At 44.2% G+C, this 532,919-nt stretch overlaps 21 protein-coding genes and 2 long non-coding RNA genes across 40 annotated transcripts; 12 read left to right on the top strand and 11 right to left on the bottom strand.

Annotated features, from left to right (window-relative positions):
* The first annotated feature begins 1,813 nt into the window (after nt 1-1,813).
* On the top strand, nt 1,814-10,370 carry rgp1 (GP1 homolog, RAB6A GEF complex partner 1). Its single transcript, XM_088540371.1, is given in 8 exon segments — nt 1,814-1,838; nt 1,932-2,072; nt 2,335-2,392; nt 2,394-2,460; nt 4,763-4,815; nt 4,817-4,928; nt 10,100-10,192; nt 10,194-10,370. Coding segments are annotated over 8 exon segments (684 nt in total). The 3' UTR covers nt 10,329-10,370.
* A 379-nt stretch (nt 10,371-10,749) lies between these two features.
* Nucleotides 10,750-15,690, bottom strand: msmp1 (microseminoprotein, prostate associated 1). The gene is made up of 4 exons (XM_014207055.2): nt 15,622-15,690; nt 12,184-12,589; nt 11,766-11,874; nt 10,750-11,356 (listed from the first exon to the last, which is right to left on the bottom strand). Exons 2-4 carry the CDS (start codon nt 12,305-12,307, stop codon nt 11,182-11,184), a joined length of 408 nt encoding a protein of 135 aa, XP_014062530.1. The 5' UTR covers nt 12,308-12,589; nt 15,622-15,690; the 3' UTR covers nt 10,750-11,181.
* On the top strand, nt 14,753-39,333 carry pik3c3 (phosphatidylinositol 3-kinase, catalytic subunit type 3). Of its 6 annotated transcripts, none has more exons than XM_014207053.3 (26): nt 14,754-15,181; nt 16,117-16,305; nt 16,603-16,746; nt 16,983-17,112; nt 17,231-17,257; nt 18,162-18,248; nt 20,465-20,563; nt 20,702-20,773; nt 20,949-21,053; nt 21,180-21,272; nt 21,645-21,830; nt 23,524-23,663; nt 23,876-23,954; nt 24,039-24,103; nt 24,207-24,312; nt 24,627-24,743; nt 24,853-24,984; nt 25,256-25,384; nt 25,645-25,714; nt 25,804-25,868; nt 26,172-26,256; nt 26,401-26,475; nt 26,659-26,827; nt 26,942-27,032; nt 27,153-27,278; nt 39,083-39,333. In XM_014207053.3, the coding sequence occupies exons 1-26, from the start codon at nt 15,117-15,119 to the stop codon at nt 39,095-39,097; spliced, it is 2,661 nt and encodes an 886-aa protein (XP_014062528.1). In that variant the 5' UTR covers nt 14,754-15,116; the 3' UTR covers nt 39,098-39,333. The 6 variants fall into 6 exon arrangements, with proteins under 6 accessions (XP_014062525.1, XP_014062528.1, XP_014062526.1 ...); XM_014207052.3 differs by having other exon boundaries at nt 14,755-15,181; nt 24,036-24,103; XM_014207050.3 differs by having other exon boundaries at nt 14,753-15,181; nt 23,876-24,103.
* Nucleotides 39,334-39,999: 666 nt separating this feature from the next.
* On the bottom strand, nt 40,000-47,679 carry LOC106608866 (uncharacterized). Its single transcript, XM_014207048.3, has 8 exons — nt 47,448-47,679; nt 47,212-47,315; nt 46,793-46,913; nt 44,264-44,433; nt 43,876-44,057; nt 42,787-42,958; nt 42,554-42,681; nt 40,000-42,412 (listed from the first exon to the last, which is right to left on the bottom strand). The coding sequence occupies exons 2-8, from the start codon at nt 47,273-47,275 to the stop codon at nt 41,933-41,935; spliced, it is 1,317 nt and encodes a 438-aa protein (XP_014062523.1). The 5' UTR covers nt 47,276-47,315; nt 47,448-47,679; the 3' UTR covers nt 40,000-41,932.
* A 114-nt stretch (nt 47,680-47,793) lies between these two features.
* LOC106608865 (dual specificity testis-specific protein kinase 2) lies at nt 47,794-71,722 on the bottom strand. Of its 2 annotated transcripts, XM_014207046.3 has the most exons (10): nt 71,358-71,722; nt 69,162-69,467; nt 56,821-56,942; nt 55,992-56,040; nt 54,831-54,977; nt 53,475-53,557; nt 51,050-51,224; nt 50,682-50,768; nt 50,397-50,493; nt 47,794-49,899 (listed from the first exon to the last, which is right to left on the bottom strand). In XM_014207046.3, the coding sequence occupies exons 2-10, from the start codon at nt 69,372-69,374 to the stop codon at nt 48,728-48,730; spliced, it is 2,145 nt and encodes a 714-aa protein (XP_014062521.3). In that variant the 5' UTR covers nt 69,375-69,467; nt 71,358-71,722; the 3' UTR covers nt 47,794-48,727. The 2 variants fall into 2 exon arrangements, with proteins under 2 accessions (XP_014062521.3, XP_014062522.3); XM_014207047.3 differs by lacking the exons at nt 69,162-69,467; nt 71,358-71,722 and adding an exon at nt 58,424-59,955.
* Nucleotides 71,723-83,352: 11,630 nt separating this feature from the next.
* Nucleotides 83,353-92,431, top strand: faah2b (fatty acid amide hydrolase 2b). The gene is made up of 11 exons (XM_014207044.3): nt 83,353-83,761; nt 84,670-84,752; nt 85,011-85,147; nt 85,990-86,199; nt 86,479-86,598; nt 86,696-86,831; nt 88,422-88,539; nt 88,622-88,741; nt 90,027-90,138; nt 91,011-91,199; nt 91,424-92,431. The coding sequence occupies exons 1-11, from the start codon at nt 83,432-83,434 to the stop codon at nt 91,597-91,599; spliced, it is 1,731 nt and encodes a 576-aa protein (XP_014062519.3). The 5' UTR covers nt 83,353-83,431; the 3' UTR covers nt 91,600-92,431.
* A 226-nt stretch (nt 92,432-92,657) lies between these two features.
* Nucleotides 92,658-104,736, bottom strand: nelfa (negative elongation factor complex member A). The gene is made up of 11 exons (XM_014207045.3): nt 104,443-104,736; nt 102,924-103,095; nt 102,361-102,522; nt 99,293-99,382; nt 99,015-99,142; nt 96,978-97,047; nt 95,255-95,343; nt 95,060-95,171; nt 94,356-94,663; nt 93,933-94,032; nt 92,658-93,435 (listed from the first exon to the last, which is right to left on the bottom strand). Exons 1-11 carry the CDS (start codon nt 104,650-104,652, stop codon nt 93,251-93,253), a joined length of 1,626 nt encoding a protein of 541 aa, XP_014062520.1. The 5' UTR covers nt 104,653-104,736; the 3' UTR covers nt 92,658-93,250.
* Nucleotides 104,737-105,510: 774 nt separating this feature from the next.
* Nucleotides 105,511-109,678, top strand: nicol1 (NELL2 interacting cell ontogeny regulator 1). Its single transcript, NM_001140874.1, is given in 4 exon segments — nt 105,511-105,572; nt 105,828-105,973; nt 106,302-106,390; nt 108,546-109,678. Coding segments are annotated over 3 exon segments (273 nt in total). The 5' UTR covers nt 105,511-105,572; nt 105,828-105,861; the 3' UTR covers nt 108,618-109,678.
* Nucleotides 109,679-123,771: 14,093 nt separating this feature from the next.
* On the top strand, nt 123,772-140,510 carry aspnat (aspartate N-acetyltransferase). The gene is made up of 3 exons (XM_014207043.3): nt 123,772-125,121; nt 126,820-126,984; nt 135,866-140,510. Exons 1-3 carry the CDS (start codon nt 124,806-124,808, stop codon nt 136,231-136,233), a joined length of 849 nt encoding a protein of 282 aa, XP_014062518.1. The 5' UTR covers nt 123,772-124,805; the 3' UTR covers nt 136,234-140,510.
* Nucleotides 140,511-145,630: 5,120 nt separating this feature from the next.
* Nucleotides 145,631-217,266, bottom strand: poln (polymerase (DNA directed) nu). The gene is made up of 22 exons (XM_014206966.3): nt 216,627-217,266; nt 214,912-215,093; nt 214,688-214,800; nt 214,402-214,544; nt 213,606-213,674; nt 213,155-213,215; nt 212,901-212,965; nt 210,445-210,528; nt 210,277-210,372; nt 210,131-210,187; nt 209,949-210,005; nt 209,480-209,545; nt 179,008-179,065; nt 176,688-176,765; nt 171,660-171,771; nt 164,659-164,741; nt 157,248-157,379; nt 148,941-149,051; nt 148,731-148,809; nt 147,785-147,852; nt 147,376-147,437; nt 145,631-146,329 (listed from the first exon to the last, which is right to left on the bottom strand). Exons 1-22 carry the CDS (start codon nt 216,984-216,986, stop codon nt 146,237-146,239), a joined length of 2,229 nt encoding a protein of 742 aa, XP_014062441.3. The 5' UTR covers nt 216,987-217,266; the 3' UTR covers nt 145,631-146,236.
* On the bottom strand, nt 217,266-237,342 carry haus3 (HAUS augmin-like complex, subunit 3). 3 transcript variants are annotated; one of them, XM_045721762.2, is made up of 7 exons: nt 237,207-237,308; nt 229,478-229,636; nt 229,154-229,247; nt 223,217-223,390; nt 221,429-223,011; nt 220,176-220,306; nt 217,266-217,470 (listed from the first exon to the last, which is right to left on the bottom strand). In XM_045721762.2, the coding sequence occupies exons 2-7, from the start codon at nt 229,614-229,616 to the stop codon at nt 217,267-217,269; spliced, it is 2,325 nt and encodes a 774-aa protein (XP_045577718.2). In that variant the 5' UTR covers nt 229,617-229,636; nt 237,207-237,308; the 3' UTR covers nt 217,266. The 3 variants fall into 3 exon arrangements, with proteins under 3 accessions (XP_045577718.2, XP_045577719.1, XP_045577720.1); XM_045721763.2 differs by lacking the exons at nt 217,266-217,470; nt 220,176-220,306; nt 221,429-223,011; ... (1 more) ...; nt 229,154-229,247; nt 229,478-229,636 and adding exons at nt 229,801-230,491; nt 231,314-231,608; nt 233,302-233,540; nt 233,777-233,989; nt 234,181-235,198 and having other exon boundaries at nt 237,207-237,342; XM_045721764.2 differs by lacking the exons at nt 217,266-217,470; nt 220,176-220,306; nt 221,429-223,011; ... (1 more) ...; nt 229,154-229,247; nt 229,478-229,636 and adding exons at nt 229,801-230,491; nt 231,365-231,608; nt 233,302-233,540; nt 233,777-233,989; nt 234,181-235,198 and having other exon boundaries at nt 237,207-237,342.
* A 16-nt stretch (nt 237,343-237,358) lies between these two features.
* Nucleotides 237,359-250,352, top strand: ptgr1.1 (prostaglandin reductase 1, tandem duplicate 1). 2 transcript variants are annotated; one of them, XM_014207042.3, is made up of 10 exons: nt 237,359-237,492; nt 239,120-239,244; nt 239,383-239,428; nt 240,427-240,486; nt 241,247-241,414; nt 242,895-243,051; nt 243,169-243,285; nt 243,514-243,619; nt 245,868-245,986; nt 250,010-250,352. In XM_014207042.3, the coding sequence occupies exons 1-10, from the start codon at nt 237,476-237,478 to the stop codon at nt 250,118-250,120; spliced, it is 1,026 nt and encodes a 341-aa protein (XP_014062517.1). In that variant the 5' UTR covers nt 237,359-237,475; the 3' UTR covers nt 250,121-250,352. The 2 variants fall into 2 exon arrangements, with proteins under 2 accessions (XP_014062517.1, XP_045577721.1); XM_045721765.2 differs by lacking the exon at nt 237,359-237,492 and adding an exon at nt 238,876-238,898.
* Nucleotides 250,353-260,299: 9,947 nt separating this feature from the next.
* Nucleotides 260,300-271,827, bottom strand: LOC106608860 (uncharacterized). The gene is made up of 4 exons (XR_001329598.3): nt 271,580-271,827; nt 264,700-264,779; nt 260,877-264,303; nt 260,300-260,650 (listed from the first exon to the last, which is right to left on the bottom strand). It is a non-coding gene; the product is annotated as an uncharacterized LOC106608860 (long non-coding RNA).
* A 521-nt stretch (nt 271,828-272,348) lies between these two features.
* On the top strand, nt 272,349-287,036 carry txnb (thioredoxin b). Its single transcript, XM_014207041.3, has 5 exons — nt 272,349-272,475; nt 277,960-278,064; nt 285,468-285,533; nt 286,395-286,460; nt 286,631-287,036. The coding sequence occupies exons 1-5, from the start codon at nt 272,452-272,454 to the stop codon at nt 286,694-286,696; spliced, it is 327 nt and encodes a 108-aa protein (XP_014062516.1). The 5' UTR covers nt 272,349-272,451; the 3' UTR covers nt 286,697-287,036.
* A 713-nt stretch (nt 287,037-287,749) lies between these two features.
* On the bottom strand, nt 287,750-420,140 carry svep1 (sushi, von Willebrand factor type A, EGF and pentraxin domain containing 1). 2 transcript variants are annotated; one of them, XM_014207037.3, is made up of 50 exons: nt 418,678-420,139; nt 376,933-377,188; nt 375,046-375,222; nt 350,026-350,184; nt 349,267-349,446; nt 345,828-346,007; nt 342,748-342,942; nt 339,854-339,972; nt 336,219-336,348; nt 335,203-335,310; nt 331,029-331,160; nt 330,412-330,603; nt 329,604-329,725; nt 329,336-329,441; nt 328,844-329,047; nt 328,502-328,738; nt 327,874-328,035; nt 327,292-327,453; nt 326,568-326,729; nt 325,301-325,389; nt 324,731-324,827; nt 324,463-324,576; nt 324,091-324,204; nt 323,642-323,843; nt 323,116-323,273; nt 322,274-322,472; nt 321,881-322,056; nt 321,314-321,438; nt 320,862-320,985; nt 320,559-320,729; nt 318,334-318,507; nt 316,513-316,632; nt 316,011-316,187; nt 311,537-311,621; nt 311,046-311,237; nt 310,083-310,250; nt 309,284-309,482; nt 308,681-309,154; nt 305,607-308,374; nt 305,266-305,497; nt 304,837-304,992; nt 303,881-303,944; nt 303,533-303,706; nt 303,172-303,348; nt 302,218-302,403; nt 297,835-298,005; nt 297,077-297,172; nt 293,145-293,240; nt 289,551-289,644; nt 287,750-288,038 (listed from the first exon to the last, which is right to left on the bottom strand). In XM_014207037.3, the coding sequence occupies exons 1-50, from the start codon at nt 419,218-419,220 to the stop codon at nt 288,008-288,010; spliced, it is 10,929 nt and encodes a 3,642-aa protein (XP_014062512.3). In that variant the 5' UTR covers nt 419,221-420,139; the 3' UTR covers nt 287,750-288,007. The 2 variants fall into 2 exon arrangements, with proteins under 2 accessions (XP_014062512.3, XP_014062513.3); XM_014207038.3 differs by lacking the exon at nt 297,835-298,005 and having other exon boundaries at nt 418,678-420,140.
* Nucleotides 420,141-430,645: 10,505 nt separating this feature from the next.
* On the top strand, nt 430,646-433,480 carry LOC145880010 (uncharacterized). The gene is made up of 2 exons (XR_014392894.1): nt 430,646-431,104; nt 432,446-433,480. It is a non-coding gene; the product is annotated as an uncharacterized LOC145880010 (long non-coding RNA).
* A 16,418-nt stretch (nt 433,481-449,898) lies between these two features.
* Nucleotides 449,899-492,241, top strand: slc7a8a (solute carrier family 7 member 8a). The gene is made up of 11 exons (XM_082977488.1): nt 449,899-451,135; nt 468,489-468,693; nt 471,211-471,362; nt 476,374-476,499; nt 478,918-479,071; nt 479,340-479,463; nt 479,815-479,918; nt 481,580-481,676; nt 483,316-483,465; nt 485,360-485,537; nt 486,342-492,241. The coding sequence occupies exons 1-11, from the start codon at nt 450,994-450,996 to the stop codon at nt 486,494-486,496; spliced, it is 1,587 nt and encodes a 528-aa protein (XP_082833614.1). The 5' UTR covers nt 449,899-450,993; the 3' UTR covers nt 486,497-492,241.
* Nucleotides 492,242-492,345: 104 nt separating this feature from the next.
* nedd8 (NEDD8 ubiquitin like modifier) lies at nt 492,346-493,909 on the bottom strand. Its single transcript, XM_014207035.3, has 4 exons — nt 493,697-493,909; nt 493,421-493,468; nt 493,200-493,282; nt 492,346-492,910 (listed from the first exon to the last, which is right to left on the bottom strand). The coding sequence occupies exons 1-4, from the start codon at nt 493,712-493,714 to the stop codon at nt 492,790-492,792; spliced, it is 270 nt and encodes an 89-aa protein (XP_014062510.1). The 5' UTR covers nt 493,715-493,909; the 3' UTR covers nt 492,346-492,789.
* A 259-nt stretch (nt 493,910-494,168) lies between these two features.
* Nucleotides 494,169-508,142, top strand: gmpr2 (guanosine monophosphate reductase 2). Its single transcript, XM_014207033.3, has 10 exons — nt 494,169-494,292; nt 500,020-500,159; nt 500,378-500,497; nt 502,140-502,223; nt 502,365-502,538; nt 502,784-502,865; nt 502,988-503,094; nt 505,327-505,369; nt 505,545-505,704; nt 505,964-508,142. Exons 2-10 carry the CDS (start codon nt 500,073-500,075, stop codon nt 506,151-506,153), a joined length of 1,047 nt encoding a protein of 348 aa, XP_014062508.1. The 5' UTR covers nt 494,169-494,292; nt 500,020-500,072; the 3' UTR covers nt 506,154-508,142.
* A 129-nt stretch (nt 508,143-508,271) lies between these two features.
* Nucleotides 508,272-515,409, top strand: LOC106608853 (homeobox and leucine zipper protein Homez). The gene is made up of 3 exons (XM_014207032.3): nt 508,272-512,185; nt 512,556-513,005; nt 513,209-515,409. Exons 1-3 carry the CDS (start codon nt 512,183-512,185, stop codon nt 514,514-514,516), a joined length of 1,761 nt encoding a protein of 586 aa, XP_014062507.3. The 5' UTR covers nt 508,272-512,182; the 3' UTR covers nt 514,517-515,409.
* Nucleotides 515,410-515,470: 61 nt separating this feature from the next.
* Nucleotides 515,471-524,251, bottom strand: LOC100196627 (cell death-inducing DFFA-like effector b). 4 transcript variants are annotated; one of them, XM_045721353.2, is made up of 7 exons: nt 523,827-524,250; nt 522,177-522,257; nt 521,888-521,929; nt 520,039-520,162; nt 519,647-519,805; nt 516,185-516,375; nt 515,471-516,075 (listed from the first exon to the last, which is right to left on the bottom strand). In XM_045721353.2, the coding sequence occupies exons 2-7, from the start codon at nt 522,179-522,181 to the stop codon at nt 515,934-515,936; spliced, it is 663 nt and encodes a 220-aa protein (XP_045577309.2). In that variant the 5' UTR covers nt 522,182-522,257; nt 523,827-524,250; the 3' UTR covers nt 515,471-515,933.
* A 239-nt stretch (nt 524,252-524,490) lies between these two features.
* On the top strand, nt 524,491-529,336 carry tinf2 (TERF1 (TRF1)-interacting nuclear factor 2). The gene is made up of 9 exons (XM_014207031.3): nt 524,491-524,828; nt 525,410-525,612; nt 525,863-525,961; nt 526,129-526,224; nt 526,440-526,674; nt 526,793-527,654; nt 527,952-528,019; nt 528,169-528,254; nt 528,519-529,336. The coding sequence occupies exons 1-9, from the start codon at nt 524,825-524,827 to the stop codon at nt 528,702-528,704; spliced, it is 1,839 nt and encodes a 612-aa protein (XP_014062506.1). The 5' UTR covers nt 524,491-524,824; the 3' UTR covers nt 528,705-529,336.
* Nucleotides 529,337-529,474: 138 nt separating this feature from the next.
* LOC106608855 (dehydrogenase/reductase SDR family member 4) lies at nt 529,475-532,590 on the bottom strand. Of its 5 annotated transcripts, none has more exons than XM_082977487.1 (9): nt 532,487-532,590; nt 531,784-531,926; nt 531,566-531,743; nt 531,286-531,387; nt 530,824-530,894; nt 530,705-530,756; nt 530,466-530,600; nt 530,264-530,304; nt 529,475-529,973 (listed from the first exon to the last, which is right to left on the bottom strand). In XM_082977487.1, exons 2-9 carry the CDS (start codon nt 531,921-531,923, stop codon nt 529,859-529,861), a joined length of 834 nt encoding a protein of 277 aa, XP_082833613.1. In that variant the 5' UTR covers nt 531,924-531,926; nt 532,487-532,590; the 3' UTR covers nt 529,475-529,858. The 5 variants fall into 5 exon arrangements, 4 of the variants coding, with proteins under 4 accessions (XP_082833613.1, XP_082833612.1, XP_014062509.3 ...); XR_014392893.1 differs by having other exon boundaries at nt 529,841-529,973; nt 530,264-530,336; XM_082977486.1 differs by lacking the exon at nt 530,264-530,304.
* Nucleotides 532,591-532,919: the final 329 nt, after the last annotated feature.

Genomic DNA, 532,919 nt, shown 5'->3' with positions numbered 1-532,919 from the left:
AGACCTGGGCGGACCATCCCCTGTATTTTGGTTAGTGCACCAGGTGGTGCTAGTTAGGTAAGTAGTGGGTTGGCAGGTAAGGTAGGAGAGGGGGCTTTGATAGTTACTTTCTTTGCTTTGGTTCCGTCCAGCCCCTTTTCCCCAAAATTACCGTGCGACGGAATAAATTCCCTGTAAACGGTATTCTCTGCCTTTTGTCATCCTTACTCACACCTACAGTCCCATACCTCTTTCACACCACGGAGAGTTGAGTTGTAGCAGGGTGTTGCGTTCCCTCTTCCGAGGGGTGTGCGTAACAAAATGGGGGCTCATCTGGGATTCCATTAAAACCACCGGACCCTGCTGCACTGAGCTCTCTGTGATTGGTGATTGAGGTGTGATGGTAGGTTGTGAGTTTGGGTGACTTGTTTAGTTTGTGTGTTCAGTAGACTGCACTGTACAAGATGGCTGCCTCAGCTGTTATTCTGTTTCATTTGTTCCCAGGGGGGAAGGGGAAGGCACCCAGGGAGTGCTTAGGCAAGAGGGCCGCGGGCATACATAACCCATAGTAGTTTACTGTCTATGCACACTAGGAAAGACCTGGGCGGACCATCCCCTGTATTTTGGTTAGTGCACCAGGTGGTGCAAGTTAGGTAAGTAGTGGGTAGGCAGGTAAGGTAGGAGAGGGGGCTTTGATAGTTACTTTCTTTGCTTTGGTTCCGTCCAGCCCCTTTTCCCCAAAATTACCGTGCGACGGAATAAATTCCCTGTAAACGGTAAATCTCTGCCTTTTGTCATCCTTACTCACACCTACAGTCCCATACCTCTTTCACACCACGGAGAGCTGAGTTGTAGCAGGGTGTTGCGTTCCCTCTTACTAGAGGCGTGCGTAACATTCGGCTTGCAAGCCTCCCCCTTTTTCCTCCAAATATAACGATGGTCATTATGGCCAAACAGTTCTCTTTTTGTTTCATCAGACCAGAGGACATTTCTCCAAAAATTACAATCTTTGTCCCCATGTGCAGTTGCAAACCGTAGTCTGGCCTTTTTATGGCGGTTTTGGAGCAGTGGCTTCTTCCTTGCTGAGCGGCCTTTCAGGTTATGTCGCTATAGGACTCGTTTTACTGTGGATATGGATATTTTTGTACCTGTTTCCTCCAGCATCTTCACGCGGTCCTTTGCTGTTGTTCTGGGATTGATTTGCACTTTTCACACCAAAGTACGTTCATCCCTAGGAGACAGAACGCGTCTCCTTCCTGAGCGGTATGACAGCAGCGTGGTCCCATGGTGTTTATACTTGCGTACTATTGTTTGTACAGATGAACGTGGTACCTTCAGGCGTTTGGAAACTGCTCCCAAGGATGAACCAGACTTGTGGAGGTCTACAATTCTTTTTCTGAGGTCTTGGCTGATTTCTTTTGATTTTCCCATGATGTCAAGCAAAGAGGCACTGAGTTTGAAGGTAGGCCTTGAAATACATCCACAGGTACACCTCCAATTGACTCAAATTATGTCAATTAGCCTATCAGAAGCTTCTAAAGCCATGACATATTTTTCTGGAATTTTCCAAGCTGTTTAAAGGCAGTCAACTTAGTGTATGTAAACTTCTGACTCACTGGAATTGTGATACAGTGAAATAATCTGTCTGTAAACAATTGTTGGAAAAATGACTTGTCATGCACAAAGTAGATGTCCTAACCGACTTGCCAAAACTATAGTTTGTTAACAAGAAATTTGTGTAGTGGTTGAAAAATGAGTTTTAATGACTCCAACCTAAGTGTATGTGAACTTCCGAGAGTCCTCGAGATATCCAGCCATATCCTACCTAGGCTATATGCCTATGATCGAAATCAACACAGGTAGGCTGCAATTGTTTTCAATTATGTATTTGACGAATAAACCTTAGCTTACTGCCCAATACATGTTAAACTAGTCTACTTAGCATAGGGAAGATCATAACAATTCCTTTTCTACAAACGACCCACACAATTTGACTCCCTCTAACCCCTTCCTGGAGGAGGGTGGCCGGAGAGACGGCAGATCCCTGGAGATGGCCCTGGACATGTTGATCTCCACCTCGCGCCGCTGTCCCTGTGAGTCTCTGGCCCTCCCAGTCTGTCACCTAAATGACACCCTATTCCTGTTTTATAGTGCACTACTTTTGACCAGAGCCCTATAGTATGTGTGTGCCTTTTTCCGTTATATCTTATTTGTGTTCCACATCATCTATGTTATGTACTGAGGTTTTGTTGTTGTTGCAGACTCTGATCCATGGTCTCTAATCTATTCCACTGTTTGCTTGTTTGTGTGTTAAGCAGCACTTTGGCATGCATATGACCTTTGACCTCACCACAGATCTGTTCAACATCACTAACATGCGTGGGAAGGTGGCAAAGTTTTGCATCTTCAAGACTGTACAGACTAGGGGAGGACATTATTGGCACCTTCAACTTCTCAGAGGGGGACATTCCCTGTATACAGGTGTGTCTAAGTGTACAGTGCCTTCGGAAAGTATTGAGACGACCCTTTCACTTTCCCCACATTTTATGTTACAGCCTTATTCTAAAATTGTGTTTAGCAATTTTTGCTAATTTATTAAAAATACAAAACTGAAATATGACATTTACATACACTACCGATCAAAAGTTTGGGGTCACTTAGAAATGTCCTTGTTTTTGAAAGAAAAGCAATTTTTTTTGTCCATTAAAATATCAAATTGATCAGAAATACAGTGTAGACATTGTTAATGTTGTAATGACTATTGCAGCCTTTTTGCAATTGTCAGCACAGCTGAAAACTGTTCTGATTTAAAGAAGCAATAAAACTGGCCTTCTTTAGACTAGTTGTAACTGGAGCATCAGAATTTGTGGGTTCGATTACAGGGTCAAAATGGCCAGAACCAAATAACTTTCTTCTGAAACTTGTCTCTTCTTGTTCTGAGAAATGAAGGCTATTTCATGTGAGAAATTGCCAAGAAACTGAAGATCTCGTACAACACTCTGATCTTCTCCCTTCATAGAACAGCGCAAACTGGCTCTAACCAGAATAGAAAGAGGAGTGGGAGGCCCCGGTGCCCAACTGAGAAAGAGGACAAACACCCCCACAGCGTGATGCTGCTACCACCATGCTTCACCGTAGGGATGGTGCCAGGTTTCCTCCAGACGTGAGGCTTGGCATTCAGGCCAAAGAGTTCAATTTTAGTTTCATCAGACAAGAGACTCTTGTTTCTCATGATATTAAAGTCTTTAGGTGCCTTTTGGCAAATTCCAAGTGGGCTGCTCCAAGTGGGCTTTTACTGAGGAGTGGCTTCCGTCTGGCCACTCTACTATAAAGGCTTGATTTGTGGAGTGCTGCAGAGATGTTTGTCCTTCTGGAAGGTTTTCCACAGAGGAACTCTAGAGCTCTGTCATAGTGACGATCAGTGACTATCGGGTTATTGGTCACCTCCCTGACCAAGGCCCCTATCTCCCGATTGCTCAGTTTGGCGGGCTGCCAGCTCTAGGAAGAGTCTTAGTGGTTCCAAACTTCTTCCATTGAAGAATGATGGAGGCCACTGTGTTCTTGGGGACCTTCAATTTTGCAGAAATGTTTTGGTATCCTTCCCCAGATCTATGCCTTGACACAATCCTGTCTGAGCTCTACAGACAATTCCTTCGACCTCATGGCTTGGTTTTTGCTCTGACATGCACTGCCGACTGTGGGACTTTATATAGACAGGTGTGTGCCTTTCCAAATCATGTCCAATCAATTGAATTTACCCAGGTGGACTCCAATCAAGTTGTAGAAACATCTCAAGGATGATCAATGGAAACAGGATGCACCTGAGCTCAATTTTGAATCTCATAGCAAAGGGTGTCAGCCTCCAGCATTTATGCTGAAATAGTTTGTGTCGGGAGGCTAGGTTCAGTCTGTTATATCTGGAGTATTTATCCTGTCTTATCTGATGTTCTGTGTGAATTTAAGTATGCTAATTCTCTCCCTCGCCCTTCCTGGAAGACCTGAGCCCTAGGACCATGCCCCAGGACTACCTGGCCTGATGACTCCTTGCTGTTCCCAGTCCACCTGGTCGTGCTGCTGCTCCAGTTTAAACTGTTCTGCCTGTGGCTATGGAACCCTGACCTGTTCACCGGACGTCCTAACTTGTTTCTTTAACTGTCTCTCTCTACCGCACCTGCTGTCTAACTCTGAATGCTCGGCTATGAAAAGCCAACTGACCTTTAATCCTGAGGTGCTGACCTGTTGCACCCTCTACAACCACTGTGATTATTATTATTTGACTCTGCTGGTCATCTATGAACATTTCAACATCTTGGCCATGTACTGTTATAATCTCAACCCGGCACAGCCAGAAGAGGAGCCTGGTTCCTCTCTAGGTTTCTTCCTAGGTTCCTGCCTTTCTAGGGAGTTTTTCCATGCTTCTACATCTGCATTGCTTGCTGTTTGGGCTTTTAGGCTGGGTTTCTGTATAAGCACTTTGTGACATCGGCTGATGTTAAAAGGGCTTTATAAATACATTTGATTTGAATACTTATGTACATGAAGTATTTGTGTTTTTGTTTTTAATACATTTGCAAAATTTTTGAAAAACCTGTTTTCGCTTTGTCATTGAGTATTCTGTGTAGATTTCTGATATTTGTATTTATTTAATCTAATTTAGAATAAGGCTGTAACTTAACAAAATGTGTAGAAAGATAAGGGGTCTGAATACTTTCTGAATGCACTGTATATCTGACTCATATTTTTGCCTGAATGAAGATATTAAGTGTCTGTCTGTGTGTGTCAGTATTCTGTCAGCCTGCAGAGTGAGGAGGAGATCGAGCAGGGGTACCAGCGGCGTCCCAGTCAGTGTGACAGGTCATGGTCGTCACCTAGAGTCCTGCCTCCACACGGCCCCCAGCCACTTCTCCCTCCTTGTCCCCCTCAATGTTACCCCCGGCTTCAGCACAGACATCGTTACGTAACCCAATCTCAACTCTCTACACACACACACACACACACACACACACACCGTCCCCCTAATGTCATCCCCGGGTTGAGGACATACATTGGTACGTAGCCCACTCTGCTTGCTTCCTTACTTACCTAGACCCATCTCTCCTCAGTCACTGTTTGCATTCCAAATGCCAACCTTTTCCCTATGTGCCCTGGTCAAAAGTTGTGCACTCTACAGTGCCATGAAAAGGTATTTGACCCCTTTCTGATTTTCTATATTTGTGAATTTTTTTCGACACAATGTTTTTAGTTCTTCACCAAAAACCTAATATTAGATAAAGGGAACCTGAGTGAACAGATAACAGAACATTTTGATAATTATTTATTTTATAAACAAAGTTATGTAATACCCAATTCTCCCGTGTGAAAAAGTAATTGCCCCCTTACACTCAACTGGTTGTGCCACTTTCAGCTGCAATGACTCCAACCAAACCCTTCTTGTAGTTGTTGATCAGTCTCTCGCATCTCTGTGGAAACAACAACATTTGAGGGTTTTCGATCATGAACTGCTAATTTCAGGTGCTGCCACAACATCTCAATCGGATTTAGGTCTAGACTTTGACTAGGCCATTCCAAAACATGACATTTTGTTTTTTCAGTCATTCTGATGTACTGCATTCCACAATAAGAGCCTCATACCAACGGTCAAGCATGGTGGTGGTAATATGATGGTTTGGGGATGCTTTGTTGCCTCAGGACCTGGATGGCTTTCCATCATTGAAGGAACCATGAATTCTGCTCTGTATTAGATAATTCTACAGGAGAATGTCAGGCCATCTGTCCGTGAGCTGAAGCACAGCTGGGTCATGCAGCAAGAAAATTATCCAAAACACAAGCAAGTCAGAAATGCTGAAAAGAAACAAATGTAAATGTTTTTGAATGGCCTTGTCAAAGTCCAGACCTAAACTCGATTGAGGAGATGTGGCAGCACCTGAAATTAGCAGTTCATGCTTAAACTCATGTTGCTGAGTTAAAGCAGTTCTGCATGGAAGAGTGGGACAAAATTCTTCCACAGTGATGTGAGAGACTGATGAAAGTACAGGAAGTGTTTGGTTGCAGTCATTGCAGCTACAGGCGGCTCAACCAATTATTGTGTAATTTAATATTTATATATATTTTTTTAACATTTTTATTTAACGAGGCAAGTCAGTTTAAGAACACATTCTTATTTAAAATGACAGCCTACTTGTAAATCCCTCCCCTAACCCGAACGACGCTGGGCCAATTGTGCGTCGCTCTCTGTAAGGGGTGCGTACTGGCGGCAGAGAAGTCAGACGCAGGAGAGCAAAAACTGTGGATCCAACGGCTCAGTTTAATAATAAAAACCCACCGGATTCAGGGGCGAAAATCTGATATCCACTTTGGAGGGGACAATTACATGAAATTTTCTCTAGAGCAATTCCTGAGGGGGACACCAAAAGTAGTGCTGTAACACATAGCCTACATTGTAATATGGTAAATGTATATTGAGGAACCAAAGAAATAAGGTGTTTGCCGTACTCCTAACTACCGGTACCCAAAACTACACAACTAATCACAACAGCAATACCATTGCCTTTAACAAATCTTAGTTCAGTCACCAGTTTAAGTTGAGAGTGGGGGTATCCATGGCATTTTCCAATTATGTTCCTATTTTACAAGTCAAAAAAATTGAGAACCTTTCGTAATGTTGCCAAACAAAGACTCAACAAACTTACCTGAGACTCCCTGTCTCTGCCAGTCTGTCCCTGCATATCTGTCCCCAACTCTGCTCTCTGTGTGCCATCTGTTGCCTGCTCTGCCTAATGACATCATTGTGAAACATTTCCATTAGAATTTAATTTCTTTCTTATGAACATTTTATCAACTAGTCTTTGAGATATTAGGCTACTAGGGTTCTTACTATGCGTTTTGGTGTATTGAAAAATACTCTGATGTCCGTCTTTTATTTTTCTGCCATTTTTCTACCTGGCTGGCTGGCTGGCTACACACACACAGTGTGTAGGTTATTTAGAGTAGGAGATGGGCTTCTATCACCTTCAATCATTCTATATGGGCTTCGATCTAAAAGGTAGCTAGCAAATGTGAAACGGATTAAAATGACAAGAGTTGACAGCTGTATGAGTTCACCATTTACACAACATATGCTGCAACCTTTTGTAATTTTAATAGTTTGTTTCATATTGGCTGGCTTCCAACAATAGCTGAATTTGCAAAGCTAGCGAGCACCAATTCCGTTTCAGTGGTGTTTGCTATAATCTTTGCTACCCGGGTTAAATAAAGGTGAAATTAAATAAATAAAAGTTCCCTTGCGACAATTTAGCTTTTGCAACGAGACCATTAAATATATTTAAGACAATGGTAGATGAGAGTGTAGTTCTGTTCAGTTTGGACTTCAGTTTATCGCTAACCTTATCACAGGGACTTTGAAGCACTAACTTACATCATCTGCATGCTGATTCCATATTTGACGACGCCACATAAATGGAATAGGTACTAGCTAGCTTAATAGTTAATATTTGAGCGCTAGCTCTGCATATTCAGCTAGTGTGTGTGTGTGTGCGCGCGATTGACTGGATGAACCTCACGGCAGTTACGGAGCAAGCTAAGGAACTGGCAGTGGATCAAACCATTGTGAGGCAAAGGGGTCGCAATCTTTTGAAACTTAAAAACGCGCTATTAAGTGTCTATAATCAGCACAATTGCTTTCATTGCGTATTATTAATATTATTTAAATTACATAGTTATGTTTCAGTGATATATTGGGGGGGACAAATCATATTTTTCCCAGGATGGGGGGGTCGTGTCCCCCCCGTCGCCCCCGGGATTTCCGCCCCTGACCGGATTACAGAACAATAAGAATTAGGTACATAACCCAACGCACACCAGAACATAACGTGCACAAGCACTTACAAACAAACAATACCGGACAAGGACATGTGGGGAATAGAGGGTTAAATACACAACATGTAATTGATGGGATTGAAACCAGGTGTGTGGGAAGACAAGACAAAACCAATGGAAAATGAAAGGTGGATCGGCGATGGCTAGAAGACCGGTGATGTCGACCGCTGAACGTTGCCCGAACAAGGAGAGGGACCGACTTCGGAGGAAGTCGTGACACCCTCTCCTAATCAGTTGTTGTTTAAGGGGACAATTACTTTTTCACCCAGGGGTATTGGGTGTTGCATAACTTGGTTTTATAAAGTAAATTAAATAATTATCAAAATGTGATTTGTTCAATCCGATTCCTTTTATCTAATATTAGGTTTTGGTTGAAGATACACAAACATTCAGTGTGTTGTGTCTTTGGCTATGCTGGATTAAATGAAATGACATGCTATTCTATAAAATAATTTCTCTGTAATTAATATGACCTGATTTAAGATAATCAGGTAAATAATTAACTAGAAAGTCGGGGTAGCACGAAAGAATGTTTATAGAGCTGTTATCTTCCGAATAAACTCTTAAAGACCTAGTAATCTTTTACATCAGTAGCAGTCAATATTTAATCCTCGCCTTATTCAGTCTCATCTGAAAGTTATAAATTATTGGTTATCTTCACGAACCCTGGCTAACAAGTTGAATCAGCAATACAAAATTTGGTTTATTTACTTATTACCTAAATAATTACACAGAATGGATCATACATTGAATAAAATTATGTCATAAAGAAAACGTCCCGGGTGGACAGAGCCGACATGACGGCTGGTTACACAAAGGAAAGGGGGTTGGGTTTGAATGGAAGACTGAGGAACAAAGGGAGAAGCTATGTCTATCGGGCCGTAGGCAGCTACTCTATCGTAAATACAGAATCTTATGCATTCTTAATAACCGCCCATTTGGAAAAGGAAAATGCAATAAATATTTACTCTGAGCTGCGCTTCGATCGGTTGGTTGTAGATGGGAGGCCGGGTTGTCCAGCATGGATCTCTGAAGACTGTCTAGTGGTGAACTGGAGCATGGTAGAATGGATACGTCGTCCATCCTTTCCTAGCCCACGTTTACAGCAACTGCTGCTAACTCAACGGCTAGGAGGTGTCACTTCTGGAGTGAATAAGAGTTCAAAGTTCATACCAAGTTGCCATACTTTTAAGCTCATGCTATATTCTGGCTGGTATAGTCTAAATTCATCCTTCCGGCATGTATGTCGTCACCTTCGCATTGAAATTCGATGCCAATTTCGTTAGGTTCTTGCTGAGGTTGGCTTAGTTCTGTAGGGGGTCTTTGTCCTTTCAACGTGGGGATGGTAAGTCCTCACGTCCTTGGAACAGGTTATCGTTCTCTTATTTAAGAAGCTAAAACTTACATTTCATCTTTTCACAAATAGTTTCATATTTAAACATTTAAATTGCACAACAATCCCAGGTGAATCTGATAACTAGAATGTGTAGATTTTCCAAGATACAGTTTATGTCCTCCTGTCATCAGTAATCATGTCTCAGACGCCAACTGATCTGACATCATATTCATTAAGTCCCAACGCATATTTTCAACTGGTTGGATTACCCAAATATGGTTCCGTTCCCCATCTTTTGATGTCACCAGACTCTCTCTCAATGTTAACAAAGGGATTTTCAATAGTCACATCGGTAGAGTAGAGAGAGGAAAAAGGGGAAAGGTATTTATGGGGGTCATAAACCTCCCCCATCAAGCCAACATCATGACAAGTGTCGAAAAAATACGTAAAAATAGAGAAAATCAGAAAGGTGCAAATACTTCTTCACAGCACTGTATAGGGAAAAGGATGCCATTTGGGACACAGCCCTCCACTCTCGTCTCCGTCCTTGGTTTATTATTAGTGAGTAGCCTGCCCTGCTAGAGTCTGTCTGCTTTTTGTTTATTAGCTGGCTTAGCATAGAGGGTTTGAGCACTTGACTAGAAGGACCATTGTTCTTACAGATGACTGAGGATGCTGCTCATGTTCTGGGAGTCACAGTGCCATCACAATAAGATGGTTTCCCAGACACAGATTAAGCCTAGTCTTGGTCTAAGAAGGACTTTCAATAAAGACTAGGTTAAATCTGTATGGGAATCCGTCCATAGGAGTAGCTCCTCAACCCTCTGAGTCCTTCTGCCTGTACAGCGTAACTATACTTCAGACACTTCTATAACAACCTATACTAACTATAACATGTTCAACTTGTACACAGTGACCCTGCGATGGCGTCTGCACTTTGAGATTGTCACGTCCCGAGAGCCCATGGAACCGCCCACCGTGCTGCAGAACCAATCAGAGGTTCACTGTGTGGACGGGGGCGGAGCATGTTGACGTGGATACGTTCAGTTGGAACCTGCCAATCAAAGTGCTCCCCACCAATCCCGCCCTGACGTCCTACGTCTCCCAATTCACAGGGACCAACAGCATCAACGTTTGAGCGTGAGGAGTGGAGGGTTATATTTGCACGAATGGTGATGTAAAGCAGGTATCAATTTATTGGTGTTTTAACATATTTTGCAGTATGTCCTATGTTTTGGGGATTGCCCTCACTTTTTAAAAATATATATATATTTTTTATATATAGCTTAAAGATGACAATGACGACCAATGTAAAATGCTACCGTCTGTCTGTGGGGTCATTTACATTTCTATATATTTTTTATCCCTTCATTCAAAACCCCCAAAAATACAGTCCATTGATTTGTCACTCCATTTTTTTGTATGTCATATTCAAGAGCTTTGTGCTCTATAGTTGTGAACGAAAGACTGTCCAACGATGTGAATCATGAATTAAAAAGTGGGTTTCGAGTTTGCCGTGAAGAGACTGCTTTTAACACGCAAATCAACAAATGTTTCACTGAATGAGAATTTTATTTAGAGGATAACTGAATATAACTGCAATACAGAACAAATACGACAAGAATTGTTATATATTACTATAAGAGTTGATATTTACAGTAGAGCATTACAGGGTGCCATAAATGTGGGATTACATTATGTGGGCTCACCTCTGCATTCCAACTGAGTATACTTTTCTGCTTATGGTACAGTATATTGTAATATTCATGAGGTTCAAATGTTAACAAATTACGGGTCTGCAACATGTGAGAATGGAGCGTTTGAAGTACACAGACAGACGGGTGGAGGGAGGTGATCGTCCGACTTCAGTGGAGGATGGTGCCACTTTAAATCGGAGAACAGGCTCCTTGTAATGGCTGGAATTAAATGAGCCCGTTCTTCGATTTCTCCCTCCACCAGCCTCCACTGTCCGACTGTGATTCCGCCCCTGTCTACTCCGCTAGCTGCAAGTAGTGTTCCAGTGAGCCATGGCTGGGGTCTTGGTAGTGTCCATTCCCGGGTCTGCAGGGCAGGCGGGGGTCAGCGCTCTGAACGAGGGTCATCTTACAGGTCAGAGTGTCCACCCGAACCTCGCACCACCCTGGGAAGTCCACCGGGTGATGCACCCTGTACGGAGAGAGAGAGAGAGAGAGGGGTTGTTGAGCTTGTAGTCTAAACATTTTCAATGGCTTGCTTTACATATATGCTTTCTCTGAAAGCATGATGATGACAATATGAATATCTTGACGCAACAACGCCACATAGATAATGTAGAACAGCTCTAAGCATTTCAGAGCCAGGGGAATATAATTCCTTGCATTTATTTTCAAATCAAAAAAACATAATTATCAGATATTTAGAGAATAAAAAGCTAAATTCCCTTACAAGGACCTCTGCGCCTGGACACAAATTTCATGGCTGTATTGCATTGCAAGCTTCTCCCAACCATGGCAATCACGTTCCTATTCCCACCGCTGCAAATCTAAATACAACAACCCAGAAAGGCACATTGATCACAGGTGCGTAGTGTACTCACGTCTCGCAGCAGCCGACGCCGACAGGGTGCAGACAGGTACACTGCAGACAGCCGTCCTCCATCCAGGACTCCCCCAGAGAGTAGTGTCTCCCCTCGTACACACACAGCGCTAGGGTAGAGAGAGACCCCACCAAAGGTGTTACCCCAATCATACATAAACCAAGCTTCCTTTATCCACAAAACTGCAACTTCAATTTATAAATCACAACTTTAACATAAACAAGTAATTTAGTACCAAAAGCAGTCTTCCTGGGCTTGGAAGTGTTGACGATGGACTTTCATTTAAGAAGAACAAACCTGAATTATACCCTGAATCACTGGGTAATAAGAATCTACTCTGAACTTGAAATTCATTCAACAGGCCCAATGCCTTCAGATTAACGCTAAACACCCTATCCCAGAGCATGGCTTTGCTTACCTTTGGAGTTGAAGTGGCACTGCATAGGAGCCGCAAGGCAGCTGGTCCAGAGCAGTGTCCCAGCCAGGAAGGTCAGTGGCCAGTTTCTCCCAACAATGGAGTCCATCATCACCATGTTCTTCATGTTCGAGTTCTCGTTTTATAGTTCTAGATTCTAGTTCTCAGAGTTTTCTGATTCATCTCTTCCACCTCGATTTATACCCCAACATCTTTACGACCGCAGCGTACAGGGTGGAGGTGGGGTTAGTTAGCTCCATCACGAGGACCGACCAGGGTCGACACAGGGGTGTGGGGCATGTGGGGTGTCACAGGGTTGGGTTTGGGGGGGCATGAGGAAAAGTCTGTGTCTTGGCACCGCCTTGGCAATCTGGAGATCAGCACCTCTTCGCTCCAGTGGGCATGACCTCTAAAATGATAGAAACACTGACACATCCTAAAATGACTAAGACTTGGAAGCTAAGAGAGAGGTGAGAGGAAGGAGGGAAGTGAGAAAGAGGAGAGGGAGAGAGAGATAGAGAGGAAGGGGAGGCCTGTGGAGAACCAGTAACAGAGAGAGGAATAAATGGCTAACATGATTTAACTCCATTGATTAAAATCCGAACTCTTTCTGTATTCATTCACATAAGATTTCCCTATTGGAATTGAAGTGAAATATCTTCATTACTATCTTACTAAGGATTCCACCTGAGGAAAAAAGTACCAGTGAGTGACTAGCTGTGTTACCTTTTACTACCAGATGTGTTACTATGTGGTTACTAAGACGTTCTTACGTGCAAACACAGATGCGTACTGCAGATGAAGTCAGCGGCCTACTGCCTCCACTGACCCCAGTCTACCTCATTTGGATGAGCTCATGTGTACAATGTCATGGCGTGCAGCCGTGTCTCCAATCTGTGACCTCATGCGGGCCCTGTCCAGCAGCAGTCACACCCCCCCCCCCCCCCCAGAGGAGCAGAGACAGAGACGCTGGATGTTCGGGAGGAGGAAGCTCATAAAGGACATGATTAGACTATTTTACCTTTACACTGGCTGCTGCTATGGTTGCTGCAGGCAGGTGGCAGATATGCATTTGTAGGCTTTTATTCACCCAGTCTTCAATTTAGGATGAAATGTGTCATGATTTTAGTGTGACAGCCTGGTCTCTGGAATGTCAAATGGAAAAGGATGGAGATTCTCTCACTCTCATGTCACCAATGAACTGCTCATCCATGAAGACACTAATGGGTGACACAAATTCCTTTGTTTTAAGAGGGTTTTCCTACTCAGCACCTCTTCAAATGACGTCAATCAAAGGGTGGGAATCCATCAGCATCTGTCATCATCTCATTGTATAGGACCCTTAGGTTCTGGGAGGGGAGAATATTTAGTGCTGTACTTTTGACCAGGCAGAGCCATATAGGCCCTGCTCAAACGTAGTGCACTATATAGGGAATAGGGTGCCATTTGGGACTCGCACATAATGTGCACAGGGTACTGAGGTGACAAGGTTCCAGAGTCGAGACATGTTCCTCCTCAGACTGTGACAAGTCAAGCTGTGGAGCTGGAGAGACAGGGGCAACTTTGTCATACGCACAAACTGAGTCACACCAATACAGGACCAGAGCACGTCAGGGCCCTGCTGTCAGCAGCACCCCTTGCTGACGAGGGAGACCTATCAACACCCGCCAGACTTCTGTGGGGGTAGGAGGGAACACGGGCGTAAAACACAAATTGTGAGGCCCGCGGGGTCCATTGTGAAAAACATGTTTCCTCATCACAGGTTTTTCCCTATGATCTCTGTCTGTCTGCAGATTGACAGCAAAAGTGTAAGGAGATGAGCTAATGTTTTGTTCTGGCTCAGGGAGCGTTAACTTGCTACCTCGGAAAGAACAACTCCACCTGGCCAAAATCACATGTCCCAAACAAACCCTCCTTTTCTAGGCTTTGACATTGTGTAGACACAGGAAGAGAGACTGAGCTGACTCAAACATACATTTTAGTCATTTAGCAGACTCTTATGCAGAGTAACTTACAGGAGCAATTAGGGTTAGGTGCCTTGCTCAAGGGTACATCAACAGATTTTTCACCTAGTCGGCTCAGGGATTTGAACCAGCGACCTTTCGGTTACTGGCCCAACGCTCTTAAACCTGCCCATCACCCCAACACAAGACAATAACCCCACAAGACTGCCCCATGGAGATGTGGAGAGCAAGGGATGCAGTTCAATTTAAGCACTGTGCTAGTAGTGCCTATGATGGCATGTGATCCAACCCGAAAACCAACGAACAGGGTTACGTGTACACAATTCAAAGTAAAACATTTCATTTGCAAATAGATGTGTTGCAAATCTATAATGGAACTCAAATCCCAAACATCCTAGGCCGTCATTGAAAATAAGAATTTGTTCTTAACTGACTTGCCTTGTTAAATAAAGGTAAAATAAAAAATAAAAAAAGAATTAAATACATGTACTTCTGTTGACTATCCCTTTAAGATTACATGGTAAACCCCGCCTCCAATGATCCCATCCAGGAAGTAAGTGAACTATCAGACCAGCTAAATCAACATTTGAAAACAACGATTGGCAACACACCCGCTCATTGACAGTGACTTAGAGATTGATTAAGTTTTCCTGATATCAGCTTCAGACTGTTGTGCTCACAAAAAAACAATCAAGTCCAAAAATAAATGTGTCGCTATAATGTCATTATCGTGAATCGAAGCGGTAAAAGTTCACATTTCGATCGGACTGATGGTTTGTAAACTGACTGTATTTCAGCATTTTTGCAAGCCAACTAGAGAAACTATTGTTTGTGCGCTACCAAGGGGGTTTTTGCACTCGGGCCTTCCAAGCTAGCCCACGGTCAGGAAAGGCTTGCTAGCTACAATCCAATTTGCCTCTGCGAATTTATGAGTAACGTTCGCTAGCTTTTTACTTGTATGTGGTAAATAAGATGGATACAGACAAGTTTAACTATGTCTACAGTTGTGACTTGGACATTAATGTTCAACTAAAAATGTAAGTATTTTGTTACCTTGGGCTACTTATGGGCCATACTGTACAAGTAACAAGTTAACTATCTAGCTCGCTCCTTAAATGTTTTGCATGCTCTTTTAGGTTTTAGGCTGGGTCTCAGAAGAACGTTGACATCTGCTGTAAAAAAGGCTTTATAAATACATGTGATTGATTGATGCCAACAATAAACAATATCAGTCAGTGTAACTATAGCTGGCTACCTAGGTCGTATTATACCTCAGTGACCTAGCTAGCCTACTTATGTCTATAACTGCGTACTGTTAAATGATAGCATGTTGACATCAATTACAATGCACCTCGAGTCTCTAATGTTGTCTAATACCACTTTACTTGCATGAAAAATGATTGCAACACTTGTCCCAAAAGTATCTCGTTACATTACTAGCTACCTAGCTGACGTTAGTTGTTTGTCTTCTATTTACCTTAGCGAGCATGGCAACACCATGACTCAACCAGTATCACGGCTCCTCTCGTGACGTCACTTAACGAGCAACGGGCTCCGCTGTGGTGGCCTGTAAATAACGTTCATAATTCCCAACAAACCGTGCAGTGTAGCGCTTCCCGTTAGGCCGTTACACACTGGAATAATAGGGTGATGCGTTTTGTCAGGGGACTGTTAACGTTGTCTCAACACAGCAGAATGTACAAAGATATGTTCCCGGGATATGCCCTGTCATTTAGCCTAGTGGCAATACATCTAATTTAGCCAAATGTCAACACACTTGCAGGTGATCATAGATCTGTGGACCTCCAGAGTGTTGATCTACACTCTTTTGTCTATATTTTAGAACTTTGTCTGAGCAGAGTGGCTAAGAATACTGCTTCTGAAAGGGAAGGATGACAAGTGATGGTGGTGGTGTCAAACTACTTCCCTCTGTCTGTCACACATGATCTCCCCCCTGTACCCCCCCCTACAGAGGCAGTTTGGAGGGCAAGCGGGAGCAGAAGAGCTACAAGGCCCTGCTGCAGGATCCAATGTTGCGGTTCTCTGGCCTCTACCAGGAGAACTGCTCAGACCTCTATGTTACCTGTCAGGTGTTCGCAGAGGGCAAGCCCCTGGCGCTCCCCGTGCGCACCTCCTACAAGGCCTTCAGTACACGCTGGAAGTGAGTGACACCCAGGGTGTGTCCCAAATCCTATTCCCTACATGGTGCACTACTTTTGACCAGGTTGGTGCACAATATAGGGAATAGGGTGCCATTTGGAACGCAACCGTAATCAACTCTTTGACCTGGTTGGTCTTTGTATCTCACATTGTAGTCCCATCTCACTATAATATATACAAAATAATATAGTCCTTGTAAACTGTTCTGTAAACTTTCTCTCTCTCTCTCTCCCTGTCTCTCCTCCCTATCACCTCTCTCTCGCTCTCTCTCCCCCCCTTCCTCTTCCCCCTTCCCCAGCTGGAATGAGTGGCTGAAGCTGCCAGTGAAGTACCCAGACCTGCCCCAGAGTGCCCAGGTGGCCCTTACTGTGTGGGATGTGTACGGACCGGGCCGAGCCACCCCTGTGGGGGGAACCACCGTCACCCTCTTCGGCAAATATGGGTGAGTCCAAGTCCATCTCAGCAACTATATGCCCATATACTGTATATTACTGTACTATGGAAGAGAATTGGAATTTCGTTATACTTTCTGAATTGACTGGAATTGACCCCAACCCTAGCTGACTGTATATGAAGAAGTATGTGGCTATTATTGGGGTGGGCGACAACTCCGAAAGCCAACCAGAACATTGACTGATGCCATGTCCCGTCCCCTCTCCATCTCCTCTTCTCTCTCAGGATGTTCCGGCAGGGCATGCATGACCTGAAGGTGTGGCCGGGGGTGGAGGGGGACGGAGGGGAGCCCACCAGCACCCCAGGGAGGACCAGCAGCAGTCTGGCAGAGGACCAGATGGGGCGACTGGCCAAGGTAAGCACGGGGTCCGGGGTCCCCTGGAGTTTGGCGTTTGGGTTTGTGTGTTTGACGGCGGAGAGAGTGTGTGATGTACTCCTGTGAAAGGACCAGTCTAAATCACTGTCTATTCCAGGCCCCTGACCTGGAGTTTCTCAGTGATGTGAGTACTAGGGGTTGGAAGGAGGGGAGAGGGGGTCGGAATGCTGGATGTGTGTGTAGGCCTGTGTGTGTAGGCCAGTGTGTGTTTGTGTCTATTTCTTTGTTGGTGCACATATTAGGCCCTATAGCTACTCCTTGCTGAATTTGTGTGTGTGTGTGTGTGTGTGTGTGGCTTGTTAATGTTTGTTAGGAATATGGTGCTTCAAACACCCCTGCCATTTTACAAGAGAAACAACTCAGAAGCACCACCTTGGTATAATGCATATACTTACATTCAGGGTTTCCTAAACCTCGGTGCTCGGGACCCCAAGAGGTGCATGCTTTGGATTTTGCCGTAACACTACACAACTTATTCAAATGATCAAAGCTTGATGATTAGTTGATTATTTGAATCAGCTGTGTAGTGCTAGGGCAGAAACCCAAACATGCACCCCTTGGAAACCCCGATTTAAATCTTGCACTAATGTGTCATTAGCCTTTGATGTGTTGGTTTTCATTTTGTAGTAATTTACTAAGAATTAGACCCACTGACCATTTTATCAAGCTGAAGTCAAAATAAAAGGAATTAATGGTGCCCCATGGGTGTGTTGACTGGCTGTAAAATACTGGAAACTGTCTGTACCAAGTTCAGAGTGAGCTCTAATAGCCCTGGTGAATGTTGTGCTTGTGTGCCCCTGTCACCCACAGTGACTGAGCGGATTGGCTGCTGAGTGTGTGTTCGGTGCTTCCGTTGCACTGGATTGGCCACTGGCACCAAGCTGCGCTCTGATTGGCCGAGCTAGCTTTCTGCACATCTCTGCTCCACCTCTATTGTATCCTTTATTCCTAACCTCTCAATCTCTCCTCTTCATTCTTTCCCTCCCTTCCCTCCCTCCATCCATCCCTCTTTCTTTCTCTCCTTCTAGCTGACCAAGGCCCACCGGCAGGGTCACATGGTGAAGGTAGACTGGTTGGACCGCCTGACCTTCAGAGAGATAGAGATGATCAATGAGGTGAGTTAGTAGAGGATCTGGGATCAGTTTTAAAATCGTTGACTCCTTATACTGTAAACCATACACACTTACAATCACCTGAACGTACGTACATATCCCAACCGGATGCCATGGATTACAGGCAACATCTGCATCGAGCTAAAGGCTAGAGCTGCCGCTTTCAAGGAGCGGGAGACTAATCCGGACGCTTATAAGAAATCCCGCTATGCCCTCAGACAAACCATCAAACAAGCAAAGCGTCAATACAGAATTAAGATTGAATCCTACTACACCGGCTCTGACGCTCGTCGGATGTGGCAGGACTTGAAAACTATTACGGACTACAAAGGGAAACCCAGACACGAGCTTCCCAGTGATGTGAGCTAAATGCCTTTTATGCTTGCTTCGAGGCAAGCAACACTGAAGCATGCACGAGAGCACCAGCTGTTCTGCATGACTGTGTGATAACGCTCTTGGTAGCCGATGTGAACAAAACCTTTAAACAGGTCAACATTCACAAAGCCGCTGGGCCAGACAGATTACCAAGAGGTGTACTCAAAGCATGCGCGGACCATCTGTCAAGTGTCTTCACTGACATTTTCAACCTCTCCCTGACGGAGTCTGTAATACCTACATGCTTCAAGCAGACCACCGTAGTCCCTGTGCCCAAAGAAGTGAAGGTAACCTGCCTAAATGATTACCGCCCCGTAGCACTCACTTCAGTAGCCATGAAGTGCTTTGAAAGGCTGGTCATGGCTCACATCAACAGCATCCTCCCGGACACCCTAGACCCACTCCAATTCGCATAGCGCCTCAACAGATCCACAGATGACGCTAATCTCAATCGCACTCCACACTGCCCTTTCCCACCTGGACAAAAGGAACACCTATGTGAGAATGCTGTTCATTGACTACAGCTCAGCATTCAACACCATAGTACCCACGAATCTCATCACTAAGCTAAAGACTCTGGGACTAAACACCTCCCTCTGCAACTGGATCCTGGAATTCCTGACGGGCCGCCCCCAGGTGGTAAGAGTAGGCAATAACATGTCTACCACGCTGATCCTTAACACTGGGGCCCCTCAGGGGTGCGTACTTAGTCCCCTCCTGTACTCCCTGTTCACCCACGACTGCGTGGCCAAATACGACTCCAACACCATCGTTAAGTTTGCTGACGACACAACGGTGGTAAGCTTGATCACCGACAACGATGAGACGGCCTATAGGGAGGAGGTCAGAGAACTGGCAGTGTGGTGCCAGGACAACAACCTCTCTCGCAATGTGAGCAAGACAAAGGAGCTGATCGTGGCCTACAGGAAAAGGCGGGCCGAACTGGCCCCCATTAACATTGAACTATCATGGTCCATACATACCAAGACAGTTGTGAAGCGGGCACGACAAAATCATTTCCCCCTCAGGAGACTGAAAGGATTTGTCATGGGTCCCCAGATCCTCAAAAGTTTCTACAGCTGCACCATCGAGAGCATCCTGACCGGTTGCATCACCGCCTGATATGGCAACTGCTCGGCATCTGATCGTAAGGCGCTACAGAGGGTAGTGCATACGGCCCAGTACATCACTGGGGCCAAGCTGCCTTCCATCCAGGACCTATATAATTGCCGGTGTCAGGGAAAGCCCATAAAATTGTCAGAGACTCCAGTTACCCAAGTCATAGACTGTTTTCTCTGCTACCGCACGGCAAGCGGTACCAGAGCACCAAGTCTAGGACCAAAAGGCTCCTCAACAGCTTCTACCCCCAAGCCATAAGACTGCTGAACAATTAATAAAATCGCCCCCCGGACTATTTACATTGACCCCCCCCCCCTTTTGTACTCTGCTGCTACTCACCGTTTATTATCTATGCATAGTCACTTCACCCCAACCTACATGTACAAATTACCTCAACTAACCTGTACCCCTGTATATAGCCTTGTTATTCTTATTGTGTTACTTTTTATTATTATTTTTTACTTTAGTCTATTTGGTAAATATTTTCTTAACTCTTCTTGAACTGCACTGTTGGTTAGGGGCTTGTAAGTAAGCATTTCACGGTAATGTCTACACTTGTTGTATTCGGAGCATGTGACAAATAAAGTTTGATTTGAATAGCCTCATCACAGATGCTTTATGTGTGACACATAACATTACGTACTTTATATGTAAAGGCCATCACTCATTTCTGCCGAGACCTCTTTTATCTAAAGTCAGTCTCTTATGTTTGTGTGTTCCCACAGAGTGAGAAGCGTAGCTCCAACTTCATGTATCTTATGGTGGAGTTTCCTCGTGTCAAAACTGGAGAAAAGCCAGAGTACAGTATTGTCTATTATGAGAAGGTAGGTATATATGTATATATATATATACACAAACATACATGGTTGTGACATTGAGCTGTTGTCATAATTCTGAAAGGGGTTGATTGCCGTGGTGATGTGGTAGCTGATTGGCTTACTGACTAACTCCTCCCCCTCCAGGATGGAGATGACGCCTCACCGGTGCTCACCAGCGCTGACATCGTTAAAGTCCCTGACCCTCAGATGTGCATGGTAAGAGACACACACACACACACACACACACACACACACACACACACACACACACACACACACACACACAGGGTTAGAATGGAGATTTGTTTTATTTTCAACATATCAATATTGACATATATGTATTGAGTTTAATGTATTAATCATTTATAATGTCCCTCTGCCCCTGCCATAGGAGAACCTTGTGGAGAGCAAGCACCATAAATTGGCCCGTAGCCTTCGGAGTGGCCCGTCGGACCACGACCTGAAGCCCAACGCTGCCACACGAGATCAGCTCAACGTTAGTACCATTAGTCAACCACAACTGTATGTGTGTCTGTGTGGGATTTTAGCAGTAGACTCAGTCGTGTGTGTGTGTGTCTCTCTCTCGCTCTCTCTCGCGCTCTCTCTCTCTCTCTCTCTACAGGTCATAGTGAATTACCCTCCGACCAAGCAGCTGAGCTCAGAGGAACAGGACCTGGTGTGGAAGTTCCGTTACTACCTCACCACTCAGGAGAAGGTGTGTATCCTGCTAAGTTTGAAGTCCTTTTATGGTTGTCCCTTAGTCCATTTATTTGTGATTTAAAGTATGTAGACACACAGTATGTGCATGTTTATAGCAGAATACATTTCCCTACAAAATGGAAACAAAGTTGGACAGCATCTAGGGCCCATAGAGTTCCTGACCTCGTAACCTGACCAGGGAAGAATCCTAGATTAGCATTGTCCCAGTATAACTGGGGCCCTGAGTTTTTCTTGGTTAAGTCATGGGGTCAGGAAAACCCCAGAGCCCTATGTTCACCACAACAACACTCAAATACACTCCATGAGTGTTGACACACTTGTCTAAGCTAATTCCCTAAGAGCCCCTCCTCTTCCCTCTCCCCTCCAGGCACTGACCAAGTTCCTAAAGTGTGTGAACTGGGCGCTGCCCGGGGAGGCTAAGCAGGCTCTGGAGCTGCTCGGGAAGTGGAGGCCCATGGATGTAGAGGACTCCCTAGAGCTGCTCTCCTCCCAGTTCACCAACCCCACCGTGCGACGCTACGCTGTGACCAGGCTGCAGCAGGCCGACGACGAGGTAGGTGGAGGGAGTAGTGAAGAGAGGGGGTGTGTTGGGTTGTGTGTGAGTGGGGGGAGGGGGAGTGACACAGCAGAGCCGTGTACACTACCGTTCAAAAGTTAGGGGTCACCTAGAAATGTCCTTATTTTTTAAAGAAAAGCACTTTTTTTTGTCCGTTTTTAAAATAACATCAAATTGATCAGAAAAACAGTTTAGACATTGTTAATATTGTAAATGACTATTGTAGATGGAAACGGCTGATTTTTAATGGAATATCTCCATAGCGTACAGAGGCCTATTATAAGCAACCATCACTCCTGTGTTCCAATGGCACGTTGTTAGCTAATCCAAGTTTATCATTTTAAAAGGCTAATTGATCATTAGAAAACCCTTTTGCAATTATGTTAGCACAGCTGAAAACTGTTGTGATTAAAGAAGCAATAAAACTGGCCTTTAGACTAGTTGAGTGTCTGGAGCATCAGCATTTGTGGGTTGGATTACAGGCTCAAAATGACCAGAAACCAACTTTCTTCTGAAACTCGTCAGTCTATTCTTGTTCTGAGAAATGAAGGCTATTCCATACGAGAAATTGCCAAAAAACTGAAGATCTCGTACAGCGCTGTGTACTACTCCCTTCACAGAACAGCGCAAACTGGCTCTAACCAGAATAGAAAGAGGAGTGGGAGGCCCCGGTGCACAACTGAGCAAGAGGACAAGTACGTTAGTGTCTAGTTTGAGAAACAGACGCCTCACAAGTCCTCAACTGGCAACTTCATTAAATAGTACCCGCAAAACACAAGTCTCAACGTCAACAGTGAAGAGGCGACTCCGGGATGCTGGTCTTCTAGGCAGAGTTCCTCTGTCCAGTGTCTGTGTTCTTTTACCCATCTTAATCTTTTCTTTTTATTGGCCAGTCTGAGATATGGCTTTTTCTTTGCAACTCTGCCTAGAAAGCAAGAATCCCGGAGTCACCCCTTCACTGCTGACGTTGAGACATTGTGTTTTGCGGGTACTATTTAATGAAGCTGCCATTTGAGGACTTGTGAGGCGTCTGTTTCTCAAACTAGACACTCTAATGTACTTGTCCTCTTGCTCAGTTGTGCACCGGGGCCTCCCACTCCTCTTTCTATTCTGGTTAGGGCCAGTTTGCGCTGTTCTGTGAAGGGAGTAGTACACAGCGCTGTACGAGATCTTCAGTTTTTTGGCAATTTCTCGTATGGAATAGCCTTCATTTCTCAGAACAAGAATAGACTGACAAGTTTCAGAAGAAAGTTCTTTGTTTCTGGTCATTTTGAGCCTGTAATCGAACCCACAAATGCTGATGCTCCAGATACTCAACTAGTCTAAAGAAGGCCAGTTTTATTGGTTCTTTAATCAGAACAACAGTTTTCAGCTGTGCTAACATAAAATGATAAACTTGGATTAGTTAACACAATGTGCCATTGGAACACAGGAGTGATGGTTGCTGATAATGGGCCTATGTAGATATTCCATTGAAAATCAGCTGTTTCCAGCTACAATAGTCATTTACAACATTAACAATGTCTGCTTAATTTGATGTTATTTTAATGGACACATTTTTTTGCTTTTCTTTCAAAAACAAAGACATTTCTATGTGACCCCAAACTTTTGAGTGTGTGTGTGTACATGTACTACATACATACATACACACACACACACACATCTACGTATCGCTCTCCCTGTGCTCCAGGACCTGCTGATGTACCTTCTCCAGCTGGTCCAGGCTCTGAAATATGAGAACTTCAACGACATCCAGTGTGGGCTGGAGCCAGGAGGCAAGCGGGACAGCCAGGGCCTGGCAGAGAGCTCCACCCTGGGGGACCTAGACAGGTTAGAGGGGGGTCGAGGTGGAGGGTTGAAAGTTGTGACCGAATCAGGGAAAACTCTGGCCCTAATTTATAGCCTAGGGCCCTGAGTTTATTCTGGTCAGGTAGTTGGCCGGTGTTGGACAAGAAAAAAAACTCCTGGCCCCTAGAGATTTGTCTGCTGTGCTATTTAACTGTGTTCTAACAGTGTAACATGAACTGTCTGTATGTCTCCAGTTCCCAGATCTTGACTGCTCCAGCAGTGCCCCCACCTGTCCCGAATGGAAAGGAAGGGGCGGACAGTGAGAATCCCGAGGTAAAAAGTGTCCAGGAGAAGGGAAAGGACAGAAGTTTGTCTGAAGAGAGAGGTAGTAATGTTTGTTCTGTGTTTCTACAGCAGGACCTGTGTACCTTCCTCATCTCCCGTGCCTGTAAGAACTCAACACTGGCCAACTACCTGTACTGGTGAGGATCAATTAGTGTGTGTGTGTGTGTGCGTGTGCGCGTGCGCGTGCGTGCGTGCGTATATAAACGAATGTGTGTACTAAATCTGTGTGTGCTCCCTCAGGTATGTAATAGTGGAGTGTGAGGACCAAGACACCCAGCAGAGAGACCTTAAAACCCACAAGATGTACCTCAACGTCATTGGGAGGTTTAGCCAAGCACTGCTCAAGGTTAGACTTTCACTGCGTATCATCTCTTACTTCATCCTTCCGTTAATTTACATTTTCAGGACTATGAATTTCCTTGTGCAGTGAATGATACAGCGCAGTATGTTGAGGAAAAAAAACGCCAAGCAAGTATTTGTGCTCGGTAACCATGAGTATAACTCATTTCCCCGTCTTTCATTGTCCTACTTTCTTCTCTGTACTCTCTCTCTCTCTCTCTCTCTCTCTCTCTCTCTCTCTCTCTCTCTCTCTCTCTCTCTCTCTCTCTCTCTCTCTCTCTCTCTCTCTCTCTCTCTCTCTCTCTCTCTCTCTCTCTCTAGGGTGATAAGAGTGTGAGGGTGATGCGGTCTCTCCTGGCATCCCAACAGACGTTTGTGGACAGGCTGGTGCAGCTGATGAAGGCCGTGCAGAGAGAGAGCGGCAACCGCAAGAAGAAGGTATGTCAGTCCGTTTTCTTCCGTTTTGGTGCCTAATGAACGCGACCCAGGTCTTCCCCGCGACCGGTGTTTACGATTGCCGGTTGACACTGCCCCACCCGTGTTTCAGACGGAGCGACTGCAGGCTCTGCTGGCGGACAACGAGAAGGTGAACCTGTGTGAGATTGACCCCATCCCGCTACCTCTGGAACCCTCGGTCAGAATCCGAGGCATCGTACCAGACACCGCCACGCTCTTCAAGGTGCACCATCTGTCCATCTCCCTTCGCTGTCTATTCTTCCTTCCCAACGCTGTCCTTCCTCTCCTCCTTCCATTCCTTCTCCTCCCTCTCGGACTTATCCCTCTGATTTTCTTCCTCCTCCTTCATCCTCCCTTTCTCTCCCTCTTCTTTTGGTTTTGTATGTAGCAGTAATTTGGTGGTTGTTTTTCTATGTGCTGCTGTGTTTGTATGCTAATGGGCCTTTTTATACGTGTTCTTACCTCATCGCTGTACATCTGTGCGTGTATTATAGAGCGCCCTGATGCCAGCCAAGCTGATCTTCAAGGCGGAGGATGGGGCGATGTACCCTGTCATCTTTAAACACGGAGACGACCTGAGACAAGACCAGCTCATCCTACAGATCATCTCTCTCATGGACAAGGTCAGAAACTAGCATGATTACCATGTCATTATCGTATAAACATAATACTGTATTTATTATTATGGACATGGTCTGAAACAAGCATATTATTACTGTATTATTATCATATTACCTTATTACAAACTTGCTGTAAGTCGCTTTGGATAAAAGCGTCTGCTAAATGACTGAAATGTAAATACACAGGCTGTTGTCTATATTTCAGCCTCGCCGAGAAGTTTAAGAGTCGGTGTAGTGTGAATTATGTAAATTCTCTCTCTCAGTTGCTCAGGAAAGAGAACCTGGACCTGAAGTTGACTCCTTACAAAGTGCTGGCCACAAGCACCAAGCATGGTGAGCACCACCGATGTAGCTATCGATTAGAACACTGGGTCAGGACATGTGTGAAGTGACCTCTGACCTGTGTGCTGTCCTTCCTCCAGGGTTCATGCAATTTGTCCAGTCAGTGCCTGTGGCTGAGGTCCTGGCCACTGAAGGAAACATCCAGGTAGGAATTTACTGTACCCATGGCTAAGAGACTGTTAGCATTATTTGCTATCTAAGGTGTTTGTCTAGCGTCTTTGCTCTATGCAGACACGTCTTGTGATGTCTTCTCTGGCCTAACTTGTTGTAAGTGATCATGTTGTTATTATTATACTTAAAAAAAAAAAAACTTTATTTAGTAAATGTTTTCGTAACTATTATTTTTCTTAACGGCATTGCAGGTTAAGGGCTTGTAAGTAAGCATTTCATGGTGCACCTGTTGTATTCGGCGCATGTGACAAATGCCATTTGATTTGTGTCTCTCCAGAGTTTTTTCAGAAAACACGCCCCCAGTGAAAAGGGGCCCTATGGCATCAGCCCTGAGGTGATGGACACCTACGTCAAGAGCTGTGGTGAGTCTACTACCAATAACACCCTCCCACCTCACTGTCTCTGACCAATCCCTGGCCTTGGCGTGGGTGACGTTCATTTAAAGTGCGTTTTGGGATGACACATCTTTTTTGTTGTTGTCTTTCCTCTACTCTTTCTTGTTCCAGCTGGTTACTGTGTCATCACATACATCCTGGGTGTAGGAGACAGACACTTGGACAACCTGCTCCTCACAAAGACTGGTGAGTCTATAGGAATTATGTGTCATGTACCTCCAACACCCCATGGTTGGATTTCTACCATACATTGTCTGATCATTAGTCCTTCCCTTCAAATGCTGCTCCACTCTATTCTGTATGACTGACTACAAAAATGGCTTCATGAATACATTTGATTGATTTACCTTTCCATCTTCCGTTTTTCAGGAAAGTTGTTCCACATAGACTTTGGCTACATCCTGGGTCGTGACCCCAAGCCCCTGCCTCCTCCTATGAAGCTGAGTAAGGAGATGGTGGAGGGGATGGGCGGCATGCAGAGTGAACAGTACCAGGAGTTCAGGAAACAGTGTTACACAGCCTTCCTACACCTCAGAAGGTCGGACACACACGCTGCGTTTACACAGCCAGCTCAATTCTGATCTTTTGCCACTAATTGGTCATTTATATCAGCTGTGATGAACATTTCTTTATCTCATCCCTCTCTCTTCAGGTACTCTAACCTCATACTAAATCTGTTCTCTCTCATGGTGGACGCCAACATTCCCGACATCGCCCTGGAGCCTGACAAGACTGTTAAGAAGGTGTGCGTGTATTTCACTTCGCTATGTTGTGTAGCGAATGGTTATGTGAATTGTAAGAGTCCCATTTTGAAGGAACTCCCGCAATCATTCACTGAATATTCGGTCTCCTCCCCCTCCCAGGTGCAGGACAAGTTCAGATTGGACCTGTCGGACGAGGAGGCGGTGCATTACATGCAGAGTCTGATTGATGAGAGTGTGGGAGCTCTGTTTGCTGCCGTGGTGGAGCAGATACACAAGTTTGCCCAGGTGTGTCTCTCAGCAGGTGTCTGTCTCTCTCTCTCTCAGCAGGGGTTTAGTCTCTCTCTCTCTCAGCAGGGGTTTACTCTCTCTCTCTCTCAGCAGGGGTTTAGTCTCTCTCTCTCTCTCTCTCTCTCAGCAGGGGTTTAGTCTCTCTCTCTCTCAGCAGGGGTTTAGTCTCTCTCTCTCCCAGCAGGGGTTTAGTCTCTCTCTCTCTCTCTCAGCAGGGGTTTAGTCTCTCTCTCTCAGCAGGGGTTTAGTCTGTCTCTCTCTCTCTCTCTCAGCAGGGGTTTAGTCTCTCTCTCTCTCTCTCTCTCTCTCAGCAGGGGTTTAGTGTGTGTCTGTCTGTCCTCTCTCTCTCTCTCAGCAGGGGTTTAGTGTGTGTCTGTCTCTCTCTCTCTCTCAGCAGGGGTTTAGTGTGTGTCTGTCTCTCTCTCTCTCTCAGCAGGGGTTTAGTCTCTTCTCTCTCAGCAGGGGTTTAGTCTCTCTCTCTCTCAGCAGGGGTTTAGTCTCTCTCTCTCTCAGCAGGGGTTTAGTCTCTCTCTCTCTCAGCAGGGGTTTAGTCTCTCCCTCTCTCTCTCCTCTCTCTCAGCAGGGGTTTAGTCTCTTTCTCTCTCTCTCTCAGCAGGGGTTTAGTCTGTCTCTCTCTCTCTCTCAGCAGGGGTTTAGTCTGCTCTCTCTCTCTCAGCAGGGGTTTAGTCTCTCTCTCTCTCTCAGCAGGGGTTTAGTCTCTCTCTCTCTCTCAGCAGGGGTTTAGTCTCTCTCTCTCTCTCAGCAGGGGTTTAGTGTGTGTGTCTCTTTCTCAGCAGGGGTTTAGTCTCTCTCTCTCTCAGCAGGGGTTTAGTCTGTCTCTCTCTCCAGCAGGGGTTTAGTCTGTCTCTCTCTCCAGCAGGGGTTTAGTCTGCTCTCTCTCTCAGCAGGGGTTTAGTCTGTCTCTCTCTCAGCAGGGGTTTAGTCTCTCTCTCTCAGCAGGGGTTTAGTCTGTCTCTCTCTCTCAGCAGGGGTTTAGTCTGTCTCTCTCTCTCAGCAGGGGTTTAGTCTGTCTCTCTCTCTCAGCAGGGGTTTAGTCTGTCTCTCTCTCTCAGCAGGGGTTTAGTCTCTCTCTCTCTCTCTCTCAGCAGGGGTTTAGTCTCTCTCTCTCTCTCTCTCTCTCTCAGCAGGGGTTTAGTCTCTCTCTCTCTCTCTCTCAGCAGGGGTTTAGTCTCTCTCTCTCTCAGCAGGGGTTTAGTCTCTCTCTCTCTCTCTCAGCAGGGGTTTAGTCTCTCTCTCTCTCTCAGCAGGGGTTTAGTCTGTCTCTCTCTCTCAGCAGGGGTTTAGTCTGTCTCTCTCTCTCAGCAGGGGTTTAGTCTCTCTCTCTCAGCAGGGGTTTAGTGTGTGTCTGTCTCTCTCTCTCTCTCTCTCTCTCTCTCAGCAGGGGTTTAGTGTGTGTCTGTCTCTCTCTCTCTCTCAGCAGGGGTTTAGTGTGTGTCTGTCTCTCTCTCTCTCTCTCTCTCTCTCAGCAGGGGTTTAGTGTGTGTGTCTGTCTCTCTCTCTCTCTCAGCAGGGGTTTAGTGTGTGTGTCTGTCTGTCTCTCTCTCAGCAGAGGTTTAGTGTGTGTGTCTGTCTGTCTCTCTCTCTCTCAGCAGAGGTTTAGTGTGTGTGTCTGTCTCTCTCTCTCTCTCTCAGCAGGGGTTTAGTGTGTGTCTCTCTCTCTCTCTCTCAACAGGGGTTTAGTGTGTGTCTCCCTCTCTCTCTCTCAGCAGGGCTTTAGTGTGTGTCTCCCTCTCTCTCTCAGCAGGGGTTTAGTGTGTGTCTGTCTCTCTCTCTCTCTCTCAGCAGGGGTTTAGTGTGTGTCTGTCTCTCTCTCTCTCTCAGCAGGGTTTAGTGTGTGTCTGTCTCTCTCTCTCTCAGCAGGAGTTTAGTGTGTGTGTCTGTCTCTCTCAGCAGGAGTTTAGTGTGTGTGTCTGTCTCTCTCTCTCTCAGCAGGAGTTTAGTGTGTCTGTCTCACTCTCTCTCTCAGCAGGGGTTTAGTGTGTGTCTCTCTCTCTCAGCAGGGGTTTAGTGTGTGTGTCTGTCTCCCTCCCTCTCTCTCAACAGGGGTTTAGTGTGTGTGTCTCTCTCTCTCTCTCTCAGCAGGGGTTTAGTCTCTTTCTCTCTCTCTCTCTCTCTCTCAGCAGGGGTTTAGTCTCTCTCTCTCTCAGCAGGGGTTTAGTCTGTCTCTCTCTCAGCAGGGGTTTAGTCTCTCTCTCAGCAGGGGTTTAGTCTCTCTCTCTCTCTCTCTCTCAGCAGGGGTTTAGTCTCTCTCTCTCTCTCTCTCTCTCTCAGCAGGGGTTTAGTGTGTGTGTCTCTTTCTCAGCAGTGGTTTAGTCTCTCTCTCTCAGCAGGGGTTTAGTCTGTCTCTCTCTCAGCAGGGGTTTAGTCTGTCTCTCTCTCTCAGCAGGGGTTTAGTCTGTCTCTCTCTCTCAGCAGGGGTTTAGTCTGTCTCTCTCTCTCAGCAGGGGTTTAGTCTGTCTCTCTCTCTCAGCAGGGGTTTAGTCTCTCTCTCTCTCTCAGCAGGGGTTTAGTCTGTCTCTCTCTCTCAGCAGGGGTTTAGTGTGTGTGTCTGTCTCTCTCTCTCTCTCTCAGCAGGGGTTTAGTGTGTGTGTCTGTCTCTCTCTCTCTCTCTCAGCAGGGGTTTAGTGTGTGTGGCTGCTCTCTCTCTCTCAGCAGGGGTTTAGTGTGTGTGTCTGTCTCTCTCTCTCTCAGCAGAGGTTTAGTGTGTGTGTCTGTCTCTCTCTCTCTCAGCAGAGGTTTAGTGTGTGTGTGTGTGTCTCTCTCTCTCAGCAGGGGTTTAGTGTGTGTGTCTGTCTCTCTCTCTCTCTCTCAGCAGGGGTTTAGTGTGTGTGTCTGCTCTCTCTCTCTCTCTCTCAGCAGGGGTTTAGTGTGTGTGTCTGTCTCTCTCTCTCTCTCTCTCAGCAGGGGTTTAGTGTGTGTGTCTCTCTCTCTCTCTCTCTCTCAGCAGGGGTTTAGTGTGTGTGTCTCTCTCTCTCTCTCTCTCTCAACAGGGGTTTAGTGTGTGTGTCTGCTCTCTCTCTCTCTCTCAGCAGGGGTTTAGTGTGTGTCTGTCTCTCTCTCTCAGCAGGGGTTTAGTCTGTCTCTCTCTCTCTCTCAGCAGGGGTTTAGTCTGTCTCTCTCTCTCTCTCAGCAGGGGTTTAGTGTGTGTCCGTCTCTCTCTCTCAACAGGGGTTTAGTGTGTGTGTCTGTCTCTCTCTCTCTCTCTCAGCAGGGGTTTAGTGTGTGTCTGTCTCTCTCTCTCTCAGCAGGGGTTTAGTGTGTGTGTCTGTCTCTCTCTCTCTCTCTCTCAGCAGGGGTTTAGTGTGTGTGTCTGTCTCTCTCTCTCTCTCTCAGCAAGGGTTTAGTGTGTGTGTCTGTCTCTCTCTCTCTCAGCAGGGGTTTAGTGTGTGTGTCTGTCTCTCTCTCTCAGCAGGGGTTTAGTGTGTGTGTCTGTCTCTCGCTCTCTCAGCAGGGGTTTAGTGTGTGTGTCTGTCTCTCGCTCTCTCAGCAGGGGTTTAGTGTGTGTGTCTGTCTCTCTCACTCTCTCAGCAGGGGTTTAGTGTGTGTGTCTGTCTCTCTCACTCTCAGCAGGGGTTTAGTGTGTGTGTCTGTCTCTCTCTCTCTCTCTCTCTCAGCAGGGGTTTAGTCTCTCTCTCTCTCAGCAGGGTTTAGTCTCTCTCTCTCTCAGCAGGGGTTTAGTCTGTCTCTCTCTCTCTCTCTCTCTCTCAGCAGTGGTTTAGTCTCTCTCTCTCAGCAGGGGTTTAGTCTGTCTCTCTCTCTCAGCAGGGGTTTAGTCTGTCTCTCTCTCTCAGCAGGGGTTTAGTCTGTCTCTCTCTCTCAGCAGGGGTTTAGTCTCTCTCTCTCAGCAGGGGTTTAGTGTGTGTCTGTCTCTCTCTCTCTCTCTCTCTCTTCTCTCTCTCTCAGCAGGGGTTTAGTGTGTGTCTGTCTCTCTCTCTCTCTCAGCAGGGGTTTAGTGTGTGTCTGTCTCTCTCTCTCTCTCTCTCTCTCTCAGCAGGGGTTTAGTGTGTGTGTCTGTCTGTCTCTCTCTCAGCAGGGGTTTAGTGTGTGTGTCTGTCTGTCTCTCTCTCTCTCAGCAGAGGTTTAGTGTGTCTGTCTCTCTCTCTCTCTCTCAGCAGGGGTTTAGTGTGTGTCTCCCTCTCTCTCTCTCTCAGCAGGGGTTTAGTGTGTGTCTCCCTCTCTCTCTCAGCAGGGGTTTAGTGTGTGTCTGTCTCTCTCTCTCAGCAGGGGTTTAGTGTGTGTCTGTCTCTCTCTCTCTCTCAGCAGGGGTTTAGTGTGTGTGTCTCTCTCTCTCTCTCTCAGCAGGGGTTTAGTCTCTTTCTCTCTCTCTCTCTCTCTCTCTCTCTCAGCAGGGGTTTAGTCTCTCTCTCTCTCAGCAGGGGTTTAGTCTCTCTCTCTCTCAGCAGGGGTTTAGTCTCTCTCTCTCTCAGCAGGGGTTTAGTCTTCTCTCTCTCTCAGCAGGGGTTTAGTCTCTCTCTCTCTCTCTCTCTCTCTCTCAGCAGGGGTTTAGTGTGTGTGTCTCTTTCTCAGCAGTGGTTTAGTCTCTCTCTCTCAGCAGGGGTTTAGTCTGCTCTCTCTCTCTCAGCAGGGGTTTAGTCTGTCTCTCTCTCTCTCAGCAGGGGTTTAGTTGTGCTGTCTCTCTCTCTCTCAGCAGGGGTTTAGTCTGTCTCTCTCTCTCAGCAGGGGTTTAGTCTGCTCTCTCTCTCTCAGCAGGGGTTTAGTGTGTGTCTGTCTCTCTCTCTCTCAGCAGGGGTTTAGTGTGTGCTGTCTCTCTCTCTCTCTCTCAGCAGGGGTTTAGTGTGTGTGCTGTCTCTCTCTCTCAGCAGGGGTTTAGTGTGTGTGCTGTCTCTCTCTCTCAGCAGGGGTTTAGTGTGTGTGTCTGTCTCTCTCTCTCTCAGCAGGGGTTTAGTGTGTGTGTCTGTCTCTCTCTCTCAGCAGGGGTTTAGTGTGTGTGTCTGTCTCTCTCTCTCAGCAGGGGTTTAGTGTGTGTGTGTCTGTCTCTCTCTCTCTCTCTCAGCAGGGGTTTAGTGTGTGTGTCTGTCTCTCTCTCTCTCTCTCAGCAGGGGTTTAGTGTGTGTGTCTGTCTCTCTCTCTCAGCAGGGGTTTAGTGTGTGTGCTCTCTCTCTCTCTCTCAGCAGAGGTTTAGTGTGTGTGTCTGTCTCTCTCTCTCTCTCAGCAGAGGTTTAGTGTGTGTGTGTGTGTCTCTCTCTCTCAGCAGGGGTTTAGTGTGTGTGTCTGTCTCTCTCTCTCTCTCTCAGCAGGGGTTTAGTGTGTGTGTCTCTCTCTCTCTCTCTCAGCAGGGGTTTAGTGTGTGTGTCTCTCTCTCTCTCTCTCTCTCAGCAGGGGTTTAGTGTGTGTCTGTCTCTCTCTCTCAGCAGGGGTTTAGTCTGTCTCTCTCTCTCTCAGCAGGGGTTTAGTGTGTGTCTGTCTCTCACTCTCTCTCAGCAGGGGTTTAGTGTGTGTCCGTCTCTCTCTCTCTCTCTCAACAGGGGTTTAGTGTGTGTGTCTGTCTCTCTCTCTCTCTCTCAGCAGGGGTTTAGTGTGTGTCTGTCTCTCTCTCTCTCAGCAGGGGTTTAGTGTGTGTGTCTCTCTCTCTCTCTCTCAGCAGGGGTTTAGTGTGTGTGTCTGTCTCTCCTCTCTCTCTCTCAGCAGGGGTTTAGTGTGTGTGTCTGTCTCTCTCTCTCTCTCAGCAGGGGTTTAGTGTGTGTGTCTGTCTCTCTCTCTCTCAGCAGGGGTTTAGTGTGTGTGTCTGTCTCTCTCTCTCTCTCAGCAGGGGTTTAGTGTGTGTGTCTGTCTCTCTCTCTCTCAGCAGGGGTTTAGTGTGTGTGTCTGTCTCTCTCTCTCTCTCAGCAGGGGTTTAGTGTGTGTCTGTCTCTCTCTCTCTCAGCAGGGGTTTAGTGTGTGTCTGCTCTCTCTCTCTCTCTCAGCAGGGGTTTAGTGTGTGTCTGTCTCTCTCTCTCTCTCAGCAGGGGTTTAGTGTGTGTCTGTCTCTCTCTCTCTCTCTCAGCAGGGGTTTAGTGTGTGTGCTCTCTCTCTCTCAGCAGGGGTTTAGTGTGTGTGTCTGTCTCTCTCTCTCTCTCAGCAGGGGTTTAGTGTGTGTGTCCGTCTCTCTCTCAGCAGGGGTTTAGTGTGTGTCTGTCTCTCTCTCTCTCTCTCTCAGCAGGGGTTTAGTGTGTGTGTGTGTGTGTGGGGTTCTGTCTCTCTCTCTCTCTCAGCAGGGGTTTAGTGTGTGTCTGTCTCTCTCTCTCTCTCAGCAGGGGTTTAGTTTGTGTCTGTCTCTCTCTCTCTCTCTCTCTCAGCAGGGGTTTAGTCTGTCTCTCTCTCTCTCAGCAGGGGTTTAGTGTGTGTCTCTCTCTCTCTCTCTCTCTCAGCAGGGGTTTAGTGTGTGTGTCCGTCTCTCTCTCAGCAGGGGTTTAGTGTGTGTCTGTCTCTCTCTCTCTCTCAGCAGGGGTTTAGTGTGTGTGTGTGTGTGTGGTGTGTCTGTCTCTCTCTCTCTCTCAGCAGGGGTTTAGTGTGTCTGTCTCTCTCTCTCTCAGCAGGAGTTTAGTGTGTGTGTCTGTCTCTCTCTCTCAGCAGGGGTTTAGTGTGTGTGTCTGTCTCTCTCTCTCAGCAGGGGTTTAGTGTGTGTGCTGTCTCTCTCTCTCAGCAGGGGTTTAGTGTGTGTGTCTGCTCTCTCTCTCTCTCTCAGCAGGAGTTTAGTGTGTGTGTCTGTCTCTCCTCTCTCTCTCTCAGCAGGGGTTTAGTGTGTGTCTGTCTCCCTCTCTCTCTCTCAGCAGGGGTTTAGTGTGTGTGTCTGTCTCCTCTCTCTCTCTCAGCAGGGGTTTAGTGTGTGTCTGTCTCTCTCTCTCAGCAGGGGTTTAGTGTGTGTCTGTCTCTCTCTCTCTCTCTCAGCAGGGGTTTAGTGTGTGTCTGCTCTCTCTCTCTCTCAGCAGGGGTTTAGTGTGTGTGTCTGTCTCTCTCTCTCTCAGCAGGGGTTTAGTGTGTGTGTCTGTCTCTCTCTCTCAGCAGGGGTTTAGTGTGTGTGTCTGTCTCTCTCTCTCTCTCTCTCAGCAGGGGTTTAGTGTGTGTGTCTGTCTCTCTCTCTCTCTCAGCAGGGGTTTAGTGTGTGTGTCTGTCTCTCTCTCTCTCAGCAGGGGTTTAGTGTGTGTGTCTGTCTCTCTCTCTCTCTCAGCAGGGGTTTAGTGTGTGTGTCTGTCTCTCGCTCTCTCAGCAGGGGTTTAGTGTGTGTGTCTGTCTCTCGCTCTCTCAGCAGGGGTTTAGTGTGTGTGTCTGTCTCTCTCACTCTCTCAGCAGGGGTTTAGTGTGTGTGTCTGTCTCTCTCACTCTCAGCAGGGGTTTAGTGTGTGTGTCTGTCTCTCTCTCTCTCTCTCTCTCAGCAGGGGTTTAGTGTGTGTCTGTCTCTCTCTCTCTCAGCAGGGGTTTAGTGTGTGTCTGTCTCTCTCTCTCTCTCAGCAGGGGTTTAGTGTGTGTCTCTCTCTCTCTCTCTCTCTCAGCAGGGGTTTAGTGTGTGTCTGTCTCTCTCTCTCTCTCTCTCTCAGCAGGGGTTTAGTGCTGTCTCTCTCTCTCTCAGCAGGGGTTTAGTGTGTGTCTCTCTCTCTCTCTCTCTCTCAGCAGGGGTTTAGTGTGTGTGTCCGTCTCTCTCTCAGCAGGGGTTTAGTGTGTGTCTGCTCTCTCTCTCTCAGCAGGGGTTTAGTGTGTGTCTGTCTCTCTCTCTCTCTCAGCAGGGGTTTAGTGTGTGTCTGTCTCTCTCTCTCTCAGCAGGAGTTTAGTGTGTGTGTCTGTCTCTCTCTCTCAGCAGGGGTTTAGTGTGTGTGTCTGTCTCTCTCTCTCTCTCTCAGCAGGGGTTTAGTGTGTGTGTCTCTCTCTCTCAGCAGGGGTTTAGTGTGTGTGTCTCTCTCTCTCAGCAGGGGTTTAGTGTGTGTGTGTCTCTCTCTCTCAGCAGGGGTTTAGTGTGTGTGTCTGTCTCTCTCTCTCTCAGCAGGGGTTTAGTGTGTGTGTCTGTCTCTCTCTCTCTCTCTCTCAGCAGGGGTTTAGTGTGTTGTCTGTCTCCTCTCTCTCTCTCAGCAGGGGTTTAGTGTGTGTGTCTGTCTCCTTCTCTCTCTCTCAGCAGGGGTTTAGTGTGTGTCTGTCTCTCTCTCTCAGCAGGGGTTTAGTGTGTGTCTGTCTCTCTCTCTCTCTCTCAGCAGGGGTTTAGTGTGTGTGCTCTCTCTCTCTCTCTCAGCAGGGGTTTAGTGTGTGTGTCTGTCTCTCTCTCTCTCTCAGCAGGGGTTTAGTGTGTGTCTGTCTCTCTCTCTCTCAGCAGGGGTTTAGTGTGTGTGTCTGTCTCTCTCTCTCTCAGCAGGGGTTTAGTGTGTGTGTCTGTCTCTCTCTCTCTCAGCAGGGGTTTAGTGTGTGTCTGTCTCTCTCTCTCTCTCAGCAGGGGTTTAGTGTGTGTGTCTGTCTCTCTCTCTCTCTCAGCAGGGGTTTAGTGTGTGTCTGTCTCTCCTCTCTCAGCAGGGGTTTAGTGTGTGTGTCTGTCTCTCTCTCTCTCAGCAGGAGTTTAGTGTGTGTGTCTGTCTCTCTCTCTCTCAGCAGGGGTTTAGTGTGTGTCTGTCTCTCTCTCTCTCAGCAGGGGTTTAGTGTGTGTGTCTGTCTCCCTCTCTCTCTCTCAGCAGGGGTTTAGTGTGTGTCTGTCTCTCTCCTCTCTCTCTCTCAGCAGGAGTTTAGTGTGTGTGTCTGTCTCTCTCTCTCTCTCTCTCAACAGGGGTTTAGTGTGTGTCTCCCTCTCTCTCTCTCAGCAGGGCTTTAGTGTGTGTCTCCCTCTCTCTCTCAGCAGGGGTTTAGTGTGTGTCTGTCTCTCTCTCTCTCTCTCAGCAGGGGTTTAGTGTGTGTCTGTCTCTCTCTCTCTCTCTCAGCAGGGTTTAGTGTGTGTGTCTGTCTCTCTCAGCAGGAGTTTAGTGTGTGTGTCTGTCTCTCTCTCTCTCAGCAGGGGTTTAGTGTGTGTCTCTCTCTCAGCAGGGGTTTAGTGTGTGTGTCTGTCTCCCTCCCTCTCTCTCAACAGGGGTTTAGTGTGTGTGTCTCTCTCTCTCTCTCTCAGCAGGGGTTTAGTGTGTGTGTCTGTCTCTCTCTCTCTCTCAGCAGGAGTTTAGTGTGTGTGTCTGTCTCTCTCTCTCTCTCTCAGCAGGGGTTTAGTGTGTGTCTGTCTCTCTCTCTCTCTCTCAGCAGGAGTTTAGTGTGTGTGTCTGTCTCTCTCAGCAGGAGTTTAGTGTGTGTGTCTGTCTCTCTCTCTCTCAGCAGGGGTTTAGTGTGTGTCTCTCTCTCAGCAGGGGTTTAGTGTGTGTGTCTGTCTCCCTCCCTCTCTCTCAACAGGGGTTTAGTGTGTGTGTCTCTCTCTCTCTCTCTCAGCAGGGGTTTAGTGTGTGTGTCTGTCTCTCTCTCTCTCAGCAGGGGTTTAGTGTGTGTGTCTGCTTCTCTCTCTCTCTCAGCAGGGGTTTAGTGTGTGGTCTGTCTCTCTCTCTCTCAGCAGGAGTTTAGTGTGTTGTCTGTCTCTCTCTCTCAGCAGGGGTTTAGTGTGTGTCTGTCTCTCTCAGCAGGAGTTTAGTGTGTGTGTCTGTCTCTCTCTCTCTCAACAGGGGTTTAGTGTGTGTCTCTCTCTCTCTCTCTCTCAGCAGGGGTTTAGTGTGTGTCTGTCTCTCTCTCTCTCAGCAGGAGTTTAGTGTGTCTGTCGTCTCTCTCTCTCTCAGCAGGGGTTTAGTGTGTGTGTCTGTCTCTCTCAGCAGGAGTTTAGTGTGTGTGTCTGCTCTCGCTCTCTCTCAGCAGGGGTTTAGTGTGTGTCTCTCTCTCAGCAGGAGTTTAGTGTGTCTGTCTCCCTCCCCTCTCTCAACAGGGGTTTAGTGTGTGTGTCTCTCTCTCTCTCTCTCTCAGCAGGGGTTTAGTGTGTGTGTCTCTCTCTCTCTCTCAGCAGGGGTTTAGTGTGTGTGTCTGTCTCTCTCTCTCTCAGCAGGGGTTTAGTGTGTGTCGTCTCTCTCTCTCAGCAGGAGTTTAGTGTGTGTGTCTGTCTCTCTCTCTCTCTCAGCAGGGGTTTAGTGTGTGTCTCTCTCTCTCTCTCTCTCTCTCTCTCTCAGCAGGGGTTTAGTGTGTGTCTGTCTCTCTCAACAGGGGTTTAGTGTGTGTGTCTCTCTCTCTCAGCAGGGGTTTAGTGTGTGTCTGTCTCTCTCTCTCTCAGCAGGGGTTTAGTTGTGTGTCTGTCTCCCTCTCTCTCTCTCAGCAGGGGTTTAGTGTGTGTCGTCTCTCTCTCTCTCAGCAGGGGTTTAGTGTGTGTCTCTCTCTGCAGGGGTTTAGTGTGTGTCTCTCTCTCAGCAGGGGTTTAGTGTGTGCTCTCTCTCTCAGCAGGGGTTTAGTGTGTGTGTCTGTCTCCCTCCCTCTCTCTCAGCAGGGGTTTAGTGTGTGTGTCTCTCTCTCTCTCTCTCAGCAGGGGTTTAGTGTGTGTGTGTGTCTCTCTCTCTCTCTCTCAACAGGGGTTTAGTGTGTGTCTGTCTCTCTCTCTCTCAGCAGGGGTTTAGTGTGTGTCTGTCTCTCTCTCTCTCTCTCTCAGCAGGGGTTTAGTGTGTGTCTGTCTCTCTCTCTCAGCAGGGGTTTAGTGTGTGTCTGTCTCTCTCTCTCAGCAGGGGTTTAGTGTGTGTGTCTGTCTCTCTCTCTCTCAGCAGGGGTTTAGTGTGTGTGTCTGTCTCTCTCTCTCTCTCTCAACAGGGGTTTAGTGTGGGTCTGTCTCTCTCTCTCTCAGCAGGGGTTTAGTGTGTGTGTGTCTGTCTCCCTCTCTCTCTCTCTCTCAGCAGGGGTTTAGTGTGTGTCTGTCTCTCTCTCTCAGCAGGGGTTTAGTGTGTGTCTGTCTCTCTCTCTCTCAGCAGGGGTTTAGTGTGTGCTGTCTCTCTCTCTCAACAGGGGTTTAGTGTGTGTGTCTGTCTCTCTCTCTCTCAGCAGGAGTTTAGTGTCTCTCTCAGCAGGAGTTTAGTGTGTGTGTCTGTCTCTCTCTCTCTCAACAGGGGTTTAGTGTGTCTGTCTCTCTCTCTCTCAACAGGGGTTTAGTGTGTGTCTGTCTCTCTCTCTCTCTCAGCAGGGGTTTAGTGTGTGTTTGTCTCTCTCTCAGCAGGGGTTTAGTGTGTGTGTCTGTCTCTCTCTCAGCAGGAGTTTAGTGTGTGTCTGTCTCTCTCTCTCAGCAGGGGTTTAGTGTGTGTCTGTCTCTCTCTCTCTCAGCAGGGGTTTAGTGTGTGTGTGTCTGTCTCTCTCTCAGCAGGAGTTTAGTGTGTGTCTGTCTCTCTCTCTCTCTCAGCAGGGGTTTAGTGTGTGTGTGTGTCTCTCTCAACGGGGGGGGGGTGTGACTGATTACTTAATATCTCGTGGACAGACTACGTAAACGGTACCGTAGATCTTTCATGATACAACAGAATGCGTGAGATAACTAGCAGCTTAAGTTCCGGTGCTTTGGGAAAAATCACAATTTCGCAGGTGTTGGCATCTTTAGAATTTTGAGAGGGGACATTTGGCCCAGAGACTTGTAAAGAGAGAAGGTGGAGCTCTTCGTTCTCTCTCTTCTCTTAACCCATATGGACCCAATTCTTAATCGAGCATCTGACCAATTACGTAAGACTTTAGTTCTGGGTTAACCGAGATTACAGTGTTTATTTCTGTAATGCGGCATTGGCAATGCAAGGCTGCGTTATAAATAGGCGGCCCAATTATTGGCAAAAGACTGTGTTGTAGATGTGCGAGGGTCATCTGACAGTGGTCTCCCATCTCTCCTTCAGTACTGGCGCAGATGAGAAGGACAGAAAGATCATCTGAACGATGGATGGCTGGACAGACAGGAGGGGTTGTATCCATAGTAACACCCGGTCCCCCGACACTCCCCCGCCCTTGTGTGTGAGAGCGATTGAGATGATCCATCCAGGACAACCTCTACTGCAAAAACAAAACAATGACTGTGTTTTCATTTTGTATATATTATATATAGATATAAAACTAATGGCCAAATAAAAACCATGTTGATACAGTACAACACTGGCGTTGTGTGAGAGTTGTGTTTGTGCGTTTACACACACTGCATTCGCAAAATAGTCTGTTGGGACTTGTGTGTTACAATGGTTGTTGTAGTAGGTCCAGTGTCTCACTGTACAGTATCAATCGACGGAGGACCATGGTCCGCTTTGTCCCCAGGGATGCCATACAAATCTGACACTTATGGCTGGCTATGTCCATTGAGCATCAACACACACAGTGGGATGGGTGAGTTCATCCTGTGAGTCAGGATTTCCTGTGTGAGATGAACCACCATTTCTCTTTCACGTGTAGCGCTGAATGTCATTTATCATGGTCATAAAATACGTCGTATTCCAACAGGACTTTCAAAAAGGGTTCTTTTAAAACCCGTCACCATTCAAGGCAATGTTATATCTTTACAAAGGTCCGTTTAGAACATGTAATTGGTTTCATCCTAAATCTAGGTCAGTCGAAGACGCTGTAGCTGAAGATGACAGGTGGTTAGTTGTGTGGTAATGCCTGTGTAGTTCTGTCATGTTTGATCTGACACCCTGACCAACAACAATTTTTGTGAAGGGAATAGACTTCACTATTGCAATCTGCTTGTCAGATCTTTCTTATACCTCAAAACATGACACTTCTACACATTGCGTGTACACTTCTGCATGTTCAAAGGTACCAGGACTTTATGAATTTGCTTTTTATTTTATGTACTCAATTAGGACATCCATTTACAACTGGTTAGGAAATGAAAAACAAAGCAAGATATTGCACATAAAAGCACTTGACAAACATTTATTGTTCACTCAATTTACATTTCCTTATGGTGTTGGAATGGGAACTATACATAAACATCAGCAATTACACTTATCTAGCATTGTGCAACGAAGTCTTAAAGCTGAACTCATGGTTGCTGTTTTTATTAGGCTTGTGGGTGGTGGTTTTTTTCAAGCTCTGCTGTACTCGCATCTTCTCCCTCTCTGGTTAATATGAAACTTGACATTTACAGAACAGGATGCACCGAATGGAACGCAAATGTATCATTTATTTACTTTCAGACACTTGCAGAGACTGTTTCAGCTGACCAATGAATCAGTCCTTTTTGAAAAGGTCACCCTGTCGACAGTGACGATTTTAGCATGGAAATCTGGTTGGTGGGACAAACAAAGAAAATGTGGGATGCATGCCAGCAAAGCCTCAACACTAAACAATACATGAATTGCACTATAACAGTGACAAACGGTGCATATGTAAAGCTGTCCTAACACCTTACCACTGCTACACCTGGCTATCAGCGGAGCCTTGTCCGCCAGCGAAAGTTCATTCAGCCTCATTTACTACATAAAAAAAACATGGCTGACTTGCTTAACTGACAATTGAGATGTACAAACTATGGCATAAGGGGACAACAAGTGGATGAGAGGCAATCCGTGATTTAAAAAATAAATGCATGACTGAGCTAGGACGGATGTAGTCAATATAACTACTTGTTCAACACTTTTGAAATGTACAGCGACAGAATTCAGAACACGGGTCGTTCTTACAGTGTTCTCCCTGTACACCATCCCCAATCCAATTTCACCACCTCAGCTGCAGAGCTAGCCAGCACACACACACCAGTGAAGAGTGAGCCACAAAGCGACCACCTTCGATCAGATTTCTGGTGAATTGACTGCAAATATAGCAGAACCCCATTAAAAAGCTGCTCCAAAAACCAAAGTTCTAGGTTAGATGTGATCTCTGTTGGATGCCTGAGAAGTAACTTTTATGATTGGCAGGCAAACACACTGCTTAGTTTGGACTCGTGATACAACCCCCAACATTATGAATAAAAATCCCCCAGACACAGTGATATTATCATGAGCCATACGCAGGCTGTGGTTTCCAGAACTATAGGGCAAATCACTGTTTCCCATCCATCGTCTCCTGTCTCTCCCCCCGAGTTTTCTAAATGTTCCGGGAAAAGTGCACCACCAGCGAAACGAGAGAGATGAACCCCCTACCCTCCTCCCCCAGAATGAGATGTAAGACACAGGTAAGAGACAGCGGGCGTCAGGCCAGAGATGGGATGGGGCAACAGTGAGTCAGAAGCAAGGCAGAGAGGGTAGGGAGAACAACCTATTATGACACAGAAAATGTGCAGAAAAGATAGAGACTTGACACATGGTACAGTAGACAAAGGAAATAAAAGGGGAGTCAAATAAACCCCCCCCCCCTAGGGAAAAAAAAACAAGGTACCATCTAGAACCTAAAAAAGGTTTGTCGGCTGTCCCCATAGGATAACCCATTTTAGAACCCTTTTTGGTTCCAGGAAGAATAGTTTTGATTCCGAAAAGGGTTCTATGGGGACAGCCGAAGAACCCTTTTGAAACCCTTTTGTCTAAGAGTGTATATGTTTATGATTGCACAGTCCAGTACTGTCCTTGTTATGGTTGACCTTGGTAAGGTGCTGGACCATACCACAGTCCGGTTGGAACTGACAATGTATGCCTGTAAGCTGAGGACAAAATTACAATTTTCAACAAAAATGGTCAATAAAGTTTTTGAACTCCTCTCAGCACTGTGGAGTTCATAGGAATATGTCAAACATAGCATTGTGAGTACTGCAGTGCAACATGCTACAGGTTACACCACTGTAGTCCCTCCAGGTTCTCACCCCCGTCCCCCTCACTCACCCTCCCAAACCTCACAGAACACAGCGGGACCACCTGGCCCTCCACGGCCTCTGACAGAGATGGAGAACCAGGGTACGGTAGTACTGGCACATTGGGCCCTGGATGTGGTTGTCGAGGTGAATCAAAGCTGCACTGGATCATATGTAGGCCTATAGGCACAGTGGAGCATGGCAGGGATATGGTGCTGCCAGAGTTCAGGTCCAGCTCCCTTCCCTCAGTGTTCCAGTGCATGTTGCTTGACCTATAGTCACTGAGGAAGGGGTTGCTGTTGTACCCATTACCTAGGCTTGGGGCCTGGGCCTCGGTGCAGACACAGCTGGAGAAAGAGGACAGGATGGAGAGGTGGTCGTCTACAATGTCACTGGGGTCAACAGGGTCTGAAGGGGACTCCGGCAGGTCCTGGAGGAATGCCTGAAGAGATGCCTGCATTAAAAAAAATACACAAAAACACAGTGCAATGATATACCCAAGGACATTCAAGATAATACTGCATTGTATATAGTACTATACACAAATTAAATACTCATAATGTCTTTGTGTTTCAAAAGAATAAGGACAGTTTACTAGAGACTTGGGGAGTCGGTTTACGTGTGGTGCGTCTCGTTTATGTTTCAGCAGGTACAGAGCCAGAGCAAGGAGAAGAAAGAAGAGTACAGCACACACTCCTATCCCCAACAACACTGGCTGCAACCCTGGGAAACACAAAACACACGTCATTTTGTAATTGGGGTTGTATTCATAACCTGAGCCTCATGTCCACACCCCGACTCAACCTTAACCCAACGTAAACCTCTAACCTAGTCCTGGGCCAGCATGGTGGACACAGCTGGGGTCCGAGGGAGGAGACGAGGCCTGGGGGAAGGTGGTCGGACTGATGGAGAAGTTAGCCACGACACAGTAGTCATGTCCTGGGACCAGGTTTGAGAACTCTGCCCCGTACACCATCTTCTGGGCCAAACCAATCTGCGTCTGCAATTGGACCAGCCAATCACAAACGCTGTATCAGACACATGCAATACAGCCAATCAGAGAGGTTGTATCAGACAGTGCGTCACAGAGAGCCAATCAAGGACACTTGTACTAACAAATGCACACACAAAAAAACATGCCGCAGACGACGAAACAACCAGTGCTGGAAAAAGTACCCAATTGTCATACTTGAGTAAAATTAAAAAAGGTACTTTAATAGAAAATTACTCAAGTAAAAGTGAAAGTCACCCAGTAAAACACTACTTCAGTAAGTCTAAAAGTATTTGGTTTCAAATATACTTAAGTATGAAAAGTAAATGTAGTTGCTAAAATAAAGTACCAAAGGTAAAAGTATAAATCATTTCAAATTCCTTATATTAAGCAACACCGACAGCACCATTTTCTTGTCTTTTGAATTTACGGATAGCCAGGGGCACGCGCCAACACTCAGACATCATATACAACCTAAGCATGTGTTTAGTGAGTCCGCAATGGCACAGAGGCAGTAGGGATGATTAGGAATGTTCTCTTGTTAAGTGTGTGACTTAGACCATTTTCCTGTCCTGCTAAGCATTCAAAATGTAACAAGTACTTTTGGGTGTCAGGGAAAGTAAAAAAGTACATACTTCACTACATTCCTAAATAAAAGTAAAAGATGTAAAAAACATAAGTAGTAAAGTACAGCTAGACTAAAAAAAAAAAATACTTAAGTAGTACTTTAAAGTATTTTTACATAAGTACTTTACACCACTGGAAACAACATAAGAGTGTAGTTTCTGGTTTGAGCACTCACTCCTTAACATTGTACTACTTACGTAGCAGCAGGTAGAAAGGAAAAGGGATGTGTGAACGAGAGCGAGCAAGAGAAAAGAAGGAGGGTGAGCAAAAAGTGCTATTGCAGATGGCAACAGGGGTACCTTGTAGTCAGAGGGGTTCTGTTGGTTATATACGGTCACGGTGACCCAGAGGTCAATAAATTTTGACAGTGGACAGCAGCTCTGCAGCGGAAGACACTCCCCTTTGCTAGAACAAGGTAAGTGCACCTCCACTACCAGCCTCTCCCCAGACAGAGAAACCAAGACGGAGGGACTGCTGAAGTCTGAAGAGAGGAGAAACAAAGAAGCCACTTTAATTTCAAAATCACAGCAATCTCTTCATGCGGGCGCCTTTAGCCATTTTAGCCCTCTCTATTTGAACTCTGCAGGGTATTAAGATGGTTAAATGAGCTTCTCTTTGTTTCATTTGAACAATAAATCGCCAAGGCAAGATACGCGACAGGTCTTAGAGGAGAGACGGGCTACTGACTGAAATCACGGACGCCAAACACAAGTTGTTCTGTCCAGACTGGACTCCCCGGGCCCTGGTGGAGGCCCAGGCGGATCATGTTGTACACCTCAAAGTTAGAGAAGGCCTCGGACAGGTCACACAGCTGGGAGGAGAACCGCACACATCTCTCCACGTCCCGCCACGAATCCCTGCAACACACACGCAGTACCAGTCAAAAGTTTGGACAGACTCATTCAAGGGTTTTTCTTTATTTTGACTATTTCCTACATTGTAAAATAATAGTTAAGACATCAAAACTATGAAATAACACATATGGAATCATGTAGTAACCAAAAAAAAAGTGTTAAACATATCAAATATATTTGAGATTTGAGATTCTTCAAAGTAGCCCCCTTTGTCTTGACAGATTTGCACACTCTGGCATTCTCTCAACCAGCTTCATGAGGAATGCTTTTCCAACAGACTTGAAAGAGTTCACACATATGCTGAGCACTTGTTGGCTGCTTTTCCTTCCCTCTGCGGTCCAACTCATCCCAAACCATCTCAATTGGGTTGAGGTCGGGGGATTGTGGAGGCTAGGTCATCTGATGCAGCACTCTCCTTGGTCAAATAGCCCTTACACAGCCTGGAGGTGTGTTTTGGGTCATTGTTCTGTTGAAAAACAAACCATAGTCCCACTAAGCGCAAACCAGTTGGGATGGTATCACTGCAAAAGGCTGTGGTAGCCATGCTGGTTAAGTGTGCCTTGAATTCTAAATAAATCAGTGTCACCAGCAAAGCACGCCCACACCATCACACCTCTTCCTCCATGCTTCACAGTGGGAACCACACATCCGGAAATCATCCGTTCCTCTACTCTGCATCTCACAAAGACACGGCGGTTAGAAGCAAAAATCTCAAATTTGGACTCATCAGACCAAAGGACAGATTTCCACCGGTCTGTCCATTGCTCGTGTTTCTTGGTCCAAGCAAGTCTCTTCTTATTGGTGTCCTTTAGTAGTGGTTTCTTTGCAGCAATTCGACCATTTAGGCCTGATTCACGCAGTCTCCTCTGAACAGTTGATGTCGAGATCTGTCTGTTACATGAACTCTGTGAAACATTTCTTTGGGCTGCAATTTCTGTGGCTGGTAACTAATGAACTTATCCTCTGCAGCAGAGGTAGCTCTGGGTCTTCATTTCCTGTGGCGGTCCTCACGAGAGCCAGTTTCGTCATAGCGCTTGATGGTTTTTACTTTCAAAGTTCTTGAAATGTTCCAGATTAAGACATGAAGCTCAGTCAAAGTAATGGACTGTCATTTCTCTTGCATATGTGAGCTGTTCTTGCCATAATATGGACTTGGTATTTTACCAAATAGGGCCATCTTCTGTATACCACCCCTACCTTGTCACAACACAACTGATTGGCTTAAATGCATTAAGGAAAGAAAGAAATTCCACACATGTACTTTTAACAAGGCACACCTGTTAATTGAAATGCATTCCAGGTGCCCACCTCATAAAGTTGGTTGAGAGAATGCAAAGCTGTTATCATGGCAAAGGGTGGATATTTTGAAGAATCTCAAATATATTTTGATTTGTTTAAACACTTTTTGGGTTACTACATGATTCCATGTGTTATTTCATAGTGTTGATGTCTTCACTATTCTACAACGTAGAAAATAGTAAAAATAAAAGAAAAACCCTGGAATGAGTAGGGGTGTCCAAACTTGACTGGTACTATATACTGTACACATAGAAACATACACGGCGATAAACTACATAGTAGTTATTATTCCGATCTATTATAATGTATGTGGAAATGTCCTTTCTGAAAATATGCAATACCCACACAAGATAACAGACACACACTGATTGCTGGACTACTTGGGTGGTGGTGATGACTGAAACCAGGTGGCAGGGGAGAGGAGCAGCCAGGGTGTTTTCACGGCTGCGGTAGAAAACAATAGTGCCCATCTATCGGAGCCTATCTACCCATAAAGTCAACCAACCATGGACTGGAGTGACTGATTCATCCCTCTGATTAAAACCCTTTGAGGTTTCTCTGCCAAAACCACAAGTTTGAAAACTCACCGCTCTCACGCTACCCCTCTTGCCGGCTCCTGTCGGCGTCGTTAGAGCAGTTTGTTCAACACAATCATTTGCTTTCCCTTTCTAGGCTAGCTTTCCCCTCACACTCCCAACAGTTGCACTATTCATATTAGCTTCACTGTAAAGTAAATGACTAATCAGAATCCCATTACTGATTACAACCTTCAACGACTTGATTTAAAAATACTCTACTTAAAATGACTATAACGTAGTTACACACAGAACAAACATTACAGAAGATACGTCAGTGTAGTGGTTTTCTAGGAAACAATTCACTACCAATTCTAGAAATTAGCAGAACAGTTATGTAGCCTACTATTAGAGCTAGATCGATTAGGTCAATAGAGACAGCAGACAGACAGACCCCCGAATCTTCGAACAGCATTTAGCTGAGAGGATATTTTGAGCTAGATACTAGTCCATTAAATCAATAGTGAGCAATGACGAGTGAGACACACCCCTGAGTCTTAGTTTGGACAGTGTAGGTGGTGGTAGCGTTGGCCTGTGGACAATCCCACTGCAGGACACAGTTGAAGTTCAGGGAAGACAGACTGGTGGTACAGACGGCTCTAGATGATCCTGAGAGTTCACACAGAACACTTCAAAGTCAACACACACACAGGAATAGAATACACACAATCTCACATAGGCTACACTTTCATATTCAAGATCTCACAGAAACAAGGATAACTATGCGTAAACAATTCACATACATAACACGATTGACACTATTTTAACCTTCAGTTGGCTACGCAAACCACTGAGATGAAACCATATATGAGTAACTCAGGCGGTGTAAATTAGATCAGTCACTGTCCCCAATATGGAGGGTTCGGGTTATTTAAGAAAGGTGGGTTTGAGGGAGCAACAGACTTACCTGTGATGTGGACACACAATCCTGTTAACACAAGGGTCGGCAGTACACCTGGTACCGTCACCATGTTACCACAGGCTGAGAGAGACTGAGGACGCAGCCGAAATCTTTTTCCAAAACAAAATCCCCAATGACGCAATTACCCTGATGCACACAATGTAGTCTACATGACAGTAAAATGCATAACAAATCATTTTCCAAAGTTGAATAGGAAAGAGGTAGCGTAAGCAGTCACTTACCTACATTGACAGAGACAGAGAGAGATAAATAAAGAATAGATATAAGAAGGGATAGATAAAGAAGGGCAGGGGGTGGAAGGATCAGGACGTGACACAGTAGTCACGGGTGTGAGAGGAAATGGTTGAATCTGAAGCTCAAAGACAAGTGAGACAGGAAACAGAGGGAAAAGAACAACCACCTTGCAAGTTTTGTAGATATCTATTTATATATATATAAACCTGCCATGGCTTATTCATGGCAGGTTTGGGCTTATTCATGGCAGGTTTGGGGTTATTCATGGCAGGTTTGGGCCGATAGTTGGCTAGAAATCCTGCAATCCAGCTACAGAAAAAGCAGACGCAGTCGTCCCATTCTATAGTTTTATTCAATGCCATTTTTAAATAATATGAATCTGTACATCTCTTTGACCATTCATTCGCAAATAAAATAAAATAAAAAAAAGTCATAAAATAAAAAACAACCTTAACGCAATTAAGTGCTTTGTCCCGGGGACCACGAGGGCCGTAAGAGAGATCACACCGCGAGATATCACTCAACAGAACAGTGGACGGATCACACACACACACAACCTTTCATTGCCTCTCCAGGTTGCACCATATAGCTTTGTAGCAGCCTGAACACAAGGCAAACTGCTGAGCCTTCGACCGTTCAGACAGTATCAAACATCTAAATGATAACATTCATATTACACAACATTTCATAAGTAACACTATTCCATAACCTTCCTCATCGTAGCAACACCACCACCACCATTCAAAAATAGTACTTACAACTGTGACTGTCAGAAAAGGAGACATTGACCACAGCATAGAAGGATATCATAAAATACATATCCCATGGGATTGGTCCAATACCAAAGCCATGTTTAGCTTACATTTAAATATGGCTCTGACCAATACAGGTGCTGTCATGCTGAGGGAAAATATTGTCATTGCTTCTTTATTAAAATCAGTCAGTTTACCAGCTTTCCTACACTGTAGGGATCTGTGAGACCTCAGCTCACTCCCCTTATCAGTATAGCATGATACTGAATTATACAGTACAGCATTATCAATACCGCCTCAGTCCAGCAGAGGGCGTCCCACCACTCATAGACCACCAGCACAGCAGTGACTTCCAACCAGCAGCTATGTAACCATCTATATGTAAGAATGGAATGAAGTAGCCCATAGGCACTGATCCAAGGTCAGTTTCCAGTCTCTCCCTCCTAAGAAATAAGGTTAGAATAATGGGGTTGGGTAATCTGATCCTAGATCTGTGGTTAGGGTTTTCTTTGTCTCTATGTCCGAGCCACAGGCAGGGCTAGACCAGGGCCAGGCTCGGGGTTGGAAGGGGAGGACGGTATCCCTTTAGGCCCTTTATAGAGCAGCCCTCGGGTGACCCCAGTACTGTCCCCGTTCCTGTTCAGGTTCTTATAGGGGTTCCGGCGAGGGGGCGTGCGGAAACACAGAGAGGGGAACCGGAAACCCACCAGACAGCAACTGGGACACGAGATCATCTCCTCCTGCTCCAGAGAAGGACCAGAACCATTACCGGACCCGAACAGCGAGGGAGAGCCCCCAATGGGCCTACCAGGAGGTGAGTGGTTCCGGTTGGTGCCCCGCCATCCCAGAGGCCGACTAATGACCACCGTGGTGCTGTTGTTGTTGTCCATGTGGGGGGAGGGGAGGGGGGGCAGGCAGAGAGGACCATTGAAGACGGGGGGAACATTACCCCAGCCATTGGTGAATGTGGTGGAGGTGGGTGGGGAGGGTTTGGAATGAGGTGGAAGAGTAGGGAAAGAAGAGAGTGGAGGGAGAGTGCCATCTAGAGTGTCAGGGGAGCTGGTACAATCCATCGGTTCCACTTCCTGGTCAGTTTCCTCTTCCTGTTCCTCGCTCAGCTGGTCCAATGACAGCAGCTCTGGATCGAGAGGAAGCCCCGAGTCGTCGCCCGTGAGGCCCTCGTTGCGCTTCCTCCTCTCCACATCCTCCTCGTCTACGAACTCATTCGACTCAAAGGTAAATCTCTCTTTCACAATTCCCCGCTCCTCTCTCTCGTTCTCTACATTCCCCTCATCATTCTCAGTGTCTTGGTCAGTTGGCAATACCCCCGTTTTTTCTGTGGTATTGTCTTTGGTGGTGGGGGGCAGGAGATCCGGTGGGGGGGTGCAAGGAAGGGATAAGCAGCGTCTGTGGAGCCTTCCTCGGGGGGTACCCCCCTCCCTGTCTGAGGGCGAGGGGGTGGTACAGGGTTTGGGTAAGGTGAACGTTAAAGAGATGACAGACTTGCTAGGCGTGTCGAACAGTTTGATCTTGCCTCCTTTTAGGTCCTCTCGCAGGGAGAATGGGTTGACACGGGTGGGAGGCGCCAGAGTGGGGAGCACGGCTGGAGGGAGCACGTCTGATTTGCTGCGGCAGAGGCGAGGGTCGCCGGGGAGACAGAGGAAGCGCCTCCGCAGTGGGCCGAGATCTAGAGACAGCGAGAGATTCAATAAGAATAATACATGGCTGGCAATCTGCTGAGACTGTAAGCCTGAGGAAAAACATACCACATACAAATCTTGGGAAAGGGGAAACCTAGTCAGTTTGACAACAAGGCGTTCAACTGAAATGTGTGTTCCGCATTTAACCCAACCCCTCTGAATCAGAAAGGTGCAGGGGGGCTGCCTTAAATCGACATCGTCGGTGCCCGGGGATTCGAACCTGCGACCTCTCAGTTACTGGTCCAACGCTCTTACCCGTCAAGCCATCTGCACACCCCTAATCGATCCATCTATCTGTATGAGCCTAGAGAGCAGAATATCCCCAGGATGCCACCCCATATAACCTGTCGCCTCAGCTCAATTCCAACAGTTTTAATGATGCCTGTCTGAATACACAGTGCTGATAGATATAGCATCTGCTGTTCGTAGAACCCCCCCCACACAGCCTAAGACCTCCCGGTGTTCTTTAACCGCCCCCACAAACCCTTTAGTGCAGCTTCGTCTTTCTGCGTCCTCTCGGTCTCTCTCCTCTCCAACTCCATTACAATCTCTGAGAACGATGGACGGCGCTTTGGATCCATCTGCGAGAGAGAGAGAGATGGACGGAGCGTTAGATGAGCGAAAGAGACAACAAAAAAAAAGAGTCAGTTCCTCAAAAGTCACATCACGCAGGAGAAGGAATAGAGGGGAAATGATAGCAGGAAACGAGCGAGAGAGAGAGAGAGAGAGAGAGAGAGAGAAAAGGTATAGGAGGATTTGTGTGTGTTACATTGCAGCAGGCGACAGCCAGGCTCAGGAAGGCAGGTGGACAGTCTCCCACCATGTGCTGGAACGTCTCGACGTCCAGACCAAAGTCCTACAGACAGACAGAGCATCACACATCTCCCTCAGTGAAACAGAGCCCTAGGGAGACGCAAAGTCACTAATTTGCACAATAGAATAGAGACAATGCTATCAGAGACTTCAATGAAAGTACTGCGACTTACTGCCCGAGAGGCTTTTATACTGCATTTACATACAATGGGCAGAAGAGGGAAACGTTTTAACAAAGTCTACACCACACAATAACATTGGGAATACTGATTGTGTGTGTGTGTGTGTGCAAGCGCGTGTGCATGTTGAGCGTGATGAACATACCTCTGTGCGTGGGAGGAAGTCAGGGTCAGCCTGTATCCTAGCGATGACCTCACACAAGACGATGCCGTACGCAAATACGTCCACCTTTTCGTTGTAGATCTCTCCTCGCAGCACTTCTGGTGCCATCCAGTAGGGGGAACCCACTACAGCCAAGGGCTGCTGGTCTGCCCCCTCACTGAGGACAGAGGAAGACAGGCATGGGGCATTAGTACAGGCGATGATGTCAAGGTTAGGATTGGGGGAGGGGAAGCTGATCCTAGACCTGTATCCTACCTAGGGGAAAGTTCCCCCCGGAGTCATTAATACAGGCACGACAGCTCACACAGAGAACAGCAAGTGAGAGAGTGAAAACAACAAGACTGGAGCTAGCAGCCAGTATCATCATGCTCTAGTTCATTAACAACCATATGGGGTAAAACTAATATATATATATATATATATATATATATATATATATATATATATATATATATAAAATCTCTGTTCGGGTCGGGTAATAAAAAATATATATATATCTCTCTATCTATCTAGTGAGATGGAAATAGCAGATATATTATTTATATATTATATATATATATATATATATATCTGCTATTTCCATCTCACTGTAAACCATGATATTGCAGAAATAGATTGGGCTGGGAATTGCCAGGGACCTCACGATACGATCGCGATACTTTGGTGCCGACACGATATGTATTGCGTTTCTCACGATTCTATATGGATTGCGATTCGATAGTGCAATTCCACGTTCCAAACATATTGCTCCCCACATGTCTGCTTCAGAAAGACGAGAGAGCATGAGAAAACAAGTTTTGATCAGTCAGGGAAATACTTTTTTTTTTTTTAAGTGCTGAAAACATTTTGTCTCAATTTTAAAAAAGGATGGAGAACAAGCTATAGGAAGAAAAATTCCGGCGTTACAGCACCAACTCTACCTACAGTAGCAAATGTTTACTAATCGATACCTGGAGTCAAATATCGATATAATACCTTCCCAAATTATTTTGCAAAATGTAACTATCAATTCATCATAGTAAGGGAAGTTATGGGAGCTGAGAGAGTGATAGAGAAGAGAGGAATGCAGACAGACATTCATAGCTCCCAGTGTAAACACCATTTGGGGATGTGGAAGAGGGAGGGAGGGAGAGTCGCCGGTCAGGCGGTGTTAGAGGACGGGAGGGAGAGAGGTAGAGAGGGAGAAAGAAAGAGGAGAGAGAAAAAGAGTGTGCTGGAATAGTTTAACCTTATTTGGAAAGCTTTCCTGAACACTCTCTCTCTCTCTCTCTCTCTCTCTCTCGGAGGCAGAGCTCACACACACACACACACACACACACACACACACACGATATGTATAAAGGCAACAACAAAATACTCTGACAAGTGTATGCATGTTAATAAAACGCTGCAATAGAGGAAATTCAGTCGACACACAGCAAACATTCACTGGTGCCAAATACTAAACGTGTCCCACTGTCAAATCAATGTACTCACACCTAAAAGCATGTACACAAGAACTTGTTGTGGGGAAGCGAAACAAAGCGCCTGTACATACGCAGAAACACAAGGTAAACACTGGGGTGACCGTAAGACAAACAGAGTGAGCGGAAACGGCACACACACACACGGTCTGTTTGACGCAACAGCTGCCTCCCGTCAGACACAGGATACAGACCCATTTACCACGGTAAAGAGGCCAGCAGGGTAAGAGTGTTTGAGCCAAGGTCAGTTTTGTGTTTTTAGCCCTAATAGTTCAGGTTAGGATTGAGGGAGAGTAAGCTACTCCTGGATATGTACCTAGTATGAGCTATAGCTACCAGGACATTACCTCCTGTCATCAAGGAGAAGCTGAGAGGTTTAAAAAACGCTCGCTGGCAATCTGTGTTCAACGCAGGCTGAAGCGATTAATAAAATATGAGGCGTAAATGTCAGTGTCATAAAAAATAAAAAAAACGGGGGTTGGGTGTGAACGAACGCCGCTCCAAACATCCCTTCGCCGCTGAAACAGCGGCTTAAATCACACAGTTCGATGCAGCGGGTAAAACGCAACTTCTTCAGGTGAACGAGTCTCGCACTCTTTCGAAAATCGGACGGCGCTTTAGTTTATCTAAGGTCAGTGTTGTGTGTTTTTTTTCTGTACACATAATGGTTAGGATTGGGGAAGAGGATTCCGATCCTAACGGTAGAGCTGTGTCTACAATACTCCTGATGGAAACACAATAACACTAGAGCTAACATTACCATAAAACACTGGCTGAGTGAGTGAGTGAGTGAGTGAGTGAGTGAGTGAGTGAGTGAGTGAGTGAGTGAGTGAGTGAGTGAGAGAAAGGTAGAGAGAAAGGTAGAGAGAGAGGAAGCAGCCATTCAAGTGTGTTATCTAAATCACTGCATGCTGATAGACGGATGATATATGGACTCAACTGACCTGTACTCCGGTATTTTCTCTGCCAGGCCTAAGTCCCCCACCACAGCCGTACACTGGCCACCCTCCCAACGCACCAGGCAGTTCTGCAGGACAGACAACCAGGAAGACAGCGGTCAAGGGTCCGTATTCACAAAGCGTCTCAGAATAGGATGATCTTGGATCGGGTCCCTACTATCCATATCATTTGATTCATTATGATCCAGAAGGCTAAAACGATCCTCGATCAGCACTCCTACTCAGATGCTTTATGAATATGGACCCTGGTAAATCCATTTATTATAATAGATAACTGTGTACTTGAGTATGCACAACTGCAGTTTATGGAGTGTGTATGTACGTGTGGCTTGCTGCGTGCCCAACAATGAGACAGCTTATAGGGAGGAGGTCTGAGACCTGGCAGTGTGATGCCAGGACAACAACCTCTCCCTCAATGTGCACAAGACAAACGAGCTGATCGTGGACTACAGGAAAAGGCGGGCCAAACAGTCCCCCATTCACATTGACGGGGCTGTAGTGGAGCGGGTCGAGAGTTTCAAGCTCCTTGGTGCCCACATCACCATCGAAATACACCAAGATAGTTATGAAGAGGGCACGACAACACCTTTCCCCCCTCAGGAGACTGAAAAGATTTGGCATGGGTCCCCAGATCCTCAAAAAGCTCTACAGCTGCACCATCGAGAGCATCCTGAACCGTTGCATCACCGCCTGGTATGGCAACTGCTCGGCATCTGACCTCAAGGCGCTAGAGGGTAGTGCATATGGCCCAGTACATCACTGGGGCCAAGCTTCCTGCCATCCAATTGTCAAAGACTCCAGTCACCCAAGTCAGACTGTTCTCTCTGCTACCGCACGGCAAGCGGTACCGGCGCATCAAGCCTAGAACCAAAAGGCTCCTTGACAGCTTCTACCCCCAAACCATAAGACTGCTGAACAATTAATCAATCAAATGTCCACCCGGACCATTTACATTGACACGCACCCCCTCCATTTGTTTTTACACTGCTGCTATACGCTGTCTATTATCTATGCATAGTCACTTTACCCCTACCTACATGTACAAATTACCTCGACTAACCTGTACCCCCGCACATTGACGGTACCAGTACCCCCTGTATATAGCCTTATTGTTATTTTGTGTTACTTTATATTATTTTTTACTTTAGTTTATTTAGTAAATATTTTCTTAACTCTTTCTTGAACTGCATTGTTGGTTAAGGGCTTGTTAGTAAGCAGTTCACAGTAAGGTCTACAGCGGTTGTATTTGGCGCATGTAACAAATAACATTTGATTTGAAGTATGTACAATTACCAGATGTGTGTGTGTTCCTACGTGTGTGTTTATATGCGTGCTTCCTACCTTGGAGGTGAGGTCTCTATGGAAGATGCCTTTGGTGTGGAGGTACTGCAGGCCCCTAGCGATGTCTAGAGACAGGCCCATCCTGACTGACCACGACAGATACCGGTCACTGTCCAGCAGCTGCTCCAGGTTACCCCCGTTGATGTACTGGAAGTAACCATGGCAACCACACTCAGCCAAGTGTCAATCAAATAACAGGTTCCCTTAACCTTTATTTATACAGGTTATTCTCAATTGAGATCAAATCTATTTTGGAAGAGAGATACAGGTCGCTGTATGGTAGCCATGACAATGGCACCCGTCAATCAAATGACTGCCTCTACTTCAGATTTTCCTCAGCCTAACCATAACAACCATTCAGAAGTAAACCGTCAGTGTTAAAGTATACTGAACAAAAATATAAACAGAACATGTAAAGTGTTGGTCCATTGTTTCATGAGCTGAAATAAAAGATCTCAGAAATGTTCCATACGCACAAAAAGCTTATTTCTCTCAAATGTTGTGCACAAATCTGTTTACATCCATTTTAGTGAGCATTTCTTCTTTGCCAAGATAATCCATCCACATGAGCAACGTGGCATATGAAGAAACTGATTAAACAGCATGGTCATTACACAGGTGCACCTTGTGCTGAGGACAATAAAAGGCCTCTCTAAAATGTGCAGTTTTGTCACACAACACAAATCCACAGATGTCTCAAGTTGAGGGAGTGTGCAATTGGCATGCTGGCTGCAGGAATGTCCACCAGAGCGCTTGCCAGAGAATGTTATGTTCTTTTCTCTACCATAAGCCGCCTCCAACGTCATTTTATAGAATTTGGCAGTACGTTCAACCGGCTTCACAACTGCAGATCACGTGTAACCACACCAGCCTAGGACCTCCACATCCAGCTTTTTCACATGCGGGATAGTCTGAGACGAGCCACCCGGACAGCTGACGAAACTGGAGTATTTCTGTCTGTAATAAAGCCCTTTTGTGGAGGAAAAAATATAATTCTGATTGGCTGGGCCTGGCTCCTCAGTGGGTGGGCTTGACTTCCTTATATGAACTGTAACTCAATAAAATCGTTGCGTTTATATTTTTGTTTAGTATAGTTCAATCTGTCCAGTGTTCTCTAGATCCTAGTCAGTCAGTCTACCAGAATTTAAAGAGACATCTTACCTCTGTCAATGCATGGAGTTGTCCCTCATTAACACACACCCCTACAAACCTGAGAGAGGAGAGAGGAAGACAATTAGAAAACATAAAAATGGGGTCATTAACAATAGCTAGGATAGATTTATTTGATCATTTAAAAACTCAATACAACCAAATGTGGATAATGCATTTACATTCAGAGGATGACAAAAAAAAGTCTAAACGCATTTCCATTGTGGTCCTCTTAAATAAATGGTTAAAAACTTAAACATACTAAGCCTCTATGCTACACAGTTGATCTAGCCTACTAGCCATACTTTGGTTACACAGATAACGCATAACATTAAAAAAAAAGGACCACATTGCCATAGTCTAGAGCCCTCAAACTCAACTCTAGACCTCGAATCCAGTTCCACTAAATGTTTTCATTGTTCCCCTCTAAATCAGGAACTGATTCACACCTGGGACACCAGGTGTGTGCAATTAATGATCAGGTAAAACAGAAAACCAGCAGGCTCCGGACCTTGTAGGGGAAGAATTGAGTACCCCTGGGTTAGAGCACTACATCACATCATTTAGCAGACGCTCTTATCCAGAGCGACTTAACACTACATGCAGACATGAAGAAAAAAAAACATGCTTTGAGTTGCTATGGTAGTTTGTTCCACTCAACAGCGCCGGTATATAAAAAGGTGTTACCAGATAGACTCTTCAATTTCAAAAACAGGTAATATGAGTCTCTCATTTACAATGTGTTATAACTGCATGGTTCAAATGTGTATACTGAGGATTTGCCCTGTTGACTAAAGCTTTCATATGGAAAGCAAGTGTGTGTTTTAAAAAAAAGACAGACCGGAGTATGTTGGGGTGAGAGAGGCGGTTCATCAGCTGGACCTCCCTCAGCATGTTCGCTCTGTTACTGGCCATGGTGTTCATCTTCAGAGCCATCACCTGGCCACTGATACGGTGCTGCACCTGCACAGAGACAGGAGGGGAGAGCCATCACTAGGGTCAGTCCTCGGATGATAGACAGATGATATGACACACAGTTATGGTCGATACACCATTGGACATCGGGCAGCAGAGACCGTACTTACGAGAAGTGAAAATGTGAACTCGTAAATTGGATCTTCGGTTCCCAGTTCTAGTATGCATTTCCACCCAACTGTTCTAGTGTCTTGGCCTGTGTTCTAGAGTCAGGACTATATGGTTCTACTCTGGCGGTCACCATGGTGATGGGTTGTCTTATCCCCTATATATATGTTAGTGAGATCTGAGTGGCTTTGACTCCTGCCCGTCTAACTAATAAACCATAGACAGCCACTAAGTACTCTAACAGTCCACAAAAACAATCCACTTAGTACTGTGAGTGTTACTGTCATGTTTGTCAGTATGTGGGAATTTGTGTGTTACATTTGGTAGTGCGAGTGCCTGAGCGAAAGAGAGCGCGCGCAAGACAGCGAGTGTTCATCAAAGAGACTAAGGGGGTCTGCATGCTTCCCGGCTGAAACATTTCGGAAGAGTTTGTGCATATTATGACAGCATTTTAGTCTTCAGTAAGGTTTTTTTCCCCGGTTGTTCGGAGCACATTTTTTTCTTGAGGCAAGATTTTAAAAAATAAAAAAATAAAAAAATCGGTAGCCGAAGTCTACGCCCCTTCGTCGGTGATTGATCAACAGTAGGGATTATTCAACTAAATCTGTCATTCAACCAGAGACGACTCGTTTTCCTGCAACTAAAAAAATAATAATTCAGAAATACTACACCAAACTTAGATGTAAAATTGCGCGACTAAGATCTCAAAAACGTCAACTTAATTACAGGTGAGTTTTTGGATGAAGTGTATCCTGACCACAGCGTCTCAAAATGGACAAACCATACTATTGCCGCTTTTTTCAAGAGAAGGTATTTTAAGGGAGGTTGCGAGCACACTGGTTCGGGTCGCTTAGCAGAGTTCGGCATGCGGACGCCTTTACCCACACACGTGTGTCGCCAGTGTTTCATGTTAATGTCATCTCCAGTGTTATTGTGTTTCCGTGTTATTGTGTTTCCATCAGGAGTGTGAGCCTTAAGACTTGCGGCAAGCAGAATCAACAACCTCTGCATCATTCAAGACTGTTGCTTTGTGAGAAGGTGTTAACGTTCACAGTTAGCCGTTATGTAAATGCCAGCTGAATAGTACCCAGGGCCTTTGCTTTGGCCCAAAGTGAGAGCAGATCCGCCAGAGCCATGGCCCAGTGAGACACGGGTGCCGGCCCGCGTAGATGGAAACAGAAAAGTCTGAGCCTTTTGGGTAAAACCCGGAGCTAAATCACAAGTGAAAATGCTGCAAGAGTATGGCGACATCATCAATGTGACAGTGGCCTGGATAGGAGCTGGCCAGCAGACCAGACAGACAGAAAAACAAAACGCACATCAGGCCTCTTAATTAAAGGCTGCAGTAATACCATACTTACAGTATGCGGTCAACGAGAGTCAATGGTCACAGCGGATCACTTTTGTCAAGACGTTGGCCGCTCACGCCTTTCAAAGCGTGTTGCATTATGGGGATAAAAAGTGTCCGACTGGCGACTAATGCCAAATGCATGAACTTTACAAAAATCATGTGATCCAAGGTCATGCAGTTTTTAATGACGTTGCCTTCAAGTCGCTGCGGGTGCTTCCTCACCAACTGTATTGTGGGAGGCACTATTCGTCAACAAATTAGGGTGTTTTTGTTTGACCCACACAAACATGGGCCGAAGACTTGACGAACTGAAGTGATTCTGAAACTACAGGGGATACACATTAAAGTGACGAGACCTCTAACCAATTAATTATTGTACACACGTTATGCTTTCAGTTTGTGTGTGATATCGGGGTATAGAGCAGTTATTTGACGCTTATACGGAAGAAAATGATAAAAACAAACGGCAGCCATGTTGATCGGAGCCTTGCTGTCGGGAAAACCACTAGTGTCCGACTTTCGGCTGTCAGAGATGCAGAACTGCTCCCCCGACTTCAGGTTTACTGCGTGAACACACCCAATCTCGAGTCGGTCCATCCGCTGCAGTCTATCCCCCAGGCAGACCGAGACAGATAAAGAGGGAGTGAAAGGACTAGAGAGACTGAAGAACACACTTTCTCCCTCCCACACACACACTTTCACTCCTACTCTGGTGGCTCGCACACACTTACAGTAAGAGCTATGCATTGTACAATGAAGATTAGCTCTATGGTTTATTCCCCCCATCTGATTTATAACGTCTCTACAGGATTTAACTACATCAGTAGATTTACAGGCCAGTAGAACAGGGCAGTGGCTCCCACACACACACACAAAATTACGCAGACATGAGCCAACTGCTGAACCAGCAGAACTGAATTAGGTAGGGCTGTACGGTCTGTCTACGCTATCCGTTTCATCCCATCCTCATGTAGAATTTCAGCTCAAATAAACAAGTGCTCAGTAATCATGTTTTATAGGAATGTGTCCAGGGGCCACAAGCTAAACTAGGAGTACCATGGCAACGTGGTGTGAGAGTCTACCTCAGGTGTGTGTGTGTCAGAGCGCCATAATCACAGGCACACCGTGAGCAGGTGTGATATCAGCATTCCGGTGACAGGAACACGGAGACGCCCAATAAATCTGACTCAGACACACTTGCATGCGAAGTGCTGGTATTTAGCAGATAAAAGGTCTGGGGCATCAGTGGACATGTGCAGGGCTGTCTTGTCATTGGCTGATGAGAGGGTCTGAGTTATGGTGACCTCTAGTCACACTGGAGAGAAACAGAGACCAAGAGAGAAAAATGTGGCTGAACAGAGAGCATTTAGAAATGACCTACATGCATACGCTCTTTTTGGTTCTGTTGACTAAAAGCTTTATTTTCTTGGTGACTTAGAGATGTTTTTTTTTTATTTAACTAGGCAAGTCAGTTAAGAACAAATTCTTATTTACAATGACTTCCTACCCTGGCCAAACCCTGACAACGCTGGGCCAATTGTGCGCCGCCCTATGGTACTCCCAATCACGGCCGGTTGTGATACAGCCTGGAATCGAACCAGGGTCTGTAATGACGCCCCTAGCACTGAGAAGCGGTGCCGTAGACTGCTGCGCTACTCGGGAGCCCAGGGGATACACGTGGGGCTGCTAGCTAAGAACAGGTCCATCATAACAGGCAGGGAGGTCCTGACTGACTGTCTTCCTGTGGAGCCTCAAAATAGAACATGATCCAGTGTCTAGACTCTCTAGATCAGGACATGATACACATATACACTCCTTACCTACCGTGTGTTAAACCATTTAGTGTGTTACACAACATCAGTACTGAGTGTCGCAAATTGTGTATACACACAAAAACATACACCCTACAACTCCTGTCTCTAATGCTATGACAGCCCTGCACCTCTCTCGCTCTGTGTCTGTGGTAGGCCTGGCAGGAACAAGTAAGAGCACGCAGCTCCAGGACATCAAAAGAAGCTCTCCCCCCCCGCTTTATTGTAAAAAAAATAATAAAAAACATCCCACTGCTCCTCCACCCTTCCCCACCTCTCTCTGGGCTTACTACCAGTCCCGGTCCCCCTACACAGTCACACCTCCACAACTACCTGGACCACATCGTAGCAAAGCATTTCGCAACGGAAAACAAAAAACAACCATTTCTTGTTGGCCAAGTCCAGGTAGTCACTCCCTCATCCCTCCCCCCCCCTGTTTTGGAGCCAAATTAACACATCCCTGGCCTGTTAACTTACCTACTGTACTGCTGAGGGAGGGGCCAGAGAGCTGAGGGAGGGGCCAGAGAGCTGAGGGAGGGGTGTAGCAGGTATAACAAGCTCTTTACACACTACATAACATTTGGGGACACGGGACTTGTAAACACACACACACAAAGAAAATGTCAATAACGGCCAAGTATTCTGATCAAAAATAAAACAACTATTTCATGGATTTTACTGAGTCAGTTCATAAGGAAGTCAGTCAATTCCAATAAATTCATTACACAGGAGTGATGGTTGCTGATAATGGACCTCTGTACGCCTATGTAGATATTCCATAAAAAAATCTGCCGTTTCCAGCTACAATAGTCATTTACAACATTAACAATGTCTACACTGTATTTCTGATCATTTTGAAGTTATTTTAAAATGGACAAAAAAGTAGATTTTCAAAAACAAGGACTTTTTTTTTGTATTAAGAGACCAAACTTTTGAATGGTAGTGTATGTGCTACATGCATTTAAACCACACCAAGTATGTTGTAATAGGAATTTTAATGTTTGTGCTTTTCTGATAACTCATTTGTGTTCAATTTATGTGCTGTTCAATAAACCAATTTCTGTGTTCATGCAAGTGGCTGACTGAACAAATCCTCACTATCAGTAGCTGCAATTTGGCAGTACGCCCAGACCTTGTTTTGAGAACGAAAGATATCGCAGTTTCAAGGTCTCAGCTTAGAGAGAAGAAGCCTAGTGAGGTATTGGTCTGTCACATGTTATGAACCAGTATTGGTCGGTCACATGAATGAAACAAAACTGTAATAATTAATTAATGCTAAATCATGCAATATAACTTGTCTGTGTATAGCCGTATATAAGACAACTGCTGGGTCTGCCCAAGCAGAACTCCTGATTGACATGTGTACTATGGTGCATTGAGTTGGTTCGAACCTCTCCAGCACGATGATAATATACAATGATTCATTTAAGATCAATTTTAAGTGACCCTGTGTAAGAATTTCCACGACAATGTTACATGCATTTCAATTACCAAGCATGTGTGTAACCGATGTGAAATGGCTAGCTAGTTAGCGGTGGTGCGCGCTAATAGCGTTTCAATCGGGTGACGTCACTCGCTCTGAGACCTGAAGTGGTTGTTCCCCTTGCTCTGCAAGGGCCGCGGCCTTTGTGGCGCGATGGGTAACGACGCTTCGTGGGGTGTCAGTTGTTGATGTGTACAGAAGGGTCCCTGGTTCAAGCCCAGGTTGGGCGAGGAGAGGGACGGAAGCTATACTGTTACATGTGCACATGCATTTCAATTAACAAGCATGCGCACATGCATTTCAATTACCAAGCATGTTCGCCTCTCCTGAGTCCGTAGGGAAGTTGCAACGATGGGACAAGACTAACTACCAACTGGATATGAAATTTGGGCGAAAAAGGGGTAAAAGTACAACAACGTGTTTAAATACCAATTATGGGCACGTGAATATAGTCTATAACGACATGTGAGCTCATGTGGAAACAAAAAGGGAATAGACAGACAGACAGCCCCAGACAGACATCTTGATTGACAGGAGAGCAAGTCCTGACTGGAAAGGAAAGGTTAAGAGGCGAGAGACAATGAAGCAGGGAAAGTGCTGTGCTAGCCAAGCCCCTGAATGGGAGCTTCAAGTCAAAACTGGTAGTGGCAGCCCATACCACCCCTCCTCCAACAGTCTCCTCCTCCTCCTCCTCCTCTCCTAACCCCGCCACCTCCCAGTCTTCTCCACCTCCCCCCTTCCTTCTAATCGCAGATCCTCAGCCAATAAACACAGACTTACTGACTTTTAATGCTCACTTACTGTAACAGATCACAAACACGAGTGACAGTCGATGGATCGGTGTGGGTGTGTGTGCGCACTGTGTGTGAGTGCTTGCATGCATGACTGCGCGTGCGTAAAAGTCAGTTTACGGAGTAGTTCCTCAGTATTGTTGTTGCGCTTTTCCAAAAGGGTAGACTTTCCAGAAGCTGTCTATTCTCTTCTGACAGACCTCTGTTCAGCTCAGACAACAGGACCCTCGAGGAGAGCATTGCCCATCACCGCTTAATCCAGGCTGTCACACACACACACACACACACACACACACACACACACACACACACACACACACACACACATCTCCTCTGTGCAAATGCAGCAGTGATTTTAACCAGACTGACAGACCTAGCATCATCATTCTCCTCCTGCGTAGAAAGAACGTGTGAGTGAGAGGGACAGGAGAGAAAGAGAGACTCAGCAAGAAGCTACAAACACACACACCATCACACACAGAAACCACCACTCGGCAGGCTTGCAAAGAGACTGATGCAATATAATAAATAGGCCAGTATATTGATATGAATGAACTCTAACACAATCATGTTGTAGATCAATCTGTGGTGGTAAATGAAAAGCAGAGTTCAATTTTAAATACACTACATGACCAAAGGTATGTGGACACCTGCTCGTCAAACATCTCATTCCAAAATCACCTAGATGTTGGAACGTTGCGGGGACTTGCGTCCATTCAGCCACAAGGCATTAGTGAGGTTAGGCACTGATGTTGGACGATTAGGCCTGGCTCACAGTCGGGGTTCCAATTCATCACAAAGGTATTTGATGGGGTTGAGGTCATGGTTCTGTGCAGGACAGTCAAGTTCTTCCACACCGATCTCAACAAACCATTTCTGTATGGACCTCCCTTTGCGCACGGAGGCATTGTCATGCTGAAACAGGAAAAGGGCCTTCCCCAAACTGTTGCCACAAAGTTGGAAGCACAGAATCGTCTAGAATGTCATTGTATGCTGTTCCCTTCACTGGAACTAAGGGGCCTAGCCTGAACCTTGAAACAAAGCCCCATACCGTTATTCCTCCTCCACCAAACTGCCAGATGGTGAAGAGTGATTCATCACTCTAGAGAATGCGTTTCCACTGCTCCAGAGTCCAATGGCGGCGAGCTTTACACCATGCCAGCCGATGCTTGGCATTGCGCATTGTGATCCTAGGCTTGTTTGACGCTGCCTGGCCATGGAAACCCATTTCATGAAGCTCCCGATGAACAGTTATTGTGCTGACGTTGCTTCCAGAGGCAGTTTGGAACTCGGTAGTGAGTGTTGCAACCGAGGACAGATGATTATTGTGCGATACGCACTTCAGCACTCGGCGGTCTCATTCTGTGAGCTTGTGTGGCCTACCACTTCACAGCTGAGCCGTTGTTGCTCATAGACAGTTCCACTTCATAATAACAGCACTTACAGTTGACCGGGGCAGCTCTAGCAGGGCAGAAATTTGACGAACTGACATGTTGGAAGGTGCCATCCTATGACGGTGCCACATTGAAAGTCACTGAGCACTTCATTAAGGCCATTCCACTGCCAATGTTGGTCTATGGAGATTGAAATTGGTGTGGCTGAAATAGCCGAATCCACTAATTTGAAAGGGTGCCAACATACTTTTGTATATAGTGTATATCTTTTTTTTTTTTTACTATCTGATTATGTTGACATTTGAAGCATTTAGCTATGGAAAACGTCAGCTGGGTTTTTGCTAGAACGACATGCAAAGTGTGAACACACATCGACACAACACTGTTTTGTGAATGTTGTTGACAGCAGTGTGGGGCTCTTGCCGTCACTGTTTCCACCTGGTGTCAAAAGCAGCTGGCAGCAGCTTGGTACTGACACACAGACTAGTTATGCCTACTATTCACCAACGGTCCTCATTACACCCCACATACACAGCTGTCTGATTTACCATTTGTCATGTGTATATTTTCCTATGACTAGAAAATCGTTAACATGGAGTGCCTTGGTTTTTCCTGTTTGACTCGGAGTTACTCTTCATATTTTTTTTTGTTCTTTTAGTTTGGTTTATTTCATTTTTGATCGCAGTATGAAGTATGAACTGGGAACTGCATGTTGTCATCTTCCACTCTCCTGGGGTGTATTCACTAGGAACCAAACGCAAGAAAACAGGACGAAACGGAGAGGGACCTGTCTGAATTTGCCCAATAGAAACGCTTTCGTTGCAAAACATTTTGCTACGGTTTGCATTAATGAATACACCCCCCCGCCGCCGACTGCGTATGCCCTAAAGGTGTTCGCATGCTTCTCATCGGAAACAGTTTGTGCATATATTATGACAACATTATGATGTTTCAGTTAGCCGAATTTCAGTAGCCGAAGTCCACACCCCTTTGTCGGTCATTGGTCAACAATAGGGATTATTCAATTAAGTGCCTGTTTTCATTAAATGATAGATGACTGGTTTTAATGAGAAAAAAATTCACTTGCGAAATACTGCATCAAACATCTTAGATGTAAAATTGCCCAACTAAGATCTCCTCGGCACAAACGTCAAAATTAAAATGACATTTCTTGAGTCATCTTAGAATTAATCTGACTAGTTTGAGAAAGCGTATATTGGCTACGGTGACAAACAGCATTTTTTTCCCTCGAAGGCCTTTTAGTATGCGAGCACACTCGTTAGGTTCACCTAGGTGAGTTTGGCTAGGTGCCAGCCGAACAGAAGCTTGTGGAAGCCTTTAGTGTCAATTAGTGCTCGTCATTAGGGTGATGACTCATTGACCGAGTGACTTTTCGCCACATGACTCAGAACTAGCTCCATCAGTCACAGATCTGATGCCTGATGGCGCCGAAGGAGATGGCTGCCGTTTTACAGGCTCCTAACCAATTGTTCTATTGTGTGTGTCAATCTGCTGTGCTTTATCTTGGCCAGGTCGCAGTTGTAAATGAGAACTTGTTCTCAACTAGCCTACCTGGTTAAATAAAGGTGAAGAAAAAAAAAGAGGAAGGCCCTAAACAATGTCCCAAAAATTCCAGCCACCCTAGTCATAGACTGTTCCCTCTGCTACCGCACGCCAAACGGTACCGAAGCGGCAAGTCTAGGTCCAAAAGTCTTGAGCTTCTACCCCCAAGCCATAAGACTCCTGAACAGCTAACCCCCCCGCACATGGACACTCTACCGATACCCCCTGTATATAGCCTCATTACTGTTATTTTATTTTTGCTCTTATTTAAAAAAATGTTTTATTGTTTACTTCAGTTTATTTTGTAAATACTTTAACACTTATTTTTTCTTAACTGCATTGTTGGTTAAGGGCTTGTAAGCAAGCATTTCACTGTAAAGGCTACACCTATTCAGCGCATGTGACAAATACATTGATTTTGATTTGATTCCACTAATGACAAACTCCAACCCCAGCATTACCTCAACCATAGGAAGTTTTGGGGAGGACGGGGCTGGTGTTAATGGCTGGAACGGAATCAGTGGAACGGTATCAAATACATTCGCTCTGTTTCAGCCATTATTATGAGCCGTCCTCTCCTCAGCAGCCTCCACTGATCAACTCGACACTACAACAACTTACTTTAAATCGCTCCATACATGTACCTTCATATTCCCTCCTCCTACTTATATGTATTATCCTCTCTCTAGGGGCCTCCCGAGTGGCGCAGCGGTGCTTGAGGCATCACTACAGACCCGGGTTCGATCCCAGGCGGTGTCACAGCCGGCCCGTGACCGGGAGACTCCTTGTGGCGGGCCGGGTACCTGCAAGCTGACGTCAGTCACCAGCTGTACGGTGTTTCCTCCGACATATCGGTGCGGCTGGCTTCCGGGTTAAGCGAGCAGTGCCAAGAAGCAGTGCAGCTTGGCGAGGTCGTGTTTCAGAGGACGCATGGCTCTCGACCGTCGCCTCTCCCAGGTCCGTAGGGGAGTTGTAGCGATGGGACAAGACTAACTACAAATTGGATATCACGAAATTGGGGAGAAAACTGGGGTAAAAGTACAAAAACAAAAACATTTATCCTCCCTCTACCAATCTTCTATTCCCATCATCCCTTCATCTTTCAATCTCCATTCTGTCATCCTTGAGAAGGACAGGTTTGACACCTAAGGTAGGTCTGTGCTCCTTCCCATAGAATTAGAATAACTAGAACGGAACATTCTAGTTGTGTTTCAGATCTGAAGAGGGGGAAAAAACCGCATTCCTTCCTGCCTCTACAGGAAGTAACACTTACAGTACTGCAGGCAGGTCTAGGGAGCGCGCTCTCGCACTTCTCTGAAAAGTATTAAAGAAAAAAAAAGACAAAGCAGCACCTGAAGGATTTGTCTTGACACGCGCACCCCTCCTCGTCTTGCACAATGGCAGTGCGGAGAAATACGTCTGCCTGCCTGCCTGCCTGAGTGCCATGAGGAAAGCATTAATTGAGCCGGAGAGTGTGAGAGAGCAAGAGTGTAACACTAGAGATGGCAGGATGCCAAGTGTCTGTGGAGCTCCATTTATATTTAATTATTAAGAGCCAATGCTTCAGTGTGTGTGTGTGTGTGTGTGTGTGTGTGTGTATGTGTGTGACTGAGCAAAAAAACTCCTGGTCCCTATATAACGCAGCATCTCTGTGGTCTAAAGCAGATGTCGAAGGACAGAGTGGGAGAGAAGCTAATTTACGGTATGTAATACAGAGTTGCGAGGTAAAGCTGGGCTATATGGACAAAAATGTATATTGCGATAAATTGCCAGATAATGATAAATAGAACGATATATTTATAACAATGTTCACCACCGTTTTTTTTTTATTATCCTTGAACTACAACTAGTAGTTTGATTTTTGTAGCCATCAACTGTCCCATTAACAATCACCCATATTAGCAAACTTATTTCATTTCAAACTTGACATTTCTCTAGTATAGGCTACTTATCCTAATGAATGATGTCAGCAAAATGCCTGCGATAAGAGATCAGTATGGTCGGTGTCGATCATTTTCAGTTTATCTTCACACATCTATTGCAAGGCTCATTTATGCCTCTATTATGGTCATGTCATCTGAACTTTACAACAGCTAGATAGGAACTCGGATTTTTAATCACTGCAGTAATACGTTTGCATTTATACGCAGTTATCAAAGGGCAGATAACTCAAATCAAGAGAGGCATCTTCACAGCCAGCACCTACAAAGACCAAATCATTTGCATGCCAACTGCCCATCCAAAGTGCACTGTGGGACAGTTGTGTAACTATGCTCCTATTATAAAGAGAGGTCAAGGAAAACCCCTGGTCCAACGTTATGAAAAAAACGTAGATGTTTTTGTTGTCACATACACTGGATAAGTGCAGTAAAATGCGTTTCACAGAGTCAGCCATAGTAGTGCAGTGCCCCAGGAGCAAATTAGAGTGACGTGCCTTGCTCAAGGGAACTCGAACCATCAAACTTTCGGTTATTGGCCCAACGCTCTAACCAATAGGCTACCTGAACATTATAAGGCTCAGTGAAACAGGAGAGGAACCAGGAATATGGTTAGTCCGTGACTATGTCCCAGATAGCACTCTTTTCCCTACGTAGTGCACTAACCTGGTCAAAAGTAGTACACTGTGGAGAGAACAGGGTGCCATTTGGGGTTCAGCCTGCATTTGGGATGCAGGCCAGGCTGAACCCCATTGACTTCCTCTCATGTTGTTTAGACAGAGTAAGGTTACCATCTACCTCTGCATGTGCAGTAGACCTACCATCCAGGAACAGGTATAATTTTCACACCAACACACGCCGTTCCCTTCCCTGTAATGTGGGCTATAGGTTTGGGGTCAATTCCATTTCAATCCAAATTTTCCTAATTGAAAAGCATGGAAGAGAATTGGAAATTCAGCGTTTCACCGTCACTGGGTTCTGGTGGGGGTCGATGTGGTGCTGTGGTCACTAGTGGCTAAATAATCTCCCCTGTTATGATCCATCATCATCAGCACTGTATGCGCAGTATATGGGCCTCCTTCCAAAGAGGCCCATATACTAAAGCCTCCTTCGTACACACAACCCCACAAGGGTATAGGCCAATAGAGAGTATAGTAAAGGCCAACTAATCACTTGCCTACAAAAACACCTGGCGTCAGGTAACATCAATGGTCATTCATGTTTCATGCTCAGTGTCAATGATGACCTCACCAGGGATGCTCAGATGTCCAAAGGCTATCCTATCCCACACTGTTTAGCACTAAGCCTAGACCTCCTTAAACAAGTTGAACTACTTTGGACCAATATTCACAAAGCATTTCCGAATAAAGGTTCTGAATAAGAAATAAGGATATGAGTCCAGGATTTGGGAGCCTTCTGTCTAGGCCTATAGCTAATCATATTCATTATGATTTGTAAGTGAAAACTGATCATAGATAAGCTCTCCTTTTATTTTATTTAACTAGGCAAGTCAGTTAAGAACAAATTCTTATTTTCAATGGCGGCCTAGGAACAGTGGGTTAACTGCCTTGTTCAGGGGCAGAACGACAGATTTTTACCTTGTCAGCTCGGGGATTCGATCTTGTAACCTTTCGGTTACAAGTCCAACGCTCTAACCACTAGGCTACCTGCCGCCCCACTTTGCCGCCCCACCCCTACTTTGAGACGCTTTGTGAATAGAATACAGGACAGGCCCTGATCTTCAAACTCTTACATGTAATTTACCCTACCTTGAACACTTCTGAGAAGAAGCCCGAGCCAATCTTCTCGCAGATGAAGTCATCTATACGGGCCAGGCTTGACACGGCGCTGCGTAGAGCCCGGTAGGACGAGGGCCTGATCCGGTTCGGCCCGTGGACGAGTGGCTCCGCTGCCTCCTGGTCCCGGTCCATCTCGACCCGCTCCATCTCAGTTATCCCAGGATGTGGAGGGGGGCGGGACATGCACGCAGTTCAAAATCCAACACTGTTTACATTTCCCATGTCCTCCGCAGAAGCGAGAGGATCCGGTAAAACGGATGAGCTTCACACTGGATACTGAGTATCAGAACGAGGGAGAAACAGATTAATTCACAATCGAAGCACCCTCGATCTCTAAAGCTAACAGAAAACAGCTGTCTGTCTTCAAGTTTGTGTATTTCTTCTTTTAGAAACTAAAGCCTACACAACTTCCATCAATCCTGCCGCATCCGACATCGCTTGTGCGCGGTGTTTGATTCCGTCATGCTGTAAAGATATAGGCAGGCTATCCACCCCCTTCTCTCTCCCTCAGTAAAATTCAGTTTCCTCCGGTCTGCTTATGCAGTGGAAAGGGCACCCATTTTCTACCAATCGAAACCCGGTTTCACGTGCGCATAGCCGCAGGAAGATGTTTGGGGAGGCTATAGACGGCTATAGAGTAGCACAGTATGAGTCATAATACCCATAAAACCTAGCGTTCAAACAAGGGAATAGTTCCAATCATTTTCCCACTATTTTTCCTATAGGGGATTTTAGAAACACTTAAAATAAGGGCTGTGTTTTGTGTAGGCTTACCATGGCGTGACGTTTTGGTAACTGTAAATCTCTCTAGGACAAGGTGACTTATTAATATAGTCACCTGTATTTACCCCCCAAAAATGAAGCGCTAATTAGCTGCTAATGTGGCTATTATAAAGAACTATAAATGCCATGATCTAGATGAAACTGATGAAGAGGAATAGTGAAGAATCTCTGGATTAACTAGCTAATGTTAGCTAAATGTAGTAATTAATAAATTGGCACAATACCTATTAGCAAAAGTGTCAGCTAGAGATGAAGTGCAGGAGCTTGCAGGGATTTGTAGTATTGCATGATGTCTACTTTAACGCTAATTAGCATTTTCAAAACAGAGTAAATAGAGGCAACTTTATTGATAAGTCACCTTGTTCTAGAGAGGTTTACATGGTTATCAAAACATCACTCCAGATTAAGCCTACACGAAACAGTCCTTATTTTAAGTGTTTATAATATCCCCTATTGGAAAAATGAATGGTGGAAAAACAATTGGAACCATTTCCCTGTTAGACCGCTAGGTTTTATGCGTATTAGGACATGCCCACTGTGGGGCTCTATATGGTCAGCTAGTACAGGACTAGTAAAGGCCCTGTGCACTATTTTTGTGAAAAATACCAACTACAAAAATAATAATTGCCTGCACTACAGAGGGCTATATCGGTCTGCTAATACAGGAAAAGGCCCAGTGCATTACTTTTGTGGGAAAAAAATGTTCTCTCTCTATATATAATGACTTTTCAGGGGGTGCTGCAGCATCCTCAGCACCCCCATTTCCCGCGGCTATGCCCGTGCGTATTGTTTAATGACTCTGGTCTCTGCTTCTCCCTGACAGAAGGAAGCCACTAGGCTGTAAAATAGAAAAGAGGCCGTTTACCGTGGTTCGCCGCTGTTATTTGTGTAGCCTACTTATCCGTGGCTGGTCTGTCCTGATACAGGTCATAAACGCAGCGAGATATCGCCGCTTCATTGTAGAACAGAATTTGCACACACAGAGCTGCTATTTTCAAATGGATCTTGATTGATCATTCAATAGAAACAAGACTACCGGTCTGCATAAACAAACAGGCAAATGCTCAGGTTGAAAACAACCGGTGGACGGACGAAGAGAGCTTCTGTGGGCACGTTTGATGCTTTCGGTAGGCAAAGTGAGAGAGTAGCGCATTTGTGACAGACTTTATTCGACCACTGTCAGCTTGACTGCAGGTCATCAAATATAAATGCAGAGCTGGGCTTAGTTTTTGGATTCGTCTGTCACTACTCTCCCACACAACTAAATATGCACAGAAATATAGCATATGCCTACACTATTTCAAAGTGGAAAATAATGGCAAAAAAACGCTATAGGGCGGAATCATGCATGCATAACTGCACTAAAACATTGATGCGACTTACATGCCCTTGATCAAATCTACAGGTAGCCTAGCCAACGGTGTCCTCTGCCTCTCGCGCCCTGACCCGACTGTGGTATTGGATTACGGTGCCTTCTTTTTCTCTAATTAATCAGCCTTGTCTACCGTCCCGCTCCTGCACGGTCCCCCGTTTCAAGTCCCGTTGCCTCTGTTTGTCGTGGGTCTGCTCTGCAGTGCACTGAGAAAACAGTGCGACTTTTAGTGTCGCTTCTTATTGGCGAAAAAGCAGTTGGGCGGGTCCACGCGTCATCACGGTCATCACCTTCAAAAACTTCACCTGCAGCTGCTTTCAAACTAACAACAATGTTCACCTATCTCAGAAACTCAATGTAAACACACATATCACGCATAGTCTACCTGCAGTAACCTAAGTGCAACTCGACATAGCCTCACCAGACACCTATTTATAACATGTTCCTCAGTTGACTGTGAACATCACAGACTGGTCTCATAGACTAAACGTAACATAGTAAATGTAGATCTGGGATACTGAAATGACTGTGATATAGTGCATTTGTAATGTATTCATACCCCTGGACTTTTTCCACATTGTTACTTTACAGCCTTATTCTAAAATAGATACAATAATTTTTTCCTCTTATCAATCTACACAAAATACCCCATAATGACAAAGCAAAAACAGGCATTTAGACAAAACAGAAATAAGTATTTAGATCCTTTGCTATGAGATTCAAAATAAATTGAGCTCAGGTGCATCCTGTTTCCATTGATCATCATTGAGACGTTTCGACAACTTGATTGGAGTCAACCTGTGGTAAATTCAATTGATAGGACATGATTTGCAAAGGCACACACCTGTCTATATAAGGTCCCACAGTTGACAGTGCATGACAGAGCAAAAACCAAGCCATGAGGTCGAAGAAATTGTCCGTAAAGCCCTGAGACAGGATTGTGTCAAGGCACAGATCTGGGGAAGGATACCAAAACATTTCTGCAGAATTTAAGGTCCCCAAGAACACAGTGGCCTCCTTCATTTTAAATGGAAGAAGTTTGGAACCACCAAGACCCTTCCTAGAGCTGGCTGCCCGGCCAAACTAAGCAATCAGGGGAGAAGGGCCTTGGTCAGGGAGGTGACCAAGAACCCGATGGTCACACTGACAGAGCTCCAGAGTTCCTCTATGGAGATGGGAGAACCTTCCAGAAGGACAACCATCTTTGCAGCACTCCACCAGTCAGGCCTTTATGGTGGAGTGGCCAGACGGAAGCCACTCCTCAGTAAAAGGCGAATGACAGCCTGCTTGGAGTTTGCCAAAAGGCACCTAAAGGACTCTCAGACCATGAGAAATAAGATGCTCTGGTCTGATGAAATCAAGATTGAGCTCTTTGGCCTGAAGGCCGAGCGTCACACCTGGAGGAAACCTGGCACCATCCCTTCGGTGAACCATGGTGGTGGCAGCATCATGCTGTCGGGATGTTTTTCAGCGGCAGGGACTGGGAGACTTTGTCATTATGGGGTACTGTGTGTAGATTGATGAGGGGAAAAAAACGATTGAATCTATTTTAGAATAAGGCTGTAAAAAAATGTGGAAAAGGTAAAGGGGTCTGAATATATCCAAAATGCACTGTATGTTACGTTTGGTATGGTTACATAAGACAGAATGTTACTTAAGACAAAACCGAACGTGAACATCTAGCAACCCAATGACAACTTTAGGATATTAGCAACTTTTAAACTACTTTTTAGCTACTTTGCAACTACTTAGCACGTTAACTAACTCTTCCCCTAACCTTAACCCTTAGCCTAGCTAACATTAGTGTTCGCCACCTAGACTCCTAGCTAACGTTAGCCACAACAAATTGGAATTCGAAGCATATAATAAATGTTGCATTTTTTAACCCATTTTTTGCCCCAATTTCGTGATATCCAATTGGTAGTTAGTCTTGTCCCATCCCATCGCAACTCCTGTATGGACTCAGGAGGGGTGAAGCTGGAGAGCCATGCGTCTTCCGAAACATGACCCTGCCAAGCCGCACTACTTCTTGACACATTGCTCGCTTAACCCGGAAGCCAGACGCACCAATGTGTCAGAGGAAACACCGTACAACTGACGACCGTGCATGTGCCCAACCCGCCACAGGAGTCGCTAGAGCGCGATGGGACAAGGTCATGCCAACCGGCCGGCCAAACCCTCCCCTAACCCGGACAATGCTGGGCTAACTGTGCTTCGCCACATGGGTCTCCCGGTCACGGCCAGCTTGGACCGCTGCGCCACTAGGGAGGCCATTTTGCTAATTCTTTATATATTGTACGAATTGCAATTCATAACATATTGTAATAATTGAAATTCGTAACATATCATAGAAATTGTCATTCGGAACATACTGTATCATATGACGGACGTCCATAAATGAATACATACCATACGAAACATAACATATCATACTAATTGGAGTGTCTCGGATTTACCTTTTACTATGTTACGTCTACCCCTGAGTCCAGGTTGAACATGGAGGAACACATCTCAGCACAACCTCGGGGCCACCCTGTGATAAATTGCTTCTTACTGTAAAGCCATCTCACACCACATACCGATAGAGTTCACATAACAGGCTGTGGTCACATTCGGCCCCTGGTAAACGCTTTGTGCCGTTCAGTAGGCTACCCACTGGCAACACTTGAATAGTCTCTAGGCTCTACTATAATGCATAATTTATCAATTTGTTTCTTGGGCTTTTTATCCACACATACACCCCAGATAGTGACTGCCTGAAACATAACCCTCAAGTCACACCATTGTTTAGATAATGACATATCCCATGTATTATTTAGCGAAAGTCTCAGAATAGACTGATCTTGCATCCTAAATGGCACCCTATTCCCTACATAGTGCACTACTTTTGACCAGAGCCCTATGGGGAATAGAGTACTAGGGAATAGGGTGTAATTTGGAACGTAGCCTGTGTGATACGGACGGGAGGGGATTGTGTTGACCTCACATGACCCCATATGGTAGTGCGTCATAGTTCTTTAACCAAACAAATATGCATAGGTGAGCATTAGCCTATTACATCTTGGTCATTGATTATTTAGTTTATATGCTCCTGACACAGGCTATTGTTGTTGACCTTTTAGACTCCATATTCATATAAAGAAATGTGAATATAGGACTATAGGTGTAGGGTTATACTAGGCCTATGTATAGGTGGATAGGCCTACATAAACTAAACATTGGACGATAGCCTGCATCTTACGTTTCTACCAGTGCAGCAACAGACTGTGTACACACGCACACAGGTCATGGCAGGTAGCCTATTGGTTAGAGCATTGGCCCAGTAACTGAAAGGTTGCTGGTTTGAATCCCTGGGCCAACAAGGTGAAACGAGTTGGGATATGCAAAGGACAAATATATGCACCCACCAAATTCTTATTATCACAGAGACCTCATTATGGGCGTCCTGCAGGTACTAAGGATCCCACTCACTTCCCCCTAGTTTCTCATTGGCTGTCCAGATGCGCAAGGTAGGGGGGCTCTAATTGGTTTTTGGAACTCAGCAGCTGTTCCACACACCCCCACATGCCCCACAGGAGTAGAGGGGTGGGGTAGACTGAGGAGGGGGATGCCACATGCTCCATGATGAACCCCCTGCTCACCTCCAGGAACCAGCTGCTGCTGATACCCCAATGGAGGGGACATGGTGGTTAGTGGTACCCCTTGGGGGACCGACAGGGCCAGTCACTAGGGTACACTGAAAGTAGCAGGATAGTGGATCATAAGGAAGTGTGTATGCTCTCATCCTCTCACCCATTGGAAATAGAAAATAATTACTAAACGAGTGTGTGTGTGTTTGTGTTGTAGTGTGTGTGTCTGTTTGTGCGTGAAGTACATTACACTCCATTTACTAAATGACTGACCAACTGACACCTGGAATGCTTTTATCTTACCTTGATTATTGTCCAGTCATATGGTGAAGTGCTGCAAAGAAGGACTTAGTTAAGCTGCAGCTGGCCCAGAACAGAGCGGCACATTTTGCTCTTCATTATAATCAGAGGGCTAATATTAATACTACGCATGCCAGTCTCTCTTGGTTAAGAGTTGAGGAGAGAGTGACTGCATCACTTCTTGTTTTTATAAGAAACATTAACGTGTTGGAAATTCCAAATTGTTTGTATAGTCACCTTACACACACCACTGACACACACTTACCCCACCAGACATGCCACCAGGGGTCTTTTCACAGTCCCCAGGCCCAGAACAAATTCAAGGAAACACACAGTAATATACAGAGCCATAATTGCACCTTCCATCTAATACAGTGCAAGTGAACAGCAAACCTGGTTTACAAAAAACAAACAAAGCGACACCTCACGCCACAACGCCTCTCCCCCATGTGACCTACTTGTTGTGTGTATGTAGCGACATGTATGTGTAACTGATAGATGCACACACACACATGCACGCTACATGTTTTAAATGTATATAAATTGTAGTCTTTTGTCTGTAATGTCTTTTTCGTTATTGTACAAAAGGAGCCTAATAAAATCGCAATCTAAATGCTGGTGGTGGATATGATCGATTGCAGAATTAGAATCCTTTTGTGTATAAATTCGTGTAAACATTATGCAGAAAGTATAGGGTCTTATTACTGCGACGACCTTATGAAGCAGTCAGTGGGGTATAGATATATTGAGGATCTACAAGAAAAAGACTGAACACAATGAGATGAGATGGATGTCCTGGCTTCCATCCATTAGTGTCTAAATGGCTTAAAGTTCGAAATATAAATCAATGGAAAGAGCCCCTTGAGGCTTCTTCTGTGTGTGTGTGTGTGTGTGTGTGTGTGTGTGTGTGTGTGTGTGTGTGTGTGTGTGTGTGTGCGCGTCCGTGTTACAGAGATAAATCCATATAATTTGACCCATTAACACACATAAAACATGACAATGTGGCATAGCTATCTATGCCTATACAAACAACTCAGGATCTCAAACTCAAGGTTTGTCCGGGACAAGGACATTCAAATACAAATGTTCTATCCATAGAAATGGAATCTCATTCTAGTTCTGGTTCTATTCTGCATGTAGATTGCTGATAAAAGAAGTGGGCTGTAGAGACTAGAGACACAAACAAAGTCAATTGGCAGTTTTAAAACCCACCCACTGCTTTCATTTTCAGTCTGTCCTGTCTCTACACGTCCCAAAATGTTAATTGTCTTTACGCTACAAGAGAGAGTGTGTGGGGGTGTATCTCAATTTACAGATGAGGTGCAGAAACGTATTATCTCCTCAGGTTTCTATGATTGTGTGTGCTTGGATTAAAGGATATTGATATTTCAAATATTGGTTAGATCATTTGATCCTCATAAGACTGTGTTCGGGGCCTGTTTGTGATGCTAAATTGATGAATTTCTAATGAGATAAAAAGTTCTAGAAATCACTTTGATTTCTAGTTGTTGAATTTCACACGTCTTTTTTAGGATATAAATCACGTTGTAAGCTATAATGTTGCATGACAGTAGGTTTTTACAGGGGTGACTGATTCAGGTCATAAACAATATAGCCTTTAGCCATAGGCCAACAATAAAACAATCACCTTAATGGAAAATGCAGAAACATTTCATTTCAATGTAATTAAAAACAGGAAAAAGAATAGAGGCTAAACATTCAATAAATGTACAGTATGTCACTTGCATTGCAGATGAGATATTGATTTGGCCTAGTTGTCATGGGAATTAAAAAAATTGTTTTTCCATCACATGCATCCGTAAAAGATTTGTGGCCTATGCAATTCGGCAAAATGTAGCCTAAGAAAATGCACTGCAATTCATGCAACAAAATGAACTGATTGTAAACAGAGGCATACAAATGTAGCCTGACTGCTACATATAGAAATAGAAGGATTTCTTTTTTTATTTTATGGTTGTATTTGACCCCCTTTTTCTCCCCAATTTCGATCTTGTCTCATCGCTGCAACTCCCCAACGGGCTTGAGATGCGAAGGTTGAGTCATGCGTCCTCCAAAACATGACCCGCCAAACCGCGCTTCTTAACACCCGAACGTACCAATGTGTTCGGAGGAAACAGAGTTCAACTGATGACCGAGATCAGCCTGCAGGCGCCTGGCCCACCACAAGGAGTCGCTAGAGCGCAATGAGCCAAGTAGAGCCCCCCCAGCCAAACCCTCCCCTAACCTAGACGACGCTGGGCCAATTGTGCGCCGCCCGATCATGGCTGGTTGTGATACAGACCATGATCGAACCCAGGTCAGTAGTGATGCCTCTAGCATTGTGATGCAGTGCCTTAGACTGCTGTGCCACTCAAGAGGCCCACTGAGTGTAGAAAACATTAAGAACATCTTCCTAATATTGAGTTAGAATATTAACCCCCCCATTTTGCCCTCAGAACAGCCTCAATTCGTCGGGCATGGACTCTACAAGGTGTCAGAAGCATTCCACAGGGATGCTGGCCCATGTTGACTCCAGTGCTTCCCACAGTTGTGTCAAGTTGGCTGGATGTCCCTTGGGTGGTGGACCATTCTTGATACACACGGGAAACTGTTGAGTGTGAAAAACCCAGCAGCACTGCAGTTCTTGACACAAACCTGTGCACCTGGAACCTACTCAATATTCCCCCTCTGAATGGCACAAATACACATTCCATGTCTCAACTGTCTCAAGGGTTCAAAATCTTTTTTTAACCTGTCTCCTCCCCTTCATCATCACTGATTGAAGTGGATTTAACAAGTGACATCAATAAGAGCTCATAACATAGACTGACCAGGTGAAATCTATAGAAAGAGCAAGTGTTCATAGTGTTTTGTACACTCAGTGTACATTCTCAACTATTGGTTTAAATTTCAATTCCCAAGTTGATGTCAATTTCTTTACATCAAGGAGTCCCAACAGTTAGTCATTTGGTATAAACCGCTGATAGACTCCCTTTTGCAATTGAGTTGGTTTTGAATATATAATTGAAAATGTTGCGAGATGGCACTTGTGGTGAAATCATTTATTTGTTTATTTTTTGGCCCAGTCGCAGGCTTGTAAGTATCTACAGAAGTGGCACTTTGGAATATTTAATGTTTTTGAGAGATATTCAAATGATGCAAAGGTGCCTTACTTCATAAAGGTCATAAAGGGATTTCACACCATTTTGTCTCCATATATCAAAAGCTTTGTCTGAAAAGGATGGTGGAAATAGATGGTTATAAACCAGGGGGGATTAGGGAAGTAATATCTCTAATATCTAGGTTCAGCCTTAAGTTAGTCCATATCTTTAGTTTGTCTAACTGAAAGTAGCAATTGGAGCTGGTAGGGATAGCATACGATGCCTCTTAACGATGTGGACATACAGAATTTGGATGATATAATTCACTGATTCAGTTGGAGGCCGTAGAACTTTCTAATAGTGAGTTCCTGTTGTAGAAATACCACTTTTTGCTTTACATTTTACGATATCGTGTGTGATTACTGCCAAAAGGTTCTTCCAAGAACCTCATAGGAGGTGGGGTTCATCGAGGAACCTCCTTAGTTGGTGGGGGTTCTTGCTGTCCAGCTAAAACATTTGGATTTGAAAGGATAGCATGTGCAGGCACTTAACTGAAAAATGTAAAGATCTCAATTTAAGGTAAGGTTTGTCCCTTGTATGATCTAAATTTATATTATTTTATGATGATACCATCTATCTTTTCATATTTGTGCAACTCTTTCTAAAACAGAAAATGGACATAATTCAACGGATAGATTTGTGTCTGCAGATATACAGACGAGGAGGCATACTAAGGTATGTAAAATTGGTATTGGTATGTTATGCAGAGCACATTTACCATCCTCCTCCCTTACCTCTTCAATGAATATCCCATAGGCCTCTACATTATGGACACGGTATGTGTATGAAACCATTATCAAAACAGTTTTTTCATTTACCACAAAATACTGTAATGTGCATGTTATGATAATCATCTGTAAAATTACCATTTAAAAAAATTAACCCCAAAAGGTTCTTCAAACTTTTTTTGAGAATGCATTAAAAGGAGTTCTTTGAAGAACCCTTTTAAAAAGGGTTCTCCGAAGAACTTCTAGGGGTTCCCCCACAGTTTCAATTTGAAGAACCCCTAAAGGATACTCCAGGAACCTTTCTTTTTAGAGGGTAGTATGTTCCTGTCTTACAATTACCACTTTTTGTTTAACATTTTACAATATTGTGTGTGATTTAATATTGTGTGTGAATGTTATAGATTATGTTTAAAGTGGCAATCAGCAGTAAAAACAATAACAAAGCATTCTCCCTGCCCCTGTTTCAGTAAACCATTGGTGATAACCGTGCTTCTACACCTGCATTGCTTGCTGTTTGGGGTTTTAGGCTGGGTTTCTGTACAGCACTTTGAGATATCAGCTGATGTAAGAAGGGCTATATAAATACATTTGATTTGATTTGATATCAAAATTATAGTTTTAATAATGTTTTCAGGCTAGTGGTTTGTTTTCATTTACAAAGATTGGAGTATAACAAGCTTATATTTTGGGTTGTGATGGGGTACGAACTAGCTCATGCTAGGCAATAGGTCGATAACAGGAAATCCAATAGGCTAAAGTACAGGCAGGGAATAGGCAAAAGGCGTTGTTCGTGAGGCAGACAAAAACTATCATACACAGCAGAAGTAAATCACGGGAAAAACAGCTCTGAAAGACGTGTGTCACAAAACAAACAATACCTCACAGTGATGGGGTGCAAATAACTGAACTAAATAGTGTGTGATAAAACACTGGAATGAGTAGGTCCAAACCTTTGACTGGTACTGTACATGTAGGTAGGGCCAAAGTGATTATGCATAGATAATAAACACTGAGTAGCAGCATCGTAAAAAAAGGGGGGAGTCAATGCAAATAGTCTGGGTAGCCATTTGATTAACTGTTCAGCAGTCTTATGGCTTGGGGGTAGAACCTGGTATGGAGCCTTTTGGACCCAGACTTGGCGCTCCGCTTGACAATTTTTAGGGCCTTCCTCTGACACCACCTGGTATAGAGGTCCTGGATGGCAGGAAGCTTGGCCCCAGTGACATACTGGGCCGTATGCACTACCCTCTGTAGCGCCTTGCGGTCAGATGCTGAGCAGTTGCCATACCAGGCGGTGATGCAACTAGTCAGGATGCTCTCGATGGTGCAGAATACCTCATGATAAACTGTAGACAATACTATTTACCAAAATATTTTTTTATCTAAATTTTTCGTAGCTGTCTATTTACCACTACAAACTGATACTGGCACTAAGACCACACTCAATGAGCTGTATAGGGCCATAAGCAAACAAGAAAATGCTCACACAGAGGCGGCGCTCCCGGTGATTTAAATGCAGGAAAACTGAAATCCGTCTTACCTCATTTCTACCAGCATGTCCCCTGTACAACTAGAGGCAAAAAAAAACTCTAGATCACCTTTACTCCACACACAGAGACTCATACAACGCTTTCCCTCACCCTCCATTTAACAAATCTGAACATAACTCTAATCTCCTCATTCCTGCTTACAAGCAAAAACTCAAACAGAAAGTACCAGTGACACGCTCAATGTGGAAGTGGCCCATTGAAGTCGATGCTAAGATATAGGTCTGTTTTGCTAGCACATACTGGAATATGTTCTGGGATTCATCTGGTGGCATTAAGGAGTTTAACGCATCAGTCACCGGCTTCATTAATAAGTGCATCGCCGACGTCGTCCACACAGTGACCGTACGTACGTATCCCAACCAGAAGCCATGGATTACAGGCAACATCCGCAATGAGCTAAAGGACACTAATCCGGACTCTTATAAAAAATGACACTATGCCTTCTGATGAACCGTCAAACAGGCAAAGTGTCAATACAGGACTACGATCGAATCCTACTACACTGGCTCTGACGCTCGTCGGATGTGGCAGGATGTGGCAGGATGTGGCAGGGCTTGCAAACTAGCACGGATTACAAATTCCAGCCACAAGCTGCCGAGTGATGTGAGCCTGCCAGATGAGCTAAATGCCTTCTAGGCTCACTTCGAATGGGTGCCGAGCACGCCCCCATTCAAATTGACGGGAATGTAGTGGAGTGGGTCGAGAGCTTCAAGTTCCTTTGTGTCCACATCACAATTTTTTTTATTTCACCTTTATTTAACCAGGTAGGCTAGTTGAGAACAAGTTCTCATTTGCAACTGCGACCTGGCAGTTGAACCTATCATAGTCCCAACACACCAAGACAGTCATGAAGAGGGCACAACAACACCTATTCTCCCTCAGGAGGCTGAAAAGATTTGGCATGGGACCTCAGATCCTCAAAAAGTTCTACAGCTGCACCATCGAGAGCATCTTGACTGGTTGCATCACCGCTTGGTATGGCATCTGCTCGGCATCCGACCTCAAGACGCTACAAAGGGTAATGCGTACGGCCCAGTACATCACTGGGGTAGAGCTTCCTGCCATCCAGGATCTCTATACCAGTGTCAGAGGAAGGCCCTAAAAATTGTCAAAGACTGCAGCCACCCAAGTCATAGACTGTTCTCTCTGCTACTGCACGGCAAGCGGTACTGGAATGCCATGTCTGGGACCAAAAGGCTCCTTAATAGCTTCTACCCCCAAGCCATAAGACTACTGAACAGTTAATCAAATGGCTACCCGGACTATTTACATTGACCCCCTTATTTTATTAATTGTTTATTTTTTTGTACTGACTCTCCTGCACAGGCTCAATGCACACTCACTGTACTCTAACCACACACACACACAACACACATTCACGTTCCTTCACACACACTGCTGCTACTCTCTGCTCATGATCTACACAGTCACTTTTCCCCTACCTACATCTACATGTTACCTCAATTATTGTATACAGCCTCATTATTGTTATTTTATTGTTACTATTTTTCCTTTTGTTTATTTAGCACATCTTTCTTACTTAGGCCTACTTTTAAAAATCAGTGCATTGTTGGTCAAGCACTAGTAAGTAAGCATTCCACGGTAAGGTCTACCTACAACTATTGTGTTCGGCGCATGTGACAAATACATTTTGATAGATTTTTATCAATCATGGACACAGCAGATGTGGCCAAAAGATTTTTTGTCAAGTTGCTATGTATAAAAAAAGGTGTGATTTCTTACAAATTGATATAACAAGTATCAATATGACTGTTGAATATGTTCAGTTAAGGCACAAGGTATATTAAGTTTAAACACCTTTATATTGGTTGTTAGCAGATATTTGAAGATTAAGTTTATATTGTATACACTTTGTTTTCCCTGAATCATTGCAATAAAACCCTTCAAAATGTACAGTCATTGTTTCATTCATATAAAGTTCTGATTTTGCAATAAGCTACTGAGACAAATGACCAAGGGCGATGTGCCATATCAGGTGGAATTAGAAAAAAATTACATTTGACATATTTTATGTTAAATTACATTAGAATATTCGGCTGCATCTAGACATTTCAGCTAAATTAGCCAAAACAAGTATAATACATTCAAAAGAAAAGCAAGTACATTTTGAGTCCAGTGGATATTGAGGGAAATTCTGGAACGTGGATTTGTGGAAAGCATTTTTGATGGTTAAAAAGCAGACTTCATGGGTTTGGTTTCCTAATCCATTGACATGCATTGCGCAGTTATTTCCCCCGTGATTCCCTGCTCAGTTTGTCTGAGTGCGCATCGTGTTTTTACTCATAGCAATACTGCCACCATGTGGTGCAATGTAGAAATTACAGTTGATTGCGCTCGTTTAGAAGAGCGGATTATGCTAAACAAAGTGATTTGTGACCGATATGTCACTATGATAATTTCTTGTCTACTATGTTGTACACTTATTTTCTTTATTTGGTTTGCTCGATACCTTACATTTAATGTATTCAATACAGTGCCTTTTATTCTCAGTCTACGTTTCGAAGTACACGATGGCAAATGGTTAACCATTAACCTTTTGATTGTTCACACACTTGGCCACTTCATATTGGTTTAAAATTTAGCCACGGTTGACCTAATATCGGTTACCGAGAAGTACAATTCTCGCGAAAGTTGTCACTTTCCGTTTAAACGTGAATCTGTGCAATAGATAACGGCTGACCTGTTAGCGAGGTCGGATGGTTTTAAACTGCAACCCATTTATAGATAAGAACCATAATAACACGCTGCATGCCGGGAGTTGCTATGTTAGACGACGACGACGACGACAGTGTCCTGCTGTCAAAACAGTTCGTGCGGTGGTGGTGACCAAAGCTGTGATCATGGCGTTGACCCGGCTAGAACGGGCCCAGGCATGGATTCTGAGTGCGTGCACGGGCGTGCTCTTTGCTCTCTTTCGGCTCCTCTCTCCCCGGCGGTCCCGTGGATTCACCAAACTTATTCCGGTCACCAACCCTCTGCTGATGATGTCTGCGATGCAGCTCGCGCAAAGGATTCGTCGGAGAGAGGTCCGTAGGCTACCCGGTACCGGGTTAAATGTTGTAATCTATTTTACCCGAGAGACTACTTTTCCGGATTGCTTCCAATTGTACAGTTCCGGTGCCGTAGGCCTGAATGGTGCAGCCAATGATAAAAAGGCCCGAGTGAGCTATCTTCATTGATCCACCATGTGTGGACCCCAGAAAGAGTTGCTGCTGCTTTTGCCACAGATAATGGGGATCCTAATAAAATACCAAAATCTTAGGACAGGGTTCTACAACGGTTTGATAGAGTGAGTGGCCTATCTGCTGCATGATAGGCTGCTGCGTTGCTCTCTGGGAGCAGTTGGGCTGTGACTGCACTCTGCACATGTCCATTACATAAAGGCGCTACATGGTCAATCGGAGTTCTGCATTGGCGGTGCAGCATTTACGGTGATATGGCCTCTGCAGAAGTCAGTGGATTCATACTTTTTCTGATTCGCGGAGTAGCGCAGAGCTGTTGTGAGGGAAGTCAGTTTGTGTTTAGACAACCAATCATGTCAATGCGGAGCTATACCTAGCCCTCCACACTGTTACAAAATTTGAGATGCACACATATTTACGGTACGAAGCTCAATTTGGCTTCTGTGTGCCTCTGGAGGCTCCGCAAATAGCGTCACATCATCCATATGGCGTCTCCGACCACATTTTCAGATCAAGCAGAAATAGGCTCTCAGGCTACAGCCTTGTGCTGTGGTCTCCTTGTGAAACAGGGTTGGGGTCAATTCCATTCCAATTGTCAATTCAGGAAGTTTATGACTACAGAAATGCCAATAATCTTTGGTGCTTTTCAGTGAGGAAAAAGTTATATTGTAAATTGGTTTACTCTGAATTGACTGGAATTGATGCACACACACAGGCGCACTACTGTCTGTACTGTATGTTGGTTGGTGTAGGTGTCGAGCGTGGAGGTGGTGCAGGCCTACATTGACAGGATTCAGGAGGTGAACCCGCTGCTCAACGCTATGGTGCAGGACAGGCAAGTACAAGTACTCCGGGACTAGACTGGTTAAATGTCATATGGTTACAAATCTCATGTTACCGTCTCACCATACCTCAACTATGTTCTGCCACAAAACTAAACTTGTATATGCCTATTTCTATCTTTTTTCTTAATTTCTTTCTTTCCCTCTATTCCCCTCTCTCTCTATTCCTCGCTCTCTCTATCCCTCTCCCTCCTCTCTGCTCCCTATTTTCCTCTCCTCCTTCTCTCTCTTCCTCTCCCCCCTCTCTCCAGGTTTGCAGCAGCGTTGCTAGAGGCAGCCCAGGTGGACAAGCTGATCGAGGAGGAGACCGGGGGAGAGGATGTTCTGGAGGATAGACTTCCCCTGCTGGGGGTCCCCCTCACTGTCAAAGAGGCCTTCGCTCTACAGGGTAGGTCTACACACTCACCTAGACCGTCCTTTCTCAAACCTTTCCCCGGGGACCGTCCAGCAGTTTCAATATTTGAACTATTCCAGAACTAGCACACCTGATTCAACTCATCATCTAATCATCCAGCCCTTGAGCTGATTCAGGACTACAACAACATTGTGAAACGTCTGGTGGGGGGGGGGGGGGATGTTCCTCAAGCAGAGGTTTGAAAATGGCTGACCTAGATCCTCTCCTATACTTTACCACACTGTGCACTCCTCATGTAGTCGGGTACCCTGTAGTGAGGCTATGAGAGCGGGTCTGGGGGAGTGTGTAGACCCACCTTATAGGTCAGTGTTTTCCAGTCCTGGTCCTGGGGACCCAAAGCCCTAGCATTAACACACTTGATTTCACTTATCAATTCATCACCAAGCCTTAGTGATTACGGCCTGTTAGTACTAGGGCAAAAATTAAAAGGGGTACCCATTTGGGTCTCCAGGACCAGGATTGAGAAACACTGCTATAGGTAGATCTAACCCACACACACACACACACACACACCCTCTCCTACAGTCCTAAGGTCTCACCATAACGGCACTCGACCATCAACAACTTTCCCTCTGCCTCGTCACCATCAGATACATTACATGACATTTTTTGATGATATTCCCACTAGATGAGCGTCGGTGAAGTGCGTTCAAATGTATACTGTTTTGAATATCTGTATTACCTGCCAGCTTAGTCCACAAACATAAAAGACCCAAGCCGTTGCACTCTCCAAATATTTGTCACGGATTATATCCTAGTTTACAGTTCCACCTGTATGTTCAACTTCTCCCCACCCCATTCCCTCTGTCCTCCAGGCATGCCTAACACGGCAGGTGTGGTTTCCCGGCGCGGGGTCCTTTCAGTGGGGGACGCCCCTCCCGTAGCCCTGTTAAAGAGGGCCGGGGCTATCCCCCTGGGGGTCACCAACTCCAGCGAGCTCTGCATGTGGTCCGAGTCCCACAACCACCTATACGGCATTTGCAATAACCCCTACGACCTGGAGAGGACCCCAGGCGGCAGCTCAGGTGTGGTATTGTAAGGCGTTATAAAATGGTAACGACATGGGAAGGTATGTGTTATAACGGTATTACAGCTGTGCTGGTGTAATAACAACACAGGTAGACGTCCATAACAATAGGACTGGTATTACGTATTAATTACTTGTTATATCAAGTTACCTCGCGCTACTGAAACAGAAAATAGCTTCCTGCTCCTATGGGCCTTTCTGGCTCGGACAAGCTTTACTTACATTCTCCATCTCAATCTGTCTTCCTCTTTCCCTCCTCCTTTCCTGTGGACTCCAGGTGGAGAGGGGAGTATACTTGGAGGTGGAGCATCAGTGATCGGGATAGGTTCTGACATCGGTGGAAGTATCCGTATGCCGTGCTTCTTCAATGGCGTTTTTGGCCATAAAACCACACCAGGTATGTAAAGAGTACCCCTGTGTGTGTGTTGGTGTATATGTAGATGCTAGCGCGTGTGTGTGTGTAATTGGCCATGTTTATCCTGTGTTATTTGTAGGTGTAATATCTAATGATTGTCAGTACCCCCCTGCCTCTGGTCGTCATGAGGACTACCTCAGTACTGGCCCCATGTGTCGCTATGCTGAGGACCTTCTGCCCATGCTCAGGATCATGGCTGGACCCAATGCTCACAAGTACACAACCGATCGCAAACCTGGCACATGACAAAGTAGACAATCAAAACACAACAAGTACACAACTACATCTGTAACACACCAACAACAACCACCCTAACACACATGAACAGTCAACACAGTGTTCGGGGGACCACAACAAGTACACAACCCATCACACCTTTAACAGACTAAAACACCCAACATTGTATTCTCAGTAAAGGCTTCAACACATCTAACTAGAAACAACTAACTACCAATGGTGCATGGGTAGTTTTTACAGACATACAAAAATGCAAATAAGTTTAATGTCCACACGACTAAGTTGTGAAGTTTATATTATATATATATATATATATATATAATATATATATATATATATATATTATATATATACACACACACACACAAGTATGTGGACACCCCTTCAAATTAGTGGGTTCAGCTATTTCAGCCACACCCGTTGCTGACAGGTGTATAAAATCGAGCACACCGCCATGCAATCTCCATAGACAAACATTGGCAGTAGAATGGCCGTACTGAAGAGCTCAGTGACTTTCAACATGGAACCGTCATAGGATGCCACCTTTCCAACAAGTCAGTTTGTCAAATTTCTGCCCTGCTAGAGCTGCCCCGGTCAACTCTAAGTGCTGTTATTGGGAAGTGGAAACATCTAGGAGCAACAACGGCTCAGCCACAAAGTGGTAGGCCACACAAGCTCACAGAACGAGACCGCCAAGTGCTGAAGTGTGTAACACATAAAAAAAATTGCCTGTCCTCGTTTGCAACACTCACTACCGAGTTCCAAACTGCCTCTGGAAGCAACATCAGCATAATAACTGTTTGTCGGGAGCTTCATGAAATGGGTTTCCATGGCCGAGCAGCCGTACACAAGCCTAAGATCACCATGCGCAATGCCAAGTGTCGGCTGGAGTGGTGTAAATTTGCTGCCATGTGACTTTGGAGCAGTGGAAATGCGTTCTCTGGAGTGATGAATCACACTTCACCATCTGGCAGTTCGCCGGACAAATCTAGGTTTGGTGGATGCCAGGACAACGCTACCTGCCCCAATGTATAGTGCCAACTGTAAAGTTTGGTGGAGGAATAATGGTCTGGGGCGGTTTTTCATGGTTCGGGCTAGGCCCTTTAGTTCCAGTGAAGGGAAATCTTAAAGCTACAGCATACAATGACATTCTAGACGATTCTGTGCAGTTTGGGACAGTGCAAAAAGCGAGGTCCATACAGAAATGGTTTGTCGAGATCGGTGTGGAAGAACTTGACTGGCCTGCACAGAGCCCTGACCTCAACCCCATCGAACATCTTTGGGATTTATTGGAAAGCCGACTGCGAGCCAAGCTTAAGCGCCCAACATCAGTACCCGACCTCCCTAAAGCAAGTCCCAGCAGCAATGTTCAAACATCTAGTAGAAAGCCTTCCCAGAGGAGTGGAGGCTGTTAGAGCAGCAAAGGGAGGGACCAACTTCATATTCATGCCTCTGATTTTTGGATGTTCGAACAGGTGTCCACATACTTTTGGTCATGTAGTGTATATCAAAACCATGACATTTTGAGCACCTGTTTAACTGTCCTAGCTCTCCATGTCTCTGTACAGATTGTCTTTGTCCATTGAGGTGGATCTGAGGAACCTGCGTTTCTTCTCTATCCCTCACGATGGAGGCTCTCCTCTGGTGAGTGCTGTAGATGAACAGCTCCTTCAAGCCCAGAGGAGGGTGAGTAGAATCCCTAGTAGACCCACAACACGCACACAGCGCCAATGTAGATTCACAAAGGCATAATCTGTATTTCTACCAGGTGGTGGAGCGGCTCGAGTCTGACCTAGGGGTCAAGGTTCAGGAGGTGCGTCTCTCTGGGCTCAAATATGGCTTCCAGATCTGGGATACGTACATGGGGCTCCCCGACAAGGAGGGCAAGGTGGGTCAACTGCTGCTACATCCCAAATGGCACCCTATTCCCTTCATGGTGCACTACATTTGACCATGACCCATAGGGTTTGTGTGTGTGTGTGCGCGTGTCTTCTTCATTAGGTAGCATTTATGTTTTTTTTTTATGAGGCCTCACTAGTACTGCCATTCTAACTATGCTGAACAAAAATATTAACACAACATGCAACAGTTTCAAAGATGTTACTGAGTTGATATGTCAATTGGAATAAATTCATTAGACACTAATCTATAAATTTCACATGACTGGGAATACAGATATGCATCTGTTGGTCACAGATACCAACAACAACATAAAGGTAGGGGCGTGGATCAGAAAACCATTCAGTATCTGGTGTTACCACCATTTGCCTCATGCAGCGTGACACATCTCCTTCACTTAGAGTTAATCAGGCTGTTGTGGCCTGTGTAAAGTGTCCCACTCCTCTTCAATGGCTGTGCGAAGTTGATGGATATTGGCGGAAACTGGAACATGCTGTTGTACACGTCGATCCAGAGCATCCCAAACATGCTCAATTGGTGACATGTCTGGTGAGTGTGCAGGCCATGGAAGAACTGGGACATTTTCAGCTTCTGGGAATTGTGTACAGATCCTTGCGTCATGGGGCGTGCAATATCATGCTGAAACACGAGGTGATGGCTGCATGACAATAGGCCTCAGGAACTCATCAATGCAATTGTGTTTGTTGTTCGTAGCTTATGCCTGCCCCATAACCCCACTGCCACCATGGGGCACTCTTTTAAAAAACATTGACATCAGCAAACCACACGATGCCATACACGTGGTCGTACTGCCAAATTCTCTAAAACAACGTTGGAGGCGGCTTATGGTAGAGAAATGAACATTCAACAGCTCTGGTGGACATTCCTGCAGTCAGCATGCCAATTGCACGCGCCCTCAACTTAAGACATCTGTGGCATTGTGTTGTGTGACAAAACTGCACATTTTAGAGTGGCCTTTTATTGTCCCCAGCACAAGATGCATCTGAGTATTGATCATGCTGTTTAAACAGCTTTTTTGATATACAAAACCTGTCAGGTAGATGGATTATGTTGGCAAAGAAGAAATGCTCACTAACAGGGATGTAAACAAATTTGTGCACAACATTTGAAAGAAATAAGCTTTTTGTGCGTACAGATTTTTTTTTTTGGGGGGGGGGGTCTTTTATTTCAGCTCATGAATCATGGGACCAACACTTTACATGTTTTCGTTTACATTTTTGTTCAGTTTAGATACGTGTGTGTGTTTCTCGCAGCGCCCCACACCCTTCCAAGTGTTGATGGGGGAACCAGGGAGGCCGGTGTGGCCAGTGTGGGAGCTGGCCAAGTGGATGATGGGAAGGTCCCCTCACACCATGGCTGCTATTGGTAACAACACAAACACACATTGATAGTCCTGTCTAGTAATATCGTTTCGGGTCTAGTGATTTGTTTTAAGTGTTGCCAGTCAACTGAGTGACCTTGTAGACCCATCTATAGTATATATTGTTCCAGACAGGGTGTATTCTAGTAACCAGAGCTATAAATGGCACTTTGATCAATTGATTGAGTCAACTGTCAAATATGGTATCTTTAGGTCCACTCTTGTCATGATGATATAGGTCAGGGATGGGCACCTGGCAGCCCCTCCTTTTGTAGACCCACGGACCAATTTGACCCCCCAAAAAACTGTTGTGGTCTCAACTTATTGTTGAGTTAGAATACACAAGGTGCCATTTAAAAACGTGGTTGTGCATCAGCAGTCACTCAATTAGCCCATGTCAGCTATTTTTATTTTACATTGGTAAGTTAGTCTAGCGTCCAGCTATCTAAACTTGTAGTAAGCATGGTCGAATTACTGACCGGAGAAGGGCCCATTGATCATATTAAAAACGGCAAACATTTGCCTCCACCCTATGGCAAAATGAGTACAACTGCATGAAATGAGTTACAAAATTGCAATATTTTTTCGCCCCATGTCAAAATGTGTAGAATTGTAGCAAACTTACTTTAAAACGGCAACATTTTCTCTACGCCCCATGGCAAAATGCACAGAATTGCAGGAAATTAACTCCAAAACGTACATTCTTCCTCTTCGCTGTCATGAGGGGTATGGATGTGGGTACGCAGACCCACGTGCCTCCGCAGCCCCTTTTGTGGCGCCCCACCCCAGCTCTGGTATTGGCTAATCAATACATTAAGTACATAAATCTGTTATCTTTGGAATCATGGTCATTCTGTTGCTCTGGTGTGTGTTCCAGGCCTGGCCTTGGTAGAGATGACCAGCTCATCCAAGCCCTCTCCCTTCATCCTGAAGCAGAAAGAGAAGCTACAGAAGGAGATTGAGGAGCTGTTGGGTACAGACGGGGTTCTCCTGTACCCCACCCACCCTCACCTCGCCCCCAAACACCACCACCCCCTCTTCACACCCTTCAACTTCGCCTACACAGGTGAGAGGGTCTGGAAGACAATGTCTAATAATACAAATGGAGAAATCTATGAACCAAATCTTAATATAACTTGAGGTATTCAAACTTTCAGGCAAATCGCACATTGATTCAAAGCTTAGGGCTGCGGTCACAAATATGCGACTGAATTGTCTGTACACCACAACTGAATTAATAAATACAACATACTCCAAAGCTCTCTCTCATTTGCATCCCTCTATCCTCAGGGGTCATCAACATCCTGGGGCTGCCTGTGACCCAGTGCCCTCTGGGGTTGAGTGTAGAGGGTCTTCCCCTGGGGGTGCAGGTGGTGACCGGGAAGCTCCAGGACCGCCTGTCACTAGCCATGGCCCTCTACCTGGAGAAGACCTACGGAGGCTGGAGAGACCCTGGAGCCGCCTGACCTGCATCTATAAAGCATTGCAGAGTAGGAGTGCTGATCTACTACGATCAGTTTGGCTTTTTTAAATCAAAATAAACGAGTTACATGAACAGGGAGGACCTGATCCTGGATCAGCACTCCTACTCTAAGACGCTTTATGGATAGTGGCCCTGACCTGAGGACCACTGGGCCATGTTTAGTATGAAAGGTGGTCAAACGTTGCAGATAGTAATGTCATGAATAGAACTCACATGATTCCTTATTCTACAAGTCACAGGCATGTTTGTGCTACATAATATTTGTATCTAAATGTTTTGCCCCGCTGAACGTGCCCCACACTGGCTGATGGAGGTAGAGGTTGTCCTTACCCATTTTTAATGAGGAATGGTAGAATTGGGTGTAGGATAATCTGATCCTAGATCGCTGGTTAAGGGAAGGAAGTAGGAAGAATGTCCCTAACCACTGATACAGGGGTGTGTTTACTAGCCTTGTGCTCAGAATAGCTCTGTCTTACACACACAGTACACACTATTCAGCACTTATCCCAATGGAACTGTTTGGTTTAATGACCTCTCACTGAAGAATGAATGTCTGTCTGTTTTTCTGCCATGCACTGAAAGCTAATGTTATTGGCACAAAGAATGTCTAGTCAGCCATGATTGACTTTTGTACTATCAAAGTCCCACCCACCCACTCCGATCGATCTTACTACTAATGTCAATCTTTATCTTTTGCAAAATGACAGGAATGCAGATCCTAAAAGCCAGTACTTTTGAACAAGAATACTGTATTACTCGAATCCAATCTTTGTGCATTTCACTGGTTCGATTAGTAAAGACCTTTTTAAAAAGAATTCATCCGATTAATCATTTGCTTGAATTGGAATTCATAGCCCGAATTGACAAAATGGAGTTTACACCAACCCTGGGGTGTATTCATTACTGCACACCGTAGCAAAACGTTCTGAAACAAGACTTTACCATAGAAGAACACCTTTACCCTAGTCATCATGAGCTCCGAAATAGAATGGTAGTCAGGAGGAGAGCGAGAGGTTCTGAAGGACTGTTTAACACTCTGGATTCTGAACATTTTTCGCTTTATTTTTCTTCCCTTCTTGGTAAGGATGGAAAAAAACGAAACATTCTCCGGAACTTTTCAAAACAGAATTTCACAGCAAAAAGGAAACCCATCATCCCTCTCCGTCACATTTTCACTGATGGTTTGGGCTCTTTAGTTTCTTAAATTTTCTCAGACGAAGTAGGAAGAATACAGTAAACGTCATTCTCACAATGAAAAACACAGACAGTTGTAATATTTTGTGGCATGCTTGTACCTTTTCATAGTAAAGCAGGTCTTGACAGGTATCTTATGAAAAGAAGGTATAAGGACTCTTCTAACACACAAATGTCCAGGAATCTGAGGGGACAGAAAAGAAAAACGAACCAACGGAAACGAGTCTTGAGGGTCCCTGCCTTTTGGCAATGAAGGAACTTTGAGAAAGAGGGGTCAGTTCCCCCATCTCCCCTCTCACGTGCTGGATTTGGCCCATGTGTATTTGCACAAGTGTGTGAGTATGACAAGTCCCTGGCCACCCGAGGAGGATTTGGCCTGCGTGTGTATGTAAATGTGTATACGTGTGTGTTTAGTCCCGGCAGGCAGGCCAGCAGCCACCTCAGGAGGTGTTGGTGATTGGTTTGTACTTCTTGAGGCGGGTCCACTGTCCTGTGGAGTAGTTCATCTCAAACACCGTGTCCACCAGCATGGTGGTGCTGCCCGTGCCGTCCGCCTTGGGCAGGATCTCGGTGTGCTCGCTTAGCTTGATCTGGATGATGTCGCCCTGCTCCGGACACGGGTTCTCTGGAGGAGGGGATACACCAACAGGTAGAGGTGTAGTTTGTGTGTGTCGTAGCAGGAGAATTCGCAGTGGGGCAAGAGTGTTTTAAAAGGTGTGTGTGTAGCCAGCTCCGCCTCCAGAGCACTTGAACATACCCACGCATTACTAAAAACATTACTAGTACATTGAAAACTCATACAGTATGCCACTAAGTGGACATACTCCTGCACAGGTCTGTTGCACATTAATTGGGGAGGACGGGCTCGTGGTAACAGCTGGAGCGTGAATCAGTGGAATGGCATCAAAAACGTCGGAATTTGCCATTCCATTTGCTCCGTTCCAGCCCTTATTATGAGCTGTCCTCTCAGCAGCTTCCACTGTACTTGAGGGAATATTTCTTCTCTGTTGCAAAAAGCTGTTACTTATTACTAAAACATTGCAATTCCAACAGTACAAAACGCATACGCTAGGTGGACTTCATCTAGGGAAATGGGAGTATTTGCACAAAGCAGTACAGTACCTCTGGATCCGGCCATGAAGCCCAGGATGAGAGCTTTCTCTGGTCTGGTGACCTTGTTAGCGGTCTTGAACATTTCCTGAGCAGCATACATCTGTTCTCTCTGGGGGGACCACAACACATGGCACAGAGATTACGCCACACCACACTGCATGCATTTACATTTTAGACATTTAGCAGATGCTCTTATACAGAGTCACTTACAGTGCATTCAACTGAGACAAAACTACATAACTCATAAGTAAAACCACCATCACAAATACTAAACTACAATCTCTACAGTCAATGTTTGTATGTAAGCGTAACATTCTCGCATACTAACACAAGTTCATCTTAGAAAGCATGCCCAATATATCGCTTCATTCTAAGTAGTATAGTGGTGCGAATGTTGGAACAGAGTCCCAATGATGCCTTTATCCAACTCACAGTGAGCGAGAGGTTCTTTTTGGGCTGGGGCGTGCTGGACTGGGGGGTAGCAGGGGGCTGTGTGGCTGGGGTCTCGGGCTGCGTGGCAATGGCGGCAGCCTGGGGGCCGTTGCTGCTGGCCGGGGTGCTGGCTGGCGTGCTGGGGGAGGCGGGGGCGGTGGGGCTGGCGGCCGTGTTGCCGGCGTTGTACATGGGCGTCCTCTGTTTGAACTGGCCGGGGAGGGTGGTGGCGGCGGCGCTGGGCGTGGCCGACTCCTCAGGCTGTCGACCCGACTGCAGGGCGTCACGCCCTGAACCGCCCGCATTCGCTAGAGAAAGAAGAGGAGGATAAATGAAGACTCCGTTTTTCGACATCTGAGACTATCGCTCTATCAATCGCTAATTGGTTGTGCAGATGGAAATATTGTCAGAACTTTTGTCAATCCCGGTAGTTTGTCAAACCAATACATCAAATTCCATGTGGTGTATGAAAAGGCAAGCTGCTACGAGTATTGTAAATCAAGATGCCTCGCTACAGAAACAGAAGACTGCCCTATAGGCCGTTCTGGCTCGGACAAGGCATTAATTGTCAATTGTCCAAGGCTTATTTACTCAATGTGCTACAACCATGCCATATTGCAAAAACCAACTTCGTATAGGACCAAATGGAGGGTAACTGAGATTTGAGTAACAGGTATCTAGGTGTGTGAAGTTGTCTCTCTCACCTGGCTGTGTCTCTGAACTGGGAATGTAGGAGGAGGAGGGGACCATACTGGGAGTAGCAGGCAGGTAACTCGTAGACGGCAGGGCGCTCTCGTTGTTCAACGCACCCAGTTTCTGAAAACAACCCGTTGAATAGGTTACATTTCAATAATGGCTTTGTAAATGGCTTTACATTGTGTGACAGTGTCTCTTCCTACCTGTGTAGACACCAGTCCAGCAGCATAGTCTGGTGTAGCATTCTCCACCACAGCCTCCTCTTTGGCAGCTTTCTCCCCAGCCTCTGTTTCTGTACCACGAGAGAAAGAGATGAATAAGAATGAGTGAGTCAAAGACGGTGAATAATAGTGAAGACTGCTAGCTAGAGATAAGTATTCAGACACCTTGACTTTTTCCACATCTTGTTACGTTACAGCCTTATTCTAAAATGGATTATACAAATAAAAATCCTTAGCAATCTACACACAATAGCCCATAATGAAAAAGCAAAAACAGGTTTTTAGAAATGTTTGTACATTTATCAAATATGTAAATAAGGTATTTGTTTTTTTTAGTATTCAGACCCTTTGCTATGAGACTTGAAATTGAGCTCAATTGCCTCCTGTTTCTATTGATCATCTTCGAGATGTTTCTACAACTTGCAGTCCACCTGTGGTAAATTCAATTGATTGGACATGATTTGGAAAGGCACACACCTGTCTATATAAAGTCCCACAGTTGACAGTGCATGTCAGAGCAAAAACCAAACCATGAGGTCGAAGAAATTGTCCGTAGAGCTTCGAGACAGGATTGTGTCGAGGCACAGATCTCGGTGAAGGGTACTAAAAAAAAATCTGCAACATTGAAGATCCAAGAACACAATGGCCTCCATCATTCTTAAATGGAAGAAGTTTGGAACCAATAAGACTTTTCCTAGAGCTGGCCGCCCGACCAAACTGAGCAATCGGGCGAGAAGGGCCTTTGTCAGGGAGGTGACCAAGAATCCGATGGTCACTCTGACAGAGCTTTAGAGTTCCTCTGTGGAGATGAGAGAACCTTCCAGAAGGACAACCATCTCCAGCACTCCACCAATCAGGCCTTTATAGTAGAGTGGCCAGATGGAAGCCACTGCACAGTAAAAAGGCACATGACAGCCCGCTTGGAGTTTGCCAAAAGACACCTAAAGGACTCTGACCATGAGAAATAAGATTCTCTGGTCTGATGAAACCAAGATTGAACTCTTTGCCTGAATGCCAAGCATCAAGTCTGGAGAAATCCTGGCACCATCCCTACGGTAAAGGATGGTGGTGGCAGCATCATGCTGTGGGGATGTTTTTCAGCGGCAGGGACTGAGACTATTCAGGATCGAGGCAAAGATGAACGGAGCAAAGTACAGAGAGATCCTTGATGAAAACCTGCTCCAGAGCGCTCAGGGCATCAGACTGGGGCGAAGGTTCACCTTCCAACAGGACAACGACCCTAAGCACACAGCCAAGACAACACAGGAGTGGCTTCGGGACAAGTCTCTGAATGTCCTTGAGTGGCTCAGCCAGAGCCCGGACTTGAACCCGATCGAACATCTCTGGAGAGACCTGAAAATAGCTGTGCAGCGACGCTCCCCATCCAACCTGACAGAGCTTGAGAGGATCTGTAGAGAAGATTGGGAGAAACTCCCCAAATACAGGTGTGCCAAGCTTGTAGCGTCATACCCAAGAAGACGAGGCTGTACATGCTGTCAAAGGTTCTTCAACAAAGTACTGAATAAAGGGTATTTTTTATACATTTGCTAAAATGTAGAAACATTTTTTGTTTGTCATTATGGGGGTAGTGTGAAGATTGATGGGTGAAAAAAAAAAGTTGCAATTTTAGAATAAGGAAAAAGTCAAGGGGTCTGAATACTTTCCGAATGCACAGTTGAGCAAAAATATAAATAAATGCATTTACCCAAAGTCTTTCTTCTCCTCTTTGCCTCTCTACCAGCTCCCACCATATCGAGCTCTGAGATGTCTAACAACTAAAGAACAGACAATGTGCATCAGACTCGCTTAACACATTGAACCATCAATTTAAAATGACAATCCTTTCAAATGCTTACTTACAAGCCCTTAACCAACAATGCAGTTTTTAGAAAAATACCTAAGAAATAAAAGTAACGAATAATTAAAGAGCAGCAGTAAAATAACAATAGCGAGGCTATATACAGGGGGTACCGGTACAAAGTCAATGTGCGGGGGCACCGGTTAGTCGAGGTAATATGTACATGTAGGTAGAGTTATTAAAGGGACTATGCATAGATAAGAGAGTAGCAGCAGCGTAAAAGAGGGCCATGCAAATAGTCTGGGTAGCCATTTGATTAGATGTTCAGCAGTCTTATGGCTTGGGGGTAGAAGCTTTTTAGAACCCTTTTGGACCTAGACTTGGCGCTCCTGTACCGCTTGCCGTGCGGTAGCAGAGAGAACAGCCTATGACTAGGGTGGCTGGAGTCTGACTATTTTTAGGGCCTTCCTCTAACACTGCATCACTTCCTCTCACATGCAATGATGCAACCAGTCAGGATGCTCTCAGATGGTGCAGCTGTAGAACCTTTTGAGGATCTGAGGACCCATGCCAAATCTTTTCAGTCTCCTGAGGGGGAATAGGCTTTGTCATGCCCTCTTCACGCCTGTCTTGGTGTGTTTGGACTGATAGTTTGTTGGTGATGAGGACACCAAGGTACTTGAAGCTCTCAACCTGCTCCACTGCAGCCCCGTCGATGAGAATGGGGACGTGCTCGGTCCTCCTTTTCCTGTAGTCCACAATCATCTCCTTTGTCTTGATCACGTTGAGGGAGTTTGTTGTCCTGGTACCACACGGCCAGGTCTCTGACCTCCTCCCCGTCTCATTGTCGGTGATCAGGCCTTCAACGGTTGCGTAGCTTTCTTGATGAGCTTTGTGGGCACAATGGTGTTGAACGCTGAGCTGTAGTCAATGAATAGCATTCTCACATAGGTGTTCCATTTGTCCAGGTGTGAAAGGGCAGTGTGGAGTGCAATAAAGATTGCATCATCTGTGGATCTGTTGGGGTGGTATGCACATTGGAGCGGGTCTGTGTTGTGAGCCATGAAAAATGCCTTTCAAAGCACTTCATGGCTAGAGACGTGAGTGCTAAGTGTCGGTAGTCATTTAGGCAGGTTACGTTAGTGTTCTTGGGCATATGGACTATGGTGGTCTGCTTGAAACATGTTGGTATTACAGACTCAGACAGGGAGAGGTTGAAAATGTCAGTGAAGACACGTGCCAGTTGTTCAGCGCATGCTCGGAGTACACGTCCTGGTGATCCGTCTGGCCCTGCGGCCTTGTTACTGTTGACCTGTCTAAAGGTCTTACTCACGTCGGCTGCGGAGCGCGTGATCACACAGCCGTGATTTTGCTGTTCGTTACTCGTCTTGTTGGCTGAGGAAAAGTAAATGTGGACAGTTACTTTAAAATCTTCCAAGTGTGCATCGGAATTCAGGAACACGGATGCACGCCGTTGCATCCTGGAGTTGCATGTTCTGTTAAAATGAATTACCATAATCTAAATGCGATTTTGGTTATTCTGAGCACCGTGGGTGGACGCCCTAATCAGTATACGCAGCCAATACATTTGGGTCCAGTACATTTCTCAAATGTCCGGTAAATTAAAATGCCACTGGTCAAATGTCCAGCACCACATTTTCATAACGGAAACCCTGCTTCCTGTCTATTGTGAAAATCCTTTTTATTAGAAAATGACATATTGGTTTCCTTACTGTACAAGCAGTCTATGAGCGAGGTTAGACAGCAATCCATGCTTTGGTTTTGCTTATGTGGCCGCTGTCCGAAAACAAAATCAAAGCATGGATTACGATCTTACCTTGTCCATAGACTGCTTGTAGGATGAGGAAACCAATGTAATTTTGTACTTTGGGTGAACTATACCTTAAAAGAAAACAAGGTCACTTGTTAAGGCCCCTTCGTTACCTTGACTCCCCTCTCCTTGCGCAGGGGCGTCCGTGCGGGAGCGATGGGTGTGCGGTTGCTCGGGGGGCTGAACATACTGGGGGTGGTGGGGCTGCGGAAAGGGGCTTTGGGGATCCCCTTGAGGGGTGCTGGAAGGGAGAGTATAAAACATGATATCTCAGCAACCAATTAGACACCCGTGGGTATGAATGTGTGTGTGTAAGTGTTCATATGCATAGTCTTAGCAACAACGAGTATTGTAATTGCTGTGTGTGTGTGTGTGTGGGTGCCAAACTCACTGGTGGTGTCAATCTTCTTGACCAGGCCTCTTCCTTTTGCATGGAAAGGCACTCCCGCTGTCTTCTTCAGCTGTTGAGCAGTCTCTGTGGCTGAAACCACAACAGAACGATGAGTCAAGGTTGTATTCATTAGTGCACATCGTAGCAAAAATATTTTGCAATGGAAAATGTTTAAAACAACAAATGTAGGTAAAGTTCCACCCAGTTTCGTCCTGTTTGCTTCTGTTAGGTTCCTAGTGAATACACCAGAGGTTGCTGTTCATTTGGCACCAAACAGAAGAAAACAAATAGGGAGGGACTACATGAACATGTCCAATAAGAAACGTTCATATTCATTTTCCAGTGCATGCTGTAATGACCATGAGTCATGACCATTCACTAAACTAGCGCAAAGGTCGGGCACTATAAAATATTGTAGTTTTTGCATGATTCCGTTTAGTTTTCCCCCCAAATTCCAGTTTCTCTGTTTTGTTTTTCCCCAGTTTCAGGTTCTCTAAATCACACTTTTTTTAAATATAGAAAAACTAAAACATTTGATGTTCTAAGTCCACAACAATGCTTAAATCACATTAAGAGACCACTTATGAGGTCTGGGAAAAATCTAAGAAATCTTGATTTTTGGGTGTAGTTACCCTTTAATTTAAGTGCAGCATGAGACCATTGTTTGGTTAGCGATGTTTCTGTAGCGCTCATGTGATTGCCGAGTTTGCAAAACAAAAGGCCACTAATCATGATATCATTCTGCCAGGTAGACATTGGCTACTTTGAAATTAAAGTTGACTTATTCAAAAATCATTCCGCCATTTCCTTGTTGCTAGAACTCTAATAGTTAGCCTAATTTCAGTTTGTGTGACAAAATAAACTAGTATAGTGAAGAGAATAATTTTACCATCTACACCACTGTGAAATATATTTTCCATAATTAAAAATATTGTTGCTTCAGCTGTTTGAAGCTATTGTACAAAACCAAAAGCAAAAACAAAACAGAATAGGAAGCATAGGAATATCACATAAAGAACAGATGTACTGCGTCTTAGACTTGCTTTCAAGTAGAATTATAGATCCATAACTCACATTTTTTGGTGAATTTAGTTGGGTCGCCCCAAAAAATTACATATTGCCACTAACATTTAATTGAGTTTGAGAAAGCCTTTCCATCTACCAGAAGACGGCTGTCATTACATTAGCGTCATCGCTAAGGGCTAAGCAAAGTGTTCGACAAACGCGTGCATACACACGGGAATTCTTGTGCCTTTGCCTCTTCAGAAAGTTGAAAGAAAATATGAATCACTGATGTATTTTGTTCAGGTCTAATGATAATATTGAACAAATTAATGAATGCTCAATACATTTAGTTAATTTCCTAGTAAGCTCAATTGATTTTTTTATGTTGTTGAATTCCATTTTAAGGTCTAGATTGCGTTCTCCGCAACAGAGATTTTAATAGGGCCCTACAAAGGACAGGAGACCCGAAAGATGGCGAGTCAGGGTCTTTTCTGCATAGAAAAGTCTTGGGCGGGCCGCCTAAGTCCAAATATTTATTTTCAAGATGGAAAAACACCGTCAGCGTAAACTTAAATGTCAAACTAGTATGTAGAAAAGATAGACCTATGTATCTTTAAATACATATTTGAGAACCAACAATCACTAAAATAAAAGCCAGACTAAAACGATGATTTCAGAAGTATTGACTTGTCAAAATGTTTGAGCATAAGGACACAGCATTAGCCATTGCAAAATGCATAGAATTGCAAGACATTTACTTGAAAACTGCAATATTTTCTCTCAGCTCCAGCTTGAGGGAGCAGTCTCTAGAAAGGACTTGTCTATCCATATACACCAGTGTACAAATGAGTGTACAAAACCTTAGGAACGCCTTCCTGATATTGAGTTGCACCCCCTTTTGCCCTCAGAACAGCCTCAATCCATCAGGGCATGGACTCCACAAGGAGTCAAAAGCATTCCACAGGGTTGCTTGCTGGCCCATGTTGACTCCAATGTGTCCCACAGTTGTGTTAAATTGGCTGGATGTCCTTTGGGTGGTGGACCATTTTTAATACACATGGGAAACTGTTGAGCGTGAAAAACCCAGCAGCGCTGCAGTTCTTGACACAAACCGGTGCGCCTGGCACCTACTACCATACCTCATTCAAAGGCACTTAAATCTTTTTTCTTGCCCATTAACCCTCTGAATGACACACAGACAATCCATGTCTCAAATCCTTTTTTTAACTTCTCCCCTTCATCATCTTCTCCCCTTCATCTACACTTATTGAAGTGGATTTACCAAGTGACATCAATAAGGGTTCATAGTTTTCACCTGGTCCGTCTGTCATGGACAGAGCAAGTGTTCCTAATGTTTCGTCCGGACTATTTAGATTATGTGTATTGTTAGGTATTCTGCACTTTGAGCTAGAAACACAAGCATTTCACTGCACCTGCGATAACATCTACAAATCTGTGTACACGACCAATAAACTTTGATTTGCAGGAAATTTGCTTCACTGATCAAATTCTCTCCACGGCAAAATGTGTGAAGAAAAATGCATATAATTTCCTGCAATAAATTGGATTTAAAACACTGAAATTCTCTCTATCGCCAAGATGGGGGCCTAAAAAACATTCTTACCCAGGGCCTTGACTGAATTCAGCAGCACCGATGGGCTGACCGTGCCACGCCCACCACCTTAGACCCGTTTTGATACAGAAAAAGCACTGGGACCATGTGAAGAGTCTAAAGTGGCTTCACTTTCTCATCTGCTTTCCTTCATCTGCACTGATGTGTGAAAAACAACTGGACAAGTGAAAGCAACTCCCAAGTAAGCATCCGCCATAGCGCTTTTGCTTTTCAGATCAGGGGCCACATTCATTAAGCGTCTCAGAGTAAGAGTTGTGATCTAGGATCAGTTTTGCCTTTTAGATCATAATGAGTAACATTACATGGACAGGGGGAACATGATCCTTGATCAGTATTCCTAGGCCCCAGATGAAGAAGATGACGAGGATGCCACTTTAGACTATTGACATGCACCCAGGGTGGGTGGATCAAGTGAAGTGTCTTCTCTTACATTTCTGCAGCAGCTCGGCCCTGAGGGTGGCGCTCTTGGGCTTCCTCTTGAGCTGGAAGTGTTTGACGGGGGGCGTGAGTGGGCCCACCAGGGTGGTCAGGGCGCTTTTGTTCAGGTACTGGCACTCCAGAGGCAGCATGGCCGACGCCTCACACTCACTCACTGCAGGGGGAGATCAATCAAATGTATTTATGAAGCCCTTTTTACACAAGCAGTTGACAGTGTTTTTATAGCATCTCAAACCTAAACCCCAAAGAGGAAGCAAAAGCAGAAGTGTGATGGAAACAGGCAGTTGTAAACAACAAGTACCTGCACAAGCACTAAAATGTTCACAGGTGATAAAGAAAAAGTAGGACTCTGATAGATGGCCAACCAACAGGTGATGTCAGAACAACACCAACATGCTGGAACATGCATCCGATTCCGTACTACAAATTCCCCAAGCACAGTTCACATAATCATAGTCATTCCAGTTGTAAAGCTAGAACCATGATCCTCAATGTCCCCTTCTGCTCTCATTTTACTCTTGACTCGTGACCCCTAGCCTATGGTAGTGTACCCACCTTTCTCCCGGAGCTCGCCCAAGATGTCCTGTACGTTAGGGTTCTGCTCCTCCAGGTCCAGGTTGAGAGAGCCTGTCTCTGGGAAGGACTTCAGGATATCTGCCACCATCAGTACCCAGGGCTCAGAGTCCACCGTGGCCAGCTGGATGATCTCTGATAGGGCCTCCTTCATCTGCATGTCAAAGGATGTGATTGTGGAGGTTAGTAGAGCAAGATTTATTAAAAAATAAATAAAACAACTTTTATCATTCAATCTTGTGGAATGGTAATGTGTCTTTAGGCTTTACATGCATACATGGCTCACAGTATGCATTGCTGTCTGTTGATAGAAATAAATTGATTATAGAATCTCCATGGGGCAGGGTGTATATGGACATAAGAGGGATATGGAGGTTAGAGCAGTGCACAGAAATGGAATAGATCCAACTACTACACCTGCCATATAGAGTGTGTGCCGACTTTGTTTCCTGGCCTGGTGGGCTGTCAGTAGCTAACATGGGCATCCTCAGGAGGACCGTAAACCTGAGGTCCAGTGCAGGAGACTTCAGGGCCTCTATGATAGACGGGCAAGGGACAAGGCCAAGCACATCATAGAGGACCCCACAGTCTTGCCCAATGTTTTGAGCTTCTGTCCTCCAGAAGGAGATATAAGGTCCCACAGTTCAGCAATAATAGGAGCTGGGCAAGTTTAATTCTGGCAGCTATCAGGCTTCTGAACAGTGGGACATGGGAAAGATGTATGCCCAATACATGGTCGAACAGTAGGCCACAGGGACTGTGAATTGTGTAATTTAGGAGAATAAAGCGCTGTGGACTAATGACAGTGATAATGCATTACAGGATATGTAGATTTTGTTATGGTCATGAAATTGAAATGACACGTATAAATGTATACAAGTAGCTAATTCAATTAATCACATGAATATAATTGGTAAACAAAGCAATGTCGAGAAATTGTAGTGCACCTGGTTTACAACACAAGTTGTAGTTAAGAAGCTAGACTATCAAAGTTAATAGGACTTTGAGCTACTAGACGATTTAAAATGGAGCAAGAAATATTTTAAAGGTTGTTTCCCAATTTTGACAACAACAACAAAAAAAATCACGAATACATTACAAACAGGTTCAATGTTACACGTCAGGCTAGATCGCTAACTAACTTGGTGTTTGTGAAAGCAAGGCATGTGCGTTAGGTAAACAAATTATGGAGACTGGACAGAATGAGCCTAAACAAAAGATAGTTAGCTAGCTAACTACCTCCTGGCTGTAGACACTGTTGGCTCTTCGGCACAGGTCTCCTAAGCGAAGAGTCAAAGCCATATGCAACTAGATAAGTGTACCGTGGAAACGGTTAGCTTGTAAGCATGGTTGGTGTACTATACTTCCCACTCAGGAAACATTAACGTTAGTTAGCAACTCGACTAAGGCTGCTTGCTGCAGAACCCCATTTAAACGAACTAGTAGCAGTGGCTAACTAGTGCTCAGTCAGTCATATAGCAACTCGCGTAACGTTACCCACCTCATCAACAGTCCGCCTCGGAAGATGCAGCATCCCGAGCAAGATTTTTAGCTTTACTGGAGGCGACAAACTCGAAAAACACAACCGTATATTGTCGATAACTGAAACGGTGAGGAGTGAAGCAATACTAGAAGGCGCCCAAAGTTCGTCTGTTGATCCTAGTTTATTATGGAGCCACAGGCCGGTGTCGCTATCCTTCATCGACGCCATCTTGGAAAAAGAAGCGTTTTGAGTTCGGGCATTTTAAAAGGCTACCTAGCTAAGAAAACTTCGAACGGTTGGTGGTTAGGACACACCCACCATGTTCATGCTGAGTGCTAATATGGATCCTTGGGACGTCCTTACACAAACCCCCAACCTTAAACCATTTTAAATGTCGTCTCAAGGAATCTAGATAGCGTGGACCCCATGTTCATGTCGAGGGAGATCAAAGGAACACACCTCTCTCTTACCTATCCAAAAAAACTAATGTCATTTTACATGGCCTTTTGAAAATATTGAGATTACAGAACACTTGAGATGTATGTCTATAACAGCATTGCATTTAATTGCTAATCAATGCATTTGGGGTGTTTGACTCGAAGGGAATGCTGACTTATTTTGCAAATAAGTCTAATAATACAAACCCTTTTCATAAAATTAACTTGGAGAGTGCACTAACGTGTAGTAATTAATGGTCCGTTTACGTGCGGATAATATTTATTGTACAACAATTTCTGTATAAGGATATGCAAATAAGCGACTGCGAAAAAATGGGAACAATATTAGCGAACCAGGGAGGCCAACATTGAATTTGAGATGAATAAATTAAATACATAGAATAATTTAGCATAGGCCTAATTGTACTGGATTTGTGGAGGGACAATCCGTTTGCCTAATTTACAGTTGCCACAGTCACAAAACCTAATCCTAACCTTAACTACACTGCTAAATTTATGCTTAACCTTAAATTAATTTAATTTTTACGAACCAATTTTGGTTTTGTGGCTGTGGTAACTAGTGACGACCCTCAAAGGATTTTATACGCATGCGCCATCTGCCCTTTGAATTAATATTCAACAGAATCGTCTTGAGGTGGGCGTCTTTCGGCTGGCAACACTGTTTTTATTTTCTTTAAAATATCACCCACAGTGAGTAGGCCTACATTAAATGTTATACTGTTCTTAGTTATATTTCCGATCTTTTTCTTTATGAAAAAAGCTTGTCCCATTTAAACGAGAAGATCTCCGCATCTGGAACGTTATTATGGATGCTGGTGTTGCTTTCTTTAGTCGTGGAAACGTAGCCTACAATCGTTTTCATATAGCCTATCAATGCTTCGTTTATAAACTTAATGATATATCATAAGGAATCATATGTTAAAATTCGATATCTCCATTTTCCAGGTCTTTCTCAAGACATCTTGCACCGAGCATCAGTATGGTATCGAGCGGCTATTTGCAAGCGGTGATGCTGCTATTAGCGGTGCAGCTCCTGTGTTTTAGGCCAAGTGATGCCGAGCAGGAGGCAGGGACGGTAATCCCTGCTGAAAGTAAGTGGTTTTATTTAATATATTGTATTGTCTTTGTTGCATTTGCGATTATACACAGTAAGCGGCTGTTACTGTAGTGCGGATGACTATTGTCTAGGCGTATAAAGATAAAAAATTCTAGGCCCAAACACAATCAATTATGATTCACTGCCTAATCGATAGGTTATACCAATTGACAACAGCCATTGAGGAAGTGTATCAGCAGATAGGTATTGATTGTAAATATAAACGTCTTAATATATTGTTTTTGTTTTCACAAATGCAGTAGCCTATAATTAATCATAATGAACACAGTTTAAAAAATATATTTTGTCACATTGTCTTGCAGGTCGTCCCTGTGTGGACTGTCATGCATTTGAATTCATGCAGAGGGCACTACAAGACCTTAAGAAGACTGCTTTCAACCTTGATGCCCGGGTAACAGTTGCTATCCCTTTCTTTTCAGTTACACTTTATGTTACAGCTTGTCATTTTATTAGGATCCCCATTAGCTGTTGCGAAAGCAGCAGTTACTCTTCCTGGGGTCCACACAAAACATGAAATATTACATAATACAGAACATTACTAGAGAAGGACAGCTCAAGGACAGAACTACATCAATTTAATAACTATTGTATTTACACATTGTTACCCTTAATGCTTGAAGTGGTCTGTAGTTGTCCACCTCTGATTTTCTATTGATTGAGAACTGGCACCTGTTAAAGAATATACTATTGCCTTTAATATATGATGAGTACTAGCAGTGGTGTAGTGGTGCCTGGAGAAGTGCCTATACTCTAATTTGACAACAACAAAAAAAGCCCGCGTGGCGAAGGAAATGAGTGAAAAAGTATAGATTTTCCTATAGGTTTTTTCAGGTTTTCACTCTCTCAGTCACACTTTTTTTTTTAAATAGAAAAACAACAATGCTTTAACCACATAAGGAGACCATTTTGAGGTCTGGGAAAAATAAAATGTAAATATTTTGGGAGGGTTTAGATGCCCATTAATTCAATTGTGCACCTAGCATGAGACCTTTTGGCCAACAGTGTTGCTGTACTGTACAATGTAGGCCTACGGTGTACGTGATGGCAGAGTCTGCTAAACAAATGCACTCCCGATTCATCATCATATCATTCTACCAGGTAGACCTACTTTGCAGTCTACATTTAATTGGGAAGGTTTTTTGTGAAAGCCTTTAGAAATGTTCAAACACCGCATGATGACTGAATTGCTCATCGCAAAGATTCAAACAAGGCTTCGGACCAAACTTTTTCAAGACCTGCTTTGCTTACCCATTGTTGCCTTAATTAGCACTTACTGGCATAAGTTGAAACGCCTTTCCTACCAGCTACGGGCTACCGATGTCGTTCTTCTGTGAGATGCTCCTGGTTGAGAGTTGTGTGCTCTTGCTGACGGATTAATATTCCGCTGAAACTAGGCTGTGTCCAGCACATACGAATAAGCTTTGTGATTGTGTAGGCTACTTTGTGCATGATTTGTCTATTGTACTACATAATTGATATGGCATATACCTTCACTATAGGACTTTGATACGCATCAGTGGGGATTAAGAAGTGAGTGTACGCAATGCCCCCACTACCCCACTGTGTACCAGCACCTAAAATGAGTACCAACACCTATTTCATTCCACTTCAAGCACTGGTTATGGCTGGGATAGTACTGAGTTGCTCCCTATAGATGCAGTAAAGGGGTGAATGGAACGCAGACCGTTCCATTGACCAGATTAGCACACATTCGACAAATCCGATCTAACTAAGTGGATATTCGTCAAATCCGTCATGATTTATGTATTGTAACAGACCCACAATGTGGTTACTTAAGTCCAATTTGGATATATTTGGAAGTTGTCCCTTTTCAGGTTCAGAAGAAGTGACTGCTAAATGCTAACTCCTGTTCGTATAAACTGGTTAGCATAGCAAGTGTACAGAAATCCGTGGTGGTAGTCAGTCATTTTTAACTGTAATGCAGTTGATTGGTTAAGATGACATGAACATGTGTTGGGGTTGACATCCATACAAGCATTATACTCCGGTTTCTACCTCAACATAGTGTGAAATACAGGGGGCGCAACTTTGGTTTAAGAAGTGGGGGGGGACCTATAGTTTTTTTTAATCCAGTCAACTAAACACTCCAAACAGCCTACCTGACCACTCGGAGACGTCCGCATGGTCCTAAAGCACACCGTTACCTCGTTTTGTATCACATTCCAATGATAAAACCAGTACAAAAAATGCAATTTCAGAATGTTGGGGGGGGGACATCTCCCCCTCATCCCCAGTGAAAGTTGCGCCTCTGGTGAAATACACACATAAACAACAGCCTAAATGTAAGCAAATTTTTCTGTGTGGAAATGAGGAAATTTGGGATCTTTCCCCCACGGCCCTTTCCCCCCACACGTTGCCATGGCAATTACATTGTTTTGGTCGAGTTCGATTTACCTTTTTACCACATCTATACCCTGGCCTGCTGTATACCTACCTGTAAAGTTCCTCTATAAGTCTTAGCCTAGTTTAAAAAGTTTACTCCGCCTAGTACTCCCTAACATGGCATTGCTTTTGTTTCCTCCTAGACTGAGACCCTGGTGTTGAGGGCAGAGAGGCGAGCCCTGTGTGACTGCATGCCCACTAATACCCTGCGCTGAGTGGAGTAGTGATGTGCCCCCCCATGGCAACCAACCCCACACCCACAATGGCCGGACACTTACTTTTACCCACTCCAAACGACGCCTGGACTAGACAGTTGTCTCTCTGAGCTTCCTTCTATGGAATATTGTACCATTTAGTTTGCTAATTTGTACAACAGACACTTTATTTTCTTTGCTAACATATCACTATTGATATTGCAGTGGTTTAACCATTTAAAGATAAGATTTAATTTTTATGAGTTTAGATAAGCCAGTCATACATTACTATGGCATGTAGGGCAAAGCCAACAACAGCTAGCCTATTGTCCCAGAACTCATGTCCATGTCTTATCTGAGGGATTTTGTGAAGTAAAATACGATTTACACTTTACACATTTTAAGTGAAAGAAAAAAACACTTTCAATTTGGTTGTAACCTATCACAAAACACATTATTTGTGCTATAGCATAGTAGATCTGTATATAGATTCAATGGACAGACACCTTTTATTAAATGTGTGTCAATATGATCAGGATAATTCACATATACATACATAGACACACGTGAAGCAGCAGCATTACATACAAAATAGTTGTTAATTCATAGTAACATGCTTAACATAAGTGTCTTGGAAAGTAATTTTTTATTGGCATGGCAACACCAGGCCTTTAGAATAAGTGTACTTTTTAGGTGTATGTGGTACCATGCATGTTTATAGGGTGTAGGCCTACACTCATCTCGACCAGTTGTGTATGGCAATCAGTTGTTTGAGGCACTTCATCTTGTTATATTCATCATATCTTTTGTCTTTATTCTGTCCAGCTGAACTGTATGAAGATAAGAGAGTTGGATGATGTAGCGGTCAGGAGAATATAGACAAACGAATCCATATTTACCACTAAGACATAGGGACTGTAGAATATTGACAATGTATTGATAAAATAGTAACTAGAGAGGAGAATTATTAATGATGATAATGCTTTGTGTTTGTGTTGTTGCTTTCTTTGTTTCAATATGTCAATAAGCTGCTTTTTGGTAATGTCTTGTATGTTTTATTTGGTATTAAAGTCATAACTTTCATCACTGTCTGTATGCCTTTCTGATATATTTTTAGTGGTTGTGGAAATGACTGAAGCCCAATCCCAAATGAACCCTAAGCCCTACACCCTATGCACTTGTAGAGATCTGAGAGGATTTGATTGGTATCAGTAATATGGTGAAACTTCCACCACAATTGCATAGGGCGTTGTGCTTAGGGATCGATTTGGGACTGTGCCTCAGTTCCCAGTGATACATTACAGGCTCCGTATTTCAGTGTCTGGCAAGCAACCCCAGGAGCAAGAGAACATTTGTTAATCAAGGTGTGTGTGTGTCTAATGTATAGTTATTCTTATAGATACTGCACAGCGCTATCCATCATTGCTAGTGGCCGAGGCACATTGATTATGTCTGCGTCTCAAATGGCACCCTATTCCTTATGTACACTCTTAGAAAAAAGGGTGCTATCTATAACCTAAAATGGTTCTTCGGCTGTCCCCATAAGAGAACCCTTTGAAGAACCCTTTTAGGTTCCATGTAGGACCCTTTCCACAGAGGGTTCTACATGGAACCTCAACTTCAAATCATATTTTTGCAGGAATCTCCTTGCGAATGATTTTGCCGAAGATTGTATCTCCAAAATGTTGTACCTTTTTTTCTAAGAGTGTAGTGCTGTGCACTACTTTTGACCATAGGCTCTAGTCAAAAGTAGTGCACTATATAGGGAATAGCGTCCCATTTGGGAGGTATCCTATGTGTAAAACTGTATAGGGCCACATTTCTCCCCTGCAGGGAATAGGTGCTGTTCGCTCAGGAAACAGTTTTTATGTGTTTAGTCACACTATCAACTACTGTGTGTGTGTGTGTGCCTATCTTGCTATAAACCAGTGACTGAGATGATTTTCTCTGAATACATCAGTGGACACACAGTCTGATGTTATGTGCTTGATTTTGTGATATTTTTGTACATACAGTTGAAGTCGGAAGTTTACATACACCTCAGCCAAATACATTTAAACTCAGTTTTTCACAATTCCTGACATTTAATCCTAGTAAAAATTCCCTGTTTTAGGTCAGTTAGGATCACCACTTTATTTTAAGAATGTGAAACGTCAGAATAATAGTAGAGAGAATTATTTATTTCAGCTTTTATTTATTTCATCACATTCCCAGTGGGTCAGAAGTTTACATACATTAAATTAGTATTTGGTAGCATTGCCTTTAAATTGTTTAACATGGGTCAAATGAACCGGGTAGCCTTCCACAAGCTTCCCACAATAGGTTGGGTGAATGTTGGCCCATTCCTCCTGACAGAGCTGGTGTAACTGAGTCAGGTTTGTAGGCCTCCTTGCTCGCACACACTTTTTCAGTTCTGCCCACAAATTTTCTATAGGATTGAGGTCAGGGCTTTGTGATGGCCACTCCAATACCTTGACTTTGTTGTCCTTAAGATATTTTTCCACAACTTTTGAAGTATGCTTGGGGTCATTGTCCATTTGGAAGACCCATTTGCGACCAAGCTTTAACTTCCTGACTGATGTCTTGAGATGTTGCTTCAATATATCCACAAAATTTTCCTACCTCATGATGCCATCTATTTTGTGAAGTGCACCAGTCCCTCCTGCAGCAAAGCACCTCCACAACATGATGCTGCCACCCCCATGCTTCACGGTTGGGATGGTGTTCTTCGGCTTGCAAGCTTCCCCCTTTTTCCTCCAAACATAACGATGGTCATTATGGCCAAACAGTTCTAATTTTGTTTCATCAGACCAGAGGACATTTCTCCAAAAAGTATGATCTTTGTCCCGATGTGCAGTTGCAAACCGTAGTCTGGCATTTTTATGGCAGTTTTGGAGAAGTGGCTCCTTCCTTGCTGAGCGGCCTTTAAGGTTATGTCAATATAGGACTCGTTTTACTGTGGATATAGATACTTTTGTACCTGCTTCCTCCAGCATCTTGACAAGGTCCTTTGCTGTTGTTCTGGGATTGATTTGCACTTTTCGCACCAAAGTGTGTTTATCTCTAGGAGACAGAACACGCCTCCTTCCTGAGTGGTATGACGGCTGTGTGGTCCCATGGTGTTTATACTTGTGTACTATTGTTTGTACAGATGAACATGGTACCTTCGGGTGTTCGGAAATTGCTCCCAAGGATGAACCAGACTTGTGGAGGTCTACCATTCTTTTTCTGAGGTCTTGGCTGATTTCTTTTGATTTTCCCATGATGTCAAGCAAAGAGGCACTGAGTTTGAAGGTAGGCCTTGAAATACATCCACAGGTGCACCTCAAATGGACTCAAATTATGTCAATTAGCCTATCAGAATCTTCTAAAGCCGTGACATCATTTTCTGGAATTTTCCAAGCTGTTTAAAGGCACAGTCAATTTAGTGTATGTAAACTTCTGACCCACTGGAATTGTGATACAGTGAATTATAAGTGAAATAAGTGAAATAATCTGTCTGTAAATAATTATTGGAAAAATGACTTGTGTCATACACAAAGTAGATGTCCTAACCGACTTACCAAAACTATAGTTTGTTAACAAGAAATTTGTGGATTGGTTGAAAAACAAGTTTTAATGACTCCAACCTAAGTGTATGTAAACTTCCGACTTCGACTGTACATCATTTTATTCTACAAATTGTGGTTATTAAGTGATCATGATTAATGTTATTATTACATAGAATTTAAAAAAAAAAGCATTTTATTCAAAACCCTGTAGCAATGCCTTTCCTCGTATAGGGTGTCTGAACTGACTGCTCAGCTTGGAATGAGACCACAGGCATTATCTATCAAACGATGATAAAAATAAATGGCTGCCTGAGATCACACAGCAACAGTTCTCTCCCTCTGTAGACATATTGTTCTGGTCTGGAGCTGTTTTATTTCCAGAATGCAGCAATATCTTGGTCCAGGCTTGCTATGTTTGTGCTGTCTTGCCAACACAGCAAGATTTGGCAAAACTGCACAAAGAGATGGGGGACCAGGATAGAAGCAGCCTGAGTCTCACCCCAATTAGAGAGAAGTGCTGTAGTCAGTACTTGGCTGTTTGCAGAGCCTTCATACTCTCACACCCTTTCATTTATTTACAGTGCATTCGGAAAGTATTAAGACCCCTTGACTTTTTCCACATTTTGTTACGTTACAGCCTTATTCTAAAATTGATCAAATAAATGTTTTCCCCTATCAATCTACACACAATAACCCATAATGACAAAGCGAAAACAGGTTTTTAGAAATTTTAGTACATTTATTACAAATTTATTACACAAGTATTCAGACACTTTGCTATGAGACTCGAAATTGAGCTCAGGTGCATCCTGTTTTCATTGATCATCCTTGAGATGTTTCTACAACTTGATCGGAGTCCACTTGTTGTAAATTCAATTCATTGGACAGGCACACACCTTTCAATATAAGGTCCCAAAGTTGACTGTGCATGTCAGAGCAAAAAACAAGCCATGAGGTAGAAGGAATTACCCATACAGGATTGTGTCGAGGCACAGATCTGGGGAAGTGTACCAAAAAATGTTTACAGCTTTGAAGGTCCCAAGAACACAGTGGCCTCCATCATTTTTACATGGAAGAAGTTTGGAACCACCAAGACTCTTCCTAGAGCTGGCTGCCCGGCCGAACTGAGCTATTGGGGGAGAAAGGCCTTGGTCTGGGAGGTGACCAAGAACCCGATGGTCACTCTGACAGAGCTCCAGAGTTCCTCTTTGGATATGGGAGAATCTTCCAGAAGGACAACCATCTCCAATCAAGCCTTTATGGTAGAGTGACCAGACGGAAACCACTCCTCGGTAAAAGGCACATGACAGCCCGCTTGGAGTTTGCCAAAAGGCGCTTAAAGGACTCAGACCATGAGAAACAAGATTCTCTGGTCTGATGAAACCAAGATTGAACTCTTTGGCCTGAATGCCAAACTTCACGTCTGGAGGAAACCTGGCACCATTCCTACAGTGAAGCATGGTGGTGGCAGCATCATGCTGTGGGGATGTTTTTCAGCGGCAGGAAAGGGGAGACTAGTCAGGATCGAGGGAAAGATGAACGGAGCAAAGTACAGAGAGTAGCCTTCCCTGTAGCTCAGTTGGTAGAGCATGGTGTTTGCAACGCCAGGGTTGTGGGTTCGATTCCCACGGGGGGCCAGCAAAAAAAAAATGTATGAAATTGTATGAAATGTATGCATTCACTACTGTAAGTCGCTCTGGATAAGAGCGTCTGCTAAATGACTAAAATGTAAATGTAAATATCCTTGATGAAAACGTGCTCCATTGGATACCCTTCCAACAAGACAATGACCCTAAACACACAACCAAGACAACGCAGGAGTGGCTTCGGGACAAGTCTCTGAATGTCCTTGAGTGGCCCAGCCAGAGCCCAGACTTGAACCTGATCAAACATCTCTGGAGAGACCTGAAAATAGCTGTGCAGCAACGCTCCCCATCCAACCTGACAGAGCTTGAGAGGATCTGCAGGGAAGAATGGGAGAAATTCCCCAAATACAGGTGTGCCAAGCTTGTAGCGTCATACCCAAGAAGACTCGAGGCTGTAATCGTTGCCAAAGGTGCTTCAAGAAAGTACTGAGTAAATGATCTGAATACTTATGTAAATGTAATATTTCAGTTCTTTATTTTTTATATATTGCAAAAAACATGAAAAACTGTTTTTGCTTTGTCATTATGGGGTATTTTGTGTAGATTGATGAGTGAAAAAAAACGATTTAATCCATTTTAGAATAAGGCTGTAACAAAATGTATACTTTCCGAATGCACTGTATAACGTGGATAACAGCGTGTAGACAGAGACTGCCTGCAATACCCCCTCAATCCACACGGAGGAACCCTAACTCAGTGCAGTGTAGGGCACTTGCTACTGCTATGTCGCATTGATGCAGCATATTTCCTTTAGGCTTAAAAGCAGGGCTACTCTCTGCAGAGCAAGCAGGTTTGGGAAATAAATAGATCTAGCAACAGTTTGCACAAAATCAGGCATCTAGTGTGCACTACTGCATCCATACGTCCCCTCCTCTTTTACATACTCACCTGCAGTAACCTGGCATTGCAACCCTGGCTTCCGTCCCAAATGGCACCCTATCAAAAGTAGTGCACTATGTAGGGAATAGGGTTTCCTGCATACGCAACCCTGGTTGAACCATCGTTCACCATCCAGCCAGGCTAAAGAAGCCATCCTCATGTCACAACTCTGACTGAACTGAACACATTCCCCCTTCTGTTCTCTCTCTCGCTCTCTGTCTCCTCTCTCTCTCTCGCTCTCTCTCTCCAAGCACTTTGAACTCTTTCTTCCCCTTAATACGTGTTTGGTTTCTTGAACGAGTTTTATAAATTGGAATAGGGGATTTTAGTAGGTCTTAGGGAATGACAAACTGACCCCTTGGACTGGCTTGGAGTGCTGTAGAGAGGTATTACTGGCTCGCGGTGCACATGGTGCAGTAATAGGAGATTCAATACTTTTTAGTAGGTCTTAGGAAATCTCTGGAGAGCCATAGACTAGAGGTTGCCAATCATTGGTTTTACAGGCCCGGTGCAATGGCTTGTTTGTGTCAGAGAAGATGAAAAAAGCAGACAATCAAGAATCTTATGATGAGTTAATGGGGGAATCTGCGATTGGTACATTCTTATTATAATTTTTTTTTCAAAACCCTGGCAGGGTGGCGCTTTGTTATTGCTTGAAATGCAGATTGCCCCGTTAATGGGGGAATCACATCCTCACAGATGCACAGGCAGATTTTCTGCTGAATCACTCAAGTGGATCCTGGCAGCAGCCTCCTCTTGTCTCCGAGTGTGCATCCCAAATGGCGCCCTATTCCCTTTAACGTGCACTACTTTTGACCAAGGATGTACCCTGAGGGAGATGCTCTTTCATCAACAGCCCCCTTTCATCTGTTCCTGAGAACCCCCACTAAATCGTTATTACCGTTTTAAGTGTTCCCTGCATACCGTTCAGTAAGAGCTCTCTTTCTCACACACACACACGCATACGCATAGACACACACACTAAGTGTTTAACCTCGGAGAGGTTTTCAACCTTATTTGACCCCTCCCCCCCCAGTACAAATTTAGCACCACCACCACCCACAGCCCATGGATGAGCATTATGCAAACCAAACCAGGACATGGTAACTAAGCAAATCAATATTTGCTGCGGATGGTGATTTGTTTCCTTGTGGGTACAGGGCAGAGCAGAGGTCACAGGAAGTGACTCTTCTTCCCCGTATCTCTGCCACGTGGTTTATGTCATCAGTAACGCCGATGCCACACGAAATAATCTGGACGCAATTCCTGTTGCTTACAGCAAAGTGGCATCTGGGTTGCTCTGCGTGGTATGTCATTCCAACCCGAACATTTTTTTAACTGCATCTCAGTTGCATCACATGAACTACAAATCCCTCCTACTTCACGCAACTTACCGTATGCAATTAGTGAGCAGGAAAACAAGTTGACATGACTCGTTTCATTAGTGTAGTAGCAGTATGTGATTGCATTATGGACCTCTCTCTGCCAAGAGGTGCAGGCCTTTATGGCACACCTGTTCCCCTTCAATGGCTCCAATGTTAGCAAACATTCGAGTAAAACAAGCTTATATTTTGGTTTATAATGGGGTAGTCTACCGCACGACAGTCGAAGTTACCTCCGAGGCTTTTAGAAATGATATTCTTCAAGGATCAATGGTTATATATTAGGATGGAAGAACTGGATACCGAGATTTCTCGATCAAGCTCCTTCCCGTTACCCGATAAAAAAATGAGTGGAATCTGGACCAATAATATAGGCTTACAATTTCTATGGCGTACTAATGCAAACATACAAAATATCTGCTAAAGGCTACAGGAAATATCAACTATCTGACTTCATTCATACATTAGACCAGTCATCACAACAGCCTACCAAATTTATGCTAGGCCTACTCAACATAAAGTATCCAATAGAAAACAGAAAACAATGCTTACTTGTGTAACCGATGTGAAATGGCTAGTTAGTTAGCGGTGGTGCGCGCTAATAGCGTTTCAATCGGTGACGTCACTCGCTCTGAGACTTGAAGTAGGGTTTCCCCTTGCGTTGCAAGGACCGCGGCTTTTGTGGCGCGATGGGTAACGATGCTTCGTGGGGTGTCAGTTGTTGATGCGTGCAAGGGTCCCTGGTTCGAGCCCAGGTTGGGGCGAAGAGAGGGACGGAACCTACACAGTTACACTTGCATGACTTCTATAAATTGCATTGACGACTATCATGTGTAGGCTACACGCGACCTCTCGACGCAGTTAGGCAACCTCCAACTCACATTCACAAATACCCGAACTTTAGCTGTGTGGCTCTGGCAGTCCGAAATATGAACTGCGGCCGTAACGCTGCATCGCGGCGCTATCCATGGTGCTGAATCTAGCTCAGCATCGGATATGCCACAATAAACGGGTTATCATAAAGTAAAAACAGCCACAACCTTTCCAAATGCCCCTGGTAGCCAGGTGAAAGATGGGAGGGAAAACTGTCAAAGGTAGGCTAAAACGATTGTAATTTTCACTAGGCTGTAATAATTAATATTTTTACAGTCGGCCAACAGTAATTCATAGGCCATTAAAACTAGGCTACATCAACGAAATAGTGTGGTGACTTTGAGAGAACTTTTAGTTGATTAAATTGCAGCAAATTCAACAAGAAACCGGAGCGATGACACATCGATTCCCTTGAAGCCTATATCGATCAATTTACAGTGGTACATTTTTTTCGCTGGTAGACCTTTATCCTTTTAAATATGCCTACCATTTCCGGTTTGAACGGGAATCCCCGGGATAACCGGGCAGTGCTTGCAATTTGGTAGATTCAACCCTTGTATATATAATTTAACCTAACCCTAACCTTAACCCTTACCTTAACCCCAAACCCCTAATCCTGAAACTAAACCGAACCCTAACTCCTAACCCTGATTGTAACCCTAAGCCTAAAATAGCCTTTTTCCTTGTGTGGACCTTGTGTGAATTATCCTTGTTTTACTATCCTTGTGAGGACCTGGTAAAACCAAACCACACACACACATTCTATGTCAGAAACGTTGCCACAGCTGGTGTTAAAATACATTCCAACAGTGCTTAGTTAGTGGTGACAATGACAATCTCTGCTGCTGTCCTGTTTGTGTAACAGATCTTCCAAGGCTTAATATTCCTGAAAATGCCAGTCTGCCGTCCGGATATGTTTAGACCCACAGAGATGCCACTGGTGGCATGGGTGCTGCAGCAAGTATGTAGGCGGCTGCAGTGCTGCCACCATGAATAAATTATACTTTTACATTTTAGTCATTTAGCAGATATTCTTATCCAGAGCAACTTACAGTAGTGAGTGCATACATTTTCTGACTTTTTCATACTGGTCCCCCTGCAGGAATCGAACCAACAACCCTGGTGTTGCAAGTGCCATGCTCTACCAACTGAGTCACATAGGACCACACGGGATATGCATCATAATGCATTAAATATGCATATATATATTTTTGCAGGGATTTATGAATAACTCATTAGAGGCCGATCTATGAATAAAGCCCTGGCCAACCACGATTAAATATTCACTGGATGAAGATACACAAGGGTGAAGGGAGAGAGAGATGGATGGAGAGAGGGACGACTAGAGAGAGGGAAGGCAAAGAGAGGTGTAGAGAGAAAGATAAGGGGGAGAAAACCACATGCTTTTGGATTTTGAGGGAAGAGGAGAAGAAGTTCTTCGGGGAGGTTAGGGGTTGTGGAGAGAAAATCAGCAGGGAGGGTCCCACTTAAATGTACAACCTGAAATATTTACCTCTGTTCTCCAGCCCCATCCCTCAGCATTATAGTGAAACAAGTGGAGGGCGGAGCTGCCGTTTGGCTGGAAGTAAGGCTTGATGATTGAGGCTTTAAAGACTGCTTCAGAGGTGTGAGGAGAGCAGCAGAAGAACACTGCTCCGACATTTATAAGCTCTCTCTTTCCCTCCCTCTCTATATACATCTCTCTCCCGCCCTCCCTCACTCTCTATATATCGCACCATACAGTGCATTTGGAAAATATTCAGACCCTTTGACTTTTCCCACATTTTGTCAGCCTTTAAATTACATTTTTTCCTCATCAATTTACACATGCCTCCCGAGTGGCGCGGTGGTCTAAGGCGTCACTACAGATCCGGGTTCGATCCCGGGCTGTGTCGCAGCTGGCTGCGACCGGGAGACCCATGAGGCGGCGCACAATTGGCCCAACGTCGTCCGGGTTAGGGGAGGGTTTGGCTGGCTGGGATGTCCATGTCCCATCGCGCTCTAGCGACTCCTTGTAGCAGGCCAGGCGCATGCACGCTGAATTCGGTCGCCAGGTGTACGGTGTTTCCTCTGACACATTGTTGCGGCTGGCTTCCGGGTTAAGCGAGCAGTGTGTCAAGAAGCAGTGCGGCTTGGCGGCGTCGTGTTTCGGAGGACGCATGGCTCTTGACCTTGGCCTCTCCTGAGTCCATACGGGAGTAACAGCGATGGGACAAGACTGTAACTACCAATTGGATATCATGAAAAAGGGGTAAAAAGTACCAAAAATCAAGACTCTTCCTAGAGCTGGCCTCCTGGCCAAATTGAGCAATTGGGGGAGAAAGGCCTTGGTCAGGGAGGTGACCAAGAACCCGATGGTCACTCTGACAGAGCTCCAAAGTTCCTCTGTGGAGATGGGAGAACCTTCAAGAAGGAAAACCATCTCTGCAGCACTCCACCAATCAGGCCTTTATGGTAGAGTGGCCAGATGGAAGCCATTCCTCAGTAAAAGGCACATGACAGCCCGCTTGGAGATTGCCAAAAGGCACCTAAAGACTCTCAGACCATGAGAAAACTAAATCGAACTCTTTGGCCTGAATGCCAAGTGTCATGTCTGGAGGAAACCTGGCGCCAACCCTACAGTGAAGCATGGTGGTGGCAGCACCATGCTGTGGGGATGTTTTTCAGCAGCAGGGACTGTGAGACTAGTCAGGATCGAGGAAAAGATGAACGGAGCAAAGCACAGAGAGATCCTTGATGAAAACCTGCTCAAGAGTGCTCAGGACCTCAGACTGGGGGGCGAAGGTTCACCTTCCAACAGGACAGCGACGCTAAGAACAAAGCCAAGACAACGCAGGAGTGGCTTTGGGACAAGTCTCAATGTCCTTGAGTGGCCCAGCCAGAGCCCAGACTTTAACCCGATCGAACATCTCTGGAAAGACCTGAAAATAGCATGTGGAGCAACACTCCCCATCCAATCTGACAGAGCTTGAGAGGATCTGCAGAGAAGAATGGGAGAAACCCCCCAAATACAGGTGTGCAAAGCTTGTAGCGTCATACCCAAGAAGTCTCGAGGCTGTAATTGCTGCCAAAGGTGCTTCAACAAAGTACTGAGTAAAGGGTCTGAATATCTATGTAAATGTGATATTTCATTTATTTATTTATTAAAGTTTTTGCTTTGTCATTATGGGTTATTAATAGTATGTAGATTGATGAGGGGGAAAAAAACTATTTAATCAATTTTAGAATAAGGCTGTAATGTAACTAAATGTGGAATAAATCAAGGGGTCTGAATAATATCTGAATACACTGTTTATCTTGATCTCTCTCCCTCGCTCTCTCTTCACTGGGTTCTGGGTGTTTGCATGCAGCCGGTAGAGCTTGTGGCATGTTCCCTTATGTATCTGCTGACACCTGGTATACACAGGATGTGTCCCAAATAGCACGCTTTTCCCAATAGAGTGCACCACTTTTAACCAGGGCCCATAGGACTTTGGTGAAAAGTAGCCCACTATGTAGTGAATAGGATGCCATTTGGGACACAGGACCAGCCAGTCAAGACAACTCTGTATCTCATTTTTTAAAGAGCTGGGTCTTCGCTTTTCAAAGATACCGCCGCCCTCTCTCTCCCTTCCACCTCTGGCATCTCTGTGTCTCTCTCATTCTGTTAGTTTTATCTTTACCTCACCTTTCCCCTAACTAGTTCTGTCCCCATCTCTCCCTTTCACCTTCTATCACCCCCCCGTTCAGTCCCAGTCTCCCCTTTTCTCTATCAATCTATATCTCTCGCTCCCTCTCATCCCGGTCAGAGCCTGTAGCATGCACACACACACACACACACACACACACACACACACACACACACACACACACACACACACACACACACACACACACACACACACACACACACACACACACACACACACACACACACACACACACACACACACTCTGCCCTCAGAGTAGTGGGTGTCTCCGGCAGGCAGGCTGGGGCATGGTGCCCAGGGGGACAGGGGAAGTGGGCACTAATGGCTGGCAGAGAGGATGAGGACTCTGTGCGGTAACAGTGTGTGTGTGTGTGTGTGTGTGTGTGTGGGGGGGGGGGGGGGGGGGGGGTAACAGAACAGTGGAAACCCTGGGACAAGGACTAGAACTATCCTGCAGCCAGACAGGTTATAAATAGACAGTGTTAGAGCCTAAAACTAGGAAACAATGGCACCGCACGTGCACGTACATACACACACATGCACAGGCGCGTGCACACACAGGGACACACACAAACAAACACAGATCACAGGGAGCGAAAGATGTCAAAGGTCAGGTTGAAGATAACCAGGCACACAGACACACACACCCTTCACACACTTACCCAGGGAGTTTGAAGACAAATGCAGCGCAACAAGCCTCTTCAAATGCTCTTACTCCAGAGTGGGAAATGTGTTCAACTTTTACCTTATCTCACACACAGACACACACAGACAGATGTCAAAGGTCAGGTTGAAGATAATCAGAACTATATGTGGGCGGGGCTATAGCCAGTTGTTCTGTGTCCCAATAAAGAGTGGACTTACACACCAGTCTCTTACCAGTTCTTTAGGAGTGATGGGTTGACCATCCCAAATGGCATCATATTCCCTATGTAGGGCCCATAGTGCTCTGGTCAAAAGTAGTGCACTATGAATAGGGTGCCATTTGCGACACAGCAACAGTACTCACGAACAAACAGTCCTAATTCGTCCCCTTTGGCCCTAAACCTCTGATGTTTGCAGTACAGAACTACAGCCCTTCATTCTGTTTCTTTGGTTTACAGATCTGTAGTTGTCTCCACTGCAGCATCGAGAAAAGCACTGACTGAGCTCCCCTTTATCCCTCTGTTATTTGATCTAACTTGAATTATAACAAAACATGTAGCCTATCGGTGCTAAGACACTAATAGGCCGAAGCAACAGTTGAGGAAAGAATGTAGGCTGAGGCATGTAGTCTAGCCCAGTGCTTAATTTGTACATTTGGAGGTGCCGGAACAAAAGGTTAGCCAGAGACGGGGATGACCCCGGGTGCTCTGAGGTACCAGAAGGCGTGAAAACAAAATCCCCTTTATAATAAAGCATTGCATGCATTATCATGCGTTTGCGTACTGCCATAGATCAGTGAAGTAAAGGCGCTTGCAGAAGTTGAACACATGGGGGAAAACATTTGTAGCCATGAGTTCGGGAAAATGTGGTCTTTATAAACGGATTTCATGCCATTCTACATCATTTTAGATGACTGGAGACTTTAGAAGAATATGTTTGAATACCTCACAAATGATCAAAATGACAGGCTATTTTGAATAGCCTAGACCAAGGTGTATGGAGATAAAAATATTGTACAATACCAGGAGGACATTATAGTCCTAAAAAAGCTTTCCAGTTTCACTGACTCACTCACCGACGATGGCCGATGCGCTCGTGCCAAAAGCTCTCTCTTGTTTTACTTGGTAAAAACAAAATGCTGTTCGTTCAATAGGCTTATTTGGAAGTTGATAACTTGGTAGCCTACAGACAGAATAGTCTTCACTTTTTAGCAGGATCCATTTGCTTACCAACCTGTATTTTCGTCGCGATCGTATTTGAAATATTACGAGGCCTGTTTTAGCTGCATGACTGACACATTTGCCGCGTGTATTGATTGGGCTACACCCTATCCACAGCTAGGACATTTTGTTAAATAAACTATTAATCATCTGTGGCTAATTATAGGCCTACTACTGGTGTAATATTCGGAATAATTTCATTCATTTCTTAACAGACAGCAGTAATTATAGAACTTTGGCAAATGTATTTCAATTTATCATGGGTGCTGCGGCACGTCGAGAACCCTTCGCGCCGCTATGATTCTATAAAGGAAATAAATGATGAAGTGCAACGCTGGAGAGATGAGAGTTGCAGGCTCATGTCTGTCAGAGTAGTGAGAGAGAGAGATTATAGAAAGTTAATCTCATTGTAGTTCTGTGCGAGATACTGGCGCGCTTCTCTCTCTCCCCACAGCAATAGCCAAGCGTTGGTCTATAAAGACTACAACATTGCGCAAAGCATTAACCCGGGCCAGCCCAACACTAATCAATTACCAGGCACGTTTTCACATTTCGTTTTTTTAGGGGGCAGCCAGGAGAATTAGAGTCAACTTGCTTTCATTATCATTTTTACACTGCAAACAGTGGAAATAATTGTTCATTCCACGAGAGGTACCGGATCCTGGCAAATGGGTTCCGGAACGAAACAGTCCCAAATTGAGAGGTGCCGGATCCTGTTCCGGCAGGATCAGTCTCAAATTAAGCGCTGGTCTAGCCAATCAAAGGTGGTGGTATATCCTATGAAGTTGATGCTGGTGTCAGATCAATCCGCGCATGCTCAGAACTCCTTTCGTTCCATCTGCGGGTGGCGCTTCAGAGTTGGTGGAATAAGGACCGTCCAACTCTGACGTCACCCCATTGAAGTTGACATATAGAACGGTTAAGGTTAGGTAAGGGTTACGATAAGGTTAGGGTAAGGTATTGATTAAGGCTAGGGTTTAGGGTAGGGGCGTCCCAAGAATCCCGGATAGCAGTAACATTCAGTTAGGGTTACAGTATCATGCTGTGTAAAATGGCGTTCTTGGGCGCGAGAAACCAGCGATATGTAGGCTATTACAACCTAGGATACTGCAAGGGATACTCTGCCGCGTGCGTATGTTTTGTGGTTTGCGCTACATGTCGACGACCAGTGTGTATGTGGGGGGGGGGGGTGGGGGGGGGGTCTAATTCGAGTCTAAATCCATAAAAATGCATTTTCTTCAGCGTTAGGTTAAGTGAAACTTTATCCGTTGCGATAAGCCTATGTATTGCTTACGGGCGCAACATCGCATTCTGATCGATAAATCCAGTGAGGCATAGGCCTATGGCCAGAATGAAATAGAACACTGAATTAATGTTAACAGTGAATTAGGCGATAGCCTATGCGAATTAATGACATTTTATTAACAGTGAACGTAGCCTATATTATAAATAGCCAAGGCTGTGACTGTGGCATAGCCTACAAAGTCAGAGAATTATGTGAATGAATGAATGAATGATGATACACCAAAACGCTATCGTAAGGAAACTGTCTGGAGAAAGGACGGGTGAGGCGAGATTATAAAGCCGGGGAGGAATCACTGCAGTGCAGCAGAACTGTCAGTCAAGATACCGGGGATCGAAAGAGGCACACGGCCGGGAGGAGCGAAGCGAAGCTCCGCGCCATAACCAGACCTTAACGTGGGACACAGTCAGTCAGTTCCCCGACCATTCCCCGTACAAAGTCTGACCATCACCAAGTGCCCTTTATCTATTTTGACGCATCAAAGCTCATGTGTCCTCATATGAACGTGTCTTATCCGTTCTGTAAAGACGTGTCATTTCAGTCATCCAAGAAGAGGGTCTGGCGCAGCTCCCGCTGCAGGTGCACTGGTGCAGGCCGGGTTGTTTAGGGTGAGCTTCAAAGGGCCCCATTAGCCTACCGGTTCAGAAATACCTTTACGCAAGCCCACCCTTCCCCGTCCCACTCATACACACGTGTAGAATTTCGCCGGAACAATGAGAGGAATGTTGAGGTTTTTTAAAAGAACTTGACCGGGTGCCTCTCTTGTCTCTATCCGCCTATCACAATCGAATGGCGTAGCGCCTCAGCCAATGTGCACGCTGTGTGGACCACCCCGGCCCCTGAATCTGAATGCATCCACTACATTATAAATAGGCGAAATGTTTGCCTGCAACCCTTGGTCATGCAGAAACGCTCAGGGTTGCAGCAGAAACACTCCCCGTCTTTTTTCTTTCCATATTTATAAACGCATCATATCCCATTTATATTATTTCTGAGGTTAAAGTTCTTTGAGGCCAGTTGCATGCATTGTTCGTCTCCAAAAATGGTTTGCGAGACTAAAATTGTTGCGGATGAACACGATGCCATACAAGGGACCAAAAAAGATTCTATTATCGTTTCCTCCTCGCAAATGTGGACTTCTTCCACACCGGCACCGAATCCTATCGAGGAAAATGATGTGAGGAAAGATACGGTTTTTATCCGTGAGTTTGAGCGCACGGACCATGTGGAAGTGCGCCGCATCTTTTATGAGGGGATCATGGAGAGGATACCCAACACCGCATTCAGAGGCATATTACAGCAAAGTCAAACCCAATTCTTATATGTTCTTCTGACACGTAAGTGACAAGATTTCCCATATACTTAACAATTTACTGGCCTGAAATTCGTTAAGTTGCCCTTAGGCATTGAAAAACTATTTTCATTTTACCCATGTATTTGCAAATTATTCTTGTCAAAGACATTATGAATAACCCATCCATACTAACACATGAAAACCAATTATTGTACAAAAAAAAAAAGATATCTATATTTTTTTGAAGTTAGAAGTGAGTTGAAATGCAGTTGAAGGAAAGCCATAATCTGTTGGGGCATCGATGTGTCAATTGATAATTCGTTGACCTCTTTTCTTTCTTTTTAAAGTGCTTTATTCATTTAATGGCGCAAACACATGCTATGTGAAACTTTCACCAAGAGGAAAAGGATGATCATATTATACAAATTCAATAACAACACATTTGTAACATTTAATAATTGTCAATTTCTTCTCGAGTTCGTGGGTGGCTGTGTGTTGGATCTTCGATACCGGCATGTAGCGTAGCCCGTGTGCAGCACGGCATCAAGCCGCAAAACAAAGGCATGGCTAAAACGCTTGGTGCATGTAGCCGGTGGGCCTGTTTGGCGTGCATGTAGGGGGGCAATGATGTCAGTTGCCGGTGAAGTTGGATGCGTTCATTCATTAATAGAATGTGAGGATTGGCCCACAGTGTGCGCTGGCGTACACCAATTTGCACCCTATCGCCAGTTTCCATCATCATAGGCTTCACACATATTTCACTGGGCCTGCAGGCAGTGCACCACCACCACTAGCCGTGTGTGCATGTTGACATTGTTTATAATGAATTAGCGGAGATGTTCATTTCGTACATTTCCTCATGTGTGATATGCATGGGTGTCCTTACGGCACACTTGATCTATATGGTCAGACGCATTACAAATAGTCCACTCTATGAAGGGAATGAATGGCATTGCGCACCGAATTACGAATAGCAATTCACCACAACATGTGTTAGGCTATATATATTCCATCATCATTATTGTTATTTAAATGTGCACCATCTAAAACAAGACTTTTGTACACATCATGCCTTTGTCTGTGCAGTGGTAAGTGACCATAATGACCAACAAAACATCTCACATAAGCCTTTGTCACTTTTGACATTTTGTCTGAAAATGTGTGTATAATTGTTTTATTTATTTATTTATTTAACCTTTATTTATAGTGCTTTGATATGTATATGACACTATCATTCAGAACCACGTCGCTACAATGTAGCCTAATGTCAATGTTGACAGTAAGCACGCCATGTCGTGGTGCAATGGAGTAAAAAAATGTTTGCATGTCAGACCAGACGACAACATAATAACATGCAATGCTGCTGCACAGCCCGTCTGTGGTGGGTTCCACTCTGGCGCTTCCGTGCGGCCAAACCAGAGAAATAGGCTACTTCCTAAATCACTGACCAGAGATGAGAATGATAGGCTGTGTAGAATATCTGTTTGCATCCAGTCAAATAAATACATAGACTCAACATAGGATGTCATGTGATGTTTTGCTCGTCGGTTGTCAATCGCTTTCTCTACAGTAAACTAAATGTGTGATATTAGGGACCGATCTTTATTTTTATGCAACTTATTTTTTGGAATGTCACTGTTTGGTTATATAATATATATTATGTGTGTGACTTCCGCCAAAATCCAACATTTGATTCTCTTTTCTGACAGGTATCGTTTATTTTTCTTCCTTATCTCCATAGTAATGTGCTTTGTTGTGAGCAAATCCCTCACGCTGACCTGCTGCGCGCCGTTCGTTCTCATGGCCGCGCGCTACTTCTACAGCAGCAAAGTTATCCACAACTATCTGGCCTGCGCGCTCCGAACTGACATGGCGGACATCGAGGAGTATTACATGAAACCCACAGGTAAGAGGGGTAGTGGGAGATTGGACACTGAACAGAAACTATATATCATCTGTGGAAATGTATGATCTGTTGGTCTTTGACAACATATAACGTTCATCCACAGACATTGTTATTTTGGTGAATTATGGGATTTAAAAAAAAAATGATGGGATACAAAACATAGCCCGATGAAAATATGGAATCACACACTTACACCCTCCCCTCCCACACACACAAAGTATAGAGTCTCTCTCAGTGTCATAGGCTCTCCCTGCCTGCATTAAGCACCGCAGGGTGACGGCGTGGCCGCATTCCAAATGGAACTCTATGCCCGACACAGCACACTAACTGATCAAAAGTCGTGCACTATGTAGGGAATAGGGTGCCATTTTGGGATGCAGCCTGTGTGTTCAGAAAGGCAGTCTGCCTGCCTATTAGGTATGCGGGGCGACTCGCTCCGCTCTACGTAGTTACAGAGGGAGACAGGGCACTCCATGCTACTGGGCCTATTGATTCGGAGATGGAAACTGCTGATACACTTTCTGCAGCAGTCTGGCCCACTCTGTGTCGGCCAAGTGTCATTGGAGTCATTTCCTCAACTATATTCCCTAACTAGGAAAATCAATCACTCTCATATGAACCCGAAACACTTCCTTCCATTCTGATAAGAGGAATTGAGCTGTGACTGGAGTCCACCTGGGTCCGTTCCAAAACGTTGGGCTATAATCAAATCAAACCTTTTTCTCTCTCTAACGCACACACGCACACACACACGCACGCACGCACGCACGCACACACACACACACACACACACACTTCCATCCACATTTTGGGGTCAGTCGGGCCCTATTTGCGAAGCTACTTAAGGGCAGGTGTTCGTTAAGCCCATCATTGATTTTTCTCTTTGTCTCTCACTTTGTGTCCGGCAGCTACAGTTATCCACTGTGTGTGTGTGTGTGTGTGTGTGTGTGTGTGTGTGTGTGTGTGTGTGTGTGTGTGTGTGTGTGTGTGTGTGTGTGTGGTCACACAGGATATTAATGGGATTAACCGCTGCAGGTTCTGTGTGTGTGTGTATGTGTGAGCGTGTGTGTGTGTGTGTGTGTGTGTGTGTGTGTGTGTGTGTGTGTGTGTGTGTGTGTCTGTCAGAGATAGACTGTGTGTGTGTGTGTGTGGGTCTGTCAGAGAGAGACTGTGTGTGTGTGTGTGGGTCTGTCAGAGATAGACTGTGTGTGTGTGTGTGAGGGTCTGTCAGAGAGAGACTGTGTGTGAGTGTGTGGGTCTGTCAGAGATAGACTGTGTGTGTGTGTGTGTGTGTGAGGGTCTGTCAGAGAGAGACTGTGTGTGAGCGTGTGGGTCTGTCAGAGAGAGACTGGTGTGTGTGTGTGTGTGTGTGAGAGGGAGTGAGAGAGAGAGGGAAAGAGCAAGCGTCTATATGATAGCGAGAGTGTGATGATTTACAGTGACCTCCACCAGTCACGTTCCTGCCGTGGGCCGTGTGTATGTCAGTAGTCAGGGAGTCATACAGTGCAGGGTCAGAGGGCCAGTCACTGACACGATGAGCAGCAACACGGTTATGTCTACCGGCCTCAACTAGCCAGGAAAATATAAATACTGTTATCTCTTCTTCAGTGTGTGTGTGAGTTTATTCATCCCACTGTCACTAAAGGCCAGCTGTTACTTCAGTCCTCTGCTCAGCTCATAGGTGTGTGTGTGTGCATTGGACTTACCAGGAACAATAGGGGCATTGGGGGGGGGGTAACTAGGGATTCTTAACAACAAAAGAACCAGGACATTCATTCTACCAGCATGAGTTCTCCCTGAAATCCCTTTGGTACTATCAACCAATCAATAAATTCTGTTTCATTAACCAACCAATCAATCCACTTTACTGAATCATCTGGCCTGTACATATACACCGCTGTGCTGTAGTCTATACCAAGCATACACAATTAACAGTAACAAGGCCTTATAGGATGTTATACACGACACAGCGATGGGTGTGAGTCAAGGGGCCAGGGTTCCGGTCTGGAAGCACGGTTTCTACCTCTGCACATGTGACGTTGGGCCGTGTAAACAGGCTGCAACCCGGGATATAGACGGTCCATGAACCGGCGTATGCGAACGTGAGTACATTATGTTGAAAACAACGGCCGGACATCTTGGATGCGGTCTCCAGTTCCTTTATACCTCAATGGCGTGAACAGGCACAAGGCAAAACCAAGCTCCTTGACCTACTGTACAACAGGACAGTATAAAGCTTGGGTCCAATCCCAAATGTTACCCTATTGCCGTTGGGCCTCTGGTCAAAAGTAGTGCACTACGTAGGGGATAGGGAGCCATTTGGAACGCAACCGAGGGGATAAGTAGGTGGGCCAAGGTGTCTCCACACTACAGTCGCCTGGTTCCACCCTGAGCCCCAGAGCAGTGATAACACTGGCCAGATGGGTTGTTATCAGCATATCTGAGTCTGGCCACGGCCTGTCTCATGCTGCCTGTCTCACGGCCTGTCTCATGCAGGGTCCTGTCTAGACAGAGCAATCCACGGCTGAAATCGCAAATGGCAACGATACCTTATATAGTGCACTATTTGGGCATGATCAGTATAGTAGTGCACTAATTAGGGAATAGGGTGGCATTTGGGATGCCGGCAGCAAACCGTCTGGCCCTATTCACTTCCCTGCTAGTGACGGTGAGCTCACTCTGTTCTGAGGGGGTTAGCGAGAGCAGGTGCACCACTACTGTCACTCCCTGGTACCTGCTGCTGATCTTAGCTCTGAGAGAGAGGGAGTGAGAGAGTGGGAGAGAGAGAGAGTGAGAGAGAGAGAGTGAGAGTGAGAGAGAGAGAGTGAGAGAGAGTGAGTGAGTGAGTGAGAGAGTGAGTGAGTGAGAGAGAGAGAGAGTGAGAGATATATTCACAGCTAGGCTATATTGGAGTGTGGGCACGTGTGTGTGGTGATATGGGTTGCCGGGTAGAGTACAGACAAAGGTGAGGTAGTTACACAGAGTAGATACATGTGGCTCCTATCTTTCCTCTCCCTTTCTTCCTCCCGTCCCTGTTGAAGATGTAACAGTAGCTGTGGAGAACTGGGTTAGACGTCAGCCGGAGAGCGAGAGAGAGAGAGAGAGAGAGAGGATCTTTCATCCCAGCTCCAGTATATTCTTTATTCTCCATCCAAGAGGACTATCTAGCTACTAGATGTCACTGAGTTTATGTTCTATAAACGTCATAGCAAATTTCAGTAAGCGTCTTATTCATTCATAATACAATGACGCAACCAAAAACACGTCAGCAGCACAGAACCGCTCCTCAAAAAACATATTGTTAATCAATACTAGTAAAGAAAAATTATTCCGCTGCTCTGTTTGCTACAGTCTGAGACTGCTATCGTTGAAGTCGTTTGTGGCGACGAGGGGCACGAGGGGCGTTGTACAAAACAAAGTCCTCGGCGATTGGATCGTCTCTAACCAATCAGAGTATCAAAACCCAGGTGTGTTCTGGCTCTGACCCAACCCATCGGTTTGTGGACCAATCAGACGGCCCCCGAATGTGTTCGCATTCGGGTGAAGGGTCAGGGAGGTTCTCAGATCCAGACTCCTCGTGGAGAAGAAACTATCGTCCGTGGGCGTGGCGTGTCCGTGGGCGTGGCGTAGCATTTGGCCGGTGCAAGGACTCTGTAGCTAGGCAACAATGGACCAGAAGCAAAATAAGACGTTAACAACATTATCGTTTCTGAACACTATAGTTAGTCACTCCCAGGTGACCAGTCCAATCTTTAATGGATGTCCAATAATGTGGTCCGATCTTTATGGACATGCGGGTGAGACTCGCGGATAATAGCACTTCTTCCTCTGTCTTATGCCACATTATCTTAGAGGTTCATAGAAAATGGTTTTGGGTAGAGCTTTAAAGGAAGAGGAGAGGGGAAGGGACTTTTAATGATCCCTCCTAGCCTCTGACCCTAGGATTGAGAGGACCTAAATTGGACAAGTGTGTATACACACGCACACGCACACACGCACGCACGCACGCACGCACACACACACACACACACACCGTGATTAGCCCGGGCTGGGCATTAAAACTAATGTGAAAAGGCCAGTGCTGCAGCCCCTTTAAGTGATTAATGCTCCTACACTGTCTCAGAGCTAATGGAGCTGTAACGGAGAACGAGTGCTGGCTGGGTGTGTGTGTGTGTGTGTGTGTGTGGTTGGTTGTAACGTACAAGGGGCAGGAAGTATTATGTATGACTGGACACAGGTAGATATGCTGGAGCTTGTAGGTCTTGAGATCTGTGTGTTTGGGCCCGTACACCTTCATGTGTGTAAACGTGTGTGTGTGTGTGGATGTGTGTATGTAAGCATGTGTATGCCCCTGGTCTGCTTGTCCGAGTCTCATCTGTCAGGGTGTGGTATAGATGTCAGGCAGATCCATACTCCCAGCATGCACTCTGTTCCCAGGGGAGGGAGCATGCCATGTGGGGGGAGGGGTCTGTGACTTGGGGAGTGAGAAGGCCACGCACTGCAGATATCACACCTCACATCGCTCTCACACACACACACACACACACACACACACAGACACACACACACACACACACACACACACACACACACACACACACACACACACACACACACACACACACAACCCTAAACAGGGATGATCTGTAACGAGCATAAACACACACACACACACTTTAAGCGGACACAAGCTGTTTATGAGCTTTTGTTTCATCTTAGACACACGCACAGTCAGGGTGTGTCCGCCGTCTAGACTCAACGCTTATCAACTGAATTACCCTCATATGTTTAAACTGAATTACCCTCATATGTTTCAACTGAATTACCCTCATATGTTTCAACGGAAAGGATAGACACTAATCTCGTTAAGCACAATAAAAAGGGAGGGAGGGGGTTCATAGTCATGTCATAACGCCATATTTAACTGTCTCCAACCCATGCACATGCATGGCAGGTAGCAGATTCTTTTCCTTTAGCAGTTAGAAGAGAAAAGGCTGTCACAATAAATCCTGAGTAAAAAATCCGCACGTGTATGCTCTCTCTCCTTCCATTCCCCCTTGCCGCCATGAGATTTTGTCTGCATCTTTCAAGTCGACCCATCCCTCCCCCTTTTGGTCGGTGGTAGAGTCCTCTTAGCCTGGTTAAATCCAATAACCCCCCCCCCCCCCCCCCCCCGCGCTCATCTTGGTCTGCCCCGGGGCTATGATAGATCAGCTCCCTTGTCGAACCCCCAACCCCTCCCTATTGCCCCCCATCCCATCTACCAATACAGGAGGACTGAAGACAAATGAATGTCCTACACGCTCTATGATCCCGCTCTCTATTCTAGCTATCTCCTCTCTTCTCGTTCTCCATATCTGACTCTTAGCCAGCAGATCCCTTCTTCTCAGAGCCCCTTTCTTCCCAAAGGAGGAGGAGAGGGAGGAGCGGGAGGAGGAGGAGGAGGAGGAGAGGGAGGAGAGGGAGGAGGAGGAGAGGAAGGAGGAAGAGGAGGCTCGCTTCAGAGTTTCTCCGACCAACCTTTCTTTCGTCATGGCGTCAGATACAGGACATGAGTGTATGTCACTGTCTCAGGCCCCTACACACACACACACACACACACACACACACACACACACACACACACACACACACACACACACACACACACACACACACACACACACACACTCGCAAAGCTAGGCCTGGGCTGGCGTGCCTGGTTGTCCCGTCCCGTGCTGACTGTTGGCAAAGGCCCTGCTCAGACAGATGGTGACGGATTCCGCTTCAGAGGCGTGGCCGTCCCTTCGCCCCCTCCCCCTACCTTCCCCCTTCCTCTTTGTAGCCCCCCAGAGACAGGGCCTCTGGGTAACTAACCGCACGCCTCACATCATGCTCTCTTCTGAGATAAAGCACCGGAAACTAAAGTCTGATTTTGAATTCGCTATCACATCGTGAGTATAAGGTCAAATACCACCACACTGTTAGATTTCTGAAGAAAAAAAATGAAGTGAAACCTACCCTTTAACAAAAATGAAAGACGCTGACACGGTGAGCGAATCTGCCCCTTCCAAAGCGGAGCCATTCCAAAGCCACCTCATACATTCTCCTGCGTTGGGACTACAGACAAGAAAGAGTCAACACAAGAAGTCATTGTCTGGCCCACTCTGAACCCTGCACACACAATATGACCAAGGTCAAATGGGGAAAAGGTCCGGGCCCACCGTTCACTCTGCTTGCAGATCTAGCTGCCTGCTACTGCCTCCCCAGCTGTGATGCCCACATGTCAGGAAGTGTGTGTCTGGATCAGCAGGCTTGTTACCGCGGCGACCCTGCCGCAGTACAGCTGACAGTTGTTTTATTCAATCAGACACTAATCCGATGAATCCCACAGGGCCCTTTAAAATCCCTCGTAACGTTGGCCTCCAGCACATTCGCAGCGCCTCACCACTCGCTCCATGACGCGATGTGTTTGAGAGAGTGTGCTTGTGTGTCTGGTATGTGTGTGACTGTGTATGCGTGTGTGCGGGTATCAGATTGTGTGTGTCGGTGACCATTGGAAGACGGACACGCAGGTTTTTACATTCGTCAGTCAGTCAGTCAGTCCCAGAAAAGGAAGAATATTCTCTGTGCTGTACTTGACTACAAGGACATGTCACCAATACCGCTGACAGTGACAAAATGCTATTTTCAGCACTGTTTACTGTTGCATCCATACAACACGTTTTGCCTGCTGAAGGAAAGAAAACGTTATCTGTTTTCACCTTGTAGTTCTTGGAGGGCTTTGCAAATCAAAAATCAACTCGGGGAGACGGTTTATCAGAACGAGGATATAGTAAGCCCTCCTCCTTTACAACGACCTGTCCAGCATCCAACATAGTACTGTGTCGATCCCTTTACACTGTAGATGCTGTAGCTACGACACACGGAGGACAGTACAGTACTCCCACATTACAACAGAGACGGACAGGGATTCTTTGTACTCTCGTGTGGCTCAGTTGGTAGAGCATGGTGTTTGCAATGCCAGGGTTGTGGGTTCAATTCCCACGGGGGACCAGTACGGAATAATTTTCATTTTAAATGAAACGTATGCATTCACTACTGTAAGTTGCTCTGGATAAGAGCGTCTGCTAAATGACTAAAATGTAAATACAACTAATATCTGGCATGCTGACAAACATGACTCTCTGCGCAGGTAAAAACACGGCAGGCACGGACTTAAGAACACGTGACGAAGTTGAGCAGGGAACATTGAAATACTGTATGAAACTGCTTTTACTATGACTGAAGACCAGGAGTTTTTTTTCCCTGATCAGGTTACATTGTGGATGAACATTTCACTGTTGACGTGTGTGTTTGTGTCGTTCCTTCTCTGTCTGTGTGTCTGTGTTTGTCTGGCTGTCTCTCCCCTGAGGGTCTAATCGCCCTGACGTTGAGGGACGGCTCAGTCTACGATTGTACTTTTCATTATGAGCATCTCTCAGAGTGAATCATGTTATTAAGCAGTTAGCCCCGGCCTCTGTCTGCTTTTAATTTCACTCTGTCTACCTCCCTCGCTCTCTCCCTCTCTCCATTTGATTCTCTCGCTCACGCTCTCCATCTCTCTGATACACTCCATTCAGTCGCTAATGGAAACACCAGCCGCCACTATGTGACCAGAGTGTTTCGTGTGTAGAATCCCTCCTTCCTTACTTCCTTTTAGTTGATCCATCCAGTTAGTGGATTTGACAAGGCCATAACTGGCATATATTACCAACAGGACAGACTCTCTCATATAGTGTCTATAATGTGTGCGCCATGGCCATGCGATATTCCACCTCACTTTCTTGCACCCACATTCGTACTTGCTTTTTTCTTCCTTGCACTGATTCTGCTGATAGGGGCTATTTCGAGGAAAGGTCTACTTGCAATATGTGGCTGTTTTTCCCTCCTAAACTTAGTCTGTAAGTAGGTCTGCGTAGGAGCTATGCTGAATGACTAAAATGTAAATGATACAGTGCTATGATGTTCTCAAAGCAGCTAGCCTATCCTTACCACAGGTTTTACCAACACTCTTAGAGGAAAAAAAGGGCTATCTAGAACCTAAAAGGGTTCTTTGGCTGTCCCCATAGGAGAACCCTTTTGGCTTCCGTGGGGAACCCTTTCCACAGAGGGTTCTACATGGAACCAAAAAAGGGTTTCTACAAAGAGTTCTCCTATGGGGACAGCCAAGAGTGAACCATCCTCATGTTTGCCATCTTAACTGCATCACATGGTCGTGTTAATTGACAGAAGCCATTGTATAGCAACCTCTAATTGCTCTGTAATCTGAACTCATTAACACCAGTCCGTAATTAATGAGATATCCCGATACACATGGGCAGTGGTGCCGGGTTAAAGCCACAATCTGCCGTTTCACAAGCCCAGGCTGCCAGCTTGTCGGCATATTTCATTAAAATGGCCTTTGAACAGCAGGAAATATTGCAGATTGTAGCTTTAATGATTGTTGTACTGGCCGTAGTTATGGGATGGGAGTCCACTCTACATTTGATCCACCCAGCCATAGGCTCTGAGGTCTGTGATGTATGATGAATGACATGTTAATGTTAGCTGGCCTGCAATGAGGTCCCAGGTTTATGGCAAATAGTGTAGGGGGCTAATGGGGCAGCTTTGCTCACTTCTTATTGCTTCAGTCCTTCACTGAGTCAACCAGTAGTCCAATAAGGACAGCCGTGGTCCGTGGGCAGTCATAGGTCCGGCTGCCACTCTCTTATTGCTTCAGCCCCTTCATATCAGGTCGTTATGGGGGTTAAATGTAAAGGATATATTCTGTCAGATTTGTGTTGGTGCTGTTGGCAGTGGTATGTGATATGTGTTGTGTAGGTATAGTGTGTGTGTCTAACTGGGCTCTCTGGTCCTCCAGGCTCGTGTTTCTGGGTGGCAGTGCTGGAGGGTCAGGTGGTCGGCATCGTGGCGGCGCAGGGCCGGGAGGACGATAACACGGTGGAGCTGCGCCGCATGTCGGTGGACTCGCGCTTCCGCGGCAAGGGCATCGCCAAGGTGCTGGGGCGACGCGTGCTGGAGTTCGCCGTGCACAACAACTACGCCGCTGTTGTCCTGGGAACCACCGCCGTCAAAATGGCCGCCCACAAGCTGTACGAGTCACTGGGCTTCCGGCGGACGGGCGGGAGCGAGGACTACATGCTGCCTGGCATGAGCGGCTCGCCGCTAGAGAGGCTCTTCTTTCAGATCCGTTACCAGCGTTACCGCCTGCAGCTCCGCGAGGAGTGAGGGGTGAGAGAGGGAGAGAGGGATGGAAAGAGAGAGCAACGACACCTCCTCCTCGAAGCAGAGCCCCTCGCCCAACGAGCCTCGACCAAGTCCCCGATCAATCTTATACTCCTCTGACAACTTTATTTTGTATCAGTTACTTCTTCTTACTACTTACCACTACTATGTCTATTCATTATTTCCAAGTCACTAACTTATGGGTTTTTGTTTTACATTTTAGATTTAGTGTATTACCCCCCCCCCCCCCCCGCCTTTGAGTAAATTATTTTGTTTTGCCTATTTTCCCGTCCTTTCCCGTTGTAAGAAACAAGAATCCCTAACATATATCACCGTCCCATGCCTATTCAAATGACATCATCAATTGAGTGTTCCCGTTACTTTTGATAGAAATTTAATTGCAATCAGTTTTTCCATCATCATGACAAAATCCACCCCCCCCTTCCTTCCTTCCACCCTCACCTTACTCATCCCCTCCCACCCCCCTTCAGAACACCAATCAGAGGCTTAATCAGGAGGGTGGCGTGTTGCGTAACGTTCAGATAGAAATATGTCATGTAGAACAGACATTGTCCTTTGCCATGGAAAACAGGCATTCGTGTCCGCCCTATGCGTGGCATTTCTATCTGAATAGTTTCTATCTCAAACGCACCCTGTCTCTCGTTAGCCCGCCTAAGCCCTCTCCATTGTCACAACGTTTGTGCCCAAAAAGACCTGGACAAAAAGACAAAGTAGGTTGGCATTTCTCCAGCACAGCCCATATTGAAGCACAGCAAGGGTCATCAAGTGTACTGTACCAGCCCTGTGGAGAGACAGGAGGAACAGGCAGGATGTGTACTGTGGAATCCACACTGTGGATCCTGTATAGGCAGGAAAACAAACACAAACAGGGTTGCATCCCAAATGGCACCCTATTCCCTATATATTGCACTACTTTTAACAAAGGCCCATAGGGCTCTGGTCAAAAGTAGTACACTGTGTAAGAAAGGGGGTGTAATTTTAGATGCAGACACAGTGCATTTTCTGTTGCCTAAACCCTCCTGCTTTCTGCTTTCACTATTTCCTCCATCTTTGGTCATGTTCTCTTCCCCTCATTCAACACAGTGTCAGCATCTAATTCTATGATTCCATTCCACTTGCATGGGAACTATGAAGAGGGTCTCTGATTGGTTGGGAAGACGAGAGGGTAGTTCAGGCCAGGGGTACGTACCCATGCAGGGTGAATACTGTGTCAATATTAATCATATTACTAATTTAATCATGGGTTTTTCTAATGAGTAAATTATCTAATCTAATGAAACAGTGAGTGTTACTGAGTTTTATGTGTAATTATCAATTGTTTACTAATTGAATCAAGATAAATTTGAACATTTTGAATATGTTTGGTATTTGATTGAGAAATTAGTTTTTTTTTTATTATTCACAACATTTGATGGAAGCATTGCTACTTTGTAGTATGAACATTTTATGGATACTCCTACATGTACATAGTAACCGCAATCTAGTAAATATTTAAACCAGGTTATTGGGGGAAACTACTTGGGTAGACCTAATATATTATTCAAAATATTTGCGGACTTACAGTACATAGCTGGCTTAACAAAATGCATCTAAGCACAAATTTTTCAATTTGAATTTAGACACAATACTATATCCAATTTACAGGTATATTTATATCCTTCTGTGTATGTGTTAATGCGAATACAGTTGGAATACTCTATACAATATGTAGCTGACAAACCCGAAAGACGTCCCTCTCCCTCCCTGTCATAAAGATAACCACTCTCTCCATTTCCATCCTCCTATCAGAGACAGAACCAGCAGAGGGAGAGATACAACATCTATGAGCCCAAGAGTTTGTGTCACACTTGTACAAAAATTAAGAAATGAAATGTAAAAAATAAAAAAACATCATAAAAAAACATAGATTTTGAAAAAAGTAGACAAAAAGATGTCATGAATTGTGCTGATCCTCCTTGCCTTGACTTCTATTCGCCCTTCTGACCCCCCATTCATAAATCTGACTGCAACCCTGGGCCAGACCCCCCCACCCCCTCCCCTCTCTTCTACCCACTCCCCACCCCATCTCTGCATGCGCCACAGTCTTGCTGCGCTGCTTTTATTCCATTTGAGCTTGTAACACAACCCCCCCCCCAAAAAAAACCCGCCCCTATTGTGATGTCATCAAAACAGTCTGGCTGCTCCCTGCAGCGATGGTGGAGGATGCATAGGTGTGTGTGTTGAATTTGTGTTTGTTGAGTGTCTAGTTGAGTGTTTGTGTGTTGAGCGTGTATGTGTTTGTTGAGTGTGTATATATGTGTGTGTGTGTGTGTTGAGTTTGTGTGTGTGGAGGTAGGGTGGACGATTAGGTGCATTAAACCCACTCACCGCAGCGCAGCACTGCCTTGATGACATCAAGCCTGCCAACTGTAAAATACAAAAGCAATGCAAGTGTGGCATGCCTCTGTTCCTGGTGTGTGCGTATATACGTATGGTGCCTGCCCTGGAAAAATTATCGGAAAACGACATAAAAAAAAAAAAAAAAGATATTTTTTAGCTGAACATATAAACAAAAATGTGTTTCTTTGTCAGAGAAAAAAAAGTACATTTTTTTTGCATGAGATGTCTTTGAATGAAAATGTCTTAGAGGATACATTGTACCACATGGCAAGCAGTGGAAAAAAAAAAAACGTTTTAATTTTTGTATTAAGTTGATATTATCAATTGACTCTTTTTATCAAGGGAGTTGGGGTATCATGCACAGTCAGAAGAATCCTGGAGACGTGACAATGTCATAGTTTGTCCTTGTGTCGTTTTGACAAACGTCAAATAAAGCAGTGAGATCATGTTGATGTATCAGATGTTGGGTCATTCGACTAACTGTCTGCTGTAATGTATCAGAGGACTTCTCACTGTTCTGACACCCCCCTCTTCCTCGTTCAACCATGTGAACTGAGATGTGGCGGACACAAAAAATGAACCAGTTAGTCCAGATTTTTTCTCCTTCTCCAATTTGACACAATTTGACCTGGTCAAAAGTAGTGCACTATATAGGGAATAGGGTGCCATTCGGAATAGTGTGCCATTTGGGACGCACGCTATGATCAAAATTATGATCGATCCCCCCCCCCCCCCCCCATCGGAAAAATTCAGAACAGACCTGGGTATAGTATTTTGACCTGGATCCACTAGAATGTAGGAGGCAGAGGTTAAATGGTGAGGCTATAAGAGCGTACTTACTAAGAATGTATGCCAGAGGAGGCTGGTGGGAGGAGCTATAGGAGGACAGGCTCATTGTAATGACTGGAATGGAATAGATGGAACGGAGTCAAACGTGTGGTTCCCATATGTTAGATACCGTTCCAATAATTCCATTCCAGCCATTACAATGAGCCCTTCCTCCTTAGCTCCTCCCACCAGCCTCCTCTGATGTTCACTACAAGTGTACACTACATAGTAGTGTAGTAAGTGGACTCATATCTGTTAAAAGATGAATGTGAAGTCTTATCAAACTGAGCCATGAATGCTGCTGTCGCCATTTCAATAATAATATACCTTCTCGTTAAGCATTGTGGGAGATCTCAGCCTAGGCTACTATTTGTGTTCTGGATAAATTACATAATATTATACCAAAGCCTTATATACTGTAATAATTACATGCTGACATTCAAATATCCCACCAACAATCTATATGGCTTAAGGTAGCGAATGATTCATTTCCTGTTTTAAGTTGTTAGAGAGGAACAGACAAACTACACTGATATGTCACTAGCCTATAATGCATTTTACTGTATTCTGTTTTGTAAAAGGGTCAAGCCTGTGTTTATACGGGGAATGCTATGCTATGCCCTGTTTGGTCTGGTCTTAGTACTTCTTGATACTGGTAAAGCATACGCAGTATTAGAACGTAGAAGAAATACTGTATGCAACCACCACCACTAGTGTGATTCTGTAACTTAATAATAATATTCCATACCATTCCACTGAACCTCTGCTGATGTACAAGCCAAAATATATATATATTTTTTCTTCTTTTCTTTTGGTTCTGAGAAAATAGGGAAATATTGTTAGTGTTGACTTGGGACAATAGGAGAATGTTCATGTATTGTTTATCTGCAAAGGGTTTAAGACATGTATGCTGCATCAGAACTAAAAGCCTCTTTCATTGGAGCGCTCCTTTATCGAGTGCTTTCCAATCCAAAAACTATCATCCGATCACCTCACTGCATGTAGACGTCAAGATATCTCCAGAAGGTAGTCGGTAAATTGCGGTGAAGAAACCATGCAGGCTCACAAAATACTAAATTCATACTTTATTGTAGTCCCTCTCACCTGGAAATACCAGTATGAGATGTCACGTTGAACACGCACACTATTTTAGAAGTATAGATATCAAAACTGCACAAATAGTATTCCTGTGAGTATAGGCGTTTTGTCCTGGGCAAGTGCAGATTTTCAAAGGCTTTGGAGTTAATAGCAGACGTGAATGTATATGGGTACCGTTACTAAGGGTCTTTGGTGCGGGAAATTGTAAAAAAAAAAAAAATCATTTAAGAGAGAAAGAATTAAGACAAAAATGGCAAAAAGCAGCTAATGGTTCTCCTATCGTTGAGAGAACCACAACATTTGACATTTAAGAGTGACTGTGTACAAAGCTATATCTATTACTGTTGTTTTGATTTAGTTTATATATATATATATATATATATTTATATATATATATAATTTCTGTTGATTTCATCAATGCTAAAATAATGGACTTTGGAACTGTCTGTCTGAGAAGATGGCTGTCTTTGGAATGTTCCACCAAACATGGGGAGGGGGAGGGGTGGGAACGTGCCACTGTGGCAGTTTACCTGGGGGGGGGGTGGACAAATGGACTCTCCCTCTCTCTGTACTCCTCTGGTGAACTTATCACTCTGCTGTGGCTAACAGGATGACTAACTCTCCACTGTGGCCACAGGTGCCAAGAACGCAGGAGCACTTGTAGCACAATTGTGTCTTTTTTTCCTTCAGTATGGATTTTTTTCTCTCCTCCTAGCCAATATCTACCGCTTTTGCTCATATACCTTATGTATCATAAGCCTATATACAAGACAACGTCATATAAAGAAATGCATTACTATGACCCGTGGCTATTTGTTGAAGTTTGAAATTTGCCAAAGGTGAACGTTTTGTTGCATTTTTCTCTCAAACTGCTATGTTGTGTTCAAGAAGTGTCAACAAAATCCCGTATTTATCGGTATCATTTTGGAAACCCTGCTCACGTGCCATCTAATCAAGCAATAAAAACAAACAAACAATGAGATAACGAGATATAATCGTATAACTTATTTTATTAGCGCGAAATGCTGCATTGATGTTATATCTGATATGCTGGTGACGGAGGGTCGGTCGCCGTGACGTTATCACTGTTGGCATGGCAACACATCACCACTGACGATATGTAGAGGCCTGAATAAGAGGTGTGATTGTATAATGATTATTTTTGTATTTTTCTTTGTAAGAGGTTTCAAATTGTTTTTTGTTAACATTTTTTTTTTTTTACTTGAAGATGAATTCTACTGGTGTACCACTTGCATTGTTTGTACAGGTGTTATTGGGAGTATTGGGGGGAGAAAAGTCCCTCCCAGCAGAGAGGTGAAAGATGGCAGAGTTTCTGAAAGTGGTCTCTGTTTTCTATCAGTCATATGAGCTTTATTTATCAGTCTAAATCTTGTTTCTGATTCTCTAGTAGTCAGGAGGAGTATCACAGTAACTCAACTACAGCCAGGGGTTCGTCACTACTACTGAAAATAAAAATCAATTAGCCCATATCAAAGTTTAAAACGCAAGCTGAAAAAAACCTAAATTAAAATCTTGTGTGATTTCCATGAAAGCGATTAAATGTTTTTTTTTTTATATATACTATCAACAATTTAATAAAGTTGTAAAGTGTATTTTACTGTAAATAGCATCCACGAGGTATTTTTTATAATAATTTTTTAACAGAAATACCTTAATATAACTTTTTTTACGAAGTTTACAAAATCACACACACTTAAAAAAATCTATCCAAACTTGAGATTCAATTGGAATGATCTCTTCAACTCTCTCACTAAACTCACCAAGCCAGAGACCGTTGGTTCATTTTCAACTTCTTTCAGAGACCGCTGCCATCTTTCCCAGGACCAAGGTGCTGTGTGGTTTAACCTCAGTAGTCAGAGAGAAACCTACTGTTGTCCTGTTCTGATGGAAAGGGAGTGGCCTGTCAGTGGCTGGAGAGCACCCAACACTGTAGCACAGTACTTAGTGGATGTGTCCAAAATGGCACTTTATTCCCTATGTAGCTAGTGCACTACTTTTGACCATGGCTCATAGGGGTATGGTCAAAAGTAGTGCACTGAATAGGGAATAGGGTGCCATTTCAGACTCAGCCAGTGTATTCGCTAGCCCCACGTATTCTCTCCGCTTTCAGATCCCTAGCTGTCATGGCCGTCTGTTGCTAGGAAACCAACCCACACAAAGCGCAGCAGGGAAATGATATGCAGCCACACTGAGGGAGTGAGGAGGCAGGCAGGTCAACCAGCCGGGCCGCCCCTGAGGGAGAGGGGGAGGAGTGTGGGAGTGAGTGTGTGGCAAGGCTAAGGCTATGGTTAAGAGGGGCGAGGCAACCTTGTATAAGGATGCCTTGGGTGCTTAAAGTAAACCACTGGGGAAGAAAAATGAGGTAAAGAGTGACAGGGAAAAGACAGGGTTATTACAGAGAAGATGGATCAGGGTGCGATTGCACAGACAGTTAAGGGTCTGAGACTGAAGAGCAAATGAGAAGAGGGGTAGGGGAACCCAAGGGAGAAGGCTTCAATGGGCTCAAGGCCTTAGCAAGAGGTCAGCCAAGCAGAAAAGAGGTGAAAGGTGGTCACAAGGCAGAGGGATTTGACCGTGGTTAAAACGCGGTTAAGGCGTGGCCGGCTCAACCAGACCGTGTCTGACCTTACCTGAATAGAGTGTAGCTGCAGTGATGACCTGGTGTACCTTTCTGGGCTCATATTTACAAAGCGTCTCAGAGTAGGAATGCTGATCTGGGATCAGTTTGACCTTTTAGATCATAATGAATAAGATTTTATGGACTGGGGGAAACCTGATCCTAGATCAGCACGCCTACTTTGAGACGCTTTATGAATACGGACTATCCTTTCTGTTCCGCCTTCTGACGTTCCTTTCTTTTGACTGCTGTATTATTACTACTGATTTACAATTTTTTTGTTTTTGCCGATCAATGGGAACACTGTAAAGCTGTAAAGATAAAGATTTCCTGCATTGTGAAAGAAAAATGGATGTACATATTGTATCAATTAAAACGACAATGCATAAAGCTTTTATATGTTCCTCCGGTCAATTGATTTGAACGTTGATTTAAATGATCATGTAATATCATATCGTTTATCATATTAAAGAAAGTGGACACTATTAGATTCAGCTTAATCTCGGTTAACCCAGAACTAGTCTTGCGTAATTGGTCAGATGCTCGATTAAGTGTAAAGAGAAGAGCTAGAACGTGGATCGGAACCTGAACGAAGAGCTCCACCCTCTCTTTGCAAGTTACAGGCAAGTCTATGAGCCAACTGTCCCCTCCCCTTCCGAAATTCGAAACATGCCAACACCTGCAAAATCGGGATTTGTCCAAAGCACCAGAACTAATGCTGCTTGTTATTTCACACAACCCGTTGTATCATGACAAATCTACGGTACCATTAATGTTTATGTAGTCTGTCCACGAGAGATTCAACTAGAACTATAGGCAATATAGCCTGAAATCCAGACCTGTTTTGTGCTTACTCCTGTTTGCATATGACATGGAGTACAAGGACAGGAATATTAGCACAACCAGACTGGTACCCAGGCTAGAGGCAATAGAGAAAACTCTATCATTTTAGATGCACCTTGGTATAGAGGCTCCAAAAAGAGAACTCTACAATATTCACCTTGATATAGAGGCGTTAAAAATCAAACAACTATATTTTTAGCCTTAAATTTCCATTAGGAAGGATCCAGCCTTAGGTCTCTCTCTCACTCAACACTCATCTACCCTGTCGCCATGGGGATGCTGGTGGGCTATCTGGAGATAACTCTGTTGCCCTTGACAACTACAGGCTTTTAAGGGACCCTTTGGCCTTGGTTTCCTGTTAACATACCATTCTGTTCTTTTAGTTATTATAATGAACACAAATAGCCGTCCGTCACACATCATACTCGTTCACATAATAGTCATTATATAACACATACAGAACCGTCTGTTTCCATACAAACAAAGCATTGGGTTACCAAAGGTTGTAACCATTATCAACTTGTGTAGGCTGAGTCACTCACACACTGAGGCTCTCCTCCACTACCCTCCATCCTCCCCCTGAAGTGAATACGCTCTCCAAAAATTGCACACATGCCACTTTCACGTCCATCCGTCCCCCATCCCTTGAGCTGTGGCTGAGTTCCCTTGAGCTGTGGAACAATGAAAGGGAAAAGGAGGAGGGGAGGAGAGGAGGGAACTTGCCTGCTATTGTAGTGACCAGACCATTGGTCAGGGTAAAATAACACTCAGTTGAAAAATCCCTGTAAGCTCACTGATACCGTCCAAGACCATCTCCATAAAGATGCAGTACCTACCATAGGTGTACTCTGAAACATGTATCCTTATTCTATTTCTATGGCAACTGTACTTAAAAGGACAGACATACTGTATACTCTGAATGTCTGAAGACATGGCAGGACAATAGAGAACAAGTTTGTTCTAAACAACAACTAAAAACTTCATATTAGCACCCAGTGATATTGTGACTTTTTGTTCTAAACAGCAACATATTACCCAGTGATGTTGTGACATTCATCAAATAGGTCATGCATTTTAGAAATTATCATCTGAATTTCATTGTGTCCAGTCCTTCTTCCAGACATATTTTATTGGCGGTCATAGAGGACAGTGTGTGTGGAAGTGTTTTTTACATTGATTTTTTAAACCTTTATTTAACTAGGCAAGTCAGATTCTTATTTACAATGACGGCCTACTGGGGAACAGGGGCAGAACGACAGATTTTTACCTTGTCAGCGCCGGGGATTCGATCCAGCAAACTTTCAGTTACTGGCCCAACACTCTAACCACTAGGCTACCTGCCGCCAAAGATCTCACCATCTCTGGCAGCGACCAGGAACTGGGTCAGGCACTGTGTGTGACAGAGACAAAAGAGCGAGGCTCTCCAGTAGCCAAATAAGCTGATAAAAGACTAGTTCAGAATGAACAAGGAATGGCTGACTGCGCCCAGGGCGAGTGGAATTCGACGATATGTTTGAAATCAGTGAACCACTCCAATGGGAGAAGAGCGAGAGGCTTAATAAAGAAAATAGAAGTTCATTAAAGAAATGCAAAGACTAGATCGTTTCACTTTATTGTAGAAATACATTGACCTGTCCAGCTTTACTTTACAATTAATGCAATAATAGGAAATTCAGACAGGATATCAGTTAATAAATACAATCAAACATAGTATAGAACCTTAAAAAAAAACTCTGACTGCTATCTAGCTAATCAGGTATATTTACTGTAGCTGAAAAATACTTTTAAAAAGGCAACAATGCCAAACAAATTTCTCAAAGTGTGGTTTTTCCTTGGCAACGGAACACAGAAACCAAAAATCTAAACAAGAGGGGTGAGAACAGAAAAATGTGAAGAGAGGAGGACTACAATTCCACAAAATGGAGGGAGGGTGAAAAAAGAGAAACTGATGCGTTCCAGTGGGAGGCTCCTGCCGGTGCCCCCTGATACGGCAGAGAGAGAGGGGGGTGTGTGTGTGTGTGTGAGAGAGAGAGAGAATTGGATAGAGAGAGGGAGAGAGAGAGAGAGAGAGAGGGAGCGAGAAGGAGAATTGGGAGCTTGGAGGAGCTGCATCTGCCTGGTTTCCATAGCGATGGGGATGCAACACAATGAGGGAGAGAAGAGGGAGAGAGATAGAGAGTAAGAGATGGAGAGAGGGACTCAGGAAGAGGGGGGGAGAGATGTTTGGGGGAGGTGTAGTTCGGACATGGAGCCCCAGGACTTGCCACTTGAGACCGCCACCTTCAGGGGGACCTGGGTAAAACACACAGGGTGGGGGAGGGGGACATCAAACTGAGGTGTATTTGTGTGTATGTAAGCGTGTGTAAGACATCAGCATTGGCAGGAGTGTGGAGAAGAGGTGTGTGTGTGTGTGTGACAGCGTGTGCGTAGTACCACTCTGACCTAGATTCTCATCATCACTCACCTGGCCTCCCGCTGTCACACAGCAAGACAGGAAGCAGCTAGCTACTGGAGCTACTACCTTACCAATAAAACACATACTAGGCCTATGCTAAGCTAACTTAGCTAGTTTCCTTGCTAGCTACTGGAGCTACTACCTTACCAATAATACACATACTTGGCCTACGCTAAGCTAACATAGCTAGTTTCCTTGCTAGATACTGGAGTTACTACCTTACCAATAAAACACATACTAGGCCTACGCTAAGCTAACTTAGCTAGTTTCCTTGCTAGCTACTGGAGCTACTACCTTATCAATAAAACACATACTAGGCCTACGCTAAGCTAACTTAGCTAGTTTCCTTGCTAGCTACTGGAGCTACTACCTTATCAATAAAACACATACTAGGCCTACGCTAAGCTAACTTAGCTAGTTTCCTTGCTAGCTACTGGAGCTACTACCTTATCAATAAAACACATACTAGGCCTACACTAAGCTAACTTAGCTAGTTTCCTTGCTAGCTACTGGAGCTACTACCTTATCAATAAAACACATACTAGGCCTACGCTAAGCTAACTTAGCTAGTTTCCTTGCTAGCTACTGGAGCTACTACCTTATCAATAAAACACATACTAGACCTATGCTAAGCTAACTTAGCTAGTTTCCTTGCTAGTCTCTCTGCGAACTACTGAAGATAATAAAGGCTAAGCACATATCCCAGCTAGCGACCGGCGCTATTTCCTTTAGAATAAAACATAGCATGACGATAGGTTAAGTTAACCAGTCTCCCTGGTTGACAATATCAGCAAATGAAATACACACAACTGCTACAGTACATATAAAAATGTAAAATAAAATACTTTTCCTTACTTTTAGTTCTTTAGTCCTATTCACTTACTTTGAGATGAACTCCCAGACAATCGATGTGTTGCAGGGACTCCATAGTGTTCTTGACCAACACTGTGTCACAAAGGGACAGACAGAAACACATACTAATAAATAAAACAATACAAGCCATTTAGCAGACGCTTTTATCCAAAGCAACTTACAGTCATGTGTGTATACATTTGTATGGGTGGATCCAGTGGGAATCGTACCCACGGCCCTTGGTGTTGCAAGCGCCATGTTCTACCAACGGAACCACACAGGACCCCACTGAGCCACACAGGACCACATATTACATATGAATATCTCTGATGAGTTGAAGTAGGTCGAAGCTTGAAGATTATATATCTCATGTGTATGACCTGGAGAGAAGAGGGGGATTGTGTGACGTCTGACCTTTGTGTGATTGTGTGACGTCTCACCTGCGAACTCCTCCACCTGAGAGTCCTCCACCTCGTAGAGCAGCTCGTCATGGAGCTGAGCTATCAGCCTGGACAGGACATAATACATAAAGAGATAGTGAGAGAAATAAAGAAAGAGAGAAAGAAAGAAAAGGGGACAAGCGGTGAGAGAGACAAAGGAATAGAGAAGAAAACATCGCCTCCCGACTGGCGCAGCGGTCTAAGGCAGTGCATCGCAGTGCTAGAGGCGTCACTACAGACCCTGGTTTGATCCCAATCGGCCGTGATCGGAAGTCCCATAGGGTGGCGCACAAGTGGCCCAGCGTCGTCCGGGTTACGGGAGGGTTGGGCCAGGGTAGGCCGTCATTGTAAATAAGAATTTGTTCTTAACTGACTTGCCTAGTTAAATAAAGGTGAAAGAAAAAAGAAATAGAGGGAGGGAGTAAAGAAGACAGAGAGAAAACAACGTGGGCTGCGTCAGAGAGAGCACTCAGGGTAAAAAGACAAAGATGAGTGGTTGAAACTGATGATTGCGGCGAGGTAAGTGAATGATGTGGAGTGACTGGATGACCCTGAGCTATGATTAGGAGGGATGGGTGGAGGGAGGGGAGAGAGGGAAAGGGAGAGAGAGGGCAAGGAAGGGAGGGCATGGAGGGAGTTGGAAAGGGAGGGAAAGCGGGAAGGATGGAGGAAGGGAAAGAGAATCTTGGCAGCAGGGTTGGTAGATTCAATTTGAACTCAGAAGATAAATTGAAAGTCAATTCCTGGAATGAAAATTGCCCATTATTGTATGGAGAACAGGAGGAGGAAGAGAAGGGTGAGGAGAGGTGAAGTTGGGCTGCATCCCAAATGGCACCGTATTCTGTAGATAGTGCACTACTAATGGCAAGAACCCATAGGGCTCTGGCCAAAAGTAGTGCACTATATAGGAAATAGGGTACCATTTGGGATGTAGTCTTGGTCTAACCTGGCGGAGAGAGAGCTGGAGGAGGAGACTTGAGAGAAGATACGGATCATGGCCATCTTACACAGGTCAGCAGCTGACCCTAGAGAGAAGAAACAGAAAGCCAGAAGAAGAGAAGTTAACACATGCACGCATACACTCAAGCTCACACACACACACACACACACACACACACACACACACACACACACACGCCCGTCCCCTCCACACTACCTTGGACCACAAAGTTGACGGCCTGTCTCTCAGCCTGCATGCGGACTCCCCAGTCTGTAGAGTGGATGTGAGGAAGTGTCCTTCGCCGGCCCATAATAGACACCACGTAACCTAGGCAACAACAACACACAGGTACAGTACTAGAGGTTATTTACACTGCAATTGAAAGATATGAGGAAGGATGATGTGTTTGGTATTCTAACAGGTTTTATTCTGGATCAAAAGGGGGCTTAGGTGGTGGGCGCGGTACGGGGCCTTGCAATGGGCGTGGTTGGCCCGGCTGAATTATAGAGAACATTTTGGCTGTGTAGAGAAATGCTGGTATTTTTAAATCAATTTCCTGCAATTCTACACCTTTCTTAATGGAGCTGGGATCCATGTTTGCAGTTTTAAAGCTAATTTGCTGCAATTCTACACTTTTTGCCATGTACCTGAGAGAACATTTGGCAGTTTTAAAGCTAATTTCCTGCAATTCTATGCATTTTGCATTGGCTAATGCTGTGTTCTTTTGCTCAAACATAATAACAAAATCTATACTGCTAAATTCATTGTTTTTTTTAAATTTTCAAGCTTTTATTTTGGTGATTATTGTTAGTTCTCAAAGATTATATATATTTTTTTAAATTACAGAGTGGCTGTGGTTCCGGATTTTCTGGAAATCCGATTTGATGCGGCAACAAAAAAAATAATGTGAGCACATTTTTTTAACGTAGCTGCTGCGCACTTCGCTGCCTACGTAGCTGCTGCTCAGTGCTGCTTTGATTGGTGATGAACGCCTTTGTCTGGTGTAGCCTACACACTTCATGTCGTACACAAAGGACATGGTCAACAACTACTGCATTCCATGTCTCAGTAAACTATTAAGCATAAGCTTGTTTTCATGTTTGTTTTTCAGGAGGGGAGCTAGGCTACATGCAGCTATTTACATGTTGTACACAAAAGATCAACGTGTTTGTACAACCTCGCAGATTGTTTCTTGCCCCAATGCAGTTACAGTGCATTCGGAAAGTATTCAGACCCCTTTTCCACATTTTGTTACCTTACAGACTTTTTCTAAAATGGATTCAATTGTTTTTCTCCCTGATCAACCTACACACAGTACCCCATAATTACAATGAAAAAAGTTTTTTTAGACATTTTTGCAGATGTATTAAAAATAAAAAACTGAAATATAACATTTACATAAGTATTCAGACCCTTTACTCAGTACTTTGTTGAAGCAACTTTGGCAGTTATTATAGCCTTGAGTATGACGCTACAAGCTTGGCACACCTGTATTTGGGGACTTTCTCCCATTCTTCTCTGCAGATCCTCTCAAGCCCTGTCAGGTTGGCTGGAGAGCATCGCTGCACCGCTATTTTCAGGTCTCTCCAGAGATGTTTGATCGGGTTCAAGTCCGGGCTCTGGCTGGGCCACTCAAGGACAATCAGAGGCTTGTCCCGAAGCCACTCTTGCGTTGTCTTGGCTGTGTGCTTAGGGTCGTTCTCCTGTTGGAAGGTGAACCTTTGCCCTCAGTCTGAGGTCCTGAGCGCTCTGGAGTAGGTTTTCATCAAGGATCTCTCTGTACTTTGCTCTGTTCATTTTTCCTCGATCCTGACTAGTCTTCAAGTCCCTGCCGCTGAAAAACATTCCCACAGCATGATGCTGCCACCACCATTTTTATTTAACCTTTATTTAACTAGAAAAGTCAGTTAAGAACAAATTATTATTTAAAATGACGGCCTACACCGACCAAACCCGGACGACGCTGGGCCAATTGTGCACTGCCCTATGGGACACCCAATCACAGCGGTTGTGATATAGCCTGGATTCAAACCAGTGTGTCTGTAGTGACGCCTCTAGCACTGAGATGCAGTGTCTTAGACCGCTGCGCGACTCGGGAGCCCATAGGGATAATGCCAGGTTTCCTCCAGACGTGACGCTCGGCATTCAGGACATAGAGTTCAATGTTAGTTTCATCAGACCAGAGAATCTTGTTTCTCATGGTCTGTGTCCTTTAGGTGCCTTTTGGCAAACTCCAAGCGGGCTGTCATGTGCCTTTTACTGAGGAGTGGCTTCCGTCTGGCCACTCTACCCATAAAGGCCTAATTGGTGGAGTTCTGCAGAGATGGTTGTCCTTCTGGGAGGATCTCCAATCTCCACAGAGGAACTCTGGAGCTCTGTCAGAGTGACCATAGGGTTCTTGGTCACCTCTCTGACTAAGGCCCTTCTCCCCCGATTTCTCATTTTGGCCGGGCAGCCAGCTCTAGAAAGAGTCTTGGTGGTTCCAAACTTCTTCCATTTAAGAATGATGGAGGCCACTGTGTTCTTGGGGACCTTCAATGCTGCAGGCATTTTTTGGTACCCTTCCCCAGATCTGTGCCTTGACACAATTATGTCTCGGAGCTTTACGGACAATTCCTTCGACCTCATGGCTTGGTTTTTGCTCTGACATGCACTGCCAACTGTGGGACCTTATGGTGTGTGTGTAACGCGGGTCGTATAAAGGGGACCAAGGCGCAGCGTGTAGAGTGCTCATATTTACTTTTAATGAATATACTTTTTAACAAAACGACCGACAACAGTTCCGTCAGGTGACATACACTAAACAGAAAACAACTACCCACAAAACCCAGGAAGAAAAACCCCTACTTAAATATGATCTCTAATCAGAGGCAACGGGGATCAGCTGCCTCCAATTAGAGATCAACCCAAACAATCCCAACATAGAAATAGAAAAACTAGAACTTAAACATAGAAATAGAAAACATAGAAAAACACCCCCTGTCACGCCCTGACCTACTCTACTATAGAAAATGACATCTTACTTGGGTCAGGACGTGACAGTGTGCCTTTCCAAATCATCCCCAATAAATTGAATTTACCACAGGTGGACTACAATCATGTTGCAAAAACATCTCAAGGATGATCAACGGAAACAGGATGCACCCTGAGATCAATTTCGAGTCTCATAATAAAGGGTCTGAATACTGAATATATTTTTTTTGTTACATACATTTTCTAAAATGTCTAAAAACCAGTCTTCGCTTTGTAATTATGGGGTATTGTGTCTAGAGTGATGAGGGGAAAAAAGCATTTAATCAATTTTAGAATAAGGCTGTAACGTAAAATAAAGTCAAGAGGTCGGCATACTTTGAAGGCTACTCATTGTAGCTTTCATAATGCAGCTATCTAAGAATATCAAAGGGTTAGACATGCAGTCTAATTGACTAATTCATGTTATTTTTTCATCATCATTGCAAACATTGGCTAAGCAGGAGGCAGACAGGCAGTCAAAGTAGTAGCGTTATTTTTCAGCAACTCTGATTAGTGGCTAAGATATGGCAGCAAGTATAAATATTAGCCTACAACAGCACACAAAATGCAGATTGTTTTTCTCCAATGCAATGTGTAGTTCAACCGCAATAACCATTATAACAGACATAACGGCCTTCATTGTAGCCTTCATAATGTAGCCTTCATAATATAGCCTTCATTGTAGCCTTCATTGTAGCCTTAAATGTTCGTTCAAATCGCCACAGGGTTTTTATTTCAGCTGTGTAGAAATATGATGTAGAGACCTAGGCTCTATCATCATGGTTCAGAAGAGGGTGATTAACGAGAGAACCGTGAAGGGTGCTGTGTGTGTGAAATAAGTCATGCGCAGAACTTGATCCATATCCACAGCTTTGAGAAAGACGTTTCCAGAGGGGCGAGGCTGAAAACTCAGTATTCGCTGCTACGGCCTAAAAAAGATATACTGTATGTCCATGATCTTTTCTACATACGTTATATCTTGCTTTTATTCAATTCATTTTACACATGAAAGCGTTTTTTTTGTTATATCCCAAAAATGTATATAACAAAAAATCATAATGTTACACTGTTTGACAGCCGGCCCAAGAATTTCAATGGGGAAAAATCCCTGTTCTAACAATAAAACAGACGGCATGACTGCATTTATTTAACTCCAGTAAGCAAAGTCCCCTGTCATAACAGCACTGTAAACTAGTTGGGTGACACACACACACACACACACACACACACACACACACACACACACACACACACACACACACACACACACACACACACACACACACACACACACACACACACACACACACACACACACACACACACACACACTCAAACTTTCCATCCCTGACACTCAGACTTCCCAACCACCAACCCACCCACACACCCACCCACACGTGCCCACGTCAGGCATGTCTGTCCTAGTGCATTCCAGTACTAGGACAAAGGGCCCAGGCTTTACAGGCAAATCCTTCTGGAACACAGTGAGGTAATCCACAGCCCTACACACAGAATGACCCTCTGTAACGTGTTTGTGTGTGTTTGCAGTGTGTGTGTTTTCATTCATAGCATCTGTGTTCGCAGTGAGTGTGTGTCGGTTGTATTATTTCACCCCATACAGCGGGGGCTACACGCGTGACCTGGCCTACAGGAATGTGACCTGTTGGTCTAGGGTATAATGACAAGCATGTAAAAGGGCTAACTTGTTGTCAACATTCATTCATGAGTCACGGATGACTAGTGTGATGGTCATACATAGGAATGTGCATGGGTGTGAATGTTGATGTTTGACTGTGTTGGAGCCATGAATGAGGCATGCGTGTGTACATTGACTGTACAAAACATTAAGAACACCTGCTCTTTCCATGACCAGGTGAATCCATGAAAAACAGCCCCAGACCATTATTCCTCCTCCACCAAATTTTACAGTTGGCACTATGCATTCGGGCAGGTAGTGTTCTCCTGGCATCCGCCAAACCCAGATTCGTCCGTTGGACTGCCAGATGGTGAAGCGTGATTTATCACTCCAGAGATCGCGTTTCCACTGCTCCAGAGTCCAATGACGGCGAGCCATTGAAACCCATTGTATGAAGCTCCCGACAAAGAGTTATTGTGCAGACGTTGCTTCCAGAGACAGTTTTGAACTTGGTTGTGAGTGTTGCAACCGAGGACAGACTAATTTTACGTGCTACGTGCTTCAGCACTCAGCGGTCTCGTTGTGTGAGCTTGTGTGGCCTACCACTTTGCGGCTGAGCCGTTGCTTCTCCTAGACATTTTCACTTCACAATAACAGCCCTTACCGTTGACAGGGGCAGCTCTAGCAGGGCAAACATTTGATGTACTGACTTGTTGGAAAGGTGGCATCCTATGACGGTGCCACGCCGAAAGTCACTGAGCTCTTCAGTAAGGCCATTCTACTGCCAATGTTTGTCTGTGGAGATTGCATGGCTGTGTGCTCGATTTTATACACCGGCAGTGGCGTAACGTACTTAAGTAAAAATACTTTAAAGTACTACTTAAGTAGTTTTTTGGGGTATCTGTACTTTACTATTTATCTTTTTGCCAACTTTTACTTCATTACATTCCTAAAGAAAATAATGTACTTTTTACTCTATACATTTTCCCTGACATCCAAAAGTACTTGTTACATTTTGACAGGAAAATGGTCCAATTCACACACTTATCAAGAGAACATACCTGGTCATCCCTACTGCTTCTGATTTGGTGGACTCACTAAACACAAATGCTTCGTTTGTAAATTATGTGTGAGTTTTGGAGTGTGCCACTGGCTATCTGTCAATTTGTTTTTACAAATGTTTTATTGTGAAGTCTGGTTTGCTTAATATAACGAATTTTAAATGGTGTCTACTTTTACTTTTGATACTTAAGTACATTTTAGCAATTCCATTTACTTCTGATACTTAAGTATATTTTAAACCAAATACTTTTAGATTTTTACTGAAGTAGTATTTTACTGGGTGACTTTCACTTTTACTTGAGTCATTTTCTATTAAGGTATCTTTACTTTTACTCAAGTATGACAATTGAGTAATTTTCCCACCACTGTATACAGGTCAGCAACGGGTGTGGCTGAAATAGCCGAATCCACTAATTTGAAGGGGAGTCCACATACTTTGTATATACAACAACAAAAAAACTATAGAAAGCACAGTTTACTAATTGTGACAACAGGGTGTTAAATCAAATAACATTGGCATCATGACAGGCTATGGCCTATCTAGTGTCACTCATCAAAATAAAAATGGACCTGTTTCACAAGCCCACATAGAAAACAGTGAAGAAAGATCTAACATTTTTTTTATTTAATTGAGGCTTACTATTTCAGCTGATGATGAGGAGAATGTACGTAAAAGGCAAATAGAACACTAGAAGGCACTGTGGTAGGCTACATGTGTTGGGCCTTACATATCAAACGCTGCACTGCAGATAGGCTAAGTGTCCATCTCGTTGCTCAGGTCAGGCCGGGGGAGCAGTTTCCTTCAAGTTCTTGATAAAGTCAATTGCGGCGGTCGGGTTGTTGAACTCCGCTTGGTAGTGTGATCCTCAGCTCAGCTGGGAAGAAGAGGCCAAACTTTACTCCCGGACAGGCGTGCAGAAGACGCTTTGCGTTGTCAAACGCTGCTCGTTTCTTGGCCGCGGAGGCAGTGAAGTCTGGAAGATGGACAGTCTCTTGATGTGTGTGTGTGTAGGTTTACTATCTATTACACATCAGTGTTTGTGAACTGAAGATGCATCTGTAAATCCCCTTTTCACTGTGTCCTCTTGATGACTTGTCCTATTTTCTCTCTCTCTCTCTCTTTTAATTTCCCCTGTTGGTACTGGATATATAAAGCTCCCCGCCACCTCCTCCTCTTCCCTTCATCATGTCTTTAGAAGTATAGGTATGACACATGTCCTTTGGGGACCTCCCTGATAGTGTGTGATGGCTAAGGAAGTATATGGAAAATAAGAGAGGATGCCAGTGCGAAATGGGGCCAGAGCTCATTTCAACATCAGAGTATAAATCAACAATTCTGTTTTGATGAGAGAGGCATGCACAGCCAGATAGCACTATATTCAGTTAGAGAAAATGGCTACACACACAGGCGCACACACACACACACACACACACACACACACACAGGCGCACACACAGGCGCACACACATACACAGGCGCACACACACACACAGGCACACACGCACACACACACACACACACACACACACACACACACACACACACACACACACACACACACACACACACACACACACACACACACACACACACACACACACACACACACACACACACACACACACACACACACAGCGGCCTCTTGGCCCTAGCTAGAGCAGATTCCAAGCTGAGATGTTTATTGATCAACTGAAATCTCTGTTAGGCTGTGAGAGAGGTAGAGGGAGAAAGAGAAAGTTAGGGAGAATGAAGCGAGAGAAAGAGAGAGTGAGAGGAGGGAAAAAGAGAGAAATAGAAGGAGAAAAATAAAGAGAGACAGCGAGAGAGAAAGAGGTTAGGGAGAGAGATAGTGTGTTTGTGTGAGAGAGAGAGAGAGAGAGAGAGAGAGAGAGAGAGAGAGAGAGAGAGAGAGCTCTGACAGGTGAGGCTGATAAATCCCAGGAGTGGCGCCACGGCGATGACTGAAATTACAACGGTTCGTTCCGGACGACATTACACTGGTCCCCAGCGAGCATGCTCAGTTACAGCATTTTTGTGGCGATCTGTGTGGCGTCTCACGAGCATTCCGTTGCGCTCGGCTCATTTAGAGATGAAGAGGGTGTAATAACGGTGATTGGTTGCCATGGGTGACAGAATGCTTGTCGGTGCGTGTCGGGGTCGATGGCTGTTATGCCACTATGACAGAGACCCTCTCTGCTATACTCTTTCTAGAAGTTTAAACTTTAACTGCATATTTTAACTGAATACAAAAATAATTTTTATCAGAATATTTTCTCAAAATGTTCCTACGGTAAAAAGCATCAATATATAAGATATCAGGATAACACAGAACATGTGTTTAGGGGGCAGGTCAATCTCAATGAACACAAGACGCAAGAAAAGCTAAGTATTCCTGAATCATTCTTGAGAAATCTTAGTCACACCAACCAACAATGTCTTTCCTCCATATCAGAGTTTTAAGCTGTAAAAGGTGTTTTCAGCGTTCAAAGACGTCGATTGGCCTATTGCCTGGACTAAATGTTTTCAGTGTGATTGAGAGCGCAGAGGCCAGGGAGTGTGTGTGTGTTGACTCTAGGCCGCAGTGCTACAGTCTCAAGTGTGCTGTGTTAGCATATCGGCCAGGATATATCGAGTGTCCTGGTTGAACCATTAACCCACCCCTCCAACCTCTCTCCTCCCCGTCCACAGGCAGTTTGTCTCAGTCATGCCAATACAAGCACATATTTTTCACACACAAACACGCATCCACCCATACGCACAGAAAGACACACACAGTGAGCCCACCCCCCCACCCCCTACTCCACACACATACCTTGTTTGTGGCACTGTTGGATGGTGGTGTGTATGAAGGTCTGGACCTCTCTGTAGGTGTGGAGGAAGCTGTCCTGGAAGTGTCTGGCCTGTTCAGCACTAACACCCAGGATGCCCGACAGACGCTCCCTACCTGGGGGAGACAGACAACCATAACATATAATCGGCCAAATTCAATGGCAGTTTTATCCATTCCCCTCTATTTATTTGGAGCCCCATTAGCTTTTGCAGAGGCAGCAGCTATTCTCCCTGAGTCCACTAAAAACATGACAAGTAACAAAACACTGGTACACTGACAGACAAGGACACTCACCCAAATGTGATATACAAACAATACAACAAAACATATAATAATAATAATAATAATACAAACAATACAACAACAAAAGATAATGTGTATGTGTAATCAAGGACTGATTTCGACCTGGGGCACAAGGTGAGTGCAATTAATTATCAGGTGGAACAGAAAACAAGCAGTACCCTGGACCTCCAAGGAAGAATTTGAATACCCCTGCCATATACCATAGCACAGTGATACAAAGTGATACAACATTTGTACCATAATATGTACAGTACCACTCAAAAGTTTGGACAGACCTACCCATTGAAAAAAAAATCTTATTTTTACTATTTTCTACATTGTAGAATAATAGTTAAGACATCAAAACTATGAAATAACACATATGGAATCATGTAGTAACCAAAGAAGTGTGAAAGAAATCAAAATATATTTTAGATTCTTCAAAGTTGCCACCCTTTGCCTTGATGACAGCTTTGCACACTCTTGGCATTCTCTCAACCAGCTTCACCTGGAATGCTTTTCTAACAGTCTTGAAGGAGTTCCCACATATGCTGAGCACTTGTTGACTGCTTTTCCTTCACTCTGTGGTCCAAATCATCCCAAACCATCTCAATTGGGTTCTGGTTAGGTGATTGTGGAGGCTAGGTCTTCTGCTGCAGTGCTCCATCACTCTCCTTCTTGGACAAAAATAGGCCTTACACAGCCTGGAGGAGTGTTTGGTCATTGTCCTCTTGAAAAACAAATGATAGTCCCACTAAGCACAAACCAGATGGGATGGCTTATCGCTGCGGAATGCTGTGGTAGCCATGCTGGTTAAGTGTGCCTTGAATTCAAAATAAATCTTTGACAGTGTCACCAGCAAAGCACCCCCACACCATCACACCTCCTCCTCCATGCTTCACGGTGGTAACAACACATGCGGAGATCATCCGTTTACCTACTCTGCGTCTCACAAAGGCACAACGGTTGGAACAAAAAATCTCAAATTTGGACTCATCAGACCAGAGGACAGATTTCCAACGGTCTAATGTCCATTGCTCGTGTTTTGTGGTCCAAGCAAGTCTCTCCTTCTTATTGGTGTCCTTTAGTACTGGTTTCTTGCAGCCGACCATGAAGGCCTGATTCACGATGTCTCCTCTGAACAGTTGATGTTGAGATGTGTCTGTTACTTGAACTCTGTGAAGCATTTATTGGGCTGCAATTTCTGAGGCTAGTAACTCTAATGAACTTATCTTCTGCAGCAGAAGTAACTCTGGGTCTTCCTTTCCTGTGGCGGTCCTCATGAGAGCCAGTTTCATCATAGCGCTTGATGGTTGAAGAAACTTTCAAAGTTCTTGAAATATTCCGTATTGACTGACCTTCATGTCTTAAAGTAATGATGGACTGTCGTTTCTCTTTGCTTATTTGAGCTGTTCTTGCCATAATATGAACTTCATATTTTACCAAATAGGGCTAGCTACTGTATACCACCCCTACCTTGTCACAACACAACTGATTGGCTGAAACGCATTATGAAGGAAAGAAATTCCACAAATTAACTTTTAACAAGGCACACCTGTTAATTGAAATGCATTCCAGGAGACTACCTCATGAAGCTGGTTGAGAGAATGTCAAGAGTGTGTAAAGCTGTCATCAAGGCAAAGGGTGGCTACTTTGAATAATCTAAAATCGATTTTGATTTGTTTAACACGTTTTTGTTTACTACATGATTCCATATGTATTATTTCATAGTTTTGATGTCTTCACTATTTTTGGACAATGTAGAAAATAGTAAAAATTAAGAAAAACCCTGGACCCCAGCCACCCCAGTCATAGACTCTCTCTACTACCGCATGGCAAGCGGTACCAGAGTGCCAAGTCTAGGACAAAAAGGCTTCTCAACAGTTTTTACCCCCAAGCCATAAGACTCCTGAACAGGTAATGAAATGGCTACCCGAACTATTTGCATTGTGTGCCCCCCCCAACCCCTCTTTTTTATGCTGCTGCTACTCTCTGTTTATAATATATATATAGTCACTTTAACTATACATTCATGTACATACTACCTCAATTGGCCCGACCAACCAGTGCTCCCGCACATTGGCTAACCGGGCTATCTGCATTGTGTCCCGCCACCCGCCACCCCCTCTTTTACGCTACTGCTACTATCTGTTCATCATATATGCATAGTCACGTTAACCATATGTACATACTACCTCAATCAGCCAGACTAACCGGTGTCTGTATGTAGCCTCGCTACTTTTATAGCCTCGCTACTGTATATAGCCTGCCTTTTTACTGTTGTTTTATTTCTTTACTTACCTATTGTTCACCTAATACCTTTTTTGCACTATTGGTTAGAGCCTGTAAGTAAGCATTTCACTGTAAGGTCTACACCTGTTGTATTCGGTGCACGTGACAAATAAACTTTGATTTGATTTGAATGAGTAGGTGTGTCCAAACTCTTGACTGGTACTGTAAATATATAGAAAAAGTTACATCAGGAAATCATCTCAAAGTAATGCCACTGACTGCTTGCCCCATCTATGATGTGAGTGCAGAGATCACTATCGGCCATTCCACCCTAGCTCTGGCCCAAAGGAGATTCTAGTCGAGAGAGTCGTGTCTCTGTGTGCTCAGTATGTGAGTCTGTGTGTGTTTGTGTGTTCATAGGGTCAGAATGTTTGTGTATATTTGTGTTCACAGACTGCGTGTGTGTCTGTGTTCTGCAGCACTGTGTTTGTGTGTTCACAGTGTGTTTATTCGCAGCGTGTGTGTTCCGTGGCACTGTGTGTGTCTGTGTTCTGTGGGTTAACGCGCGGCTGGTGATGAATAATGTTCTGCCAGACAGAGGGAGCGCCAGGGATGGTGTAGCAGGAGGGGGCAGTTGGCCCAGCGGAGACAGGCGCTAAGCCCCAAATCTGTGCCAGTCTGGGGCCCCTGCCTGGGTGGACGTGCCCCCCGTGCCCTCTACACGCACACACACCCGGGGAGACACAGGGAGAGAGTGTGAACATGCAGGGATAGTGTGAGTGTGTTTTGGGGGGACGGCGGCTCTATGTCACACAGAGAGATGGAGTTGGTCTGTTTGTGAAAATCATATACCTCTGTGTGAGTGTCAGTATGTATCTGTGCAGTATGGATGTGTGTGTGTGTGTGTGTGTGTGTGTGTGTGTGTGTGTGTGTGTACAGGCGAGTCCGAGATAGAGGTAATTGACACAGTGCTGATTTTCTCAAAAACAAATGAAATCACAAAAAAGGTGTCTGGACCATCCTGTAGGATGCCATTTGCATAAAACATAGAGATTTGGCTGTATAAAAGAAAATGTCTCCACTTCAAAAGGCTTCTGAATTTTGTAATTTCCACTCTGACATTTCTGACTTGATCATTCACATTTCCTGTTGCTTCAGGATTATTTTCCTGCTGTAGCAAACTGGCTCAAATTAAGATCCTACATCTGTAATATGGTAGCTCAATGACTTTAAATCATTTTTACCACTATGATAACATTGTACCGCCAGTAGGAGTGGGAACACCAATGATACATTTTAGGTAAATGGAGGCCACAAATGCTCAAATCTAATGTTAGTTCCCTTCAGCAGCATACCACCCTGCATCCTATTGCTGGCTTGCTTCTGAACCTAAGCAGGGTAGCTACCTGGATGGGAGACCAGATGTTGCTGGAAGCAGTGTTGGAGGGCCAGTAGGGGGAACTCCCTCTGGTCTAAGGAGATCCCAATGCCCTAGGGCAGTGAAGGGGAAATTGCCCTTAGGGTGCTGTCTTTCGGATGGGACCTTAAACGGGTATCCTGACTTATCGTAAGAGTAGGGGCGTTAACCTCGATATCGCGGCTAAATTCCCAACCTGGCCCCATTCCATCATGGCCACCTAATCATCCCCCTCCTTCCTAATTGGCATATATCACTCCTCACCTCTCCACCTGATAGCTGAAGTGTGGCCGCCTCATCCACACATTGGTGGTGGACGAGGTGAGTTTCCCCCTACTATGTGAAGCGCTTTGAGTACCTCAGTTGGTAGAAATGAAATCCAATGAATTTAAAATGAGTAACACTGGATTTAGACACACCATATGACCAGGCTAGAAATGACATACTAAAGGGGTGTGATTAGCATTTTTGACCCTTCACCTGATAACAGTTTACCACTGGAGATGTGTGTGTGTGTGTGAGTGAGGAGAAGGATTATTGTAGGGAGTGAGCGAAGGCAACCGGCTGCCACAGGGTGAGTAAGGGGTGCAAGAAGGCAGTAGTGTGTGTGTGTGTGTGTGTGTGTGTGTGTGTGTGTGGTGTGTGTGTGTGTGTGTGTGTGTGTGTGTGTGTGTGTGAGGAAGTCTACAACGGAGTGTGTGTGTGTGTGTGTGTGTGTGTGTGTGTGAGAGGCACCACATACCAGCTGAATGAGGTCAGTCCTGTGTGACCCTCTAGCCTCGTTACTGCTCACTCACATCTCTCTCTCTCCTTCTCCTCCACATCTCTCTATCTCTCTCCTCCACATCCATCTCTCTCTCTCCTCCACATCCATCTCTCTCTCTCCTCTTTCTTTCTTCCTCTCTCCCACACCTCTTTTCCAATTCAGTCTCTTTTTCTCTCCTCTCTTTCTTCCTCTCTCTTTCCCTCTGTCCCTCTCCCAGAGTGCAACAGTCAACACTTGGCCTCTTTCTCTTCTGACCCATTTGTGTGTGTCTGTCTCCATGGCCAATACCACCCCTCCCCCCTCCTCTTCTCTCTCTGCCTGATTATTGTCTCCAGGAGAAAGCTTCCTTTTAGTATTCCGTAACCAAGGAGACGAGCCACTAGGAAGGCTGTCTACGCTGAAAACGAATGCTCTCCCTTACTCCACTAACCCCCTCTCCTTTCCTCCCTGTGTCTTTCTCCTCCTTTCTCAGCTCCTCTTATCCTCATTGACGACAGATACACAATGTATCACGTCTTATGCTATTAAAAACATTCAAATCAGCCGTGAGGCTTCCTTCCCTCTCTACCATGCACACGCACGCATGCACACACACACAGAGCCATAACACCACATGTCATTGAAAGACCAAAGAATACTCCATCAAAGTCCCTTTGTCACTGAACGCACTCATCTGTGAAAAGACAAACACCCATACATGTCAGAGCTGTAACTGTGTGTGTGTCTAATGTATGTGTGTGTGCGTGAGTCTGAGTGGTGGTTCCCGGGCAATAATACTGCACTCGTCTGATCGCTGAACTGCGGACGGGAGAGGCTTGTCGACTCTCTCTCTCACACACACACACACACACACACACACACACACACACACACACACACACACACACACACACACACACACACACACACACACACACACACACACACACACACACACACACACACACCACACACACACACACACACACAAAACCATTGCCAGACCACTGCCAGCCATCACAACCTCTCAACGTCTCCCAATCCTCTACTACTGCCTGCCTGACAGCACAGCCTGAAGGCTCCCTTACTGCTACGCACACGTGTGTGTGTGTGTGTGTGTGTGTGTGTGTGTGTGTGTGTGTGTGTGTGTGTGGGACGTGTTTAACTATACTCACAAGAATAGTAAACTTACAAACATTTTACCAACTGGGGACATTTTATTAGTCCACATAAGGTCAAATGCGATTTCTCGGGGGTTTAGGGTTAAGGTTAGAATTAGTGTTAGAGTTAGAATTAGGTTTAGAGTTGGGGTTAGGAGCTAAGGTTAGGTTTAAGGTTAAGTTAAGGTTTACGGGTAAAGGTTGGGGACAATTTGATTTTGAATGGGACTGAATCGTGTGTCCCCACAAGGTTAGTTGTACAAGGCTGTGTGTGTGTGTGTGTGAGCCTCTTGATGAGTGTGAGCCAACAGTGAGGTCCAGATACAGCAGCAAAGTGTGTGACTCAGTCTCACACAAACAACAACACTCATATAACAAGCTGTTAATCAACAGGCTAGAAATACATAACAGACAATGCAAAGTGACCCAGATACAGAATAGTCTTACACACACAGACACACACACTCACACACATTACACTTTTATGATACACATTCCCTCCACGTTAGAAATCTATGGTCACTGGGCCAACGTTTTGAAATAGTTTCCATTGGCTACAGCAGGGAAATGTGTTGTGTTGTGTTGTGTGTGCGAGTGAGTGAGTATTAAACGGGCCACAAATGAAGAAGGCATACTTAGGCCACATGGGCCCTTTCTACATTCTTGCTCCCTCTCTGTTTTTTCCTCCCCCATTCTCTCTCTTTCTTCCACTCCCACTCTCAAATTAAAATTCAAGCTGCTTTATTGGCATTAAAAACATTGTGTCAATATTGCCAAGGCAACAATGTATACAATATACATTGTAATAAAATTATTAACAATAACAAAGAATTATATAAAATGGTAGTAAATAATAATACAAAATTAAATACAAAAATAACAACAATATAGTAGAAATGTAATAAATATAAAAAGCTAAACATGGGAAATGAAACTATAACTAACTTATAACTAAATAACTGTCATCTTCACCAATAGATCAGTACTACAACTACCATCATCATTACTACTACCACCACCATCATTAAACTGCTATCATTACCATCACCCTACTATCCATGCCACTACTCTCTCTCTCTATCTCTTTCTTCCTCCCCACTCTCTCTCTCTCTCTTTCTTCCTCTCTCACTCTCTCTTTTTATTCCTCTCCCACTCTCTCTCTTCCTCTCCCACTCTCTCTCCCTCTCTCTTTCTTCCTCTCCCACTCTCTCTCTCTCTCTTCCTCTCCCACTCTCTCTCCCTCTCTCTTTCTTCCTCTCCCACTCTCTCTCTCTCTCTTCCTCTCCCACTCTCTTGCCCTCTCTCTTTCTTCCTCTCCCAATCTCTCCCTTTCTTTCTCTCCCACTCTCTCTCTCTCCCTCTCTCTTTCTTCCTCTCCCACTCTCTTTCTTCCTCTCCCACTCTCTCTCTCTCTTCCTCTCCCACTCTCTCGCTCTCTCTTTCTTCCTCTTCCACTCTCTCTCTCTTTCTTCCTCTCCCACTCTCTCTCTTTCCCTGGTTAAGGGCGACTGAAGTGATGTGGCTAACTAACTGAGTCATGTGGGTAGTTCTTCTCACCTGCTCCATACACCACAGAGTAGACGATACGCTTGGCATGCTCTCTATCCTCTGAACTCACTTCTCCTTCACTCACACCCTTCCTAGAGAGACAGAGAGAGAAGGAAGAGAGAGAGTAGGGGAAGAGAGAGGGGGTGGGGAGAAAGAGAGAGAGAGATGTTATGTAAGGAAGTCCTACTGGAGTGCAACTGTCTGCAAAGTGAGAGTCCCAAAGGGCCTGACAAGGGACTGTAACATCACATCACAGAACATACTCACACACAGATGCACAGAGACATGCACACACACATGGACACACACACACACACATACTCTGATTATCGGCATGATAAGCTTCAACACTCTCTCTCTCTCTCTCTGTTATTCCCTCTCTCTCTGGTTTATCTTTCTCTATATATGTCCTCTCGCCCTCTTTGTTTTCTCTCTCTCTGTTCTCTCCATCTCTACCTGTTATTTCTCTCTCACAGTTTCATTGCCGGTAGCCTCAGGGACAGACTTTCAAACCGTTTTATCTGTAGTACCTCCAGCCCTCTCACTCTCTTTCACGCACACACGCACGCACGCAGAGCTGTCAAATTGTGGAGTCAGATGGTTGGGGCTAAAGACAAATTAAAAGTGCTCAGCACCACCTGGTGGACAGAGTATTTATCTATTCTAGACAGCAGTCTAATAGTGTTCTAACAGTTCTAATAGTGTTCAAACAGTGTTCAAACAGCTTTCAAACCGTTCTAACAGTGTTCTAACAGTGTTATTAACAGTTCTAACAGCGTTCTAACAGTGTTCAAACAGTTATAACAGTGTTCAAACAGCATTCTAACAGCGTTCTAGCAGCGTTCTAACAGTGTCCTAACAGTTCTAACAGTGTTCTAACAGTTCAAACAGCGTTGTAACAGTTCTAACAGCGTTCTAATAGTTCTAACAGTGTTCTAACAGTGTTCTAACAGAGTTCTAACAGCGTTCTAACAGTGTTCTAACAGCATTCTAACAGTTCAAACAGCGTTCTAACAGTTCTAACAGTGTTCTAACAGCATTCTAGCAGCGTTCTAACAGTGTCCTAACAGTTCTAACAGTGTTCTAACAGTTCAAACAGCGTTGTAACAGTTCTAACAGCGTTCTAACAGTTCTAACAGTGTTCTAACAGTGTTCTAACAGAGTTCTAACAGCATTCTAACAGTGTTCTAACAGTGTTATTAACAGTTCTAACAGAGTTCTAACATAGTTCAAACAGTTCTAACAGCGTTCTAACAGCGTTCTAACAGTTCTAACAGCATTCTAACAGCGTTCTAACAGCATTCTAGCAGCGTTCTAACAGTTCTAACAGCATTCTAACAGTGTTCTAACAGTTCAAACAGCATTCTAACAGTGTCCTAACAGTGTCCTAACAGCGTTCTAACAACGTTCTAAAATCGTTTTAACAGTTCTAACAGCATTCTAACAGTGTTCTAACAGCATTCTAACAGCATTCTAACAGTTCTAACAGTGTTCTAACAGCGTTCTAACAGTTCAAACAGCATTCTAACAGTTCTAACAGTGTTGTAACAGTTCAAACAGCGTTTTAACAGTTCTAACAGCGTTCTAACAGCGTTCTAACAGTGTTCTAACAGCATTCTAACAGTGTTCTAACATCGTTCTAACAGTTCTAACAGTGTCCTAACAGCGTTCTAACAGTGCTCTAACAGTTCAAACAGCGTTCTAACAGTGTTTTCACAGCGTTCTAACAGTTCAAACAGCGTTCCAACAGCGTTCTAACAGTTTAAACAGCATTCTAACAGTGTTCTAACAGCATTCTAACAGTGTTCTAACAGCGTTCTAACAGTTCTAACAGTGTTCTAACAGCGTTCAACCAGCGTTCTAACAGTTCTAACAGTGTCCTAACAGCGTTCTAACAGTGTTCTAACAGTTCAAACAGTGTTCTAACAGTGTTCTAACTGCGTTCTAACAGTTCAAACAGAGTTCTAACAGTTCAAACAGAGTTCTAACAGCATTCTAAAAACATTCTAACAGCGTTCTAACAGTTCTAACATCGTTTTAACAGTTCTAACAGTGTCCTAACAGTGTTCTAACAGCATTCTAACAGTTCTAACAGCGTTCTAACAGTTGAAACAGCGTTTTAACAGTTCTAACAGCGTTCTAACAGCGTTCTAACAGCATTCTAACAGTGTTCTAACAGCATTCTAACAGTGTTCTAACATCGTTCTAACAGTTCTAACAGTGTCCTAACAGCGTTCTAACAGTGTTCTAACAGTTCAAACAGCGTTCTAACAGTGTTCTCACAGCGTTCTAACAGCGTTCTAACAGTGTTCTAACAGTTCAAACAGCATTCCAACAGCATTCTAACAGTTTAAACAGCATTCTAACAGTGTTCTAACAGCATTCTAACAGTGTTCTAACAGCGTTCTAACAGTTCTAACAGTGTTCTAACAGCTTTCAACCAGCGTTCTAACAGTTCTAACAGTGTCCTAACAGCATTCTAACAGTGTTCTAACAGTTCAAACAGTGTTCTAACAGTGTTCTAACAGCGTTCTAACAGTTCAAACAGAGTTCTAACAGTTCTAACAGTGTTCTAACAGTGTTCTAACAGCATTCTAAAAACATTCTAACAGTGTTCTAACAGTGTTCTAACAGTGTTCTAACAGCGTTCTAACAATGTCCTAACAGCGTTCTAACAGTGTCCTAACAGCGTTCTAACAGTTCTAACAGTGTCCTAACAGCGTTCTAACAGCATTCTAACAGTTCTAACAGCGTTCTAACAGCGTTCTAGCAGCGTTCTAACAGTTCTAACAGCGTTCTAACAGTGTTCTAACAGCGTTCTAACAGCATTCTAGCAGCGTTCTAACAGTTCTAACAGTTCTAACAGCGTTCTAACAGAGTTCTAACAGCATTCTAACAGCATTCTAGCAGCGTTCTAACAGTGTTCTAACAGTTCGAACAGCGTTCTAATAGCGTTCTAACAGTGTCCTAACAGCATTCTAACAGTGTCCTAACAGTGTCCTAACAGCATTCTAACATCGTTTTAACAGTTCTAACAGCATTCTAACAGCGTTCTAACAGCATTCCAACAGCGTTCTAACAGCGTTCTAACAGCGTTCTAACAGCGTTCTAACAGTACTAACAGTGTCACAACAGTTCAAACTGTGTTCTAACAGTGTTCTAACAGCGTTCTAACAGTTCAAACAGCGTTCTAACAGCGTTCTAACAGTGTTCTAACAGCATTCTATCAGTGTTCTAACAGCGTTCTAACAGTGTTCTAACAGTGTCCTAACAGCGTTCTAACAGTGTTCTAACAGTTCAAACAGCGTTCTAACAGTGTTCTAACAGTGTTCTAACAGCGTTCTAACAACATTCTAACAGTGGTCTAACAGCATTCTAACAGTTCTAACATCGTTTTAACAGTTCTAACATCGTTTTAACAGTTCTAACAGCGTTCTAACAGAGTTCTAACAGCGTCCTAACAGCGTTCTAACAGAGTTGTAACAGCGTCCTAACAGTTCTAACAGCGTTCCAACAGCATTCTAAGAGTGTTTTAACAGTTCTAACAGTATTCTAACAGCGTTCTAACAGTTCAAACAGCGTTCTAACAGTTCTAACAGTGTTCTAACAGCATTCTAAAAACATTCTAACAGTGTTCTAACAGCATTCTAACAGTTCGAACAGTGTTCTAACAGCGTTCTAACAGTGTCCTAACAGCGTTCTAACAGCATTCTAGCAGCGTTCTAACAGCGTTCTAACAGCATTCTAGCAGCGTTCTAACAGTTCTAACAGCGTTCTAACAGTTCTAACAGCGTTCTAACAGTGTTCTAACAGTTCAAACAGTATTCTAACAGTGTTCCAACAGCGTTCTAACAGCGTTCCAACAGCGTTCTAACAGCATTCTAGCAGCGTTCTAACAGTTCTAACAGCGTTCTAACAGTGTTCTAAAAGTTCAAACAGCGTTCTAACAGCGTTCAAACAGCATTCTAACAGCATTCTAACAGTTCTAACAGTGTCCTAACAGCGTTTTAACAACGTTCTAACATCGTTTTAACAGTTCTAACAGCATTCTAACAGTTCTAACAGTATTCTAACAGCGTTCTAACAGCGTTCTATCAGTTCAAACAGCGTTCTAACAGTGTTCTAACAGTTCAAACAGCGTTCTAACAGTGTTCTAACAGTTCAAACAGCGTTCTAACAGTGTTCTAACAGTGTTCTAACAGCATTCTATCAGTGTTCTAACAGTGTTCTAACAGCATTCTATCAGTGTTCTAACATCGTTCTAACAGTTCTAACAGTGTTCTAACAGTGTTCTAACAGTTCTAACAGCGTTCTAACAGCGTTCTAACAGTTTAAACAGCATTCTAACAGCATTCTAAGAGCGTTCTAACAGTTCTAACAGTGTTCTAACAGCGTTCTAATAGTGTTCTAACAGCATTCTAACAGTGTTCTAACAGTGTTCTAACAGTGTTCAACCAGCGTTCTAACAGTCCTAACAGTGTCCTAACAGTGTTCTAACAGTTCAAACAGCGTTCTAACAGTGTTCTAACAGCGTTCTAACAGTTCAAACAGCGTTCTAACAGTTCTAACAGCATTCTAACAGTGTTCTAACAGCATTCAACCAGCATTCTAACAGTTCTAACAGTGTCCTAACAGTGTTCTAACAACGTTCTAACAGTGTTCTAACAGCATTCTAACAGTTCTAACAGTGTTCTAACAGCGTTCAACCAGCGTTCTAACAGTTCTAACAGTGTCCTAACAGCGTTCTAACAGTTCTAACATCGTTTTAACAGTTCTAACAGCGTCCTAACAGCGTTCTAACAGCGTCCTAACAGCGTCCTAACAGCGTTCCAACAGCATTCAAACAGCGTTCTAACAGTTCTAACAGCGTTCTAACAGTTCTAACAGCATTCTAACAGCATTCTAAGAGCGTTCTAACAGTTCTAACAGTGTTCTAACAGTGTTCTAACAGCGTTCTAACAGCATTCAAACAGCGTTCCAACAGTTTACTAACAGCGTTCTAACAGTGTCCTAACAGTTTCCTAACAGCGTTCTAACAGTGTCCTAACAGTTTCCTAAAACCATTCTAACAGTGTTCTAACAGCGTTTTAACAGTTCTAACAGCGTTCTAAAAGAGTTCTAACAGCGTCCTAACAGCGTTCTAACAGAGTTGTAACAGCGTCCTAACAGCGTTCTAACAGCATTCAAACAGCGTTCTAACAGCATTCTAACAGTTCTAACAGTGTTCTAACAGCATTCTAAAAGTTCTAACAGTGTTCTAACAGCATTCTAAAAGTTCTACCAGTCCTAACGGCATTCTAACAGTTCTAACAGTGTTCTAACAGCGTTTTAACAGATCTAACAGCATTCAAACAGTTCTAACAGCGTTCTAACAGTTTTAACAGTTCTAACAGCGTTCTAACAGTCCTAACAGCCTTCTAACAGTTCTAACAGTGTTCAAACAGTTCTAACATCATTCTAACAGTTCTAACAGTTCTAACAGTGTTCTAACAGTGTTCTAACAGCGTTCGAACAGTTATAACAGCATTCTAACAGTTATAACAGCGTTCTAACAGTGTTCTAACAGTTCTTTTTTTATTTCTTTTTTTTTACCTCTTTTTCGCCCCAATTTCATGGTATCCAATTGGTAGTTACGGTCATGTTTCATCTCTGCAACTCCCATACAGACTCGGGAGAGGCGAAGGTCGAGAGCAACAGTTCTCAGTGTGCCAACAGTTCTATCAGTGTAGCAACAGTTCTATCAGTGTAGCAACAGTTCTATCAGTGTAACAGTTCTATCAGTGTACCAACAGTTCTATCAGTGTACCAACAGTTCTATCAGTGTACCAACAGTTCTATCAGTGTAACAACAGTTCTATCAGTGTACCAACAGTTCTATCAGTGTACCAACAGTTCTATCAGTGTACCAACAGTTCTATCAGTGTACCAACAGTTCTATCAGTGTAACAACAGTTCTATCAGTGTAACAACAGTTCTATCAGTGTAACAACAGTTCTATCAGTATAGCAACAGTTCTATCAGTGTACCAACAGTTCTATCAGTGTAACAACAGTTCTATCAGTATAGCAACAGTTCTATCAGTGTACCAACAGTTCTATCAGTGTACCAACATTTCTATCAGTATAGCAACAGTTCTATCAGTGTACCAACAGTTCTATCAGTGTACCAACAGTTCTATCAGTGTAACAACAGTTCTATCAGTATAGCAACAGTTCTATCAGTGTACCAACAGTTCTATCAGTGGGTTAACAGTGTTCTGACAGAGGGTTCTAACAGTTCTAATGGTCTCCCTTTTTTCTCACCACAGGGTCCCTTTTTAACATGCACACACACATTTCAAAAAGCGACCATGTAATCACTGCGGCGACCGGCCTGGGGGTGCCCTGACAGAGAGGAAGGAGCCTCATATGCCGGTTGCTGCTGTAGTCATGGCAACGAGGCTGCGAGCGTTTGAAGTGATGCTGCGGTTTGGGCAGACTGATGGGCTGTGTGTGTGTGTGAGAGAGTGTGAACATGGGAATACAGTATGAGGCTCTGTGGATGAGAGTGTGTGTGTGTCTGTGTGTGTGTGTGTGTGTGTGTGTGTGTGTGTGTGTGTGTGTGTGTGTGTGTTTGTGTGTGTGTGTGTGTCTGGGTTGATAGGCTCATCCCAAACGGCTGAGTGGTGTGTGAACTGAGCATGCCCAAAGCAGTCCTGTTGAGTACAACTAAAAGACAGACAGAGAGGAGGAAACTAGCTAGTGCAGGGAGGAGAGGAAATCAGAGGTCATAGAACTATGAAACGAGAGGCAAAACTGTGTGAGATGATTGAATATCATATTAGTATGTGTGTGTGTGTGATACTAAAAACTGCGAGACTGTGTGTGTGTCAATAGAGTTTGAGAGACTGTGTTTGTCTGTGATACCCCCCACTGCGAGACTGTTTGTGTGTGTGTGTGTGTGTGTGTGTGTGTGTGTGTGTGTGTGTGTGTGTGTGTGTGTGTGTGTGTGGGGGTGTGTGTGTGACCCACCACTGTGAGGCCAGCATGGTGAAGACGTCGGCCTGTGGGTTGTTGAAGATCCTCTGCAGCTCAGGGTCTGACGAGAGGTGAGCCAGCAGACGCAGTTCCACCTGGCAGAAATCTGGCACACACACCACCATCATTCTCATCCACACTACTGTTCATTTTCACTACCATCATCGCTCAACATTTGTATATTAACTGACAATGTAATCAGCTGATAATGAACCAGGTAGTCAGCGGTAATGTCATTTAACAGAAAGGCAAAGAGAGATAAGAGAATAGAGGGAGAGGTTGTAAACAACATGTGTGTTGAGAGAGAGAGAGAGAGAGAGAGAGAGAGAGAGGGATGGGAGAGGTGGAGAGAGAGAAAATAATGGGGAGGAGGCAGATACAGAAAGAGAGGGAGAGCAAGAGAGAGAGGATGGGAACAGATGAGTGTTCCTCCCCGCCTGGTCCTGTTGTCAGATGAGAGAGAATGGCTGATGAGGCAGACAGGCAGGCTGCCAGCCCCTCCTGTGAGACGCCTGGGGGCCTGAGTTACCTTACCCCCATCCCATTAACACCCCGAACCCCCTAACCCCTTATAATCTGTGACACCCCCCCCCCCCCCACCTCCCATCTCCAAGACCCCTCCCTCCCAAACGCAGCCTATCACATGACGATGACACACTTGCGCATGTTCCTCTCCAGATAGACAGACAGACCCCTGTCTCTGTTGTGTGTGTGTGTGTGTGAACCACACCTTGCTATCCCTTATCATACTGCTGTCAGGCTGGAATGTTCAAGAGAATTACCATTACTGACATACACCTACTGGAGAGAAAGAGATAGAGGGGGAATGCTGACACACACATCACACTGTAATTCAGTGTAATTCAATTAGTGGATTGAACATTGATTTTAGTGCTGGGGATCCAAACTGGGCTTGATGAGAATGTCGATGGCCGACCCTGTATTCTCTCTCCACAGTAAAACAAAAGTGTATTCAGCTATTAGCCTCTAATGATGTTTTTCCACTGTAGGGCCGTGCCTTGCTGTGAATATCACGGTTCCTACTTCATTCCCACTTGCCCATGGCCCGCTTGATTCCTGGAACCAAGCGGGATATATCTAGCCTCGTTTGATACCTGGTACTGACCTCCAACCAAGTAGGCTGGTGGGTGGGGTTACACATGGCCATACTCAATGACTGGTCTCACGCAACGATGTCACAGCGTATGTTGTAAATACTCACGCATAAGTCACTGGCTCCGTTTTTTAAAGGAGAAAGTAAATCTAACTACGAAACGGTACAGCTGCAGAACACTAACGAATCACTCTGAAGCTAAAAACGCTGGATTTGACATCCCCGACAGCGATGTTTGAAGCCATGATAACGCTGAGCAGCAACGATCAGCGCGGTAATACATTGTTTTTAGCCAAATTACTATCTAGCGAGCTACCGATGTCTTTAGATGAGCTTAATGACACAGGCACACACACAAGGACACACACACAAGGCACACACACACACACACACACACACACACACACACACACACACACACACACACACACACACACACACACACACACACACACACACACACACACACACACACACACACACACACACACACACACACACACACACGAGGACACACAAACACTCCCATCTTGCAAACGTAGACACACACATACCGACACATTGGCTTCTAGGACACCAGATGTATGTCCTTGAACAAATTATAAAAAAATTGCACACAGAAGAAGTTATAAGGTTAATTGAGTTGCTAATGGCAGCCTGCAGTACCCCGGGCGGCCTTCAACTTGAGATACTGAGAAACGGCAGCACTGATCTAGCCTGCAACGTCTCTTTCTGGAGTAGCTCGAACTGTGCATGCTGTCTCCATGAGATGCCATCTTAACCGACTTCCTTGGTTTCAAATGCACTACTGAGTCTTCACATAGGAATGAATGGTGTCACATGATCGATGGCTTTGTCCATTCATATACAGTCATTGGTCTATCTCAACAGTGTCACTCTCGACAGCGGCATGGACAATTTTCTCCACCGGAACCCCATCATCCCCTCTCCTCTCATAAAAAATGACAAAACAATCACATTTCCCTCCTGCAGCCGAATGAAATTGGCTATAAAATGATAAAATGTGTCTGCCTGACTGTGCTAGATGAGCTGGGCCTGTCTGGTTTAATATTGGTTGGCTGGTATAAAGATAGCTAGTTTATTGCAGTGTGCTTTGATAAAAGGCTGATAAAGGGTGTGTGTGTGTGTGTGCATGAGTGAGTGAGTGTGTGTGTGTGTGTGTGTTTCTGATGATGATAGGCAGATAAAGGGGAGTTTCTAAAGATCTCTCCATCAATGTTTTATGCGTCAGATCACATTTCCCTCTGGGACCATTTGTAGCCCAAAGAATACTATGTGTGGGATGGGGGGTTGTGTGTTTGTGTCTGGATGTGCTTGCCCATGTGTGTGTGTAATAGAGTTGTTTCGGCAAGGTCTGCTCCAGCTAGATTTTTTTGGTGATAAAATCACTACCAACTAGCATCTTCCTATTGATCCCAACAGGATTAAAATAAGATGGCCAAAGATAGAGCATCTACAGTCGATAACTCCGAAGGGTAATATCATCTTGGCCTAAACACCCACACACACACACATACATACATACAGTTGAAGTCGGAAGTTTACATACACTTAGGTTGGAGTCATTAAAACTTGTTTTTCAACCGCTCCACAAATTTCTTGTTAACAAACTATAGTTTTGGCAAGTCGGTTAGGACATCTACTTTGTGCATGACACAAGTCATTTTCCCAACAATTGTTTACAGACAGATTATTCCTCTTGTAATTCACTGTATCACAAATCCACTGGGTCAGAAGTTTACATACACTAAATTAAACAGCTTGGAAAATCCCAGAAAATGATGTCATGGCTTTAGAAGCTTCTGATAGGCTAATTGACATCATTTGAGTCAATTGGAGGTGTACCTCTGGATGTATTTCAAGGCCTACCTTCAAACTCAGTGCCTCTTTGCTTGACATCATGGGAAAATTTAAAGAAATCAGCCAAGAACTCAGAATTTTTTTTTGGAGACCTCCACAAATCTGGTTCATCCTTGGGAGCGATTTCCAAACGCCTGAAGGTACCACGTTCATCATACCTGTCACGACTTCCGCCGAAGTCGGTCCCTCTCCTTGTTCGGGCAGTGTTCGGCGGTCGACGTCACCGACCTTCTAGCCATCGCTGATCCATTTTTCATTTTTCATTGGTTTTGTCTTGTCTTACATCACACCAGGTTCCAATCTCATCAATTACATGTTGTGTATTTAACCCTCTGTTTCCCCTCATGTCCTTGTCGGTGATTGTTTGTTTGTATGTGTTATGTTCTGGTGCGCGATGGGTTTTGTACCCACTTTTATTATTTTGTATATTTTGGTTTTCAGAGTTTTGTCAGCACTTATTAAACGACTCCGTTTATACCAAGTTCGTTCTCCTGTGCCTGACTTCCCTGCCACCATCACGCACCCATTACAATACCGCTCAGGAAGGAGACGCATTCTGTCGCCTACAGATGAATGTACTTTGGTGCTAAAAGTGCAAATCAATCCCAGAACAACAGCAAAGGACCTTGTGAAGATGCTGGACAAAACAGGTACAAAAGTATCTATATCCACAGTAAAACGGGTCCTATATCGACATAACCCGAAAGGCCGCTCAGCAAGTAAGAAGCCATTGCTCCAAAACCGCCATAAAAAACAGACTACCGTTTGCAATTGCACATGGGGACAAAAATCATACTTTTTGGAGAAATGTTCTCTGGTCTGATGAAACAAAAATAGAACTATTTGGCCATAATGACCATCGTTATGTTTGGAGGAAAAAGGGGGAGGCTTGCAAGCTGAAGAACACCATCCCAACCGTGAAGCACGGGGGTGGCAGCATCATGTTGTGGGGGTGCTTTGCTGCAGGAGGGACTGGTGCACTTCACAAAATAGATTAACTCATGAGGAAGGAAGAGTATGTGGATATATTGAAGCAAAATCTCAAGACATCAGTCAGGAAGTTAAAGCTTGGTCGCAAATGGGTCTTCCAAATGGACAATGACCCCAAGCATACTTCCAAAGTTGTGGCAAAATGGCTTAAGGACAACGAAGGCAAGGTATTGGAGTGGCCATCACAAAGCCTTGACCTCAACCCCATAGAAAATTTGTGGGCAGAACTGAAAAAGCGTGTGCGAGCAAGGAGGCCTACAAACCTGACTCATTTACACCAGCTCTGTCAGGAGGAATGGGCCAAAATTCACCAAACTTATTGTGGGAAGCTTGTGGAAGGCTACCCAAAACATTTGACCCAAGTTAAACAATTTAAAGGTTTAATGCTATCCAAAAATTCTAATTGAGTGTATGTAAACTTCTGACCCACTTGGAATGTGAGGAAAGAAATAAAAGCTGAAATAAATAAGTCTCTCTACTATTATTCTGACATTTCACATTCTTAAAATAAAGTGGTGATCCTAACTGACCTAAGACAGGGAATTTTTACTAGGATTAAATGTCAGGAATTGTGAAAAACTGAGTTTAAATGTATTTGGCTAACGTGTATGTAAACTTCTGACTTCAACTGTACATACATACATACAGTATAATCTAGGCCTACATCTCAGATGGCTCAGTCTACTCTACACAGACCATGAGGAAAAGCTGTACTGGGGGGGAAGAATGATAGATAGACCTCATCCTTCGATCCCACCCAGGCAAGTTATTAGAGCCCAGCAAAATAAAATGAAGGGAAAACGATACAGTACATTAACCCCTGAAAGTGAAACATTCACTCAATTGATATTTTTTGTGTGTCTTGGTTCTAAAAGGGGGTTTAAAAAACAACAACTAGAAAAGGTACATTTCCTAAAGAAAAGAGTGCTTGCTTCAGCAGTATAAAAAAAGAGAATAATAACAATAAGCATGGGGAATAACTTGCTGACACAAGTACACTAATAATGAATGATATGGCCAGTGTGACCTTCGCCTACCTGCAGCCAGGAAGGTGTAGCCGTCCTGGGGGATGAACATGGCCCGTGGGTGAACCGTCACCACCTCCGCTTCCTTTCCTGAAAGAACCAAACACACAGCCATGAGGGACACCATGATCCTACCTTACCATATTACTGTACCAATCATGTTAATATAGTACAATCCTATTACCCAGGACTCCCTGGAAAACAGTGGCAAGTGTTACTGAATGGACTATCCTGGATAAAGAAAATAAAATGAATTTAAAATAAAATACCCAGCTATAAACCCCAACTTCCACTTTTATAAAGATATAACAGCTACCATCCTACAGTGACCCTGAATAATGTAATAACACTGTTCAGGTTATAAATGTGTTATAACAGCCTTGACACCTCTCCATTCTATAGTGAGTAGTGCTGGTGAGTTTCCCAGCCAGTCAGCCAGCCAGTCAGTGCTTTAATTAAGTGGCAGCCCTATAAATACAACATGTGTGAGAAGTTAACTAGAGGACATTTCCTGACTTCAATTAAAAAAGGAAAAAATAATTAAGTAAGTGTTTTTTTCTATATGGAAATATGAGAAGGAAATATAGTGAGAAATAGTGAGGTAGGAGAAATATATAGGAGCGATGGAGAAGACAGCGAGAGAGAGAGAGAAAGAGAGAGAGAGAAAAGCGATGTAGTAGACAGGTGAGAGAAAAAAAGAGACAGAGGGAGAGTTAGTCCATTATCCACTATATGGTTAGCAGTAAACTAGCTAGGTAAGAAACTGGGTCATGGTTAGCAGTAAACTAGCTAGGTAAGAAACCTGGGTCGTGGTTAGCAGTAAACTAGCTAGGTAAGAAGCTGGGTCGTTGGTTGAGGTAATCAGAATCCCATCAGGACAAATCTAACACTACGTCATTATCCTGGGCAGGTAAGTGCTGACCCCGACTGAGTAAAAGAGAAAAACATCCCCTACTGTTCACCATCACCATCAACGTCACACACACACAGGCACGCACACACGTCGGACGCACGCACACAAGCGCATGCACGCACGCACCACACACACACACAGGGCAACAAAACACAGTGTAACACCTCTAATAAGGACTGATTAGCGCTTCAATCACCTTCAAAGAGGAGCTGGGTGACTGATGGAGGGAGAAAGTGAGGTCAAAAAAGGAGAGAGGGGGAGAGCAGGAGGAGACACAGAGAGAGAGAGAGAGAGAGAGAGAGAGAGAGAGAGAGAGAGAGAGAGAGAGAGAGAGAGAGAGAGAGAGAGAGAGAGAGAGAGAGGACTCCTATGGTAGGTACACCTATAGCTCATCTCTTGGCAGTAGTACTGTAGACTACTTTATCACTGACCTCAATCCAGAGTCTCTCAGAGCGTTCAGTCAGCCCACTGACACCCTTATCAGATCACAGCAAAATCAGTCTACTTGAACAGAGCAATACTCAATCATGAGGCATCAAAGCCAAAGGAAGTGAATAATATTAAGAAATGCTATAGATGGAAGGAAAGTAGTGTGGAAACCTACCAGAAAACAATTAGGCAACAACAAATTCAATCCCTTATAGACAACTTCCTGGACAAAACGTTCCACTGTAATGGTGAATGCGTAAACTTCGCAGTAGAAAATCTAAACATTTGAAATATCTTTATTCTTTTGGAACTTCTGTATAATGTTTACTGTTAATTGTTATTGTTTATTTCACTTTTGTTCATTGTCTACTTCACTTGCATTGGCAAAGTTAACATATGTTTCCCATGCCAATAAAGTCCTTGAATTGAGAGAGAGAGAAAAAGAGAGTTAGAGAGAGAGCGAGAGAAAGAGTTGATGAGTAGGTGCTCTGGGGATATGATGGGTGAGTGGCAGGGCAGGGGGTGCTGATGCTAGCACCTACGAATCACCAAAGGCAGGGAGAAAGAAAACCATAGAACTAGTAATGACCAGGGTGAATAAAAAGAGAGAGAACATGTACATGTCTGCAAGACTAGTGTGACGAATCTCCTGTAAACAACTGTTGCCGGAGAGGAAGGAAACTGCTCAGGGATTGAGGCCAATGGTGACTTTAAAACATTTACAGAGTTTAATGGCTGTGATAGGAGAAAACTGAGAAAGGATCAACAACATTGTCGTTACTCCACAATACTAACCTAAATGACAGAGTGAAAATATTAGGAAGCCTGTACAAAAAAAGTTAAGATCAGCGTGTGTGTGTGTGTGTTTGTGTGCGTGCGTGTGTGTGTGGTAGGGGTGATTCATTTTACCTTGAATATATGGAGAGGCTGTGCATAATGCATAATTAGACCGGATTTGAATGTGTGTGTGTGTTGTGTGATTAACTGTACCTTGAACATATTGCTTCTTAGTGATCTGCACCGGTTGCCTTGGGAGGGCCTGGAAGTTCTAAAATCACAAAACATTTATAGTCAAGCAAAACACAACACACCTAGAGAAATATATTTATATGCATGATTAGAGAAAATAAGAGAGCAAGAGACCTTTTCTCAGAGGCTTTTTAGAATGTACAAAATAGTGTTGCCCAGGTAATGAATCCCAACCTTCAGTCAGTGAGTGTTAAAAGGCACAGGAGCGGTTGATATTTAACACCGACTGGCTCTACTACTACGGCATCATTAGATCTGAACAGCTACCATTGTTGACAAGAGGGACTGGAGAAAGGGAGGGAGAGAGGTAGACGGTTGGAGGGAGGGGGGAGGGAGAGAGAAAGAGAGATGGAGAGAGGGGGGAGAGTGACAGAGATGGGAGGGTTGGCGAAAGAGATGGGGAGGAAGGAGAGAGAGAGAGATGGAGAGGGATGGTTGGAGACTTGGCAAAGGCTGGCACACAGACAAAGCTGGCATGCAGTGCCCCATGCCACACACAGGTATTACTAATGGAGACACAAGTTCTAGTTAGAAAAATGCTCTACCAACTGAGCCACACGGGACATTTTGTAACGTTACAGCCTTATTCTAAAGATTTTTTTTTTTTAATCCCTCATCAAACTATACACAATACCCCATAATGACAAATCCAGACGTGACGCTTGGCATTCAGGCCAGAGAATCTTGTTTCTCATGGTCTGAGAGTCTTTAGGTGCTTTTTGACAAACAAGCGGGCTGTCATGTGCCTTTTACTGAGGAGTGGCTTCTGTCTGGCCACTCTACCATAAAGGCCTGATTGGTGGAGTGTTGCAGAGATGGTTGCCCTTCTGGAAGTTTCTCTCTTCTCCATAGAGGAACTCTGGAGCTCTGTCAGTGTGACCATCGGGTTCTTGGCCCTCCTCCCCCAATTGCTTAGTTTGGCCGGGAGGTCAGCTCTAGTGGTTCCAAACTTCTTCCATTTAAGAATGACGAAGGGCACTGTGTTCTTGGCGACCTTCAATGCTGCAGAAATGTTTTGGTACCCTTCCCCAGATCAATCCTGTCTCGGAGCTCTATGGACAATTCCTTCAACCTCATGGCTTGGTTTTTGCTCCTACATGCACTGTCAACTGTGGGACCTTATATAAACAGCTGTGTGCCTTTCCAAATCATGTCCAGTCAATTGAATTTACCACAGGTGGACTCCAATCAAGTTGTAGAAACATCTCAAGGATGGTCAATGGAAACAGGATGAACCTGAGCTCAATTTTGAGTCTCATAGCAAAGGGTCTGAATACTTATGTAAATAAGGTATTTCTGTTTTAATTTGTTATACATTTGCAAAACTTTCTAAAAACATGTTTCACTGTCATTATGGGGTATTGTGTGTAGATTGCTGATGATTTTTTTATATTTAATCCATTTTAGAATAAGGCTGTAACGTATCAAAATGTGAAAAGTCAAGGGGTCTGAATACTTTCCGAAGGCACTGTAAGGCAAGGGGTATGAATACTTTCTGAAGGCACAGCACATAGAATTGTTCATTATAGTGACAGCCCCAGGGTTGAACCTCCTACCGAAGCTTTCAGAGCGACATTTTATTGTCTGGTATGTCCGACCTGATGGGAGGAGATCAAAGCAGTGGTGGAGTGGAAGTAGCGTTCATTCAGAAGGGAGAGTTTTTATAGTAGTCTATTGTGTTTGCTGCGTTGACAAATCCATTTCCCCTTGGGGATTCTAAAGTAATATAAAAGTAATACAATTCCTTTGTCTCACAGCCACAGTCTGTGTAGATTCATCCAATTTCTATTTCACATCATAGGTAGAACCACACACACACACACACACACACACACACACACACACCACACACACACACACACACACACACACACACACACACACACACACACACACACCACACAGAGATTATACCAAACATCAGGAACACCTTCCTAATATTGAGTTGCACCCCCCCTCCCCCACAAACCGGTGTGTCTCAAAGACTTAAAATTCCTTCTTTAACCGGTCTCCTCCCCTTCATATACACCGATTGAAGTGGATTTAACAAGTGACATCAATAAGGGATCATAGATTTCACCTGGATTCACCTGATCATTCTAAGCCAAGGAAAGAGCAGGTGTTCTTAATGTTTTGTATACTTAGTGTATATGTATTAGAGGGAGAGTATACTGTTGTGGGAGAAATGAAACAATAATATATAGGAGCTTGTCAGATAGTGATATACTGTGTATAAGCAAGTCACTGACCCAGGTGGTGGTGTTGGGTGGTAAATCTGTGTTTCACGTTTGAATGTCACATGCAGAAGTACAGTGAAATGCCTTTCTTGCTAGCTCTAACCCCAAGAATGCAATAATCAATAACAATACAATACTAGAAATAACAAGGTAGAACAAAAATAAAGAAGATATACAAATAAGGAATAACAAGAACACAATAAAGTAAGTAAGCATACTATATCCAGGGTCAGTTCCAGTACCATATTTACAATGTGCAGGGATACTTTATTGATAGAGGTAGATATGTATAGTGGTAAAGGTGACTAGCAATCAGGATACAGAATACGATCAACAGAGTAGCAGCAGCGTATATGATGATTGTATGTGAGTGGGTGTGTGTAGTCAGTATAAATGTATGTGCATACTATGTGTGTGTGAGCAAATGATGGAGTGACTGTTTATGTGTGTTGGAGTATCAGTGTGCGTAAGTGTGTAGGGCCCTGTGAGTGTGCATAGAGACAGAGTAAAAATAAGAATAAAATACAAGGGTCAACTCAGATAGTCCGTGTAGCCATTTTGTTAGCTATTTAGTTAGCTATTTAGCAGTCGTATGGCATGGGGATAGGAGCTGTTCTGGAGTCTGTTGGTGTCAGACTTGATGCACCGGTACCGTTTGCCATGCGGAAGCAGAGAGAACAGTCTATGGCTTGGGTGGTGGGAGTCTGTAACGATGCCTACACTCACCACCTGGGGTCGGCCCGTCAGGAAGTCCAGGATCCAGTTGCAGAGGGAGGCGTTCAGTCCCAGGGTCGTAAGCTTGGTGACGAGCTTGGAGGGGACACGCTGAGCTGTAGTCAATGAACATCATTCTCACATATTTTTCCTCTTGTATAGGTGGGTAAGGGCAATAGCCTGACAACTCAAACTGAATTCTTCCACTGCTCTATCGTTCGCTACATACTTCAGTCTGAGACTGCCATCATTGAAGTCGTTTGTGGTGACGTCAAAATGAGGTGTAGTGTATAAAAAAGTAATCAGCGATTGGAGCATCTCCAATCAATCAGAGTATCAAAGCCAATGAGACATTTTCAAGCTGCCACTTCACCCACGTGTTTTCTGGCTCTGGCCCAACTCATCGGTCTCCGGGACCGGTCAGAAAAGCTAGACTATTTTTCTGTTCTAGAAATCATCGGGGAGGTACTCAGATCCAGATTCATTGCGGAGACGAAACTAACGTCTGTGGGCGTGGTGTAGCGTTTGGCCGGAGCAAGGAGTCTGGGTAGCCATGCAAACTTAATCAAGGTTTGTAAAAAAAAATATTGAAAAAAATCAAATACTATATCTGTTTGGGATTCTTGAAGTCAATTTTCAGTGTGCAAATTATTTATAACTATGTACCAGTCCCCCGATCATCCGCTCAAGGAAAAATTGGCCGACGACTGAAATTAATTGGGGACCCCTAGTTTTATTACTAGTCAGTATGGGATGGGGTTATAGCAATGGGATGCTGTTCACACACTAATAAGGTCAGAGATACGGGCTGGGCCTCTGTACTGTACAGTATATACGGTGCCTTCAGAAAGTATTCATACCCCTTTGTCTTACTCCACATTTGTTGTGTTACAGCATGAATGAAAAAAATTCTTAAATATAAATTTTTCCTAACACTTATCTTCACACAAACCCCATAATCACAAAGTGAAAACTTGCTTTTAGAAATGTTTGCTAATTTATTGAAAATGAAATACAGAAATATCCCATTTACATAAGTATTCACACCCGAGTCAATACTTTGTAGAAGCACATCTGGCAGCGATTACAGCTGTGAGTCTTTCTGGGTAAGTTTCTAAGAGCTTTCCACACCTGGATTGTGCAACATTGGCCGATTATTCTTTTTTATTTTTATTCAAGCTCTGTCAAATTAGCTGTTGATCATTGCTAGACAACAATTTTCAGGTCTTGCCATAGATTTTGAAGAATATGTAAGTCTTTAACTGTAACTCGGCCACTGAGGAACATTCATTGTCTTCTTGGTAAGCAACTCTAGTGTAGATTTGAGCTTGTGTTTTAGGTTATTGTCCTGCTGAAAGGTGAATTCATTTCCCAGTGTCTAGCGGAAAGCATACTGAACCAAGTTTTCATCTAGGATTTTGCCTGTGCTTAGCTCCATTCTGTTCATTTTGTATCCTGAAAAACTCACCAGTCCTTAACGATTACAAGCATACTCATAAAATTATGCAGCCACCACTATGCTTGGAAATATGGAGAGCGGTACTCAGTAATGTGTTATATTTTTTGCAGTATTACTTCAGTGTCTTGTTGCAAGCAGGATGGATGTTTTGGAATATTTGTATTATTATTAAAAATCATGAATACTGTTCCCTGATCAGTTTGGTGCAACCTCTTAAGGATCTGACCCTTTTAAAAAAAAATTTAACTGCCTGTAGCAAGGATATGCATATTCTTGATACCATTTGAAAGGAAACACTCTGAAGTGGGTGGAAATGTGAAATTAATGTAGGAGAATATAACACATTAGATCTAGTAAAAGATAATACAAACAAAAAAAACTTGTTTTCCCCCAAAAAATTTATATGCAAGAGAAAGGCCATAATATAATATTGCAGTTCAGGCGCAATTCATATTTTGGCCACTAGATGGAAGGAGTGTGTGTGCAAAGTTTCAGGCTGATCCAGTGAAGCACTGCAATACTGGACAATATTTTATATCAAGTCTACCCAAATGTGCCGAATTGGTCAATTGATACATTTTCAAACACATAACTATAGAGAACATACAAAAATTATATGGTAATACAACATTTAAGTTTACACACTCCCAGGAATGTCATACATGATGGATCATTATCTTATATACTAACTTTCACACATCTATATGGCCGAGCGGGGTGGGTGTGAAGCCAGAGACAGCAGTGGTTCAAACTGTAGAACCCAGTTACTACATTTGAATATAAAAATGTATTTTATAAAACAAAACTATGCTACATTTTATCTCTGGGGCCCTCAGAATTACAAATCAGAGCAAGATTACTAAATGTAAGTACATTATTTACCTTCAGAGGTGAAGTATCAAACCAGTTGCGGTGATAACCATTTTTTGTTGTTGTGCACTCTCAAACAATAGCATGGTATTTTTTCACTGTAATAGCTACTGTAAATTGGACCAGTGCAGTTAGATTAACAAGAATTGACGCTTTCTGCCCACATAAGACATGTCTATGTCCTGGGAAATGTTCTTGTTATTTCCAACGTCATGCTAATCACATCAGCGGACGTTAACTCAACCATCCCGGAATAGGGACACCGATCCCGTAGAGATTTTAAAGCTACAATATGTAACTTTTTGCGCAACCCGACCAAATTCACATAGAAATGTGAGTTATAGATATGTCATTTTCATTGAAAGTAAGTCTAAGAAGCGGTAGATGCGTTCTATCCCTTCTGCTCTTAAGTTTTGTTTTTGCGGCTTTTACTTTCGGTTGTGTACACCAGCTTCAAACAGCTATAAATACAATATTTTTGGTTATGGAAAAGACATTTCACAGCAGTTTAGATGGTACAATGATTCTCTACACTATACTTGTTTCGTCACATAAACTGTGACCACATATAAACCCTGGCCTCAGATCAGGGTGGAGAAAGAACAACGAAAATGTCTTCCAGATCTGGGTTCAATTAGTATTTGAAAATCCTTCAAATACTTTTGAGTATTTTCTCTAGCCTGCTTGGAGTGCCAGATGGGTAGGGTTTGCAGCTTTGGGACTATTCTATTGTTTCTATTTCACCAGGCAGGCTCAATCAAGCCCAGATAAAGTAGCTGATATGATTTCGAATAGTATTTAAACCAAAGTGTGATGTCAGATGAGGTTGGGTAGCTAAGATGTCTTCAGGTCTACTGACTTCTCTGAGCCGAGGCAGAACTTTAAATAACCTCAGATCAACACTGTATCGATCCACAAAGGAATTTGAGCCTTTGCACACTCACACTCGCACGCACACATACACACACACATAGGATTGATGAGGCGCAGGGAGAGATTGGGCCGGGCTCAACTGTTTTCCCTGTAATCCCTGTTTATCCAGACCAATCCACACTGCTCCCACTACATTCACACACACACACGCCACACGCTGCAGGATCTATAACACTGGAACTGACACTGCTGCAGAGGGTGTGTGTGTGTGTGTGTGTGTGTGTGTGTGTGTGTGTGTGTGAGTGAGTGATGGTGATGGTTAAATAGGGGAGAACCAGGATAGAAGATCTGCAGTATTGAAATGTAATGTAGACACACACTTGCAGTAGAAACACACATCATCTCAGTAGAAACACATACTTGCAGTAGAAACAGACATGAACAAGAGCCACCTCCTCCCAGTCTGTGTCATCTGACAGAGAAAGCAGCACTCTGTACCTAAAGCACATCATCTATTATTCACTAGACAGAGAGAGAGAGGGGGACAGAGAGAGAGAGACAGAAAGAGGGTGGGTGACATGGGGAGGGAGAGATGCAGGGAGAGGGAAAGAGAAAAGGGGGAGCGGGAGAGTGAGGTGGGGGAGGAGAGAGAGATGGGAAGAGAGGGGGCGGGAGAGAGATAGGGAAGAGAGGGGAAGCGAGAGAGATGGAAGTGAGGGAAGGGAGAGAGGGGGAGAGATAAAGGGGATGGTGTGAGAGAGAGAGAGGGAAAGGGAGGAAAGAGAGAGATACTGCAGCAGTAGGGTGGGGACTGAGCTGAAGCACATTCCCACTGTGGACATAGAAAACAGTAAATGGCAGCAAAATAATGCTGAGTGTGTGTTGTTGAATGTGTGTAATGACACGTTTTCTAGGTTTAACCATGTTGTGTCAAGTGTGTGTGTGTGTGTGTGTGTGTGTGTGTGTGTCTGTGAGACAGAGAGGTTTCTGGCCGTGGTATGGCAGGTGATTCACAGTGTCAGATGTGTCTGCTCAGCTTTCCCATCATGCACTGTATTCCTTCGAGGGCAGTAGATATCAGGATCAGGCTAAACCCCCCCCTCACACACACACACACACTGACACACAGAGCGAGAGCTGCCAGGTTGACAGAAGGCTTGACCCCGCCCCTGCAGGTCTCTCTCCCGGCCCCTGCTCCTACACAGCATATGTTGAAGCACAGTACTGTGACCACACACAGACACAGTCACACACACACAAACATACACACACACACAAAGAGAAAGACAGAACGACAGACAGACACACACACACACAAAGAAAATGACAGACACAACGGCAGACGACAGACATGCACACAGACACAAAAACCCAATTCTGCAGCACAGCGAACAAACCACCACAAGAAAGATGAGAGAGTGACAGTGAGAGAGAGAGAGAGAGACAGGCAGACAAACAAACAGTGAGAGTGACAGACAGAGCGAGAGTTACAGAAGACAAAATGTGAGAGAGGGAGGAATCAGAGGAGACAAAACAAGGAAGAGCGGTGAAAAGAGAGGAGGAAGGGAGGGAAGGTAGCCTAAATAAGGGAAAGAAGGAGAAGAGAGGAGAGAAAAAAAGGAGAAGAAAGAGAAGGAGTGTGTCAGTCCCAGCAGATCTGTCTCTCATTAACCCTTTACAACCGTGTAGGGGTTGAGAACACGGCCTCAGTGTTTCCGGTCTGGAAGCACGCTTTTCACTGCAGGCCCGCTCTGGTATTGCAGTTTAGTTGAAGAAATAGCCCAAAAAGACAATTCCCACAGAGACAAGTCAAATTACTATTATTTTTTAAACAAGACAGACACTTTAGTCATTACCTTTGTACACAAAACATCCATAACATTCTTCAAGTAACTTTCTTAGAGGCAGATTTTTTATTTTAATCACTCGCAGCCAAACATTTCATATTCATCCACTGTCTGGTTCAGTGCGCACTGAGTGCTAGTAACTGGCTCTCTAAATCCAGATCTAGAAAGATGGGAACCACCACGAAATGGCATATGAGTAGATTACATTGAAACCAACAGTTGTCCATATTAGACGCTGTTTTCGGTTAATACAGTGTTTTCAGAAAGTATTCAGACCCCGTTGACTTTGTTACCTTACAGCCTTATTGTAAAATGGATTACAAAAACATTTTCCTCATCAATCTAAACACAATCGCCCATATTGACAAAGAAAAAATATCACATTTACATAAGTATTCAGACCCTTTACTAGATTGTTGAAGCACCTTTGGCAGCGATTACAGCATCAAGTCTTCTTGGGTATGACATTACAAGCTTGGCACACCTGTATTTGGGGAGTTTCTTCCATTCTTCTATGCAGATCCACCAGGTTGGATGGGGAGCATCACTGCACAGCTATTTTCAGGTCTCTCCAGAGCTGTTTGATCGGGTTCAAGTCCGGGCTCTGGCTGAGCCACTCAAGGACATTCATTGACTTGTCCTGAAGCCACTCCTGCATTGCTTATTATTATTATTTTTTACCTTTATTTAACTAGGCAAGTCAGTTAAGAACAAATTCTTATTTTCAATGACGGCCTAGGAACAGTGGTTTAACTGCCTTGTTCAGGGGCAGAACGACAGATTTGTACCTTGTCAGCTCGGGGATTCGATCTTGTAACCTTTCGGTTACTAGTCCTACGCTCTAACCACTAGGCTACGCTGCCACCCCTGTGTGTGTAGGGTCGTTGTCCTGTTGGAAGGTGAACCTTCGCCCCCAGTCTGAGGTCCTGATGGCTCTGGAGCAGGTTTTCATCAAGGATCTCTCTGTACTTTGCTCCGTTCATCTTTGCCTCAATCCTGACTAGTCTCCCAGTCCCTACCTCTGAAAAACATCCCCACAGAATGCTGCTGCCACCACCATGCTTCCCCGTAGGGATGGTGCCAGGTTTCCTCCAGATGTGACACTTGCCATTCAGGCCAAAGAGTTCAATCTTGGTTTCATCAGACCAGAGAATCTTGTTTCTCATGGTCTGAGAGTCTTTAGGTGCCTTTTGGCAAACTCCAAGCGGGCTGTCATGTGCCTTTTACTGAGGAGTGGCTTCCATCTGGCCACTCTACGATAAAGGCCTGATTGGTGGAGTGCTGTAGAGGTGGTTGTCCTTCTGGAAGGTTCCTCCATCTTCACAGAGGAACTCTGACAATGTGACCATCGGGTTCTTGGTCACCTCCCTGACCAAGGCCCTTCTCCCCTGATTGCTCAGTTTGGCTGGGCAGCCAGCTCTAGGAAGGGTCTTGGTGGTTGCAAACTTCTTCCATTTAATAATGATGGGGGCCACTGTGTTATTGGGGACCTTCAATGGTGCAGAAATGTTTTGGTACCCTTCCCCAGACCTGTGCCTTGACACAATCCTGTCTCGGAGCTATACGGACAATTCCTTCAACCTCATGGCTTGGTTTTTGCTCTGACATGCACTGTCAACTGTGGGACCAATCAAGTTGTAGAAATATCTCAAGGATGGTCAATGGAAACAGGATGCACCTGAGCTCAATTTCGAGTCTCATAGCAAAGGGTCTGAATACTTATGTAAATAAGGTATTCAATTTGCAAAACAATTCAAAAACCTGTTTTCGCTTTATCAATATGGGGTATTGTGTGTAGATTGCTGAGGATTTTTTGTTTAAATGTAATCCATTTTAGAATAAGGCTGTAACTAAACAAAATGTGGAAAAAGTTGTAGTTGAGGTAATACAGTATGAACATGTGGGTAGGAGGAAATAGTAACACAGAAAATATGAACACAATAATAATAATAACGAGGCTATATACAAGAAATACCAGGACCGAGTCTATGTGCAGCGGTACGAGCTTAGGAGATCTTAGATGTTTTGTTCTATGAGATAATCTTCATCAGCTAACGTCACTTTTTGTGAATTTTGAAGCATTTATATCATCAAATTAAGCACATAAAGCCTTTATAATTCATAAAAGTTAACTGCCTGATATTATATCATAGAACAAAATGTATAAGGCTTTTAGGACTACAAACTGGCGAGCTCTATTGTGAAGAATTTTGTTTTTGCGGAAACATGCACCTGAATGACTCCATTCTATGCACAACAAAACCGTACGATCAACAGCAGTAATTGTGTGATGGTGGGGATGCAGGACTGTGTTCCAAACAAAAAAACTACAAGCGTGCTTGCCTCAGTTCCTCAACGGCACAGCTAGGAGAGCCCAAAAAAAGCACTTAAAAGTTGAAAGCTCTCTGCCTGACGACTCACCCTGAATTTCATTCCGCTGCTCTATCGATCGCTACATACATTCAATCTGTAACTGCCATCCTAGAAGTCGTTTGTGTGACTTCAAAATGAGGGGCGTTGTACAAAAACAAATTCATCAGCGATCGCATATAAAATCAAAAGTGTGATGTTTGGATTCAGGCTTGTGCCAGGTGAACTGTTGTGTCCTCACCTTTAGTCTGAAAATGTCGCCATAATCTCCAAAGAGATTTAACTGCTACCAGATTTTTAAATTGCTACCACGCTTATCATATTTCTTCTGTAAGAAACATTTCAATTTAGCACTATACATATAGGCTAATTCCCACAAATGTAAAGGGTTAAGGGTGATGGATGGCATGTCTGCGGTGTGCGAAAGTGTGTGTGTGTTTGTGAGATTCAGCCTCCGTGTCAACTATGTCACGGCGGACACCGAAGATGGATGAATGAGGGAAGGCTAAAATAAAGAAGCTTGGATCAGCTACCTCTGCTACTGCTGACAGTACGAGACACAAACACACACGGCTGATTAATACCGCTCTGTCAAACACACAGCTCTACACTGTCGCTGCTGAACCTGCATTCTGCTCAGTGCTCTAAGAAAAACGGACCCTGAATCAGTTACTCCTCTTACACAGAAAACAGAGAGGTCTTAACCCAGGTCCTTATCTTATCTACACCACTCTCTTAGTTCTTACGGTGTAGGGTGAAGTTGCCCCTAGATGCTGATCTCTGGTCAGTTTAGCATTTTTCCCACTAATGGTTTAGGTTAAGATTGTGTCTGTGTGTGGAGTCAATCATGGAAAACAAACAACAGACAAAACCACCATATTGTCTGGCTGCCCCCCAGGACTTGACCCTCATTTTATTTTCATCGCTGTATTTGTCAGTCCTCTTCCTGTTCCAGAAACACGTTTTCCCATCTCAAGAGGTTAAATAAAAAATATATACTACCAAATTAACCCCTTACTCTGGCCTATATGGATTGGGCCAAATTGAAATGTTTCTAACAGAAGAACTATAAAAGCATACAGATGTAGGATCTTAATTTGAGCCAGTTTGCTGCAGCAGGAAAATAACCCTGCAGCAAACGAAAATGTGAATTATTATGTGGATTATAGTTAATGGACATTTTTGTAGGGGTTGTGTCACGACTTCCGCCGAAGTCAGGTCCTCTCCATGTTCGGGCGGCGCTCGGCGTCGCCGGTCTTCTAGCCATCGCCGATACACTTTTTTCCCCCATTTGTTTTGTCTTGTATTTCCACACACCTGGTTTCAATTCCCTAATTTACTTGTTGTGTATTTAACCCTCTGTTGCCCCATGTCTTTGTGTGGGATTGTTTATTGTAGTGCTTGTGCACGTGCCCCATGAACGCACAATGGGTTATTTTGTGCCCATTTATCTTCTTGTTCTGGATGCCGTTGGTTTTGCTTAATAAATCTCCGGTTCTTACCCAGTTCTGCTCTCATGCGCCTGACTTCTCTGCCGCCAATTATGCACCCCACTACAGGTTGATAAATGTTAAATTACGGCAAATCAAGTCTGACATGTTAAAAACAACAAACTTCAGAAGACTTTTTAAAACTTCAATCAAATTAACCATCACACAATTACAAAACGTTCCATTACAAATCACAATCTAGGTCAGGTGGGCATCATTTGAAAGCTTATTCTATTGCAAACATCAAATCAAATCATATTGTATTAGTCACATGCGCCGAATATAACCTTACAGTGAAATGCTTACTTACGAGCCCCTATCCAACAGTGCAGTTTGTAAATATAGATAAGAATAAGAAAAAAGTAACAAGTAATTTAAGAGCAGTAGTAAAAAAAGAACAATATATACAGGGGGGTGCCGGTACAGAGTCAATGTGCGGTGGCACTGGTTAGTTGAGGTCGTATGTACATGTAGGTAGAGTTAATTAAAGTGACTATGCATAGATGACAACAGAGAGTGGCAGTGGTGTGGAGGGGATGTTCAGGAGTCTCATGGCTTGGGGGTAGAAGCTGTTTAGAAGCCTCTTGGACCTAGACTTGGCGCTCTGGTACCGCTTGCCGTGTGGTAGCAGAGAGAACAGTCTATGACTAGGGTGGCTGGAGTCTTGACTATTTTTAGGGCCTTCCTCTGACACCGCCTGGTATAGAGGTCCTGGATGGCAGTAAGCTTGCCCCCAGGGATGTACTGGGCTGTTCACACTACCCTCTGTAGTGTCTTGCGCTCAGAAAACGAGCAATACCAGGCAGTGATGCAACCAGTCAGGGTGCTCTCAGATGGTGCAGTTGTAGAACCTTTTGAGGATCTGAGGACCCATGCCAAATCTTTTGTCATGCCCGCTCACGACTGTCATTGTGTGCTTGGACCATGTTAGTTTGTTGGTGATGTGGACAGCAAGGAACTTGAAGCTCTCAACCTGCTCCACTGCAGCCCCGTCAATGAGAATGGGGGCGTGCTCGGTCCTCTTTTTCCTGTAGTGCAAAATCATCTCATTTGTCTTGATCACGTTGAGGGAGAGGTTGTTGTCCTTGCCTACAAGGCCAGGTCTATCACCTCCTCCCTATAGGCTGTCTTGTTGTTGTCGGTGATCAGGCCTACCACTGTTGTGTCATCGGCATGTGTTGGAGTCGTGCCTGCCCGTGCAGTCATGAGTGAACAGGGAGTACAGGAGGGGGCTGAGCACGCACCCCTAAGGGGCCACTGTGTTGAGGATCAGCGTGGCGGATGTCTTGTTACCTACCCATACCACCTGGGGGCGGCCCGTCAGGAAGTCCAGGATCCAGTTGCAGAGGGAGGTGTTAAGTCCCAGGGTCCTTAGCTTATTGATGAGCTTCAAAGGGCACTATGGTGTTGAACGCTGAACTGTAGTCAATGAATAGAATTCTCACATAGGTGTTCCTTTTGTCCAGGTGGGAAAGGGCAGTACGGAGTGCACTAGAGACTGCGTCATCTGTGGATCTGTTGGGGCGATATGTAAATTGGAGTGGGTCTTGGGTTTCTGGGATGATGGTGTTGATGTGAGCCATGACCAGCCTTTCAAAGCACTTCATGGCTACAGACGTGAGTGCTACGGGATGGTAGTCAAGTAGGCAGGTTACCTTAGTGTTCTTGGGCACAGGCACTATGGTGGTCTGCTTGAAACATGTTAGTATTACAGACTCGGACAGGGAGAGGTTGAAAATGTCAGTGAAGACACTTGCTAGTTGGTCAGCGCATGCTCGCAGTACACGTCCTGGTGATCCGTCTGGCCCCGCAGCCTTGTGAATGTTGATCTGTCTAAAGGTCTTACTCACATCGGCTGCAGAGAGCGTGATCACACAGTCTTCCGGTACAGCTGGTGCGCTCATGCATGTTTCAGTGTTATTTGCTTTGAAGCGAGCATAGAAGTAGTTTAGCTCGTCTGGTAGACTCGTGTCACTGGGCAGCTCTCGGCTGTGCTTCCCTTTGTAGTCTGTAATGGTTTGCAGGCCCTGCCACATCCGACCATTATCAGAGCCGGTGTAGTACGACTCGATCTTAGTCCCGCATTGACGCTTTGTCTGTTTGATGGTTCGTCGGAGGGCATAGCGGGATTTGTTATAAGCTTCCGGGTTAGAGTCCCGCTCCTTGAAAGCAGCAACTCTACCCTTTAGCTCAGTGTGGATGTTTCCTGTAATCCATGGCTCCTGGTTGGGGTATGTAAGTACAGTCACTGTGGGGACGACGTCATCTTATTGATGAAGCCAGTGACTTATGTGGTGTACTCCTCAATGCCATCGGAAGAATCCCGGAACATATTCCAGTCTGTGCTGTTATGTTATGCTTGACCAGCTCAGTTTTCCAACACAAAACAACAGAAAACGGACAAAAAGAGTCGAACCAGCTCACCTGCTTTTACACTATGATTTGACTATCAGATGTTTAATGTTATTTTTGAAAAACATATTTTAAAAGGAAGAGTTTCACCATATTAAAATGAGACTGCAGTTCCCGTAACAGGTTTGACCTTAAAATGAGGGACAGACATAAATGAATCATTAATCACATGAAATAAATAATAATCTCCTTAATGACTTTGTCAAGCAACTAAATAACTAGGGCTTTACAACGATGGTGAAAATGTGGAGAAAGTCAAAGAGGGTGCACAGAGGACATGTCAACTTTCAGAATTTTGGCACTTCACCAAGTCTTTATTAAAGATTAGCCCCTTTTTTTCAATTTTCGCCTAAAATGACATACCCAAATCTGTCTGTAGCTCAGGCCCTGAAGCAAGGATATGCATATTCTTGGTACCATTTGAAAGGAAACACTTTGAAGTGTATGGAAAGGCGAAAGGAACGTAATAGAATATAACACAATAGGTCTGGTAAAAGATAATACAAAGAAAAAAACAACCGTTCTTTTGTATTTGTTTGTACCATCATCTTTGAAATGTAAGAGAAAGGCCATAATGTATTATTCCAGCCCAGGTGCAATTTACATGTTGGCCACTAGATGGCATCAGTGTATGTGCAACGTTTTAGACTCATCCAATTAAACATTGCTTTTGTGTTCAAAATTTTGTATCAAGACTGCCCAAATGTGCCTAATTTGTATATTAAAACTTCTTCAGGATCGGTGTCCCTTCCACGGGACGGTTGAGCTTACGTAGGCTAATGCGATTGGCATGAGGTTGTCAGTAACAAGAACATTTCCCAGTACATAGACATATCTGATATTGGCAGAAAGGTTACATTTTTGTTAATCTAATTTACAGTAGCTATTACAGTGAAAGAATACCATGCTATTGTTTGAGGAGAGTGCACAATTTTGAACATGAAAAGTTATTAAAGGGCACTTCATTTAAAGGGGCAAGTAGCACATAAATAAATTGGTACATACATTTTTGAACTTATAAATTAATGATATGTACTCATTGATTCTTGAAGAATATAACTTATTGTATGCCTCATGAGCTTAGTTTAACTGTTATACTATACACCAATGTTTTTAAACAAGGTAAATGTAGAAGAACACTGTATTGCCTCTTTACTGGAATAGTGTCTTTGTTATTTTTTCAACTGCTGATAGGCCCTTTAATATAACAGCCTTGTAAAAATGCAATATTGGTGCACAATTTCTCCTTAAAATATCAAAGGGACGCAAAAGGTACTCTTTTCGTGGAATGACCCAGACATCCTTCAACTGCCTCAAACTTCAAGTGTAATACATCTGAAGACACACACACGCTCGAACACACAACTGTCTCTATCTTTTTAAAGTCTCCTCAAACTGTAATTCTGAAGTGTTGTTATGACAACACATCCTTCAAATCATCCCCCGTCAGCAACAAGAGCAACAACGAGATAACGCAGCAAAGCTCAATCATCACACAGGGGCAGCACGTTGAAGTGACAACCACTAACACTGTACTGTTCTTACCGAGACACCCTGCAGCTCAATGTAAGAGGCTCTCTGACAGGCAGACCGACAGACCGAAAGAGAAACAGAAAGGCAGACAGAGAGACAGATATCACTACTCTCTGTAGCCCATCAGTCAACACTACTTTCTCTAAGGCCACATCACATCTCAGCTTCTACTGTCTGAAATCAGGTCACATGGTCAGTAAAGAACCTTGTTACAATTCAAAACTTGTTCATGACAAAAGTAGTTCTAGCTATAACTTGGATCCAGAAAAAAATAACCCTTGGCCCTAATTTCTATAAATAAGACGATGCATGTATAAACATACGGCGTATGTGATACTGCAAAACGTTTAGACCAGATCCCATTAGAACGTTGTATAGACTACCAACTCTGTTTATTCTCCGCAGGCCATATGGAGGAAAGCAACACGGGTCGCAAGCAACCAAAACAACACAAATATTTAAATGTTAAACAATCCCCTGGTTAACACTACTAGCCAGTGTTTTGGCATTGTGAGCTCATATGAGGCTGACAAGGCAATAAGGAAACAAAAACATGGACTCATTTCCAAGGGTGTCCATTCATAGTCAGAGGGGGGAGACAATATGAAAACTATGAGTGGGCTGTATGAGTGGCCCATTCAGAATCAATGAGCCTGGGAAAGGGAGTGTGTGTGTGTTTGTGAGCAGGTGTTTATAAGCAGGTGTGTATGCTTATTTAAACAGCTGTGTGTTTATATGAACAACAGTGTGTGTGATGTTTTGTGTGTGTGACAAGAGCGTGTGTCAGTTTTATTCTTGATTTAATTACCTTGGGAACAAGTCGTCCTTAATGGGTGTGGTTTAGGCCTGCCTGCCTGCGTCTATGGATGGATGGATGGCACACTGACCGCTAAGCGCTATGCTAACACAGTGCTTGTGAATTGGAATGGTAATAATATGGGAACCGGCTCATACACAGAGTTGTGCTAATGAGATACAGGCTAATGTTAGGTGGGTAAACTAGCAGAAGTGGTGGAGGAATACAGGACTCTGAGATATAGATGCTAGGTAAATATAGATGCTAGGTAAAGCCCCGCCTTATCTCAGCTCACTGGTCACCATAGCAGCACCCACCTGTAGCACGCGCTCCAGCAGGTATATTTCACTGGTCACCGGCAAAGCCAATTCCTCTTTGGCTGCCTTTCCTTTCAGTTCTCTGCTGCCAATGACTGGAACGAATTGCAAAAATCACTGAAGCTGGAGACTCATATCTCCCTTACTAACTTTAAGCACCAGCTGTCAGAGCAGCTCACAGATCACTGCACCTGTACATAGCCCATCTGTAAATAGCCCATCCAACTACCTCATCCCCATACTGTTATTTATATTTTTTGCTCCTTTGCACCCCAGTATCTCTACTTGCACATTCATCTTCTGCACATCTATCACTCCAGTGCTTAATTGCTAAATTGTAATTATTTCGCCACTATGGCCTATTTTTATTGCCTTACCTCCCTCTTGGCCAGGTCACAGTTGTAAATGAGAACTTGTTCTCAACTGGCCTACCTGGTTAAATAAAGGTAAAATAAAAAATAAATAAAAAAGATACACCACATGGGTCTAGCAGCTACCGCTGTGTTCAGTGTGTGCGCAGTGTGTGTGTGTGTGCAGTAGAGGTCGGACGATTAATTAGGGCCGATTTCAAGTTTTCATAACAACCGGTAATCGGCCTTTTTTGACGCTGATTATGTCCGATTACATTGCAATCCACGTGGAGACTGCGTGGCAGGCTGACCACCTGTTACGCGAGTGCAGGAGCAAAGGTAAGTTGCTAGCTAGCATTAAACTTATAAAAACAATCAATCTTAACATAATCACTAATTAACTACACATGGTTGATGATATTACTAGTTTAACTAGCTTGTCCTGCGTTGCATATAATCAATGTGGTGCCTGTTAATTTATCATCGAATTACAGCCTACTTCAACTTCGCCAAACAGGTGATGATTTAACAAAAGCACATTAGCAAAAAAAAACACAATCTTTGCACAAATGTACCTAACCATAAACATCAATGCCTTTCTTAAAATCAATACACAGAAGTACATTTTTTTGAAACCTGCATATTTAGTTAAAAGAAATGCATGTTAGCAGGCAATATTAACTACAGAAATTGTCACTTCTCTTGCGTCCAGTACAAGCAGAGTCAGGGTATAAGCAGCAGTTTGGGCCGCCTGGCTCGTTGCGAACTTTGTGAAGACAATTTCTTCCTAACAAAGACCATAATTAATTTGCCAGAATTGTACATAATTATGACATAACATTGAAGGTTGTGCAATGTAACAGCAATATTTAGACTTAGGGTTGCCACCCGTTCGATAAAATACGGAACGTTTATTCACTGAAAGAATAAACGTTTTGTTTTCGAAATTATAGTTTCCGGATGTTACCATATTAATGACCAAAGGCTCGTATTTCTGTGTGTTAATTATATTATAATTAAGTCTATGATTTGATATTTGATAGACCAATCTGACTGAGTGGCGGTAGGCAGCAGCAGGCTCGTACGCATTCATTCAAACAGCACTTTACTGCGTTTGCCAGCAGCTCTTAGCAATGCTTGAAGCACAGTGTTGTCTATGACTTCAAGCCTATCAACTCCTGAGATTAGGCTGGCAATACTAAAGTGCCTATAAGAACATCCAATAGTCAAAAGGATATATGAAATACAAATGGTATAGAGAGAAATAGTAGATGCGTCATATTTCCTATAATAATGACAACCTAAGAAACTTCTTAACTGGGAATATTGACGACTCATGTTAAAAGGAACCACCAACTTCCATTTGTTCTCATGTCCTAAAATGTTTGTAAATGTTAGCTTTTTTACATGGCACATGTAGCACTTTTACTTTCTTCTCCAACACTGTGTTTTTGCATTATTTAAACCAAATTGAACATGTTTCATTATTTATTTGAGACTAAATTGATTTTATTTATGTGTTAAAATAAAAGTATTCATTGTTCATTCAATATTGATGTAATTGTCACTATTACATATGTACATAAAAATCGGCCGATTAATCAGTATCGGCTATTTTTGGTCCTCCAATAATCGGCATCAGCGTTGAAAATCATAATCGGCCGACCTCTAGTGTGCAGTGTGTGCACTGCGCACAATTAATGCGTGTTAAAAAGAGAGTGAGTGTGTGTGTGTGTGAGTGCAGTGTGTGTGTGAAAGAGAAAGACAGATTGAGATAGTGTGCAGGTGGGTGGATGACACTGCTGTACAGTGCCTTGCAAAAGCATTCACCCATTGGTGTTTTTGTTATTTCGTTGCATTACAACCTGTAATTTAAATAGATTTCTATTTGGATGTCATGTAATGGGCATACACAAAATAGTCCAAATTGGTGAAGTGAAATTAAAAAAAGAACTTGTTTCAAAAAAGTTTTTAAAAAAGTAAAAAGTGGTGCGTGCATATGTATTCACCCCCTTTGCTATGAAACTCCTAAATAAGATCTGGTGCAACCAATTACCTTCAGAAGTTACATAATTAGTTAAATAAAGTCCACCTGTGTGCAATCTAAGTGTCACATGATCTCAGGACATATACACCTGTTCTGAAAGGCCCCAGAGTCTGCAACACCACTAGCATGTAAGGGAGTGCGTCACTGGCGGCAGGGAAGTCAGGCGCAGGAGAGCAAAACTGGGTAATCAACGGAGCAGTTTTATTCATAAAAACCACCGGAAACCAGAACAACAAACAAATGGGTACAAAACCCGTCGTGCACCAGAGAAAATGTGCACATGCACTTACAATAAACTTTTCCGCACAAAGAGATGGGGGAAACAGAGGGTTAAATACACAACATGTAATGAGGGAAATGAGACCAGGTGTGTGGGAAGACAAGACAAAACGAAAATGAAAAGTGGATCGATGATGGCTAGAAGACCGGCGACACTGACTGCCGAGCGCCGCCCGAACAAGGAGAGGAACCGACTTTGGCGGAAGTCGTGACAAAGCAAGGGGCACCACCAAGCAAGGAGCTCTCCAAACAGGTCAGGGACAAAGTTGTGGAGAAAACAGATCAGTGTTGGGTTATAAAAAAATATCTGAAACTTTGAACATCCCATGGAGTACCATTAAATACATTATTAAAAAATAGAAAGAATATGGCACCACTACAAACCTGCCAAGAGAAGGCCGCCCACCAAAACCCACAGACCAGGCAAGGAGGGCATTAATCAGAGAGGCAACAAAGAGACCAAAGATAACCCTGAAGGAGCTGCAAAGCTCCACAGTGGCGAGTGGAGTATCTGTCCATAGGACCACTTTAAGCCGTACACTCCACAGAGCTGGGCCTTACGGAAGAGTGGCTAGAAAAAAGTAATTGCTTAAAGAAAAAATAAGCAAACATTTTTGGTGTTCGCAAAAAGGCATGTGGGAGACTCCCCAAACATATGGAAGAAGGTACTCTGGTCAGTTGAAACTAAAATTGAGCTTTTTGGCCATCAAGGGAAACGCTATGTCTGGCGCACACCCAACACCTCTCATCACCCCGAGAATACCATCCCCACAGTGAAGCATGGTGGTGGCAGCATCATGCTGTGGGGATGTTTTTCCATCGGCAGGGACTGGGAAACTGGTCAGAATTAAAGGAATGATGGATGGCTAAATGCAGGGAAATTTTTGAGGGAAACCTGTTTGTCTTCCAGAGATTTGAGACTGGGACGGAGGTTCACCTTCCAGCAGGACAATGACCCTAAGCAAACTGCTAAAGCAACACTCGAGTGGTTTAAGGGGAAACATTTAAATGTCTTGGAATGGCCTAGTCAAAGCCCAGACCTCAATCCAATTGAGAATCTGTGGTATTTCTGTACACCAGCAGAACCCATCCTACTTGAAGGAGCTGGAGCAATTTATGCCTTGAAGAATGGGCAAAAATCCCAGTGGCTAGATGTGCCAAGCTTATAGAGACATACCCCAAGAGACTTGCAGCTGTAATTGCTGCAAAAGGTGGCTCTACAAAGTACTGACATTGGGGGGGTGAATAGTTATGCACGCTCAAGTTTTCAGTTTTTTTGTCTTATTTCTTGTTTGTTTCACAATAAAACATATTTTGCATATTCAAAGTGGTAGGCATGTTGTGTAAATCAAATGATACAAGCCCCCCCCCAAAAAAATCAATTTTAATTCCAGGTTGGAAGGCAACAAAATAGGAAAAATACCAAGGAGGGTGAATACTTTCGCAAGACACTGTACATCTAAGCAACTCAACACAAATGAGCCTGTGCTGAGGCGCCGTCTTCCCCTTCTTCTGTTGACGAGGCGTTTCAGACAAGAGCACTCTCCTCACAAACATACACACACATCGTGTCTGAGATGCTTCTATTGTATGCAGTTTCTTCTTTGAGACTCCCTACAGGAGATGAGACTGATGACAGTGCTCTAAGAGGAGGAGATTGGGGAGTGACAGTGAGGAGAAAATATGGGGTGGGGGAGAGAGAGACAGAAAGGAAGAGGTTGGGGAGTGAAAGTGAGGAGACAGGATGGGTTGGGAGGGAGAGAAAGAGAGAGAAAGAGAAAGGTTGGGGAGTGACAGTGAGGAGGAAGGATGGGGTAGGGAGAGATAGCAAAGGAGAAAGGGTGGGGAGGGGGAGAAAGAGAGAATGGTCCCTGTGGACCCCCATGTAAAACAGATGGGGATTGCTGTGCGGGTGTGCAGTGATTTAATCACACTGCACCAACTTAATGAGTCATCACAGGAGAAAAGCACAGAGACTCACACACACACACACACACAACCACATACAGGTACACACACACCCTACCCAAACACACACAATCCCAACTAAATCCTACATCAACGAGCATTTAACATCATACAACAGAATCTGTATGATTTAAAGATGGTTCTAAATTCAGGTAAAACAAAACGCATGGTATTTTCAAATGCCAGGTATGTTACAAATCATGTCATTGCTACATTGGCTGGACATACTATAGAGCAAGTTAAAGTGTACAAATATTTGGGTGTGTGGGTTGATGATAAACTGAGCTTCACTGTGCATGTAGAGAACTTGATAAGGAAGCTCAAGCTGAAAATAGATTTTATTTTGTTTTTCTTTTGAGGCCAGCAAGGAGCTGGTACGATGTACATTACTGTTGGTTTTAGATTTTAGTGATGTTATATATATGCAGGCCTCAGCCACTACCCTGAGAGCACTTGATTCAGTGTATCATGCAGCCCTCAGGTTCATTACAAATCAGAAATGTCTAACACATCATTGTGATCTCTACAGCGCTGTTGGCTGGTCGTCATTGACCTTGCGTAGGCTTAAACACCGGTATACACTGATTTATAAGGCCATATTGGGTAAAATGCCATTTTATCTCTGTTCTTTTTTAGTCAGGTCAGTAAATAAATATCAATTACGGTCCCATTCTGATTTTCTTCTGACAGTACCAAAAATTAGAACAGGTCATGGTAGAAATAGTTTTAGTTACTTAGCACCGTGGTCCTGGAATTCTCTCCTGAACATTTTAAAATGTGATGATCTAGTTTCGTTGGTGGAGTTTAAACACTTGATCGATGTATATATCATAGAAGAGTGTAATTGTTTTTAGGCCAGCTGTTTTTAGTCAAGATGTTTGTGTTTTTAATGTAATATGTAATTGTTATACTGTATGTTTGTTTATAGTTTTGTTTAATGATGTGTTAGTGTATGTAAGTTGTTTTGTCTGAAACGTTGGTCCCCCTGCAGCTATTGGACCAGGTCTCTCTTGGAAAATAGATATTATCTCAATGAGAAAAAACCTGTATAAATAAAGGTAAAAATAAATAATAAATAAAAATAAATAAATGGCTCCCTGACAGTGATCCCATACTGGACTACCACCCTGCACCTTATTTATTTGTAGTCTATGTCCCTGACTGCTGCTCCTATCTCCTGCCCCGGACAGCACAGTGCAAGACTGCTGCCTTTTTAAAATGACACAGTCATGAATGAGGTCCCCTGTGCTACTCTCATCTCTAACCCACACACATATACACAGGCTGAGAGGCAGAGAAAGAGAGAGTGTAGTGTGCGTGTGTGTGCGCTCGCAAGCACGTGCGTGAGGGTGTTTAAATGGTATTCAAGTGTGTGTGAGCATAATCATAAACATAAAAGGACCAGAAATGAACCTGATTTAAAGCTTTGGCAGACAAACTCAGAAGAGAGAGAATGGAGGGAGAGAGAGAGACAGAGAGAGAAAGAGAGAGGGGGAGAGAAAGAAAGTGATGGAGAGACTGAAAGAGAGAGAGAGAGAGAGAGAGAGAGAGAGAGAGAGAGAGAGAGAAAGAAAATGCTGCAGAGAAGAGAGGCCCGAAAATCTGAATGTTTTTTGAGCCCCGCCATTTCAAACCAGCCAAACGAGAGAAAAAAGAAAGAGAGAGGGAAAAAAAAGGAGAGAGGAAGCTTGATCTCATTTGCATTCTTTGGTTTCACTGTCAAGGGCATCCATGTCAGTGTCTGTGTGTGTGTGTGTGTGTGTGTGTGTGTGTGTGTGTGTGTGTGTGTGTGTGTGTGTGTGTGTGTGTGTGTGTGTGTGTGTGTGTGCCAACTGCTTTTGGGTGTGTGTCTCTGTGGGGGGTTGGGGGGAAGACACAGAGAACGAAAGAGAGAGAGAGAGGTGAGAGAGAGAGGTGAGAGAGATAGAGGGTGTGTGTGAGCCGTCTGCTTCTTTGTGCGTGAGATGAGAGACTGGGACATGCTGCACATATTTTGGGGGCAAGATAAAGCTGGCAGAAAGAGAAGAATCCCTTTGTTTTGGCTTGGTCGATGCGTTACGTCTTTTCAAACTCTGTGCGTTTATAGTTGTTCCATTTTGTTATTGCAAATTGCAGTTACCTCAAATGAACTCCTCTCAGATGAAAGCGTATCGCTCTGCAATATGCCTCATTTGAATATGTGGTTGTGTGTATGAGGTAAAGCGCATCAGTGCGTGTGTGTCAAATAAAATAAAAAAGTTATTTGTCAACAACAAGTGCAGACTAATAGTGAAATGCTTACTTACTTCCCGACAATGCAGAGAGAAAGAAAATAGAGAAATAATACAAAGTATTGATAAGTATCCTCTGTAGAGCCTTGTGGTCGTATGCCAAGCTGTTGCCATACCAAGCAGTGATGCAGCCAGTCAATATGTTCTCAATCGTGCAGCTGGGGAACTTTTTGAGGATCTGAGGGTTGATGCCAAATCTTTTCAGCCTCCTGAGGAGGAAGAGGCGTTGTCATGCCCTCTTCACGACTGTGTTGGTGTGTTTGAACCACGATAGGGCCTTAGTGATGTGGACAGCAAGGAACTTGAAGCTTTCGACCCGCTCCACTACAGCCCCATCGATGTGAATGGGGGTGTGCTCGGCCCAGCTCCTTTGTCTTACTGACATTGAGGGAGAGGTTATTGTCCTGGCAGCACACAGCCTCTGACCACCTCCCTATAGGCTGTCTCATTGTCGTCGGGGATCAGGCCTACCACCGTCGTGTCGTCAACAAACAATGATTGTGTTGGAGTTGTGCACGGCCACACAGTCGTGGGTAAACAGGGAGTACAGAAGGGGACTAAGCATGCACCCCTGAGGGGCACCTGTGTTGAGGGTCAGCATGGTGGATGTGTTGTTGTTGCGGGCGGCCTGTCAGGGAGTCCAGGATAAAGTTGCAGAGGGAGGTGTTCAGTCCCTGGGCCCTTAGCTTAGTGATGAGCTTGGAGGGCATTATGGTGTTGAACAGCGTACGCCGGGCTCCCCTAAATGTCCAGGGAGGGGGTGGAGGTGGAACCACCGGCCAGAGAAGGGAGACATGAAAAGAGGGTGAGATACGGTAGGGACTGGGCAATTGTAACCTGTATGTCACCTCATTGACCCTCTAGAGAACCTTGAACGGCCCCACAAACCAGGGGCTCAGTTTCTTGCAGGGCAGCCGGAGTGGGAGGTTCGTGGTAGAGAACCAGACACGATCCCCAGGATGGAACACAGGGCTCTGACTGCAGTGACGGTCTGCCTGTTCCTTCTGACGATGGACAGAGCGCTGGAGTCTCACATGCGCATTGTTCCACACCTCCTCCGCTCGCTGGAACCACTCATCTACCGCAGGAACCGCAGTCTGGACTGGGGTCGACTGGAAACCCAACACACACTGGAAGGGGGTCAACCCAGTGGAGGAGTGACGTAGAGAGTTCTGGGCGTACTCTGCCCAAGGAAGGAAACGTGCCCACTCACCCTGTCGGTCCTGACAGTGACTCCTCAGGAACCTCCCCAGCTCCTGATTCATCCTCTCCACCTGCCCGTTAGACTGAGGCTGATACCCGGATGTGAGGCTAACCGTGACCCCGAGCTTCTCCAAGAAGGCCCTCCATACTCAGGATGTGAATTGGGGGCCACAGTCCGAGACGATGTCCTCCGGAAGGCCATAATGCCGGAAGACCTGCTGGAAGAGTGCCTCAGCGACCTGGAGAGCAGTGGGAAGACCAGGAACAGGGAATAAACGACATGACTTGGAGAAAATATCCACTACCACCAGAATGGTGGTGAAACCATCAGAAGGGGGAAGATCAGTAACAAAGTCAATGGATAGATGGGACCAAGGTCGCTGAGGCACGGGAAGCGGCAGGAGCTTCCCTGCTGGAGCACTACGGGGGAACTTGGTTTGAGCACACATGGAACAGGAGTTTACATACTGAGTAACATCCTGCACCAAGGTGGGCCACCAGTATTTCTCAGTGATGGAATGGATGGTGCGAGAAATACCTGGATGTCCAGCAACGACAGCTGTGTGAGCCCAGGTCAACATCCAATCCCTTATCCCTGTGGGAATGTAATTGCGTGTGGGAGGACAATTCCGGGGTGCGGGCTCCCTCTTTAGAGCTTGGCGGAAGTCCACATCTACGTCCCAAACCACTGGAACCACGACTCAGGAGGATGGGATTATGAGTGCCCTCTGGACAGGAGCCTCTCCCGAATCATAGATACGGGACAGGGCATCAGCCTTGATGTTCTTAGAACCTGGGCGATAGGTCAGCGTGATGTCGAACCTGGTGAAGAAGAGGGCCCACCTGGCTTGGCGCGGATTCATTCTCCTCGCTGTCCGCATGTATTCAAGGTGCCGATGGTCGGTGAGGATGACAAATGGTTCCTTGGCACCATCCAGCCAGTGTATACACTTCTGTAATGCCAACTTCACCTCCAAGAGCTCCCGATCGCCGATGTCGTAATTCCTCTCAGTGGGGAACAGTTGCTTGGAGAAGAAAGCACAAGGACACAATTTTTGTGGGTCCCCCTGTCTTTGTGACAAAACTGCCCCCACACCCACCTCCGATGTGTCTACCTCAACCACAAAAGGTTGCGTGGAGTCTGGGTGTTTTAGCAATAGGGAGGAGGTGAAATGCCCCTTTAGGAGACGAAAGGCCTCGTTGGCTGCTGGAGACCAAACCAACCTACGAGGCCCACCCTTGAGGAGGGAGGTGAGAGGGGCGACGACGGCACTGAAGTTCCTGATGAAACGGTGGTACAAAGTTGGCAAACCCCAAAAACCGTTGTAAACCGTTGTAACCCCTTGATGGTGGTTGGGACTGGCCATGACCTTACCACATCTACCCTCTTGTCCTCCATTTTCACTCCCTGCAGGCTGATTTGGTAGCCCAAGAAGGAGACCACCCTCTGGTGGAATTGGCACTTCTCCGCCTTGACGAACAGATGGTTAGCCAAGAGGCGTTACAGTACTGCTCGAATGTGAGTGATGTGATCCTCCAGGGTGGTCGAGAAGATCAGGATTTCATCGATGTACAAAATCACCTGAAGTCCAAGCATGTCCCTGAACACCTCGTTGGCGAATGCCTGGAACACTGACGGAGCATTGGCTAAGCTAAAGGGCATAACCAAGTACTCGTAGTGACCAGACATCGTGCTGAACGCCATCTTCCACTCATCCCCCTCCTGGATGCGAATGAGATTGTAGGCACTCCGCAGGTCCAGTTTTGTGAAGAACCGGGCTCCGTGGAGCTGCTTGATGGCTGACGGCACCAGTGGGAGAGGGTACCGATACTTCGTGGTGATATCATCGAGTCCACAGTAGTTGATACAAGGGCGTAATCCTCCCTACTTGGCCGCGAAGAAGAAACCAGCCAACGCAGGGGACGTGGACCTGAGGATGAAACACTGTTGGAGCGCCTCCTGTATGTAGTCCTCCATGGTCTGGGTCTCAGCGAAGACAAGGTAGGCCGAGGATGATCTTGTGAACTGGTGCACTGGTGATGAAGAAGGGGATGTTTTCCTGGTGATTGGGCTCCACAGTGAGGGTGAGTGGTTGGGTGATGTGTGTGATTGAGGCTGACAGTCAAGACCTTGAACCGGAAAAGGAGAGGAGAGCGGGTAGGTAGTAATATTGAGAGAGGAGACAAGGGTCTGATCCATAAAATTCCCTGCGGCACCGGAATCCACTAAAGCTGTAGACACAGGGCATGAGGAACAGTCAGCCAGAGTGATGGGTACTAAAAATAGTCTGACAGGAAGAGCAGTAGATGGAATAATCACTCCTAGTCCAGGGATGTAACATCACGTGACCGTCCCTCTGCTCCAGTGGATCCCGGATTCTGACGTAACGGACACCGCTAGCGCTTGTGCCCTCCCTGGCCACAGTACAGACAGATCCCCAGCTGCATCCATCTGCGACGTTCCGCCGTGGGAAGGCGTGTTGACCCCTACCTCCATGGGTTCAGGCTCTGATCCCAAACACTCGCCGAAGGAGGGAGAGAAGCGATGTAGATGCCGACGCTCCCAGAGGAGGTTATTCAGACGGATGGCCATCGCAATGAGTGCGTCCAGGGTGAGGTTGTCATCTCGGCAGGCCAGTTCCATCTGGACCTCCTCGCGCAGACCTCTTCTAAATAACGTGCTGAGCGCAGGCTCATTCTATCCACTGGAAGCTGCTACTGTCCAGAAGGTAAGCGCACACTCAGCAGCCGTCTGATTCCACCGCTGGAGCTGAAGCAGCCGCAAATCCCCCTCTCTGCCCTCCGCGGGATGATTAAAAATACATTTAAACAGAGCCATGAACCCCTCATAAGACTCAAGCTCCTCCTCTCCTCTCTCCCAGACGGCCGTAGCCCATTCCAATGCCCGCCCAGTCAGCAGAGAAATAACCGTGGCAACCTTAGACCTCTCGGTGGTGGGAGCTCCCATCTGATGTGCGAAATAGAGGGAGCACTGAAGGAGGAAGACACGGAATTTGGATGGTGTCCCGTAATATTTCTCAGGGAGGGATAGACGGGCATCGCTGACCTGAGCGGGTTGCTGAATGGGCTGGTGTGCTGACTCGTTGGGTAGACTGGCTCTAATATATCCTCCGCTGTCGAGACGTTGTAGACTACAGAGAACCTCTTCCATGGCCGTCCCCAGTTGAGCTGATTATGGTGTTGACAAAGAAGATCACCTTGTTCATTGATCATCTGGGAGATGTCCGGTTGTCCTACTGCGTTCATATTTTGACTTGGTATTCTGTAATGACGGGGCTGCAATTTCTGAGGCTGATAACTAATGAACTTATCCTCCGCAGCAGAGGTAACTCTGGGAGGTGCACTCAGAGGTGCACTCACTCCGACTCACTAGTTGTGTGTGTGTGTTTGTGTGTGTGTGGTTGCGCGCAAGAGCCCCTCTAGTGCATGGAGCCTATCACAACCACAGCCTACAAGCACACATGAGCACACATGAATGCACCACAGTACTCTGACCCAGACAGTTCTCTCTCTCCTGTCTGCGACTAAAATAAAACCTGAGTGAAAGGTTCGGACTAGAGGCTGATTAATTAGGGCCGATTTCAACTTTTCATAACAATTGGTAATCGGCCTTTTTTGATGCCGATTATGTCTGATTACATTGCAATCCCCGAGGAGACTGCGTGGCAGGCTGACTACCTGTTACAGGCTGACTACCTGTTACGAGTGCAGCAAGGAGCCATGCTAAGTTGCTAGCTAGCATTAAACTTATCTTATAAAAAATAGTCAATCTTAACATAATCACTAGTTCACTACACATGGTTGATGATATTACTAGTTTAACTAGCTTGTCCTGCATTGCATATAATCAATGCAATGCCAAACGGGTGATGATTTAACAAAAGCACATTCGCGAAAAAAGCACAATAGTTTCACCAATGAACCTAAACATCAACATCAATGCCTTTCTTAAAATCAATACACAAGTATATTTTTTGAAACCTGCATATTTAGTTCAAATAAATTTGTGTTAGCAGGCAATATTAACTAGGGAAATTGTGTCGCTTCTCTTACGTTCAGTGCAAGCAGAGTCAGGGTATTTGCAACAGTTTGGGCCACCTGGCTCGTTGCGAACTGTGTGAAGACCATTTCTTCCTAACAAAGACCGTAATTAATTTGCCAGAATTTTACATAATCATGACATAACATTGAAGGTGGTTGCCACCCGCTGGATAAAATACTGAACGGTTACGTATTTCACTGAAAGAATAAACGTTTTGTTTTCGAAATGATAGTTTCCGGATTTGACCATATTAATGACCTAAGGCTCGTATTTCTGTGTGTATTACATTATAATTAAGTCTATGATTTGATATTTGATAGAGCAGTCTGACTGAGCGGTGGTAGGCAGCAGGAGGCTCGTAAGCATTCATTCAAACAGTACTTTCCTGCGTTTGCCAGCAGCTCTTCGCAGTGCTTGAAGCATAGCGCTGTTTATGACTTCAAGCCTATCAACTCCCGAGATTAGGCTGGCAATACTATAGTGCCTATAAGAACATCCAATAGTCAAAGGTATATGAAATAGAAATGGTATAGAGAGAAATAGTCCTATAATAATGACAACCTAAAACTTCTTTAACTGGGAATATTGAAGACTCATGTTAAAAGGAACCACAAGCTTTCATATGTTCTCATGTTCTGAGCAAGGAACTTAAAGGTTAGTTTTTTTACATGGCACATATTGCACTTTTACTTTCTTCTCCAACACTGTGCTTTTGCATTATTTAAACAAAATTGAACATGTTTCATTATTTATTTGAGACTAAATTGATTTAATTTGTGTATTATATTAAGTTAAAATAAAAGGGTTCATTCAGTATTGTTGTAATTGTCATTATTACATATATATATATATATATATATATATATATATATATATATATATATATATATATATATATATATATATATATATATATATATAAATATATAAATAAAATCGGCCGATTAATCGGTATCGGCTTCCCCCGGTCCTCCAATAATCGGTATCGGCGTTGAAAAATCATAATCGGTCGACCTCTAGTTCAGACAAGAGAGAGAAGCTTTTCTCAGCAAAAATACATCAGACATTAGAGTGTGTGTATATGTGTGTATAAGAGAGAGATAGAGAGAGATAGATAGATAGAGAACGAGCGAGAGAGGGAGAAAGAGAGAGAACGAGAGTGAGAAAGAGAGAGTTTGAAAAAGAGAGCGAGCGAGAGTGAGAAAGAGAACAAGAAAGAGGGAGAGAGAAAGAGAAAGAGAGAGCCTCAGTGTTGAAATTAAGCCAAGGACATTGCTGAGGGAAGGAATGGGTTGAAAGGATGAGTAACCATCAGATGGAGGATGAGAGACTCACTGGGTGTTTGGCAGAGATTCTTCCAGTCACTGCACTGGTCTGGTACCATGTGGACGAGATGGAGTTCTTAGAGACAGAGAGAGAGAGAGAGACCAATGAAAGAGAGGGAGGACATAAAGAGAGGGAGGAGGGGGAGAGAAGCGAGAGAGGAAGAGAGAGAGCAGTTCAGCATGTACCAAACAACCAAACATCAAAAGTCTCTTTGTACATTTACATGTCATTAAGAAATTCCAGAGAGCAGACTCAAAGCTACATTTCCTTACAGAGCTTTTGCAATAAACAAGAGCTTCAAAAGGCAATTAACTAGTACTGCCCTCTAGTGTTTGTTATAGGGAATGAAGGAGAGATAGAAAGGTTCCTCTATTTAAATGTTTTTACTCCTAGTATTCACAAAGCTTGTCAGAGTAGGAGTGCAGACGTCCAGCTACTTTAGAGATGCTTTAGTCCAAGCCTGAGTGTCTGTACTCACCTTACTCATCACGCAAGACAGAATCCCGTCGACGAAGGTGGACTTGATCTTATGAACCTGGGGGGTAAGAAAAACACACACACACGTTGTTGTGATTAAAGTCATATAGTAATGTAGTAATGTGAGCAGATACCAATGAATCAATCAATCAGTCAGTCAAACATATTGTGTTCATCACTGACCTGTCTGTATTCGAGAATGATCTTCGGCAGGGGGTGCAGGTCCTGGAGCTGCAACAACTACACACAGAGAAGAGAGGCGTCACTACCTCACACTACTGAAGGGCAATGCAAATGTGTGTGTTTGTAGCAGTGTGTGCATCTCTCACAACAGCCTCAGATGTAGACTGCTGTTGTTTGTTGAGAGTCTTGGGGAGCTTCTTGTTTTCACAGCGGTCCTGCAGACGCAGCTTCTCAAACAGAACCTGTAGAGAGAGCAGGATTAGGACAGCACACGCACACATAGTACCTATAAACACACCTGTACACACACTGACCGTCCTGAGCTGGGTGCTGCTGGACACTAGAAACATCTGGCCTGCTGCCTGGTGGGCCTCGTGCTCTAGCTGCTTCATCTTAGTCTGACAGAGAGAGTGGGGGGGGGGGGAGATGGGGGGACAGAAAGGGGGGAAGAGAGAGAGGGGAGGGGGTTGAAAAGGGGGGGAAAGCTGGAACAGAGAAGGGGGGAGAGAGGGGAGAGAGAGAGGGGAGAGAGAGGGTGGGAGAGAAAGGGGTTGCTGTGAGGACAGGGAGATAATCGTCAGTACAGGGACTTATCACTGTTCTCTCCTAAACCTCGGGCAGAGCTGGGCTAATCTGACTGCTATACACACTCTTCAATGTCTGTGTGCCAGTATGTGTGTGCCAGAGTGTGTGTGTGTGTGTTCTCCTATGTTTGATGTATTTCATCTACGTTCTCGAAATCAAACAACACATTCCACCAAAGGGTTTCCCTCTGGCTTTCAGACAACACAGCACAATAGCGTGTTGCTTCTGTTCTCTTTTTCTGTTTCAAAGCATATGGTAATCAGTTATTTTATCTCAGAGAGAGATGCAACATGTTCTGTTGTGAGTGTCCTTTCATGTTAAGAGAGAGAGAGAGAGAGACACACAAATCCATGAAGACTCAATTGCCATCCAATAACTCTATTGGCTCCAAAGGCTCCAGCCACCCAAGTCATAGACTGCTCTCTCTGCTACCGCACGGCAAGCGGTACCGGAGCACCAAGTCTAGGTCCAAGAGGCTTCTGAACAGCTTCTACCCCCAAGCCATAAGACTCCTGAACACCTAGTCAAATGGCCACTGGACTATTTGCTTTGCCCCCCCCTTTTTTTTTACACTGCTGCTGCTACTTGCTGTTCACTTTACCCCTACCTACATGACTATCATTTGTTTTTCAACAGGACAATGACCCAAAACACAACTCCAGGCTGTGTAAGGGCTATTTGACCAAAGACAGTGATGGAGTGCTGCATCAGATGACCTGGCCGCCACAATCACCCAACCTCAACCCAATTGAGATGGTTTGGGATGAGTTGGACCGCGGAGTGAAGGAAAAGCAGCCAACAAGTGTTTAGAATATGTGGGAACTCCTTCAAGACTGTTGGAAAAGCATTCCTCATGAAGCTGGTTGAGAGAATGCCAAAAGTGTGCAAAGCTGTCATCAAGGCAAAGGGTGGCTACTTTGAAAAATCTCAAATATCAAATATATTTTGATTTGTTGAACACTGTTTTTGGTTACTACATGAATGCAAATGTATTATTTCATAGTTGTGATGTCTTCACTATTACTCCACAATGTAGAAAAGAGTAAAAAAATGAGTAGGTGTGTCTAAAAGTTTGACTGGTACTGTACATATTACCTAATTTACCTCGACTAACCGGTACCTCCGCACATTGACTTGGCACCAGTACCCTCTGCATATTGCCTCGTTATTGCTCTTTTATTGTTACTCTTACATTTTTTTTACTTTAGTTTATTGTGTCAATATTTTCTAAACTTATTGTCCTTAAAACTACATTGTTGGTTAAGGGGTTGTAAGTAAGTGTTTCACGGTGAGGTGTACACCTGTTGTATTCCGCACATATGACAAATAACATTTGATTTGATATACTGTCAGATATCTGAATTAACACTCTCCTAATTTTTCTCCTGCAGTGGGGATTGTACATCTAAAACATCACTTTGTCATGTCACTCTCTCTCCCCCACTTTACTCTCTTTTTTATTTGTCCCTGCCTCTCTATTTACCACCCCTCTCATTCTCCCTTCTGTTTCCCTCCTCCCTCTGTTTTCTCCCTTTCTCTCTGTCAGTCTTCGGTGCGTCTCTCCCTCGCCTTCTCTAGGAGTCTCTCCCTCCCCTTTTTCTTCTCCCTTTCTCTCTCCAGCTCTCTGTCAGTCGTTTAAAAGCACCGTCTGTTTCAGTTAGACTTGTAATGTGCTTACACTGTGTAGGTGTCACACACACTGAAAAACAAACACTTCGGTTCAGAATATGATTATGTTAGTGCTTCTCCTTTCTCCCTTGCTTCCTTTGAACTTATTATCCCTAAATCCTCTCTCTCTCCCTTCCTCCCTCTCTCCTCCTCTGCATCCTCATCATGTATTGTGTGTGGGTCGTCGTGAGAAACAGAAGTTTGGTTATTATTCTGCTGGATTATCACAGCAACTTTTAATCCGTGTGTGATGTGCGCACGCACGCTAGCGTGTGTGTGTGTGCGTTAGTGAGTGTGTGTGAGACGGCGATGCTCATTCCTACTGCAACACTCCACCCTAAAGGAAACAAACAGACAGACTCTCTTTTCTATTTATAGAGCACAGCAAGACACAGGACACACTCTCCAAACATCCCCCTACTGGAGGCATCATGGTGTGTGTGTGTGTGTGTGTGTGTATACTACTTAAACCCTCTCTGTTTTCTCCCTTTTACAGTACTGTAATTATAGTTCTTACCCCCAGCATCTCTGATGTTGTCTTTAGGGACTCCGTGTCCACATGGATCCTGTGGCTCTCCATGGCTTAGAGAACCAGAGTAGCATGATATAAATAGTAGCAGAGTACACATGCATATAGGCCTAGACAGAATGTCAACTGCATTTCCTTGATTCCTCATGTCCTTCATGCTTGTCTCCTTTCACCTCTAGTTATAGTGGCTCAGCATGGTCAGGTCATAAGATCGTGATGACCTCTCAACATGGTGTCCTTACCTGCCAGTACAGGGATCATAGTCAGCTCCATGTTAGAGTACAGCTCCCACAGACCCTGGCTCTGGATACACAGAGAGACAGTAAGGTAGGATGTGTGTGTGTGTGGGTTGGTTCTTCATCATTTTGTTTATTTGACAGCTACCTACACAAATAGCTAGCTAGAATAAAGTGTTAATAAGATAAAAATTCATTAAAAGACTTAAATGCAATACAAATAAAGACCTGAAATCCCCAAAAGTCCCTACAAGCATAGTAAAACGTGGAAAATTCTCCCTTGTGGGAAAGGGAAACTAGGATTTTGAATGGAAATCCCCACGAAGACAGGAGAACAAAACGTGTTTGTGTATCAGTGTGTGTGTGTGTGTGTGTGTGTGTGTGTGTGCGTACTACGAGAGAGGCTCATATGGCTGAGAAGTTTCATGGTCTCATGGATCCTCAGGGAGGGACTGACCTGTAGTTTAGAGCGTAGCTCCATATTCAGCCTGTAGAGCAGAGACAGACTGGAGATAACCTGGGACACCTGACAGAGAGAGGGGGGTTAGGGTACGGGCCGGTCTCGAGTTTCATTTTCAAGACTAAATTGATCACTTATATTTTGAGGCAGAGCTATTTGCTCATACTCCGCTACGCAGTGTCTCTCTGTACAGCCATATCTTACTAAGATCATAACATGGTGTTAGAAGTGCTTCAACCTCGTCAAATGTAAGGAGTCGACAGGAGAGATTATATCAATCACAGAAAACAATAATGTTCTGTGAGTTTGGTCAGAGTTCAGGTGACGGAATGTAGCCGGCTAACAGCTCTCTCACGTCTCGTAGTCATTGAGCAGGCTGCCCAGCGGAGCCGTTGCTGTGGATACTCACACACGCAGAGAGGAGGGGGCCGCGCAGGGAGCGGGGGACGGACAGAGGAGCAGTTAATGGATATACTGACGGAGAAAGTTATTTCTGATCTCGGGTACGGCCGGGTCTTCAATTTGGCAGAAGCAATGGGGCCCGGGTTGGGTAGGGCCTGAACGTCGCGGGCATGGGTAGAGCTCGGGCCTAAATTTCATGCTTGTGCAGGGCTCTAGATAAAGGACAAAAATGAGAGATCAGTTGAATTAGGTGTGGTGATGCTGGGCTGGAAATAAAGCCTGCACACCTTATCGATATTCTGGACCAGGATTGGTGGTGTCTTCTGCTTCAATGGCGGAATTGATGACCGGTGTGCTAGAGAGACTAGTTGTATTGTTTGGTGCTACAGACCTTCCTTGCCCCCAGGGCAGGTGTGGGGGTTCTGGGGGGTGTCCTACAGTGTTTGGTGAGCAGGTTGGTGAAGCAGGAAGAGGGGTCAGCTGGGTCCAACAGCCAGGCTGCTACCTGGGGGTCCTGGACGCGACAAGATGAGACTGGGGGGGAATGAACACAACATAATAATGGAGAGTATGGATTTAGAGGGGAAAAGAACTCCAAGACAAACAGCCACAACCCCAACAGAGCTCCGTTGGGGGGAGTTCTTAACAGCCTTATCAAAGGGCCTTATCAAAGTTACATTGTTTCCAGTGTAGGTCTGGTCTGTAGTGCTGCAGTGCTGTACGGACCAGGTCTTTGGCCTTGTAACACACCACCAGTTGAGACCCTGATACTACCTGCAGCAGCATCTCTCTACAGGACACACAAACACAGGGAGGGACACAAATCATCAGTGGGATTTTCCCCCCAGACTTGTACTATGTAGTGTACCTATCCTCCCTCCCTCCCACACATATACCATACCTATTGAAGAGGTCTAGGTTGTGGTCTTGGTGGCTCTGGGCCCATGCAGGTTTCTGTTCCAGTCTGAGGTAAACCAGACTGTCTCGTTGTGCCACCCCCTCCTCTGGTCCTGGTATTGGTCCAGTCGGGTCCAGATCTCTTTTCAACATCACCAGCACCCCACACACTGATGGGCTCAGCTTCTACAGGACACGTAGACAAGAGAGCAGTTCATGTCAGTGAATATGGCCAACCAGCATACTTACGTAGTTGCTGCAGCTATAGGACCCCACACCCTGACAGACTGAGGGTCTATAGGACACACGGAGAGTAGACGTAACAACATAAATGCAGTCCGTCCCAAATGGCACCCTATTTCCTATATAGTGCCTATTCCCTATAAGCCCCTATAAGGTCAAAAGTAGTGCACTACGTAGGGAATTAGGGTGCCATTTGGGACACAGATTAGCCTTGCTTGCCAGGCTTACAGCAGTAGCATCACTACATCCAGATGATATAGTATAGCACAGATGTAGTACAGATGATGTGTATAAATAAGTTGCGACACTCCACTATTGTGTGACGGTTCCAACGTGCCACTGAAAAGGTTGAACGCTGCAATTCATTTCACGATACCTGAAAATACTGCAGAGTAACTCAAAGCCATTTGGTAACGTTGCGAACAGGAAGTTGGATGCTCAGCAAAAACAACTTCAGACCTCTTTGTCCATCTGAGTTTTCTTGTTTCAAAACACACACTTTTCGAGCTACAAAGGGATACTTTAATCAGAACACAAATCAACATGATTTTCCACTTACGTCAGCTGTAGTTGATTCAACAAGGCAGTTTTGGGATATTTAGTTCCCTTGACTTAATAGTCATGTTTTAACAGTTATTATAAAGCAATGTCTATGTAACAATGTAGCAATAACAAAATTACTACATACTGTAGGTACAAGAAGTTCATGTCTAGTGTTGTTACATAGGTATTGTATTACCCTATGTCTCATAATGAAAATGTATTTCAGTCATTTTGAAAATGCTAAAGTGGTCTACTCTAATGTTGAGATGACTCCATGTACCTCACAAACACATTTCTACATCTAGCTAAATGCCTGTTTGGTTTACGTTTGTATTACTTTCCATTACTTAGTTCATATTGTTAAGCGTGTCTTTATTTATTTTTCTTCAATCATTAGGTATTTCATTCGAGGATATATGTGCTAATGATCATACATATTTTGACTGATTAAAGTAACTGTTGTAATTTTTTCTTCTTCATCAAATAAATATTTGGTCGGTTTTCAAATAACTTGCATATCAAATACCTTCAAATATGATTTGTTTTTCTGAGAGGTATTTAAAATATGGTTTATTTAAAATATTGGTTTATATTTTGTTTTTTCTAAGACCTGTATTCAAATATCAAAGGAAATAATGGGCATTAGTTGATTCTTTATATTTGACCACCTTGAGTATTTGAAAAATTGGTATTTCTAATAAGCTACTAAATAAAAACAATTCTGCCCAGGTCTACAGCACAGAAGAAAAAAAAAGGTATGAAATGAAATGTATGCATTCACTACTGTAAGTCGCTCTGGATAAGAGCGTCTGCTAAATGACTAAAATGTAAAATGTAAATGTAAATGTACTGGACTGAGGTTAGAAACATTGCTTTGACTTTCTGGAAGGTCAAAAGAAAACTGCCAATCCGGCCTCGCCAACTCTTGCCCACCTGTTCTGGGTCCATCTGAGTGGTTCCGTCCTGGTACACCATGGTCAGAACCAGCGCACTGGCCTGCCCTGCCTCCTCCAGCACCCTGCCTCTCTCTTCAGGACTCAACTTCCCAGCATCCGTTACTCTGGGGTCAGAGATCATGGCTGTAGTCAGACAGGTTTTGGATTGGTTGGACTGGGCCTGGGGGTCACCGGCACCGCTTCCACTCTCTGGTTCAGTTTCTGGGATGAGTTGACCCTGGTTAGGCCCAGTTTTGTCCCACTTCGGCTTGGGTGGTTTGGGGGTTTTGGAGGATCTATGCTGGGGAGTGACTGAATTAGAATGGTCCCTGGTTGATTCAAGTCCCCTCTCCCCCATTGGGACCCCCTGTCTTGGCCTAACTGGGTTGGCTGGGGGTCGATGTGAGGGGTTAGGGGTTAGAGCAACACTCTTGGTTCCCTCAGTCTTGTGGAGGGTCTTGGTTTTGGCTCGGGGGTCTAGGCTAAAGGCTGGGGTCAGGTCTGGGTGTTTGGGGGTTTGGGTTTTGCACCACTCCTGGCCCCCTTGCAAGGTCCTTGCTTTCTCCTGACAGGATTGAGGGGGTTCCCATTTCACCGGCCGCCTGAAGAGGGCGATTTTGGGCAGAGGGGCGCCTTGTTTACTGTTGAGGGAGAAGGTAGGGGTCAGGGGCGGTTGTTGGGCAGAGGGGAGAGGGGGGGCCGCTGCTCTCCTCCTCACCACTAGCACGTATAGAGGTCAGGCCGGACCCCAGCCCTGCGGCCCTTCCATGCCCAGCATGAGAGGGGTTGGTTAGTGCAGGATCTATACTCAACCCCCTCTCTCTGGAGCCTCCATCACCAGCCTTCACAACAGAGAGAGAGAGGAAGAGAAGAGAGAACAAGAGAAGCATTATTCCAGTCACAGGAAGCGATTCATTCTGAAACTTAAAATAGACTCTCTCCTGTGCTCTGATTCTATTACTACTACAGTCAACGGTAACGACCCAAATGGCACCCTATTCCCTATATTGTGCACTACCAAATCCCCTATATAGCACACTACCCTACGGGCCCTGGTAAAAAGCAGTGCACTATGTAGGGAATAGGATGCAATTTGGGACGCACATTAGATGAATGGAGAGATAAGTGTGAAGGCTCAAGTCCAGAAGGATGGTGATTCAATTCTCTGGTTGCAGATAATGAGCATGAGTAGACTGAAAAGAAACCTTGCTATTCTCTCAATTCCTTCCACCTGTGAGCAAGAAAGTGAAACGTGTGTTTGTGTGTGTGAGAGAGTGAGAGACAGAGACCGCAACAGAGAGCCAGATAGAGAGATAGAAAGAGAGAGAGAAAGTGAAAGGGTGAAGAGCCAAAGAGGGAAGAGTAAGAGAGAAAGAGAGTGTGTGTCTAGTTGTGTTAACAGAGCAAACCTGTCAGTCCCCGACAATGCTCTCTACGGCACAGCTAGTCCCAGACAGTGCTCTCTACGGCACAGCTAGTCCCAGACAGTGCTCTCTACGGCACAGCTAGTCCCAGACAGTGCTCTCTACGGCACAGCTAGTCCCAGACAGTGCTCTCTACGGCACAGCTAGTCCCAGACAGTGCTCTCTACGGCACAGCTAGTCCCAGACAGTGCTCTCTACGGCACAGCTAGTCCCAGACAGTGCTCTCTACGGCACAGCTAGTCCCAGACAGTGCTCTCTACGGCACAGCTAGTCCCAGACAGTGCTCTCTACGGCACAGCTAGTCCCAGACAGTGCTCTGTACGGCACAGCTAGTCCCAGACAGTGCTCTCTACGGCACAGCTAGTCCCAGACAGTGCTCTCTACGGCACAGCTAGTCCCAGACAGTGCTCTCTACGGCACAGCTAGTCCCAGACAGTGCTCTCTACGGCACAGCTAGTCCTAGACAGTGAGTCCAGACTTCCCAGTCCAGAGAAAACAGGTTAACCTCCATCTAACCTTCCAAGTCTCTGTACTCTGCACTGGAACACCGACATTATTCATAGGAAGAAACACTTTTAATGCAAAGTGTGTGCAGAGTTCGAGTCAATGTGTGTGTATGTGTGTGAGTGAACTGAATTGTGCTCTAGAGAATATAGGACTGTAGAGGTAAATAGTCAGCCGGAACAGTGTGTGTGTGTGTGTTCTACCAAGAGAACATCATCAACTGATTCAGCTCTCTAGGGAGAGCTCTGCTCATTTCCTTGTAAACAGAAACGCTTACAAGCTGACACTGACACACACACACACACACACACACACACACACACACACACACACACACACACACACACACACACACAGAAAGAGACATACAGTAAATAGACTAGAAGACCCTATCGCCAGGCCTTTTACTTTAGTACCCAACAGGGAGTCATCACTTCTCTTTCCTGTGGTGTGGCGCAATACTGCAGAAGTCTTCCATTTCCATGGAAATGAAGGGGAATGAGCATTGGGGGAATTCTCTCTATTTCACTCCCCTCACCCTCCAGGGTGCGTCCCATATGGCGCCCTATTCCCTGTATAGTGCACTACTTTTGACCAAGACCCATAGAGCTCTGGTCAAAAGTAGTTCCCAAGATCAACCTTCCCCAAGTTCTCCATGTCACCCCGCTACTCTGCACACTCCACTGGCTTCCAGTCGAAGCTCGCATCGCACTACAAGACCATGGTGCTTACCTACAGAACAGCAAGAGGAACTGTCCCTCCCTACCTTCAAGCTATGATCAAACCCTACACCCCAACCAAGCTCTCCGTTCTGCCACCTCTGGCCTCTTGGCCCTCTGAACCCTTCGGGAGGGCAGCTCCCGCTCACCCCAGTGAAATCTCTTCCCTGTCCTGGCACCCCAATAGTTGAACCTGCTTCCCCCTGAAGGTAGGACAGCAGAGTCCCTCCCCAACCCTCGAAAACATCCTTAATAACCCCACAGCACCCCCCTACCCGTAAAAAAGAAATAAAAGCATAGGGCTACCTGTCATCAGCATCTGCCTCCGAGGAGCATCCCTCGGAGTTGAGGCCATACCCCAATCTAGTTAAGAAAATTCCATATTGTATTCGGTCTCTGTTGTTCATTCAGTTAAGCCTGTAATCGATTGAACTAACACTCGCACTTGACTATTTTCAGATACCCATAGACGTCCAGTCATTGAGCTAACTTTCTTCATACTGGATACAGAGACATAAAAATGGTATCCACAAGTTCATCTGACTCTGAGGAAGTAGATAAAGGGCCTCATTGCCAAGATCCCGAAGTATCCCTTTAAGATGAATGCACTAACTCTGGATAAGAGCGTCTACTAAATGACTAAAATGTTACATTTAGGATGCAGCAAAAGGGGTTTCTGGGAGAGGGACTGGGGGTTGAGGTTTCAGTGGTTTCCTGCACGGTAGCTAAATACCAACTATTACAAGCTTCCATTTCTCCAGGCCCATCCCACACTGTTCACCAAAACAAATGGCGTCTGGGAGGCCATTTTGTTGGGGGTTTTTAATTACGGACTGCAGATAAAACATTCTATTATGTGCACAGAAGCAGTATGGTCCTCTGGCTGAAGCGGTAAAATACCTGAGTGTTGTTGTGATGATTAGTAGCCAGGGGGGTCTGTCCCAGACGGGTGGCCCGCAGAGGGGGGGCTCTGAATACTCTCCCACTCTCCTGAGACGACTTCGGAATGAAATGTCCAGCAGCTAATGGTTCTGGAAAAATACAAATAAATATGCTTTCTCTCTGCTTAAAATTGTGTGTGTGTGTGTTTGTGTCTGAATGAGTGAATGTGTGTGTGATTGCGTTTGAATTTGAGACCTGCGTCTGCATACTGAGTGAGGTCAGCTAAACTCACTGACGCATTGCTCAGGACTGATATTCTGTCACTACACTATGCCGTTCTTGACTGAGCTTTTTTCACACACACACACACACACACACACACACACACACACACACACACACACACACACGCACACACGCACACTCACACTTCCTGTGTAATGAAACAAGAGCAGTCCAGATTCTGTCAGCGTGTTCAGACTGGTCCTTTATAATTGCTGTATACTTGTTCACACTTTTATTTAATCAGCACTGTGATATATGAGCTGACTGGGGCCCCGAGTTTTCCCTAGTCAGGGGAAAACTCAGGGCCCTATAGATTGCTGGACATAGCAGCGCTGCCCATGGCACAGATCCAGGATCAGCTTAGAGGAAAATGCAAAACTGACCATAAATCAGCATCTATGGACAACTTCATTGGGTAACTACTGAATGAAGTGCTGTACCGCCATCTAGTGGCTTATTACTAAAGTGCCAATTTGTCAAGCATATAAAATACCTAACATTCCTCTCTCATATATTGTACTAAAAGGCAACATATCTATCTGTGGCCTAAACTAACCTGTGTGTGTGTGTGTGTGTGTGTGTGTGTGTGTGTGTGTGTGTGTGTGTCTGTCTGTCTGTCTGTCTGTCTGTCTGTCTGTCTGTCTGTCTGTCTGTCTGTCTGTCTGTCTGTCTGTCTGTCTGTCTGTCTGTCTGTCTGTCTGTCTGTCTGTCTGTCTGTCTGTCTGTCTGTCTGTCTGTCTGTCTGTCTGTCTGTCTGTCTGTCTGTCTGTCTGTCTGTCTGTCTGTCTGTCTGTCTGTCTGTCTGTCTGTCTGTCTGTCTGTCTGTCTGTCTGTCTGTCTGTCTGTCTGTCTGTCTGTCTGTGTGTGTGTGTGTGTGTGTGTGTGTGTGTGTGTGTGTGTGTGTGTGTGTGTGTGTGTGTGTGTGTGTGTGTGTGTGTGTGTGTGTGTGTGTGTGTGTGTGTGTGCGGGTCCTGTCCTGAACTAACCTGTGCTTCCTCCACTGTTCCTCTGTGCAACTGTCATCAATGGCCCATCCATGTTCTTCCTCTCCTCTGGGTGACTATCCCTCTCTGTCACCCCCTGGCCCTCTCCATCCCTCATCTTCCCCAGTGAGGGTGACACCTTCCTCTGCTGGTGGGGTTTGGTACTACTCCTGCTGTTCTTCCTCTCAATCTTTTTCTTCATCCCTCCTTTATTGATGTCATCCTTTCTCTCCCTCTCCACTCTTCCCTCCATCTCTCCACCCCCTATCCCTCTCTGGTTGTCAGTAGTCATATCACCGAAGAGCCGTTTCCTCTTGATGGGGTCTCTCTCGCTGAGGTTCTCCCTTGGTCCTCCTCCTGTCACGATCTCCCCCTTTGACTGGGCTGTGTCTCCATGCAGAGCCCCCTGCTGGTCAACTAACCCAATTACACACTGGCTTTCTGTGCTGTCCCTGTGGCCCTCAGTGACGTCACCCTCATTGAATAGCAGTTTTTCTCCAACGCCATCCCTCTGTAAAGCATGACTTGCTCCAAAGCCATCTCTTTCTACTGTGTGACTTGCTCCAAAGTCATCAGTCTCCAAACCTTGACTTGCTCCAAAGCCATCCATCTCCAAAGCATGACTTGCTCCAAAGCCATCTCTTTCTACTGTGTGACTTGCTCCAAAGTCATCAGTCTCCAAACCTTGACTTGCTCCAAAGCCATCCCTCTCCAAAGCATGACTTGCTCCAAAGCCATCCATCTCCAAAGCATGACTTGCTCCAAAGCCATCTCTTTCTACTGTGTGACTTGCTCCAAAGTCATCAGTCTCCAAACCTTGACTTGCTCCAAAGCCATCTCTCTCCAAAGCATGACTTGCTCCAAAGCCATCTCTTTCTACTGTGTGACTTGCTCCAAAGTCATCAGTCTCCAAACCTTGACTTGCTCCAAAGCCATCCCTCTCCAAAGCATGACTTGTTCCAAAGCCATCCCTTTCTACTGTGTGACTTGCTCCAAAGCTATCCTTCTCCAATGCACAACTTTCTCCAATGTCATCCTCCATTCTTAGTTCAAAGGTCGGAGCACTGTTCATGTCCTTCATTGTGAAGTCCTCACTCTCTGATGCAGGATGTAACAGCCCTCTCGCTGGTCTCTTTTTGTCACAGTCTGCCTTCTCTTCGGCCTTGTAAGCTCTCTGAGGTGGAGGCAGTACTATACTGCCAAACTGCCATTTAGTAACAGGCACTGGGGCCCGACGGTCAGCATCTCCTCCACTAGCTAAGGCCACTTCAATGGGCTTGGCTTTAGCCAGCCTCTCTCTTTGGTCCTCTGGGGCTATGGAGGTTTCCTCTTGGCTGCGTTCAGGGCATTGCCATTCCCCATCTCCACTGCCTAAGAGCCAGCCTTCACTTTGAGTTTCTAGGTTTTTTACGTGGTTCTTTGGAGCTACGCTAACGTTAGCTCTGGAGAATGGTGGTCCACAGGCCCCAGTTGGCTTCTCTCTATGGGGCCTAGGGTGCTCTGCTCTGGGCAAGGGTGGTCTGGAAGGGCCCTGGTCCTCCAAGGTGAAGTGGAGTGAGAAGGTGGGCTCCCTCTCTTCAGGAGCGCTGTGGGAAAAGACCAAAAGCTATCAGTCAACAGAGAAAATGAACATCTGTTCAGGTAGTACCTCTCCGATTCTTAAATAAAAAATACAAAAAATCCCCTACTAAACACGAGCTTGATGCATCCGTCACTCTGAGCAGAAATAAGCATCTAGGAGTACTAGGGGCTAGTTGTTGTTATGTATTAGAAAGGTGCTTCGATACTCACTCTCTCCAGTGAGGCTCGTTTGAGGGTGTGTGGAGGGCCAGAGGGTACCTCACTCTGTGGATAGAAGAGGAGGCAGAGTCCTGGGACAGGGCTGGGGTCTGAGAGTAGTCCCTCTGGGATGAAGGGTCCCATGGGGAGGAAGACTGGGAGTAGGACTGGGGTCTGGACCAAGGCCTGGTACACAGCACAGAGAAGGATAGTACCATTTATTTCTATGTTTTGCCTCTTTTACATGTACTAAAAATACATGAACAGAGAAGGATGGTACCATTGAATTATTTACAGGACAGTTTCACAGACACAGATTAAGCCTAGTTTTGAAGCACTTTTATGGAGAATCTCCATTGAATATGATATTTGTTTGTCTAGGACATGGATGGGCAACTTTAATGTGACTGGGGGCCACAAAAAAATATTAACTCATCATGAGGGGCCGCAGTTGCTTGCGGGTCCGCGTATCCACATCCATAACCCCCCCCTCCAAGATTTGGATAAATCTTTACTTGATCTTGGACCATGAGGACTTGTAATTTCTTCCCGAGACAAGCTGAGTAAAAAAAACAGAATTATCAGCTTCCATTCAGTCAGCGCATAAAAAAACGCTTCGCCAGGTCAAATATACACTCCTTTCTTGAAACATGAATATCTTATCACGTATTGAAACCTGGGATTCCTACTTTACGAGTAACATTACTGTCCTTTACTTTCGATAAAAAAATATCCTCAAACTGTACGCATTGGTGGGAAGGAAGAGTGGGGGAAACTGTTGGAAAGTTGTGCCCTCACTATTAGTAAGGGGAGACGGGGGGAATTGTAACAGTCTTTATATCTATTATAGACATGTTTGCACAGTGGCAAACCTATTGGACCTAGGCTACAGTGTGTGACAGGCTCGTGATGCTGAAAGGACAACAACCGTAATACCAGCGCACTTATGTAGGAGAATGTACTTTTTGCAGTGGTGGGAAAAGTACAGAATTTTCATACTTGAGTAAAAGTAAAGATTCCTTAGTAGAAAATGACTCAAGTAAAAATGAAAGTTACCCAGTAAAATACTACTTGAGTAAAAGTCTAAAAGTATTTGGTTTTAAATATACTTAAGTATAAAAAGTAAATGTAATTGATAAAATATACTTAAGTATCAAAAGTAAAAAATAAAAGTATAAATCATTTCAAAATGATCATATTAAGCAAACCAGACAGCACAATTCTCTTTGTTTTTACATTACGGACAGCCAGGAGCCAACACCAACACTCGGACATCATTTACAAACAAAGCATGTGTGTTTCGTGAGTTTGCCAGATCAAAGGCAGTAGGATTGACCAGGGATATTCTCTTGATAAGTGTGTGAATTCGACCATTTTTCAGTCCTGCTAAGCATTCAAACTTTTAGGTGTCAGGGAAAATATATGGAGTAAAAAGTACATTATTTTCTTTAAGAATGTAGTGAAGTAAAAGTTGCCAAAAATATGAATACTAAAGCACAGATACCCCAAAAAACACATTAAGTAGTACTTTAAATATTTTTTACTTAAGTACTTCACACCTGACTTTTTGTAATACAAAAAGGGCAGTGGTGTAGTGTATGCTTATGCAGGTATATGTCCTATACCCACTTTTTTTCATATTGCGTATATTCACTTCTTAACCCCCACTTATGCATATTCAAGTAGTGTAGTTGTATACAATTGATCAATTATGTAGTAGGCTACAATAGCGAAATCACACACAAAGCAGCATTCGCAAAGCATGTGAAATATATTCACATGAGCACTGCACACATAGTCTAGTTTCAGCGGAATATCATCTGCAGGCAGCAAGAGCCTGCAGCTCTCAACTGGTTGTGGCACGGAGCAGCTCACAGAAGAACGACATCGGTAGCCATTAAGGTAGTTAGGAAAGACATTTCAACATTTCAAAGTAAATATTTCAGCTTTAATTTTCATGATTTTTTCCCTGCGAAGCACATTGCATTGCATTCCATTTCTGAAATGTGCTGTATAAATAAAGATTGATTTGATTTGGTCCAGGCAATAATAGGCATGCAAACCAGGTGTTGAAAAAGTTTGGTCCGAAGTCTTGGTTAGTAGGCTATTTGCAATGCGCAATTCAGTCATCATGCACTGTTTGCATGAACATTGCTAAAGGTTTTCCCCAAAAATATTGACTGCAAAGTAGGCCTACCTGACAGAATGATATCATGCTGATTTGTATCAACGGCGAGGTCATTTGTTTTGCTCAATTGAATTAAAGGACAACTACACCCTCAAAAATAGTGATGTGGTTTAAGCGTTGTTGTGAACTTAGAACATCACATTTTTGGTGTTTTTCTGTACTGAACAGAAATATAACCGCAACATGAAAGTGTCCCATGTTTCATGAGCTGAAATAAGATCCCAGAAATGTTCCATATGCACACAAAGCTTATTTCTCTCAGATTTTGTGCACACATTTTTACATTCATGTTAGCATTAGCAAGTATTTCTCATTTGCCAAAATAATTAATCCACCTGACAGCTGTGGCATATCTAGAAGCTGATTAAACATGATCATTACACAGGTGCATCTTGCGCTGGGGACAATAAAAGGCCGCTCTAAAAATGGGAAGTTTTGTCACATAACACAATGCCACAGATGTCTCAAGTTTTGAGGGAGCGTGCAACTGGCAGGTTGACTGCAGGAATGTCTATCAGAGCTGTTGCCAGAGAATTGAAAGTTAATTTCTCGACCATAAGCCACCTCCAACGTCGTTTAAAAGAATTTGGCAGTACGTCCAACTGGCCTCACAACCGCAGGCCACGTGTAACCACACCCGCTCAGAACCTCCACATCCAGCTTCTTCATCGAGACAGCAGACACACAGCATGATATTAAAGGATAAGCAGTCCATTCACTCGATAATAAACCGGTAGGTCCCAATCATAAGAATACAAAAACACAGCCATTAGATTAAGAACACTATATATACAAAAGTATGTGGACACCCCTTCAAATGAGTAGATCCGGCTATTTCAGCCACACCCGTTGCTGACAGGTGTATAAAATCGAGCACACAGCCATGCAATCTACATAGACAAACATTGGCAGTAGAATGGCCTTACTGAAGAGCTCAGTGACTTTCAACATGGCCCCGTCATAGGACGCCACATTTCAGTTCGTCAAATTTCTCCCCTGGTCAACTGTAAGTGCTTTTATTGTGAAGTAGAAACGTTAGGAGCAACAACGGCTCAGCCGCAAAGTGGTAGGCCACACAAGCTCACAGAATGGGGCCGCCAAGTGCTGAAGCACATAAAAATCATCCGTCCTCGGTTGCAACACTCACTACCGAGTTCCGCCTCTGGAAGCAACGTCAGCACAAGAACTGTTCGTCGGGAGCTTCATGAAATGGGTTTCCATGGCCGAGCAGCCGCACACAAGCCTACGATCACCATGCACAATGCCAAGCCTCGCCTGGAGTGGTGTAAAGCTCGCCACCATTGGACTCTGGAGCAGTGGAAACACGTTCTTTGGAGTGATGAATCACACTTAACCATCTGGCAGTCCGACAGATGAATCTGGATTTGGCGGTTTCCAGGAGAATGCTACCTGCCCAAATGCATAGTGCCAACTGTAAAGTTTGGTGGAGGAGGAATAATGGTCTGGGGCTGTTTTTCATGGTTCGGACTAGGCCCCTTAGTTCCAATAAAGGGAAATCTTAACGCTACAGCTTACAATGACATTCTAGACGATTCTGTGGTTCCAACTTTGTGGCAACAGTTTGGGGAAGGGCCTTTCCTGTTTCAGCATGACAATGCCCCCGTGCACAAAACGAGGTCCATACAGAAATGGTTTGCTGAGATCGGTGTGGAAGAACTTGACTGGCCTGCACAGAGCCCTGACCTCAACCTCATCGATTGCCTATGGAATGAATTGGAACGCAGACTGCGAGCCAAGCCTAACCGCCCAACCTCACTGATGCTCGTGGCTGAATGGAAGCATGTCTCTGCAATGTTCTAACATCTAGTGTAAAGCCTTCCCAGAAGAGTGGAGGCTGTTATAGCAGCAAAAGGGGGACCAAATCCATATTAATGCCCATGATTTTGGAATGTTCGATGAGCAGGTGTCCACTTACTTTTGGTCATGATGTGTATTTCCTAATCGAAATGTACAACTATTACTTCCCACTGAAAAAAAACATTTCACATTTAGCACACAAAGTAACCGATGATCTAAAGTTTAAATGCAACAGTTTCACACACGTTATTTTCCAAGAGATGGCTAACAATAGCAAGCAAGCTGCAATTCAAAATACAGTTCCACTCATAAGATGATGATCATTTGAAACTTAATCTTATAAGTTATTCTTGTAAAGGGAGAAGCTAACAAAACATCCTCGATAACACCTGCTGCAGCCCCTGCAAACAAGCCTAAAACAAGAGCTGGCTAGCTAGACCTTGGGAAAACTACTGGTTGGTATTGCAGTGATTTCTTGGCCTTCCAGAAGGCAGAGGTTTCCATAAGCTTTTGTAAAAACGGTCCAACCCATTACAAGTCAAAAAGTGATAGGTTGAGTCCACTGTCACTCTAAAATGTTGCCCTAATACAGTTGAATGGCAGAGGCTTATCTAGCTTCTGATGGCCTAGCCAATGGCTGACTTAGTTAGCTAGATTTATGTCCCCAGAGACGAAAGAAACATTTTATTTCGATTTTTTTTAAATTAAATCTTCAGTGTTAACGGTTTCCTTTCCAACAAAAACTGAAGAGATTAAATCAGAACATCATTGAATGTAATAATATAATTATAATTTTATAAAGGCCCTCATTGTTCCCCAATGTGTTTGGGTTAGTAATCATTTGTAGTGGCTTTATTTTCCCTCAGCTGCATTTTTACCATTCAGAATGTCTAAAGAATCCACGTTGTTCTGAAAAATGAACACAAGAAATACTGGACATTTACTCTTATTATAGTGGCAATTTGACAAAATCACAATCATCGTCTTGAATTGGACTCGCATGTTTCTGGTCTCGGTCTTGACTCGGTCTCGTTGTCCTCCTCCCGGTCTTGATTCAGTCTCGCCCCGCCCTCTGGTCTTGAACCGGTCTCGAATACAACACTAGTTTTAAAGCAAGTTTGCTGCAATTCCACACATTTTGCCATGGAGCCTAGAGAAGATATGGCAACTTTATAACTCATTTCATGCAATTCTACTCATTTTGCCATGGGGCGGATAAGAAAATAAGCTGCTGTACAGCGAATTTCCTGTAATTCTACACATTTTGCCATAGGGTGGAAAGAAATGTTTGCAGTTTTTAATAACATCTGAGTGAGACAAACAAAATCAGCACCACGGCCAGTAATTTGACCATAAGTTTAGATAGCTGGCCGCTAAATTACGTAGCGATCTAAAAATGTTTAGCTGACATGGGCTACTTGACTATCAGTGACTGAAATAAGAGAAAAACTGACGACGTACAAACAAATTTCAAAGTGGCACATTGTCTACTATACTATGCTTACTCGCAACATTAAGTCGAGACCCCGACTAAGTTCTAAGGGCCTTCAAAATAGGGGCCCCGCCAGTTACTCTTCCCTGGTCTAGGACTATAGGCGTAATCTGTGTCTGGGAAACCGGCATATGTTCTGTGCCTGTTGCATGCACAAGAAATACCACACCAGATGTTTCCTCAAGGGAACAATAGTTCATTGAATTTCACCACATGCACCACTGTCATATAGTAAGGACTCAATCCATCAGTCTATTCTCCCTGAAGAGCATACCATCTTACTGCATTTCAGGTTGCTAATGACACCTTTTATCTCCCTATCCCTAACCAAATAAACTATTTTATGCCACTTCATTCTGTACCATGTTTGGTTGCTAATGACAACCAACACTGCCTATACACCCAACCCAATAGCTTTTTCTATTCCCCTACTACTGTATCATCTCCTCACCGGTCTGCCTCTCTCCCTCTCCTCTCCTCCTGTGTTCCTCTGCTCCAGCTGGCCTCTGACTGGTACCCTCTCTGTCTGCTGTCATACCGCTCATCTAACATTTGAACAGATAGGCTTTTCACAAGTACAGTAGAAGAGAATACTTACTTTACCCACAAGTACAGTAGAATAGAGAATACTTACTTTACCCACTTCTTTTTACCACTACATCACTGCTTACGATTGTTTAGAATAAAAGAGTGGTGTCAAGTCTATATGTAGGTCACATTTCTATCTGCATCATTCTAAATATTGCACCGCACTATTCAGTCCTTGCTGACTCACACTGTCTGTAGCGTTGGGCCCTGGCTGTGTCAGAGTAGCAGTTGTGGCTCTGGGCTCGGAGAGCTGCTAGGATCTTCTGTCCAGACGCAGACAGAGGCCCTGAGTACAGCCTATTACTGCTGCTACTGTACCTCTCCATCTCCTATTCCTCCTACCTGCCTACACAAAGAGCAGGAAGAATATCAGAGTTATGATTATGCCTACTCTGTACTGTCACTTATTATACCAAGCTGGCTGATGGAGCCCAATTATCTTCAAATAAAATTGCACAATTCACACAAATAAAAAATAAAAACAGTACATAAAACTGAACTCACAGAACATTTTTCTATTAGTTGTGAAGACATTCATATTTATTATAATTTCTTATGAAACAAACAAATACACAAAGGCGCTTACAGGAACATCAACAAAGAACACTAGCAGTAAAACAAGTGACATTACATCTGAATTGAAACAGTGCCACAAGAAAACAGAAGAGATCCAATAGTCATCCTCATCCAATTGTCTTTTGTCAGAACTATCTCCATATTGTATTTCCAAATCCAAAGTGCTTGGCATTTAACTGGCACCCAGGGTGGCGAGGGGGAAGAGGAAATGGCTAAGCCAGGGTTCATTAGGCAGAGCAGCAACCTTTCTCAGTGGCCACTTCATCTTGAAGCACCACTACGTTTTGCAGGATTCTCCACTGTTCTGTATGAGCTGTGTTTTGCGCTCACACCCAGAGAAAGGGGTCGTGGAGAGGAGAAGAGAGGTGAGGTAGGAGGTGGTAAGAGAGCCCCGTTACAACCGGCCCTTCTTGGCAGCAGCCGCTTTGCTCTCCAGCTCCTCCACTACTTTGTTCAGCAGCCTGGGGTCCAGGTGGAAGTAGACATAAAGTTCCCTCTCTCGCCTGAGGAGGGGGCTGTGGTCCAGCTGGGAGCGTTTATCCCGGACCTCCCCCATCACGTCCTGCATCAGCCTGTACAGACTGTTCTGCTGGACCTCCAGTTCTCCCAGCTTCACTGTCAACTCCTGGAGAGAGGGGGAGGGGAGGAGGAGAGGGTACAATGGAAAGGAAAGACAGGGGAGAAAGGAAGGGTGGAGGGAAAGAGGCTTTTAGTAGACATCCAGAGAGACACGTCAGATACCTGCTAGCTAGTGCTGATAAAGTAACGAATAGTGGGGACACTAACTTAAGTCTATCCTGGACTGCAAGAACAGTACTCAGTATTTTCTCACATCTGCATACCACAAATGGTTGAGCTTTTCTAGAATACTGACTGACATACACGCACCGATGGTTATTCACAGCTTTATTGACAATAAGACATTTAAAAACAACGACACGTTTTAGAGAGAAACGAAAGTGTCTCTCTTTACTGCAGGGGGAACTGAGATGAAACCCTGTATGAACTGAGATGAAACCCTGTATGGAGCAAACATGAATTTAGTACATTTTACACAGAGAGGAAGAAGAAGAGGACCGAGGGAGTGAAAAGGATCCCCGTTGACCTGGAAGAAATAAACGTGTGCGCTTTACATATTGTACATTACAGAAGTGCCAGTGCCTCATTGTCCAGTCACTACACAAAACCCATATACAAATGCGTGTCTAAAAGTGAAGCATCACCAGTGAATCCACCACTAAACAGAATTCGATTCATTTCAAAATACTGTATTTATCAAACAACGGGCAATTACTCCGGCAGCAGTGCAAATTACGTATAAAACCCATAGGACCTGTGCTACCACTTCCTCTCCCAAACGTGTTTTATAATAAAACTCTGCTAACTCACGCTACTTTGAGAAGACGACGACGATAATGAGGAAGTGTGTGGGTGTTCAGAAACATACCTGTGCGTTGGGGCAGAGATCCTGGTCAAGTGACGTCGCCGTAGGACATACCTGCGGCGCCAAGATCAGCTGCTGCAACCCCGAGAAGGTTGCCCGGCGCAACGCCTCGCAGTCGCTGTGGAGACGGGCGCCCGTGTAGTGCTGTTGCCGGGCGGCCCCGGCCAGGGCCTCGCGGCAGGATTGGAGCTCCCCCTGGAGGTCGCGGGCGGCACTTTCCAACCCCTCGTAGGTACGGAAGGGCTCCTCGCGGCCACCACGTTCTGAGGCGTGGCCTGACTCTAGGATCCGGAGAAGCCTGGGGGAGCGAGAGGTGTGTCACATACTGTATATTAGGGCTGGGAATTGCCAGGGACCTCACGATACGATATATCACGATATGTATCGCGATTTGATGTTACAAACATATTGCTCACTATGTTTGCTGCAGAGAGAAATGGAGGTGGAAACACTTATGCGCAAATAATGATATAATAACCATCGTATCGAAGTAAACTTGGAGTCACACGAGCGCCCGTCTCCACAGTACAAAATAATGTTTTAAAAAATGTATGAAATGAAAATGAAATGTATGCATTCACTACTGTAAGTCGCTCTGGATAAGAGCGTCTGCTAAATGACTAAAATGTAAAATGTAAAAAATGGTCCTCCCACTACGACTCGGGAAACCATACAGTTTATTTAGCTACATATGAAATAAGGGATGAACTTCACAGGGCGGTGAATGTGCACGGTGATGACCTTGATGCTCCTTTCCAATAAATATCGAGGGTCTTATTCTGTTGACATTATGATCGATGCTTGACTGCCATTTGACAAATTAAAATAATCGTGCTCTTTTGTCCATAACCTTATTACGTAGGTTATAACCGCACGTGTCAATACCAGAGCGCTATATAACAAAAAGTGGGGTTTTATTGCAGAATTTAAAAGCAAAAGTAATTGTTACAGGGCCTCCCGAGTGGTGCAGCAGTCTAAGGCACTGCATTGCAATGCTAGCTGTGCAACTAGAGATCCTGGTTCGAGTCCAGGCTCTGTCGCAGCCGGCCGCGACCGGGAGACCCATGGGGCGCAGCACAATTGGCCCAGCATCTTCCGGGTTAGAGGGTTTGGCCGGTAGGGATGTCCCATCTTGTCCCATCGCGCACGAGCGACTCCTGTGGCGGGCGCAACGCACGCTGACGCCGTCGCCAGGTGTACGGTGTTTCCTCCGACAAATTGGTGCGGCTGGCTTCCGGGTTAAGCGGGCATTGTGACAAGAAGCAGTGCGGCTTGGCTGGGTTGTGTTTCGGAGGACGCACGGCTCCCGACCTTCACCTCTCGAGTCTGTACGGGAGTTGCAGCGATGGGACAAGACTAACGACCAACTGGATACCACAAAATTGGGGAGAGAAAGTGGTAAAAAAAATATATATATATTTTTTATGTGCATTACGTCATCACGCAGACTTTTATCCGCAACAAGTCAATTTGATGAGAACATCTCTGGTGGTAAAATGTGCTTATTTTATTTATGTGGATTTTAGAATATTTGTATAGAAATCTGTCACCAACTGGATGGAACCTAGCTAGCTAGTCAGGGAAATAAGTGCTGAAAACATTTTTGGCTCACTAATTATAAACACAGAATGGAGAAAAAAAGTTTGGGTGCAGGTACAGCCGATTAACGCTAACTATATATATTTTTTTATTTACAAATTGACACAGTCAAATATCGATATATCCTCCAAAAATAATATTATGATATGCAACTGTATCGATACACACCCCCGCCCCCCCAAATCACTACTGTACTGTATATCAATGCACTGTGTTGCATATTGCTTTTAGTGTGAGAGAAGCAAATACATCTGGGTCGCTTTCAGTGAAACGGGAAAGAACTACCTAAACCTGTCCAATCAGGACACCTTGTGGTTTTCCACTGAAAAATGTTTTGCTTCAGTGTGCCTGACTGAGCACGACCCTGGTTCCTGTCCTCCTCTAATCCCTACCTGGTGAAGGATGCATCCTTGGAGCTGATGATGGACTGAGGACTGGGTCTAGGGTTATGGGACAGCTCAGGATGGGCTAGGGCCTGGATCCTGAGGGCTGCCTCTTCTCCTCCCTCCCCCAGCCGGCCTGCCACCTCCCCAAGCTGCTTCAGCACCTGCCTACCCATCCTCAGCTCCATCTCCTGGGCCAGGAGGAGCAGCTCGAATGAGGCCTTTTGCCGCAGGAGGTGGTCTCGGACCTAGATGGAGAGATGAATGAATGGATGGATAGAGAGAGAGACAGAACGTTATTATCCTCTAAGGAGGGCAACAATAGAAACACTGAAAATACGTACAAGATGATACTGATGGACTGGATGATAATTTTTTTTCACCTGGTGTTCAAAACTAAATGATGGGAAAATCCATGCAGATATGAACATGGATATTCTAACAAGATCCAAAACAGCATTTGTACAAAACTAAGTAACTGTACCTGCTCCTGTCTGGAGGTGTAGTAGTCCTGCCTGGCGAGCTGCAGGTCCAGGTCTCCCCTCACCACGGGCACGTTGAGCAGCCTGGCGCTCTCCCTCAGAGCAGCCGGTACAGACACCTTGAGGAGAGACTCCAGATCAGCCGTCACGCCCTGCAGCTCACGCCTAGACACGGCTTCACGCGCCTGGAGAGCAGAGGTGGAGTTGGTGGTGCCCTGGGAGAAGAGAGAAAGAACGATAAAGGTTGCATTAGAGAGTAGGTATGATTATATTTGTTTGTAAGGCTGGTGTGATTGTGTGTACAGACTACAGAGCATGCAACACTTACAAACCAACAGCACTAAAGACTAAGGCTGATCTGTGGTAGATGTACTACTCTAGTCTCTAACCCTCTCCAGGTCCTTACCTTGGTGAATGACTGCAGGTTCCCCATGATCCACTCCAGGCCAACCCTGACTCCCTGCTCTTCTGCCCTGGCCTTGATCAGCTGGTGCTGGGCCACCATATGACCCCACTGGAGCCTGGCCATCTCCTTCCTCCTCTGCTCCACCACTCTCTCCTCCACCTCTTTTCTATCCTTCTCCTTTATTTCATCCCCGTCATCGCAGAGGCTGAGGTCCAGGAGCTGGAAGCGTTCGGAGCAGGAGGTCTCCACCATGTTGCTGATGCCCTGGAAGAACTGGCGCTGGGTGAGGGCGGCCAGGGCCTTTGTGTTAAGCTCCTCCTGGTGGAGGTAGGGCTCCAGGGACAGCTGGTAGAGCAGGACAGGGGGCCCTGGAGGGGTGGTGGTCACAGAACCAGCAGCCTCTCCCTGGGCCTTTCCTTCGTTGGACACTGAGTCTATTTTGAGGAATGATCCTAGCCTTTTCACCTCGTCTGTGAGGTTCTGTAGCGCGGCGTTGGTTCCAGCGTTCTCCGCCCCCAGTGCCGCGTTGACGTCCTTCAGCCTGCTGGCGGTGACGTCCTGCTGGGAGGCCAATCGGAGCGCAACGTCGGCCCGGGCGGTGGCGAGCACCTGCAGCTTCTTGTACCTGCGCTGTTTCAGCTGCTTCTCCTTCTTCAGAGCAGATAGCTCTGCCTCTAGGTCCTCCACGCTCACCTCCCCCTCCGCTGAGGAAGGACCGACCACACCTACTCCAGCAACAGGCCCACAGGTCTTGAGGACCTCATCCAGCGCGGTCCCATCGAGGATGGGCTTGCCAGAGTTGCGGAGGGCCTTGAAGGCCCGGACCTCCTCCGGGGTGAGCACGTTTCCCTGGTTGAGGGTGCGGCAGACGAAGCGCAGGAGTTGGAGGTTTTCCGGAGCGCAGTCGAAGAGCCAGTCAAACTCAGAGCCCTTTAGGGATGGGGTGCCCGGGTAACCTAGGCGACCCAACGCCTCCACGAACTGACCACCGTCTAACATGATGACAGCACTCTACAGGCTACCAAACGGTCAGAGGCAGTAGGGTCAAGGGTGGGAGTTATACAGATGAGAATTGACAGAAAGATTATCAACGACATTTACACTGTAAAATCATAGTCACTCAATAGAAATTAGGGGTGTAGCGGTACACGTATTCGTAACGAACTGTTGGGTATGGGGACCTCTGTCCGGGCCGCACTGTGAACCCAAATGAATACATAGAAAAATTATAAATACAAATATTAAACACTAGGCCTATAGGCTATGCCTACACTGCGTTGTATGCCTCAAGTAAATCTGAGCTGAAATTTTTTTTTTTAAGGAAAATTGATTCTATGCGCACATTGTAATCAAAATTCGAATCAAAATGTATTTTTGTACGATGACGAGTGTGTGTCGCTACCGCTGAACGAGAACAGCCTATGCAACTGCCAACACCTCAAACATGTTGACACATTTACGGTGACATAAACCCAGTATTCCTACCACCGGAGCAAGACGAACCGCTGTGGATTCTGACCGGGCCAAATAAATGACATGAGCGATAGGTCTGCTTATAGCCACATATGTGCGACCATTCTCGGTGGTTGAGAAGAATGGAGTTTCAGCACCTTGTGGAAGTGGTCCATTAATTACAAACTTTGCCCTCTTGCACCTTCAGTACCAGTCAAACAGTTTGGACACACATACTCATTCCAGGGTTTCTATTTTCTACATTGTAGAATAATAGTGAAGACCTCACATCTATGAAATAACACATATGGAATCATGTATTAACCAACAACAACAAAAAAGTGTTAAACCAAAATATATTTTATATTTGAGATTCTTCAAAGTAGTCACCCCTTGCCTTGATGACAGCTTTGCACACCCTTGGCATTCTCTCAACCAGTTTTGATTTGTTTAACTGACTGAGTATCCCATTTCGGCAGATGGATGGACCTCCTGGGTTACAGAGCGCTAGTTAAGAATAAATGAAAAGTGGGAAACGAAAAGTAGGCCTACTGTGCTAAACACACGCCCCCTTTATGAGTGACACAAGTGAGCAAATTTCTCTCTTTGCAACATAGCATAAGCTTATACATTGTCTGAGCCATGTTTACATATTGATTTCACACACATTTTGCACTTCAATTCAGTGTTGTTGATTTAAGAAATTTTTAAAAAAAAGTGTTATTTGTGATTGTGCACTCATCAGGCATTATATGACTCATGATCATATGGAATAAGGAATACCAAGACTTTTTATTTTCTTAAACAAATTAACTACAGTAACTGTTGGCATTTCATTTTCCACTGTTGAGAAAACAAATCCTTACCTCCAAAACCACAATAAGTACTGAACCATGGTGAACCGCTACACCCCTACTAGAAATGGTACCATCAAGCAGTGCTTCCCCTATATTCATTTAGCAGGGGTGCTGCCACCCTGCAGAAATAAATCCTAGGGGAAACACTGATCAAAGCAAGACAATTTCCTGTGGAGAAGACGGTCCCTGAAATGAGGCATCCTCCCCAGTCTCAACTAACCATTTTTAAATGTGAAATCTGTAAGGACAAACAAGTTGTTAGGAGCAGTTTCTCCGCCCTGATCATCGCCTGTATGTCAGTAAAAAATATCCACTATTAGATGGGTAGCTAGGTAACTCACGTTTATTAGGAGGCGAGGAAATCGAAAGAAATCACAAGGATTGCTAGCTAAGTTACTTTACTCATGCAAAGGCATTATAGAGCTGATTATTGTAGAAATACTTAACCAAACATTTGTTTTGTTTAACTATAACTGGTATGACAGTGAAACTGTCAGTGTCCTTTACGTTACAGGCTAGCTAGCTAACAATATAATAAAAGTTGTTTCACGGATAGTTATGCAAGCTAGCTAACGTTAGCAAACTAACGTTAACTGCTAGCCACAGCATCATCCATGCTATATAACGAACGCCTGAGGCTCGTGAAGTGAATACATTTTCCAAAACCACCATCAATTCTGAAGTAATTTGTCCATCTGTTTTAAGTATTATTTTTACCTTGTCAAGTAATTTCGACGAAGAAATCCGTTTCAGACTTGTTTTCCGACAGTTTCTCTGGTAGAAGGAAACGGGTAACAGTTAGCCAATGGTCGGCTAGATAAATGCGCGCGTTCTCATCCAAAATGAATTCACTCCCGAAACGTTGCGTATACCACGTCACGCGGATCGGCTAACAACCTTTTTAGCCAATGAGAAAGTAGTCGAGCACAACCTACCCACGCTCTCTTTGTCCTTTCCGTGAAATTTTGATAGTTCTTTCATTCTGCATGGAGAGCAGTGACCGGTATGTATGCATTTGTTGATAATTTATTCGACGTGAGTTTTGCTGAGTACTGCATGGTATTAAACCACGGGCATGGAGATAAATGCTTAGATAGTTTCTTCACTGGTTGTGGTCGACAGCCCACTGTGAAGCGGGCTTGCATGGCATTCACTTTGCAACAATGCACAGCGCTCTCCTAGGTTCTGCAAGTCCTTTATCTAGCAAGCTAAGCTAGTGCAGTAGATTGCAAATAATAGACAGTGCAAACTCTTATCCATGTGAATTTAGCTATTCTTGATGGCAGCCTGCACTACAGTCAGTATTGTTCAGTACTGTAAATCAATGCATAACTGAACACAAAGTAAACTGCATATTCTTTCACAGTTGTGCATCTTCTGGCACCAGTGCACTCTTTCCTGCACAGCCCCCTTTGTGTGTGTGTGTGTGTGTGTGTGTGTGTGTGTGTGTGTTGATCTCACTCTCTCTCTCTCTCTCTGTCTTTGAATAACAACCTTTGTTGAAGTATTCAAGTTTCTCATCATCCTGCTATGATAGACGTATGTGGGTATTTCAACTGTCTCTATTGCATTTCTTAACTTTGACTATTTTAGATCTCAAAGTCTGATATTTGTATATAGGTGACTTGACAGTAAACATGTTGCTAAATGTAGGATACTTAAGTAGAAATGATTGCTGTAATGGGGAAATTTAACTGAAGTTCATATTCAGTTTAGAGTGATCTTTAGCATATTTATATATTTTCCCTCTCTGAAATACGCATTATTTCCAGTGTTCTGTTTGTGAAACTCTAGGTGTGTGTTGATCTCACTCTCTCTCTCTCTCTGTCTTTGAATAACAACCTTTGTTGAAGTATTCAAGTTTCTCATCATCCTGCTATGATAGACGTATGTGGGTATTTCAACTGTCTCTATTGCATTTCTTAACTTTGACTATTTTAGATCTCAAAGTCTGATATTTGTATATAGGTGACTTGACAGTAAACATGTTGCTAAATGTAGGATACTTAAGTAGAAATGATTGCTGTAATGGGGAAATTTAACTGAAGTTCATATTCAGTTTAGAGTGATCTTTAGCATATTTATATATTTTCCCTCTCTGAAATACGCATTATTTCCAGTGTTCTGTTTGTGAAACTCTAGGTGTGGGTTGATGGTCACTAGACTTGATAGTGAATGTTATGGATTATTTCCATCTCTGTTGATAGTGATTGACACCAGACTGGAGGTCCAAGTACAAGGACACTGATTATTTACTGTTGTATTGATGACATTGTGTGAACACGGTGTGGTTCTGTTGCAAGCTCAGTCACTTCCTTTTTGTTTGTCTTCCTACAAGACTCTCGGGCTGGTGTTTACAGAATGTTTTGGTGCTGTCTGAGTAGGATATAAAGGGCCTGTCTCCAAAAGGTTTGCTAGACATTTTCTCTGCTTCTGTGCTGGAGGTGTCTCCCTCTTACAACTTGTAATACACCAAATATATATTTTTTTGACTGACTGCTCTTCTCTTTACCTTGAAATTTCTAGTATGTATAGAAAAGAAGAAACGGTTCCCTAGATGAGCTCTGAGGTCACTTCAGATTTTGGTATAGCAAGTAACTAAGTACTAAGTAAACAGCCTATTCTTTCAGTTGTCCAAAGCAAAGAGCCATGGTTCAAGCCAAGACCTGGGTCCTGACACATCACTTTGAAGGCTTCCCGAAGGACAGCAACTTTGAGCTGAAGCTGGAGCAGCTGCCAGAGCCTAAAGATGGAGGTAATGACTGTGAAGGTCTCATCTGCACTATTACTGAGGTTATCTGGACCTGTACTTGTACTGAATACAACATTCCTGTACCTGACTAAAGCCAAGTGATGTCATACATTTGAATGTTTTTGTTTTTTTCTGTTTCAGAGGTGCTTTTGGAGGCACTGTTTCTCAGTGTAGATCCATACATGAGGTAGGAGAAAATTCCAAAATAAAAATGGACAGGGAGAGATTCCCCTAACATTTGCCACCGGATGCTTTTTGTCATGACTCATGTAATGTGATATCTATAAGGAATATGATCAAATGTAAATAGTCCAGGTGGCCATTTAATTGTTTAGCAGTCTTATGGCTTGGGGCTAGAAGCTGTTAAGGAGCCTTTTGGTCCCAGACTTGGCGCTCCGGTACTGCTTACCGTGCGGAAGCAGAGAGAACAGTCTATGACTTGGGTGACTGGAGTCTTTTACAATTTTTTGGGCCTTCCTCTAACACCGCATAGTGATGTACTGGGCTGTACGCACTGTAGCGTCTTACGGTCAGATGCCGAGCAGTTGCCATACCAGGCGGTGATGCAATCGGTCAGGATGCTCTCTGGTGCAGCTGTAGAACTTTGAGGATCTGGGGACCCATGCCAAATATTTTCAGTCTCCTGAGAAGGAAAAGGTGTTGTCGTGTCCTCGTCATGACTATTTTGGTGATGTGGAAACCAAGGAACTTGAAACACTCGACCCGCTCCACTTCAGCCCCGTCGATGTTAATGGGTGCCTGTTCGGCCTTCCTTTTCCTGTAGTCCACGATCAGCTCCTTTGTCTTACTCACATTCAGGGAGAGGTTGTTGTCCTGGCACCACACTGCCAGGTCTCTGATCTTCTTCCTATAGGCTGTCTCATTGTTGTTGGTGATCAGGCCTACCGCTGTTGTGTCGTCAGCAAGCTTAATGATGGTGTTGGAGTCGTGGTTGACTACGCAGTTGGGGGTGAACAGGGAGTACAGGAGGGGACTAAGTACGCACCCCTGAGGGGCCCCAGTGTTGAGGATCAGTGTGGCAGATGTTACTCTTCATATTAGAACATTGAAAGTTCTCTGAACAGTATAGACTTTTCCATAACATTACTAAATCACATCCTTCAGTAGATAGTACAGAAAAACATTGCATCTGATTGTTCTCCTGCCATCTGTGGTTGTTTCCAGACCGTTCAGCCGAGTGCGTATGAAGGAGGGGGAAGTGATGATCGGAACTCAAGTGGCCAAGTAAGGAAAATAAACAAGGCTACATCCCAAATGGCACCCTATTCCCTACATAGTGCACTGCTTTTAGGCCCCTGGTCAAAAGCAGTGCACTATGCAGGGAATGAGGTGCCATTTGGGATGCAGGCCAAGTTATCTGCCTTTCATCTCTCTACCATGGGGTGACATGCATGCCTGCTGTTTACTGGAAGAGAATAAGTCCTGCACCTGTTATTCATTTCTGAGGCCATAGATTATTCTTCATGACTTCAGATGTAAGAGAACAAATTGAATGTACTTGGCAGTGTGTTCCGAGGTTCCGTTCCTGCCACAAGTGAGTGGTTCAATGTGTTTTCACTGAGAAAGTTTGTTAGTGAGAGTGAGTGAGTCAGCCTGGGAAAATAAACAGAACCCAATGACTATTCCCTGCCCACTAGGGCTTTTAAAATTATTTCACTAAATTAAATTGCCTGAGTACTGTCTCTCTTATAAAGGAGTACAGATACTTCGGGAAAATCCCAAAGGCTTCCATTGACTCTTCCTACAGCATGTCTCCGATCTAGCCTCCGGATAAAACCATTTAGCAACCACTAAGGGTGGTTCATATATACCCAGATTAAGCATTCTCTGTAACTAAAAAGCACTTTCAATGGCAGACTATCCATTAAGCATACTTTACGATCTGTGTCTTCTGACACAGGCTTGTTGTAGACAGACTTTAATTATAATTAACAACCCTCATTAATTCAGTTTGTTTATTTGTGTGTGTGGGTTTTTTTTGTAGGGTGATCCAGAGCAACAACCCAACCTTCCCTGTGGGGTGCCATGTGGTTGGTAGATGCGGGTGGAGGACCCACACTGTGTCTGATGGGACAGGTCTGACATGCCTTCTGTCTGACTGGCCTCAGGATGTCTCCATGTCCCTGGCTCTGGGGGCCATCGGCATGCCAGGGTAAGGAGGAGGGGCTTCCTGAGTGCCAGTGGGTTCTGGGTCAAATATGGGGGGGGGTCACTATGGGGCTGAACCTCTGGTCACAAAGAGTAGAACATTTATATTTTCATGCCAGAAGAAAAATGCATGTCACGCTCTGGCGTCCTGGGTAAAGAGGGATGCTAACATAACCGTTTATGCTAACAGTGGAGCTAGTGTTGGAGAACTTATAGCACAACTGTTTCATCGTTTTAGCTCACAGAGTAAAGGCAGAAAAAAATGTTGACTTCAAGTCTGCCAGGAAAAGCAGCTGTATGTTTTCCTTCTAGGTTGATAAAATAAACATTTGGGCCCCAGGTATCTTCGCAAGCAGGTCACGGTCACCACTTATGGTCCTGTTCCGCTTTTCCACAGGACTCTTTAAACAGTTTTACTGAATCACAACTCTTTTAATTCGATAATCACAACTATTTTGAAATTAAAATGTTATTACAAGCAGTGTTGGGTTCGAGACCACCTAAAGCGAGACCGATTCAAGACCGAAGCAAATTGTAATTTTGTCAAATCGCCACCATTACAAGAGTTCAAAATGTCCAGTATTTCTGTGTTCAAATTTCAGAAGAGCATATGGATTCTTTAGCCAGTCAGAATGGCGAAAAAAATGGATGCTGAGGGTAAATAGAGTGCCACTCTACAAATTATTACGAACTCAAACAGGCCTATAATAGATAGGAACACTGTTACAATTTCCCCGATCTCCCTTACTAAAAGTGAGCGCGGAACATTCAAACCATTTCCCCCACTCTTCCCTACCAGGGAATCAAGGAAATTGTGATGAGCGCCACCAAGTTTGAGGATATTTTTCTACGAAAGTAAAGGACGGTGATGCTACGAGTAAAGTAGGAAACCCAAGTTTCAATAGGTGATAAGATATTCATGTGTCATACATGGAGTGTAAATATTTGGCCTGGTGAAGCAGTTTTATGCGCTGACAGAAAAGAAGCTGATCTTGGGAAGAAATGAGTCCTCATGTCCAAGACTGAGTAAAAATGTATCCAAGACCGAGATACTCAATATGTGGTCACGAGTCTGGACTCGAGTACTACAACACTGATTACAAGTAATTAAATGTTACACATGACTGAAGAGAGGATTGTTTTCAGACGAGGGGGAGAAAGGTAATCAGTGCTTTAGGATGACGAGACAGTTGGTGGTGTTACACAGATGTTGTGTATGATTGCTTGTGTTGATAATGAGTTTGATACTGTTTGTTTTAACGGAGGTAAAGTCCATAGACAGCTATCTTACTGTAGCTAGGTGACTATAGTTACATTTCTTATTAAAGAGCTACCCCTCTTTTGCTCTGACTGCAGACTGGTCACCAGTGTGTACGTGCATGGTTTCCAGGAGGTTTGGAATGGAAAAACAAATCGCAAAATACACATTTCCTTTTGAATGGAAGTTGTTTTCTATTCCATCTTCCCTTGTGCTCTGACTTCAGGTTGACAGCCCTGTACGGTCTGGAGGAGGTGCTGGGACTTCAGGCTGGAGAGACCCTACTGGTGAACGCTGCAGCTGGGGCCGTGGGCTCCATCGTGGGCCAGATCGCTAAGATCAAGGGCTGCAGGGTTGTGGGCTCCTCTGGGTCCGACGGCAAGGTAAAAAGGGATTAAGATGAAATACTGGGAGGCAAAAATTCTAGTGATCTCTATCTTTACTTATCCTGAAAATGAAAAAGGGACCATCACTCACTTTTTTATTTTTCCAACGACAAGGTGGCCTTCCTCAAGGAGCTGGGCTTCGACGAGGCCTTCAACTACAAAACAGTCGGCTCACTGGAGGAGGTCCTGAAGACTGCCTCGCCCGACGGATACGACTGCTTCTTTGAGAACGTAGGTTATAAAGTAGTTAAAGTATTTGGTTGTAGTTATATAAAGTGGTGTAATTCACTCTGGTAGTTGGTAATATTGTTAGATATAGAGGGTTAATATTTAGTAATAAAGTAGTATTTCTCTGGTTTTAATATTGTTAGACATGGATATGAATTGTCAGTATTGGGTAACAGTTATTTCATCTTAACATATTTAGCTCGACATAATGGACATTTCTCCGTTTTCAAGGTGGGAGGCCCTTTCTCCAGTGTCGCCATTCCTCAGATGAAGGAGTTTGGAAGGATAGCTGTGTGCGGCAGCATCTCAACCTATAATGACACCAATCCACAGACAGGTCTGATCTCTCTCTCATCTTCAAAATCATTCAAAGATGTCAACTCTACATTGCCTAACTCGTACTGTATTGTTATGTTGATATGTTGTCAGTGTTGCTCATTTTAATATTCCACTAGAGGGCGCCATTAGCCAGCATTACACTCAGACTGACCTGTGACCAACTGAATGCATTTCATTCACTCGTGTTTCATTGCATAGTAATTCATCTCGATTAACCCAGAACTAGTCTCACGTAATTGGTCAACTGCTCGATTAAGTTCTGGGTCCAAACATGTTAAGAGAAGGGATCAAGAAATGCTAGAACAAGGAGAGGAACCGGAACGAGACGCTTCACCCTCTCTGAATGTCCCATGTTTGAAAAGATGCTAGCACCAAATAACCAGTAACGAAAAACCCAAACATCGGAACAACTGCTGCTAGTGATCGTATGCATCTCGCTCAGTCACAAAATATTCTACAGTACCAGTTATGTTTACACAGATCTGACCATGAGAGATTACATAGAAATGAATGAATAAACATATTGGAACTCTGTGTTCTATTATAAAGGACCACAATGGAAACAAGTCTTGACTTTTTGTGTATATAATCCTCTGCCATTTTGGAAGATGTATTTGTTGCTTGGTGTGGCTTCTTTATGTATTTTAAATGGTCAAATCAACAACAAAAAATATGCCTATACATCACCTCTCTCTCTCCTATTTCTGTCACTATATCCATCGATCTACGGTGCATTTGGAAAGTATTCAGAACCCTTGACTTTTTCCACATTTTGTTAAGTTACAGCCTTATTCTAAAAGGGCTAACACTTTTTTTACTCAATCTACGCACAATACCCCATAATGACAAAGCGAAAACAGGTTTTTAGAAATTAGTGCACATTGATTTAAAAATATATACCTTATTTACATAAGTATTCAGACCCTTTGCTATGAGACTCGAAATTGAGCTCAGGTGCATCCTGTTTCTATTGATCGCCCTTAAGATGTTTCTACAACTTGGAGTCCACCTGTGGTAAATTGTCAATTGATTGGACATGATTTGGAAAGGCACACACCTGTCTATACAAGGTCCCGCAGTTGACAGTGCATCTCAGAGCAAAAACCAAGCCATGAGGTCAGAGGAATTGTCTGTAGAGCTCAGAGACAGGATTGTAATCGAGGCATAGATCTGGGGAAGGATACTAAAACATTTCTGCAGCATTGAAGGTCCCCAAGAACACAGCCTCCATCATTCTTGAATGGAAGAAGTTTGGAACCACCAAGACTCTACCTAGAGCTGGCCGCCCGGCCAAACTGAGCAATCGGGGAAGAAGGGCCTTGGTCAGGGAGGTGACCAAGAACACGATGGTCACTGACAGAGCTCCAGAGTTCCTCTGTGGAGATGGGAGAACCTTCCAGCTGGACAACCATCTCTGCAGCACTCCACCAATCAGGCCTTTATGGTAGAGTGGCCAGACGGAAGCAACTCCTCAGTAAAAGGCACATGACAGCCCACTTGGAGTTTGCCAAAAGGCACCTAAAGGACTCTCAGACCATGAGAAAAAGGATTCTCTGGTCCGATGAAACTAAGATTGAACTCTTTGGCCTGAATGGCAAGCATCACGTCTGGAGGAAACCTGGCACTATCCCTACGGTGAAGCGTGGTGGCAGCAGCATCATGCTGTGGGGATGTTTTTCAGCGGCAGGGACTGGGAGACTAGTTAGGATCGAGGAAAAGATTAACGGGACAAAGTACAGAGAGCTTCTTGACGAAAACCTGCTCCAGACTGTTCAGGATCTCAGACTGAGGCAAAGGTTCACCTTCCAACAGAACAACAACCCTAAGCAGACAGCCAAGAAAATGCAGGAATGGCTTCAGGACAAGTCTCTGAATATCCTTGAGTGGCCCAGCCAGAGCCCGGACTTGAACCCAATCAAACATCTCTGCAGAGACCTGAAATTAGCTGTGCAGTGACGCTCCCCATCCAACCTGACAGAGTTCAAGAGGATCTGCAGAGAAGAATGGGTGAAACTCCCCAGATACAGGTACCAAGCTTGTAGCGTCATGCCCAAGAATACTTGATGCTGTAATCGCTGCCAAAGGTGCTTCAACAAAGTACTGAGTAAAGGGTCTGAATACTTATGGAAATGTCAGTTTGTTTATTACGTTACAGCCTAGAATAAGGCTGTAACATAACAACATGTGGAAAAAGTTTAGGGGTCTGAATACTTTCTGAATGCACTGTATCTAATCTTATCTATCAGGCCCATACCCCCATCTGACCATGATCTTCAAGCAGCTAAAGATGGAGGGCTTCATGGTGGGCAGGTGGGAGCATAAGAACCCAGAGTCTCTGATGAGACTCATGGCTTGGAAGAGAGAGGCAAGTACAGTACTTGGGATAAAAACTAGCCCGGGTATCAGTCTGTGCCATCATTCCACTCCTTGCTCATCGTCATGCACACAGTTTAGCAATGACATGGAGTACAAGGAGTGAAATGTTAGCACAAAACCGGTTTGAGATTTCAGGCTAGATAAAACTGTCCGATCATAATCATATGACAATTCTATGGGTAACCAATTTGGACACCGTCTTACATATTCTGAATATGTCTGTTAACTGTACACCATGCTTGCAGGTATTCACATTTACAATATGAAATGTTTGTCACAGACTATAGGTGTGTTCAAATACCCATACTAACAGTGTATACTACATACTATTAGTTCATTTTAGTACACTGTAAACGGAACAGTATCCTTTCAGTTGAGAGTACTAGCTCTTCGCCGATCTAGCGGAAGTTGATGCTGTTGCTATGCAACCTCTTGCTAGCAAGTTAGCATAACAAATGGCTAGTTAGACATTTTACGACATAGGGTGTGTTCTTAAATTCAATCTGGAGTGTCAGAGTGCGCTCGTAAATTCAGAGCGTTGTCAGATCATTCGTTTGTAAATTTAGAGCCTTGTCAGATTGTTCGTTTGTAAATTCAGAGCGTTTTGCTCTCGGAGCGCACACTGGACGCGGGGGCCGAAGAGTAGGGTTGATTTGAGCGTTCTGACCTTACAACTGCAGTCAAGCACCCTAGCTAACGTTGGCTAGCTACTTCCAGACACAAATGAGTGACCACTCTGATCATTTCATTCGCCCTAACAGAGCTGGTTAGGCAGTTTGTTATCCAGAGCGTTGGTGACTGTTGCTGGCAACAATTTAACTACGCGTTTTTGCGACGTTAACTGACACCGGCCATATTCAACCAGTGTTGAGCGCTCTGCTACACTCAGGAGAATGCTCTGAAATCACAGTAGATAGCCGAAGTGAATTTACGAAGGCACCCGAATGACCATTAAGAACGCACAAGGACTATACAATTTAGCTAAGCAAAGAATGACGGGAATAATCAAGTCAATAAACGTTGGGTAGTTAATTAGCCTATAGTTAATATACTGCCAAGTTTAATGTATAAGTAGCCAACTAACGTTAGGTAGCTAGCTAACATACTGTGTGATGTAATGATATGCTATGCTATGTGGTTCGTAAGGACAGCGTAGCTAACAAATTGTCATCCAACATAACGTGTAAGGTAACTTATTTGAAAAGGCATTACTTTATTACATTGCTTAACATTTGTCATTAGTTAAAGCAATGAAATTGTATCGGCTATCGTTGGATTTAGGCTGCATATTTTCCGCCATTTTCTTAAAATCTGTAAACTAGGTGAAGCCACGCCCATTTCCTGAATTGCATTATGAGCCCTAAAGTAAGGAAATAGCGTCCTTTGTGTGTATACTTCATATTTTGGCAAATTTAGTACGACACCCGGGAACTATTGGCACACTAACTATATCCATACTATGACCAATAAGCATACTATATACTCAATTCACGTCACAAATTGTATGGTTTGTGAGGGTAGCGTGAGTATTCGAACACAGCTTATATACCTAACGTTACCTACAGTGGCAAGGAAAAAGTATGTGAACCCTTTAGAATTACCTGGATTTCTGCATAAATCGGTCATAACATTTTATCTGATCTTCATTTAAGTCATTCATGTAACTATAGACAAACACAGTCTGCTTGACCTAATAACACACAAAAATTTATAATTGTTCATGTCTTTATTGAACACACCATGTAAACATTCACAGTGCAGTATGACAAAGTATGTGAACCCTTGGATGTAATAACAGGTTGACCCTCCTTCGGCAGCAATAACCTCAACCAAACATTTTCTGTAGTTGCGGATCAGACCTGCACAACGGTCAGGAGGAAGTTTGGAACATTCCTCTTTACAAAACGGTTTCAGTTCCACAATATTCTTGATGTCTGGTGTGAACAGCTCGAGGTCATGCCACAGCATCTCAATCGGGTTGAGGTCAGGACTGACTGGGCCACTCCAGAAGGCGTATTTCCTTCTGTTCAAGCCCTTCTGTTGTTGATTTAATTCTGTCTTTTGGGTTGTTGTCCTGTTGCGTCACCTAACTTCTGTTGAGCTTCAATTGGCGGACAAAATGTTTAATATTTCCGTCGACGATAGCAAGCTGTCCAGGCCCTGAGGCAGCAAAGCAGCCCCAAACCATGATTCTCCCTCCACCATAGTTTAGTTGGGATGAGGTTTTATGTTGGTGTGGTGTCCCTTTTTTTCTCCACACATAGTGTTGCGTTTTCCTTCCTTCCAAACAACACAACTTTAGTTTCATCTGTCCACAGAATATTTTGTGGACAGATGTCCACAAAAGGTGCTCTTTTGCAAACTTCAAATGTACAGCAATGTTTTTTTGGGACAGCAGTGGCTTCTTCCATGGTGTCGTCCCATGAACACCATTCTTGTTTACTGTTTGATGTATTGTAGACTCGTCCAGAGATGTTAGCATCTTCCAGAGGTTTCTGTAAGTCTTTAGCTGACACTCTAGGATTCTTCTTAACCTCATTCTGCACTGTGCTCTTGCAGTCATCTTCGGAGGACGGCCACTCCTAGGGAGAGTAGCAACAGTGCTGAAATTTCATTTATTGACAATTTGTCTTACCGTGGACTCACTTTTAGAGATACTTTTGTAACCCTTTCCAGCTCTATGCAAGTCAACAATTCTTAGTCTTAGGTCTTCTGAGATCTCTTTTGTTCGAGGCATGGTTCACATCAGGCAATGCTTCTTGTGAATAGCAAGATGGGGCAGGGCAGCCCTAAAAAGTTTTATGCGGCAGGGCAGCCCTAACCAAAATCTCCAATCTCGTCTCATTGATTCGACTCCAGGTTAGTTAACTCCTGACTCCAATTAGCTTTGAGAAGCAATTAGCCTAGGGGTTCACATACTTTTCCCAACCTACACTATGAATGTTTAAATTATGTTTTTAGTTTAACCACTGTTTGTTTGTCTATTGTTGTAAGTTAGATGAAGATCAGATCAAATTTATGCATAAATCCAGGTAATTCCAAAGGGTTCACATACTTTTTCTTGCCACTGTATACTTTAGATTATACCCAGCTAGCACATAACGTTCTGAGAACCATGTTTCTTAAAGCATGGTTGTTGTATTGCATACAACCTTCCCATAATGTTTCCTCATGGTTCTATTTAAAGCAATTGTCCGAAACGTTAAGAAACAACGTACTTCTGTGGGAATTTCAGTAGTTCAGCATAACGTTTTCTACAGGTTTCCTCATAGTTCTACATTAGTAATGTTCAAAGAATGTAGTAAGAATATTTATTTAATCTTTCTTGTTAAGTGTTCATGTTTGTTGGCAGCGCCCACTAATTGGCCACACCTGATCTTAATGAGCGCTAGTTTCCGTTGAAATAGGGTCTGTTTTAATAGACTAAAAGGAACAGCTTTGTATGAGTTAAATAAGTTAAAAGCAGGGTTGGAACAAATTATTTTCAAAAAAATGTACGTTCCACCGTTCCGACAAGCAAAAGAAAGTTCTGAACTGGTTTGAACCCCAAAAAAGTGACTGTATATCGTTTTTTGTGGCATCAGAATTAAAATAAAAACACGTTATACCTTTTTTGTAGTTAATAAATCCAATGTGATAACTATAGTATCCTTAACTAGAATTGAAAAGGCTTATCAAATCTTCTCTAATTAAAAATATCTGAATCACACTTGTAATGTCAGTAGGCTACTAGACTATGCTTCCGAGGGGAGGGGAGGGGCAGGTTGCCTACACACGCACACCAGGGTTTCCATTAGCCGGTAGGCCTAATTGCCAGCTTTTGCAATTTTCACTTTCTTTCTCAGAACGTTTAAAAAACGTTTTGTTTTAACAATCAGGAGACTTATGGCTTCGTTCCCAGAATCAATGGGAAACCAAAAACGTACATTCCCACAACTTCCAAGGAACCAAATGTGCTAGCTGGGTGGTGACGGCTGAATGACCATGTCATAATGTTGTGTTTCATCCACAGGGGAAACTGCAGTGTCGTGAGCAAGTCACTGAAGGCTTTGAGAACATGCCTGCTGCCTTTATGGGAATGCTGCAGGGAGAAAACATTGGAAAAGCTATTGTTAAAGTTTGATGTGGCTTCAGTGGATACTCTATAACCCATAGAATTAGGATTCAAGGAGCATTCTATTCTACCCTTAGGAAAGCCACAGTGTAACTATGACAATGCATTTTGGAATTATTTGTATTGTAGAGTGTATTCGTAGAACAACCCTATTATACCTGCACATCATAATCCGTCCTTGACTCAAATGTTTACTTTGTATGAAGTATTAAAGTCTTTTCAGGCTTTTGTTTTGTAAAAAGGTTGTCTGACTATATATTTTTACTCACAAATCAGTTTCAAATGAATTAATAGGGTTTCGTAGGCAAGCAAGTAGTAATTTAGTAATGGTAAGATCTGCATCGCCACACAGTACCACAGATCTAGGTTGTTCTGTCTTATTGCAGGCTATAGCTCTAAAAAAATAACTCTAATCCAGTTTTAATTTCGTCAACAAAAAGTGACTAAATATTCGTCAAACATTATTTTTTAGTGGCAATTGACGATACTATAACTGACTAAATAGACCCAGAAAAACACAGCCTAGTCTGAACCAGGAACTGGGCTTACAGGAGACGTTGAATGACGATTCTCCTTTAAGTGGATTTGGCGCATGCGCACTTGGTCAAAAAATATAATTATACTGAACAAAAATATAAACACAACATGTAAAGTGTTGGCTGCATGTTCCATGAACTGAAACAAAACATCCCAGAAATGTTCCATATACAAAAAGCTTATTTCTCTCCTTTTCTGCACAAATTTGTTTACATCCATGTTAGTGAGCATTTCTCCTTTGCCAAGATCATCCATCCACTTGACAGGTGTGGCATATCAAGAAGATGACTAAACAGCATGGTCATAACAACCTCTCCGTCAACGTGATCAAGACAAAGGAGATGATTGTATACTACAGGAAAAGGAGGAACGAGCACGCCCCCCGTTCTCATCGACAGACTGTAGTGGAGCAGGTTGAGAGCTTCAAGTTCCTTGGTGTCCACATCACCAACAAACTATCAAGTGAAGAGGGCACGACAAAGCCTATTCCCCCTCAGGAGACTGAAAATATTTGGCATGGGTCCTCAGATCCTCAAAAGGTTATACAGCTATATCATCGAGAGCATCCTGACTGGTTGCATCACTGCCTGGTATGGCAACTTCTCGGCCTCCAACCGCAAGGCACTACAGAGGGTAGTGCGTACGGCCCAGTACATCACTGGGGCCAAGCTTCCTGCCATCCAGGACCTCTATACCAGGCGGTGTCAAATGAAGGCTCTAAAAATGGTCTAATACTCCAGCCACCCTAGTCATAGACTGTTCTCTCTGTTCCCAAATGGCAAGCGGTACCAGAGCACCAATCTAGGTCCAAAAGGCTTCTTAACAGCTTCTATCCCAAAGCAATCAAATAAAATAACCATCAAACCATATAAATAGGCCTACATTCATTTTAGGATTTATTTGTATTAACTTTATTTTATGAAGATAAACTTTACCTAATAGCGGGAGTATTTACTAATCATTATAAAGCAATTGTTTTTCTAACTTTGTCTATTAAAATGTTCTACATCTCCTCTTTCCAATTGACCTTTGATGCTTGACCAGCTAATCCCAAGATGCGCAGGTATGTAGTGCCTATATGCTATTGAACTTTAGTAAAAACATTGATGTGAGTACTTTCTTTTATACAATGCATGTTTTCATTGCTCGCTAACTTGCTAGTAAATAAAGTAAACCTGACCTGCTTCTCACAAATGTCAAATGTAGGAAAGTTCCCAGCAATTTTTTTTCTTCAACACAGTAAGTCAAAGTAAATATTTGTTTTAACATCCATTCAAATTATAATAGTTCCTCACAGTATTTGAAAAGCCTTTCCAACACTCGCCCCCTCGATAATCGGCGCCACCGATAAAAAGTCTATGGACATGTTACGTGTATTTGCTTCATACTATAGCATAGCTGTCCCCTTCATACTTTCCTTGTCAATTCATTATCTTTTAGCCTAATTTCGGAAAGCCTAAGTTAGGTTTTTAAATAAGTTTTAAGCAAAGGATAAATATTTGCTCTTGTATCTGACATGATTGACGGGTGCTTTACGGAAGTGTGTGTGTGAGAGAGAGAGAGAGATTGCTTATTCTTTCCATGGGCCTATGTCTATTCAGAAAATCTCCTAAAATATCATGTCTGGACTCCATCTCTCTTTAATAAGAATGAAATGCTCCTGTCATGATTTAATCTTGTAAAAGGCCTGTTTTCAGTAGCTTAGGGTACCTTATTTCTCTCATTACGCCATCCTCTCTTTGACGAACATATGTCAGTGCCACTGCCAACGAAGGACTGCAGCAGCAGGGTTTGTGACATTATCCGAATAAACCCATCAGACTTTGCTTGAATGGTTTTGTGCGTCGAAATAGGACCTGTATAACAAATGATATGCAGAAAAGCCAACAGACAAAGACAAGGTAGGCATACATGATCTTTATTTTGATTCCATTAATGTTGTCAATACAAAAATGTGACGTATCCTCTCCAGCCTGGCATTTCTTAATTTGTTCATTCATATTCAAGTAATAACATGAATAATAATAATGCAATGCCATGATATTAACGAAGTGTAATGGCTTGCTTCACATAGTTTTTTTTAATTAAGAAGCATATCCCCCCCCCCCCCCCCCCCGACCCCCACAGAGTAAACCGGAGTCTCTTCCCCTCCCTACAGGTTACATGCTACCAACCCCTCAGCCTGAACAATCAGCATCCTCACAAGCTCCATCCCTACCTGATGTGTACTGGCCTTCCATGCGCTATTGACCTCCTGGGCACTCTGAACTCTCAACCTACTGTGCAGTTTCACCAACAACCGCAATACTACCCAGAGCCTCAAGTCTATTTCAATCAATACCAGCCTCCTCCACCCAGAGATTTATCCTACCCCGTCCTATGCAAGTCCTACACCAAGTCAGCCTCGTTACCCAGCGCACGAATCTCGAAACGTCCCCACCTCTCAAACCCAGAACGTCCTGAACCCAGAGAGACCTCAGGTGAACCCCCCAGTGTGCTACCCTTCAGCTTCTTCCCTTCAGCAGTATGGTAGACCCCAACCAGCTTTACCAGTTTCACAAGCATTCGACGTGCCTACTGCTCACTACTACCAATGGTCCGACCAGTGGCTAGTCCCAGTAGTACAAATTCACTCCCCACAAGTGGCTCCAAAGAGAGACCCAGGTATTCATCCCTGATAGAGGAACATTCCTTCCCCAACTTCATTCACGAAGATCCTGAAGAGTTTGCAACGTTAAGAATGGCCCTCACAAACCTACTGCCAGAGGAGGAAACGGAGAAGTACAAGTACCACATCCTCTTGGATCACCTGCACTTGGTCTCTGCCTGCCACATGGCCCTGGCTTATGCTAATGACCCCCAGCCAAACTCCTCAGCACTGGACCAGAAGTATGGCCAACCCCACCACCTAGTCCTGAGAGAGATGGCAACCATTCAGAATCTTCCCAGGTGATTCAAGCAAGAGCTTTCAGTAGCTTTGCCCTTCGAATCCGCTCACTGGTGGCAAATTGATGTGATTAACTTCTCATCCTGGAATGGGAGCACTTGATCCAAGCAAGATACAGAAGCCATGTGCTTACTAGACTCCATTAATGGGGTTGATCACTACTCAACACCCCTCCTTCACATTAATATGGCACCCCAAATCCATGCCCCCGAGGTAACAGTCATACCTATCATCTGACGTACAGAGAGGCAATTCGAATGCAAACCTGAGTTGGCTACCATCTACAACCAAAAGGTAATGAAGTTGGTCAATGCTGGTTACATTGCCATCTCAATGCTGGCTACATTGCCATCTCAACACAGATCAAGTAGATGGACCCCAACAAAGACTTCTGGTAAATCCCTCATCATCATGATGTTCAATTACTCCTTCCTGTACCAAGGAGAATCCCAGAATGGACACCTCCTCCCTGGACCCACCCTGGGACCATCCTTGCTCAGTGTGCTCCTCTGATTCCGCCAGAATGGCGTCGCCATCAGTGGTGACATCGAGTCCATGTTTCACCAGGTACGACTGCCTCCCAAAGACCGCTCTCTCCTGAGATTCCTGTGGAGGGGAATGAGAAGGAAAAAAACCCAGATGTTCATGAGTGGCAAGTCTTACCCTTTGGCACCACCTGCAGTCCATGTTGTGCCACATATACATTGCAGAAACGTGCTGGACAAAGACATCCATAACTCAGTACTATACTCCTATGTAGATAACTGTTCCGGACGACTGTGTGATCACGCTCTCCGTAGCCGACGTGAGTAAGACCTTTAAACAGGTCAACATTCACAAGGCTGCGAGGCCAGATGGATTACCAGGACGTATGCTCCGGGCATGTGCTGACCAACTGGCAGGTGTCTTCACTGACATTTTCAACATGTCCCTGATTGAGTCTGTAATACCAACATGCTTCAAGGAGACCACCATAGTCCCTGTGCCCAAAAACACAAAGGCAACCTGCCTAAATGACTACAGACCCATAGCACTCACGTCCATAGCCATGAAGTGCTTTGAAAGGCTGGTAATGGCTCACATCAACACCATTATCCCAGAAACCCTAGACCCACTCCAATTTGCATAACCCCCAAACAGATCCACAGATGATGCAATCTCTATTGCACTCCACACTGCCCTTTCACACTTGGACAAAAGGAACACCTATGTGAGAATGCTATTCATTGACTACAGCTCAGCGTTCAACATCATAGTACCCTCAAAGCTCATCACTAAGCTAAGGAACCTGGGACTAAACACTTCCCTCTGCAACTGGATCCTGGACTTCCTGACGGGCCGCCCCCAGGTGGTGAGGGTAGGTAGCAACACATCTGCCACGCTGATCCTCAACACTGGAGCTCCCCAGGGGTGCGTGCTCAGTCCCCTCCTGTACTCCCTGTTCACCCACGACTGCATGGCCAGGCACGACTCCAACACCATCATTAAGTTTGCTGACAACACAACAGTGGTAGGCCTGATCACCGACAACGACGAGACAGCCTATAGGGAGGAGGTCAGAGACCTGGCCGGGTGGTGCCAGAATAACAGCCTATCCCTCAACGTAACCAAGACTAAGGAGATGATTGTGGACTACAGGAAAAGGAGCACGTCCCCATTCTCATCAACGGGCTGTAGTGGAGCAGGTTGAGAGCTTCAAATTCCTTGGTGTCCACATCAACAACATTAGAATGGTCCAAACACACCAAAATAGTAGTGAAGAGCGCACGACAAAGCCTATTCCCCCTCAGGAAACTAAAAAGATTTGGCATGGGTCCTGAGATCCTCAAAAGGTTCTACAGCTGCAACATCGAGAGCATCCTGACTGGTTGCATCACTGCCTGGTACGGCAATTGCTCGGCCTCCGACCGCAAGGCACTTCAGAGGGTAGTGCGTATGGCCCAGTACATCACTGGGGCAAAGCTGCCTGCCATCCAGGACCTCTACACCAGGCGGTGTCAGAGGAAGGCCCTGAAAATTGTCAAAGACCCCAGCCACCCCAGTCATAGACTGTTCTCTCTACTACCGCATGGCAAGCGGTACCAGAGTGCCAAGTCTTGGACAAAAAGGCTCCTCAACAGTTTTTACCCCCAAGCCATAAGACTCCTGAACAGGTAACCAAATGGTTACCCGGACTATTTGCATTGTGTGCCCTCCCCCTGCCCCCCCTGCTACTCTCTGTTTATCTTACATGCATAGTCACTTTAAATATACATTAATGTACATACTACCTCAATTGGCCCGACCAACCAATGCTGCCGCACATTGGCTAACCGGACTATCTGCATTGTGTCCCACCACCCGCCAACCCCTCTTTTTACGCTACTGCTACTCTCTGTTCATCATATATGCATAGTCACTTTAACCATACCTACATGTACATACTACCTCAATAAGCCTGACTAACCAATGTCTGTATATAGCCTTGCTACTGTTATTTTCAAATGTCTTTTTACTGTCGTTTTATTTCTTTACTTACCTACGCACACACCTTTTTTTTCCCACTATTGGTTAGAGCGTGTAAGTAAGCATTTCACTGTAAGGTCTACAGCTGTTGTAGTCGGCGCACGTGACAAATAAACTTTGATTTGATTTGAACTGTCTACAAAGCCTTCCCACCATCCAGGAGTCCAAACAACTACTGGTCAGAATGCGACAACTGCTAGCTTCAAGGGGGTCTGAAATACAGCAGTGGGCCAGCAACCGTTTATCTGGAGTTGACCACCTACCTCCTGAAGCACGATCTGAAAGCGGCAAACTCTGGTTGTCATGACCGAACAAAACCAAGACAGGGTACCCTGGGCCTGAGTTGACACTGGCCATCGGATAGACTGGGCTACAAGCACTGACCAGTTGAGTAGAAGAGCCTTACCCTGATTATTGTGTGGCAAAATCCTGCACGGAGCCTTCACCGTGCTGCCACTTTAAGAGCACACCAGCTGTCAGGTAGGAGGAAGTAAATATGCTGCAAGCCGGAAGTTCACAAGCAACAACCATAGCCCTCTCTCTCTAGTGCATTACACTGGAGCTGACTTTTTTCTGTTCAGTGCAGATGGGAACTGTAAATGCACTGGTATTGACATTTGCATTAAAGGGGGTGTGGGTTTGAGTATATTGCTTGTTATATTTTTGGATTGATTTATTTTGTATTGGCCAATGAGACTTTGGGGGCATTTTTAAAGTCCTTTTTTGTTTTGAACTACACACTCACACATTAATGTACCTAACTCCCTTTTCACTCTATGTAAGGAATACAGAAATTTGCAAATCATCTGATAACTTGGTTCGTTATTGTCTGGTGCCTCTATGAAATTGCCTCTGAGTTGATCTATTTATTATTACTGTATGAGGTATTATTGGTTGGGATACCCCTGTGCTGTGACTTGTGGTTATATGGTGTCTCTTATCCTTTCTCTCCAGTGGCTATCTAGCAAACAGGCACTATTCTAGGCAGTCTCCTCTGCTGATGTGTCTGGTAGCAGTATCCCTATCCTTCTCTTTTCATATCGGCAGAGTTAATACCTGCCTGGCTCCCGAACTAAAATCTTTACCCTTCTCTAACAATCCCACTACAAATATGTACAAAGTCTTGGCAAATCAGTACGACCCGCTGTGTTTCATATCAACCTTCACCGCCCAAGGTAAAGTCCTGCTACAGCGACTGTGGATGAATAACAGAGTAGGATGACCCAATCCCCCCCAGAGAGCACTATCCATCAGGCCTGGACTGAGTGGGAATGTGAGCTCCCTGACTTAGTCGAGATCCAGATGCTATAGCCCCAGTGTACATCCCATAGAGTCACTTTCCAAAGAGTTGCATGTGTTCTATGATTCCTCAGAGCATGCTTATGGGTCAGTGGCATTTCTCAGGATAGAAAACCAGCAGCCCCCCCATCCCCCATCCCATAGCACCACAGGAGCAATTATCAGAGTTGAGGAAACCACTTACCCAAGTCCCCCAGGAAGCTATGCTTCCGCTGCCAGATGCAAGTCACTTCAATACCTGGAAGGAACTGATTGAAGCCACTTACCGGTCCATCAACCAAACTCACTCTCAAAACCCTGGTTCTCCAGCTACTGACCATTTAATGTGAGATCCTGCACCTCCAGCCCTCCCAGAGAACTTCCATCCCAGAAGACCTCCATTCGCTGGAAAGTGGTAAAGTGGCCCCCTTGAAAAGCCACCTCCAAAACCTCTCTCCTGAATTGGACAAGTCTACAGGTCTCCTTTGAGTTGGGGGCAGGCTTCGGAGAGCTGAGACTCTTAAACCAGACTTGGTGCACCCAGTAGTGCTGGATCCGAATAACCCAATCGCTTGGCTCCTCATCAATCACTATGACAAGCTTCTCCATCCTGGTGCCGATATGGTGTTTGCTGACATCCACCACCATTTCTGGGTTCTGAAGGGACGTCAAGCTGTGCGTCAACACCAACATTCCTGCCTCAAGTGCAGGGAATGGAAAGCCAAGCCCCATGTCACCACAATGTCGGACCTACCTTCTTCCCATCTCCGCCTACACCAGCCATGAAGGATGAAGATGGAAATGGCTATTCTTAGAGGAGGGAAATATGTTTCCATATTTGGGGCAGCTGTGGTCAAATTGCCTCTACCCTGAGACTATCACCAACCACCATCCCCTGGCCAAACCCTCTCCAGCAGAGGCTGGACTCCAGCTCCTTCACCACCTTTAAATACCCACACCTGTCAATAATCAGTGTGGCAGACCTTACCATTTCAGTTTGTAAGTGTTTTGTTACAAGACACCTTCTGTCTTGTAGCCCTTTCTTTGTGTATTTTGGATGCATTTATGACAAAGTTTGTTCTTATTTCTTAAATTTATACTATAATTTGATTGAGAACATTCACTGTATTGATCAATTTGTTTGCTTTATGCATTTCCTTTAGGCAAACATGTGTATGTTTGTTCACTAACTTTTTAATGTTATTGAGATTCATGAGCATTTGTTTATCTGTATTTGGTTTATAGAAAATCACTACCATGTATGCGTGTTTCTTAGTTAACCATCCCATCCTTACATCTTCAACCTTTCATCTGTCATCTTCAACAATTCAACTGAAATTAAACTTTTTGACCAGACAGCGTCAGATGGGCTACACATACAGAGACGCGCTGTTTCACAAACTCTGATTCTTTTTCCGATGAGAGACATTCAGCCTTGCGGATTGAAGGAAAATTATGGAACACAGAGACGAAAGATAAAATATAAATAAATAAAAAATCCTTGGTCAATTTCTTTGGGGAAGCCTGGCTTCCCTTGGCACCTGTTGTATTCAGCGCACGTGACAAATACACTTTGATTTGAATGCATGCAACAGCAGTTCTACAGTCTCCATCAGAAGCCCAGGCTTTTGGCATAGCTGGAAAAGCTCTAATTTCTGGACTACAGCATTGTAAATTTGTGCCCTCCACGGCACTTGGTTGGTAGGTTACACTATATTTAGATACTTCAAATACTGCCTGAGACACCTTTTGCTACTTGTCTCTGCACTCAAATGCTGAAACACTATTAGATGGTGTTCTTTGTTCGAATGTACTGTATATGCATGAAATGTACATTATGGAAAACATGTCTCACACTTAAGTCATATTTAGTAGAATAATGAATGGATTGACAAGATTTTGGCACTGTCAACTTTTAGGTTAGTAGAAAAGTGAATCATGTAAACCACCTAAATATACTCAGTTATGACAATTTGCTTAGGCTAAATCTAAGATTTCTAAGTAGTCAGGTGAGTGGATGGTAGTAGTTAGACTTCTTTACGCGCTTCAAACTAGTAATAGGGGTTACCTTGAATTAATGAATCTTGATCCGTAGAGTTGACTGTAGCAATCCTTTGTATCTTGTTTGGAGTTCCTTGCGTTTTCTTACCTTTGTTTGATTGCGGTAAGAACCGTGAGCTCTCCCACCATCCATGCACACGCCATATGTTCAAACACCTGTGTTCATCACAGTTGGTTGGTGGCACCTTATTTGGGGAGAACGGGCTTGTGGTAATGACTGGAGGGGAATCAGTGGAATGGTATCAAACACATGGTTTCCAGGTGTTTGCCATTCTATTTGCTCGGTTCCGGCCAGTATTATGAGCTGTTCACCCCTCAGCAGCCTCCACTGGTGTTTATAGATCCCCTGATGTGTGTTTACCGCCACCATTCATCTGTACCTAGTGGTCTGGAGTGTAATTTCCCAAATATTACCATAATATAAGATCAACCCAAATTGGCTCCAACACTGGCGTTCACTGAACATTTAGTATTTGAAACTCAAACATTAATTTCCCAACTGCTTTTTCTATAATCCTACAGGGTCTTTATCAGTCTCCATACCTTATATTCCTATGGATGTCCACCATGGTATTTGGCAGATGGTATTTGAAAACTGATCTGGTTTAGAAATCAAACTCTGGTTCATATTGCAGAGTACATTGTACAACTGTTAAGATTGTATTGCAAGGTATGTTATTTGTGTAGGCTATGCCATATGTATTGGCTAATATGCATATGCAGCTTTCGTTTTTAAACCTCAATTTTAGCATATGACACATTTATCAACATACTTTTATTCGGGTTCTATGCAAAGTATATCATTGAATGTTTCTTTAAGCCTGCAGCTAGTTACTTAAAATTAGACAATCATGCCAAAACATGATTAAAAATGTTTTATTCACTGACAGAGATAGCTAGCTAATAAAACGCAACTTGACATTTACACAGTAGCTGGCTAGGCTAGTCAAACTAACATTGGCCTCACTTTCAATAAATTGGCTAAATGGCTAACGGAGTACCTCTTCATACGATCAAGACAATTCGTATTGCATGCTGCATATTTTAAGTGCACTCGGTACCATATCGGTTTTCGAGTCAAATTATTTGAGTCACAAGCAAGTTCTAAGTCTCAAGTCGAGTCCCAAGTAGAATGGGTCGAGTCTCCAGTAGAATGGGTCGAGTCTCCAGTAGAATGGGTCGAGTCTCCAGTCACGTCCAGGTCTTGCATTCTAAGAGCAAGTTAAGTCAGGCCACAAGTTAAGTCAAGTATAAAAAATCTATACAGGCAATGACTTGTTAAACTACAAATCTTTGTCTATTAATTGAGGCTACCAGATAGAGCTTTTCATTATTTTGTCTACAACACATTTTGGTTATGTAATTAATTTTAACAAATTCCAAATGCAAGTTTCATAAGTCGGCCTTAATGATACATTTCAAGCAATTTTGACTTACCAAAAGACCAGCAGTCCTATGCTAGTAATTGTTGCTTTATGCTGCATTGCTGGTGAGCTTGCAAAGTAAAATGTTCATGTTCTTGATCAACATATTCAAAAATAATTTGGAGCTGCATATTAATTTATGGCAATCCTCTCTCCCTACAATTTTCAGTTCGCGCTGAACCCGATCCAAAAGCTGTACAGCAAATCAACTGTTTAAGAATAGATAAGGCGTGGTAATGAGGTATCAGGGTTGGAGATAAACAAAAGGTCGTCAGCATATAGCGAGACTTTCTGATCTAAGCCTGTCCTGAGTATACCTTGAATCGCATTATTAATGCGCAATACGACGTTGAGGGGCTCGATTACAAAAAAAACAGCCTTGTCTGGATCCACAGTGCAAGGGAAAATAGTCAGAGGACAAGTTATTAGTCCGTACTGAAGCAATGGTTGAGAAATAAATCATCTTTATCCAAGCAATGAATTTGGGACCAAAGCCAAATCTTCAAAGCGGTCAAAAGCTTTTTCCGCATCGAGCGCGACCACCACCTCCGGGTTCCCCCGACGCTGGGGAGTACAGTATATTCATAAGGCGTCTAATATTGAAAAACAAATGCCTATTTCGTATAAAGCCAGTCTGGTCAGAGTGTATTACTTGGTGCAGCGAGCCTTCAATACGGATGGCTAAGAGCTTGGCTAGGATTTTGTAGTTGCAGTGTAAAAGTGAGATGATGATAAGATCCACATTCCAGGATGTGATAAGATCCACATTCCAGGGGATCTGTTTTTCTTTAATAGTAATGAAATGATAATACTGATAAAGACTAGGCGGTAGCTTTGATGTATTAAGGCACTCTGCAAATAATCAAGACAGGAATGGGCAAAGCAGACCGGAAAACATTTTCATTGCAGATACTGTAGTTGCAATCTCCATGTGTAAATTCTTCTTCTAAACCGTCATGGGAGTCTGTATCAATTGAAGGCATGTTCAGACGAATCGATCAACAAAGGGTCTTGAGGAGATTCGGAGGTGTATAACTCAGAGTAAAATTGTTTGAATTGATCCATGATCTCTGTATGTATAACTATGGTAGCACCAGACAGGTCCTTATTTGTGGGATTAAACGTGAGGCCTCAGATTTACAGATCTGATGTGCAAGTAGTTTACTGGCATTGTCGCCTTGCTCATACACTCTGTATCGACCACATAAGAGTAATTGTTCAGCTTGTCTGGTAGAGAGCTCGTCAAATTCAGATCGGAGTAGCTGGCGTTCTTTATATAGATCAGAGGAAGGATTTGTGGCATACTTCTCATCCAATGTAGCTATGGCTTTGCTCAGGTCTCGAAGCCGCTGAGAGCGAGCTTTGTTTTTATTGGTTGTATAATAAATAATTTGGCAACGTAGGTATGCTTTGAAGGACTCCAATATGGAAGAGCAGGACATACCTGCGGTTGAATTAATTTCTAGGAATAAGGCGATTTCAGAAGAAATGAAATTGACAAACTCCTTATCTGAGAATAAAATGGAGTTAAGACGCCATTGATAACACATAGGAGGTTTCTGGGGAAACTCTAGTTCAAGCACTAATGGTGAATGGTCAGAAATGACAATACTCTCAAAAGTACAGGCAGGCGTTTTTTGTCCAAAAAGAAGTAATCAATGCGGGAGTGTTTGATGAACGTGAGAAAAAAAAGGAATACTGTCTAGGAAACGCCAGGCCTCACACATAGCATATTTCTGAATAAAAGATTGAATGAGTAGGGCACATTTAGATGGGCCTGTAGTTCTTTGTGAGGACTTGTCAAGAACTGGGGATATTGTACAGTTGAAATCCCCCCCTAAAATCAACAAATGGGAATCTACATTGGATATAGCAAATAAAAAGGTAGAAATTAAACGTGTGTCATCCCAATTGGGGGCATAAACACTAGCCAAAACTAGAGGGGTAGAAAAGTTTAACAGTTACTATGACGTACTGTCCCTTAGGATCAGCAGTAACCTCAAAAGCTACAAAGGGAGTAGATTTATCAACCAAAATGGCAGCACCCTTGGATTTACTATGAAAGTCTGAGTGACACAGTTGACCAACCCAGTCCCTGTGAATCTTAAAGTGCTCACCAGTCCTCAAGAAAGCCTCTTGCTAAATTTGCGTTCAAACCCTTTAAAATGTGTCAGCACCCTCTTGTTAGCCCATTTGATGTTCCATGAATTGTACTTGATGGTATTATTTCGGCCACCCTGAGCACTCCCGTTATACAACCCTGTCATTAGAGCATAGAGTGGAAAAACAATGAATAGCCAAAAACCCCAGGATAACTTATTACTCAGAGTAATAATGTACGGTATAAAATACTTGGAAAAAGTACAGGAAAAAAACTAAGACAGAATGACAACATTTGAACTGAACAATTCGAACTCCTTCCTCTCCCCACCCCAGACAATACCTCCCCAAATGAGGTACAAACATGTTTTCTTCACACAGTATGTGTGTGAGAGTGTGGTGTTAAACCCAAACCCACAGTCCCGCCACTTAAAGTAGCGTTCTGCGTTAATGAATCAAGCAGCAAAAAAAAAAAAGAAAAGTGAATCCCATGTCCAAACAAAATTTTAAAAGCACCAAATGTATAAAATTATATTCCCAGTCTTATAACAGGTATTGAGAGAGAAAATAAATAAAATGTACTAAGGCTCTCAGCCAAAAAACTCTCATTTGAAGTAAGCAAATTGTAGTAAAACATCCCCAGAAAAAAAATCTAGTTGGACGATGTGACAATGTACAGCCAAGACCACAAAACTACATCTGTGCAACATTGAACGTTTGCTGGGTATAAATTATGTTCAAAGCCTTCAACATTGAAGTAAAGACCCCCAAAAACATGTAGCCTCAGAACATTTACTGTTTACTGGGTCGAGACAAATGGATGTGGTAAACAAATAACCAAAAGTCAATGAGATAATATGTAAACATACTGAATAGGTCATTGAGACAGCATAGAAATAAAGGAATTACGTAAAACCTTAATAAAATGAAATAAAAATGACTGAATGCTTTTAAGGCAAGGACACTAGATGATCAAAACATTCGATCACATCAAATAAGCGTGAGTAGTAGCTCACCTGGGTTCGCCAACTCCCGAACTTTACAGGAACAGTACAGTTATAACTAAACATAGTTATACCACAGGTGGGCTACTACTTACTTACTATCCACAGTTAGGAAGCAACAGTTGCTGATCTATGAGCAAGTTCAAGACTTCTTGATGTGAGATGAATGTGAGCCATAGTCTCCTCCGGAGAATCAAAGGTCAAATCTTTTCCATTATGAGAAAGCCATAGATGGGCCGAGAATCGCATTCTGTACTTCACAGCTGGATGGTCCCGTGGTAGTTGTTTGGTCGGCCCGAAAGCTGCGCGCTGCCTCGACACAGTGGGGGAGTAGTCCTGGTTGATAGAGAAACTCTGTCATTGGCATATTAAGATGGCGCCGAAGAGGATGGCTGACGTTTTACATGCTCCTGACCAATTGTGCTATTTTGTTAGTTTTTTTGCTTTGTTTGTAACTTATTTTTGCATATGTTTTTATTTATCTATTTGACCTTTATTTAACCAGGTAGGCTAGTTGAGAACAAGTTCTCATTTACAACTGCGACCTGGCGAAGATAAAGCAAAGCAGTTCGACACATACAACAACACAGAGTTACACATGGAATAAACAAACATGCAGTCAATAATACAGTAGAAAAAGTCTATCAACAGTGTGTGCAAATGCGGTAAGATAATGTTGCTGTCTCTTTTGACCAAAAATAACTTCTGGACATTAGAACAGTGATTACTCACCACGAACTGGAAGAAACTTTTTCCTTTAACGAGTCCAACGAGAAGGATATACTGCTCTCCCAGAAACAGGCCCAAATCCCCTTCATTCACGTGAAGAAAAGACAAAGGAAAAGAGGACGCAGATCGGGCTGCCTTCTGAGAATCCGTAGGCTAGCGAGTAAACTCCCACTGCCATCCGTTCTACTTGCTAACATGCAGACATTGGAAAATCTAATTTTGGACCTACGATTACGATTATCCTACCAACGGGGCATTAAGAACTGTAATATCTTATGTTTCAGTGAGTTGTGGCTGAACGACGACACGGATAATATAGAGCTGGCGGGATTTTTCCATGCACCGGCAGAACAGAGATGCTAAGTCTGGTAAGACGAGGGGTGGGGGTGTGTCTTTTTGTCAATAACAGCTGGTGCGCGATGTCTAATATTAAAGAAGTCTCGAGGTATTGCTTGCTTGAGGTAGAGTACCTTATGATAAGCGGTAGACCACACTATCTACCAAGAGAGTTCTCATCTGTATTATTCTTAGCGGTCTATTTCCCACCACTGGCACTAAGACCGCACCCAATCAACTCTATAAGGCCTAAAGCAAACAAGAAAATGCTCACCCAGAAGCGGCGCTCCTAGTGGCCGGCAACTTTAATGCAGGCAAACTTAAATCCGTTTTACCAAATTTTCACATGTGCAACCAGAAGAAAACAAACTCTAGACCACCTTTACTCCACACACAGAGATGCATACAAAACTCTCCCCCGCCCTCCATTTGGCAAATCTGACCATAATTCTATCCTCCTGATTCCTGCTTACAAGCAAAAACTAAAGCAGGAAGTACCTGTGACTCGCTCAATATGGAAGTGGTCAGATGACGCAGATGCTACGCTACAGGACTGTTTTGCAAGCACAGACTGGAATATGTTCCGGGATTCATCCAATGGCACTGAGGAGTATACCACCTCAGTCTTCGGCTTCATCAATAAGTGCCTCGACAACGTCGTCCCCACAGTGACCGTACGTACATATCCCAACCAGAATCCATGGATTACAGGCAATATTCGCATCGAGCTAAAGGCTAGAGCTGCCGCTTTTAAGGAGCGGGACACTAATCTGGACGCTTATAAGAAATCCCACTATGCCCTCAGACGAACCATCAAACAAGCAAAGAGTCAATACAGGATTAAGATTGAATCCTACTACACCAGCTCTGACGCTCATCGGATGTGGTAGGGCTTGAAAACTATTACGGACTACAAAGGGAAATCCAGACGCGAGCAGCCCAGTGACGCGAACCTACCAGACGAGCTAAATGCCTTTTATGCTCGCTTCGAGGCAAGTAAAACTGAATCATGCACGATAGCACCAGCTGTTCTGGATGACTGTGTGATAACGCTATCGGTAGCCGATGTGAGCAAGACCTTTAAACAGGTCAACATTCACAAAGCCACGGGGCCAGATGGATTACCAGGACGTGTACTGATCACTGACAACGATGAGAGTTCCTTGGTGTCCACATCACCAACGAACTATCATGTTCCAAACACACGAAGACAGTTGTGAAGAGGGCACGACAAAATCTTTTCCCCCTCAGGAGACTGAAAAGATTTGGCATGGATGCCCAGATCCTCAAAATGTTCTACAGCTGCACCATCGACAGCATCCTAACCGGTTGCACCACCGCCTGGTATGGCAACTGCTCGGCATCTGACCGTAAGGCGCTACAGAGAGTAGTGCGTATGGCCCAGTACATCACTGGGGCCAAGCTTCCTGGCATCCAGGACCTATGTAATAGGCGGTGATAGAGGAAAGCCCATAAAATTGTCAAAGACTCCAGTCACCCAAGTCATAGACTGTTTTCTCTGCTACTGCACGGCAAGCGGTACCGGAGCGCCAAGTCTAGGACCAAAAGGCTCCTTAACAGCTTCTACTCCCAAGCCATAAGACTGCTGAACAATTAATTAAATGGCTACCGGACTATTACATTGACCCCCCCCCCATTTGTTTTGTACACTGCTGCTACTCGCTGTTTATTATCTATGTATATAACCTTGTTATTGTGTTGCTTTTTATTGTTTTTAACTTTAGTTTATTTGGTAAATATTTGCTTAACTCTTCTTGAACTGCACTGTTGGTTAAGGGCTTGTAAGTAAGCATTTCACGCTAAGGTCTACACTTGTAGTATTCGGCACATGTGACAAATAAAGTTTGATTTGATAGCTCAGAGTGGTATTGCGGGCTCGTCTGAGAATCTCCATCTTCTCATGGAAAAAGTGCACTCGAAAAATGATGTCACGGGGCCTCTCACTGTCCCAGAGCTTTGGGCGCAGTGACCGGTGGGCACGATCAATCAGGGGTTTCTCATCCATGGCGAGAACATCTTTCAGCAGCCTGGAGATGAAATCTGTGGTGCGAGGCATTTCTGCTGACTCTGGGAGCGATACCAGTCTCAAGTTATTGCGGAGAGAAAATCCCTCAACGTTCACACAGCTCTCCTGTACCTTTTTCAGATCTGCAGCCAGGCGTTTCACGTCAGCCTCCAAGGAGGTAGTCAGGTTGGAGACACTGGTAGCAGAGGTCTCCAGTGCTGCAATCATCATGGTGTGCAACTCTGTTGTTTTGAGTGACAGCTGGCACCGTCTCGTTTCACAGGATAGTTAAATCTGCTTTTAAAGTATCACAAACCTCTTGTATTCGGACCTCAATCGTAGCAACTACCTCTGTTTTCCTTTCAACTATCTCTGAGCGTGGTAGATTGATGGCCTCGAGATTTTTCATTTCAGCGCCACCAGGCAAAGCCACACCCCTGGGTAAAGTGCGAGTGTCTAGGCCCTCAGACTCAGGAGAGGGCGGTGATAAAAATGTGTCTTGTAGGCCGGGTTTTCTCAAAGTCATGTTTTTGGCCTTATGTTTCGTCGACATGCAGACATTTGAAAGCAAAGTAGTCTTGGGTATTACAGAAAAGGATCACCAAACTAATATTTGAAAATAAATATGGTTTTGCTGTAAAATGCACATAAACTTTAAGAATAATGCGGGAGCAAATGGAAAACACGTCAGTCGCACATTGCGCCGGTTTTCAAACTTTTTGACCCTTGACCCCCAACAAGGAGTGGTTCAAAGCTTGCGACCCCTGCAGCATACACATGCACACCGGGCGAACACGCATGCACAATCCCCGCGCAAATGTAGCCTGCCATTACAGCCATAAACGGTGATGCATTTTCAAAACGTAAGTACAGAAATAAACCGCGTTTTACACATGCATTTTAAAGTCAAAGTCATTCATGTTAGCAGTAATTAACAACTAGGAATATCATGTCACATCGTTACTTCTCTGGAGTCAAGAGCAAGCAGGATCATATGGCCTACCTGTATGCAACGGAGGTTGCAGGATTGGATGGAAAGTATGATCTATCTGTAGGCTTTTTCTTCTCACAAATATTGTAATTAATTTGGCAGAATATATCTTCACCCCATATGTATTGAAGGTAGTGCGATGTTACAGCTGTCTTTAGACATACAGTGCATTCGGAGAGTATTCAGACCCCTTGAATTTTTCCACATTTTGTTACAGCCTTATTCTAAAATGTATTATATTTGTATTAATCTACACACAATACCCCATAATGACAAACACGTTTTTGATTTTTTGCAAATGTATATATAAAAAAAGATATCACAGTTATGTAAGTATTCAGACCCTTTACTCAGTGCTTTGTTGAAGCACCTTTGGCAGCGATTACAGTCTCAAGTCTTCTTGGGTATGACGCTACATGTTTGGCACACCTTTATTTTGGGAGTTTCTCCCATTGTTCTCTGCAGATCCTCTCAAGCTCTGTCAAGTTGGATGGGGAGTGTCGTTGCACAGCTATTTTCAGTTCTCTCCAGAAATGTTCGATCGGGTTCAAGTCCGGGCTCTGGCAGGGCCACTCAAGGACATTCAGAAACTTGTCCCGAAGCCAATCCTGAGTTTTAGAAGTGCTTAGGGTCGTTGTACTGTTGGAAGGTTAACCTTCGTCCCAGTCTGAGGTCCGGAGCGCCCTGGAGCAGGTTTTCATCGAGTATCTCTCTGTACTTTGCTCCTTTTATCTTTCCTTCGATCCTGACTAGTCTCCCAGTCCCTGCCACTGAAAAACATCCCCAGAGCATGATGCTGCCACCACCATGCTTCACAGTAGAGATGGTGCGAGGTTTCCTCCAGACGTGACGCTTGGCATTCAGGCCAAAAAGTTAAAAATCTTGGTTTCATCAGATATTCATGTTTCTCATGGTCTGAGAGTCCTTTAGGTGCCTTTTGACAAACTCCATGCAGGCCCTCATGTGCCTTTTACTGAGAAGGGTCTTCCGTCTGGTCATTCTACCATAAAGGCCTGATAGGTGGAGTGCTGCAGAGATTGTTGTCCTTCTCCCATCTCCACAGAGGAACTCTGTCATCGGGTTCTTGGCACCTTCCTGACCCCCCCCCCCCCCCCCCCCGATTACTCAGTTGGCCGGGCAACCAGCTTTAGGAAGAGTCTTGGTGGTTCCAAACTTATTCCATTTAATAATGATGGAGGCCATTATGTTCTTGGGGACCTTCAATGCTGCAGACATTTGTTGGTACCCTTCCCCAGATCTGTGCCTTGACACAATCCTGTCTCGGAGCTCTACGGACAATTCCTTCCTGATTACCTCCCCTACATCTGTCACTCCCCTTGGCTCTTTCTTCAGGCATTACTGACTCTGTTTCTGTTCCTGTGTCTCATGTCTTTACGCTACTCATGTTTCTTGTTTTGTTCCATGTTTCATTTATTTATTAATTTCACTCCCTGTAATTGCTTCCCGATTCTTAGTGTACATGTTACAATAATAAATTCAACCACACCTTTGTTTTATCACAAAGCCAGATAGCAACCTCTGTACAGTGAAGTCCAGAAAGCATATTGCATGTACAGTAACAGACATGACCTACAGCATGGTCAAGCAAGTTAATGTTTCGGACCACTAAACGACAGAGTTACCGCAAGTTGCAAAGGAAACAGGAGCTGCCTCCACTATTCCAGCACCATTTCAACTTCAACATTTCAACCTCATCAAATCACCTCTGCTTAGTCTAATACAGTGACAAACGGTCTATCACTCTGTCATACAGTACACATTTTATTTTGTTGTCCTGTGCAAATAGGGTTTAGGACTAGTATTACTATAGCATTACTAACTTTGGTTATGTGCTGTAATTACTCCCCCAGTATGTCAGTTTTTCCAGTGGATGATTTGGAAGGGATCAGTTTTTCCAAACTGCCCCTGAAATCATTTTTTTCCCTCATTCAAACTTGAACTTCATGAAGGAAGCCTGGAGGCTCTTCTGGGCGTGAAGATATTTCACGTCTAGGAATAGATGGCCTTCAGTTCGGAGAAAGTCAAAGTAATAATGCATATCAAATGCTTAAAAACCATGACCCGTAACCTATGCAGACATTTAATTACAAGACGTATTTGGCAATTTATCAATTCATTGGCACAAAAAAAAAAGTTGAGCTCAAGTTATTTTTATTTTCTAACAAATTGAGTCCAAGTCGTGACACCTGTTAATCTTATTTCAGTCTGGCCTCCCGGGTGGCGCAGTGCTAGCTGTGCCACCAGAGATTCTGGGTTCGAGCCCAGGCTCTGCCGCAGCCGGCCACGAGCGGGAGGCCCATGGGGCAGCGCATAATTGGCCCAGTGTCGTCCGGGTTAGGGAGGGTTTGGCCGGCAGCGATGTCCTTGTCTCATCGCGCACTAGCGACTCCTGTGGCGGGCCGGGCGCAGTACACGCTGACCAGGTTGCTAGGTATACGTGTTTCCTCCTACACATTGGTGCAGCTGGCTTCTGGGTTGGATGTGTGTTGTGTCAAGAAGCAGTGCGGCATGGCTCTCGACCTTCGCCTCTCCCGTGTCTGTACGGGAGTTTCAGCGATGAGACAAGACAGTAGACATTGGATACCACGAAATTGGGGAGAAATACCATGAAATTTTGGAGAATTTTTTTAACAAAAATTCTTATTTCAGTCTTTGGGAGCTAGATATGTTCGTCTTCATCAGACAGTAGCTTGCGTTTTCAATAGAGGCTGCATATACGTTGTAGATGTATGCAGCCAATGTCCTGCTTATATCACGAGGGGTACGTACGGGAGTTCTGATTGGTTCCAAGTTTAACATTTCGGCAAATTTGCCCGAAGACAGTGTTCCAACAAATAAGAATGTTTTACTGTCAAAAACCAAAGAAATCTGCTCCTCCTCCCTCGACAGGGATAGATCAACTTCACTATTTTCGGCTTCGGCCCACCAACTACTAGTAGGACAAGGTTGTGTATTTGCAGCCATTTCAGCAGGTTTTCGGAGTCGAGTCGACTCCTAAAACATCTCGCTTCGCCTCTTCTACTACTACTGTAATTGAGTGACACGGCCCACCTACATTAACGTCCGGTAATACAAAATTGTGAAAAATAAAAATTACCCTGCAGCCAACAATTATCCCTCACAACAACAAAAAACAAACACCACCCAATTCCACTATTTAACCCTATCTAATCCTACTCCTCCTCTGGGAGGACAGAACACTACCACACAACACCCCCTGGAAATCATCTGCAGTAAAACCTGTCAATCCCAAGCACTTCTCTGCAGCAGCCACCACAACCTATTTTCTGTAGTTAACAACAATGGCTATGAATGCTTAGAAACCCACCTTACTGAAGCACATTATTCCCATCCCTCTCTATTGGTCTCTGCCTACTCACAGGTATAGTCACAGGAATCCTCTCAGAATCCCGCACCCTGTACCCATCTTCCGCTACCACTCTCTTCACTGTTTCAGCATACGACATTTTCTGTACTACTGTTACCCTGGCAACCTGCCTTTCTCTCACCTGACACCTCCGATCTCCAGCCACAATTTACACACACATACAACTTTCTCCACCGATACTTCTCACGTTCCTTCGTCTCATGCTCTCCTGCACACTTCTCGCCTCTTCCTCTCTGTTTACTTTCACACCTGACAAGCAAATCCTAATGCCGCGTTCACATACTAGTCTGAGGTAGGAAACTCGGAAATGTCCGACATGCTAACTGGTTCAACGCGGCACGTGTATAACTACCAGTTAGAAAATACATTTCCGAGTTTCTGCTTCCGATTAGAACATGAACGCTGCATAAATCCAGAGTCTGCGCATTGACTTTCCCAGCTCCAACGCTATTGGACACGTTATTGGACGCTTCTGAATCACCGGGTCTCTCAACCAATCCCATGCCCGTAGTAAACCAGGAATTTGTCGAGTCACGGTGACTTGTAAAATAAACTTCTGTACATGTTACCAAACTACACAACATGCAGTATTCATTAATCTCCCGTGAGCAGATGAGATTAAGTATTTATACTATACTGTTTCAAACCAAGTATGATCAATTTTGATTCATGTTAGGAAAAACTATAAACTACCCCATCCACATGACCCAAGTAATTTGCATACTTGATTTGCAGACTACACATAAAATATGAAAATTACATAAAACATTTCAATAACGACAATTTCCGAAAATGTGTCCTATACATTGCATGTAGCAGATGCTACAATATTTTTATGTATCATCCCGATCAAAAAGTTTGTTAATGTTTGACCTCGAAGGGCAGGGCTTATGAGCGGCGTTTATAAGCCCAGCCCGTCAGTTTTTTGTCACACTTCACCCAGGAAACTGCTAGCTTCTATAGTCGTGTGCTGTTACTTAGTGTACTGTCAACATGATTCTTGTCATTGACGATAAGGTAAGACATATTCAGTTTGGTCGTTTTGAAGTGTTTAGAGCATTTAGATTAGAGTGTTGTCGTCGCCGCGCCTGTCATCAAATGTTAATTCCTAGTTTACCGCTAACTAGCTGTTTGAATGTCATTCGTTATGGGTGTAAAATGGCACGTTGATGCCATTTTACACCCATAACACTAGCTAGCTACCTAAGGACCAATGAAAAGTGTTAATCTCGATAGTTTGCGGGCCAAATCTCTACATGGCTAGATCAAATGTTTTTGTTTGGGCGAAAAGACCAAATTCACATAGAAATGGGAGTTATAAATCTGTCACTCATTGAGAGCAAGTCTAAAAAGCTTTAGATCCCTTGTATGTGGTCTATGCTTCCCGTTAAGTTTTCGCATCCTTCACTTTCAGTTTTGTAGCCTACACCAGCTTCAAACAGGTGAAAAATACAATATTTTTGGTTATAGAAAATATATTTCACAGCAGATGGTACAATGATTCTCTACGCTAGCTTGTTTTGTCACAAACTGAAATTAGGCAAACTAATAAAAAAAATAGGGGGTGGATCAGCTTTAATATTGCAAATTGTCGTTTCCATCAATTGTCTGCATTTCCAATCACCCATATATTTAAAAAAAAAATCTATTTTCACCTAACCCTACCAGCTTTTCCCTAATTGGAGTAAACTAATGGACAACAACATGTGGGCTTCTACTTAAGTTTATACACATTTTAGACTCAGTGTATTTTACAATAGTTAACTTTTGTTTGTTTTTTAATCTCATTCTTCAGCAACTCTGCCATCTCTCTGAAAACCATCCAGTTTTGATTTATATTTGCCAAATATTTTTAACTGTGCTGTTTCACAGGAGTTGTGAACATGCATGCATTTTATGGACACAGTATATTTTACATTAGTTATCTTGTTGTTTTTAGTCCCACCCTTCAAGCTCCACTCAATTAGGCAAACTGTTAGATTTCTGCATAGTGCATTTTACCCTTTTAGATGTAAGATCCCCAAAACAAGGAACCTTACATCTAAGAGTTCTGGTACCGGTTCCGACTGACGTTTTTGCTTATGAATTGATTTGTGGGCACCATAGATCGAAATGGCTTGTATTGAGTGATAACTCAGTTTGTGGGAACCAGGGCTTTTATTTTCTGAGCCTGTGTGATGTAGATGTGAAATCTGAAACCACTTGAAGCTGGGATGTCTCTCATACCATTTCATTCCCTCTGACTCCCAAATCAACTCCTGGCTGAACCCCACATCGCAGGGCAGAGTGGTTTCATAGCGGCAGCACATTTAGTGATTGATTTTTATAGCCATTCATCTAAAATAATTCAGAGATTTTTAAAACAACACTTTCTGTTTGTCATAGACTGACAAGATAAATGAGATGAAAGGTGAGTTTCTAATGAGTTCAGGAAGCCAAGATCTGGGATATGTTCACAGCGATTGGGGCAGACCTTTTGATCAAGAGACCTGTAGAAAATATGCATGTCTTCTTTAACATGATACATACAAATATGCATTTTACAGTTAAGGTGAAATCTTAGTTAATCATTTTTATAATTTGATTATACTAAACTCAGCAAAAAAAAGTCCTCTCACTGTCAACTGTTTATTTTCAGCAAACTTAACATGTATAAACATAACAAAATTCAACAACTGAGACACAAACTGAACAAGTTCCACAGAAATTGAATAATGTGTCCCTGAACAAAGTGGGAGTCAAAATCAAAAGTCAGTATCTGGTGTGGCCACCAGCTGCGATAAGTACTGCAGTGCATCTCCTCCTCATGGACTGCACCAGATTTGACAGTTCTTGCTGTGACATGTTACCCCATTCTTCTAGCAAGGCACCTGCAAGTTCTCTGACATTTCTGGGGGGAATGGCCCCTCTGATCCAACAGGTCCCAGACGTGATCAATGGGATTGATATCCGGGCTCTTCTCTGGCCCTGGCAGAACCCTGACATTCCTGTCTTGCAGGAAATCACGCACAGAATGAGCAGTATGGCAGGTGGCATTGTCATGCTGGAGGGTCATGTCAGGATGAGCCTGCAGGAAGAGTACCACATGAGGGAGGAGGATGTCTTCCCTGTAACGCACAGCGTGGCGATAACCTGCAATGACAACAAGCTCAGTCCGATGATGCTGTGACACACCACCCCAAACCATGACGTACCCTCCACCTCCAAATCGATCCCGCTCTGAAGTACAGGCCTCAGTGTAATGCTCATTCCTTCGACAATAAACACAAATCTGACCATCACCCCTGGTGAGACAAAACCGTGAATTCCACTTTTTGCCAGTCCTGTCTGGTCCAGTGACAGTGGGTTTGTGCCCATATGTGACGTTGTTGCCGGTGATGTAAGGCAGGTCCTCACCAGACAACAGCCCTACAAGCGCTCAGTCCAGCTTCTCTCAGCCTATTGCGGACAGTCTGAGCACTGGAGGGATTGTGCGTTCCTGGTGTAACTCGGGCAGTTGTTGCCTACCTGTCCCGTAGTGTGATGTTCAGATGTAGCGATCCTGTACAGGTGTTACATGTGGTCTGCCACTGCGAGGAGGATCAGCTGTCCGTCCTGTCTCCCTCTAGCACTGTCTGCAGTCCTCATGCCTCCTTGCAGCATGCCTAAGGCATGTTCACGCAGATGAGTAGGGAGCCTGTGGATCTTTGGTGTTTTTCAGAGTCGGTAGAAAGGCCTCTTTAGTGTCCTAAGTTTTCAGAACTGTGACCTTAATTGCCTACGTCTGTAAGCTGTTAGTGTCTTAACGACCGTTCCACAGGTGCATGTTCATTAATTGTTTGTGGTTCTTTGAGCAAGCATGGGAAACCGTTTAAACCCTTTACAATGAAGATCTGAAGTTATTTGTATTTTTACGAATTATCTTTCAAAGACAGGGTCCTGAAAAAGGGATGTTTCTTTTTGCTGAGTTTTTATATTTAGAAAGCATGTTATTTATACAATTTTGTTTGATGGGCAAGGCTATCAAATATTTCATTGTTTGATCATATTTGTACTGTGTACTTGAGCTTGTGTCCTCAATTGACTACACCTCAGGAATTTATAAAATGTTTTACCAGAAAAGGGAGATTTTTAACCTTTTGAGTATGCAGCCTTACTAGTTTTTATTATGGTCCTCATGATAAATCATTACTTTTGGGGATTATGTAGATTAACCAGTTTAAATGTGTGAAATTCGGATAGCCACGCTTGCTTCACCCTCATGTTGGTGCTAGCAAGCAGGCTAAGTAGAGCTAGGTATCAACAGCCAATCCAGTAGGGTCTGGGAACTATAGTGAGCTTTGATTGGTCAATAGTAACTCTGTCACAGAGTATTTGGATGAAGTTCAGCTTTCCTCCAACTTTGGTCATGCCCTATTCATGTCCCTCGCCAATGCCGGCATTGGCCAACGGTCCCTGCCCACTTTGCTTTCTTCAATGAAAATGAATGGGCTTCCGTTGTTTCATAACCCCCAATGTGCTATGTGGATCTCTTGTGTAATGTAGAAGGTGTAAAATAAAGGCCTGAAACTAGATACCATTATGCAAAATTCCCTTCTGTAGGATTGCAGGGAGAAATTACATGAATATTCATTACTCTCAATATAGAACCTGTCGGGTGATTGGTTGAGCCTTGAGTGAATGATGTCACTCTGAGCCCTTACCGTAACACAAAATAAGGTGGCTAATTTCTCTCGCGTCGGATCTGAAACCAGTAGTAACTACCAATTTAAATGACAGTTAATCTAAAATGAAAATACGAGTCTGACATTCCTGTGCCCCAATAACATTGTCACAGAGGAGCGCTTGCTAGCTAGTTACATTGTTTGATTCAAATCTGCCATTTTCTTATAACCGCTCAGCTAATTCTCAACGCTAGCTAACGTTAGCTAGACTCGGACGCTCATGGGGACATGCTAGGCTTCAGGAGCCTGCGGGTTAGATATGATTCCACCATGGGTGGCAACAACTGGCTACTATTCAACTCCTAGTTTATCCAGTGACCTTCACATTTAGGATAGCTAGTTGGCTAGCTAGCATTCTGTCTCTCACTGGCCATGCAAGTACGATCATGGCTATAGTAGAAGGGACCATGCAGTAGCCAACTAGCTAGCTAAGCTGGGTCTCTTGGCATCCACGATATCTACACATGGCAGCTCATGGGCACACATGCTATGTTAGACATGATTACACCATGGACAACAATAACCACAACATTTTGCCTACTCTACATACTGGTCTTAATGAGATGGGGTGGCGGGGGGGGAGTAGTTGATCACATGTCGCTTTGTTAACGCCAAAAGTGGCGACGTCACAAGCTCTAAATTTTCCCTGATAACCGGAACATCTGGTTGTTGGGGCTGGGCAGAAGCTAGCCCTTGATCATGACTCAGTTCCATTACACAAGTCATTGGACTAAGATGTCTTCTGTATGGCTGAGTTTTGATAAGTCTGAACATCAACACGCATTGCTTGCGGCACAATGTTGGAAGCATAAGGACCTTTCATATCGGCGAGCAATACTTTTCAAAAAACATTACATTGCTGCACACCTTTTTTTTTATAGGGTTAGTGTTCCCACATGGCCATATCTCCATGTTACAGCACGTGTTTCTGGAAGACCGAGGGACCATCGTGTTAATTAGGTATCTAGCATGCTCTGAACACCTGTGTGTAATGAAGAAGGCTGACAGAAATGTGTTGTCACTGAAATACTCTCGGCTGCAAATGTGATGAAGACGCTAAAAACCATGTTTGTTGCATTAATGACATAATTTTGATGGGAAATTAAATCCCTTTTACGTTTCTAGAACCGTATTGCAATTTAGAATCTAATCACACTTAGATGGAGTTTTTGGCTGCCAGTGCCAGTCTACCTCTCAATATATCCTATTAGGTCCTTGGACCTAAAGGAGTAACGGTAGGGTCCTTGCGTACTTCTTTGTCTAGGCAGAGGCTAGTCTTTGATTTCAGTGTTGAGCAGATGGCATCTGACCAAGGCAGTATGTATGGTGGTGTTAAAATAAGCTACCAATCAAGGCTCCTGGTCCAGCCTCAAACGAGTTGGCATATGAATTAGTGTGGGCTTTTAGTAGATTAAGACTCCCTTTGGAGAGGACTTGATCTGCTCAATCGAGCCTGAGGAGCATCGATGGTCAATTACAAGTGTGTAGGATAATTGAGAGCATAGTCAGTCGATTACTGACGTCTGTGGTGGTGATCTTGACATGGGATGAATGAATCCTCTGAAGTCATTGACTAAATCACAATCTTGTGTGGTCTTATAAGATGCACAGACATTTGCTTAGTCTACAGAGATGTGTGTACATTTTAACTTTATTTTTGACTGTCGTTGGATTAAGATGTTTCTTATTGTCCTGGCACTAAGCAAGGTCCTACTATCATGTTCCTGTCAACCAATAAAGTATTCTATATTCTCCATTGTTTGCCAATAACCTATTTATATACTCTATTGTTCTGTAGGATGACTTTCTCAATGCCCTGAAGGAAGCAGGAGACAAGCTGGTGGTAGTGGACTTCACAGCCACCTGGTGTGGCCCTTGCAAGAACATTGCTCCCTTCTTCAAAGTGAGTGGTCTACCAGCCTAGAGATGTCTGCGCCTGAAATGGCGACCTACTCCCTTGTACACTACTTTTGAAAAGCGTCCATAGGTCCACTATATTTACATTTTAGTCATTTAGCAGACGCTCTTATCCAGAGCGACTTACAGTAGTGAATGCATACATTTTTTCTTCTCCGTACTGGTCCCCCATGGGAATCGAACCCACAACCCTGGCATTGCAAACACCATGCTCTACCAACTGAGCCACACGGGACCATAGGGAGTAGGGTACCATTTCAGATGCAGAATATACACTAGATATACAAAAGTATGTGGACACCCCTTCAAATGAGTGGATTTGGCCATTTCAGCCACACCTGTTGCTGACAGGTGTTTAAAATCAAGCACATAGCCATGCAATCTCCATAGACAAACATTGGCAGTAGAATGGCCGTACTGAATAGCTCAGTGACTTTCAATGTGGCACCGTCATAGGATGCCACCTTTCCAACAAGTCAGTCAAATTTCTGCCCTGCTCGAGCTGCCCCGGTCAACTGTGTGGTTATTGTGAAGTGGAAAATTCTAGGAGCAACAATGGTAGGGCTCACAGAAAGGGACCCCTGAGTGTTGCTGCGCGTACCAGTAGTTTGTCCTTGGTTGCAACACTCACTACCGAGTTCCAAACTTCCTCTGGAAGCAAGCAACGTCAGCACCATAACTTTTTGGGAGCTTCGTGAAATGGGTTTCCATGGCCGAGCAGCTGTACACAAGCCTAAGATCACCATGCGCACCAGATCGGCTGGGGGCGAAGCTCGCGCCAGGAGTGATGGGGGGCCCCCGGGCTGGCCCCAGTCCGGGGGCCGCTAGTCAACGCTCGGATGTCTGTGCTTCCAACCTTGTGGCAGCAGTTTGGGAAGGCCATTTTTTGTTTCAGCATGACAATGCACCCATACACAAAGTGAGCTCCATATAGAAATGGTTTGTCGATCGGTGTGGAAGAACTTGACTGGCCTGCACAGAGCTCTGACCTCAACCCCATTGAACACGTTTGGGATGAATTGTAACGCCAACTGCGAGCCAGGCTTAATCGCCCAACCTCACTAATGCTCTTGTGGCTGAATGGCAGCAATTCCCCACAGCAATGTTCTAACATCTAGTGGAAAACCTTCCCAGAGGAGTGTAGGCTGTTATAGCAGCAAAGGAGGGACCAACTCCATATGAATGTTCATGATTTTGGAATGAGGTGTTTGACGAGCCGGTGTCCACATATTTTTGGTCATGTAGTGTATGTCTATGGGTCCATGATGATGATGTGTCCCTAGGATCAGTCCACTTCAAAAAGCTCAAGAAAGAGTATTTTGATACCCATCTCAGATAAGATTAGCATTCCTGCAACACTATTTTGTTGAAATATCATTTCATCAGAAATTAATCTAATTTCTTGCACCCAAATTGGCTTTTTTTTTTTTTTTGTTGCTAGGATTGGCATATAATATTCAATAAATGTAGTACCTAAGATCTGATTTGGCCCAAACTTTTTTCTATTAATGAGTTTGACATGATGAATCCAAATAAATGGTAGAAAGCCACCCAAGGACCCCCCCCCCCCCCACGCCATTATTTGAATCTTAAACATTAAAATGGCCAATTTGGGTGTAATCAATTAACTGAACTTCTCAGATGAAATTATATTTCACATTTTATTTGTCACGTTCTGAATATAACAGGTGTAGACCTTACAGTGAAATGCTTACTTATAGGCCCTTAACACTTATTTTTCTTAACTGCATTGTAGGTTAATTAACCTCTCTGGGCAAACGTCCCACCCTAGTCAACAGCCAGTAGAATCCTGTGGCGCAATATTCAAATACCTTAGAAATGCTATTACTTCAATTTCTCAAACATATGACTATTTTAAAGACAAGACTCTCCTTTATCTAACCACACTGTCCGATTTCAAAAAGGCTTTACAACGAAAGCAAAACATTAGGTTACCCAGCCAGAAATAATCAGACACCAATTTTTCAAGCTAGCATATAATGTCACCAAAACCACAGCTAAATGCAGCACTAACCTTTGATCTTCATCAGATGACACTCCTAGGACATTATGTTATACAATACATGCATGTTTTGTTCAATCAAGTTCATATTTATATAAAAAAACGGCTTTTTACATTAGCATGTGACTAGCATTCCCCCCCGAACACTTCCGGTGATTTTACTAAATTACTCACGATAAACGTTCACAAAAAACATAATTATTTTAAGAATTATAGATACAGAACTCCTTTATGCAATCGCGGTGTCCGATTTTAAAATAGCTTTTCGGTGAAAGCACATTTTACAATATTCTGAGTAGATAGCCCGGCCATCACAGGCTAGCTATTTTGATGCCCACCAAGTTTGGTACTCACCAAACTCAGATTTACTATAAGAAAAATTGGATTACCTTTGCTGTTATTCGTCAGAATGCACTCCCAGGACTTCTACTTAAACAACAAATGTTGGTTTGGTTACAAATAATCCATAGTTATATCAAAATAGCGGCGTTTTGTTCGTGCGTTCAAGACACTATCCGAAGGGTGACGCGCCCGGTGCGTATCGTGACAAAAAATTTCAAAATATTCCATTACTGTACTTCGAAGCATGTCAAACGCTGTTTAAAATCTATTTTTATGCGTTTTTTCTCGTAAAATAGCGATAATATTCCGACCAGGAGTCGTTGTTTTCGTTCAAAGACTGAGAAAGTAAAATGGACTCTTCACGTGCATGTGCGCGCCCGTCTCATTGTTCTCAGATCGACCACTTACCAAATGCGCTACTGTTTTTCAGCCAGTAACTGCAGAGTCATCATTCAACGTTCTGGCGCCTTCTGAGAACCTATGGGAGCCTTAGAAAGTGTCACGTTACAGCAGAGATCCTTTGTTTTGGATAGAGATGACAAAGAAGGCCAAGAAATGGTCAGAGAGGGCGCTTCCTGTTTGGAATTTTCTCAGGTTTTGGCCTGCCATATGAGTTCTGTTATACTCAGACACCATTCAAACAGTTTTAGAAACTTTAGGGTGTTTTCTGTCCAAATCAAACAATTATATGCATATTCTAGTTACTGGGCAGGAGTAGTAACCAGATTAAATCGGGTACGTTTTTATCCGGCCGTGCAAATACTGCCCCCTATCCCCAACAGGTTAAAGAGCAGCAGTAAAATAACATTAGCCAGGCTATATACAGGGGGTACCAGTACAGAGTCAATGTGTGGGAGTACAGGTTAGTCGAGGTAATATGTAGGTAGTTATTAAAGTGACTACGCATAGATAATAAATAGTATGGGCCTCCCGAGTGGCGCAGTGGTCTAAGGCCACTAGAGATTCTGGGCTCGAGTCCAGGCTCTGTCGCAGCCGGCCACGACCGGGAGACCCATGGGGCGCCGCAAAATTGGCCCAGCGTTGTCCGTGTTAGGGGAGGGTTTTGGCCAGGAGGGATGTCAATGTCCCATCGTGCACTAATGACTCCTGTGGTGGGCCCGGTGCAGTGCACACTGATATGGTCGCCAGGTGTACGGTGTTTCTTCCAACACATTGGTGCGGCTGGCTTCCCTGGTTAAGTGGGCGTTGTGTCAAGAAGCAGTGCGGCTTGATTGGGTTGTGTTTCGGAGGACGCATGGCTCTCGACCTTGGACTTCCGAGTCCGAACAGGATTTGCAGCGACGGGACAAGACTAATGACCAATTGGATGCCACGAAATTGGGGAGGAAAAAGGGAGTAGAAAATTAAAGGGTAGCAGCAGTGTAAAAGAGGTGGGACAATGCAAATAGTCTGGGTAGCCATATGATTAGTTGTTCAGGAGTCTTATGGCATGGAGGTAGAAGCTGTTGAGAAGCCTTTTGGACCTGGACTTGGTGCTCCAGTACTGCTTGCTGTGCGGTAGCAGAGAGAACAGTCTGACTAAGGTGGCTGGAGTCTTTGACTATTTTTAGGGCCTTCTCTTACACCGCCTGGTGTAGAGGTCCTGGATGGCAGGAAGCTTGGCCCTAGTGACGTACTGGGCCGTATGCACTACCCTATGTGTAGTGCCTTGTGGTCGGAGGCCGAGCAGTTGCCATACCAGGCAGTGATGCAGCCAGTCGGGATGCTCTCGATGGTGCAGCTGTAGACATTTTTGAGGACCCATGACAAATCTTTTCAGTCTCCTGAGGGGGAATAGGCTTTGTCATACCCTCTTCACAACTGTCTTGAGGTGTTTGAACCATGATAGTTTGTTGGTGACGTGGACACCAAGGAACATGAAGCGCTCAACCTGCTCCAGTACAACCCCGTTGATGATAATGGGAGTGTGCTCGGTACTCATTTTCCTGTAGTCCACAATCATCACCTTTGTCTTGATCACGTTGATGGAGAGGTTGTTATCCTGGCACCACACGGCCAGGTCTCTGACCTCCTCCCTATAGGTTGTTGTCGGTGATCAGGCCTACCGCTGTTGTGTCATATGCAAACTTAATGATGGTGTTGGAGTCGTGCCTGCCCGTGCAGTCGTGAGTGAACAGGGAGTTAAGGAGGGGACTGAGCACGCACCCCTAAAGGGGCCTCCATGTTGAGGATCAGCGTGGCAGATGTTGTTACCTACCCATACCACCTGGGGGTGGCCCGCCAGTTGCAGAGGGACATGTTTAGTCCCAGGGTCCTTAGCTTAGTGATGCGCTTTGTTGGCACTATGGTGTTGAATGCTGAGCTGTAGTCAATTAGTAGAATTCTCACATAGGTGTTCCTTTTGTCCAGGTGTGGAGTGCGATTTGAGATTGCATCATCTGTGGATCTGTTGGGGCAGTATGCAAATTGGAGTGGGTCTAGTAGTTCTGGGATAATGGTGTTGTGAGCCTTGACCAGCCTTTCAAAGCACTTCATGGCTACAGACGGGAGTACTACTGGTTGGTAGTCATTTAGGCAGGTGTTCTTGGGCACAGGGACTATGGTGGTCTGCTTGAAACATGTTGGTATTAGACTCTGTCAGGGACAGGTTGAAAAATGTCAGTGAAGACACTTGCCAGTTGGTCAGTGCATGCTCGGAGTACACGTCCTGGTAATCCGTCAGGCCCTGTGGCCTTGTGAATGTTGACCCAGTTTTAAAGGTCTGACTCATGTCGGCTGCGGGGGAGCGTGATCACAGTCGTCCGGAACAGCTGATGCGCTCATGCATGCTTCAGTGTTGCTTGCTTCGAAGCGAGTATAGAAGTGATTTAGCTTGTCTTGTACGCTCGTGTCATTGGACAGCTTGCGGCTGTGCTTCCTTTTTGTAGTTTGCAAGCCCTGCCACATCCCCCGAGCATCGGGGAGATGGTGTAGTACAATTAAATCTTATTCCTGTATTGACGCTTTGCCTGTTTGATGGTTCGTTGGAGGGCATAGCGGGATTTCTTATAAGCTTCCGGGTCAGAGTCCCGCTCCTTGAAAGCGGCAGCTCTACACTTCAGCTCAGTGAGGATATTGCCTGTAATCCATGGCTTCTGGTTGGGGTATGTACACATGGTCACTGTGGGGACGACGTCAGCGACGCACTTATTGATGAAGCCAGTGACTGATGTGGTGTACTCCTCAATTCCATTGGAAGGATACCGGAACATATTCCAGTCTGTGCTAGCAAAACAGTCCTGTAGCTTAGCATCTGCGTCATCCGACCACTTCTTTATTGACCGAGTCACTGGTGCTTCCTGCTTTAGTTTTTGCTTGTAAGCAGGAATTAGGAGGATAGAATTATGGTCAGATTTGCCAAATGAAGGGCGAGGGAGAGCTTCGTACGCGTCTGTGTGGCGTAAATGTGGTCTAGAGTTATTTTGTTTCTCTGGTTGCACATTTAACATCTTGGTAGACATTTGTAAAAAACTGATTTAAGTTTCCCTGCATTAAAGTTCCCGGCCACTAGGAGTTCTACCTCTGGATCAGTGTTTTCCTGTTTGCTTATGGCTGTATACAGCTCCATGAGTGCAGTCTTAGTGCCAGCATCGGTTTGTGGTGGTAAATAGACAGCTACGAAGAATATAGATACTCTCTAGGTAGACGGTGTGGTCTACAGCTTATCATGAGATCCTCTACCTCAGATAAGCAGAACCTTGAGACTTCCTTAGATCTCATGCACCAGCTGTTGTTTGCAAATATACATAGACCGCCACCTCTTGTCTTACTAGAGGCTGCTGTTCTATGTTACCGATACAGTGTATAACCCACCAGCTGTATGTTGTTCATGTCGTCATTCAGCCACGACTCGATGAAACATAAGATATTACAGTTTTTAATGTCCTGTTGGTAGGATATTTGTGATTTGTATTTTGTGAGTAAGTGCTGTCATATCTAGAACCTCTTTTCGATCATAGGAGACGGTGGCAGAAACATTATGTACAAAATAAGTAACAAATAACGCGACATAACACAATAGCACAATTTGGTTAGGAGACAGTAAAACAGCAGCCATGTCCTCCGGTGCCTTTTTTTTTCTCTCAATAAAATATTGTAGGAATGCTAATCTTATCGGTTTCTAACTACAGAAATGATTTCCGAACAATCGGAGATGGTGGTTGTCATGGCTTTGCAGAAATTACATGGAACAACCGCCTCTGCTAGTTGTAGCTGTCTGATGTTCTCCAGTGAGAGGCCTCATGCCAAGTGGGAGTTGTCTGAAGCAGTTGGACTGAGCCAGAGAGATAATGGGGAAAACCCTGGCTGCATCCCAAATGCCACCCTATTCCCTACATAGTGCACTACTTTTGACCATGGTCCATGTGGGCTCTGGTCAAGGTAGTGCCCTATATAGGGAATGGGGTGGCATTTGGAACACTGACCCTGTCTCTGACTGAGCCCTGTGTTGTCTTGGTGACCATCGGGAGAGCCTCCTCAGGACTCAGCGCTTTGCACTTATCATGTGAAAGACCCATAATATGGTCTCTAACCAGAATGCTAATGAGCGATGGTGAATCAAAAGCCCACTGAGGATGTTCAGTAAGGCATAGCGTAGCAAAATATTTTGAAGTGAAACAAAATAAAAATGAGGTTTCTATTGGACAACTCCAGTAGTTTCAGTCCATTTGAACACGACTTGGGGCATTATAGCTTGGGGCAAAGTAAAGCATGTTCTCACCACTACCACAGCTGTAGATGTGATACTGCTGCCTGCAACCCATGTTACACTGACCCAATGGATGCATTGTCACCTCTGAAACTATTACATGGCACTAGTGGTAGTGTAAATCAAGTCCGCCACAAAAAACAATGGTGTGCGTCCTCTATCAATACCCCTTTTTGTATGTTATGTCTATCTATGAACACGAGCTGTTATGCCCAAGTCAACTGGTTGAGACTATACAGTACAGTATTAGGCCTGTTTTTCCATTGATGTTTTGCTGACCCATGACCTTTCGCCTCTGCTCTTTACCTCTGTACAGGGGCTGTCGGAAAAACCAGAGAACAGTAACGTGGTTTTCCTCAAGGTGGACGTTGATGATGCAGCGGTGAGTCACACAGCAGTGTCATCTGAATACAGATTAGGGGTGTGGACGCTTAAATGAAATTGGGAGCCTTTTAACGATTTGTAAGAAATCCCAAACTCTTGTCATCCGCGATGGACATGTCTATACTGTGGCCCTCCCCGCTCTCTCCATCCCTCGCTAGCTCGCTATGAACAATGGGAGTGTTTGTGTTGTCGGAAGTACGGCAGCTAATCGCATAGATGAGATATATTTTGGTAATCTGTATCTCACAATGTGTTGTCTAGCGATGCCTTGTATATTAAAGTGTAGTATTAGGCTATCAATGAGTATGGCTTGACTATTTCTGTCAAGCCATCTACGCATACATTAGCTAAATCCAACGTATGCGCCACACAACGCCCTGCAACTTCCTCTGCCACGCAATGCTGCAAGGCAAACTCGGTGTTCCATTGGAAATTAATGTACTTCTAGTGTACCAAAATGCAATGACGCTGTCTGTGTAATCGAGGCGTAAGATAGTCTTCATAGTGCCAGTGAATTCAATTTGAACATCAGCAAATTCATCAGTTTAATTAGTCTTAAGTTGTGCATGTAGCTTATTTAATGAAACCCTGGCTGGCTGTTGATGGCCTAGGTCGGGGCTCTCCAACCATGTTCTTGGAGAGCTACCTACTTGTAGTTAAATTGTTTGGTCTTCAACTGCAGTTGTAACTAACCAGATTATTTTACAAAATGAAGCTCGTCAACCAGCTAATTATTGTTTTTTTTTTAGACTGACTGTTTTTGGACTACTACCTTATCATAGTGCCTTATCCCCATGGATAAGGTGTTTAAAAACACAAGGGTCTGTTTTAAATCACCATTCACTCTCTGTTACTGTAGGATGTGGCCCAACACTGTGAAATCAAATGCATGCCAACGTTCCATTTCTACAAGAATGGGGAAAAGGTGGGTCTTTTCATCAATCTTTATGCTTTTTTTTTATGACTAAGACAATGTTAGATTTAGTACAGGCATAGTAGTATAGTGTTTATACTACTATACTAGCCCATGTTTTTTTTTAACCGTTGCTACAGTACATTGAAAGTGATTGTAAGTTCTCCTGGTGTCGTTCCCAGGTAGATGATTTTTCTGGGGCCAACCAAGCCACGCTGGAGGAGAAGATCAAGGCCCTGAGGTCATGAGGCTAATGCTGCCACTGACGCTGTAGAAAAACAACCACCAACCATGTCTATAAAACATTCCAACTCCCTCTCGATGGAAAGATTCCACCATATGTACAATCCAACATTCAGTAAAAAAAAGTACATCTTAATTATAGTATTTTTCTTCTAAATGTTCAGACCAAATCATGCTTCTAAATCCTCCAGTGTATGAGTATTATGTCATGTTATTATTCATCTCAGGAGTTTCTCTTTAATAAAAGGACCATATTATAAACCTGTTTTTAATTCTTAGAACTATGTTGTATTGTTTATATTCTGTTGTGTGGGTGCGTTCAATAAATTAAGATTCATTCTGAAATTTGGTTTTGAGTTCCCATGCTTCTTATGGATGAGTTAACGGACAAGATGGGGACACATACTGTAAGGGTTGCACTATGCATGCGGGTCTAGTGAATACTTGTCTATTTAACCTTCTAGATTAGAATGTTGAGTGCATGTGACATCTGGATGGTATGTTTATCTGGATTTAGTAGGCGGCAGGTAGCCTAGCGGTTAGAGCGTTTGGCCAGTACACAAAACATTGCTAGTTCGAATCCCCGAGCCGACTAGGTTAAAAATATGCTCTGCCCTTGGGCAAGGAACTTAACCCTAATTGCTCCAGGGTCACCGTCAATAATAAATCCCTTACCTTGACTCCACTCTCTGACGGTGTCTCTGGGGGAGTGAGATGTGCAACAACAAAAATCGAGCCACACTTTTACAGGTTACACTCTTGTACATGTTTGACAAAGGACAAACATAAGCATCCCCTATTTGACCTTTTTGATGGTATAACATTTATTTTAGAAATGTTTGTTTTGGCCTTTTAGATTCTATACGTTCCAATGCCTCATTTCGTAACTACAGTGGAGGGAGAGACCATGAAGACTTCTAAATGACTATGGCATATTTACTCCCTCCTATGCATCTCAAGCACTATGGCTATTGACTAGAAGCATCATTACAGAAGTAAAGTGAAGGAGAGGTTAATACACTAGGCTTGCATCTGAAAAAGGAGGGGAATGGAACAGATTCTACTGTATTTTCTGCTTTAATAGAAATGTGAGAATAGTTTACATATTGGACAATCACAGTTTTTACACATCATACAAGTATATAGCAGCATATAGTTAATACTGTTGATTTTCTATATGAAAAAATACAGCTTTATTTTACAAAATGTATCGGGTTTGTTTTTTGAGAGGAGGAGAGAATGCATGGTTTACAATTATGAAATAATTATACAAAACTCTCATTCGAGTGCAAGATCTTTCACGCTGAATGGACTTCTTAAAAATGAAAATGTCCTGATTTTCTTTTCCTGTAAAGTGGAGAGAGAGAAAATTAGACTAGAGGTTTTTTTTTTTTTAAATTTTTATGGCATTTTCAAATCCTTTTCTTTCTGGCCTGAGCTTATAAATGGAGAACAACATTGCCATTCGCCAGTATAGATGTCCTATTGGTTCCCTCCTGTTTAGCGCTGACTGTTGGTTTAAAAAAGCCCTGTTGGCTGTTTTTCCCCGTGAGAAAGTAAGCTGCACAATGACATCACAATAAATAGATAGCCCTACAGCGTAACTCAGCCAAGTGGGTTATATGAGGACTCCGTGGAGTCGGAAGTGAGTGGTTTCTCACTCAATCAGTTATACCTGTCAGCCTTGAGTTTTACAGTACATTGGAAGAGACTCAGCTTCCCTCACTGCAGTTATAGGAGGGCATGCTCATTGTAATGGCTGGTATGGATTTAATGGAACGGAGTCAAATGTGGTTTCCTGTATCTTTGTGTTTGATACCGTTCTATTCCAGCTATTACAATGACTTCGTCATTCTATAGCTCCTCCCACCAGCCTCCACTGCTCAACAGAGTTCCCATAACTGACCCCAAAGCTGAGTTTTTACTTAAAAGAAAAAATAGGTAGAGAACTCAAGAATCCACATTGTCAGGAAAAATTCCTGACCCTGTCTTTATCGACGTGGTCAGATGAGAAGAGCTTTCTGTTTCGAGTGGTGCAGTCAGGTACTGTATATCTACTTCCAATTAATCTGACATGTGCTGAGTTAGTACTGGGCCTCTATCTTGGCCCACCCCCAACGGGAGAGGGAGAGCTGAGGTGAGAGACACCTGGGTTCACTTACTATTTGAAATCTTTCAAATACTTTAAGTGCTTGCTCTAGCCTGCCTAGAATGCCAGATGGGCGGGGTTTGCAGTTTTGGGACTATTCTATTAGCCTTTAAGCCAGGCAATCAACCACTGGTAAAGTATGTGAAATGATTTCTAATAGTATCTGAACCCATGTCTGGTGAGAGTGCTCCTCTCCCCCACTCACATTACAGAGAGATTGTATAGTGCACTTTGGAATACTATACTAGGGTGTGTCTAAAATGATGACAAAAACAAAGCCTGACTCAGGGAAAGAGGGAGTGGAGTGCAAATTATTTCCTGGGAAATGTTGCTTTGTCATTCTATCCAGACTAGGGATACTCAAGCACACTTGTTCTGTGGGTGGTCTGGTAGTACTAGTATGTGTATTTGACACAGACACAAACAAAGCCTGATTCCGGGAAAGAGGAAATGGAGTGCAAATTATTTCCTGTGAAATGTTGCTTTTTCATTCCATCCAGACTGGGGATACTCAAGCACACTTGTTCTGTGGGTAGTCTGATAGTACTAGTATGTGTGGAAGTACTAGTATGTGCAGGAAGTACGGTATTGTGTGAACATGCATGTGTTGATTGTCCGTTTGTGTAAATGTGAGAAGGGATTTGTGTGTATTTGTGAGGATGTACCTATGTTTGTAGTGTGAGTCTGTGTGTGTATGTTTGTCCTCTCACCTCGAGCAGTCGTGTCCGCTCCATCCTGGACTGCATTGACACCGGTTAGGCCTGATACACCTTCCACCATTCAGACAGGGCGACAAGCACACCGCTGTGAAAACACACGCACTGTCAAGACCTCTGTAAACCCTTCATTCAACATGAACATGCCACTTTATATAATGTTTACATACCCTACACTACTCATCTAATATGTATATACTGTACTCTATACCATCTACTGCATCCTGCCTATGCCGTTCGGCCATCGCACATCCATATATATATTTTATGTACATATTCTTATTCATTCCTTTACACTTGTGTGTATAAGGTAGTTGTTGTGAAATTGTTAGATTACTTGTAAGATATTACTGCATGGTTGGAACTAGAGGCACAAGCATTTCACTACACTCGCATTAACATCGGCTAACCATGTGTATGTGACAAATAAAATTTGATTTGATTTGACAAGCTCACACACACACAGGTGTGGACACACACACACCCACACATTCAGTAAATGTTATTATCAGGATCTCAACTACAAGACTTCCTCATAATAAAAAAACGTTTCCTGGTAGAACCCTTATAGTCCGCCACAGTGGATGTGTCATAATACCCATAAAATCATGGAAATGGTTCCAATGATTTTTCCACCATAAAGTTTTCAAATTAAGATGTTTTCGCCTGAGAAATCAATTACACAGGCGAAATGGGAATGCGGTCATCCCTCTGTGCAGCATGACTTGTGCTCACCCTTTTTCCAGGTACACTTACACTAGCCTCTGCATATGGAAAGAGTGCCTGTGACGAGACTTCCACTTTTGGATGTTAACAAGGTGACACTCTTAACTCCTCTTCCACATTTACTGGATTGGTTGAACAGTGCAGATGATAACCTCCCCCGACAGTTTTTCTTTCTTCCCGTTGAAACCAGTGGAGAGGATCTACAGTTGAAGTCGGAAGTTTACGTACACTTCGGTTGGAGTCATTAAAATTATTTTAACCACTCCACAAATTTCTTGTTAACAAACTATAGTTTTGGCAAGTCGGTTAGGACATCCACTGTGTGCATGACACAAGTAATTTTTACAACAATTGTTTACAGATTATTTCACTTATAATTCACTGTATCCCAATTCCAGTGGGTCAGAAGTTTACATACACTAAGTTGACTGTGCCTTTAAACAGCTTGGAAAATTCCAGAAAATGATGTCATGGCTTTAGAGTCAATTGGAGGTGTACCTGTCGATGTATTTCAAGGCCTACCTTCAAACTCAGTGCCTCTTTGCTTGACATGATAGGAAAATCAAAAAAAATCAGCCAAGACCTCAGAATTTCCAAACGCCTGAAGGTACCACGTTCATCTGTACAAACAATAGTACGCAAGTATAAACACCATGGGACCACGCAGCCGTCATGCCGCTCAGGAAGCAGACACAGTCTGTCTCCTAGAGATTAATGTACTTTGGTGTGAAAAGTGCAAAACAATCCCAAAACAACAGCAAATTACCTTGTGAAGATGCTGGAGGAAACAGTTACAAAAGTATCTATATCCACAGTAAAACGAGTCCTATATCGGCATAACCTGAAAGGCCGCTCAGCAAGGAAGAAGCCACTGCTCCAAAACCACCATAAAAAAGCCAGACTACGGTTTGCAACTGCACATGGGGACAAAGATTGTGTTTTTTGGAGAAATGTCCTCTGGTCTGATGAAACAAAAATAGAACTGTTTGGCCATAATGACCATCGTTATGTTTGGAGGAAAAATGGGGAGGCTTGCAAGCCAAAGAACATCATCCCAACCGTGAAGCACGGCGGTGGCAGCATCATGTTGTGGGGGTGCTTTGCTGCAGGAGAGACTGGTGCACTTCACAAAATAGATGGCATCATGTGGTAGGAAAATGATGTGGATATATTGAAGCAACATCTCAAGACATCAGTCAGGAAGTTAAAGCTTGGTCACAAATGGGTCTTCCAAATGGACAATGACCCCAAGCATACCTCCAAAGTTGTGGCAAAATGGCTTAAGGACAACAAAGTCAAGGTACTAGAGTGGCCATCACAAAGCCCTGACCTCAATTTGTGGGCAGAACTGAAAAAGCGTGTGCGAGCAAGGAGGCCTACAAACCTGACTCAGTTACACCAGCTCTGTCAGGAGGAATGGGCCAAAATTCACCCAGCTTATTGTGGGAAGCTTGTGGAAGGCTACCCGAAACGTTTGACCCAAGTTAAACAATTTAAAGGCAATGCTACCAAATACTAATTGAGTGTATGTAAACTTCTGACCCACTGGGAATGTGATGAGAGAAATAAAAGCTGAAATAAATCATTCTCTCTAGTATTATTCTGACATTTCACATTCTTAAAATAAAGTGGTGATACTAACTGACCTAAGACAGGGAATTTTTACTAGGATTAAATGTCAGGAATTGTGATACACCTTAGCCAAATGCATTTAAAATCAGTTTATGTAAACTTCCGACTTTTACATTTTTTACAGACTTCAACTGTATATGTAGTTTCAGGCATTTCTTTGACACCTGCTACGTTAAATTACATTATCACTATTGGTAGTGTTTTCCACATTCATATTCTCCTGAAATGCATACCAAAACTACATTCACACAGAAATAGGACATGAGCAAAGATGCAATGGAAAAGAAGAGACATTAGTTTCTTGGTTTCAGTATTAACCACATCCATATTGAGAGGATGATGTCATCGTGTGTGGAAAAACCAAAGCACAGTAACATATTGTACAGCAGACGTTGTGATGTCGCCACTCACTGACAATGCCTTACTAATTGCCCCTCAGGGATTGATACAGTTGAACAGAATTTAACAGTAAGCCTAACAATCAGAGAGGTAGTCTGTTTCTACAGGACAGGGTCAGGTTTCTGTCCATGCTTCTATGATGATTGCAGCGTTTGCTTTGGGCTCTGTTAAGGAACAATGACTTTCACAGCAAACGCATTGGATTTCATGGACGCCGCATTACCGCTGCAACAGTAGCTTACAGTATGACTCACGCTGACACAGACCGAATGGGTGGATAAGTACCTCTGATCATTAATTCATTCTCTCCCTGATGTCATCAACACTTAAATCTGTTTCTTACAAATCCTTACCAGCCTATAACAATATTCAATATCTTTTAGACAGATGTCTTAAGTCAGCAATTAAGTCCTATTACTTATTTTAAGAAAAACGATTAAAGAAAAGTCTTAATTATTTCAGGCTACACTTTTGTCACATTTGAGACATCTCAAAGTAAGTTTAGTTTCATGCTTTTTGCTTCACTTCTTTTATCAATGACAGCCTGTTGACATTCTGTACAGTATCTAACACTATCTCCTATCGCCATTGAGGCAACAAGATAATATTTTCCATACAAAAGTCTTATCAAACATTCCATACAAGTTAAGGCCCCCTACAGAAAGTCAATGGGAGACATCACAAAGTGGTAGGGAAACCTCAGGTGAGCAAGTATATAAGGGAAGGTCCTGTCTTACGTCACTGAGCTCCTCACACACTCACTGAAACACACACACACAAACACACAGAGCACAAACACACACAGCACATACACAGCACATACACACTCACCGCTGTGGCAGCGCGTCCCCATCCAGCCCGTGGGACACTCACACTGATAGGGCGCCACACACCTCCCACCGTTCAGACACGGAAGGATGCAGATCGCTGTGATTTGATTGGACGAACACAAACAGAAACAGAAAGTCATCATTTGTCCTTCACCTCACTGACTAGGCCTATGGGGTCATTCACCACAGGCAAGCTGTGTCAAAAGAGCAGCCTTCTCTCTGGCTACGTCCAAAATGGCACCCTATTCCTTATATAGTGTACTACCCTACTGAATAGAAATATAAACGCAACATGTAAAGTGTTGGTCATATGTTTCATGAGCTGAAATAAAGATCCCAGAAATGTTCCATATACACAAAAAGCTTTTTATTATTTTTATGCACAAATTTGTTTACATCCCTGTTAGTGTGCATTTCTCATTTCCCAAGATAATCCATCCACTTTACAAGTGTGGCATATCAAGAAGCTGATTAAACAGCATGACCATTACACAGGTGCACCTTGTGCTGGGACAATAAAAGGCTACTCTAAAATGTGCAGTTCTGTTACACAACACAATGCCACAGATGTCTCTGTTTTGAGTTTTGAGGAAGCGTGCAATTGGCATGTTGACAACAGGAATGTCCACCAAAGCTGTTGGTAGGGAATGGAGTGTTAATTTCTCTACCATAATTCATCTTCAACGTCGTTTTAGAGAATTTGGCAGTACGTCTAACCGGCCTCACAACCGCAGACCACGTGTAACCACGCTAGCCCAGAACCTCCACATCTTCCTTCTTCACCTGTGGGATCGTATAAGACCAGCCACCTGGACAGCTGATGTCGGTTTGCACAACCGAAGAATTTCTGCACAAACTGTCAGAAACCGTCTCGGGGAAGCTCATCTGTGTGCTCGTCGTCCTCACCAGGGTCTTGACTTGACTGCAGTTCAGTATCGTAACCAACTTCAGTGGGCAAATGCTCACCTTTGATGGCCACTGTCATGCTGGAGATGTATGCTCTTTACGGATGAATCCCGGTTTCAGCTGTACCGGGCAGATAGCAGACCATGTATATAGCGTCGTGTAGGCGAGCGGTTTGCTGATGTTAACGTTGTGAACAGAGTGCCCCATGGTGGCGGTGGGGTTATGGTATTCGCAGGCAGATGGTAGACCATGTATATGGATATCGAAGACAATTGCATTTTATCGATGGCAACTTTAATGCACAGAGATAACTTGACGAGATCCTGAGGCTTATTGTCGTGTCATTCATCCAACGCTGTTAAGATAATGGGCATAATGCCAACCCCGAGATGGCGCTAGTGGGGCACCTATCTAGGATATATAAACAGGTGCATTATGAGTGTCTGATTAGGATGTCGTGACCTGTAACATGTAATACCTAAGTAAAGGATTATGGAAAAGAAGAAAGATTGATTTTTAACACGTGAACAAACTCAAGCAGAGGCGTCTGGTCAGTGTGTTGTGAGGCTGCGTCAATTGTCTGATTCATGTGATTTCGGGTCAATGATCAGAGACAGACTGGTGTTTGGCTGTCAAGATAAGAGTAAGAGCAAGCATGCTGCGTGAACCACAACTTACGCTGACTTAAGCCATAGATATATGCAGAGCAAGCAAACAGACGCAAATCCAATTAAAAAAGATGAACACTGTCCCTGAACAGGCAGAATCTGTCAATTATGCCACTCAGAACAAATACAGAGACCACGTTGATAAAAAAAAATGGAAACATAATTCCTCGGACAGTGATGCAAGGCGGAAAAATTCTAAAGATGTGTTCATGTACTGTGGATCAACACACGCAAGAGCCAAATGCCCAGCATATGGGGTTATATGCAAATTCTGTGAAAAAAAAAAGATTTTGCTAAAGTATGCAGACAAAGTAAGCCTGTCAATCTACTAGAACAGGATACATGCCGTGATCATAATGATGATGAAGATGCGGACATGTTATACATAACAGATGTCAATTCTGTTCAAAGCTAAAGGATTTACAAACTTAAAGCTTGCCCCACTGACATGTGATCAGTGCAACATGGGTAGACTGGAAATATCCTCTGGATGGTGTGGGCAGGGCACATTATGAGGAGACGGGGAAGACCTGACCAGGGCAGTTATCTCTGCCGACCATGCCTCCACAATTTCAGGAGGCTGTGGAAGAGGAAGGAGAGGCCTTGAGGCTCCCAGAGGTGTCAGGACAGGACCGGAGGATACCAGATGTACCCAACATCCCAGAGGTGTCCAACGTCCCAGAGGTGCCCAATATTCCACCAGTGCGACACAGTAGGGCTAACATAAGAATGCCGCTGCGGTACGGGAACTATGTCCCTTAAGAGATGGACAATGAATTTTTGTATCTTATAAAATTACAAATTAAAAAAGGTGTTGATAATGTAAATAGATATTTTCACTGTGGTATTAGAATGGTATGAAGTGCTCGAGCTAATTATATATGAAAAGGAAGATGTTAAGATAATGGGCATAATGCCAACCCGAAGATGGCGCTAGTTTTTATTAAAAAAATTATACGATTATTTAACTAGGCAAGTCAGTTAAGAACAAATTCTTATTTTAAGGACGGCCTAGGAACAGTGGGTTAACTGCCTTGTTCTGGGGCAAAACGACAGATTTTTACCTTGTCAGCTCGGGGATTCGATCTTGCAACCTTTCGGTTACTAGTCCAACGCTCTAACCACTAGAATAATAGTGAAGACATCAAAACTAAAACACATATGGAATCATGTAATAACCAAAAAAGTGTTAAACAAATGAAAATATATTTTATATTTGAGATTCTTCAAAGTTCTTCCACCCTTTGCCTTGATGACAGCTTTGCACGCACTTGGCACTTTTCATTAGAACCCAATCAAGGAGTGCTCTATATACTGTAAATAGGGTGCCATTTCGGACTCACCCCATCTCACTCGGGAAAAACAATGCACAAAAAGGATGTGAAAAGATTTCAGATGGGGATTGGGAATCTCTTTAACTCTGTTAATTTAGTCAAAGAGAGTGAATTTCCCAGAGTCAGTGAAACAGTGTGGGTCTTCTCATGGCTGCACTGTGGATCCACTTTCTCTAACACAGACTCTTTGGTTGGGATCAGAGTAGGGAGTGAGATCCAAATACCTCTCTCTCTCTCTCTCGCTCTGTTTCAATTTTCATCTCTTTTTCTTAATTTGCTACCTCTCTCTCTCACTCGCTCACTCTAGTTCTTTCTCTCTCCCTCTGTTATTACAATATTATGTTATTACAGTATTTTACAATATCATATTATTACAGTATTATTACAATACTATATTATTACAATATTATATTATTACTGTATTATTACAATATTACAGAACAGAGAAAAAATATATAATAATTTGCTAAACTTTTGGGGAAAATTATTGTGTGATTATAAAACAATCAAAAGCAAGTGCCATTATTCCATGGGAATGCTCAGGAGTTGAGAATATTGTTACATCTAGAGACCAAAAAGCTGAACAGAAAAACACATTTGCAGGAGGGTGTAATTACATTGAATTAAAGTTATAATGATATTGATTAGAGAATAGAGTGCAATGCATCATGGTAGATTTGAGATTGCTATAGTGAGAAATCTAATAAATGTCACTATCACTCTTACTTTGAGAGACTGCCAAACACATTATGTGCATTGTCTAAGCACATTTTCAATGACTGGAAATCACGTCATTATTTCCCCAAAACAATTGATGGAAGTGCATGCTGAGTCATAATGGAAGCAGAGGGCTGAGTAAGTCTGAAAGATTCACAATGCCCAGTGTGTCTATTTTTGTATACATACACAGTGTCTGTAATACAGCAACTCACTCTACCCCAGGGAGACTGTCTGTTTTTGTTTCTAGTCTGCCCTTCCATCCAAAATAAATGTGATTGATTGATAGATCAATTTATAATACTTACGTTCCTCGCACAGTCTGCCCATCCACCCCTCAGAACAGGAACAGGTGTTGGGTCTCTGACACACCCCTCCGTTCAGGCACTGTAGCCAACACATCGCTGGAGAGGAAAGGACACACACGCCTTATTAAAGCCAAAATACTGACACATCCTCCGAACAGTCCCCATCTCACAAGTTTGTAGACCAGGGGTGGGCAATTCCAGTCCGCGAAGGCCTGATTGGTGTCACAGTTTTGCCCCAGCTCCATCTAACACACCTGACTCCAATAATCACCGAATCGTGATCTTCAGTTTAGAACGCAATTTGATTAATCAGCTGTGTTTGCTAGGGATGGAGAAAAAGTGTGACACCAATCAGGCCTTCGAGGACTGGAGTTGCCCACCCCTGGTATAGACGGTAGAGAAAGCATTCAGTTAAAATAGCTAATCCTATTTAATAGAAATGAGAACATTTTACTGGTAGCCATGCTGTGATTGGGCCTTGACCATGCGACTTCATGCACTGGGATAAAGATAGCATTCATAAAGACAGCATTCCTTTATAGAAACGGTTCAATTCATAACTGATGGTGCCTTAGACACAGGCATCACTGGACAACCCTGTTATCTAGTATGTCAAAGTAAAGTGGGAAGTGTACGAGTGGAGTGGTGAATGTGCTCAGTACAAGTGACTGGAGAAGCGCAGGGGAGGGCACGCAAGCTTTCAGGAGTAGAGGATACCCTCCTTTTGGGACGCAGCGGTAAGGGTGCAGTCTCTCTACCTCTGCAGGCAGGAGGGGGGGTCCAGGTCCCGTTCTCCAGACACACACTTCTGCTGTGGCCCTCCATGGCGTACCCTCCGAAACACGAGTACACCGCCACATCCCCGAACTGGAACACCGCCCCCCGCACCACCCCGTGGGCCACGTGGAGAGGGGGGCCGCAGGAGACCCCTGTGTCGAAACGGACGGACAGCCCCTCTGGTTACTTACAACTCATTTGGGCCACATGTTATGTACATGTTATCAAATGCCTTGAAACTAATTTGGGCCAATTTGGGCTTGAAATAATGGACCAACATTGCTTCATATTTTCCCTTCGATAGAACCACCTGGCTATAAAGATCACGTTGAAGGGAAAGTGTGAATGCCATGCAAAGATGTGTCAAATGATGTGTTTGTGATTCTACAGTATGCGGCCCTTGTAAGAAAACACGGAAAACAAACCAATGAGAATCAGTTAGTGTTGGAGCCGACAGGGGAGTCCTCAACAAGCAAGAGCCAGGCAGACATGCAAAGACATCGACATCTACACGCCACACCATACCAAACAGCGTTGTACTGTAAACCAACAGTATCACCAACAAACATGCAAGTTAGAGAGAATTAAAACACAATGGAAACCATAGCAGCTAGAAGCCCATAAGGAGTTACAAACATGCTATGAAGGCAGCAGATCTACTTAATGTGTAACCCATTCATCCAGCCTAACACGCTGCCCACAGAGACAGAGGAGAGGAGGTGATGGGAAAAGTGCAACAGAAAATAGTACGGCTCCATGCTCAATGCGCAGAAGGCAGGCCATGCGGATAGCATAGGACAAATAATGCGTGGTGGATCTTTTATGTCGATTAATCGTTTTTGATGGATTTCTAAAACTGTTATGTTATGAATCGATTCACTTCTGGATAGTAAAAAGAGTTTTAGAAAAAAAACTGTGGACTTGATTCAGTATCATGACCCAAATTATCCCAGAGAGAGACCAGTAAATCACCTAAGCCACTGCACAGATGCCTCTTTGTACAAGTACAGACCGATCCCCACCCTTCATTGGAGAAACACAAGCTTGGAAGCGAACACATCAACAGTGTCAGCGATTTCCCCCTGTGAATCATGTTTTCATCATCTTTGCTAGTTTACACCACTGTGTTGTGGGTTCAGAACGACATGGGATTCATTACGTAAGCAGCTAAAACTGCTAAAAACAGGCCTGTGGGGTTTTAATATGTTATGTTTATGGGTCAAGGCATGTATAGGTACGTTTAACCACTCGCGTGAGAAAACAATGTGTTTCTCTTGATATCTGGCTGTCTTATTGTCTGTTGAGAACGTGGAGTGATAACAGGAGTCTAAGAAAGAACTGGATCTCTTTTCAGGTCATTATTGTAAAAGAGAACGTGTTCTCAATGACTTACAGTTGAAGTCGGAAGTTTACATACACTTAGGTTGGAGTCATTAAAACTCGTTTTTCAACCACTCCACAAATTTCTTGTCCACAAATGATAGTTTTGCCAAGTCGTTTAGGACATCTACTTTGTGCAATTTTTCCAACAATTGTTTACAGACAGATTATTCCACTTATAATTCACTGAATCACAATTTTAGTGGGTCAGAAGTTTACATACACTAAGTTGACTGTGCCTTTAAACAGCTTGGAAAATTACAGAAAATTATGTCATGGCTTTAGAAGCTTCTGATAGGCTAATTGACATAATTTGAGTCAATTGGAGGTGTACCTGTGGATGTATTTCAAGGCCTACCTTCAAACTCAGTCCCTCCTTTACATCATGAGAAAATCAAAAGAAATCAGCCAAGACCTCAGAAACAAAATTGTAGACCTTCACAAGTCTGGTTCATCCTTGGGAGCAATTTCCAAACGTCTGAAGGTACCACGTTCATCTGTACAAACAATAGTACGCAAGTATGAACACCATGGGACCACGCAGCCGTCATACCGCTCAGCAAGGAGACGCGTTCTGTCTCCTAGAGATGAACCTACTTTGGATGCGGAAAGTGCAAATCAATCCCAGAACAACAGCAAACGACCTTGTGAAGGTGCTGGAGGAAACAGGTACAAAAGTATCTATATCCACAGTAAAACGAGTCCCTATATCAACATAACCTGAAAGGCCGCTCAGCAAGGAAGAAGCCACTGCTCCAAAACCGCCATAAAAAAGCCAGACTACGGTTTGCAACTGCACATGGAGACAAAGATCGTACTTTTTGGAGAAATGTCCTCTAGTCTGATGAAACAAAAATAGAATTGTTTGGCCATAATGACCATCGTTATGTTTGGAGGAAAAAGGGGGAGGATTGCAATTCGAAGAACACCACCCCAACCGTGAAGCACGGTGGTGGCAGCTCATGTTGTGGGGGTGCTTTGCTGCAGAAGGGACTGGTGTACTTCACAAAATAGATGGCATCATGTGGAAGGAAAATTATGTGGATATATTGAAGCAAAATCTCAAGACATCAGTCAGGAAGTTAAAGCTTTGTCGCAAAATGGGTCTTTATAAATGGACAATGACCCCAAGCACACTTCCAAAGTTGTGGCAAAATGGCTTAAGGACAACAAAGTCAAGGTATTGGAGTGGCCATCACAAAGCTCTGACCTCAATCCTGTAGAAAATGTGTGGGCAGAACTGAAAAAGCGTGTGCGAGTAAGGAGGCCTACAAACCTGACTCATTTACACCAGCTCTGTCAGGAGGAATGGGCCAAAATTCACCCAACTTATTGTGGGAAGCTTGTGGAAAGCTACCCGAAACGTTTGACCTAAGTCAAACAATTTAAAGGCAACGCTACCAAATACTAATTGAGTGTATGTAAACTTCTGACCCACTGAGAATATGATGAAAGAAATAAAAGCTGAAATAAATCATTCTCTCTAGTATTATTCTGACATTTCACATTCTTAAAATGAAGTGGTGACCCTAACTGACCTAAGACAGGGAATTTTTACTAGGATTAAATGTCATGAATTGTGAAAAACTGAGTTTAAATTGATTTGGCTAAGGTGTATGTAAACTTCCGACTTCAACTGTACCTGGTTAAATAAAGGGAAAACAGTATATTGGAGTGGGCTCCCACCCGGTTAAAGGGAAACCACTGAAAAACGATATTTTAGTATTTTCTTCCGCATTAGTCCACTGTTTGTCATGCCCTGACCTTAGAGAGCCGTTTTATTTCTCTATTTGGTTAGGTCAGGGTGTGATGTGGGGTGGGCATTCTATGTTGTCTATTTCTTTGTTTTTGGCCGAGTATGGTTCCTAATCAGAGGCAGCTGTCTATTGTTGTCTCTGATTGGGAATCACACTTAGGCAGCCTTTTCCCACCTGTGTTTTGTGGTTAGTTGTTTTCTGTTTCATATCTGTACCTGACAGAACTGTGCACTTTCGTTTAATTTTTGTTATTTTTGTTAAATATTTTTTTTGTGAAAATATAACATCATGAACACTTTCCACGCTGCGCTTTGGTCTCATTCTGACGACAGCCGTTACACTGTTGATACAGTCCCAAAAGGTTTTGCATGTCAGCAGTCAAGTTTTCAAGATATTGGACTTTTAAAGTATCACCGGCCACATCATCATGATGATGCAAAATGCAACAATATCAATATGATGACTCATACTCAACAGTCTTCATCTCAGTAACTCATATCTAATCTGTCAGAGCTACCTTCTGGAACAGGAATGTTCCACCTAGGTTGCGTCTGAAACTTACTTCATAGTGCACTACTGTTAAAACAAGGGCCCATAGGGCTCGGGTCAAAAGTAGTACACTATATAGGGAACGGGGTGCCATTTGGGACGTAGACTAGAGAACACACTTGATGGCTGTACTGTTTTTATGGCTGTTCTTCTTTTTAATAAACCAATAACCTTAAAGTGTACCAGGGGAAGGGATGGTGAGAGAATGAAAGCGAAATTAAGATTCAATCCCTCTATGTTGACCTAGAATGGTACCTTATCTTGAAATCCTCGTCTCGTTCCAATGTCAATATCCCCGTTGGGACGTGAAAAGAAAAGACTAATATGTGAGGGGTTGGTGTAGTCGACCTACCAGTCATATCTTACATTGCTGACCAGACACTCTCGGGGTAGTGCACTATGTTGTCATGATGTGGTAGATTTAGGTGTTAAGGCTTTCATTCTAGCCCTGCACTAACATACCTGATTCGACTAAACCTTTGTTTTCGTAGTTTAAATGGTTTACCATTATCTTTATCTAACCATGTCAATTAAGGTAATTGAGAACACATTCTCTTTTACAATAACGACCTGATCGGGTATGTTAGTACTGGGCTGGAACAAAACCCTGCTCCCCAAGTGGATAACCAGGACCAGAACTAGGATTAAAGAACCGTCGTTTAAAGTGTATCTACTCACTCTCACAGACAGTGCTGACTGGGGTCCATGTCTGGTCTGTCCTACAGGTGATGGCGGCGGTACGCTTGGCCTGGTGACCCTTGGGACAGGCGAACGGTAACGACTGGCCCACGTAGAACAGCTGTTTAGAGGTGTTCACACCCCCACCGCTCACCTTCCATCTCGGAGGAAGGGGACACGGCTTGGCTGCATGGGGAGACACAGAGTATAGTAGTATTGGATTACACTATAGACAGGTTTGACAAATGTCTATGTGGGTAAAATGTTTGCGAGAATACCAGTTGGAGACAACTCATGCTTATGTATAGAGTATAATGGTGGATTACAGACAGGTTCGGCATAAGCCCAGGTGCTACATATAAATGTCACAACAAGGGGTGTGAATGTTTGTGAGACTATGCAAGCTGTGTGCTCAGTGCTCTTAATGATATTATTTTCAGGTCGTTAGCTACCGACGAAGTCAGTTTTGAAACAGCATGTGAAACAGTGGTGATGTTGCAAAGTATTCAAATTGACTGTGGCGGCCCTTCCCTCCATCTGTGGTCTGTGTAAACTGAAGAATGTGAGGTGTAGAAATACAACTGTTATATCTGGTTGGTTTCAACAGTCAGCGTGTAAATTGGAAACAATTATACAACGGGGTGGGTCTAATCCTGAATGCTGATTGGTTAAAACCGCATTCTAGCCGGTGTCTATTCCACAAGTTACCCGCCGGCTAAATCTATGATGTTAAAATGCCTATTTACTCTGTTCCAGATTGTAAACAAATAGAAAGAACAGAACCTGAGATAAATGAATAAGATAAAACCAGCAGCATGGATTGGCTCCTTTATTTTGTCTATGAATAGGGCCAGGAGGTATCCCTGACCATGTGACCTGTCCCAGAAAAACTCCTGTAACACATTCATGTTAGTTGTGATGTTGTAGTGATGTTGGTTTGTCTCAAAGTCTTACGTTGACAGACGGGGAAGGTGGAGCTCCATGTCCCGTCTCCCATACACACCACCAGAGTATCCCCCTTTAGGGCGTAGCCTTTATCACACTGAAACGCAACAGCACGCCCGGTGGTCAGGCTCTCTTCCTGCACCCTGCCATTCAACAGCGCCTTGGGGATGTCACAACCCTGGCCAGCTGAGAGGAGAGGGAGAAAGAGAGGTAGAGGGAGGGAAAGAGAGAGAGGGAGAGATCTTAACAACAAATTGATTCCGATTTTTTCCCATTGTCTATTTCAAATGCTCGAGTAGATTACAAGTTGCCTGTCTTAAATGCCTTAAGAGGACAATATGATAAACCTGGAATATCGCGCCATCCATACCTTTACATGTTGGCGCAGGCAGGCTCCATGTTCCATTGGCCAGACAGGTGAGGTTCTGTGGGCCAACCAGATGTAAGCCAGGGTTGCACACATAGCTGACGTTGCCCTGGTACGCTTCGTCTGACGTCTGTACCTCTGCATTCTCCACCGAGGGAGGGGGGCCACAGGATACAGCTGAGGACACAGAACATTTGGATGTGGAAAACAGTAATAATTTCTGTTAAATTGGTGCATTTAAACGTATTCAATCACGCACATTCTTACAGTATGGAAACTGACACGAAGGAACAATTCCATTCTATATCAAAACTCACATACATGTGCGTGCACACACACACACACACTTACTGACACATGTAGGCTGAGCCCCACTCCATGTTCTGTCTCCTTGACAGGTCTGTACAGAGTCTCCCTGTAATAGAGTGAGTTGCTGTATTACAGACACTGTGTATCTATACAAAAATAGACACACTGGGAATTGTGAATCTATCTGCTAACACAGACTCACAAAGCTCTCTCTGCTTCCATTATGACTCAGCATGCACTTTCATTAATAGTTTTGGGGAAATGATGTCATGTGATTTCCAGTAATAGGTCATGTTTCATGGTTCCACCTGTTACCAGAGGACGGCAGAGACGTCCTAGATACATTAACGACTCTCAGGCGTATCCTATTTACTCATTATGATTTCGCTGTTAAAAGAGGTGTGTTTTCTGTTGTCCTTTGCTGAAGCTTTGAATTGCGTGCCATGTGCGCTTGTCGCCTGAGTGAGTTTTCGAGACATAGTGTTTGTTGTTTTCCCAGTGTTACTGTGATTCTTCCGTTACCGTTTCTCAGTAAAGTATTATGTTTATCCGTAACCACTGATTCCTCGTCTGGTCTCTTCTCTGCACCTGGGTCCAACTTCACCATGTCACAAAATGTGCCTAGGCAATGTACATAATGTGTTTGGCAGTCTCTCAGGTTTCACCCAAAGTAAGAGTGATAGTGACATTTATTAGATTTTTCACTATAGCAATCTCAAATCTACCATGATGCATTGCACTCTATTCTCTATCAAAATATAATCCTAATTCATATTATTATAACTTTGATTCAATGTAATTCCACCCTCAACTCCAGAGGATTTAAAAACTCCAATAGGCCTATTTCCTGTCGAATCATGGCTCGTATTATAATCATACAATCATTTTAGCCAAAATTGAAGCAAAATATTCTCTGTTTTGTAATAATACTCTATAATATTGTAATAATACTGCAATAATATAATATTGTGGTGGTATAATATTGTGTCAGACATTACCTTCATCTCAAACCCAGGCAGGCAGGTGTACAAGACAATGTCTCCGTAGCTGTAACTGTCCCCCTCAGTGATGCCATGTGGAAGAAGAGGAGGTTTCTCACAAACCACCAGACCACAGGAGACAGAGGACAGGCCTGGAGACCAGCTACCACCTAGCTACAGTACAACATAAAGAAATAGTCATGAAATTAATTCATATTCAGTAAACATTTAGCTAACATTTAGCTAAATCACATGAAATGAATGATGTGAATAACCCAGTAGTCAAAATAAAAGGTGATAAAATCGACCAGAGGTAAAGTTCTGACTAGGTTCTGTCTGTTATTTTTCAGCGTTCTGATGATGGCCTTTTAGACCAAAACATCAATGCAATTGATGAAAAAACAAATTTCACCACAATTTTTTTTGTTGACACAGTAGCAGTCTCACTTGGCACTCTGCCAGGCCTGGTCCCTGCAGGATGAACCCCGTTGGGCAGGAGAGGGTGACTACCCCCCCAACCGGGGTGAGGTCCTCCCCCGTGACCATGACGTGGGTGGGGAGGTTGGCAGGGAGCGGGCACGGAGCGGGGCGGCACCTGATGCTTTGTTTAGACCAGGTGCCCTCAGACTGACAGCTCAGAGAGTCAGACTGGCTGGACAGCTCATACCCCTCATCACACCTAGCGAGAAGGGGGTGAGAGGGATATTAAATACCATACTATCTACTTGAATAGTGGTACTTCACTAACACAAAGATTGGACAAATAAGATACAGAAGTTCATATTCACCTGTACTGTATCTGGCTCCCAAAAGTGAATATCTCTCCCACCACCTGAGCATGACGTACAGGAGTTGGAGCTCCACAAGAGACGGGCTCACAGCTGATCCTCACCTCCCCCCACCTGCCCTCCCTACCACAGGTAACATGGGGGTAGGACCCTTTCATTTGGTAACCTGGTCTGCACCTGTAGGTGACTGTGTCAGCTGCACCGGCGCCGCCGCCCTGCTGGACAGCGTGCGGTATTGTAGGCGGAGCGGCCACGCACCTCCCCCGGCCACACACAGGAACGCCTGGGCTCCACAACCCGCCCTTCTCACACGTTGCCGCTGATGGTCCCAGGATCTTGTAGCCCTCATCACAGTGGAAGGAGACCCGGTCGCCGCAGGCGTGGTTGCGCCCCAGCACCACCCCGTATCTTAACATTGGAGGGGTGCAGAGGCATGGGAGGCACTCTGGTACCGTCCCAACCCAGTGGCCCTGGGCAGAACAGCGGAGGACGGGGTCTCCGATGACCTCGTACCCGTCGAAACACACGTACTCTACGACATCATCGAAGTTGAAGCTGGAGCCGTTGAGGAACCCGTGGCTGATGTCCTGCGGCGGGTCACAGGTAATGATGTCACAGCGAGGGGTAGGGCCTTCCCCCCAGAGTCCATCTCCGCGACACAACCGTTTGGGGTTGCCGCCGCTGAGGCTGTACCCCTCCTCGCACTTGTACCACACCTCATGACCGTAGCCAAAGTCCGAGCCCAAGACTTGACCATTTTGGATGGATGTTGGTCTGCCACAGTTTGCTGGGCGGCATTCAGGTGACCCTTGACTCCATGTACCATCGGCCTGACACACACTAACAGAGGGGCCTTGTAGGAGCAATCCAGCCCTACAGCTCAGCTCAACCTGTTTGCTAAACGTATATTCCTTCCCCTTCACAGTGACATCACTAGGGACGACTGGAGAGCCACATGAGATAGGCTCACACCACGGCTTCTCACCATCCCACCTAGCGTCTGCCTGACAGGTCCTGGTGTCGCCGCCCTTCAGGTTGAACCCGGAATTACACTCGTAGTGCAACACCCCCAGATACAGGAAGGAATCCACGTGGTTCGAGCCGTTATCAATGTTGCCCGGGTCATCGCAGCTTATAGGTCGGCAGACAGGCGGTACATCGCTCCACTGTCGGCCCGCCACACACTGTCTGACTGACTCCCCCTCTAACTCGTAGCCCTGCTCACAGCTGTACTTCACCAGGCTGCCCAGGGTTGTGTCTGTGATGTTCACAGAGCCGTGGTCCGGGCTTGGCGGCTCCTCACACTCTGCAGGGACACACATCGGAGCCGTCCCATTCCATCCACCATCCTCCAGGCACATCAAGGCCATAGGGGCTGTAAGTTCGTAGCCCTTGTGGCAGCGGTACACTATCACAGTCCCATGCAGGAATCGCATATCCATGAGTGAAAATGCAACTGTAGCGCCACCTATAGGCTTGGAGGTTATAGCTGTGTCCCTGCCGGCTAGCTCTGCGTTCGGATCCAAGAGTCTCAAATAGTCGCCGAAGTCGATATGAGGGGGCAGGCCGCAGTCGGAGGGAACACAGACTGGGACAGAACTAGACCAATCGAACTCCTCGCAGGTTAGGTGGTTCTGGCCAACCAATTGGAAGCCGGGGAAACAGCTGTAGAAGATGGTGACGCCGAATTTATGGTCGAGTCCCTCCACGAAGCCGTTGTCTATGGGGTTGGGCGGGGCGCAGTAGATCTGGACACACACAGGTGTTTCTTGATCCCACTGCCCGTTCGCCAGACACTTCAATGTCTCGGGGCCTTGGAGACGGTAACCACGGCGACAGGAGTAAGTGACAGCGTGGCTGAACTGCAGTTTGGTATACGCCACCTTCCCATTGGGTATCTCTTTGGGGACGGAGCACTCGATTGGTCGACAAGAAGGCACGCCTCCAATCCATAACCCACTTTCACCACAGAGTACTGTAGCGTTGCCTACTAAAGTATAACCAGGTTTACAGCTGTAGAGGGCCGTGCTGAGATACATCAGTCCCTGAACGTCCACTATACCGTTAGCTATCTCTACAGGTTGGGGACACTCTACTGGTATACACTCTGGGACAGGGCTGCTCCAGTGTCCATCCGCCTGGCAGGTCACAGACCCCTCCTTCCTCAGAGTAAACCCGTCCATGCAGGTGTAGCTCACCACCGAGCTGAAATAGGACGGGGCCGACAACGGTGCTGACGATGGGTCGCCGAAGGCCACCTCGGGCGGCGGGGCGCAGAACACCTGCTTGCAGACGGGGAAGGTGTCATTCCACTCCTGGGCGGGGGTGCAGTGGAGGGTCCGGGCACCGTGGAGAACATACCCATCCTCGCAGGACAGTTCCACAGTCCCGGAGTCAGAGTCTAGACTACGTAGAACCAGGTGGTTCTCCTCTAGGGGCGGCTCTGGACACTGGACCGGGGAGCAGTGCGGACGCCTCAATTTGTCCCACTTGCCGTACTTCAGACACGTCCACACGGCGTCGCCAGAGATCTCATAGCCCTCGTCGCAGATGTATTTGACCTTGCGGCCCACCTCAAAGACAGAACCTTGGTATTGGCCGTGCAGGATGCTGGGCGGGGGGTCGCAGGTCAGGAGGTGGCAGGCGGGCAAGTCGCCGTTAGACCACTGGCGGTTGGCCTGGCATAGTCGCACCGGACGGCCCGTCAGCCGGTAGCCGGCGTTGCATGCGTATGTCACCTTGCTGTTGAAGAAGAAACGGCCTTTGTTCTGTAGGGTGAAACAGAAGAAGATGTTTTATTGTACAGAGAGGACACTGTGTTTAGACTGAGATTACGCAAGATCTCTTGCCAGAAAAAATTAGAAGGATCTTTCTCTATGATCGAATTAGATGACCAAGCACAGGAACGAGTGGAGACAAAGCGGAAACTCTGAAATTGAACTTTTTGTTGTTTTTACTCAATTAACAGACTTCCAAAATGTTTAATGTTTTTGTTTGTAATGATTACAGTTAATGTTTCTCCACACCTTGCTAGATTGAACCTTGACATGAATTTGAGAGGAGGAACAACGTACCTGGATGAATCCATTTTTGAGTGGCGGGGGGAAGGGGCAAGAGACAGGCTGACAGACAGGTAGGACCCCTCCCCACTCTCCATTGGCCTTACATGTCCTCCTCTTCTCCCCTCGGATCAGGAAACCCTTATCACAACTGTACGCCACCACTGCTCCAAAACTATAGTTGGTTCCACTCACATACCCCCTCTCGATGCCAGACGGTTTGGAGCACCGCACTGGCACGCAACCCACATCGTACGGCGAGGGCATCCATTCCCCTCCAATCATGCATTTCAGCGTGGCGGTTGTGTTGAGGACAAAGCCCTCTTCACATTTGTAGCTGACCTCTGTGTTGCTGGCATACTTGGGTTTATTGACGGAGTCCAAGATGGCGTGGGGCAGGTCAGTCGGGCGCTGGCAGAAATTGGCGATGCAGTGAGGGGCCTCCTGGCCTTCGGTGGGCGCCCACTCTCCCTGGGCGTTGCAGACCACCTTGAAATTAAATCAAATCAAATCAAACTTTATTTAACTGCATTTAGAATCGCAACACACCTCATTTTCTTTTAACAACAAAATGAACGAGATCAAAACATATGAAGGGCAATAAAAGAGATGAATAACCTTAGAATTGTTGCCAGCAGTGTAGCCGTCTGTGCAGAAGTAGTTGGCCATGTCGCCAAAGAGCTGGTGGCCGGCATGGGCAATGGCGTGGTCTATGGAAGGGGGAGGGCCACAGGATCGGGGGACACACTGAGCGGAGGTAGAACTCCATTGGCCAGTTGACAGGCACTCTCTGGTCTCTGGTCCAATCAGAGTGTATCTGTGGAGACACAGAGACAATCAAATGTGGATCAGGACAGGAACTAATAAATCCAACAATATAATTAAAAGTAAAGATACAAAATCGTATAGCATTACTACTTGTACAACTACATACTGTAACAACTACTTGAACTGTAACTCACCCTTGGCTCGAATTGCTGGCGCAATAGAGCCTGGTAACACTGTGCAACAAAGTGGGACTTGAAAAGGGTATGGTTAAACTCACTTCCTTAGATTACGTGCCCTGCTCACGCTTTGAAGTCCAAAATGTACGAGCGAGGGTTATGCTAATAGCCTGAGAGATCAGCCAATTAAAATCAGCGGTTGTTTCGTCCGCTCCTGCCATAGACTTCCAGTCATGTCCCGCTCTGAGGCGCTGTGAAACCAGACGGTTCAACAGGGAGAGAGCCAGCTGGTGGACGAGATGACTTGAAGTGTGACTTTAATGGTGATCACTCTAATGCTAACACTAAGGCAGTCTTGTTCAGCCATGTCTTACAACACTTGAGAAGCCCAAATGCCTGGAATACAAGGCCTCAATTAAGTTAACATACTAACTTGTATCCTAATGAAATATGGTTGACTGTACATTATTTACCCTTCTTTGCAGACGTAGTGCACCTTGTTGCCCAGGGCGTGGTCGTTCCCGATGGTCGCGGCGTCTCGGAGGGCAGGAGGGTCTCCACATTGGATGCTGGCACACGAAGGGGCGGGGCTGCTCCACTCTCCTGACGCCTCACACACCACCTCCTCAGAGCCCTGCAGTCTTAACACATTTATTTATTTATTTTTATTTCACCTTTATTTAACCAGGTAGGCAAGTTGAAAACAAGTTCTCATTTACAATTGCGACCTGGCCAAGATGAAGCAAAGCAGTTCGACAACATACAACAACACAGAGTTACACATGGAGTAAAACAAATATACAGTCAATAATACAGTAGAAAAATAAGTCTATGTACAATGTGAGCAAATGGGGTGAGATAAGGGAGGTAAAGGCAAAAAAAGTCCATGGTGGCAAAGTAAATACAATATAGCAAGGAAAACACTGGAATGGTAGATTTGTAGTAGAAGAAAGTGCAAAGTAAAAATAGAGATAAAGGGGTGCAAAGGAGCAAAGTAGGGGAAGAGGTAGTTGTTTGGGCTAAATTATAGATGGGCTATGTACAGGTGCAGTGATACAATATATCTATACTCATACACACACACACAATCTGTAACACTCACAACACTTTCAAGCAGTATGCGCAGCAACAGTAGTCAGTTGCTTTCTATCTAGCTACCACTTTCAAACTCACTACGTCGAGGGAGGAACTTATCTATAGAATGTCTTATTATTTTCAATGGATAAGGATCTTATCTTTTTATGACACCTTCATGAACCTTTATAAGACCCATAATACCAGGAGCTGCTGATCTAGGATCAGTTTCACCTTTTATATTATGATGAATACGATTATGTGGACAGATGGAGACCTGATCCTAGATCAGCCCTCCCACTCGGAGACGCCATGTGGATATAAGACCAGAAATGATAACCCAGGACAGACTTCATCCTTACCTGTATCCCTCTGCACAGGTGTAGAGCACTGTGGACAGGTAAGTTTTCCCTTTGAGGGTGACATCTGAATTGTCTACGTGTGGAGGGTCCCCACAGGTGACTCGTTGACAGGCAGGGGGCGCTCTGCTCCACTTCAGACTGGCCTGACACCGCATCTCATAGGGGTCACCTGGGACGAACCCCTTAACACAGCTGAAGTGGACCAGAGGGATATAAATACATTCATAATGGGAGAATACGGGAGACATGGCAATGTCAATAGAGGTTATTTCAGCAACTATCGATCAGCCTAATGCTCATGGAAATGCATTTGGTTGTTGATATCTTTACAGTAAGTAACACATACAGTATCTTAATGGGAAAGGGAAAATAGAGAACAGAATATATGAATGCAGCATTATCTCAATGCAACAGCACATTCATATTGTTGTTACATCTAAATGGTCTCCTTTGTCAGTATGACACTTGTTGTAAATGGCTGACGGTGGTACCTGAAAGTCACCTTGCTTCCAAACGTGAAGTTGGTCCCCATCATCACAGCGTTCTCTGGGACAGAGGGCCGTCCACATGAGAGGGCTGGGGAACAAGACAAGAACGTGGGGGCTGATCAGTTCTAGTAATGGTCAATTTACAAAAATAAACTGCTTTTATGAAAGTTCTTAGGTAAATAATGTTTCATCATGTTATGATGTTCTATAGTATAATGTCCTATTATGTTATGAAACTTTGAACCAAAACTTCAGTTCACCTGCCAGTATCCTCATATTTCAATGGGGTCTAAGAAACGGTTGATTACTTTTTGACAAACAACTTATATACAGTATGTCATATTTCCCACCTGTTGGAATCAGAGGACACACAGGTACAGTATAACATCCAGGTACTGAAATCCTGGTTCTCTGTATAATATCCATGGTACCCAGTGCCTATGTGGTGTGACCAGGCAGGCCAGACCAGACTTGTCCTATACCGATCTGGTTTCCCTGGCTTTCATAAGACTATGTGGCCCAGAGCCAGTGTGAGTTAGGGTTAGGCCCAGAAACAGTGTGGGTTAGGGTTAGGCCCAGAAACAGTGTGGGTTAGGGTTAGATCCAGTGGCCCAGTCCAGAGGAAGATCTGAGAGTAACAAAGGATCGATGGGCATAATCAGGATAATTGTGTTATTTATAATGTTGTTGACTAAGTACCTCATTGAATGCAGTGGCAGTACCCTCTGGATATGAGGGTAGTGTTAGATTACTCAAATGTAAACGGACTGTCATGAAACTGGGTATTTCTGGATACATTAACATACTGTACATAATGCTGGATCTCTACTGATAGTATCAATAAAAATCATTACGTGAATAGAGGATTATTTTTGTATGTTATGTCAGTGGCACGTAGCCTAGCGGTTAAGAGCGTTGGGCCAGTAACCGAAAGGTCGCTAGTTAGAATCCCAGGTGAACAATCTGTCGATGTGCTCTTGAGCAAGGCACTTAACCCTAACTGCTCCTGTAAGTCGCTCTGGATAAGAGCGTCTGCTAAATGACAAAACATAATTTCATACAATTGGACAGAATAAAACATAATGAGATGATATAGAAACTCAAGCAGAAACCTTGAGTAAGGCATGCCATATATTATCATGCCATATATTATCATATCATATATTATCATGCCATATATTATCATGCCATATATTATCATGCCATATATTATCATGCCATATATTATCATACCATATATAATCATGTCATATATTATCATGTCATATATTATCATGTCATATATTATCAGGCCATATATTATCATGTCATATATTATCATGTCATATATTATCATGCCATATATTATCATGTCATATATTATCATGTCATATATTATCATGTCATATATTATCATGCCATATATTATCATGTCATATATTATCATGTCATATATTATCATGCCAAATATTATCATGTCATATATTATCATGTCATATATTATCAGGCCACACAGTGCATTCGGAAAGTATTCAGACCCCTTGACTTTTTCCACATTTTGTTAAGTTACAGACTCATTCTAAAATGGATTAAATTGTTATTTTTCCTCATCAATCTACACACAATACCCCATAATGACAAAGCAAAAATATATATATTTTTTTTAAGTTTAGCAAATGTATAAAATAAAAAGACTGAAATACCTTATTTACATAAATATTCAGACCCTTTGCTATGAGTCTCAAAATTGAGCTCAGGTGCATCCTGTTTCCATTGCTCATCCTTGAGGTGTTTCTACAACTTGATTGGAGTCAACCTGTGGTAAATTAAATTGATTGGACATGATTTGGAAAGGCACACACCTGCCTATATAAGGTCCCACAGTTGACAGTGCATGTCAAAGCAAAAACCAAGCCATGAGGTGACCAAGAACCCGATGGTCACTCTGACAGAGCTCCAAAGTTCCTCTGTGGAGATGGGAGAACCTTCCAGAAGGATAACTATCTCTGCAGCACTCCACCAATCAGGCCTTTATGTTAGAGTGGCCAGACGGAAGCCACTCCTCAGTAAAAGGCACATGACAGCCCGCTTGGAGTTTGCCAAAAAGGCACCTAAATGACTCTCAGACCATGACAAACAAGATTATCTGGTCTGATGAAACCAAGATTGAACTCTTCAGCCTGAATGCCAAGCGTCACGTCTGGAGGAAACCTGGCACCATCCCTACAGTGAAGAATGGTGGTGGCAGCATCATGCTGTGGGGATGTTTTTCAGCTGCAGGGACTAGAAGACAAGTCAAGATCGAGAGAAAGATGAACAGAGCAAAGTACAGAAAAGTCTTGATCCAGAACGCTCAGGACCTCAGACTGGGATGAACGTTCACCTTCCAATAGGACCACGACCCTAAGCAGACAGCCAAGACAACACAGGATTGGCTTCGGGACAAGTCTCTGAATGTCCTTGAGTGGCCCAGCCAGAACCCGGACTTGAACCCGATCGAACATCTCTGGAGAGACCTGAAAATAACGGTGCAGCAATGCTCCCCATCTAACTTGACAGAGCTTGAGAGGATCTGCAGAGAAGAATGGGAGAAACTCCCCAAATACAGGTGTGCCAAGCTTGTAGCGTCATACCCAAGAAGACTCAAAGCTGTAATCGCTGCCAAAGGTGCTTCAACATTGTACTGAGTAAAGGGTCTGAATACTTATGTAAATGTGATATTTCAGATAATTTCTTTTTATAAATCAGCAAAAATGTATAAAAACAGTTTTTGCTTTGTCATTGTGTGATATTGTGTGTAGATTGATGAGGAAAAACCCCAATTTCATCCATTTTAGAATAAGGCTGTACCGTAACAAAATGTTGAAAAAGTCAAGGGGTCTGAATCCTTTCCGAATGCACTGTATATTATGCTATGTATTACATTACATACACAGTAACACACAGTACCAGTCAAAAGTTTGGACACATCTACTCATTCAAGGGTTTATCTTTATTTTTTACTATTTTCTACATTGTACAATAATAGTGAAGACATCAAAACTATGAAATAACACATATATGTAGTGACCAAAAAAGTGTTAAACAATGTAAAATATATTTTAGATTTTAGATTCTTCAAAGTAGCCACCCTTTGCCTTGATGACAGCTTTGCACACTCTTGGCACTCTCTCAACCAGCTACATGAGGTAGTCACCTGGAATGCATTTCAATTAACAGGTGTGCCTTGTTAAGTTAATTTGTGAAATGTCTTTCCTTCCTAATGCATTTGAGCCAATCAGTTGTACTGAGACAAGGTAGGGTTGGTACAGAAGATAACCCTATCAAGTCCATATTATGGCAAGAACAGCTCAAAGAGCAAACCAAAGAGAAAAAATTGTCCATCATTACAACAGTCAGTCAGAAAAATGTCATAACTTTGAAAGTTTCTTCAAGTGCAGTCGCAAAAACCATCAAGCACTATTATGAAACTGGCCCTCACGAGGACCGCCACAGCAAAGGAAGACCCAGAGTTACCTCTGCTGCAGCAGATAAGTTTATTAGAGTTACCAGCCTCAGAAATTTCAGCCCAAATAAATGCTGCACAGAGTTCAAGTAACAGACACATCTCAGCATCAACTGTTCAGTGGAGACTGCATGAATCATGCCTTCATGGTCGAATTGCTGCTAAGAAACCACTACTAAAGGACACCAATAAGAAGAAGAGACTTGCTTGGGCCAAGAAACACACGCAATGGACATTAGACCCTTGAAATCTGTCCTTTGGTCTGATGAGTCCAAATTTGAGATTTTTGGTTTCAACCAAAAAGAGATGCAGAGTAGGTGAATGGGTGATCACCACAAGTGTGGTTCCTACATGAAGCATGGAGGAGGAGCTGTGATGGTGTGGGTGTGTTTTGCTGGTAACACTGTCTGTGATTTATTTTGAATTCAAGGCACACTTAACCAGTATGGCTACCACAACATTCTTCAGCGATACGCCAACACATTTGGTTTGCGCTTAGTGGGACTATCATTTGTTTTTCAACAGGACAATGACCCAACACACCTCCAGACTGTGTAAGGGCTATTTGACCAATAAGTAGAGTGATGGAGTGCTGCATCAGATGACCTGGCCTCCACAATCACCCGACCTCAACCCAATTGAGATGGTTTGCGATGAGAAGGAAAAACAGCCAACAAGTGCTCAGCATATGTGGGAACTCCTTTAAGACTGTTGAAAAATCATTCCAGGTGAAGCTGGTTGAGAGAATGCCAAGAGTGTGCAAAGCTGTCATCAAGGCAAAGGGTGGCTACTTTGAAGAATCTAAAATATAACATATTTTGATTTGTTTAACACTTTTTTGGTTACTACATGATTCCATATATGTTATTTCATAGTTTTGATGTCTTCACTATTATTATACAATGTAGAAAATAGTAAAAATACAGAAAAACCCTTGAATGAGTAGGTGTGTCCAAACTTTTAACTGGTACTGTATGTTGATGTTTCCTGTACCTCTACAATATGGGAAAACATCATTCCAGCTTCCTGTCTCCAGGCATTGGACATGCGATGAGCCAATCAGTTCGTAACCTTCCTCGCAGCTGAACACAACCTCACTTCCCATCAAGAAGTTACTGCCGTCCCGGTAACCGAACTCTGGTGCCCCCGGGTTCTCACACTTTACTGGCTCTAGATTGATAACATAAATACAGAGAAAAAAAACTACAAAGGTTTGGTACTGTAGCTACATACTGCACCTTGAAGCGCCAAAAGATATTCATGAATTCAAACATTTTGGTAAACTCTAGTTGTTTGATGATAAGGCATGAGAGGCATTGCTATACATTGATAAGGGGTTTTGAAGCTTGTGATATAACTAAGAAGAGTGTCATTGCTGAGGCTTTGAGAGTTTCCTGACCACAGGACCTGACCGGGGGAAACCTTGGGATCAGGTGGTATGGTCCGGGCCTACAGTATGCTACAGTACGTGTGTGTGTCTTTGTGTGTGTGTTACCTGTGCAGTTCTTCCCGTCTCCGGTGTAGGGGTAGATACAGGTGCAGGTATAAGAGCCATCTGTGTTCTGACAGCTGGCGTGTTCATCGCAGTCTGAGCCCAAAGCACACTCATCCACATCTGTATGAACACACATCGTCATTACACACTGCACTGTTTGAAAACATGTATTTATTAACATACACTAAATACGGTAGTTAGACAAAACATTAGGAACATCTTTCCATGACATACACACTACCATTAAAAAGTTTGGGGTCACTTAGAAATGTCCTTGTTTTTTAAAGAATCAGAAATACAGTGTAGACATTGTTAATGACTATTGTAGCTGGAAATGGCAGATAAAAAAAAAAGAATATCTACAAGTTCATTAGAGCGCCTAGTTGGAGAAACAGACGCCTCATAAGTCCTCAACTGCCAGCTTCATTAAATACTACCCGCAAAACACCAGTCTCAACGTCAACAGTGAAGAGGCTCTTCAGGGATGCTGCCCTTCTAGGCAGAGTTCCTCTGTCCAGTGTCTGTGTTCTTTTGCCCATCTTAATCTTTTATTTTTATTGGCCAGTCTGAGATATGGCTTTTTCTTTTCAACTCTGCCTAGAAGGCCAGCATCCTGGAGTCGCCTCTTCACTGTTGACGTTGAGACTGGTGTTTTGCGGGTACTATTAAATGAAGCTGCCAGTTGAGGACTTGTGAGGTGACTGTTTCTCAAACTAGACACTCTAACGTACTTGTTCTCTTGCTTAGTTGTGCACCGGGGCCTCCCACTCCTCATTCTATTCTGGTTAGAGCCCGTTTGCGCTGTTCTGTGAAGGGAGTAGTACACAGAGTTGTACGAGATCTTCAGTTTCTTGGCAATTTCTCGCATGGAATAGCATTCATTTCTCAGAACAAGAATAGACTGACGAGTTTCAGAAGAAAGTTCTTTGTTTCTAGCCATTTTGAGCCTGTAATCGAACCCACAAATGCTGATGCTCCAGATACTCAACTAGTCTAAATAAGGCCAGTTTTATTGCTTCTTTAATCAGTATAACAGTTTTCAGCTGTGCTAACATAATTGCAAAAGGGTTTTCTAATGATCAATTAGCCTTTTAAAATGATAAACTTGGATTACCTAACACAACGTGCCATTGGAACACAGGAGTGATGGATGCTAATAATGGGCCTCTCTACGCCTATGTAGATATTCCATTAAAAATCTGCTGTTTCCAGCTACAATAGTCATTTACAACATTAACAATGACTACACTGTATTTCTGATCAATTTGATGTTATTTTAATGGACAAAAAAATGTGTTTTTCTTTCAAAAACAAGGACATTTCTAAGGGACCCCAAACTTTTGAACGGTAGTGTACACTGACCAGGTGAATCCAGGTGAAAGCTATGAACCCTTATAGAGGTCACTTGTTATATCCACTTCAACCAGTGTAGATGAAGGGGCGAACACAGGTTAAAGAATCATTTTTAAACCTTGAGACAACTGAGACATGGAGGGTGAATGGACAAGACAAAACATTTTAGTGCCTATGAACGGGGTATGGTAGTAGGTGCCATGCGCACCATTTTGAGTTCGTCAAGAACTGTAACGCTGCTGGGTTTTTCACACTCAACAGTTTCCCGTGTGTATCAAGAATGGTCCACCACCGAAAAGACAGCCAGTCATCTTGACACAACTGTGGGAAGCATTGGAGTCAACATGGGTCAGCATCCCTATTGAACTCTTTCGACACCTTGTGGAGTCCATGCTCCGACAAATTGAGGCTAACGAATTGAGACAGTTCATAACATATATTCATCCAGTGTCTGAGTGTCAGTCTTACCCAGGCAGGCTGGTGGGTTTCCTCCCCACTTCCCACTGTTGGTACAGAGAACCTTGGCGTCCCCCAGCAGGTAAAAGCCAGGGTTACACTGGTACACCACAGTGCTGCCTGCGTGGTAGTCGGAACCCTGGAATAGACCATGCTCCAGGGGCCGAGGGGGACCACACGTCACTCCTATTCAGGTAAACAGGTAAATATACACAGGTTAGGTTTTGTGAATGTGTTCAATGGCTATGTTACTACGATTGTTACGATAATGAAGATGGTAGGCATTAACCCATATGTCACTCCTATAGATAGACAGTACACAGGTTATGATTTTATGATTTTTATTAGGATCCCCATTAGCCGACGCCAATGGCGACAGCTAGTCTTCCTGGGGTCCGACATATAACGAAAAAGACATTACAGACAAAAAGACATTACAGTTTACATACATTTAAAACATTAACATAGACATTACAGACACATATATATCAAATAAAAACAACTACAACTAAAGACACACAAATGAACACAAATAAAAACATAAACAATAGAACTAAAGAATAATAATGTGTTTGTGTGTGCATCTATCAGTTACACATACATGTGTACTTGCGCCATGAGGTGTTGCTTCATTTTTTATTTTTTTTAAACAAGGTTTGCTGTTCACTTGCGCTATATGAAATGGAAGGGAGTTCAATGCAACCATGGCTCTATATTATACTGTACGCTTTCTTGAATTTGTTCTGGATCTGGGGACTGTGAAGAGACCCCCGGTGGCATGTCTGGTGGGGTAAGTATGTCTGTCAGAGCGATATGTAAGTTGATAATACAGACAATTTGGAATTTTAAACACGTTAATATTTCTCACAAAAAAAAAAAAACGATTTATGCAGTCAATCGCTCTTCTACTTTGAGCTAAGAGAGACCGACATGTACACGGTTGACATTAGCCATCTGTGTACATTGAAGGGATAGATGTGCTGTTCTGAGCCAGCTGCAGATTTTCTAGGTCTTTCTTTGTAACACTTTACTATATCACCAGGCGGTAGTCAAGAATAGATCAAACTAGAGCCTGCAGGACTTGTTTGGTCGATTATGGGGTAAAGAATGCTGATCATCTCTTTATCGCAAACAGACCTCTCCCCATCTTTACAATAATTGAATCAATATGCCTTGGCCATGATAATTTACTGTCTAAGGAGACGCCAAGAATATTATTTCCCTCTACTTGCTCAACAGACACACCATTCATTACCAGATTCAGCTGAAGTCTCAAACTTAGTGAATGATTTGTACCAAATACAATGCTCTTAGTTTGAGAAATATGTAAAGCAACAACATATACATTTATTCCACTAACAGATTATGGTCAATAACATCAAAGGCTACACTACAGTCTAACAATACAGCTCTCACAATCTTCTTATGATCCATTTATTTTAGCCAATCATCAGTTATTTGTGTCAGTGCAGTACATGTTGAGTGCCCTTCTCTATAAGAATGCTGAAAGTCTGGTGTTAAATTGTTCACAGAGAGAAAGCTATGTATCTGGTCAAACACCATTTTTTCCCAACAGTTTGCTAAGAGCCGGCAGCAAGCTGATTGGTCGGCTGTTAGAACCAATAAAGGGTGCTTTACCACTCTTGGGTAGAGGAATGACTTTAGCTTCCTTCCAGGTCAGAGGACAAACAATTTTGCCGAGGATCAGATTAAAGATATGACAAACAGGAGTGGCAATATAGTCTGCTACCATCCTCAGTAGCTTTCCTTCTAATTTGTCAATACCAGGTGGTTTCTCATTATTGACGGACCACAATAATTCGTCCACCTCTTTTACACTAACTTCATAGAATTCAAAATGACAATGTTTTTCTTTCATTATTAGGTATTTTATACATGAATATGATAGCTCACCGTTTGTTGTTTGGCATTTCATGTCTGAGTTTGCCCACTTTGCCATTGAAATAGCCAGATAGGCAGACAGGCTCAATGGTTTTGTTGTGTGAATGCTTTCTGATGGTTATCCTCTATTACTGAGGTCATGCTGATGTATTTAGCTGACTCAAATGCAAACTCTGCTTTCTAATGCTTCTGTCTGTGTGTGTGTATGTGTGTGTGTGCTTGTCTGCGTGAGTGCGTGTACGCACGCATGCGCGTGTGTGTGTCGAGGTACATGGATGCATGTATGTGTGAATATAGTGTTAGGGTCTGTGTATGTGTAACCAATGGTCCCTCACGTTCACAGCGGGGCAGGGCGTGACTCCACTCTCCCTTGTTCTGACACTGAAGCAGCGGCTCCCCCACCAGGTAGAAGCCGGGATCACAGAACAGCTGCGTCTGAGAGCCGGGGCTGACAGCTGGACTGGACGCACGCAGGTGAGGCACAGCATTCTCTAGCAGGGGGCAGTCTGACACACAAACAAATGTAATTGAGGAGGAGAACGGAGAGGGTTAACGTTTCCTCTAGGCATGCGTTTATCACCCTAATGGTTAAGGTTAGGACTTTGCCAGAGTAAGCTGATCTTAGATCTGTCCCTCACCAGCACAGAATATGCAGTTGGGATTAGTCTTGACTCTCCCCACCACTCCATTGAGGAAGTCAGGCCACGCCAGGACGTTGCCTCTGATGTTGTTCCCCGGGCAGGTGTTGGCTAGTATTTTGATCTATGGACCCAGAGAAATATGGAGGTCATTTTATGCAACACACGTTTTTATATATGTTACACAGACATTTCAAACTTTTGCCACCCAGAGATGCTGGTTTATGTACTGTAGTTAGTCATGTAGCCTGGACAACAGTCTTCTGCTTGAGACTACTATTTTGTGTGACAATGAAAAACAAGTTGTTCTAAAGCAGAAACAGACTTAGTAACTAAGCTGGTCGTTATGTTTAGATAGTGATATACTAGCTACAGTTCTATTATGTGAGTCTGTAGTTCAGGTTGTAGAGCAGTAGCTAACACAGTTGGATTTGTGCGTCAGTGGGATTTACTTGCTGTGGGTCGAGAACCCGGTCCCAGATGTGGAGCTGGCTGAGGGACCCTACGAAGGACTCCACGGGGTTGAAGCCCTCGCCCCTCTGGTCCTGGTCCTGGCCCAGCACCAACGCCCCTCCACCTGGAGGGTAGAGGTCAAGGGTCAAAGGTTAACCACCTCTCTTGGTTTCTTCGGGTTCTGTGAAATGTGCCTTAAAACCCGACCTCACTGCTATTATTTCATTAAGACCTGCAAAATAGCATCATTCTACTTTTTGATATGCTAAACTGGGCCCCACTTAGAAACTATAAGCAGGCTACTAGGACATAAGGACACAATAAGCAGATACAAGATCAGGCTAAGGCACTACTGAAAATAGCACTACACCTGGGATGGTCAGCTGCGGTGCTGTGATGATATATAGATTGACAATAAACTGCTACTTTATTTTGAGCAGGCTGAGGATAGCGCCACACCTGGGATGTAGGAAACTACAATATATGCATGCAACTATGAATACAGTACGTCATGAGACTATGACACTAAGGTAATAGCTATGAGCAGGCTGAGGATAGCACTACACCTGGGATGGTGGTGCCCACTGACAGGCCTTTCCCTCCGTCCGAGGGGTTGCCATTGATATAGACCCTCCAGTCCCCGTCCCAGCTCCGCCATGACACGCCGATGTGGTGCCACTGACCCGTGTTGACCGCCGGGCAGTCTGTGATGCGCTCCTTACCGTTGACGTACAGGACCCACCTGGGGAAGAGGGAGGGAGCGAGAGACGGAGGCAGGGGGAGGCAGCAGAGAAAAGGAGAGAGACAGAAAATAATACTGTTTTGTATTGTGTTTTGTGAGGACCCCAAGAATAGTATAGCTGTGGGTAGTGTCTTATGACAACCTTAACATTTACGGGAAAGGGAACGTTGTGTGTGTGTCTGTGTGGGTGTGTGTGTGTGTCTGTGGCAGCACTGACCCGTTGTAGTCTATGAGCAGGAAGGCGTTGTCACTTCCCTCCACGGCGTAGGATATGGGCGTGCCGTAGTTGGTGGTGTCCGAAGACCTCATCCAGAAAGTACACGTGATCTCCGTCAGTGCCGGCATCATGCCGTCCATCATCACGTAACCATGGATACCTGACACCTCGAAGTCCAGGTTGAAGGATGTTGACATCTCTGAAGGAGTGAAAATGTTAAGGCCGGAAATGAAGATTATTAAGAGAAAGGTTTTCTAAGTAAATAAATGGAGCAGTTTCTGAGTCATTGAGGTTAGAAGGAGAGAAATATTTAGAGGCCAGAAATGGTTGACTACGAAAATGGATTTGGAAGTAATGGAGCAGTTGCTGATTCACATCAAATTGATATTGATCCAGAAAAGGGACCGGACCAATCCATTAGACTGTGAAATCTACCTTTTAGAAGGCAATTTCATTCAATTAGACATTCAGACTACTGGCTCCAATGGCTCCGATGAGTGCAGTAGTGAAGTGACCTGGAGAATTTACCGTTCTCCTTTCTGAAAACAGGAAAGCTCTCATTATGATAGCTCTGTGTGAAACTAACTAGGGGTTTCAGGAAGTGTACCTCCAAAATGGCACCCTGTTCCCTACATAGTACACTATGAAGACTAAAGAATAGGGTGCCATTTCTGACGCAGCCAACGTTTTACTTCCATAAATGTTCCTCTCTGAGACTGTGGTAAAAACACAAACTCCTCCACATCTCTCTCTCTCTCTCTCTCTCTCTCTCTCTCTCTCTCTCTCTCTCTCTCTCTTTCTCTCTCTCTCTCTCTCTCTCTCTCTCTCCATGGCATCTATACCTGTCTCACACCTGGTTCCGTTGAACCCAGGAGGGCAGCGGCAGGTGTAGGAGCCCAGTCCGTCCACACATGTGGCCCCGTTGATACAGGGGTTAGCCTGACACTCATCCACATCTACCTGACACAGCCTGCCCCGGTAGCCCTCCACACACTGGCACCTGGACACAGAGAGAGACCAGTACGTCATATATACCCGTGCAATACATTATGCACATTCAACGCAATGTTTAACCAATTTCATCCTAATGTGTCATATTTGATTAAAACAATTCCAGATGCTGTTTCTTGCACGCTAGCCTTCACTATCTTTCACTATTAAAAGCTCAACAAATTGTCTAGATTTAAATATTTGTTTATCCATGAAACACATCAACATGCAGATGAGTATGTTGGTAGGTGAAGTAAGATATGGCAACTTGGTTGACAGCAGTCAGTCATATTTTATTATATTTTTGATATAACCTTTATTTAACCAGGAAGTCCCATTAAGGGGTGAAGGCCTCTTTCCGCAAAGGGTTTTTATTACCTGAAGTTGTTGACGGCATCCCGACATGTCCCTCCGTTCTGACAGGGGGCGCTGTTACACTCGTCCACGTTGACCTCACAGCGGTCCCCAGAGTAGCCTGGGAGGCAGGTGCAGGAGTACCCCCCCTCCAGGTCGTCACACACACCCCCGTTCAGACACGGGCTGGACAGACACTCGTCTATCTCCAGCTCACAATGAGAACCTAGAAGAAGATCATGTTGTTGATCATAACGCCTTTTGCATGAATACAGGAGATCCCAATTAATTGCATTGTCGGCATTGAATGTTTGCTGCATAAACTGTAGCTGGCTTTTCATTGACGTTGCAAAAAAATGTGGTTTTCCTGGTTTTGCCTTTGCGGTAGTTGCATGAAATGTGGCCTTTGCTCGTTATGAATAAAGCTAACTGAAGTGCCCAAGGGGCCTGGTAAAGAGGTAGAGGGACCCCACCTGTGAAGCCATCAGCACAGCTGCAGGTGTACTGGTTGACCTCGTCCACACACACTCCTTCGTTCAAACAGGGGGAGGAGCTACACTCGTTCACCTCCGCCTCACACAGAGAACCTGGGACAGAGAAACGACAGTCCGTCATCAGGTCGGTTGCAGATGACCAGCACTAAATGCCCTAGGTCACAGTCTGCTTCTGCTGTAGCCAAGTCCTATGTCGTAGTCATGTTTGGCGAGGACTGATAGGACTGAGGTTTCTACAGAAAACAGACTGGTATCCAGGCTACTAAATGTCTAGGAGAGACAAGAAAATGAAAAGGAATGAAGTGGACGGGAGTGGAAACTGGGTACCAGACATTCATGATGTCCCCATACCTACAAAGCCTGGTCTGCACTGGCAGAGGAAGTCTCCCGTGCCGTCCTTACACAGACCCCCATTCTGACACGGTGCCGAGTCACACTCATCTATGTCACTCTCACACTTTGCCCCTGCAGGTAGAAATACATTTTCACAGCCTTATGGCGAGACAACTAACATTTGGTCCTAACTTTTCGTTGCTCTGATGAACATTGTTTTGACCGAAAGCGTACACATGACTAGAAGTTTGAATAGATGAAGAATGCATTCATGGGTATAGTTTACCTGTAAAACCAGGTAGACAGGTGCAGATGTAACCCGCCCCCACCTCCTCACACGTCCCCCTGTTCTGACACGGGTTCAAGAAACACTCATGGAAGACCTGGGGAGAGGAACAGTAATGTGGTTAGGAGTTATGTTTATGAACATGGAGTGTGAGAATTTCAGGACTAGGAGAGAAATGTATTCTTACACTCCATATTCAATAACCATGACCAGGCCTGGGTTCAAATACTTGAAAAAACATATTAAATACTTTGAGCATTTGCTTGAGTCTGCCTAGAGTGCAACAGGTGGGTGGGGTTTTCAGTTTTGGGTCCTTTCGATTGGTTTATTAAGGCAAGCTCAAAGGCTGCCACTGCATTTTGACCAATCTGATCAGATCTCTTGCCAATAATTGGGCAAAAGATCCAAATTGGGCTGCCTGTGTAAACGCAGCCAAACAGGCACAGAACGTATTTCAAGTATTTGAAACTCAGGTCAGATCATAACTCATAACTATAGTGCAGTCAAGTCAACCTGTCTGCTGTAAACCCCTTAAGGAGTCTCTTGAGGACATGGGTCAGTCAGTCTCACCTGGCTACTAGCCTGATAGCCCTGTGAAACCACCACCTCTGGAGCTGATGTCACACTCTCCTCCTTAGGCAGGAAACTAGAGCCAAAACCTGATGGAGAGATGGAGGGAGAGAGGGAGAGATGGGGGAGAGGGAGTGAGAGGGGGAGAGAGAAGAGGGGGAGGGAGGGAAGGAGTGACGAAGAGAGAAAAGGAAGGGAGGAAGGAAGGAAGGAAGGAAGGAAGGAAGGAAGGAAGGAAGGAAGGAAGGAAGGAAGGAAGGAAGGAAGGAAGGAAGGAAGGAAGGGAGAGAGAGAGAGAGAGAGAGAGAGAGAGAGAGAGAGAGAGAGAGAGATAGAGAAAAAAAGAAAGAAAGAAAGAGAGAGAGAGAGAGAGAGAGAGAGAGAGAGAAAGAGAAAAGAAAGAGAGACAGAGAAAAAAAGAAAGAGAGAATCAGAGAAGAAAGGAGAGAGAGAGTTTCCACTCGCCACCAAACTGGCAGACACTAACAAAGCTCATTTAGTCTGGTTGGCCACGTCTACCAGCCACCGTTTGTTCGCACCCTTAAGGCTTTTAATTCCTAGGTTATTTCCATTCAGTAGTCACATGACGAAATCATTTCCATTCTTTCCTGATCCTTTTTGCAAACCCTTTTCCATTCAGTGGCTCAGTCTCAAACAATGATGTATGTCTATGGTCTTAAATTATACACTGGTACCCATCTAGTGTCATTTTGACCAAAGCCATGTGTCAGTAGTCCTATGGGGGAATACTATAGGGAAATAAGGTGTTACTATAGTTCAGTTCAAACTTTATTGGAAATGATTTGGCTGCATATATAAGGAACAGGGTGTGATTTAGTGCACTACATAGAGAATAGTGTGTGATTTAGTGCACTACATAGAGAATAGTGTGTGATTTAGTGCACTACATAGGGAATAGTGTGTGATTATGTGCACTACATAGGGAATAGAGTGTGATTTTGTCCACTACATAGAGAATAGTGTGTGATTTAGTGCACTACATAGAGAATAGTGTGTGATTTAGTGCACTACATAGGGAATAGTGTGTGATTATGTGCACTACATAGGGAATAGAGTGTGATTTTGTCCACTACATAGAGAATAGTGTGTGATTTAGTGCACTACATAGAGAATAGTGTGTGATTTAGTGCACTACATAGAGAATAGTGTGTGATTTTGTGCACTACATAGAGAATAGTGTGTGATTTTGTGCACTATATGGGGAATATTGTGGGATTTGAGACAGTGTAGTGTAACGGTAACTCACTGGAGCAGTGCTGTATGGCGGTGGCCCCGGTGATTGTTGTGGTGCCGTAGAATGGGCAGGAGAGGCAATAGGAGCGGCCGTGGTCTGGCTGGTAGTAGTCTCTGGGACAGGGGTAGCAGGGGACCAGCCCTGTGCGAGAGAAATGACCTGCCAAACATGGAACTGGAGGGAGGGAGGGAGGGCTAGTGTCACTAATGAAAGTATAGAAGTGAGCACAGTAATCATATTTTTATGTTAGGTTGCTGAGTTCAGTCTGAATGTAAATGCAGTCATGTCTGTGTTTTCCCCTCCCCTCTTCACAGGGTCAGCGGTGAGTTCAGACTGTGACTCTCTCTCTCTCTCTCTCTCTCCTCCCTCTACATCAATCCTTCCCTCCTTCCCCCTCCCTCCCTCTCTCTCCTCCCTCCCTACATCACTCCTTCCCTCCTTCCCCCGCCCTCCCTCTCTCTCTCTCTCCTCCCTCCCTACATCACTCCTTCCCTCCCTCTCTCCCTCTCTCTCCTCCCTCCCTACATCACTCCTTCCCTCCTTCCCCCTCCCTCCCTCTCTCTCTCTCTCCTCCCTCCCTACATCACTCCTTCCCTCCCTCTCTCCCTCTCTCTCCTCCCTCCCTACATCACTCCTTCCCTCCTTCCCCCTCCCTCCCTCTCTCTCTCTCTCCTCCCTCCCTACATCACTCCTTCCTTCCTTCCCCCTCCCTCCATCCCCCCTCCCTCCCGCTCACCTCCACACTCAGCCATCTCCCTTGCCCCGCTGGTGACGGTGGAAGTCTCATCCGGACAGACCAGACACTCTCTGGATCCCAACCCAGGCTGGTAGTACCCCAGCGGGCACGACTCGCACGTCTCCAGCCCGTTCACAGAGTAACCTCCAGGCTTGCACTGCTCTGAAACACACCCATGGAAACACATACAATATAACATATACTAATAATGAGTTCATTGAGTTTATAACATTCAATATTATTTAGGAGTAACACCACCTGGTGGTATTACATTCATGAGGAATAGAGTTGACGATACAGTATTTTAGGACCAGGAGTTTTCCTTGTCAGATCCAACTAGTTACTGGGACCAGGAGTTTTCCTGGTCAGGTCCAACTAGTTACTGGGACAGGGAGTTTTCCTGGTCAGGTCCAACTAGTTACTGGGACAGGGAGTTTTCCTGGTCAGATCCAGGTAGTTACTGGGACCAGGAGTTTTCCTGGTCAGTTCACATGGCCCTGTGTACAGTATTACCAATGTATGAGTGTCCACCTGAGGACCTTGTCCATGTGTTTTAACCTTGTCCAGGGGCCAGTGTTTTACCTTTGCACTCGTCCTGGTTGCGTGCGTGGAGGTAGGCTGTGGAGGATCCATCGGGACAGGTCTTACACTCCATCTGACCCTCCTGGTCCTGGTAGGAACCCAGCCAGCAACTCTCACACTCTGCGTACTCCAGGGAGTAGTAGGTACCCACTGGACACTGGACTAGAACACATAAAAACACACATTATAAGCACACATATTTACACATTACCACATACAACCACACACAACCAGAGAATAGTTAGCAGGTCCCTACCGGACACTGGACTGGAACCTCCAGCAACACATAGGACAGTGTAAGGCCAAACATTAATTCATTAATCCATTCATCCATTCATTCATTCATTCATTCATCCATTCATTCATTCATTCATTCATTCATTCATTCATTCATTCATTCATTCATTCATTCACCCATCCATTCATTCATTCATTCATGCATTCATTCATCCATCCATTCATTCATTCATTCATCCATTCATTCATTCATTCATTCATGCATGCATTCATTCATTCATCCATTCATTCATCCATTCATTCATTCGTTCATTCATTTGTACACTGTGAACCTGGAGACCACGCTGCGTAGACCTACTGTACGGTGTGTATCTCATGGCCCACTACTCACCACACATCCTCCCCTTCAGTACAGACCCAGGTCGACAGAACAGAGAGGCCCTCTTGCTCTCCAGGGACTTGGGGTCAGCCACCACGATCATCTCAGACGACACGTGATAGGATGACAGCGGTTGCTTGGCCAGCGTCCGCTTCAGGCGATTGGTCAGCTGCTCCAGGATCCGCAGCAGGCGCTTCTGATTGGCTACCTCCACTGAGTCGTTCCTGGACGAGGGCTGCGGGATGCTTGCTGGGAGAATGGACACAGCTCAAAGGACGGGACTCGAAACAACAACACAAACAAATTCAAGTGCACAAGTTCATTTTGTTTATGTTGACCGTGCCACCAGCCTACCTGTGATGTTGAAGAATATCTGTATCTTGTGGTCTCTGGAGGTGATCTTACGGTGCCTTTTGCTGCGGTAGTGGGAGGTTCCCGTCCTGGCACTACCATCCTGCTGCATAGGGGTTCGCGGGCTATCCGTAGCGAAGCCCGAGTCAAAGTAGGCGTAGTCCTGACCGCTCTGGGGTCCCAAGTTACTGCTCCATCCTCCTGGGCCTTGGAGAGGAAGAGGGAGATGGAGAGGGGCGGGAGAGGGGAGAGAGAGGGGAGGGAAGGGGAGGGAGAGGAGAGGGGAAGGAAGGGAGAGGGGGTTATGAAGAGCAATGGTTAGGAAATACTGTACATACATCTCAAGGCCCTACTGCTTGTACAGTACATTCTTGTAGTTGGGACAATACGTTTTTACAGATCTAACCAGGGAAGAAACCCTATAACAAGGTCACATGATCACGTGGTTAGGTGGTCAGGGAAAACTCCCGGTCAGATAGCATATGAAGGTCTTACCGATGGCGAATCCATTCTCATAGTCGTAGTTGTACTCCAGACAGTGGCCTTGGGATATCACCTCTAACTTGCAGGCAACATCATCGTGACTGCAGATGGTCGGGAGCTATGGATACAATTGAGAGAGAAATGAAACATATACAATGTGTGTGTGTGTGTGTGTGTGTGTGTGTGTGTGTGTGTGTGTGTGTGTGTGTGTGTGTGTGTGTGTGTGTGTGTGTGTGTGTGTGTGTGTGTACTCCTTTGTTGATTTGATTTGTGTTCTCACCATGTCTCTTAGTTTAGTGTTGAACTCCCCAGTGAAGGACTTGACCAGGTCCAGGTCATCACAGCGAGAGGCTTTGAACAGCATCTCAAAGGGCTTGAACCCATGGTTGGCAATACGGTTCACTGAGAGTACGGACAGGACACGCGCATGCACGCACACACACGCACACACGCGCATGCACGCACACACACACACACACACACAGTCAGAATTTCAATCATGCGTAGTATGTATGTACACATAATACTGTAACTGTAACATAAGAGGAGAAAAGAGAAGATGGGACAAAAGATGAATAGAAAATGGATGGAAGCTATGTATCCCAAATGGAACCCATACCCATAACCAGAGCCCAAAGACCAGAGCACAAAGACCAGAGCACAAAGACCAGAGCACAAAGACCAGAGCACAAAGACCAGAGCAGAAAGGCCAGAGACAAGAGTCCAAAGACCAGAGCCCAAAGACCAGAGCCCAAAGACTAGAGTCAAGAGCCCAAAGACCAAGCCCAAAGACAAGAGCCCAAAGACCAGAGACAAGAGCCCAAAGACCAGAGCCCAAAGACCAAAGACTAAAGACCAGAACCTAAAGACCAAAGACCAGAGCCCAAAGACCAGAGACAAGAGCCCAAAGACCAGAGACAAGAGCCCAAAGACCAGAGCCCAAAGACCAGAGCCCGAAGACCAGAGCCCAAAGATCAGAGACAAGAGCCCAAAGACCAGAGCCCAAAGATCAGAGCCCAAAGTAGTACACTACTGTATATAGTGAATAGGGTTCCATTTGGGATGCACCTATGACTAAGGTCACTCACAGGAGCAGTCGGGTCTGTCGGGCGAGTGTGGCGGCTCCCACACTCCGTTGTTGGCACAGAAGTAGCTGTGGACAGTCTGCTGTGTGAAGCTGTATCCAGCGTTACAGTACAGAGTACAGTTGACCCCGTCCTCTTCATCAGAACAGGCGAACCCCCCGTTCACTGGTGCAAATGGTTGCTCACAAGTAGACCCTGGGACATAATAAAGACACACAGGGTTTTATGGGTAGTGTAGTTATGGGGCTGGCTTGATTATATTGAATTAAAAAAAGCAAGAACAAACTCCTATTTGTTGCGTGTGCACCCTGTCTCTACATTGATGAGTAATGTGGTACAAGAAGGAGGAAGGAAGAACTGTGGATAGCAAAGGAGCAGTACAGTACCAAACAAGTGATTTGAGATCTATCACAAAATAGCAAATCTCTCCAAATGAAACATTGTGTTACAAAATGAATATGACATAAAACATGAATATTTAAATATCCCTTCAGTTTCCCAAGAAGTCTAATGAAGATCTAGTCCTTGTAACGCCAAAATACAGCAAAGACACAGAATACAGTAATCTAGTAAACTCTAGTAAACTCTGTTAAACTCTAGTAAACTCTACTTCCTGTTACCTTGTACTGTGATGGTGAGGTCACAGGTGCGATTGTTGCCTGCCTGGTCGGCAGCTGTGTAGCTCACCACCGTCTCTCCCACAGAGAAGAGAGAGCTGGGTGTGTGGGTGGTGGACACACTCAGACGCCCACCTGGGAATGGTACACACCACAACAACAACAATAACCAACACTTACATACATACTGTACAGAAGCCAAAATGATATCACAGACCTGTCTACGTGCCAGTTGCTACAAACATCTTTGGACTCATAAATTTCAAAAATGAACGTATAAATGCCTCATGAGCTTAGTTCAACTTTCGTACCCCATCAGAACCCAAAATATACGCTTTTTTTTTTACTCCAATATTGGTAAACAAAGTAAATGTAAACAAACACTCTATAGCCTCCAAAACATGGTTAAAACTCTAATTTTGATAGCATGGATGGTTGGTCCGTGCATCCATCGCTCTGTCTACTGTATGAATTTGAGAGTGGTTTCACTTCTCCAGCGCCATCCATAAGGTTTTTGACAAAACAGGGGCGGGGATTATTATTTGTTATTGTTTTAACTGCTGATTGATGCTTTAAAGCAATGACAAACTACAAACAGTGTACTTCCTTATAATTTCTTAGAGCAAGGATTTAAATCATTGGTTGAACGCAACATTCCCACAATCAAGTCCAAAATCATTATTCTGAGTTACTGTTTAGCAGTGTTCAAGGCGTATACAGTATATTTCCTCAAAAGTGAATCGCACTTCTGGAACAGGCCATCAGAGGGCAGTGTTGGGTTACCAGTTAGTATACATAGCAGAATGAGTAACTGTAGGGTGAAGTTTCCCCAAAGTACAGATCTAGGATCAGCTTCCCTCCAATCATAACCTTAACCATCAGTGAGGAAAATGTCATACTGACCCAAGATCAACGTCTAGGGGCAACGTCACCCTACTCCAAATGAGTCAGTCTAGTCCTGGTAAACCATATAAGTTCTAATAAATCAGGGCATGTTGACACATGAAAACGTCTGGCTGGTCTCTCTCTGGGCATCACATGGCACCAGAATAATCATCATCATCATCATCATCAACTGGGCAGCCTGAGGGTAATTGCTACCAGCTGAAGGGATGGATAGGTTGGAGAGATAGAGGAGAGAGTTGGAAAGAGGGAGAGAGATAAAGAGAAGGAGGGGGAGAAAGAGAGAGAGAGAGAGAGAGAGTAGAAAGAAGTGGGATCTCCAAACAAGCTGTCTTATTATATTCCTCTCCCATGGACACACACACACTTTAAATACTTTTTTTGAATCCACCAATCAAATGTACAAAAAAAAGTATCCAAACATTTCAAGTGCACGGCACTCGAGGGTGCAGAAAGCACCTCCTTCCCCAAACAGCTAGCCTGCCCACGTCAGCTGAAACAGAGCAGTACCTAGCCAATTGCTTTGCCCAAGTTTTTGTCAGGCCCGCAATCTGGAAGCCACGCACTGCAAGCCTGTGTACGTGGCCGAGACTGCCAAATATCAGCCCCACCAGCTTGCACCTCCACCCGAGGCTGTCCCAGCGTGCCTTGAGGGGCTGGTATTTAAGCAGCTTCGCGGCAAAGGCCTGCTCCATGTAGACGTCCAATGAGCAGCCCACTTCCAAAATGGGCCCCTCCCCCTGGCCTCCCCCACAACAACAATATGTTGTGTATTTATCTGAACTAAAATGCATAAAATGTGTCACACACACACACACACACACACACACACACTAACACAGACAGTAGAGAGGAGAGACATTCTCATTCCAGCCAGGCTGACAAGTCTGGCTGAGTGGTATCCTGGCCGTGTCTCCCCAGCCAGACAGTCTCTAATTAAATAGAACCCAGGCAGCACTAGGGACAAGTGCGTGTGTGTGAAGCGGTGGGTTGTGGGGGGGGGGGGGGGGGGGGGGCGGAGGAATCAGGGTGTGGGCCTGATGGAAAAACAAAACATGCTGACGTTGGATCAACGTCGCAGTGACGTCGTCGCGCCACCTCAGTTAAAAACCACCATGTGGTTACTTCTGTTTGTTGAAGGCATATCGTGTGTGGACCTTGGCAGGAAGGTTAGTACGTGTGTGTACTGTATGTGTCTGAGTATAAGTCTGAGTCTGAGTGTGTGTGTGCGTTCATGCGTGTATATACTACGTGTGTGTGTGTGTGTGTGTGTGTGTGTGTGTGTGTGTGTGTGTGTGTGTGTCTGTGTCTGTGTGTCTGTGTGTGTGTCTGTGTGTGTCTCTGTCTGTGTGTGTGTGTGTGTGTGTGTGTGTGTGTGTGTGTGTGTGTGTGTGTGTGTGTGTGTGTGTGTGTGTGTGTGTGTGTGTGTGTGTGTGTAAGCTCCCAGCAGGACAGTGATCTAAAGAGAGTGATATACAGATATACAGAGAGTCATGGTGTAGTGATGGTATAGTATCTGTTAACAGGGCTGATGTTTGGGGATGTTCTGTCTGTCTGTGAGCTAGCCAGGGGGAGAGGTCCACTATTAACATCACTCTATGACGTGTGCGTGTGTGTGTTCTCTATGATGCCGTGGCATTCGCAATGACCTGCTGGGTACAGTACAGTACAGTATGTGTCACACTCCTGGAGTTCTACCTGTAGAACTGTAATGCACAGAATGTGTCACTGAAATTCTGAGCACCATCATATAATTAACTATAGAGAGAAGAAGAGGCAGTGGATGATGATGTAAAACGACTGTATTTCTACCACAGTATATTTCTCTATACAGTAAATACGCTACATACATACAAAAGGAGTTGGTCCTCTTTTGCTGCTATAACAGCCTCCACTCTTCTGGGAAGGCTTTCCAATAGATGTTGGAACATTGCTGCGGGGACTTGCTTCTATTCAGACACAAGAGCATTAGTGAGGTCGGGCACTGATGTTGGGCGATTAGGCCTGGCTCACAATTCATCCCAAATGTGTTCGATTGAGGTCTGGGCTCTGTGCAGGCCAGTCAAGTTCTTCCACACCGATCTCGACAAACCATTTCTGTATGGACCTTGCTTTGTGCACGGGCGCATTGTCATGCTGAAACAGGAAAGGTCCTTCCCCAAACTGTTGCCACAAAGTTGGAACACAGAATCATCTAGAATGCCATTGTATGCTGCAGCGTTAAAATTTCCCTTCACTGGAACTAAGGGGCCTAGCCCGAACCATGAAAAACAGCCCCAGACCATTATTCCTCCTCCACCAAACTTTACAGTTGGCACTATGCATTGGGGCAGGTAGCGTTCTCTCGGCATCCGCCAAACCCAGATTCGTCCATTGGACTGCCAGATGGTGAAGTGTGATTCATCACTACACAGAACGTATTTCCATTGCTCCAATGGCGGCAACTTTACGTCACTCCAGCTGATGATTGGCATTGCGCATGGTGATCTTAGGCTTGTGTGTGGCTGCTTGGCCATGGAAACCCATGTCATGAAGCTACCGACGAACAGTTCTTGTGCTGAGTGTTGCAACCGAGGACAGACAATTTTTACGTGCGACGCGCTTCAGCCCTTGGCGGTCCCGTTCTATGAGCTTGTGTGGCCTATCACTTCACTTTGTTACTCCTAGATGTTTCCACTTCACAATAACAGCACTTACAGTTGACTGAGGCAGCTCTAGCAGGGAAGAAATTTGATGAACTGACTTGTTGGAAAGGTGGCATCCTATGACGTTGCCACGTTGAAAGTCACTGAGCTCTTCAGTACGGGCCATTCTACTGCCAATGTTTGTCTATGATTGCATGGCTGTGCACTCGATTTTTACACCTGTCAGCAACGGGTGTGGCTGAAATAGCCAAATCCACTCATTTGAAGATTTGAAGGGGTGTCCACATACTTTTGGCCATGTAGTGTACCTGTATCTCTCAGATGTCTGAAGTGAAGTGAACTGCACCCCTCTTTAATAGCATGGCAATGACAATAACATCTGTACCACACCCTTGTCTGTCTGTCTGGTTCCCACCATTCTATTGTCACACACACACACACACACATACTCAGACACACAAACACACACACACATTATTTCCCACCGTCTCCTTTTTCCAATCACCCGACGGAAAAGACCCTGTTTAACCATTAGTCCCCTCTGGAGAGAGAGAGAGAGAGAAAGAGAGAGAGAAGAGGGATCTCCACAAGCTGGAAGAGGAAGAGGTGCAGTCTGGGATACCGCATACCTGAGTTGTCGGAAAACTGCGGCACCTCCCAAACGACGGCCGTCTGCATGTCTGTGGCCTGGAAAGTGGGTGGCGACCTGCACCTGTCAATCACAGGGGGCTCCGTATCTAGGAAGGAACACAATCACCGTTGTTAGGGAAGGAACAAAGCTTGACAATGACAACCAAGTATGCACAACACATTTAGAAGAGGTAAAGAAGGACATTTCATGGCCACCTGAATGTTGGATTTTGATTTAGTGTTTAGCATTGTAGCTATGTTAAATTAGAACTACTAACATATTAGCAGTAGTAATATTCCTAAAATAGGATAACAATACAATGTAACCCTATGTTAAACTATGCTACGTTATATAGTCTTAGTGGTATACGCTGTTTTCAAGGGCACCAGTTAAACATGTGTGTGTAATAAAAACAACACTGCATTTCTTCATAATAGCACATGGAAATGTTCACGGCTTACCGCAGTGCTTTTCCCCCTTGAGTTCTGAGGGTATCAAGTGTGTGACACTGGACACCCTTATTTTTCACACGTTGTGCACTTGAGTTTGCTTGGCACCTGTGACCACTGTGTAGACGAGTTATTTAGCCAGACGCTTTTATCCAAAGTGACTTACAGTAAACACGTGTTTAATACTGTATGTGCGGCCCATGAGGGGATCGAACCCACAACTCCGGAGTTTCAAGAACCAACTGAGTCATTGGAAACAGGAACTACCACAAGTATTTCCTGAAAACGGAACCTGATCAGGAAAAACTCTTGTCAGCTAATTAAAAGCTACAGTATAACTACGGCCTGTAGCCTATAACTAGGGCCTGGAGTTTTTCCTTTTCCTGGGTCAGGTCATGTGGTCAGGAAAAATCAGGGCCACAATCTCAACTACATGTTTCACATTGGTTTTGTTTTGTTGTGTTGTTTTATGATGTGGTCGGGATGTGGTTCTAATATGTGGTTGTGATCTGATGGTTGGTTGTGATGTGGTTATGAGGTGGATGTGGCTGTAATCTGACCTCACCTATGACAGTGACAGTGAAGGTACAGTTAGCCTGGTTCCCAGCACGGTCTGTAGCTACATAGGTGATCCTCTCCTCTCCTATGGGGAACAGCTGGGGAGGGGTGTACACAGGTTTCACCTGGACCAGGACCTAGAGGGAAGAGGTCAGAGGTATTTGATTTTTTTATTTGATTTATTAGGATCCCCATTAGCCGACACCAATGGCGACAGCTAGTCCTACCGGGGTCTGACACAAAACGAAAAATACATTACAGACAAAAGACTTTACAATTGACATTCATTTAAAAACATTAACTTTGAGTGGGTGTGTGTGCATCTATCAGTTACACATACAGTACCAGTCAAAAGTTTGGACACACCTACTCATTCAAGGGTTTTTCTTTATTTTTTACTATTTTCTACATTGTAGAATAATAGTGAAGACATCAAAACTATGAAATTACACATATGGAATCATATAGTAACCAAAAAAGTGTTAAACTAATCAAAATATATTTGAGATTTTAGATTCTTGATGACCGCTTTGCACACTCTTTTGACTGATACTGTACATGCCAGTAAATACACACAACAAGTAGGTTACATGCGGGAGAGGCGTTGTGCCGTGAGGTATTGCTTTATTTGTTTTTTGAAATCAGGTTTGCTGTTCGCTTTCATTATATAAGATGGCTCTGTATAATACTGTATCTTTCCTTGAATTTGTTCTGTGAAAAGACCCCTGGTGGCATGTCTGGTGGGGTAAGTGTATGTGTCAGTGCTGTGTGTAAGCTGACTATGCAAACAATTTAGAATTTCCAACACATTAATGTTTCTTATAAAAACAAGAAGGGAGGCAGTCAGTCTTTCCTTAACTCTTAGCCAAGAGAGACTGGCACGCATAGTATTAATATAAACCCTCTGATTACAATGAAGAGCAAGACATGTCGCTCCGTTCTGGTTCAGCTGCAGCTTAACTAGGCCTTTCTTTGCAGCACTTGACCATATGACTGGACAATAATCAAGAGAAGATAAAGCTAGAGCATGCAGGACTTGCTTTATGGAGTGTGGTGTCAAAAAAGCTGAGCATCTCTTTATTACGGACAGACCTCTCCCCATCTTTACAACCATTGAATCTATATGTTTTAACCATGACAGTTTACAGTCTAAAGTAACACCAAGTAATTTCGTCTCTTCAACTTGTTCAACAGCCACACCATTCATTACCAGATTCAGGTCTAGAATTTAGACATTTTAGGGAATGATTCGTACCAAATACAATGCTCTTAGTTTAATAGATGTTCAGGACCAGTTTATTACTGGCCACCTATTCCAAAACAGACTGCAACTCTTTGTTAAGGGTTTCAGTGACTTCATTAGCTGTGGTTGCTGATGAGTATATAGTTGAATCATCAGCATACATAGACACACATGCTTTGTTTAATGCCAGTGGCAGGTCATTGGTAAAAATAAAAGAGTAGAGGGCCTAGAGAGCTGCCCTGCGGTACACCACATTTGACATGTTTGACATTAGAGAACCTTTCATTAAAGAAAACCCTCTGAGTTCTTTTCGATACATAGCTCTGAATCTACGATTTGGCAGAGGTTCAAAAGCCATAACACATACGTTTTCTCAACAACAGGTTATGATCAATGATATCAAAGGCTGCACTGAAATATAACAGTACAGCTTCCACAATCTTCTTATTATCAATTTCTTTCAACCAATCATCAGTCATTTGTGTCAGTGCAGTACATGTTGAATGCCCTTCTGTACAAGCATGCTGAAAGTCTGTTGTTAATTTGTTTACAGGAAATAGCATTGTATTTGGTAGGGGTCAGTGGTCAAAAGAACACCGTTACCATTCAATTACTCAATAAACACTGACAGGTTTAGTTCCTCTACAGTATTCTTCCTTCCTTGGAAGTTTTTCCTTGTTCCTTGACACTGTGCTACTGTTTGCTCTTTGGGGTTTAGGACTGGGTTGATGTTTTTCACCTTGTGACTCTTTGTGAAAAGCTGTTCACAAAAAAAGATTAATGATGTAAACTCAGCAAAAAAAGAAACGCCCCTTTTTCAGGATCCTGTCTTTCAAAGATAATTCGTAAAAATCCAAATAAATTCACATATCTTCATTGTAAAGGGTTTAAACACTGTTTCCCATGCTTGTTCAATGAACCATAAACAATTAATGAACATGCACCTGTGGAATGGTTGTTAAGACATTAACAGCTTACAGACGGTAGGCAATTAAAGTCACAGTTATGAAAACTTAGGACACTAAAGAGGCCTTTCTACTGACTCTGAAAAACACCAAAAGAAAGATGCCCAGGCTCCCTGCTCATCTGCGTGAATGTGCCTTAGGCATGCTGAAAGGAGGCATGAGGACTGCAGATGTGGCCAGGGCAATGAATTGCAATGTCCATACTGTGAGAAGGCCTAAAAAAGCACTACAGGGAGACAGGATGGACAGCTGATCGTCCTCGCAATGGCAGACCACGTGTAACAACACCTGCACAGGATCGGTACATCCGGACATCCCACCTGCGGGACAGGTACAGGATGACAACCACAACTGCCCGAGTTATACCAGGAACGCACAATCCTTCCATCAGTGCTCAGACTGTCCGCAATAGGCTGAGAGAGGCTGGACTGAGGGCTTGTAGGCCTGTTGTAAGGCAGGTCCTCACCAGACATCACCGGCAACAACGTTGTTTATCGTCGAAGTAATGAGCGTTACACCGAGGCCTGTACTCTGGAGCGGGATCGATTTGGAGGTGGACGGTCCGTCATGGTCTGGGGCGGTGTGTCACAGCATCATTGGACTGAGCTTGTTGTCATTGCAGGTCATTCTGACATGACCCTCCAGCATGCCAATGCCAATGCCACCAGCCATACTGCTCGTTCTGTGCGTGATTTCCTGCAAGACAGGAATGTCAATGTTCTGCCATGGCCAGAGAAGAGCCCGGATCTCAATCCCATTGAGCACGTCTGGGACCTGTTGGATCGGAGGGTGAGGGCTAGGGTCATTCCCCCCAGAAATGTCCGGGAACTTGCAGGTGCCTTGGTGGAAGAGCGGGGTAACATCTCACAGCAAGAACTGGCAAATCTGGTGCAGTCCATGAGGAGGAGATGCACTGCAGTACTTAATGCAGCTGGTGGCCACACCAGATACTGACTGTTACTTTTGACTCCCCCTTTTTTCAGGGACACATTATTCCATTTCTGTTAGTCACATGTCTGTGGAACTTGTTCAGTTTACGTCTCAGTTGTTGAATCTTGTTATGTTCATACAAATATTTACACATGTTAAGTTTGCTGGGGAAAAAAACGCAGTTGACAGTGAGAGGACGTTTCTTTTTTTGCTGAGTTTAGATGCAGAAAGCAAACAGCATGGTGGGTAAATTTCCGTAATAACTAAGAGGGTTGAAGCGCGAGGCTCCACTTCTCCCCTGTTTTGGTCCCCTGGCAACCAGGCTGTAACAGTGTGAAGCAAACCCATGCACAGATACAGTGTGTGACCGTGTGAGAGAGAAGTCTTGCATCTCGCTCTTCTCAATATCTGCGGTGCTGCTCGTGGCAACCTTTTACCTCAGGACAGGTACGTATGCAAACACTAGCATCCCCTGGAGGAGAAAAGAGACAGCCCTCTCCTCACCTCCTGCCCAGAGTTGTCAGTAGCAGTGGGCACGTTCCAGCTGATGTTGGCAGTGCCACGCCTCTCGTCCGTCTCTGCCACCACGTCTCTGGGGCACTGGACCCAAGGGGGCTCTGAGTCTGGATGGAGTGAGAAAACAAAACGACAGATGAAAGGCAGAGATGGAGAGGTTGAGAAAATAAACAACAAATAAATGACAGTCTTAAGTATTCGAGGGGACGAAGAGGATGGATAAAGAGGGTGAGAAAATAAACAACAACAATAAATCACTGTAAAATCCTAAATCAATTTTATTCTGTTTCAATTCCAGTCAGTTTAACTTGACATGATGGCACTCCATATTATTGCCATTCAACTCCTCAACTGACAGGAAATTAGATGGAATTAACTCCAACTCTTCTAAGAACAATACCCAGTGGGTAAATACTGGTTGAATCAACGCTGTTTCCACGTAATTTCAACAAAAAAATCTGTGATGACGTTGAATCAACATGGAAAACTGATTTGATTTGAAAAAAGTTTCAACTTACGGCCATTTTGTATTTTTTTCACCCAACTTTTAACCTAAATCCAATGACATGGTGAAATGTTCTGTTGATTTCAGGTAGAATTCACTTTAGTTGAACTTTACTTTAAAACTCAACCAAACGTTGAACTGAACTCTGTGCCCAGTTGGTACACTTACAAGAGGGACATGAACTAAAGCAACAAACCGAGGAAGAGACTTTGGCTTCATCCCAAATGGTACCCAATTCCCTACATAGTGCACTACATTTAACCAGGGTAGTGCACTGTGTAGGGAGTAGGGTGCCATTAAGAACGCAGACTTCTACATCACACATCGTCATATGTGGCCCTGCTACGTGTTATCACTGAGGGAGTGACAGTGATGTCACATATAACCTCTGACCCCTCTAACACAGCACGTCAGAGCCCCCTCTGTTTTTAATGAATTGTACTGTAGTCTAACACATCGACTTCGTAGCCAATTATATGTCCATCTTTATTATCGACATCACCTCATAGTCATATAAGCCTATTACAGCTGTCGCTATCTCTGTTCCATCCCTTACATCAACATTAACTCTCTAGGATATACGAAGTACATGTCCTGAGTACTGCAAGCTGTACCTCTAACAAACTGTCCATACAACTACTAGTGCAATGCTAACCCTTTGTACTGACCACCAGTTCCACACAGCTAGTTGTGGCTAACACCTGATTCCCTCTAACCTTTACTAAGCCAGGTAGGTCATTGAGAACAGAGCTGGACTACCTTTTGTGTGGAAGTTCACAGCTGGACATGACCCATCTAGTGAAGTATCCATGTCTATTAAACTTACACACAGCCTTCTGATCAGATCTGCCAGGGTTTTCCCTTTATTGGAAGGGAAATATTTTACTGTTTGTGCAATAGGTATTATGAGAGAGGCTGGAACCAGGTCAGCTCTCTACTCTTCTCTTCTGTCTTCTCTACCCATCTCTTCTCTCTTCTCTCTTCTCTTCTCTTTTCTTCTCTCTACTATTCTCTGTAATCTTCTTTTCTCTCTACCCCTTCTGTTCTCTTCTCTCTTCTCTTCTCTTCTCTTCTCTTCTCTTCTCTTCTCTTCTCTTTTCTTCTCTACTATTCTCTCTAATCTTCTTTTCTCTCTACCCCTTCTGTTCTCTTCTCTCTTCTCTTCTCTTCTCTTTTCTTCTCTCTACTCTTCTCTTCTCTTTTCTTCTCTCTAGTCTTCTCTTCTCTTTTCTTCTCTCTAATCTTCTTTTCTCTCTACTCCTCTCTCTCTCTACGCTTCTCTTCTTTATACTTTTCTCTCTACGCTTCTCTTCTCTATGCTTTTCTTCTTGTCTCTTCTCTCTACTCTTCTCTTCACTCTTCTCCTCTCTTCTCTCTACCCTTCTCTTCTTTTCTTTCTACTCTTCACTTCTCTCTACCCTTCTCTTACAGTATCTTCTTTCTACTCTTATCTCCTCTCTTCTCTTCTCTACTCTTCTCTTCCCTTCTCTCTACTCTTCACTCTTCCCTCCCTCCCTCCCTCCCTCCCTCCCTCCCTCCCTCCCTCCCTCCCTCCCTCCCTCCCTCCCTCCCTCCCTCCCTCCCTCCCTCCCTCCCTCCCTCCCTCCCTCCCTCCCTCCCTCCCTATTAAAAAGAGAGGGATGAGAAGGGCAGATGTGCCATTGAGAAGAGAACCAGAGCAGACCCACCTTGGCTTCAGCCATCCTATGGATCTCAATGACATCCCCCATCCCTCTCTCCACTCCTTTTATCTTTATGACATATCTTCCACTTTTTAATGACACAGCCTTAATCAGCCTGCTTTCTTTTGGAGACCATGAGGGATGTGTGTGTGTGTGTGTGTGTGTGTGTGTGTGTGTGTGTGTGTGTGTGTGTGTGTGTGTGTGTGTGTGTGTGTGTGTGTGTGTGTGTGTGTGTGTGTGTGTGTGTGTGTGTGTGTGTGTGAGAGCATGTGTGCGGGTGCGGGTGCGTGTGTGTGCATGCGTGTGTGTCCATGCGTGCATGTGTGTGGATGAGTGTATGGATATAAAGCCCGAAACTCATTCTACAGCCACCTCTTTCACCTGCAAAGCATCTGGAGAAGCTGTATGCAATTACAGCGTTGTTCCCCCAACCCTCAAACACAGGGATTGGTTCTCCTCTGTATTAGGGACTACTAAAGCAGTCAGCAAAAGGTTCACATGGAAAGAAATGCACGGAAGGTGCAGAAGGGGTGCATGGAAAACTGTCTCATGTGCAGACACACACACACACGCACACACACACACACACACACACACACACACACACACACACACACACACACACACACACACACACACACACACACACACACACACACACACACACACACACACAGTATCCTACATTTTGTTACCTGTGCAGGTGGCTTTATGGACATTAGCGCTCCAGTCCCCGGAGGAGAGACAGCGTGCCTCCAGGTCTCCCTGGAGACGGTAACCGTGGCGACAGGCAAGGCGGCACAAGGTGCCAGGCTTCACTTTCCTCTGTCCACAGGCAGGGGGCGACAGCAGGACATTCCTCAAAGTCACCATGGGGGGACAACGCACCTCTGAGGCGAGAGAGAGATAGATATACAGTACAGTACGAGTCAAAAGTTTGGACACACCAACTCATACAATGTTTTTCTTTATTTTTACTATTTTCTACATTATAGAATAATACGGAAGACATCAAAACTATGAAATAACATATATGGAATCATGTAGTGACTGAAAAAGTGTTACAAATCAAAATATACTTCATATTTGATATACCAGATTTCCACTGGACAGATTATAGGATAGATTTCCGCTGGTCTAATGTCCATTGCTTGTGTTTCTTGGCCCAAGCAAGTGTCTTCTTCTTATTGGCGTCCTTTAGTAGTTGTTTCTTTGCATAAATTATTTCATTAAGGCCTGATTCATGCAGTCTCCTCTGAACAGTTGATGTTGAGATGTGTCTGTTACTTGAACTCTATGAAGCATTTATTTGGGCTGCAATTTCTGGTAACTCTAATGAACTTATCCTCTGTAGCAGAGGTAACTCTGGGTCTTCCTTTCCTGTGGCGGTCCTCATGAGAACCAGCTTTTGCGACTGCACTTGAAGAAACTTTCTTGAAAGTTCTTGAAATTTTCCATATTGACTGAACTTCATGTCTTAAAGTAATGATGGACTGTCTCTTTCTATTCTGGTTAGAGCCAGTTTGCGCTGTTCTGTGAAGGGAGTAGTACACAGCGTTATACGAGATCTTCAGTTTCTTGGCAATTTCTCGCATGGAATAGCCTTAATTTCTCAGAACAAGAATAGACTGAAGAGTTTCAGAAGAAAGTTCTTTGTTTCTAGCCATTTTGAGCCTGTAATCAAACCCATAAATGCTGATGCTCCAGATACTCAACTAGTCTAAAGAAGGCCAGTTTTATGGCTTCTTTAATCAGTACAACAGTTTTCAGCTGTACTAACATAATTGCAAAAGGGTTTTCTAATGATCAATTAGCCTTTTAAAATGATAAACTTGGATTACCTAACACAACGTGCCATTGGAACACAGGAGTGATGGTTGCTGATAATGTGCCTCTGTACGCCTATGTAGATATTCCACAAAAAATCTGCCGTTTCCAGCTACAATAGTCATTTACAACATTAACAATGTCTACACTGTATTTCTGATCAATTTTATGTTATTTTAATGGACAATAAGTGTGCTTTTCTTTCAAAAACAAGGACATTTTTAAGTGACCACAAACTTTTGAACGGTTGTGTGTATATATATATATATATATATATATATATATATATATATATATATATATATAGAGAGAGAGAGAGAGAGAGAGAGAGAGAGAGAGAGAGAGAGAGAGAGAGAGAGAGAGAGAGAGAGAGAGAGAGAGAGAGAGAGAGAGAGAGAGAGAGAGAGAGAGAGAGAGAGAGAGAGAGAGAGAGAGATAGAGATAGATAGATAGATAGATAGATAGATAGATAGATAGATAGATAGATAGATAGATAGATAGATAGATGAGATATACTATGAGTGAAGCAAGTCATTTTTCATGGTCAGGTCACGTAGTCAGGGAAAATTCCATGCCCTAACTGAGAAGACATTTTTTGACAGTCACAACAAACCGATTGCATTGACTTCAACTACATGAAGCAGAGAAACACAAAGACTTACAGTAATGGAACTGGGGAAGGAAAAGAAGAGAATAATCTTGGATCACATCAACCTGTTTCCTGTGTTTTTACCCTACAGAGATTGAATCTCTGGCCTTTAAACAAGGCTCGCTCAGTCGTCATGCAATAAACCAATCTTTTGGAGCAGTAAATCAGTTTCAGTACAAAAGAAACAAGAATGTCCTCGGAAATTAATCTAAGACCGCAGAGCTATTACAGACAAGGGGTTTAATGCGTTCTTGGACATAATGCTTGTGAGTGGCTTTCACCCAGAACTGTCCCCAGATCATTCTCTAGTCTTTCGGCTTTTAGATGGAGTCAGATTTGGAGGAGAGGAGGAAGAGAGGAAAGGAGAGGAGGAAGAGACCAGAGGAGGAAGAGAGGAGAGAAGAGCAATAGGAGAAACACTCTCCTCTCAAAATAACAGTGGCGATTTCATCAGATTAAAAGAAAATATATCCAGCCCCTTTTAGCAAAGCAGCCAAAGTGATCACATTACACTACTACACAAACAAACTGTAACTCAATCAGAACTTCATCCGGGGGAGATTGGAGTCGATAAACAGAAACGAAATGAGTGCCTTTGGTTAGATGTCTGTAGCTTTTAAATAGCTAGAGGGAGAGAGAGAGCGATACAGAGAGACGGTGAATCATTGGAGGCCAAAGCCGAGTGGCCGGAGGTTTGTGGGTAAAACACTACCGTTCTGCGTATTTGTTGTGTGTTTGTGTGCCTGACCTGTGGTGGTGCCTATGTGTGGTGCCTGTGTGTGTGTGTGTGTGTGTGTGTGTGTGTGTGTGTGTGTGTGTGTGTGTGTGTGTGTGTGTGTGTGTGTGTGTGTGTGTGTGTGTGTGTGTGTGTGTGTGTGTGTGTGTGTGCGCATGTGTGTGTGTGTGTGTGTGTGTGTGTGTGCCTGTGTCAGACATCTTTTGTTATGAGCAGGCAGATATATCTTTCTCTAGAGTGATGTAGCGTGGCTGCAAGAAAATCCACACCATATGTTTAACCACTGTGTTCTGTTTCAAGTGTGTGTGTTCGTACAGTATTGTACACCAACACCCCAGTACTTGCATCTTGCTCTGACCTTTCACCTAATAATTCATTGTCAGAGGAACAATGGAGGAATCACAACACAGACACCCTGAACTCTGTCAGACTGGGGAGTCTGGAGTCAAGGCTGTTCACTGACACTATAAAGTTGGAGTATGAGATGAAGACGCCAAGGGTGTGACGAGGGAGAGCGGGGTAGAGTGAGGTTTCAGCGGGGTAGTAGGTTCCTGCAGGCTTACCCACACACCGTGGTTGGATCCCGCTCCACTTCGAGTCGGCCTGGCAACTGAGCCTGGCGTCTCCCTCCAGCTTGTAGCCCTTGGCACAGCGCACCTCGCACGCTGCCCTGTAGGAGGCGACACCCTTAGTGCAGTTCATGTGTCCGTGCTGGGGCGGGGTGAGGGCGGGACAGGAGCGCACTGCAGTACACGGAGAAAAGGAATAGGACACAAGACTTAGAGACCGGCCAGTCTAACGGAAATGAAAATATCTGGTTAAACTAAAAGAAGGAGGAGAGGAGAGCGCGCGAGAAAGAGAGCGAGCGAGAGATCAAGAGAGAGAGAGAGAGAGAGAGAAAGACAGAGACAGACTGGTAGGAAAAAAGAGGCAGATACAAAGAGGTATGAAGAAGGCTCCATTCCTAAAGAATACTGCATGTGTCTAAAACATTAGCTGAATATTTCATGGGACCTATCATTTTCTCTGCTGCAATGATCATGAACGGCTGGTCCTAGTTAGCCTGATGTCTAACAACAGTGTGTTCAGTGTGGCGGTTTTCATCATCACTGATAGACAGTCTTTCAGGAGACCCTCTCTCTAATAGTTGAACTGGCTGGGAGTCCCACAGCGGAACAAGACAGACTGACAGACAGGCAGAGAGACACACACAGACATTCATGCGGGCATACGCAGGCAAGCAGGCAGGCATCCATGCACACATTCTCTCTCTCTCTCTCTCTCTCTCTCTCTCTCTCTCTCTCTCTCTCTCTCTCTCTCTCTCTCTCTCTCTCTCTCTTCTCTCTCTCTCCCTCTCTCCCTCTCTCCCTCTCTCCCTCTCTGCAGCTGCTGGCACACAGTAGTGATCTCAGTAAACGTTTACCCATGATTCAATCCGAACACACATGATCTTAATCTACAGTCAAAATGTTGACACACCAGCCAGATACTCTTCACACTGGCTCCACACACCATGTTCCAACTTAACAAGCTTCTTACCAACTGTAATGTCTGTGGATTCGTGTGTGTGCGTGTCTTCCTGATAGGCCGATGTGTCCCATAAATGTTTGTGAATGCGTTGGAACGTCAGATGGAGATTCAGAACCTCTTTGAAGAAGTTCCCATTGTTGAATAATGAATTCTAAAACACACATGTGTTGCATAAAACTCTGCTGGGAGCAGTCTCTCTCTCTGTGTGTGTGTGTGTGTGTGTGTGTGTGTGTGTGTGTGTGTGTGTGTGTGTGGTGTGTGTGTGTGTGTGTGTGTGTGTGTGTGTGTGTGTGTGTGTGTGTGTGTGTGTGTGTGTGTGTGTGTGTGTGTGTGTGTAGGGGTAATAATCAGGAACAGTGGTCGATGAATACGTTTAGTGTTCCCTCATGGCACTTATCATAAGAGTAGGGGTGTTAACCCCGGTGTCCTGGCTAAACTCCCAATCTGGTCCTCATACCATCATGGCCACCTAATACCCAGTTTCCAATTGGCTCATTCACCCCCCTCCTCTCCCCTGTAACTATTCCCAAGGTCATTGATGGAAATGAGAATGTGTTCTCAGTCAACTTACCTGGTAAAATAAGGGTTAAATAAAAGAAATACACAATGAAAATATGGCAGCTACAATGAAAATACCAACACTGAAATATGAGAATCATTCAGAATTAGATGTGAGAATTGGTAAAGAACGAATGAGGAGAATGGAAGTAACATGATGAAAGAAAGAAAGGAAGAGAGAGCAAAAAAAGAGAAGACAGATATCAAGACAGAAAGGAGAGGCAGAGGCATGAAGCAGACACATGTCGGTACAGCAGACACATATTGGTATAGCAGACACATATCGGTACAGCAGACACATATCGGTATAGCAGACACATATCGGTATAGCAGACACATATCGGTATAGCAGACACATTACGGTATAGCAGACACATGTCGGTACAGCAGACACATATCGGTATAGCAGACACATACCGGTACAGCAGACACATATCGGTATAGCAGACACATATCGGTATAGCAGACACATATCGGTACAGCAGACACATATCAGTATAGCAGACACATATTGGTATAGCAGACACATATCGGTACAGCAGACACATATCGGTACAGCAGACACATATCGGTATAGCAGACACATATCGGTATAGCAGACACATATCGGTACAGCAGACACATATTGGTACAGCAGACACATATCGGTACAGCAGAAACATATCGGTATAGCAGACACATATCGGTATAGCAGACACATATCGGTATAGCAGACACATATCGGTACAGCAGACACATATCGGTATAGCAGACACATATCAGTATAGCAGACACATATTGGTATAGCAGACACATATCGGTACAGCAGACACATATCGGTACAGCAGACACATATCAGTATAGCAGACACATATTGGTATAGCAGACACATATCGGTACAGCAGACACATATCGGTATAGCAGACACATATCGGTATAGCAGACACACATCGGTATAGCAGACACATTACGGTATAGCAGACACATGTCGGTACAGCAGACACATATCGGTATAGCAGCCACATACCGGTATAGCAGACACATATCGGTATAGCAGACACATATCGGTATAGCAGACACATATCGGTATAGCAGACACAGACACATATCGGTACAGCAGACACATATCGGTACAGCAGACACATATCGGTACAGCAGACACATATCGGTACAGCAGACACATATCGGTATAGCAGACACATATCGGTACAGCAGACACATATCGGTATAGCAGACACATATCGGTATAGCAGACACATATCGGTATAGCAGACACATATCGGTATAGCAGACACATATCGGTACAGCAGACACATATCGGTACAGCAGACACATATCGGTACTGCAGACACATATCGGTACAGCAGACACATATCGGTATAGCAGACACATATCGGTATAGCAGACACATATCGGTATAGCAGACACATATCGGTAAAGCAGACACATATCGGTATAGCAGACACATATCGGTATAGCAGACACATATCGGTACAGCAGACACATATCGGTATAGCAGACACATATCGGTATAGCAGACACATATCGGTATAGCAGACACATATCGGTACAGCAGACACATATCGGTATAGCAGACACATATCGGTACAGCAGACACATATCGGTATAGCAGACACATATCGGTATAGCAGACACATATTGGACAGAAGGAAATATTGGTTGTGTACGTGTGTGCATGCATTAAGTTACTACGTGTGTTTGTGTGTGTGTGTGTGTGTGCATAATTCGTTACTGTGTATGCGTGTGTGTTCTACTTAGGGTTGCAACATTTCAGAAACTTTCACTAAATTGCCTGGTTTTCCAGAAATCCTGGTTGAAGGATACCGGATTTCCTGCTTATTCCTTCCTGATTCCGGGAATGCTCCTACTGGGATTTCGAGAAAACCAGGAAATGTATTGAAACTACCCTCTCACCTCTGCAGCTGGGCGGAGAGCCTGACCATGTCCCGTTTGGCTGGCACAGTCTGATGCCACTACCCTGTCGATCGTAGCCAGGCTGGCATCGCACCCCACAGGCCGCATTGAACTGGTTATTGCACACGTTGTGGATGAAGAAGCCATTCCCTGGAGGAAACAGCTCAGGGCAGTACACCACTGGGGATGGAGAGGACGGAGCGATGGAGGGGAAGAGAACAGGGTCAAAAGTGAAAAACATTAGATGAGATAAGATTCACTCACTGCACTGACAGATTTAGATCGACTCCGGTCAAAAGTAGTGCACTATGTAGATTGTAGGGGATAGGGTGCTATTTGGGAAGTGACCTCTCTCAGCTGTAGGAAGAGGGGAAAGACTGACACAGCACGCTGTTGACACATTCTTAGGGGTCGGTTGTAACTACTGTACGCACTTCAAGAAGCATACTAAGTGTGTTTGAGGGTGAACATGTGTGTTTATACAGTACATGTGTGCCGGTTTCCCAGATGCAGATTAAGCCTAATTCTGGACTAAAAAGCTATTAGAGCATTCTCCTTTGAACATGCTGTTTAGTCCAGAACTAGGCCCACTTTGTGTCTGAGAAATCTGTGTTTCTGACTAATTAAGTCTGTGTCCCAAATGGCACTCCATTCCCCTCCATAGGGCTCTGGTTAAAAGTATCACTATAAAGGGAATAGGGTGCCATTTGGGACGCAGCATAAGTGTGTGTGTAGCATGGCCAGTCTGGACAGCGTTACCTTCGCAGGTCTTCCCTTGGGACCTGTAACCCTGCTTGCAGACACAGTCGCTGGGTGCTGTGCTGCCGGGTTGGGAGGTGTGGTGCTGGTCAGGACACAGCAGGCAGGTACTCAGGCCTCCTGGAGTGCCCTCCGGTTTGTAGGTTCCAGGTGGGCACGCTGTAAAGAGGAGACAGAGACAAAACACTTGGTGATAGACTAAACACACCTAAAAAAGTAATTCGTTGCATGTAAAAGGACTGATCACACACACGTAAATACTGTATACGTACGCAAACACAAAAATCTATCCATGAGCATATGCCGAGATCTCTGAGCTGTGTTATAGTCCTGTTGACTTAGCAGTTCTGCTTTGTGTTAGAAGCATCTGAGGCTGATCAGCCAAGTCAGGAAGCTGTCTGGTTATCGAGCTAGTGAGCTTGTTTTCAAACATTCCTCCATCTACAGATGTAGGATCTTAATTTGATCACCCTGTTGCAGAATACATGTTTCACTGCATTTTATGTTTAAAAAGGCTTCTGAAGTTTGTAATTTCCACTTGGAAATTTCAGACTTGATTTTCCCTTACAAGAAATATATCAACCCCTACAAAAATGGCCATTAATTACAATCCATATAATAATTCACATTTCCTGTTGGTGCAGGATTATTTTCCTGCTGTAGCAAACTGGTTCAAATTAAGATCCTACATCTGTACTGTACACAATAAATCATCCTCACAGAAAAGGAGGGCCATCTCAATGCATCCCTTGTGTTACAGACCAGTTAACTCTTCATAAAGTAAGTACATTGATCAGACTAAGAGAAACAATCGTGATCTCTCACTGTAATGGAATGGGCTACTTTCTATACTCAATGAACACTAATCAAACCAATGGCACACTGCATGGATTTAACAATAACATTTTGCAATATACAGTGCCTTCGGAAAGTATTCAGACCCCTTGACTTTTTCCACATTTTGGTACAGTATGTTACATTTTGGTTGCCTTATTCAAAAATTGTTAAATTGTTAAATAGTTTATTTCCCTCATCAATGTGGCTGGCTTCCGGGTTAAGCGGGCATTGTGTCAAGAAGCACTGTGGCTTTGCTGGGTCATGTTTCGGAGGACGCATAGCTCCTGACCTTCGCCTCTCTCCGTATGGGAATTGCACCGATAGGAAAAGACTGTAACTACCAATTGGATACCAGGAAATTGGGGAGAAAAAGGGGGTATAAAAAATATATAAACTGAAATATCACATTTACATAAGCATTCAGAGCCTTTACTCAGTACTTTGTTGAAGCACCTTTGGCAGTGATTACAGCCTCGAGTCTTCTTTGGTAGGACACTGCAAGCTTGCCACACCTGTATTTGGGGAGTTTCTCCCATTGTTCTCTGCAGATCCTCTCAAGCTCTGTCAGGTTGGATGGGGAGCGTTGCTGCACAGCTATTTTCAGGTCTCTCCAGAGATGTTCGATCGGGTTTAAGTCTGGGCTCTGGCTGGGCTACTCAGGGACATTCAGAGACTTGTCCAGAAGCCAATCATGTTTTAAAAAATATATATATATTTCACCTTTATTTAACCAGGTAGGCCAGTTGCGAACAAGTTGTCATTTACAACTGCAACATGGCCAAGATAAAGCAAAGCAGTGTGACACAAACAACACAGAGTTACACATGGGACAAACAAACGTACACTCAATCGAAAAATGTATCTACAGTGTGTGCAAATGTAGTAAGATTAGGGAGGTAAGGCAATAAATAGGCCATAGTGGCAAAATAATTACAAATCATCAATTAAACACTGGAGTGATAGATGTGCAGAAGATTAATATGCAAGTAGAGATACTGGGGTGCAAAGGAGCAAAAAATAAATATTAATATGGGGATGAGGTAGTTGGGTGGGCTATTTACAGATGGGCTGTGTACAGGTGCAATGATCGGTAAGATGCTCTGACAGCTGATGCTTAAAGTTAGTGAGGGAGATATAAGACTCCAGCTTCAGTGATTTTTGCAATTCGTTCCAGTCATTGGTAGCAGCGAACTTGAAGGAAAGGCAGCCAAACGAGGAGTTGGCTTTGGGGATGACCAGTGAAATATACCTGCTGGAGTGCGTGATACGGGTGGGTGCTGCTATGGTGACCAGTGAGCTGAGATAAGGCGGGGCTTTACCTAGCAAATACTTATAGATGACCTGGAGCCAGTGGGTTGCTTAATGTGAGTCTGGAAGGAGAGTTTACAGTCTAACCAGACACCTAGGTATTTGTAGTTGTTCACATATTCTGTTATTCACATATTCTATTAGTGATGCTAGATGGGCGGGCGAGTGCGGGCAGTGATCGGTTGAAGAGTATGCATTTAGTTTTACTTGCCTTTAACTCTTGGCGTTCCCCTAGGATAGGGGGCGCTAAAGCGATTTTTGAAATAAATTCGTGCCCATTTTAAAAGGCCTCCTACTCAAACTCAGAAGCTAGGATATGCATATAATTAATACTTGTGGATAGAAAACACCCTAAAGTTTCTAAAACTGTTTGAATGGTGTCTGTGAGTATAACAGAACTCATATGGCAGTCAAAACCCCGAGACCGATCGTAACAGGATGTGGAATTCTGAATTGTGGACTCTACTTCACATCTTTGCCTATTAATCACACCGTGAGCTATGGTTCATTGAGCACTTCCTATTGCTTCCACTAGATGTCCCCAGTCTTTACAAAGTGGTTTGAGTCTCCTACTGTTAAAACTGAATGAATGAGACGCTGTTGAAATTGGTCACATGAGGAGGGCCATCACCATTATGACGCCGGCGGCCCTGTCTACCCTCCCCTTTCGAAACGTTTTGAAACACAATGCAATCGTCCCCCTCGAATCTTATTGGCTCTCTTGTTGAAACATGCCCTGAAGATTTATGTTATACAACGTTTGACATGTTTGAATGAACCTAAATGGAAAAAAAATGCTTTTTCTCGAAATAGCTGTCCCGTGGCCGACGGAAGTTTTGGAGCAGCCTTCAGACGCGTTAACAAGAACAAGCTCTTGGAACATAAAGGAGTAATTTTTTCGAACGAAAATACATTTGTTGTGGACCTGGAATTTCTGGAAGTGCTTTCTGATGAAGACAACCAAAGGTAAGGGATTATTGACAATAGTATACAAGACTAGATGTGATATGCGATTGTTCCAAGATGGCGCAGACCTGTATTTACTAGGTAATTTTCTGAGTATCGCATCCCCTTTTATCGCAAAGTGTGATTACCCAGTAAAGTTATTTTTAAATCTGGTATTACAGGTGCTTTCAAGAGATATTCATCTATAAATCTTAGAATGACAATATTACATTTTCGAATAGTAATTTAGTAAATTGTAGCACTGTTTCACCGGATACATTTGAGGGAAAATAGTTAGTCAACGTTACGCACCGATGTAAAATGCTGTTTTTATATATAAATATGAACTTTATCGAACAAAAGAATGCATGTATTGTGTAACATGATGTCCTAGGTGTGTCATCTGATGAAGATTGTCAAAGGTTAGTGCTGCATTTAGCTGTTTTTTGGTTATTTGTGATGCATGTGGTTGGTCGGAAAATGGCTATGTGGCTACTTTTACGATATACTCCTCTAACATAATCTAATGTTTTGCTTTTGCTGTAAAGCCTTTTTGAAATCAGACAATGTGGTTCGATTCAGGAGAGGTGTATCTATAAAACGATATAATTTGAAATTATTATATATATTTTTTAATTATAACATTTTGTTATGCTAATGGCGATATGACGGAGGCCGCACAGGGGTTAAGAGCAGTTGGAGGCCACGGAAGGAGTGTTGTATGGCATTGAAGCTTGTCTGGAGGTTTGTTAACACAGTGTCCAAAGAAGGGCCAGAAGTATACTGAATGGTGTTGTCTGCGTGGAGGTGGATCAGAGATTCACCAGCAGCAAGAGTGACATCATTGATGTACACAGAGAAAAGAGTCGGCCCGAGATTGAACCCTGTGGCACCCCCATAGAGACTGCCAGAGGTCTGGACAACAGGCCCTCCGATTTGACACACTGAACACTATCTGAAGTAGTTGGTGAACCAGGCGAGGCAGTCCTTTGAGAAACCAAGGCTGTTGAGTCTGCCAATAAGAATGCGGTGATTGACAGAGTCGAAACCTTGGCCAGGTCGATGAAGACGGTGTTGTCTTGGCTGTGTGCTTAGGGTCAAGGTCCTATTGGAAGGTGAACCTTCGCCCCAGTCTGAGGTCCTGAGTGCTCTAGAGCAGGTTTCCATCAAAGGTTTCTCTGTACTTTGCTCCGTTCATCTTTCCCTCGATCCTGACTAGTCTCTGCCGCTGAAAAACATCTCCACAGCATGATGCTGCCACCACCATCATTCACTGTAGGGATGGTGCCAGGTTTCCTCTTGGCATTCAGGCCAAAGAGTTCAATCTTGGTTTTTCAGACCAGAGAATCTTGTTTCTCATGATCTGAGAGTCTTTAGGTGCCTTTTGGCAAACTCCAAGCAGGCTGTCATTTGCCTTTTACTGAGGAGTGGCTTCCGTCTGGCCACTCTATCATAAAGGCCTGATTGGTGGAGTGCTGCAGAGATGGTTGTCCTTCTGGAGGGTCTCCCATCTTCACAGAGGAACTCTGGAGCTCTGTCAGAGTGACCATTGGGTTCTTGGTCACCTCCCTGACCAAGGCCCTTCTCCCCCGATTGCTCAGTTTGGCCGGGCAGCCAGCTCTAGGAAGAGTCTTGGCGGTTCCAAACTTCTTCCATTTAATAATGATGGAGGGCACTGTGTTCTTTGGGTGCTTTGATGCTGCAGAAATTTGTGCCTCGACACAATCCTGTCTTGGAGCTTTACGGACAATTCCTTTGACCTCATGGCTTGGTAAAACAAACAACGATTTAACCTTTATTTAACTAGGCAAGTCAGTCAAGAACAAATTCTTATTTATAATGACGGCCTACACCTGCCAAACCCGGACGACGCTGGGCCAATTGTGCGCCGCCCTATGGGACTCCCAATCAAGGCTGGTTGTGATACAGACTGGATTCGAACCAGGGTGTCTGTAGTGACGCCTTTAGCACTGAGATGCAGTGTCTTAGATCATTGTGCCATGCACTGTCATGCACTGTCAATTGTCAACTGTGGGACATTATAGACAGGTGTGTACTTTTCCCAATTCCAATCAATTGAATTTACCACAGGTGGACTCCAATCAAGTTGTAGAAACATCTCATGGATGATCAATGGAAACAGGATGGACCTGAGCTCAATTTTGAGTCTTATAGCAAAGGGTCTGAATACTTATGTAAATAAGGTTATGTGTTTTATTTGTAATACATTTTCAAAACTGTCTAAAAATGTTTTTTCTATTTGTCATTGTGGGGTATTGTGTGTAGATTGCTGAGGATTATGTTTAACGTAACAAAATGTGGAAAAAGTCAAGGGATCTGAATACTTTCCGAAGGCACTGTATACAGTACACAGTTATCAAGAGTGCTAGACCGTGTAGGTAGACTGCCTAAGTCTAGGTATGGGCAAAGGACAGAAAACACTGAGGTAGCTTGTGACCAGAAAATACAGTACAGTGAGTGTTATAAAGAATCCATGGTGTTGATCTGAGAATGTGGTGTTAAAAAGTAAATAACTCCCCAACACTCAGCTGGAGGTGTGCCTTTCCAGGGTTCTTTTAGTGCCAAGATACCAGCAGCTGCAGTCTCTCTCTCTCTGTTTGTTTCTCTCCTCCACTCTTTCTTTCCCTCCCCCTCTCTCATTCTCTCTCTTTGTCTCCCATCTTTCTCTCCCTCCCCCTCTTTCTCCCTCCCAATCTCTCTCTCTCTCTCTCTCTCTCTCTCTCTCTCTCTCTCTCTCTCTCTCTCTCCTCTCTCTCTCTCTCTCTCTCTCATGCCCTGGTGTTAGGCCCTGGGCATCGCCCGGGAATGGATCCTCCATGCCAACACACACTCATTCCCCACCTAAACACACCAGGGTCAGCCAAGTGCCATTAACCAGCCGCCCGATCAGCAGCCGGGCACAGCCTGGAACAGCCCCCTCGCTCTCACCCACATCAAATGTGTGGACTATGTGGTTCTAACTAACTGCTCTGCTGCTATTGGATCTGTGTGTGTGTGTGTGTGTGTGTGTGCGTGCGCGTGCGTGTGCGTGTGTGTGTGTGTGTGTGCGTGCGTGCGTGCGTGCGTGCGTGCGTGCGTGCGTGCGTGCGTGTGTGTGTGTGTGTGTGTGTGTGTGTGTATGTGTGTCCATACATACTCCATGATATCCACCTTCTTTGAAGTCAGAGGTCAGACAGGCCTTACATAAGCAAGCAGCAGAATGTCTGAATGTCTTCTCATCATTCACTTTGAGGCTCCTGGAACCCCTTTTACAGCCTTCATTTAAAGTTTACAGGAAGCCCAGTTATTTATATGTGAATAATATTTCACTTGTAGTGAAACAGTGGAAATACTGTTTTAAAGTTACATTTTAATTCCTGGACTGGAAACTTGGTCTGGACCGGCTGGTCGGCTGGCTCAGGTGAACACTGGGGTTAGTAACAGACTTGGGCTCGTATTCATACAGCATCTCAACGCAGGAGAGCTAATCTAGGATCAATTCAATTATGAAGAACAGACCTGATCTTAGATCAGCACTCCAACTCTGAGATGCATTGTGGATTTGGGCCCTGGAATCTTCTCTACATGGGGAGAGTTCAGAGGAACCAGACTTGCCTCTCACTGAGACACACACTGTGTACTGGGAGCGAGGGAGAGGGAGGGAAAGAGAAGGAGGAATGGATAGCGGGAGAAGAAGAATGAGAGAAAGGTAGACTAATAACTCTGAGAACGCCGAAATGAACGACGGTGTTGGAAAGAGAATGTTGTGAACTTCCTAAATGTGTCCCAGCAAAGCGTACCAGTGACACATGATCCTACGTGTGTATCGGATGAACTGAATGGGCCTCCGTCCTTTCATGAGTTATGTTCAGAAATACCATGAACTGACCTTAGCCAAGAAGACCAACTGATAGTGGATTTGAGACTGGAATAGACTGACGAAAACCCTAAAAGTATATCAATAGCAAGAACCATGCAAAACATCTGCTTCAGGCCCCAATGACCCGCAAAGAGAGTGCTTTACATCTCCTAGTGACAAATCCACTGTCTGACTCTGTCTATACCCTCCATGTGGGCAGGAAGTGGGCCATCACGGGTCCAGTCCAGATGATCTGTACATCGGAGAGAGTGCGCCCAGGCCCAGGCTAAAATACCCTCACGGAGTGGAGCAGAGTGGACCAACACCAGTGACTAATTGAAGTGGAAAAAACGATGTGGAGCAAGGAGAAGGAGAGCCGCTGCTCCACTAGCCAGCTGCGTGTCACATAACTCCTGGGTAATGAGCTTCAAACCCTCTTCCTCCCGGAAACCCCAGAATGGAGGAGGAGGAAGACAATTACAGAGTGAGTCCCTCTCTTTCTCAGGGTCTGTGACCTCGCTCTCTCTGCTGCCTGAAATAAAACACACTTACTAAATCAGTTTGGTCAGGCTGAGTGAGAGAGAGCGTTGTGTGTGTTTAACCCGGATGGAGATGAGGATTCAGATGATAGTGTTAGTTGAAAGCTCCGAGCTTTGCTTTCATACTTTAGGCTATGATTTAAATGTTTGATACCGAATGATACCCCCACAGAAAGAGGAAAGGGCATAGGTTTTGGGTCAATATTAATGAAAATGTGTGCGAGACGTCAATCCTCAAGTGCACGGGGACATGGTGGTAGGATGCAGCTTTGGCCAAAGATGTCGGGAGGACTTACAGTAATTGTCCACACTGTTAGCACAGTTACATACAGTACCAGGCAGCTTCGTCTCCCTCATTTCTTCCTCATAAAATGGCGAAGTGAGTCATTTCGACTGGCTCGTGAACCAACCACAGGAGCCAAAGAGGTGTCTAAAGAGGCCAAAGAAGTCACTATCACACGAGAATCTTCTTTATCTCTGGAGAACGACGGGAGCCTGTCTTCGATTAGTGGGATCGAAACAGACAAACGGAAACCCTGAAAGTGAATCCAGCACATCTGCACATCTCTGTTCCCACCCGACAGACAGAATCATTTCTATCTCTGACTGACAGATTCGCTGTAACAAATCAACCCCACCCCCCCAGCGAAAAGCCCACTACTACTTTCCCATAGACTGTTAGTGTGTCTCTTCCTTAGTTCATCTTTCTCTTCCCATGTGGGGAACATACTGCATAAATCACTGTTATTTTGTTTGTTCTCTGAAAATTGCCACAGCTATCCTTTTATGTCACGGTTGTCGTAGGGTAAAGTGGACCAAGACGCAGCGCGGAAATGTGCACTCATCTTCTTTTATTAATCAGACAAAGAAGGTGAACCAAAACAAACACAACAACTAATAACAGGCCGGTAATGCACCAAAGCTATACCCAGCACAATCTCCCACAAATACTAAAAACAAACACATACCTATTTATAGAACCCTCAATCAGAGGCAACGAGAAAACACCTGCCTCCAATTGAGGGTTCAACCCCCAATTAACTAAACATAGAAATACAAATAACTAGACTGAACATAGAAATATATAAACATAGAACAGTGCCCAAAACCCGGAATACTAAATCAAACACCCTACAACTAACACAACCAGCCCGAACCACATAAAACAAAAAACCCCTGACACGTCCTGACACGTCCTGACCAAACTACAACAACAAATAACCCCTATTACTGGTCAGGACGTGACATTTTAAGTCTAGATAAAATGGGAAACCTATCTTAAGCCTAATATCTACTGTACTGTACTGATGTGCAGACGCAAACTCTGTGGTCCTCCTTTGTAAATGGGTGTACGCTGTAGCCTAAAGCCTACTGTATGCCTGTTCTCTTCTAAAGACTAACAATTGAGACAGAACAAGTCAAACACACATCTGAACGGTCTCTTTAACTCTGGACCGCAGCCACACCACTTGTGGCCAGACAAGGCCTCTTGTTGTGATTCTGTCGGATTGGTTTTAAATCCTTTTGTTTTTTAACAGAGAAAACAACGCTCACATGCAAGGACACTTTCTATTCTCAACAATAACATGACTTCACATGCATGTTTAAGACCGCAAACCGACACTGAAAATGGCCAGTCAGCCGGAGGGTAAAAAACTTAAAACATAAATTCACAAAGACCAAGGTGAGACATGATAACATAATATACACCTCAATGTGACGTATTGTCTCTAGGTCACCAGAGGAGTTCATATCAAAAAAGGCAACTGATACCGCAGACAAATTTAGTTTGAGTATCCAGCACTCCTAGGGTCATAGGGCACACTAACACATAACACACACACACACACACCTCCAGTCCCCAATCGCTGACCCCTCTGTCATCTTTCTCAGCCACCCTTAAGTTATTAACCGTGACACCTGTGGCCTTCCACCACTGGTTTCCATGACAACAGCACACACGCACAGCATTCCCTAATCATACAAATGCCTTGTGGAATTCCTAGGCTATAGCCTTAGTCACAGAAAACCATAGAGCTGTAATGAACCACTGATATGAGGACTGGTGTCCAGCTGCCCAGATGTCTGGGGGGGGGGGGGGGTGAATACAGCGGCCCATCTGGCCAGGAACAGAGCATCGGTCTGGGGGGAGACTCTCATGGAAAAAACCCTCCCCAGATCTCTCTCTGGATCCTCCAGACTGGTGTCCTGGCTGGGAACTGTCGTCCAACGTCTGTCTTTCCTTCCCTGTTTAGCTGCTTACTGCATCTCATCCCCATAGAAATCTGAGTTTACCCAAATTGCTACATACCTCTGGTGGATTTTCTTGCACCTTATGGTTGCGTCCCAATAGAACCCTATTCCATATTTAGTGCACTACCTTCGACCAGGGCTTTGGAGACGCAGACTATACACTCAACAAAAAAAGATGCTATCTACAACCTGAAAGGGTTCTGCGGCTGTCCCTATAGGAGAGCCCTTTGATGAACCCTTTTTGGTTACAGGAGGAACCTTTCTGGTTCCAGGTAGAACCCTTTTGGGTTCCAAGTAGAACTGTTTCTACAGAAAGCTCTATATGGAACCCAAAAGGGTTCTAACTGGAAGCAAAAAGGGTTCTACATGGATCCAAAAAGGCTTCTCCTATGGGGACAGCAGAAAACCCCTTTTTTGTTTCCAGCTTCGAAGAAGCCAAGTTAGTCCAAGAAAACAAAGCAAACACCCACCAAAATAACAGCAAAAACACAGGTTGTTCTTGTTCCTAGAAGATTAGTTGCACAATGGGTCAAGTTGACTTCAGAGATCGCTGTGAACTGAGAAATACATGAATAACAAAATAATAATTACCCAATCAACACTCATAACTGTCTTTTGTTGCCACCTCATATTTTTCAAGTGCTTTCACGACTCCTTGGAGGTGACATAACTCTCTCTCTCTCTCTCTCTCTCTCTCTCTCTCTCTCTCTCTCTGGCGTTCACAGGCCTTTCCACTAATCACTCCTGCTGACAGAACAGAGAACACAGCAGCAGCAGCTGTAGGCCTCTAATACATTAGACAGTGTTAACAACAAGAGGGGTTAACTAACTAACTAACTAACTAACTAACTAACTAACTAACTAACTAACTAACTAACTAACTAACAGATAAAGTACATGGACGCTTAGAGGACACTATACATCGTCCAACACTTACGGTTCAACCACATACACACACACTTCCTCCGCCGAGGAACATTACTGTTTTAAGAGTAGACAGACCAGGGTGTCAGGAATGGACAGGGGGTTGGGGTGGGGGATGGTGGGGGGTTCGCAGTTCAGACAGTGGAGCTGTGTTCACTCGTATGGGTCCTGGTTAGGACTGATAACTGAAAGTGAGGGAAAGAGTGTAAGAGTGTATGAGGGAGCGAGATAAAGAGGGAAAGATCGAGAGAGAGAGGGAGAGAGAAAGAGAGAGAGGCCCTTGTTAAAGAGTACAGCTGCAGACTTCCTGAACCCCCCTGTCCCGTCCTGTCCCGTCCCTTCCCACCCCCATCCTGACCCCTGCGCCTGGGCCTCAGACAGAGCGTGTGCCCCCTCTTCACCACCTCTCCCTGCAGGACCTAATGCTGGACAGACCACAAAACACCCTGACACTAACACAACACCTACTGAGAGATGGGGTCAATGCTAAGGGAGAGGAGAGAGGGGGAGGAGGGAGAGGAGAGAGAGAGAGACAGAGAGAGAGAGTGAGAGAGAGAGAGAGAGAGAGAGAGAGAGAGTCCGAGGCCCTCAGACAAAAAGAGGTCATACAAAAAAGAGGCAGAAAGGGCATACACCGTCACATGTCAAGCTTGCGTGTGTGTGTGTGTGTGTGTGTGTGTGTGTGTGTGTGTGTGTGTGTGTGTGTGTGTGTGTGTGTGTGTGTGTGTGTGTGTGTGTGTGTGTGTGTGTGTGTGTGTGTGTGAGCACAGGGTTCCCCAACTGGCAGCCAGTGATTTTATTTGCCCCCCCCCAAGTTTTCTGAGCAAAATGATTAATATTATTATTTGAATTTTCATTGTTGGACATTAAAAACTCTAAAAACACCAGGAAATCAGCTCAAAGAGATTTTAATTTAGGAAATCTGTTCCCAAGTATTCCCAAGCATAATAGGCTGCATTTACACAAGCAGCACAATTCGGATCTCTTTTGACCATTCACATCAGATATTTTTCTGAGCTGATATGATTGGTCAAAATATCAAATCATACCAATATAACTGAAATATTATATTTATTTGGGGTTCATGTGGCCAATTATTTGTAATTATGTGCTGCAAAACCCAACCCCCCCACCCCCCCGACCATCCTGACACAAAAGAATTAGACAGTGTTTATCGTGAGTGTGTGTCTAGCGTGTGTCTGTGTGTGTGTGTGTAGCATGCCTGTCTCTGTCTTCGCCTTCTGAGTATGTGTGTTGCCACTGTGCCCTTGTATGGTAGGCCTCTGGGCAGCCCCCAGGAAGAGGAATTAGAGCACATTTAACAAAGGGTGTTCCTACTGTGTGTAATGGCTACTTTATATGAAGCTGTAAAGTCAAGCCTCGTTTTATGGGGGTGGGGGGACAAGGAGTGGATGGAGGAGTGTTAATGATGAGCAGTCAGGCTGTGCCTGACGCTACTGGCAGTTTCACGGCTGCTCGTATTTCAAGCCGCCCTGCGCACATGCATGACGCACAAATTAACACACACACACACACACACACACACACACACACACACACACACACACACACACACACACACACACACACACACACACACACACACACAGCCTGTTTACAAAAAGAGCGGCGGTTGTTTTACGGATCTATCACCGAGTCCCTGTCCTCCATCACATTCCCTCTCTCAAAGTCATCAGTTAAAGCTTTATGGACCTACAGTGTAAGGCTACACTTATACAGGCAGCCCAATTCTGATCTTTTTTCCAATAAATGGTCTTCTGACCAATCTTTTGACCAATATCAAATCCTTTCACATCAGATATTTTTCAGAGCTGATCTGATGTCTAATGATCTAATTAGTGAAAAAAAGAGCAGAATTGGGCTGCCTGTGGGTTGTTCCACAAAACCGGTGCTTTTTGGACATGCAAACTTTTAAAGAAATTAACTTTATAGTATCTCTTCATTCCCAATTGATTTGCATGGAGGATGTGTTTAGCCTACGGAAAAACACCTTTTCTCATCTCAGGCAATAAAATCCTATGAAGTAAGATAATTTATCCTTACTAGTACGAAACTGCCTAACTATTTCAAATCACATTTGAGATAAATCCAAAATGATGTAATTGATCAAGTATCCTTCTACAAATAAACTCACATATAATATCAAACTGATAAGGTTACCGTTGGGCCTCTAACAGGGTTGACGATAACAAAGCATCAAAATGACTTTAAAATGATGGTGAAACTTGGAGAGATTTCTGGATTAAGTGCATTGTCGAGAAGGAACCTGCAAGTAAGCATTTTGTTGGACGACGTATACCATGCGTATCCCATACATACAACTAATAACACTTGAAACTTAATAGGGTGTTGGGCCACCGCGAGCTACCAGAAAAGCTTCAATGTGCCTTGGCATAGATTCTACAAGTGGACCTAAACCATGGCAGGAAAATGGACACCACACCATAACACCTTGTTGCGTTGTGGCCATAGACATAAACTTGGCAAAAAAAGAAACGTCCCTTTTTCAGGACCCTGTCTTTCAAAGATAATTCGTAAAAATCCAAATAACTTCACAGATCTTCATCGTAAAGGGTTTAAACACTGTTTCCCATGCTTGTTCAATGAACCATAAACAATTAATGAACATGCACCTGTGGAACGGTCGTTAAGACACTAACAACTTTAAGGCAATTAAGGTCACAGTTATGAAAACTTTGGATACTAAAGAGGCCTTTCTACTGACTCTGAAAAACACCAAATGAAAGATGCCCAGGCTCCCTGCCCATCTGCGTGAACGTGCCTTAGGCATGTTGCAAGGAGGCATGAGGACTGCAGATGTGGCCAGGGCAATAAATTACAATGTCCATACTGTGAGACGCCTAACACAGCGCTACAGGGAGACAAGACGGACAGCTGATCGTCCTCGCAGTGGCAGAACACGTGTAACAACACCTGCACAGGATCGGTACATCCGAACATCCCACCTGCTGGACAGGTACAGGATGACAACCACAACTGCCCGAGTTACACCAGGAACGCACAATCCCTCCATCAGTGCTCAGACTGTCCCCAATAGGCTGAGAGAGGCTGGACTGAGGGCTTGTAGGCCTGTTGTATGCAAGTCCTCACCAGACATCACCGGCAACAACGTCGTCTATGGGCACAAACCCACCGTCGCTGGACCAGACAGGAATGGCAAAAAGTGCTCTTCACTGATGAGTCGCGGTTTTGTCTCACCTGGGTGATGGTCGGATTCAAGTTTAACGTTGAAGGAATGAGCGTTACACTGAGGCCTGTACTCTGGAGCGGGATCGATTTGGAGGTGGAGGGTCCGTCATGGTCTGGGGTGGTGTGTCACAGCATCATCGGACTGAGCTTGTTGTCATTGCAGGCAATCTCAATGCTGTGCGTTACAGGGAAGACATCCTCCTCCCTCATGTGATACCTTTCCTGCAGGCTCATCCTGACATGACCCTCCAGCATAACAACGCCACCAGCCATACTGCTCGTTCTGTGCGCGATTTCCTGCAAGACAGGAATGTCAGTGTTCTGTCATGACCAGCGAAGAGCCCGGATCTCAATCCCATTGAGCACTTCTGGGACCTGTTGGATCGGCGGGCTGGCAAGGGCCATTCCCCCCAGAAAAGTCCAGAAACTTGCAGGTGCCTTGGTGGAAGAGTGGAGTAACATCTCACAGCAAGAACTGGCAAATCTGGTGCAGTCCATGAGGAGGAGATGCACTGCAGTACTTAATGCAGCTGGTGGCCACACCAGATACTGACTGTTACTTTTGATTTTGACTCCCCCTTTGTTCAGGGACACATTATTCCATTTCTGTTAGTCACATGTCTGTGGAACTTGTTCAGTTTACATCTCAGTTGTTGAATCTTGTTATGTTCATACAAATATTTACACATGTTAAGTTTGCTGAAAATAAACGCAGTTGACAGTGAGAGGACGTTTCTTTTTTTGCTGAGTTTATAATCCATAGAAGGGTTTTGGAACCTCTTACCCTGGCAATTTGACTGTTAAACTCATGGGTACACTAGCAATGGCTGCCAGTCCTGACTTGAATGGGAACTGCCATCTATGGATTATATTTCTATGGTTGGTTTAGGCTGTCAGTTCGCCACATTTCAAAATACTATCGCGGGAAAAACATACAGTTTGGAAAGCAAACTGCTGAAAAGAGAACACTAATCTGCAGAACCAATAGAAACAACTCCCAATTTTGAGTGAACAGTATCTTAGATTCTGATGTCTTCTGTCATCTTCTTCTAATGCCATAGCATTGCATGAAATGCATTCATGAAAGGCCAATTGTTTTATGGACCCAGCAAAAAAGAAATCCCCATGTGTGGAAATCCTGAAAATGCCTCTGCTCAACTGTATCCTATGCCACATTTCAAATGTTATGGTTTAAGTATTAGGCTTACTACGCACCTAATTGCATCTTTGTGCCTGGATTTGTTTACAGAAAATTAGGGTGTGCCGGGAACGGGGGAGGGGAGCTATAAAAACCCAAAGCCCAGGGGCCTATGATTTCTTAATCCGACCCTGACTCTATGGGAGACACAAATTCTCTCAATAACTGAAACAACTAAAGCTTGATATTGTCACGCCCTGATCTGTTTCATCTGTCCTTGTGATTGTCTCCACCCCCTCCAGGTGTCTCTTATTCTCCCCAGTGTATTTATCCCTGTGTTTCCTCTGTGCCAGTTCATCTTGTATGTTAGTCAAGTCAACCAGCGTGTTTTTCCCAGTACTCCGTTTGTGATTCTCTTTTTGATAGTCTTCCTGGTTCTGACCCCTGCCTGACTCTGGACTACTTTCCCGCCTGCCTGATCATCCTGCCTGCCCAGACCTTGATTCCGCCTGCCGTTCGGTACCTTTTGGACTCTGAACTGGTTTTGACCCTTTTGCCTGTCCACGACCATTCTCTTGCCTTACCCTATTGGATTAATAAATATTGTAAGACTCCAACCATCTGCCTCCTGTGTCTGCATCTGGGTCTCGCCTTGTGTCATGATAGATATAGAGCAACCTCTCTGCATAACTCTCAACCCAATAACTCAGCAAATAGGCTCTGTCTCTCTCAGGGGTGATGGCGCCAGTCCAGTCTGGCACCGCCCACCCATTGACTGCTAGGGGCATCAGCCCCCTCCACAACAACAGAGCCCCCCCCAAAAAAATCTCCTCCAGTCCTCACATAAATAACAACAGCAACAGAAACAAACACAAATCTAAACCTCCAACCCATCAATTTAAGAAATGAGGAGGCCCCCTCTTGACCCTCCAACTTCTAAGTATCCTCAGAGAATCTCAGGCATTCGCCAGGACGGTCTCTACTGCCAAAAAAGAAGAAAGGTTTTTGGACCGTCAAGCCGACGTTTGTTGAGCAACTTGTTGACTTTTGTCAGTTTTTTCTTTCTTTCTGTGGACGCGTTGCCATTGGTTGTTGGGGAGGGTGGGGGGAGGGGGTTAGCCTCATATTTAGGAAGATATCCTTCATGGTAACGTTTACATAACCTTAGCAGACACACGCACACACGCACACACACATCCATACAGGCAAACGCATACACACACACACACACACACACACACACACACACACACACACACACACACACACACACACACACACACACACACACACACACACACACACAGCTGAAGAAGTGTGTGTAGGGTGTCGTCTGACAATGTAAACACGTGTATTGTATTGCTTCCTAAGGCAAGCTCTAGAACCCCATCTATCATATTACCTCTATAGTAGTTATTGTTTTTGTATGAATGGGCCATAGCAAATTGTGTATATGAATATAAGTCAAAACAGAAAAAGCGGTTTATGTTTGATCCCGGTAACATCAAAACTGACTTGAGTTCAGAATAGTTCAGAAATTGCTCAATATAAAAGACAAATGTTTGGTTTACGTTGGCTAACCAAACGCAAAGCAGGTCATTGGCAAGACATTGCTATTGGTGTTTGCCAGAATCTGGATTTTCAGATTTAGGAGGCCTCAAAAGTACAGCGGAAAATTTTGAGCGTTTTTTCACTTTATGTCTGGCTCAGGACTAGTCTACACCACTGAACTGAAGCTCACACTCTCCCAGTGGTTCTCTCTCTACGGACCGTAGCTCTGTTGCCGATCCTTCGTCTCTCCAAGCAACGCACTGACTCGCTGGATAAGGACAGGAGTACATCAATCAGCCAGAGTCCGGTGATTCTCTATGTATCGGGGCCGTTTCTGGACCCTGTCTGTCTCTGGAACCAATCGTCTTTCACCCTGAGATGGGGACCACTGTAGCTGTTGTCTGTCTGTTTGACCTGCCTGATCCACAACTCAGTGGGTGGCTGGGTGCGTCCCAATAGTAATTGGGCTAGTGGGAGATTACACCATCTTTTTTTTATTTTCTTTGAAGTCAGTGAAGGGGAGTGAACAAGTGCATACTTCAGGAAGAAGGAGAGATAACTGGGACATAACCTTTGAGATAGGGAACATTGTAGCTGTTGTCTGACACAAGACTCTGTGAGAATGCGGGGAGAGAAGAGCTGGAGAGAGTCGGATAATGAATGGACTGTTAGGGCTTCTCATGCATTCCTCTAGTCCCATACCAAACGCTTGTCCCGATCGCATTTACACTACATTATTAGTACTGCACACAGGAGACGGAACAGGGGGTTAGAGGAGAGGAGGGGGAGGAGAAGGTGGAGGAGGAGGACGATTGCAGCATTCATCCTCTTCCCTGGAATTCTCTATCCTTTCCAGCATATCCAAGATTCCTATCCTCTTTCTCGTTTTTGTCATTTTTATTCGAGCGTCTGATTTATGTGCACCTCGAGGCTTCCTCCTCCTGGAATCTCATCGGACCAGTCTGACGAGAGCAAATATTTACATTGTGAGCCTAGAGGAAGGAGCCCTCCCCCCCGTGAAGCGAGACGGAGTCCAGGGTTCACGGTAGACTCAAGCTGGCACACGTCACGCACACACACACACATGCTCACACACACACATGCTCACACATGCTCACACATGCTCACACATGCTCACACACGCACACACACACACACACACACACACACACACACACACACACACACACACACACACACACGCTCACACACGCACGCGCACACACGCACGCTCACACACACATGCTCACACACACGCTCACACACACACACACACACACTCACACACGCACGCTCACATGCTCACACACACACACACCCACACACACACACACACACACACACACACACACACACACACACACACACACACACACACACACACACACACACACACACACACACACACACACACACACACACACACACACACACACACACACACACAACCCATCTTGGACATCGGAAGGGCTGGTAAATAATTTATAGTCATTTAGGGCAGCGATTCTCAGCTGGTGGGTTGTAACCCACATTTGGCTCATGGGAGATTTTGAATGGGAGGTTTTGATTATTTTTTAAAGATTTTTGGTCAATTTCTTTTTAAATGAAAAAATACCAGGTAGAAAGTGTGTAGAAATGATAATGAACCTACATTTTTTTTAAGTATTGAACTAATTTTCTTCAATCACAGTATGTTTAATATAGAGCAAATAGCAGCGCTATTTAGCAGGTTTGGTTGCTTTTGTGGACTTTTTAACATTCTTCATCAAGAATTCGGGCAACATTTTATTAATGACAATTAAAAAGGTGAGACTGTTGTTCCTTTTTCCTTTATAATTCCTACATTTACTATCAATATAGCTTAAAAAAAATGTATTCCAGATTGCATTTAGGCAACAACAAAAAAACGTGATGCGAATATTGGGTCGCGACTAAGACAAGCTGGTTCAATTTGGGTCCCAAGGCAAAACCAGTTGATAACCACTGATTTTAAGGAAGACGGATAAGCTAATCCCGGAGCTATAACTCTAACCTTGTACCTCACTACTCTCCCTCTCACTCTCTTTCTCTTTGTCTGTTTGCCCCTTTCATTTTTTTCTCTCACTCTTTTTCACCTTTCTCTCACCCCAAAAAGAGAGGAACAAAAGATCAGGCTGAAAATATACACGTTCAGCTTGTGCTACTGTAACACAGTCCAGGAGTCTTCCCCTCCTTCCCCCAGGCCTCCCAGGCTGTGATAGTCCAGCCAAGGTGAGAGGAAGAGAAAAAGAGATGTTGCACTGCATCCACCACACTCTCTCCTCACTGGTGTCTGGCTAGTCCTGATAACAGCCTTTGGTATGCACTAGGAATCCGCTCTGTGTCATGTAGCTGACTAGCCTGATCCGAGATCTGTTTGTGCTGTCTTACCAGCTTCTATGGTCATTGTCAAGACAGCACAAACATATCTGGGATCAGGCTAATAACTTAGCGGGTGGACAAGGAGGAAGGGGGGATCTATGGAAGCAACACAAAGTCCTATCTATGTCACTACATTCCAGACACTACATTCAAATCAAATAAAACTTTATTTGTCATACGCACCAAATACAACAAGTGTAGACATTACTGTGAAATGCTTACTTACAAGCCCTTAACCAACAGTGCGGTTCAAGAAGAGTTAAGAAAATATTGACCAAATAAACTAAAGTAAAAAATTATAAAAAGTAACACAATAAAATAACAATAACGAGGCTATATACAGGGGGTACCGGAACCGAGTCAACGTGCGTGGGAACAGGTTAATCGAGTTCATTTGTACACATAGGTAGAGGGGAAGTGACTATGCATAGATAATAAACAGTGAGTAGCAGCAGTGTACAAAACAAATGGGGGGGTGTCAATGAAAATAGTCATGTGGCCATTAGATTAATTGTTCAGCAGTCTTATGGCTTGGGAGTAGAAGCTGTTAAGGAGCCTTCTGGTCCTAGACTTGGCCCTCCGGTACCGCTTGCCGTGCAGTAGCAGAGAAAACAGTCTATGACTTGGGTGACTGGAGTCTTTGACAATTTTTGGGGCTTTCTTCTGACACCGCCTGTTACATTGGTCCTGGATGGCAGGATGCTTGGCCCCAGTGATGTACTGGGCCGTACGCACTACCCTCTGTTGCGCCTTATGGTCAGATGATGAGCAGTTGCTATACCAGGCGGTGATGCAACCAGTCAGGATGCTCTCGATGGTGCAGCTGTAGAACTTTTTGCGGATCTGGGGACCCATGCCAAATCTTTTCAGTCTCCTGAGGGGTAAAAGGTGTTGTCGTGCCCTCTTCACGACTGTCTTGGTGTGTTTGGACCATGATAGTTGGGGATGTGGACACCAAGGAACTTAAAACTCTCGACCCGCTCCACTACAGCCCCATCGATGTTAATGGGGGCCTGTTCGGCCCGCCTTTTCCTGTAGTCCACGATTAGCTCCTTTGTCTTGCTAACATTGAGTGAGAGGTTGTTGTCCTGGCACCACACTGCCAGGTCTCTGACCTCCTCCCTATAGGCTGTCTCATCGTTGTCGACCTACCACTGTTGTGTCTTCAACAAACTTAATGATGGTGTTGGAGTTGTGTTTGGCCACGCAGTCGTGAGTGAACAGGGAGTACAAGGAGGGGACTAAGTACACACCCCTGAGGGGTCCCAGTGTTGAGTATCAGTGTGGCGGATGTGTTGTTACCTACCCTTACCACCTGGGGGCGGCCCGTCAGGAAGTTCAGGATCCAGTTGCAGAGGGATGTGTTTAGTCCCAGGGTCCTTAGCTTAGTGATGAGCTTCGTGGGCACTATGGTGTTGAACACTAAGCTTAGTCAATGAACAGCATTCTCATATAGGTGTTCCTTTTGTCCATGTGGGAAAGGGCAGTGTGGAGTGCAATTGAGATTGTGTCATCTGTGGATCTGTTGGGGCGGTATGCGAATTGGAGTGGGTCTAGGGTATACAGGAGGATGCTGTTGATGTGAGCCATGACTAGCCTTTCAAAGCATTTCATGGCTACCGACGTGAGTGCTACAAGGCGGTAGTGATTTACCTTTGCTTCCTTGGGCACAGGGACTATGGTGATCTGTTTGAAACATGTATCAAATCACATTTTATTGGTCACATACACATGCTTAGCAGATGTTATTGTGAGTGTAGTGAAATGATTGTGCTTCTAGTTCTGACAGTGCAGTAATATCCAACAAGTAATCTAACAATTCCACAACAACTACCTAATACACACGAATCTAAGTAAAGGGATAAGATTATATACATATAAATATAATGGATGAGCGATGATCAAGTGGCGTAGGCAAGATGCAATAGATGTATAAAAATACAGTATACAGGATGAGTAATGCAAGATATGTAAACATTATTAAAGTGGCATTATTTAAGTGACTAGTGATCTGTTTGCTAAAGTGGCCAATTATTTCAAGTCTGTATGAGATAGAAGCAAGTCTCTCGGTCCCATCATTGATGCACCTGTACTGACCTCACCTTCTGGATGGTAGCGGGGTGAACAGGCAGTGGTTCGTAGGTATTACAGACTCGGTCAGGGAGAGGTTGAAAATGTCAGTGAAGACACTTGACAGTTGGTCCACACATGCTTTGAGTACACATCTTGGTAATCCGTCTGGCCCTGTGGCTTTGTGAATGTTCACCTGTTTAAAGGTCTTGCTCACATCAGCTACCGAGAACACTATCACACAGTCGTCCAGAACAGCTGGTGCTCTCATGCATGCTTCAGTGTTGCTTGCCGCGAAGTGAGCATAAAAGGCATTTAGCTCGTCTGGTAGGCTCACGTCACTGGGCAGCTCGCCTCTGGGTTTCCCTTTGTAGTTCGTAATAGTTTTCAAGCCCTGCCACATCCGACGAGCATCAGAGCTGGTGTAGTAGGATTCAATCTTAATCCTGTATTGACTCTTTGCTTGTTTGATGGTTCGTCCGAGGGCATAGCGGGATTTCTTATAAGCATCCGGATTAATGTCCCGCTCCTTGAAAGTGGCAGCTCTAGCCTTTAGCTCGATGCAGATGTTGCCTGTAATCCACGGCTTCTGGTTGGGATATGTACGTATGGTCACCGTGGGGATGACGTCGTCGATGCACTTATTGATGAAGCCGATGACTGAGGTGGTATGTTCCTCAATGCCGTTGGATGAATCCCGGAACATATTCCAGTATTTGCTAGCAAAACAGTCCTGTAGCGTAGCATCCACGTCATCTGACCACTTCTGTATTGAGCGAGTCACAGGTACTTCCTGCTTTAGTTTTTGCCAAATGGAGGTCAGGGGAGAGCTTTGTATGCTTCTCTGTGTATGGAGTAAAGGGGGTCTAGAGTTTTTTTTCCTCTCATTGCACATGTGACATGCTGGTAGATAGTGTGGTCTACAGCTTATCATAAGGTACTCAGGCGAGCAATACCAATACCGAGACTTATTTAATATTATACATTGAGCACCAGCTGTTATTGACAAATAGACACACCCCCCCCCACCTCTCATCTTACCAGACGTAGCTTTTCTGTTCTGCCTGTGCATGGAAAAATCCCGCCATCGCTATATTATCCGTGTCGTCGTTCAGCCACGACTCGGTGGAACAAAAGATATTACAGTTTTTAATGTCCCGTTGGTAGGATAATCTTGATCGTAGGTCATCAATTTTATTTTCCAATGATTGCATGTTGGCCAATAAAATGGATGGCAGTGGGAGTTTACTCGCTCGCCTACAAATTCTCAGAAGGCAGCCCGACCTCCGCCCCTTTTTTCTCCGTCTTTTCTTCACGCAAATGACTGAGGGCCTGTTCCCGGGAAAGCAGTATATCCTTCTCGTCGGACTCGTTAAAGGAAAAAGGTTCTTCCAGTTCGAGGTGAGTAATCACTGTTCTGATGTCCAAAAGTTATTTTTGGTTATAAGGGATGGTAGCAGCAACATTATGTACAAAATAAGTAAACAAATAAGTTACAAGCAACACACAAAAAATAACAAAATAGCACATGTAAAATGCCATCCTCTTCAGCGCCACTGAACATTCCATCTACAATATCAGGTCCCCAACCATCCACATACTCCAGTACTTCCAGTCTCCAGTCTAAAGTTTAGACAACACTATCTCTGCCAACAACAGCACAGTCCAGCGGTTCTGACACTGACTACCTACTTAGACCCCTGGCAACCCTAAAGCACAGACGCTACCCACAACTCCAACAACACCAATCGCTAGACCAAGCCTGTTGGTGTTTCGGAGACACCCAGAAACACAACACCAACATCAATATCAAATCCTGAGTTGTATGTCTGATGATGGCCAGTATGTGGGTCTGAATCATATACTGTGGGTGGCTGTTGTTTTTATCGTTCCGAAAGTCAATTTCAACAAAGGTTTGTATACAGTAGCACATTTATGTATAGAATATATCAGGTTTTATGCCTTGGGCATTTGAAAGTAATGGTAGAGATTTGTTATGGTCGTAGAGATTTGCCTGCCTATCGGCTAGACCAGGGATATTCAAATCTTACCACAGTACTGCTGGTTTTCTGTTCTACCTGATAATGAATTGCACCCACCTGGTGTCCCAGGTCTAAATCAGTCCCAGAATACAGAGGAAGTGGAACTGGCTTGGAGGTGCAGATTTTAATTTGAGACGGCTAGACAGACAGAGACAGGAAGCAGTGTGGTCTAGCTTAGCGTCACACGGCGTCTTCCTCCCTTAGAGCCTAGATGTCTGTCTGTCTGCTTACACACACACGCACACACCCACCCACACACAGTATGCTCTTTGCAATTAATTAAACCATGAAACAGCAATTAATAAGCAGACTGCCTTTCGTCTTGACATCTGATTGTGATTTGGGAGGAGTTCTCGTTGATGAACCTGATGGTCTCTCCTCTCAACATACTTCAGGGGCAGTGTTACATTTTTGTTCTAACCTAGCAGTAACAGCACAACTAATTCAACTAATCATCAAGCCCCCTCATTTGTTGAACCAGGTGTGCTAGTGCTGGGCTCGAACAAAACTGTGCACATTGTGCCAATAATGTGCACAAAATGGTCCCTGCAATCTAGAGAGACCCATAGAGAGAAAACAGCATTGATTGTTACCCATTTACTCCTGTGAAGAAGAGAAGATTGTTGGATAGTTTCGCTCCAATTAGAAAACGGGATAGTCATCTGATTTGCTACTGGCGCCTTCCCTGCCTCCCCTCTGGGTTACGGTTGATCGGTATCCAACAATGCTGATGGTTAATACAGCTGTCAGTCATCGTGTGGTCCGTTGTTTGTTTTTCGTTCTGCAGTCTTCTAACTCTCCAACAATGACAGAGCTTACTGACTGTGTTGTTCACTGAGGAGACAGTTGATCAAATCGTCGGCCCAGACGTGTTGTTGGGCTGCCTCAGACTAGACTGTCTTTCAACAAATGTCTTTGTAATGCCTGCTAATGTTCTCCTACATCTAATACAGATTCTGGAGAGATCAGACATGCTTACACAGGAGAGAATGAAAGAGGTTAGAATGTGTTAAGCTGGAAGCAACGTACATGTAACGTGTGTGTATGCTCAGCTGAGGATGGGGGCAGAGACACAGAGAGGGAGGGAGAGAGACAGAGAGGGTGGGGAGAGAGAGAGAGGGCGGAGAGAGAGAGAGGGTGGGAGAGAGACAGCGAGGGTGGAGAGAGAGAGAGAGGGAGGGAGAGAGACAGAGAGGGTGGAGAGAGAGAGGGAGGGAGAGAGAGAGAGAGTGTGGAGAGAGGGGGTGATAGAGAGAGAGGGGGGGTGAGAGAGAGGGGGGAGAGAGAGAGAAATAGAGAGAGAAGGGGGGCGGAGAGAGAGAGAGAGAGAGAGAGAGAGAGAGAGAGAGAGAGAGAGAGAGAGAGACCAGGCTTCTCTACACACTGACAGGTCTAGGGTCAACACACACACACGCGCACACACACACACACACACACACACACACACAACGAAACACACAGCCCAGGGTCAGCTCCTACACCTTGAGGAAATCCTGTATTTCTTGATCAGGATCTCAGTACAGACTGCCTACATGGCCTCCTTAGTGAATGAATGGCACTTGGACTATTTCACTTTCACTCACTGTGAGCTCACAGGCATCCTGGGGCCAAGTGGTCTGTTTTCACAGGTGAACTAGCCCAGGCTGAAACTCTCTGACATCACATAATAAGCTTCACCACCCTGTCTCAAACCAGCACGATGATGTCACTCTCCAAATTACCGGGTGATGTCCTTACTAATAAAGGTTCTTGAAACCACTGCACTCAGAAGGTGTGGTGTGTGGACTCAAATTATACCATTAGATGCATAGTAGAAGACTATAGTTTAAAGTGTATTTTATGCTTACTTATTCATTCAAGAGGCAACAAGAATAGAGTCAACATGGCTAACCTTACTGGGCCCATTCCCCTGTGTCCTCCTACCTGTGCATTCGTTCTGCAGCCCCTTGCCGTAGTGGCCCTTCTCACAAATACAGTCGTACTGGCCCGTGTGGGTGCCACACTTGCAGCTGGCCATGACGTCACAGCAGTCCGCTCCGGCCTCGCACAGGGACGAGCAGCGGGATAGGTCTTCCTGGATGTAGCTTCCTGTCGGCAGGTCTGAGGGGAGACAAAGGTCATAAACACAAAGTTCAAAGGTCACCAGAGGATATTAGCAACGTTTTTCTTTCATAAACCTTATTATCTTTTCCTTTTTAATTTGACATTTTACGAGATTGCAGTTCCGTTCCTCTTACACATCTTATAGTACTTATGATGAAGGAAAAGTTTGGGAGTCAGAGAGGGACCAAAATTATTTTAGGGGCACAGACAGATGACTGAGCTGGGGCTCAAACCTGTCAAGGGAACATGTGTGGTCTTTTCTATACAATTTGTGATATTAGAAGGTAACCAATGAATTAAACCAAAGGGCCACTGGATGGGTCAGCACACTGGTGGGAGAAAACTGTTTTCTGAGTCATTTTACTGAAAACTATGGAGTCAATTCCAATCCTGTAGATTACTGTAAATTGGCCTACTACTGTATAAAAATCTGTATTGCGTAATAGTAAAAATGTTATGTAGGCTACGCTAAGCCAGGGCTGGATAAACTTATCTGCCTCACTCATAAATAATAACAAAAGAAGCAGGATTGGCCGAGTGATTGTTCTTCCTGAGAAGTAGGAACATAACAAAGAGCATTGTGGGCCAGATGTTTGAGGATTGTGTTCGGTCAAGGGTTTGGGGTTGGCAGGGGTAAAGACCTGGGTTCAAATGTTTTAGCTACACTTAATTGAGCTTGCCTGGTGCAATGGAATCAATGGTATAGGGCTGGAGTGGAAACTATGGCTGAAACTGGGACTGGGGCTGAAAATATGGCTGAAATTGGGGCTGGGGCTGAAGATAAGACTGAAACTAGGACTGGGGCTGAAGATATGGCTGAAACTGGGACTGGAGCTGAAGCTATGGCTGAAACTGGGGCTGAAGATATGGCTGAAGCTGGGCCTGAAGCTGGGGCTGGAGATATGGCTGGAGCTGGGGCTATAGGGCTGAGGAACTGGTGTTTGGGTTGGGGTTGGCAGAGCCATGGAGCAGACTTGGAGAGGGAGAGTCAGTAAAACAGAGACACACAGCAGGGAGCCCTGATAACATGCACTGGCTGCCTTGGTTCACACTCCGACAACCTTATCCCAGAAGTGATTTACCACTGTCTAGTTTCTAATAGGCTGCGTCCTAAATGGAACACTGTTCACGGTTCGGCTCTTGCATGTTGTTGTTTTATGGTCCGATGCAACTGATGTCTGAGAAACGATGACTCCAGGACTATTTCTGGGTTCTGCTCTCTCGCATGGACTGTGGAAATGGAGAAGGTATTTTACCTCCTTTGTTATGGTGTTACGTGTTGGCTAGACACAGGAGAAATGTAAAAATACCTTCCCACTGGGCACAGACGTCAGTTTAACATTAGTTTTTATTTACATTTGGTTGAGTTGTCAGGTTAAAAGACGAAATTCCCTGAAGTTGATAACTTTTTGCAATTCCAATCTGTTTTCCACGTTGATTCAACGTCATCACATTGAATTTTGGGGTTTGAAATGACGTGGTAACAACGTTCGTTCAACCAGTTTTTGCCCAGTGGGTTAGTCACATGGGGCTACTGTAACCTTAGTTGAGAAAAATATATCCCACTCGATATTTCCTCGTGCTAGCCTGGGTACCAGTCTGTTTGTGCTATCATTCCATGTTTGTCATGACAAGGAATGACAAGGAGTGAAAAGATAGCACGAACAGACTGGTACCCAGGCTATTCAAGTGCCCCTTCCGCCTCACCTTCGTGCAGTGCACGGCGAGCCAGGGCCTCGAACTCTGCAAAGTTGTGTACTAGGTAGCAATGCTGGTCCTTAGGGTGTGAGGCCATGTCATGTAACTCTCTGATGTTCCCCTGCCAGATCCCCAGGGTGTAGATCTCCACCCCCTGATTCCTCAGAGCAGCTGCCACCGGGCGAGGGTCGCCCCCGTTGGAGTAGCCGTCCGTTATCAGGAAGATCACCTTGGTGGCATTGGCCCGCGAGTGACGCAGGATTTGCTGTGGGAGAATGAGAAGATTAGAAAATGAAGAGATTGGTCGAATTAATACAGGAATGAATGGTGGATTTGCTGTGGAAGAATGAGAGGATTGGAAGAATGAATTCAGGTGTGAATGAATGGTGGATTTGCTGTTGTTGAATGAGAGGATTTGAAGAATGAATTCTGGTGTGAATGAATAGTGGATTTGCTGTTGTTGAGTGAGAGGTTTTGAAGAATGAATACAGGTGTGAATGGATGGTGGATGTTGTTGGATCGTCATCAGGTACTGCATAGAGTGAAGTGAATACAGCAACTCCATGTCCATAGAAAATGCGTTCAGCCTTTACAGCAGCAGCCAGCTAACCACTAGAACATTAGAACAACCCTGTTATAGCAGAGTGGAGCTGCTGCAGACACACACATGGGTTCAAACACCATTCAAAATCATTTCAAGTACTTTATCTGTGTTTGATGGAGCTTGCCTGGCGAAATGGGACCAATAGAATAATCCCAAAAGTGTAAACGCTGCCCATCTGGCTTTTCTAGGTAGGTTAAAGCAAACCAAGTATTTTAATGATTTCGAATAGTATTTGAACCCAGGACAGGACTGCCTCTCTGATTCAGAGATGTTGGGTTAAATGCGGAAGACACATTTCAGTTGAATGCATTCAGTTGTACAACTGACTAGGTATCCCCCTTTCCCTTTCCTTTCCCTCAGACACATGGTCTGGTTCGCATGCACTAAGTTTAGCTGGAGTTTGCAACCAATCCCTGTACAATAAGGCAGGCCATTAAAGACACAGAGAAACATTATTTCCACTGCCCAGAAGTGAAATCCTGGAGAGAGAAAGAGTGTGAGAGACATCTGCTCTGCTGGTCTGTGTTGCTCTACTGTACTGTACACAACACGGCAAGCCAGGCCTGCTACAGTTGGTATGTTTATTTGGAATGACATTCATTTAAATGCTATGGATGTGAGGAAAAGGGGAAAACAAGGACTATAAAGAAGATGGGGGAGTGAAAACAAGATGCCGTGAGTGTGAGACATTAATGGAGAGATGTTGGCATAAAGGGTAGTTCAATAAAATAAGTTCATATAATGGAGAGAGTGAGACAGAGAGTGAGGGAGAGATAATGGAGAGACTGTGACAGACAGAGAGTGAGGGAGAGATAATGGAGAGAGTGTGACAGAGAGTGAGGGAGAAATAATGGAGAGAGTGTGCCAGAGAGTGAGGGAGAGATAATGGAGAGAGTGAAAGTGAGAGGATTGGAGACATGGTTGTAAGGGCGTGACCAAGGAGAGAAGTAGAGAGAGGTAGAGAGAGAGAGTGGGAGGGAGAGAGAGAGAGAAAGAGAGAGAGAAAAGAGAGAGAGAGGAGAGAGAGAGAAAAAAGAGAGAGAGAGAGAGAGTGGGAGGGAGAGAGAGAGAGAAAAGAGAGAGAGAGAGGAGAGAGAGAAAAAAGAGAGAGAGAGAGAGGGAGAGGGAGAGAAAGAAAATAAAGAAAGGAAGAGGAAGCTGGTGCTCTGTTCTTTATTCTCTAATTGGCTGCACTTCAAGCATCTCCGGCGGGGTAAAGTAATTACAGAGGTCGTGAAGCGAGGGAAGGAAGGATGGAGAGATGGAGGACAGAGAAGGGGAGGGAGGAAAAGCCTGGCTTCTCTGATCCTCTCTTCAAAGTCACCAGAGAGGCACCCTGGTTCTCATCTCAGCCTTCCAGGCCTCTCTGCCGCCCGCTCCCAGCTGTCAGTGCACCCAGGCAGGCTGATTCGCTACGGTGAGTGGCCTCGCTGATTCTCCCTCCCTGGTTCTCCCCTGGACCTAAACCGTCTGCTGTCACCAAACCACAGTGACGTCATTGTGGCCTGCGCCCCGGATGGGGTGGAGTAGAGGAGAGAGAGAGGTGACTGAGAGAGAAGTGTGTGTTTTGGAGTGTTTTAGGGTATTTTATGGGGTGCTCAAAGGTCTGTGGGGTTGCAAGGGTTTGTGGTGGGGTGTGAGACGACGGCTGGTGGCTGGTGGTGAGCAGGGGGGTGACACAGCTGGGTGTTTATTTATTTATTTTATTTCACCTTTATTTAACCAGGTAGGCCAGTTGAGAACAAGTTCTTATTTACAACTGCGACCTGGCCAAGATAAAGCAAAGCAGTGCGACAAAACAAAAATATAGAGTTACACATAAACAAACGTACAGTCAATAACACAAAATAAAATACAAAAAGAAAGATCTATGTGCAGTGTATGCAGATGTAGAAGAGTAGGGAGGTAGGCAATAAATAGGCCCTAGAGGCGAAAATAATTACAATTTAGCATTAATACTGGAGTGATATATGTGCAGATGTTGATGTGCAAGTAGAGATACTGGGGTGCAAAAGAGCAAGAGGGTGAAGTTAGAGAGGGAGATATAAGACTCCAGCTTCAGAGATTTTTGCAATTCGTTCCAGTCATTGGCAGCAGAGAACTGGAAGGAAAGACAGCCAAAGGAAGTGTTGGCTTTGGGGATGACCAGTGCAATATACCTGCTGGAGCGCGTGCTGCGGGTGGGTGTTGCTATGGTGACCTGTGAGCTGAGATAAGGCGGGGCTTTACCTAGCAAAGACTTATAGATGACCTGGAGCCAGTGGGTTTGGCGACGAATATGTAGTTAGGGCCAGCCAACGAGCGCAGACAGGTCGCAGTGGTGGGTAGTATATGGGGCTTTGGTGACAAAATGGATGGCACTGTGATAGACTACATCCAGTCTGCTGAGTAGAGGGTTGGGGGCTATTTTGTAAATGACATCGCCAAAGTCAAGGATCGGTAGAATAGTCAGTTTTACGAGGGTATGTTTGGCGGCATGAGTGAAGGAGGCTTTGTTGCGAAATAGGAAGCCGATTCTAGATTTAATTTTGGATTGGAGATGCTTAATGTGAGTCTGGAAGGAGAGTTTACAGTCTAACCAGACACCTAGGTATTTGTAGTTGTCCACATATTCTAGGTCAGAACCGTCCAGAGTAGTGATGCTGGTCGGGAGGGAGGGTACGGGCAGCAATCGGTTGAAGAGCATGCACTTAGTTTTGTGTGCGTATGTATAAATCGTATATATAGCTACACACACACACGTGCTGCTACACACACACGCACGGACACACGTACCCACACACACCTGTTCTTCTATCACTTATAAAACATAGGTTAGAATTTTTCGTCATGAATCTTGTTCTAAAGGCAACTCTGCAGAGTGGTCACTAGCTGGCACAGCCACAAAGTCATAAAATCTGACCTTAACCTTAACCACACTGCTAACCTTAATGCCTAACTCTAACCTTAAATTCATTGTTTTTCATAGATATTTACAATATAGCCAATTTTGACTTTGCAGCTGGCCTATCTCAGGGGAAATCGCTCAGTTCTGCCTCCAGGACACAACTTGTGACAATAAACATCAACCTGCATATAAAACAGTTGTGGGCCTCACTAATTGTAGGATTTGGCAGCTTGCAAGCGAAACACTCCTTTTAGCATGACGCCTTGGTGTGTGTGTGTGTGTGTGTGTGTGTGTGTGTGTGTGTGTGTGTGTGTGTGTGTGTGTGTGTGTGTGTGTGTGTGTGTGTGTGTGTGTGTGTGTGTGTGTGTGTGTGTGTGTGTGTGTGTGTGTGTGTGTGTGTGTGCGTGTGTGTGGGTGGGTGTAGATAATAGTACTCAACCAACACTATGAGCTTTGAGTGAACCTATGTGCGGTCGGAACCTTTTGATACTGTACAGAGTACATCTCATGCATTTCCTCAGTCCTACTGTGAGATACATCCATCCAAGAAAGTCCTACTGTGAGATACATCCATCCAAGAAAGATAGAAAGCAGCAACAATAGGATAACGTACAGTTGAAGTCGGAAGTTTACATACACTTAGGTTGGAGTCATTAAAACTTGTTTTTCAACCACTCCACAAATGTCTTGTTAACAAACTATAGTTTTGGCAAGTCGGTTAGGACATATACTTTGTGCATGACACAAGTCATTTTTCCAACAATTGTTTACAGACAGATTATTTCACTTATAATTCAATGTATTACAATTCCAGTGGGTCAGAAGTTTACATACGCTAAATTGACTTAAACAGCTTGGAAAATTCCAGAAAATTATGTCATGGCTTTAGAAGCTTCTGATAAGCTAATTGACATAATTTGAGTCAACTGGAGGTGTACCTGTGGATGTATTTCAAGGCCTACCTTCAAACTCAGTGCCTCTTTGCTTGACATCATGGGGAACTCTAAATAAATCAGCCAAGACCTTGAATTGGAGACCTCCACAAGTCTGGTTCATCCTTGGGAGCAATTTCGAAACGCCTGAAGGTACCACGTTCATCATACCGCTCAGGAAGGAGACGCATTCTGTCGCCTACAGATGAACGTACTTTGGTGCGAAAAGTGCAAATCAATCCCAGAACAACAGCAAAGGACCTTGTGAAGATGCTGGACGAAACAGGTACAAAAGTATCTATATCCACAGTAAAACGGGTCCTATATCGATATAACCTGAAAGGCCGCTCAGCAAGGAAGAAGCCATTGCTGACTACGGTTTGCCCACCGCACATGGAGACAAAGATCATACTTTTTGGAGAAATGTTCTCTGGTCTGATGAAACAAAAATAGAACTGTTTGGCCATAATGACCATCGTTGTATTCGGAGGAAAAAGGGGGAGGCTTCCATGCCAAAGAACACCATCCCAACCGTGAAGCACGGGGGTGGCAGCATCATGTTGTGGGGGTGCTTTGCTGTCCTTGAAGCAACATCAAGATATCAGTCAGGAAGTTAAAGCTTGATCGCAAAATGGGTCTTACAAATGGACAATGACCCCAAGCACACATCCAAAGTTGTGGCAAAATGGCTTAAAGACAACAGAGTCAAGGTGTTGGAGTGGCCATCACAAAGCCCTGACCTCAATCCCATAGAAAATTTGTGGGCACAACTGAAAAAGTGTGTCCCAGCAAGGAGGCCTACAAACCTGACTCAGTTACACCAGCTCTGTCAGGAGGAATGAGCCAAAATTCACCCAACTTATTGTGGGAAGCTTGTGGAAGGCTACCCGAAACGTTTGACCCTGTCACGCCCTGACCTGAGAGAGCCGTTTTTCTCTGTTTGGTTAGGTCAGGGTGTGACATGGGGTGGGCATTCTATGTGCCATATTTCTATGTTTTTTTTCTTTGATTGGCCTAGTATGGTTTCCAGTCAGAGGCAGCTGTCTATCGTTGTCTCTGATTGGGAATCGTACTTAGGCAGCCCCTTTTTCCCTCCTTCAGTGTGGGATCTTGTTTTTGTCAGCTCAGTAAGCCTGCAGAACGTGATGATCGTTTTTTCTTTGTTTGTTATTTTGTTTTAGTGTTCTGAGTTACAATAAATATAAATATGAGCATGGACCAGTGGACTATTGAGGAGATAAGGATGAGTATATCCAAGGCTTTGGAGGATTTAGGGGCAGGAGAAAAGCGCCTCCCATGGGAACAGGTGGAGGCAGCGAGAGCACGGCAACAAGGGAAGCACGAGAGGCAGCCCCCCCCAAAGAAAATTGGGGGGGGGGGCACACGGGGAGATTGGCAGAGTCAGGTTGGAGACCTTAGCCAACTCCTCCTGCTTACCGTGAGGTGCGTGTCACCAGTCTGGTGCCACCTGTGCCAGCCCCACGCATCAGGTCTCTAGTCCGCCTGCCCAGTCCGGTGTGTCCTGTTCCTGCACCTCGCACTCGCTCTGAGGTGCGTGTTACCAGTCTGGCACCACCTGTGCCAGCCCCACGCATCAGGCCTCCAGTGTGTCTTCCCAGTCCAGAGCTTCCGGCGGCAGTTCCCAGTCCAGAGCTTCTGGCGACGTCCCCCAGTCCGGAGCCTCCAGCGACATTCCCCAGTCCGGTGAGACCTGTTCCGGCTCCACGTAAGAAGCCTCCAGTGATGATCCATGGTCTGACGCCTCCAGTGATGATCCATGGCACAAAGCCTGTAGGGATGATCCATGGCCCGGAGCCTGTAAGGATAATCCATGGCAAGAAGCCTGTAGGGATGATCCATGGCCCGGAGCCTGTAGGGATGATCCATGGCACAAAGCCTCCAGTGGTGATCCATGGCGCGGAGCCTGCAGTGATGATCCATGGCATGGAGCCTGCAGCAACGGTCCCCAGTCCGGAACCTCCTGAGACGGTCCGCAGTCCGGAACCTCCTGAGACGGTCCGCAGTCCGGAACCTCCTGAGACGGTCCCCAGTCCGGAACCTCCTGAGACGGTCCCCAGTCCGGAACCTCCTGAGACAGTCCCCAGTCCGGAACCTCCTGAGACGGTCCCCAATCCGGAACCTCCAGTGACGTTCCCCAGTCCAGAGTCTTCAACGACGGCCTGCAGCCCAGAGCCTCCGGCGGCGGCCTGCAGCCCAGAGCCTCCGGTGGTGGTCTGCAGCCCAGAGCCTCCGGCAATGATCTGCGGCCCGGTTCATCCAGCGACGATCCACGGTCCAGAGCTTCCGGCGATGATCCACGGTCTGGTTCCTCCGGCGACACAAAAGCAGAGGGATCAGCCGGCGGAGCGGGGCCTACGCCCCGAACCAGAGCCGCCACCATAGGTAGATGCCCACCCGGGCCCTCCCCTATAGGTTCAGGCGGCCTGCAGCCCAGAGCCTCCGGCGGCGGTCTGCAGCCCAGAGCCTCCAGCAATGATCTGCAGCCCGGTTCATCCAGCGACGATCCACGGTTCAGAGCTTCCGGCGATGATCCACGGTCTGGTTCCTCTGGCAACACAAAAGCAGAGGGATCAGCGGGCGGAGCGGGGCCTACGCCCCGAGCCAGAGCCGCCACCATAGGTAGATGCCCACCGGACCTTCCCCTATAGGTTCAGGTTTGCGGCCGGGAGTCCGCACCTTTGGGGGGGTACTGTCACGCCCTGACCTGAGAGAGACGTTTTGTTTCTCTATTTTGGTTAGGTCAGGGTGTGATTTGTGTGGGCGTTCGAGATTTGTAGTTCTTTGTGGTATTCTATGTTTTCTATTTCTATGTGGGTAGGTTCTAGTTTTGTATTTCTATGTTGGTTTGTTTGGGATGATCTCCAATTGGAGGCAGCTGGTCCTCGTTCTCTCTAATTGGAGATCATTCTTAAGTAGGGTTTTTCCCACCTGGGTTTGTGGGAGATTAATTTTGAGTAGTGTATGTTTCACCTCTGCGTCACGGTTTGTTGTTTTTTTGTCATTCAAGTTTATTTATGTATTCCATAGTTTCACAGTATAAATCAAATGTGGAACGACACACGCTGCACTTTGGTCCGCTCCTTCCTACGACAACCGTGACAGACCTAAATTAAACAATTTAAAGGCAATGCTACCAAATACTAATTGAGTGTATGTAAACTTCTGACCCATTGGGAATGTGATGAAAGAAATAAAAGCTGAAATAAATCATTCTCTCTACTATTATTCTGACATTTCACATTCTTAAAATAAAGTGGTGATCCTAACTGACCTAAAACAGGGAATTTTTACTAGGATTAAATGTCAGGAATTGTGAAAAACTGAGTTTAAATGTATTTGGCTAAGGTGTATGTAAACTTCAACTGTAAGTGTGTCTGTATTTGTTGCTTAGATTTCTGTCAAAGCTTTAGAAAGAGAAAGAGACAAGGGGAGTACCAGCTGCTCAGCAGGCTCTGCTCACACTTACAGTCCCTGTTGTTCCATAAGGTGTATTTTTACCTTTTTTTTTTAATCTGATTCTACTGCTTGCATTAGTTACCTGATGTGGAATAGAGTTCCAAGTAGTCATGACTGTCTGCCTCCCATATTCTGTTCTAGACTTGAGGACTCTTACACTAGCCCAAGCCAATGGCATGTACCAGATGTTCAGCAGGCTCTGCTCACACTTACTGGTCTGAGGCCAAACCACACGACTAACAACATTGGATACTTTATGGAACACAAGGCCTTCACTATCTCACCCTGGAATATCCAAGACCTGAGGTCATCTGACTTTGGCCTAAAGAGCAGGAACCTGGACTTCACCAAAGAAATCAGAAATAGAGACATTGTCATCCGACAAGAAACATGGTATAGAGGAGACGGACCCACTGGTTGCCCTCGAGGTTACAGAGAGCTGATAGTCCCATCCATCAAACTACCAGGTGTGAAGCAGGGAAGGGACTCAGGGGATATGCTAATTTGGTATAGAGCAGACCTAACTCACTCTGTTAAATTAATCAAAACAGGAACATTTTACATTTGGCTAGAAATTCAAAAGGAAATTATCTTAACAGAGAAAAATATCCCCCCACTAGAATCCCCATACTTTAATGAAGACAGCTTCTTCCTCCTGGAGGGGGAAATCAATCATTTCCGGGCCCAGGGAAATGTCTGTGGCGACCTAAATACCAGAACTGGACAAACACCTGACACCTTCAGCACAGAGGGGGACAAATACCTACCTGGAGGTGACAGCATTCCCTCCCCCATATGCCCCCCTAGACACAACTATGACAACATAACCAACAAAAACAGGTCACAACTCCTACAGCTCTGTTGCACGCTGGGTATGCACATAGTCAACGGTAGGCTTAGAGGGGACTCCTATGCTCCTATGGTAGGTATACCTATAGCTCATCTCTTGGCAGTAATACTGTAGAATACTTTATCACTGACCTCAACCCAGAGTCTCTCAGAGCGTTCACAGTCAGCCCACTGACACCCCTATCAGATCACAGCAAAATTACAGTCTAATTGTGTCACGCCCTGATCTGTATCACCGGTCCTTGTGCTTGTCTCCACCCCCCTCCAGGTGTCGCCCATCTTCCTCATTATCCCCTGGGTACTTATACCTGTGTTCTCTGTTTGTCTGGGCCAGTTCGTCTTGTTTGTCACGTCACCCTGTAAGCCGAGACCTTTCCCCTATGCTCCAAAATCATTAGCCCCTCCGCCGTTTGTCTTCTGTTGCCCCGTACCCTCCGTATACTTCCTATTTTTCACGTGTCTAGATGTAAACGTGATATCTTGAACAGAGCAATATTCAATCATGAGGCATCAAAGCCAAAGGAAGTGAATAATATTAAGAAATGCTATAGATGGAAGGACAGTAGTGTGGAAACCTACCAAAAAACAATTAGGCAACAACAAATTCAATCCCTTTCAGACAATATTGGATAAATGTTCCACTGTAATAGTGAAGGTGTAACTTGGCAGTAGAAAATCTAAACAGAATATTTGACCTCTCAGCTTCCCTATCAAATCAAAACATTTCTAACAGAAAACCGGACAAAATTAATAACAATGACATAATGGTTTGTTGAAGAATGCAAAAACCTAAGAAAGAAATTGAGAAACCTATCCAACCAAAAACATAGAGACCCAGAAAACCTGAGCCTACGCCTTCACTATGGTGAATCACTAAAACAATACAGAAATACACTACGGAAAAGAAGGAACAGCACGTCAGAAATCAGCTCAATGTAATTGAAGAATCTATAGACTCTAACCACTTCTGGGAAAATTGGAAAACATTAAACAAAACAACAACACGAAGAGTTATCTATCCAAAATGGAGATGTATGGGTAAACCACTTCTCCAATCTTTTTGGCCCTATAGCAAAGAACAAATAGCAAAAACATATACATGGTCAATACAAATCTTAGAATCAACTATTACAGACTACCAGAACCCACTGGATTCTCCAATTACATTGAATGAACTACAGGACAAAATACAAACCCTCCATCCTAAAAAGGACTGTGGTGTTGATGGTATCCTCAATGAAATTATAAAATATACAGACCACAAATTCCAATTGGCTATACTTAAACTCTTTAACATCATCCTTAGCTCTCGCATCTTCCCCAATATTTGGAACAAAGGACTGATCACCCCAATCCACAAAAGTCTAGACAAATTTGACCCCAATAACTACCATGGGATATGTGTCAACAGCAACCCTGGGAAAACAATGTACTGAGCAAATGTCAAATTGGCTTTTTACCAAATTACCGTACGACAGACCACGTATTCACCCTGCAAACCCTAATTGACAAACAAACAAACCCAAACAAAGGCAAACTCTTCTCATGCTTTGTTGATTTAAAAAAAGCTTTTGTCTCAATTTGGCATGAGGATCTGCTATACAAATTGATGGAAAGTGGTGTTGGGGGAAAAACATACAACATAAAATCCATGTACACAAACAACAAGTGTGCGTTCAAAATTGGCAAAAAACACACATTTCTTACCACAGGGCTGTGGGGTGAGACAGGGATGCAGCTTAAGCTCCACCCTTTTCAACATATATGTCAACGAATTGGCGAGGACGCTAGAACAGTCTGCAGCACCCAGCCTCACCCTATGAGAATCTGAAGTCAAATGTCTACTGTTTGCTGATGATCTGGTGCTTCTGTCCCCAACCAAGGAGGGCCTACAGCAGCACCAAGATCTTCTGCACAGATTCTGTCAGACCTGGGCCCTGACAGTAAATCTCAATAAGACAAAAATAATGGTGTTCCAAAAAAGGTCCATTTGCCAGGATCACAAATACAAATTCCATCTAGACACCGTTGCCCTAGAGCACACGAAAAACGATACATACTTCAGCCTAAACATCAGCACCACAAGTAACTTCCGCAAAGCTGTGAACGAGCTGAGCGACAAGGCAAGAAGGGCCTTCAAAAGGAACATAACATAACATACCAATTAGGATCTGGCTAAAAATGCTTGAATCAGTTATAGAATCCATTGTCCTTTATGGTTGTGAGGTCTGGGGTCCGCTCATCAACCAAGAATTCACAAAATGGGACAAACACCAAATTGAGACTCTGCATGCAGAATTCTGCAACAATATCCCCAGTGTACAATGTAAAACACCAAATAATACATGCAGAGCAGAATTACGCTGACACCTGCCAATTATCAAAATCCAAAAAAGAGCCATTAAATTCTACAACCACCTAAAAGGAAGTGATAACCAAACCTTCCATAACAAAGCCATCACCTACAGACAGATTAACCTGGAGAAGAGCCACCTAAGCAAGCAGGTCCTGGGGCTCTGTTCACAAACACAAACAGACCCAACAGAGCCCCTGGACAACAACATAATTAGACCCAACCAAATCATGAGAAAACAAAAATGGATTGACACATTGGAAAGAATTTACAAAAAATGTGGCAAACTAGAATGCTATTTCGCCCTAAACAGAAAGTACACAGAGGCAGAATACCTGACCACTGTGACTGACCCAAAATTAAGGAAATCTTTGACTATGTAAAGACTCAGTGAGCATAGCCTTGCTATTGAGAGAGGCCGCTATAGGCAGACCTGGCTCTCAAGGGAAGACAGGCTATGTCTCCACTGCCCACAAAATGAGGAGAAACTGAGCTGCACCTCCTGCCAAATGTATGACCATATTAGAGACACATATTTCCCTCAGATTACACAGACCCACAAAGAATTTGAAAACAAACCACATTTTGATAAACTCCCATATCTACTGGGTGAAATACCACAGTGTGCAATCACAGCAGCAAGATTTGTGACCTGTTGCCACAAGAAAAGGGCAACCAGTGAGGAAAAACAGCATTGAAAATGCAGCCTATATTTATGTTTATTTATTTTCCCTTTGTACTTGAACTATTTGCACATCATTACAACACTGTATTTGACATAATATGACATTTTGGAATGTCTTTATTCTTTTGGAACTTTTGTGTGGTGTTTACTGCACATTTTTTATTGTTTATTTCACCTTTGTTTATTATCTATTTCACTTGCTTTGGCAATGTAAACATATGTTTCCCATCAATCAATCAAATGTATTTATAAAGCCGTTTTTTACCTCAGCCAATGTCACAAAGTGCTGTACAGAAACCCCAGCCTAAAACCCCAAACAGCAAGCAACGTAGATGTAGAAGCATGCCAATAAACCCCTTAAGTTGAATTGAGAGAGAGAGAGATAGATAGTAGAGATTCCAAAGACTCTGGAGAATAATGTGTGTAAGGAAACTGCATTCCAAAACGCCTCACACACTTTGGCAAGCGAGCAAAGTGGAGAGATGAGAAGAGTGATCCATATGTGCAGAGCTGCTGGTGGAGATATTCTCACACACACACACACACACACACACACACACACACACACACACACACACACACACACACACACACACACACACACACCACACACACACACACACACACACACACACTCATTAAAACAGCAATGGTAGAGGTGGGAATAGCAACCGCAGTGGTGCATCTAAGGTGAACAGATTGCTGCATTGACTTGAGTGAGGCACATTGTTGGAGATATTACAAGGGACTGATGCAAGACTGATGCCAGACGAACAAAAGATATTGCCGGGAGGTTCTAACACCTTATGCCATCATGGTGCCAATGTCCTCAAGCCACTCATCAAATCAAAAGGATCTATATGCCTGGCAGTAGTCCAGAATATTAACTAAGACCCCCCCCCCATCGCTCTCCATCCCCTGACCGCCCAGTGTCTTTGATCAAAGGCTCCGGCACACCTGGCTCTATACGATCTTGTCACAGGCGTCGATGAAAGGTGACCAAAACGCAGCGGGTATAGTGCTCATCTTCGTAGTTTATTAAAGAGAGTGAACACTTAAACGAAAACAACAAACCGACAATCAACCGTACTGCAAGGTACACGGACTATACAGAGAGCAACCACCCACAAAAACACAGGAAAAACAGGCTGCCTAAGTATGGCTTCCAATCAGAGACAACGAAAGACACCTGCCTCTGATTGGAAGCCATACCTGGCCACACATAGAAAAAGAAAACTAGAACATATCCCCTGGAAACAAACAAACCCCAAAACACACAGAAACAACACCCCCTGCCACGCCCTGACCATACTACCATGACAAATGACCCTTTTACTGGTCAGGACGTGACAGATCTGTGGTTAATCCCATCTCTTGTTATTTTTCTGCTCCTGTGGCTGTGGCCACATGCTTACAAGCTTCTTTAGACTAGTGTTGAGATGCACCCAAGGAAGTAAGGATGTCTGCCTGATGCAGGCTGGGAGTTCTGTTCAGCACACCCGAAGGAACATTCTCTTGGGGTCACTGAGGTAAAATGGGAGGACGAATTACTGAGAGAGAAACAGAAAAGAAGTCTTCCTATCATTTGTTTATGCCTCTTTCTCCAAAGGAAAATCTTTATTTTGATGCATTCCAGAGTGGATAAAAAATGCAAACCAACTGCATCCGTTTGGAAAGCTGCTCTCTGCTCTCCCCACCCCTCGGTTGGAAGTCGAGAGTGTTTGTTTTGACATGGTATCTGTTCTTGGCTAGGGTGGCCAGAATAACAACAACAACAACCCAGAGCCAATCAAAACACTACACCCCCTTAACGGATGCTAGTAGACTCAACTTTGCCACCATTGAGAAATATCTCATAAGTGTTTGTCTTTCAGTTGAGCTTTAGTGTTCACAAAGTATATTCTGTAAGATAACATTCAATCTTTATTAATCCCCCTAACATGTTTTTCTATGGTAGACATGATAGCTTCCTCTCTGTCTCAACACTTACTAGACAGGGGAATGGTTATGTTCGGGTGGTCGATTAAAACTATTTCACCATCAAACTACAGTTTTTTCTGTATATATATGTAGATAGGGAAGCACAAGTGTTTTCTTTATTGACTTATTAATTTCCCTTCATGCATTGTTTCTCTGATGCCCTACCCACAACAGATAGCCTCCTTGGGCTTCTGCCACAACATCATTTTTGGGTCCCCTCGTTTGCCACATCACTGACTGTATCCTGCTAATTACCTCCATATGTGTGGTGCCCTCATTTTAAAAAACGTCTACCTTCTCAAACACAGGAATTAGAGCGTAGCCTAACTCCCTCGTTGAGGAGAGGAACCCTGTTCAGTGTAACTCCTTTCCAATGACAGTTACAGACACAAGGTAGAAAGCGGCCATCAACTCAAAGACATTGCCTGCGTATAAAGGGACCCCATTCCCTCTATAGTGCACTACTTTTGACCAGTGGTGCACTATAGACCTATAGGAAATAAGGTGTCATAGGTCTCTAGTCACAAGTAGTGAAGTGCACTATATAAGGAATAGGTTGCCATTTGGGACGCAGCCCTTGTCAGTCTGACACTCTACAGTGGCACATAGCGAAAAGCTAACCCCATTCTAATTGTATGAGCAAATCCCTATGGAGCGCTGCCTGTAGAGATCTGTCCGTCACCACTATACAGTAAAGTGTTTAACTGTCCAGGCCAGCAACAGTGAGAGATGGAGAGTTGAGTGGAGAGCGGACACACACTCATTACCAGAGACAGTGGAGCGAAGTAAAAGATAGGTATACAGGGAGTACAGGAGGAGACTGAAGACCCACCCTTGTGGGGCCCCCGTGTTGAGGATTAGAGGTGAAGGTTATGTTTCCTACCTTCACCACTTGGGATCAGCCCGTCAGGAAGTCTAGGACCCAGTTGCACAGGGAGGAGTTCAGTCCCAGGGCCGTGAGCATTGTGGTGAGCTTAGAGGGCACTATGGTGTTGAAGGCTGTGCTGTAGTCGATAAACGTGGATCTGTCAGAGCGGTAGGAGAATTGGAGAGGGTCGAGTGTGTCGGGGAGGTTAGGAGGTGATATGGTCTTTGATTAGCCTCTCAAAGCACTTGATGATGACGGAAGTGAGTGCTACGGGTCGGAAATCCTTCACTTCAGTGACTTTCCCTTCCTTGAGCACGGGGATGATAATGGACAACTTGAAGCAGGAGGGGATAACGGCCTGAGCTAGAGAGAAATGTAAAATGTCCGAAAACACATCAGCTAGCTGGTCTGCACATGCTCTGAGGGCACGGCTAGGGATGCCATCTGGGTTGTTAGTCTGAGATGCCGTCTTCCCCTGTAGTGTGGTCTCAATCAACTCCAGAGGGCCGTCCGGGTGAGGGCCGTCCGTGCTGGCATTCACCTCCAGCCAAAGTCCCAGCGATCCAAAGCCTCACTTCCCAAAGGCAACAGAGAGGGCCTGCAGACAGATAAGACCTCTGTAATGGACTGGATAGATCAGGACTGAGACTTTAGGATCCACTTGGATCTTCTGCACCCACTGAGTTAGGCTTAAGTGCCTTCTCTCTCTCTCTCTCTCTCTCTCCTCTCTCTCTCTCTCTCTCTCCTCTCTCTCTCTCTCTCCTCTCTCTCTCTCTCTCTCTCTCTCTCTCCCCCCGTCTGTCTGTTGTATTGAGTACCTTAAGGGGACAAACGCACCTGGAGACAAATCAAAATCAAATGAAATTGTATTTGTCACATGCCCCGAATACAACAGGTTCAGGTGTACACCTTACTATGAAATACTTACTTACAAGCCCTTCACCAACGATGCAGTTCAAGAAATAGAGTTACAAAAATATTTACTAAGTAAAATAAAGTCAAAAATAAAATAAAAAGTAACACAATAAAATAACAATAACGAGGCTATATACAGGGGGTACCGAGTCAATGTACAGGTTATTCGAGGTAATTTGTACATGTAGGTATGGGTAAAGGGACTATGCATAGATAATAAACAATGACTAGCAGCAGCGTAAAAACAAAGGGGGGGGGGGGGGGGGGGGGGGGTCAAAGTAAATAGTCCGGGTGGCTATTTGATTAATTGTTCAGCTGTCTTATGGCTTGGGGTTAGAAGCTGTTAAGGAGCCTTTTGGACCTAGACTTGGCACTCTGGTACTGCTTGCTGTGCGGTAGCAGAGAGAACAGTCAATTTTTTGGGCTTTTCTCTGACACCGCCTAGTATATAGGTCCTGGATGGCAGGAAGCTTGGCCCCAGTGATGTACTGGGCTGTACACACAACCCTCTGAAGCACCTTACGGTCGGATGCCAAGCAGTTGCCATACCAGGCGGTGATGCAACTGGTCAGGATGCTCTCGATGGTGCAGCTGTATACATTTTGAGGATCTGGGGACCCATGCCAAATCTTTTCAGTCTCCTGAGGGGAAAAAGCTTTACCGTGCCCTCTTCACGACTGTCTTGGTGTGTTTGGACCATGATAGGTTGTTGGTGATGTGAACACCAAGGAACTTGAAACTCTTGACCCGCTCCACTACAGCCCCGTCGATGTGAATGGGGCGTGTTTGGCCCGCCTTTTCCTGTAGTCCCCGATCATCTCCTTTGTCTTGCTCATATTGAGGGAGAGGTTGTTGTCCTGGCAGCACACTGCCAGTTCTCTGACCTCCCTATAGGCTGTCTCATCGGTGTCGGTGATCAGGACTACCACCGTTGTGTCGTCAAACTTAATGATGGTGTTGGAATCGTGCTTGGCCACGCAGTTGTGGGTGAACAGGGAGTTCAGGAGGGGACTAAGCACGCACCCCTGAGGGTAGCTTTGGGCTCAAGTATGATGAAGAGACAATACATAGCTGATGATGTTCCTAGGGACAAGATACATGTTCTTCTGCTCATTCACTTTTCTGGGAAAATATTCTATGGCTTCTAGAATAGCGGTTTAGTATTCCAGTCCCTGTTAGTTAACTATCTCTCCACACCCCATCTCTCCCCCCTCTCTCTCCCTCCCTCTCTCTCTTCCTCTTTCTCTTCCTCCCTCTCTTTCTCTCTCTCTCTCCCTCCCCTCTCTCTTCCTCCCCTCTCTCTTCCTCCCTCTCTCTCTTCCTCCCTCTCTCTCTTTCTCTCTCTCTCTCTCTCTCTCTCTCTCTCTCTCTCTCTCTTCCTCTCTCTCTCCCTCCCTCTTTCTCTTCCTCCCTCCCTCTCTCTCTTCCTCCCTCTCTCCACACCCCATCTCTCCCCCCTCTCTCTCCCTCCCTCTCTCTCTCTCTCTCTCTCTCTCTCTCTCTCTCAAGACAGAGTGTCTGAGCGAGCCTCACTGATTGGTTTCTCTTGGCACATGTTTGTCTGTTGAGATCTTCAGATAGATCAGTGTCTTTGGAAACTTTTATGTTTTTTAATACGGACAGATCGACGATGGAGTATCAAGTTATGGATGATTCTGTTTTCATTGGCCATCATGACTGGTACTGCTAGATAAGGGGTTTTTGCGTTACACTGATTTATGAACAATGATATTGAGTATGAAATACAACTATATGTAACTACTTGATTGTTATAGCTCCTACAATATACACTTGATACCTATGAATAGGCATACAATTGATTTAAAAAATGTTGGACGACAATTCTAGTGTCATACAGATCCTTGTTCTCTTACTCCGCTGCAGCAACTTTCTGAAGAAAAATAAGTACAAAACAATACATGGTTGCTCGGTAACAACCACTCTTCATGTTTTGATATCATGAATCCAAACTTATTATAACTGTGTGCTTTTGTTTTCCTTCCAAAGATTGTGAATTTTGTGGTGATGGTATCATTTCTCCTGGGATTCATCTCAGGCCAAAACACCACATTTGGAACCTGCTCTGATTATAACGCGCAAGAGTGCGTACGTACACACACACACACGCACGCACGCACACACACACACACACACACACACACACACACACACACACACACACACACACACACACACACACACACACACACACACACACACACACACACACACACACACACACACACACACACAAACAAACACAAACACAAACACAAACACACACACACACACACACACACACACACACACACACACACACACACACACACACACACAGAGAGAGAGACACACAGACACACACACACTGACACACACATATTTTGTTACTTGGGCTTTGCCCGGCGCAAGTTTATTGAGGCTAAAATCAAAACAGCAGAACTAATTGCTGTTAGTGACTGAAGCCTCGCTCACTCAGACCTGAGCAACATAAAACTCAACCACAAGAAAAAAAACACTGCGGACAAAAACAACCTCGTATAATCTAATCCAAGCCTGACTCTCAACCTCATATTACCAGAGGTTTACAAATAACTGTAAGCTATTTTATCCCAAAACCACACGGATGGTCAGCTTGTTACAACCACCGGCTTGTCTTTTACAGTGTTGGTTTCCTCAGTCTTCAGGTGCATGGGGTCACCGGTAAGAGCTCTATACGGCTCAGATTCAAGGATCCGGTCACTCTTTGAGCAATCAATCAAAGATCAAATCAAATCACATTGTATTTGTCACTTGCGCCGAGTAGAACAGGTGTACACATTACCGCGAAATGCTTAATTACAAGCCCTTAACCAACAATGCATTTCAAGAAATAGAGTTAAGAAAATACTTACTAAATAACTAAAGAGAAAGAGAAAAGTAACACAATACAATAACAATAACGAGGCTATATACAGGGGGTACCGGTACCGAGTCAATGTACAGGTTAGTCAAAGTAATTTGTACATGTAGGTAGGGGTGAAGTGACTATGCATAGATAATAAACAGCGAGTAGCAGCAGTGTAAAAACAAAGGGGGGGTTCAGTGTAAATAGTCCGGGTAGCCATTTGATTAAGTGTTCAGCAGTCGTATGGCTTGGCAGTAGAAGCTGTTGAGGAGCCTTCTGGACCTAGACATGGATCAATTAAACGTCAGGGAGAAGAGAAATGCAATTCAATGCAATACAATAAACGTTGCTCATAGCGTTTTATTGTATTGCATTGAATACACCACAGACTCCCCACCTCGAAGAATTGATTTTATGGACTACATCAAGAACCCGTTTTACACTTTTTGCTGCGATCATTAAAAAGAAATCCAGGTCACAGGGGAACAATAGCTATTTGAGCAAAACAAGCTAAAAAGAAGATGAAGGATATGTAATGCTGCCGTCTGAAATTACATGCGAGCATTTTAACCGCCTGGGGGGTTTTCCTCAGGCTTGGCTGCCGTTTGCGTTTCATAGGTTCGCCGTAGCTAGATTGCTTTCCATTTTCATATCCTTAGCTCATTCGAAAGCCTAATTGTATGTGTGTGTGTGTGTGTGTGTGTGTGTGTGTGTGTCAGTGTGTGTTTTGAGAAACAGGCTTGAGGGTCCGTAATTGCTTCATCGGGATTAAAGTGCCAATTGAATGATTCCTTTTGGGCCAGTTTTGAAACTGTGGTATGCAGTGATTTCCCCATGGCCGAGGGTATGTTCAGTTGAGCAGGACAGGAGTGGTGATGTGTTTGGCAAAGTCTCTCTAACTAATATGAGACAATTAGGCAGCGAGCGCTGACGCACTAAAGTGTGGAGAACAAGAAACAGAAAAAAAAATCTGAAAACTAGAGGCCAAAAGCACAAGATAGGAGAAGCGCAACGAACACGAATGTGTAAAAACACACGATGAATTGAAGCACAAAGTCTCTAAAACACACATGCATGTATGCACGCACGCACACACGCTTACACACACACACACGCTTACACACACACACACACGCTTACACACGCTTACACACACACACACACACACACACACACACACACACACACACACACACACACACACACACACACACACACACACACACACACACACACACACACACACACACACACACACACACACACACACACACACACACACACACACACACACACACACACCCCCCCCCCCCCCCCCCCTAAAAGCCTGTCATTCACAGGCACAATCATGCCAAAGATGGAAAATTATAAGTATTGAACCACAGCGTTCATTGACCACAGAACCACGATTAGTTGCTGCTACCAACCAATGGGCTGGGAGATTGGAGCCTGTGGTCCAGTAATGTAGAGTCTGGTTGGTTCAGGGCCCGGTTTTCCATCTCCAGGCAACAATACACAAAGACAGAGACTGTTTCCACAGGACCCTGAGAGAGGCTGAGAACCAAATGACACCCTATTCCCTATATAGTGCTCCCTATTCCCCATAGGGCTCTGGTCAAAATTAGTGCACTAAGTAGGGAATAGTGTACCATTTGAGATGGAAGCAGAGACTAAATCTGTATTGACAGAAGGGCTTGCTACTAAACCACAACAGTATGGAGATACCCATGTGCCAAGTGGGACACACATAACATTTACTGTACACATAGACACACACAAAGAGCAGTTCTGGAAATATTGAAATTAAGGGGAACAAAAAGACAGTCGGAGACAGACAGACATACAGAGAGAGGAAAAGAGATAGACAGAGAGAGAGAGAGGAGAAGAGAGAGACAGAGACAGAGCGACAGAAAGATAGACAGACACTAAGAGATATATATATATATATATATATATATATATATATATATAGAGAGAGAGAGAGAGAGAGAGAGAGAGAGAACAGAGAACAGAGAACAGAGAACAGAGAGCAGAGATAGACATGCAGAGAACAGAGAACGGAGAATGGAGATAGAGAACAGAAACAGAGAACAGAGAACAGACACAGAGAACAGAGAACAAAGTGCAGAGGAGACAGATAACAGAGAACAGAGGAGACAGAGAACAGAGAACAGAGGAGACAGAGAACAGAGTACAGAGGAGACAGATAACAGAGAACAGAGGAGACAGAGAACAGAGAACAGAGGAGACAGATAACAGAGAACAGAGGAGACAGAGAACAGAGAACAGAGGAGACAGAGAACAGAGAACAGAGGAGACAGAGAACAGAGAACAGAGGAGACAGAGAACAGAGAACAGAGGAGACAGAGAACAGAGAACAGAGGAGACAGAGAACAGAGAACAGAGGAGACAGAGAACAGAGAACAGAGGAGACAGATAACAGAGAACAGAGGAGACAGAGAACAGAGAACAGAGACAAAGAACAGAGAACAGAGAACAGACACAGACACAGACACAGAGAACAGATAACAGAGAACAGAGGAGACAGAGAACAGACACAGACACAGAGAACAGAGAACAACGTGCAGAGGAGACAAAGAACAGAGAACAGAGAACAGAGACAGACAGGCAGAGCAACAGTGTCATGCATGAGGGCTGGTACTCAGACTCTGACCCATCTGTCTGAGGGTACTATGAGTCAGATAGATGGCATCCCTCTCATGTAGAATACGGTCTTTACACCACTAGGAGCTGTCAGTACGGCCACACCAGACTACAGCCAGGCAACCAGGGTATGTACACACTGTGACTAGGGACAACTTCATGCTACTCCTTTCCAACCGCCACTGTCCTCACCCAAGGAAAGCCATCAACATTTGCCAGTCTCAGCAATCACACACACACACACACATTTCTGTCCTAGCCAAGAGTATGTCAACACAGTGTAACACTCAGCTCTGCACAATGTACTGCACCCGGACAGATCACAGTGACAGTTCCAGCGGGGCTGTTACACATACAAACGCACCACACACACACACACACACACACACACACACACACACACACACACACACACACACACACACACACACACACACACACACACACACACACACACACACACACACACACACACACACACACGTGAAACCCAAATCAGCCTCTCTCTTCTCTAGTCCAACAGGCTCAAATGAAAACCCTGCTTTTCCACATTATGGCTGAGCTGGAATATTTTGTCGGGCTGAGTTTTCTGCCCAGCAACTAGGAAAGGGAGAGTAAGCGTGCGTCAGAAATGGCACCCTATTCCGTATATATAGGGTCCTACACCGTGGGGAGCCACAGCACCATATAAGGAATAGGGTGCCATTTGGGACGCAACCCTAAAGGAGGTTTTGGGACCTGAGGAGAAGTGATGAAGGCTGTGGTTAGAGTCAGACTGACTGGGGAGATTGTAGCTGCATTGGTAAATAGATACAGTAATAAATACAGTAATAAATACAGTAATAGATACAGTAATAGATACAGTCGGCCAGTGCTCGGTACACAGGTACAGTACGTCTCTCAGAAGTCTTAGCGAACCGGCTGAGCGCCTGCTAGGAGCCTGGATTCAGATATATTCAGAGACGGAGAGGAGTGCAGTCAAGAGACAGGAATGTGTTATTTCCCTATATTACTTAGGCCCAATATGCAACTTGACATCGTAGTTTCACTTCGGGATTTGACGTAATTGGATGAATGTCGATTTTTAACCCATTAATTCCGCATGGTGACATATCATGAGGGATCTTAGTACATTTTCACAACAGGTTGATTGAGTTTGCACACACACACACACACACACACACACACACACACACACACACACACACACACACACACACACACACACACACACACACACACACACACACACACACACACACACACACACACACACACACACACACACAGAATGGAAGACCTTTGAAACAACATTGTACATTCCATGGGGATCTTTAGAACATTCCATGACTTCTGCACCATGGGGATCCACAGCACTAGCTTCCATGTGGACCAGTGTCCATTGAACTCAGTTGACCCTGCAGAGTGTGTGTCAGTCATATCTCAGCCATATCTGACATGTCTTTCATCAGTATCTTGCAGCCACGTATAAGCTCACAGACCTGAGGCCCTGGTTTCTGCTATCTCTCTCTCTCTCTCTCTCTGTCTGTCTGTACCTCTCTGTCTGTACCTCTCTTTCTGTCTGTCTATACCTCTCTCTGTCTGTCTGTACCTCTCTCTCTGTCTGTCTGTACCTCTCTCTCTGTCTGTCTGTACCTCTCTCTCTGTCTGTCTGTACCTCTCTCTCTCTGTCTGTACCTCTCTCTCTCTCTCTCTCTCTCTCTCTCTCTCTCTGTCTGTACCTCTCTCTCTCTCTCTCTCTCTCTGTCTGTCTGTACCTCTCTCTCTCTCTCTCTCTCTCTGTCTGTCTGTACCTCTCTTTCTGTCTGTCTATACCTTTCTCTGTCTGTCTGTACCTCTCTCTCTGTCTGTCTGTACCTCTCGCTCTGTCTGTCTGTACCTCTCTCTCTGTCTGTCTGTACCTCTCTCTCTCTGTCTGTACCTCTCTCTCTCTCTCTCTCTCTCTGTCTGTCTGTACCTCTCTCTCTCTGTCTGTCTGTACCTCTCTCTCTCTCTCTGTCTGTACCTCTCTCTCTGTCTCTCTGTCTGTACCTCTCTTTCTGTCTCTCTGTCTGTACCTCTCTCTCTGTCTCTCTGTCTGTACCTCTCTCTCTGTCTCTCTGTCTGTACCTCTCTCTCTCTGTGTCTGTACCTCTCTCTCTCTCTCTCTCTCTCTCTCTCTGTCTGTACCTCTCTCTCTCTCTCTCTCTCTCTCTCTCTCTCTGTCTGTACCTCTCTCTCTCTCTGTCTGTATCTCTCTCTCTCTCTGTCTGTACCTCTCTCTCTGTCTGTACCTCTCTCTCTCTCTCTCTCTCTCTCTCTCTGTCTGTACCTCTCTCTCTCTCTCTCTCTCTCTCTCTCTGTCTGTACCTCTCTCTCTCTCTCTCTCTGTCTGTACCTCTCTCTCTCTGTGTCTGTACCTCTCTCTCTGTCTCTCTGTCTGTACCTCTCTCTCTCTGTGTCTGTACCTCTCTCTGTGTGTCTGTACCTCTCTCTCTGTCTCTCTGTCTGTACCTCTCTCTCTCTGTGTCTGTACCTCTCTCTCTCTCTCTCTCTCTCTCTCTCTCTCTCTCTCTCCTCTCTCTCTCTCTCTCTGTCTGTACCTCTCTCTCTCTCTGTCTGTCTGTACCTCTCTCTCTCTCTCTGTCTGTCTGTACCTCTCTCTCTCTCTCTGTCTGTCTGTCTGTCTGTCTGTCTGTCTGTCTGTCTGTCTGTCTGTCTGTCTGTCTGTCTGTCTGTCTGTCTGTCTGTCCTGTCTGTCTGTCTGTCTGTCTGTCTGTCTGTCTGTCTGTACCTCTCTCTCTCTCTCTCTCTCTCTCTCTCTCTCTCTCTCTCTCTCTCTCTCTCTATACCTCGCTCGTTCTCTGTCACCTGATTGGTGAAATGTGGTCGGAGAAGAGGCATGAAACTGTCCATTTATTATCGTCTTTCCGTGGTCACTCACAGGGTATGCGGTCAGGAAAAACTCCAGGGCCTACTCATACCATCAGACTACGTGGCAGAGACTAATGGATGCCCTCGCTGATCTTCTGTCCTGGACAGACACTAACTCACAGACACACACACACACACACACACACACACACACACACACACACACACACACACACACACACACACACACACACACACACACACACACACACACACACACACACACACACACATACACACACACACTACTGTTGAGTCTATCCTGTCAATCTCAGTTTCGACAGCCAGAGAAGTTTCCAGCGACGCCCTGAGCTAGGACATAAATGTTGAGGAAACCATATGTGTGTAAAACAGGCAGATTTTTTTTTTTTAGATGAGCCGGTCCTTTAAGGGCTACAGCGAATCACCTGGCCTCCACACGGTACAACACCCATCTGATCCAATAGGAGAGGGTTGCTACTGTATATCATGCAAAGAAGGGGAAGAAGACAGCTGGACTGAATATACAGAAAGGGAAGAGTGAATGGCTTCTCAGCTAAATTGACGAACAGGGTCGGCTCCTGTGCGTGCCAGGCGAGCAAAAGGCTGGACCAGACTGAACTGAAACTCATGGCGAGCTTATGGGAAAACTGTCTTTGAATGAATCTGCAAGAGTGAGCAAATGACGACGGCAAAAGGATTCAAATTAACGGACGAACGGCAGGTGTATGCCATTCTCCCAACGCTAGCCGTGACTTGTAGAGGAGACAGGAGCACATTATATGTGGACGCTTGTCTTTAGCCTTTCTTAATGTGTGTGTATATGGGTAGCATAGGGGCAACTCTCCTAATATAACCGTGTGGCTCAGTTGGGGCTCATTTCGTAGAGCATGGCACTTGCAACGCCAGGGTTGAAAGTATGAAAACAGATGCTAAAATGTAATAGTGACCTCTTTCTGTCAATGTCCCCCCCTTCATTCTCCCAATGGGAGATTAACATTCCAGAGAGTTGACTACCCAGTGCTGTCGAGCCCTCTAGCAGAGTTTATGAACCACGTTCAGTAAAAATATGTGATATTGGTTTTAAAAACATTTGATAAATGATGGGTTCTTCTGGGGATTTTGCATATAACCGAGAGAGAGAGAGAGACAGAGACTTTCGCAAAGACTAAATTAAGGACTGGAGAGGTGCTGAGATACTTCAAAGGTTCTCTAACACACATAGTCTTCAGTCGCTGGACACACACACAGACACACACATTAACACCTTCACATATATATGTTTTGGAGGGACACTTGGGGCCTGAAGGGTCCCAATGGCAGTCTTGATACAACATTTTCAACAGAAATGCAATGGTTCATTGGATCAGTCTAAAACATTGCACATACACCGCTGCCATCTAGTGGCCAAAATCTAAATTGCAGCTGGGCTGGAATAACACATTATGGCCTTTCTCTTGCATTTCAAAGATGACTGTACAAAAAATACAAAAGAACGGTTGTTTTTTTCTTTGTATTATCTTTTACCAGATCTATTGTGTTATATTCTCCTACATTCCTTTCACATTTCCACAAACTTCAAAGTGTTTCCTTTCAAATGGTACCAAGAACATGCATATCCTTACTTCAGGGCCTGAGTTACAGGCAGAAAGATTTGGGTATGTCATTTTAGGCGAAAATAGAAACAAAAGGGACGGATCCTTAAGAGGTTTTAAGACAGTGGCTAAATTAGTCAGAATTGGTTTTTTGACCTGATTTTCTCCTGCAGATGTGAGTAGCTCATGCAAAGCAAGAAGAAAACAGTCAGGTAAAAACATTAGGAGAAGAAAAGTGGAGGGACTATCCACAAAATTCTCTCTCTCTCTCGCTCTCTTCTCTATCTCTCTCTCCTTCTCTCTCTCTCCATCTCCTCTCTTTTTCTTCTCTCTGCAATTTTTATTATATCTTTTTTGAAATCTACTCCTCTTATTATGCACAGCATTAGAGCAGACTAACAGTAGGTTGCCAGCCCCTGTCTGTTTGGCGCAGTGTTTTGGCCGTGACAGAGTAATAGCAGGAGGACAGATATCATCTGCCAACATGGCAAACCGGGTTCCAATACATGGCAACCCTGAGGCAAATCCATTGGATGATGAAGTCAAAGACAGAAAAACTAAGGAGAGGAAAGGAAAGCATGGTCATTTTAGAGCCAGAGTCTACTGTTATTGTAGCTGCCTTTGTGGAACCTACTTTCTGTTCTCTCTGTGTGTTATGAAAATGACTTATAAACTGACTGATCGACACATTCCTACATGCTACACACACACGCACACCAGTGGAGGCTCCTCAGAAGAGGAAGGGGAGGACCACCTCCTCAGTGATTTAAAAATGTTTTTTATAGTGAAACATTAAAAAGCTATGCTCTTAAAATAAAATGACCATAAATATATTCACGTCACCAAATAATTGATTAAAACACAGTGTTTTGCAATGAAGTTCTACAGAAGCTTCAACAGCATTGTAGAGTAGCACCATGGTGTAGGGAGGACAGCTAGTTTCCGCCCTCCTCTGGGTACATTGACTTCAATGCAAAACATATGAGCTTGTGGTTCTCACCCCCTTCCATAGACTTACACAGTAATTATGACAACTTCCAGAGGACGTCCTCCAACCTATCAGAACTCTTGCAGCATGAACTGGTGTCACGTCCTGACCAGTAAAAGGGGTCATTTGCCATAGTAGTATGGTCAGGGCGTGGCAGGTGGTTGTTTTGGGTGTTTTGGTTCTAGGGGATTTTGTTCTTGTTTTCATTTTCTATGCTTCGTTTTCCATGTTTGGCCGAGTATGGTTTCCAATCAGAGGCAGGTGTCTTTCGTTGTCTCTGATTGGAAGCCATACTTAGGCAGCCTGTTTTCCTTTGGGTTTTGTGGGTGGTTGCTTTCTGTTTAGTGTGTGAGTATACCTGACAGAACTGTTTGGCTGTCGTTTGTTTTTTCATTGTGAAGTGCGTTCATTCAAAATAAAAGATGAGCACTCAACACGCTGCGCCTTGGTCTGTTCACTACGACGCCTGTGACAACTGGCATGTTATCCACCCACTCAAAGGATCAGAGAATGAGTCTAGTGCTGAAAGTGCATAACATGTTGTGAGTAGTTGACTCAAAGAGAGAGAAAGAAAAATGTGTTTCTTCAAAAATAAAGGAGACGCAAGAGAGAGAGAGAGAGAGGGAAAGAAAGAGATATATTTCATTGTATTTTCTTTCACTTTCATTTAGATAGCGAATGCAGCTAGCTAGTTTAGCCTATTCAAAACACCCGGCTCGAGCAGAGAGGGATGCTATGTTAGGTATTTAGTATAGGTATTTTGTTAGGATCCCCATTAGCTGTTGTGAAAGCAGCAGTTACTCTTCCTGGGGTCCACACAAAACATGAAACATGACATAATATAGAACATTACTAGAGAAGAACAGCTCAAGGACAGAACTACATCAATTTAAAAATCCAGGCTGTGTCACGACCGGCCGTGATTGGGAGTCCCATAGGGCGGCGCACAATTGGCCCAACGTTGTCCCGGGTTTGGCCGGTGTAGGCCGTCATTGTAAATAACAATTTGTTCTTAACTGTCTAGTTAAATAAAGGTTTAAAAAAATGGCACACGTAGCCTACATATCAATACATACACACAAGCTGTCTAGGTCAAATAGGGGAGAGGCGTTGTGCTGTGAGGTGTTGCTTTATCTGTTTTTTGAAACCAAGTTTACTGTTCATTTGAGCAATATGAGATGGGAGTTCCATGCAATAATGGTTTTCTAGATTTTTATTCTGAATTTGGGGATTGTGAAAAGACCCCCAGTGACATGTCTGGTGAGGTAAGTGTGCATGTCAGAGCTGTGTGTAAGTTGACTATGCAAACAATTTGGAATTTTCAACACATTAATGTTTCTTATAAAAATAAGAGGTGATGCAGTCAGTCTCTCCTCAACTCTTAGCCAAGAGAGACTGGCATACATAGTATTTGTACTAGCCCTCTGAGAACAATGAAGAGCAAGACGTGCTGCTCTGTTCTGGGCCAGCTACAGCTTAACCAGGTCTTTCCTTGCAGCACTCGACCACACGACTGGACAATAATCAAGATAAGACAAAACTAGAGCCTGCAGAACTTGCTTTTTGGAGTGCAGTGTCGTAAAAGCAGAGCATCTCTTTATTACGGACAGACCTCTCCCCATCTTCGCAACCATTGAATCTATATGTTTTGACCATGACAGTTTACAAGCTAAGGTAACACCAAGTAATTGAGTCTCCTCAACTTGTTCAACAGCCACACCATTCATTACCAGATTCAGGTCTAGAATTTAGGGAATGATTTGTACCAAATACAATACTCTTAGTTTAATAGATGTTCAGGACCAGTTTGTTTCTGGCCACCCATTCCAAAACAGACTGCAACTCTTTGGTAAGGGTTTCGGTGACTTCATTGGCTGTGGCTGCTGATGCGTAAATAGTTGAATCATCACCATACATAGACACACATGATTATGCTTTGTTTAATTCCAGTGGCAGGTCATTGGTAAAAATAGAAAATATTAGAGGGCCTAGAGAGGAGCCCTGCCATACAACGCACTTTTCATGTTTGACAATAGAGAAGCTTCCATTAAAGAAAACCCTCTCACTTCAATTAGATACAGTAGATAGCTCTGAATCCACAATATGGTAGAGGTTGAAACACATACGAAGGTTGAACCACATATGAAACACATATAACACATACGTTTTCTCAATAACAGGTTATGATCAATAATGCCAAAGGCAGCTCCCACAATGCAGTACAGCTCCCACAATCTTCTTATTATCATTTTTTTTCAACCAATCATCAAACATTTGTGTCAGTGCAGTACATGTTGAGTGCCCTTCTCTATAAGTCTGTTGTTAATTTGTTTACAGGAAATAACATTGTATTTGGTCAAACACCATTTTTTCAAACCATTTGCTAAGAGCTGGCAGCAAGCTGATAAGTCTGCTGTTAGAACCAGTAAAGGCCGCTTTACCACTCTTGGCTTCCCTCCAGGCCTGAGGACAAAGACTTTCTTCTAGGATCAGATTAAAGATATGACAGATAGCAGTGGCTATAGAGTCAGCTACCATCCTCAGTAGCTTTCCTTCTAAGTTGTCAATGATAGGAGGTTTGTCATTATTGATCAATAACAAAACATTTTCCACCTCTCCAACACTAACTTCTTAACAAAATTCTAACTTGCAATGCTTTTCTTTCATTATTTGTTTTTTTATGCATGAGTACAATGGCTCACTGTTCGTTGTTGGCATTTCCTGCCTAAGTTTGGCTACTTTGCCAATGAAGTTATCATTAAAATAATTGGCAATATCAAATGGTTTTGTGATGAATAAGCCATCTGATTTGATGAAAGACGGAGTTAAATTTGTCTTTCTGCCCATAATTTCATTTAAAGTACTCCAAAGTTTTTTTTCCATCATTCTTTATATCATTGATCTTGGCTTCATAATAGAGTTTCTTCTTTTTGTTGACTTTATTCACATCATTTCTCAATTTGCAGTAAGTCAGCCAGTCAGATGTGCAGCCAAACTTATTATCCACTCCTTTTGCCCCATCTCTTTCAACCATACAGTTTTTCAATTCCTCATCAATCCATGGAGCCTTAGCAGCTCTAACAGTCAGTTTCTTAACAGGTGCGTGTTTATCATTGAAGAACAATGTAACGGCTGTCGTAGAGAGGGGACCAAAGCGCAGCGTGTTGATTGCTCATGATGAATGTTTATTATAACTCAAAACACTAAAGGAAAAATAACAAAGAGAAAAACCGAAAGCACACAGTTCTCTCAGATACATAGACTAAACAGAAGACAACTACCCACAAACACAGGTGGAAAATACCCATACTTAAGTATGATCTCCAATTAGAGACAATGAGGACCAGCTGCCTCTAACTGGAGATCATCCCAAAAAACAACAACATAGAAATAGAAAAACTAGAACCTAAACATAGATATACAAAACATAGAAAACCGCAAAACACCCCCTAACATCTTACTATGGTCAGGACGTTACATTATCCCCCCCCAAAGCTGCAGACTCCGAATGCCACTAAAAAACAAAAAAGGGAGGGTAGGGTGGGTAGGGTGGGTAACTCCTGTCTATGGTGGCTCTAGTGCAGTCCACATAACCTTATCCTCCAGCGGATCCTCCAGCAGAGGAGGCGGCTCTGGGCGTAACCCCCGCTCCACCCACTGATCCCTCTGCTTTAGTACCACCGGACCATGAAGACTCCGGGCTGCAGGCCGCCGCTGAAGACTCCGGACTGGGGAGCGTCGCTGGAGGCTCCGGACTGGGGAGCGTCGCTGGAGGCTCCGGACTGGGGAGCGTCGCTGGAGGCTCCGGACTGGGGAGCGTCGCTGGAGGCTCCGGACTGGGGAGCGTCGCTGGAGGCTCCGTGCCATGCATCATCACTACAGGTTCCACGCCATGGATCATTACTGGAGGCTTTGTACCATTATCACTGGAGGCTTCGTGCCATGGATCATCTCTACAGGCTCCGGGCCATGGATCATCCCTACAGGCTTCTTGCCATGGATTATCCCTACAGGCTCCGGGCCATGGATTATCTCTGGAGGCTTCGTGCCATGGATCATCCCGACAGGCTCCGGGCCATGGATCATCACTGGAGGCTTCGTGCCATGGATCATCACTGGAGGCTTCGGACCATAGATCATCACTGGAGGCTTCTTTCGTGGAGCTGGAATAGGTCTCACCAGACTAGGGAACGTCGCTGAGAGTTCTGGACTAGGGAACGTCGCTGAGAGTTCTGGACTAGGGAACGTCGCTGGAGGCCGGGTGCGCAGGCACAGGGTATACTGGGCCGTGGAGGTGCACTGGAGGTCTGGAGCTTATGGCTGGCACAACCCGTCCTGGCTGGATAACCCCCGTAGCCCGGCAAGCGCGGGGCGTTGTAACAGGTCGCACAGGTTTGTGCTGGCGAACTGGGGGTACCATGCGTAGAGCTGGCGCAGGATAACCTGGGCCGAAGAGACGCACCGGAGACCAGGAATGCTGAGCAGGCACAATCCTTCCTGGATGAATGCTAACTCTAGCACGGCAACTGTGGGAAGCTTGCACTGAGCGCACCGGGCTGTAGCTGCGCATCCCCACAGCACACAGTGCGCATCCCCGCATAACACGGTGCTTGCTCGATCACTCGCCCCCCACGGTAAGCACGGGAAGTTGGCCCAGGTCTCCAAACTGACTCTGCCAATCTCCCCGTGTGCCCCCCCCCCAAAAAAAAATTGGGGGCTGTCTCTCGCACTTGCCTCGGGGTTGGTATAGCGCCTCATAATAACGCCGCTCTGCTTTTGCAGCCTCAATCTCCTCCCTCGGGCAGCAATACTCCCCAGCCTGACTCCCGGGTCCTTTCCCATCCAGAATGTCTTCCCAGGTCCATTCCTGATCACGCTGCTTGGTCCTTTGGTGGTGGGTAGTTCTGTAACAGCTGTCGTAGAGAGGGGACCAAAGCGCAGCGTGTTGATTGTTCATGATGAATATTTATTTAAACTCAAAACACTAAAGGAAAAATAACAAAGACAAAAACCGAAAGCGCACAGTTCTGTCAGGTACATAGACTAAACAGAAGACAACTACCCACAAACACAGGTGGAAAAAAACCCTACTTAAGTATGATCTCCAATTAGAGACATCGAGTACCAGCTGCCTCTAATTGGAGATCATCCCCCCAAAAAAAACATAGAAATAGAAAAACTAGAACCTAAACATAGATATACAAAACATAGAAAAACACAAAACACCCCCTGTCACGCCCTGACCTACTCTACCATAGAAAATAACATCTTACTATAGTTAGGGCGTGACAAACAATTTCATAAATTCATCAAGTGCAGCATCTGGATGCTCCTTATTAATCACATCAGACCAACAAATATTTTTAACATCATCCACATAAGAGTCACAGCAAAATATTTCGTATGATCTCTTATACACTATTTTAGGCCCAGCTTTGAGAACTTTGGCTTCCTGGATATAGCGACTATATTGTAATCACTGCATCCAATGGGTACGGATACAGCTTTAGAAGAAAGTTCTACAGTATTAGTAAAAATGTGATCAATACATTTGGATGATCTTGTTCCTGTAGTGTTTGTAAACACCCTGGTAGGCTGGTTATTAACCTGAACCAGATTACAGGCACTGGTTAAAGTGAGAAGCTTCCTCTTGAGCAGACAGCTTGATGAAAACCAGTTAATATTCAGGTCCCCAAAAAAGTAGACCTCTGTTTACGTCACAAACACTATCAAGCATTTCACACATATTATTTAGATACTGACTGTTAGTACTTGGAGGCCTATAGCAACACCCCAAAAGAAAAGGCTTTAGATGTGCCAAGTGAACCTGCAACCACAACACTTCAATATCACGACATAAGAACTTCTCTAAGCTCTACAGGGATATGGCTCTGAACGTATACAGCAACACCTCCCCCATAAGCATTTCTGTCTCTTCTATAGATGTTATATCCTTGTATTGCTACTGCTGTATCATCAAATTAATTATCTAAGTGAATCTCAGAAATAGCTAATATACTGTATGAATGGTATCTGATGTTAGCAAGTTATTGATTTCATTAACCTTATTTCTAAGGCTACAGATGCTAATATGGGCTATGTTCAGCCCTTTCCTGGGTAGCTTATCAGAGATAGACATAATATGGAAAAGAGTAAACAATGCAAGAAAAAAAAATCTACATTCACCAGACCATTAATCAGTTGGTGTGTGTAAGTGTGTGTGTGCAGCGGGGTTGAAACTACAAACCCATAGGCTTGGATCCCCCATCCCTTCCAGTCTTTTAGGAGGGAGGGTGGACAATGAGCCTGTCATATCAGATGTAGCAGATGTAAGCAATGTCCCCACATGCTCTTGTAGCTTTCATGGCTGCAGGTTCTTTCCTCTTCTGGCACACAGCTTCCGGACAGTCCTCGTTGAGGAAGATGTACATTTCTCTCAAGTTTGGGCTCTTTCCAGAACAGCTACCTTGTCCTTGAACCTCAGGAACTTGACCACTAATTGGCCTTGGCCTGTCACCTGTTCCGGTGGTGGGTTTTCCAGTTCTGTGGACGTGCCTCACCTCAATCTTCCTATGGTCCATCTTCAGTTTCTCCGAGAACATTTCCCTCACTTTGTCCTCAGACACCGTCCAGGTTTCATGTGGAGATTCTGCAATTCCGTTCATAGCCATGTTGTTCCGCCTTGATTACACTTCGAGATAATCTGATTTATCTGTCATTGTTATCATGGATTCACATATAGAACTGATGTCCTCTCTCAATGACTTACAGATTGCTGTCATCTTGCCGTTCTCCTGTTTAAACTCATTGAGCTGACCCTGGGAGAACTGCAAACTGTTTTTCAGGTCCTGGACATCTCTGGTCAGGTTGTCCATTCTTTTATTAGTTGACTCTACCAGTATTTGGATGAAACACTTGAAGTTATTTTTGTTGTTGTTCTAACAACTGCATGTCAAACATTTTTTGTTTGTTTAAAATATCCTTCGCCTGTGATAGAGAGACACCACTGTCCTCAACGTTTCTCTCAGTGGCTTTGGTGTTTGTCATGATAGCAACATAGGTTACGCTGTTACTCCTCGCAGTTCCAGACAGGGCAGGTCACAGGGAAGATTGAAAACAACAAACAGCAGGGATCTAGACAGCCACAAGCCCTGGGCAATCCGCGGTCCCAGCCACAATGGCAACCCGCATTGCAGGCTGCGTTCCTCACGAAAACCCTGCTAGCTTGATAGACAGCTAGCTAGCAGCTAGGCTAGTCGCTACGCCAAACAGCTCCTCAGACCCAGCCTTGGTCAGCAGGATCACTGGACAGATCGTCGCAGTCCCAGGAACTGATGCCAACCGCATCGCAGGATCCAAACTCAAAAGGTAGCTTGCTACTAAGACATTTTTCAGTAGACTTTCAAAACAACAAACTGAGCTCTGCCTCATTCCGCATTCAATAGGATGTGACGTGGATGAGGGTAGGTTAGCTAGCTGGCTATGTTTATCCAACACTGGAACTCATCCAAGTCAAGGTAAGCTTTTGGTTTTATTATATTGTCACCGGGGCACTCCGGTGAAACTGCTGACTGTACACTGTACCGCATGATTGTGGCAGGTTTACTAACGTGTTAGTTCTAGTAGACTATGAAGTTAATATGTGACTCATTTAAGGAAACAAGGCGTATGTCGTACATTACTACTTCACAGGAGAGGTATTTGAACGTAAACATGTATTTTTTATCATAATACATTTTTTGGCAGAAAGGCCTTCTTTCATGTGCCTTAATAAACTTGCTTGAGAGATTAGTTCAGATTGTTCTGCCATGTAGCATGCTTCTGTCTATAACATGAGCTGTTCTGTATGTGTAGGTAATCCTTCCTACCGCAGCTTTTTTGAAAATATCATTAAGAACTGCAAAAGTGTTGCTACTGCTCTCCACTTTCTGGAGGATGATCGTTCCATGGTGACTCTCTCTGACTCTGAAAATGAATCAGACAATGAGGAAATCCCTGATTTCAGTAAAAACATTCATTGAACCAGGCATTATAGAATCTTCTGAAACAGCGATCAACAGTGTTTTTGTCACGGAAGAAGTTGACTGAGTTTTGAAATCAGTGGAATGCCTGGTGGAAGCAGAGTATGATAGCTAAGGAGATGGAGAAATTCTGGCGTTTGATTGCAAATATGAAGAGGGCTTTGAAAAGAGAACACAGAAGGCTGTTGTATAACACCTGTCACTGGATTACATCTTCAAGCTAAGGGCAGCCATGGCACCAATGACAGAGAGGGAATCTAGCTAGCTACATTTTCAGATATTATAAGTTTCTAATTTTGTCAGAAAGTTGTGTAGCAGGCTCAAGGGTGTGGGGTTTCCACATCACCAAGTTCAATAACAAAACATGCACCAGTAGCACAAATAGAATGCAAATGGGGAGTTTATTAGGGATTTTGGTACACTGGGGAAGAGGGGGGAATTCACCAATCACCTCACTGTCCACAAGCCGTTCTCGTTGTCCGTTCTGTTTTCCAGGGGTAGTCCTCACACTCAGGTCCTCAGCCAATCCGGTCCAGTACACAAGAGCGGTAGTCCGACAGTCCAGGTCACAACGGGTAATCTCACAGATATTGCTCTCTCTTCTCCCACTCTTCATAACACACTTGGCTCTCTCCTACTTTGCCCCTTTGTGCAGGCTGCTTCCTCCTTTATCCCCAAGCATTCCCTGGCTTAACGAACGACAGCCTTGCCTCGTTGGGGCAGGAAGTCCATATAAGGCTTGGGGGTGGAGCCAGCGGGCTGCAAGATATCTCCCCTCACCTCTCCCTGCCATCTGCCACAGTTGTTTTCATTGCAAGTTAAAGTGTACTGTTAGCTTGCTAGCTAACTTTAGCTGGCTGGCTCACTAGCTAACGTTACTTGTATGATCTGTGTAGTAATATTATTTGTATCTCTAGCTAGCTAACATTGAACCTAGTTGGTTAGCTTTAGCTACCTGCAGATTCATGCATGTTGGCTAGCTTTGACAGTTAGTTTGTATTGCTAGTATAGGTTGGGATTATTGCCGTGTTAAAAACAACTCAGAATTTAGTACTGGGAACTCGGAAATCTCCAACTTCCGACTTCAGTGCATTCAAGACAACTGAGCTCTGACTGGGAAAATTAGTATTATGGTGACAACGATGTAGGCTGTGTGTAGAGTTTTTTTTACATTAGATAAAAGTAGAGACTCCCTCATCTTAAACGGCACTGACCGCCACTGACACACACACACACACACAAACAAACACACGGAATGGAAAACAGCTAAACTTATTATAAACTAAACTGACTTGAAAATATAGTGAATCTTGAACCACCATAATTGAGATGAGATGATGTCCTTAACAAACCCCACGGTCCTTACATCTACTGTCAGTGTGCAATAATAATCACTCATCTCCATACGCACATCCACACTCCCTCTATATCTATCCGACTCATCACTCTCTCAGCCCTCTGCACATTTGAGAGAGCCTGATAAAATGTAAATGTAAAATGAAGAGCCCTGTCGGCCTCGACAGAAAAATCTACCAGAAAAAATCCATCTCTCATCCCTCACTTTCATCCCTCTATCTCATCCCTCTGGACAGTCATCTTAAAATGTAGAGAAATATCCTGAAGAACAGCCCTGTCGTTCTCTACACTGGACCAGGAAAAGCCTTCTCTCTCTCTCAGTAATGGATCCCTGCTTTCTGCAGTACTTAGAAACAGCCAGACCGGCCAATGGAATGAAATATGGCTTTGTTATTACATCTATTATCAATTACACACACACACACACACACACACACACACACACACACACACACACACACACACACACACACACACACACACACACACACACACACACACACACACACACACACACACACACACACACACACACACACCATGCAGGCCTTACCAAACGCTTTGCTAGGCTAACTGTATAGCGTGACAACCTGATGCCCTTGCAGATTACTGTTAGCGAGGGCATATTTAACAATGCTATAAGGTGTTAAAAATTGAAAGAAATAATGGAAAACATTATTCAACTGTACTTTTTCCAACAAGAGGGATCAGCTAAATTTACCCTAGTCCCAAATCTGTGTGTGCTGTCTTGGCAATGACAGTAGGACTTGCTGAGGTAGCAGTATAAAAGAGCAGCAGAGATAAAAGATGATATATCATAGAAGGTCTGTTTTCCAACATCTCAAGTGCATCCTAAATGGCTCCCTATGCTCTATATATTGCTCCCTATTCCCCATAGGGCTCTGGTCAAAAGTAGTGCACTATGTAGGGAATAGGTTGCCATTTGGGACACAGTCCTCCTCTCTCAGACAAGGGTTAGTCATACTCAGACAGACTGTAAACGTCAATGTGAATTAGTAAGGTGCAATCTGGTCCTGTAGACATCTGTAGACATCTGCTGAGATCTCTATCTCACCTTTACATGCCTTGTTACGGCTATTAGTCATTGATAGTTCAAAACCTATGGCATGTATACCACCTATGGAGAAAAAAAACGCACCGCACATCTGCTGCCTGCCTGCTTGACCAATCTTTTCATCTCACCCTCGTATGCAAAAGTATGAACACTACTGTAAGTCACTCTGGATAAGAGTGTCTGCTAAATGACTACAATGTACATGTAAATGCACCGTTACACAGACAGTGGCACGGTTCAAAACCTTTTGGTCATGAGGGCCAGGGCTTCAGTTTGGAAAAGGTATTTACATTGGTACTCGAATGGGCGCATACATGCACACGCGCATACACACACTCACTTACTGTAATGTATTTTATAAGAACTCTTTCCTCTGCTGACACCTGGAGCTGACAGGACAGGACAGTATGTCTACTGTGATGGGGGTCACCTTGGGGTCATGATAAGGGCTGCACCAAATGATTGATGTATTATAATAATTGATTATGCTTATGTTGTATTAATAGAAGGGGAAGGGCTATAAGACCCTCCCCCACTACATTTATAGGATCCTGGACAACAGATTAGCAATATATGCATTATAAGGTTTAATACTGTTCCACAGTTCTTTTCTAGTCTCTGCCTCTTATAAGAAATGGTCTGAGAGATGAGTGAGCTACTGCAGTCAAAACAGGGTGTCTGTGAGAAAGCGCCTCAAGGCTAAAAGAGATACATAGACACAGACCCCTGCAGGGGATCAAATAGACAAGAGAGAAGTCAGACACACCACTATAAGCCACACGGAATGGAAAATTACTGCTGAGCCATTAGAAAACACTGAACTATTGTTTTCTGCTGCAAGTTTGTATAACTGTATATGCATGGGCTTGGTCTCATGAGTAGAAGGTGTTGACGTAGGTAGTTACATCACTAGGGGTTGACTGCAAGCATATTAAAGCAACTTTGACCTTTTTTATTTTGCAGAACTTACTCTGAAACATGCGTGCTGTGTTTCCGTTGTCAACTTCTGTCTGCAATTGCATTAATAAAGGTTTGATCGATGATTGATTTACTTAAAGAATATATTGCATGATTGCTGATTTCACCAATAAGCCAATGATTGACAAGGAACAAGGAACCTACCCCAACAACTGTAAGGAACCCAGTGTCTATGTGGACCTATATCTTGCTTCTGTGGAGCTTCCGAGTTAGTGGGACTTCATCCTGGCCGGATTTGGAGCAACAGCTACACCATCCTACTAATTTGCAGTGTTATAATTGACAAGAATAATACCCACTCTGAGACACTCTGTCTCCCAATTCCAAATGTGCAAACCACTGCATTTAACCACGGCAAGGTGACTGGGACCATGGACATCTACAAACAGACCAACTATGACCTCCGTAAGGCAATCAAAGTGACAAAACGTCAGTATAGAGACAAAGTGGAGTCGCAATTCAATGGCTCAGACATGAGACACGTGGCAGGGACTCCAAACAAGTACGGATTATAAAGGGAATGTCAACCACGACGCTTCGCTTCTGGACAAGTTAAACACCATCTTCGCCCGCTTCAAGGAAAACAACACAGAGCCGCCGATGTGGGCCCCCACTGCTCATGAGGACTGTATGTTCCCGATCTCCGTGGCCGACGTAAGTAAGACATTTGAGCGTGTTAAGATGTCCACCATCGTTCCTGTGCCCAAGAAAGTGAAGGTAACTGATCTAAATGACTATCGTCCCGTAGCACTCACTTCTGTAATAATGAAGTACTTTGAGAGGCTAGTTAAAGACCATATCACTTCCATCTTACCTGACATCCTAGACCCACTACAGTTTGCATACCGCCCCAAAAGATCCACAGATGACACATTTCCCTATCCCACCTGGACAAGAGGAATAGCTATGTAAGAATGCTGTTCATTGACTACAGCTCAGCCTTCAACACCATAGTGCCCTCAAAGATCATCACTAAGCTCAGGGCCCTGGGTCTGAACCACTGCCTGTGCAACTGGGTCCTGGACTTCTGGACTGGTCGACACCAACTGGTGAAGGTAGGGAACAACACCTCCGCCACTTTGATCCTCAACACAGGGGCCCCACAGGGTGTGTGCTCAGCCCATTCCTGTACTCTCTCTTCACCCATGACTGCGTGGCCATGCACGTCTCCAACTCAATCATCAAGTTTGCAGACAACACAACAGGGGTAGGCCTGATTACCAACAACGACGAGACAGCCTACAGGGAGGAGGCGAGTGCCTTGGCGGAACGGTGCCATGAAAATATCCTCTCCATCAACTGCAACAAAACGAAGGAGCTGACCGTGGACTCCAGGAGATAGCAGAGAGAGCACGCCCCCATCCACAGAGAAGCAGTTGAGAGGGTCAAAAGCTTCAAGTTCACTGATGACCTGAAATGGTCCCTTCACACAGATAGCGTAGTGAAGAAAGTGCAACAGCTAAAGAGGCTGAAGAAATTCGGCTTGGGCCCCTAAGACCCTCACAAACTGCAGGTGCACCGTTGAGAGCATCCTGTCGGGCTGTATCAACCGCAGAGCTCTCTAGAGGGCGGTGCGATCAGCCCAATGCAATATCGGGAGCACACTGCCTGCCCTCCAAGACATCTACAGCACCTGGTGTCACAGGATGTCCAAGAAGATCATCAAGGACCCCAGCCACTCGAGCCACCCCCCTGCACCTTGGAGGCAGCTACACAATAGATGTAGGATCTTTTGATGCTGATCATTTTTCTGCACGGCAGGAAATGCAAAAATGTAATGTATTCGAGGTTTAAAAAGGCTTCTAAAGTTTATATTTTCCATTTTAACATTTCTGACTAGATTTACCAATACTAAAAATGTAGCAACCCCTACAAAAAAAATGTCCATTAATTATAATCCACATAATTATTCCTGTTGCTGCAGGAATATTTTCCTGCTGTAGCAAACTGACTCAAATGAAGATTGTACATTTGTTTGTACACTACATAGTATTTTACCCACTTTATATGTACAGTGCATTCGGAAAGTATTCAGACCCCTTCACTTTTTCCTCAATTTGTTACGTTACAGGGTTATTCTAAAATGGATTACATAAAACATGTTCCTCATCAATCTACACACAATACTATAATGACAAAGCGAAAACATTTCTTTTTTTTGCTAATGCATTACCTTATTTACATAAGTATTCAGACCTTTGCAATGAGACTCGAAATTGAGCTCAGGTGCATCCTGTTACCACTGATCATTCTTGAGATGTTTCTACAACTTGATTGGAGTCCACCTGTGATAAATTAAATTGATTGGACATTATTTGGAAAGGCACACACCTGTCTATATAAGGTCCCACAGTTGACAGTGCATGTCAAAGCAAAAACCAAGCCATGAGGTCAAAGGAATTGTCTGTAGAGCTCCGAGACAGGAAAAAAAACATTTATGCAGCATTTAAGGTCCCCAAGAACAAAGTGGCCTCCATTATTATGCAATGGAAGAAGTTTGGTACCACCAAGACTATTCCTGGAGCTGGCCACCTGGCCAAACTGAGCAATTGGGAGAGAAGGGTCTTGGCCAGGGAGGTGACCAAGAACCCGATGGTCACTCTAACAGAGCTCCAGTGTTCCTCTGTGGAGATGGGAGAACCTTACAGAAGGACAACCATCTCTGCAGCACTCCACCAATCAGGCATTTATGGTAGAATGGCCAGACGGAAGCCACTCCTCAGTAAAAGGCACATGACAGCCCTCTTTTAGTTTGCCAAAAGTCACCTAAAGGACTCTGACCATGAGAAAGAAGGTTCGCTGGTCTGATGAAACCAAGATTGAACTCCTTGGCCTGAATGCCATGTGTCATGTCTGGAGGAAACCTGGCACCATCCCTACGGTGAAGCATGGTGGTGGTAGCATCATGCTGTGGGGATGTTTTTCAGAGGCAGGGACACTAGTCAGGATCGACTCTCTGAATGTCCTTGAGTGGCCCAGCCAGAGCCGGGACTTGAACCCGATCGAACGTCTCTGGAGAGACCTAAAAATAGCTGTGCAGCTACGCTCCCCATCCAACCTGACAGAGCTGGAGAGGATCTGCGGAGAAGAATGGGAGAAACTACCCAAATACAGGTATGCTAAGCTTGTAGTGTCATACCCAAGAAGACTCGAGGCTGTAATCGCTGCTAAAGGTGCTTCAAAAAGTACTGAGTAAAGGGTCTGAATACTTATGTAAATGTGATATTTCCATTTTTTTTTTTATTAATTTGCAAAAAATTCTAAAAACCTGTTTCTGCTTTCTCATCATGGGGTATTGTGTGTAGATTGATGAGGGAAAAAACGATTTAATCAATTTTAGAATAAGGCTGTAACGTAACAAAATGTGGAAAAAGTCCAGGGATCTGAATACTTTCCGAATGCGCTGCATATACTGGATTCTTGACATAGCTCACTATAATATACACTGAATGAACAAAACATTACAAACACCTGCTCTTTCCGTAACATAGGGAATCCATAACCAGGTGAATCCAGGTGAAAGCTATGATCCCTTCTTGATGTCACCTGTTAAATCCACTTCAATCAGTGATGTTCAATCTGAGATGTATACACACCCACAACCCACATACATGCAAAAAATCTAATCTGGTATAGACACACAGACACACACACACACACACACACACACACACACACACACACTCACAAAGAATCCAGGTTACACACACTGACACGCATCGTCACTCACCGCAGCCCGTTGGAAGGCTCCTTTGGTATAGGTCCCTCCTCCTCTGTAGGTGATAGCAGGGATCTCCTGGTTAAACAGAGAACACTTGTGCTGGTGTGATTTCGGCGCCTTGACGTGATCCACCCGGGTCACCACGTGAGTCTTGGATGAGAACGTAACCAGGGCGACTCTCGTGTCCTCCGGGGCCACGGGGAAGTCCGAGAGGAGCTTCCGTACGAAGCGCAGCTCGCTCAGGAAGTTGTTGGCCCCCACGCTGGAAGACTCATCCACCAGGAACACCAGGTCCAGACGTGCGCTCTTCTCCCGGAGCGTGCGCACGTTCTTCTTGAAGGCTTGGCCCAGGCGCTCCACCTTGGACTCTGCGCTCTCAGAGACGGTGAGGTTGAGGGCCAGAGAGGCTGGGGGTCCGGAGCCGTAGCGGAGGGAGCTGAGATGGTGGAGCTGTTGCTCCGAAGCCGGCCAGGATGAAGTCCTACTAACCAGGAAGCTCCACAGAAGCAAGATAGAGGTCCACATAGACACTGGGTTCCTTACAGTAGACATACTGTCCTGTCCTGTCAGCTCCAGGTGTCAGCAGAGAAAAGTGTTCTTATAAAACACTTTGAAACAGGATGTCCAATAGTGACGATGACAAGTATTTGATGATGGTGGTGTTTTCCTACGTTCCCATTTGTCTCCAGCCACACTGCAACATGGACGCCAGGCAAAGCAGACTTTTTCCACAAGAATTTCTCCAAAAGCACTTCCAAAAAGAGAATAGCACCAGTGATGATGATGAAATAGTTGTCCTGTGGCCCTGTCTGTCTGTCTGTCTCTCCTCTTCTCTGTTGGAGTCCTGATCTGGTCTTTCTATTAGCGAGGGAGGGAGCTGACTGAAGAGGGCGTGTGGCTGAGCAGTTACAGTGAAGTGTCTGTCTGTCCCGCTAGGAGAAGGCTACAGCTGATCCCTTCTCTCTCTCTCTCTGTCTCTCTCTCTCAGTTTCTTGCCCTCAGGCTCCTGTGTGTGTGTGTGGTGCTCCAGCACCCAATCAGGTTTCAAATGGCTCTCTCCCCCCCTCTCCCAAAATCATTTAAAAAAATAATGAAAAAAGTTCAGCGCAAGAGGGAGAAAGACACGGAGAGAGAAGGAGAGAGAGGCAGAGGGAAAAGGGGCAGTCACAGCCGTGAAGTAAATGTTTTATTTTCTCCTCCTCCTCTCTTCTTCTCTGCTCTCACTCTCGCTCTCCCTCTCTCTCTCTCCCTCTTTCTCTCTCTCTTTCTTTCTCTCTCCCCTCTCTCTATGTCACTCTCTCCTCTCTCTCTCTCTGTCTCTCTCTCTTCTCTCTCAGTCTCTAATTTTCTCTCTCCTCTCTCCTCTCTCTTTCTCTCTCTCTCTCTCGCTCTCTAACTAGGATTTTTATGTCAGTGGAGCGTCTTGCCTGTCAGCATGTCAACATTCCCAAAGAAAACATCAGCACCAGGCGGCTGTGATCAGGTCCATATGTCTGGCAGGAGGTATCCACTCACACTCTCTCTCTCTCACACACACAAACACAGACACAGTCACACCATCGTGCACAGCAGACATCAGCAGAACCATCTGAATTAGAAATACTGAAAGAGAGAGAGAGAGAGAGAGAGAGAGAGAGAGAGAGAGAGAGAGAGGGGAGTGACAGAGGGAGGGAGGGAGGGAGGGAGGGAGGGAGGGAGGGAGGGAGGGAGGGAGGGAGGGAGGGAGGGAGGGAGGGAGGGAGGGAGGGAGGGAGGGAGGGAGGGAGGGAGGGAGAGGTAAAAATGTCCATAGACCATGTTTACTAGATAAAGATAAAGAGTGGATCAGTTAGAGAGATATAAGAAGAGATAGATGAGGGCATCAGATCAGAGATACTGTGTACTCTAGAATTGGTGCTTCATCAAATCCTCATGCCCGTTGTAGCTATCACTTCCTCCTCTCCCTCTCCTCCCTTCTCAAGAAGGGTCTTTGTCAGGGACAAATAATATCAGGAGGAAAATTGGATCTTGTGGAACTGGAATGGCCATAGAGAATAAATGACTTTAGAAGTTCTGTGTTAGAAGGTAGAACAGAGGAGTGACAGAGGCAAAACTTTCCCACCGGAGAGAAAGAGAAAGAGAAAGAGAGGACAAACACAGTGACAGAGACACAGAGAGAGAGACAGACACAGAGAGAGGGGGGAGTGACAGACACAAAAGAGAAAGAGAGGACAAACACAGTGACAGAGACACAGAGAGAGAGAGACAGACACAGAGAGAGGGGGGAGTGACAGACACAAAAGAGAAAGAGAGGACAAACACAGTGACAGAGACACAGAGAGAGAGAGACAGACACAGAGAGAGAGAGACAAACACAGAGAGAGGGGGGAGTGACAGACACAAAAGAGAAAGAGAGGACAAACACAGTGACAGAGACACAGAGAGAGAGAGACAGACACAGAGAGAGGGGGGAGTGACAGACACAGAGAGAGAGACACAGACACAGACACAGAGAGAGGGGGGAGAGAGACAGACATAGAGAGAGAGACAGAGAAAGAAAGAGAGAGAAAAGGAGAGAGAGAGAGGCCCTATCATTAGCCAAGACAGGAGAGGGAGCCCATATAAACCCATTGGTCTTAACAGCACTGGAAACTTCTAGTCTGACAAGCGAGAATAGAAGGCAATGTCATAAGGTGTATCCCAAATGACACCTTATTACCTATGGGCACTGGTCAAAAGTAGTGCACTATAAAGGGAATAGGGTGCCATTTCAGACGCAGGCACACTCACCAGATAAGTAAGATGGCTTCGCTTCAGTTCAGTGGCTGGGACAGAGCAGTAACAGAGAGAAGCTCAGTCAGACAATAAAGGAGAACGTCTAATGAATCCCACTTGGATCAGGTGCAGGACGTGTGTGTGTCTTCCAAAAGTTCTGGGAGCTCATCAGAGTGGCAGACATCATTTTCCCAGAGAAAGGGAGTGTTAACCGTTCATTTCCAATCGTTTTTGTTTATGTTGTTTTATTTAATTTTTAAAATGTTTTTATTGTTTATTTCACTGGTTTTGGCAATGAAAACATATGTTTCCCATGCCAATGAAGCCCCTTGAATTGAATTGAGTCAGCAGAGAGACACAGAAAGTCAGAATGTAGACAAACATACTGATCAGAACAGCTGCAACTTCCTGCTTTGGCAACACACACATACCCTTCCACAGACTCTGGTGTCCCATGGGACTGTGTGGGGGGGTGGGGGGGGGGGGGTTAGGATGGGTGTAAAGAGGGTGTAGGGAGAGGGGGAAGGGAACTGGAGGGTTGTGTAAAGATCCTCACAGAGTTGGTGGTCTGAGAGAAAATCCAGCGTGAAATCACTAAAGAGGATCTGGATTATAACAGGCCCAGGCTGAAATACAGAGACACACACACATAGCGTGTGTGCAGAAACACACATACTCACAGTTGCTTTGTGGAAACAAAGTAAAACACACACACAAAGCCCCCCCCCCCCCCCCATCTCTCTCTCTCTCTCTCTCTCTCTCTCTCTCTCTCTCTCTCTCTCTCTCTCTCTCCTCTCTCCTCTCCTCTCTCCTCCTCTCCTCTCTCTCTCTGCATCCCACAGGGCCTGTCTGAGGGCCTGAGAATAGGCCTTCCTGTGGTTAGAGCTCTGTGGGTGCTAGTGCTATGCCTTGGCCTCTGGGGCACTCCTCTTCTCTCTGCAGCACACACACACACACACACACACACACACACACACACACACACACACACACACACACACACACACACACACACACACACACACACACACACACACACACACACACACACACACACAGCATTGCTGCTCCACTCTGTAAATAAACTCCTCAGTCGGTCTTGACCAAAAACACAGCCTGTCCACTGTCAGAGTCTGGTGTGTCCAACACGCCCAGACAGACTACAGAGCAGAGAGAGCAAAGAGCTGTCCTCGGCCGAGGTCTGAGGAACACACACACGCAAATACTAGCACATATAGATGCATACACACACACACCACACACACACACATAAACATACACATAAACATACACACACACATTGACACAGATCTTTAACTGCCTTCTCACCTGTCCTTATACATTTCAAATAAATACATGTTGTCATTTAGCAGATGTTGTTATCCAGAGCGACTTACAGTAGTGAGTGCGTACATTTGTTTTCGTAGCTCCCACGGCAACTGAAGACTGATGTAAGCGACAACAAATTCCTCACATATCTGTCCAGAGAAAGAGAGAAGAGAAAGGAGGAGGAAGATAAAGTTTTAAAAAAAACACGACAACAGTCGTAGTTTCAGTACTTTAAAATACTCCACCTGAACCCAGCATGATAGACACGATTCTGCCTATTAAGCCAAACATACCATAAGATACCACATCACTGTGTTCTGTTACAATATAATTATTCAGTTCCACACAGTAAAGATGGTTGAAAAACACTTTTACTTGTCTAGTAAATGTGGTTTAGTAGTACTAAACTACATTTTACCAGTAGTGTTAAAAAAGAAAGTAACAAAAATAGCCACTTCATAGTTCACACAACCAACAACCATTGGATTCAACTGCATCAGTTTGAATCAACAATACGCCCATGAAGAACAAGAGGGAGCATGAGCCCAAGCTCTGAACCCCATTAACATTTCCTATTAATATCATTAAATGCCTTTACTTGAATTGTTTAATTAGCCTCGTGCTATGTTCGTTTTATATAGCAGTTTAAAGTATGAGAACGCACACTGAGATCTGGGACTGAATGACATAACGTGTGTATGCTACCGCACCACACAACAACCTCTTTTTATAAAGCTGTGTTTTAGTTACTCGGGTCACAAAGAAGCGATTAAACGACAACTCCCCACAAAGATTGGAAATTGGAATTTGAAAATAAAGACCTACGTTACACTGCCATCTCCAGGTCAAAGGGTGTAAGTTCGCTATGTTTTCACCTTTCACCTTTCAACGGCGGTTATGCTGCTCCTGGCTCGTCTTTGGACCCTCATCGGGTTGATCGGGCCGATCCGTGCCGGGTGGTATGACACTATGCGCTGGTCCGGTCTCTACAGTTGCCCACAGCCACAGCGATGCCAAGATGCTTTGACCACGGAAATAGAATCACATTCTAGTTCTGTGGCTTTGACACCGTGAAGGGTAAAACATGTCTCGCGACAGGTAGGCAGGCAGGAAGGAAAGTAGGCCTTTTTAGTGCAAAATGGTGATAAGCCTATGTATGTTCAAAATAATGGTAGTGGTAGCAATGGTATGAATAAATAAGAACTTCAAACTAGGTCTGACCTAAAATCAGGCTGCAGGCACTGTAGACTTACATCACAGACTACTACCCTACCCTCATGGACACACTAACAAACAAATATTACAGACCACCAGCAAATTTAGGTAAAAATAACTTGAGCCATTCCTGCTACTCGCTGGGCAAAACCATTGCCTTGTTTACAAGCTGAGGCTATACAGCCATCTATCTTAACCCTAAAAGCACCAATATATTTTTAGCTTAAAAACGCAAAAAGGGGTCCTTTTTTTTTACCCCAAATTGGTAATGATCGCAAAGAGACACTGTCTGTCAAGCAGTGAAGCGTTTTATATTATTAACCGTTTGTAACACAAGTAAATTGTTTAAATGCCCCAATAAGTTTTTTGTATGTTTTGAAAAGTTATTTGGATCAATTTCATTCATAGCCGATGTTGTGTTTCTGTGATACTCAGAGGCTGAGACATTGGCGATTGAGCTAATCTGACAGAACGGTACAACCTAAAATGGCCATCGATAGCGATATGGGTGGCAGTGCCACCAGAGTTTTAGCTCTACCTTTGGAACGCTATGGGCAATCAACTCAGTTGCCTCTGATCTGGCGGACTCACTAAACACAAATGCTTTGTTTGTTAATTCATGTCAGTGATGGAGTGTTCCCCTGGCTATCTGTAAATAAATAAAAAATGATTAAGCCATCTGGTTTGCTTAATATAAGGAATTTGAAATTATTATTACTTTTACTTTTGATACTTAAGTATATTTTAGAAATTCCATTTACTTTTGATACTTAAGTATATTTAAAACCAAATACTTTTCGACTTTTACTCAAGTAGTATTTTACTGTGTGACTTTCCTTTTTACTTGAGTCATTTTCTATTAAGGTATCTTAACTTTTACTCAAGTATGAGATCTGAGTACGTTCTCCACCACTGGTAAATACCACCTTCCCGCTTGGTTATGAATGCAGGATAAGTCCGACAATTTCAGAAGGATAAAAAAAAAGGCGTTCAAAATGATGACATGTTGACGACCCCTTGGCTGGGATGTTGGACCATCGAAGAGGCGCAAATATGATGAGAACTACATTGATTTGGGGTTCACTTATGTTGGGAGTAGTGCCTTTCCTCAGCCACAGTGTGTTATATGTGCAAAAGTACTAACTCACAACTCAATGAAACCTTCACTCTTGTGCAGACATTTAGAAATGAAACATGCCAATTTGAAAAATAAGCCACAGAATTTTTTGAGCGAGAATTAAGACGACTTTCGAGTAGTAAGACATGTATAAAAGCAACAGATACCATTAATAAGAAGGGGCTAGAAGCGTCTTATATGGTGAGCTACCGAGTAGCTAGGACAGGCAAGCCCCATACTATTGTGGATGACTTCATTCTTCCTGCTGCTGCGGATATGGCTGGGACAATGCTTGGGGAAAGGCCCCAAAAAACTACACAGACAATGGCTTCATCAAACAACACTGTTTCACGACACATCAGTGACATGGCAGGAGATGTTTTGAAACAATTGCTGCTTTGCATACATGCGTTACAGCTGGATGAGTCAACAGACGTGGCGGGCCTGGCACAGCTCCTGGTATATGTCTGTTACGATTATGGGGGGTCAATTAAGGACCTGCAAACCACTGGAAACCAGGACAACAGGAGAGGATATTTTTAAAGTACTGGACTGCTTTGTGACTTAAAATGGACTTTGGTGGTCAAGATGTGTTGGTATCTGTACTGATGGCGCAAAAGCCATGACAGGGTGGAGTGGTAACACGCGTGCAAGCAGTTGCTCCCGACGCCACTTGGGTACACTGCAGCATCCACCGAGAGGCTCTTGCTGCCAAGGGAATGCCTGACAGCTTGAAAGACGTTTTGGACACTACAGTGAAAATGGTTAACTTTGTTAAAGCAAGGCCCCTGAACTCTCATGTATTTTCTGCATTATGCAATGATATGGGCAGCGACCATGTAACGCTTTTACAACATACAGAAGTGCGCTGGTTATCAAGGGGCAAAGTATTGGCACATTTCTTTGAATTGAGAGACGAGCTTAAAGTTTTCTTCACTGACCATCATTTTCACTTGTCTGACTGCTTGCATGATGACTAGTTTCTCACACGACTGGCCTATCTGGGTGATGTTTTTTCTTGCCTGAATGATCTGAATCTAGGATTACAGGGAATCTTCGCAACTATTTTCAATGTGCGGGACTAAATTGAGGCTATGATGAAGAAGTTGGAGCTCTTCTGTCTGCATTAACAAGGACAATACACAGGTCTTTCCATCATTGTATGATTTTTGTGTGCAAATAAACTCAAGCGTATGGACAATGTCAAATGTGATATAGAGAAGCAGCTAAGTGAGTTTGGTGTGCAGTTACGCAGGTACTTTCCCGAAACAGATGACACAAACTTGATTGGTTATCCCTTTCATGCCCTGCCTCCAGTCCACTTACCGATATCTGAACAAGAGAGCCTCATCGAAATTGCAGCAAGCAGTTCTGTGAAAATTTAATTTAATCAGAAGCCACTGCCAGATTTCTGGATTGGGCCACGCTCAGAGTATCCTGCCTTGGCAAATCACACTGTCTGTGCAACCACGTACCTATGTGAAAGTGGATTCTTGGCCCTCACTAGCATGAAAACTCCAATACAACATTGCAGAGTTATGTGCATCCTTTCAAGCACACCCTTCTCATTAACCTGTGGTGTGTTATTCACAATTTGATGAACAGAGAAGGTTTTATATGTAAGATGGTTAAATAAAGAGCAAAATTATTATTATTTGTGCCCTGGTCCGATAAGAGCTCTTTGTCACTTCCCACGAGCCTGGTTGTGACAAAAACTCACTCTTATGTGTAATAAATGTATCGTATAGTGTTCGTGTGGCAGGCTTACAATGATGGCAAAAAACAACATGTGAGAGTGCGCTGACCCTGGTGCTAGAGGGGGTATTGTCACGGCTGTCGAAAGGAGCAGACCAAAGTGCAGCGTGGTTGTAGTTCCACATTTTATTTAATCTGTGAAACTTTGCAATACATAAATAACTGAATATGACAAAACAAACCGTGACGCAGAGAGAAACAAGCACTATTCAAATATAATAACCCACAAAACCCAGGAAGAAAAACCCCTACTAAAATATGATCTCCAATTAGAGACAATGAGGACCAGCTGCCTCCAATTGGAGATCAACCAAAAAACAACAACATAGAAATAGAAAAACTAGAACTTAAACATAGAAATACAAAACAAAGAAAAACACAAAACACCCCCTGTCACGCCCTGACCTACTCTACCATAGAAAATAACCTCTTACTATGGTCAGGACGTGACAGTACCCCCCCCAAAGGTGCAGACTCCGAATGCTCCTAAAAAAATTAATAAAAAAAAAACAAAAGGAAGGGTAGGGTGGGCAACTCCTGTTTATGGCGGCTCAAATGCAGTCCACATAACCTTAACCTCCAGCAGAGGAGGCGGCTCCGGTTCGGGGCATAATCCCCGCTCCACCCGCTGATCCTTCTGCTTTAGTACCACCGGACCGTGGATCATTGTCGGAGGAACCGGACTGTAGATCATCGCTGGAGGTTCTGGGCTGTGGGCCGCCGCTGGAGATTCTGGGCTCCGGACTGGGGAGCGTCGCTGGAGGCTCCGGACTGGGGAGCGTCGCTGGAGGCTCCGGACTGGGGAGCGTCGCTGGAGGCTCCGGACTGGAGATGCGCACTGGAGGTCTGATGCATGGGACTGGCATAGGTAGCGCCAGACTGGTAACATGCACCTCAGGTCGAGTGCGGGCAGGAGGCACAGGACGTTCTGGGCTGTGGAAGCGCACTGGAGGGAGAGTGCGAGGAGCAGGCACAGGACGTACTGGGCTGTGGAGGCGCACCGGAGGCCTGATGCGTGGGACCGGTACAGGTGGCACCGGGCTGATGACACGCACCTCAGGGCGAGTGCGGAGAAGAGGCACAGGACGTACCGGGCTGTTGAGACGTACTGGAGACCTGGTGTGTATAGCCGGTATCACTTGTTCCGGAACTTCCACACACTTCTCAGGTTGAGTACGGGGAGCTGACTCAGGTGGCACCAAACTGACGACACGTTCCTTTGGGAAAAACACGTGCGTCCTCCACCAACTTAATAACTCCCCCATTTCTCCCTTCTCCAAATGTTCTTTCTTCTCCCGGATTGTCTCTGGTTTACTTCTCGGCTCCGCCGACTGCTCCATGTGCCCCCCAAAATGTTTTATTTGGGTTTCTGTAGCCTCTCGTGCGTCCCTGGCAGGCTTCTATATCTGTCTATTACTTGGCCCCAAGTCCAGTTTACCCTCTCTAGCCTCTCCTCCAGAGACCAGGTATCCATCTCCTCCCGAGCACGCTGCTTGATCCAGTTGTGGTGGGCAGTTCTGTAACGGCTGTTTTATAGAGGGGACCAAAGCGCAGCGTGTTGAGTGCTCATGGTGTAACCACCAAGAGTCTTGGTGGTTACAAACTTCTTCCATTTAAGAAAGATGGAAGCCACTGTGTTCTTGGGGACCTTCAATGCTGCATACATGTTTTGGCACCCTTCCCCAGATCTGTGCCTCGACACAATCCTGCCTCGAACCTCTACGGACAATTCCTTCGACCTCATGGCTTGGTTTTTGCTCTGACATGCACTGTCAACTGTGGGACCTTATATAGATAGGTGTGTGCCTTTCCAAATCATGTCTAATCAACTGAATTTACCACAGGTGGACTCCAATCAAGTTGTAGAAACATCTCAATGATGATCAATGGAAACAGGATGCACCTGAGCTCAATTTCAAGTATCATTGCGAAGGGTCTGAATACTTATGTAAATAAGGTATTTCTGTTTTTTATTTGTAATACATTTGCAAAAATGTCTAAAAACATGTTTTCACTTATGGGGTATTGTGTGCAGATTGCGAAGGATACTTTTTTTTCAAATCCATTTTAGAGTAAGGCTGTAAACGTAACAAAATGTGGAAAAAGTCAAGGGGTCTGAATACTTTCCGAAAGCAATGTAAGTCAAATTCTTCAAGAATGGGTATATATCAATCAAGTCCAAAAATGTACATTTTAACTATGGATTCTAGCTTCAAGAAATCTTCAATTTCTTCCAAAAGAGAAGGACAGTAGGCTACTGTCTTCTTGACCCATATAATAATGCATACCACTAGCCAGTGAAAGCTTCTTAAGAATCACAGGAATTTCCATGTTTGTGTGTGTGTGTGTGTGTGTGTGTGTGTGTGTGTGTGTGTGTGTGTGTGTGTGTGTGTGTGTGTGTGTGTGTGTGTGTGTGTGTGTGTGTGTGTGTGTGTGTGTGTGTGTGTGTGTGTGTGTGTGTGTGTCAAGGGAAGTAAGATTAGAAGAGTAAGGTGCAGTGAGGGGAATGATGCCACAGAGAGATTTCACCTTTAACTCTGCTTACTGAATAACACACACACACACACACACACACGAACACTCTATTCAGCTGCTGGAAAAGCACACTACATCACGTTCTGTTCGCCTGACTGGGGCTTTGATTAGAATTTACCGTTTCACTTTAGTAATGATTGCTATGCAGTTGCTATTCTTAAAAATGAAAGATGGGGTGGCAGGTAGCCTAGTGGTTAGAGCGTTGGCTTAGTAACTAAAAGGTTGCAAAATCGAATCCCCGAGCTGACAAGGTAAAAATCTGTCGTTCTGCCCCTGAACAAGGCAGGTAACCCACTGTTCCTAGGCCGTCATTGTAATTAAGAACTTGTTCTTAACTGACTTGCCTAGTTAAATAAAGGTGAAGAGCATATAACAAAACAGGCCTACAAAACTAGTTTGAGGAGTTCTCCTTGTTTCTTCCTCAACTTGTTTTGATTATAATAATAATTACAATAATAATAATAAAATATAATAGAAATATGGAAACCACATGTTTGACGCCGTCACATTAATTCGATTTAAGCCATTACAATGAGCCCTTCTTCCTATAGCTCCTCCCACCAGCCTCCAGTGAGTCACACGTAATGCATATTTCATGAGGCCAGCCGCACCATGAGCAAGTTGTCTATAACATGACGTCATTTCCATATATGTAGTTTCTAGACTGCTTGCATCCATACATACAAGCAGCACATGTGCAAACACACTCACACACTCATTCAATAACCCACAGGTGAACGCATGGAGAGCTGTATCGTGGGAAACGTCCACACAAATGCATAGTGTAACATTTCACAGATAAATGACATCTCTACAGTGCCACTACACACATGTACACACACGCACACACACACACACACGCGCGCGCACGTACACACGCACACAGACACACGCACACACACACACATGTACACACGCACACACACATGTACACACACGCGCGTACACACGCACACACACACACACGCGCGTACACACACACACACACACGTACACATTTATTCATTGTGAAACATCAAAACATTCACATTCACCTGACATTATAGCACAGAGGTTGGTGGCACCTTAATTGGGGAGGATGGGCTCGTGGTTAATGGCTGGAGCGGAATCAGTGAAACGGTATCAGATACATCACACACACTCTTCATCAATTCCATTTACTACATTCCAGCCATTATTATGATCCATCCTCCCCTCAGCAGCTTCCACTGCATTATAGGTAGCCTACACACACAGACACACACACACACACACACACACACACACACACACACACACACACACACTTCACCACATTCTGCAGTTTAACTCTCCATTTTCCGCTCTTTCTCGCTCATGTAGAGCAATTTGTCAGTTTGCTGACTAAAGAAATCCTCACACTAGTGCTGAAGTCACATGGTGTCAGAAGGAGGGAGAGAGAGAGAGAAGTGAAGGAAGAGAAAGCGAGAGAGAAAAGTCAAGGAAGAGAAAGAGGATAGAGACAGGGGAAGGATGAGAGCGAAGGTTGAGGAAGAGAGAGGGATTTACAAAGGAGAAATAGCGAGTGTGAGAGAGAGAGAGAGAGAGCGAGAGAGTGAGAGGGGTGGGAGAGGGGGGCAGGCGACGAGACGAAGGGGCCCTGGCAGAAGGAAGTGGGAACTGGATTGAACCAGACCTCCATGAAAACACTCCTATCAACCCGTACATGCGGAGGAGGGGGTGGAGAGGTCCGGCAGCGGCGGGGCATCTGGGGTGAATATGAGACACACACACACACAGCAACACACACACACACACTCAGCCTGGTACTGTATAAGGTACATTATACCTCCCCATAGGTGAAAGAGAAACAAGTGGGTTTAGTTTAATCAGCTATAGCTAGCTGCTTGACAAAAAGCATCAGACCTACACTGCCTTTTGTCATATACTCAGAGTTCAGCTGGCTCAGTTGGTTGGAGGCATGGTGTACAGGTGTAGGATCTTAATTTGACCAGTATGAAATGCAGATTCAACGTTGCTTGATCGGTGTTATGGCTTTTATCTGGCCAAAATTAAGCTAGATGAAAAGTGAAGTACTGTTAATATAACCCTGTGTCAAGATATAAACATGTGCAAGATACAAACATGTGTAAACACTGCCAATAGTACCACCCACTAACCAGAAATACACACACACGCACGCACACACACACACACACACACACACACACACACACACACACACACACACACACACACACACACACACACACACACACACACACACACACCAAAACAGGTGCTAATGGTGCCTGACATAGAAACAAACAAAAGCATTGGCAGACAAACACATTTTCACTTCGTGCAGAGGCACAATACTAACTATACACACACGCACACGGCACACGCGCACACACCTCACCCCTCACTCACTTAATCACCTTCTCACCAAAACAAACTGAGATGCAGTACACTCTTAGAAAAAAAGTGCTATCTAGAACCTAAAAGGGTTCTTCTGAGATCCCCATAGAAAGAAGAACACTTTTTGGTTCCAGGTAAAATCCTTTTGAGTTCCATTTAGAACCCTCCACAGAAGGTTCTACCTGGAACCAAAAAGGGTTCTCCTATTGGGACAGCCGAAGAACCCTTTTGGAACCCTTTTTTCAACGAGTGTTGGAAAACAGAGCAGATGAACAGATAGTGGAAGATGACGATGTGATCCATACATTTGTTTGAGGAAGGATTTGAACATATTGTTCCTGGACCTTGTTCCTTTACCCAGCAGCATGGTAAACACATGGCTCGAATTACGCTCCACCAGTCCTCCACTACACGCCTCTTACACTCCCTCTCCCCTTCATGGAGGAAGGAGAGAGAGAGTGTAAGAGGCCTGTAAAGGAGAGAGGGAGTGTAAGAGGTATGGAGTGTAGGAGCGTAATTCGAGCCATGTGTTTACCAAGCCGCTAAGGAACACATGGTCCAGGAACAACCCTCCTTCTCTCTCCTCAATTTCTCTCCCACTCCAATGCTTCTTCCTTTTTCTCTCTCTCTCTCTCTCTCTCTCTCTCTCTCTCTCTCTCTCTCTCTCTCTCTCTCTCTCTGACGACACAACAGTGGTAGTCCTGATCACCGACAACGATGAGACAGCCTATAGGGAGGAGGTCAGAGACCTGGCAGTGTGGTACCAGGACAACAACCTGTCCCTCAATGTGAGGAAGACAAAGGAGCTGATTGTGGACTACAAGAAACATCAACAGGGCTGTTGTGGATCGGGTCGAGAGTTTCAAGTTCCTTGGTGTCCACATCACCAACAACCTATCATGGTACAAACACACCAAGAGAGTCGTGAAGAGGGCAGGAGACTCAAAAGAGGGCAGGAGACTGAAAAGAGGGCAGGAGACTGAAAAGATTTGGCATGGGTCCCCAAATCTTCAATAAGTTCTACACCTGCACCATCGAGAGCATCCTGACCGGTTGCATCGCCGCCTGGTATGGCAACTGCTCGGCATCTGACCGTAAGGCGCTACAGAGAGTAGTGCGTACGGTCCAGTACATCACTGGGCCAAGCATCCTGCAATCCAGGACCTATATAATAGGCGGTTTCAGAGAAAATCCCATAAAATTGTCAGAGACTCCAGTCACCCAAGTCATAGACTGTTCTCTCTACTACCGCACGGCAAGCGGTACCGGAGGGCCAAGTCTAGGACCAAAAGGCTCCTTAACAGCTTCTACCAAGCCATAAGACTTCTGAATAATTAATCAAATGGCCACCGGACTATCTACTATTTACATTGACCCCCCCCCCCCCCCCCCCCCCCTTCATTTGTTTTGTACACTGCTGTTACTCGCTGTTTATTATCTATGCATAGTAAATTCACCCCTAACTACATATACAAATTACCTCAACTAAGCTGTACCCCCGCACACTGACTCGGTACCGGTACCCCCTGTATATAGCCTCGTTATTGTTATTTTATTGTGTTACTTTTTATTATTTTTTACTTTAGTTTATTTGGTAAATATTTTCTTAACTCTTCTTGAACTGCACTGTTGGTTAAGGGCTTGTGAGTAAGCATTTCACGGTAATGTCTACACTTGTATTCGGCGCATGTGACAAATAAAGTTTGATTTGATTTGATTGGAACCCCATGTGGCCGTGGTAGACCCCTCTTGTGTTTCGGCAACTAAAATATTTATACCACCAGGTGATGAATCATTATTTGTCACTAATCATACTGTGGATAGCCCACGTGATGTAACACCCCCATGTCTAAATAGGTAGACAGGGTTCTGAGAACACATCCGCCCTTCCATGGAAGCAGCTGTATTTTATTTATACTGAGTCATCGCTTGAATTCTTCAGGGCCTATATTCATACAGAGTCTCAAAGTATGAGTGCTGTTCTAGACACAGTGTTGCCTTCAGATCATAATGAACAACATATCATGGGCAGAAAAGGACCTGATCTGAGATCAGCACCCTTACTCTGAGACACTTTATGAACCCGGGCTCTGATGATTTGATTTTCATTCAAATCACAGAAAATGCTGAGAACATACACTACATGATCAAAAGTATGTGGACACCTGCTCGACGAACATGTCATTCCAAAATCATGGGCATTAATATGGAGTTGGTCCGCCCTTTGCTGTTGTAACAGCCTCCACTCTTCTGGGAAGGCTTTACACTAGATATTAGAACATTGCTGCGGGGACTTGCTTCCATTCAGCCACAAGAGCATTAGTGAGGTTGGACGATTAGGCCTGGCTCACAGTTGGCATTCTAATTCATCCCAAAGGTGTTCGATGGGGTTGAGGTCAGGACTCTGTGCAGGCCAGTCAAGTTCTTCCACACCGATCTCGATAAACCATTTCTGTATGGCCCTCGCTTTGTGCACGGGGGCGTTGTCATGCTGAAACAGGAAAGGGCCTTCCCCAAACTGTTGCCACAAAGTTGGAAGCACTGAATGGTCTAGAATGTAATTGTATGCTGTTGTGTTAAGATTTATCTTCATTGGAACTAAGGAGCCTGAATCATGAAAAACAGTCCCAGACCATTATTCCTTCTCCACCAAACTTTACAGTTGGCATTATGCATTGGGGTAGGTAGCATTCTCCTGGCATTTACCAAACCCAGATTCGTCCGTCGGACTGCCAGATGTTAAAGTGTGATTCACCACTCCAGAGAACAATTTCCAACTGCCCCAGAGTCCAATGCTCTGGGGCTTTACACCACTACAGCCGACACTTGGCATTGCGCATGGTGATCTTAGGCTTGTGTGTAGCTGCTCAGCAATGGAAACCCATTTCATGAAGCTCCCGACAACAGTTCTTGTGCTGACGTTGCTTCCAGGGGCAGTTTGGAACTCGGTAGTGAGTGTTGCAACCAAGGACAGATGATTTTTGGACTCTGCGGTCCCATTCTGTGAGCTTGAGTGGCCTACCACTTCGCGGCTGAGCCGTTGTTGGTCCTAAACGTTTCCACTTCACAATAACATCACTTATAGTTGACTGGGACAGAAATTTGACAAACTGACATGTTTAAAAGGTGGCATCCTATGACGGGGCAACATTCTACTGCCAATGTTTACCTATCGAGATTGCATGGCTGTGGGCTTGAATTTATACACCTGCCAGCAACGATTGTGGCTGAAATAGCCGAATCCACTCATTTGAAGGGGTGTCCACACACTTTTGTATATATAGTGTAACTGCGTGTGATAACAAGGGCCAGGAGATTTTCCCTGCTAGGTCACATGATGAGGAAACACTCCTGGCCCATGTGATGATTACTTCCACAGCACTACTTATGCTATACACAGTGAGTATGACTCTCCCACCCACCCATTCCTCCTCCTCACCCAAGCCCCAGCACTCTGCCTATTGCATCATAGCAGTTCCAGGTGGAAATAACAAGTGGAACAACTATCATTCCCTTTTACAACGGACCCATCCATTTTATCACCTCAATCAGCCCACAGATTGACCAGATGATGCACATTCCAATCATAATGGATGGTGGATGTTACTGCAAGTAGTAAAACACACTTGTCTTAACAATAAACAGGTTTCTTTTCTTCTTTCCTTTTTATTGGAGGTAGGAACAGGGAATGGCTTCAAATGCGATAAGATGATGTGGATAAAATCGTCTTGCTCTTTTTCCACAGATATAACCCTGATTTACAGCCATTGGAGCTTTACGGCTGGGTCTGGTAGGGACGGTTGTGATTGTTGTAGAACTAACTAATCGAATGGCCTGTTAGGTGAGGTGAGGTTGACTACTTGGCATTCTCTCGGGTCTCAGTGGCACCACAGCCATTACCTTTGTGTTTGCATGTTATTGTTCCAATTTTACAGCCACTGAGCAGCAAACGAACTGAAAAGCCACGGTTACACATTAACCCTCCATATCTGGAGAGTATCCCCGCCTTTTACCTGGTGTTTTATCACCCATAGAGGCGTGTGTGTGTGTGTGTGTGTGTGTGTGTGTGTGTGTGTGCGTGCGTGCGTGCGTGTGTGTGTGTGTGTGTGTGTGTGTGCGTGTGTGTGTGTGTGTGTGTGTGTGTGTGTGTGTGTGTGTGTGGGTGTGTGTGTGTGTGTGTGCGTGCGGGTGTGCGTGCACGCGTGCGTGTGTGTGTGAAGCATATTGTTTTATGATATCACTGTAATAAAAGCAGAGGAACCGCTGAGTCAGGACAGGCCATTGGAGTTCACACTCAAGACACAGAGCACAGCACTGCCACTCACAGTAAAAAGAGAAGCACAGCCACATAAATGTAGATGTTTCAACTAATTATTAAGTGGTTCCACAGCCTTATTTTTATTCAACTAACTGAACAACAAAAAAATGTGGCCCCAAACATCGCTCCAACTTGAGAAAACTTAGTCAATTTAAAATGATGTGTTTGCTCAACTTGTTTCTGTCACGACTTCTGCCGAAGTCGATGCCTCTCCTTGTTCGGGCGGTGCTCGGCGGTCGACGTCACCAGTCTTCTAGCCATCATTGATCCATTTTTCATGTTCCATTGGTTTTGTCTTGTCTTCCTACACACCTGATTCCAATCCCATTCATTACATGTTGTGTATTTAACCCTCTGTTTCCCCTCATGTCCTTGTCAGAGATTGTTTGTTGGTATGCTCGTGATTTATGGATTGGTGCGCGACGGGTTCTTGTACCCACGCTTATTTTATTATGTACTTTGATTTTGTTTTACATTTTTAAACTACTCCATTTATACCAAGTTCGATTCTCCTGCGCCTGACTTCCCTGCCACACACACACACACACACACACACACACACACACACACACACACACACACACACACACCACACACACACACACACACACACACCACACGACAGTTTCATATGTTTATTCAATTCTAAATTATTATTTGGGCATCTTAACTAAAGAAGGCTGTGCAACCGGTTACACACACAGTGCTTTTAACATAGTGTTCTCAACTTACATATTTGACACACATGCTTACTTTCTGCATGTTCATTTAGACTCGTTACTCAAACATGTTCTACACCTGGGACTTGAACTCACAACCACTTGATTCACAGAATTCCGATCTTCCTGCTATGCCACCATGTCTGTGTCAATTATAAGTTAATTTGACTATTCTTTCATTTATTTGATTTACTTATTTAACCAATTTTAAAAAAGTTAAAAAGTTTTTCTGTATAGTTGTCTAATGTTGCTGGGGCATATTTCTCTGTTTTAATGTTACTCCTTAATCACTATGATTAATAAAATAGTTTTTCTTGAGTGTACTTTTAACAGAGCTGAGATTTACTTTGAATTGCAAAGTGTATCAAAACAGGTGAAATCAGTTATTGGTGGCAAAGCAGAAAGATTGGCATGCTGTGATCCAAGAGGAGTTCAAATTCCAGGTGAGGACATGTTGAATAATAATTACTGTACACTCTGAGGCTGTCCCCATAGGATAACCATTTTTGGTTCCAGGGATTTGTCAAAAGGTTCTTCTATGGGGTCGGCCTAAGAATCCTTTTTGGTTCTAGATAGAAAAAAAGAGCTAAGAGTGTATAAATGAACATGCACAATGTAACGTGTATGTCAAAGTTTGTCAAATATGTAAGTATGTCACGGTTGTCGTAGGATGAAGCGGACCAAAATGCAGCGTGATTATCGTTCCACATATTTTATTGAACTGTGAAACTATGCAACACATAAACATAAGCTAAAGAACAAAAAAAAAAAAAAACGTGACGCAGAGGTGAAACATACACTAACTCCAAACAATCTCCCACAAACCCAGGTGGGAAAAACACCTACTTAAGTATGATCTCCAATTAGAGACAACGATGACCAGCTGCCTCTAATTGGAGATCATCCCAAACAAAACCCAACATAGAAATACAAAACTAGAACATAACAACATAGAAAAACTAAACTAGAAAACCCCCCTGTCACGCCATGACCTACTCTACCATAGAAAATAACATCTTTCTATGGTCAGGACGTGACAAAGTCGGGGAAAAAAATATGTTAAAGCACTGTGTGTAATTAGTTCCACAGCCTTTTTTTTTTTTTTTAGGTAAGATGCCCAAATAATAATTTCTAGTTGAATTAACATATGACACAATTTGAGCTAACACGTCATTTTAGGTTGACAGAAATCATGTTTTCTCATGTTAGAGCTAAGTTTGGGACAACTAAAAACATTAAGTTCAGGTAACACTTTGACAGAAAAGTTGAGTATAAAAAGCCCATGGAGCCAGTTACTTAATAATATTGATATATTTATAGAATATTTAGATTTGTTTTACAGTGCTCCTTTATCCTTACTCTACACTCCTTTCTGCTTCTTCTTCTTCTGCTTCCTCTGCTTCTTCTTCTTATTATTATTATTATTATCTACACTCCTTTCTGATTTTCTTCCCCTCTAGCTCCCTCTCTGTAATCTTTTTGTCTTAGATATTATGTGGTTTTCATTTCTCATTTTTGCATGGATCCCCCTTCCCGCCTATCATTCTTCTCTCTATGCATTTCTCATCTGCCAATTATTTCTACCCTCTGTCTCTCCCTCTCTCTCTCACCTCCATCTCCTGTGTGTTAGCAGGCATTGTCTTTCCTTATCTCATTGCCCTAATGATCCAGTGGAAAGACCATCAAGCCATACACACACACACACACACACACGTGCGCACACACTCACGCACAACACACACAAACACACACACACACGTGCGCGCACACACTCACACACAACACACACACACACACACACACACACACACACACACACACATATATATTTGCATACTGTAGGAGCCTGTCTCTATCTCAGGTCTGTTATGTGAGCCAACAAGCCACTGTGCAAACAGAAAGATCCTTCTTAACCTATTCCCTGCTCTGTCTCAATGATCAAAACAGGAAAACACCCTGACTACTCTTTAGTCTACACTAGGGTACATTAGTACACAAACATATGATACTTAGACTACTAGATTAGATCAGCACAGTACACTTGTAAACTTGTAAACAGAACCCAAACATGGGATCATTGAAAAACACTTTGTGACAACTGCTGATGTGTAAATGCCATTATAAATACTTTTCATCAATTGATTGATCTTTAATTAAGTGCTAATCACCCGTTTCCCAAAGCATCACATTTCTAAATCACTAATCACTTGTTGTCATTCATTTCAACCACTGTCACGTCCTGACCCTAGTAATATGTAATTTTCTATAGTAGTGTAGGGCAGGGCGTGACAGGAGGTGTTTTGGGGCTGATCTATGTTTTCTAGTTCTATGTTTAAATTCTAGTTTTTAATTTCTATGTTGGATTGATTGGGGTTGATCTCTAATTGGAGGCAGCTGATCCTCATTTGCCTCTGATTAGAGATCATATTTAAGTAGGGGTTTTTCTCATTGTGGTTTGTGGGTTATTGTCTTTTGAGTAGTGTGTTGTCCTCTCTGCGTCACGGTTTGTTGTTTTCATATTTTCAAGTTATTAGTGTATTGCATTCAGTTTCACTTTTAATAAATATGTGGTACTACGAACACGCTGAATCTTGGTCCGCTCCTTCGAACAGCCGTGACAGAATAACCCACCATAAAAGGACCAAGCAGCGTAAGAAGGAGCAAGAGGAATGGACATGGGAGCAGATATTGGAAGGCAAGGGATCCTGGACATGGGAAGAAATCCAGGCCGGTATGGATCGCCTCCCATGGGAACAGGTGGAAGCAGCGAGGGAAGTGCAGCGACGAGATCAACAGGCAAGGCAACGAAGTAAGTGCGAGAGGCAGCCCCCCAAAAAAAAATTGGGGGGGGCACACGGGGAGTTTTGCTAAGTCAGGATGGAGACCTGAGCCAACTCCCCGTGCTTACCGTGGGGAGCGGGTGACGAGGAAAGCACCGAGCTATGTGGAAATGCGCACTGTATCGCCCATACGCATTCAAAGCCCGGTGCGCTCGGTGCAAGCTCCTCATCGTTGTCGGGCTAAGATTGGCATTCAGCCAGGAAGGAGTGTGCCTGCTCAGCGCATCTGGCCGCCAGTGCGTCTCCTCGGCCCAGTTTATCCTGCGCCTGCTCTATGCACGGCAGCCCTCATTCCCCAGCACAGCCCAGTTCGCCCTGTGCCAGCGCTCCGCCCGTGCCGGGCTACAGTGACCATCCAGCCAGGACGGGTTGTGCAGGCCGTGCGCTCCAGACCTCCAGTGTGTCTCCAAGACCCAGTGTACCCTGTGCCTGCTCCACGTACTCTACCTCCAGTGCGCCACCATAGCCCAGTGCATCCTGTTCCTGCTCCCCGCACTAGCCTGAAGGTATGTGGTACTAGCCTGGCGCCTCCTATACCAGTCCCACGTAGCAGACCTCCAGTGCGCCACCATAGCCCGGTAAGGCTGGTGCCTGATGTGAGTACGCGGTCCGAAGTACGTCTCCCCAGTCCGGTGAGACCAGTTCCAGCGCCCCGAAGGAAGCCTCTAATGATGGTCAATGGTCCGACGTCTCCAGCAATAATCCATGGCATGAAGCCTCCAGTGATGATCCATGGCCCGGAGCCTGTAGTGTTAATCCATGGCACGAAGCCTCCGGTGATGATGCATGGCCCAGAGCCCGTAGGGATGATCCAAGGCACGAAGCCTCCAGTGATGATCCATGGCCCGGAGCTTGTAGGGATGATCCATGGCACGAAGCCTCCAGTGATAACCCATGGCCCGGAGCCTCCAGTAATGATCCATGGCACAAAGCCTCCAGTGACTATCCATGACGCGGAACCAGTAGTGATGACCCATGGCACGGAGCCTGCAGCGAATGTCCCCAGTCCAGAACCTACAGAGACGCTCTTCAGCGCGGAGCCTCCAGCGACGCTCTTCAGCGCGGAGCCTCCAGCGACGCTCTTCAGCGCGGAGCCTCCAGCGACGCTCTTCAGCGCGGAGCCTCCAGCGACGCTCTTCAGCGCGGAGCCTCCAGCGGCGCTCCGCAACCCAGAGCCTCCAGCAGCGCTCCGCAACCCAGAGCCTCCAGTGGCGGTCTGCAGCCCAGTGTCTTCAGCGGCGGCCTTTAGCCCAGAGTCTTCAGCGGCAGTTGGTGGTCCGAAACCTCCGGCGATGATCCATGGTCTGGTTCCTCCGGACATACAGAAGCGGGGGGATCAGCAGGTGGTGGGGGTACTACGCCCGGAACCAGAGCCGCCGCCATAGACATTAGTCACCCACCCTACCCTCCCTTTGTGTTTTTGTGGTTGCTTTCTTGGGGTTTTGTTTGCATTCGGAGTCTGCACCTTTGTGGGGGTGGTACTGTCATGTCCTGACCCTAGTAAGATGTAATTTTCTATAGTAGTGTAGGGCAGGGTGTGACAGGGGGTGTTTTTGGGCTGATCTATGTTTTCTAGTTCAATGTTTAAATTCTAGTTTTCTATTTCTATGTTGGATTGTTTGGGGTTGATCTCTAATTAGAGGCAGCTGATCCTCATTTGCCTCTGATTAGAGATCATATTTAAGTAGGGGTCTTTCCTCATTGTGGTTTGTGGGTTATTGTCTTTTGAGTAGTGTGTTGTCCTCTCTGCGTCACAGTTTGTTGTTTTCATATTTTCAAGTTATTAGTGTATTGCATTCAGTTTCACTTTTAATAAATATGTGGAACTACGAAAACGCTGCATCTTGGTCCGCTCCTTCGAACAGCCGTGACAACCACTTATAAAAGTCATGTGCCACTCAAAGCAAAGACAGTTCCCGTCAGATGCATTTAATCAATCATTGCAATTTATTTTTAAACCTGATCAAGTGTTATCAGGTTTTATCAGAGGATGCTATTATTCAAAAGAGAAACAATGTTATCATTGGCAGACACTCTCATCCAGAGCACGTTACTGTAAGTGCATTAAAATAAGGAAATATACTGTATTGCTGAATTACTGACAATCGTAACTGATTTCGGAGCAACAAAAAGAGATTCTCGTCATTTCTGATGACTGTTGAACATTCTTGAATCAAAAGAAAGAAAATCTTAAGCACTCCAGGGTGTAACAGGGTAGCATGTTAATGTGTGCATGTTTACTTTCTATGTATCTACATGAGATTATTATCATTAAGAGTTCCGTCTTATATAAGCTGCCCAGGAAAGGGTTGAAGTTAGCTGACATAAATATATGTAGCCTCAAACAAAGTTCATGAGATTAGTAATTTGCTAATCTTAAATATTAATATATTAGCCATTTCTGAGACTAACTTAGATAGCACCTTTGATGATACAGTAGTAAGAATACAAAGATATAACTTCTATAGAAAAGACAGGAATGTCTACATGGCAAGTGTTGCTGTATATATTCAGAGCCATATTCCTGTAAAGCTCAGAGAGGATCTCATGACAAATGAAGTAGAAGTGCTGTGTTCACCTGCCTTATCTGATGCCATAGGCCACCAAGTGCAAACTGTCAGTATCTGGAGAATATGTGTGTGATGTTAGATAAGATCTCTGATGCTAACAGAGAAATATATTTTCTTGGTGACCTGAACATTGATTGGTTATCATCTGGTTGTCCTCTCAAGAGGAAGCTTCTTACTGTGACTAATGCCTGTAACATGACTAACGTTATCACTCAACCAACTAGAGTGTATAGTAACCGTGTTAGTAACCGATCCCTTATCCCCATGGGAACGTAGATGCGCTCAGAAGGACAGGTAGTGGGTGCAGGTTCCCTCTCCAGAGCCTGGCGAATGTCCACATCTACGTCCCAGACCACAGGGGCTACGACTCGAAAGGGGAGGGGAAATCAGGTCGTCCGGCATTGGGGTGACCAGTCCGTGATTCTCATCCTCGACCATAAGACGGTCAGGTTATGGCGTTGGAGCCATGGGAGGCCGAGGATGATCTTGTGAGCTGGTGCACTAATGATGAAGAATGGAATGTTTTCCTTATGAATGGACTCCACGGTGAGGGTGAGTGGTGTGGTGATGTGTGATGGTTCCGGATCCTAGTAGCCGATTACCAAGGGCTTGAACCGTAAACGGAGAGGAGAACGGTTATGAGGTGATGTTCAGAGAGGAGGCAAGGGTCTGGTCAATAAAGTTCCCCGTGGCACCGGAATCCACTAGCACTGTAGAAACAGTACATAAGGGACAGCCAGCTAGTGTGATCGACACTGAAAAGGGTTTGGCAGAAAATGATGAAGATGGGATACTCACACCTGCCCCAGGAGGTGGAAGATAACGTGACCGTCCCTCTGCTCTCGTGGATCCCGAATTGGGACGTACCAGACACTGCTGAAGCTGGTACCCCCCCTTGACCACAATAGGGACAGAGTCCCAGCTGCAGGGGTCGTGTGACCCTTAACTCCATGGGTTCAGGCTCTAATACAGAGGGGTCACTGAGGGAGGGAGAGAAGCGATGAGGGTACCGACGCTCCCGAAGTAGGTCATCCAGATGGATGGCCATTGCAATGAGTGTGTCCAAGGAGAGGTTATCGTCTCGACATGCCAGTTCTGTCTGGACCTCCTCGCACAGTCCTCTTCTGAATAGCGTACGGAGCGCCGGCTCATTCCAACCCCTGGATGCTGCTACTGTCTGGAAGGTGAGCGCGTGCTCGGCAGCGGTCTGGTCATCCTGCCGTAGTTGGAATAGGTGCTCACTGCCCTCTCTGCCCTCCAGTGGATGATCGAAAATACCTCTGAACAGAGCCCGCCCAGTCAGCAGAGAAATAACCATGGCAACTTTGGACCTCTCGGGGGTGGGAGCTCCCATCTGGTGCGCAAAATAGAGGGAGCACTGGAGTAGAAAGCTACGGCATTTAGATGGAGTTCCATCATATTTGTCCGGGAGGGACGAACAGACATCACTGACATGGACTGCTGAATGGACTGGTGTGCTGGCTCGCTGGGTCGAATGGTGGTAGAGTATCCTCCGATAGTTGAAGGCAACGTCTCTCGCTGTGTTCGAGATGTCGAAGAATGCGAAGGACCTCCTCCATAGTCGTCCCCAGTTGTGCCAGCTGGTCGTGGTGCTGACAAAGTAGGTATCCCTGTTCGTTGACCGTCTGGGAGATGTCCTGATTCCCTGCTGCTTCCATTTGTTGAGGCAGTATTCTGTAACAGAGACGCTGGGAGTCAAGAAGCAGGTGCAGGGGGTGAGTTTTAATAATACAAGAAACATGGAACGTTACAAATCAAGAGTAGTGTTTGGACAGGAAACACATAACCAATACTGCCTGGGGAATGAACATAGTGACAGACTTAGGGGAGGTAATCAGTGAAGTGATGGAGTTCAGGTGAGTCTCATGAGGTGCAGGTGCGCGTAACGATGGTGCTAGGTGTGCGTAATGATGGTCAACGTTGAGCGCCGGAGAGGGGTAGACGTGACAGTATACCAGGACTCTATTGTTGAAGATGTAAAAAAATGTATGTTGGTCTGATTTGTATTAATTGAGAAATGTGACTAAACTGAAATTATATTACTAAAACAAGATAACATACAAAAAAACTTTGGAGCACCTTAAATGGTATTATGGGATGAAAACCGAATTCCTCTCCATCGTTTAATGAAGTTGATGAGTCACTTATAACGAAACCTTTTGATATAGGCAATCATTTCATTGACTATTTCACCGGTAAAGTGGGCAAACAGAAGTGAAATGACATCGTATGTGTGTAATGAAGATCTAATAATGAAAGAGAAGGATTTCCGTTTTGAATTTGGTCGAGTTTGTGTGGAAGAGGTGGAAAAACAGTTCTTATCCATCAATAATGGTAAGCCACCAGGTATAGACAACCTAGATGGGAAACAGTATTGCCACCCGTATTTGCCATGTCTTTAACCAAAGCCTAAATGAGTGTGTGTCCACAGGCGTGGAAGGACGCTAAAGTAAGTCCACAGCCTAAAAATAGTAAAGCTGGCTCTATCAGCTAAATGCTTTTTAGTAAATTGATGGAGTGAATTCTGTTTAACTTTGAACAAATACAATTATATTTTTTTTAAAACAAGTTAACTACTGACCTTCAGCATGCATATACAGAAGGGGACTTTAACTGCACTCACTCAGATGACTGATGATTGGCTAAAAGAAATGGATAATAAGATTATAGTTGGAGCTGTATTGTTCGATTTCAGTGCAGCCTTTGATGTTATTGATCATAATTTGTTATTGACAAAACAAGTTGAAGAAGCTGAGGTCCTAGGAGGAACATTGGATGGTCAGTTATCATGGTCCAGTCATACTGACAAAGTTGTTGTGAAGATGGGGAGAGGTATGTCTGTTATAAAAACAAGATGTTCTTTGTTTTTGACACAAAGATCAACTGTACTAGTTGTTCAGTCTTTGATCTTCTCAAATCTTGATGCCTGTCCGATAATGTATTCAGGTGCAGAAAAGACAGACCTGGCTAAGCTGCAACTGTACCAAAACAAAGCAGCACGCCTTGCCCTTAACTGCACACACAGAACTAACATCAACAACATGCATCATAGTCTTTCATGGTAGAGGGTAGAGGAGAAATGGACTACTTCTCTTCCTGTCTTTTTAAGAAACATTTGTCTGTTGAAAATGCCTAACCACTTGTCTTATCTATTTGCATACACTTCAAACAGACATACATACCCCACCAGCCATACCACTATGTGTTTCTTCACGGTAACCAATACAAAAACAGATTTAATGAGTCGCTCAGTTATGTGTAGAACCATGTCATCATGGAATGCTCTGCCACCAGAGGTTACTCTGGCAACAAAACAAAGCTTTAAAAAACAGATAAAAAACTATTGTATCCTCAACGCCTCTCCTCTTTCTAAATATCTACTTAACTGTACTGTACATAAGAATATGAAGATGTATATGAATCGTGTGTAAATAGTATTTTTGTCTCTTGGTGTCTTTCCTACATATCCCTTATTAACATTTTAATTTAGAATGTAATGTAATATCTTATGTAGTTCTTGTCTATTACTGTTCTGTACTTTGTCATGTATTTGTACATTTTATGTGGACCCCAAGGAAGTGTATCTGCTGCATGTGCGGTAGCTAATGGGGATCCTAATAAACTAAACATGTCGTACTAACTTAAACAAGCAGAGCAGGTTTAGCTCCTCACCCTCGCATAAAGTGTTGAAACAAACTGAAACATCAGAATCACATTTAATCCTTTCATCACTAGAGCTCTAAGCACTCAGAACAAAGAACAAGTTGCATAACCTGGACTAATGATTTCTTAAAATAGCCTTCAGCGAGGCTGTGTCCCAAATGGCACCCTATTCCTTATGGGCCCTGGTCAAAAGTAGTGCACTATATAGGGAATAGGGTGCCATTTGGCATGCCTGGTCTATGTTGAGTGGGATGAGGAACAGAAGTAAAAAAAATGTTCAGTTAAAAACAATGTGGGTTATTTGGTAACTCAGCGCTGGGTAAATATTGGACAGATCACATGCTGGGTTATTAACCATCAGTTGGGCCTTTATTAACTTTCATACTGGGTTGATCCAGAAGCTGGGTATTTTTAAATATAATCCACAGGTTATTTTCAAGAGGCTTGGTTTATTAGGACTGTGGCTTTCAGATAGTTATTTTTGGCCACTTGTGAGAGTTAATGTCATTGCTGCTCATGTTAAGATTGTACATTGCAATCTTCTATTTTCCATTAATATTTTTGCACATTACATGTTTAATATAAAGTTCATAACAATATTATTTACATATTGTAACAAAGTGGTAACTTTCCCTACATTTGGGATATGCATAGGCTCTTGAGGAATCCATACACTTGTGTAAGCCTCATTAAAGCCTCATTCAACCTTAACATGTGATGACAATGCAACAGAACAGATGAACCGGAATGACATTTACTCATCAATGACCCAGGATGAACAACTCAACCTTGCTATATTTTAAGAAAACAAACCAACTAAGTGACCCAATGTCTGCAACTCAGCAGTTGGGTCTTCCAAACAACCCAGCATTTTTTAGAGTGTAGTAGGTCTTATTTACAGTGACCGCACCCCTTGACTTATTCCACATTTTGTTGTGTTCCAGCCTGAATTCAAAATGGATTAAATAGATTTTTATTTTCTCACCCATCTACACACAATATCCCATAATGAAAAAGTGAAGACATGTTTTAAAAAACATTTATTGAAAATGAAATACAGAAATATCTTATTTACATAATTATTCACACCCCTGAGTCAATACTTGGTAGCAGCACCTTTAACAGCAATTACAGCAGTGAATCTGTCTGGTTATGTCTCTACGAGCTTTCCACACCTGGATTGTGCAACATTTGCCCATTATTATTTTCTAAATTCTTCAAGCTCTGTCAAATTGGTTGTTGATTATTGCTAGACAACCACTGACATATATTTTCAAGCAGATGTAAGTCACAACTGTAACTCGGCCACTCAGGAACATTCACTGTCTTCCTGGTAAGCAACTCCAGTGGCCTTGCTGTTTTAAGTTGTTATCCTGCTGAAAGGTGAATTCATCTCCCAGTGTCTGGTGGAAAGCAGGCTGAACCAGGTTTTCCTCTAGGATTTTGCCGTCGCTTAGCTCCATTCAGTTTATTTTTGATCCTGGAAAAACTCCCCAGTCCTTAACAATTACAAGCATATCCATAACATTATGCAGCCACCACTATGCTTGAAAATATGGAGAGTGGTATTCAGTAATGTGTTGTATTGGATTTGCCCCAAACATAACACTTGTATTCAGGACAAAAAGTGAATTGCTTTGACACATTTTTTGGCCGAGCTTCTTTAGTGCCTTGTTGCAAACAGGATGCATGTTTTAAAATAGTTGTATTCGGTACAGGCTTTCTTCTTTTCACTCTATCAATTAGGTTAGTATTGTGGAGTAACTACAATGTTGTTGAGCCATCCTGAGTTTTCTCCTATCACAGCCATTTAACTCTGCAACTGTTTTAAAGACACCATTGGCCTCATGGTGAAATGCCTGAGCGGTTTCCTTCCTCTCCGGCAACTGAGTAAGGAAGGACGCTTTTATCGTTGTAGTGACTGGGTGTATTGATACATCATCCAAAGTGTAATTCATAACTTCACCACGCTCAAAGGGATATTCAATGTCTGTTTTTTTTTCACCCAACTACCAATAGGTGCCCTTCTTTGCAAGGCATTGGAAAACCTCCCTGGTCTTTGTGATTGAATCTGTGTTTGAAATTCACTGCTCGTCTGAGGGACCTTGCAGATAATTGTATGTGTGGGGGTACAGAGATGAGGTAGCATTCAAAAATCATGTTCAACACTATTTTTGCACACAGAGTGAGTCCATGCAAGTTATTATGTGACTTGGTAGCCCTTTCCTGCAGTCACTGATCAAAAGCGTCCTCTTTGCCTCATGGGTGGAATGTCATTCATAAAAACTTGATGAAAATGTGGTGTTTCTATGTCAAACAGTCTTGTTATATCTCAGTCTTCTGTGATGTATATAAAGTGAAATATTGGGATGCAAACTCAAAATGGAATAAGTGTCAACTCTATATCTGACGTGGTACCGGTGTCTTTTTTTAAGCCCATAACCATGTATATACTTTTGTTTCAAAATAAATTAGCTTAATAGCCATATTTTGGTACTGTTAGCATTCTCAGTATCAATAAAAAATAAAAATAAATTATCCCAGGTCCCTGTCCCCGCAGGAGGCCTTTTGCCTTTTGGTAGGCAACTGACTTGCCTAGTTAAATAAAGGTTCAATAAAACAATTCATAAATAAAAAACATTAAACTGTTATTGTGCCTGAAATAAAACTGTAATTACTTTTGGACCAACGTTTTATTAGCATGTTGTTACATGATACTTTGGAAATTGCATTTTAATTGCATAACAATGAGCGGAGCGTTTTTGTTACTACTGTACACAATAGGAATAGTGACAGTTCCTTAATCCAGTTATGTAATAACTCCATTATTGCGCAATTATAAAGTCCTCTATAACTACAATGTTGCTATTGTAATAATCACAAAGTTACTACACATGTACAGTATAAGAACTTTATGTCAAGTGTTACTGTATTACCTTATGTCTCACTCATTATGAAAATACATGTCAGTCATTTTAAAGCTACATAAATGGTCTACTCTAATGTCGAGGGGATTCCATGTCCCTCATGTATTCAATTCTAGGCTATAGGCTATATTAAGATTCACATCTTATAAAGCCCTCAAAACCATGTGCTTATGATCATATATTTAGAATAATTCAACTGACTGTTGTAGTTTTTGGTTCTTCATAAAATATTTGGCAGCCATCAAATAAATATATATATTTCCACTTCTTATACTTGTTCCTGTCATCAGCCGTAGCTTCAGGGTTGCCTGTGACAGCCCTGTGTGCGGTAGCCCTGTATTTAAACTATATTAGACTACCTCGAGAATTTGAAAAGTTGGTATTTTCAAATAAACTGAAAAAGACAACTATTTTCTGCCCAGGTCTGACACACGAACACACACACACACAGCATCTAAACAAGGATACAAAGAACAGCATGTCAGCCACACCCAAGAGACCTGCTGGAAACATATTAAATGCATTGTCACGCCCTGGCCATAGAGAGGGTTTTATTCTCTATTTTGGTTAGGCCAGGGTGTGACTAGGGTGGGCATTCTATGTCCTTTTTTCTGTTTTTGTATTTCTTTGTTTTGGCCTGGTATGGCTCTCAATCGGGGACAGCTGTACATCGTTGTCGCTGATTGGGAGCCATACTTAGGCAGCCTGTTTTCCTTTGGGGTTTTGTGGGTAGTTGTTTTCTGTCTTATGTGTTTCACCTGGCAGAACTGTTGGCTTTTGTTTTCTTGTTTTATTTAAAGTGTTTCATTATAATAAATTATGACCACTTACCACGCTGCATCTTGGTCCCCTCTGTCAGACGATCATTACATGCATTCACAGTGTGCAAGGTGTGTTGTGTGTCTGCGTGTGCATGGTGTGTGTAGTCTGTGTGCGCAATGACAACAAGGTCAAAGTGGAATTTCATCACCCTGAAGTCAGAAATTCACTCTCCACAAGAGGTGCAAGTGAACATCCTACACTTAGACTCAGGTTGCACCTTGAATAATATTATGAGTGAGAGGGAGAGAAAGGTGGAGGGAGAGACAGTGTAGTACTCCACTACGTTTGCTTTGTGTTTTGGGGGGGGATATGGTGGTGTACTGTATGGAGCAGAGGTGGGTCGAGGAACAGCTGATCGCTTGAATATGGGGGAGGAGGGTTTGGGTATATGGAACAGGCTGAACTGAAGGAAGAAAACAAGCTCAGGCAATAGTGGTGGAGAGAAGAGGAGCGGGCTTGTGCGGTAAAGGGGCGGTCCTACTGTACTCATATGAAGGGATATGTATATTTACCCAATATCTTGTTCACTGCTGAGTCAAACCAATGCGGCAAGGATACAGCTCTTGTCTGAAGACCAGAAAGGACATTTTTTATTGAGGGTCGATTTTGGGGTGGGAAGACACAGCCGTGTGTTTTTCAACCACTTTTGTTTGTGAGTTAAAAAAAAAGGATGCTTTTGTCGGGTCTCTCGAGCTCTTGCCTGGAAACAAGGAAGCAGTGAAAGCTATTGTTTTGTCACAGGAGGTTTCTTTCGCAGTATGTCACTGGAATACGCAATTCTTGTTCACTAAATGTACTATTGAATACGTGTTACTTGTTTGCTTAGACATTTTCAATAAGACGTCAAACAGTGAAAATATATTATAGCACAATGAAATCACAAATGTGCTAGTCGCATTACCGGTCAAACGAGATAGAAAGCTATATCATCTAATGTTTTGTTGTGGTTTCCCGCAGCGCAAACTAGGCATTTGTTTTTTTATTTTACAACAAATACGTTGGTATTCTGGACAACAGAAACATGATGATGATACAGGGCTAAAAACAAATTTTACATAAAGTGTAAGTTCACTGACTTTTTGTATATAAATTAACCATTTGTGTAGTGCGGTGCCCATAACATCTGAAATCTCCATTCGATTTGTTACGGGTTGAATAGCTATACCTGTATACAGCAACAAGTCAAAATAAGTTGTATCTGATCATCTTCGACAACTTTGGGTGAAGTGTGTTGTGCTGTCTTACCAAAGCGCAAATTGAGCCCCTGCGTCCAAACGCTCATTGGCTGTCAACTGAGAGCGACCACAGGCACCGCTGCAGCAGCAAGTGTCAACGAGAACTGAACAACTCTTATCAGCAAAATGACGGACGGACCAAGGCAACGAGGATGTTCAGCGGCGTCTGGCGGGGATGCTGTCGCCGAGTCCGGGAAAGGGTCAGGAGAAGGAGGGGTGGCTCTGAAGAAAGAGATCGGTCTTGTGAGCGCTTGCGGAATTATTGTTGGTAAGTTAAAAAAAGAAATGGGTATAGATCATGTCCAAATGTGGATGTATATTTGCAAAGGTTTGATTGTGTGTGAATTATGAATAGGCCTGGTAGAAAATGTAACTGACCACTGCTGCTCAGGTTTGCTGAGAGTTGGTATGCAGTCAGGTTTATATAGTACGTTCACAGACTAGAACAAGGTTTGGGTTAAGTAGCGTAAGGTCACCAACTCTATTACTTGTTATTGATCACTTTCAACTTATAATGTGGGTTTTTAAGCTTCTAATGAAGGCTAATTATCATTGATGCCTATTGCATCACTTCAGCAGTTAACAGTCATTCTTTATCTCTCTGTGAGGTGGTTTCACAATCTCTTTGATCTTCAGCGCAAACCGAAACTGTCATGACGTTATCCCCATCGTTACTGTAAATTAAGATGACTGAACTGACATTTTTTGTAAATACAAGTTATTTACACCCACGTTACCAGTAGAATTGGAAAACAGAACTAACCAGCGAACTACGCTACGTATAATTTCTAAATCTGATCACTAAATCTGATCACCAGAGCTACAGTGCCTTCGGAAAGTATTCAGACCCCTTGACTTTTTCCACATTTTGTTAGGTTACAGCCTCATTCTAAAATGTATTTAACATATTTTCCTCATCAATCTACACACAATACCCCATAATGACACCGTATTTTTGAAATGTTTGCTAATTTATAAAAAAAAATGAAATAAAAAAAACGGAAATATTACATTTACATACAGTACAGGCAACAGTTTGGACACACCTACTCATTCAAGGGGTTTCCTTTATTTTTACTATTTACTACATTGTAGAATACTAGTGAAGACATCAACACTATGAAATAACACATATGGAATCATGTAGTAACCAAAAAAGTGTTAAACAAATGAAAATGTTTTTTTTATATTTTAGATTCTTCAAAGTAGCCACCCTTTCTCCCTGATGACAGCTTTGCACACTCTTGGCATTCTCTCAACCAGCTTCACCTGGAATGCTTTTCCAACAGTCTTGAAGGAGTTCCCACATATGCTGAGCACTTGTTGGCTGCATTTCCTTCACTCTGGGGTCCAACTCATCCCAAACCATCTCAATTGGGTTGAGGTCGGGTGATTGTGGAGGCCAGGTCATCTGATGCAGCACTCCATCACTCTCCTTCTTGGTCAAATATCCCTTACACAGCCTGGAGGACGTGTTTTGGGTCATTGTCCTGTTGAAAATCAAATGTGCAAACCAGATGGGATGTCGTATCGCTGCAGAATGCTGTGGTAGCCATGCTGGTTAAGTGTGCCTTGAATTCGAAATGAATCGCTGACAGTGTCACCAGCATAGCACCGCTACACCATCACACCTCCTCCTCCATGCTTCACAGTGGGAACCACAAATACAGAGATCATCCATTCACCTACTCTGCATCTCACAAAGACACGCCGGTTGGAACTAAAAATCTCACATTTGGACTCATCAGACCAAAGGACAGATTTCCACCTGTCTAATGTCCATTGCTCGTGTTTCTTGGCCCAAGCAAGTCTCTTCTTCTTATTGGTGTCCTTTAGTAGTGGTTTCTTTGCAGCAATTCGACCATGAAGGCCTGTTTCACGCAGTCCCCTCTGAACAGTTGATGTTGAGATGTGTCTGTTACTTGAACTTTGTGAAGTATTTACTTGGGCAACAATTTCTGAGGCTGTTAACTCTAATGAATTTATCCTCTGCAGCAGAGCTTCCTTTCCTGTGGCGGTCCTCAGGAGAGACCGTTTCATCATAGAGCATGATGGTTTTTGCAACTGCACTTGAAGAAACTTTCAAAGTTCTTGACATTTTGACTGACCTTCATATCTTAAAGTAATGATGGACTGTCATTTCTCTTTGCTTATTTGAGCTGTTCTTGCCATAATATGGACTTGGTCTTTTACCAAATAGGGCTATCTTCTGTATACCACCCCTACCTTGTCACAACACAACTGATTGGCTCAAACGCATTAAGAAGGAAAGAAATTCCACAAATTAACTTATAACAAGGCACACCTGTTAATTGAAATGCATTCCAGGTGACTATCTCATGAAGCTGGTTGAGAGAATGCCAAGAGTGTGCAAAGCTGTCATCAAGGAGAAAGGGTGGCTACTTTGAAGAATCTCAAATATATAAAAAAAAAAAAAAGATTTGTTTAACACTTTTTTGGTTACTACATGATTCCATGTGTAATTTCATAGTTTTGATGTCTTCACTATCATTCTACAATGTAGAAAATAGTAAAAATAAAGAAAAACCCTTGAATAAGTAGGTGGGTCCAAACCTTTGACTGGTACTGTAAGCATTCAGACCCTTTACTCAGTACAGCCTCGAGTCTTTTTGGGTATGACGCTACAAGCTTGGCACACCTGTATTTGGGGAGTTTCTCCCATTCTTCTCTGCAAATCATCTCAAGCTCTGTCAGGTTGTCACGTCCTGACCATAGTAAGATTTGATTTTCTATGGTAGAGTAGGTCAGGGCGTGACAGGGGGTGTTTTGTGTTTTTCTATTTCTATGTTTAAGTTCTAGTTTTTCTATTTCTATGTTGTTTTTTTGGGTTGATCTCCAATTGGAGGCAGCTGGTCCTCGTTACCTCTGATTGGAGATCATATTTAAGTAGGGGTTTTTCTTCCTGGGTTTTGTGGGTGATTATAATTTGTGAGTAGTGTATATTCTCTCTGCGTCATGGTTTTGTTGTTTCAAGTATTTGGTGTATTGCAAAGTTTCACGATAATAATAAATATGTGCAACTATAAACACGCTGCACTTAGGTCCGATCCTTTGGACAACCGTGACACAGGTTGGATGGGGAGCATTGCTGCACAGCTATTTTCAGGTCTCTCCAGAAATGTTCGATCGGGTTCATGTCCGGGCTCTGGCTGGACCACTCAAGGACATTCAGAGACTTGTCCCGAAGCCACTCCTGCGTTGTCTTGGCTGTATGTGTCACGGCTGTTTGAAGGAGCGGACCAAAATGCAGCGTGTTCGTAGTTCCACATATTTATTAGATGTGAAACTGAATGCAATACACATAAATACTTGAAAACACACAACAACAAAAAAACGTGACGCAGAGAGGAAAACACACTACTCAAAAGATAACCCACAAAACAGGAAGAGAAAAACCCCTACTTAAATATGATCTCTAATCAGAGGCAATGAGGATCAGCTGCCTCCAATTAGAGATCAACCCGAAACAATCCCAACATAGAAATAGAAAAACTAGAACTTAAACATAGAAATACAAAACATAGAACCATCAAAAACGCCCTCTGTCACGCCCTGCCCTACTCTACTATAGAAAATGACATCTTACTAGTGTCAAAACGTGACAGTATGCTATGGGTCGTTGTCCTGTTGGTAGGTGATCCCAGTCTGAGGTCCTGAGCGCACTGAAGCAGGTTTTCATCAAGATTTCTCTGTACTTTGCTCCGTTCATCTTTGCATCGATCCTTACTAGTCTCCCAGTGCATGCCGCTGAAAAACATCCCCACAGCATGATGCTGCCACACCATGCTTCACCGTAGGGATGGTGCCAGGTTTCCTCCAGACGTGACGCTTGACACTCAGGCCAACGAGTTCAATCTTGGTTTAGTTCAATCTTGGTTTCATCAGACCAGACCATCTTGTTTCTCATGGTCTGAGAGTCTTTAGGTGCCTTTTGGCAAACTCCAAGCGGGCTGTCATGGGCCTTTTACTGAGGAATGGCTTCCGTCTGGCCAGTCTACCATAAAGGCCTGATTGGTGGTGCTGCAGAGATGGTTGTCCTTCTGGAAGGTTCTGTCATCTCCACAGAGGAACTCTAGAGCTCTGTCAGTGTGACCATTGGGTTCTTGGTCACCTCCCTGACCAAGGCACTTCTCCCCCGATTTCTCAGTTTGGGGCAGTCATCTCCAGGAATAGTCTTTATGGTTCCAAACTTCTTCCATTTAAGAATGATGGAAGATTCTGTGTTCTTAGGGACCTTCAATGCTGCAGAATTGTTTTCATACCCTTCGACCTCATGGCTTGGTTTTTGCACTGTCAATTGTGGGACTATATAGACAGGTGTGTGCCTTTCCAAATCATGTCCAATCAATTGAATTTACCACAGGTGGACTCCAATCAAGTTGTAGAAACATCTCAAGGATGATCAATGGAAACAGGATGCACCTGAGCTCAACTTCAAGTCTCATAGCAAAGGGTCTGAATACTTATGTAAATAATAAATAAAAAATATTTTTTATAAATTGGTAAACATTTCTAACAACTTGTTTTTGCTTTGTCATTATGGGGTATTCTGTTTATGCTGAGGATTTTTTATTTATTTCATCCATTTTAGAATAAGGCTGTAATGTAACAAAATGTGGAAAAAGTCAAGGGGTCCGAATACTTTCCGAAGGCACTGTAAGTAGTAGACTCTCCATCGTTGGAACAGAAGCATTCAAAAACCCATATGGCACCCTATTCCCTTCATAGTGCACTACTTTTGAGCAGAACCGTTTGGGACCTGGTCAAAAGTAGTGAACTGTATAGAGAATAGGGTGACTTGGGACAGCCTTTGTTGTTTATATTCCAGAAGAGATGAAGAGACAAGAGTAGTGAATTGCTCCCTCTCGGTCCATAGATTCTTCATCATTTAAATATAATTATTAGTTAAATCCACGTAGTTTAACCCCCAATCATTAATGTTTAAAAGGATAGTGTTTATGACCATCCATATTCATTCAGCCATAGTGGCGGTTGATCACCAGAACCAACCTTGCCTAAACTAGTGTCCTTGATACGGTCACTCATTTACAAACACATCTGGGCCGTATTCATTCATTTCAAAATTATGTCCAATCAACTGTTATAGACCTATATCCATCCTGCCCTGCCGTTCTAAAATCTTCAAAAGCCAAGTTAATAAACAGATCACCGACCATTTCGAATCCCACCGTACCTTCTCCTCTATGCAATCTAGTTTCCGAGCTGGTCATGGGTGCACCTCAGCCACGCTCAAGGTCCTAAACGATATCATAACCACAATCGATAAAAGACAGTACTGTGCAGCCGTCTTCTTCGACCTGGCCAAGGCTTTCGACTCTGTCAATCACCGCATTCTTATCGGCAGACTCAATAGCCTTGGTTTCTCAAATGATTACTGCCTCGCCTGGTTCACCAACTACTTCTCTGATAGAGTTCAGTGTGTCAAATCGGAGGGCCTGTTGTCCGGGCCTCTGGCAGTCTCTATGGGGGTGCCACAGGGTTCAATTCTTGGGCCGACTCTTTTCTCTGTATACATCAATGACGTCGCTCTTGCTGCTGGTGATTCTCTGATCCACCTCTACGCAGACGACACCATTCTGTATACATCTGGCCCTTCTTTGGACATTGTGCTAACAAACCTCCAAACGAGCTTCAACGCCATACAACACTCCTTCCGTGGCCTCCAACTGCTTTTAAATGCGAGTAAAACTAAGTGCATGCTCTTCAACCGATTGCTGCCCGCACCCTCCCGCCCGACTTGCATCACTACTTTACGCTACTGCTACTCTCTGTTCATCATATATGCATCGTCACTTTAACCATATCTACATGTACATACTACCTCAATCAGCCCGACTAACCAGTGTCTGTATGTAGCCTCGCTACTGTTATTTTTCACTGTCTTTTTACTGTTGTTTTTATTTCTTTACTTACCTATTGTTCACCTAATACCTTTTTTGCACTATTGGTTAGAGCCTGTAAGTAAGCATTTCACTGAAACTAGTGGTACGTAATGATAATAAGGAGTCCTATTTTTTGCATCTTCAGATTGCGGTCTAGTCATCATCTTTTATTTTTCTGTACCTGTTGTATTCGGCGCACGTGACAAATAAACGGTTCTGACCTAGAATATGTGGACAACTACAAATACCTAGGTGTCTGGTTAGACTGTAAACTCTCCTTCCAGACTCACATTAAGCATCTTCAATGCAAAATTGAATCTAGAATTGGCTTCCTATTTCGCAACAAAGCCTCCTTCACTCATGCCGCCAAACATACCCTCGTAAAACTGACTATCCTACCGATCCTTGACTTCGGCGATGTCATTTACAAAATAGCCCCCAACACTCTACTCAGCAAACTGGATGTAGTCTATCACAGTGCCATCCGTTTTATCACCAAAGCCCCATATACTACCCACCACTGTGACCTCTATGCTCTCATTGGCTGGCCCTGACTACATATCCATCGCCAAACCCACTGGCTCCAGGTCATCTATAAGTCTTTGCTAGGTAAAGCCCCACCTTATCTCAGCTCACTGGTCTCCATAGCAACACCCACCCGTAGCACGCGCTCCAGCAGGTATATTGCACTGGTCATCCCCAAAGCCAACACTTCCTTTGGCCGCCTCTCCTTCCAGTTCTCTGCTGCCAATGACTGGAACGAACTGCAAAAATCTCTGAAGCTGGAGTCTTATATCTCCCTCTCTAACTTTAAGCATCAGCTGTCAGAGCATCTTACCGATCACTGTACCAGTACACAGCCAATCTGTAAATAGCACACCCAACTACCTCATCCCCATATTATTACTTACCCTCTTGCTCTTTTGCACCCCAGTATCTCTACTTGCACATCAACATCTGCACATATATCACTCCAGTATTAATGCTAAATTGTAATTATTTTCGCCTCTAGGGCCTATTTATTGCCTACCTCCCTACTCTTCTACATCTGCATACACTGCACATAGATCTTTCTTTTTTAATTTTCTTTTGTGTTATTGACTGTACGTTTGTTGATGTGTAACTCTGTGTTGTTGTTTTTGTCACACTGCTTTGCTTTATCTTGGCCAGGTCGCAGTTGTAATTGAGAACTTGTTCTCAACTGGCCTAGCTGGTTAAAGAAAGGTGAAATATTATTATTATTTTTTTTTAATTTACACAATAGCAAAAGGTTTTGTAACGTAATACAAAAAGGACCGTTTCTTATTGGATAAGTTCAGACAGTGCCCCTCCCTGTTTTCTTCTGTTCGTTTGGTGCCAAATGAAAATGACCTTGATCTCTCCTCCTACCTCACATGAGAGGCCTGATCTTCAGATCACTGAGCTCAAACTGCCATGTTCAAACGCTTCCCTTTGTTCTTTGTCTGCTTCACTGAGTTTCCTCAAAGTGGGCTGAGGGAGTTCTTTATGAGCTTAAGGTACACCTATTTTCCTTCCAGTCCACCTCCACCCCCTTCTTCAGCCCAACCCCCCCTCTCCCCTCCTCCACGCAAAGCTGGGATCAGAAGTGAACTTTTGCAGATTTGGAGGAACTAAGATTCCTGAGGTGATACTGCTGTTTTATTAGCTGAGCTGGCTTAGCTTATGTAGCCTGTGAGGCCTCTATGGCTTCTATTTATAGCGTTTATGGTAGTGCACTATATGGTTATAAGTAGTGCACTATGTCAGTATAAGTAGTGCACTATATCAGTATAAGTAGTGCACTATGGGTGTCATTTCAGACATAGTTAGGGTGACAGTAGGGGAAATCATCATCATCTCTATGGGGAGGTTGGTGTGTTTTGGACTGGGATGAAAGGGGAAGGAAACGGGCTGGTGGGTGAGGACTGAGAAGGGTGAGGTGGGTGGGACTGGGATGAAAGGGGAAGGAAAGGGGCAGGTGGGTGAGGACTGAGGAGAGTGAGGTGGGTGAGGTGGGCGAGGAGGGTGAGGAGGTTGAAGACTCAGGTGGGTGAGGAGGGTGAAGACTGAGGTGGGTGAGGAGGGTGAGGAGGGCGAGGAGGGGGAGGTGGGTGGGACTGGGATGAAAGGGGAAGGAAAGGAGCAGGTGGGTGAGGACTGAGGAGAGTGAGGTGGGTGAGGTGGGCGAGGAGGGTGAGGAGGTTGAAGACTCAGGTGGGTGAGGAAGGTGAGGTGGGCGAGGAGGGAGAGGTGGGTGAGGAAGGCGAGGAGGGTGAGGTGGGTGAGGAGGGTGAAGACTGAGGTGGGTGAGGTGGGTGAAGACTCAGGTGGGTGAGGAGGGTGAGGAAGGTGAGGTGGGCGAGGAGGGCGAGGTGGGTGAGGAGGGCGAGGAGTGCGAGGAGGGTGAGGTGGGCGAGGAGGGTGAGGTGGATGAGGTGGGTGAGGTGGGCGAGGAGGGCGAGGTGGGTGAGGAGAGTGAGGAGGGCGAGGTGGGCGAAGAGGGCGAGGTGGGAGAGGAGGGCGAGGAGGAGGAGGTGGGCAAGGAGGGTGAGGTGGGCGAGGAGGGTGAGGTGGGTGAGGAGGCCTAATCAAAGCAATGCAATCAGGAGACCTCAGAGTCAGGTGGCAGGAGTCATGTGTCAGGCAGATGGATGATGGGGATTGCAGTAGCTCACTGCATTCTTCACCTACTCCTCCTCCTCCTCCTCATTTTTCACCTCCTTATTCCATTAAACTCAAAGCTGGGCCCTGCTGTAATGAGAAGTGCTGATGGCAGCGCCGTCTGAGGTGTGTGTGTGTGTGTGTGTGTGTGTGTGTGTGTGTGTGTGTGTGTGTGTGTGTGTGTGTGTGTGTGTGTGTGTGTGTGTGTGTGTGTGTGTGTGTGTGTGTGTGTGTGTGTGTGTGTGTGTGTATGTATGTGTGTGTCCTCAGAGAGGTTGGACAGTGTCCAAGCAGTAGTTGGCCCCAATCCTAAACTCAACCATTAATGGGGAAAATGCAAAACTACCAACAAGCTCTCACTACAGAATTATACGTTCATCCACGTTCTCCAAACGTACAATTTGAAAGCGTTTTTGTTGTTCCTGCTGCTCTGTATTGTTCTATTTCTCCGAACATCAAATTTAGAAGTTAAGGGTAAAGTTAAGGCAGTCATTCCGAATGTTGAAAGCAAGGGTTAAGGTTTTGGATAGGGTAAAATAAAAATAGAAAACAGTGTCCACGACCGGGATCAAACACACAACCTTCTGATCCAGAGTCATGGGATGACGCGACGCCCGTCCACAACACCCTAGCAAAACCCAAGCCCACTTGATGGTGATGGTGCTCACTGTTGCCCCTAGTGGCCGATTTCAAAGGCATTTCCTGAAGTCCTCAGGACATGGATAGACGTCCAACTTTGACACCAATCATCAGCGATCTCCCCGAAACTACACCGTAGTACTACACTGCTGCTGACACTCTATGTATCATTGCGTTTCATGTGCAAAAGCCTGAGTAGGCGCACGGTTGGCCCGAGTCTTAAGTCGGAGGGCTGCATAGTCTTGTACACATTACAGCTATGCTCAGTATCCACATGTCTTTGTTTTTCTGGGCTGTTTGTTTGTTCCTCGTCGCTTGGTGCTTGGAAGCTGTGGTTAGGACTCTGCTTCTGCAAAGGGAGTAGTAGACTAGTGCGCTCTACACAGCACATTGTTCGTGAAAAGGGGACCAGAAAGCTGAAGTAAACAATGGTCGCGTCCCAAATGGGAACCTATTCCAAATAAAGTAGTGCACTATGTAGGGAATAGGGTGCATTTGGGATGCAACCATTGTCTGAGTAAGTAAGCTTTGTCTGAGCTTTAGGCCTGCTACTGTAGCTTCGTTTTAAGGCCAGTGATGTTTTGGCTATATTCTCCTGGAGATTACACATGTTGGGTTTGGTTCTTACATGCTCTGTTGCTTCCAGAGACGATCTACCCTTTTCAAGAAGTGTGCGGTTGCACACTCCCCGTCATAGATTTAACAGTGGCGGAAACTACCTCCACGCAATGTTTACACCAATCCTACACTTTTAAATCCATCGCGGGAGTGTGCAAGTGCCCACTTTGGAGAAGGGTAGAGAATCGCAGCCTTGGTATCAGAGGTAGGAATGGAACTCACCCTGGAGGATGAGAGGAGGGAAAGAGGGAAGAGGAGAGAGGAAAACCACCCATACTGGAGCATTGTGTCAGAGTGTGCCAGTGATGTTTCTTTCTCGTACAGTTCACACAAAGGGGACCAGGGGGAAAGTGAGAACAGGAAGCAGGAAGTGGAAGCAGGTAGACAGAGAGAACAAGAAATGTGTGTGTGTGTGTGTGCGCATGTGTGTGAGTGAGTGTGTGTCTGCATGGTTATGTGTGCATCACGGGTGTTCCTTTCCGGTACAGTTCACACAAAGGGGAAGCAGGGCGAAAGTGAGAATAGGAAACGTGTGTGTGCGTGCGTGTGTGTGTGTGTGTGTGTGTGTGTGTGTGTGTGTGTGTGTGTGTGTGTGTGTGTGTGTGTGTGTGTGTGTGTGTAAGCGTGCATGCGTGTGTGTGCGTGTATGCATGTGTGTTCCACTTCAGTCAGCACTCTGCACCCTTCACTCTCACTCTCACACACACAGACACACACACAGTCTGAATAAGGAAACTAGAAGCTCATCCCACAGATAAGGTGTACCGTAGTTTAACCAGTCTAAACCAGTCTCGTTTACACTGCTCTCACCAACTCACCAGTGACACTATAACCTAACCCAGTCCCCTCATTGTCTTATCATCAGTGTCACACACAAAGTTGCTGAACTGATGCATTATAAAGCTGACACAGTCACTGCTCACACAGCAGAGTACCAAAGACCACTAGAGTCAACTATCTTGGAGCAGTCACTTGTTTTTGTCAAGGTTGAGATTTATCATGCTTTTACCTTTCGCCCACTAAGTTAACCTTCCTAAGGAATAATACAGGAGAGGGGTTTAGGCTAGACACTGCACATGTGATATGTACATACAGTACCGGTCAAAAGTTTGGACACACCTACTCATTCAAGGGTTTTTCTTCATTTTTACTATTTTCTACATTGTAGAATAATAGTGAAGACATTAAAACTATGAAATAACACACAAGGAATCATATAATAACTAAAAAAGTGTTAAACAAATCAAAATATATTTTATATTTGCGATTCTTCAAAGTAGCCACCATTTGCCTTGATGAAAACTTTGATGAAAGCTTTGGCATTCTCTTAACCAGCTTCACCTGGAATGATTTTCCAACAGTCTTGAACGAGTTCCCACATATGCTGAGCAATTGTTGGCTACTTTTCTGTCACTGCTGTCTAACTCATCCCAAACCTTCTCAGTTGGGTTGAGGTCGGGTGATTGTGGAGGCCAGGTCATCTGATGCAATACTCCAACACTCTCCTTCTTGGTCAAATAGCCCTTACACATTCTGGATGTGTGTTGGGTCATTGTCCTGTTGAAAAACAAATGATAGTCCCACTAACACGCAAAACAGATGGGATGGCGTAGTGCTGCAGAATGCTGTGGTAGCCATGCTGGTTAAGTGTGCCTTAAATTCTAAATCAATCACAGACTTTGTCACCAGCAAAGCACCGCTACACCATCACACCTCCTCCTCCATGCTTCACGGTGGGAACCACACATGCAGAGATCATCCATTCACCTACTCTGCATCTCAGAAAGACATACCGGTTGGAACCAAAAATCTCAAATTTGGACTGATCATACCAAAGGACAGATTTCCAACAGTCTAATGTTCATTACTCGTGTTTCTTGGCCCAAGCAAGTCTCTCCTTCTTATTGGTGTCATGAAGGCCTGATTCACGCTATCTCCTCTGAACAGTTGATGTTGAGATGTGTCTGTTACTGGAACTCTGTGAAGCATTTATTTGGGCTGCAATTTCTGAGGCTGATAACTCTAATGAACTTGTCCTCTGCAGCAGAGGTAACTCTGGGTCTTCCGTTCCTGTGGCGGTCCTCATGAGATCCAGTTTCATCACAGCGCTTGATGGTTTTTGTGACTGCAATTTAACCTTTATTTTAATGTAACCTTTATTTAACTAGGCAAATCAGTTAAGAAGAAATTCCTATTTACAATGACGGGCTACCCCGGCCAAACCCTAACGCTGCTGGGCAAATTGTGCACCACCCTATGGGACTCCCAATCACGGCCGATTGTGATACAGCCTGGAATCGAACCAGGGTCTGTAGTAACGCCACTAGCACTGAGATGCAGTGCCTTAGAACGCTGCGCCACTCGGGAGCCTATTTGAAGAAACTTTCAAGGTTCTTGACATTTTCCGGATTGACTGAATTTCATGTCATAAACTGTCATTTCTCTTTCCTTATTTGAGCTGTTCTTGCCATAATATGGACTTGGTCATTAACCAAATAGGGCTATCTTCTGTATACCACCCCTACCTTGTCACAACACAATTGATTGGCTCAAACGCATTAAGAAGGAAAGAAATTCCACAAATTAACAAGGCACACTTATTAATTGAAATGCATTCCAGGTGACTACCTCATGAAGCTGGTTGAGAGAATGCCAAGCGTGTGCAAAGCTGTCATCAAGGCAAAGGGTGGCTACTTTGAAGAATCTCAAATATAAAATACATTTTGGTTTGTTTAACACTTTTTTAGTTACTACATGATTCCGTATGTGTTATTTCAAAGTTTTGATTCATTCACTATTATTCTACAATGTAGAAAATAGTAAAAATAAAGAAAAACCCTTGAATGAGTAGGTGTGTCCAAACTTTAGTCTGGTACTGCACGTGTAGAGAAATGTTGAAGTGAAAGAGAACATATGTGTGTTAAAACACGCTCGTGTACACACACACACACACACACACACACACACACACACACACACACACACACACACACACACACACACACACACACACACACACACACACACACACACACGCAAACCATTATCAAACTACACCACTAGCACATTCAAATCTCAAACAGATCGGTATCAATATCTTTGACTTTGAACTTTAAATTCTCCACACTCAGCTCCGACTGCAAGCTCTAACATACAACCTTTGGCCCTGAAGCCCTATTGGCTGTCAATGTTTATGAGCCAATCAGTCAGCTTTCTGATTCTCAACCCCTGACCTCTGATCCCTACTGCTTTGTCAGATCTTTGATGGGACGTGAGTAGTGAACCTGTCTGAACCAGAAACACACATACACACCGCATACAGGCACACACACAGTCTCTTTCATGTTTCCTTGCTGTATAAACTGACTGACAGTCTGATGCTTATAGAGGCTGTCAGGGCATTGTTCTGATGTTCAGATGTAGTGTTGGCTCCTCCCTAGTACACGCTAATACACACGAGCCTCTCGTTCCTCATTGTACTCTGTAACCCCTCTCCCCCTCTTTCTCTCCCTCTCTCTCTCTCTCCCTCAGTCTCTCTCTCCATGACTCCTCATCCTCAGTGCTAACTCAGCACATTGCGTTCCCACTGTCCGCTGGCGGGCTGCTCATTGCTTTTAAAACAACATTTTCTCTCTCTCTCTCTTTCTCTCTGTTTATCTCTCTCTGTCTCTCTCGCTCTCTGTCTGTCTCTCTCTCTCTGTCTCCTTTGTCCAATTTTCTCCCTGCCACCATTCTTTTCCCCTCTCATCCATTTTGCACTACACCAATGTTAATCTCCCATTGTTCTGTTTTTCTCTCCTCCTCTTTCCACACACTCTCATTAGAACTGAGAGGCGGAGCAATGAGGGGCCTTAACGGCCTCTGGTGCAAAGCTTACTCTTCCCCAAGGGTATGGTAACACAGTATTCCCACTGGGCACAGATGTCAATTCAATGTCTATTCCACATTGGTTTAACGTCATTTTATTGAAATGACGTGTAAACAATGTTGATTCAACCAGTGTGTGCCCAGTGGGTGGTCTCTCAGTGATATACACTGAGTGTAAAAAACGTTAGGAATACCTTCCTAATATTTAGTTACACCCCCATTGCACCCCCAGAGTTCTTGGCACAAACCAGTGCACCTGACACCTACCACCACACCCCATTCAAAGGCACTTAAATCTTTTGTCTTGCCCATTCACCCTCTGAATGGCACACCTACATAATCCATTTCTCAACTGTCTCGAGGCTTAAAAATCCTTCTTTAACCGGTCTCCTCCCCTTCGTCTACACTGATTGAAGTGGATTTATCAAATCAAATCAAATTGTATTTGTCACATGCGCCGAATACAACAAGTGTAGACCTTACCGTGAAATGTTTACTTACAAGCCCTTAACCAACAGTGTAGTTCAAGAAGAGTTAAGAAAATATTTATCAAATAAACTAAAGTAAAAAATAATCAAAAGTAACACAATAACATAACAATAACAAGGCTATATACAGGGGGTAACGGTACCGAGTCAGTGTGCGGGGGTACAGCTTAGTTGAGGTAATTTGTATATGTAGTTAGGGGTGAATTTACTATGCATAGATAATAAACAGCGAGTAGCAGCAGTGTACAAAACAAATGGGGTGGGGGTAAATGTAAATAGTCCGGTGGCCCTTTGATTAATTGTTCAGCAGTCTCATGGTTTGGGGGTAAAAGCTGTTCAGAAGCCTCTTGGACATAGACTTGCGCTCTGGTACCGCTTTCCGTGCGGTAGCAGAGAGAACAGTCTATGACTTGGGTGACTGGAGTCTCTGACAATTTTATGGGCTTTCCTCTGACACCACCTATTTTATAGGTCCTGGATGGCAGGAAGCTTGGCCCCAGTGATGTACTGGGCCGTACCTCTGTAGCGTCTTACGGTCAGATGCCAAGCAGTTGCCATACCAGGCGATGATCCGACCGGTCAGGATGCTCTCGATGGTGCAGCTGTAGAACTTTTTTAGGATCTGGGGACCCATGCCAAATCTTTTCAGTCTCCTGGGGGGAAAAGGTTTTGTCTTGCCCTCTTCACAGCTATATTGGTGTGTTTGGACCATGATAGTTTGTTGGTGATGTGGACACCAAGGAACTTAAAACTCTCGACCCGCTTTACTACAGCCCCGTCAATGTTAATGGGGGTCCTTTTTGGCCCACCTTTTCCTGTTGTCCACAATCAGCTCCTTTGCCTTGCTCACATTGAGGGGGAGGTTGTTGTCATGGCACCACACAGCCAGTTCTCTGACCTCCTCCCTATAGGCTGTCTGATCATTGTCAGTGATCAGGCCTACCACTGTTGTGTCGTCAGCAAACTTAATGATGGTGTTGGAGTCATGTTTGGCCACGCAGTCATGGGTGAACAGGGAGTACAGGAGAGGACTAAGTACACACCCCTGAGGGGCCACATTTTTGAGGATTCGGCGTGGCCGATGTGTTGTTGCCTACCCTTACTACCTGGGGGTGACCAGTCAGGATGTCCAGGATCCAGTTGCAGAGGGAGGTGTTTAGTCCCAGGGTCCTTAACTTAGTGATGAGCTTCATGGGCACTATGGTGTTGAATGCTGAGCTGTAGTCAATGAACAGCATTCTCACATAGGTGTTCCTTTTGTCCAGTGTGGAGTGTGGAGTACGATTGAGATTACGTCATCTGTGGATCTGCTGGGGCAGTAAGTGAATTGGAGTGGGTCTAGGGTATCCGGGAGGATGCTGTTGATGTGAGCCATGACCAGCCTTTCAAAGCACTTCATGGCTATCGACTTGAGTGCTATGGGGTGGTAATCATTTAGGCAGGTTACCTTCGTGGTTTGCCTCAAACATGTAGGTATTACAGACTCGGTCAGGGAGAGGTTGAAAATGGCAGTGAAGACACTTGCCAGCTGGTCCGCACATGCTTTGAGTACATGTCCTGGTAATCCGTCTGGCCCCGCGGCTTTGTGAATGTTGACCTGTTTAAAGGTCTTGCTCACATCGGCTACCGAAACGTTATCACACTGTCATCCAGAACAGCTGGTGCTCTCGTGCATGCTTCAGTGTTGCTTGCCTCGAAGCGAGCATAAAAGGCATTTAGCTCGTCTGGTAGGCTCACGTCACTGGGGAGCTCGCGTCTGGGTTTCCCTTTGTAGTCCGTAATAGTTTTCAAGCCCTGCCACATCCGACGAGTGTCAGAGCCGGTGTAGAAGGATTCAATCTTAATCCTGTATTGACGCTTTGCCTGTTAGATGGTTCGTCTGAGGGCATAGCGGGATTTGTTATATATGTCCGGATTAGTGTCCCGGTCCTTGAAAGCGGCAGCTCTAGCCTTTAGCTGGATGCGGATGTTGCCTGTAATCCATGGCTTCTGGTTGGGATATGTACGTACAGTCACTGTGGGGACGACGTCGTTGATACACTTATTGATGAAGCCGATGACCGAGGTGGTATACTTCTCAATGCCATTGGTCTGTGCTAGCAAAACAGTCTGTACCAAAACATCCGTGTCATCTGACCACTTCCGTATTGAGCAAGTCACTGGTACTTCCTCCTTTAGTTTTTGCTTGTAAGCAAGAATCAGGAGGATATAATTATGGTCATATTTGCCAAATGTAGGGTGGGGGAGAACTTTGTATGCGTCTCTGTGTGTGGAGTAAAGGTGGTCTAGAGTTTTTTTTCCTCTGGTTGCACATGTGACATGCAGGTAACAATTTGGTAAAACAGATTTAAGTTTGCCTGCATTAAAGTCCCCAGCCACTAGGAGCGCCGCTTCTGGATGAGCATTTTCTTCTTTGCTTATGGCCTTATAGAGTTGGTTGAGTGCGGTCTTAGTGCCAGCATCGGTCTGTGGTGGCAAATAGACAGCTACGAATAATATAGATGAGAACTCTCTTGGTAGATAGTGTGGTCAACAGCTTATCATAAGGTACTCTACCTCAGGTGAGTAATACCTCGAGAATTCTTTAATATTAGACATCGCGCACCAGCTGTTATTGACAAAAAGACACACACCCCCCACCCCTCGTCTTACCACACGCCCCTTTTTCCTTCGTCTTTTATTAACGCAAATGACGGGGATTTGGGCCTGTTCCCGGGAAAGCAGTATACCCTTCTTCTCGGACTCGATAAAGGAAAAAGCTTCTTCCAGTTCGTAGTGAGTAATCACTGTTCTTATGTCCAGAATATATTTTCGGTCATAAGAGACGGTGGCAGCAGCATTATGTACAAAATAAGTTGAAAATAAGTTACAAACAACGCAAAAAAAAATAAAAAAAATAGCACAGTTGGTTAGGAGCATGTAAAACGTCAGCCATCAAGTGACATTGTTAAGGGATCATAGCTTTCACCTGGATTCACCTGGTCAGTCTATGTCATGGAAGGAGCAGGCGTTCCAAATGTTTTGTATACTCAGTGTAGATTACACTCATGGTTGGAATAGGGATTCTGCTTTTGTTACACATATTGATTAGAATCCCTCTCCATTGTTTTCACTCTGTTCCACTCCCCCCAATTGAGCTCCTGATTGCACCCTGTGACAGATGCTGGTGTCCCGTCGATAACAGTCCCCTCTCCCCTCATCATTAGGTGGTGGAACAGATGTTTTTATTTTATTCATTTAACACTTATTTAGCCAGGCAAGTCAGATGTTCTCTCACTTAAAATGTTCCAACCTCCCTTCAGCTCTTCCAGCTTATGAATGACACTGGTGTCACACTAATAATCGTACCCCTTTCTCCTCAGTGTCTCAAATAACTGTTTGTGTCACATGAATAACCATCCCCCTCTTCTTCTCTCTATCCCAGGTAATATCATCGGCTCTGGGATCTTTGTCAGCCCTAAGGGCGTGATGGAGAATGCTAGCTCAGTGGGTCTGGCACTGATCGTGTGGATTGTCACTGGCATCATCACGGCCATTGGAGCGCTGTGCTACGCCGAGCTGGGTGTCACCATCCCGAAGTCAGGGGGAGACTATTCATACGTCAAGGACATCTTCGGAGGACTGGCAGGGTGAGTGACTAGATCTGTGGTGTTTCATGACCTTTGACCCACAACATACAGTACCAATCAAAAGTTTGGACACACCTACTCATTCCAGGGTTTTTATTTCTTTTTTACTATTTCCTACATTGTAGAATAATAGTGAAGACATCAAAAATATATTTTAGATACTTCAAAGTAGCCACCCTTTGCATTGATGACAGCTTTGCACACTCTTGGCATTTTCTCAACCAGCTTCATGAGGTAGTCACCTGGAAAGCATTTCAATTAACAGGTGTGCCTTTGTTAAAGTTAATTTGTGGAATTTCTTTCCTTCTTAATGTGTTTCAGCCAATCAGTTGTTTTGTGACTTGTTAGGGTTGGTATACAGAAGGTAGCCCTATTTGGTAAAAGACCAAGTCCATATTATGGCAAGAACAGCTCGAATAAGCAAAGAGAAACGACAGTCCATCATTACTTTAAGACATGAAGGTCAGTCAATCCGGAAAATGTCAAGAACTTTTAGTTTCTTCAAGTGCAGTCAAAAAACCATCAAGTGCTATGATGAAACTGGCTTTCATGAGGACCACCACAAGAAAGGAAGAGAGTTACCTCTGCTGCAGAGGATAAGTTCATTAGAGTTACCAGCCTCAGAAATTGCCGCCCAAATAAATGCTTCACAGAGTTCAAGTAACAGACACATCTCAACATCAACTGTTCAGAGGAGACTGCGTGAATCAGACCTCCATGGCCGAATTGCTGCAAAGAAACCCCTACTAAAAGACACCAATAATAAGAAGAGACTTGCTTGGGCCAAGAAACACGAATAATGCACATTAGACCAGTGGAAAAATGTCCTTTGGTCTGATGAGTCCAAATTTGAGATTTTTGGTTCCAACCGCCGTGTCTTTGTGAGACGCGGTGTGGGCACGTCTTCCCTTTGGCTCAGTTGGTAGAGCATGGTGTTTGCAACGCCAGCATGGTGTGTGCAACGCCAGGGTTGTGGGTTCGATTCCCACGGGGGGCCAGTACAAAAAAAATAAAAAAATAAAAAAGAATGCATGAAATGAAATGTAGGAAATGTATGTATTCACTACTGTAAGTTGCTCTGGATAAGAGCATCTGCTAAATGACAAAAAAAAATCAAAATAAAAGATCTCTGCATGTGTGGTTCCTACCATGAAGCATGGAGGTCTCTCTCTCTCTGTCTTTCTCTCTCTGTGTCACTCACTCACCCTCTTATCTTCTGTGACAACTTCTACCCAGAACATATCATCAAACCTTTGTCCACATTGATTGAAGACTGTCTGTGTGTTCATAGTGTTCTCCCAGACGGTAAACACACTCAGATTGAGTTTTGACCTTGTCTTGTAACAGTCTCATGGATACATGGGTATTTTCAGATAGGAATCCACCCAGACAAAACAGCACCTCAGACTATTGTTAGTGTCCCATTATAGACATCAATACATCAATGAGAAATTTACAATGAAACATGATCTTCTACCCAGAACCAACTGATATTCTCTGTTTGAAGGCTTTGTTTGGTATGTTAGAAATGGTCTCGGACTGTTTCCTCCAGGTGCCTCAGATGTTTTGGTTTGAAGTTTTTCGGGTCACATACTGTTCCCCTGTTTCCTTCTCTCTGTGATACCAAGCTACAATCAGGGAGTGTTTGTTTGGATGGTGTACTGTATAGGAGTAGGAGGAGGGTGTCGATAAGGACACCCCTGTGTTCCCGGGGGGGAGTGGACTCTTCCACGAAGACTCTCCACAGGTCTCCATAGGAGTTTGGCCCAGCGGTGCAGGGCCAAGCATTCCAGGGGCCAGACTTGGTGGTGGTGGTGGTGACATACAGTCGTGGTGACACGCTATCCGCAGTGTCAGCAAATAAAGTCCTTAACTGATGGCTCAGTTTTGGGGCTTTACTTTAATCTTACAGACTTATTGCTTTGTGAACATTTGTTAACACACACACACACACACACACACACACACACACACACACACACACACACACACACACACACACACACACACACACACACACACACACACACACACACACACACACACACACACACATATAGAAACACTTAGACATACATTGGCTCAACACTCGCTCACACACACGCATAAACACACACACACACACATCTTTGTGAGGGACAATCAGGCTAACAAGGTGGATGCAGTGAAGTGTAATTCTTGCTCCATAAGCTTGTGGAGAATTTGTGGAAAAACCATGTCCTAATGTGGCCTCCTCTCTAGTCAGCTAAATCTCAACTCCCCATTGCCCCCTCCCTAACACACACACACACATTCTGAGTGAATAACCTGTATTCTTCTAAGTGTAGACTCTGCCCCCTTAATTCCATATTTGATGCAATGTTATCCAGTCGACCTACTGTATGTGTTACCACACTCTGACCTGAAGCTAGTGTGTGGGTGTGTATGTGTGTGTGTACGTATGTCAGTGTCTAAATGCCGTTCATAACCCTAATTAACCCCTCTGCCTCCATCTCTCCCTCCCTCCTTCTCCTCTAGGTTCCTGCGTCTGTGGATCGCGGTGCTGGTGATCTACCCCACCAACCAGGCAGTCATCGCCCTCACCTTCTCCAACTACGTCCTACAGCCCCTCTTCCCAACCTGCTTCCCGCCGGAGAACGGGCTGCGCCTGCTGGCCGCCGTCTGCCTACGTGAGCACCCTATATCCTGGAGGGAGGGGGGGGTGGTGGGGGGTGGAGGGATGTTGAAGAGTTGAATGGATTGAATGTGACCGACAGAGAGAGAGAGAGAGGTGGGGGGGAGGGGGGGAGGGAGGGAGACACTTTCAGCTGTGCAACAATTACAGAAAGTCTTAAAAACTCTTTCAACTTTGTCAACTTTAAATGAGTTATCCTGTAGACACACATTTGTCAACTCTCTGCATGCCAAGGATTCTTTGTTTGTGTTGTAGTAGCGCCACTTGGTGTTTTGGCCATGATCCGAGCTCTCTGACCATGGGTAAAGTCACACATGGATGTGAAAGAGAGAGAGATAGAAGAGTGGAAAGGGCAGGAAAAGGACATAAGAAAGAAAGAGGAGTGAGACATCAACAGAGTGTTCTTTCACAAATCTAAGAATATGGGATCGGTGCCAGCAGTAGCTACACCTGGTTTGCTTTCACCTATCCAATCATATCAGATCTGTGAATGACAGTGAAGGGCAAAAAGAAGGGAACAACTTTGTGAGGTTCTGTCTCTCCTTTTCTCTCTCTCTCTCTCTCTCTCTCTCTCTCTCTCTCTCTCTCTCTCTCTCTCTCTCTCTCTCTCTCTCTCTCTCTCTCTCTCTCTCTCTCTCTCTCTCTCTCTCTCTCTCTCACACACATCCTCCTTCTGCCCTTCTTTCTCTTCACCCAGGTTCAAAGAGCATGTAAGGAAGAGAGTGGGTAAAAGAAGGCAGCAAAAAAAACAGCAAGAGTGTAGCAGAGTGGGAGAGTGTTTTAAGACAAACGGATACTTGTGTTTGTTCCACTCTGAGAGTCGTAGTCCCGGACCTCTCTAAGAACTTCACACACGCTGCCCAAATACCACAAGCAGTGCTCAGACAGTCAGTGAGAGACAGACACACCTTTCTAAACAAGACGTTTTGCCGCCAAATTTTTGCCGACTTTTCTTTATATCTGAAAGGTGTTGCCGGCGACAAATTCTGTACTTTTATTTCCTCCAACTGACCTAGTAATCATTGCATTGTTATGTTTAAAATTCCCGCCAACCCCTCAGTATAAATGTCCCCTTTCATCTTACCGGCTTTGGCATGCACTAAACCATGAACATTCTATTGTTGTTCTTTTCCAATTTCAAACGTGTAGCTCATTTAAATAGCAGTCTGGTCCAAATAGCAACTTTACCTGCTCTATTTTGTGCACACAAAAAAACATCAGTTTAAAAATGTATTTTGGATAGCTAAATCTAGCAAGCCAGGCAACTAAGAGCCACTTTATAGAAATGTCTTTGGTTTGTTGCTAACGTTAGCTTGTTAGGTGCCCAATTGTTTTAATAGGCAACATACCGTGAATCCTATGTGGGAAAAGTAAGAGAGAGGGAAAGAGAGAGGGAGAGAGCGAGATGGGGAGAAAGAGAGAGAGAGAGACAGAAAGATTGGGAGAGAGAGAGAGAGAGAGAGATGGGGAGTGAGAGAGCGAGAGAGACAGAGAGGCACAGAGAGAAAGGGAACAGAGAGAGGGAGTACGAACAGTGTGAAGCTAGTTTGTGAAAAGCAACAACCTCCCAAATATCGTCTTCTGTCTGTTAAATCTTTCCAAAAACCCCTAAGAACTGTTTAATTATCATTTTCAAATCAGTATTTTCTAAGAACATCTTATCAATAGATCTTTGCACTTGGATCAATTGTTACTTGAGCAACTGATTAATAGTTTGGGAAACTGTTATTTAGTGTCACCATTCACGTCTACAGTACCCACTTTATCTGTAATGCACCTGTATCCATCTTGTTGCCCATAGAGCAGTACACTCTGATAGCTGAACCCTTATTACAATTCCCCTTTTTCATCCCCCTCTTCCCTCCCTCCCTTTTTCTGCCCTTCCTCCATCTCTGTTTTTTGGGGGGGTTTCTTACTGCCCCTGAACGTACAGTACACTCTGGATCTGTGACTGGCTGACTGTGTCTTGGGGAGGGTGGGTGTCAAGAGATATTCTGTAGGTTGTGTTATACAAGAGGTTTTATGTGTCTAAGAGGGCCGTGAGAGTCCAGACGTCCTTTCTGTCTGTTTTCTATCACAGAGGCCCTAGAAAATCAATATACAATCTATAGCAGGTATGGGGATGTTTTTGGTGAGGGAGTATGTGTTTCCAGTACCTGAATGGTGCTGTACAATCACTTATTCTGACTATACACCAACAAAAACTAAAAACTACAATACAGTATATATATATATTAACTGCCCCCCCCACACACACACACACACTCCTGTACCCCACTCCTGTTTTTGTAAACACACAACCACTATCCATTCATTGGTCACTGGGGATAGACTCATGCTGCAGCTACGGGCATACTTTAGGAAAGTGTTGTGGTTCAGAAACGTGCTGCAAGCCAGCTCCTCCTCTCTCTCTGTCTCCGTGGCCTGGAGTTGCGTGGTGCCTTGTTATGGAGTTCCTCCGAATGTCCCAGTGTGTACTCAGCTTACAAACAGCTGAGAATGGCTCAGGTTCTCAGAACGCGCCCTGTTTCCCAGGTGTTAGCCAGTATATGTTCCTCTTAGCCTGACCACATGTAGAGCAGAGAGGAGTGGGATTCATGCAGTTTTGAAAATGAGAGTATGAGACAGCCTACAGTAGGGCTGATTAAAAAGATTCCCTGCCCTGCAGCACAGGTAAAAATAAAAAACATGTGCTGCCAAGTGGTTATGACTCCACTGTCAGGGGCATTTTGCAGAAATGTCCACGATGTATTCAATTACGTATGTTGCCGCTTGGCATCACCCTGTGAGAGAGCACATCTGTACTGTTCGTTCTTTGTTACATATAGTTGTTGTTTATATTTAGATGTGTGGTTAGACACACACAAACACACACACACACACACACTGCTCAACTCATATGTGGGTGTCTGTATTTCCTGTTTATCAAATCAGAGAGCAGAAACAGCACAGTCTTACTCCCCATAGCGAACACTGGCTCTCCCGTACACCACTACCACTGTTGTGTCTACAGTTGGTTGCAGCTGTTATTTTGTTAGCCTGATCCAAGATTTGTACTTTATGCGCTTTTTACTCTCCATTGTACAACAATATTCAGAGGAGTTGGATAAAGCACACACAGATCTGAGACCAGACTAACTATGTGTTACCGGCTGACAACATGCCCACAGATCAGGCCAAACAGCCCCCTACCCCCTTTCCTCTCACTACCCCCTCGACTTTCCCCAATCCTCTAAACATCATACACTCTTTCACAACAATAAACTACTAATAAGCCCCTACTGACAAGCCCCTCCCTGTTGCTCTCCTCCTCTCCATCTGTGTCTGGCTGAGCAGCCCGTCTGTGTTCCTTGGCAGACCGTCTAGATGAGCTCGGCGGTATTTCTAGTGTGACGTGTGTGTTATGTCATGTGTGAAACAACAGGGTCTTGACAGGGTACCGTAAACCGTATTCAGCCCAGCCTGCAGCCAATAGCTGCACTAATAATACATCAACTGGTGGGTGCTTATGGTCATCCTATTTCACACATGTACAGGTGTGTGTTATACACAAACACGTGTGAATTGGAAATGTTTATTCTGCATAGCACAACTCCCCCTGAGACACCCACTACCGACAGCGACCCTGCAGCAATTAAGATGAAGTGCCTTGCTCAAGGGCACATCAGCAGATTTTTCACCTCGTCGGATGGGGGATTTGAACTAGCGGCCTTTCAGTTAGTGGCCCAACGCTCTTAACCGCTAGGCTACCTGCCGCGCCTATCGTTACTATCACGTCTAACATTACCCGAGTAAGTTAGTATCCTTACCCTTGCAACAGTATGTAAGCAGGTCTGCCAGAACAGCCCATAGACCAGAAGCCTATCTCCTGTTTCTGTAGCATAATGCAGCTTGGTGTACAAGTACACCCCCTGGACAGGACGTTATTCCATTGCGGGGCCATGGTTTCATGTACTGTACTGCAGTACGAGAAAGGTGGAGGTGGGACAGAGTGCAGGACAGACACACTGAGCCCCAGTCAGTGTCTGTGGATAAACTCAGACCCATGAGCCTTTGGCGTGTGCTACGTGTCATTATGTCCGAGAAGTTGAGAGGCGAGGAGAGAGGGGGGGGTCCTAGTTCGTTGTGATAGTACAGACCCACTGGGCCCACACTGGTTGAATCCACGTGGTTTGCACGTCATTTCGATGACGTGACGTTGAGCCGGTAGCAAAGGTAGCTGCGTGCGTCACCTTTTGTGACACGTCACGACCAGTTGTGGCACAATGTGTGTTCCTGTAACTCCCGTCACACACACACACACACACACACACACACACACCTTCTTCTCCCTCCTTCCGATCTCTATCCATCCGCTACTACTGTTTCTGTTTCTCAGTCTCCCTCTCCCTCTATTCCTCTCTCCTTACGTCACCATTTATAGTACTATGACCACTAGCTAGTGTCTGTTGCGCTCACACTGATCGCTGTTGGAAACCCTTCCAAAAACAGAAGAGAAGGGAAATATCGTGTAGTCGTGTACTTCTCCCTTTGTGCATTGTTAGCAACAGATCTATGCTGAGTTGATGAGAATTCTATGGTGAGAATTCCTCCAGTCTACTATGTTGTTTATTGTACTGGGATTCGCCATTGTGTTCCTATGTTATTCTGGCCTGGCTAGTGTAATGTAGCAGAGAACAGTGGAGGACATGAATGAATGGAGCACAACGCCCAGCGTGAATTGCATTGTGTTGATCTCTGTTGTGTAATATTTCTTGTAGTTCAATTTAATTCAAGCTTTATTGACAATTGAATCTTTCAATTGAATATAATTCAAGCTTCATTGACAATTGAATACAGTTTAATTCAACAAGCTCTCATGGCATTATAAGTCCCTATCTTATATTGCCACAGCGACAACTCATAAGGATAAAAACACATTTAATCAATTATAACACTCCCTTCTCTCTCTCTCTCTCTCTCTCTCTCTCTCTCTCTCTCTCTCTCTCTCTCTCTCTCTCTTTCAGTTTTGTTGACGTGGGTGAACTGCTCCAGTGTGCGATGGGCCACCAGAGTCCAGGACATATTCACAGCTGGCAAGCTGCTGGCCCTGGCTCTCATCATTATCATGGGCATCGTGCAGATCTGCAAGGGTAGGACTAGGCACCATCTGTGTGTGTGTGTGTGTGTTTGTGTTTGTGTGTGTGTGTGTGTGTGTGTGTGTGTGTGTGTGTGTGTGTGTGTGTGTGTGTGTGTGTGTGTGTGCGTGCGTGCGTGCGTGCGTGCGTGCGTGCGTGCGTGCGTGCGTGCGTGCGTGCGTGCATATCACACTCCATACCACAGAGTCTGCCCATCTCGCCATCTCTCTCATCTCTCTCTTGGTCCAAAGACACAAAGACACCAAACCCCACTGACATCCCATCACTGGGTCACTGTGGACTCAAAGTCTGGGTCACTGTGGACTGAAAGTCTGGGTCACTGTGGACTCAAAGTCTGGGTCGCTGTGGACTCAAAGAGTGTGTCCCAAACGACACCCTAATCCATATATAGTGCAATTCTTTTCACCACAGCCCTATGGGCCCTGATCGAAAGTAGTGCACTATATACAGAATAGGGTGCTGTTTGCGACACAGACATAGCTTCCCTATTCACAGAGATAGAGGTCACAGTTCTGGGGCCTCTGATAAAACTCACATAGTTAATAGAGTTTTAATGTGGTTTTCATCCCAGTCATGTGGGTTAGTTAGCATAACACTAATGAGGGTCAGTTATGAGAGAGACAGACAGACAGAGACAACAGTGACAATAGGGCTGTAGACACAGAGAGAGGAGAGAGGGATTCTGAGTGTTGGTGTAAGAATACAATGGGTGAGAGTATGGGAGAATCACCAACCAGAGAGAGATGGGGACAAAGAAAGAGTAAGAGCAAAAACCGAGGGAGAGAGGCAGGGATAGAGGCAGACAAGGACAGAGAAAGAAGGAGAGGAAGAAAGAGGGAGGCAGGAAGAGAGATTAAGGATGCATGCATGACCTGTTCATATTGGCATGACGATGAAAAGATGAGACTAGGAGGAAAGGACAGAGATAGACGGGGTCGGAAGTAGACATGGTGTGCAAGCCAATAGTGGTTACTCTGTCTGTCTGTCACACACACATGCACACACTGCGTCCTTAATGTTATGTCCTATGTGTGACCTGGCAGCTCCCTTATCAATCTGCATTGCTATAACAGAGGCAGTAGTAGTGAACCAATTTCACAAAGCTAAAATCTCTACACATCCCTAAAAAATCCTCATTCAATTTTTTTTAATAAATACGTATTTCACAAAATACAAAATCTAGGCCTACACCACCCTAAAATCTAGGCCTACACCACCCTAAAATGTAGGCCTACACCACTCTAAAATCTAGGCCTACACCACCCTAAAATCTAGGCCTACACCACCCTAAAATCTAGGCCTACACCACCCTAAAATATAGGCCTATACCACTCTAAAATATAGGCCTACACCACCCGAAAATCTAAGCCTACACCACCCGAAAATCTAGGCCTACACCACCTGAAAATCTAGGCCTACACCACCCTAAAATCTAGGCCTATACCACCCCAAAATCTAGGCCCACACCACCCTAAAATCTAGGCCTACATCACCCTAAAATCTAGGCCTATACCACTGCAAAATCTAGGCCTACACCACCCTAAAATCTAGGCCTACACCACCCTAAAATCTAGGCCTATACCACCCCAAAATCTACGCCTACACCACCCTAAAATCTAGGCCTACACCACCCTAAAATCTAGGCCTATACTACCCCAAAATCTAGGCCTACAACACCCTAATATCTAGGCCTACACCCCCCCAAAATCTAGGTCTACATCACCCTAAATTCTAGGCCTACACCACCCTAAAATCTAGGCCCACACCACCCTAAAATCTAGGCCTACACCACCCTAAAATCTAGGCCTATACCACCCCAAAAATCTAGGCCTACACCACCCTAAAATCTAGGCCTACACCACCCTAAAATCTAGGCCTATACTACCCCAAAATCTAGGCCTACAACACCCTAATATCTAGGCCTACACCCCCCAAAATCTAGGTCTACATCACCCTACATTCTAGGCCTACACCACCCTAAAATCTAGGCCCACACCACCTTAAAATCTAGGCCTACACAACCCTAAAATCTAGGCCTATACCACCCCAAAGTCTAGGCCTACACCACCCCACAATCTAGACCTACACCACCCTAAAATCTAGGCCTACACCACCCTAAAATCTAGGCCTACACCACCCTAAATTCTAGGCCTACACCACCCTAAATTCTAGGCCTACACCACCATAAATTGTAGGCCTACACCACCCTAAAATCTAGGCCTATACCACCCCAAAGTCTAGGCCTACTCCACCCCACAATCTAGGCCTACACCACCCTAAAATCTAGGCCTACACCACCCTAAAATCTAGGCCTACACCACCATAAATTCTAGGCCTACACCACCATAAAATCCTCATTCTAAACCCCATTCGTTCGCTCTTCTTCCCCTCTATTCCTCTCTACTCCTCCAGGGGAGTACTATTGGCTGGAGCCAGCCCATGCCTTTGAGCCCTTCCAGGAGTACGACGTGGGGCTGATAGCCCTGGCCTTCCTACAAGGCTCCTTCGCATACGGAGGATGGAACTTCCTTAACTACGTCACTGAGGAGCTGGTTGACCCCTATGTGTAAAGCCCTACTACAATTAGTCTATACATGTGTCCCAAATTATATATTTTTATATTATATTTGAGAACTGGACTGATACCTACTGAATGAGACCTACATGTCTTTAATGAATGGTCTACCTTTTTGGTCTACCTTTTTGGTCTACCTTTTCCCCATCCCTCTCTCTATTCTGAACTGGACTGATACCTATTACCTACACGTCTTTAATGAATGATATACCTTCCCCCATCCCTTCTCCCCCTCCCTCCATTCCTCTCTCTATTCTAGGAATCTTCCTCGTGCCATCTTCATCTCCATCCCCTTGGTGACGTTCGTGTACGTGTTTGCCAACATCGCTTACGTCACCGCCATGAGTCCTCAGGAGCTGCTGGCCTCCAACGCTGTTGCTGTAGTGAGTAGCTCCACCCACCATTCTGCCAGGAGCAGGAAGCAGCTTTGGGTTTATTCACGTTCAAACTCAGTATTAACAAAGGCCTCTGGCGCCCCCTTGTCGGTCACAGAGAGTTAATGGTCCTTAAATTCAGATTCAACTTTGAATTCTGCTTAGTGGAGTGGCATATCTGTACCATATTATCAATCAACTGATGCTACAATTTTAACTTTTAAGTGTATAAGTTTCAAACCTTGTGGTGTAGCTATGTAGCAGTTCATTGAACTGCTACATAGTTTCACCATATTCTCTTTTCCCCTCTCTTCCTCCCTATATTCCTCCATCTATTCCTTCCTTCCTTTCTCCCTCCAGACGTTTGGTGAGAAGCTGCTAGGCGTGATGTCATGGATCATGCCCATCTCTGTTGCTCTGTCCACCTTCGGAGGGGTCAATGGGTCCCTCTTCACCTCTTCACGGTATTCTCCTCCACATTATTTATCTGCCTCGTCTATCTCTATCTATCTCCATATACAGTACCAGTCAAAAGTTTGGACACACCTACTCATTCCAACATTTTCCTTTATATTTGACTATTTTCTACATTGTAGAATAATAGTGAAGAAATCAAAACTATGAAATAACACATATGGAATCATGTAGTAACTAGAAAAGTGTTAAACAAATAAAAATATGTTTAGAATTTGAGATTATTCAAAGTAGCCACCCTTTGCCTTGATGACAGCTTTGCACACTTTTGGCATTCTCTTAACCAGCTTCATGATGTAGTCACCTGGAATGCATTTCAATTAACAGGTGTGCCTTGTTAAAAGTTAATTTGTAGAATGTCTTTCCTTAATGCGTTTGAGCCAATCAATTTCAAGAACTTTGAAAGTTTCTTGAAGTGCAATCGCAAAAACCATCAAACGCTATGATGAAACTGGCTCTCATCCTCTGCTGCAGAGGATAAGTTCATTAGAGTTACCAGCCTCAGAAATTGTATCCCAAATAAATGCTTCACAGAGTTCAAGTAACAGACACATCTCAACATCAACTGTTCAGAGGAGACTGCGTGAATCAGGCCTTCATGGTCAAATTACTGCAAAGAAACCACTACTAAAGGACACCAATAAGAAGAAGAGACTTGCTTGGGCCAAGAAACTAACACAATGGACATTAGACCGGTGGAAGTCTGTCCTTTGGTCTGATCAGTCCAAATTTGAGATTTTTGGTTCCAACCGCCATGTCTTTGTGAGACGCAGAGTAGGTGAACGGATAATCTCTGCATGTGTGGTTCCCACCATGAAGCATGGAGGAGGAGGTGTGATGGTGTGGGGGTGCTTTGCTGGTGACACTGTCAGCGATTTATTTAGAATTCAAGGCACACTTAACCAGCATGGCTACCACAACATTCTGCAGCGATACGCCATCCCATCAGGTTTGCACTTAGTGGGACTATCATTTGTTTTTCAACAGGACAATGACCCAACACACCTACAGGCTGTGTAAGGGCTATTTGATCAAGAAGGAGAGTGATGGAGTGCTGCATCAGATGACCTGGCCGCCACAATCACCCGACCTCAACCCAATTGAGATGGTTTGGGATGAGTTGGACCGCAGAGGGAAGGAAAAGCAGCCAACAAGTGGTCAGCATATGTGGGAATTTCTTCAAGACTATTGGAAAAACATTCCTCATGAAGCTGGTTGAGAGAATGCCAAGAGTGTGCAAAGCTGTCATCAAGGCAAAGGGTGGCTACTTTGAAGAATCTCAAATATAAAATATATTTTGATTTGTTTAACATGATGATGAATATATTTTGATTGGTTGGTTACTACATGATTCCTTATGTGTTATTTCATAGTTTTGATGTCTTCACTATTATTCTACAATGTAGAAAATAGTAAAAATAAAGAAAACCCCTTGAATGAGTAGGTGTGTCCAAACTTTTGACTGGTACTGTATATCTTTCTCTGTGAACTCTGTCTTTCTAACTAATTTCTCTTCTTTTTTTATCGATGTACTTATCCCTTCACGTCACCCTTTCATTACTCCGTATTGTTGTACTGCGTTAGATTGTATTAGTAGTTAACCTGTCTCTCTCTCACTCACTCTCGATCTCTCTCTCTTTCTCTCGAACAGGTTGTTCTTTGCTGGAGCCAGAGAGGGCCACCTCCCCAGTCTCCTGGCCATGATCCACGTGAAGCGTTGTACCCCCATCCCTGCTCTGCTCTTCACTGTGAGTGCTAAATCCTTTCTATCTCTCTCTCCATCTCTCTTCCCCTCTCTCTTTCTTTCTCTCTATCTATTTATATACACAGTACACTATACAGTGGCAAGAAAAAGTATGTGAACCCTTTGGAATTACCTGGATTTCTGCATAAGTTTTACATCAAATTTGATCTGATCTTCATCTAAGTCACAACAATAGACACAGTGTGCTTAAACTAATAACACACAAATTATTGTATTTTTCTTGTCTATATTGAATACATAATTTAAACAAAATAGATCTCAGAAGACCTAAGATTAAGAATTTTTGCCTTGCATAAAGCTGGAAAAGGTTACAAAAGTATCTCTAAAAGTCAGTCCATGGTAAGACAAATTGTCTATAAATGGAGAAATTTCAGCACTGTTGCTACTCTCCCTAAGAGTGGCCATCCTGCAAAGATGACTGCAAGAGCACAGCGCAGAATGCTCAATGAGGTTAAGAAGAATCATAGTGTCAGCTAAAGACGTACAGAAATCTCTGGAAGATGCTAACATCTCTGTTCACGAGTCTACAATATGTGAAACACTAAACAAGAAAGGTGTTCATGGAAGGACACCATGGAAGAAGCCACCGCTGTCCAAAAAAAACATTGCTGCACGTCTGAAGTTCGCAAAAGAGCACCTGGATGTTCCACAGTGGTACTGGCAAAAAATTCTGTGGACAGATTAAACTAAAGTTGTGTAGTTTGGAAGGAACACACAACACTATATGTGGAGAGAAAAAAGGAGGGAGCATCATGGTTTGGGCTGCTTTGCTGACTCAGGGCCTGGACAGCTTGCTATCATCGACGGAAAAATTAATTCCCAAATTTATCAAGACATTTTGCAGGAGAATGTAAGGCTATCTGTCCGCCAATTGAAGCTCAACAGAAGTTAGGTGATTCAACAGGACAACAACCCAAAATACAGAAGTAAATCAACAACAGAATGGCTTGAACAGAAGAAAATACACCTTCTGGAGTGGCCTAGTAAGTCTTGACCTCAACCTGATTGAGATGCTGTGGCATGACCTCAAGAGAGCGGTTCACACCAGACATCCCAATAATTTTGTGGAACTGAAACAGTTTTGTAAAGAGGAATGGTCCAAAATTCCTCCTGACTGTTGTGTAGGTCTGATCCGCAACTACAGAAAACATTTGATTGAGGTTATTGCTGCCAAAGGAGGGTCAACCTGTTATTAAATCCAAGGGTTCACATACTTTTTCCAACCTGCACTATGAATGTTTACACAGTGTATTCAATAAAGACATGAAAAATTATAATTGTTTGTGTGTTATTAGTTTAAGCAGACTGTGTTTGTCTATAGTTACATGAATGACTTAGATGAAGATCAGATAAAATTTTATGACCAATTTATGTAGAAATCCAGGTTTATTCTAAAGGGTTCACATACTTTTTCTTCCCACTGTATATACAAAAGTATGTGGAAGCGTGGAGGCTATTATAGCAGCAAAGGGAGGACCAACTCCATATTAATGCCCATGATATTGGAATGAGATGTTCGACAAGCAGGAGTCCACATACTTTTGGTCATGTTGTGTACCTTATATTTTCATATACTGTACCCATATTGACCCATTCTCTCCCTCTCTCCCTCCCTCCCCCAGTGTCTGTCCACCCTGTTGATGCTGTGCACCAGTGACATGTACACCCTCATTAACTACGTGGGGTTCATCAACTACCTCTTCTACGGGGTCACTGTCGCCGGACAGATCGTGCTGCGCATCAAGGCACCCGACATGCACCGACCGATCAGGGTGAATTTCAAAGAAGACATTTTCTTGGCACTGGGTTCTAGAGGCTATATTTACTAAACGTTTCCAACAAATCTTAATTTAGGATACACTTTATATATACTGTATCTTATTTTTTCTCCAAACTTTTTATTTTACTTTTTAATTGGACGTCCCACTTTAAATATTTGTCATACATCTATCTTATTATGATATTTTAGCACCCTACTCCTCTTACACCATTTAAGATAGAAATTACATTCAAACTTTAAAATGTGTAGACTGGTCTGGATTAAGTTGCTTGCATACAACTTTTTGATAATATTTGTACTTTTTAACCTATTACACTTTTTGTCCTTAAAAAAATCAAATCCTCCACTTGAATGGGATTTCTTCAACCTTCTAAACGTCCCATTGTTATAAACTCCCATGACTTCAAACATTCTATTCACTGTCAACAATGTCATTTTTGACACAAATCAGCTAATTTGACCACTTTCCCCATTGTCTCACGTTAGATGAGTTAGACGACCGTCTGCACTGATCTGTCTGATAACGCGCACTCATGGGATAACTAAAAATAACTTTGGCTGTTCTAACATTAGAAAATGTTACCAAGGTGACATCGTCCACTGAACCCCATTTCATCCTCAATGGAGTTAATCTTACCAAAAACTATAAACCTGTAGCTATTATTGCATTTTTTTGCATGAGCAAGTCTTACCTTTCCTAATTCTAAACTAAGGTGTTTTGTGGTAGTAGACCAGTATTCATGACATTAGAAATGTGCACGAAAATTAGTGCGTCAGCTTGCTGAACCAGTCTCAAATCAATCCATATGAAAGAAGAGGCAGAGATGCTAACAACGCCAGTTCACACACTCAATGCTGTATATTCTAGCTAGCTAGGTAGTGTAGTGAAGTTGTAGCTAATGCACAAATACGTTTTCATGATATCTGTTCTGCTGTAATAGTGCGCCCAGTTCTACAGCACAGCAGACTGTCCTCTGCGACATTATCATCTTGTTGGACAAATGTTACAAAGTACCGAGGCACAGTTCCAGTTATCAGTCAGATACTGTACATGCTGATTTCTGAGAACAGTCCAATAACTTTGGTGCCGTTCAACTTCATCAACAAGCTGGCAAACAAGCTACCTAACGGCAATTCAAAGAAGCTTGCACTAGGCTGCTAGCTGGAGCAAGTTTGCTCAGATGATGGTTTGCCGTAGTAGCCAGCGCGTCATAGCTACTGCGATTTTTTTTGTTGAATTTAGGAACTAGTGTTAGATCGATGAGCAAAAATCTTGATTTTTAGAGATGAGTTCCACGTCCTACAAGACAGATCAGTTGAGGGACGAGCGTCGCATAGAGGTGTCACGTTATGACGTCTTGGTCTACTTCTCTGCTATTCAAATCTGAAATCAGAATAGAATGACCTTCTACCGATCAAACGTTACAGCTGTTTTAGTAACGACATCAACTACGTGTTCTATTACCTTTTTTTTAAACAACCTAACTTTGGACCACTTTCCCAGCACTTTAGACAAAAACTTACCCCCATATGAAATCTTTGTCTATTTCTCTGCTATTTAAATCTGAAATCAGAACACTTCTTCCACTACCACAAGAATACTTTTAAAGAGCAAAATCAAGTCCCACAAGTTTACTTAATGTAAAAGTACCATCTAGCTTGTTTCTCAATGTTTAATTCCCTTTTGAAAATAGGTGCCAATTTTATAGCTGGTGCAAAGATTTTGGTAAATCTGACCGTAGGTATTTGAGGGCTTATTCTCAATGTGGTTTTGCATTATGACTCCACCGATCTCTCTCTCTCACTCTCTCTCTGTCTGTCTTTCTCTCTCTCTCCCTCTCCCCCTCCCTTACCCTCACCCACTCCCTCCCTCTCTCCCCCTCCAGATCAGTTTGGTATGGCCGGTCATCTACCTATTGTTCTGGGCCTTCCTGCTCATCTTCTCCCTGTACTCTGAGCCCATTGTGTGTGGCCTCGGCATGGCTATCATGTTGACTGGAGTACCGGTCTACTTCCTGGGTGTCTACTGGGACAACAAGCCTGAATGCTTCAACAGCTTTGTTGGTACGGCAACTTAATTTATTTATTTAACCTCTATTTAACCAGGCAAGTCAATTAAGAATAACTTCTTATTTACAATGAACTGGAACTTCCTTCAGATGAATTCAACTTTATTCAACCTTTAAAATCGTTGTTGTTTTTATTAACTCAACTGTCTCTCCAGTCACTTGACGTTATGTTACGTCTGTTGATTCACAGCGTGTCACTACTAATCTCAGTAGCCACAACCAAATCAGCAATGTTAAGGCTGTTATGTTAGACTATGGCCGTGTCCGAAATATGTGTTGCCTACTGCTTACTAAAACAACATACTGTGTACTAATCATACTGCATATCATTTAGTATGTACTGTGTAGTAATCACACGTAGGTCTCGAAAGACGATTCTCTTCCTCATTAGTGTGCAGCGAATTCTACTAGATGAAAAGCCGAAACGAGTATGACATCCTGGGATTTAAAGCATACTAGATTTTCAAAATTCCACTTACTATAAAACATTATATTTTCCCAAACCCAAAATGCCTACTATTTAGAACGCAAGTACGGGTATTCAGACACGGCCACAGTTACTAATCTAACTATCTAACCCTGTGTATTTTCATGTTACATGTGCCAAGGCTCTATTGTACTGTGTTTATGATGTGATACTTATAAACTTCTTTGTCTTTCTCTCTATATCAACTTTGCATTCACTATACCTTTGCAGTCTTCTGTCATCCTCTTGTTTCCCTCTATTTCTACTATGGATCCGTTGACTAGTTTTGGAGTCTACACTAGTGTCCTAACCGCTCCTCTTCTCTCTCTTCAGCCAAGATGACCTATCTGGGCCAGAAGTTCTGTGTGGTGGTGTATCCAGGGGAAACGAAGGGAGCAGGGAACGGGGAGGAGGGCGAGGAGCTGAAGGAGTCCCAGGCTCCTCTCTCGCAAGACGATGGGGAGACACACAAGTCTGCAGACTGCTAAACACACACCTTTACTAGCCCCACACACACACACACACACACACACACACACACACACACACACACACAGACACACACACACACAAACTCAGAGAAACACACTTTCATTGAGGTAGAGTCAGAGTTTCAGGTATATCACTATGGCAGAGAGGAGTTAACACTCATAGACTCAGAAATACTCTTAGTGACACACACTGTTTTTATGTGTTCATCCATCTGATTGTATCTTTGTTTCAATCACCAATGTTGTGCCAAATAGAGGAGAGGAGGAGGAGGAGAGGAGGAGACCTATATAGACCTATATCCAGTCATTACATTTCAGTCTGCCACCTTTCAACACTGCTTATTGCAGAAGACATATCCAACCTGACATCCTCACAGATACATAGTCATCTTTTCATCCTCTAATCCTTTCATTTACCCCCATAACTACTATTTTTCTTCATCCTCCTCATCTTCCTCCACACACTCCCTGCACACTCCATGAGTGAGAGAGCGCTGGCCATTTTAAAGTACTCGTACTGTACTGTGGCAAATTCATCATCAGCATTGCTTTTGTGTTCGTTTTTTTTTGCCACCTTTTGAATAGAATTTGCCTTGTCTTACTGAAAACACACCAAATCTGTATTCCTTTATTGTCAAAACCATCAAATTCAGATAAATTCTTTGAATGTTCTGTTTCAAATACACTAAATACTGTCTGTGATTCCAAAATGTTTTTTTTATAATTGTTATATATCACGTGTCATTGTTATTATATTCGTTTTTTTATGTTCGTTTTAATGTTTTTTTTCTGTTCAATATCAATAACTTTTGGGCCTTCTTTTTCTTTTCTTTTTTGCAACAGCGAAGGTATACTTTTAAGAGCCTATGAGGGATCTGGTTCGGTGCCTTAGGTATTGGTATGTAATTGTTATCATTGATGTTGACAGATTATTTTATCCAGATATTTCTAAAGAGATTCAAAAAATAATAATAATGTTGATGAAAAAAACCAAAGAAATGGCCATTTTGAATATTCCAGGTTGACTCAGTGTGTTTACTGGATACCTGAGGAAGATTTCATTAAAGGCAGACAACTCTACAAATGAACAGTCTGATGATTTAAAAGACTAGAAGCACAGACTAACAAGCCGACTACAGTTCTTACACCTATAGAGACACGGGGACACACACTCACATGCACACAAACACACAGTCGCATGTGCACGCCCTGGGAGAAAATTGTCAGAAGTTTAATTGTATGTGTAGCTAAGCTTACTGCAATGTAAATCAACACCAGTGGTGTGCTGGTGTTGATGTAAATGTCTATTATTAATGTCTATCATTAATGAGGTAATTCAGTATTTTTGTAGATTAATACACATCTATACATCTACTCTTCAAAATAGTTTGATAGTGCTTTATTTAGTGATGTTTGAATTAATATAACTGATCATGTTTTATCCGAAAAAGAACAACTGGATAATATTACATGAATATAAAGTTACGTTTGTTGTTAAAGTGACGTCAGGGATTTAAATACACCCCCTATACGAACGAGAAATGTCCTGTTTATTTGTTGTCAGGTGACTCTGTAATGTACAGTATACATACACTACCGGTCAAAAGTTTTAGAACACCTAATCATTCAAGGGTTTTTCTTTATTTTCACTATTTTCTACATTGTATAATAATAGTGAAGACTTCAAAACTATGAAATAACACATATGGAATCATGTAGTAACCCAAAAAGTGTTAAACAAATTAGATTCTTCAAATAGCCACCGTTTGCCTTGATGACATCTTTGCACACGCTTGGCATTTTCTCAACCAGCTTCACCTGGAATGCTTTACCAACAGTCTTGATGGAGTTCCCACATATGCTGAGCACTTGTTGGCTGCTTTTCCTTCACTCTGCGGTCCGACTCATCCCAAACCATCTCAATTTGGTTGAGGTCGGGGGATTGTGGAGGCCAGGTCATCTGCTGCAGCACTCCATCACTTTCCTTCTTGGTAAAATAGCCCTTACACAGCCTGGAGGTGTGTTGGGTCATTGTCCTGTTGAAAAACAAATGATAGTCCCACTAAGCCCAAACCAGATGGCATGGCGTATCGCTGCAGAATGCTGTGGTAGCCATTCTGGTTAAGTGTGAATTCTAAATAAATCACAGACAGCGTCACCAGAAAAGCACCCCCACACCATAACACCTCCTCCTCCATGCTTTACGGTGGGAAATACACATGCGGAGATCATCCATTCACCCACACCGCGTCTCACAAAGACACGGCGGTTGGAACCAAAAATCTCAAATTTGGACTCCAGACTAAAGGACACATTTCTACCGGTCTAATGTCCATTGCTCGTGTTTCTTGGCCCAAGCAAGTCTCTTCTTATTATTGGTGTCCTTTAGTAGTGGTTTCTTTGCAGCAATTCGACCATGAAGGCCTGATTCACGCAGTCTCCTCTGAACAGTTGATGTTGAGATGTGTCTGTTACTGGAACTCTGTGAAGCATTTATTGGATTGCAATTTCTGAGGCTGGTAACGCTAATGAACTTGTCCTCTGCAGCAGAGGTAACTCTGGGTCTTCCATTCCTATGGCGGTCCTCATAAGATCCAGTTTCATCATAGCGCTTGATGGTTTTTGCGACAGCACATGAAGAAACTTTAAAAGTTCTTGAAATATTCCATATTGACTGACCTTCATGTCTTAAAGTAATGATGGACTGTTATTTCTCTTTGCTTATTTGAGCTGTTTTTGCCATAATATGGACTTGGTTTTTTACCAAATAGTGCTATCTTCTGTATACCCCCCTACCTTGTCACAACACAACTGATTGGCTCAAACGCACTAAGGAGAGAAATTTCACAAATTAACTTCTAAGAAGGCACACCTGTTAATCAATCAATCAAATGTATTTATAAAGCCCTTTTTACATCAGCCGATGTCACAAAGTGCTATACAGAAACCCAGACTAAAACCCCAGACAGCAAGCAATGCAGATGGTGGCTAGGAAAAAAACCCTAGAAAGGCCAGAATTTAGGAAGAAACCTCGAGTGGAACCAGGATCTGAGGGGTGGCCAGTCCTCTTCTGGCTGTGCCGGGTGAAGATTATAATAGTACATGGCCAAGATGTTCAAACGTTCATAGATGACCAGCAGTGTCAAATAATAATAATCACAGTGGTTGTAGAGGGTGCAACAGGTCAGCACCTCAGGAATAAATGTCAGTTGGCTTTTCATAGCCGATCATTCAGAGTTAGAGACAGAAGGTGCGGTAGAGAGAGAGTCGAAAACAGCAGGTCCGGGACAAGGTAGCACGTCCGGTGAACAGGTCAGAGTTTCATAGCCGGAGATAAAACAGTTGAAACTGGAGCACCAGCACGACCAGGTGGACTGGGGTCAGCAAGGAGTCATCAGGCTCAGGTCCTCCGAGAGAAGAGAGAAAAGAGAGAAAGAGGGAGACAGAGAGATGCATTCCAGGTGACTACCTCATGAAGAGAGAATGCCAAGAGTGTGCAAAGCTGTCATCAAGGCAAATGGTGGCTATTGGCTACTTTTTTGGTTACTACATGATTCCATATGTGTTATTTCATAGTTTTGGTGACTTCACTATTATTCTACAATGTAGAAAATAGTAAAAATAAAGAAAAACCCTTGACTGAGTAGGTGTTCTAAAACGTTTGACCGGTAGTGTATACTATGGATGGTGGTGTGGCCCAGTATACCAACAATGGCCTTGCTATTTGACCTTTGAAACACACACGTACACACACTGCTCTTCTTCAGATTTTATAACCAGTTTGAGGCCTTTTCAGTACATTCACACTGCCTTCTCCACACTGCCAAAAACCAATGAACACTCAAGAGCTTACCGGTTTCCATAGAGGGCTGTCTTTATGGTAATGATCCACCACTTTTGTCTTAAGACCTCTTACCAGTGAAGTGAAGATGTCATTCCTTTAGTCTAGATGTCTTAATCTTTCATAAATGTATACACATTCCTCTAAAATCACATTAATGTTATTTCCGATGGTCATTTACTGATCACGCAGATACAACAATAATGTAATGGATGCTTGCAGTTGTATTAATAATGTACAATAATAATACAGATTTGGACCTTAGACACATACTTTACAGTATTAAGTCAGTGAAACCAATATACATCTATACATGCAGTTTATGATAAGTCAACCAGTTTGTATAGAGACAGTTTGCCCTCTGCAGTGCTAGCACAAGTCAAAAGTCATGGTATGGGTCGGTGTCTGTTGTCCTTGTGAAGGTTTAATAATCACAGGGTTCGGGGTCAAAGGTCGAGTTCCAGGGCGACTACATTGCTGATGTTGCATTGCATAAATCAATGGTTATGTGTCACGTCATCAACTGGGCAGTCAGGCATCAGATTGCTATATTATATAATGTGGTTAGCTGATGTGTTACACACCTACCCAGGCGTTGTGAGATCTGGCATGCGTCTGCAAGGTAGTCGGCCTGGAACTTCAACATATACTGTAGCTCAGACAGGGTGTCTTTGAAAGTTGTGTGATATGGATGTGTTTTGTGCCTATATATCACTAGATGTCACATTAACTATATATTCTACTGTACGTACTGTATGGAAACTCACCACAGGAAAAACATTTTTTTTTTTTTTAAGTGGGTAATGTATCCTCTTTATCGACATAACTGTGCATTATTAAGCCATTACCATCAGCTCGGTCACCTCAGAAACAATATGGCTTCACTCTTACAACAGAAGGACATTGCGATGCATGTGCACAGGGTTGACGGCTTTATATACATTCATGGTAACCCAATGTTAAACCCAATGTGTATCATTTGTATATTACTGACGAAGAATACCACAGGTATAGCACTTAAATATCCCCATTTTAATATTTCCTTCAGTAGAATATTCATCTTTTTAACTATTATGCGTTACCAATGAGAAATCGTAACAACTTTGTAGTATCAGAACTTCTGTTCTGCTTGGCCAATATTAGCCTGGTCTTAGATCTGTATATGCAACCCTGACTATCACCGTGGTAACGTATAATGAATGGCTAAAGCACATAGAACCAGGCTACTCAATCACTGCCTCATGTAAACTGATAAGCTATTTAATAACACCAAGTAATTGCCTCCCTTGACACAGACCAAACAGAGGACTGCAGGCCTTCAATGGTGGTTCAGAAATATACAGTAGAAGCCTTGGTGTGCGTAGAATTGCAACATAGAAATAAAATAGGTAGATTCTATTTTTATATATTGCAAAACACACCTCAGTAAATCATTCCCCACCTTCTTGTCTATGCTAGCCTGGTTAAACCACACTGAACGTTGCGCTCACCAATGGTTAGCGCAATAACAAATTTAACCAGGCTATGGCTATGCCTATCTATGTGTTGATGGAGATGGACACGCTAAAAGCCATGCAATACATGTGAAGCCTCACTACATTTTTGTTCTAAGCAATATGATTGTGACCCCCATACTTAATCCTCCTGGCACCATTGGGAGCCAAATAGACAGATCATTGAAATAAATTAAGCAATTTGTTTTATACTTTTCTGCTGCAAATGGTTTTTGACTGGACTGTAAGTCCAACCACCTCCCTTACACAGAGCCAGGAGATTTTCTTGACCACATGATAATTGTTTAACTTTCTACCAATCTCATGTCTCTTATGGATTCTTTTTGTGAGTTTCAGCATGAATGTACATATAGTAACAAGAGATAAATAAATATATACTGAAGTAAATGAATTGTTATCGGATTGGTTTAGTGGCGTTTGTATTTTTCCTACAGAGCGTACCTGTCAGGTCTATAACATTAAACACATCATTAATGACAACACAATCCCAGTTACTGATAACTGATGTTTTTTTTATTGACAAACTAAACCATTACATTCATCTATTTAAAATAATAATAATTTCTCACTTTCATGCATTGTCAACGTAACATCTGCATCATCAGTTTGATGCACTCAAAAGAAGGAGGGACAGGAGCGAGTGCTGACATGGTGAAAAGCCCAAAGGACAAAACCTTCTCTTTACAGATATGAAGCAGGGCCCTCATATTTTAATATTAATGGCACGTGAGTGATTGTAGGGTAATATGTCTCCAAGAAGGTCTAGGGTGGCCTGTCCCAAGGGGAGACGGCTGAAGTTGCCCATAAGCACTGATCTATGGTCAGTTCAGCATTTATAGCCCATAATGGTTATGGTTTGGATTTGAGGAGGATTAAGCTGATCCTAGATCTGTGCCTAAGGGCAACATCTACTGGGGCCAAGGCGGGTGTGGTGGTTACAAGGCAAGCAGGAGGCTCGTGGGACAGTGGAGGACCTCCCCTCCTCTTAGCGCAAGGACCAGATGTAGTACAGAGCCTCCCTGGATCTTGTAGTCTGCTGCTGTCTTCTCATCGTTCCTGAGGGAAAGAAACTGATATTAGGAAGAGAGGGACAATTTCATTCTCATGCACAAACTGTTATTTTTGTGTGTGTTGTTATCTGACCACTGACTAGAGAGAATGTCTGTGGACGTGTACTCTTCCTAGGAAGACGGGTTGCTTCCTACATTAACAATGGTCCAGTGCTGTTGCCCTAGGTCTGGGACTTCCAAGACTAATGCAGGGCAATCACTTGAACACAGAGAATATATAAGCTAAGGTTTCTTTTACACATGATTAATTCCACAATGTTGCCTCTGTGCCTTACATTTGTTTCCCACTGTAGATCAACCTCTGCTGCTGGGGAGGAATCCCCTCTTTCTCCTCCACTCTCTCTTTAATCCTCTCCACCTGACAAGAGACAAGCCAGAGAATACACACACTGAATACATAATATCACTGTATGGTTTCACTGAGGGCTGTGGCATGCGCACACACACACAATCTGATAAGGAAAGGGAATACAGGAAAAAAATTCTACAGACATACCTTGTCTGTGGGTTCTATGTCAATCTCTATTTCTTTCCCAGTGAGTGTCTGAGACAGACATTGATAAAATAGTTAGTCACGTTAAAGAGGATGCCTTCATAACCAGCACGCGTCAGTTACTTACTTATGATCTATCTAAGTTATTCGATTCTCATTTTATGGACCCATGTAGCTAGCTAGCTACTGACTGTGTGCACTGAGCTGCTGAATTAAAACCTAAACTAGCCAAATTGCTTGTGTGGCTTCATATAATGTATGTGTCTGACGTTCTCTTACCTTGACTTTAATCAACATTTTGACTTATTTTGTTTTCTAAACACAATTATATTATAACTGATTTGGTATCTGTGTAATATCAGATAAATGTGGTATCCTGCTTAGCTACAACATGAGACATTTTACACCAATCTATCTTTGTCGCAAAGAATTCAATTGAAGTTCCTGTGTTTCTCAGAAATAGGTCCCACTATTCTCCGTGCTCACAACGAAAGAGTTCCGCGATGTGCTTAGTAAACTACGGTGTTACGTTTTCTCCGTCAAAAAGTTGTATTAGATTAAATATGTTTATTTAAATAGTTTAGTTACTGTGCGAAAAATCCCTAGAGGTAGCCCCATTACTACTGTTAAAAAAATTACATTTTCGTAGACTTTTTTAAAAACTTACGTAAATGAGTCTTAGGAATTACGTAAATGAGTCTCTGTGTAGTCTTTTCTCAACCTCCACTGCACCAAAAATATCACACAATGCCGAATAATAGAACTACAATAATGGCTTTACAGTAAAAACCCGTCCTCTTAGACATTCATGCCTCGCATTTGTAGCAGAAACAGTGCTGGTGAAATAAGATATCTTTCTCATACATTTCATAACGGTAAGAAGTTTATGCCTCATTTCGTAGAGAAGAACATGGTTACTTATATAATTACATCTAACCGTACAGATATAGGGAATTTAACCTCATTTGTCGGTTTTGATTCAATATTAGCTAACCTTAAATTTTGACAGGACCATCGAAATGACAGCAGGATAGCTGTATTGACTGTAGATTTCTTTCGAGTAGCTACGTTACATGACCAAAAGTATGTCGACACCTGCTCGTCGAAAATCTCATTCCAGAATCATGGGCATTAATATGGAGTTGGTCCCACTTTGCTGCTATTATAGCCTCCACTCTTCTGGGAAGTCTTTCCACTAGATGTTGGAACACTGCTGCAGGGACATGCTTCCATTCAGCCACAAGAGCATTAGTGAGGTTGGGCGATTAGGCCTGGCTTGCAGTTGGCATTCCAATTCATCCCAAAGATGTTCGATGGAGTTGAGGTCAGGGCTCTGTGCAGGCCAGTCAAGTTCTTCCACACCGATCTCAACAAACCATTTCTGTATGACCACGCTTTGTGCATGGGAGCATTGTCATGCGGAAACAGGAAAGGTCCTTCCCCAAACTGTTGCCACAAAGTTTGAAGTACAGAATCATCTAGAATGTCATTGTAAGCTGTAGCGTTAGATGGCGCCGAAGAACATGGCTGACGTTTTACATTCTCCCAACCAATTGTGCAATTTAATATTTATTTTTGCGTTTTGTGTAACTTATTTTGTAACTTATTGTGTACATAATGTTGCTGCTACCGTCTCTTATGACCGAAAATAACTTCTGGAAATCAGAAAAGCAATTACTCACCGCGGACTGGAAGAAACGTTTTCCTTTAACGAGTCCGACGAGAAGGATATCCTGCTTTCACTTGAACAAGCCCAGATCCACGCCATTTGCGTGAAGAAAAGATGCTGGAAAAGAGGACGCAGATCGGGGATCCTTCTGAGAATCCAGAAGCGAGCGAGCAAACTCCCAATGCCTTCCATTCTCCTTGCTAACGTGCAATAGTTGGAAAATAAAATTCATGACCTACTATTAAGATTATCCTGCCAAAGGGACATTAAAATTGTAACATCTTATGTTTCACCAAGACGTGGCTGAATGAAGAAACGGACAATATAGAGCTGGTGGGATTTTCCATGTACCGGCAGAACAGCGACGCTACCTCTGGTAAGACGAGGGGTGGGGGGATGTCTCTTTTTGTCAATAACAGCTGGTGCGCGATGTCTAATATTAAAGAAGTCTCAAAGTATTGCTCGCCTGAGGTAGAGTACCTTATGATAAGCTGTCGACCACACTATCTACCAAGAGAGTTCTCATCTGTATTATTCGTAGCAGTGTATTTCCCACCACAAAGCGAAGCTGTCACTAAGGCCGCTCTCAACCAACTCTATAAGGCCATAAGCAAAGAAGAAAATGCTCACCCAGAAGCGGCGCTCCTAGTGGCCGGGGACTTTAATGCAGGCAAACTTAAATCAGTTTTACCAAATTTTTACCAGCATGTCACATGTGCAATCAGGAAGAAAGAAAATCCTAGACCACCTTTACTCCACACACAGAAATGCATACAAAGCTCTCCCCCACCCTCCATTTGGCAAATCTGACCATAATTCTATCCTCCTGATTCCTGCTTACAAGCAAAAACTAAAGCAGGAAGTACAAGTGACTCGCTCAATACGGAAGTGGTCAGATGACGCAGATGCTACACTACAGGACTGTTTTGCTAGCACAGACTGGAATATGTTCCGGGATTCATCCAATGGCATTGAGGAATACACCACCTCAGTCATCGGCTTCATCAATAAGTGCATCGATGACGTCGTCCCCACAGTGACTTTACGTAAATATCTCAACCAGAAGCCATGGATTACAGGCAACATCCGCATCAAGCTAAAGGCTAGAGCTAAAGGCCTTTTATGCCTGCTTCGGGGCAAGCAAAACTGAAGCATGCACTAGAGCACCAGCTGTTCTGGATGACTGTGATAACCCTCTCGATAGCCGATGTGAACAAAAGCTTTAAACAGGTCAACATTCACAAAGCTGCTGGGCCAGACGGATTACCAGGACGTGTACTCAAAACATGCGCAGACCAACTGGCAAGTGTCTTCACTGACATTTTCAACCTCTCCCTGACCGAGTCTGGAATACCTACATATTTCAAGCAGACCACCATAGTCCCTGTGCCCAAGGAAGCAAAGGTAACCTGCCTAAATGATTACTGCCCCGTGGCACTCACGTCGGTAGCCATGAAGTGCTTTGAAAGGCTGGTCATGGCTCACATCAACAGCATCCTACCGGACACCCTAGACCCACTCCAATTCGCATACCGCCCCATCAGATCCACAGATGACGAAACCTCAATCACACTCCACACTGCCCTTTCTCAATTGGACAAAATGAACACCTATGTGAGAATGCTGTTCATTGACTACAACTCAGCGTTCAACACCAAAGTGCCCACGAAGCTCATTACTAAGCTAAGGACTCTGGGACTAAACACCTCCCTCTGCAACTGGATCCTGGACTTCCTGACAGGACGCCCCCTGGTGGTAAGAGTAGGCAACAGCACGTATGCCACGCTGATCCTTAACACTGGGGCCCCACAGGGGTGTGTACTTAGTCCCCTCCTGTATTCCCTGTTCACCCACGACTGCGTGGCCAAACACGACTCCAACACCATCATTAAGTTTGCTGACGACACAACAGTGGTAGACCTGATCACCGACAATGATGAGACAGCCTATAGGGAGGAGGTCAGAGAACTGGCAGTGTGGTTTGATTTGATTTGAAGATTTCCCTTCACTGGAACAAAGGGGCCTAGCTCGAACAATGAAAAACAACCCCAGACCATTATTCCTCCTCCACCAAACTTTACAGTTAGCACTGTAGGTGTAGGTGGCGTTCTCCTGGCATCCGTCAAACCCCAGATTCGTCCATCAGACTGCCAGATAGTGAAGCGTGATTCATCACTCCAGAGAACGCTTTTCCACTGCTTCAGAGTCCAATGGTGGCGCGCTTTACACCACCCCAGCCGACGCTTGGCATTGCGCATGGTGATCTTAGGCTTGTGTCTAGCTGCTCGGCCATGGAAACCCATTTCATGAAGCTCCCGACTAACAGTTATTGTGCTGACGTTTTGCTTCCAGTGGCAGTTTGGAACTCAGAAGTGAGTGTTGCAACCAAGGACAGATGATTTTTACTCTCTACGTGCTTCAGCACTCGGCAGTCCCGTTCTGTGAGCTTGTGTGGCCTACCACTTCGCTGCTGAGCCGTTGTTGTTCCTAGACATTTCCACTTCAGAATAACAGCACTTACAGTTGACCGGGGCAGCTCTAGCAGGGCAGAAATTTAACGAACTGACTTGTTTGAAAGGTGGCATCCTATGACGGTGCCACTTTAAAGTCACTGAGCTCTTCAGTTAGGCTATTCTACTGCCAATGTTTGTCTATGGAGATTGCATGGCTGTGTGCTCGATTATATACACCTGTCAGCAACGGGTGTGGCTGAAATAGCCAAATCCACTCATTTGAAGGTGTGTCCACATGCTTTTGTATATATCGTATTGCTAGATAGTCCATAAGGCATTCTATTACCAGAAAAAAAAATGGGGGACTATCTATGGATCACCGGGTTTCCATCTGTTAGACACACGCAATATCTCAGACACCACTGGTCCGATTTTGCCGAAACTTGATGTGTCTTGGGTCGCCATAGAAAGCCGGCATTTACAAAATTACAATGATTGACCCAAGCGACAGCGGGAGCTCTATAGTAATTAACTGAAATTCGTTAGTCACAAGCGATATCTCACTTGGCCCATTATGGATATTCTGTTAATTTGATAGTGATGATCTTAAAATTACTTTAAACATTTCTTTTTTATTTCTTTTCTTGCCCCACTGTCACTAAAATGAACAGACCCTCAATGGGATTTTATTCAAAAATGTGCTTACTCTGCTGTTTTCTGTGACCTATTTGTAAGGCACACGTTGTTTATCACGTTTTTCCTTATGTTTGATTGGAATTTGTATAATCATACAATTACAAAAATGTGCATTTGTGTATGAATTAATACAAATATTTTGCGTGCGTTTGTGCTTTAGTTTGAGTGAGTGCGTGTGTATGGGGAGGATTGTGGAGTAGTAACTGATTACATGTAAGTTGTGGGAACGTATGTTTTTGGTTTCACATTGGTTCTGGGAACAAGTCCATATGTTTCCTGACTGGTAAAACTGATTTACTAATTTATTTAAGTGCACTGAGAACAGAAGTGAAAATGTAGCCTGTTCTCGGAACGTTTATTTTTAGGTTGCAGCGAGGTTCTGAGAACGTTTTACTATGGTTCCTTGAAAGTTTTCCTGGGAGGTTTTATTAACGCTCTGAAAACAAAAATTATAGGTTATCTCTATTTTATTTTATTTTTTTACTTTTACTGAATTCCATGTTTTTTTACTCGTACAAAGCTGTTAATTTTTGTCTATTCAAACCACGTGTCAAACTCATTCCATGGAGGGCCTAGTGTCTGCGGGTTTTCGCTTCAGCCTTGTACTTGATTGATGAATTAAGGTCACTAATTAGTAGGGAACTCCCCTCACCTGGTTGTCTGGGTCTTAATTGAAAGGAAAAAAACAAAAACCCGCAGACACACGGCTCTCCATGGAATGAGTTTGACGCCGCTGATTCATATAGACCCCATTTCAAAGGAAACAAGCACTCATTAAGATCAGGTGTGACCAATTAGTGGGTGCGGACAGCACACCTGAATACACTTAACAAGATAGAGGATAGAGAGTGTTTTGTTGACGCTGAGAACGGAATGTATATGTTTTTTAACAACATTCTTAGAACGTTCTCTGAAATTCACTAAAGTTTTCTTGTGGTTTTCATGGAAAGTTTTAACGTTCTCCGAACAATTTGAGAACATGACTTTAACTAACACTATGAGGAAACCTGTAGGAAACATTATGCTGAAGTACTGAAGTACTTTTTTTTCTTAACATTCTCTAAACTAGCCTATTTGAGAACATACCCAATGTCAAACCACTTGGAGAACGTTCCTAGAACATTACCAAAATTGAAATGAAATGTAACCATGTTTTAACTTTTAGGAAACGTTCTGTTAATGAAATACCAAGAAAATAATGTTTTTTGTCAAGTTCGTTAAATGTTCCAAAGCCAAGCAACTATCCTGCACTGTTCCCAGAAAGTTGTGAGAAGGTTGTATGCAAAATAACCATATGACGTCCATACAGTACGCTCACCAAGCTCTAAGAAACATATGGTTATGTTAGCTGGGACGTAATCTGATTACAAAAAAAACTGTAATTTTAATCAGTTACATTACATGCTAAAATATTGTAATCAGATTACAGATTTTTTTGAAAAACTAGATGATTACTTCTTGGATAATTTTTTTATTCATTTAGGATGTTTGTTCCACCTGAGCGAGTCTGACCACAAGTCAGAGACTGCTATGATGACACGCCAGATGTATTTGATGGATTATCTTTGTCTTCTACTAATACCTTTTAAGGGGAAAGTAATCCAAAAGTAACAAAGTAATTACGGATTTGGGTAATCCAGAAAATACGTTACTGATTATAATTTAGGACAGGTAACTAGTAACTGTAACGGATTACATTTAGAAAGTAACGTACACAACCTTGTGTGTGGGTTGGTATGACAGCCTGTTCTATTCTGCTGTTCGTTTTGTCGACCTCGTTGCAGACAGAGCAGACAAAGATACAACGTGTCCATACTACAGATAACCAGCAGTAGAAATGCCTCGCATTGAGAATGACATCAAGTTGGACTTCAAGGACGTACTTCTCCGTCCGAAACGAAGCACACTCAAGTCCCGTAGTGAGGTGCATAACTCCTTTGTCCTATTTTGTACTGTTTATGTATTGTTCTGTCGTATTCAAATACCTGTTTGTACCAGACAAACACACCATATCACTCTTCAATAATAATTAAGCCGTTTTCTTTAATTATAACATGTCTGTCTGTCCGTCCGTCCGTACGTCTGTCTTTGTCTTTTTGCCTGCCTGCTTTTCTGCCTGTCTGCCTGTCTGTCCTTCTCCAGGTGGACCTGATGAGAAGTTACACCTTCAGGAACTCCAAGGGAAGCTACAGAGGAATCCCCATCGTTGCAGCCAACATGGACACTGTCGGCACCTTCGAGATGGCTCTGGCTTTGTCCAAGGTATAGACATCGAGAAATACATAGTGTGTTTATACACATCATTGGGTATAGATAGGTAAAAGCAATCATCAACCTCCTCCCTCAGTCCAACCTTCTAATACTAAACAACATCTACTCCCACAAATATCCCCTCCTGGCTCCCATAGAAAGCAAACTACAAATACAGTACAGTGCCTTCGGAAGGTATTAAGACGCCATTTTCCACATGTTGTTACGTTATAGTCTTGTTCTAAAATGTATTAAATCATTCCCCCCCCCCCATCAATCCACACACAATACCCCATAATAACAATGCAGAAACATGTTTTTAGAAATGTTTACTAATTTATTAAAAATAAAAAACAGAAATATTACCTTTACATAAGTGTTCAGAACCTTTACTCAGTACTTTGTTGAAGCACCTTTGGCAGCGATTACACCATTGAGTCTTCTTGGGTATGACGCTACAAGCTTGGCACACCTGTATTTGGAGATTTTCTCCCATTCTTCCCCGCAGATCCTCTCAAGCTCTGTCAGATTGGATAGGGAGCGTCGCTGCACAGCTATTTTCAGGTCTCCAGAGATGTTCAATCGGGTTCAAGTCCGGGCTCTGGCTGGGCCACTCAAGGACATTCAGAGACTTGTCCTGAAGCCACTCCTGCGTTGTCTTGGCTGTGTGCTTAGGATCGTTGTCCTATTGGAAGGTGAACCTTCACCCCAGTCTGAGGTCTTGAGCACTCTAGAGCAGGTTTTCATCAAGGATCCCTCTGTACTTTGCTCAGTTTATATTTGCCTCGATCCTGACTAGTCTCCCAGTCCCTGCCGCTAAAAAACATCACCGCAGCATGATGCTGCCACCACCATGCTTCACCATAGGGATGTTGCCAGGTTTCCTCCAGACGTGACGCTTGGCATTCAGGCCAAAGAGTTCAATCTTGGTTTCATCAGACCAGATAATCTTGTTTCTCATAGTCTGAGAGACTTTAGGTGCCTTTTGGCAAACTCCAAGCGGGCTGTCATGTATGTGCCTTTTACTGAGGAGTGGCTTCCGTCTGGCCACTCTACCATATAAGCCTGATTGATGGTGCTGCAGAGATGGTTGTCCTTCTGGAAGGTTCTCCCATCTCCACAGAGGAACTCTGGAGCTCTGTCAGAGTGACCATCGGGTTCTTGGTCACCTCCCTGACCAAGGTCCTTTTCCCCCGACAGCTCAGTTTGGCTGGGCGGCCAGTTCTAGGAAGAGTCTTGGTGGTTCCAAACTTCTTCCATTTATGTCCAATAAATTGAATTTACCACAGGTGGACTCCAGTCAAGTTGTAGAAACATCTCAAGTATGATCAATGGAAACAGGATGCACCTGAGCTCAATTTCGAGTTTTAGAGCTCTGAATACTTATGTAAATAAGGTATTTCTGTTCTTTATTTTTTATACATTTGCAAACATTTCTAAAAACATGTTTTCACCTTGTCATTATGGGATATTATGTGTAGCTCGCTGAGTTTTTTTTATTTATTTCCTCCATTTTAGAACAAGGCTGTAACGTAACAAAATATGGAAAAAGTCAAGGGGTCTGAATACTTTCTGAAGTCTCTGTACACATAGGTTTTATAACTTTAAAGGTGTTTTTAAAGTAAGTGTTCTTGTCTCCCTTTCTCCCCCACAGTTCACACTCTTCACTACCATTCACAAGCACTATTCAGTAGATGACTGGAAGGAGTTTGCAACAAAGAATCCAGAATGTGTACCGGTACGTTGAAACAATACCAGTTGTAATCCAATGTATGACTCCTTGTAATAACTGTATGACAAGACTCCTCGTGTTTTTTAATGATGTGTTCATTTGGTCTCTCTGTCTATCTCTTCCTCTCGCTCCCTCCCTCTCTCTTAGAGTATGGCAGTCAGCACAGGGACAGGTGAAGGGGACTTTGACAAGCTGGGTGAGGTCATAGCCGCTGTGCCTCAGCTCCAGTACATCTGTGTGGATGTGGCCAATGGCTACTCTGAGCACTTTGTCCACTTTGTGAAAGACGTGCGTCAGAAGTACCCGACACACACCATCATGGTCAGTGACTCTTCTACGCTGTCTTATCTATTGGGCGAACTTTTGTTAGGCCTTTTGGAGTGTTTTTACAGTGACGATATTGATGATAGTTGATACGTCTCAAATCAAACTTTTCCCGAGGGCTCTTGTCAAAGTAGTGCACTCAGGGTGTCAATTGAGGCCATATAGGACTAGTCAAAAGTGGTGCACTGTATAGTAGTGCACCATTTAAGACACTGAAAGTGATTGTGTTGTCTTTGCCACAGGCGGGTAATGTGGTTACCGGGGAGATGGTGGAGGAGCTGATCCTCGCTGGCGCTGACATCATCAAAGTGGGCATCGGACCAGGTGATGTCATAAGCTGGGGACTGTCACATTGCTGTTTTGCTGGATCGTGGTATTGAATTGAGGCCTTAGTGTGATCATACTGATAAACGCCTCTGTCTGTCTGTATGTCTGTCTGTCTGTAGGCTCTGTGTGCACCACCCGTAAGAAAACAGGGGTGGGTTATCCCCAGCTGAGCGCTGTGATAGAGTGTGCAGATGCTGCCCACGGTCTGGGCGGACACATCATCTCTGTAAGCCTCCATTGTTATTAAACACCTATAGTTATACACTCACATCCTTTTGGCTCAACAGTCTTTATAAAACGCTTATACACCCTGAACTTCATTATACACACATACAGTGCATTTGGAAAGTATTCAGACCCCTTCACTTTTTCCACGTTTTGTTACATTACAGCCTTATTCTAAAATATATATATTTTTTAATATAATCTCATCAATCTACACACAATACCCCATAATGGTGAAGCGAAAACAGGTTTTTAGACATTTTTGCTATAAATACCTTATTCATACCTTATTCAGAAGTATTCAGAACTCTTTGCTATGAGACTCGAAATTGAGTTTAGGTGCATCCTGTTTGCTTTGATCATATTTGAGAGGTTTCTACAACTTCAGTGGAGTCCACCTGGGGTAAATTAAGTTGATTGGACATGATTTGGAAAGGCACACACCTGTCTATATAAGGTCCCACAGTTGACAGTGCATGTCAGAGCAAAAACCAAGCCATGAGGTCGAAGGAGTTGTCCGTAGAGGTCCGAGACAGGATTGTGTCGAGGCACAGATCTGGGGAAGATTACCAAAAGATGTCTGCAGCATTGAAGATCCCCCAAGAACACAGTGGCCTCCATCATTCTTAAATGGAAGAAGTTTGGAACCACCAAGACTCTTCCTAGAGCTGAGCCATCTGGGGAGAAGGACCTTGGTCAGGGAGGTGACCAAGAACCCAATGGTCACTCTGACAGAGCTCCAGAGTTCCTCTTTGGAGATGGGAGAACCTTCCACAAGGACAACCATCTCTGCAGCACTCCATCAATTAGACAGAAGAAGCCAGACAGCCACTTCTCAGTAAAAGGCACATGACAGCCCACTTGGAGTCCAAAGGACTCTGACTATGAGAAACAAGATTCTCTGGTCTGATGAAACCAAGATTGAACTTGTTGCCCTGAATGAGAGACTAGTCAGGATCGAGGCAAAGATGAACAGAGCTTAGTACAGAGAGATCCTTGATGAAAACCTGCTCCAGAGCGCTCAGGACCTCAGACTGGGGCAAAGGTTCACCTTCTAACAGGTCTTGGCTGTGTGCTTAGGGTTGTTGTCAACGCAGGAGTGGCTTCAGGACAAGTCTCTGAATGTCCTTGAGTGGTCCAGCCAGAGGCCGGACTTGAACCTGATCAAACATCTCTGGAGAGACCTGAAAATAGCTGTGCAGCGACGCTCCCCATCCAACCTGACAGAGCTTGAGAGGATCTGCATAGAAGAATGGAATAAACTTCCCAAATACAGGTGTGCCAAGTTTGTAGCGTCATACCCAAGAAGTCTCGAGGCTGTAATTGCTGCCAAAGGTGCTTTAACAAAGTACTGAGTAAAGGGTCTGAATACTTATATAAAGGTGATATTTCAGTTATTTCTTTATGTATACATTTCTAAAAAAAATAAATAAATGGGGTATTGTGTGTAGATTGATGAGGATTTGTTTTCATCCATTTTAGAATAAGGCTGTAACGTAACAAAATGTGGAAAAGGTCAAGGGGTCTGAATATTTTCTGAATGAACTGTACATACACAGTGATCTCCAAAAGTATTGGGACAGTGACACGTTTTTGTGTTGTTTTGGCTCTGTACTCCAGCACTTTGGATTCTAAATTATGCAATGACTATGAGGTTAACGGGCAGACTGTCGGCTTTAATTTGAGGGTATTTCCATCTATATCTGGTGAACCGTGTAGGAATTACAGCATTTTTTTGTACATAGTCCCTCCATTTTAGGGGACCTAAAGTATTTGGACAATTTCACTTATCGTGTAGTCAAAAGTTTAGTATTTTGTCTCATATTCCAAGCAGACAATGATTACATCGAGCTTGTGACTCTACAAACTTGTTGGATGCATTTGCTGTTTGTTTTGTTTGTGTTTTCGATTATTTTTGTGCCCAATACAAATTAATGGTAAATAATGTATTGTGTCATTTTGGAGTCACTTTTATTGTAAATAAGAATATAATATGTTTCTAAACACTTCTACATTAATGTGGATGCTATCACTCATCATTATTCACAATTCATTCAGGACTATCCGTAATCACTGTAGCATCCACATTAATGTACAAGTGTTTAAAACATTATATTCTTATTTACAATTAAAGTGTGTCCCTGTACATACAAAGATTGTTTCGTAGACAGAGACTATGCTTGAAAATGTGTAGTATCTTATTATACCCTTTTTTTCTTCTTCTCTCATAAAGGATGGTGGATGCACTTGCCCTGGTGACGTTTCCAAGGCTTTTGGTGAGTTTTGTAACGGTCAAATTCGATTTGTCAGCTCACAGAGCATACAGTACTTACTTTAATCAGTCTTAAACCATGTACAGAGACTCTACAACAGAGTACTATGTGTCTGACCCCGGCTGGATTTGCTCTGCATTTTCATTGGCTGTGTGCTGTGGTTGTGTGTGACTCACAGGTGCCGGGGCGGACTTTGTGATGCTGGGCGGGATGCTGGCCGGCCACTCAGAGAGCGGGGGCGAGGTCATCGAGAAGAACGGGAAGAAGTACAAGCTGTTCTACGGCATGAGCTCCGACACGGCCATGAAGAGACACGCCGGGGGTGTGGCCGAGTACAGGTCAGAGATGTTACTGGCAGCAAAGCAGGAAATGAGCAGTTTTAAACTTTGTAGCACACTTTAGGGAAGGAATAAGTAGTAAGTCAGTATTGGACAAGTAAGCCTTGTCTGAGTCAGAACAGCCCATAGGGGCATGTCAGGAACCGATCTCCTGTTTCTGTAGCATGAGGCAGCTTGATGTACAAGTACACCCCCTTGACAGGACTCTAATCTGGGGAAGCATAAGAGATCACGAAACCATTCCCTCTTCCTCCCCCAGGGCATCTGAAGGGAAGACGGTAGAGGTAGTCTACAAGGGTCCCGTGGACGTGACCATACGGGATGTCCTGGGGGGGGTACGCTCCACCTGTACCTACGTGGGTGCAGGGAAGCTCAAGGAGCTCAGCCGCAGGACCACCTTCATCAGGGTCACCCAGCAGCTCAACACCGTCTTTGGGAACGATAACTAGGCGAGGCCCAGGCTGGTTCACACACACACACACACACACATCCACACACCATACCGTTGATAGTAAGAATCAGTCATTTGAGAAACTTAAACCTAGGATAAATGTTTGGTTACCAAAACCAAAACCTTTTTAGATAATACTATCAAACAATCCCTTATCTAAGAGTCATATTTAAGCAAAAGGCATTAGGCGAGGGCTGTTCTTAAGCACGACGCAACGCGGAGTGCCTGTATACAAGCCCTTAGCCGTGGTATATTGGCCATATACCACAAACCCCCGAGGTGCCTTATTGCTATTATAAACTGATTACCAACGTAATTAGAGCAGTAAAAATACATATTTTGTCATACCAATCAGCATTCAGGGCTCGAATCCACCCAGTTCATAATTCAACTTTAAACATATTTGACTTATTCTAAACTGCCATAAATGTACATTTCTTGGTAATAAGTGAACTGAGGGCACTTCAGGACGTATTTCCAGGTTTTTCTTTTGTCATCTTGCTCAATCATTCCCATTCAGCTCTGGGGGCCGTGAGTACAGGCTTCCTCTATGTCCAACATTATCTACCACGTCCTATCATTTCGCGTGATCTTGCTCTCTCTCTCTTTACCTCTCAATCCCCCGTTTTCCTAACACTTCTATGCACATCCCTGTTTTTCAAGACATCTCATCGCCATGCTGTTTGAAAACCATGTGCCATAAATTAATATACAGTATTTCACTGTATGAAGTATGTACTATATCGAGATTGCAAGCGTTAAAAACATCGGGCTACATACAGTGAAGAGATTCAGATGTTCATAATAATGACCAATACAGCTGATTTAAAATATTTCAGATTATTTTGTCCTTTTCAAAATAACTTAAATATATATAAATAAATAATATAAATATATAAATATTGCACTTAATGATTTGCAATGATGTGGTATTCCAGTCATTTTCCCCATAGCAAGTTAGTTTTTCTGCTATTCTCATGTGGACCAAATATTAAAGCGAGGAGGAAATAGATACTGAATGACAATACTGACAAACAGGTGTTTCGTGTACTGTACAGCTACAGCAGAAACTTGGTCACTCAAATTACACACAGCATGTTGACGGGAAACTGTTGTGGAATACAAAATGTAGGGTTGCAAAATTCCTGTAACTTTCCCCAAATTCCCAGGTTTTCCAGAAGTCCTGAGTGGAACTTGGAAGATTCCCAGAATATGGCAGGAAAAGCAGGAAATCCAGCAAACCTCCAACCAGGATTTCTGGAGAACTTGGGAATTTTGGGAAAGTAACTAGAATTTTGCAACCCTAATTCAAAGTATTGTAGAGACCTTAACACAACACCTAGCGACCTCATCAAGAGGTTCGGACTTCTTAGCGTAATGGTTAAGGTGTTGGCTTGACCGTCGCTGGACATGGTTCGAGTCCTTGTCAGGGCTCCCTCCTGAATTCGCTACAGTATGTTTTGACGGTAAGGAAGGCAGGACCGCTTTGAGTGTTACCTCGACTTACTGTTCATTTCTCACTTTTGTCAATTAGACAAGATAGAATCTCCACGCAATCAGTATTCACATTATTACTTTACTGGATATTCAGTTTCTTTGCTAGAATGTTGTCTATGCATTATTATTTTAAGGTGTGTAACTGACTAGTTTTCATTATGTCTGTCTATTTACTTTACTTCATAGTGTTTTCCAGGATGATTCCTGTTCATATGTTTTGGTATTAGTCAAACATGTCATGCTGTTTTTAAGCCATACTTGTTGTTGTTTCAGTCTTGTCAGTTCTGACCAGTCGGATAAACACTCCAAACAGCCTACCCGACCGCTCGGGGTCGTCCGCATGGTCCTAAAGCACACCGTTGCCTCGTTTTGTATCACATTCCAAAAATAAAACTGGGGGGGGGGGACAAAAATTTAAATTCAGGATGACATGTCCCCCCCAGTGAAAGTTGTGCCCCAGGTTGTGCCCAATAAAGAGCATTCCATATGATTTGTTTCACCGTTTTGTTTTAGAGCAATGGTCACCATCGACCGATCCATCTCCAAGGCATTCCTAGTCGATCACCAAACATTTAGGTAAAAGAAAACAACGATAAAGCGCAGAAACACGCCATCGGGTCTAACGGTCGTCTCGCGTCGAACAGCGCAAGATGTGCAAGCTGTCAAATCAAATGCACTCCTTTGATATAAAGTATTTTTTTTTATGAAAATTAAAACGTCCCAGTTTGTTACTTTGACGAGTTTGGAGTAATAACATGTTCAACCACTTAAGCTAAGGAAGAATTTGTCCCTTCTCTCATTGACTTCTCAAACCCAGGCCTGGTCTCCTTCGCAAGCTTTCCCGAAAGTGTCGCGATGTCGCGTCTCTGGGTTTAGAAACTTTGTGATGAAGCCTTGCGCTCCTTATATAATTGTATTTATTTCGTACTGTTTGCGGTAGGTGCACTTTATTCAGCAGTCCAAGCAAAAGGAAGGCAAAGTGTTCCCATTTTGAACCATTTCATGTGTCTGAATATAGAACTCCGCCTGCAGGCCCAGAGAGCAAATCAAGTGCACCTATGGGACTACAACACTTTAGCTCAGATCACCTATCTGCACAGTTTCCTCGAGCCAGAGACTAAAAATAAGCCTGGAATGCACAGCAAAAGATGTACTGTGAGATTTTAAAACCCTGACTACAGAGAGACTCAACGAATACAGCAAAGAGCTGATGTTTTTATGAGTAAGTTCATGTTTAAGTGTATTCAGCACTGTCAACATGTTAAGCCATAAAATGCATGTTCTCCCTACTTCCACTCACGCTACAACCATCACTGCAGCTGCAACGAAGGAGTATAGATGGCAAAGTGTTCCCGATAAGCTTGCGTTTGTTATTATTAGCGGCTTGTCTTTTCTAATACGAAGGACTGTTTCACTTTCTCTGGTCATAGGGGTAACAACATGAATTTGTGCATGAGGCAGAAGTACGTTTTGACATCAGCTGGAAAACTGTCCCCTATCCTCAGTGGATGGGAAGGTGGAGCGGCGGGACGGTGAGTGGTGAGAGGCAGCCTCGACGCTGCTCCCTCTCTCCCCTCAGACTGACCGTCAGATGCAGGCCATCAGTCCAGTAAAAAAATAAAGCATGTAATTATTATGCTCACGCAGCTGTGCTTCACAAGTAATACAACAAATGACCTATTGCCAGTGTGATCAGACACCTAACATGTTTAAGTATCATTTCAAAATGGTCTGAGGAGAACAACATTAGCAGGGCAATGCAAGCATTGTCAATATGCAGTGATAATGTATTGGGCCTGTAGCCTACTGCACAAACCTCATTACTACACAACTGTTTAATTGGGTAATGTTGCATAGGCTTATGTTTTAAGTCATGTTGTATTTTGATTCAGAAAGGGATCTTGACTCAGAGAGCATTGTTTATTGTTAGTACATTGTTTATTGTTCATTTTAAGAGTAAATCTTAACATGACAGAAATATCCACATAATATAGTATATTATACAAAATACAGTACATAAATAAACTCTACTGTTTGATATAATGTCATACTGTTAAGAAAATGGCAATGTATTCCTCAGACCTGTTTGTAAATTAACCATTTCAAAATATCTGGACAGAAACATCAGCATTTACATTCAATCAACTGAATATTTACATGCTTTATTGTACAATGATGAGGTTAATGAAACGTGATTAAGGGACATGAAAAGATGAAGTTCAATGGGACAACATTGTGATAGGTGAGTAACTTAACCAGCAGGGGGAGACAAAGTCCTGCCTTGCATGTTAACTGAAATCTAGCCAGTGTAAGACACAATATTTGTATTTTGTTTCACCTTTATTTAACTAGGCAAGTCAGTTAAGAACACATTCATTTTTTACAATGATTGCCTACCACAAGGCAAAAAGTCTCCTGCGGGGACGGGGGCTGGGATTCAAAATTAAATAAAAATATTAGTACAGAACACACATCATGACAAGAGAGACCTAAGACAACAACATAGCATGGCAGCACAATAGCCGGGATCCAAACTGAATTCAATACATTTAAGATATTGCCTAGACAAGCTCACAGAAACCCTCTATATACGGCATACCGATAACCCTCTCACACTTGCACATGGGACCCTGGTGAGACTCACTCATTAGATTTCGGTGGTGGTAAGACTGCTGGTGAAACTGATAGACCTCTCCACTTGGGCATCCCCCCTGCTGCGCTCCATAGGGTCTGGCAATGGCTGGGTCACCTCCTGAGAACATGTTACTCTGGTGAATGGTGCTTGTTTTAATAAAGTTAGGTCAAAGCCGAATCAATGGCTGCAAGATCACATAATGATAGTATTCTACATAACATACCCAAATATAGTAATAGCATAGTATAACATTACTGGAAGACAAAAAACACCACATTTCTTAGGAGGTTTTAGGATGATTGTGCACATGGTCACATGCTTCTCTCATGTGGCCGAAACTCAACAGCGCCTCAAGATGAGCTAAATCAGGGATACCAACTTGGATAGGGGTGGGGGCCACAAAAAATCTGTAGTCTTCATGAGGGCCCTCAGTGGCTTGTAGGTCTGAGTACCCACATCCATAACCAGCACATGCAGTCAAAGCCGGCCCTAGCCTTTTGAGGGCCCTAAGTGAAAACTTGAAGAATTATCATTCACGATGGACAGTGGGAAATGTGAAGGGACTCGAGGTTGGGTGACCACCAAAATGTGCGTAAAGTAGTGATAAAGAACGTGATTCGAATCTTCAGCTCCAATGTATCATTAACAAAGCAAAAGTCATAGGCCGTGTTCGAGAGGCTCAAACCCGCAGTGCATCATGGGTAAATTGTGACTGACTGATCTACAAATAATAATGAGTCGTTTTGATGAAAGGTGCTTTGTAGATCAGTCAGCAGTCGCCTGCAGTCGTTTTGATCCTCTTAAATACGGCCAATATTATGTCTAAACCCCGCCCATTTCTATCATTTATCTTCTTAAAATTGTATTTTTAACCTAATCCTAACCCCACTGCTAACCTTATGTATAACACACATTTTTTTTCTAACTTTTTGTAGCAAATTTTGACTTTGTGGCTGTGGAATTGGTCAGTGCCATCCTGAATCCTTGAGACATACCTACACCATTGAAGTTGACATTTTAAATGGTTAAAGTAAGAGTTAGGTAAGGGTTATTGTTTAAGTTGTTTGTGCTCTGTAAGTCTGTACTTTACTATTTATATTTTTGACAACTTTTACTTTTATTCCACAACATTCCTAAAGAAAATAATGTACTTTTTACTCCATAAATGTTCACTGACACCCAAAAGTACTCGTTGCATTTCATATGCTTAGCAGGACAGGAAAATGCTCCAATTCAAGCACTTGTCAAGAGAACATCCCTGGTCATCCGTACTGCCTGCGATCTGGCGGACTCACTAAACACAAGTGCTTCGTTTGTAAATTATGTCTGGGTGTTGGAGTGTGCCCCTGCCTAGCCATAAATTAAAATAACAAGGAAATTGTGCCGTCTGTTTAGCCTAATATAAGAAATGTTGGATGATTTATACCTTTACTTTTGAAACGTAAGTATATTTTAGCAATTACATTTACTTTTGATACTTAATTACATTTAAAACCAAATACTTTTAAACTTTTACTCAAGTAGTATTTTACTGTGTGACTCACTTTTACTTGATTCATTTTCTATTAAGGTACAGTATCTTTACTTTTACTCATGTATGAAAATTGGGTACCTTTTCCACCACTGTATCTAGTGGAAACCGGGAGAAAGGGATCCAGGGTATAAATTAATGGAACTTATGTACAACACAGCCAACAGGGGGAGACAAAGTGCGAGTTTACATGTTAACCTGAATCCATCCATCCTGTAATGAAAAATAATCATCGGTGGCATGTAGCTAGGATTGACGCTTAAAGTTAGCTAGCTACGTGGTCATGGATACGGTGACCATGGTATGAGAAACAACACTGGAGCACAGCAAACAGCCATACTGTGAGTTCGATTAATGGTATCTAATGGTAAGTACTGTTAGATAAATATTTGTTGTTGGGATGATAACCGTGATAAGTAGCGCTAGTAGCGTAACTATGAATCCCAGTTAGCTATAGTTAGCTAGCAAGCTAGCATTGTTGGTTAACAGTAGCAAGTACTGTAGCTTACTTACATTGCATTGCAGACACCCAGTGGTTAGCGCGCAGACGCATGACACGCACACATGCACATACACACAACAACACATGGATGGAAGTGTAGCTAGCTAATTTGTCCAAAGCAGTTCTAACTATAGTAGCAAACTAGCTAGCCAACGTTGTTGTTTACATTATGAAAAGAATATACAAAAAACGTTGGAGTTTTTAAATGTTATATATATATATATATATCCATTAGCATAAGAGTGCTGTGATGACCAGAACAAAGAGGACAGCAGAGCTGGACAAGCTCACAGAGAAGAGTGAGTTAGCTCCAGCCCTAACATCAGCTACCCCTATACCACAACCACGGTACCCAGCCTCCATCCCCGACCCCACTCCCTTCCCTCCTGTAGGCCCTGCTGACAGCAGCAAGGGGGGCACAGGGATAATGTCCCCCAAAAGTCAGGGGAGGGTAGGCACAGCGTCCCCCTACAATCTGGCTCCGTCTCCCTTCGGCCTCAACCAGAACCACGTGGTGTGTCTGCCTCTGGTCTCCGAGCACCTGAAGCTCCTGTGGGCGTGCTCAGACCAGACTCAGGAACTGGACGGCGTGGCTTATCTCATAGAGGCCTTCAACGTGTTCCCGTACCCGACCCTGGGGGAGACGGCGTCGCTCGCCCAGAGCTGCTCTCTGCATCTGGACCAGGTATAGTCCCCTGTACAGTCCCCAGTCCTCTTGCCCTGAGACATGCTTGTCCACTTCTAGTTGACTTCGACATAGCATGGGCAAACTACCAACACATGGTCCTTGCTCAGCTTCTTTCCATTTGCAGCCCCTTCCTGTAGTCATTAGGAGTCAGCAGCACATTTCTTGTGAAAACAACCAATCTTATCTTTTCCTTATCTTAGGTCAGAGTGTGGTTCATGGTCCAGCGGCTCCGCTATGGGATCAGCTGGGATGCAGAAGAGATCTGTATGGCACGGTGCAAGATTTGCGGACCAAACCAGGCGAAGGACAAAAAAGAGAAAGAGGAGAAATCATTGCCTCCCCTCAGTAAGGAGGATGATGGGAGAAACAGGAGCGAACATTCACCTGTCTCCACCTCCAATCAGCTCAGCAGCCTGTCCTTCGAGTCCTCCTCACCCGTTCCTCGAAAACGCCCTAAACGCCACCCTGTTGTCGCACCCGATAACTCCAATCTGCAACACCCTTCTCCTCCACTCCCTCTGTGCTTAGCGGCGCCCCCCACAACCACAGGGCAAACCCTAGAAGCCCCCGACAAAGCCCACGAAAACGTCAAACCCCAGAGGCACTGTCAGGATTTTCACTCAGAGCTGTGGCGGAGCTTCGGCTGTAACACCAATCCTCCGAAGGAGGAGCTCCAGCGTCTGCAGGCCCTCACCAGGCTCCACATGAAGTACATCCGCAAGTGGTTCTGCAACCGGCGTTTCTTGCTTCACCACCGCGTCAAGGCCGACCCAGAGTCTGAAGAGAACGGCCAGGCACAGACCAACGACCTCCTGTCGTCACAGACACAGCTTATTCAGCGTCTGACACAACCGCCAACTGACAGCAGGGTCAGACCATCACCGACGAAGAAAAGGGGCTGTCAAGTAGATCATGTCGACTTTCTAAGCAGGAGCCGCAATGGTAACCATGTCCGTGGCAACCCCGCTAACACCACCCACCAGATTAGGTCAAACTTGGAGGTGAAGGAAAAAGGGAAAGAACCAGCGGAAGTACAGAAGAAGAAGACGGGAGCAGCAGACAAAGAGAAAACGGCCAGAGCTGGAGTTAAGAGATGGAAAAAGAACGTCAAGGAGGAACAGAAAGCGGTGGGGATCACCAAATTCATCGATAACGACGGGGAAGAACAAGTCATCAAAATGGGCCCGTGGCCGAAGAACAAGACCATAGCCCAGCTGGAGCTCCTGAGACACTTCTTCCTCACCTGCCAGTGGCCCACCAAAGAGGACTACACGCAACTGCAGCAGCAGACAGGCCTCTCGCGGAAGGCTCTTACCCAGTGGTTCGGAGACACCCGCTACTACGTCAAGAAGGGCATGGAACGCTGGATGAGTGGGGAGGAGCACCGGAAGGTCCTGGCGCAGATTAGGGAGAAGCAAAGGCAACGGCAGAGGGACTGGTTGATGGCTGAGGAAACAGGTCCATCAGGGTCCTCCTCCGTGCCGTCTTTTGCGTACCGTGACTCATAGTGGTAATGGGGAGGCTGGTAGGGAGGAGGATGGAGCTGGAGTGACCGCTGGGACAGACTTGGGGTACTCAATAGTATAAAAAGGATTGTTCTCCTTGTGCTCTCTCCTCGAGGAGCACTGATCCAGCATGGCCTAACAGGTGAAATGTTATTTGTTGAAACTTGAAATCTACCTGGAACTTTCACCTGTCTGCCGTGATGATGGAAAAGGAAGCTATGAGTATTGAGTCACACCCCTGCTGTAATGCTGGAGAGGCCTGGAGGGTGCTGAAAAGGGACAATTAGGAATTGTCACGAGGCAGCATTCTGTTTGTATGTTACAAGTTGTTTATGATGAAGTTCTAGTCTACTTTAGTTGCAGCACTATTGAAACTGGCACTTCCTGTTGTTCAGTTATTCATTCAAATGTCAATTCATGTTTCAAGCTCCATCACAGGTTTGTGCTGGGAAGTTTCTATGACATTGCATTGATGTTCCTTGTTTGATATGTTCAGAGTGTAAAGTATTGGGGAAATTACCAGACCTGCGACAACCTATATCCTTGGGTGCATTCCAATAATCTTTCCTTCCTCCTGAAGTGTGCACTTGCACGTTTATTTCTCCCCATAAAGTTATCATTGGATTGATGTAGGCATGGGCTAGGGGGGAGTCCGAAGTCCATTAAGGGAAGTGAACAAGTGCCCACTTTGGGAGAACAGAGATTATTGGGACATAGCATAAGGTGTGGCCTTATCGGTAGTAAGAAAGTAGATCATTTATTTTGATTTCACTAACTCCGCTATAGCCTGCAGTATCAAAATCTCAGAGCTAGTATGTTGAGTCATAGCTGGTTCTTTCTGTGGTGAACAGGTTTCTTCCCTTTTGTGAATAAAAATAACTGTTCTTGTTCTGCAATTGGGTATCTTTCTTTTATATTTTGGATCGTGAACCTCTACCTTGTTGACAGGTGACCGTCTGAATGTAACAACAAAGCATTTACTGAACACAAGATGAGACAGTGTTTAGACACTACAAAGAAAGTAAAAAATGTATGCCTTTTTTAAAGTAAATTCCTTACTTTCATGGGAAATTCCCAAGATTTATAGAAATAGATACATCCTATTTTACAACACACCCATTTGAGTAATTGTCTTTCTGTACATAGCTTCATCACAACCTTGCATAACACAATCATACACACGGTACAGTATTTAAAATTCAACAGACAAATAGGATTGTTTCGCTGCAGCAATTGGTATTACTACAAGTGTGGTTGTTGTGTTCAGCTTTAATAAACATTGGATCTCTTCTATTCTTTATTGATCCTAGAGCAATACTTTACAGGGCCATGTCCTAACTTGAGCTCATGTTAAGATTGGACCTGTACATAGACTCAATTCTTGCCTGAAATTAATTACTTAATTACAGCCTCAATTGTCTCAGTTCCAGTACTCTGCAACCTCCGTCCTCTGGGGCTGCCAGAACTCTGCTCCCTCGATGAGCCGCTTGATCAGATTAGCTGAGGTGATCAACATGTGACCTGCCGCCTGGAGGAAGGTGGAGGCCACGCGGAGGGCCTCTCTGAGAGAGAGAGAGAAGGGGGAAAGAGAGAGTATTATAAATTACCATTGTTACAGACACATTCCACCAGGAACAAGACTTCCTCCCATCCCACCTCTACTCTACTCACCTGAGGACTTTCTTGGGCCCCAGACATTTGAAGTCGGCGCTGACGGAGTACCGGCCTGAGAAGGTGCCCTTTACGTTCAGGGAGCCAAACACATCCTTGGGGTTCTGCCGGTACAGGTCAAAGGTCACGCAGGCTATATCCTTTCCTGTCCGCAGCTGGTTGGGGACTTGGGCTTTAGAGAGCGTTGTACCCTGTAGGTTTAGCATAGGATATGGTGTGAGAGGGAGAGAAGCTCCAGGGTGAAGTTTCCCCTAAGTACAGATCTAAGATCAGGTTAGTGGGGGAAATGCAAAGCTGACCCAAGATCAGCACCCTACTCCAGGAGAGACGGTAACATTGTTGGTTGGTTTAGAGCTCACAGCGCCCCTGTCTCTATATGTGTAGGCCATCTATCTGATGCTGTCAGGTCAAAAAGAGTAGAAGATTGTTGCCGCCCGTAGCATTGAATGCAAGGGATGCCAGCTAGCGTTTGGCCTCCCTTGATAAAAAAAAAAGTATAAAATAATAGCCAATCAGCATTGAGCTAAACCGAGTGAACTCAACTGTGAATGGTCCTGGCACACAAAAAAAGATGTAAAGGGAAGCCAGTTTGGATTTGGCTTCACTCCAATCACGTCGAGAGCAATACGTCACTGACAAAAACAACTTTAATTGTTATATCTCGTTGTGTTGTTGTCCTCCAGTGGCTAGCTAGCTAAAATTGTCCCTTTCCTAAATTAGCCATGGATGAAGACAGGGATTTGGACTTGTGGCTTTACTTAATTCTCCGTACTGGCCAATGATTATAACGGCGATTCTGATCCATTGGGCCCCTGGCCTGAGAGGATGTAAGTTCAATATGTAGCTAGATGTAGAAGGCTAATGTTAAATAGCTAACATTGCCCATGAAAGGAAGCTAGGTTAGCCAGCAGGGATTTTAGCTAGGTAGCTTAGGGGAAAAAAATACAAGCGTGTACTGTTTGACATAGACCATTTCGTCAACATGAAAGAGAGGATGGCATTGGCGTTTCTCAACAAGTAGCGTGAGTCAACATGTTTTTTCTACTTGCACGAACGCACACACAGATACATACACATACACACAGAAATCAGAACCACGGATAGCCATATCATATTTAGCTTATGCTGATTGGACTAAATTGTTTTTGGTATCTTTTAGTTGTCACTGTATTAGACTAAGCATGATTTGATGATGTTGAAATTGAAATGGTGCTAGAATTGTGGTAACTCTCCATTGTTCTAAATAAATAGTTATTTAGTAGTCTGAAAATGTTGGAAACATTAACTTGCTTGACCATGCTGTAGGTCACCTAACTGTTTGTTACATGCAATATGTCTTGTGGACTTCACCTGACAGAGGTTGCTCTCCGGTTCTGTGTTGAAACAAAGGTGTGGTTTAATTTATTCTGCCACTGTCTTTTCTTATTGTTTCGGCATTAGGCCTATATATCACGGTCGCAAGGCATATGAACTAGCAGGTTACAGAGCAAACAACGCAATTATCACAACACGTAGGTTGTAATATGGCTTTTTTCTGTCTTGGCTTCCCCAGTGATTTTACCCATGCACTGCTACTGTTTGTTTCGCGCTGGGGCCACCCATACGTAAAATGTATGCACGCATGACTAAGTCGCTTTGGATAAAAGTGCCTGCTAAATGGCATATATTATACATTATTAACCAGGAAAAACGTTGGGCCTTTAAGATTTTCCTGATCGGGTCATGTGGGAGAGAATAACTCATATTTTATCATCTGACAAGGGTGTGCACACATGTACATATTGTGCTAACAAAACACATTCAAGTTGAGATACCTATACTACCGGTCAAAAGTTTTAGAACACCTACTCATTCAAGGGTTTTTCTTTATTTTTACGATGTTCTACTTTGTAGAATAATAGTGAAGACATCAAAACTATGAAATAACACATATGGAATCATGTAGTAACCAAAAAAAGTGTTAAACAAATCCAGGTGTATGCCTGCCCATGCCATAACCCCACCTCCATCATGGGGCACTGTTCAAAACGTTGACATCAGCAAACCGCTCACTCACATGACTCCATACATGTAGTCTGCTGTTGTGAGACCAGTTGGAAGTAATGTAAAATTCTCTAAAACAACATTGGAGGCAGCAGGTGTACCTTGTTAAAAGTTCATTTGTGGAATTTCTTTCCTTCTTAATGCGTTTGAGCCAATCAGTTGTGTTGTGACAAGGTAGGGGGGTATACAGAAGATAGCCCTATTTGGTAAAAGACCAAGTCCATATTATGGCAAGAACAGCTCTTAAATAAGCAAAGAGAAACGACAGTCCATCATTACTTTAAGACATGAAGGTCAGTCAATACGGAATATGTCAAGAACTTTGAAAGTTTCTTCAAGTGCAGTCACAAAAACCATCAAGCGCTATGATGAAACTTGATCTCACGAGGACCGCCACAGGAATGGAAGACCCAGAGTTACCTCTGCTGCAGAGGATAAGTTCATTTGAGTTACCAGCCTCAGATATTGCAGCCCAAATAAATGCTTCAGAGTTCAAGTAACAGATACAGCTCAACATCAACTGTTCAGAGTGGACTGTGTGAATCAGGCCTTCATGATCGAATTTCTGCATAGAAACCACTACTAAAGGACACCAATAATAAGAAGAGACTTGCTTGGGCCAAGAAACACGAGCAATGGACATTAGACCGGTGGAAAATTGTCCTTTAGTCTGGAGTCCAAATTTTTGATTTTTGGTTCCAACCGCCGTGTCTTTGTGCGACGCGGTGCGGGTGAACGGATGATCTCCGCATGTGTATTTCCCACCGTAAAATATGGAGGAGGTGTGATGGTGTGTGGGTGCTTTGCTGGTGACACTGTCTGATTTATTTAGAATTCAAGGCACACTTAACCAGCATTGCTACCACAGGATTCTGCAGAGATACGCCATCCCGTCTGGTTTGGGCTTAGTGGGTCTATCATTTGTTTTTCAACAGGACAAGGACCCAACAAACATCCAGGCTGTGTAAGGGATATTTTACCAAGAAGGTGAGTGATGGAGTGCTGCATCAGATGACCTGGCCTCCACAATCCCTCGACCTCAACCAAATTGAGATGGTTTGGGATGAGTTGGACCGCATAGTGTAGGAAAAGCAGCCAACAAGTGCTCAGCATATGTGGGAACTCCTTCAAGACTGTTGGAAAATCATTCCAGGTGAAGCTGGTTGAGAGAATGCCAAGAGTGTGCAAAGCTGTCATCAAGGAAAAGGGTGGCTATTTGAAGAATCTCAAATATAAAATATATTTTGATTTGTTTAACACTTTTTTTGGTTACTACATGATTCCATATGTGTTATTTCATAGTTTTGATGTCTTCACTGTTATTCTACAATGTAGGAAATAGTACAAATAAATAAAAACCCTTGAATGAGTAGGTGTTCTAAAACGTTTGACCGGTAGTGTAGATCAGGACATACCTACCGGAGGGGTTTTCCATGTCTGTCCAGGTTCCAGGGCCATGAGGACTGTGTTGTCTGGCAGAGAGATCAGGAAGTCTTCAGAGTCCACCACTGTCCCATCCTCCTCACACACCAGCACCACAGCCAGACTGGACAAACACAGCATCAAAGCCTGGCACACCTGGGGTAGCAACAAAGGTAGATATATTCAGAGGACACAGTATGTATTTTGAAGGCACAAATACATTCTCTCTGGCAAGGGCTCCAGATCCCAGACCTGTCCTTATACAACTACAGTCCAGAGCTTTTCCTGGTCAGGTCACATGGTCACTCATGGCCTTATAATAAAAATAAACCCCTTTTTTCTTTCTTTTTTCTCTTTGTGTATTTTCATCATGTCCGTCCCCCTCTCACCTTCTCTCTCAGCTCCTCCAGGGTTCCTGCTGTGATGCCCTTCCTGGTGCCCCTGTCATGGGAACACACCCTGAACGGTCTCTGATGGGCAGGAGCCGACGACCACACCCGCTTGGTCACAGATCTGTGGAGGAAGAGGAGTAAGAAGATGTTCACAAAGCCAGACACAGCCAGCTTGATGTAGAATTTGCCTAGCCTGGTCCCAGATCTGTTCATGCGGTTTTATCAACGCCTACGGTCATTGTCACGCAAACAGATCTCGGGGAAGGCTTGAAGTTGCCCTATTCTTGTATCAGATTACCACACACACCAATCCTAACCAGAACCATGAAGGGGATGTACAACCTGACTCTGTATCAGTGGTTAGGGACAACTTCTACCTAGTCCATAGATACAAACGTATACATTTGTACTGCACTATGGAAGATTGATTTGGTCTACAAATATTTCCCTGAGAGATAGTAAGAGTGATAGAATGGCTGAGCAGCCACACACACAAGCCTAAGATCACCATGCACAATGCCAAGCGTTGGCTGGAGTGGTGTAAAGCTCGTCACCATTGTACTTTGGAGCAGTGGAAACGCATTCTCTTCCAGTGATGAATCACACGTTGCCATCTGGCAGTCCGACAGACGAATCTGGGTTTGGCGAATGCATGGAGGACGCTACCTGCCTCAATGCATAGTGCCAACTGTAAAGTTTGGTGAAGGAGGAATAATGGTCTTGGGCTGTTTTTCATGGTTCGGGCTAGGCCCCTTAGTTCTAGTGAAGGGAAATCTTAACACTACCGCATACAATGGAATTCTAGACGATTCTGTGCTTCCAATTTTGTGGCAACAGTTTGGGGAAGGCCCTTTCCTGTTTCAGCATGACAATGCCCCGGCACAAAGCGAGGGCCATACAAAAACGGTTTGTCGAGATCGGTGTGGAAGTGCACAAAGCCCTGATCTCAACCCCACCGAACACCTTTGGGATGAATTGGAACGCCGACTACGAGCCAGGCCTAATCGCCCAACATCAGGGCCCGACCTCACTAATGCTCGTAGCTGAATGGAAGGAAGCCCCCGTAGCAATTTTCCAACATCTAGTGGAAAGACTTCCCAGAAGAGTGGAGGCTCTTATAGCAGCAAAGGGGGGAATCAACTCCATATTAATGCTCATGATTTCGGAATAAGATGGTCGACAAGCAGGTGTCCACATATTTTTGGTCATGTAGTGTAGCTCTCGAAAACTCTAGGAGGCATTCTGCCTTCTCCTTTCAGGTTTCAGCGATTAGCTTCACCCACGACTGGCTCGTGTGAACTACAATCCAGATGCTGTGTTTTAAATTTTTTGAAAAAGTCAATAATCATCGCTTGCGATACGGGTTTCGAAACATATGGCCCTTTCATCAGCGAGAAAGAACCCTTCAAATAAATAAAATATGGAGTAACTGTAGCAGTTTTGCACAGATCCATACAGCTATGGGTGCCTCCATCTGAATAAACTACACTTCTACTACACAAGCGCTGCAACATGGAGATATGGCTGTGAGCACTAACCCTATAAAAAGGTGTGTAGTAATTTAAACTTTTGGTTTTTGAAAAACATTTCACGCTGATATGATAGATACTTCCTTATGTCTCCAAAGCAGTACCACAAGTGATGTGTGATCATGTTTACAGCAAGCGTTGGGGCATTTAGCAAAACTCCCCCGGTCAGAAGACACTATCATCGCTACAGCAGTTAGCGTCTATGAATGTGGTATTAGAGACAATACAGTGTCTGTGAGACAAAGTGTGGAAATAAGTCCAACTCCAATTAGAGGCCCCAATTATATAAATGTTCCAGTGGTTTATTGTCACTGTGCCTTTTTGCCAACGCCCTAGGCCAGGGTTCCCCAACTGGTGGCCTGAAAAAGAAAAAAATGATACATAATTATTTTTATTTTTTTTCGTTGTTGGCCAAAAAAGGCCGTAAAACACCAGGAAATCAGCTCCAAGTGATTTTAAATTGGGAAATCTGTTCCCAAGTATTGCATAATAGAGAGATACTGTATGTGATCGTATACAAATAATAATAATAATTAATTGGATTTATATAGCTCTTTTCTATCAACTGAGGTACTCAAAGTATTTACATAGTAGGGGGAAACTCACCTCATCCACCATCAATGTGTAGCACCAACCTCAGTGATGCACGGCGACTATTTTTGCTTCAGAACGCACACCACACTTCAGCTATCAGGTGGAGAGGTGAGGAGTGATGTATGCCAATTAGGAAGGAGGGGGATGATTAGGTGGCCATGATGGAATTTGGACAGGTTGGGAAATTAGCCATTAAAAACAGGGTGAACACCCCTACCCTTAAAAAGAGCTATGGGGATTTGAATGACCACAGACAGTCAGGGCACCCATTTTAACAACCCATCCGAAAGCCAGCACCCTACGCGGGACAATGTTCCCAAATGTAATCAAGGTTTGAAATGATTATGTTTTAGTGAAATATATAACTTTAGGGTTCTTGGGCTCAATTTGCAGTCTACATTTTTTATTATGTCCCAGCCCCCCAACCACCTGCACCAGAACAAATTTGCCCACGGCTGAATCTGCACTGAACACAAATATAAGCTCAACATGTAAACTATTGGTCCCATGTTGCATGAGCTTAAATAAAATATTCCAGAGATGTTCCATATGCACAAAAAGCTTATTTATCTCTAATTTTGTGCACAAATTTGTTTACGTCCCTGTTAGTGAGCATTTCTCCTTTGCCAAGATAATCCATCCACCTGACAGGTGTGGCATATCAAGAAGCTGATTAAACAGCATGATCATTGCACAGGTGCAAGGCCACTAAAATGTGTGCAGTTTTGTCACACAACGCTACAGATGTCTCATGTTGAGGGAGCGTGCAATTGGCATGCTGACTGCAGGAATGTCCACCAGAGCTGTTGCCAGAGAATTGAATGTTCAGTTCTCTACCATAAGCTGCCTCCAATGTTGTTTTAGAGAATTTGACATTACTTCCAACTGGTCTCACAACAGCAGACTACATGTATGGAGTCATGTGAGTGAGCGGTTTGCTGATGTCAACGTTGTGAACAGTGCCCCATGATGGAGGTGGGGTTATGGCATGGGCAGACATAAACTACAGACAACAAACACAATTTGAATACACAGAAATAACGTGACGAGATCCTGAGGCGCATTGTGATGCCCATTTTTTGTAAGGTATATTTGACCCAGTCATGTGAAATCCATAAATTAGGGCCAAATACATTTTTCAATTGACTGATTTCCTCATATGAACTTTAACTCCGTCAAATCTTTGACATTTTTGCATGTTGTTTATATTTTTGTTCATGGAACGTAAATCTGAATGGTATCTCGAAACACTGCGGCACGCCATCTGCACAAAATGTATATAGCCTTTTTTTTTTCTATTGTGTTATTGACTACGCTTGTTTATTCCATGTGTAACTCTGTTGTTTGTGTCGCACTGATTTGCTTTATCTTAGCCAGGACGCAGTTGTAAATGAGAACTTGTTCTCAACTAGTTTACCTGGTTAAATAAAACATATTTTTGTTCATTATAGTTGATGAACCCTACCCTGGTCCTTCAACAACCCACACCTAAACAAGTAGCCAACGGTGAGTGATATATTATTATACAATAGCGTGCTTACCAAATCAGAATCTCAAAATATAATTGATTGAACAACTGAAAATCCAATGAGATATTTTCTATCGTAAATACTTTGAGAATGAGTTGTTGCAACCCAAAATGTGGGACAAGTAACTACTTACTTTATTAGCGATGACGTATCCCACTTCTCCATATCCCACTTTTAATTTTTTTGTTTTTCCTCCTGTTGTTGTGTCAGTGCTGTGGCCTCTCAATTTCTGCGTGTCTGACTCACCAATTTCTTTGGGATGGACTTTGCCGCGAGTGACATATGACGATGAATCAGATAGAGACGCATAGGGCAAAGTTGTCTCTCTGTGTGCGTGCGTGAGAGAGATGATAACATTGACCATATATAATTTACTATGGCATTCAATCCACATTTGTAAAACGTTTTACCTTTCAGCAGTTTTCTACCCTTTCAGCGAAGTTACGATAATACGAATGAAGAGCATACGTAACTAGTAATGTGAAACGGTGGCTTTCCAAACTGTGCGGAGGAACGGTTCATTACTCGGAGATTAACACAATGCAGATCAGTGACCTGCTGGTCAACAATGAAAATCAGCGTTCATATAAACGTTTTTTTTCTCCAATTATTTTGGAACTTTTGTGAGTGAAATGTTTACTGTTAATTTGTTGTTTATTTCACTTTTGTTTATTCTCTATTTCACTTGTTTTGGCAATGTAAACATATGTTTACCATGCCAATAAATCCCCTTCAATTGAAATTGAATTCAGTTCCCAGTTGTTTTGAACGCGGCAATACTACTGCGAGAGCCATCACAATACGTCACATCCTGAAAGGAAAGTTTTCTGGAGACGGCGGGAGAGGACATGTGAATGAGCTATAAAAGAACACAGATTGTTTTTCCTTTTTAAAATGTCCAAACTTTCAAAGTCGGTGTAATAGCTACAGAACTTCAAGAGTTGCATATTTTCAGTTTGTATAGCTAGTTAATCACTGTTGTTGTAACCTCGTCGTTAACAATATCCAGCATTCTCAGCATAAGCACTTTGTTAGCTAGCTAACGTTGTTAGCATACAACGTTAACTATCCCAGCTACAGAAATCGAGCTAACTTTGCCTAAATTGGGACTGGACTAAGAAGTTATCTGAAATGGGTAATTGACTTTGATTATATTTGGTTTCTAACTGTTTTCTCTTTGCATTGACACTAGTGAACTAGTAGCAATAACTAGCAACCATTGACAGTAAAGACACGGCATAGCTAACTGCCGTGGCGGGCTAAATTACTTTAATCAGTTCAGAACAATCCAAACCCTGCGGTGGTTTCCATACTAGCTTGTTCAACCATCTATTTTACCAGTAGCAATTAGTCTCGTTAAACAAGACCGCTAGTCAGTGTAAAATCAGTGACATTGACAGTTGCCAGACAGTTTTACAACCCAGTCAATAAATTCTGGTGTCATCAGCCATTAACGTTAGCTTGGCTAAGGGCTTGTAGTAAATGGTTACTAACAACAGCTACTTACATTTGTATCATTTTGCCCAATATTGTTTGTATTGATATTTGTGTGGTTACTGTGGTAGGAAGTTGTTTTTGAGTAGAATTGTAATTCCAATAAACAATTGTAACAATGAGCCATTGATATATCAAACACATGAACTAAAATAGGAAGTTCTGCTCAGTAATTGAGGAATTACTTAAACAGCCAGTCACTCATCCCTCTTTCCCCCTCAGACATCTCCCTCCCCTTATCTTCCTTACGCCTCCTGGCCCCTCCTCTCCTGCTGGTCTCTGCCGCCATGTGGAAGGTGATAAAGGAACGCGATGTGATGCATTATGGGACGCTGGAGGAGTTTGTGACCTCAACCTGCGAGACAGTCCCTGGCTTGCTCACATCTAGACACCAGGCCAAGCTGGCTCTGGGGCTGAGAGCACGGGTGGGTGAGACTTTTGGTACAGTTATGTTGTAGTGAAAAAGGGTTGTATTAATTTGGCACCTAACGGAAGAAAATAAACTGAAACATGGTGGGACTATCTCAACTTGTCCAATAACAAACTCGATTTTGTTTTCTTTTGCTATGGTGTGTCCAAATGAAAACACCCTTGTATGTATACAGTATGTGCCTCCACTGTATGAGCTGTTGTCTCTGTTCAGTCCCTAATCTTCACGGCTCTGGTTGTTTATAGCTGATCTTAGAAGTGTGCCATGGCCTGGACCCACCAGATCCAGCGGTTATCCTTCCCCAGCTGGACAGGATCCGTGCCCTCACGCCTTCCTCTGCACTGGTGAGTGACAGTCAAATGCTGACCCCTCTAAGTCAGCAATTCTCTGTACCACGACTGTGGTATTTGAATGGGCCTTTATCGCCTTTTTTAACACATTTTTCTCAATCATTTTGTGAGAAATACAGTCTGTTTGCTGTAAGTTATGTTTTTGCATGCCTATGTTGCAGAAGAAGGATGTAAAGATTGAGACCGCAGTCACCAACTTGCATGGCCTGGTGGAAGCCCTCCTGAGAGACCCCACAGAGAGAGCACTGTTCTACATGGTGAGACAGCCTCCTCCCAGATGCAATGTATCAATGTTTAAATGAACAGCTTTTATTGAGAGACCATCAAATGAGGAACTGCCCCCCGCCCCCCTTCTCGCTCTCTTTGTTTGTCTCCCTCTTTCTCTCCCCTTATTTTTCTCTCACACTCACGCTCTCTCTGTTTGTTCATTTCTCTCTCCCTCCACCTCACTCTTCTCTCATCTTCCCTTCAGGTGGAGTTTCCTTCAGAATATGGTCCTCAGTTTGACCAGGAACTGGAGAAACTGCTGTGGGAGTTCCTGCTCAGACTGAACCAACTTCTCCCAGTGCCTAACCTGGCTCAGACGGTATCCTGGCTCACTGCTGCCCCTCCTGTCCTAGAGGAGTGTGCGAAGGCTGCCTCCCAACCCCAGCTCCTGAGGACCCTGCTCCAGCACCAGATCTGCCTGGGACACCTGGATTTGGCAGGTGGGTCTACATAGGGCGCGTTCCAGGCCGACTACGTTGGCGTCACCAGCCATATCTCACAACACCTGGTTAGGTGTTTAATGTATCAGCTAACCTCATCAGTCTTATCTCCTTTCAGCTTCTCTTCCTCCCTGTATGGGCGACTCCATCCTCTCATCCCTATCTCTCCCTCCCTCTGGAAGATCTCAGCAAAGCGAACAATCAGGATCTAAGCCTGCCTTTGTTTCCACCCCAAACCCTCAGTCTTTAACCCCATTGACCAATCACAGACAGACACAAAACAGGTCATCGCCCATCACGCCTGTGATAGGTGGGATTTGCAACGAAGACCTGCCAGTCATGGCTTCAGCCAATAACAGGGCAAGAACTTGCAAGGAAGACTTTACTATCCAATCGGATTCAAGAGAAGTGGAGAAGAAAGCCGAGTCAATGGCAAGGTCAAAATATACTGAGGTGGAATCTGAAGAGGACGAGGAGGTGATAGTCGTGAGAAGAGGGATTAAGAGGAGGAGGAGGAGGAGGAGGAGGAGTGCGAGAGATGGACGGCGTAAAAGATTGCTCAGGAGAGGGCGTGGGGGAGAGTTGGTTAGATATGTAGAAAGTGATGAGAAGGATTTGACGAGTGATGCAGATGAAGAGACTGAGAGGGACCTTCGAAGGGACTGTTTGGTTCAGTTGGAGATTGCAGGCCTCAAGGTTCCGGAAGACCAGCACCTCTGCTCTTACATCACATCCTGTCTGGTTAACCAACCCAGAGTGCTCATCCCTCGACTGACTTCCACAGACATCACTGCACATGTGAGGTCACAACCTCCCAGTCCTTCCTGCAGCAACGAGACACCAACAGCAGAGAGATCTCCATGGGGACAGAACAAGAGGCTGACGATAACGGTGCGTCGGCTTCCTTCGACCCGACAACGGAAGTTGAATGACAGCTCGTTGACCCTAGATGTGGCGCTTCCAGCATCAGCTGACAAAGAGTAAGAGAGAGATGGGTGCTGTTTAATTAAACAACCAAGACTACTTTTTTTATGGTAGCCTGGTTGCCAGAAATGGCTGTGGTTTCTTTAGCCAACTCCGCTGTTGTTCATTGTCATTTCATACATGGCATGACGACAAACAATTGTGGAATTGATTAAAGCACAAACAGATCTGGCAACTAAACTAGTAAAATAGTACTAATACTTAACTAGAGCCATAACGATTTATATTGTAAAAAGATGATCAATACTAACAAATGTAGGATTTAACTCATTGTTATACCTCCCATTTTTCAGGAACTGTGTGCTTCCTTCAGTTAGCTCTCCCTCCATTGTTCCTCTGCCTCAAATGAGAAGAAGCACAGGTAATCTCCCCACCCCCTGAAAGATGATAAATGTTTGATCATTTCTGTAAGCATGAACTCATTGTACTGTTTAGGAATTAGTTTTCAGTGCAATGGTAACCTAGTAACACTCAGATTTGTTCATTTAAACCTTATGTTTTTCCATCTAGAAATACTGACCTCACCAGTAACCGGCGACAATGATGACGTCATAGGAGATTCAGAGGATGAAGCAACAAAGAATTTCAAAGGCAGGGTAAGAATTGATCCTGTTGAAGTTACTTTAGAATATCAAGATGCACCTTTAGCTCCCCCTCATGTTCAGTAGGTTACATCGTAACAAAACATTTTGCAGCTGAAGACCAAAAAAAAGTCAAGGTTCTGTTTCCTCCTTACTGAGACCCTACTGCTGCTATCATGTTTGGTATGTCTTTTTAAAATGGCCACCAACAAATTTCCCATTGTGGGATAATAAAATGGACTACTACCTTGTCTTTCTAATGTGCTCTGTCTCTTCTAGCTGTTTATGAAGCGCTACTATAGGACCAAGCACGACACCTATGTACCCACCCTCAGGGAGTTCTGGAAGCCCAGCCTGGCCCGACCTGCTGTCTCCCGGCAACAGACACAGATGACACACTCAGTAATTCACAGACCTATGGCAAAATCCTTTCACCATCCATGGGGAGCAAAATATGAATTTTGAAACAGGAGGGGTACCATCTCAACTTTTCCAATAGGAACCCGTGTTTTGCTGCAAAAAAACCCATTTTGCTACAGTTTGGCCAACTGAACACAACCATGGTTGTAAAAGTGAATGATTGGCAGTTTTAGGATTCTTTGTATCTGAATCACTTTGTAATAAGCATTATTTAAAAACCTGTGGGACTTTTATTTTGAAATCAAGAGGATTAACCTATGTCACCAATACTTACAACCTGTGTGCTGTCATAAATGTCAAGAGTTCAGATGTCCCAACATTTTCTTTTAGGGGTCATACTTATATCTTCAGACGTTGATGGCTGCGATAACTGAGGCAAGAGCTTTCTCATATTGGTTGACAATTTAAGTAATTGTCAAGAGTTAAACCGATTATTTCAGCTGAATATCTTCAGATTCTGATGCCTGGTTGTGATAACAACTCGGCGAAAATGTTTTTTCTAATGTATTTTTCAATCAAGTATTTGTCAATTATCTTATGTACCCTCTCTGTAAATGAGTGGGGTTTTAATGTGTACTTTTGAATCTTGTCATCTAACCTTTCATAAAACTGTATTCTAATAACTGTTTTTAAGCTATGTCATGAGATTGTCACGAATTAAATGTAAATTAAGCATCTGCCAAATAGTAACGTCTTTATTACTGTGTAAACTAAAGTATTACACTGTTTTGGCTGTCTTTTATACACACTTCTCTTGGTTTCACTAATTACCATGTAGTTCTCTATTAATGAAGTACAATAATCCAAAACATGAATAGCAATGTAGTCCTTTTTTATTAAGGCAATGTAGGTATAAACTGGCCTGAGTTTGGACCCTGCTTGTGAGCTCAAATGCTTACAATGTTCTGTGACGGATCTTTAAAAGCGTAGTAAAAAAACTGCAGTTTATTTGTTAACTGACTGCACTGTATAGCGCCCACTGGAAAACATACCCAGAAAGAATATCAGTGGTGGCGACTGTCCACTTCCTGGCTTCGTGTCCTCAAGTCATTTGATTTTGAGAGAAAGAAATGACTGAAATGTATAGTGAATCTTCCTGTCTTACAGTCCATTATTATATTACAAAAGCATTGTTTCCTTTGAGTGTTACAGTCGGCGTTGCCAGATTCTATTAACATTTTCCAGTCAGTCAATCAGCCTCACAGTCTGCAGCTCATCCCTCCAGTCACAGTGATTGTCTCTCCAGTGATGTAAGACGCATCCTTAGAGCACAGGAAGGCGATTACTCCACCGATCTCCTCTGGCTTGCCAAACCTGGGAGAATATTACAAGAATGGTTGTATTCTTTTTGTATGAAATAACCTTTTGTGACAAGGTGGTAGTTGAACATGCTGCGATTATGCATTTCATTTTGTACTTGATGAATAGTGTCAGATTTCTTCATGGTGTACGCCACTAAAATGAATCAATAATCAAACACAGACCATGTCAACAACTTCTACCAATTCAGTCTCAATGAGGCACTTGTGGCCACACGTCACAATAACACTTGAGGATAAGAATGTACCCTAAATGATACAACCAAGAATGAAGTTGAAGGCAACCTTTTAATGCTAAGCTGCTTCTTGAACTCGTCCTGCCACAACTGAGAACACAGAATCGTCAAAACTCCCTTCTCTGTAGGAATTACAGAGGGAAACAAAGGATAAAAGTGTGACAGGAAGAGGAGTGAGGTTAAGGAGGGTAGGTGAAGTGAAAAGAGTACACAGGTAAAGATGACAGAATAGAAAGGGAGGGGGTCCTTACTGCTTGGCTGAAGGTGGTCTTAATGATGCCAGGGGCCACACAGTTGACCCGGATGTGGCTCTGGGCCAGTTCAGGGGCCAGGGCTCTGGTTAGTCCCAACAGGGCCGTCTTACTCACGCTGTAAGGGCCCAGTGCCTGGAGGTGGGGAGGTCAAAGAAAGTAAGAATCCTCCACAACAATGCAAATTGATCTGACGATCAAACCAAGAGGAATTTAGAGGTCAAATCAGAAGAACTTACCTGCATAGGCTGGTACCCAGCGACAGAGGACACAAACACAACACTCCCACCCCTGGAAAACAGATATGTTATAGCTCACAAAACACTTTCCTAACTTTCTATTCCTCTCTCTCTCTTACCCCCTCTTCTCCAAGTGAGGCACCACCAGTTGGGTCATAAGAAAGGCCGACTTTACATTCACATCCAGGATCTGTGTGAAGTGCACAATATAAAATCAGCTGATATTGCAAACACTCTTTTCGACATAGCTCAAATACCACTTCTCATATGCTATCATCCTTCTCAGACTAATCGAAACTATATCTTCCTAAACGTATGGTTTAGGAAAAAAATAAAATGTAAATGATGCATTTTGTGTTTGGTTATTTAAATGAGTGTTTCTTAATCCTGATCCTGGGGGACACAAAGGGATTCACATTTTTGTGTTTGCCTTAGCACTACACACCTGATTCAAATCATCAGCTCTGCAGTAGTGCCACGGCCTTGTCGGCGTTTGACTGGCGTCTGCCACTCACCACAACGTGAGCTAGGAACAAGATTAAAAAACACTGACCTAGATAATAGGGATGCCAGGCACACACCTTATCCCAGACTGCTTCTGTCGAGTCCATAATGTTCCCAAAGAAAGGGTTGACTGCTGCGTTCGAAACGAAGATGTCCACACCACCACACTGTTCCACGGTCTAAACATCAAAACAGAAAATAATAACACTGAGATTCAGTTCAAGCTTATGACTGATGACTGTGCCTGTGATCATGTATCAAGTCTCCCTGTATAAGGCCAAGTCAGAATTATCAATTGATGTTTACTCTGGATGCAACTGTTAGAATGGGACCAAACTGTATGGATGTTTTCTTTACCATGTTAACAAGTCTAGCTCTGTCTTCACTATTCCCAACGTTGCAAGTCGTCCCGGTCACTTGTATCTTCTCACTCTGCAGTAGTGCCACGGCCTTGTCGACGTTTGACTGGCGTCTGCTACTCACCACAACGTGAGCCCCTCTCTGACCCAGAGCCTGGGCTGCAGCCAAACCGATTCTGGAAGAGACGCCACAAGTCCCCAGTCAGTAGGACTTACCCATCTGTGGAGGCAGTGACTATGGCAACCTTCCCTGCAAGACTGCTTTGAGACCCAGCAAGACTGCCTCCTGACATCTTTCTTGTCTGACCTGCGACGGGATTGGTCAAAAGGCACCTGCTAACAAGACACCGCAGCATTACCTGGAAAGAGAGAACATGACTCAATGCACACACATACAGTAGGCTCACAAATTCAGGTTGCAAAAACACAACTGAATGTCTTACTTACAAGCTCCCTTAGTAATAGCAGACTAAACTCAACTCCACGATTTACGATTTGAGTTGAGCGTTGACTTGTGTAATTGCAGCCAATTCTTTGAGTGCTGAAATCAGGAGTTTTATATAAAAACACTAGTCACCGCTCAACTCCATCGTAAATACTGGAGTTGAGTTTAATCGGCTACCTTAGCTATTGCATTGCATTGCTTTATCCATGATGGAGGAAACAAATATGTTTAAACTGTATTTATGTGCTTCCTTATTGTAGTTGTCAAGCAGTCGACGAGCTAGAAGAGATGAAATTAGGTGAAAGTTGAATTGTACAAGCACGCGACTACAGTAGCCTATAGTTTGTGCTGAATTCAAAATGCAGAGAGATGACCTTCCCTTCAACAAGATCTACATGAAAAGCCAATCATCAACGTTTGGGCATAATGTTGGTTTATATATATATATATATATAAAAAAAAAAAGTAATCTACCTCTGTTGATGAGTCTGTTCAGTACAGTGACGAAAACACGAGTTTAAAGACGAGGGATACAGCGTTTCCGGCAATTTTCCAAAATAAAAGTCCTACAATGGGTGTTCCAAAGATGATTTAACCGCATCAATTGATCTCGCGCCTGTACTTTCCTCTGTACGGCAGCCAATGGGCCACACCAAAGATGATGGATAAATGAAGATGTCTTACTCAGGCAGTTTACCATTGGAAAAAGGCTAACGTTATGAAAAAAAACTGAGTTTTCGCTCCCGCCCCTCTGGAAACTTTCTGAAATCTCTTTACTCACCCTCTTCTGAACCCTCAACCAATTTGATCGATATGATGATGAATCCTATGTCTCTTCCTCATATTTCTGAACAGCTGCGATTTAAACGAACGTTCCAAAAATATTATGAAGGCTACAACCTTCTCT

This window comes from Salmo salar, chromosome 07, assembly GCF_965601325.2.
Source record: "Salmo salar chromosome 07, fSalSal1, whole genome shotgun sequence".
Lineage (NCBI taxonomy): Eukaryota > Metazoa > Chordata > Actinopteri > Salmoniformes > Salmonidae > Salmo > Salmo salar.
This window is presented reverse-complemented; position numbering and strand designations above follow the sequence as displayed.

Coding starts and splice junctions, on each gene's coding strand:
- msmp1 (XM_014207055.2), bottom strand. CDS start 12,307: ATGAAGAACATGGTGATGATGGACTCCATTGTTGGGAGAAACTGGCCA. Junction 11,875..12,183: donor GTGCCACTTCAACTCCAAAG/GTAAGCAAAGCC, acceptor TCTCTACCCTAG/CGCTGTGTGTGTACGAGGGG. Junction 11,357..11,765: donor GGCGTCGGCTGCTGCGAGAC/GTGAGTACACTA, acceptor CTCTCCGTACAG/GGTGCATCACCCGGTGGACT.
- pik3c3 (XM_014207050.3), top strand. CDS start 15,117: ATGGATACAGACAAGTTTAACTATGTCTACAGTTGTGACTTGGACATT. Junction 16,306..16,602: donor GCCTTCAGTACACGCTGGAA/GTGAGTGACACC, acceptor CCCCTTCCCCAG/CTGGAATGAGTGGCTGAAGC. Junction 21,273..21,644: donor ACCTCACCACTCAGGAGAAG/GTGTGTATCCTG, acceptor TCTCCCCTCCAG/GCACTGACCAAGTTCCTAAA.
- LOC106608866 (XM_014207048.3), bottom strand. CDS start 47,275: ATGGTGACGGTACCAGGTGTACTGCCGACCCTTGTGTTAACAGGATTG. Junction 42,959..43,875: donor AGAACCCCTCTGACTACAAG/GTACCCCTGTTG, acceptor GTCCAATTGCAG/ACGCAGATTGGTTTGGCCCA. Junction 42,413..42,553: donor ACCGACTCCCCAAGTCTCTA/GTAAACTGTCCT, acceptor TTTTTAATGCAG/GCATCTCTTCAGGCATTCCT.
- LOC106608865 (XM_014207046.3), bottom strand. CDS start 69,374: ATGTCCCGCCCCCCTCCACATCCTGGGATAACTGAGATGGAGCGGGTC. Junction 54,978..55,991: donor AACTCCATGCATTGACAGAG/GTAAGATGTCTC, acceptor GGTTACTTCCAG/TACATCAACGGGGGTAACCT. Junction 50,494..50,681: donor TGGCTGTCGCCTGCTGCAAT/GTAACACACACA, acceptor TCTCTCTCGCAG/ATGGATCCAAAGCGCCGTCC.
- faah2b (XM_014207044.3), top strand. CDS start 83,432: ATGGTTTTAAACTGCAACCCATTTATAGATAAGAACCATAATAACACG. Junction 84,753..85,010: donor AACGCTATGGTGCAGGACAG/GCAAGTACAAGT, acceptor CCCTCTCTCCAG/GTTTGCAGCAGCGTTGCTAG. Junction 86,200..86,478: donor GACCCCAGGCGGCAGCTCAG/GTGTGGTATTGT, acceptor TGTGGACTCCAG/GTGGAGAGGGGAGTATACTT.
- nelfa (XM_014207045.3), bottom strand. CDS start 104,652: ATGGCGTCGATGAAGGATAGCGACACCGGCCTGTGGCTCCATAATAAA. Junction 102,523..102,923: donor GGGCGAGCTCCGGGAGAAAG/GTGGGTACACTA, acceptor CTCCCCCTGCAG/TGAGTGAGTGTGAGGCGTCG. Junction 93,436..93,932: donor CTTCATGGCCGGATCCAGAG/GTACTGTACTGC, acceptor CCCCTCCTCCAG/AGAACCCGTGTCCGGAGCAG.
- aspnat (XM_014207043.3), top strand. CDS start 124,806: ATGCATTGTTCGTCTCCAAAAATGGTTTGCGAGACTAAAATTGTTGCG. Junction 125,122..126,819: donor CTTATATGTTCTTCTGACAC/GTAAGTGACAAG, acceptor TTATCTCCATAG/TAATGTGCTTTGTTGTGAGC. Junction 126,985..135,865: donor GTATTACATGAAACCCACAG/GTAAGAGGGGTA, acceptor CTGGTCCTCCAG/GCTCGTGTTTCTGGGTGGCA.
- poln (XM_014206966.3), bottom strand. CDS start 216,986: ATGGGGGAGAGGGGACTTGAATCAACCAGGGACCATTCTAATTCAGTC. Junction 213,675..214,401: donor CTGCCCTGGGGGCAAGGAAG/GTCTGTAGCACC, acceptor TCTCTCTGTCAG/GTGTCCCAGGTTATCTCCAG. Junction 176,766..179,007: donor TAAGAAGCAATATGTTCAAG/GTACAGTTAATC, acceptor TGGTTCTTTCAG/GAAAGGAAGCGGAGGTGGTG.
- haus3 (XM_045721762.2), bottom strand. CDS start 229,616: ATGGAGAGGTACAGTAGCAGCAGTAATAGGCTGTACTCAGGGCCTCTG. Junction 229,248..229,477: donor GGCCCAACGCTACAGACAGT/GTGAGTCAGCAA, acceptor TTCAAATGTTAG/ATGAGCGGTATGACAGCAGA. Junction 223,012..223,216: donor AACGAGCCTCACTGGAGAGA/GTGAGTATCGAA, acceptor CTTTTCCCACAG/CGCTCCTGAAGAGAGGGAGC.
- ptgr1.1 (XM_014207042.3), top strand. Junction 239,429..240,426: donor AGTGTAGATCCATACATGAG/GTAGGAGAAAAT, acceptor GGTTGTTTCCAG/ACCGTTCAGCCGAGTGCGTA. Junction 240,487..241,246: donor ATCGGAACTCAAGTGGCCAA/GTAAGGAAAATA, acceptor TTTTTTTTGTAG/GGTGATCCAGAGCAACAACC.
- txnb (XM_014207041.3), top strand. CDS start 272,452: ATGATTCTTGTCATTGACGATAAG. Junction 285,534..286,394: donor TGGACGTTGATGATGCAGCG/GTGAGTCACACA, acceptor CTGTTACTGTAG/GATGTGGCCCAACACTGTGA. Junction 286,461..286,630: donor TCTACAAGAATGGGGAAAAG/GTGGGTCTTTTC, acceptor TGTCGTTCCCAG/GTAGATGATTTTTCTGGGGC.
- svep1 (XM_014207037.3), bottom strand. CDS start 419,220: ATGTCTACTGTAAGGAACCCAGTGTCTATGTGGACCTCTATCTTGCTT. Junction 322,473..323,115: donor CGGAACCAGGTGTGAGACAG/GTATAGATGCCA, acceptor TCACTCCTTCAG/AGATGTCAACATCCTTCAAC. Junction 303,349..303,532: donor GCCTGCGCCAACATGTAAAG/GTATGGATGGCG, acceptor CTCTCCTCTCAG/CTGGCCAGGGTTGTGACATC.
- slc7a8a (XM_082977488.1), top strand. CDS start 450,994: ATGACGGACGGACCAAGGCAACGAGGATGTTCAGCGGCGTCTGGCGGG. Junction 468,694..471,210: donor ATCTTCGGAGGACTGGCAGG/GTGAGTGACTAG, acceptor CTTCTCCTCTAG/GTTCCTGCGTCTGTGGATCG. Junction 479,464..479,814: donor CCTCCAACGCTGTTGCTGTA/GTGAGTAGCTCC, acceptor TTCTCCCTCCAG/ACGTTTGGTGAGAAGCTGCT.
- nedd8 (XM_014207035.3), bottom strand. Junction 493,283..493,420: donor ACATAGAACCCACAGACAAG/GTATGTCTGTAG, acceptor GTCTCTTGTCAG/GTGGAGAGGATTAAAGAGAG. Junction 492,911..493,199: donor ATCTACAGTGGGAAACAAAT/GTAAGGCACAGA, acceptor TCTTTCCCTCAG/GAACGATGAGAAGACAGCAG.
- gmpr2 (XM_014207033.3), top strand. CDS start 500,073: ATGCCTCGCATTGAGAATGACATCAAGTTGGACTTCAAGGACGTACTT. Junction 500,160..500,377: donor CACTCAAGTCCCGTAGTGAG/GTGCATAACTCC, acceptor GTCCTTCTCCAG/GTGGACCTGATGAGAAGTTA. Junction 505,705..505,963: donor GGGGGTGTGGCCGAGTACAG/GTCAGAGATGTT, acceptor TTCCTCCCCCAG/GGCATCTGAAGGGAAGACGG.
- LOC106608853 (XM_014207032.3), top strand. Junction 513,006..513,208: donor GCTCTCTGCATCTGGACCAG/GTATAGTCCCCT, acceptor TCCTTATCTTAG/GTCAGAGTGTGGTTCATGGT.
- LOC100196627 (XM_014206951.3), bottom strand. CDS start 523,858: ATGGAGAAGTGGGATACGTCATCGCTAATAAA. Junction 521,930..523,826: donor GATACGTCATCGCTAATAAA/GTAAGTAGTTAC, acceptor TTTCTTTTTCAG/GCCACCAGTTGGGGAACCCT. Junction 516,376..519,646: donor AGACATGGAAAACCCCTCCG/GTAGGTATGTCC, acceptor CTAAACCTACAG/GGTACAACGCTCTCTAAAGC.
- tinf2 (XM_014207031.3), top strand. Junction 525,962..526,128: donor TCACGCCTTCCTCTGCACTG/GTGAGTGACAGT, acceptor CCTATGTTGCAG/AAGAAGGATGTAAAGATTGA. Junction 526,225..526,439: donor AGAGAGCACTGTTCTACATG/GTGAGACAGCCT, acceptor TCTTCCCTTCAG/GTGGAGTTTCCTTCAGAATA.
- LOC106608855 (XM_082977487.1), bottom strand. CDS start 531,923: ATGCTGCGGTGTCTTGTTAGCAGGTGCCTTTTGACCAATCCCGTCGCA. Junction 530,601..530,704: donor CTGGGTACCAGCCTATGCAG/GTAAGTTCTTCT, acceptor CCCCACCTCCAG/GCACTGGGCCCTTACAGCGT. Junction 530,305..530,465: donor AGACCACCTTCAGCCAAGCA/GTAAGGACCCCC, acceptor CTGTGTTCTCAG/TTGTGGCAGGACGAGTTCAA.